General features: G+C 43.3%; 5 protein-coding genes and 2 long non-coding RNA genes across 17 annotated transcripts; 4 read left to right on the forward strand and 3 right to left on the reverse strand.

Annotated features, from left to right (window-relative positions):
• The first annotated feature begins 4,289 nt into the window (after positions 1-4,289).
• Positions 4,290-132,482, forward strand: SCAF8 (SR-related CTD associated factor 8). Of its 8 annotated transcripts, XR_011360268.1 has the most exons (25): positions 4,290-4,792; positions 19,286-19,330; positions 44,125-44,208; positions 45,817-45,861; positions 47,270-47,431; positions 48,475-48,628; positions 49,505-49,594; positions 49,968-50,098; positions 50,965-51,150; positions 53,757-53,830; positions 54,766-54,883; positions 55,779-55,910; positions 57,447-57,556; positions 59,227-59,444; positions 59,545-59,645; positions 60,977-61,090; positions 61,314-61,470; positions 62,515-62,669; positions 62,867-63,011; positions 63,445-63,513; positions 64,818-65,015; positions 67,189-68,803; positions 125,209-125,264; positions 129,683-129,801; positions 132,350-132,482. XR_011360268.1 is itself a non-coding variant. In XM_069954910.1 (23 exons), the coding sequence occupies exons 1-22, from the start codon at positions 4,763-4,765 to the stop codon at positions 68,787-68,789; spliced, it is 4,119 nt and encodes a 1,372-aa protein (XP_069811011.1). In that variant the 5' UTR covers positions 4,290-4,762; the 3' UTR covers positions 68,790-68,803; positions 88,523-88,538. The 8 variants fall into 8 exon arrangements, 6 of the variants coding, with proteins under 6 accessions (XP_069811011.1, XP_069811010.1, XP_069811012.1 ...); XR_011360269.1 differs by lacking the exon at positions 129,683-129,801; XM_069954910.1 differs by lacking the exons at positions 125,209-125,264; positions 129,683-129,801; positions 132,350-132,482 and adding an exon at positions 88,523-88,538.
• A 31,832-nt stretch (positions 132,483-164,314) lies between these two features.
• On the forward strand, positions 164,315-372,497 carry TIAM2 (TIAM Rac1 associated GEF 2). Of its 2 annotated transcripts, none has more exons than XM_069954907.1 (28): positions 164,315-164,475; positions 218,081-218,186; positions 255,699-255,776; positions 259,254-260,442; positions 261,158-261,593; positions 265,882-266,054; positions 268,120-268,344; positions 277,817-278,002; positions 280,935-281,081; positions 281,946-282,026; positions 305,601-305,765; positions 311,911-312,015; positions 315,247-315,325; positions 316,798-316,890; positions 318,552-318,812; positions 331,009-331,115; positions 354,067-354,246; positions 355,593-355,661; positions 356,449-356,574; positions 357,909-358,017; positions 358,147-358,326; positions 361,726-361,844; positions 362,384-362,492; positions 365,805-365,863; positions 368,165-368,270; positions 368,633-368,720; positions 370,011-370,165; positions 371,149-372,497. In XM_069954907.1, the coding sequence occupies exons 3-28, from the start codon at positions 255,769-255,771 to the stop codon at positions 371,808-371,810; spliced, it is 5,217 nt and encodes a 1,738-aa protein (XP_069811008.1). In that variant the 5' UTR covers positions 164,315-164,475; positions 218,081-218,186; positions 255,699-255,768; the 3' UTR covers positions 371,811-372,497. The 2 variants fall into 2 exon arrangements, with proteins under 2 accessions (XP_069811008.1, XP_069811009.1); XM_069954908.1 differs by having other exon boundaries at positions 164,315-164,468.
• LOC138774447 (uncharacterized) lies at positions 243,481-245,568 on the reverse strand. The gene is made up of 3 exons (XR_011360316.1): positions 245,479-245,568; positions 244,354-244,490; positions 243,481-243,922 (listed from the first exon to the last, which is right to left on the reverse strand). It is a non-coding gene; the product is annotated as an uncharacterized lncRNA (long non-coding RNA).
• LOC138774221 (uncharacterized) lies at positions 318,563-331,105 on the reverse strand. 2 transcript variants are annotated; one of them, XR_011360271.1, is made up of 3 exons: positions 331,024-331,105; positions 322,463-322,570; positions 318,563-318,803 (listed from the first exon to the last, which is right to left on the reverse strand). It is a non-coding gene; the product is annotated as an uncharacterized lncRNA (long non-coding RNA). The 2 variants fall into 2 exon arrangements; XR_011360272.1 differs by lacking the exon at positions 331,024-331,105 and adding an exon at positions 325,472-325,510.
• Positions 372,498-373,457: 960 nt separating the features above from the next.
• TFB1M (transcription factor B1, mitochondrial) lies at positions 373,458-424,556 on the reverse strand. Its single transcript, XM_069954574.1, has 8 exons — positions 424,468-424,556; positions 420,838-420,972; positions 415,816-415,967; positions 400,110-400,218; positions 398,735-398,886; positions 397,764-397,883; positions 376,591-376,718; positions 373,458-373,710 (listed from the first exon to the last, which is right to left on the reverse strand). The coding sequence occupies exons 2-8, from the start codon at positions 420,950-420,952 to the stop codon at positions 373,458-373,460; spliced, it is 1,029 nt and encodes a 342-aa protein (XP_069810675.1). The 5' UTR covers positions 420,953-420,972; positions 424,468-424,556.
• On the forward strand, positions 393,051-393,764 carry CLDN20 (claudin 20). Its single transcript, XM_069955449.1, has one exon. The coding sequence runs from the start codon at positions 393,051-393,053 to the stop codon at positions 393,714-393,716; it is 666 nt and encodes a 221-aa protein (XP_069811550.1). The 3' UTR covers positions 393,717-393,764.
• A 21,063-nt stretch (positions 424,557-445,619) lies between the features above and the next one.
• NOX3 (NADPH oxidase 3) lies at positions 445,620-477,726 on the forward strand. 2 transcript variants are annotated; one of them, XM_069954916.1, is made up of 13 exons: positions 445,620-445,698; positions 447,684-447,779; positions 449,563-449,673; positions 452,259-452,343; positions 458,399-458,544; positions 461,769-461,950; positions 465,087-465,216; positions 466,712-466,804; positions 467,104-467,357; positions 470,391-470,553; positions 472,525-472,671; positions 473,882-474,006; positions 477,428-477,726. In XM_069954916.1, exons 1-13 carry the CDS (start codon positions 445,654-445,656, stop codon positions 477,552-477,554), a joined length of 1,704 nt encoding a protein of 567 aa, XP_069811017.1. In that variant the 5' UTR covers positions 445,620-445,653; the 3' UTR covers positions 477,555-477,726. The 2 variants fall into 2 exon arrangements, with proteins under 2 accessions (XP_069811017.1, XP_069811016.1); XM_069954915.1 differs by lacking the exons at positions 445,620-445,698; positions 447,684-447,779; positions 449,563-449,673 and having other exon boundaries at positions 452,268-452,343; positions 470,370-470,553.
• The last annotated feature ends 98,990 nt before the right edge of the window (positions 477,727-576,716 follow it).

Below are 576,716 nucleotides of genomic sequence, written 5' to 3' on the forward strand. Positions count from 1 at the left end.
CTGCACGCTCCATTGTGAGCAGCGGGGAAATCGGAAGCGGGCGCGCATGGGTGCACCCGCATCGGAATTCAGCGGCTGTAAAGCAGATGATCTTCTCTGAGACTGGACATTCCGTGACCCGGCCGGGTCACGGAACAGCCGGTCTAATACAATGTGTGAACATGGCCTTAGACTGGACTATTATGAGGACAAAAAAAAACACATTTTTAATAAAACATAAAAGAATCGATTCATTGATAAAAAAAAACAAAAACAAAAAACAAACAGCCATTTCCCCCATCCTTGGAATCACTGGAGAAGCAAATCGTTGCCTACTACTCTACCACATCACCCTTGCCAGTCCTCCACCCAAAGCAGAAGATCTCATTTTACTGCTGACTATTGAATGGTGAGGTTGCAGCACCAGCTGCATTATTCAGCACAAGGCAGCATGTTGTAATCACACCTCACTCTCCCTTAATGTTCCAATACAGATATACATGTATCTGTGTATATGACAGGGAAATGGTGATGTAGGCTGGAGGGGCAGAGATGGTGACATCACTCATTGGGGCGGGGCTAGAGCTAAGAGACAAGATCCAGCCAAGCTTCCTGGAGGATGATGCTTTGTCTACAGAGAGGGGGAGGAGCCAAGAAGTTGTAGACAATAGATACTTTGAAGTTCTATTTTTTAAAATTTCCCATCAGGAATAAAGCAAGCAGAAAGTTACATGTCTTGGGGTGATAATTTTTTTCTAATACGTTTTCTTAAATCAGATAACCTCTTTTAATGCTGTCGTTAGAAGGTTCTGGCAACAGAGGATGATGGGGATTGTAACACTCACTACTTAAATGCTATGAGGTTCTCATGTCCACCTCGAGGGGGCCCAGTGTGTTTAAAGTGGTTAAAGGTGAACTCTGGATAAGAAAGATTTAACCCTGTGCAATCCCCACCCATAATCTTAGCTTGTGTGTAATAGGTTTCTATTACATGAATTGGACCGTTTGTCTGCAGCACATCCCGACTCACACCCTGGAGCTGCTGAAAATCCTCACTGCCTGCTCCACTCTGTCTCCACTCCTCTGTCCTTCCCCTCCCTTCTGAGACACAGGTCACATGATCTCTGTCTCTTCTGTTGCTAGGCAAGCTGCAACACCGCCCACCACTGACAAAACACAGTGATCACCTGGCCAAGGGCTATGTGGAAGAATCTATGTGGATGAATTGATAGATAGTGTAACAGCTAAAGTATAGTGGATCTGCAGAGCCTGCGCAAGCGATGGAGTAAGGCCCCGTTCCCACAGAGCAAAGGTAGCGGAATTCCGCAACGGAATTGTCCGCCGCGGAATGCCGTTAGCCTCCCGCTCATAATGGGAGTCTATGGGAGGCGCGTGCTCCTGCCCTGTCCGCGCTGAAGAATGAACATGTTCATTCTTCAGCGCGTACAGAACAGCAGCGCGCCCCTCCCATAGACTCCCATTATGAGCGGGAGGCTAACGGCATTCCGTGGCGGACAATTCCGTCGCGAAATTCCGCTAGCTTTGCTCAGTGGGAACGGGGCCTAAGCCACACCAGGGAGCATTTTTTTTTTATGGGATCACTGGGGTTCCAGTACAAGTTACTTGAAGCAAACGGGCTAATGTCCACCAACTTGAGTGATCTAAAAGCCACTCACCTTGCTTCTACACTTTGTCAGAGGTAAGGGCTGAAGCAACTGCAGGGTAGGTAAGGGTTCCAGAGAGGTTCTATAGCCATCACCCAGTACAGGGAAGTCAAGCAGTCTAAGGATCCTTTTACACGACCTGATATTTGGCCGTGCAAGGACGCCAGCCAGTAAGATCAGCACTTGTTGAAGTGCCTTTAGAAGACACGATTAATCACGCGTCCAGGCTGCACAATTACTGTTTACACAGGAAGATGTGCGGACGATAATGATCATTTTTAGAACTGTGCAAAAAGATGCAATCAACCAAAGGTGGGTATTTCCCCCAACAGATGATTGTTGTCACCGTGTGAGACGATTCTTGGTCGACTAATCGTTTCTAGGAATGCTCGTTGCCACTAATCGGCCCATTTAAAAGGGCCTTAAAGGACAAGTGCCATGAAAAACTTTTTCCCAGTAATTGAAGCACATTACAAAGTTATATAACTGTGTAATATGCTTCAATCACTTATCTGCCTCCCTTCCCTGTCTTTTCCCCCCTCCACCCCCCACCAGGAAGTGTCCTAACTCACACAGACCTAATGACTGCCGTCACCGTCACCAGGCAGCTCCTTCTTGTGAGGATGAGTCATCAGCAGGAGGGCTGCTCTAGCTCCTGTTACAGCAGCCCCCCCCTCCCCAGTCCAAGTGATGGCTTGCAGTTGTTCAGCCAATGGGAGCTGAGCAAGCTGAGTCACCTGACAAGGCAGGGGAGGGGGAGACTGCTGTAACAGGAGAAGGAGCTGAGAGAAGAGCTTGGTGACGGTGACGACAGTAATTAGGTCTGTGTGAGTCAGGACACTTCCTGGTGGGGGGTGGAGGGGGGAAAAGACAGGGAAGGGAGGCAGATAGGTGAGTGAAGCATATTACAGAGTTATATAACTTTGTAATGTGCTTCAATTACTGGAAAAAAGTTTTTCATGGCACTTGTCCTTTAAAATGGCATTCTGCCAAAAACTAAGGGCCCTATTCCACCGGACGATTATCAGTTCAGATTATCGTTAAATCGTTCGAATTTAAACAATAATCGTTTGTTTGAATAGCAGTTAACAACTAACGACCGAACGAGAAATCGTTGATCGTTTCATAAGACCTGGACCTATTTTTATCGTTGCTCGTTCGCAAATCGTTCGCATTGAATAAGAAGTCGTTCGGTCGTTCGCAGTAGTGACGAACGCAATGGCGACGACAAGACGACCGCAAGAACGATCATAAGTAACGATTATCTTTCCATGTTAATGGGTGAACGTTTTCAGGTCTTTCGTAATAGCGGTCGTTTGGATCGTTTATCGTTAACGATTATGCGAGCGATAATCGTCCCGTGGAATAGGGCCCTAACTTTTCCCCTATCCAAACGAGATCGTGGGGGGATAGGGGAACCCCCTGGTGATCTCCGTATCGGACAGCCCCCCCCCCCTCCCAGTGACCGCAGCGGATCCCTGCTCATTAAAGTCTATGGGCAGACATACTCGCAGCAGGATGGACATCCCGAAGAGAGTATGTCGGCAGACCGCCCCTTAACCCCCAGCCGGCCGGAGCTCATACATTACCTGCTCCGCGATCCGGTTTGCTTCGGGGGTTCCCAGGTGCATGTCCCGCTCAGTCAGTGTGCTGCATTGGGGCACAGTGGACCCAAATTATTGAGCTGCTTGAAGCCCACACTGGTTTTCCCCTCAGCAACCAATCACAGCTCAGATTTCATTTCACCAGAGCTTATTAAAGCAGAAGTCCAGAGTAAAAAAAAAAAGTTTTCAGCCGGAAGTGATAAGGGGGAACGTAATAAACTTACTACTTACCCCTACCCGTGTCTCCACCTCTCCGGGACCCCTGCCGGGCTCAGGGATCTCCTGCTCAACCAATGTCATGACAGATTTCCCACTCAGCCAATCAGTGACTGGGACGGGACACTGCAGCAGTCACTGATTGGTTGAACGCCCATTCCGGTTCAGTCTGTGACAACATTGGAATCTGGGGAGAATCCTGACACTGGAATCCGGGAGTTCTGGTGCAGATCCCGGAGCTTGTGATGCAGCGCTTTGAGGGCACAGGGAGAGGTAAGTAGCGATTGTTTATGTAGGTAAGTAGCGATTGTTTATGTAGGTAAGTAGCAATTGTTTATACAGGTAAGTAGCGATTGTTTATGTTCCCCCTGCCTGCTTGCAAATTATTATTTTCTCTGAGCTTTTCCTTTAAGATATTAAACTTGATCTGGGAGTGATGCTTGGGTTCAGCACGTATATTTTACTCTAGGAAGGGGTTTTGCTAAATGCATTGCAATGTACACTCTTTATTGCTGGACACATTGCAGACTACTATGTTATTCCATACAGCAAAAAAAATGTTTTTAAAATAAAATGGAATCCTGTAAAACATAAACTCTCTCCCCCTCTATAGATAGATATATATACAGTATACACTTCTCCAGTTAGTGTTGGGCTCCAGCTTTGTATTAGACACTAGGTGGCGCTATCACTGTAAGGCATGGCGGCCGCCTGTGTCGTCCTTTCATTTGTTTTTTGTCTATCTATGGTGAAAGGAAGTCACGTGCTCAGCCTGCTCCTTCCCAATATGGCAGTGGCGCGCTTTCCTCTTCCGCCCTCCAGTAATAATGGCCGGGCACTCTCAATGTTACCACAGCGCCGCCACATAAGCCGCAGTAACATGACACGCGAGCCTGGTGGTCTCAGCACCGGCCCCTCAGACACGTACGGTAGTTCTTCCGTTAATGCCGCCGTTTCTGGGCCTCGGCCGGTGGTGTTACCAGTGCAGGCACCCATACGGTACAATCATGCAGGCGCTTGCGCAGTGTGAGCGCCCCCTGCCGTATACAACAGTAATCGCAGCAGCGCCCCCTCCCGTGTACAGCAGTAATCGCAGCAGCGCCCCCTGCCGTATACAGCAGTAACTGCAGCAGCGTCCCCTCCCGTGTACAGCAGTAATCACAGCAGCGCCCCCTGCCGTGTAGAGCAGTAACTGCAGCGGCGCCTCCTCCCCTTCCCTCCTCCGTCTCCTCCTCCTCGTCGTCTCTCCCCCTCGCCGCCTCCTCCAAACAACACGGCGTTCCTACATCAGCCGACAACATGGAGGCCGTCAAAACCTTTAACAGCGAGGTTTGTAGCCATCGATATATTGCTGTGTGTGTTGTGCTCTCGTCTCCCCTCACACGCAGCCGTGGAGCAGGCCCGCCCCCCCGCAGCTCCCGGTGGTCGGGAGGCCTGGGCGCTCGGTGACCACTTCCCCCTCTGTCTCCGCGCTCAGGGCTCCTCCGCCTCAGTATTGTCTGCTGCTGCTGGCCGCATCATGTGCGGTACCGGTGCGGCTCTGCTGGCCGGGGATCCGTGTGCTCCGGGCTGTGCAGTGTGCAGGCCCCACCATGCAGGGTACAGGAGAGGCCTGCTCACTGTTATAGGGGACTATAGAGGGGGGGGGGGGGGCTGTTATAGTCACCTACTGAGCACATTGTACGGAGCCAGAGCGCCCACATGTACTGTAGCGGTGTACAGAGGATACATAGGAACTAGTCAGAGGAGAGGGCCAGCGGCTTATAGATAGTCTATGAAAGATCTGCTGGAGCCAGTGTCCACTGATCAGTAACATAGTACAGATCAGGGCCCACAGTACAGTAACATAGTACAGATCAGTGCGCACAGTACAGTAACATGGTACAGATCAGGGCCCACAGTACAGTAACATTGTACAGATCAGGGCCCACAGTACAGTAACATTGTACAGACCAGGGCCCACAGTACAGTAACATAGTACAAATCAGGGCCCACAGTACAGTAATATAGTACAGATCAGGGCCCACAGTACAGTAACATAGTACAGATCAGGGCCCACAGTACAGTAACATAGTACAGATCAGGGCACACAGTACAGTAACATAGTACAGATCAGGGCCCACAGTACAGTAACATAGTACAGATCAGGGCACACAGTACAGTAACATAGTACAGATCAGGGCCCACAGTACAGTAATATAGTACAGATCAGGGCACACAGTACAGTAACATTATACAGATCAGGGCATATAGTACGGATCAGGGCCCACAGTACAGTAATATAGTACAGATCAGGGAACACAGTACAGTAATATAGTACAGATCAGGGCACACAGTACAGTAACATAGTACAGATCAGGGCCCACAGTACAGTAACATTGTACAGATCAGGGCACACAGTACAGTAACATTGTACAGATCAGGGCACACAGTACAGTAACATAGTACAGATCAGTGCACACAGTACAGTAACATGGTACAGATCAGGGCCCACAGTACAGTAACATAGTACAGATCAGGGCACACAGTACAATAATATAGTACAGATCAGTGCGCACAGTACAGTAACATGGTACAGATCAGGGCCCACAGTACAGTAACATGGTACAGATCAGGGCACACAGTACAGTAATATAGTACAGATCAGGGCACACAGTACAGTAACATAGTACAGATCAGGGCACACAGTACAGTAATATAGTACAGATCAGGGCACACAGTACAGTAACATAGTACAGATCAGGGCACACAGTACAGTAACATAGTAAAGATCAGGGCACACAGTACAGTAATATAGTACAGATCAGGGCACACAGTACAGTAACATAGTACAGATCAGGGCACACAGTACAGTAATATAGTACAGATCAGGGCACACAGTACAGTAATATAGTACAGATCAGGGCACACAGTACAGTAACATAGTACAGATCAGGGCACACAGTACAGTAACAGTACAGATCAGGGCACACAGTACAGTAATATAGTACAGATCAGGGCACACAGTACAGTAACATAGTACAGATCAGGGCACACAGTACAGTAACAGTACAGATCAGGGCACACAGTACAGTAACATAGTACAGATCAGGGCACACAGTACAGTAATATCGTACAGATCAGGGCACACAGTACAGTAACATAGTACAGATCAGGGCACACAGTACAGTAACATGGTACAGATCAGGGCACACAGTACAGTAATATAGTACAGATCAGGGCACACAGTACAGTAATATGGTACAGATCAGGGCACACAGTACAGTAACATAGTACAAATCAGGGCACATAGTACAGATCAGGGCCCACAGTACAGTAACATAGTACAGATCAGGGCACACAGTACAGTAACATGGTACAGATCAGGGCACACAGTACAGTAACAGTACAGATCAGGGCCCACAGTACAGTAACATAGTACAGATCAGGGCCCACAGTACAGTAATATAGTACAGATCAGGGCCCACAGTACAGTAATATAGTACAGATCAGGGCACACAGTACAGTAATATAGTACAGATCAGGGCACACAGTACAGTAACATGGTACAGATCAGGGCACACAGTACAGTAATATAGTACAGATCAGTGCACACAGTACAGTAACATGGTACAGATCAGTGCACACAGTACAGTAACATGGTACAGATCAGGGTACACAGTACAGTAACATAGTACAGATCAGGGCCCATAGTACAGATCAGGGCCCACAGTACAATAACATAGTACAGATCAGGGCCCACAGTACAGTAATATAGTACAGATCAGGGCACACAGTACAGTAATATAGTACAGATCAGTGCACACAGTACAGTAACATGGTACAGATCAGGGCACACAGTACAGTAACATTGTACAGATCAGGGCCCACAGTACAGTAATATAGTACAGATCAGGACACACAGTACAGTAACAGTACAGGTCAGGGCCCACAGTACAATAATATACTACAGATCAGAGCCCACAGTACAGTAACATAGTACAGATCAGAGCCCACAGTACAGTAACATAGTACAGATCAGGGCCCACAGTACAGTAACATTGTACAGATCAGGGCACACAGTACAGTAACATTGTACAGATCAGGTCGCACAGTACAGTAACATTGTACAGATCAGTGCGCACAGTACAGTAACATAGTACAGATCAGGGCCCACAGTACAGTAACATAGTACAGATCAGGGCACACAGTACAGTAATATAGTACAGATCAGGGCCCACAGTACAGTAACATTGTACAGATCAGGGCACACAGTACAGTAACATAGTACAGATCAGGGCACACAGTACAGTAACATTGTACAGATCAGGGCCCACAGTACAGTAACATAGTACAGATCAGGGCACACAGTACAGTAATATAGTACAGATCAGGGCCCACAGTACAGTAACATTGTACAGATCAGGGCACACAGTACAGTAACATAGTACAGATCAGGGCACACAGTACAGTAACATTGTACAGATCAGGGCCCACAGTACAGTAACATAGTACAGATCAGGGCACACAGTACAGTAATATAGTACAGATCAGGGCCCACAGTACAGTAACATTGTACAGATCAGGGCACACAGTACAGTAATATAGTACAGATCAGGGCCCACAGTACAGTAATATAGTACAGATCAGGGCACACAGTACAGTAATATGGTACAGATCAGGGCACACAGTACAGTAACATGGTACAGATCAGGGCACACAGTACAGTAACATAGTACAGATCAGGGCCCACAGTACAGTAACATGGTACAGATCAGGGCCCACAGTACAGTAACATGGTACAGATCAGGGCCCACAGTACAGTAACATGGTACAGATCAGGGCCCACAGTACAGTAACATAGTACAGATCAGGGCCCACAGTACAGTAATATAGTACAGATCAGGGCACACTCATTGTACTAGGAATCCATGTAAGAATACTCCGCAGGTGCACAGTAGTGCTGCAGGTTGTAAGGGGACGAGTAGAAGTAAGTTTTCTTTCTATGAGCAGTGTACAGATGTGTCCGCTCCTGGTTGTCTCTGATTGGTGGACGTGTCAGATGTGTCGCCTCCACTGATCACATACGGGTGGACTAACCTGAGAATACGACGGCCACCACAAAGTCTTAGAAATCCGTTACATGTGAATCGGTTATATCTGTATCGTATCACATGGAGCTGCTCCATCAGTTACTGATCTATATACCTTTACATAGTTATTGTATCCTGATGTATACACTTTTACATACCAGTAGTTATTGTATCCTGACATATACACTTTTTTACACTTTTAGCTATATAGTCATTGTATACTGATGTATACACTTTTGAAGGGCTCTGGCTAGTTAGACTATTGATTAGACTATTGACTGTGAATCCTTCCAAGTGTCTTGGTTGTCTATAACCTCAGCTTTTAAAGGTGAGTATGTCAGATTTTCTTCACACATACCACGTCATACCATAGTATTACCGCAGTGGATTTTACACCAAAGAAATTTTCAGCAAATTTTGACACCCATTGACCTGAATGGGTTTGAAGCAGTAGTCAGATCCACCACCGTTGCAGATTTTGAGGTTAGAAATCGTTCCGCTCTTGTCCTCAGGTTGTATGTGGTATTGCAGCTTAGTTCCAAATAAATAGGCACTGGAACTACAAACTTTTAGAGAGAAGAATATCAATTCTACACATGCACAAGAAAAAAAAAATCCTTCTAAGAGTCTTTTTGCAGAATCAGTTGTACTTTTAACCCATTCCCACCCAAAGACTTAACTGTATGTCCATTTTGGTGCATTGCCACTCGTGGACATACTGTTATGTCCTTGGACGAAACAGGCGCAGAAACTTCCAAGCGCCCACGCCACCCGTGGCGGGTCTCGGCTGTCAGCCACTGCCAGGACCCGAGTTGAGCGTGGATCGCGGCAGTTAACCCTACATATGCTGCAGTCAGTTTGATCGCAGCATCTAGAGGCTAGAACAGAGGGAGAATTCTCCCTCTGTTCACCATTGGGGCCCCATGGTAGCGAGGAATACTGAAGGCCTCCAGTATTATAGCTAAGGTGGCTGCTCAGACTCGGCGCTATTAGTATCGCTGCTGACATAACGTCGCTGGCAAGAAAATTATCAGATAATAAATCTGCACAGTGACCACAGAAAATTCCAAAATGTAGTCTTTTTTTTTTGCAAAATAAAAATGCTCATATTGTCCTATTCTAACTCTTTTACGGCCTTTTCTTTTTTTTTTCCATCCATGGGAATATTTGAGCGTTCTTTATTTGCGCCATGACCTGTAGATTTAAACGGTATTACTTTGTCGTTGACGGGACTTATTGATAATTTTTTATAATATTTTTTTTCTAATATGTGACAATATTTTTTCCCCCGCTTATGCTATTCATTTTACATGATAAATAACATTACATTTTAAAGGGAACCATTCACCCCGTGGCCCCCGGCAGAAACTGACATACAGTGACATAAAGGTCAATATACTTACCACATCGCTCCCGGTCCCGTCCCGGATCCCGTTGTTGACACGGAGAAATCGCCCATTCTTCTTCTCCCGCCCATTGTGGTAATGAGCTGAGATGAGTCCAACGTCCATAGGAAACGACGGACGAGTCCAACTTATTCATGAGGTCCTCTTCTCGTCGCCGCCCATCCACGCCTCCTGGAACTTGATTGACGTCTTCAGTCTTCAGTCTTCTGCCGAATTCCCGCGCAGGCGCCGCTGCGATGGTCTCGTCACCTCTTCTGCGCCTGCGCGGTAAACAGGATACGTGTTCGAGCCAATCGGCGCACGCGCAGTAAACAGTGAAGCTGCGGAGCGGCTTCAATTGTGAACTGCGCATGCGCCGAAAACGACTGTCACGGCGCCTGCGCGGGATCCGGCGAGAAGAAAGAAGACGAGGAGGAAGAGGACCTGGCGTCAATCAAGTGTCGGAGGCGGGGAGAAGGCTGGATTTCGGACCCGGTGGCGCTCATTACCATAATGGGCGCGAGAAGAAGAATCGTCGATTTCTCCGTGTTAACAACGGGCTTCGGGACGGGACCGGGAGCGATGTGGTAAGTATATTGACCTTTATGTCACTGTATGTCAGTTTCTGCCGGGGGCCACGGGGTGAATGGTTCCCTTTAATAGGTTGAACAATTACGCACAGCGATATCTGATATGATTACTTTTTTTAATATGTAAAATATTATGGTTTTTTTTGTTTTTAATTAAAAAGGGTTCATATACTTTAAAAAAAATTTTTTTACACTGTTTAAATCCCTATATAGGACTATTACATGCAGTTATTACATTGTTTATACTGTTCAGTGCTATAGCATTGACCAGTATTATCGGCACTCTGCATCTCTATGACGAGAGTGGCGATCAGACTGATAGCAGCCGCTCCTCTCTCTCTATGAAGTGAGCTCAGCTCCTGAACCCGCCTTGTAGAGCCCCTGTACATCATATGTCTGTAAGGGGTTATGTGACGTACGTGGGTAGATGGCCTAGCTTCTTATACAGTGACCAGCACCCCAGTCCTGTGCGCCCGCACTTCTCTCTTATGCAGTAACCAGTACCCCAGTCCTGTGCGCCCGCACTTCTCTCTTATACAGTGACCAGCACCCCAGTCCTGTGCGCCCGCACCTGTCTCTTATACAGTGACCAGCACCCCAGTCCTGTGCGCCCGCACCTGTCTCTTATACAGTGACCAGCACCCCAGTCCTGTGCGCCCGCACTTCTCTCTTATACAGTGACCAGCACCCCAGTCCTGTGCGCCCGCACCTGTCTCTTATACAGTGACCAGCACCCCAGTCCTGTGCGCCCGCACCTGTCTCTTATACAGTGACCAGCACCCCAGTCCTGTGCGCCCGCACCTGTCTCTTATACAGTGACCAGCACCCCAGTCCTGTGCGCCCGCACCTGTCTCTTATACAGTGACCAGCACCCCAGTCCTGTGCGCCCGCACTTCTCTCTTATACAGTGACCAGCACCCCAGTCCTGTGCGCCCGCACCTGTCTCTTATACAGTGACCAGCACCCCAGTCCTGTGCGTCCGCACCTGTCTCTTATACAGTGACCAGCACCCCAGTCCTGTGCGCCCGCACTTCTCTCTTATACAGTGACCAGCACCCCAGTCCTGTGCGCCCGCACTTCTCTCTTATACAGTGACCAGCACCCCAGTCCTGTGCGCCCGCACCTGTCTCTTATACATTGACCAGCACCCCAGTCCTGTGCGCCCGCACCTGTCTCTTATACAGTGACCAGCACCCCAGTCCTGTGCGCCCGCACCTGTCTCTTATACATTGACCAGCACCCCAGTCCTGTGCGCCCGCACCTGTCTCTTATACAGTGACCAGCACCCCAGTCCTGTGCGCCCGCACCTCTCTCTTATACAGTGACCAGCACCCCAGTCCTGTGTGCCCGCACCTGTCTCTCATACAGTGACCAGCACCCCAGTCCTGTGCGCCCGCACCTGTCTCTTATACAGTGACCAGCACCCCAGTCCTGTGCGCCCGCACCTGTCTCTTATACAGTGACCAGCACCCCAGTCCTGTGCGCCCGCACCTCTCTCTTATACAGTGACCAGCACCCCAGTCCTGTGTGCCCGCACCTGTCTCTCATACAGTGACCAGCACCCCAGTCCTGTGCGCCCGCACCTGTCTCTTATACAGTGACCAGCACCCCAGTCCTGTGCGCCCGCACCTGTCTCTTATACAGTGACCAGCACCCCAGTCCTGTGCGCCCGCACCTGTCTCTTATACAGTGCCCAGCACCCCAGTCCTGTGCGCCCGCACCTGTCTCTTATACAGTGACCAGCACCCCAGTCCTGTGCGCCCGCACCTGTCTCTTATACAGTGCCCAGCACCCCAGTCCTGTGCGCCCGCACCTCTCTCTTATACAGTGCCCAGCACCCCAGTCCTGTGCGCCCGCACCTGTCTCTTATACAGTGCCCAGCACCCCAGTCCTGTGCGCCCGCACCTCTCTCTTATACAGTGCCCAGCACCCCAGTCCTGTGCGCCCGCACCTGTCTCTTATACAGTGCCCAGCACCCCAGTCCTGTGCGCCCGCACCTGTCTCTTATACAGTGCCCAGCACCCCAGTCCTGTGCGCCCGCACCTCTCTCTTATACAGTGACCAGCACCCCAGTCCTGTGCGCCCGCACTTCTCTCTTATACAGTGACCAGCACCCCAGTCCTGTGCGCCCGCACTTCTCTCTTATACAGTGACCAGCACCCCAGTCCTGTGCGCCCGCACCTGTCTCTTATACAGTGACCGGCATTTATCAAGACTGGGGTATCCATGTGGCGGTTTTAAAGGGGTTGTCCAGTGCTACAAAAACATGGCCACTTTCTTCCAGAGACAGCACCGCTCTTGTCTCCAGGTTAGGTGGGATTTGCAATTAAGCTCCATTCACTTCAATGGAACTGAGTTACAAAACCTGCACCCAAACTGGAGATGGAAGCAGTGCTGTCTCTGGAAGAAAGTGGCCATGTTTTAAAAGTCATATCTGTCATTAGAAAAAAACAAACAAACTTGAGACGTGTCAAAAGTTATGATCGATCGGGTTTTGAGTGTTCACGCTCCAAGGGTTCAGAAGAACGATGTGGGATATGTCCAGACTCAGTGCACTCTCTCTCTCCAGCCTCTGTCACATGACTTGGTCGACCTACATGGTGGCTTTAAATTTATTTAATAGGAAAAAGGGCCAACATTTATTTGTGTAAATACAGTGGATTTACACAGAGAGGGTGCAGATACAGAGCACAGGCCTCGTGTAGGCGGTCTTTTGTCGGCTTCCTTTACAGGGTGCATAGTGGGCCCAATATAGTCTGATCATGTGACTCCCCAGAATAAACCGCTGGTGAAATGTCATGTTCTCCATGTGCTAAAGGTGGAGGACCTTGTTAAAGGTTTTATATTATAGAGCTGTGAGTTAGGAGACAATTATACATATCCTAGGGGTATGCCCAAATGTATTTTGTGGAACATCCCTTTAAAAGTTAAAGGGTAACTCCAGCAAAGATGTTTTTCTTTCAGATCAGCTGGTGTCAGAATGTTCCAGAGAATTCTAATTCACCTCAAATCTTCCAGTACTTCTTAGCTGTTGTATGTCCTACATATCTATGTCTATCTATGACGTACAGCAGCTGATAAGTACTGGAAAACTTGAGATTTTTTTTATAGAAATACATTACAAATTTTTTGGCACTTTCTAACACCAGTTGATTTTGAAAGAAAAGGAGTTCCCCTTTAATTATAACACCTGGTATTATTTTGGTACATGTATCCGGATGCAGATTTCTTTCTTGTGCCGGGAAAAAAAATAGTCTGCATCCTGATGGTAATTGATGTGTAGTTTGAATTGTAAATCCGCAGCTTGTCGGTTTACGTTGCCAATTTACAGCGAGACACTGTGTCCTTCAGACGTTATACCTAAAGCTGCCTGGGTTTACGCTGCATTTCTGCATCCGTTTTAGTACCTTTAATTTCAATGTATAGAAAAAACGTGTTTTTTGTTTTTTTTTATAGTGTAAGTCAATGGAGAACGGATCCTGCAGTATGGCATACAACATGGCATCCAGTAGGCATCCGTTCTTCTCCTTTAAAAGGACAGCATAATTGCAGTGTTAACCTAGCCTTGGGACTCATTCACACGCTCAGTAGTTTTTCATGACTATATTACAGGGATGTCAAACTCAGGCCCTCCAGCTATTGCAAAACTACAATTCCCATCAAGCCTGGACAGCCAAAGCTTTAGCTTTGGCTGTCCAGGCATGATGGGAATTGTAGTTTTGCAACAGCTGGAGGGCCTGAGTTTGACACATCTGGTATATTGTGTCCGCAAAAAATTAATCCACAGTTTATCCATATTCCGTATTTTTGCGGACGTCCTTATGCAAGAATTACGGATAATCCCATAGACTTTTATGGGTGAATCTGTGGCACAATTACGGCCCGTACTAGGACGTGCCCTGTTTATTTATGGCACGGGTTGCGGATCTGTAAAACTAAGGACATTTACAAACTTCTGTTGTTACTTGCTCCCAGGATTGACATGATGGGAGTTGTGATCCCTCTGTTCCTTACACCTGTAGGGAGAATTAAGAAGAAAGTCCTAGCACTCCTGTGGTTAGGTGAATAATGTGAGTAGTGGGAAACTCTTTTTAGGGTGCGTTTACATGTATCACATTGTTAATTCCGCTGCCAGAATGTAGTGACAGTCATGTATAACTGGTAAAAATAATAAACTGCAAATGCTTACCTGCCTGTTATTTCCCAGCATGCTCCTGCTTCAGTCTCCTGGTCCTAGCTGACTGATGACCTGCTGAGCCAATCAGTGCACTGTCCCACCGCAGGAAGTGATTGGCTGAGTGGGTCATCAGTGAGCCAGGAGCTGGGAAATCGCAGCAGGTAAGCATTTGCCATTTATTATTTTTACCAGCCTGACAGCTAATTGGTTAACTATGGCTGTCACTTCATTCTTGTATCAGAATGACAGAGTGCAGGGCGCAGACTGTAATTGTTCCAAGTATCACTGCGAATTTCATTGCAAAACTTGTAAACGCACCCTAAGGGTGCCTTCACACCTACCGGATCCACAGCGGATCTCACTTCTGCGGATTCGAAGCGAGAACCGCTGCGGATCCGGTATCATTCACCCCTATGATAGCACATATTCGCAGCGGGATTGACATCCCGCTGTGAATATGTGCTTTGATTCCCTGGTGCCCGCAGCCCCGCCGTCGCATCCCCCATCCCGGCCACATCCCCCCATCAGCCCATCTCCGGCCCGCCGCCGAGAGCATACAGTACCTGCTCGGCGGCGCGGCTGCAGGGAGCCTCACTGCAGCTGCGCCGCTGGGCAGGTAATGTATGCTCGCGGCGGCGGGCCGGAGATGGGGGGATGTGGCCGGGATGGGGGGGATGTGCCGCCGGGGATGGGGGATGCGACGGCGGGGCTGCGGGCACCAGGGAGTTAAAGCACATATTCACAGCGGGATGTCAATCCCGCTGCGAATATGTGCTATCATAGGGGTGAATGGTACCGGATCCGCAGCGGTTCTCGCTTCGAATCCGCAGACGTGAGATCCGCTGTGGATCCGGTAGGTGTGAAGGCACCCTAAAAGGGGTTTTCCGGGCAAATCGGACTGATTAGTTAGGAAAACTCACCATTCATTGGTCTTCACAGTTGTCTCTGTTAATGGGGCTATCCAGCATTAGGACATTTTTTAAATATATAATGCTGCCCTGCTGGAGAACATGTATACTTACCTCTCTGCGCTCCTCCGCTGTTCCTACTTTCAAGACTAACTTGTTTTGGGAGTGACTGCCCACTGAGCCAGTCTCTGACTGAGATGGGATAGCGCCACTGCCATTGTCATGTTATTGGCTGAGTGAGACAAATCACTCAGGGGGGGGACACCGACAACATTACAACATAACGTCTGGGGAGCGCAGAGAGGTGAGCACAACATCTTTATGTTCTCCACCAGGGCAGCATTATTTTTATATATATATATATATATATATATATATATTAGGGCTGGGCGGTATACCGCGAAAATACCGATACCGTCCCTGGCGTCGGTAAACCGACCTCAACTTTGCCAGGGCGGTATTTGCGGTATTTCTCCTCCGCCCCCTCAGCTCCCCAGTGTCACCGCCCCCAACCTGCCTGGGATTCCATCCAGGACGCATATTTACTATTGGGGCAGTTGACCTCCCATCCCCTGCCCTGCAGCAGTCTAACAGTTGGCAGCAGCCCATCGCCCCCCATCTCCTCTCACCCCGAACAGTGGCTGACCCGCTCCTCATACCAGGCAGACACGCGGCATTCCCGGCCGCCACTCACTCCGGAAGAGCCGACCCGCTCTTCATAACCAGCACTGAGTTCACACGCGGCCCTCCTGGCCGCACGCACCCGCAGGTTCCCGGTCTCTGGAGAAGGAGGTTGCAGGGACCGGGGGATCGTGTGATGGATGGCGTCACTGTGGGTGGTGAAGCTGTATAGCGGGATCGGGGGTCTGCACTGCGCCCCCACATCCCGCTATACAGCCCCAGCGCAGCGACGCCATCCATCACACGATCCCCCGGTCCCTGCAACCTCCTTCTCCAGAGACCGGGAACCTGCGGGTGCGTGCGGCCAGGAGGGCTGCGGGTGAACTCAGTGCTGGTTATGAAGAGCGGGTCGGCGACTGTCAGAAATGCCGCATGTGTGTCGGGTATGAGGAGCAGGTCAGCGACGGGGGGGGGGTGGAGAGGAGGTGGCAGCCGTGAGGGCCAAGTGTGTGCCAGTGCTGTATCTTCTCCCTAGTGACAAGGGAGAATATACAGTTTATATCACCCCCAGCTTCTGCCCCCCCCCCCCCCTTCTGCCTAGATCTCCCCCAGCTTCTGCCCCCCTTCTGCCTAGATCTCCCCCAGCTTCTGCCCCCCCCTTCTGCCTAGATGCCCCCCCTTCTGCCTAGATCTCCCCCAGCTTCTGCCCCCCCTTCTGCCTAGATCACCCCCAGCTTCTGCCCCCCCTTCTGCCTAGATCACCCCCAGCTTCTGCCCCCCCTTCTGCCTAGATCACCCCCAGCTTCTGCCCCCCTTTCTGCCCAGATCACCCCCAGCTTCTGCCCCCCCCCTTTCTGCCCAGATCACCCCCAGCTTCTGCCCCCCCCTTTCTGCCCAGATCACCCCCAGCTTACCCCCAGCTTCTGCCCCCCCTTCTGCCCAGATCACCCCCAGCTTCTGTCCCCCCTTCTGCCCAGATCACCCCCAGCTGCTGCCACTCTGCCCCAGTTCTAATTGCAGTCCCCCTTGCCCCCGCTTCAGCTGCCCCCTCTTCTATTTGATGTGCTGCCAGAGGTTGGGGGGCTCATACAAAATTCATGGGGGCCCATGTATTTTTTTTTTTTTGTTGCTATGGGGTGTCATGAATCCTAGCTATGCCCCTGCTCCACCCCCAGCTGCCTTTTGTGATCCTCTAAGGGTGTATTTACACAGAGATTTATCTGACAGATTTTGGAAGCCAAAGCCAGGAATGGATTTAAAAAGAGGAGAAATCTCAGGCTTTGCTTTATGACCTGATCCTTGTTTATAGTCTGTTCCTGGCTTTGGCTTCAAAGATCTGTCCGTTAAATTTGCCTGTGTAAACGCACCATTAGACACATGAATGCTCAGCTTAGCTGAGTGTGCATGTGTTTTTAATGTAGAACCTGCATAGCTGTATACCTGTGTATACACGTCTTGTATTGTGGACATACATATATAATACTGCCACTACAGGACGTGTATATACGGGTATACAGCTATGTACGCACTGCAGGACATGCATACACAGGTATACAGCTATGTAGTACATAGCGCTATACCTGTATATACACGTCCTGTACTTTGTACATTGCTGTATACCCGTAAATACATGTCCTATTGTAGCTGTATACCTGTATATACATGTCCAGGTTCTCTGAGACCCCCTAATTATAATAACAAATAATGACAATAGACTAAATGGCTCATCCTTGTGTTGCTGCTCAGTGAGTTACTTTTTTTTTACTCTATTAAAACAAAATATCCCCAGGTTGGCACGGTTAAGTGGGTGTGGCTTGCAGAAGGGTGTGGCTTACCTAAGGGGCGTGTCATAATTATCGTTCAGTTATCGTTACCGCGGCTACATGTACGATTAACCGCGATAATGATTTAGGTCAATATCGCCCAGCCCTAATATATATATATATATATATATATATATATATATATTATAATGAAATTCCTGATGCCGGATAAAAAAAAACCCCTAAAGTGATATTGTCACCCCCCTTATTCTATGTGTGGTTTTCTGTACCATCGACAAACTTAGATGCTGCACATTCAATATATTCCTGTATACAACTTGTCTGTGTCTTCTTTCTTCTCCAATATCGCTCAATTTCATTGGTGGACAGTGTCACCTAGGCGGAGCTTCAAAGAGGTTGAGCCCTCTCCCCAACCAGGAGATGGGGCCCAACTGTGAAGCCCCGCCTAGGTGACACTGTGCGATGAAATGAAGCGAGAGTAAAGGCAGTATCACTATCATCTGTTTTGCCCGGATAACCCCTTTAAAGTGAATGTAACATCAGGAACATTCGCTTTAAGTGTGGCATATCAGTAGAATGGCGTACGGTGCTGATCTATTACCAGGCATTGGACCGTGGCAACGGTTTCCCTGTGCCGGTGCTGTTCTACTGATATGCTACACTTAAAGAGAATGTACCTTATGGTACATTCGCTTTAAGCAATAGTATTTCCCCAGAAAATTTTCCGTATCAAAAAGTAGAAGCTATATACTCTAAGGCTACGTTCACTTACTATTTTTGAAAAGAACGGTCGCTGTTTTCCATTAAATCAACGGCCGTTCTTTTCATACTGCAATGATATGCATTGAAGTCAATGGAACAATGGCCACTGTTTTCACACAATGCATTGAGCAACGGTGTTTGGTTTGACACTCAAGACAACGGCTGTTGTTCAATATATTGTGTGAAAACAACGTCCGTTCCATTGACTTCAATGCATATCATTGCAGTATGAAAAGAATGGCCGTTGCTTTAATGGAAAACAGCTACTGTTCTTTTAAAAAGTAGTAGTACGTTGTGTGAACATAGCCATCAGTTTCCTCTCTATAACATACTTCACTCAGACCTATTGTTTTTCTTACGGTATGACAAGCTTCCAGATCACACACCGCAGGGGCCCGGGTATAGGTGGGGTCTGCTGTTCTCGGTCTGGCAGCTGTGCACATAGCCTGTTTGTATTGGTGGAAGGTGAACATGTGACCATTGTCCAAGAGTTCTGTCTAACACAATCTGTCATTTTTTCCAGGGCCGACATCAGGGTATAGAAGTGCCCCTATATCGATCTAGTCAGGTTTGAATATTTTCTGAGAAACCTGTAACTTTAATGAATTCTGCATGTCTTGTATTGTTTAGTACATTGCTACGTGATGTCCAGCGATTCAGCGGTAGTTTGCTCTACAATGTGTGAATGGCGGCATGAAGCAGCTGTCAGGCTCTGGAGGCTTTAGTATGGACAGTTCTTTCTTGGTGGTCGCCATTGGATGGTTTGTAGGTTAAGGTTTGCATCAAGTTAGAATAGTGGCTTTATATGGTTTGTTATCTTTTATTTTACTATTTGGAGACAACTTGAACGGTGAAAACCGGGGTAGACTTATTAATGTGAAATGTGACGAAAGAAGAAGTCTTTTTGTCAGATCTGTTTCATCCGCTTCAGCCACTGTGGCATTTATAACACTTGTAATGACATCTGTAAGTGTCACTGTCATTTAAATTTTTTGTTGTTGCAGAAATCAGTACAGGCGATTTTAGGAAACTTTGTAATTGGGTTTATTAGCCAAAAAAAAAGCATTTTTATCATCGAAAAGCAGTTTAAAGCTCTCCCCCTGTCTTCATGGTTCTCTATGGAGAGGGGAGGGGTGGAGGGAGTTGAGGCACCATAACAGGACAACAAAGAGTTAATTTACAGCTACATCATGGGCTATCTCCTCTGACAGTCAGCACTGACCTCTCTGACCTCTGAATACCACTTTCACACAGGTCCTGCTGTGTAATCCTTTGTTCTCTGCTGGTGACTAAACTCCTTCCTCCCTCCTGCCCCCTCCCCTCTCCATAGAACAGACCGGATCCGACTGATGTAAAAGAGTCGAGATTTCCTGATAATGAGCAGTGAATGAGGGAGGGGGGGACCTGGGGAAAGTCTTTATGAATGCAGATAATGGCAGATTTGCCTAATAAACCCAATTACAAAGTTTCTTAAAATAGCCTGTACTATTGATTTCTGCCAAAAAAAAAAAAAATAAATAAATAAAATAATACGACAGTGACACTTTAAACCCTACCAGAGATATAAACAGTGCTGGGCATTACTACTGCCGGGTAAATTGGAAAAGTCTTTGGCCATGATGTGTATATGTAGACTTAAGAAGCGGTGAAAATTTAGTCTGACAGTCACACGACAAACTTTTATAAAACATGTTTCCCACATTGATGCGTCTGCCCCAGTGCTGCTGTTGTGAAGTCTTTGAGGCGGTAGATGAGCAGTTTCTATGCACACTGTTTTAGGTCCGGCCAGATGTTACTTCTATGTTGTAGACAATGCATCGTCTTTATTTGTACAGTAACTCTGACCTCTGGTTGGTGATGATTGTATTGGAGTCACTGTTAAAGCAATATTCCAGCTTAGTGCCAAAGATGAACTACGTATTCCAGCATGACTTGTCCAAATAGCATCAGCAGGTGTTAAAGGGTTTGTCCTACCATAACAGCTTATCTGTGCGTCAGTCATTCTGTATCTGAGGAGCCAGGGATAGCTATGTAAAGTGCTCGTCTATCTCCAGAAACTTTCAGCAGTCACCCCCCCCACAGTAGTTGTTATGCTGGGACAACCCCTTTAAGGAGCTCCTTTAATTGGATTCTTACAGAAATGTAATGCTACCTGTTTGTTTGATAAGGAGTATGTATGTGTATGGAATCGACATAGTATGAAGGCAAAACCTTAAGGAAGCATTCCGTTTTTTCTCTTAATTTTTCCCATGGCCGTAGGCTGTCAGATATACTTATCAATGATGATCGGTGTCCCGCGGCGCAGCTTAGTTCCCGTCCTATGGTGCCGCTCGGATCTCGCTGGCGGTGCCGTCACTGCTCTTCTGACCCCTCTTCTTTCTACAGGGCTGCTGAAGGCTGGAAGTCAGGGTCTCCAATGCATCTCTATGGGAGCGCTCTCGTAGGGATGCAGTGGATACTCTGACTTCCGGCCCTCTGAGTTGAAAAGCTGAAGGTGAAACGGTCACGTGGGCGCCAGCGGAATCCGAGCGGCGCTGTAGGACCGAAACGAAGCCACACTGTGAGACACTGATCATCATTGGTAAGTATGTGTGCAAGCCTGCAGCTGGGGGAACAAAAAATAAATAAATAAACGGAATGCTTCTTTGAAGTGGTTGTCAGGGTAAAATGAAAAAAAAACTGCAGGAACATAACAAACAAGTTACTCACCCATCCCAGTTCCCCTGCAGCTGCCGCTTCTGGTCCTCTGCTTGTTCCTGTGACATCATGTCCCCACTGCCTGCTCAGCCAATTAGTGACTGAGGCGGAAACCACTGCAGCCACTGATTGGATGAGCAGGCAGTTCCTGTGATGACATGATGTGACAGGAACCAGGGGACCAGCAGAGGATAATGAGAGTGTAACATATTATGTTTGCACCACCTGCTGCTGTCCTGCAGATGTTTTATTTTGCCCTGACAACCCCTTTAATAACAACTGTTTTTGCTGTACATAAAGAGATGAAACTAGTTTTTGCGAGGCCCCAGGTAGCAACCAAATAGTCACAAATACAACCAATGACTTGTGACCTCCATTACACTACCTAATCTGTAGCAGAGACTCGGTCAGGAGCTCGGGTTGCTAATGTAGTAGAAAGTACAATTGCTGGAGCCTTGGCGCCATGCTGTATTAGAGGCAAAGGCTTCATATTTAAAGGGTATAACAGCCCCTCAATGGATAGATACAGACAGACCTGCAGGAAAGAGAGGGGGCTAATGGTGCGTTTACACAGGCAGATTTATCTGACAGATTTTTTAAGCCAAAGCCAGAAACAGACCATAAACAGACAACAGGTCATAAAGATAAGACTGAGATTTCTGCTCATTTCAAATCCATCCCTAACTTTGGCTTCCAAAATCTGTCTGATAAATCTGCCTGTGTAAACGCACCATAAAGGTTGCACATCTAGTGAACAGTGCCAGTATAAAGCAGTAGTCACTGGTGGTGTGGGCCGCCCTGGAGTACGGCTTCCTCCTGTCAGTCTGCGTGTAAATCACAGTACTTTACTGACACTGTACCGACTTTGTTTTGTTTCTTAGTCCTCCATTCTTTGTTTTCTGGGACACATTGAGCTTTCTAATTATTTAAAATTGGAGCAGATTTTTTTTATTTATTTTTTTACAGATTTTTGGCTTTAATATGCGCTTATAGCTCCATAATGCTTTAGGATGGTTCACACGTACCGGATCGCAGCAGATTTTTCTTTCAAATCAGCTGGTACCAGAAGGTGGCAAAGATTTGGAATTCAATTCAAAAATCTTCAGTCTTCCAGTACTTATCAGCTGCTGTATCTCCTGCAGGAGGAGATTTCTATGTGCCTTTGCTACTGCTCTGGACAGTTCCTGACATGGACAGAGGTGGCAGCAGAGAGCACTGTGTTAGACTGGAAAGAATACACCACTTCCCGCAGGACATACAGCAGCTGATAAGTACATTTATTTGAAGTAAATTACAAATCTATATAACTTTCTAACACCAGTTGATTTGAAAGAAACAGTTTTGCCCTCCCATAGCTGTAGATACAACCTCTGTACATTGCGAGGGCAATAAAGGGCCACAGGGTGGAGCGTGCCTAAGGGCCCTATTACACGGAACGATTATTGTTTAAAAATTCGCTAAAACAATCGAAATGAACGATTATCTGTCCGTGTAATAACACCCAACGATGAAACGACGAATGAAAAATCGTTTGTTTTGATCCTTCAACATTCAACAAAAATTATTGTTGGTAGTTCGCAGATCGGTTGCACATTTGTTCGTGTAATAAGCCGTTTGCCGATAAAACATGTTGTGTGGGCTGTCCTGAGAAACGATTAGCGACCGTATTACGACGTAAAAGTGATCATTCATAACAGTAATCAGTGAATGTAATAACCTCAGAATCGTTCGCTAAAAAATCGATAGTTATCGCTAAAGAAAGATCGTTATAGCGAATCTTTGAACAATAATCACTACGTGTAATACAGCCTTAAGGACTACCAGGCAGTGCTTCTGTAAAGAACAGACAGCACACACGTATCGGCCGTTAGAAACCGACCCATTGACTTCTATTGGAGCTTCTGTTCCACAATAACAGCCCATATAGGCGCAGGTGCTACTTTTTTGCGGAATTGATCAGTGGTCAAAATGGACGTGTTTGATGACCACATTGAAATCACCAAGCCCTCTTTCTGTCCACGGATCAGGATTTTGATTTACGGACAGAAAATCAAATGGCCTAAAGCTGCAGTTAAAGGGACATATAATAATTCTGCAGCAAAACTTTACGGGTACAAAACAGAATGACTAAAACAAGACAAATGAGGGTCCTGCTAGCAAAATCTTATGATCTATGGGGAATGGGCTGGAGAGTGAAGACAAAAATCGCTTCACTTGTATAATGGTTGAGCCATTGTATATAAGTGGGGCTGTGCACATAAAGGTGGGTGAACCAGTCCCCAGCCATTCTGTGTGTGCAGATACAGGCTATGTTCACACGTTGTAAGAAGCCGTCTGTTCCGTCAGTCAGTACGGCCGGTGTCAGAAAAGATCACGGCTGTATGATCTTTACCGCCACTGAATTCGAATCCATGTGCGCCAGCATCAGAATTCCCCACTGCACACAATGGAGTGTGTGGCCGGACGCTCCATTGTGTGAGCTGACTTGTCAGTTTCTTGCGGCGCCGCTAGGGATCCCAGCCGGAGTGTATATTATGTGTATACACTCCGCCCGGGATTCCTTAGAAAGTATCTCTACGTAAGTTCCGTAGTAATCACGGCCATTGTTACAATGGCCGTGATTATTACGAAACTTACGGCTTACATTGTGGAAATAAACTGTTAGATTTTATTGGATTTCATGGTTCCCACACCACAGCTCCCAATAAGTTCCTGTTCCTCTGCTTCCAGGAATGGACAAAGGAGGAGGATGATGAATGCCCAACACGGTCAAATCAAAAAATCATTTAAAAAAACCGGCAGGAAGGCAGGGGAATGTGGGGACATAATAAAAAAAATTATATATACAAATCCTTGTGCCCCATAACAGCACTACCTGGTCTCAATAACAGCTGCTGGCCTCCTGCAGCTCCCCCAGCTGCAACGTCACGTTCCCCGATTAGCTGCTCAGCCAATCAGTGACCGAGGTGGGAAACTACTGCAGTCACTGACTGCCTGAGGAGGCAGTCGATCGGTGGGAATCGGGTGCGCAACATATCCAGATGCTTGCCGAAAATTAAAGCTGGCGGTTTTGGCTGTCCAGGCATGATGGGAATTGTTGTTTTTTAACAGCTGGAGAGCCTGAGTTTGACACCTGTGATGTAGATGAATACAGACATGGCCGAGCTTACTGTGTTCTGCTGTTTCTGTAACTCACATAGAAGTGGATAAAAGTTTTATAGAGAGGATGGGAGAGATAACTGTAGATGGCTCAGCTGACAGCGATTGAAGGTGTCATGGTATCTCTGCTAGGCTTAGGGCATGCCGTGACTGCACTGTTCCTATACCAGCAGAGCGCAGTTCTAACAGATCAGTGTATTGCCTATGTATTACATTGATCTGTTATAGGCAATCCAATGACTGCTTACAGTAGGCTCTTAGGGAGACTTAAAAAGGGTAAAATCAGAAGTAATAAAAAAAAAAAAAAGATTCTGCAGAGTCAACAGAGCAGATTTATTAATTTTTGGTCTCATCACATAAAATAATAGATTGAAAAGTCAAATGTGATTTTGTTAAAAACAACAGATGACATTGCAAAAAATGAGCCCTCATACAGTTCTGTAGGTGAAAAAATAAAAAAGTTATTAAAGTGAACCAATTGGGCTGATATGGTTCCCTGCATCACTGTATAAAGCTCCTGTGCAGCCCGCGGCACGTACCGGCCACGGCTGCAGAAGCTTTATACCAGAGAAAATAACGTTTTATTCCCCGGGCGCGCAGAGGCGGGGAGGTAGTCATCTGGGCAGCTCCCCGCTTGTGTGTAGTCATCGCTCTCTGCCTGACAGCGCACTCGCCGGGGATGATTGACAGGCAGAGAGGTAGTAACTTACCTGTCACTCATCCCTTCTAAACGCGCTGACAGGCCTAGAGCGGTGACTACACACAAGCGGGGAGCTGCCCAGATGACTACCTCCCCGCCTCTGCCTGCTGCGCGCCCGGGGAATGCAACTTTATTTTCTCTCGTATAAAGCTTCTGCAGCCGTGGCCGGTATGTGCCGAGGGCTGCACAGGAGCTTCACATCAGCCATATGTCTGTATACATTCTCACTGCCTAGGCCCTGTACAGTATATAAATGTTTTTTGACATGGAAGGATTTTTAATGTGTGATCAGCCCCACACACACATTAGTGTTCCAGGAGCTCTGTAGCAATTGCTTAGTTTAAGGGAGTCAGTGACAGAATAAGTACCTGATCAGTCCTGATTACTTTCCATGATGGCCAGAGAAAAAATACTCCATCCTGTCAGATTGATGATTTTCTCATAGAGTCTGCCTCGGGCAGAGCACCAGTAATACTGACATAGCACATGGCATAGCATTGATTACTAGAAGTAATTTAATGATTGCTTATATAGGTCCTTGAGGGGGACTTAAAGGGAACCTGTCACCCCCCGTGCCGGGGTGACAGGCTCCCGACCCCCCGTTAGAGCCCCATATACTTACCTAATCCCGCCGGGTCCCGCTTCTGGAGGTGGTCGGGTGACGGAGATCTCAGCCGCTGCAGCCCGGCGCGCGCGCTGAGAGATGAGTCCAACACCCATAGAGAATGACAGGAGAGTCCAGCGCTCCATCATTCTCTATGAGCGTTGGACTCATCTCTCAGCGCGCGCGCCGGGCTGCAGCGGCTGAGATCTCCGTCACCGGACCATCTCCAGAAGCGGGACCCGTCGGGATTAGGTAAGTATATGGGGCTCTAACGGGGGGTCGGGAGCCTGTCACCCCGGCACGGGGGGTGACAGGTTCCCTTTAAAAAGTGTAAAAAATAAAATTTTTTAAAATTAGTACAATCACCCTCCAAAAAATAAAAAAATAAATAAATTAAGAACTATGAGCTCCCAACCAGCCCTCTAGGGGGAAAAGTAATAGCGTTATGGCTCTTAGGAGGCGAAGAGGAAACCACTGCTTCATTGTGACCTCGACATTAATAATCTTTGGCTCCTGGGAGGCTCAGCCATTTGGTGTCTGTAGCACCTCTGCTGCTGAATGGCTTTGTGGGTGTGCAACGTCTCAGTACTGAGAAGCAGCCGGACATCGGAGCACTGGAGCAGGGTAGATGTAATGGTTTTCACACACAGCCTCTCCGGGCATTGTCAAAAAGGGGTCCTAGCTGAACCCCTTAAAGGGAACCAGTCAGCCCAATTGGGCTGATCTGGTTCCCAAGAGCGCTGTATAAAGGGATCGGCCGTGCCGGCTAATACCTGCGGTCCCCAGCTACTGATAGCAGCCAGGAGCTGCACGCTGCAGAGAGGGCCCGCTGCATGAGCCCTCTCTGCTTCCTCTTAGCGATAACATGGCGAGTATACTCATCATGCGTCTTTAAGGGTTTAATCACCCCTTTCTTATTTTTATTCTTTTGTTCTTTTATTTATTGTTCATTTATGTCCAACAAATATTTTTTTTCCTCTCACAGCTGTCAGTCGAAAATCTTATGGGTGACTTTTTAACAGAAAAATTGCTAGGACTAGGACATACAGTACACACTATATAGATATATACTACTGTAAACATTTTTGTTGAAATAATTTAGGTTCTTAGCATCCCATCCCTTTGATCAAACCAGCGAGACCAGTTTGCAGTGTATTTACACGGCACAACAAATCGAGGGGCCCGGGCTGCATGAACTGTCCTTGTATTGTTCGTGCAGCCCAGAAAACTGACAGCAGAGATATGTGTATGTGTGCTATCAGTTTCCACATCACGAGTAGTGTACACTCAGGCCCTATTCACACATCCACAATTGTGGACAGAAAATAGGATCAGTGTATTTCAATGGCCCCATTTACACATCCATACTTGTGTATGTGATCCGTGTCAGAAAAGAAAGTGTGGACTAAGATTCCGCCACAGACACACCAATAGAACCCTACAGGAACCATATTTTTGCATAAATGCAGATCTGCAAAGAGTGACTAGATTTTTGTATTTGTGCGGATCAGCAAAAAATATGAATGCAATACAGATGGAAATTTGCAAATTGGAGATTGAAATTTGCTGACTCATATTTGCGGAGTGAAAAATATACTGAGGTGTGAATAAACCCTTAGGCCCTATGCACACATTCAGTAATATTCTGGTCCTGAAACAACCCGCTAAAAATTCCGGATTGGACATCTGTATTGCATCCGTATTTCTGTAAATCAGTTTTTACTACACACTGCTTTTCAAGTTGCACTTTGCAGTTGCAGTTGTATTTCCGTAAAAAAATTGCGGATGCCAAACATGTTACAATCCGTAAACAATTGATTTTAATGAGAGGATCCGTAAAAAAAATCTGGGTCCGTACTAGGACATGTCCTTTTTTTTTTCAGGATTCATTTTCATCCATTTCTGCTGCTCCACACTACGTTTTTGCAATCGTTTTTTTTGCAAAAAAAAAAAAAATGGGTGGAAAAAATGGATGTATGTGTGTGCATCCCTTTTGATCCGTTTTTCTATTGAATTCCGTTATAAAAAAAAAAAACTATCAAAACGTAGTCTACCTCATTTTTGTGTCCGTTAAAAAAAACATCTTTTTTTTTTATAATGGAATTCAATGGAAAAATTGATCAAAACGGATGCACGCACATGCATCCGTTTTTTTATCCATTTTTCGCAAAAAAAAACGGATGAAAAAAACTTAGTGTGCCCTCAGCCTAACCTACTAGAGTTGTATCGCTAGCCTGATACATTGTAACAAATGATCTCCTGCTGACAGTAAGATGTTAAAAATTGTAAAGAATTTAAATAGTATCTTATCAATTTGTACAACTTCTTATATACACAATACTAAGGGGCGTATTGGTGTGTGAATCATGTAACGGACACTCGACTGCAGGATGTTGGTGTGATAATTGATAGCGATAATAGCCCTAGTGAAGATCCCTACTGAATAAGGGTCCTTATAGATGGAGCGATCTTTGTTTGCAGCCACAAATGTATTGGGCCGCTGACCACTGTATCGTTTGTGCCGCCATTCACATACATTGCTATCTGTCCACACATCTGCTGTATACACAGGGAGATAAGCGGCTGATAAACAATGATTTATAAGGCTGCACAAAATATTTGATCAGCCGAAGATCTGGCGTTTTCACACTCCCCGGCTGATCGCTGACACTTTAAATCGTCGTATGGGGCATCATATTTGGTGCCACGATCTCTAGTTTTTACTAGTAACATCTTTTTCTAGATCAGACGTATTGATCGATTTTCATTAATTTTTTTATACATAAAATGAAATTAAAGAAAAGCAATATTGTTTTATTTTAATAGACCAGACGATTACGCACACTTTGGTATATTATATGTTAATTAGCTTTATTATTTTTATGTGTTTTATGTATAAAATGGGAAGGGGGGGTGATTTTCACTTTTATTGAGGGAGGGGCTTTGGGACAGTTTTTAAAACTTTTTTTTTTTTTTTTTTTCTTTTACACTTTTATAGTCCCCTTAGGGGACTATTACATGCATACATTAGATTGTATACACTGATCACTGCAATGCCATAGCTTAGCAGGGATCAGTGATCTGTGATCTCCTGATAGAGCCTGCCTGTGGCAGACTCTACCTGAAGATTGAAGATCAGATCGCATGGAGGTAAGCTGTATACCTCCAGCAGTCGGGCAGTGTGATTGGGACCCCCGTGGTAAGTGACGGGAGATGCTCCGGTCACTTATACTTAAACTCCGCAGTCACGGTGTGATCGCCGCATTTAAGAGGTTAATGGCGCGCAGCTGCGTGATCGCGGCAGCCCGCCGTTGAGAGTGAGGGCCTGGTTGCAGATAGCAGCCGGCCCTCACCCGCTATGGGGTGAGCTCACTCTGTGAGGCCGCTCCATAGCCCGGTACCCCGGCACGGCGTACATTTATGTCCATTTGCGCCAAGGCCAAGGCTGCCCAGGCCCTTTGTCGTTGAGGGGTTAATCCTGCATGGTGAACACTGTACTATTGTGCCAAATAGTGAAACATAAAAAAGAAAAGGAAAAAAATAAAGAATAAAAATATATATTTGCTGCAATTCCCGGTACAGTCAGTTTATATGGGTTTTTCCCCATAACCCATCGCTGCCCAGTGAATACTTTACCCGTCTGCGCACCGACTTGTTTCTGTGGCTCCCGACTCCCTGACGTCTCGCTCAGCCAATCGGTGCGCTGTCCCGTCGCAGCTACTGATTAGCTGAGTGGAGCAGCAGGGAGCCAGAGGAGCAGGCCAGAGCGCGGATGGGTAAAGTATTTACTGGGCCGTGGTGGGTTAATGGGGCTTTAAATACTGGCAGCGGAATGAAAATTCTACTGCGAGTATGTAAACCCATACAAAATAAAGGGCGGGTTCACACTACGGAATTCTCGTGGACAATGTCTGCGGAATTCCGTCAGCTGTCCGGCCGCACATCTGGGCGCCTTTCCGCCGGCCCCATAGACACCATTCTATGGGCCGGCGTATTCCGCTATACGCTGAAAGAAGTGTCATGTCACTTCTTTTAGCGGATCGCGGAATACGCCGGCCCATAGAATGGTGTCTATGGGGCCGGCGGAAAAGCACGTGCCCGTGCGGGCGGACAGCTGACGGAATTCCGCGGACATTGTCCGCGAGAATTCCATAGTGTGAACCCGCCCCTAGGCCTCATGCACACTGAGCAAAAGAGGAGGGATTTCTGCTTGAAATTCCTCTTCTATTCTGCTCCGGCAGAATAGGAGCTGAATTCAAGTGGAATTAAAGCAGAATTCAAGCAGAATTTTAAGCAGAATTCAAGCCCCATTGACTTCTATAGGATTCCTCTAGCAGTTTCTGCCAAAAGAAATGACATGTTACTTCTTTGGGGTATGTGCACACTAGGGATGCATGATGCACCGAAAAATCGATTCTACTGTCGATTTTCGGGGCATATTTTCGGTTCGATACCAGGATTTCCTGGTATTCGATACTTTATGATAAGCCGTGCAGCAGTGCGACCTATCATAGAATATACAGCAGAAGACATGGCAGGCAGTGAGCTGAGTGCCTGCCATGTGCTCTGCGTGGCCCCCCTGGTGTCACCTTCTCTGTCCACCCGCCCTCACTCTCTCTGCTCCCGGCGGCGCTAACTTCCAATAGCCGGCACACAGCGATCGTATGTGCCGGCTATTTAACTGTATAGATGCCGCTGTCACACTGACAGCGGCATTATCCCCCTCTCCTAACCTGCTCCCTATGTAGCAGGGGTCAGCTACTGTGTGTAGCAGACCCCCGCTACTAATGACTGCGGCCGGCAGTCATTTACCCTTTAGTGAAAGGGTCAGAGCAGGGTCGGCGGCTGCAGAGGGTCCGGCGCTTCATGAAGAGAAGGCTGAGGGCGGGGAGGAGATGCGGCCACTACATCACTACACTGTAAGGTGGGGGCCACAGGACTATGAGGGGACGGTAGGCCGGGGCTGGCAAGACACTCCCGTGGCGGACATCAGCTATGTGAGAGAGGTGAAGAGGGGGTCGGCCTGGCTCTCACTGGGATGGGGGGAGGGGGGTCTGCAGCCTGCAGTTTACCTTGCTGCCCAAATCCAGGTCACCCTGCTGGGTCAGTGGTCACCATGCCCTGACAGCAGGAATACAGCTCCAATCATCCCCGATAGCTGGTGTGTGTCTGTGTGTGTGTGTGTGTTACATGACTACAGCTCCCATCATCCCCCCTGATAGCTGGTGTGTGTGTTACATGACTACAGCTCCCATCATCCCCCCTGATAGCTGGTGTGTGTGTTACATGACTACAGCTCCCATCATCCCCCCTGATAGCTGGTGTGTGTGTAACATGACTACAGCTCCCATCATCCCCCTGATAACTGGTGTGTTACATGACTACAGCTCCCATCATCCCCCCTGATAGCTGGTGTGTGTTACATGACTACAGCTCCCATCATCCCCCCTGATAGCTGGAGTGTGTGTGTTACATGACTACAGCTCCCATCATCCCCCTGATAGCTGGTGTGTGTGTGTGTGTTACATGACTACAGGTCCCATCATCCCCCCTGATAGCTGGTGTGTGTGTGTGTGTGTGTGTTACATGACTACAGCTCCCATCATCCCCCCTGATAGCTGTTGTGTGTGTTTTACATGACTACAGCTCCCATCATCCCCCTGATAGCTGGTGTGTGTGTGTGTTACATGGCTACAGCTCCCATTATCCCCCTGATAGCTGGTGTGTGTGTGTGTGTTACATGACTACAGCTCCCATCATCCCCCCTGATAGCTGGTGTGTGTGTTACATGACTACAGCTCCCATCATCCCCCCTGATAGCTGGTGTGGGTGTTACATGACTACAGCTCCCATTATCCCCCTGATAGCTGGTGTGTGTGTGTTACATGACTACAGCTCCCATCATCCCCCTGATAGCTGGTGTGTGTGTGTTACATGACTACAGCTCCCATTATCCCCCTGATAGCTGGTGTGTGTGTGTGTGTGTGTGTGTGTGTTACATGGCTACAGCTCCCATCATCCCCCTGATAACTGGTGTGTTACATGACTACAGCTCCCATCATCCCCCTGATAACTGGTTTGTTACATGACTACAGCTCCCATCATCCCCCTGATAACTGGTGTGTTACATGACTACAGCTCCCATCATCCCCCTGATAACTGGTGTGTTACATGAGTACAGCTCCCATCATCCCCCTGATAACTGGTGTGTTACATGAGTACAGCTCCCATCATCCCCCTGATAACTGGTGTGTTACATGAGTACAGCTCCCATCATCCCCCTGATAGCTGGTATGTGTTACATGACTACAGCTCCCATCATCCCCCTGATAACTGGTGTGTTACATGACTACAGCTCCCATCATCCCCCTGATAACTGGTGTGTTACATGACTACAGCTCCCATCATCACCCTGACAGCTGGTGTGTGTGTTACATGACTACAGCCCCCATCATCTCCCTGTGTTAGGCCTCTTTCACACTATCCGTGCCGCGACCCGGCACTGATTCCCCCCCCTGCCACCCAGCCGCAGAGATGACAGCAGTGCATGATGTGCTCTCTTGTCATCTCATCTACTACTCACCTACTCCCCGCACTGACCGGCTACACGGGCTCCCTGGAAGTGGCCGGGACTACGCTGCCAGGAGAAGGTATCATAGTCCAGGCCACTTCTGGTGAAGATGAAGCTGGTCAGCACAGGGAGTAGGTGAGTAGTAGATGAGATGACAGGAGAGCACATCATGCTCTCCTGTCATCTCTGCGGCTGGGTGGTGGTGGGGGGCATCCGTGCCGCGATCCGCACTACGACATGTCCTATTTTTTCGCGGCGCGGGTCGCGGCACGGATCATCGTGTGAATGGCCACATTCACTTTAATGGGCCGTAAAATTGTCCGTGGTTGCTGAACGGACAATTTTATGGGACGTGTGAAAGAGCCCTTAATGTAATGTCCCTTAATGTAAATAATGTCAACTTTATTTTTAAAGTTAAAAAATTAAAGGAACATAAATTGGTTCCATCGGACCTGACAGTTGGGGTGGGGGGGTGGGAGGCATTTCTAATATTGAGGGGTTTTTTGTGTTTTTTTTTTTTTTAAATATAATTTATTAAGTATCGAATTGGTATCAAGCATTGAAAAAAAAATGTTGGTATTGGTATCGAACTCAAAATTCTGGTATTGTGACATCACTAGTGCACACTGAGGAAAAGGCGAGGAATTAGATGAGGAATTGAAGAGGAATTTCAGCTTGAAATTCCTCCCGTAAAATATGTACGGAGCAAAGTCCCATTGTGTTCAATGGGTTTTCTGCTCTGTTGTTCACACTGCAGAATTTTCGAGCAGAATTTTCTGATGAAGATCTGCTAGAGGAATCCTATGGGGGGCTTAAATTCTGCTTGAATTCTGCCTGAAAACTTTCTGCTTCAATTCCTCTAGAATTGCACAGTGTGCATATACCCTTGGGCATATGCGGCAGAAAATTCTGCAGTGTGAACAGCAGAGCGGAAATCCCATTAAACACATGAGACTTTGCTCTGTTCATTCTTTTACGGGAGGAATTTCAAGCAGAATTTAAGAGCGGATTCCTCTTCAATTCTTCGTCTTTTGCTCAGTGTGCATGAGCCCTTAGTCATGGTTAAAGGGGGTTGTGAAAAATTAACACTTATCCATGCCGCTGGGGTGACAAATCATTAAAGGCAACCTGTCACCCCCCGTGCCGGGGTGACAGGTTCCCGACCCCCCGTTAGAGACCCCTATACTTACCTCATCGCGCCGGGTCCCGCTTCTGAAGATGGTCGGGTCCCGGAGATCTCAGCCGCCGCAGCCGGGCGCGCGCGCTGAGAGATGAGTCCAACACTCATAGAGAATGACGGGAGAGTCCAGCGCTCCGTCATTCTCTATGAGTGTTGGACTCATCTCTCAGCGCGCGCGCCGGGCTGCGGCGGCTGAGATCTCCGGGACCCGACCATCTTCAGAAGCGGGACCCGGCGCGATGAGGTAAGTATAGGGGTCTCTAACGGGGGGTCGGGAACCTGTCACCCCGGCACGGGGGGTGACAGGTTCCCTTTAATGTATACCTTACCTGACATACTTCCACTGTATACACCACAGGTGTCAAACTGCGGCCTCCAGTTTTTGTAAAACTACAGTTCCCATCATGCCTGGACAGCAAAAATTTGGCCTGATGGGAATTGTACTTTTGCAACAGATGGAGGGCCAGAAAATCAGAATGGTGTGAACATAGCTGTAAAGGGAAACTATCAGCTGGTTAGATGTACCATGTTGTGATTCATGAATAGTTTTGATCATGTTTTTTCTTTCTCTGATATAAGCCAGCTTAGCTATTAGGACTCCACCAAATGCAATCATTCTGCACCAGTGATAACAAGTTTTCTTTTGAAAAATGGGAAAGTGGGTTGAAATTTGTATTAGGGGAGGCACTGACTATATTTTCAAACCCTTGGCTTGCGTTCATGGGAGTAACTAGGGTTCATGGGGCCCCATGAATTCTGTAGGCCCCACCTTCCTTCAAGGTTTTCCTCTGGCAGCGTATTGCCCCGCATCGAACACCGGGGCTGGTTCCAGAGAGCATACAGCATTTGTATGCTGGTCTGGGGTGAAGGGAGGGCAGATACAGTCTAGGCTCTTGGCTGTCTGGGGGAAAGGGGGTGGGGGTGCTGGTACCATAGAGTCAGACCACACCTCGCCGGGGGGCAACACTGCCGCACGGGTCCCATAGGAGCTGTGTGATCTGCCTCCATTATAGCTACGCCAGTGCTTGCATTGATTAGCTCAATTGGTACTCTGCTAATACAAGTATGGTAGCAGATCTACTGTGGTGGGCACTGAGGCCAGGGTGACCCATTGACTCCTGCGGTCCTGCTGCAGGAAATAGGGGAGGGGGTAGTTTTTTAGACGTCCAAAGGTTTTTAATGCTGTGATCTCTATTGACCAGGGCTTAAAGCAAATGTACCATCAGGTACATTTGCTTTAGGTGTTGCATATCAGTAGAATGGCGAGGGGAAGCCGGTGCCATGGTCCTTTTTTTGAACTGCAGCCCAGTTCCCGCACATGGCTCTGGACGTTTACCAGGCATCGGCCCGGGCTGAAGCACTGAAGGCGGGCCAGCCAGCCCCCAGTGGGAGGAAACCCCCGCCCCTCCGTGACGTGGCTCCATTGATTCTAATGGAGCCACATCACAGAGGGGAGGGGGTTTCCTCCTACTGGGTGTTGGCTGGCCTGCCTCCAGTGCTTCACCCCTGGCCGGTGCCCAGTAATAGGCCGGCGCCATGCGTGGGAATCGGGCTGCGGTTAAAAAAATGTCCGCCACTGACTTCCCTGCACCGGCACCGTTCTATTGATATGCAACACTTAAAGCAAATGTACCTGATGGTACAGTCGCTTTAAATGAACAACTTAAAGGGAACCTGTCGCCCCCGTGCCGGGGTGAAGGCTGACCAGCCCCCCCCCCCCGCTAGAGCCCAGGATACTTACTCCATCTCACCAAGTCCCACTTCTGGAGCTGGTCCCGGGACGTAGATATCCTTGTCGGAAGCCCGGCGGTTGCGGTGCATAGATGAGTCCGACGCCCATAGAGAATGACTGCTCCATTCATTCTCTATGGGCATCGAACTCATCTCTGCAGAGCGTACGCCGGGCTTCCGACAAGGATATCTCTGCCCCGGGACCGACTCCGGAGTAGGACTTGGTGAGATGGGGTAAGTATCCGGGGCTCTAGTGGGGGGGTCAGGCGGCCTTCACCCCGGCACGTGGGGTGACAGGTTCCCTTTAATTACTGATTGATCACTGATGTTTGTCATCGACAGAATGTTGGCTGCTGATAGAAAATACAGCGGAAAGCCAGTATGACACTATCCTGGTGCTTACGTTAAAAGGAGCCTGCTGGACGCTGCTTAAAGTGGTTGTTAGAAAAAGCCCATCTACTTTTTCTTACAAATCTATGTCAACAATAAGAGGGAAGAGCAGCATATAAGAAGAATTAGACAAGTTTAGTAAATGAATGAGTTTTCAAAAATATTTTACTTAGCGTGTCTTTCAAGTTTAGCAGTTAGTTGGAAGATGGAATACCCCTTTAAATTTTTTTGCAGTAATTTCAGAGCAGGCAAATTTTACACAAACCTTGTCTGGCAGATGCCACTGTATAAGCCATTAACATGTAGCATTCTGCCCCCCTTGTCCTCAGGCTGTGTGTGCTATTACAGCTTGGTTCCATTTGCTTCACTGTAACTAGCTACACAAGTTTAGGACGAGTTGTGCTGTGCCTGGAAGAAAGTGGCCATGTTTTTCTAATCCTGGCATAACAGCATTCTGGGTTGGGTTCCAAAAATGTGTTTTGAGCCTAAAAGTGAGATCAGCATGTAAAAAAAAACCCAGTCTACATGGCCATTAAAGGGGTACTCCGATGATTTGTTTTCTTTCAAATCACCTAGTTTTAGAAAGTTTTATAGCAGGGATGGGGGAACCTTCAGCCCTCCAGCTGCTGCAAAACTACAATTCCCATCATGCCTGGACAGCCAAAGCTAAAGCTTTGGCTGTCCAGGCATGATGGGAATTGTAGTTTTGCAACAGCTGGAGGGCTGAAGGTTCCCCATCCCTGTTCTATAGCTTTGTCTTCTACTTCTATTTACAAATCTCCAGTCTTCCAGTACAGCTGCTGTATGTCCTGCAGGAAGTGATATATTCTTTCCAGTCTGACACAGTGCTCTCTGCTGCCACCTCTGTCCATGTCAGGAACTGTCCAGAGCAGGAGAGGTTTTCTATGGGGATTTGCTGCTGCTCTGGACAGTTCCTGACATGGACAGAGGTGGCAGCAGTGAGCACTGTGTCAGACTGGAAAGAATACACCACTTCCTGCAGGACATACTGCAGATGATAAGTACTGGAAGACTGGAAATTTTTAAATGGAAGTAAATGACAAACCTATATAACTTTGACACCAGTTGATTTGAAAGAAAAAAAACAATTTCAACGAAGTTGAATACATAGATACATGTGAGACCACATAAATACCTTCACATAAAGACCCACTACTTGGCCTCTCTGCCTCTCTATTATCCCCGCACTGTGAACTGACAGGCAGAGAGCTGTGACTAATCACAGGCGGTTCCCTGCCCACATGACTTGTTTGGAGACCCATGCGCTACACTATGATTCTGGGAACCATATCAGCACAATTGTACTGATTGGTTCCCTTTAAGGGTGCGTTCACATGTACAGGATCCGCAGCAGATTTGAAGTTGCAGATTCAAACGAATCAAATCTGCGGATCCCATACGTGTGAACGCACCCTACGAAAAAAAAACTGTATATTTTCATCATAAATTGTAGGCATAAGAAAGTAAAGTACAGAGTTATTGGTTATCTCTACCTTTTCCACATGTAACAGCCATAATAAAGCCCTGTGTAGGAGGCGGCTGTATGTTGGCGCACACAATGTCCCTGATGTTCCATACTATGAAGCTGCAGGGACTCTGTGCGGCAGTACAATGCTATCAGGTGCCCTATTGTTACAGAGAATGCTCCCAAATTTCTCTTACTTTTAAGAGCATTGCGAGATGGTTGGGAGCTATATTCCATGCAAAGAGATCGCAGAAGCCGTATCGACAGTATAAAACAAGAAACATTTCGAAATAACAATACAGTGATATTCTTGAAATTGTCAAACTTAACCCGGCACTGCATTTTTAAAAAAATATGTATTCCTGCTGCTACCATTAAATTGTGTTGGTAGTGTTGACCTCTTAGAGGAATAGTTCACCAAAACACTTTTCTTTCAAATTACCTGGTGCCAAAAAGGGCCAGAGATTTGTCATTTACTTCCATAAAAAAAAACTCTTCTGATACTTATCAGCTGCTGTATGTCCTGCAGGAATTGGTATTATTTCAAGTGTGGAGACAGGAGAGGTTTCCTATGAGGATCTCCTCCTGCTCTGGACAGTTCCTGACATGGACAGAGGTGGCAGCAGAGAGCACTGTGTCAGACTGGAGAGTATACACCACTTCCTGCAGGACATGCAGCAGAAGATAAGTACTAGAAGAGATTTTTTTAATAGAAGTAAAGGACAAATCTCTAGCACCAGTTAATTTGAAAGCATTTCTTTTTTGGGGAACTATCTATTTAAAGGGAAACTTACAATTGCTTCCTTCTCCTGTCAGTGCCATGTGCAGAGGAGATGAGGCGGAGCTATACAACCCTGCCTCTTCTAGGGTGTGAACAATCAAGCGGATAGCAATGTCCCACTCCCCACTCCTGCTTCATCATGGGGGAGTGATGTTTTCTTTTTGTCTGTTTTTTTTGCTACCTGGGCCACTTGAGGCTCCTTTTTTGTGGGTGCAATTGTATTATGTTTTATGGCATCTTACCCTTTACCATAAAATTTAATGTGAAATCAACCCCAAAAAATGATTTGGCTGTGCAGCCGCCGCCGCGTATGGAGCAAGCTCAGAGGCTGAGCCCATTTAATATGCGGCAGGTGATGGCTGAAGTCTGACCCTGACAGTTTAACCCCTTAGGGCCTGTTCAGATTGATTAAATGAGGCGGTCTTTCAAGCGGATACCAGGCTGCGGACGCTGCTTGAAATTCTGCCTGTCCCATTGTTTCACTGGGATTTGTTGTGTGCCTCCTCTCAAAGAATTGACATGTGCGCCTCTTTTGCTCAGTGTGATCGGGTCCTTAAAGTGGTTATCCAGCGCTACAAAAACATGGCCACTTTTCCCCCTACTGTTGTCTCCAGTTCAGGTGTGGTTTGCAATTAAGCTCCATTTACTTCAATGGAACTGAGTTTCAAAACCCCACCCAAACTGGAGACAACAGTAGGGGGAAAGTGGCCATGTTTTTGTAGCGCTGGATAACCCCTTTATTATAGAAACCCTCTTGCCGGATCCGTAGCGAGTCCCCTCGCTGCGTATTTGCAGCGAGTCTCGCTGCGGATCCTGTCCCTATACTTTCAATGGCAGACAAACGCGCAGCAGGGATGTATATCCCTGCTGCAAATTTGTCCGCAGCCCGCCCTGTTAGCCCCCGGACGCCGGAGCTGATACTTTACCTGATCCCGGCTCTGGCTTGCTTCGGCGGTTCCCGGTGTCTTCAGCAAGCCGGAGCTGGGACCAGGTGAAGTATATGCTCCAGCCAGCCGCCCGCCCACAGCCCCGGCTGCCCGATCAACCTCCCTGCCCGCCCCGGCCGCCCGACTCACTGCGGATCTGGCAAGTGGGTTTCTTTCATGGCAAAATCCACGTTCGCGCGGCAGCCCGCCATTAACCCCTTAAATGCGGCAGCGTTTAAAGTGACACTGTCACCTCCTTTTTGTGAGTGGGTGGGGCCTCGCGGCATTAGCGCCACTTAGCCCCACCCACCACACCACCATTGGCTCTGCCCCCTCGCCGGCCATTAGAACAGGCTGGCCTAAAGGTCTAGGCCGCACCCCTCTAGGTCGGCCCACCAATGGTTGTCAAGGGGGCGTGGCCAACGGTGGTGCGGTGGGCGGGGTTAAGTGGCGCTATTGCTGCGAGGCCCCGTCCACTTAACACAGTCTGCAGTTGATAAAAGATGACTTTTTACTTGAGCAAGCACCATGACGTATGATATAAAATAAGGTATGAAAAACGCTAAATTTACCCTTTACACTTGTGTAGAGATGTCAGAATTTAAGTGTAAGTGACAGGAGCATCTCACTCTGCGGGGGTCCCGATCGCATGGCCTGACTCCTGGAGGTTTACTGCTTACCTCCGTGCAGTCAGGTCTTCTGTTAGAGTCTGCCACAGGCCACAGACAGACTCTATCAGAAGATCGCAGATAACACTGATCCCTGCTATGCTATGGCATAGAAGGGATCAGTGCATGACATCTAATGTATGTATGTAAAAGTCCCATAGGGGGGCTAAAATAGTGTGAATTAAAAAATGCCCAAAAGCCCCTCCCCCAATAAAAGTCTAAATCAGGGGTACTCAACAACTTTTAGTGAAGGGCCACTTACTGGGGTCTACTGTCATGTGAAGGTCCGAGCTGAACATCAGTAGGAAACATGTTTTGTTAACTTTTCACAAACATTGTTAAACTATTTACATACACTTGCTTATTAGCGGGAAAATTGGCATTTTTTTCTCCTTCACCAGCCCTTTGAAATTAGGCACAAAGGGGGTGACTGCCCCAGTAGTGTATAGCCCCCCTGTTTGCTCTCCCCCTCTAGTATATAGCCCTTGTGCGCTCTCCCCCTGTAGTATTTAGCCCCCCTGTGCACCCTCCTGTGCTCTCTCCCACAGTAGTATATAGCCCCCCTGTGCGCTGTCCCCCAGTAGTATATAGCCCCCCAGTGTGCTCTCCCCCTGTAGTATATAGCCCCCCAGTGCGCTCTCCCCCTGTAGTATATAACCCCCTCTGCGCTCTCCCCCTGTAGTATATAGCCCCCCTGTGCGCTCTCCCCCTGTAGTATATAGCCCCCCTGTGCGCTCTCCCCCCGTCGTATATAGCCCCCCTGCCCGCTCTCCCCCAGTAGTATATAGCCTCCCTGTGCGCTCTCCCCCAGTAGTATATAGCCCCCCTGTAGTATATAGCCCCAGTGCACTCTCCCCCTGTAGTATATAGCCCCCCCCTGTGCGCTCTCCCCCTGTAGTATATAGCCCCCCTGTGCGCTCACCCCTATAGTATATAGCCCCCCTGTGCGCTCTCCCCCTCCCATATAGCCCCCCTGTGCACTCTCCCCTTCCCATACAGCATGTGACATTAAAAAAAAAAAAAACACTTATACTCACCCTGGTCCGCCGTCTCCTCTTCTCTTGTGGCCGCACTGCAGCGGTCACAAGAGGCCACTCTCCCCTGTCCTGGCGCAGTAACGTCACTCGAGCGCCGACACCAGAAGGGAATTGCGGCCTCTTGTGACCGCTGCGGCCACAAGAGAGACTGACAGGGAGGGAGCCAATGGCTCTCTCACTCTGTCACTGCTGCCGCCGCCGCACCGTAAATATGAGCGCTCGTTACGAGCGCTCATAAATACTGTGCAGAGAGCAGAGCTGCAGCAGGGGTCCGGACGGCTGGCCTCCATGGTCCGGGTTCGGACTGTGGTCTGTCAGTTGAGGACCCCTGGTCTAAATCACCCCCCTTCCCATTTTATAAATAAAACCCATAAAAATAATAAAATAAACATATAATATACCGTAGCGTGCGTAATCGTCCCATCTATTAAAATAAAACAATATTATTCCCACACGGTGAACGGCGTAAACAAAAAGCGGTGAAAAACACCAGGATTGCTGATTTTTTTCATTAAATTTTAAATATTGAAAAATGAATAAACAGTGATCAATACGTCCGATCTACACAAATATGATACTAATAAACACTAGAGATCGTAGCGCAAAAAATGACACCCCATACAACCTTGTAGGTAAAAAAAAAATAGAAGCGCTATTAGTCACAATAGAGCCATTATAAATACACCTATGTGCAAAAAAAAAAAGTTTTACTGCTGATAAAAATAGTAAAACATTAGAAAAGCTATGTAAAATGCATATCGCTGTGTTCAGATCAACCTATACAAGAAATATAGCATGTCGGTTTTACAGTAAAGAACATAACGTTAAGTCAGAACCCCCCCCCCCCCCCCCCCAAACTTTGCGAAATTGCATCTTTTGTCCCAAATTCACCCTATAAATGGTATTTTGGGTGTTGTGACATATATTTTATGGTGGATTGAAAGAAGCCATTACAAAGTACACCTGTTCCTGAGAATCAATACCTCACATGGCCCTGTAGATGAACAAATAAAAGAGGTATGGGTCTTAGAAGGCGAAGAGGAAAAACAAAAACGCAAAACTGAAAATTAAGGGGTTAAAGGGGTTACCCAGCAAAAATCTTTTTCTTTCAAATCAAGTGGTGTCAGAAAGTTATTTAGATCTGTATTTTACTTCTATTTAAAAATCTCAAGTCTTTCAGTACTTATCAGCTGCTGTATGTCCTGCAGGAAGTGGTATTTTCTTTCCAGTTTGACACAGTGCTCTCTGCTGCCACCTCTGTCCATGTCAGAAACTTTCCAGAGCAGCTGCAAATTTGGCTCTAGACAGACACTCAAATTCAGTGGGATTAAAACGGTAGTTGTAGCAAATAATGTGGTCATGTAGTGTTTTATCTGGAGGTATCGATACTATGCCGTAGATGGGAGGTCATACTCTTTAGCTAGGTGGGAAATTGCAGAAAGGGCCAATCATGAGGGTTTACAATGTCTGCAAAACAGAATAATTTATTAGCACGTCAGTTTCTGGTTATACTTCTAGTAAGGCTGTCCAGCATTACAAAGAAGCTACATTGTTGCAGAGACAGCCAGTCAGGGGCTTGTGTACATCAGCCATCTCAGAGGGGAGGGTGGAGGAGGGAGAGACAGAAAGAAAAGCTCACACACAGATTTCTGTGTCTTCAGCAGAAAGCAGCAGCTCAGAACAGGGGGAATAAGACTGAATAGATAAAAACAAGTATGGAAGGAATTGTTAATTGCTAGTCTCACCTTGTGCAGCAACATGTCAAAAGTTATGTTTCAGTGGAATACCCTTTTAATAATTGCGTTATTTTCCCTTATTTTTACATTATGGGAATATAATCTTAAGGCTTCTCTTCCTGTAATCTGCATAGATCACACTCCGTAACATCCTAACCACCTAGTGCAGAGAGGCAATGATGTCAGCAGCCTGGCCACCACTTACAGAGCGGAGCGGTGGTCAGTGAAGGTTCTGCTGCACTTACAATAGCTCCCCGTGTGCCCCATAGCGCTGATATCAGACTCCCCTCCTCCATGCAAAGCCACATTATGGGTGGGATCACATTTCGGCATACAGAGCAGGAGGGGCGTCTGATATCTGTAGGGCACACAGAGCTGCTGTAAGTTATTACTAATAGAATACACTGAAGAGTTTTACTAAAAAGTGTCCAACACCTTTGAAGCCTTAGGCGTTATTCATACGTCCCGCTATGTTGTCTGTGATTGCAGATCCATGGTCACAGATCAAGTTATTGCCCACTGATTTATATTGTGCTATTCACACATTCTGCTTTTTCACTGATCCACAATCCATTCAGTGACAAAATAGGACACGTCCTGGTGCGGATGGTGATTGGCCATTAGAAGGAATCCATGTTTTTCACAGACGTCACGGATATTGTTCACCTTGTCAGGAGGCCTGACCCTTCTTCCTGCCATCCTGTACTGTTGGCTGAGAATGGGATAGCCCCAGTACACATTACGTATCAGATGTCAGAGATATGCAAAAAAAATCTGCGGAGCCTCCATTACGAGTTTCAAAACACAGGACTAGCCAGATACCCCTGCAGGGAAGGGCATAGCAAAGGGGATGGCTCCTGTATGGAGACCACCAAAACCACCATAGTAATGGGTCCCTTCAGTCATTATCCAACTCAGTTACAAGTCTGATGATATGACCAGGGAGATGCCAAAGCCAGGTATCTACCCACAGACAGCTGTTTTGGGGTGTTGCCCCTCATCAGTCTGGAGCAGGATTCTGGCTAGGTGGGAGCAGCGGCTAGTAGACCAATGTTTGCCAGATATTAGAGATGTCAGACAGTTCAGAATTGGACAATAATATTAATATTTATTTAGCGCTATCAGATTCTGCATCGCTTTAGCTTTTTTACATGTATATGAGTAAGGACCCTATTACACAGGAAGATTATTGTTATATCGTTCAAATTTAAACTTTAATCGTTCCTTGGGAATGCAGGCAGCGGTCAAACAGCCAACGAGATATCGTTCATCGTTCTTTTGGTGCTGACTCGTCGTTATTCGCTCGCTGTAATTCCACATTTGTTCACTAATCGTTCGGTGTAATTCCACATCGTTCCTTCATTTGCTGGGATCAGATGGAGTAAACGATCGTTCTGTGTAATATGGTGAATGATTTCAGGTTAACGATAAATGCAAACGATTAAGTGAACATTTATCGTTAATTGTTAAAAATCGCTTCATCCAATAAAACCCTAACTCAGAATCGGCCATACACTTTTACCTTGGTTCAGCCGACAGTCATCTCCCCAAACATAATCACCGACATAATTTATCTGAGGAGAGCATTTATAGGCCGCCATAAACATTGTCAGCTGAGCCATATGTTTAATAGAAGTGAATGATATCTGTTTACAACTTAGTTGTTCTTATAATTGCTTTTTGTTTCTCTTTATAGTTATACTCGCTGAATGACTACAAGCCTCCTATTTCCAAGGCTAAAATGACACAGATCACTAAGGCTGCCATCAAAGCCATAAAGGTGAGGCATTGTATTCCTTCTATTCTGAAGTCTATTCTCAGTGGGTTACTTTATTAATTTCTATAGTGCCGTGGGAATGGTAGTTAAGGAGAAGTTTGGCCAAAAGTATTTTTTAATATGTTATTAGACAAATTCCTAATGTACATTAATTATGGGAAATGCACATATACTACTATTTCCATTAATTTAGTAGATCAGGGAGTCTTCAAATTCTCTCAAAAACCATGATGTCACGAATCAATTGTAATTCCTATGGAGTGTCCAGCAGGGGGCGCAGTATATGTAGAACTCTATGGTACTGTATTGTTTCTATGGATGTCTATGTAAAAAGTAATGTAATGTACAGTATGTTTTATTGATTGAATACATTGAATACAGTGTCCTTGCTCCCCAAAGTATTCCATAGATGTATTCAATCAGTACATTTGGAGGGCATGAAGCAGGGAGAGAGCGAGGTTCCTGTGCATCTAACTACCTCCCCTTCCCTCCCTGCTCGGTGCTATGAGACACATATACACTGTACTACTCCTCCCATCATCTGCTCCCCCTCAGATGATGGGGGAGTAGTACCAGGGCCATCCCCATCACCAATTCAAGGCTAGGTTCCCACACTGTTGAAATTTAGTGGATGGCCGTCATTTAATGGCAAGTATTGGCTGTTGTTTTAAAATAACTATAATTATTTGACATTAAATGACGTCCATCCTCTCAATTTCAATAGTGTGGGAACCTAGCCTTTTGAATCTGTTCCCAGATTATGCAGCAGGGTGTAAGTTGTATGTTACAGCTGACACTGGGAATGTTGTGGTCGTTGTCTGTGAGCCAGCTCCTTCCCTGCACTGTGATAGTGATGCGGTGCGAGAGCTACCCACTCCCTGTGCTGTACTATTACAGTGCTGTGCAGGAAGGGGTTGATACATTTGATGCATTACAAGCTGTATAGCTACTCCATTTTGAGTTCAAGGGCCCTATAACACTTACCCTATTGATTCATCTGATTATCGCTCTGTTTAATAGAGTTAATGATCAGTCGATGAAACGATCATTGTCTGATTGTTGGTTTAGGCTTGGACCTAAAATCATCGGGTGTCGACCGCACATCACTTTGTGTACTGTCAATATGCGGCCGACAATTGCCCAAACACCTGATACCTTACCTCTCAGCGCTCCCAGCCTTCGCTCCTGTGCTATACTGCTTACAGGCGACTGCAGTGTCTAAGCGTCCTATCGGCTGACAGGCCGCTCAGACGCTGTTACCGCCGCGACCGGGTTACTGCGAAGCGCAGGAGAGAAGACCGGGAAGAGGTAAGGGGTCAGGTGTTTGGGCAAGGGCTGCATGGACATTGCTAATGATGTCCAATTGCCCGATTATCAGGCCTTCTAATAGGTCCAGTAAACAAGCGCTAATCTAGCAGATCGGCGCTTGTTTACTAAAATGATCAGACCGCAATCGGCCCCTGTAATAGGACCCTAACTCTTTCATGTATACATCTGAAAGAAAAGCAAATACCTGTTTATCTGCTGATAAATTTGCCCTTTTGTAACACTCATTGTGATTTCTTAGAATAACTGCCTGATTATTTACTTCTATGTTTTTCTTTTTTTCAGTTCTACAAGCATGTTGTTCAGAGTGTTGAGAAATTTATCCAGAAGGTAATTTTTTTTGCTGTTTGCTTTTCCCTGTCTGTGTTTATCTTGTCCCTTGAAATCTTGCAGAGAACACAGGCTTATTTTCTGCCAGAGTTCATTTTATTTGGTAAACCTACCAAATCTTAGGCAGGGTTCACACCACAATTCTTATATCCAAAGATGCAAGGATCACCAACCCATCGACGTGCTGACGTATCTGTGCACAGACCCGTTTACTCCTATGACTCAGACAGTCACCTAGAGACTACATTTGGGTAATTTCCTGCATTTATAGCCGTTTTTACTCCTACTCAAAAAAGCACGGTTTGTTACACTTTTGAGTCCAAGTGACAACTCATATACGTGCAGGGAATGGCCCACACATAGTCATTAGTTGATTACATTTCAGCCATAGGTGTAAATGGGGTCTACGACAGTTTATGCACAGATACATCGACACCTGAGTACTGGCGGATCCCTGCATCAGATGGCAGAATTGTAGTGTGATTGCATCCTTAGGCCAAGGGCTTTGTTAAAGGGGGTGCAGTTTAAAAGGGTTTTATGAGACTTAAAGTGTCACTGTCGTTTACATTTTTTTTGCAGAAATCAATAGTACAGGTGATTTTTAGAAACTTTGAATTTGGGTTTATTAGCTGAAAAAAGCATTTTTATCATGAAAAAGCAGTTTGAAGCTCTCCCCCCTGTCTTCATCATTTTCAATAGAGAGGGGAGGGGTGGAGCGAGATGAGGCACTAAAACAGGACAACAAAGAGTTAATTTACAGTTACATCATCAGGCTATCTCCTCTGAAGTCAGCACTGACCTCTCTGACGTCTGAATACCAGCTTTCACACAGGTCCCACTGTGTAATCCTTTGTTCTCTGCTCTCCCTCCTCCCCCCTCCCCCTCCATAGATTACAAAGGGCAAGAATGATGTAAAAGAGTTGAGATTTCCTGATAATGAGCAGTGGGTGAGAGGAGGGGGGGGGCTGGGGAAAGTCTTTTTGAATGCAGATAATGGCATATTTGCCTAATAAACCCAAATACAAAGTTTCTTAAAATCGCCTGGACTATTTATTTCTGCAAAAAAAAAAAAAAATGTACAGCCTGCTAAGGGTTTCAACTACTTAACTACAGCATGCTCACCTTCTTGAGGCTAGCGCCAGCTCTTTCATCCTGCCCAATACATCTATATACTTTTCCTGGTGATGCACTCTCCCAACTTTAAACGCTCTTTTCTCCCAAGAAAAAAACCTGTATAAAGTAAATGATACATTTACAAAATTATTAATTATTTTATTTTTTTATTTATGAAATTAGAAATAATTTTACTCGGTTACTATTGACCACTGATAAATATATGACCTGTGCCCTGTTTTCCTTCTTTTTTTTCCTTCCCTTTAATGTTTCTCTTTTTTTTCTTTTACTGTAGTGTAAACCTGAATACAAAGTACCCGGTCTCTATGTTATCGATTCCATCGTTCGACAGTCCAGGCATCAGTTTGGTCAAGACAAGGATTTGTTCGCTCCGCGGTTTAGCAATAACATAATTAACACTTTTCAGAATTTGTATCGCTGCCCAGCGGATGACAAGGTATATTAAGTGTTTGATACACTCTTCTGCCTGTGTAACACAAAACCGAAAAAGAATTTATAACGGATGCAAGACCAGTATATATAAATTTACTTTATTGTTTACATATCAGAAAGTGAAATTGTTTAAAAACAGATACATCACAAGGGGGCTAGAGCTAATACAAATCCCCATAAAAACGGTGGATTAACAAGGTTCTTATATATAAAAAATATACCGTCACAGAGCAAAATACAAAATGATGAACCTATACATGTACTGGGCACTGGGCTGGTACTACATACAATAGATAAATATAACTCACAGTGAGTATATAAAGATAAATAAATACCATCTTCCTATAATATAACATTACCCATACGTGTCCTTAGTTCATGTATCCACCTCACCGTACACCCGACGCACGTTTCGCTTGTTGCTTTATCGAGGGTGACTCTTCTGCCTGTGTGTAAAGGTATTAGTCCAAGTCCACACAGCGCAGACATTTTCAGCCACAGATCTACAAAAACAATTTGCATGCTAAGTACCCCTTTACTTATATTGGCCATGTGACGATTCCCTCCACTGTGGCTCCATATTACCAGGGTAGCAATTTTGCGTCCAATCATTTTTGATGACCCAGGATAAGATATGTGACCCACCCGATTAAAACAAAAAAAATAAATAAAAACAACAAAAAAAGCCATGTACTGATTTTGGTAATATTGCCTCTAAAAGGGTCGAATGTACCAATAAAAATAAGACCTTATCCCACAAAAAAGTCCCGTCAGCCAAAAAATAAAAAAAGTTATGGCCTTTAGAATACGATGCAGCAACACACTACTGGAAAAAAAAATATATCATTTTTCATGGCCTGATGCTGAAAAGCTTTGTCAAACAGTTGTTGGGTCCAAATAGTCGCTAAGCCCCTATATGAATCCCGAGGGTTATAGTTTCCAAAATGGGGTCCCTTCTGGGGGGGGGTTATTGTTCAACAGTTATGATAACTTGATGTATTGGTTTCTTTGATATTTAATGTGTTTATGTTTCTTGTCTGCATACAGAGCAAAATTGTAAGAGTGCTAAACCTATGGCAGAAGAATAACGTGTTCAAGAGTGAGATTATCCAGCCGCTTCTTGACATGGCTGCTGGCATCCTGCCCCCTGTTGTCACACCTGTCCTGCCTAGTACTGCAGCAGCTGTCAGCAACACACCAGGTATGGGCTTTATTTAGTAAATTATTGATGGTAGTTTTGTATTCTCTTGTCATCTTAGGCCTTAAAGGCATAGTTCACCCCCCAAAAAAAATTCTTTTAAATCAGCTGGTTCCAAAAATTGGCAGAGATTTGTAATTTACTTCTATAAAAAAAAAAAAAAAATCTCAAGTCTTATCAGTCTTACTTATGAGCTGCTGTATGTCCTGCAGGAAGTTGTGTTTTCTTTCCAGTCTAGAGAGCAGGAGAGGATTTCTGTTTCAATACTAAAGGGGTACTCCAGTGGGGGGGCACTTTTTAGCTGGGACCGGGAGGAGGTGGCCGAGGGAAAAGACGTCCACTCACCTCCCCGGTTCCAGCGCCGGGTCCGGTGCCCGGTTCCCGGCTGCTTCCGGGCGTCCGACGCGGGCCCGAGACGATACGTCTCAGTGACAGAGGCGGGTTCTGAGCGGACTTGAAACGGATCCTGCCTCCTTCACTGAGTGGCTGAACGGACCTAAGACGTCACGTCATGGGACCCGCCGCTGGAACCGGGGAGGTGAGTGGACGTCTTTTCCCTCGGCCACCTCCTCCCCGATCCCAGCAAAAAAGAGCCCTACTGGAGTACCCCTTTAAGGAGAGGATTTCTATAACAATAAAGCACTTTGCCTCTCTACCTTTTTGCTTCAGGCCCCCTCCTAATAGTCTTTAAGCTCATGCATGTGAGCAGGGCCCTTACTCCTCATGTACTGTATGGATAATTATATGTATATCTCTGTAATGTCTGATTTTTTGTCTATGTATGTACCCCCAGAATTGTAAAGTGCTGCGGAATCTGTTGGTGCTATATAAATAAAAATTATTATTATTAATATTATTATTTGCTACTGCTCTGGACAGTTCCTGACATGGACAGAGGTGGCAGCAGAGAGCACTGTGTCAGACTGGAAAGAATACACCACTTCCTGCAAGACGTACAGCAGCTAAAAAGTACGGGAAGACTGTAGATTTTTTTTTTATAGAAGTAAATTACAAATTTCTTGTACTGTCTGGCACCAGTTGATGTGGTGAACAACCCCTTTAAGCAGTTGTTTGTGTTTTCTGATGGTTGTGGTATAGTCATTGGCCAGAAGATGTATGTATTGATCACTAGTCTGGTTGGACATTTTTATTTTTGCATCATTACCCTGTTTTATGGTTATATAGTATTCAGTTATAATGGTTCCTTTGTACTCCATGTTGAATTCACATTGTTGCAATGCAGCATAATATTTTAGTACTGTTAGTAGTTTATAGTATTGCTTGTGTGAAGGCAACTCTGCTGTTGTTTACAATCTGATCTGACATTGCTTTTTGTTACTAGGTACTCCAGCAACCCCTGTTACCCCAGCAAATGTTGTTCAAGGCATACCTGATCCGTGGATTGCACAGATAACCAATACAGATACCCTTGCAGCAGTGGCACAGATTTTACAAAGTCCTCAGGGACAACAGGTATGAGCGTGTTCACTTTCATGCTAAGGATTGTATCAGTGTATTATCCTCATACATGTGTGCGTAGATTAACCTATACGTTACGTTACCTTTTAGGCACATGTCATGTTTTAACTCTTGTTTAGAGGTTTATGCCTGCCCTCTAGTGGTGATTGAGTAGAATTGAATATTATGAATCACACAAGTCACGTTTGTTCACAACTGTGTTGGAGGTTCCATTGAGGGCATCTGTCACAGATTCCGTTTAATTTATAGGTCAAAAACTTTGCAAGCTGTGTTTTTTTTTTCTTTTTCTGTCCAGTAAATGACATGAAGTCCAGTAACATGATGGACACATCAGAGACCTGACAACCTAAGTCGACAGGGTCTATCTTGCACCATTGGTGTCCATTGTGCAGTGGATCAGGCAGATCTGTTCTGTTTTGTTCTCCTGCTCCAATGCAGAAGAAAGAAAAAACACCAGAGCCGACAAAGCAAGTGGGAACTTGGGAACATATTACCTTTTTCCTTATGAAATAGCATAGTGGGCGTGTCCACTTCCAGGGCAATGCTAGAAGTTATTGCTGTACATGACAAATATGAGCCCCCAAAAGTCAATGTCAATGGGGTCCAAAAACAAAGGAGTGCCAATACTTGCTATCACGCGGATAACTTCCAGCGGATTCCGTCGCTCACACACACGCACGCACACACACACACACACACACACGCGCACGCACACACACACACACAGAATCCACTGGAAGTTATCTGTGTGATTTCCGTAGTGTGCATATACCCTCATGCATTGTAACGTAATGGTCTAGTGTTTTTGTTTGTTTTTGTTACTCAGTTTTACATGATTTTTTTTTCCTTAATGTTTTCAGCTTCAGCAGCTGGTTCAGTCTTTGCATGTCCAGCAGCAGAAACCGCAGCCCTCCCTTCTGCAGGCTCTGGACGCCGGCCTAGTGGTGCAGTTACAGGCACTTACAGCCCAACTTACAGCCGCAGCTGCCGCCTCCAACACACTCAATCCGCTGGAGCAAAGTGTATCTCTCAGTAAGGTATGTAAGGTAATGTCAAATCACCTATCTTCTATTGTATTTGTGGGCGTGCCTAGCCTAAATTCATTACGTTCCTTCCTCTTCACCAATATATTTTGGTTGGCCTGTCCAACAATTATATATACAGTTTCCAGTATATCGGAAAGTCCTATATGGACCTGGAACATGTGTTAAAGGGAGTGTTTACATTGTTTTTTATGAAACATATTTTTAAGAATTTTTGTTGATGCTTTTTTTTCCATTTTACTTTCTATATTATAAAGTAATACTAAAATCTTGCAGTTATCACTTGGCCACTAGACTTAAAGTGTCACTGTCGTGAATTTTTTTTTTTTGCAGAAATCAATAGTCCAGGCGATTTTAAGAAACTTTGTAATTGGGTTTATTATCCGGAAAATGCATTTTTATCATGAAAAAGCAGTTTGAAGCTCTCCCCCCTGTCTTCATTGTTCTCCTATGGAGAGAGCTAAAGAAAAGACCAAAACAGGACAACAAAGAGTTAATCTACAAATCCCTCACGGGATATCTCCTGTGACCATCACCAGTGACCTGTCTGAGCTCAGATTACAGCTGTCACCCAGCTCCTGCCTGTAATCCTCTGTTATCTGCTTTCTGCTGCCGGCTAACTCCCTCCTTCCTCCTCCCCCCTCCCCTCTCCCTAGAGCAGACAGGGTACGTCTCCTGCAACAAGTCACAATTTTCAGATTTTTCAGAGTGGATGAAAAAGAGGAAGGAGGGGGGGACCTGGGAAAAGGCTTTTTACATGCAGATAATGGCAGATTTGGCTAATAAACCCAATTACAAAGTTTCTTAAAATCGCCTGGACTATTGATTTCTGCAAAAAAAAAAAAAAAATACGACAGTGACTCTTTAACCCCTAGACGACCCTGGACGTAGGGTTACGTCATGGAAGTCTGTCCCCAGACGACCCATGACGTAACCTTACGTCACGGGTGTTATTCCCGCTATGAAGCGCGTTCCGGAGCGGAGCGCGCTTCATAGGAGGTGGGGGCCGGCTGCAGTGAGCAGCCGGGACCTCACCGGCAATGACACGCTGCAGCGATCGCGCTGCCGCGTGTCATTAACCCCTTAAACGCCGCGATCGCGGCGCGATCGCGGCGCGACCGCGGCGTTTAAGTGTAAGTGACAGGGGGAGTCCCCTGTCACTTACCGATCGGGACCCCCGCAGTGTGACTGCGGGGGTCCCGATCGGTATAACGGACTGCTGGAGGTCTCTTACCTGTCTCCATGCGGTCCGATCGGCGCTCTGCTACTCTAAGCCTGCACAGGCAGGCTCAATGAGCAGAGCGCCGATAACACTGATCAATGCTATGCCTATGGCATAGCATTCATCAGTGTAAAAATCAAACTAATCTATGTACAAGTCCCCCAAAGGGACTTCAAATGTGTAAAAAAAAAAAAGTTAAAAACACTAATACACTACCCCAAAACCCCTCCCCCAATAAAAGTTGAAATCACCCCCCTTTCCCATTATATAAATAAAACATATAAAAATAAATAAATAGATAAACATATAATATACCGTAGCATGCGTAATTGTCCGATCTATTAAAATATAACAAGTGTCATTGTGACCGGTAAACGGCGTACACGAAAAGAGGGGAAAAAGTGCGCAGATTACCGATTTTATGTTACATTATATATATAAAAAAATTAATAAAAAGTGATCAAAACGTCCGATCTTCACAAATATGGTATTAATAAAAACTAGAGATCATGGCGGAAAAAATGACACCCCATACAGCCCCGTAGGTGAAAAAATAAAACCGTTATAAGCGTCACAATAGTCCCATTTTATTTATAATTAATTGCCAAAAAAAAGGATTTCATTTAAAAAAAATATATAACATTAGAGAATCTGTGTAAACCTGCATATGGTTGTGTTCGGGCTGACCTATAGAATAATAGTGTCATGTCGCTGTTACCATATAGTGCATAACGTAGACACAGGAACCCCCCAAACGTTACCATATTGCATTCTTTTTTGCGATTTCATCAATTTATATCTTCATAAATAATATATTTGGGATTCCATCATACATGTTATGGGAAAATGAATGACGCCATTACAAAGTACAACTATTCCTGTAACGAATAAGCCCTTACATGGCCTGTAGATAAAAAACTGAGAGTGCTGGAGCTCTTAGGAGGGGAGGAGGGAAAAACGGAAACACTAAGATCAAAATTTGCGCGGTCCACTGGGTCATTTTGGGCCTGGTCCTCAAAGGGTTAAAACTAAAGATCCTATTACAAGGAGAGATTATCATACAGCCTTGCACTACATAGCTACAATGGGTATACAGTCATGTTGACAGAATGTCAAAACCACATTCTGCCATAGCCAAGCATGAAGAGTCATGTGCCCTAATGATTTCAGTAGTCAGCTAGGGACCTCACTCAGGTTATTTTATGAGCATATATGTGTTTTCTATTGCACCCTGGGTTGCATAATTCATAATGGTAATTATTCAATTAGCCAGTGACTTCTCCAATTCTGGCAGCTCTGTCCATCTGCTGTCCAGTATCACTGCTGTTATCGTTCATAGTTTGCATTCATGTAATTGTGCTTTGCATTACTCTTTTTCTATCCTCAGAAACTCATGGACCGATTTGATTTTAGGGAGGATAATTCACAGAACGAGGACTCAAAAAAGGATGCCCCACAAATGTAAGTACTTTTTTAAGTATATATATATATATATATATATATATATACATTTTTATTGTTATGTAACAATACAGCTGCTCATGTTGTTGGATGGCATACAGGCTGCTGATGCATGTTGACAGTGAAACGTCATGGGTTCTAGAAAGTCAGTATATACCTAGCGGATAACCAACCGCATCATGGAATTCTAAGAAGGACTAAATAGGGGTGACTAGTAGCCATGTAGAGACAGCCACAGTGTTTGGGCAGCTTCTGGGTTATTATAAGTATTCTTCCGTATGATCATGCTTCAAAGAATTTCCTAAAAGGATTCATAAAAAATTCTTCCATATAGGACATCATGACAAAACTAATGTGTAAATAAATAGCAGCCCTAGAAATGAAAGTTGTGTTGTCATGAAAAACTTTTTAGACTTTTTAGCCTCTTTTAGGGGAAGTTCAACAAAAAATTATTTCAAATCAACTGGTGCCAGAGATTTGTAATTTACTTCTATTAAAAAATAAAAATCTCAAGTCTTCCGGTACTTATCAGCTGCTGTATGTCATTTAGGAAGTGGTGTATTCTTTCCAGTCTGACACAGTGCTCTCTGCTGCCACCTCTGTCCATGTCAGGAACTGTCCAGAGCAGGAGAGGTTTTCTATGGGGATTTGCTGCTACTCTGGACAGTTCCTGACATGGACCAAGTATGCTAATGAGGGCCTAGACCGTCACCAATCTGTTCACCTTTTCCATACTTATTTGCTTTGAGAATAGCTTTTCTTATGAGCAGAATAGATTGTGATAAAGGCGGGAACTCTCAGCATCTTCTCTACATCCTGTTAGCACAAGCTACTTTCCATAATGCCTGCTGCGTCATAGGACACTACAAGATCAATGCTATTGCTACAGTTGTCTTCAAGCCTCTGAATCCTAATTTCCCTTATTTTCCCCTCAGTCCTCTTGTATCGGATTCTGTGAACAACTCCCTGTTCCATCAGCTCGCAGAACACTTACAGCAGCAAAATCTGGAACATCTACGTCACCAATTCTTGGAGCAGCAACATACTCCAAAGGTATTTTGTCTGTAAAGTAATAATTCAAGGAAACATGCAAAATGTGGTGTTTTATAGATGTTTACATATTTTTGTGTTCGTTCAACAGAAATGTTAAAGGGGTACTCTGCCAAACGTTTTTTTTCCCTCAAATCAACTGGTATCAAAAAGTATATATAGTTATATTTGTAATTTACTTCTCTTTAATACTCTCCAGTCTTCCCATACTTATTAACTACTGTGTGTCCTGCAGGAAGTGATGTATTTTTTCCAATCTGTAATAGTGCTTTTTGCTGCCACCTCTGTCCATGTCAGGAACTGTCCAGAGCAGTAGCAAATCCCCATAGAAAACCTCTCCTGCTCTTGACAGTTCCTGACATGGACAGAAGTGGCAGCAGAGAGCACTCAGACTGAAAAGAATACACCACTTCCTGCAGAGCGGGCAGCAGCTGATAAGTACTGGAAGTCTAAAGATTTTTAAATAGAAGTAAATTAAAATCTGTATAACTTTCTGGTACCAGTTGATTTGAAAGAGCGGTCAAACCATCATTCAGCTGTCAGTTATTTCTCCTATCCTCCCCATACACATGAATGTTCAGCATAGGGCAAGCCACAGTCAGACAGCTGTGATGCTGGCTTATGATGGACTTCCAAAACTGATATTTCTCTCCACCAACATCATCATCATCATCATCATCATAGCGTTGTAAAGCCGTTATACACCTTATACCATTGGCCATATCTGGATTTAATCTGTGAAATATAAATCTGAGTGATACATTCACTTTCACGTTGGTAGAACAGCTTCAAATGCACTACGACTCCCTACACCAACTGAGCTTAGTCTTTCAAGTGTTACTGTATTCTTCACATTAGTTACATCCGCTTTATAATGAATATCCTCTTGTGACTCTAGATGATCGCTCAGGAAAACCAGGATATGATGTCTGAATCAGAAAATTCTGCCACACCATCACAGGATGACAGCCAGCAAGCCTTTAGGGATAAAGATTCACAGCTTCATACTTCTCTATCACTACAACAAGAGGTAAGGGGCTGGATTCAATCCTACTACTGTGATGTAAGGGGTCGGGGCTATAGTGGCATCAGTGAGAAGGCTTTAGGACCAAAGACCATATTCCATTAGACCGGTTAAAGGTTTTCTAGGCCTGCAGTAGTCTGATGCTGCTGTGGGGTTTATATGAACCAAAGTGCAATCTGATGGGTGTTCTGTATTTGCAAAGTTGTTGCCTAGACTGCAATATCTACTAAGGGTATTAGGGTATTCTATGGGCACAATACTAGTTGCTATTTCCTATACTTACTATTAAGCTTTTATCTTTTTTTCCTAAAAGTAGGAAAGAGGATGTAGTGAGAAATTTAAAAGGTACTCCGGCAATTTTTTTGTTATAGAAAGTTATACAGATTTGTTATTTATTTCTATTTTAAAATCTCATGTCTACTAGTACTTATCAGCTGCTGCATGTTCTGCAGGAAGTGGTATATTCTTTCCTGTCTGACACAGTGCTCTCTGCTGCCACAACTGTCCAGAGCAGTAGCAAATCCCCATAGAAAAACCTCCTGTTCTGGACAGTTCCTGACATTGACAGAGGTGGCAGCAGAGAGCACTGTGTCAGACTGGAAAGAATACACCACTTCCTGCAGGACTGTAGATTTTAAAATGACAAGTCTCTATGACTTTGCCACCAAGTGATTTTAGATTTTAAAAAAATATTGGCGGAGTATCCCTTCAAACTTGAATTAGATGCCTTAAATGCATATTGTATAAAGAATGAAAAATAGGTACACAGCCTTACTGTACACAGATAACATTATCTTTATTACCAGAATAATCACTGCACATATAAAAAATTATTGTAGGACTACAAACGATTCACTGCAAAATGAATGACCTTTAAAACTTAATAACAGACGTAATAAAAATCTACCAATGGAGCAAGAACATTTTTTATTTTTAATTATTATTTTAAGTTAAGTTGTAAAGGTCATTCATTTTGTGGGAAATAATGTTTATTAACTGCTTTACAGTCACATTAAAATTGGGCGGGGAAAACCCTCGAAAAATGTCACTTTTATTATTGTACATTTTAAATATACATTGGTGCATAATTCTGATGCATTATTTTTAATCAGAATTAAATTTAGGGTAAAAAAATAAAATTTTTAACCATAACAACTAATCTGTTATTTTTAATTATTAAAACTAGATCCTGATGTTTATTTTTTTCTAATACTGAGAGGCAATAATAAATACCCAGTATAACAACACATTGTACAATAATAAGTCATAATAAAAGTGTAAAACAATAAAATAAAAAGAAATAAAAACAATTAGGGAACAGAAACTTTAAAATATTTTTTCATTAACAAATTGTTTTACCGTGTAAGAAATGTAAAAACAGAAAACACAACCACATATTTAGCATCACCACAATTATAACATAAGCAATGTAACAAACACATTGCTTACAGTGTGAATGAAAAAAAAAGCTAGAAACTTTGGCAGAAATGCTTATTTTATTACGACGTCAGAGCTTTGAAGAGTTTTCTTTTGTTTTGGAAGGATATGGATATTGATGATATGCAAGATGTAACAGAAGAGCTGTATGAAAAAGAAGAGAAGAAAATGATAAAGGATGAAAAACCAAGGGCCCGTTCCAAGTCACGATCTAGGTAAAATCTAATTTTGTTTCTTGTTGTGTTTTTTGTTGCTTAATGGATTACTCCAGAAACAAACAAAAAAGTCAAATCAACTGGTTCCTTAATAACTATATTATATAGTAAACCTATATTATAAAATATTCCTAAAATCTTGTAATTTTCATTTTGGCCACTAGGCTTAATACTTAAAATTAATTAGAAAGTTATACAGACTTGTAAATTAGTTATAAAATCTACAGTCTTCCAGTACTTATTACATGCTGTATGTCCTACAGGAAGTTGTGTATTTTTTCCAGTCAGACCCAGTGCCCCCTCTGTCCATGTCAGGAACTGTCCAGAGAAAGAGCAAATCCCCATAGAAAACATCTCCTCCTCTGGACAGTTCCTGACATGGACAGAGGTGGCAGCAGAGAGCACTGTGTGATACTGGAGAGAATACACCACTTTCTGCAGGACATACAGCAGCTGATAAGTACTGGAAGGCTGAAGATTTTAAAATAGAAGTAAATTACAAATCTGTATAGCTTTTTGAAACCATCTGATGTGAAGACATTTTTTTCTCCACAATACTCCTTTAACCCTTAGAGGACAGGGCCAAGTTAAATTTTTGCATTTTCGTTTTTTTCTCCTAATGCTTAAAAGGCCATAGCAGTTGCATTTTTTCACCTAGAAACCCACATGAGCCTTATCGGTACCTTGATTGCGCATATGCGACTTTTTGATTGCTTTTTATTACAATTATTACAAAAATGTGCAATTTTGCACTTTGGGATTTTTTGGCGCTTACGCCATTTACCGTGCGAGATCAGGAATGTGATTAATTAATAGTTCCGGCAATTATGCACGCGGCGATAACAAACATGTTTGTGCATTTATTATTATTTATAACATGGAAAAATGGGGGTGATTCTGACTTTTATTAGGGGAAGGGGCTTTTTATTAAAAATATTATTTTTTTTTACTTTTACACTTTTATACTAGAAGCCCCCCTGGGGTTAGGGTTATTCCCCCCTGGGGGACTTCTAGTATAAGCACTCAGATCTCTCATTGAGATCTATCCTGTATACTAATACAGGATAGATGAGATAGGCACTTTGATTGCTTCCGGCTGCTGCAGCCGAAAGCAATCAAGTGCCGAGCCGGGATCAGCGCCATTACGGCGCTGAGCCCGACGGCAGAAGGATGTGTGGGTCTCTCCTCCGGGACATTGTCCACCCCACTAAACACCAGGGATGGCTGCATTCAAGTAATCGGATGTAGCTGTCAAAGCGGACACGGCAATCGGACCATGCCCGCTAATAGCCGCGGTCCCGGGCTACATGCCGCACCCCGCTCTGAACACACGTAGGCGGCTCTGGACGTACAGGTACGTCCAGGGTCGCCTAAGGGTTAAGTTGGTTGTGTAATATTGAAAATGGCATAATGTCATGCATTGTGGCCCCTGACTGATACGCCCATAGCTTCTATAGTTTGCACATGCGAGAACGCACTGTTTACAAGTATCATAAAGATATCTGTTCCCCTTTTAAACTAAAAAAAAAAAAAAAAAAAAAAAAAAAAAAAGGCGCATATATGCTAATTGGCCATGTGTGATGGAGACATTTCCTAGCATTCTTACAGCCCCGGCTCTATTTCTGTAAAATCACAGCAATATCCTATGTATTATTTTAACATTTTTAAAGATCACCCAGAAAAAGACGTTCTAGATCCCGTTCTGGATCCAGGAAGCGCAAGCATAGAAAACGCTCTCGTTCAAGGTCAAGGGAGAGAAAACGTAAGACTTCAAGGTCGTACTCCAGCGAGAGAAGAGCGCGAGAGCGAGAAAAAGAGCGAGAAAAGGAGCGAGAAAAAGAACGACTGAAAAAAGGCCTTCCTCCTATCCGATCCAAGACTCTTAGTGGTATGTCTGACAGGAAGTTCTGTGTTGTATGTAGTATATAGTAACTCATTCGGGACCCTTGGTGGCGTTTACACTGGAAGATTTTCTCTTTCATCCTTAGTGTGCAGCACAACATTATGGGTGGGACAAGTCGACAAAAAGGCCACTCAGCAAGATCTCACCAATGTATTCGAAGAGTTCGGACAGATTGAATCCATCAATGTAAGTCGACAGTTTTTATTTTGAAATTCCGTGGATGGGAATTAATTGATCAGTTTACGACCTATTCAAGGGAAAATTGTGCCAAAGTGCTGGCACCATAAGATTTAGGAATATTTCTGATACTTGTATGCCAGAAAGAATGATCCTGTATGGCTCTATAGGCTATTCAGTGTTGTCTCATCCAATGATAGCTCTATTCTGCATGGAGAAAGTTATAGTGCTGAGAGGTAGCAAGTACAAGTAGTCCAAGCATATAAGAAAATAGATGAGGGCACTCACCATATGCTGTGATCTTCTTTACGTGCATGTTAAAAGGTGGAGGACATCCTGGGCAACATAGTAGACGCCAAGCACTTACGAAGCAGGGTGGTTACATTTGTTTCGTGCACAAGTGCGCTTCTACAGGTCTGTAGAAGCGCGCATGCGAGTGAAACAGCTGTAACCACCATCTATTTTCTTATATGCTTAGACTTTGCACAACACTAGAGTCGTAGTGAGCACCAACCAGTGATCCAAAGTAAAGTATCAGCCCGCACGCATTGGCGATACTTATATGAATAAACCACTAAATAGCAGTGCCGGTGTCTAACAATCTACCTAAACGCAAGTACAGATAAAGGTCCCCATACACCATAGACTTTTATTGGCCGAATCCGCCAGTCGCAACAGATTCGTCCGTCAGTCTAGTGTGTAGGAGGCTGTCGAGAACCATGACAGACAGATGATGTCGGTGGTGATAGGATAGTGATATGAAATTTCCATCACAGCTGACCCCTCTGTTCCTGTTTATGGAAAGGGGCCAGCGGCAGAGATAACTGAAAGTGTGTGGGGACCTTAGCTTTTAAAGGGGTACTGTTTTAGGCTGCGTTCACACTACGTATATTTCAGTCAGTATATGTATATTTCAGCCAGTATATTTCAGTCAGTATTGCAACCAAAACCAGGAGTGGACTAAAAACACAGAAAGGATCTGTCCACACAATGTTGAAATTGAGTGGATGGCCGCCATATAATGGCAAATATTTGCTGTTATTTTAGAACAACGGCTGTTATATTGAAATAATGGCCGTTATTTACTGTTATATGGCGGCCATCCACTCAATTTCAACATTGTGTGAACAGATCCTTTCTGTGTTTTGAATCCACTCCTGGTTTTGGTTGCAATAATGACTGAAATATACTGACTGAAATATATGTAGTGTGAAAGCAGCCTTAAGTTGTAATTTTTTTTTTTAAGTACTAAAAACAAAACAAAAGCTTTGTAAATTCAATACCCCACAAATAAATATGTATATATTTATATACTGTTAACCATTCATTTACCTCAACAGATGATACCTCCCCGTGGTTGTGCCTATGTTTGCATGGTTCACAGGCAAGATGCTTACCGGGCTCTTCAGAAGCTGAGTTCAGGCTCTTGTAAGATTGGGTCTAAAATTATTAAGGTACACTTTACTTTCTGATTATTTCGTTCTTGCCTCATAGCAGATTAGCTTCCATCAGCATAAAACACATTGTTTGGTTACTGTGTATATTCATTGTGACAACACTTGCACCATTACTCTCCATTGGAAATGCATAGAAGTTATAGATGCCATGATGTGTAGAAGCATGTTATCCATTCTCTGTTATGATTGCATGTTTTCTGATATTGTGTTATTATCCTAGATCGCTTGGGCTTTAAACAAGGGAGTGAAAACAGAGTACAAGCAGTTCTGGGACGTTGATCTTGGGGTCACATATATACCATGGGAGAAAGTAAAGTTGGACAATTTAGATGACTTCGCGGAAGGTGGAATGATCGATCAGGAGACTGTTAATAATGGTATAAAAAAATGCATTTAAACTTTTTTTTTACTATAATTATTTCATAGGAAATGAATTCTGACTAAAATCTGAACTTACTATAACTTAATATAAGATTATATTCAGAATGCTACATATTTCCAGTGACAATTACTTATGACCACCCGCTGCTAACACTAAGGCCATATTTGCACATTCCATAAATTTGGCTGTAATTGCAGATTTAGAGTTCATTGATTTCTATTGGATTATTCACACTATCCTTAGTTGTACAGATGCCAAACCTGTTCTGCAAAAAAATAGGAAATGTCCTAATGCGGACTCTAATTACGGAACAATTAGCCAATAGAAGTCTACGGGATTTTTTGCAGACGTTAGGAATGTTATATCCATAATGTATGCAATGTTTTTGCATATTGACAAAAATACGGATTGCAAATGCACTTAAAGGCGTTATCCAGCGCTACACAAAAATGCCCACTTTTTTCCAGAGACAGCCCCTCTCTTGTCTCCAGTTTGGGTGGGGTATTGTAACTCATTTCCATTGAGGTCAATGGAGCATTTTTGCAAACCGCACCTGAACTGGAAACAAGAGTGGTGCTGTCTCTGGAAGAAACTGGCCATGTTTTTGTAGCACTGGATAACCCCTTTAAGGCAATTTTTTTGCGGATTGTGGGTATGATAAACAGTACTGAAAAATTACAGAATGTGTAAAGGAGGTTTTATTGCTAAACCTTATTGTTAACCCTGCCAGCTGCTTGCCCGACTTTATTTTAGTAACTTATCAACTTTAGTAATCATGGCCACATTAGTTCAGTCCTTGCCTAAGCTTTGGCGTCCATCATCTTTCATGCTCTTTTCCTATGGCTGCAGACTCCGTAGTGGCATAATGGCTTGTAGTGGGACCGCAGCTTATACATGTGCCCTTGAGTAACATTTCCCTACCTAGATACAGCTGAAATATTTTAACAAACAGAAAGTTGCAACGGACTCACTATTGTAAGAAGATATTTGTACATAACATATGTGAGATGATTGTTAACATTCCTCTTGTGCATTGTAGAATGGCAAACACAGAGGAACACCGAGCCTGTAGTAGTGAAGGAGCCTGCACCTGCCCCTGTTCCTACTACTACTGTGCAGAGTCCAGTTGTTCCGAAATCCACCATAATAACAACCCAGACAGAGGCATATAACCCACCTGTTGCAATGCTTCAGGTAAGTAAAACTAATGCACACTGCTTACCCATAAGGATGCAAAAGGATTATTTCAGTATTTTTTTTGTAATGGAACCTATGTGCTTGTTGTACAGTATATACTTGTCCCTGTGTTTATTCAGTCTAATCACATGTAATACGTTTCCTGTAGTTTTCTGAAAAGTGTTATTTCTCCTTTTTTAATATATTATAATCAGATTCCTGTGAGCCCAGCTGTCCCAGCAGTAAGCTTGGTGCCACCTGCTTTTCCAGTGTCCATGTCTGTGCCACCACCAGGCTTCACCACTCTTCCACCTCCTCCGTTCATGCGAGCAGGTTTTAACCCTTCTCAGCCACCTCCAGGTAAGCATCATTTTAGAGGGTAAATGTCCTGTCGGCTTTTTAAATCTTGTGTGTGTGGCTTTTAAAGGGGTATCTCCAGTCTTCCAGTACTTATCAGCTGCTGTATGTCCTGCAGGAAGTGGTGTATTCTCTCCAGTCTGACACAGTGCTCTCTGCTGCCACCTCTGTCCATGTCAGGAACTGTCCAGAGCAGTAGCAATTCCCCATAGAAAACCTCTCCTGCTCTGAAAAGTTCCTGACATGGAGAGATGGCAGCCGAGAGCTGGAAAGAATACACCACTTCCTGCAGGACATACAGCAGCTGATAAGCACTGGGAGACTGGATAATTTGAAATAGAAGTAAATTGCAATTCTGTTAAGTAATCGATGTATGGATAGGTGTGGATGTGATTAGAAAAAAATATTTTATTACAATTTCAAATTTTTCTTCCAGGTTTTATACCTCCACATGGTCCACCACCCACTATTCCCCCGCCTTCTATCAGTTCAGCTATTCCTACAGGTGAGCTAGACTGCGGCTTACATATAGATGTGAAAGTGGAAAAACATTCTGCAGAATAAAATCCATAAATAATAGATTTCCAGATTTTATGTCTAGTGATGGGAGAATAATTAGTTTATCCCACCTTTATGCATTCAGGGGTGACACGGGCTTGAGCGGCATGTCTTCTTTTAAGCTAATCAACTTCAAGTTAGCGATTAGTACATTTGGTCCACCTGCAGGCAGATTGTACAGCCATATTCTTTTTTTATTAAAGAAGCAGGCCTTCCGCCTGACAAAGTCACATGCTTATCCACACAGGCTAATGCACTGGTCACTGAAGCATTATTTCCCAGTTCAGGCATAATTTTGGTCCCATTAAATGCCCATGTAATCCCATTATTTGCAATTTATAGCTACTTAACACAAATCCTTTCACCACTTCAGGAGCGGTCCACAAAGTGCCAGGGCCCGTTTTTTTTTTTAAATCTGACCTGTTACCGTTTACGTGGTCATAGCTCTGTGATGCCATAACTTTTCCATGTGATTCTGAGATTAATTTTTTTGTGATATATTGCACTTTAGCTTAGTGGTGCACTTTTTTCCAATATCTGTACAATTTAATGGGGGAAATTTTTTTTTACAAAATTTGCATTTCTTCCTCTGCTCTGCCCAATAGATGCTGTGATCACACTGATCGCAGCATCTATAGGGTATCTGCCTCGATTCAAGCTCTGCTCTGGTCTCGGCAGTTGCAGTGAGCACCTGACTATGACAGCCAGCCAGGACCTTCTGCGGATGGAACAGGCGTAGTTTCGGCAACTATTTCATCCAAGAGCTTAACTTTACATCCAAGAGCAGTAATGGATGTACAGTTACATCCTTGCCCGAGTACAGATACTAGAAAATCCCCCATACTAGGGTCAGTTCACACTGAGGAATCGGCATTGAAATTCCGAGCAGAATCCCCGCTCAGAATTCCGCCTGCCTCAGACCCTCAATGTAAAGCAGGGATGGGGAACCTTCGGCCCTGGCCATCCAGGCATGATGGGAATTGTAGTTTTGCAACAGTTGGAGAGCCAAAGGTTCCCCATCCCTGATGTAAAGTATAGGGCACCTCCACTCTCTGCTCAAAGACTTATCGTGACATTGAGGCACTGAGGCAGGTGGAATTTCTAGTGGAGTCTGCAACTGGGATTCCACACAGAATTTCAGCACCGATTCCTCATTGTGAATTGACCCTAACAGACTGTTTAGGAATAAACAGATGTTTGGCAACCTGATAAATTACACAATTTTATTACCAAACTTTTTTTTTATTATAGGCTTGGTTCCTCGAATACCCATGTCTACAGACAGCATTAAAGAAGTGTCCTATAGCAGTTTGATGCTGCCAATGCCATCAGTTGTAACCACTTCAGTATCCACACCATCTCTCTTTAATCCTTCAAGTGCTCAAGCAGACCAAGAAGAAAAAAGATTAGCTTCTGCAGACAATGTCAATGAAAGGACGGCTGCAAGTTGTAAGTCTGCATACACGTTTTGCTTTTTCTGCTTATGTAGCTTAGTAGCATGTCTTATGTTTGCTTTACAGAATCCCTGTCACTATACATAACTTTTGGCATGTCATTTGGCCGTGTCAAAAGTTATTGATCACAGGAAGTCTCACTAATGAGACCCACTGTGATCAGAAGATATAGCTGGGAAGAGACTGCAGCATCACGATCCACTCCTCTGCCGGACGCACATTTCATAAATATTTTTCAATGTAGGGCTATGAGACGAAATGTGTGGCCGGCTGGGGAGTGGATCGCGCTGCTTCAGTCTCTCCCCGGCTCTATTTACTTATCAGCGCAGGTCTCAGTAGTGAGGCCCGCTATAATCAATAACATTTGACATGGCTGAGGATATATCAAATGTGATTTGTGGTGACAGTGCCCATTTAAAATGAAAATGTTTAGAATTATTATATCCCAAAATCTGGTGCTGATGCATTTTTACATGTACTTTTGTGTAGAGGTCCATGTTCTCTTAAAAAAAAAAAAAAAATGCCCTTAAGGAAACAAAAATTGTGAGCTACTATAGTTAAAAAAGCCATCCTGTTTAACCCCTAGGCGACCCTGGGCCGCCTCCATGCGTTCAGAGCAGGGCCGCACAGCGGCCGCGCTCTGGGCCGCTGCGGTCCTGGGTGCCGCTCGTAACCCAGGACCACGGCTATTAGCGGGCATGGTCCGATCGCTGTGCCTGCTAATACAGTAATCGGATGCAGCTGTCCGATTACTTGATGCAGCCGTTCCCTGGTGTCTAGTGGGGAGGATCGCTCCTACGGGACGTTTTCCCGGAGGAGCGATCCACACATCTTACCCCGTCCGGGGTCAGCGCTGTAATGGCGCTGATCCCGGCTCGGCACTCGATTGCTTCCGGCTGCAGCATAGATCTGTATGAGAGATCAGTGCACTTATACTAGAAGTCCCCCAGGGGGAATAACCCTGACCCCAGGAGGGAATAACCCTGACCCCAGGGGGGAATAACCCTGACCCCAGGGGGGAATAACCCTGACCCCAGGGGGGAATAACCCTAACCCCAGGGGGGAATAACCCTAACCCCAGGGTGGAATAACCCTAACCCCAGGGGGAATAACCCTAACTCCAGGGGGAATAACCCTAACCCCAGGGGGGCTTCTAGTATAAGTGCAAAAGTACAAATAAAAGTGTTATTATTAATAAAAAGCCCCCTCCCCTAATAAAAGTTTGAATCACCCCACTTTTCCCATGTTATAAAATAAAAATAAATAAATAAACATGTTTTCTATCGCCGCGTGCGTAATCGCCCAAACTATTAATAATCACATTCCTTATCTCGCACGGTAAATGGCGTAAGCGCCAAAAAATCACAAAGTGCAAAATTGCGCATTTTTGGTCACTTCAAATCCAGAAAAATTGTAATAAAAAGCAATCAAAAAGTTGCATATGTGCAATCAAGGTACCGATAGAAAGAACACATCATGGCGCAAAAATGACACCTGACACAGCCCCATAGACCAAAGGATAAAAGAGATGTAAGCCTGGGAATGGAGCGATTTTTAGGAACATATATTTGTTAACAATGGTTTGAATTTTTTACAAGCCATCAGATACAATGAAAGTTATACATGTTATATATTATTGTAATCGTAACTACTTGAGGAACATATATAACAAGTCAGTTTTACCCCAGGGCGAACGGCATAAAAATGAAAACCCCCCAAATAAAAGAAATGCGGTGTTTTCTTTTTTCAATTTCACCACACATTGAATTTTTTTCCTGGTTTCGCAGTGTAATGCAGCCTGTCATTGCAAAGTACAATTAGTGGCGCAAAAAATAAGGGCTCATGCGAAAACGCAAAAATTTTAATTGGCCCGGTCCTCTAAGGATTAATTGTTTGCCATATTTTCCTTTTTTTTTTTTTTTTTTACTTTACTTTACTGTGGGTAAACATAAAAGTTGTGAGACATCTCATACAGGTCTTCCAATACATACATCTTATTGCTGAATTCAAGGTATAAGCAATAAGCTCTTCAGCTCCCCCTTGTGGCAGCTTACAGCAGCCTAAAAATAGCTGCTCAGCACAGAATGGTGGAGCTAAAAACTGCACGATGTTAAAAACTGGCCAACTGTTCTTCAATATGCTAAACAATGTTTTCTTTTGTTTTTCAGCAACACAAAGTACGGCGGTTAACAGTACTGGAATCTTAGGAATGCAGCCACAACCTCCTATGACAGCACCTGTTCCAGGTTTAACTATGGGTGGAAGAATAGCAGCTATGCCGTTTTTGGATATTCGTCCTGGGTTACTTCATCAACCAGCGACCGCAAGATTTACTTTGATAACTCCAGCGATGCCCCCTCCACCACCACCAAGGAGCATGCTTCCTCCAGCCCTTATTGATCCGACTGTACATTCTCTTACTTTCCCACAAGGAGAGCTTTTTCCCCGTCCTACTATTCCATCTAGACTAAGTAGTGATAACGCTCTGCTGCACGAAGAAGGTGTCCCACTGCAAAGCAGTAATGTCCAACAGGAAGGAGACCAAGACTATCGCTTCCCTCGCATAGAGAGTCAATCTTCTGGAGGCGAACAGAAAAAGGAGGGCATGCCATTAGTTTCAAGCCAGGACAATGAAGGTGTGAGCTCTGCAGAGGACATTGATGTTAGACATATAGAGGATGACCATGAACCACAGGACATGGCTGTTGTTGATCCATGTGAGGGCCAGGAGAAACTTATTACTGGATCTATTGTAGGACAGTTATCTCCAGAAACTGCACATAAAAGTGAAATGGAAGCTGAAATGCATTCTCTAGAAAATTTGAGAGGTCGTGACATGCATCCTTTTGAAAGCAAACTAAAAGTTCCCGATGCTCATGACCTTCCAACAAGACTACAATTGGATCCTAGACAGCATTTTGGCAGCCCTCCATCAGATTTAGTACTGCCTTTTGGGAGGCATCCTCTTGAGATTAGAGAAAATTTTGGTAGACCGCCACTTGAGGGTAGAGATCATTTTGGGAGACCACCCCCAGAGGGAAGGGATCACCATGGCAGACTCCCTGCGGATGGGAGAGATCACTACGGGCGCCCAATTTTAGAGGGTAGAAACTCTTTTGGACGCTTACCAATGGATAGTAGAGAAGTTTTTGGAAGGCCGCCTTTAGAAATGAGGGAGCATTTTGGAAGAATGCCATCCGATATTGGTAGAAGGGAGCAGTTTCCTCCCGATAAGCCATGGGGCCATAGAGGAGATTTTGATGAAAGACCACATCATTCTTACCCTGGTTTTGGTGGCCCAAAGGGCTTCCCAGATGAAAGACCACGTCATGGAAATTATCGTCATGAGCACAGGAACGCACCCGGTTGGAACAGAGGGTTTGACTCTGAGTCGCACAGGGATTATGACGACCGCCGTCGCTCTTGGGAAAGACATAGGGATAGGGATGATCGGGAGTTTGGTTTCCGCAGAGAAATGAACGGCAACCGATTTGGAAGAGAGAGACAATCGGGCAACTGGATGCCACCTCAGCCTCAAATTTTTGAATATTTTCCAGAGGCTTCTACGACCAAGGAAAAGGCTGAGGAGGCGTCTCAGGTCAATGGGGAAACGCCAGAGACTGGTAGTAAGCAACAAACTGTTAAAAAGGCAAATGATCCCGAACTGTGTGAAAAGGCAAGTGAGAAAAAGAGCGAAGAGAAAGAGGCCAAGGAGCCTGAAGGAAAGAGTCAACCAGTGGTTGAAAGCACAGAAACTGAGGGGACATAATCATCACTCAGTAGGTAAAGATACCTTTTGTAAAGTTGTCATCTCTAAGTGATAGATAAGTGGCTGACTGGACCTTATTAGTTTGCCTATTGTCGGCCTGACTTAAGTTAATCTAATGTAACTGTTCACGTTTCACTTAACTGTACAACTGACTTGTATAGACCGCTCTTAATCTGAACATGATAGGTAGAGATTTTTTTTTTTTTTTTTAATTTTTAAAATTAGGAATCACAAACATTGCCCCACGCGCTTTTATCATCAATTGAAGTATTTGTGAAATGTCCAGCAAAAAAAAAAAAAAAAGACTTCCTATGGAAGAATATCACGTTTTTACAGCTTTTGGTGGGTTGAATGTTGGGACTGGCTGCATTTCAGGCTGCTGCTGCTGATGATGATTTTTAAAGTCTAGATAAAGCTGTGATTCTTTTTTTATTTTCCTGCAAATTGGTTTGAAATTTAGTTTTTGGCAGATTCGCAGTACAAAAAGATGCAAAAGCGAAGAAAGACATGATAAGGTTTGTAAAGTCAACACCGCAATCCATGTAATATCCCAAAGTTACGTGTCTGTGATTTGTTTCTTGTACTGCAGTGAGTAAAAAAAAAAATTTACATAAAAAAAAAACTACTAAACTGAAAAGTATGTTCAATGTTGGGTGCATTTTGTTTTTAGATCCTAATAAAACATTTGTTTGATAACCGCGTTCCAGGTATCGTATTTTTTTAACTTGCTATGTGATAAAGTGGCGACTTGTTTCATTGTTGGCTCAATCGTTCTCGTGTTGCTAACGTGACACGAAAATGGTTTCATTTGCTTTCAATTCCATCAATCTGATGTGTGGGTTATCTGGCTGCTGAAAACTCTGCAGATGGCGCTGGAAATATTTTGGAGCTCTGTTTCTTTTGTGATAAATCTTTTTTTTTTTTTTTTACCTTTTTTTACCTTGACGTTTTATTTTTAGAGCAAAATAATGGACAGCCGATGATACTGCGGGATATAAGGGGGCACTTGACTTTTCTCAAATACCATTCTGGTACCGAGGAATAGGAGACATTAATAATTGCTGGGACTTTTGTTGTGCGGCAGCGATAACAATAGAGGCTCAAAAGATCAGCTTTCATTTCCTAAACTGCTCTGGAAAAGCAAAAGTGATTTGTTGATGTAGGCAAAGGAGATAAATGACGTCTGGATTTTATTTATTTTTTTTTTTACCTGTTACTCAACTACTTAGGGGTAGTAATTGTTTTCAAGGTGTCATACATAATGCAGGCATTGTATTTATTGCTCCAAAGCACCTAAAATAACAGCAAAAATGGTGACGTTTCTGGATTTTTTTTTTTTAATGTTATGAAGAATGATGCCTCTTTGTGGCTGCGGCTTAACCCTCCCCTCTCCATAGAGAACACAGGAATGCTCAGCCATGTGTATGGGGAGGACAAGGGACCGGACGGGAGATATTGTGTATGGCCACAATGAAAATGCTGTGTGAGCTATTGGCAGCTGAAGGAGCTGAGTGGATTGATATATATCTGTATGGGAAAAGATTTAGTAAATTGATTGAAATCTTTGATATTTCCATGCTAATGAGTCCAGTCCACTGAGTGACCCCGCCCACTGGACTCCTTAACACAGATAAGCAGGGATTTTACTAAACATATTACAAGTTAAACTGAATGTTTTCCCACAAAGATATATATCAATCAGCTCAGCTCTTCCTGCTCTATAACATGATGGCGAAAGATTAGATAGCATTGTCTTGGTGACAGGTTCCCTTTTAATTCAGTTTATTTGCTAAATTTTTATATTTCAGCTGTTTGCAAAAAACAGCCAAACAAGAGCAATGTTAACAGCAAACACTTATGTATGTATATAACAAATGGTTTCTCCAAATTCAATATAAAATGCCACATTTATTGACTAGTGCAGTCTACGAATTATTCCCCCCCTTATGACGCGCATCTATGGTACTTCATAGAGCCCCCTCTTGTCTATAAAGGCCTCTCCTGCAAATGTGATGCCTAGCCAGACGCCAAAGACTTTCTATGGGGTTGAAATCTGGCTACTGTGCTGACCACTGCAGAATTTCTCGGGACTACTTATGAAACTAAGGGTCCTATTAAACAAAGAGTTTTCTCCGTTAACAATTGCAAACGAACACTTTGTGAACTACCTGAAATTGTTTATGATAAAACACAGAGCGATAGTCCATAGTTCATATGCTCATAATTAAAATTGAAAAATGTGTGCATTCACCAAAGGATTTGCAAACAATTAGCATTGATTTTATCCTCAGCAATCAACGACACACAAACAAATTTTTGTTAGTGCTTTGATCGTTGCTGAAAGTTTTTTTTTTTGTCTTCCAATAATTTTTATTTAGAAAATATTCACCAATAACAAATAACACGATATATGATACAGTACAAAAGGAAAAGAAAAATGAAAAGCAGTATAGCACAGATTATACACATCACCTAAATATACATTTAAATTATACAATAAAAAATACCCGACATATCCAAGAGCATATCCCCGTTTGAAAAACATGGAAACCACACATAGTACCCTCCCTGCTTAGAAATGAGCTCTTTTTCCGGCAATATATCCTTCCTTGGAAAAAGAAACCCCCCCCGCCCGTGCCATCCTAACCCTCCCTACCCTGGAGCCAGGGGCGTAGCTAATGTCTCCTGGGCCCTGGTGCGAGAGGCCAACTTGGGCCCCCCCCCCCTCCTTTCACGACCAAGTGATGCTATTGTTGTGTGTGTTTGTGTATATATATATATATATATATATATATATATATATATATACACACACACACAGTGGTGCCTTGGATTATGAGCATAATTCGTTCCAGGACCGTGCTTGTAATCCAAATCCACTCTTAAACCAAAGCAAATTTTCCTATAAGAAATCATGTAAATGCAGACAATTGGTTCCGCACCCCAAATATATTTATTATTCTGTACTGTACAGTAATGGAGAGGATGGGAAACACAAGGGCTGACAGAGACTGCAGGGAGCAGGAAGGAATGAGCAGGACAGATGTGGGCACATACATGCATCTCTGTCCGGGGAGAGAGGGGTTACAGCTATGGAGAGATTACCCCCCCCCCCACAGTCCTGTCCCCTGATGTAAGCCCCAGCCTGAAGGGGATCTGCTATGATTTGGAAGGTGTTTAGAGTACAGTGCTGTAGACCCCGCTATGCAGGCCATGCCCCTTCTCCACTCGCGCTCCCACCCGATACAGGAAGTTCTTAAACCAAAGCAATGTTCTTAAACCAAGTCACAATTTTGAAAAACTGTGAGCTCTTAAACCAAAACGCTCTTAAACGAAGTTACTCTTAAACCAAGGTACCACTGTATGTATGTATGTATATATATATATATATATATATATATATATATATATATATATACACACACACACACACCAAGACAGATATTACCTATTACTGCCATACTGTTACCGACCAAATCCTGTATACTGAGACCAATATTACCAGTAATACCAGTATATAGGGAGGAAACATTACCGCCACACCACAACCACTACCATCACCACCATATTGTTACTGACCAAATCCAGTACACTAAATCACCTCATCCAGTCATATAGAGGTGGCCGCAGCTCTACACAGGCTCTATACACCATATACATTACAGTGCAGATATATCAGGTGACTCACAGGAGACGTCTTTTCTGATCGGAGTTCTTTCCTTTTCATCATCTTCTCCATCCGTCCTGGGCCGTTATGAGAACTTCTCCGAGCCACGAATCCACAGAATCTGCCAGACAGACATATTAGGCTCCTCACACTGGCACCATCCTCATCTCTCTACACACTGCACATCTGTACTGTCCCCTTTACACCCTCATTTAGTGGGTAGCCCTGACTCTATGTGACCTCCTAATAATATATGCCCCCCTCTGTGTATTCCCTCTCCCCCTATGTTGCCCCCCTCCCTTATAGATGGCCCCCTCTACCCCCTCCCTTATAGATGGCCCCCTCTACCCCCTCCCTTATAGATGGCCCCCTATACCCCCTCCCTTATAGATGGCCCCCTCTCTCCTCACCCTCCCTTATGGATGGTCCCCTCTCCCCCCACCCTCCCTTATAGATGGCCCCCTCTCCCCCCACCCTCCCTTATAGATGGCCCCCTCTCCCCCCACCCTCCCTTATAGATGGTCCCCTTCCCCCCCCCCTCCCTTATAGATGGTCCCCTTCCCCCCCCCCTCCCTTATAGATGGTCCCCTTCCCCCCCCCCCTCCCTTATAGATGGTCCCCTCCCCCCCCCCTCCCTTATAGATGGTCCCCTTCCCCCCCTCCCTTATAGATGGTCCCCTTCCCCCCCCTCCCTTATAGATGGTCCCCTTCCCCCCCTCCCTTATAGATGGTCCCCTTTCCCCCCCTTTATAGATGGTCCCCTTCCTCCCTCCCTTATAGATGGTCCCCTTCCCCCCCCACCCTCATAGATGCCCCCCTCTTTCCCCCCACCCTCATAGATGGCCCCTCTTTCCCCCCACCCTCATAGATGGCCCCTCTTTCCCCCCACCCTCATAGATGGCCCCTCCTTCCCCCCACCCTCATAGATGCCCCCCTCCTTTCCCCCCACCCTCATAAATGCCCCCTCCTTCCCCCCCACCCTCATAGATGGCCCCCTCCTTTCCCCCCACCCTCATAGATGGCCCCCTCCTTTCCCCCCACCCTCATAGATGGCCCCCTCTTTCCCCCCACCCTCATAAATGCCCCCTCCTTCCCCCCCCACCCTCATAGATGGCCCCCTCCTTTCCCCCCACCCTCATAGATGGCCCCCTCCTTCCCCCCCACCCTCATAGATGGCCCCCTCCTTTCCCCCCACCCTCATAGATGGCCCCCTCCTTCCCCCCACCCTCATAGATGGCCCCCTCCTTCCCCCCACCCTCATAGATGGCCCCCTCCTTCCCCCCACCCTCATAGATGGCCCCCTCCTTCCCCCCACCCTCAAAGATGGCCCCCTCCTTTCCCCCCACCCTCATAGATGGCCCCCTCCTTTCCCCCCACCCTCATAGATGGCCCCCTCCTTTCCCCCCACCCTCATAGATGGCCCCCTCCTTTCCCCCCACCCGTACATGCTGATAAAAAAAACAAAACTTAACTCACCTGACATCGCGCTCCCACGTTGATTCTCACTCCTCCTGGTCTGTCCCCGGCTGCTGCGCGGCTGCCGGGGGTGTCGCGTCTTATCCCCGGCAGCGCGCGCATCCCAGAACTCCCTGCGCGCCGGAACCGGAAGTCAGGGCCCAAGGCGCGCAGGGAGTTCTGGGATGCGCGCGCTGCCGGGGGTAAGACGCGACACCCCCGGCAGCCGCGCAGCAGCCGGGGGAAGACGGAGCCAGTCTCTTGTGACCGCAAGCAAAACAATGCTTGCGGTCACAAGAGTGATTGATCGGGGGGCCCCGCGGGCCCCCCTTGTGGCGGGCCCGGTCGCGGCGGCGACCCCCGCGACCACGGTGGCTACGCCACTGCCTGGAGCCAGGCCATTGCCGCGAGGAGGAGGGGAGAAAAAAAAAAGATTGTTCAGCAATTCTGTAATCCAGGATTCATCATTAATCTCCTTCACTCCATCTTCCCCACATCCTATGATAGTTCTTCTTCCCTTTACTTGTCTGGGAGTAGTAAATCCTCTCAAAAGATTGAATTCTATTAACCATCGATAGCCATTCTTCTATCCTCGGTCTATCCTCAGATATCCAATGTCTCAAAAAGGTTATCACTTATATTCGAACAATATAAAAAAATTTTGCACAATATTCTTTCTAGGCCCTTAGCCTTGGTGGACCCTGTTCTATACGGAGTGGCCATTTCTAGTGAAAAGAGAGAGTGGGTTGCCCAGGAACCAGCAGTGGGGGGAAGATTGTAGGCAGAAAAAGACCACCTGATCCAGCTAGTCTGCCCTTTCAGTATTTCCCTTATTATTATTTTATTATATATTCTATTATATATATTTATCCCAACATATTTAAAGGTTTCCATCATGTCCCCCCTTTCCTTTCTTTCCTCTAGACTATACAGATTTATATCTTTAGAAGTCTTTCCTTATATGTTTTATGCCTCACACCCTCCACCATTTTTGTAGCCGTCTTTGGACCCGTTCTATTTTATCAGTATCTTTCTGTAGGTGCGGTCTCCAGAGCTGGACACAGTATTCCAGATGTGATGTCACTAGAGATATATACAGCGGGGTCACAATCTCCCTCTTCCTACTGGTTATACCTCCAGCTATACAGCCCAGCATACCATTATATATACAGCCCAGCATACCATTATATATATACAGCCTAGCATGCCACTAAATCCTACTCTTCTGAAGTCTTTGCCAACACAGAACTGCCAATATGATGATACATAGAGGATTCCTCCTCCTCCAGTGCTTATCTAGTAAAGCTAAATTATTCTCCAAATTACTGACACCCCCATATATCAATCCTAATGCACATTTTTGTGTCACCAGACAAACCTTAAAGTGTCACTGTCGTTTAAATTTTACAGGTGATTTTAAGAAACTGTAATTGGGTTTATTAGCTGAAAAATGAATTTTTAGCATGAAAAAGCATTTGAAGCTCTCCCCCTGTCTTTATGGTTTTCTATGGAGGGGGGGGGGGGGGAGGGAGATGAGGCACCAAAACAGGACAACAAAGAGTTAATTTACAGCTACATCACTAGGCTATCTCCTCTGAAGTCAGCACTGACCTCTGAATATCGGCTTTCATACAGCTCCCACTGTGTAATCCTTTGTTCTCTGCTGGCGACTTATCTCCCCCCTCCATAGGTTACACAGGGCTCGACTCACGTAAGAGTCGAGACTTCCTGATAATAGACAGTGAATGAGAGAGAGGGGGGGGGGACCTGGGGGAAATTTTTTTTGAATGCAGATAATGGCATATTTGCCTAATAAACCCAATTACAACGTTTCTTTAAATCGCCTGGACTATTGATTTTTGCAAAAAAAAAAAAAGAGACAGTGACACTTTAAATCTGAGCTGTGATTGGTTGCCGTGGGCAATTTTTTTGTCTTGACAGTTTATCGGCTTTGAATTTGAAGAACCCATTTGTTATATTAGAAACGTTGAGCTATTTACATTGTTCTTGTCTGAATTTTTTTTTTTTACTTGTTAGGCAGGAATATTCCGGCCCTATATAAATAAAGACTATAATTATTAGGCCTTGTGCACACAGAGGAAAATGACGTGGACATTTTGTTTAGAAGTCCTTTTTTGGCGCCATACTGAAATGAAGTAGAATTGGCTCCTAATTGGTCTGGAATTTGGCAGGGAATGCAACACATTTGGAGTAGCAAAACAGTCTCATTGACTTCAATGGGATCCTTTTTCACAGATTCTACCTCAGAAATTGTCAATTCTTCCAGCGGAATTCAGATCAGTTTCTGAAATTTACTGAAACAAATCTGTGAACATGGTTGTGAAAGTTCCAGTGAAGTCAATAAGAGTCTTGATACCAGGAAGAATTCTTACTGGATAATGCCTCATTCTGTCAGTAGTTTTTTAGGACCGTTTATTATGTCTTCAAAAATGTCATCCGTAGTGCGCCTGAAATCCAAAATCTTTTTCAAATCTTCACAAATTGTGAAGGTGATAGTTAAATTTAATTGATCCATAATCATTACGGACACTCTAATACACTTCTATGGGTGAATCTGCATCGCAATTACGGCCCATACCAGAGCTTGTCGGTCATTTTTGCGACATGGATTGTGTTACCCGTAAAACAGTGTAAACAGCCAATGTGCCATAACTTTGTCCATCCACAATTATGGACAATCATAGAATGCTGTAATTTAGCCTTATAGGCAGAATACGCATCAAAATTTGGGTGGCTTCTGCCTGAAATTACTCAATGTGAACATGTGCTTATAAGGCATGCACATAGGTTCTTATTTACATGCAGCTGTGAGCTGGAGACGGCTATACCAGTGTAATAGGAGCTGCCATTCCCACAGTTAACCTCTTGTTCTTTGGTTTGTGGATCTGGATTGGCACTCCAGTTGGCCACTTGTGATGCAGATGGTAACCTGGTGTTGCTTTTCCTTCTTTGTTCACGCTTAAAGATCTATGACATTTGTACTTGTCATGGGGCCGTGAAGGGGTTATGGAGAGGTCTCTGGACTTAAGCTCCATATGCAGCGACTCCTGACTGCTTGCAACCCAGTAGCCGCCTCTGATATCCTGCACAGAATGATGGCCGTGCCTGATATTTAAAGGGGTTATCCAGTGCTACAAAAACATGGCTACTTTCTTTCAGAGACAACACGACTCTTGTCTCCAGTTCAGGTGTAGTTTGCAATTAAGCTCCACTCACTTCAATGGAACTGAGCAGCAAAATCCCGCCCAAGCTGGAGGCAAGAGTGGTGCTGTCTCTGGAGGAAAGTGGCCATGTTTTTGTAGCCCTGGATAACCCCTTTAACTATTAAGATTTTGCTGACAGCAGCGTTTAAATGGCCTACCTGGAGGACATTGGTGTTTCATTGGTTCAGATAGCCCAAGGTTTCTGCTAGGCCTCACATGTCTGCCTGACTCAGCAGGGATCAATACAGCCTACAGATACAAAAAACAAACAAATTAAATATAAATAAACTCAACCCATAATAAAAGTTTGTCACCCCCACAAGTGTAAAAAACATAAATATGCAAAAATGTCTGATCTTAAAAAGAAAAGAGGAAAAAAAAGAAAATGCAAAGAAAATGCAAGTCTCAGAAGTAAGTCCTCCGAGGTGTGAGGTGGGTGAAGGCAGCCCGACCCCCGCTAGAGCCCCAGATAATTACCCAATCTCGCCAAGTCCCATTCCTGGAGACAGGGATATCTCCGTCCCGGGACCGGCTCCAGGATTGGGACTTGGCGAGATGGGGTAAGTATCCGGGGCTCTTCATGGACTTCCATGGAGACCATATGGACTCAAACGTGTTCATTTTACTGTTCAACAAAGGGTTTTACCCTTCCAAGGACCTCAACTTCTTCAACCTATCCTTTAAGCAGTGTAGGGAGGGAGGGGATGTATGTTTCCAGTTTCTGGCGATCAGTACCTTAACTGCAATAAGGACCGCTAACAACAGTTTGGCGGACTTCTTTCCCAAACCCTTGGGGGGAAAAATTAAGAAGGAAGACCGCCAGTTCCCTAGATATCTCCTTCTGAAAAATCGCAGAAGATAGATCGCAAACCATTTCTCCAGAACCCTTGTATAAGCAAGCAATCTCCGAAGACATAAGAATACGGTCGATATCAGCCCTTTAGTGGATGTACCCGCTCTAGCCAACTCTTCAAATGCCAAGGGTTTAGAAACCATGATAGAGCCCAGGTGAGACATCAAATGGCGCAGCTTCATGTACGTAAAACGTTCAGATGAGGGGAAGTCAGATCTGTCCATTAGCCTCTCAAAAGTGGCTTATGCGATAATATCTATTACAGTGTTATTAATATCTAGAACTGCTGCGGCCAGTGATTGGCTGAGCCGTCTGTCAGCTAAGACAGGCCGCACCGAAGCTGCTGCTGCGCACAGGAGAAGCCCTGCAACATGCTTAGATAATGTATGGTGCTTGTGAAATCGTCGGTCACCCACTGCGCATTGCTATTCCACGTAGCGATGCGCGGTCGCTGCCCGATGACTGTAGGTTTGAACCTAAATAAACGATCAGCCGATGACACGATCATTGGCTGATCGTTGTCTCTATTCCTCAGAGCGATAATCGTCTGAATTGGCCCGATATGGCCGATTATCTCTCCGTGGGATAGGCCCCATAGATTTTATGGGTCCAAGTAGCAGAAGAGAGAAGACCCTTGGGGGGGGGGGATGCCAGAGGAAGGGAGTTAAGTTAAAAAGGGGCCAGCTAGAACTTCTGTCCACTTCTTATAGGCCATGTAAGAAGACCATGCTAGTACCTGTCTCAGATGAAAAGCCCAGTAGTAAATGATATTTGGGACTGCCAACCCCCCTTGAGATTTGCTGATTTTGGGTATACAATGTCTCTTGGAAGCCCATATAAATTTAAATAGATCCTTTTGAATCAGTCTAAGCTCATGCATGAGGACACAAACCGGCAGTGTCTCAAAGTAATAAAGGAGTTTCAGGAGTCATTTTTACTGAAGCTATATGACTCAGCAGGGAAATGGAGTGAGAGATCCATTTTGTTCACAGGGATTTTATGTCCTTAAACAAGCGAGGGTAATTGGCAGAGTATAGGGAAGGATATGTTGGCGTTGGATTTAGGTGGTCCAGCGGAATTTAAAGGTAGTGTAATCGTAGGACCGGGTAGGTTCAATGGCATAGCCTCTAAATTTAGAAGTGTTTACCTTGTATCCTGATAGTACTCCATACCTATTAAGTAAGGTATGTAGGTTAGGTAGAGTTGTCACAGGCTCGTACAGGGTAAGGAGAACATCATCTGCAAAGAGCATCATTTTAAATTGTTTGCCCCTAGTGGATATTCCCTTTATGGGCAGTTTCAAACAGCAGCCGCCAGGGGTTCTATGCATAAGACAAATAAAAAAGGTGTTAACGGACAACCCTGGCGAGTGCCGTTCGAAAGTGCAAACGAGTCAGACATCATATGGGGGAACTTAAAGGGGTATTCCCCCCCACAAATTTTTGGCATTAATACGTTGTCCACCTGTAGCTTTCCATCTTTCCAATATAAAGTTATTATGGATTCTGCACAGTTTTGCTGTTATCTAGATGCATCCACCCCCACAGATTGCATTGAATCATCACATCTCAGTCCAAACCTACACGCTCCCTGCTCCTCGCCCGCACCCTCCGAGACGGCATCACGTGTCCTCAGTCTCTTCAATGGGCCGGGTTAGCGCTTCTAACCCAGTCCACTGAAGTGAGTGAGGACACTGACAGCTGCTGATCAGTGTCTCCCGACTCCCTCCCCCCAGGTCACCAGTGTCCTCCCACCTCTGAGCTCACCTGTGGCCCCCGCAAGCAGTTCCGGTGATCGGTGCAGATCTGCACCCCCCCCCCAGGACGCAGCGGCGGCGGCGACACCAAACCTCCCTCCCCTAGACTCAGCGGCGGCGGCACCCGCTCACACACCCGAACCCCACCACCCACCACCTTCCAGGACTCAGCAGCAGCCGCGGCGACACCCGCCTCCACCCCCCCGGGACTCAGCGGCACCCACTCGCTACATGATCCCCCCCGGGACTCAGCGGCACCCGCTCGCTACATGATTCCCCCCCGGGACTCAGCTGGAGTGGTGCCGGTGGAGATGCCGGGGCTGTTGATGGGGCGGCGGGCTGGGATGCCGGGGCTGATGGGGGCAGAGATATCTGGGCTGCGGCACTAACACCACCACCGACAAAACAAAGCATTAAGTGTGTGAAACAGAAATAGCCAGCCAATACTATCAAATGCCTTTTCAGCATCCAAACTTAGTATAAGGGTACTGTCTGACTGTTGTTTCACAGCGTTATTAATATCTATTACTCTCCCTATATTATTCCCACCTTGTCGGCCCGGGACAAATCCCACCTGGTCAGCATGGATGAAAGAGGGTAGTCAATAACCCAATTTAAAATGAGAATTCAGTAATTAGATAGGTCTATAGTCTATTGGGTCCTTCCCTGGCTTGGGAATAAAGATGATATGAGAATGGGACATAGAGGGAGAAATAGGGGCTACCTGCATAAAAGGAATTAAATAGAGAGAAAAGTTGTGCAAATAATTCTGAAGGAAAGGTCTTATAATAGAGATATGTAAAGCTATCGGGACCCGGGGCACATCCCATCGGAAGGGATTTAAGAACCTCTGAAAGCTCTGATGATGTAATGGGGCCCTATTACAAGGGATGATTATCGTTTGAAAAATCGTTAGATCGTTTGGATTTGAACGATAATCGTTTCGTGTAATAGCAGGCAACGATTAAACGACCAATGAGAAATCGTTGATCGTTTGATAGAATCTGGACCTATTTTCATCGTGGATCGTTCAAACATCGTTCGGCGTAATAATGCGCCGTCTGGTCGTTCCCTATTCTGACAACCAGGAAAGGATGAGCGCAAAAACGACTGTAAGTAAGATCATCGTCCTGTGTAATAGGGTGAACGATTAAGATCGTTCGTCATAGCAGTTGTTTAAGATCAATTATTGTTAATCGTTGGAAAATCGCTTTGTGTAATAGTAGCCTAACTCCTCCAGAGCGTCACTCGAGAAACAAGGTGAACTGCAGCCCTGTAGAAACTCGTTAATGCGTTGAGAACATATTTCCAGGTCCGAGGGCAATGTAGAAGGTAGCGAGTATAGTTTGGGTGATAGTTAAAGCGTAACTGTCATTTAAATGTCATTTTTCAGAACTGAATAAATATCAATAGTAAAAGTGATTTTAAGCTGTAATAGAAAATCACGGGCGACACTTCTGTTCAGAGCGATAAGTCTCAATAAAAATGCTGTCACTGTGACTTACCCCTCCTCTTAAAAAATACAGGAACACTTGTCCACGCTTAAGGCCCTATTCCATGGGCCGACAGTGAGGAGCAAATAAGCGATATTACACGCGGCGAGCGGGAGGGGCCGGGGGAGCTGCGGATAGGATAGGATATAGCGGTGGTCTCCCACGGAACGGCGGCAGCAGATCGCTGCTATATAAGTCGTTTGTCTTTCAACATGTTGAAAGACTAACAACTTCAACAATCAGCCGACATGATCGATGTCGGCTGATCATTGCCTCCTATTCCATGGGACAATTATCGGCCATATTGGTCAAATACGGCCGATAATCGTTGCGTGGAATAGGGCTTTTAGGGTTCCTTTGTGTGGAGAGGATAGGCGGCGACTGGGAGATATAACTGATAGCCGGACATTTTTATGCTTTAGATCATAGTGGTGATCATATCCTAGAAGTGCATAGGCAGGTAAAATGGGCTTTAGTCACCCATGAAGAGGAGAGTATCCTTCTGGTGTTCATTGGGCTTCTATGTCGTACCTGTGTTTTGTTTTTATTTAACAGTACAGGAAAATCTTAGTAGTTTTATTTATTTTTGTAATGGCATGGTGACGAGCAAAACCCGTGGATATTAGAGTTTGACCTGCTTGTTTGAACTTGATTAAGAAAAAAATAAAAAGAAGACCTAAACCCCATTGAAATCAGCAGGGGGGGGGGGCATACCAAACAATACTTACTCACCCCTCCCCATATCTCTCCAGGGCTGGATCGCCGATTTGGGATGTCCAGCAGAGCCAACATCACAACTTGGCTAATGGACTTACCAGTCAGTGACAGGGACGCAGTCATTAATTGGCTGAGCAGGCTGTCCATCAGCTGGGACGGGCACTTTCCCCAAGACGTGATGTCATCACAACTCGGAGGAAAATGCCTTTCAGCAGTGGTCCCGAAGCCGGTCAGGTGGCGCATTGCCAACACGGGGAGAGGTAAGCAATCCTTGATTGTTATTTTCTCCCCACTGGCTGTCGGACTTCTCCTTAAATATTAAAAATTGAATATGAAGTTTGATGGGACGATGAGCAGCTGCACATTCATATTCGCCTACATTGTTTCTCTGACTTGCTGCCCTAACAACAAACTCTGAAATGTGCATCTCTGCCAAAGTCGGCATGGTTTGACCCTCTTATATATTCTTGGAGGAAGGGAAGAATAAAGCAGACAACCATGTATATCAACAATTTTACCATGATATTCAAACACCGTTATGTGGCATATCATCAGGCAAAAACAATTCATGTCAATCAATGATCAACAATATGAAGCACATTGTGCAGTGTCACTTGCTTAATAATATTTAAAAAAAAACGAGACCAGACAGGACACAAGGGAAAGAAACAAAGGAAAAACCACAGATATTCAAGTTTTTAAATTGTTCCATTTTATGACCAATCATCTAGAATACGGGCAAAGAGATTATCCTGCGTTGGAGGGACCGGTCTCTTCCAATGCTTAGCTATGAGACATCTGGCTGCAATGGGAAGGTAGGCACCTAGGTTCCAATGAGGGGGCATAACCAGTAAATGTGCGGGAGGCATCCCACCGCCCTTTGGCATCTCCAGCAAGTATTCAAGGGTACCAGGTTGATGGCATGTAATACCAGAACAGCATTATTTTATACTGATTTTCTTTATACACAGTACATATTGAAGTCTTTGCTTCTCTGTCCCAAATTACCTGCCAGATAGCCAGGGACAGCCTTCTGCCAAAGAGGTAGGAAACCTCTGCCTCTGGGTCAGGGTGTTTACGGGTCCTATTCCACGGGCCGACCAGGGCCCGATCAACGATGTAGATCGGTGCTCGTTTACTCGGCCTATTCCACGGCCCAAAAATCGTTTAGCGAGGGCTGCAGGGACATTGTTACCGATGTCCTTGCAGCCCTTGTTTCATACTTTACCTCTGAACTGACACACCGCTCAGCCAATCACTGGCTGCGGCAGTCCCGGACAGTGAATCGCTGAGCAATCTGTCAGTTCAGACAGGCCGCTCCGAAGCTGCTGCGTATGATGTTTGTGAAATCGTCGGTCGCCCGCTATTCCACGTAGCGATGCGCGGGTGGTGATGATTTTAGGTTTGAACCTAAATGAATGATCAGCCGATGACACGATCATCGGCTGATCGTTCTCTTTATTCCTCGAAACGATAATCGGCCGAATCGGGCCAATTCAGACGATTATCGCTCCGTGGAATAGGCCTCTAAGTATCCTATAAATATCTGATAGAAGACCCCTAATCGAGACTTTACATAGCCTCTCAAATTCTGTAGGAATTGAGACCATTACTGTGGAAAACAATGTGGTCATATAGTGCTTAATCTGGAGGTATTAATACCGTGCCGTAGATGGAAGGTCATAGTCTTTAGCTAAGGTTGGAAATGGGAGAAAACTTCTGTCAGAGGGGTTAAAAATGTCCACAAAACTGAATATTTTATTAGCGTAACAGAACCTAAGGAAATCTCTTAACACACGTTCTCCACATTTGACTTGTATGGGCTATAAGGCCCAAGGTTGGAACCTGCAAAGGGGTATCAGAGGTAGACCACAGTAAAAAGTTAGGGTGGACCGGAACTACCCAGAATTTTTCAGTCACCATCCACTTCAGGTAGGGCGATTTTAGGAAGAATAGTCATCTTGATTGTGGCTATCCTCCCCAAAAGAGACAGAGGTAGTACGTTCCATTTATCTAATAAAGTCCGTATGTCAGAAAAAAAGTCTAGGAAAGTTGTTTGCTTATAGACAAGAATAAGAATTAGTGATTTGAATCCCCAGATGTTTGAGAAACGTATCCCTCCAGTTATATTTGTAGTTAGATTTCAACACAGTTAACAGTGAGTGCGGTAGATTAATGGCCAGCGCTTCAGTTTTGGACGTTTTGGTTTTGTAGCCCAACAACCAACCGAATTGAGACAGAAGTACGTGCAGATTAGCCAGGGACATATGCGGCTGAGTGAATGTCAGCAAAACACTGTCCGCAAACAGTGATATAATCGCCCGTGGTTCGATACACAACATGAATATGAGAGGGGAGAGCAGGCTTCCTGTTGTGTGCCATTAATGGTCGCTTATGGTGAGACATATAGGCCTTGGAGCGCCGCGAGAAAGGCTCAACAAACAACAAAGGTTTCCAGAACTCGTATAATAAACGTCCATCCCGGGCGATTGAAGGCCTTCTACGCGTCAAGACCCAAGAGTAGTGCCGAGCCCTCCTCCTTGTTGACAGCATCAATGAAATCAATAACTCTTCTGGTGTTATCACCTCATTGGCAGCCGGGGATAAAACCCACTGGATCCTTATCAATTAACAATACAGTATTCTTAAAAGGCCCTGGAATTTGAATGAACACATTTTCAATCCAAAATACGACTTTCTTTGAGAGGGAAAGTGAAAGACCTGGAAGTCGAAGACAATATCCATGCCAAGCATGTAAATTCTAAAGGATTCAAAGTGGCCGAGAGCCTGGTGTGACTCTTGGAATAAAAATTTTAATTTAATTTAAAATGTAATTTTTTTTTTTTTTAAAGTTGTCTGACAAATATTACATTATTTCAATTTCAAGTTAAATTTCTTTAGACGGAGTTCATTTTAACTAAAATTATAGAGCCTACAAAGAAATTGTAAGAGACCAATTTAAAAATAGTTGTTGTCAGGATTAGGCACCTGGCTGCAGGGGCCAGGACCTGGGGAAAAAAAATCCTGTGTCACATACTTTCTTTTTGTAATACACATGACAAAAATAAAAGTGCCCCGCCCCTTTGGCCCAACTGTTTTCCATTAGCCCAGCTGTGTTACTGTCATTCAGCATAGATTTTTATTGGCAGTACAACGCAAAAAACTTTACTTGCTTCCGACATTTCACAATGAGTGCAATTGTGGTTCAGTTTAAAGAAGGACCCTTTGTTTTTGTTTTTTTTAATGCACAGAAGTACACTATAGTACTGGCTTCCGACTTTTTACAATGAGCGTGGACAGTGGACTTAAACAATTTCCTGACCTCTTACTATTAACAATGAGCAAACTTATGGTTCAATTTAAAGTAGAACCTTTTTTTGTGGGCTTTACAGTGGACCAAAATAATTTCCCTGGACTCTCACTAGTAACACTGAGAGCACTTGCGGTTTATTTATTTTTGTAGCCTATACAGTGGACATACTCAATTTCAGGGGCTTCCAACTATTAACAGTGAGCTCAATTTAAAAAAAAACGTACGGATATTTTGCCCTCCTTTTTCTGTCGCAATGAAGTTCTCACAGCCACCAGCTCCTCAGCACAGATGATCCTTTGGTTTAGGACTCTTGTTCAGTCCTTTCCATCCCTGCCTACAATCAGCAACCTTCCCTTAGTGTGAACAGACGTCTGAATCTGTGGTTATCACCCCCTCCTCCTGTCTCAGTGACGTTTTCATGACAACCCTTCTTCCCCAGGACTCTGCAATCTACCACCTGAAGTGAGATACTCCTCTTACCTCATGGCAGATACAGCCCTGCCTCCCACAACGTGTGTAAAAATGACTGTACTGCACCTCATCTGTATCTCTAGGCGCCCAAACAGCATATTATCCCTGTCTGCAAAGCATGTTCCCCAAAACAGCGCCCAAAATTAAATTGAAAGTAGTTAGTATGCCTTGCTCACCGAGTCAGGGATGAGGCGTAGCCTCCCTCCAGCATCTGATTTATCATAATTTAAGCTTACAAGTAGGTGTAAATTATGGCAAAAAAGTACACCTTCTCCAGCCATACTACAGCCTCAGGTCCGCCAGAGAGTAGGGTGCCTCTTAGTAATTCCGACATGGGGCTTCATTTAAGACCGGCATATTTGTAGTCAATCTGTAGTGTGCCCTTACCCATCAGGCCCTGCAAGCTAAGACCCTTAATCCTTCACCCAGAAGCGGCCCACACAGCTGGTCAGCTTACCATCCTCTTCCATGACTCTGCACTATACAGTGAGAGCGGTCGGCAGTAGTTTGGCTCCGTACGCTGTGTAGTGGTGGCCATGTGTAACTGCAGCTCAGCTCCTGTTCACTTGAAGCTGCAGTTACACATGGCCACCACTACACAGTGATGGGAGTTCAATGGCTTTTGTCTCCGTTCATTCTGTAGTGCGGATGTCATAAACAGCTGGTCCGTACTAGTGCTGGCTGTCGACTTCCCAGCAATCAGTAATCAGAAACCAATCGGCTAAACTTCGCAGCGAAAAATCTGCTGCAGATCCGAGACGTGTGAACGTACCCTGACGGAGCTGAGGATTATTCTGTACGTATTCAGAAACCTAGATTCTAATGCAAAAACATTGTCTAAGGCCAAGTCTACACCAGGCTGATGCTGAATATAGAAGGTAAAGGGAATTAAGAACAGTGGAAGGGTTGTGCATATTTTTAGAGGCCGGATACGCTACATAGTAACTGTCAATAAGACAATCAGAACCTACTGAAGTCATTTACATAAATGATGTCAATTTACTGACTGATTCAGTATATTTATTTAAAGCGGTTATCCTCCAGATTGGCCATCAATGTCAGATTGGTGGGGGTTCAACAACCCCACCGATGAGCTGTTGAACCCTTTAGTGGCCACCAATATGCCTTTTTACAGTGGTCATTAATGGGCCTTATTCCAACCAATAAGCCTTTTTACGGCAGGGTAAGAATAAGTTGTTTCTGAGCTCCTGCTGTAACTACCTGGAGGGAAGAATCCTCCACTTTGGATAGTTTAAAGGGAAACATCAGAAGGTTAGACAAATCTAACTTGCTGATGCATCCCTTTGGGCAGGGGGCACCGAAGCTTACCTTCATCCTCGGGCCATTTCCATGTAGTTTGTAGTTATAGCCACATGTTAATACAGCGGATTGAATCCCTAGGGCTGGCAGGAAAACATGAATACAGCCTGTGGCCTATGGCTGTATAAATGATTTCCAGGAATCCCTAGGGTGGCATCTTTTTCTGAGGTTTACTTAAGACTAGTCGGAACCTCCTGAAGAAGCTTATGAATGGGGGGAGGGCTCTGTCTGACCACATGCCACCAAAGTGATATTGATGGCCTATTTGGATGAGATAAGCCCCTTAATAGTTTTGAGGTAATTAAAGATAGGTAAGGCAGTGCTCAGACTGTGTATCTTTAATATGGGTTCTGTTGCAAAATCTCAAATTGCTCAATAACACTAGATCAAAACACTTAAAGGTCCCCTATATACCTTATGCTTTAGTCAGCTGTACCCGCCACTCACGGCAGGTTCGGCCATCCGTATTAGGTGTAGAGGTCTCGGTGGAGATAGGGGTCGGACGTGATGAAAAATCACAGCCTGAGCCCATTGTTCTCGGAGAAATAAATTGCAGCCAATGCTCTCTGACTGTGACTAAACCCTGACCTTAGAGAACACAGGAACACTTAGGGCCCTATTCCACCGGACGATTATCGTTTGCATAATCGTTAACAATTAACGATCTCAAACGACCACTATTGCGAAAGACCTGAAAACGTTCACTCATTTCCATGCAACGATAATCGTTACTTATGATCGTAATTGCGATAGTTTTTACTTCGCTATTTATTCGCTATTGCGTTCGTATCTGTTGCAAACGACCGAACGATGTCTTATTCAATGCGAACGTTTTGCGAACGAGCAACGATAAAAATAGGTCCAGGTCTTCTAAAGCGATCAACGATTTCTCGTTCGGTCGTTAATCGTTAACTGCATTTCAACCGAACGATTATCGTTTAGATTTGAACGATTTAACGATAATCTGAACAATAATCGTCCGGTGGAATAGGGCCCTTAGCCGTGCCCAATGTTCCTATGTATGGAAGACGGGGGCCAGACTGGAGAGATAACTCACATCTGAATGATTGCTCGCCCATAAGTTATTGAAGGGGGTCACTTTACGTTCCGTTCTTCTAGAGTGCTGTACCCGTAAAGAACCGATGACAGTCAAAGCCGTATAGGGACTTCATAATGCCCAGCTTTTTTACTTAAGGGTGCGTATACAGAGAGAGATTTATCTGACAGATATTTGAAGCCAAAGCCAGGAACAGACTATAAACAGAACAGGTCATAAAGGAATGACTGGGATCCATCCTCTTTTCAAATTCATTCCTGGCTTTGGCTTCAAAAATCTGACAGATAAATCTCTGAGTAAACGCACCTTAATAGAAAATGTACATTTTATAGATGTGACACAAAACAATACTTATTTGCTGAACATTCTAACAAATTAAGTGATATTTATTGTGTATTTTCAACCAGATAAAGTGGAGGAAAAAAATAATAAAATTGCTCAACATTGAGGAATAAAAAATGGAGTCACTTGGTAATTTGTATTTCTAAAACATATACCGGTCTGATATACAAATCTGTTAGCAGCTAAAAGGGAAAAGGGAAGCGCTTAAAGACCTTACCAAAGTGTGGGACTTGGCTAACGGAAAGAGCACACGGACCCAACAAGAGAGTTCCCCCTGGATGGAAGGGTTATAAACTCTTTGTAATGCGGTGAATGTGGCGCAGGATGGGTCGTTCTCAGCTAAACTTTATTGCAACTATAAATAAAGTCAGAAGACGTCAAGAAAGAAGTTGAAGCTCTGGGATGGAATACTTAAAGCACATTAGAAAATGAAAAAGAAAAAAAAAACAACACACGAGTCAGTGTTTATACACATAGAAAAGCCAATTTAAAGCAAATGTACCATTAGGTAATTTTTTTTTTTTTTAACTACCCGATCGGTGCTAGCAACGGGGTTCCTGGTGGCACGCATTTTTTCGTGCACCAATCCTGCTCTGTGCACTGGAGGCGGGCCTGTTGCCCCCCTGTATGACAATATCCCCTTCCCTCTGTGTTGCGTCTCTATTGATTCTAATCACAGAGGGCAGAGGTCACATTGGGGGGCACCGAGCCTGACTGTAGTGTATAGAGCCATACTGCTGCGCACAGGAAAAGAACCGGGCAGCCTTTTTAAAAAAGGATCCACACCACTGGGATACCCACACCGATCAGGTAATGTAAAAGAAGAAAAAAACGATGTGCGTGATGGTAAATTCGCTTTAAAACCCATGATTAACACCGAAACATAAGGCAACAGTGAATTAAAGATAAGCGCCTGAAGTATAAAGGATCAGATAAAAGTGATATTTCGTGATAAACCACCAAGATACTTTGGCCAAAGTATGATGCTTGACCCTTGAAAGTGTTTGGGTTCGGCAACTTCTCGGAAGACCAACGTATGAGATTTGTGGGCGGGGCAGTGCTCCTAATGGTGCTCCGGACCGAGGATTACACTACTAACAGCACAGGAACGGCACCTAGGAGGAAGATAAGAGACATACCCTCCTCCTTGTCGCCCTTTGTGCAATAGGAGGCTATCAGAGGGTTAGATTTGTCTAACCTGCTGATAGTTCCCCTTGAAGAAACTTGGAAGAAGCGCCCATGGCTAGATAGGCCTTCTTGTCAGGATTCTATGCATATCTTTTTATCTCCATATCTCAGCTATTAAAATAAATATTTTTTTGTGTCATATCGATTTGAGTGTTTGCTATCACCATCCTCTAATTGTCGTAAAATCCACAATACTGGTAATACTGGTAAAATCCACAATACAATATAGGCTGTAACCCAGTATTGGTGCAACATATGTAATGTAATGTACTAAGGTTAGGAACCCTCATGAAAGAGAATAGATATATAGAACAAGAATAAAGGCAGATTTGTTCAAGTTTGGTAACAAGCCAGGGAGATTATTGGCACGGTTGTCCAAGGGCCTTCTTCAGACGACCAGTATAAACGCCTTAATAGGAGTATTAACCTCGTAAAACACATAAAGAGTACAAAGGCTTTGAATGCAGAGATGAGTGGATGGCCGCTCAGGAGAGTTGTATATGGCAATTCAGGAACAAGTTTCTTCATCCATGACTCAACTCTATAATGTGGCGCTATGTGCAGGATCCCTCCCAGAGGAGGCCAATGTGGAAGATATAAAAGTTCTGCAAAAAGTAAAATATTTCCTCCTGGGGGCCCATTTCTCATAAATTCTGGTATTAGATAATATTGGAGCAACTTTATTTATGCCCCAATTGATGGGGTCCCTATCTAAGGAAGATTTCCTGTAGCCTGTGGTAAGGTGGCCTAACACCTTCAATAACTGGCTGGTCCCTCCCATTCACAGGAATATTCAGCACAGCCGAGCACTCCTGTGTTGTCTATGAGGAAGGGTGAGCCGCAGAGAGTTCATCTCTTTCTTTTCGCTGTAGATCTGGCCCGCAATCTAGAGCGTATGGGGCCGTCCTGAACCACCACCGACCGATGACGTCAGTGGTGATAGGGGTCGGCCGGGATGGAGAATAGTCTAAAATGTATATGAGACTTTAGGAAGGCCTTGAGAGCTTTGGACATAGACTAGAATCATCCTCAGCTGAGAGAGAGTCCTATTTTATGAGCCTTGTATGCCAAAAGGGCATTTTGGATGATGGATGATGTCATTAGAACACAGGGCCACATAGAAATTCTGATCTCAGCTGTGTTAATGGGCACAGAGTTCCATGGAGTCAATAGATGGAAGGACTGTACCCCTACTCTAGGAACTGAACAATTACTCCAGTCTGTCTAGGTTATCCTAGATGCCTGTCTGATGTAGAAGATTTTTTTTACCTAATGTGAATCTGCGACCTTTTCTAAATATGCACATGAGGTCACTGGCCCAGCCCCCCCAGAGCACTGACATCCCCTCCCCTGGGGCACAAGCTGAGGCAAAACCAGGTAGGGGCCGGACTTTATTCATACGGCCCACATCACCCAAAGAAGGGGGTATCGGTACACTTAGGGTGCTGGGTCCACCTCCAGTGCACTGAGTGACCTAATTTATGTATTTAGGTCCAGTTCACACTGAGCAAAAACGGCAGGAAAAAAGCAGAATCCCATCATGCTCAGTGCCTCCGCTGCCGCCACTCTCTGCTCAAATAATTTACGTGTCAATTCTTTGAGCGAAGAGTGGAGGAAGCGGAGGCGCTCGAGTCCTCCCATAGAGACACTGCAGGACACTGAGCGTGGCGGAGAGGTCCGACGCTGATTTCCGCTGTTTTTGCTCAGTGTGAACTGGGCCTTAGTAAATGGCGCAGGTTGCAGGAACCCAACGGCAGATTAAAAATAGAACCATACCAGCGGAATCATCATGGTGGTGCCTATAAAGGCGTATGAAAAGCTTAATATGTGGGTTGAACTTGTATATTTGCTTTAAGGATTTCCTCTGGGCAGATGTGATTGAGGTTCTACCTGACGTACTGGGTACACTGGTATCTTTTATCCTTGCAATGTGCTTACTGGGTCTCTTTGGATGAAGAGATGTAGCCACAATACAATTGTATCTTACAAAGCAGGACTCATCATTGTAAGATAAGCACGCTACATCAATAAAGCAGCAAAAGAAGGGTTGGCAAGACAAGAGACCTGCTATGCTGTGGCACTTAAGCAGCATGACACCTCCTCCTGGACACTTGGGCCAGATAAAAAATTTGGAAATTACGAGGACTCAACACCCACGAGAGACACAGATATGTTTAGGCACTCTATAAGCTATTTAAGGGTGTCTGCAGCTCCTATCATAAAAGGAGCTGACATATTCCCCTTCAAGAACTAAGGGCCCTATTCATCTGATTATCATCCTGTGTAGTGAAGACAACAATTAGGCAAAGAAGCAATCATCGGCTGACCGTTGTCTTTTAACGTGGTTAAAAATCATCAGCCACCTCCTGCCTATCGCTCTGTGTAATAGTGATACGCATACGATGGCTTATGCTAGGGTAAAGAAAAATAAAAATTATACTTACCTGACCAGGTTTCCCCAGTGTTCCTGTGTTCATCACTCACCGCAGCCACCTCAGGCACTTTCGAACTCGTCTCTGAAATGACAGGTCACTAGGACAATCACTGACAGAGGCGCTTTCCTGTCTCGGTCAGTGATCGGCTTGTCACTTCAGAGACTGCCTCAGAGGTTCCTCAGGGGGATATCAGGAACAAGGCTGGTGGACACCAGGGGAGCCTGGACAGGTAAGTACATAGTACAACTTTTTTTTTTTTTTTTTTTTACACCAAAGTGAGGGCTGAACAGACATCACTAACAATATATACTGTGTGTATGTGTGTGTATATATATATATATATATATATATATATATATATATATATATATATATACAGCCCTTGCTGCTCGATAATCAAGCAGTGTATAGACTTGGTAAGCGGCTGCTTACAGTTTACTGTCAGGATGTGTAATACAGCCCTAAATCTGTATAGTCCGAACAAAAGAAGGGAAAGCGGGACATGATTAAAATCTTTAAATACATTACATGGGTTCAGGAGGGAAGTGTTTTAATGAAGTCTCTGTTGGACAGAGTATGTGCACTAGGACCCATTATAAGTCATACTGTTCTTGTATCATATTTTAGAATAAATTAGAATTATTGTTCGCTTTTAAGCAATTCTTTTGAATTCACTTTTGCCACCTGGGGTATAGGTGACCTACTTAAAGACTCTACTCTACTGTACGGAGATTTGAATCCAGGTTTAGTCCCCAGTGAGCTTTCCAGAAAAAAATAATTGGAGTTTTTAATACAAGTTAAACACAAGAATAAGGGGGAACAAAGGTTAGGGGGGGGGGGGGGATTAGAAGCAGGGTGAGAAAATATGACTTGGAACAGACTTACATGGTTTTTAAAAGGGAGATCCTAAAATCGGCAGTTCTGGAGATGTGACCTCCATTTCAGTACAACAAACTACATTACCCATAAACCCTTACAGCTCCTGTGTGGCAATTTTGCACTTCATTTAGACCAGTTACAACTGGAAGCTATCTCTAACATGGGGTTCTCAAGTATATTGGCTGCCGATTTTGCACGTTTTCCCACCTACAAAAAATTGAGAGGTGTGTAATTCTTATGGTAGGTACAGTTCACCTGCTCTGGGGACTGGCTAGGTCACTCCAGGACCTTAACATGCTCTTACCGAGCGAAGGAGGTTGTTGGCCAAAATCTTGCTATAAATAGCCCCATCCATCCTGATTTAATGCTTCACAGTTGTGAATGTGTTCTTGGGGTTGTACTCATCCATCTTCTTCCTCCAAACATGGCGAGTGGAGTTGATACCAAAAATCTCTAATTTGGTCCCATCTGACCACGTGACCTTTCCCCATGCCTCCTCTGGATCACCCAGATGGTCATTGGTGAACCTGAAATGGCCTGGACATGTGCTGGTGTTAGCATGAGGACCTTGCCTGCCCGGCAGGATTTTGATCCTTTATGGCATAGTGTGTTACTCAGTTCATTGGCCAGGTCCTCCCGTTTAGTACTGGGCTAATTCGTGACCATTTTCAGAATAATCCTTACCCCATGAGGCAAGATCTTCCATGGAACCCCAGACTGAGGAAGATTGAGAGTTATCGTGTCCCTTCCATTTTCTAATAATTGCGCCACCAGTTTTTGCCTTCTCAGCAAACTGCTTACCTATAGTCCTATAGGTCATCCCAGCCTTGTGCAGGTTTACAATTTTGTCCCTCATGTCCTCAGACAGCTTTTGGGCCTTGGCCATGGTAGAGAGGTTGGAGTATGATTGATTAAGTGTGGGGGCAGGTGTTTTTTTTATACAGGTAATGAGTTTAAACAGGTGCAGTTATTACAGGTAATGGGCAGAGTAGGCGGAGCTTCTTGGAGAAAAACTAACGAATCTGTGAGAGGCAAAATTGGTTGGTGATGAAATAATTATTTCATGTAATAAAATGCAAGAACATTTTTTTTTGGTGTACCGACGATAAATATTATACACCTCTCCATTCTTTATAGGTTGGAAAATGTGCAAAATCGGCAGTGCATCAGATACTTGAACCTTTAATTGTTGGGCACCGACCGCGCATCGCTACATGTAATAGAGGTGCGCGGCTGACGATATACATTACCTATCCCGGCTGCAGAGCGCCTCTTGCGGTCTTCTCCCAGCTTCAGAGCGGCCTGTCTGAGCTGACAGGCTGATCAGCCAATCACAGGCCGGGACCGCCACGGCCAGTGATTGGCTGAGCGGCCTGTCAGCTGAGACAGGGCGCTCTGAAGCTGGAGCGTATGGACCCTGGGAGAAGCACAGAGGAAGAGGAACCCTGCAGCCTGGACAGGTAATGTATAAAGTAAGCAAGGGCTGCGAGGACATTGGTAACGATGTCCCTGCAGCCCTTGTTAAACGATAATCGTGCCGTGTAATAAGAACCGGAAAACGAGCGCCGATGTAGCAGATCGGCGCTCGCTTACAGTTATTATCGGGGCCCCATCGGCCCGTGTAATAACACCCTTAGTCTCTCTTTTAGGATCCTATTACATGAGACGATCGGCTGTACTTGGCCGATATCTGGCCGTTTCAGCCCACAATCGTTTTGTGTAATAGCTCATGTTCAAAGGCAACAATCAGCGGACATGCACAATGTCGTCCGATTGTTGTCTTTCAGCACGTTCTAAAATTATGATGACCATAATGAAGGGGCTGTTGCTCTCCTCTATGGGCCACTTGGATCGTCCGGGCAGCCCCTCCTGCAGCTGCCTGTGCCCCCTCCCCCACGCTCCTCCCCACTTGATGTTTGTGTATGTAATAGCACAGACAGCAAGTGGAAAACGAGGAGGAAGCGAGCGCTGACCTGACAGGTTGGCACTTGCTTTCTTCTGTACATTGGGTCGTGTAATACAGCCCTTACTATAAAGAGTTTAGGCATCTTTTGCATTACATGTGAGGTGAAAAGATTTTCTTTTCCACTGGAGGCAAATAAATTGTAAGAGATGAATGTTTTTTCCCTATTTATGACCAGCTGGGGCTTTGTGCAGAAATGTGTGGACTGGAGGTGGAATGGTAGACCCTAATGGGCATAGTATATTAAACCCAACAACTATCCACCTATGTAACTGTGTATAATAACCGTTATTTGCTTCTATCCTTTTACCAGAATCTTCGATAACATTCCATGGGTGTTATTACGTTAGCCACATAATTGTAGCCAGCGTGAGCGCCGGAAAATAAGGGGAATGTTTGAGTGTTTTTGTCATTTTAAACATTTAGAAAATACAGAAATAAGAGTGTTATGTAGTTATATAAAACTTCAAGTCAAATAATGGGGGGACTGTATCAAACTCTTTATGCCATTATTGTGGCCCTAAAAAGTCGCAGAATGGGGTTCACGCCATATCTGTGCTGTATTATGTAACTTTACTCCTCGTGTAAATAAAAAATATATTGCTCAGAGCGAGTTGGGTGGTGTTCAGAGCGAAGAGCCAGCGCAGGTAGCCCAAAAACTGTAATTTTTTTTTGAATGTGCATTTCAGCTTAAGACTGGCATATGAAACGCCAACCTTAAAGGAGAAGTCCACACGATAAAAAACCCACGATGAGCAGCGGGATCGGCTTTAGGACCCCTGCCAGAAGGCATTTTCCCCTGTGTAGTGATGATGTCACGACTTTGGGGGAAATGCCTGCCCCGGTTGATGGACAGCCCGCTCAGCCAATCAGTGGCTGGAGCGGTGCCTCGCCCCAGTCTCTGACTGGCTGAGCAGCCAGTCCATCAGCCAGGTTGTGACATGTGCAGTGCCAGAAATCCTGGAGTCCAGTAGGGGTGCCAGAGTGGCGATCCCGGGCTGAAGAGGCACAGGGAGAGGAGAGTTTACACTCTTTATTACTTTCCCCCTGTCTTAAAAAACAAACAAAAAACTTCTCTTTAAAGGAAAACTTGCACGCACCTTCGGATAGTTCTCGGTAGCCGCTTACCTCCTCTTCTGATTCTTGTAAGTCTTGCCGTTTTCAAGAAATCCAATCTTATAGAACAATGTGAATTAGCCCATAAAAGTAGAAGGAAATCACAGCTCCAAAAAAACGTGAAGGAGTTAAAATGTCCAAAAATCTTTATTCCAAAGCATATTAAAAAGCAACAACCATGTTAAAAACAGCACGTCTGCGCATTTCGGGGACAAGCCCCATAATCATGACAGTACAACAACATAATAGGCAAACTTATATATGGTTTGGGTAATGGCGTCTGAAAACCCAAGTTCCACCCCTCTGCATCACTGGAATAGGAGAAGGGAGGGGGAGGGGGGAATGAAGCAAAACTCAGGTGAAGCAGGTCACAGTGGAGTTAACCATGTATGTTCTGTGAAACCACCTGATTAAAGCATAGTGTGTATTGTGCAAACCAAAAACAAGCAATACTGAATAACATGCTATATTATACACTGATATCAGGGCTCTAGATGCATAGCAAAAAATAAATAAATAATGATTGCAATTGCTATATGTACAAACAGAAAAACAGAATGAGCAGTAAGCAATATAAACAAAAATGTGATTATGTGAAAAAAATCACATATATCAGTATATATAGAAAAGATCACTTTTGTAATTCAGCCCCTCAGGAACGCGAGTGCCGAGGCATAGAATCCAAAATGCCTTGCGCTTCCTGAGGAGATGTACCCAGTCACCACCGCGACGGGGTTTACAGACCTTCTCTATTGCATAGAAGGAGAAACCAGATGGATCCCCACCATGTGCATCTCTAAAATGCTTGGCCAGCCCTGATCTGCATCTATTGAGAGCTGAAGTATTTTTCATATCGGCTATATGCTCCATGATACGGATTTTTAGTTTTCTCTTTGTAGAACCAACATATTGTGAATTACAAATGTTGCAATGAGCAACATAAACAACGTATGTAGAATTGCAATTAACAAAAGACTTGATTACATACGAAGTCCCTGTGCACACTGACAAAAAAGCCCTGCGTTTTTCAGTAAATGTGCATACAGAGCATCTGCTCTCCGCACACTTAAAGAAACCTTGGAGATGCAACCAGTTATTGTGTTTAGTACGGTTATGTATATCGCTGGGTGAGAGAAGGTTGCCAAGGGTAAGTCCTCTACGGGCAACACATCTCACACCCGGGGATAAAATTTCTTCGCATGTTTTATCCTGAAAAAGAATTGGTAAGTATCTGCGTATAATAGTTTGTATCTCTCCAAATTGGGGACTAAAAGGAGTTGAAAAAACTAGACGCTGTTGTTCCTGTTTGGAGTCACTTTGGGGCAGATCACATTTTCTATCCCTCAAGTGATATGTTCTATCGCGGCTTTCCGCTATCCTCTCAGCCCTATCCACTACATGCCTCGAGTAGCCTCTCTGAAACAATCTATGTCTGAGATCAAGAATCGCAGCTGCATAAGCCGCATCGTCTGAACAATTACGGCGAGTGCGTATAAATTCACTGATGGGAAGATTGCGCAATACATGTTTTGGGTGGCTACTGGAGGCATGGAGAAGCCCATTACCTGAACTCGGCTTTCTATATAGGGACGTGTGAATACGGCCGTTGTTCAGTGTAAGGGACAAATCCAAAAAAGAAATGGTTTTTAACTCAAATTGGTATGTGAAATGTAGGTTGAGATCGTTACAGTTGATGAACTCAACAAATTTTTTGGCTTGTTTCTCAGACCCTGTCCAGATTAGGAGGAGGTCGTCAATTTTCTGGTACGGCCGTTATATTGACGACCTCCTCCTAATCTGGACAGGGTCTGAGAAACAAGCCAAAAAATTTGTTGAGTTCATCAACTGTATCTCAACCTACATTTCACATACCAATTTGAGTTAAAAACCATTTCTTTTTTGGATTTGTCCCTTACACTGAACAACGGCCGTATTCACACGTCCCTATATAGAAAGCCGAGTTCAGGTAATGGGCTTCTCCATGCCTCCAGTAGCCACCCAAAACATGTATTGCGCAATCTTCCCATCAGTGAATTTATACGCACTCGCCGTAATTGTTCAGACGATGCGGCTTATGCAGCTGCGATTCTTGATCTCAGACATAGATTGTTTCAGAGAGGCTACTCGAGGCATGTAGTGGATAGGGCTGAGAGGATAGCGGAAAGCCGCGATAGAACATATCACTTGAGGGATAGAAAATGTGATCTGCCCCAAAGTGACTCCAAACAGGAACAACAGCGTCTAGTTTTTTCAACTCCTTTTAGTCCCCAATTTGGAGAGATACAAACTATTATACGCAGATACTTCCCAATTCTTTTTCAGGATAAAACATGCGAAGATGTGAGATGTGTTGCCCGTAGAGGACAAAGCCTTGGCAACCTTCTCTCACCCAGCGATATACATAACCATACTAAACACAATAACTGGTTGCATCTCCAAGGTTTCTTTAAGTGTGCGGAGAGCAGATGCTCTGTATGCAGATTTACTGAAAAACGCAGGGCTTTTTTGTCAGTGTGCACAGGGACTTCGTATGTAATCAAGTCTTTTGTTAATTGCAATTCTACATACGTCGTTTATGTTGCTCATTGCAACATTTGTAATTCACAATATGTTGGTTCTACAAAAAGAAAACTAAAAATCCGTATCTTGGAGCATATAGCCGATATGAAAAATACTTCAGCTCTCAATAGATGCAGATCAGGGCTGGCCAAGCATTTTAGAGATGCACATGGTGGGGATCCATCTGGTTTCTCCTTCTATGCAATAGAGAAGGTCTGTAAACCCCGTTTTGGATTTGGATTCTATGCCTCGGCACTCGCGTTCCTGAGGGGCTGAATTACAAAAGTGATCTTTTCTATATATACTGATTTTTTTTCCACATAATCACATTTTTGTTTATATTGCTTACTGCTCATTCTGTTTTTCTGTTTGTACATATAGCCATTGCAATCATTATTTATTTATTTAATTTTTTTTTTTTTTGCTATGCATCTAGAGCCCTGATATCAGTGTATAATATATCATGTTATTCAGTATTGCTTGTTTTTGGTTTGCACAATACACACTATGCTTTAATCAGGTGGTTTCACAGAACATACATGGTTAACTCCACTGTGACCTGCTTCACCTGAGTTTTGCTTCATTCCCCTCCCCCTCCCTTCTCCTATTCCAGTGATGCAGAGGGGTGGAACTTGGGTTTTCAGATGCCATTACCCAAACCATATATAAGTTTGCCTATTATGTTGTTGTACTGTCATGATTATGGGGCTTGTCCCCGAAACGCGTAGACGTGCTGTTTTTAACATGGTTGTTGCTTTTTAATATGCTTTGGAATAAAGATTTTTGGACATTTTAACTCCTTCACGTTTTTTTGGAGCTGTGATTTCCTTCTACTTTTATGGACTGCATACCTGGGTGAACGGCCCATTTCTTATCACCTGCTCCTTACCAAGAGGGTTGCCGTCAATTTTGGGACATATTCACACGGTGAGCTGACCTTGTTCTATATTTTTTTCGCATTTAATGTGAATTAGCGCCTTTGGAGCATAGGGCATGTTCCTCGCCCCCCCCCCCCCCCCCCTCCCCAGTGCACCATTTGACCCACCTGCCGCCCTTGATGCTCAAGCCTACTGATGTGTATTCAAGAATGCATGAGCAGGCAGGCTGGAATACACATCAGCCATGAGCAAGATGTCATTTCAAAGTAAGAAAGCATGCAAAAGAAGAATAAAAAAAGAAAGAAATACATTTAACGGGCTGAAAAAGACATGTGTAGCCACCTGGCCAACATCTTAAGCACCTCCATACTGGATCAGGAGCAGGTGGTCATCTAGCATATAAAAGAAGATATAATCACAATATCTCTTGTGGTTCAAAATTATCAAGACATGTAGTTGTAACTAGAAGATTTCCCTGTGATGCACAGCTATATGACATGTTCAATGTGTTGTCCATGGTGCTGAACACAAAGCACAGTTGATAACTAGAGATGAGCGAACCTGGAGCATGCTCGAGTCCATCCGAACCTGAACTTTCAGCATTTGATTAGCGGTGGCTGCTGAAGTTGGATAAAGCCCTAAGGCTATGTGGAAATCATGGATATAGTCATTGGCTGTATCCATGTTTTCCAGACAACCTTAGAGCTTTATACAAGTTCAGGATCCTCAGCTAATCAAATACTGATCGTTTGGGTTCGGATGGACTTTAACCCGGTTCGCTCATCTTTATTGATAACCATTGAACCACAAGAGATAAGCTACATGACCACCTACATTTTTTTGCAAATATATTAATAGGAAGAACAAAAATGTTGCCCGGACATAAGTATTCAGACTGCTATGACACTTGATAGCTCTGCGGTCTCCTATTTCTATTTCTCTTGCCCGGCCACATGACTGATTGGTCCTTGTAAAGGCTGACTCATCAGCGCCCGCTATTTCCGCTGTGTCGGACCGTGTTAAATGACTGGTAAGGCCTTGTTACACAGGCCAGTTATCGCTTATGTCTGTCCTTAGGAAAGCTTATTCAGCCGATAATATAAAGGGGCCGGAGATCACTTCATGAGCAAGCAAACGGCCACTTGTCGGCTGATCTGATCTTTTGTGGGGCCGTATAAATCATTGTTATTGGCCGCACATCCCGCTGTGTAAAAAGGAGATGTGGTCTCAATAACAGTGCATGTCAATGGCCGCACGAACAATACAGCAGTTGTTTGTGTGACCCGGCCATGCACTTAATTCCTTGTAATGGCACTTCAAGCAAGCACCAATCTTGCTGATCGGCACTCATTTGCGGCCATATTGCAGCATGTAAAAGGACCCTAAGTGAAATATCCCAATATGTTCGGTGATTTCCGGTATTTTCATCTCCCCCTGGTGGGTGGAGCCTAATGTCTATGGTGTCTGCACACACAGAGGAGGAGATCCTGCACTTTCTGGTCTTTATGCACAGCCTAAAATGCAGCAGCAGCATGGAAGCCATAAATCTGTAATGAGCAGTCTAAACTGTGTGAGGTCTCTTACAGACCTGTCTCTCCGCAGTGGGGGGGGGTATTGCTTTATACCAGGAGAAAGAAGCATTTTTGTCTGATTAGACATCACATGTTTTCTTATTTGCTTTTAATAGTGATCCCAAAGTTTGATGTAATGAAAGTGCCTATGTAAGGCTGGGTTCACACTGCACTTTGCAGTCCATTTAATTTATATTTAATTTGCGGATGCAAAAACAGATGCAAATGTGTGCAATCCGTTTGTATCTGTTTTTCAATTGACTGCATTATATAAGAAAAGTAAAGTTTTTTTGTTTTGTTTTAGCGTACGCACAAATGTGGTTGACCTAGTACTTATCAGCTGCTGTATGTCCTGCAGGAAGTGGTGTATTCAGGACATACAGCAGCTGATAAGTATGGGAAGACTTAAGATTTTTAAATAGAAGTAAATTACAAATCTATATAACTTTATGATCCCAGTTAATAGAAAACATTTTTTAATGGAGTAACTCTGGAAAATCTCCGGTGATCCTGCAGCACGCCGTCATGACAGGCACACTTTAAGCTTTGCCCTTAATAAATATTTTTTTAAAGTGTCACTGTCGTTATAACGTTCAAAATCTATTTCAACGGTAGATGTGATATAAAGCAAGTTTGCCATATATATTCATTATTTTTGTTGTTATTATACTGTAAAACAAAGGTCCAGTCTCCTGAAGGCAGCTGTATAACAGCTATACTTACTGCATCGAGGTCCAGTCTCCTGAAGGCAACTATATAACAGCTATACTTACTGCATCCAGGTCCAGTCTCCTGAAGGCTGCTGTATAACAGCTATACTTACCAGAAATCCAGGTACAGTCTCCTGAAGGCAGCTATATAACAGCTATACTTACCAGAAATCCAGGTCCAGTCTCCTGAAGGCAGCTATTTAACAGCTATACTTACTGTATCCGGGTCCAGTCTCCTGAAGGCAGCTATATAACAGCTATACTTACTGCATCCAGGTCCAGTCTCCTGAAGGCAGCTATATAACAGTTATACTTACCAGAAATCCAGGTCCAGTCTCCTGAAGGCAGCTATATAACAGCTATACTTACTGTATCCGGGTCCAGTCTCCTGAATGCAGCTATATAACAGCTATACTTACTGTATCCAGATCCAGTCTCCTGAAGACAGCTATATAACAGCGATACTTACTGTATCCAGGTCCAGTCTCCTGAAGGCAGCTATATAACAGCTATACTTACTTTATCCAGGTCCAGTCTCCTGAAGGCAGATTTTCTGACTTGTGCTGGTTGAAAAAAGCAGACTAAACATAGGAATTCCAGCCAGTACAGAGTCACGGCTCAATGTGTCTGTCAATCACATGACTGCCTTCTCTTTGTCACCGCTGAGATGGCCTGGGATACACAGGACTTCCTGTTTTCTGACTGTTTCCTGTTTTTTGAGAAAAAAAAAACTGTCAGAAAACAGGAAGTGCCGTGTTCTCCATGATAAGTAAAAAGTAAATAATGAATGTAAATTGCAAACTTGCTTTATATCACATCTAATGTTGATTTAGATTTTGAAAGTTATAACGACAGTGACACTTTATGGCCGCTCTCTCTTAAAGTAGTACACAAATTGACAAATTGGATGAAACTTTCTGATGTAATGATGGTATATATAAGTGATTACAATATTAGAGCAAAAGGAGACTTTTTGGGGGGTAAACCTATACAATTAAATTGAGACTAGTACCCTATGGGGCCACTTCTAGCCTGGATACAAGCTGAGATACGGTTGGGTATGGAGGCATACCGGTTACATACGGCATCCGGTAGCACATTTGCCCACAGTTGTTGTAACTGGGCGGTTAGATCCAGCGCACACATAGGTTGTCAAAGCAGACGTAGCAGTGCTTGATTGGTAGTAATAATCTGTTATCGTGTGAGTATTATCCTGCTGAAAAGGCCAGTGGGAACCCTCCCGCCATTAGAGACAACATGTGTATGGATCTCCCATACACACTGAGCTGTTACTGTCCCTCAAATCACTACTGTTGTACGCAATGGCTCCCCACATCATCACACCAGCAGGGGGCAGTGTGTCACTCCAAGGGCAGGATTAAAATGTCACCACGAGGCCTCAAAGACAATACAGCTCCAGTCTGTAGCCGTCCAGGTTTCTCATTTACGACACCAATGCAAATAAGCAGCAGACACGGAATAAGTGCTGTGACACCAAATTGTCTTCTGCTAAACATCTAGAAATGGTACGGGCAGATGTAATGAAGGGGCCACCCGAGTCTGAATGGTGGATAAGGAAACAGTCGGGGTCCCTCGTGCTTGTCTGTGAATCAAAGGTTCCTCTCTACTAGTTTTCTGTTTGGATTGTCCGAAAGCCTGCTCTCCGTGTGTGCTCTCGTCTAACCACTGTTCCCAGTACCTTGGTCTGAATGAAGTCAATTAAATTCATCAAAATGACCATCTGCGGAATCTATTGTCGCTATACAAATAAAATTATTATTATTATTATTACCATCTTGTTTATTCCAGTGATCCGCGCCCTCTTAGGGTTTGTTCACACTACGGAATACACAAGGAAATTTCATGCGGAGGCCACGCGGTGGACTCCGCTTAAAGTTCGGCCTATCCCATTGACTCCCATTGACTATCCCAATTTCTCAAACTCAATCTGCCATTCGCACAAAGGATTGATGTGTCAATTCTTTAGCTTGAGAAATTAATTGAGTCAGTAGGACAGGCCCAAGCACAGTCCGCCGCGTGGCCTCCATTTGAAATTTCCTTGCGTATTCTGTAGCGTGAAGTCCAAGTTCATAAAAGCATGTGTAGCAGAAGATTATGTCTCACCAAGAGGTACACTTCCCAAAGCCTTTTTATAGGCAAGACCAGACATACCTGTAATCATTTCCGTATCTGCCTGGGACATAGCTCCATGACGTGTTTTGTAGCAATCGGACATTTCTATGTGGGTACTTTATTCAACTTGATTTATTTTGCCAATGAGAGAGTTACCTATTGAAAGAGAAATCTACTTTGATCGGTTATTATGCCCCTTGACAGACCTGGTAAATTGTGTAAAAGGGAAGAATCATCCTGCAGGGTAAAGTGTGTGAAATCTGTGCTCATTTCTTTACTGTCAGTAGAGAATAGCGAATTTACAGTAATAACAAGTGAAGCGCTCCAGTAGCTCGGCAGTCAGCTTATCTGCCTGCTGGCTTTGAAATCTGTGCCGCTCCACTTTGGGTGCCTAAAAAGCTGGATCCAGTCCTGGGAAACTTCCCCCAGTTTCCCAGGACTGGATCTAACTTTTCCAGTCACCCAGTACGGAGTTCAGATAAGCCGACTGCCGAGCTACTGAAGCGCCTCAGTTCATTATTACCTTAAATTCGCTCGTCACTAACCGTAAGGAACGAGCGAACCTCAAAATGCAAAGAAAATGTTTGTTTAGCAAATTTGTTTTCCAAAAATTCTCCTTGCCATTGAACTTATGAACGTTTTCTGTAAGATTGTCAATGTGACCTGTAACCGGAGTTGCTTTTTTAACCTTTCAGTGTTTGTACATAATCTTTGTAATGCATTTTCTGTGTATGTACATAACTGAATAAACAGCCTGGTTATATCTTTGTGATCTCATTACTGCTGATGTCCATTTGGAGAGTCCCTCCGGTTGGTATGACTCTTGCACAGTACGGTTACACTATGAATATCCTCTTAACATACTTCACTATGAGTAACATATCCATAAAAAAAAAAATTTGCAGACTAGCAAGCATTGAATGACACAGTCACTAACTGTTAGCGCTACCTGCCCCCCAACCCTCCACTGAATTCTGCAGAGATGCAGCTCCATAAAGTCTTGTTACCAGGGCAGCCACAGCCACAGCTCTGTTGGGGGCATTCGCACGTCTGCAAAATATTCTCCATGTAAGTACAGTATTTTGCAGACCGGACCTCGGAGATCCCGGCATCATGATTCATTATCATGCTGGGAGCTCCGAAACTGTTAAAATGTTCGAGCTACTGTACAGATACAATAGCGCGGCTGTGTCAGTACAGTAGAATGAATTTTTAAACTGTTTCGGAACTCCCAGCATCATGATTCATCATGATGCTGGGAGATCTGAGGTCCGGTCTGCAGAATACTGTACATACACGGACAGTATTTTGTGGATGTGTCAATGACCGTTAATATTGACTTTGGATGTTGTATGGGTGCTTCAGCGAATGGACAGATGATAGTCTGAAGCTATATTCACTCTCATATTTCCTCCCTTTTTCTTCAAGCTTTTCAAGCTTATCCTTTTTATTACTCATTTTTCTATGTCTCCTTACTACTCACCATTTATACTAATTTATTCTAAATTCTTAAAGTGTCACTGTCGTTTAAAAATTTTGTTTGCAGAAATCAATAGTACAGGCGATTTTAAGAAACTTTGTAATTGGGTTTATAAGCCGAAAAATGCATTTTTATCATGAAAAAGCAGTTTGAAGCTCTCCCCCCTGTCTTCATGGTTCTCTTATGGAGAGGGGAGGGGTGGAGGGAGATGAGGCACCAAAACTGGACAACAAAGAGTTAATTTACAGCTACATCACCAGGCTAGTCAGCACTGACCTCTCTGACCTCTGAATACCGGCTTTCACACAGGTCCCGCTGTGTAATCCTTTGTTCTCTGCTCTCTGCTGGCGACTAATCTCCCCCCTCCCCTCTCCATAGATTGGACAGGGGACTGATGTAAAAGAGTCGAGATTTCCTGATAATGAGCAGTGAATGAGAGAGAGGAGGGAGGGGGGGACCTGGGGAAAGGCTTTTTGAATGCACATAATGGCATATTTGCCTAATAAACCCAATTACAACGTTTCTTAAAATCGCCTGTACTATTGATTTCTGAAAAAATATGACAGTGACACCTTAAAGCTGTATTACACAGCCCAATCACCAATGTAAACGAGCACCGATCTTCTAGCCTATTACACAGCTTGACTATCGTGGAGCATTGTTAGCGATGTCCATGCAACCTTTGCCTTTAGTGTAAAGCAATAAAGTTTGTACTACGTGTCCATGGTTCTGCCCGCTCCCTGGTGTCTTCCTGGCTTCTGCCGCTGCCCCCAGCCACTGTGAGAACTGCAGAGCCGATCTCTGAGTGACAGGCCGCTGAGCCAATCACTGGCCATGGCTCTGTCACGTCTTGGCTAGTAATTGGCTGAGCGGCCTGTCACTTCAGAGACCGGCTATGAAGGTACAGAGGTGGCTGCTGATAGAAGCCAGGTAAATACCAGAAAGCGCGCAGAAGCACCGGGGAGCATGGACAAATATGTATAAACTTTATTATTTTCTTTACACATTTCTTAGCCGTCAATCATGCATCGCTATTACATGTAGTGATGCGCAGTCGGTGGCCGATGACTTTTAGGCAGGACCAAAATACATGATCAGCCGACCATCGTTGTCTGTATTACTCAGAGCTTTAAGCTGCTGAAATGGCCTGATCGGGCAGATTATCGCTCTATATAATAGGGCCCTTAGACAGTGTAAACCTGGGGCTTTATTGCAGGGGCATTTGTCGGCCGCTACTACCCTTGTAATAGAGCCAACGGTTAGCTGACGAATGAGCAAACACGTGTTCGTCTGCTGATCGTTTTTTTTTTGTTTTTTTTTTGACCCATCACAATATCATCCTATTACATGGGAAAACATACAGCTAATGGCTGACTCCAGTATGGGGCCACATGAAAAATCCAGCAATTATTTGTACAAGACCTCCCTACCGAACACTCGAGGCACATAAAGACTTTGCAAACAACCTAGGAGATCGGCGCTTACTTAGTGTGCTTTTTCTGGCCATGTAATAGGCCTCTTAGACTAGAGACAGTGGCGTAGCTACCATAGGGGCAGGGTAGGCAGTTGCTATGGGGCCTGTGCAGAAGGGGGGCCCGGGGAGAGAAGGTGACAGCATGTGTCCTTCTGTTAAACCCCTTATGTACTGCAGTGTGTAAGTGACCCAATGTTTAGTTACATGCTGCAACACAAAAAAGGGTTAACAAGCAGAAAACAGAGATCACTGATTCACCGCACTGATAACCCCTGACCTCTGTTCTCCCTGCCTGCTGCAATGAAGTAGGAAAATGTGCAGAGGTCAGGGGTTATCAGTGCCCCAGCAGTAAAGCAGATGTCTTCTGAACTTTGGGTCACTTACACACTACAGTACATAAGGGCTTAAGCAAAAGGTAGTCTGCTCCTGCACCTATGCATTTAACCACAAGGGTTCCTAATGGGCCCTTATAGGTAAAACAGTGGACTGACAGAGCAAGCAGCCATTAGCTCTCTGCTTTGCCAGTCACTCTTGTGGCTGCAGCCAGGATTCTGCCTCTGGCCACAAGAGATTAAATTTTTTTGGCCACACCACAGAGTGTATACTGTGTGTGTATATATATATATATATATATATATATATATATATATATATATATATATATAATATGCGCGCAATTGCTTTGTGTTGTGTGTAGGGGGGCCCCTTAAATTTTTCTTGCTATGGGGCCCCGTAAATCCGAGCTACTCCCCTTACTAGACAGATAAGAACATGCCAGAAAATCCCTCTGTTTTTAATCCCTATGCATATATGTCGTTTTGGTGCACTGGGAGCACTGGTGCACTGGGAGCACTGGTGCACTGGGAGCGGGGCTACTGCCACCATTGCACCAAAACAACATATTTGCATAAGGATTAAACTCCCAATACTGCAGAAATGGCGCAAAGGATGAAGGTAAGAAACTTACATTCAACCTCAGTGCCTCATGTGCTATAGGGAGAATTTAACAGGTTAGGAACAGGAATTATAAAGGAAGGACTTATACTTCTCCTTTCTACTGGTTCCATTTCTGGCTTTTGCTCAAAAAAATTTCAAAGAAATCTGTGTGTGGAATCTCACTAAGTGTGACAACATGGCTGAATGTAGAGCCTACAGTTCGCCTGACTCCCCTAAAACATTGGACGTTCGTTGTATTCTATCGCTGCTAGACACCTACTAAGCCACCTTCAGGAGAACAAAGTATCATGGCTAAGGACTTAAAGGGGTATTCCAGGAAAAAAAAATGTTTCCCTTATCCACAGGATAGGTGAAAACTAGGAGATCCCGGAGGGTCCAACCCCTGAACCCCCAGGCGATCTCCCTATCAGACCCCACCAGCTCTGTTATGAATAGAGCCCCGGGTCGGCATGCAACCCTCGGCTCTATTTATTCATATTGAGAGTCATAAAGACTAGAGTACAGCGCTCTTCCGGCCTACTTGGCTCTTTCCGACACTCCATAGGAATGAATGGAGCTGGGGGTCGCGTGCCGACCCGGGGCTCTATTAACAGAGCTGGTGGGGTCTGATACGGAGATCGCTGGGGGGTTCCCCCCGTGGCCTCCTTTTCCTCTATCCTGTGGATAAGGGAAGAATTATTTTCACCCAGAATACCCATTTAAAGGGAACCAATCAGCATGGTTGTGCTAATATGGTTCCCCCCAGCACTGTTTAGAGCTACTGTGCATTAGTAGCTTTAGTAAGGAGAAAAAGAGACACGAGACACAGAGAGGGGCAGCAACTAGTCATCTGGGCGGGGAGATGCCCCTGAACTCTCGGCAATGATTCCCGCTGTCTTCCACCTCCGTGGAGAGGGTGGATACAGCCTGAGGACAGCCTGGAAAACTGGGATACAGCCATAGCCATAGGCTGTATCCCAGTTTTCCAGGCGATCCTCCAGCTGTATCCACCCTCTCCACGGAGCAGCCAGACAGCGGGAATCATTGCCGAGAGTTCAGGTTCGTACAAACCCGAACCTCGGCAGGTGTTGAGGATGAAGGGAAGTTTCCTTGATTAGATTCTTCAAACCTGCTGATACTTTCCCTTTAACCCCTTAATGACCACAGGCGTACATTTCCGCCCCCACTGCCTGTGCCTTAATGCAGGAGGATGTAAATGTACGCCCTGCCGGGGTCCGGGGCTATGGAGCGGGCTCACGAGCTAAGCTCGCCCCATAGTGGGTGAGGACCGGCTGCTATCTGCAGCCAGGCCTTCACCCCTTAAACGTTTCGTTTAAGTATAAGTGACCGGAGCATCTCCGGTCACCTGCACATGTCTGAGGGGGTCCTGATCGCATGGCCTGACTGCCGGAGGTCTCTTACCTATCTCCGTGCAGTCAGGTCTTCACTCTTCTGATAGAGCCTGCCTGTGGCCTGTGGCAGACTGTATCGGAACATCGCCGATAACACTGATCCCTGCAATGCTATGGCATAGCAGTGTTCAGTGTTACTGATCAAATGTATGTAAGTGATATAAAAGTGTAAATAAATAAATGTTTTTCAAAATGCCCCAAAGCCCCTCCCCCAATAAAAGTGTAAATCACCCCCCCTTACCATTTTATACATAAAACACATATAAATAATAAAGTTAATACACCATATTATATACCGTAGCGTGCGTAATCTTCCAATCTATTACAATAAAACAATACTATTCCCACACGGTGAACGGCGTGAACAAAAAGCGGTAAAAAACTCAGAGATTGCTTTTTTTAAATGACATTTTATGTATAAAAAAATTAATAAAAAGTGATCAATACATTTAATCTAGAAAAAATTGTTACTAATAAAATCTAGAGATCATGACGCCAAAAATGACACCCCATACGACCCCGTAGGTGAAAAAATAAAAGTCACAATAGGGGGCATTTTAAATATACCTATTTGCAAAAAAAAAGTTTTACTGGTAATAAAAATTGTAAAACATTAGAAAACCCAGTAAACCTGCATATCGCTGTGTTCTGACTGACCTATAGAAAAAAGGAAAAATGCCAGTTTAACCGTAAAGTGTATTATGTAGACATGGAACCCCTCCCCAAAATTTGCATAATTGCATTTTTTGAATCAAGTTCACCCCATAAATGATATTTCGGGGGTTCCGTCATTCATTTTATGGCAGATTGAAAGACGTTGTTACAAAGTACAGCTGCTCCTGAAAAAAACAAACCCTCTCCTGGCCCTGTAGGTGGAAAAAAGAAAGTGTTATGGGTCTTAGAAGGTGAGGAGGAAAAAAATTAAAGGGGAAATCTTGCGCTACGAAAACATGGCCACATGTGAACATTTACCTCCGGCACCGCTCTGCACCAGGGAGACGGCAGGGCAATGTTAATTTGATAAATCTCTTAGCACATATACCCTATTATAAGTCATGTACCTCTGTATGACCGTACAGTGGGATAAATCACAGTCTCCCATTGGAGATGTACATGGGGAGCTTTTCTCAGCATATTCACCTAATGGAGTCCATAGCCAATAAAAAATGACTATGATTAACAAAAATGCCTAAACTACTAAATTTATCCCTCACAGAAAATGCTAAAAAAATAAATAAAGAGAAATACCCATTGGCAGAACTTCTGAATTTGATCTCTCCTCCTAAAAAATACAAATCCAGAAGTTTTAGGTACTCCATAATAGGGAATATCTCTGCCCAAACGTAGTAATCACTATTAGGGAGCTCCGTTGTGCATGGATCCTATATGCTGGTGCAGGATTTTTTAGACTGGTCTTGATAAATCCCACCCCCATAGCTTATGTGCTACTGGATTTTTCATGTAACAGAACTATATAAATTTGTTATTCCTGAAAACAAAAACCAATCTTTTCTTCTGCTGATTCAGCTTCTGCATATAAACACTTTTACATGTAACATCTCCTAAGTACATATCTACAAAGCTATACTATAGGAACTTAGGCCTCAGGGCCAGGTCACATGGAGTAAGACTGGAGGAATTCCGCGGCGGAACTCTCTGCGCGGAATCCCGCCAGCCTTCATGTCATACAGGCAGTCTATGAGAGGGCTCGCCCGCCTCCTCTCCCGTACCTCTCCGCTCGGAAGAATTCATGTCAATTCTTCCGAGCAGAGAGGCGTGGAGAGAAGAGGCACACGAGCCCTCTCATAGACTGCCTGTATGACATGAAGGCTGGCAGGATTCCGCGCAGAGAGTTCCGCCGCGGAATTCTGCCAAGTTTACTCCGTGTGAACTGGCCCTAACTCTGCAAGTAAAGCCCCTATTCTACAGGGCGACTATGAGGAGCAAACAAGCGCTATCAGCTCGTTTCCCACTCGCTGCCGCCGTTATTACACGCGGCAGCAGAGAGCGGGTGAGTCTGGGGAGAGGCCCGGGAAGATGGGGGGGGGGGGGAGCGCGGGGAGGTGGGGGCGGGCAACCCATAGCATACAGCAGCGGTCTACTGCCGCTGCTCCTATTCCACGGAGCGACGTCAGCAGATCGTTTCTGTATAAGTTGTTTGTTTTTCAACATGTTGAAAAACAAACGACTGCAACGATCAGCCGACATGAACGATGTCGGCTGATCGTTGCCTTCTATTCCACGGGACGATTATCGCCCGAATACGGCGGATAATCTTTCCGTGGAATTGGGCCTTTACCTAATGTTCCGGACCCAAACATTCAGCATTTGAATACCGGTGGTTGGAGAAGTTGGATGCAGCCCTGGAGGTCAGATGCCGAGCATTTGACAAGTTACTTATTACTATTAGATAGAAAGAGAAAATGTAATTGAGTTCTTAAAATCAGTCCTTGAAGCACAATGCTCCTTCCACCATACCTAAAAGCTGAAGTTTTCGTATTGTTGCGCTGTGTTACTTTTCTTACATCTGTCCATAGAGTTTCCTAGAAGTATTGCGGAATATACAGGTGGTCTCAGTTTTGTGTTTTTGTGATTATGGAGATCACAGGATCGATAGACATGTAAATATTAGAGCAAATAAAAAATTGGAAAATATCTAAAACAACTTAATTTAAACATTATCAGGGATGAGCGCCACATGCAGAAATACATGAACGTACAAGTATTAGCTTACTATTAGATTATTAATAGTCTGAGGACTGTTCTGGACTCAATACACTTGGAGACCCAAATCATGATTACTTTGCAGTTCTCGAACAATGACGTCCCAGTTATGCTTGATGGTAGACAATTCCGGAGATGCTGCAGACCATGGTGGCATGTTTAGGCCTTGCATGCCGCTTACAGTGGCATAAGCAACATAGGGCCTGGCAGGCCACATCAATTTAATGGTAAGCTGATAGTGTACCTAAAATTAAGACTGGAGGGATCCAGCTACTGTAGCTTACCCCAAACACTAATACCAGCAGTGTGACATTCCCTTCTGAAGGCCTCTTCGTGGCATTGCCCATGTCTTCTACTGACCCATGCCCAGCTATTGTGTCCAAGATAAAAGTTCTCCAGACCCATGCCCAGCTATCATTGTGTCTGAGATAAAAGTTCTACAAACCCATGCCCAGCTATTGTGTCCAAGATAAAAGTTCTCCAGACCCATGCCCAGCTATCGAGTCCAAGATAAAAGTTCTCCAGACCCATGCCCAGCTATCATTGTGTCCAAGATAAAAGTTCTACAAACCCATGCCCAGCTATCGAGTCCAATATAAAAGTTCTCCAGACCCATGCCCAGCTATCATTGTGTCCAAAATAAAAGTTCTACAAACCCATGCCCAGCTATCGAGTCCAATATAAAAGTTCTCCAGACCCATGCCCAGCTATCATTGTGTCCAAAATAAAAGTTCTACAAACCCATGCCCAGCTATCGAGTCCAATATAAAAGTTCTCCAGACCCATGCCCAGCTATCATTGTGTCCAAAATAAAAGTTCTACAAACCCATGCCCAGCTATCGAGTCCAAGATAAAAGTTCTCCAGACCCATGCTCAGCTATCGTGTCCAAGATAAAAGTTCTCCAGACCCATGCTCAGCTATCGTGTCCAAGATAAAAGTTCTCCAGACCCATGCTCAGCTATCGTGTCCAAGATAAAAGTTCTACAAACCCATGCCCAGCTATCGTGTCCAAGATAAAAGTTCTCCAGACCCATGCTCAGCTATCGTGTCCAAGATAAAAGTTCTCCAGACCCATGCTCAGCTATCGTGTCCAAGATAAAAGTTCTCCAGACCCATGCTCAGCTATCGTGTCCAAGATAAAAGTTCTACAAACCCATGCCCAACTATCGAGTCCAAGATAAAAGTTCTCCAGACCCATGCTCAGCTATCGTGTCCAAGATAAAAGTTCTCCAGACCCATGCCCAACTATCAAGTCCAAGATAAAAGTTCTCCAGATCCATGCTCAGCTATCATTGTGTCCAAGACAAAAGCAGGACCCTTTGCTGAAGAGAATAGACCTCTAGTCCAGTCTCCATCGTCTGCATCATGGTAACCTTTGATAGCAGAGATGTGAGGTCCATGAAGGACCTGTAGCTTGACCTCTGGCCCATTGGCCAATTTCAGGCAAATGCCTTCTGATGGTTTGTGTAGACACTTTTCGATGCCCGGGGTCCGATGTTAAATTTTACTTGCAGTACAGAATAGATGACTACATTCTTCTACTGAAGATCTATGCGTGCAGAAGTTTGCCTCTGTGCACCTCTAGTTGTCATTCCAGTTCATCATTGGCTTCCCAACCACTGGGGTGTGCAACTATGGCCTATGCACAAAGCAATCTGCCAGAATGCAAAACCAAGATCTCTCAGTAAAAGGATTCTTTCCCTTTCTGGTTACGACAAGTGACGATAACAGGAACATGGACAAACATAACGTGAACATTACAGAGGCAGCATGGCTCATGGTGCTAGGCTCTTTATGCACCTCCCATTAAGGGGGCATTAAAGGGGAACTATCAGCAGGTTAGACAAATGTTGGCACATAGGGAGCCAAGGAGGACAGTATGCTTCCTACCTTCCCATGCTGTAATCCTCGGTCCGGAGCACCGTTAGGAGCACTATCCCGCCCCCATTGTGTGTCCTGCCCACTTGATTATCATTAGGAGCGGACGTCCTTGCACAATGTGGATGGGGCAGTGCTCCAGACCAAGGATTACACTGCTAACAGCACAAGAACGGCACCGCAGAGGAAGGCAAGAGACATAACTTCCTCCTTGGCGCTCCAAGCGCAATAGGCAGCTATCAGCTGGTTAGATTCTTCTAACCTGTTGATAGTTCCCCTTTAACAGACCATAATTATATGGATGATGTGCTACGGAACAGAGTTTGGAGTTCCCAGCATCATCATTGTTTATGTTGCCAGGAGCTCTGAAACTGTTTAAATCTTTGCGCTACTGTACTGAAACAGCACGTAAGTACAAGAGCACTAAGATTTAAACAATTTCGGAGCTACCGGCATCATCATTCATAATGATGCCGGGAGCTCCGAAACTGTTTAGATTAAACTTCCAAATTCTAGTCCATAGCACTTCATCCGAGCATGGACCATAATTATGGAACATTTTAAATGCCCCCTAACGTCTATGGGAGACGCCTAAATTACATGAACAAGACTGTTCTGCTGTTTTTGCCATCCTGACCACCACTAACCACTGCTAGCAGACTGAATTGAGGCTAGGGGGCCCCCGCTCTCCCAGATTTATCGAGCTGCCTGAAACCCACATTGTCTGTTTTTTCCCCATATTAACCAATCACAGCTCAAATTTTATATTAGCAGAGCTTGTTAAAGGTGTATACTGCCTTAAACGAGGGCAACATAAACTAAAGACAGCTATTCTCCTAATGTGCGGGAGAATGAGATTCATTCCTCACTTCTCACTCCACTCACCAGCTGCTGATTGACAATCAGCAGCCGGTGGGCAGAGGGAGCTGGTGCTCATGAATATCGAGGACTACCGAGCACATGCACATAATGGAGAGGATTAGTGGGTGTGGTTGAAAATGTAAGTGACAAATTATTCTGTTCAGCTTCCCTGTCACTAGTTTATGCTACACTTATGTAAGGCAGCATAAAGCTACTGACAGTCTCTTTACAATATAAAACCTGAGCTGTGGTTGTTGCTGTAGGGAAAAAAGACAGCGTGGGTTTCAGGCAGTTTGATAAATTTAGCTTACATCTGGGCACTGGGGCTCGCCTGAATAGGCGGTTGGTACTTTGCTGATCAGCTATCGATTAGTTTTACCTAGAAAACCCTGTTAAAGGGGTAATCCAACTATAGGAAATTTGGTATATAACACTGTCCTGCTGGAGAACATAATAAATCTGTTATGTGTACCCATCTACATTCTCCGCTTTCTATTGCGGCTTTTCTGATGTCCCCCGCTGACTGCAGCCACCACCACTTCTAAGACTAACTAGTGATTGGCTGAGCAGGTTGTTACTCCCAACACAAGTTCTTCAGTCGGACAGAATTATACAAAAAATTTACTAACGCTGCATAACTCCTTGAAAGTGTCACTGTCGTTTAAAACTTTTTTTGCAGAAATCAATAGGACAGTCGATTTTAAGAAACTTTGTAATTGAGTTTATTAGCCGAAAAATGCATTTTTATAATGAAAAAGCAGTTTGAAACTCTCCCCCCTGTCTTCATGATCCTCTACGGAGAGGGGAGGGGTGGAGGGAGATGAGGCACCAAAACAGGACAACAAAGAGTTAATTTACAGCTACATTACCGGGCTATCTCCTCTGATGTCAGCACTGACCGCTCTGACCTCTGAATACCGGCTTTCACACAGCTCCCACTGTGTAACCCTTTGTTCTCTGCTCTCTGCTGCCGACTAATCTCCCCCCTCCCCTCTCCATAGATTAGACAGGGGACTGATGTAAAAGAGTTGATATTTCCTGATAATGAGCAGTGAATAAGCGAGAGGAGGGGGGGGGGGGGCCTGGTGAAAGTCTTTTTGAATGCAGATAATGACATATTTGCCTAATAAACCCAATTACAACGTTTCTTAAAATCGCCTGGACTATTAATTTCTGCAAAAAACAATAAAAAAATGAAATGACAGTGACACTTCAAGACAACATAGGAGTAAATTTATCGTTGAGTTTAATAGCTGTGATTTCTCTAACCAGTTTTAGCCATTTGTATTTCTCCTTGTGCTTGAGGAATTTTTTAAATATTGCGTACAGCTTGATATGCTTGTGATCTGGAAACTGACAACACGGATATATATATATATATATATATATATATATATATATATATATTACAGAGCCCAACATATACATATCCGTGCTCTCAGTTTCCCTTTATTGTTATTGCCCATCCCATGTAGATGTGGGGCCGATAACGATACATTTTGCTGCTTGTGATCTGGAAACTGACAGCACGGATATATGCTTATCTGTACTGTCAGTTTCCGGGGCTGCATGAATGATATAAGGATTGTTCATGCAGCCCGACCTCTCAAATTGTTGCTGATTGTTTGCACCACCCCCTCCCCCACGACCAGAAACAGCGCTTCTCTTGTCCTCAGTTTGGGTCTGGGTTTTGATGTGAATAGAGCTGTGTTTTTTCCTAATCCCTGACAAACCTTTAACACCAAGAGCCTGAAAATTTTCTTCACAAAAATGATTCTAGAAAGCGCAATGTAAACTTATTAGGAGGAACGGGCGAGGAGGAATGGCTCTCATTTATTAGATTACATTGCAGTTATATTCTATGTCATTATTCTCTATCATCAGCTGGAGAGACAGCCGTTCCCTCTCCCATCTGTAAGTGACAATTAATATTAGATATTAGACATAGGCATCATCCATGCAGCGGCAGCACACAGGAGGATTCTGACACGCTGTAACATTGTCTTCATCTTGTCACATGTCATCCATCCAGAGGACTAAGAATAGGGCGATGTGCATTGTGTAACATAGAGGTAATGTATAAATGTAGAGCGAAAGGAAGCCACTAACTCTTACATAATCCAGTCCTACAAGGAAAGCGGATTATAAGCAAATAAATAGGCTCTGTTCACACACAGTATATGGGGCCATTTTAAACCATATAATGGCTGGTGTATGGGACAAAACCAGAGGGAAAAAGTGAGCAGAAGCAAAAAAAAAATTTGATAAAAATTACTTTTGTTCAATTTTTGGGGTTTTCAACTTGTACCAATATCATTGTCTTACTAAATGCATAGATAGATAGATAGATAGATAGATAGATAGATAGATAGATAGATAGGAGATAGATAGATAGATAGATAGATAGATAGATAGATAGATATATAGATAGGAGATAGATAGATAGATAGATAGATAGATAGATAGATAGATAGGAGATAGATAGGAGATAGATGATAGATAGATAGATAGATAGATAGATAGATAGATAGATAGATAGATAGGAGATAGATAGATAGATAGATAGATAGATAGATAGATAGATAGATAGATAGGAGATAGATAGATAGATAGATAGATAGATAGGAGATAGATAGATAGATAGATAGATAGATAGATAGGAGATAGATGATAGATAGATAGATAGATAGATAGATAGATAGATAGATAGATAGATAGATAGATAGATAGATAGGAGATAGATGATAGATAGATAGTAGATAGATAGATAGATAGATAGATAGATAGGAGATAGATGATAGATAGATAGATAGATAGATAGGAGATAGATAGATAGATAGATAGATAGATAGATAGATAGGAGATAGATGATAGATAGATAGATAGATAGATAGATAGATAGATAGATAGGAGATAGATGATAGATAGATAGATAGATAGATAGATAGATAGATAGATAGATAGATAGATAGGAGATAGATAGATAGATAGATAGGAGATAGATAGATAGATAGATAGATAGATAGATAGATAGGAGATAGATAGATAGATAGATAGATAGATAGATAGATAGATAGGAGATAGATAGATAATAGATAGGAGATAGATGATAGATAGATAGATAGATAGATAGATAGGAGATAGATAGATAGATAGATAGATAGATAGATAGATAGATAGGAGATAGATAGATAGATAGATAGATAGATAGATAGATAGATAGGAGATAGATAGATAGATAGATAGAAGATAGATAGATAGATAGATAGATAGATAGATAGATAGATAGATAGGAGATAGATAGATAGATAGATAGGAGATAGATAGATAGATAGATAGATAGATAGATAGATAGGAGATAGATAGATAGATAGATAGATAGATAGATAGATAGATAGATAGATAGGAGATAGATAGATAATAGATAGGAGATAGATGATAGATAGATAGATAGATAGATAGATAGATAGATAGATAGATAGATAGGAGATAGATAGATAGATAGATAGATAGGAGATAGATAGATAGATAGATAGATAGATAGATAGGAGATAGATAGATAGAAGATAGATAGATAGATAGATAGATAGATAGATAGATAGATAGGAGATAGATAGATAGATAGATAGGAGATAGATAGATAGATAGATAGATAGATAGATAGATAGGAGATAGATAGATAGATAGATAGATAGGAGATAGATAGATAATAGATAGGAGATAGATGATAGATAGATAGATAGATAGATAGATAGATAGATAGATAGGAGATAGATAGATAGATAGATAGATAGATATGAGATAGATAGTTAGGAGATAGATAGATAGATAGATAGATAGATAGATAGATAGACAGGAGATATATAGATAGATAGATAGGAGATAGATAGATAGATAGATAGAAGATAGATAGATAGATAGATAGATAGATAGATAATAGATAGATAGATAGATAGATAGATAGATAGGAGATAGATAGATAGATAGATAGATAGATAGATAGATAGATAGGAGATAGATATTTAGGAGATAGATAGATAGATAGATAGATAGATAGATAGATAGAAGATAGATAGATAGATAGATAGATAGATAATAGATAGATAGATAGATAGATAGATAGATAGATAGATAGGAGATAGATAGATAGATAGATAGATAGATAGGAGATAGATAGATAGATAGATAGATAGATAGATAGATAGATAGATAGATTATATAGCCTCTACATCTTTGGAGCTCAGCCAGAGTGCCCATTGGGTTCCTGTCTCCTCTCTTACCAAGCTCCTTTTCCCTGATTACTTAGATTATTGGGCGACCAGCTCAGCTAATTTTACTACAGGTGACTCCAATCCAGGTGTAGACACATTGGGCAGCCTCCAAATATAAATTTCAAGTAACCCCCTCTCACTTATAGTGTGTTTTGCATAAAGTTATTACATTGTCCTTTTTACATTTTTGTTTATTTCACTTTAACATCCTTTGAAGGAACAAATTATACAAAAATTAGGGGAAAAATTTAGATAGTTTGTCCTGAGTTAAAATCCCCTATGTTGACCAAAACTTTCTGCTCTCAATTAGTGGGCACCTGGTCTCAGACATGTCAGGAGCTGCCCAGAGCAGGAGAGTTTTTCTATGGGGATTTGCCGCTGCTCTGGACAGTTCCTGACATGGACAGAGGTGGCAGCAGAGAGCACTGTGTCAGACTGGAAAGAATACACCACTTCCTGCAGGACATATAGTAGCTGATAAGTACTGGAAGACTGGAGATTTTTAAATAGAAGAAAATGACAAATCTAATACTAGTTGATTTGAAAGTTTTTTTTTTTTTTTTTTTTTACAGAAGTTCCCCTTTAAATAGAAATACTACAAAAGTCGCAGATAGGTGTCACCGTAGCTATACAAATCACACTACGAATGTTCAGTATTCCCCTCATTCTCACAGTAAGGGACATTTATGAAGCATCCGCCCGAGGCGTACTCCAGGGAGAAGGTGCAGATTCACCCCATCTCCCTGGCGTACCCCTCCCGTACGCCCCGCTCGCCCTATGGGCGGGCTGGGGAGCTTGTGGGGGGGGGGGCCGTGACGAGGCGGGGAGGAGACTTGGCCTCCTCCTGCACCTCATTTATCATGATTTACACCTGCTGGAAGCAGGTGTAGATTTAGTACGCCGAGGGCAGGTTCGGGCGTCCGATTGGATTCACTAAGAGGTGTGCGCCTCTTAATGAATCCTGTCGGGGAAAAGTGGGCGGAGTCTTATATAAGATTCCTCTATCTCTAATGGCTACAACATGCTGACAAGTGCTGCCTATCAGATCTGACACTGATGAAGGTCTGGTATGGAAGACCTGGTCCTTCAGGAAACCCCAGAATTATAAGTCACAGGTGGTGAGATCAGGCGAGTCAAGAAGTCACACTGTTGGGAAATCGCAGCTGATCATCCATGCATCAATGTATGCAAGTGCAGTGCTGCTAATGCTAGAGCACCACCTAGTGGTGACTTTTTGTACTTAATTTTTTAATAAATAAATAGCATTTACTTTCCAATCCTTGTCTCATTTGGTGCAGCAGAATGCCCTTTCAGAGCCCTCCTGGTTGGGGGATATATATATATATATATATATATATATATATATATATATATATATATTACAAATAGTCTTGACCTAAGCCTATCATTGCCTGGAATCAAGGTTCCAGGGCGATAGGGGAACACTAATACCGAAAATGCATGTATTATGTTTGCAAGCTTAAAGCTGAACCCTGGCTCTTTCCATCCTCTAATTTCTATTTCTTATTCCCGGTGTATCTCTCGAAGCTTTCCGTCTCCCACACATACACAATTGGAGCCTTTTCTCCATACTGTTATCCCTTTTCTCTACACAGCGCTGCATCCTACATATCCTTCCTCCCACATACACGTCAGCTTGTGCCATACTACCCTCCATTTGCTGGGAACATATTATGTTATGCAGACTATTATCACATTGTGTCCAATAGCTCCTTTTTTTCTATCTCCATTTGTTCGGGTTTTTTTAATTTATTTTTTTCCCTGTGACTCATTCTGGTACATATGGACGTTCTTACACGCTGAATGAATAAGCATAGATACAAGGTTTCTAAGAAGACTGCGTATACTGAACCGAAGAGCTCATTGTACTACTGTGCTTCTCCAAAAAGAAGACCTGGCTTCATTTTGCAGGCAGTTTGGAGTAAGGGACTGTTCACACTGAGCAAAACAGTTGGAATCCTGCCTGCCTCATAGAGACACTCCGCTGCAGAATTCTGACAGTTTTGCCCAGTGTGAACATACCCAAAGTGTGAAATAGAAGCCCTACCCCAATAGTAAGCCCTAGTTATGGTCAGCTGACCTGATCTCTGACACTGGGTGGTGAGCATCAGCCAATCAGGGCCAGACTTGTTATGCTCCGCCCCCTCTTGCTCAACACAGGCTGCAGGGGAGGCAGGAGGGGTAAGAAGATGCACATTAGGGGACACTAAAAGAAGGGAGGGAGCATGTATACAGAATGGGGGAACAACTACAGAGGAGGAGGGAGGTATACAGTATGGGGACTACCTGCACGGGGGGAGTGTATACAGTATGGGGGAACAACTACAGGGGGGATATACAGGATATACAGGGGGGAGGGAGGTATACAGTATAAGGGCTACCTGCAGAGGGGGGAGAGAGGTATACAGTATGGGGGCTACCTGCAGAGGGGGGAGGGAGGTATACAGTATGGGGGCTACCTGCAGAGGGGGGAGGGAGGGAGGTATACAGTATGGGGGCTACCTGCAGAGGGGGGAGGGAGGTATACAGTATGGGGGCTACCTGCAGAGGGGGGAGGGAGGTATACAGTATGAGGGCTACCTGCAGAGGGGGGAGGGAGGTATACAGTATGGGGGCTACCTGCAGAGGGGGGAGGGAGGTATACAGTATGGCTTGGGAGCTACTGCAGAGGAGGGATGTATACAGTATGGGGGCTACCTACAGAGCAGAGGAGGGAGGTATAGAGTATGGGGGAACAACTACAGAGGGGAGGGAGGTATACAGTATGGGGTCTACCTGCAGAGGGGGGAGTTATACAGTATAGGGAAACAGCTACAGAGCGGGGAGGGAGGTATACAGTATGGCTGGGGAGCTACTGCAGAGCAGAGGAGGGAGGTATACAGTATGGGGGGAACAACTACAGAGGGGGGGAGGTATACAGTATGGGGGAGCTACTGCAGAGGAGGGAGGTATACAATATGGGGGAACAACTACAGACGGGGAGGGAGGTATACAGTATGGGGGAACAACTACAGAGGGGGGGGAGGTATACAGTATGGGGGGAGAACTAGCTGTCTAGTTCTTACCACTCCGTCTTAGCTGCCAATCACATGTCTTTCCTCCTTATATCAGCTCTCTACTGTTCTCTCCAACTACAGCACAGCCCTTCATTCAGCATGAGTCCCTGTCCAGACCCACACTCATGCCATCTTTTATCTCCTTCTGTATCTTTTCTAATGCTGGCCGTCCTCCATCTATAGCTCCCCGCCTTTGTGTAATGGCACCTTTAAAGCATACCTGTTATTTCTAGAATGCTTTCAGGATAAGCTACCATGTGTACATGAAGAGGAGCACTATTTCTGGCCATTATATGACTTCTACTAGGCACTTGTACTTGTACATGGCATTTTTCACCAGTTCTCTTCTCAGCAGTTGTTCTTGAGCTACTGGGTAGAGAGTAAACTCTATGATGGCTCCTATCCACTACACATACACATAAGAGAACCCACAGGTGCCTCCCACAGCGCCCTCTCACTCTCCACCATCCTATGTCTTATGGCCAGTTCCCCTCCTATGGTCGCTGTGCTGTTGCCCCAGGTACTTTTGGGTCTTCCCCCGGGGACGAGCATGGCCTCTTCTATTTAATGAGCCAAAGTATGCATCTGTGGTGGAACGTGTGGATGCTGCCCTGCCGGTGAGCAGTGACAGACAGCCGGTCACAAGTTAGGTGGAATAACGTGACTCCACTGATGTGGTGGTTGGCCGAGGTATAGCTCTGCCCGTTGGTGTTTTGTTGTGATGCTAGTGCCAGTTGGGCACACAGGTATGCCGGCACACCTGCTTTTATTTTGAGTGGGCTGGCTATACCTTTTTCCCCTGTGGACAGTGACCTGCCGGGCTGTCCCTTGGGCAATCACTGTGGTCTGGAGTGGAGTAGTGACCCACCCAGACTATTGGCACTGCCACCTACAGAAAAAGGAGATAACCCAAGGAAGTGTAATTACTGTGTCGGTGCTTGGTGAAGAACCACAGAGTCCTGTTAAAATAAATATACTCTTGTTTACTTTAAAGATACTTGATACAGGAAAATACAGTATACTTTCGTCTTGATAAGTTACTTTATACTTTAGAAACCAGATCTGTACTGAAAGTTGAAGGAGTGACACAGCCGTGCTGGCTGGGTTATGTGCTTAGAGGTAGAAAAGGATCAGAAGAGTAGAGAGGAGGATGTCGAGAGAGTCCCAACCCAATGTAGTACTGTGCTCTGCCAGAACTTTAGAGGTAGAATAATTAGAGTACTTGAAAATAGAGAGAATACTTGTGCCTGTGTTTTGACTCCTTGGTCTTTGCACCACCTATTGCCCACCAGTGTCAAGTGACCCGTCCTAGAGGGTGACACAAGCTCCAGACCTTGTTACCTGGGATGAGCAGAGTTGTCAGGGTTCTCTGATTACACCCGTGCTGCGAGATAGAGGCTTCTAGCAACTTTGCTCTATCAGTTCCTTTACTTCTTGTGGATACTGTCCTGCACTGTGTTCCTCTTGTCCACAGCGTGGGTTGAGATGATCCCTGACTTGTCCTCTCTAGTGGTGACTTAACTTTGCATAGTGTGTAATAAGGTTGCTTGAGGGAAAACTGTGTCTAGGTCTCGCGTATACATGTGCTCTGCTCAACTTCTAGACCACAACACTTGGACTGGAGACCTGGCAGGAGCCAGGGCCAAACTTGACTGCTGTAGGGAGCGTCCTAACTTGCGTCCTTCCTCTACAGAATCTAAAGCAAGAAGACCTCACACTTTCTCTACCCATGTAACTTCCTTCCTACAGCATGTGTAAACTGTGCTGTGAGTGGATGAGGAGTACGTGTGTAAGAGAAAAGGAGAAAGGTGATGGCCCAAAGCCAGATTCAGTAGCACAGCGAGTCCACACCCACGCCTCAATCTTATTACATTGGCAGCTAACATATGTTAGTTCTTGAAATGAATGTGTTTGAAGCAGGACAAATGGGCAAGTGTTAGGATCTGATTGACTTTAACTAGGTCCAAATTGTTATGGCAAGAAAACTGGGTGAGAACCTCTCTAAAATGGCTTGTATGGTGTTCTCAGTAGGCAGTGGTTAGTACCTACCAAAATTGTGGCAGATCGGCCTCTCCCAATGCACTAGTGAGAAGCCCACCTGTTCTTCTTACCGGGCCAGGCCTCATTGATGTAATGGGGATGGTCCCGAATCGGCAATCAATTACTAGGGGCTTCAGCAGCCCTTAGTAATCGAGCACTGAACACAGGAATCAATGCAGTACTGCATTGATCTCTATGAAAAATCAGTGCATCGCTCATAGGAGTCCCCTGTGGGGAGGATAAGCTGCTGTAAAAATAAAAATTAATAATACAAAATCCCATCTTATAATAAAAGTTTTCCCATTTTATAAATATAAATAAATAAACATATTTGCTATTACCGCGTCATTATGAAGGCGAGGGTCTCAGTACTGTTTGGCACCAGTGTTTACTCTATACTTTTTACACCGACTACATAAATACCGTCATGTAGTGCATAACAGGAAACCTTTGTTTATTTTATTTTTTTATTTAATTTTTATTTCTTTCTTTTAACCTGTCAGATAACCTAAGAATCACTTCCATGTTTCTGAATGGGGTTGTTTCTGCAGCATGTGCATGGATCTCTGTAAGCCCCATTCATATGAGTGAATAACTATGACAAATCTGCTATAAATGTGGCAATGTCGGTGCATTGTTCTTTGTCATCTATTGGTGATATATGACTATGATATTTTATCACTTTATTATTTGAGATGAGTCCGATTATTCGGCATTTGATTACCGGCGGCTGAAGAAGTTGGATGCAGAACTAGGGGGTCTGGGAAACCATGGATGCAGCCATAGGCCTTGGGAAAGGAACCTTGGCTCTCCAGCTGTTGCAAAACTACCACTCCCATCATGCCTGGACAGCCAAAGCGTTAGCTTTGGCTGTCCAGGCATGATGGGAGTGGTAGTTTTGCAACAGCTGGAGAGCCAAGGTCCCCTACCCCATTGGCTGTATCCACCAGGACTCCCTAGGGCTGCATCCAACTTCTTCTGCCACCGGTAATCAAATGCTGAATGATTGGAGTGTTTGGTTACAGGTTATTCCAATGTTATTTGTTGGGAAGTTTTTTTTCTGTGAAGCAATAACAAGATACTGATGCCAGATACCAGTAAATCTGTGTTCTTTCATCTTACAGGACACCTTGTTCAAATTATGTGTATGTTTTCTCCATTCTAGGTGGAAGACGGATGACAACCAGTATGGCGGAGTTCTGATGTGGTCACATGGAGGAGGTAAGTCTTGGTTTTTCTTGATGTCATAGTTTATAACAATGATTTGCATTATGTACTGAAGTAACAGGATTGCCCGGGGTCCAGAGGAAACTAGTGTGCAATTATGTATTTCTCTCAAGTGTGTTGGGTGTAAATTAAGCTGGCATCTGTGCGTAAACTGGAGCAGCACAGAGTATTTCAGACAACTGCTATGCTGATAAGGGATGGTCAAATGATGTTTGAGCTCTTAAAATCTTATTTCAGATCAACTGGTGTCAGAAAGTTATACAGATTTGTAATTTACGTCTATTTAAAAATCTCCACTCTTTAAGTACTTATCAGCTGCTGTATGTCCTGCAGGAAGTGGTGTATTTTTTCCAGTCAGATAGCTGCCTCTGTCTATGTCAGGAACTGTCCAAAGCAGGAGAGGTTTTCTATGGGGATTGGCTACTGCTCTGGACAGTTCCTGACATGGACAGAGGTGGCACTGTGTCAGACTGGAAAGACTTCCTGCAGGACATACAGCAGCTGATAAGTGCTTGAATAAATAAACGTAACTTACAAATCTTTGTAACCAGTTGATTTGAAAACTTTTTTCCCCTCTGGAGTACCCCTTTAACCCTTAGACAACCAATGACGTACTTGTACGCCCTGGAAGTCTGTGCCCAGATGACCCTGGGCGTACCGATACGTCCTGAGCTATGAAGCGCGCTCCGGAGCAGAGCGCTCTTCATAGGAGGTGGGGGCAGGCTGCAGTGAGCAGCCAGCGCCTCACCGTTAATGACAGTCTGCAGCGATCGCGCTGCAGCGTGTCATTAACTCCTTAAACGGCTGCGGCGTTTGAGTGTAAGTTAAAGGGGGAATCCCCTGTCACTTACCGATCGGGACCCCCGCAGTGGTCCTGATCATTCTAACGGACCGCTGGAGGTCTCTCACCTGCCTCCGTGCGGTCCGATCGGCGATCTGCTCACTGAGCCTGCACAGGCAGGCTCAATCAGCAGAGCGCCGATAACACTGATCAATGCTATGCCTATGGCATAGCAGTGATCAGTGTGAATAATCACACAAGTGTCTGTAAAAGTCCCCCAAAGGGACTTCAAATGTGTAAAAAAAAAAGTAAAAAACATTATTACACTACCCCAAAGCCCCTCCCCCAATAAAAGTTCAATCACCCCCCTTTCTCATTATAAAAATAAAACATATAAAAATAAATAAACATATAATATACCGTAGCGTGCGTAATTGTCCGATCTATTAAAATATAACAAGCGCCATTGTAAACAGCGAACGGCGTACACGAAAAGAGGGAAAAAAGTGCGCGGATTACCGATTTTATGTTACATTATATATTTTAAAAAATTAATAAAAAGTGAACAAAACGTCCGATCTTCACAAATATGGTATTAATAAAAACTAGAGATCATGGCGGAAAAAAATGACACCCCATACAGCCCCATAGGTGAAAAAATAAAAGCGCTATAAGCGTCACAACAGGCCCATTTTATTAATAATTAATTGCCAAAAAAAAGGATTTCATTAAAAAATATATATATATAACTTTAGAGAATCTGTGTAACCTGCATATGGTTGTGTTCGGGCTGACCTATAGAGTAATAGTATCATGTCGCTGTTACCATATAGTGCATTACGTAGACACAGGAACCCCCCAAACGTTACCATATTGCATTCTTTTTTACGTTTTCACCGACTTATATCTTCATAAATAATATATTTGGGATTCCGTCATACATGTTATGGTAAAATGAAAGACGCCATTACACAGTACAACTATTCCTGTAACAAACAAGCACTTACATGGCTTGTAGATAGAAAACTGAAAGTGCTGGAGCTCTTAGAAGGGGAGGAGGGAAAACGAAATCGCAAAGATCAAAATTTGCGCGGTCCATTGGGTCATTTTGGGCCTGGTCCTCAAAGGGTTAAGTAAGGGGCTTTCTGACTCTTTAGTTATCCTCATCCTGTCGTGTGACTTTAAAACCTTAATACACGATTCACACATCCATAGTGCATAGTGCTATAGACAGGACTATGGATGAGCATTGATAACCGCTGCCATTTGTGCAGACTTAGGGCCCTATTCCACCGGACGATTATCGTTAGCATAATCGTTAACGATTAACGATCTCAAACGACCGCTATTGCGAAAGACCTGAAAACGTTCACTCATTTCCATGGAACGATAATCGTTACTTATGATCGTAATTGCGATCGTTTCGTCTTCCGTATTTCTTCGCTATTGCGTTCTTATCTATTGCGAACGACCGAACGATGTCTTATTCAATGCGAACGATTTGCGAACGTTTTGCGAAAGAGCAACGATAAAAATAGGTCCAGGTCTTATAAAGGAATCAACGATTTCTCGTTCGGTCGTTAATCGTTACTGCATTTCAACCGAACGATTATCGTTTAGATTCGAACGATTTAACGATAATCTGAACGATAATCGTCCGGTGGAATAGGGCCCTTATTCTTACTTTTCTGTAAGACCCATGGATGTGTGTGTATGGGGCCATAGAAAACAATGGGTCTTTATTCTGTCCACATTTTCGGCCCTGAAAATGCGAACAGAATAAACGGATGTGCAGAAGGGGCAAAAAAGAAAAAAAAGAGACTAAAGAATGCAAAAATGAAAATTGGCTGCAATGTTCATCGGGTCCAGCATGTCACACTGCTAATTGTGTTTCTCTTGTCTAGTATTGAAAATACCAAAGAAACCTACAATGCAGGAACAGAACGGCCGCAGTACTAGCTTTTGGCCTTTAGATGTCACTGTTTCTATTGTTGTATAGGGAAAGCATGGAGGATCGCGCTCTCCACTCCATACACGTGTTTTTCACCCAAATATAGAACTCTGCAAAAGTACAAAAAAAAAAAAAATCCGCAGAGCGCAGATGCCTTTACAAATGCCCAGATTGACACTTTCTAATTAGTAAAAAAAAAAATACTATAAGGATGGATTCACACAGCTTTTTTGTGGCAGTTTTTCATTCAGTGTATAAAATATATAGGAAGGGGAAGGATAAAGGAAGGACCTATACTTCCTAGTGCTGGATCCAGAAATGAAGAACACCTAAACTATTCCTAGTAGTGTTCCCTCTCCATGTCAGAGATGCTGTGCTACACATAGTACATCTATTTTTTAATATAAAAGGGCACCAGTCACGTTAAAAGTGCAGTTGTATCTGCAGACAGCATGGTATAGAGCTGGAGGAGCTGAGAAGATTGATATATAGTTTGTGGGAAAAGTTAAATTATTATTCATATAACCCTCTGTTCCTTCTGGGCTGAGGAGTCATGTGGGCGGTCCTACTCTGTGATTGACAGTTGTGTGTGTATACGTGTGCATATAAAGAGAACTGTCAGTCACTGACCGCCCACTTAGCCCAGAATGAGCAGAGATTTATGTGAATAAATGATGTCATCTGAAACTTTTGCCTCAAAACCATAAGTCAATCCGCTCTGCCCCTCCTGCTCTATAACTCGCTGCTGGCAGATCGGACTGCATTCTCATAGTGACAGGTTCCCTTTCAAAATTAAAGGGGAACATTTTTTTTTTGTTTCAAATCAATTAGTGTCAGTAGGTTATATACTGTAGATTCTAGATTTACTTCTATTAAAAAATCTCCAGTCTTCCAGTACTTATCAGCTGCTGTATGTCCTACAGGAAGGGGTGTATTCTTTCAAGTCTGCCACAGTGCTCTCTGCTGCCACCTCTGTCCATGTCAGGAACTGTCCAGAGCAGGAGAGGTTTTCTATGTGGATTTGCTGCTGCTCTGGACAGTTCCTGACATGGACAGAGGTGGCAGCAGAGAGCACTGTGTCAGACTGGAGAGAATACCCCACTTCCTGCAGCTGATAAGTACCGGAAGACTGGAGATTTTTTTTTTTTAGAAGTAAATAACAAATCTCTGGCTTTTTCTGGCACCAGTTGATTTGAAATCTTTTTTTTTATGAACAACCCCTTTAATGTCGGGGGGGGGGGGGGGGGGGGGCAACACAAAAAAACAAAGTCTGATTGATTACCAATATCAAGCGTTATTGTGTCATTGATTGGGAATTGCAGATATAACATGGATGCTTACTATTCCATGGATTTATTCTAAAGCAATGCACATAGGGGGAGATTTATAAGACATGGCGGAAAGTGAGACTGGCTCAGTTGCCCCTAGCAACCAATCAGATTCCACCTTTCATCCCTCACAGACTCTTTGGAAAATGAAAGGTGGAATCTGATTGGTTGCTAGGGGCAACTGAGCCAGTTTCACTTTACACCATGTCTGATAAATCTCCCCCATAGCTTGTTACCCCTGAACCTGTTAATTATGGTAAATAATGAACCAGAGAGGAAGGTGATGAAATTCTGGTAGATTTCCAATAGGGATTAGGACTATTGATCGGTACCTGCTTTGGTATTTCCGCAGCTCTTACAGAGCACAAACATCCCCTTTAGAGACGCAGCAGGAGCATCCTCTGAGAATAGCTGCCGGGGAAGGGTCGGACGGCCGCAGCCACTCAGCAGAGGAGTTGCAGCTTATGGGAGGTGAGATTGAATAGAATAATTTGCTTCTCCTGGCACATGCGTGGGCAGCGCACTCCACACTGGCTTCTGACTCATGTGCGACGCAATCTCCATTTTCTTTCTCTGACACTTCACTGTATAATCATTTACTTGTAAATCACTGGCTTGAAAATATCCTGAATCCTAATATGGCCGCGTGACGGATGAGATTTGTATCTCCGGCTGTTATTTATAGGTTATTCTGTACTTTTCTGATATATAGAGTGAGCGTCTCTCAGCTGTTGCAGTCCTACTGCATGGTTGGGAAATATAGCTGTAATCTAAATGACTTAAAGGGGAAGTCCCATGTAATAAAAAAAAAAGGAAGGAAGGCAGGAGTGATAGGGTTAACTTGGATGATTCTAATTTCTTGGATATTTCTTCATCCTTAAAAACATGGACACAACAAGAAGTGTTTCCTTTATGAACTGTTTCTCACAGTTGAGGGCCCTTTCTCAATTCAAACTGACTGTCTGGTACACAGGGTTCTGGGAAAGGAGGAAGAGTATGTTATGTGAACTTACATCGCAGCCACAATACAGACGCTGTTATATAAACAATTTATGGTAAACAACACATTGTACCAGCCTGACTGCGCAGGACAGGAAACTGCTGACCATCTATGGACTGACCTATCAGAGTGTGATATGTATGTGTCTTGTGACTTGAAACCCCGCCTGTATTGAAAGTTTATATATTTCATGTGAATACACTGCGCATGAGTAGCACCGCCCTATATTCTGTCTATAAAAGTTAACACAAATCAATAAAAGGGGCGCTTCACAAACTTATGTTACTGATACGTACATCAGCTGTCTGTGTCTGTGATTTTAAGTTGTAATTAGAACTGCAGCTGCTAACTCTAATTTGGAAGCATCCTATCCTGGGGAGTGTCTGGTTTCATAAACTTACGGGTCCTTCTGGCAGCCGCCGGATGTAATTTTCGGGCTGGTTTCTGGGTACTCAGCTCTTCCAGCTGCAAAATCACAGCCTGGCTAAGCAATTGCCCGCTCAGCCAATCAGTGACTGAGGCGGTTCCTGCCCCAGTCACTGATTGGCTGAGCGGGCAATTGCTCAGCCGTATACGTGATGTTACAGCTGGAAGAGCTGCTGATGGCTGGTGGCTATCAACGGGATCCCGGAGCGGCGCTACGGGGCAAGACGTATGACGTATCCGCTGCGGATCCCTTCACTGTAACTTTCAGTGAGCTTACATACTCGCAGCAGAATTGTCATCCCGCTGCCAGTATGTAAAAGGAAGCCACCTTAACCCCCTGTGGCCCAGTACATACATTACCGGGTCTGCGCTCCAGCTTGCTTTGGGGGTTCCTGGCATCTAGACAATCAGTGGGGGGCAGCGGTACACCCAGACACCTGTTGCCCCCGAAGCAAACCAGAGCGCGGACCCCGTGACGTATGTACCAGGCTGCAGGGTGTTAAGGGGGCTGACTTTTACATACTCACAGTGGGATGACAATTCCGCTGCAAGTATGAAATCATATTGAAAGTGACAGTGAAGGGATCCACAGCGAATACGTAATGTGTGAACCCACCCTAACTGTCCCCTTGCCCCGTAGCGCTGCTCCCGGATCTCGTATGAAATCATATTGAAAGTGACAGTGAAGGGATCCACAGAGGATTTCGCTGCAAATTCACAGCATGAAATCCGCAGCGGATCCATTATGTGTGAATCCACCCTTAAGAATACTTTGTTTATTATTTTTCTGCACCCCCTGCCTTCTAGGGGCTGAAATCAGCCTTAAAAAAAACTTCCTCACCCCTAAATTAGACGACATGTATACATGAGGTAGCAACCAATTGCTGGATTCTGTGGTCACATGCTATACATGCAGAAAGAGAACGCTGAAGCAGAGGCATAGCTACTGCCATAACAGCCATAGTGCCGGCTAGGGGGCCCAGTGCATCAGGTAGCCGGCATCACTGGCAGTGGCCAAGTGGGCCTCACAGGTGCTGCAAATGTCCCTTTAGCTGCAGGCGCTACCGATAAGCAGTTAAATGCGGTGCTCCCCACCTCGCCAATCCCTCTTGTGGCCGCTGGCAGCATTCTGCCTCTCTCCCTCAGTGCTTCAGCACATTGAGGGAGCAACTCTGGAAAGCGGGGAGAGAATACTGCAGAGCACAGTTGGGATGCCTACAAGTAGGGGTGTGGGGATAGGGTGGGAATTACTACCAGGGGAGATGCCTACCATGGAGGATGCTATTTATAAGGGGGACGGTACTAGTGGAGATGCCTATCATGGGGACATCTACTGGGGAGGAGATACTAGATGAGATGCCTACCATAGGGGATTCTACCGATTGGGGGGGGGGGGGGGGGATACTAGCAGTAGTTAACTATGGGGCCCAGCCATTTCTACTTACGTCCCGGCACTGTAGGCAGTAGTCAGCCTATTCCAATTGGTCTATATAGACATCAGTGATTACAATTACAGACGGGGGTGTTTGGGAATAGAAGAACTTATGAAAAAAACATTAAAATATTCTTCTTTTGCATTGTGTTCTTGTCCAGCAGGTATCCATGACATGTAGGTGGGTTTGCGTAAGAAATACTGGAAGTGATACAGTATTAGGTCACTGTAATTCAACGTTTGGTACAAGTCTAATGACTAAGGGCGATGTAGATGTAGATGTGGTGTACTATCAGTGACACAGAGCATACGGCAAAAAGAATATGGCAAAAAGAATGTGGAGACGAGACCATCACACTGATACAAGCTTGTGTCATACCAAGATGGCTGAAATACAAAGGTAAGGTAAGCACACCTTTATATCCAAATGTAAGGAGATATATATATATATATATATATATATATATATATATATATATAATTTCCTTGTAGCCTCCCAATTCTTAAGAAATAGGTGATTGACTATTCCTCTATTTTGTTATTTTATTCTGTTTCCATCTATATGATTAGACAATATAGATCTTTATATGGAACTTTATTTATTGTGAATGCTAAACCCAGGGGGTGTGGTTATTGTATCCATATTCAAATGCCCCTTAAAACCATCCATGCCCCCTCAGCCTCATGATCACCCCCCCCCCCCAAGCCTTATAGCCACACTCCTTGAGCCTACAATTCCATACTAACATTCATATTTAACTAAAGTTCCTGCCCTTCTGACTATCCAATGCAATGTACAGATAATAACATCACTAAAGCTCATAAATGAGGGAGAAGATGCAACAAGAAAGTAAAATCACCAATGGAATCAGAGCACCTAAGATTATATTAAAAAAAAAAGTCAAAAGGGGGTAATCTGGTGATTTTTTTTTATTTCAGATCAACTGGTGTCAGAAAGTTATACAGATTTGTAATTTACTTCTATTTAAAAAAATCTCCAGTCTTCCAGTACTTATCAGCTGATGTATGTCCTGCAGGAATTGGTATATTCTTTCCAGTCTGACACAGTGCTCTCTGCTGCCACCTCTGTCCATGTCAGGGACTGTCCAAAGCTGTAGCAAATCTCCATAGAAAACCTCTCCTGCTCTGGACAGTTCCTGACATGGACAGAGGTGGCAGCATAGAGCACTGTGTCAGACTGGAGAGAATACATCACTTCCTGCAGGGCATACAGCAGCTGATAAGTACTGGAATACTGGAGATTGTTTAAATAGATTGTTTAAATAGAAGTAAATGACAAATTTATATAACTTTCTGGCACCATTTGTTTTGATAGAAGAAAAAAACAACTTTTTCTTGTTTCCCATTGACTTAAATGAAGAAAAACTGCAGGTTAATGGTAATTTTTCTGTTCTTTCCTGGATTCCAAAAAATTTTGTGCTGATCTATACTATGGTATCCCATGCTTTTATGTGGGAGGCATACCGTTGCATACTGGGCAGATGGTAGCCAAAAGGACTCACTTTTGACTATTTAAAAGGGTATTCTACTCAAACATAACTTTTGATATGTTTCTGCCCATGGTGAGACTAACAATTCCTTTCATACTTGTTATTATCTATTCAGTCTCCTTCACCCCAGTTCTCAGCTGCTGCTTTCTGCTGAAGACACAAAAATCTGTGTGTGAGCTGTTCTCTCTATCTCCCCCTCCACCCCCTCCCTTCTGAGACAGCTGATGTAAACAAGTCGCTTACTGGCTTTACCTGCAACATGGCAGCTTCTTTGTAATGCTGGGAGGATTTATCACAGAGTTCATCAGCAACTTGGCCTCAGATTAACCTTCCAGCATTACAAAGAAGCTACAATGTTGCAGATAAAGCCAGTCAGGGAATTGCTTACATTAGCCGTCTCAAAGGTGAGGGGGGAGGAGGGGGAGACAGAGAGAGAAAAGCTCACACACAGATTTTTGTGTCTTTAGCAGAAAGCAGCAGCTCAGAACAGGGGAAGGAGACTTAATAGATATAAGTATGGAAGGAATTGTTAGTCTCACCATGGGCAGCAACATATCAAAAGTTATGTTTGAGTGGAATACCCCTTTAACACTGAGGACACATTTAGCATGTATGCAGGGAGCTTTTCCTGATGTATAAACTTAAGGTATATTGCCCCTAGGTATCACCTTGGACACATGTAGCTTGTTTTTTTTAAAAACTATATTTTAAGCTGCTAAGAAAAAAATGTTTAACCCCGATGTCCTGATAAGTAAAAAAGAAAATTTCTCCCTAAACATAGCCTTGCTGATAGGAGAGTGTGATACACGTTCTATGCTTCGGAGCTCAGGCTGCAGCTCCCCTGGGTGATATTTAGTGTGGATTGTGCGTCTGGAAAGTGCTCGCTATTTATACAATGTAATAAAACTAAGCAATGTAACATTGTAATCAGATGAGCCCCATCACTCCCAGACACCAACCATACAAAGACTCCAAATAATGTATTCATGTATTCTGTGTAATGTTCTTGTATTCTATGCACTTCAATCTTATTATTCTGTTTTGCTAATAAAGTGCTGAAGAAAGTCATATTGCTTTGTTTTTTATTGTTTTTTTTTTTTTTTAATCAAGTTAAAAAAGTACTGAGACTACCTAGAAGGCAGTGCACATCAGGGGTCTCACCAGCTCTGGGCATCAGGGGCGCAAGCTGGTGCTCTGGACTTTCCATTGCATTTGTGTCCTTCAGATGTGAAATGACAGAGCGGGCAGCTGTCAGCTCCCTACACTGCCACTCACTCACACAGGCTTTAGGTCTGCAGTCCAAGAGCTGACTGGATGCGATCTCGGTATGAGCTGTGCCTGCCCAGTGATCCTTTACAATTGCTCACACACTGCATGCCTGAAGTTTGGTGTTTTTTTTTTTGTTTGTTTTTTGAGGGGGGGGGCTTTATGAGGGCACAGGGGGCATTGTTTTGTATGGGGGCACAAGGGGCACCACATCTATATGGGGGCACATGAGACACTCTTTCCCCATAGAGGCACATGAGGCATTCTTTCTCTAAGGGGCACAGGGGGTGTTATTGTTTTACTGGGCAAAGTGGGCACTATTACTGAATGGGAAACAGAGGCATTATTACATGGAAGTACAAAAAACATTATTTAATGGGGTAACAGGAGTCATTATTACTACATGGGGCATTATTAAGAAGAGACACAGTGGTGGCATTACATCGAGGCACTAGGGGCGTCCTCAGGCTGTCTGTGGTAGTGCAGCTTAGTTCCAATTAAGTGAATGGAGCTGAGTTGTAATAACATACACAACATAAGGTCAGTGGTGGTGCTGTTTATAGAAGAAAGCAGCTATGTTTTTTTAATCACTTTAAGGACATTACCCCTCATATAAAAACATTAACATACTAAGAAAGACAGGCAATGCCTGAACACAGCAGAAAAATATAAAGGGAGGGCATGTAATTGCTAAAACACAACCACTAGGGGAAGGTTGGGCACCGCCTAAGACGGGATATAGCCAATCGCAACAGGAGGGGGCATTGTAAGGGGTGCAGCAGCATTGTGGATGTCACGTCAGTGTCAGGGGGTAAGTGTGAGCCCTGTTCTTGCCCACAATCTCTGTCCCTGCCTGCCTGCTAATCTTACACTAGACAACTGGGCAACGGTCCCTATGCTGCTACGTGCGGAGGCCATCAGGAATTGAGAAAGGTCAAGCAGTCCAGAAACAAATGGATACATATATGCCACAAATCAGAAGCCAGAGCCAAAGTCAGATAACAAGCCAGGGGTCAAAACTGAGAGAGACAACGCAGAACAAAATCAGAACCAAAAGGGAATGCCAGTATACAAGCCAAGGTCTAACACTGTCCGTAGCAGGGTACAAAATCAGAAGACAAAGATGAGGTCAGGGAAAAACAAGGAGAGGTCAGTAATCACAAGTATGGCAAGCCAAGAACTATCACAGTCACAGCTAGCAGATCCAAGGAGATTTGAAGGGAGTGCCTGGACACCGCCCCCACAGCTGATCGGTGCAGCCTCCTGGCCCTGCTATGGGTCTATGCAGGGCCAGCGTCAGCACAGGGTTTACCTGGTCAAGTGCCAGGGCCCACAGCTCCTCTAGGGACTGTTTTCAGTCCGCTCACTGTAGTGCAGGTTAAGGGTCTGAACATCAGGAGACAGACCAGGACTTGCACAGAGATAGAAATGAGTGAAGGACCTGATCACATGACCCACAGGTCCTCAACCTTACAGTGTGGAGAGCAGCCTGACAGAGAGGAAGAGGGAGAAGACTGAGCTGTAAGTGCTGCGCATCAGTGTCTGAGTATGTCAGTGTCTGTGTCAGTCAGTATCAGTGCCATTCAGTCAGTGTCTGTGTCAATAATGTGTATTTGTGTATGTTAGTGGCGTCTCAAGTGATTGTGCATAGTGTGTGGATGGTGGGTGCATAGTGGATGGATGAGGGGCCCGCTGAGCCTCTGTCGCCCAAGGGCCCGCAGAAACCTGGAGCCGGCCCTGGGTCTGTGTGACACACCGCCTGCCCACAGTGGCTGTACGCCTGTCACTCCAGAAACCTCTAGCAGAGCGTCTTCCTGGGTGTGGTCACAAGCCTGGAGAATTCACAACTGCAGAGCATTGCTCGGGTGGGCACCATCAGTGTCACAGCCACACCTCTATGACTGGGCAGAAATAACTCAATGGACAGTCTTAACTAAGGTAAGATGCTAAAGTGTGTACAGCGACCTATGTGAACCTGCCTGTGCTTTTGTATGTGCATCACAAGTGTCTATTTCCCTATAATCGCTAGACAACTGCATTTTCTAAAGAGTTCTCCGGCTTCAGTAAATAAGATATTAGGTCGGCCTCGCTGCTACATGTAACTGTCTTGTCAGTTGTTCATCATTGTCAGTGAATGTTCTGGAATGAGGACTATTTGGCCTTTGCCATCCAGTAATTACAACCATGGGTGTTCACGTCAGAAACTCTTATGTGTTAGCTTTCACTATTGTGACCAAGCAATACAATAGGTAAGTATAGGTTGGGGTACACTGCAAAACAAGAAAGTCATACCTCTTTCAATTAACCTAAAGCAATCTTCATGATCTTGAGCAAATACCTATATATATATATATATATATATATATATATATACACGCTGAGGTCCACCTGACCTACAGGTATTTGCAGACCGGCTCCTCTTTGCTCATATGTGAGAGCTTCTACTACATTCAGGGAACCCTCGAGGTGTAAGACTCCAATAGTGTGAAACTGATTTGGTATACTTACTGGGCCGGGCCTTAGTGATGTTCTGATGCTGGTCCCGGCCCTCAGCAGCCCCTAGTAATCGACCACAGATAGAATAGATCAATATAGTACATACTGTATGTACTGGATTGATCCCTATGAGCCATCTGTGTGTTGCCCATAGGAGTCCCCTAGGGGAGCTACAAAATACTGTAAGAAAAAACAAAAACGGTTTTTATTAATAAAAAATCCAATCCCATAATAAAAGTTTAAATCAGCCCCCTTTTCCTATTTTATAAATAAAAAATAAATAATTGGCATATGTATTATTGCCGTGTGCAGAATCACATTTATGATCTCGCTTGGTAAACTGTATAAGTGCAAAAAAACCCAGTCAAATTACAAAATTGCTGATTTTTGGCCATATCATTTCCATAAAAATTTTAATAAAAAGTGATCAAAAAGTCGCATATACGCTAGTAAAGTATCGATATAAAGTACAGATCATGGCACAAAAAAATCTGTGTTATAAGGATCATAATGGAGCAATTTTAATTACATTTATTTATTTTTTAAAGTTACCTTTTTTTTTAAAGCATTCAATTAACATAAAAGCTATATAAGTTGCCTATCTTTGTAATCATACTGACATAAGGAACATATATAACATGCCAGTTTTACAGTGGGGTGTAAAGAAGATTCCCCACCAATGGAAAAAAAAGGTTTGTTTTTTTTGTTTCATAACCTAAATTTTTTTTTTTCCGTTTTCCAGCATAGTTTATGAAAAAATTGAGTGTGTCATTGCAAAGTACAATTGGTGTCGCAAAATATAAGACCTTATACAGGTCTTTAGATGAAAAAATGCAAGTGCTGTGGCCTTTTAAACACGTGGTGGAAAAAACAGAAGTGAAAAAACTAAAATTATTATTATTATTATTATTATTATTATTATTATTATTATTCCTTTATTTACCTATCAGCCATGTATACGATCAGGCTGGATAGGAATGTATTCAGAGGATACATACAATGTTGTAATCGGCCTCTATCAGAAATTCCTGCCTTCTTCCAAGTTTAAAGGGCTTTTTTGGACTTTTTGGACTATACGCTGGAATGAGTATTCTATTGCACTATTATTCCAGTTTCACTGTAACATGTAATTTAAAATGAGGAAAAACACAATTTTTTTTTCATGAAAAAAATTGCATTTTTCTCAAAAGTTTTTTTTTTACATATGGGCCAAAATTTAGCACTAACCTAAAATACAATATGTCACAAAAAAACAAACCCAGAATCAGAAAGAAAAGGTATAGCATCACGTAGCTACAACCACATAAAGTGAGACAGGTTGGATTTAAAAAATGGCCTCTGGTCCTGAAAGCCAAAATCTGTCTGGTCCTGAAGGGGTTAAAATTGATTATTATCAGCCACACATCTCCCTGTGTAAACAAGAGATGTGCGGATGATAGCAAAGGGAAACTGACAGCACAGATATGCACATGTCCAAGCTGTCAGTTTCCAGATCACACAAGCAGTGCATACTCACCTTCTGTGCTGCTGTGTGATCCAGCATGCCCCTCTCCCGCCCAGCTCCAGTGTAAAGCCATTACAAACGAGCACCAATCTCGCTGAGAAATTATTCAATATAAAAGGACCAAAAAAAACCATCAAACCAAGTTCAGTGGAGGTGTAAAGCCACTCTAGTTACCAGATTATAATTTTAAGTTTCTGAAGTGTCTTCCACTTAGCTTCCCAGCCAGCCACCTTTCTTTCAGGATCTAAAGTTAAGTATGTGGAACTGGCAAGACATTTCTTATCAAACAGCTTTTTGTCAAGGTCAGAAGTAATGGTGGTATTGCGGTTGCTATGACAACATCTGGAATAGCAGTAACACTACCAAGTGCTGGAAGAACTGCGCCTTCCACTTTTTAAAAATTCTTTTATTTCTTTCTAAATATCCAGTAAAAAAATATTTACATCCATTGTAATAAATAACATTACAAACATGTTCTGACCATTACATATTGGTCATTACAACATAATCCTCAAAAAATCATTAAATAATCATTTTAATGTGGATAATACAGCTATACTGTCACTAAATAAAATCCACTACAGAAAGTAGACCAATATTCTTCCTAAGTGGTGACTATATAGGTAGATAGGTAGATCCCAGATGTACACAGGTTCTGCAGACCATACAAGTGATTATAGTGCAGTTACATCCAGTGACTCAGAGGAGGCATCTTCTCTACATGAATTTCAAGTGACGTTATTGGTAATCAAAGTTGTTTACTTTTCTTTTTTCTTTCCATTTGGCTCAGTCCATCATGAAGAATTCTCCGCCAATGACGTATGTCCGCCGGCTCTGCCAGACAAACTTTTTAAGCTCCTCTCTCCATCATCCTCATCTCTATACAAACTACCAATGTGTATTACTTTTTAAAGTAACAGTGCTCCCTCTGTACCCCCATGTAAGAAGTGAGGCCCAGTTTGTGTCTCCAAATAGTAATCAGGCGGCTCTGTAATGGGTCCCCTCTTTTAGGGCTGTATTAACAGCTGCCCTAGGCACTAAACCTAAAGACGCCCCATCTTGGGGAGCATGGGGGAGAGTGGTTTCGGCCCCATGCATTTCCTTTCATGTAAAAACATTGTCTGAATCGCATGGGTTTTTAACTGCTTAAAACATAAACAAATTTCCACATTAACTCAATGATTAAAGCTGTCTGCATACTGTCTGAGGGAATCCTCACCACAGGATTGGTAGATTGGTAGGTAATAGCTCTAGGCCTCACATATAACACCGGACACCACACACCGCCATACTGTGACTGGATAACACCGCCATACTGTGACTGGATAACACCACCATACTGTGACTGGATAACACCGCCACACCAGACCTGACCAATACCACCATACTGTGACTGGATAACACCACCATATCAGACCTAAACAATACCACCATACTGTAACTGGATAACACAGCCGACCTGAACAATACCACCATACTGTGACTGGATAATACCACCATACCAGACCTGACCAATACCACCATACTGTGACTGGATAACACCACCACAACAGACCTGACCAATACCACCATACTGTGACAGGATAACACCGACACAAGACCTGACCAATACCACCATACTGTGACTGGATAATACCACCATACCAGACCTGACCAGTACCACCATACTGTGACTGGATAACACTGACACAAGACCTGACCAATACCACCATACTGTGACTGGATAACACCGCCATTCCAGACCTGAACAATTACACCTAAACCTAACCCCCACCAGATTTACTGGCTCCCTGGTGTGGCCCCCCTGCAAGGTGCTGCCCTAGGCACCAGCCTAGTGGTAAATACGGCCCTGCCTTCTAAACCCCCATGAAGGTTGGCGTTCAACTTATTCTCTTGAAAAATCTAGATGCATAAAGACTGTGTAATGGAATAAGGATGTTTGGAGTTTTTATTCCACAAATTCCACCGGGGCTCTGCATGTTTCTTGAATGGACTGTTGTCTGTTGCCTGCTCCAGAGTTGGATCAGGTAAAAATCTTTCCCTATGCATCTAGCAACAAAACTGGCAATGTTTATCAACAGTCCTTGTCATTAAGACTTACAACTCTATCTCAGACCAGTTGGACTGTATGGTATGTAGGTAAATACATAGGGGGACATGTATCATCCGGTGTACGGATGATTTTCGGCGGAAAGTGCCAATTTGCGCATTATTTTATTCGCAAATGGCCGATTTGCAAATAAAATATTTGCAAATCGACACTTTCCGCCGAGTACGCCGGGGGGGCGGGGAGGGGGTGTGAAGGGGCGGAACGGAGGGCGCGGACTCAGAGTCCACATGATTCACCATCCGTTCGGCCAAAAGATACGCCGAAAACCTACTCCAGCATTCCGCCTCTACATAAATCCCCGTAGCGCCGGAGATGCGGGGAAATTTTTAAGTCCGGCGTAAATAGCAAATTAATAATAAATTAATAAATCTTAATAAGTCCCCCATAGTGTCTATAAACATTCCTGGTCATGCTGCTGTCTGCCATTAACCACTTAAACGCCTCCATCTATAGCAATCGCAGTGTTTAAGGGTATTAGTGACAGAAGTGGTACCTGTCACTGACCGATCAGAACCTGCAGTGTTTCTGATCACTTTCCCTGACAGCCGGAGTTTACTTACCAAGCTCCTTCCTGTCGGATTGATGATCTGCATCTATAGTCTGCCTCAGGCAGATTCTACACGCAGAGGGCCAATCACACTGATTGATGTTCTGTAATAGCATAGCATTGACCAGTATACGGGTGTAAAAAAAAAAAAAACGTTTAAAAAGTGTTTAAAAATTTTACAAAGCCCATCCCCTAATAAAAGTTGAAATCACACACCCCCTTCCTATTTTACAAATAAAAATATGAAATATGTAAAATGAAATAAACATATTCGGTATATTGTGGCGTGCAGAATTGTCTGATCTATGAAAATATAAGAATATTGTTCCCGCACCGTGAACAGCGTAGATTAAAAGACGAGGAAAAAATATCAAGATTAGAGATGAGCGAACCGGGTTTGGGTTCGAGTCGATCCGAACCCGAGCGTTCGGCATTTGATTAGTGGCGGCTGCTGAACTTGGATAAAGCTCTAAGGTTGTCTGGAAAACATGGATACAGCCAATGACTATATCCATTTTTTCCACATAGCCTTTATCCAAGTTCAGCAGCCACCGCTAATCAAATGCCGAACGTTCGGGTTCGGATCGACTCGAGCATGCTCCAGGTTCGCTCATCTCTAATCAAGATGTTTTATTATTATTATTATTATTATCATCTATCTGAAAAAAAAATTAATAAAAAGCAATCTACTCCAATATGGCACCATTTAAATCTTGGGATCATGGCACAAAAAATGAGCTCCCCAAACAGCCCTGTAGGTAAAACAATAAAAGCGTTATGGTTCTTAGAATGAGAGGAGGAGAGCACTGATTTAGTATGACCTGGACATCCGTGTATCAATGACCTTTGGTCATGAAGGGGTATGTAAATATTGGAGTATATAGGTCTACTAGTAATTTCCTATTAAAGGTGTTATCCGGGATTAGAAAAACATGATTCAGCCGATTATCGTTCCGTGAAATAAATACAACGATCAGCCGATGACAACGATCATCGGCTGATCGTTAATATAGGTTTGAACCTATAATTGTCAGGCGCCGACCGCGCATCGCTACATGTAATACCTATCCAGGCTGCAGGGCTCCTCTTGCAGTCTTCTCCCCGAATCCCGCGCGCTCCAGCTTCAGAGCGTCCGTGGAACAGGCCCAGTAAACGAGCGCCAATATAGCAGATCGGCGCTCATTTACAGTTATTATCAGGCCCCCATTGGCCCATGGAGTAACACCCTTAAACTGGTGACAAGAGCGGTGCTGTCTCTGGAAGAAAGTGGCCATGTTTTTCTAAGCCTGGATAAGCCCTTTAAACAAAAAATAAGGGCATGCATTGGAACAATCTAAACGATCTAAAACACAAAAAAAGCCAAATACTTCATGTAAATAGATATATCAGCCATACTGGATACTTTTTCTGGTTTAAAGGGAAACTATGAGCAGGTTAAAAGCATCTAACCTGCTGATATGTTCCTCAAGCGCATGGGGCACTGAGGATGAAGGGAAGTTTCTAACCTTGATCGTCGGTGCCGTTTTTGTTCAATTGATATGGTGCACTGGGGGTAGCAATCTGCCCTGGTTGGCCCGCCCCTCCTAATGAATATTCATCTGGCACCAGAGTTACATCACAGCCATTGCCACCCGAATATTTGTGAGAAGGGGCCAACCAGTGCGGATCAGTGCTCTGAGGGCGGGAATCCCTCCCCAGTGCACCAAATCGACAAATTAACATATCGATATAGGAACATATCAGCAGGTTAGATGCTTCTATATTTGGCTCTAGCGCTAAAAACCCCAAGCCAAGATGACTCACAAATGACAAACAAAAGATCTATGTGTAAAAGCTAAACCACAAAACGTAAGGAAACACATTGAGGACCATATGCATTACTTACCACACCTTCTAAAAAAAGGGGAAAACAACAGCATTTTGATTCTACACATTTCCATGCGATATAGATTATATTAGCTTTTTCCCTAAATAGCGCATAGAAAGCGAATGAATAACACATACGCTTTGTTGTCACAGATGGTTTTAAGCCTCTATTGTTACTTTATTTTTTTAAGTGCAGGTGCCTTTTACAGACGGTGTAACAGTTTGTAAGGTAGGATGCGAACACTCGATCTTAAAAATAAATATTCACTTCACCTTTAAGTCAATCTGCATCATCCAAATTCTAACTTCTAGAAAAGTAAATAAATCAAAATCTGTACCTTTGGGAGTCAATGTTATGAACTACAGTTGCACTATAGGGGTTGTCCAGTTCAGATTTAAAGAGATTGTCTGGCCAGGACCCCTTTTTGCGCTACGGCAGGGAAGAGGATGAGTAAAAAGAATAGCATACACCTCCCTGGCTCCTGTCCCTACTCAGACAATCCAGTTGTAGCAGGCCCACTCAGCCATTTAGCGGTTCCCAACAGTGAATGGTGCCCCCTATGTGCCTCTATACGGTATTGTTCCCTCTCTATTCCCCCATATAGTTGTTGTCTTTTGTGTCTCTAAATATAAGGTAGACCCCTTTATTTGATAGGTATAGTATATAGTAGGTAGACCCCCTTATTTATTAGGTAGATGTCCTATATAGTAGGTAGGTAGACTCCCTTTTGGTAAATATCTATGTTCCCACATTTAATAGGTAGAGAGGTCCCCAAAATATAGGTGGGTATACAAGTAAGTAAAGCCACCTTTAGATAGATAGCCCACAATTTTAGGTAGGTTACCTTTCCAATATTAGCTAAGTAGGTAGCCCCTCTATAGTAGGTATGTTGGCCCCCAATATTTTCTAGGTAGGTAGCCCCAACATATTAGCTAAGTAGGTAGATGGCGCCTATAATGGGTAGTAGGTACCCCCTATTAGCTACATAGGTAGTAGGCAGCTCCCTCCCCATAACAGCTAGCTAGATAGTAGGTGGCTCCCCCATATTATCTAGCTGTAATAAAGATCCTATTCTTACCTCACCACGCTTCCCTGGAGTCCTCCTGTGGCATCTTCAATAGAGATGATCGAACAGCGGAAAATCTTAGGTTCTATAGAACTCGAACCTTGCCGAACCTTCTGCATTTGATTCCCGATGCCTTCCTGGTCCGTGGGGAAGGAGGAGACAGCCCGGGTACTGCCTAGAATTCCAGGATACAGCCTATTCCGCTGTTTGATCATCTCTAATCTTGCTGAATGCTCCTGCCGCCACTTCTGAGACAGACTCCTCTGAACAGTGACAGCCCACTTGGCCAATCACTGACGGAGATGGGAAAATGTTATGAAACTGAAAAATTAAAGTTGGAGCCTGCAGAGCATAAATCTGGTGATGACTTATAGGGGTTGTCCGGCGATAAAAAATTATTCACAGAATAACACACATTACAAAGTTATACAACTTTGTAATGTATGTTATGTCTGTGAATGGCCCCCTTCCCCGTGTTTCCCCCCACCCACGCTAGACCCGGAAGTGTGGTGCATTATACTCACCGCATGTCGTGTCGTCCACGGTCTCCGATCGTCAGCAGTGACGTCTTCTTCGTGAGTCCGGCGGATCTTCCCGAGTGCCGGCCGCCCTCTGCAGCGTCATCCGAAGCTCAGCCGCGATTGGCTGAGCATAACTGTGCTCAGCCAATCGCGGCTGAGCGGCTGATGACGCGGCCACGTCATCAGCTGCTCAGCCGCGATTGGCTGAGCACAGTTATGCTCAGCCAATCGCGGCTGAGCTTCGGATGACGCTGCAGAGGGCGGCCGGCACTCGGGAAGATCCGCCGGCCTCCCGAAGAAGACGTCACTGCTGACGATCGGAGACCGTGGTCGGCACGTGACAGGTAATGTATAGCGCACCACACTTCCGGGTACACGGGTGGGGGTGGTGGGACACGGGGAAGGGGGCCATTCACAGACATAACATACATTACAAAGTTGTATAACTTTGTAATGTGTGTTATTCTGTGAATAATTTTTTATCGCCGGACAACCCCTTTAATATACAAGCTACATAATAAAGCTATAACAGGTCAGAAATAGCGCTGCTCCTCATGTACACACATTGCTGCTTATGCTGAAAAATTACCTGTAACAAGTACGTATGGAAAAAGAAGTGTTGTCCGTGAGGTTCTCAGTGTCTGCTGGACTTTCTGGGAAACTTGTCAAGTATGATTTATTTTCAGTTTTATGCACCAGTACAAGGAAACATAAGTTTCACAGAAATACGCCTACACTATAACTTTCATCTATTTATGTTTTTACGACACAGCATTCATACATATACAGTATATATGTATATATACTGTGAAGTAATATCAGTGTATATATGTGTATATATATATATATACATATCTATATACATATATATATATTCACTGATATTACTATACAGTTGCAGACTATATATAATTTATAAAATCACTGATAACTCAAATAGTCCATATTTTATATTTTTAAATAAATCACCAAACAAATTACATCGCAGCCATCACCTTTGCACAAAATTAAGGATGGTCTGAACCTGCCAAGGTTCGGGTTCATATGAACCCGAACGCTCGGCATCAGATTCCCGCTGTCTGGCTGCTCCGTGCAGCGGGTGGATACAGCGGGAGGATCGCCTGGAAAACTGGGATACAACCTATGGCTATGGCTGTATCCCAGTTTTCCAGGCGGTTCTCCCGCTGTATCCACCCTCTCCACGGAGGAGGAAGACAGCGGGAATCATTGCCGAGATTTCGGGTTCGTACGAACCTGAACCTCGGCAGGTTCAGACCATCCCTACACAAAATATATGCCACCAGTACACGTGTGTTAGATGAAAAAAAAGTCCTTTGGATATTATTAAGACTCCATTGCGTTTTTTTCCCCGTTAATGCGTTTTTCATACCACTTCTTTCTTCTATTGCACATTAATAAACTTTCAACACTCTAAGTTGTCTGTATCATTCATTACGCTGTATTCCCATATTGCACTTTACGTCTTATGTCTTTTCAGGTCACAGTCTCTTACTATTGCACTTAATGTGATACAGCAACAATGTATTCAATTGATTTAGTCCCGATTTACCAGTATACAAAAATACAAAAATGTAAAAAGTCCATAAAAATTACTGAAGGTATATCCTCCTTCGGCCCAACGTGTTTCCGCAGCTACTCATCAGGGGCCTTGCTGCTTTTTTATTCCAAGGTATGGGACGTTACTCATGCTGGTGCTCAGCTCTGATGATGGCTCATAAGGGAAGGAGCTCCATTTGGCTTTTTTAGTGCAGATTTTCCTGGAATAGTTTTGGGGTGCAATGTCGCTTTTAGAGCTGATTTTCCAACAATGGTAAAATGTTTTTTGGGCACCATGAATTTTTTGCAGAACCCCAAAATATACCAGTGGGATCACAGTAACACGGCAGACGTTTTGATCACTGGGGTCTTGGTGCTGAGAACTTAGTCAATCACTAAAATGAAATGGGCAGACAATTTCACCCGATCACTTGTCCATTGATTTCTCGGCAGCACCTGGCTCTACTTAGCAGTGTGAGTGATGTACGGATTTATATATAGTCCATGACGCATCCATACACCACCTGTGCCACTCTCAGAGAAAAGCTACCAGTACCAAATGTAAATGAACGGGCACAGCGGAGCTTCTAATCTAATCGCTAAAGACCCCACTGATCTTCCCACATATGAGTGTGACAGGTCAGAAGTGACAGCTTTAATGAAGAAAAAAAACGCTTGTGACCATATTTCACCGACCATAACCATAACCTTTTTATTTTATTATTAATTGAGCTATCTGAGAGCTTAATAAGACGAGTCAATGTTTTTATCACTTTTTATTTTATTTTTTGGGTGTGGTATAGTTAAAAAACATCAATTCTGACAGTTTTTTATGGCATTTTTCATGCAGTGTAAAGAAAATAATAATTTTAGCCAACATTTCTACTGCTACAGCCCGTGGTGTAGCCATATTTGCCAAGTTGTGAATTTCACAATGGACATGGAAGCCCGTTATATCATTCTTTCATTATCTATCAGTGGCCATTTCTTTCCCATTATCCACCCATATGCTCCCAACCTAGATCAGGTCTTCTTCCTCACTAACCTCATTGCCTTCTCCTTCCCCTTGATCCTGAGCACTGTGGGCTATTCAGTGATTTTAACCTCACTTTGGACCCTTCTCTTGACAACTCCTTTGGCAATTCTGGTATCTCCTACACAGCCATCAAAAAGATTAAAGGAGAAGACCTCTTTTTTCACAAGTGCCAGAGAGGATAAAAGAAAAAACATGCTCTCACCTCCCGGGCTCCAGTGCTGGTGGCCGCATACTGCCGATCCTGTCGCTGGCTGCTTCCTGGTCTAAGTTGGGACCCGGGTTGTGACGTGTCAGGTCCGCTTAGCCAGTCAGCATCCATTCAGCCGTTGACTGGCTGAGCAGACCTGACACATCAGGTCCCCAATCAGACCGGGAAGCGGCTGGGGACGGGATTGGTGGTATGTGACCAGTAGCACTGGAGCTGGACACTGCCAGGCTTTGAATAAGTGTGCTTAGCTTCCTCCTGCACCCCACACGTCATCTCTATCATATAGTAAATGCTCCTTTTTCTCAGATCCCAACTATTGCCTCCTTTTTGATCGGCATGAGAGGCAGAGCTGGAAAAAGAGTTTACACCACTGGAAAGGTCAAAAACTTTATTCCTCTCCCATAAAGCAGCGGTAGCCTGCAAAGTGCAGGAAACAAGTTATAAATTTATATCTAGATGGTACCGAGTCCCTGCAGCCCTGCATAAATAGTACCCTACGGTCCCGGATGAGTTCTGGTATTGCGGGGGATCAGAAGGAGCTATGACACATATCTGATGGGAATGCCCTCTTCTTCAAAACTTCTGGAAGACAGTTCTCCATCTTATATATGGGATACTATGGGAATCTCCATCCCAGAAGCGTTAATTCTTTTCATGTTCCCCATGTCCCAATCCCAGTTGAAAAAAACCCTTAACACGTCATCTACAAGCAGCTAAAACGGTTATACCCCGGTGGTGGAAATCTTCTAAACCTCCAACTGTGGATGAGTGGTGTGCAGAAGTCACCCACATTTACAGTATGGAGAAACATCTAACAATCATCCGGTTGACTGATCCTCTTGGCTCCGGGTGTGTTCCCCCTCATGTCCCTTGCCATCAATGTAGACCCTGCCCTTCTTTGTACTTTAGGTCCACTGGCACTTATTTTCCTTGGTCAATTTTTAGTCCTAGTCTTTCATCCTGCCTTTTTATTATATTCATTTTACATGTTCTCTCTTGGTACGGAAATCCACAGTGTATTTCCATAACCAGTTAATGTACCAGTTGTAATGGAGAACCATTTTTAGTTTTCATAGTTCATAGGAGTTCCTTCACTTGTGATCATCCCTAGGTTGTTTATACAGTGGAAGTTGGTCTACAGTTTTGCTGCCCATATGGGCTTTGCCAAGGGTGACCTGTTTATGTTCTCATTTATAGATACATATTCTAGCTTTTCTGGCCAGTCAGGGTGTTATTTTATATGTGGGATGTCATGTTGTTATATTTGTACGACACACAGTTTCATCTTCTTGTTCTGTTTGCTTTTGTTAAATTGCAAAAACGTAATAAAAATTTTCATTTCAAAATAAAATGATCATTTATTCTGCAGGTCAGTATGATTTGGGCGGTACCCAATTTATGTCCTTTTTTAAAATAATATAGTTAGGAATCAGGGACAGGATGACACAAGGTCAGGTGAGCCCTGAAGCTGGCACCCGCTCCGCTGTCCCTGTCGACTTGCCTCAGAAGCCCTAAATGGCAACGGACAACTGGACGGCAAACCCTGTTCTCAACTAGGTGCAACACAAAACAAAATAAGACAAACACACACAATAAGGCAAGGTCAGAGGTCCGGGTCAATAACACACGGGCAACGCAGTACAATACGGAATCTAAGAGGGTAGTCAAGAGCCAGAAGTCAGATATGGTTACACTAGTAAACTAGACACTATGGCAGGCAAGGAAACAACCCCAGGTGTGATTGGGGCTGAGGCTCCAGGTCCTGCAACACTCCGACAGCTGACTGGTGGTGTCAGCTGTCAGTAAAAATCACTATAATGTCCAACACCTAATGCAGATCAGCTGGGGTTGGTGAAGCCCTGGCCGCGGCAACATAAATCATCAGCCGGTTGCCAGGGACATCGTCGGCACTGTCATAGAGCTGGTCGCGCGCTCCGGCAGTCCTGACAGGTTTCCTGTTTAACACTGCCCTATTTAGATTTTTTTTTAAACCGGCAGAGCTAAGAGGTAGGAGGCATTGCAGCCAGAAGGGGGGGTTGGGGTGTTGACATGTTTTTTTTGACTCTTCACAACGGGCATTGAAGCCATCTTTTTATCTCTTGAAGTCACAAAGGAGCCATATGCAGATACCACTAGTCTCTTTGTAATGATGGCCATACAATTGCGTCAGCAGCTTCATACAGATTTTCTAGGTGACAGATTCCCTTTACAAACCTCGTCGAAAAGTGCACCAAAAATTGCATGTGTGATTCCATCCTCACAGTTATACTTCTGTCTTTTGGTTCAGTCTATGATCCTCCCACACAAGCTCTTTCACTGTATGTATTGTACTCATTCTTGACTTCTGCTCAATATACTCACTGTTCTCCATCTGTCATCCCTGCATTCATGCTGTAGCACATCATCTGGATAATGCACTGGTACTGAGATTTCATAAAGCATCATTGTGATCGTCACCTTAGATCGGGACAGGAAATATCAGGACATCTGCTGTGCTGAAGAAAAATTGCTGTTTCCAATGGTGCGGCAGATCAACATATTGGGGGAGATTTATCAAACATGGTGTAAAGTGAAACTGGCTCAGTTGCCCCTAGCGACCAATCAGATTCCACCTTTCATTTTCCAAAGAGTCTGTGAGGAATGAAAGGTGGAATCTGATTGGTTGCTAGGGGCAACTGGGCCAGTTTCACTTTACACCATGTTTGATAAATCTCCCCCATTGACTATTGAGTAATTTGGTATTAACACTCTTGTACTGTCTGTGCACTGGCTTCTATCTGTCTAGCTTCAGGCTGTCTAAGTTTAAGTGTGAATTTACTATTCTGGCAAAATAAAAAAATAAAAAAATAAAAAAAATAAAAAAATAAAAAAACGATAATTTTGAGTGAAAATAAATATGTGTGAACGGGTGAAAATAAACCCAAAAACAGATAGTAAATAATGAGCATAATTATTATTTGGACAGTTAGGCTATGTTCACACACCGTCTTTTCTTGGCCATTTTGCTGCCTTTCGTTCCGGCCGTCATTCTGGTGCTTTGGCACCAAATTGACGGGCGTCCAGAAAATGGCTGTTAAATGGCAAAAAATAAAATAAAAACATGCCACAATAGCCTCGTAATCAATAACGGATGTTATTCTATACAGTATGTGCACTGCCGGCCAACTTCCCAGTGATTTCGATGTATTCGAATGTATTATTATATTGAAAATATGGACGTATTTTAACTTCAAAATTACAGACGTATTTTTCTTTTATTTTACGTTTTGTGAACATAGCCTTATCGTTCCACTTTGCCATCATTCAGCAGATACACTTTTCTTTTCAAACTAAAAACCCAGGTTCTAAGCAACATTCAGGCTATTTTCACACACACACGGCTGTTTTTACTGGACGCTCATCAATGAGCGGCAAATGACGGCCATTATTTTAAAACAATAGTTATAATTCGTATAATAATGGCCCTTGTTTTAACCCCTAGACGACCTAGGGCAGACCTGTACGCCCAGGGTGTCTAATGCCACCACTGCAGTGTTTAGGTGTAAGTGACTGGAGCAACTCCTGTCACTTACCAATTGGGATCCCCGCAGTGTGTCCCGATCACTTTCACCGTCAGAGGTCTCTTACCTTCCTCTGTGAGGTCCGATTGGCGCTTTGCTCATTGAGTCTGCCACAGGCAGACTCTATATGCAGAGCACCGATAACACTGATCAATGCTATGCTATGGCATAGCATTAAACAGTGTATAGAATCTATTGATTGCATGTAAAAGTCCCCCAGGGGAACTTAAAAAGTGTTAAAAAAAAGTAAAAATGTTTTAAAAAAATACCCCAAAGCCCCTCCTACAACAAAAATTGAAATTACCCCCTATCCCATTATACAAATAAAACATATCAAAATAAATAAACATATTATATACTGTAGCGTCCGTAATTGTCCGATCCATTAAAATATAACAACAGTGATATTGCACTATGTATGCAGTAATATCAAATTTGTGCCCTTAATATAGGGGTTTAACATGTAAAAATATTCTTTATAAGGTATGTTCACACATTTTCTTTTTAGCAGTATTATTTAACTCAAAAAAGGCCCATAAGTTATATATATATGGTTGTCTTTTCAGCTGTCTGTATTTTATTAAAAAAAAATATATATATTTTTATTATTTTTTTTTTTTTTATAGTTTGTCACTTTCAGCCAATGATTAAACCTTCTAGGAGAGGATGTTGATTATTTTAATTAATATGGTAGTAATACGGATATTTTTTAGCATTTTTCTGCCATGACCAGGCGTCCTTTTTTGGCCGTTTTTTGGGGGTTTTTTTTGGACAGACATCATATCGCACCAAAATTATTTCGAAACAATGGTGTTATTTTGGCACAAATGATGACTGTCCAAAAAACATCCCTCAACTGGGCAGAAGAAAAAGTTGTGTGGTTGTGTGACCTACATGTGCAAAAAAAAAGTGTGAACAAGTGAAAAAAAAATAATAATTAAAAAAACAAAACTTTTTTTTTTTTTTTTTTAAACAACTGGGGGAGGTTTATGAAAGGGTGTAAATATACACCTGGTGTACATTGCCCACAGCAACCAATCACAGCTCCTGTTATATTCTACCAAAGCTGAAAGCTCACCTGTGATTGGTTCCTGTGGGTAGTTTACACCAAGTGTATATTTACACCCTTTTATAAATCTCCCGCCTGGTGTCAGAAAATTATACAGATGTGTAATTTACTTTTATTTAAAAATCTCCAGTATTCCAGTACTTATCAGCTGCTGTAAGTCCTGCAGGAAGTGGTGTATTATTTCCAGTCTGACACAGTGCTCTCTGCTGCCACCTCTGTCCATGTCAGGAACTGTCCAGAGCAGTAGCAAATCCCCATAGAAAACCTCTCCTGCTCTGGACAGTTACTGACACAGATAGAGGTGGCAGCCATTCACTGTATTGTACAGGTTGGTGTTATTAATATACAACATGTTATGTGTTCCTAAAGAGATTTCTGAGCTGCATTTTGCTCCAGATTTCACAGCTAGCACAGCTGTAGCAATGTAAGACAAGGAAGGGAGAAGACATAAGCTAGAGCATTGAGAGAAGGGTGTGAGGAAACACGGAGCACCAATGGAGCTCTGAACATGCAGCTATACAAACGGGCACGTGAAAAAATGTCACAGGTACGTAGGGACTGAATATTACATCTTGATGTAACGTATATAAAAGTGATAAGAAAGCATAGGACTAGAAATTAATCTGAAATTATTTCTAACATTTAGGTCGACTAGATACTGTCTTCTTTACCCACTTATAGGGAGAACACTCAACCTCATAACATAGGGGAAAAAAATTTATATGTCCCCTATAAATAAACCTGCACAGTTAAAGCGAATGTACCATCATAAGTTTTTTACATGGATAGTGTAATACCTTATTCATACTTGTGTTGTTTGGGGGCAGCCTTCCTCGCCGGTGGTGTTGGCCAGGTTCTGGTGGGGCATTTTGGGTTTGATCCTGTGACATTGGGGTTGCAGGACCATTCCATGGCCTCCCTTCCCTGCATGTGCACGCTTTGCAAGGTTGGCGGACACTGTGCAGTTAGCGTAGGGTTCGTGTGAACCAGGGGACCTGCACGTGGTACACGGGGCTATTATGGTTTGATCAAATTATATACAGACATCCTGGTGTTGAATTTTAAAGTAGGCCTAGCGGCATTAGTATCAGCCATAGATGGGATGTGCAGCCATTCCTTTCTCTCCATGTCGTGTTTTACATGGATAGACCAGGGATGCCGGTGCCTTGGCCCCTTTTTTGACAGGACACTCAGAAATCCTCTCCAGCAGCCACAGCCCGCACAGCTATGGGAGTTGGGTCGTGACATCACCATGTGTTCCAGGAAGTGACATCACCATGTTATTCCAGGAAGTGACATCGCCATGTTATCCAGGAAGTGACATCACCATGTTATCCAGGAAGTGACATCACCATGTTATCCAAGAAGTGACATCACCATGTTATCCAGGAAGTGAAGCCTTGATGCAGCAGTAAGTGCAGGGAAAAAAGCACTTTCCCATAATAAGTGTATATTGGTGATTTGTATAACTTTGGGGGGGCAATACCATACTTTAATAAAAATTTTCGCTGGACTTCTCCTTTAAAGGGGTTATCCAGCGCTACAAAAATATGGCCACTTTCCCCCTACTGTTGTCTCCAGTTTGGGTGGGGTTTTGAAACTCAGTTCCATTGAAGTAAATGGAGCTTAATTGCAAACTGCACCAGAACTAGAGACAACAGTAGGGGGAAAAGTGGCCATGTTTTTGTAGCGCTGGATAACCCCTTTAACTGTCATTCTGAATAGGATTACATACTCATACTTCATCCCACTGCGAGTATGTAAACGCTGCTCATTACACATTTTCAGAAACAAGATAGGATGGTCCCCACTGATTGTGCCATCATGTTCAATGGAAAGATGAGACAGAAGAACTAAACATTATGGGGATGATTTACTAATGAATTTGGTTAAAAAACAAAAAACAAATACAACCAACAGCATAATGGCTTAAAATTGTTGCATTGTTAGTAGGGATGAGCAAACTTTTGTAAAGTTTGGTTTGGTTTGATCCGACGAACTTTCGTGAAGTTCGGATTCGTACGAACCGAACCTAAAACGAACCTTGCTATAACAGCTGAATAATTGCAGCTACAATAGTGGGAGTCTGATAGGGTATAGTTTAGTTTAGTTGTAGTTGCTATTACAATGAAAAAAGTGGAAAAAAATCAAAGTGCAAAAATTGTGAAAAACAGACAATTGACGGAGGAGGCAGTAGCACTTGATTTCACCCATCCCAGTATGGTTGAAAAGAGACTATTGGAGGAGGCGGCACCACTTGATTGCACCCAGCCCAGTATGATTGAGAACAGACTATTTGAGAAGGAGGAGGAGGAGGCAGTACCTGAATGCACCCAGGCCAGTATGGTTGAGAATAGACAATTCACAGAGGAGGAGGAGGAAGATGTTCAGCCTTGGAGTGGTGGCCTGGGAATTCTCCCTAATTATGTTGTTCACCGCACTTTCAAGAACACGGACAAGTGGGATGATGTCGTTGATCCCATAGTCATGCCTGTTCACAAACAGAGTCGCATTTTCAAAAGGGATCAACAATTGGCAGGACATGTTCGAAGAAACCTGTGCACTATGAGGTTAATCACATGTGCCATACAAGATGTATGACTCCCTGCTGCACTGCAGAGACAATGTTCCACTCTTTGTGGGGTACAACACTTCCCACTGTTAGTTGACCTGGGGTCAGCCATTCATATATCTCCTTCTCCTCCCTGATGGTCCGAAGGAGCTCCTGCCCACTGTGGCTCCATTCACCCAGGCTCACAAAATGGAGGACAGCCTGAGAGCGCCGGGCCTGACATCGTTGGTAGGACACCGGGGCAGGTTGGACTGCAGTCAAAGCGGTGGATGGTTGCAAGCTGGTGAAGGCAGAACTTGTGCAGAACTGGCCCCCTAAAGCACCGGGGAGGTGACAGTGGCAAGAATGGACTAACTTTCTGGTGGTCTTCTGGGGGAATGTTGACCCAATGGGAGTAACAGACATGTACTGCCCTTGCCCATAATAAAAGGACCTGACATCAGCCATGGGGTGCACGGTCTTGGACACCAAGAATCCCAATGAGTCGCCAACATTTTTCTTCAAAACTGTGCAGTGATGGGAGAGCTGATGCGACTTTTTTTCTGGGACAGTGATGGGACTTTTTTTGGACTGTTTTGTTTTTTTTTTAAACTTTTTTTGTTAGGCTAAACGGGGTTCTCCTATTTTATGAACCTTTATTGTAAAGATATGAACTGAGATTTTCCCTTAATAAATTCGATAAGCTTGAACACTGAAGTTGTTTTCATGTGTCTTGGTTGATACTCACAGACAGCCGTCACATTACATTTTTGGATTAGGCACCACCCAGGTATATCTGAGGAGACTAATGGTACTTTTACACGGAGCGATAATTTGCCTGTTCGCACGATTAACGATTTTGAATGAACAATGTTTTTTTATAACGATCAGCGTTTAGACGGAACGATACATCGTACGGAAAATTCGCTATACGATCGTTTAAGCCTATCTCACACATAGGTGAAATAGTTGAAAGACTGTTTACACTGAACGATCTGCAAATTTTTTGCGAACGATCAATGATGATTTGTGAACATGTTGAAAGATCAAAATGAACAATTTATCACTTGTCGTTTGATCGTTCGCTGCGTTTACACGTGCGATTATCGTTCGAATTCGATCGTTATCGTGCAAATTCGAACGATAAATCGTTCCGTGTAAAAGGACCATAACTTAAGGTCTCACCCTAACAAGGGTGATGGCACACATCTTGATATTCACAGAAAACCAGGATACAAGGCATTATAGGAGTAATAATCCCTTGTATCCTGGTCTATTCTGTGAAAAAAGTACAATTCTGTGTCGCCGTTGTTATTTTTACCAGATTCGTAACAAACTTTCTCAAAGTTCTGTTCGGTGCCAAACCGAACTTTTTGCAAAGTTCAAAACGAATCTGGTTCGTAACGGTTCGGTTCATTCATCGCTAATTGTTAGTAAATGAGGCCCTATATGTCCTATTTGTAGAACAGAGGAAACATTACATTCACAGTTAATCATGGTGGTGGTGCTTTATTTCTTCAAGACCAGGACAACTTGGCAATTGGGAAGAAACTAGGAATTCTGCAATGTACCACAAAATTCAAGGCATAGATCCAAAGTACAAATGCACATCTACATCTGAACGGTAGAGGAGAAACAATATTATATTTCATACTGATTGAGTCAAAGTCTTCATTTCAACCCAATAAGAACATATCCACATGCTGCAGAACTGGATTGGGTAGAATGCAGAAATCCATATTCAGGCTATGTTCCCACACACAGTATTTTTGCTCAGAATTTTTCAACCAAAACCAGTAGTGGATTGAAAACACAGAAAGGCTATGTTCACTAACTGCTGAAATTTAGTGGATGGCTGTCATTTAATGGCAAATAATGGCCGTTATTTCAAAACAATGGCCGTTATTTGCCATTCAATGGCGGGTATCCACTAAATTTCACCAGTGTGTGAAATTTCTGCAATAAATGTGAAATTTTTGCAATAAATGTGCTTTGTAATATAACTTAAAGGGGTACTCCAGCTATTTTTTTTCTTTCAAATTTCTTTCAATAATTAATGTTAAAGGGGTACTCCGGAGATAAAATAAAATGTTTTCAAATCAACAGGTGACAGAAATGTACAGTGGTATCTTGGTTTAAGAGTAACTTGGTTTAGGAGCGTTTTGGTTTAAGAGCTCACAGTTTTTCAAAATTGTGACTTGGTTTAAGAGCATTGCTTTGGTTTAAGAGCTCCCTGTACTGGGTGGGAGGGGAGTGGGGGAGGGACATTGTCTGCATAGCGGGGTCCACAGCACTGTACTCTGACCCAGGAAGTCTCCCCCACCTTCCAAATCATAGCAGATCCACTTCAGGCTGGGGCCTACATTAGGGGACAGGACTGTGGGAGTAATCTCTCCATAGATGTAACCCCTCTCTCCCCGGACAGAGAGCGTTGCATGTATGTGCCCACATCTGTCCTGCTCATTCCTTCATGCTCCCTGCAGTCTCTGTCCGCCCTTGTGTTTCCCATACTCTCCATTACTGTACAGTAACTTATAATATCACATATTCTGCTGTTTCTGAATGTTTCATCTGTTTTACATGTTATTCAGAATAATAAATCATTATTTTTGGGGTGTGGAACCAATTGTCTGCATTTCTATGATTTCTTATGGGAAAATTTGCTTTAGTTTAAGACTGGATTTGGATTACAAGCGCCGTCCCGGAACGAATTATGCTCCTAACCCAAGGCACCACTGTACTTTTATTTGTAAATCTGAAGTATTCCAGTATTTATCAGGTGCTGTATGCCCTGCAGGAAGTGATATATTCTTTCCAGTCTGACACAGTGCTCTCTAGTGCCACTTCTGTCCATGTCCAGGAACTGTCCAGTTTCTATAGGGATATGCTACTGCTCTGGACAGTTCCTGACATGGACAGAGGTGGCAGCAGAGAGCACCATATGCTGGGTTTACACGTAGTGATAATTCCCCCGATCGTACGATTAACGATTTCGAAGTAACAATTTATTTTTTTTTTTTATAACGATCAGCGTTTAGATGGAACAATATATCGTACGGAAAAATCGTTTTGCGATCGCTTTGCGATCACTTAAGCCTATCTCGCACATAGGTTAAATCGGCAAACAACTGTTTACACGGAACGATCTGCGAATTGTTTTGCGAACGACCAACGACGATTTGAGAACATGTTCAAAGATCAAAATGAACGATTTCTCGCTCGTCGCTTGATTGTTCGCTGCGTTTACACGTACGATTATTGTTCGAATTCGATCGTTATCGTGCAAATTCGCACGATAATTGTTCCGTGTAAACAATAGTTTGCAGCAATAGTCTTGCCCCTTATGTTCCCCCCCTGACGCTGACACAGTGATCTCTGCTACCACCTCTGTCCATGTCAGGAACTGTCCGGAGCAGTAGCAAATCCTAAAAGAAAACCAATGGGAATTGTACGTTTGTAACAGCTGGAGGGCCTGAGTTTGACACCCATGATTTTCTAGTGAAATTGTTATTAGTCCCCATTTCACTGATCAGCACAGATGGAAAGTAATGGCAGACAGCTGAGACAGTGCTGATTACACGCACAAGATTAGCTTAGAAGCTCCCACCCTGATGGTCTACAGCCCCAGTTTCCAAATACTCTCAAAGAGCACCATACCAGGGCTGCTCTTGTCAATTAGATCTGAAGGGTAAGGCCTTATTCATACTATTTTTTGTCCGCAGTTACAGACAAATTACAGTCCCATAGGTTTCTATGACCCTATTCACATGTCCGTAATTACACGGATATGTGATTTGGTCGTGATCCATGCCACAAAAAATGCCCTAGTGTGGACCATAACTGCATGGATACACCAACAGCAGTCTATTGAATTGTATTTAAAAAAATAAGGATGCGTGATCGTAGCCAGTGTCATCATTTTGACTGTTATTATGTACTTTCTATTTTTATGGATCCGCAAAAAATACGGACTAATTCGGATGCATTATGAAAGCATCTTTGCAAATCGTGGACTAAAATTGGCAAACATAGGGGGGCATTTACACGTCTGCAAACTAATGTCCATGCACGGACAGTGTTTTGCAGATGGGACCTCGGAGCACCCGGCATCATGATTCAGTATCATGCCAAGAGCTCCGAAACTGTTTAAAAGCTTGCGCTACTGTACGGACACAGTTGCATGGCAGTACAGTAGGGTAAACTAAAACTTTTAAAAAGTTTCGGAGCTTCAAGCAGAAGTAATGTTTGCGATGGCAACAGGATTAAAATATTAAAGGGGCTTACAGAATGGTCGGGATGTGCTTGAAGAACCAAAGATGTCATTGGAACAAAGGCAAGTTGTATCTGGAAGACAATGTCATGGCAGTCCTGTTCAACGAAGAAGATTCAGGAAAGTGTATAAGGAACCATCTCTGAGACCCTTGATCGGTAGTATAATGTATTTATTGTTAGGGTAGCTTCACACGTACCGAATCCGCAGCGGATTTCACGCTGCGAACTTGCAGCGAAATCCGCTACGGATCCAGTGCCATTCATCCCTATGAGAGCGAATACTCGCAGAGAGTATGAGAGCCTCACATGCAGCTGCGGCGCTGAGCAGGTAATGTATGCTCTCAGCTGCAGGCTGCGGGGGGTTGTCAATCCCGCTGCGAGTATGTGCTCTCATAGGGATGAATGGCACTGGATCCGCAGCAGATTTCCACTGCGGATCCAGTACGTGTGAAGGTACCCTTAGGGTAGCTTCACACGTACTGGATCCGCAGAGGATTTCATGCTGCGAGATTGCAGCGAAATCCGCTGCAGATCCTGTAGTGTGAAGGTGAATGGGTCCTATACATGCAGCGGATCCGCTGCCTGTATGGGACCCGGCCCCTTTACCCCCCGCCGCTGGCCGCTCGCCCGCAGCCACGGCCCAGAGCATACATTACCTGCTCAGCGCTGTGGCTGTGTGAGGCTCCTAGCTCCCCTCATTCCCCATCAGCCAATCAGTGCTGCATGAAATCCACTGTGGATCTGGTACCTGTGAAGCTACCCTAAGGGTACAAACATACTTGCTGGATCCGCAGCGAGTCCCCTCGCTGCGTATTTGCAGCGAGACTCGCTGCGGATCCCGGCCCTGTACATCCCTGCTGCGAGTTTGTCCGCAGCCTGCCCCAATAACTCCCCGCCGGCTGGACACTATACATTACCAGGTCCCCGCTCCTGCTTGCTTCGTGGCTCCCGGTGTCTGCACGTCCCGCTCGGCCAATCAGTGCGCTAATTGGCCGGGCGGGGCGTGCCGGGAACCGCCGAACCTCGCTGCGGATCCGGCAAGTGTGTTTGTACCCTTAGGGTACGAACACACATAGCAGATACGCAGCAGATTTGATGCTGTGTTCAGTTATTTAGATCTAATCTGCTGCGTATCTGCTGCGTATCGCAGCAGTAAATATGCAGCGTATAAGCCGTGTGTGTTTGTACCCTTAGGGTGCCTTCACACCTACCGTATCGCAGCAGAAAATCCGCAGCGGATTTTACAGTGCGGATTTAATGCTGTGTTCATTCATTTAGTCAAATCTGCTGCGGATCTGCTGCGGATCCGCAGCAGATTTTCTGCTGCGATACGGTAGGTGTGAAGGCACCCTTAGGGTACAAACCCACACACCGTATACGCAGCGTATTTACTGCTGCGATACGCAGCAAATACGCAACAAAAACGCAACAAATATGCAGCAGATTAGATCTAAATAACTGAATACAGCATCAAATCTGCACCATCAAATACGCTGCAGATCTGCTGCGTATTTGCTGCGTATACGGTGTGTGTGTTTGTACCCTTAGGGTACAAACACACACACCGTATACACAGCGTATTTACTGCTGCGCAGCAGATACGCAGCAGATTAGATCTAAATAACTGAACACAGCATCAAGTCTTCACCATCAAATCTTCTGCAGATCTGCTGCGTATCTGCTGCATATATGGTGTATGTGTTTGTACCCTTAGGGTACAAACCCACACACCGTATACACAGCAGATACGCAACAAATACGCAGCAAATACGCAGCAGATTTGTTGGTACGGATTTGATGCTGTGTTCAGTTATTTAGATATAATCTGCTGCGTTTTTGCTGCGTGTTTGCTGCGTATTTGCTGCGTATCGCAGCAGTAAATACGCTGCTTATACGGCGTGTGGGTTTATACCCTTAGGGTGCGTTCACATGTACAGGATCTGCAGCAGATTTGATGGCGCAGATTTGAATCTGCAGCAGATCTTCAGCAGATCCGCAGCAGATTTCATGGTCCAGATTAGATTTGCCTTGAATCTGCAACTTCAAATCTGTGCCATCAAATCTGCTGCAGATCCTGTACGTGTGAACAAACCCAAAGAGACTTTTACATCTTGCAATATTAATCACGAGGGGTCTCACTGCTGGGGTCTCTGCGATCTCAAGAACAGAGACCCAGTTCCCTTTTGAGAATGGAAAAATGAGAACACCATACTTGTTTCCATGGCTCTTAAGGCCCTACTCCACCAACAGATCTGACGACAGATTATCTGCCAAAGATTTAACCCCTAGACGACCCAGGGCGTATAGTTACGCCATGGAAGTCTGTCCCCAGACGACCTAGGGCGTAACTGTACGCCCTGGGTGTTTCTCCCGTTATGAAGCGTGCTCCGGAGCGGAGCGCGCTTCACAGCAGGTGGGGGCCGGCTGCAGTGAGCAGCCGGGACCTCACCGGTAATGACACGCTGCAGCGATCGCGCTGCCGCGTGTCATTAACCCCTTGAAAGCCACGATCGCGGCGCGACCGCGGCGTTTAAGTGTAAGTGACAGGGGGAGTCCCCTGTCACTTACCGATCGGGACCCCCGCAGTGTGACTGCGGGGGTCCCGATAGGTAAAACGGACTGCAGGAGGTCTCTCACCTGCCTCCATGCGGTCCGATCGGCGATCTGCTACTCTAAGCCTGCACAGGCAGGCTCAATGAGCAGATCGCCGATAACACTGATCAATGCTATGCCTATGGCATAGCATTCATCAGTGTAGAAATCAGACTAATCTATGTACAAGTCCCCCAAAGGGACTTCAAATGTGTAAAAAAAAAAAGTTAAAAACACTAACACACAACCCCAAAACCCCTCCCCCAATAAAAGTTGAAATCACCCCCCTTTCCCATTATATAAATAAAACATATAAAAATAAATAAATAGATAAACATATAATATACCGTAGCGTGCGTAATTGTCCGATCTATTAAAATATAACAAGCGTCATTGCGAATGGTAAACGGCGTACACGAAAAGAGGGAAAAAAGTGCGCGGATTACCGATTTTATGTTACATTATATATATAAAAAAATTTATAAAAAGTGATCAAAACGTCCGATCTTCACAAATATGGTATTAATAAAAACAAGAGATCATGGCGGGAAAAATGACACCCCATACAGCCCCTTAGGTGAAAAAATAAAAACGTTATAAGCGTCACAATAGTCCCATTTTATTTATAATTAATTGCCAAAAAAAAGGATTTCATTTAAAAAAAATATATAACATTAGAGAATCTGTGTAACCTGCATATGGTTGTGTTCAGACTGACCTATAGAATAATTGTATCATGTCGCTGTTACCATATAGTGCATTACGTAGACACAGGAACCCCCCAAACGTTACCATATTGCATTCTTTTTTGCGATTTCACCAATTTATATCTTCATAAATAATATATTTGGAATTCCATCATACATGTTATGGTAAAATGAATGACGCCATTACAAAGTACAACTATTCCTGTAACAAATAAGCCCTTACATGGCCTGTAGATAGAAAACTGAGAGTGCTGGAGCTCTTAGAAGGGGAGGAGGGAAAAACGGAAACACTAAGATCAAAATTTGCGCGGTCCACTGGGTCATTTTGGGCCTGGTCCTCAAAGGGTTAAAGCCAAACCCAGGAACAGACTATAAACAGAGAACAGGTCATAAAGGAAAGACTGTTTTCAAATCCACTCCTGGGTTTGGCTTCAAATCTTTGGCAGATAATCTGTCGTCAGATCTGTTGGTGGAATAGAAAATGTATACACCACCGTCTCATTCCTATAACTCTATAAGACATGTAAAATAAAATAAAATAAAATAAACTGCAGTGTAAAAACTCACACAGATGATTGGGATGAAAGGGTCGAGGTGGATCTGGCTCCCACTCATCTACATCTGAAGCTTCTCCTTCCTCTTTGGTGTGAATGACAGCTTTGCCTGAATTTACGCAAAACTATTATCGTTGAAATTCAAACGAGGTAATGATAATTTGCACGATAATCGTCCTTGTAATATGACCCTAAGACAGGTCAGATATGAAGAATGGGGATGCATCTCAAGGGTTAAAGTGTGAGGGGCGAGAAGACAATATGTTGTGTGCAGAAGTTGGAGAGGACTATCATGGTTGAAGTGGCCTGTACCAGTAAACCGGCTGCACGCACTATGAGGAGAGGGGCTTGTACCGGTACACGGGCTGTACACACTATGAGGAGAGGACTGTACCAGTACACTGGCTGCGCACACTATGAGGAGAGGGGACTGTAGCAGTACACGGGCTTTATACACTGTGAGAAGAGGGGACTGTAGCAGTACACGGGCTTTATACACTGAGGAGAGGGGACTGTAGCAGTACAGGGGCTGCACACATTGTGAGGAGAGGGGACTGTAGCAGTACAGGGGCTGCACACTGTGAGGAGAGGACTGTAGCAGTACACACTCTGTGAGGAGAGGACTGTAGCAGTACACACTCTGTGAGGAGAGGACTGTAGCAGTACAGGCTGCACACTCTGTGAGGAGAGGACTGTAGCAGTACACACTCTGTGAGGAGAGGACTGTAGCAGTACACACTGTGAGGAGAGGACTGTAGCAGTACAGGCTGCACACTCTGTGAGGAGAGGACTGTTGCTGTACATGCTGCACATACTGTGAGGAGAGGGCTGTAGCAGTACACACTCTGTGAGGAGAGGACTGTAGCAGTACACACTCTGTGAGGAGAGGACTGTAGCAGTACACACTCTGTGAGGAGAGGGCTGTAGCAGTACTTGCTGCACACTCTGTGAGGCGCTCCCTATGTAAAACCTATAGCCGCCTATATGACTGCCCCCACATCCCAGCTGCGTCTCCTCACTGTATGCAAAAAAAAAAATCACACTGTGCCGCGGCTGCCGATTGGCTGACGGTTCTAGAGGGGGCGTGGCCATGCTCGAGGCGTACAGTGTCTCGTAGACATTGCCCAGACACAGAGCGGAGAGGAGACAGGACACAGTCTCTTACAATGATATCATAGAAACCGCTACATCTGCACAAGCACAAGCTGCGGTACCGCACACAACGGCTCGGGAAACTTTCTGCGGTACTGCAGGCAGCTGCCCACATCTGAGGGAAACTGTATAAGGTGAGAGGTAAGTGCAGAATACAAAGCTCCCACCTTATATCGCCCTGTGTATGCAGCCCATTGTTATATCACTATGCTTTGTTTTACAAAAAGTTATTATTATGCACAAAGTACACCTTCAGCTCTGCTACATCTGTGTGCTGCTTACTGCTGTGCCTTGCAGGGTGACAGTGTTGTGGTGTACATGATGGGAGTGATTGTCTGCGCTGCATTTTACAGGGGTCTCTCCGGCTGTTGAAAAACTACAACTCCCATCATGCCTGGACAGCCTTCGGCTGTCCAGGCATGATGGGAGTTGTAGTTTTGCAACAGCCGGAGAGCCAAGGTTCCCTATCCCTGCATAACGTAGCAGAGAGAATCACTCCCATCATGATGGGAGTTGTAGTTTTGCCACAATTAGAGAGCCAGGGTTCCCTACCCCTGTGCTAGAAGCTGGGTTCCTAGCTTGGCTCTATATTTAGGATGCAGCGGGGCGGCGGAGAGAGGAGCCATTTATTTGCGCTGGTGCCTGGAGTCTGCTCATTCTTTGGCTTCTCAATAAATTACAGCTGTTGCAGATTTGAGCTATTTACTGTGATTTTGGGGGGAATAGATCTTTACGGCAAAAACTACAACTCCCAGAGTGAGCTGACGGCGAAGAGGCATGCTGAGAGTTGTAGTTTTGCAACAGGTTGAGGAATTCTCTTGTACAGTGTATTAGATATTTATGTCTCTTGGTAATCTAGTAGTACTGGTGTATATACATATATAGTGAAGTATATAATCCAGGGGTAGGGAACCTCAGCTCTCCAGTTGTTGCAAAACTACAACTCCCATCATGCCTAGACAGCCAAAGCTGCGCTTTGGCTGTCCAGGCATGATGGGAGTTGTAGTTTTGCAACAGCTGGAGAGCCAACGTTCCCTACCCCTGATATAATCTCTAGTATATAGTATTGGTATATCACTTCTTGGCCTTTTGGCTAAGATCTAGTAGTACTAGTGTATATATCCTCCTATAATCTAGTAGTATTGGCGTATATACATATATAGTGTAGTATATAATCAGGATGGGAGTTGTAGTTTTGCAACAACTAGAGAGCCAAGGATCCTTACCCCTGATATAATCTCTAGTATATAGTATTGGTATATGGCTTCTCAGTCTTTTCCACTGGATGATTAATGATCTCAAACGACCGCCATTGCGAAAGACCTGAAAACGTTCACTCATTTCCATGGAACGATAATCGATACTTATGATCGTATTTGCGATCGTTTTTTCTTCGCTATTGCGTTCGTATCTACTGCGAACGACCGTACGACGTCTTATTCAATGCGAACGTTTTGCGAACCAGCAATGATAAAAATAGGTCCCGGTCTTATAAAACGATCAACGATTTCTCGTTCGGTCGTTAATCGTTAACTGCATTTCAACTGAACGATTATCGTTTAGATTCGAATAATTTAACGATAATCTGAACGATAATCGTCCGGTGGAATAGGGCCCTAAGATCTGGTAGTACTAGTGTATGTAGTCTATATATAGTCTATAATCTAGTAGTACTGGTGTATATACATATATAGTGTAGTATATAATCAGGATGGGAGTTGCAGTTTTGCAACAGCTAGAGAGCCAAGGTTCCCCATCCCTAATATAATCTCTAGTATATAGTATTGGTATATCGCTTCTCGGCCTTTTGGCTAAGATCTAGTAGTACTAGTGTATATAGTCTATAATCTAATAGTACTGGTGTATATATATATATATAGTGTAGTATATGATCAGGATGGGAGTTGTAGTTTTGCAACAGCTGGAGAGCCAAGGTTCCTTACCCCTGATATAATCTCCAGTATATGGTACTGGTATATCGCTTCTCAGCCTTTTGGTGTAGTATATATGCATAGTAAGGTATCAGAGGCAGTTTTTATGCATTCATAGGTTTTTTGTTCTATGGTCGGGTACAGATGTTCTATCCGCACCATCAGCGCTTCCATTCAGCGCCCAATAACACGAGCGATGACAAGAGGCTCTGTTGTCTTGTGTCATTGCCGCCAGGTGCTGAGCCTTTCGTTCCGTGCCCTGTGTGCCGCCTCCGAATCATAACAGCAACAGACACCGCTGCATTCTATCTGCTTTGACGTACAGCAACCTAAATACCGTAATGCCAATTGCCTCTGTAATACAAGAATAATAATAATAGTGACAATCATTCGGTATCGGCAGTGCAATGACTTATCCGCTATGCAACATTTACAATAATAATAATTTAACCCATGATAACAACCTAAATATTTATTATTATTATTGTTATTTAATACGACTGGTATCATTTGGAATTTAAAGGGGAATTCTCGTCTTAGATGTTGATGGAATATCCACAGGAATTGCCATGACATATGGACCTGCTCCTACCTGTAGAACGGGCCCCATCCTGACCCGGTCTGGCCTGGCAGCCAAGGATTGCAAAAACAGACAACTGGGCTGTCTTATGCTGTTGCTATGGCTACTATGAATATGGTCTGCGTATATCAGATTTATGGTATTTATGGTCCTGTGGGGGGCACCCCTTTAATTTGTTGCAAACTTGACTATGAGGTATATTCAGGTGTTGTTTCTTACTGTTGTGTAGGTATATTCACTTGTAATGGTTATGCTGCACTGCTACCAGAAAGTTATGCAGATTTTTTGATTACTTCTGTTTAAAAATCTCCAGTCTTCCAGTACTTATCAGCTGCTGTATGTCCTGCAGGAAGTGGTGTATTTTTTCCAGTCTTACACAGTGCTTTCTGCTGCCACCTCTGTCCATATCAGGAACTGTCCAGTGCAGGAGAGGTTTTCTATGGGGATTTGCTACTGCTCTGGACAGTTCCTGACATGGACAGAGGTGGCAGCAGAGAGCACTGTGTCAGACTGGAGAGAATACACCACTTCCTGCAGGACATACGGCAGCTGATAAGTAATGGAAGACTGGAGATTTTTATTTAGAAGTAAATTCCAAATCTGTGTAACTTTCTGTCACACGTTGACTTAAATTAAAAAAAAAATTGTGCTGATGTACCCCTTTAGGAATCTCTTCTTCATCAGGATAATGTGTTATTTGCTGAGAACCACAATAAATAAATAAATTGCAGTTGAATTGCCAAGGATTTGTGGCAACTACAAGTGAACCACATAAAAAACAAAAGCAACAGTATCTAAGGGCTGTCACTCAGAACCTCAGGGAGGATTGTAATAATAATAATGGAGGATTGTGGTAATTCTGTTTCTTTGTTTAAATCAACTTTATACATATGGCCACTAGGTGTTTCCTTTCACTGTGAAGGTGTACAGCTGTTGTGCGTCCACATTCAGTAGCAGAGAATAATGGGGTACTCGCATTGTATGGTCAGCTCTCCTGTCACACGGCACCAAAACCTCTGTAACCACACTGTGACATTATACATAACATATACAACATATACGTATACAACCTGCATGATGGACAGGTTTCTTTCCTTGTGTGATCGCACAAAGGAGGTTTTGCGGACCAGAAAAGTCACTAAACGTGTGAATGAGGCCTTTGGCTGAATTTTACACGTTCAGTATTTTTTCTGGTCCGTGAATGTAATCCGCTAGCTACCTCCCTGATCAGTTTCGCTTTTATTTTGCAGCCGTGTCCGTGTTTTTTCACAAATCTGTTTAAAGCATTTCAAATAACGTTGATTACATCAAATTTTTTTTTTCACGGATGAACACGGATGTCACATCGGTGTACAAAGACCTGAAAACATTCATTTCCATGGAACGATAATTGTTACTTATGATCGTATTTGCGATAGTTTTTTCTTCGCTATTGCGTTCGTACCTACTGCGAACGACCGAACGACGTCTTATTCAATGCGAACGATTTGCGAATGTTTTGCAAACGAGCAACAATAAAAATAGGTCCAGGTCTTATAATGCGATCAACGATTTCTCGTTCGGTCGTTAATCGTTAACTGCATTTCAACCGAACGATTATGGTTTAGATTCAAACGATTTAACGATAATCTGAACGATAATCGTCCAGTGGAATAGGGCCCTAAGGCTATGGTCACACGTAGTATGACCGGGTCCTGGTACTGCACAGCATCAGTGCGCGCCTGCAACAGAACTCCCCACAGCACACAATGGAGCGTGCGGCCGGAGCCGCTTGCTCCATTGTGTGAACTGACGGTTTTCTGCGGCCGCTATACACTGAATAGCGGCTGCAGAAAACTGACATGTCAGTTTTCTACGGCGCCGCTAGGAGCGTAAACTATGGGGGAGATTTATCAAACATCAAAGTGAATCTGGCTCAGTTGCCCCTAGCAACCAATCAGATTCCTCCTTTCATTCCTCACAGATTCTTTGGAAAATGAAAGGTGGAATCTGATTGGTTGCTAGGGGCAACTGAGCCAGTCTCACTTTACACCATGTTTGATAAATCTCCCCCTATGTGTATACACTCCGGCCAGGATTCCCTCAGCCTACAGCACTACGTAAGTACCGGCCATGATTTCTGCGGAACTTACGTAGTGTGACCATAGCCTAAGACAAATTTCATCCTTTTTTTTTCTTATAATTTTCTTTCTCATGTGAAGCCTGAAACCTCAACATGTTTTGTTTTTTTTTTTTTTTAAAGAAGAATGCGAGCAATAACAATTCTAACCTCAAAATTGTAAGTCTGAGCTGAGCTGGGAAGGCACTAGCTGTGTGTCAGCGCAGCGACTATACAAAAGAATCGCTCCACTCGGATAGAGGAAACACGTCAGCATAGGCAGCAGGCTCCTCGGATGATTGCGGGAATGGGAAATAAGACGGCATTCTTTAGAGTCAGCAGTAACAACTCGGGCCGTGCTTAGCGTCTGCCCAAAGGAAATTCCATCTTCACATGGAGCAGGTAACAGAGGAGCAGAGCAGTTCTGCCTCATTAGCCGACTAGATGGGCCCATCAGCACCTCGAGGTGAGGGAGCTGGCCGCAGATTCCGAGCAATGCTTTCTCCTCCTGCATCACTTAAGCTACGGGGTTCCAGCTAAATGCCTTAATAAGTATGTGGCACCAGTCCCACCATCTTGCTTGGCAGTACAAAGTGCAACCTAGATTAATACATTTACTTTAGGACAATTATAATAGCAGTAGTAAGGCTAGGCTCACACTGCGTTTTTGCTGTATGTTTAAAGAGACTCTGTCGGTAGGTTTATGGTGTCCTATCTCAGGGCGGCATAAACTAGTGACAGAGAAGCTGAACAGAATGATGGATCACTTACATTGTTCTGTGCAGCTGATCCAGAGATATCCTCCTGAATAACATGGAAAATAAGAAGTCCTCTCCATTATGTGCGTATGCTTAGTAGTCCTGGATATTCATGAGAAGCAGAAAACTCCGCCTATCAGCTGCTGATTGGCAGTTATCTATCCATGCTGTGTATAGGCAGTAACTGTCAATCAGCAGCTGGAGGGCGGGGGGATGGGTGTGGCATGAATCCTATTCTCCTGCATATTAGGAGAACGGCTGAACAGAATGATAAAAGTAATACACTGATCTGTTCAGCATTTCTGTCACTAGTGTACGCTGCTCTCATTTAAGGCGGCATAAACCCAGTGACCATTTAACAAATCCATTTTATGGAAATGAAAACGGATGCAAACATGGAAGCAGTTGTATGCCACCTGTATGCTGTCGAATCAGATTTGTTCCAGATGACCACAATTTTCTGTATGTTAAAGAGGTTGTCTAGGCAAAATTAACTTGTCTCCATCCAAGGACCTTTGTCCTTTGTACCCCCTGCCAATCTCCATATCGGGGCTCTGGCTTCTTTGTTATGAATACAGCTGAGTAAGCACTTTCTTGCTTACTCTTCTCTTTCCGGCAGCTCCATAGGAATGAATAGAGCCGTGGGTCTATGCTGTCATGGAGGTACAGAGGTTGGGCCCCCGCAATCTTTTACTCGTCCTCTATGAACAGAAAGTGCAATTCCATTTTTTTTTTTTAATCAATGATGATGGATTTAAACAGAGTTATTAGTCTTCAACAGTTTTCTTCACTGAGCATGTGCAGAAGAAGTGAGAAACCAGGAAGGAATATAAACGGACGCCAACTGGAGAAAACAGATGGACAAAAGTCAGTTTTTGAAGCCAAAATGTAAATGGACCTTTAAAAAAATGGGATTATTTTGCAATCATTTTGCCCATCAGTTTGTGCTTATCCCTTCATTTATTATGGATGGATGGATCGTGAATGAGACAAACGCTGGAGTGATCCTAGATTTTTGAAAAAAAAAGTGCACAGAACTAGAAACAAAACATCCATCAGTATAAAAAATACCCATCCAGTTTTATCGTATACCTCTCACTGTAAGGTCAGACAGTAACTTCTCATTCACACTTCTTGGTGTTGTTGCATTATTGTTTTGCTGCAGTTTCCACTGCAAAATAACACATTGCTTATTTCAGTAAAAGTGACAAAACTGACGTGTGAATGAGGCCTAAACCCTCCAGTTATTTCACTAGCCGTCATACGACTATAACACTTAGTCTATTTCCATCTATAGTGTTAAAGAATTTAGTCTTTTGCATATTAATGTTTCCCAGGGGGCAATGCACCTAGGACTTCACTGCATTGAGCGCTTTCACTAGCAGCTGGCAGTGTTATCGTTTGGCTGGTCTCCCTGATATCAGTGATCTGTTTCTCTTATGGCTCTACTAGGCATTGCTCCCACCTAGCCAGAATCCTGCTCCATACTGATGAGGGGCAACACCCCGAAACAGCTGTCTGTGGATGGATACCTGGCCTTGGTTTTCCCTTGTCACTACTTAGACTTATAGGGCCACTTAATATGGTGGTTTTGATGGTTTCCTTACAGGAGCTGCCCCTTGGCTGGGTCCTTCCCGGAGGGATATCTGGCTAGTGCTGTGTTTCAAGACTCTTCAATGAGGCTCCATGGGCTCTTCTTTTGCATATTTATGTTTCCCAGGGAGCAATGCATCTAGGACTTCACTGCATTGAGCGCTTACACTAGCAGCCGGTAATAGCCTAAACAACACCGACAGCCCCCCCCCTTCAGAAAATAAAAAAACTGGAAAAATGTCACCCTGAAATAAAGTGTAAATAATGTAAGAATAAGCACAAAACTAATACTGCTCTATTGACAGGGAGCCGTGTTCTCTGGATCCCCACTCATTATACAGTTACCACTTGTCCTGTGTACCAGTATTTATTTAGCGATTCTGCTTTACCGTATTTCTCGGTCCCTGCACTGTACTTATAATGTGGCGTCCGCTGCTGTCTGTTCTGTCTCATCAACGTTCACATTGTTTAGAGTGATTGGCTACTGGTGAACGAGGAGCATTGCGTCGATTGCGCCGATAAACTTGAAGCTGCTGTTAATCATTGAATCACAGTCAATAGGCAGGAAGGGGCACAATGCAGTGGCTGGAGAGCAGGACGGGCACCAGTACCTGTGGCCTGTGGACAGAGAGAGCTGGTGCTCATAAATATCGAGGACTACTGAGCACACGCACGTAATGAAGCTGTCATTGTTACTGAAGGTTTTGTGTCTGTCACTGTTTTTGGCGTCCTGTGGTAGCATATTCTAAAGCACTAGGATACTACTGATTTACTTGTAGTCCAATAGCTGCGGGTGAACATAACCTGGGCTGTTTATGCAGTTCCTTGTACATGAGGATGATGCAGCAATAACTTCTTACAAGAGAATAGGAATTTTGATTGATAGGAGTCAAAGCTTTAAAGGGATTCTCTGACGGGAAAAAAAATGTTTTCAGATTAACTTGCGTCAGAAAGTTCAATAGATTTGTAATTTACTTCTATTAAAAAATCTCCAGTCTTCCAGTACTTATCAGCTGCTGTATGTCCTGCAGGAAGTGGTATATTATTTCCACTCTTACACAGTGCTCTCTGCTGCCACCTCTGGAGAAGGAGAGGTTTTCTATGTGGATTTGCTACTGCTCTGGACAGTTCCTGACCTGGACAGAGGTGGCAGCAGAGAGCTACTGTGTCAGACTGGAAAGAATACATCACTTCCTGCAGGACATACAGCAGCTAATAAGTACTGGAAGACTAGTGATTTTGAAATAGAAGTAAATTACAAATCTGTATAACTTTCTGATACCAGTTGATTTGAATTCCATGGAGTTCCCCTTTAACATCAGCATAAAAATGTTTACGACATTTTGATATTGTATCATGATCTATTATTTTGTCTGCTTGTTTTCAGCTTCATGTAGCAGCAGATCTCCATTGTGGATACAGTAGTTTTGTTTCTTGTTCTTTGTCACGTGTTTTTATTTTATTACATTGTTCTCTCTTGACTGTTTGTTCCACATTTACAAGACTGGAAAAGCAGGATGATCGATGGATGGGCTGTCACCGGCAGTTTCATCCCATGATACATTTGCACTTAAGAAAATAAATCCCATCGTATCACCGAGTAAACTCTTCATAGATCATGGAAGTTGTATGGATGACTCTCTATATTTAGCATCATTACACTACCAGATATGCGGCGGATCTCAGTGTAGGAGGTGCCGAAAGTATTTCCCATTTACAAATCTTATCTTATGCTGAAGGTTTAGAAAATATATATTTGTACTAAAGATATATACACATATGTAAATTACTTCTATTTAAAAATCTCCAGTCTTCCAGTACTAATCAGCTGCTGTATGTCCTGCAGGAAGCGGTATAGTGGAAGTGGACTGCAACACAAAAAAAATATTAACCCCTAGACGACCGAGGACGTACCAGTGCGCCATGGGTCACTGTGCCAGACGACTCAGGGCGTACTGGTATTTTCTGGGCTATGAAGCGTGCTCCGGAGCGGAGCGTGCTTCATAGGAGTTGGAGGCCGGCTGCAATGAGCAGCCCGGCCCTCGCCATTAATGACAGGCTGCAGCGATCGCGCTGCAGCGTGTCATTAACTCCTTAAACCACTTACCGATCGGGACCCCCTGCAGTCACACTGAAGTGAATGGAGCTTAATTACAAACTACACCTGACCTGGAGAGTCGTGCTGTCTCTGGAAGAAAGTGGCCATGTTTTGTAGCGCTGGATAATCCCTTTAAAGGGGTTATCCAGCAAAAATCTTTTTCTAAAACCAGTTGATTTGAAAGAAAGTTATATAGATTTGTAATTTACTTGTATTTAAAAATCTCAAGTCTTCTAGTACTTATAAGCCGCTGTATGTCCTGCAGGAAGTGGTGTATTCTTTCCAGTCTGACACAGTGCTGTCTGCTGCCACCTCTGTCCATATCAGGAACTTTTCAAATCCCCATAGAAAAACTCTCCTGCCCCGGACAGAGCCACCCCTAGGCTGGGTCCTTCCTGGAGCGATATCTGGCTAGTCCTGTGTTTCGAGACTCTTCAGTGAGGCTCCACTGGCTCTTCTTTTGCATATTCATGTTTCCCAGGGGGCAATGCACCTAGGATTTCACTACATTGAGCGCTTTTACTAGCAGCCAGCAGTGTTACCGTTTGGCTGGTCTCCCTGAGTGATCTGTTTCCCATGTGGCTTTACTAGGCTTTGCTCCCACCCATCCAGAATCCTGCTCCACACTGATGAGGGGCAACTTCCTGAAACAGCTGTATGTGGATGGATACCTGGCCTTGGTTTTTCCCTTGTCATTACATTGACTTATAGGGCCACTTATTATGGTGGTTTTGGTGGTTTCCTTACATGAGCCACCCCTTGGCTTGGTCCTTCCCGGAGGGATATCTGGCTAGTCCTGTGTTTTGAGACTCTTCAATGAGGCTCCACGGGATCTTCTTTTGCCTATTCTGGACAGTTCCTGACATGGACAGTGGTGGCAGCAGAGAGCACTGTGTCAGGCTGGAAAGAATACACCACTTCCTGCAGGACATACAGCAGCTGATAAGTACTTGAAGACTTGCAATTTTTCAATAAAAGCCTGTATAAAATTTATTCCAAATGGGTAAGCCTCTGTTTATCTTGGGTAAGGTAATATGTATATATGGGAGTAATAAGGACATGTTGTCAGCCAGATGTATGAGATGTTTGTCAGACTAAGAAGCCTGGAGTACCTAGTACTTATTGGAGGATATTTCTCTTACAGGACAGCCTGCTCGTAGCCAGTGTTTGTTCAGCTATATGTCAAACAAGGGGATCCCACTTGTTTAAATGATTTATTTTTAGTGTGCCATGCACAACTGAGCCTCCCATAATATACAAGAGATATAAATATTAGTTCAGATGTAGGCGTGCAGGTCTCCTGCTTCGAAAAAAGGAACATGTTGGTCTACTACATGTAAGGCTATGTTCACACAACCTTTTTTTCAGCTCCGTTTAAAATGACGTCCGTAATTTTGAGTCTAAAATAACGGACGTTATTTAGCTGTCTGGCCTCCCCTGGTGTTTGTACATTATTCTAGTTTGGTAACTAATTGCCCTTTGGATGCGACTTAATTGAAAAATTCCATTGAATTTAATAGTAAAAACTGAGACAGAACAGTGACAAAAGAAAAACTGTGTGTGAACAAATAATAAAAACGTCCGCTGTTTGCAAAAGACGTCCGAAAAAAAATTATCATGTTCATTATTTTGACGTCTGCGGTAAAAACATCCGTTATTCAATTCATTGTGCACATTGGACGTCTGTCTTTCCATTGACTTCAATGCATTGCCATTGCAGTAAGTTAAATGGTGGCAAAAATATCAAAATCGGCCACCTTTTCTCCATTTTTGACGTTTTGTGAACATGGTCTATAACGGACAAGGTAAGAAAAAAAATTAAAGGGGGAACCCCGACAATTTCTTTTCTTTCTAATTAGGGGTCAGAAAGTTATACAGATTTGTAATTTACTTCTATTTAAAAATCTCAAGTCTTCCAGTACTTATCATCTGCTGTATGTCCTGCAGGAAGGGGTGTATTCTCTCTAGTCTGACACAGTGATCTCTGCTGCCACCTCTGTCCATGTCAGGAACTGTCCAGAAAATCCTCATTGAAAACCTCTTCTGCTCTGGACAGTTCCTGACATGGACAGAGGTGGCAGCAGAGAGCACGGTGTCAGACTGGAAAGAATACACCACTTCCTGCAGGACATACAGCAGCTCATAAGTACTGAAAGACTTGAGACTTTTAAATACAAGTAAATTACAAAACTTTCTTTCAAATCAACTGGTTTTATGGTGCGTTTACACGAAACGATAATTGGCCCGATCGTACGAGTAACGAATTTTTTTTCATAACGATCAGCGTTTATACGGTACGATATATCGTACGGAAAATTCGTTTTGCGATCGTTTTGCGATCCTTAAGCCTATCTCACACATTGGTTAAATCGGCGAACGACTGTTCACACGGAACGATCTGCGAATTTTTTACGAACGATGATTTAATAACACGTTGAAAGATCAAAATGAACGATTTCTCGTTTGTCGTTTGATCGTTTACTGTGTTTACACGTACGAATAACGTTCGAATTCGATTGTTATCGCGCAAATTCGCACGATAATCGTTACGTGTAAACGCACCATTGTAAAAGATTTTGGCTGGATAATTTTCCCTTTAAAGGGGTTATCCAGTGCTACAAAACACGGCCACTTTCTTCCCGAGACAGCACCGCTCTTGTCTCCAGGTTAGTTGTAGTTTGTAATTAAGCTCCATTCACTTCAATGGAATAAGTTGCAAAACCTGCACCCAAACTGGAAACAAGAGCGGTGCTGTTTCTGGAAGAAAGTGGCCGTGTTTTTGTAGCGCTGGATAACCCCCTTTAACACAGGACTTGTAACCATTTTTTCCAAGCTTTTTGACGCTTCTCTCTGCTTTTCTGCATCAGTCTCGGTTGCCATAACACAAAGTATCAGACTGAAAACTAACCTAGCCTAACCGCACCGGGTAACATCACTACCGGGCATGTAAAATAACTCTGGAAAAGTGTGCCTGTTATTAAAATTCCATAACATCTATCGGCCAAAACATCAACCCAGAAAGCGATCCCGGAGCTGAACATATGTATATTATTAAGCTGTGAGTCACGTGTTCCGGCCGGCTCTTACTCGGTTACTTACTGTAACATTCTAGGATTTATCAAGAATGTTTTTTCAAGGCAAAATATGTTGGCGGGCCCGAAATCCCGACTCGCTATTCAAAGCCCTGCAGAGTTTACGATCTCTGACAGCGTTTAAATCAGAATCACATGGTGCGCGCCCATGGTGTGTCTGGACAATGCAGTAGCTAAATGAAAGCATTCATCACATTTAGTGTAAAGGCCGAACAGGTTTTAATTAAGAATCTGAGATAGTCTTACAATCCAATCCACTTGCCGCAGTGTCGCATGGCAACTATTATAGGGTAAAGTGTCAGAATAATCCTAAATAGTCGCTAAAATAGCAAGGAGCAGAGCAACATGGCTTACTCTAATGAGAATGGGCAAAGGAGACTGGAATAATAAAAACGGATCTTTTCAGGACGGCACAAAATTTCTCAGGTTTCTACACTGAAAAGAAGGAAATTGGATACCACTTTCATATAAATGCATCGAATGTGAAAGCAAGCACTGTGTAGTCTTAGGCGTGGCTATTTTAAAGGGAATCTGTCAGCACCCGGGCCCTACCTGAGGTGCTGACAATGTGCTGTAGCTGGCAGTCCCATAGCGAGCATGGTACCTTTTGCTAATTCGTCCATGCAGTGGTTTATGCACAATCCTACGGTAATGAAGAGTCAAAGAGGAGTTGTGGCCCAGTGTTTGTGCCGCACTCCGGACGCCCCCCACTCCTTCCTCCTCCCTCTTCTTCATAAATAATCAATGCTGCCCGGCCTCCTGCTCGCTCAGCTGTCAGCCAGTGTCTCTGATTGCAGATCAGTCCTCTGTCTGAAAGAAATACTCAGATATATTTGAATTTCTGAACCAAAATGTGTTGGAGCTGTGGTCTAGGGGTAATTTACCTGTCTATAGACCTGCCAGCAATTCATTCTTTCGTTCAGCGGCAGAGCAGCGGCAGCGGAGGAGCGCGCGCCCTCTCATTCACACACATCTGGACACTGAGCAGGGCGTATTTGCTCAGTGTGAACATACCCCAAGAGGAAAAGTGCTCTGGGGTGGACCGTTGCTCCAGAATAGACTGGCACCGTGCGTAGGAACCAGGCGGTGATTCAAAAAAAGGACCGCGCCACCGGCATCCCCAAGCCGCTCCGTTAATGTAAAAAAAACAAAGCCGTGTTCCTGGTGCTCCATGTGCTTTAAACAATTGTTTTAACAACTATTTTTAACACAACAATTTGTATATCTTATTATCAATAACACTGGACAACAAATATTTTGCTTCTTGAAAACCTTTGTGTGTGTCTTATGTCATTTAAGCTGCTGATGATTTCTACATACCATTTTTCAGAAATCTTCTGTTTTAGGCTACGTTCACATCAGCGTTTTTCTTTTTTTCTAACGGATCCAGCCATATTAATTAAACGGATGAGCATAAACTGATGAACAGACTGATGCAAACTGATTGCAAAATGTTAATTTTTTTTATTGGTCTGTTTGTATTTTGGCTTAAAAAAACTGACTTTTGTACATCACTTTGCATCCGTTTGCATCAGTCAGCATCCTTCTTTCTATCAGTTTACTTTTCTTCTTTGGTTTCTTGCTGCTTCTGCGCATGCTCAGTGCAAAAACGGATGAAAACAAACGGATGTGAACGGAAATACCTTCCGTTTTAGATCCGTCCTCATTGACTACAATGTAAAAAAAAACGGAAGTGCACTTTCCGTTCGTGATCCGTTTTTTGAAACGGAAAGAAAAATACTGCAAACACTATTTTTTCCTCCGTTCAAAAAAAACGGATTGCATGAAAACGGAGCACAATTAGGGCAAACGGAGCAAACTAATATATCATGGGAGTCTATGGGGATTTTAACGGATCCGACAGTTTCCGTTTTGCTTACTCCAAAACGGAAAAGGTAGACGGAATGGTGCCGGATGGTCAAACGCTAATGTGAACGAACCCTTAGTGTGTGTATATATATATATATATATATATATATATATATATATATATATATATTCAGGCTGTCTATGTATTGTCCACAATGTATGTGCTGTTATGTAATTTATATATAACAGGCAAGCAAAGGCATGAGTTCCTTGCATTTCATTAAAGTTGCACAATTTTTGTGGAATTGGTGCAGACTAGGCACACCTAGACATGTCTGGACATTCGGCAAGTTATTTAAAATCTAAGCAGTTATAAGCTACTACACTATGATCTGGAATAGCTAAAATGTGTCGGCAATGTGAGAACAGTCATAATAATTCTGGGCTCCTCACATCTGTTGTGCAAGATGTACTTTAATCTTCGAGTTTGGCTGAAAGGTTTCCTTAAGTCAATGTCGTTTGCTGTCCCAGTGATATGGCAGGAACAGAAGGATCACAGGACTGACTGTTACTTCTGTCTAACCAGTGTCTCTGGTTTCTCTACTAAGAGTAAGAAATCCATTGTCTATCCAAATCTGCCTTCAGCTATGAGACCAGTGCCACATAATGACGCCTTCCAGTACCAAAACCACCAGAGACATGGAGCCCTGATGAGGCAGTCGATGAAGATGTCGCACTCCATGTGTCAGAGATGGTGAACAACGTTGATTCACACTTTGAGCCATGTATGTCTGGATAGCCTCATCTGATATAATGCCACATGTAGGCTATGTTCACACTATGTATCAGACTGGCCGTTCCGTGACCCTGGCTGGGTCACGGAACGGCCGGTCTGTGCCCGGATCATCGCGGCCGGTACTTAAGTACCAGCCGGATGATCCGTCCGGCCGCAGAGCTCTGATGCGGGCGCATCAGCGCACGCCCGCATCAGAGCTTCCCATAGCGCACAGTGAAGCAAGCGGCCGGAGTTCACTGAAATGACAGGTCTTTCTGCGGCCGGAATTCACCGAATTCCGGCCGCAGAATCTGACATGTCAGTTATTTGTGGCCCTGTATGGGATCCCGGCCGGAGCCTATACGATGTGTGTACGCTCCGGCCGGGATCCCATAAAGAAACAGGCAATGTTCCACAGGCATTGTTCACTATTCCACCGCGCCACTACGTACTTTTACGTAGTGTGAACATAGCCGTAGCTGGTAATAATGCCCCATAGCAAGGAATGTACCCACTTTGTAGCCAGTAGTGATGCCCCCTGTAGTTGGGTACCCCATGTAGCCAGTAAAGCCCCTGTAGTTAGATACAGTGACCCCTATAGCTAGATGTAATGCCCTTTGTAGCCAGATATATGCCGTTAGCCATATATTCCGCTATATAACCAGGTATACCCTGTGTATACCTGGTTACCTGTATACCCCCTGTAGCCAGCTATGCCCCCTATAATCAGGCACACCTTCTGCAGCCAGGTGTGCCCCCTATAGCCAGCTATGCCCCCTATAATCAGGCAAACCCTCTGCAACCAGCTGTGCCCCCTGTAGCCAGCTATGCCCCCTATAATCAGACACACCCTCTGCAACCAGGTGTGCCCCCTGTAGCCAGCTATGCCCCCTATAATCAGGCACACCCTCTGCAGCCAGGTGTGCCCCCTGTAGCCAGCTATGCCCCCTATAATTGGGCACACCTTCTGCAACCAGCTGTGTCCCCTGTAGCCAGCTATGCCCCCTATAATCAGAAACACCCTCTGCAGCCAGGTGTGCCCCCTGTAGCCAGCTATGCCCCCTATAATGAGGCACGCCCTCTGTAGACAGACATGCCCCTTTGTGGATACGTGGACACACTACGGAATGGCGATGGAAAACCCGTTGCTGATTCCGTAGCTTGCACCCGCTCTCGGACATTTCTGCTCGTGCCATAGTCTCCATTCTATGCAGGGGCGAATTCCGTTTTCCGCCGAAAGAACTGACGTGTCAAATCTTTCAGCGGACACTACACTACAGAATGGCGACGGAAAACCCGTGCACGTACCCTATGTCAGTGATAGGAAATAAAATCTGCTTTATACCTTGAACCTGATCTGTATCGGTTAAATGTATGAATTCTAGACCTCCATCTCCTTGGCTACGTGGGATTATGTTCCGACTCCCACATACTTGTACATTATTAGTTATTTCTATTAATCCTTTGCAGCCTGGCTGGTGATGCAATAACCCGAGATTTATACAAAGCTCTGAACTCTGACGCGTCATTTGGTTTCAAGCATTCAGAGACATCTTGGTGAAAGGCTGTTTCTCAGGTTGTTGAATTTAAAGGAGATTGTTCACTACAGTAAAGATATGCCACAAAGCATTTGATTGGAGGAATTGCTCATTGGCATGCGCATTAGATGACAGGCAGGAGAACCGGCCGACTCCAGCTTAATGGATGTCTTCTAACCTACAAACAACAGGTGTCAGGTATAAGAAGGATCAGGTGTGTTAGATCTTTTATCCTCATGTTAGATAAGCCAATGCCAGAGGTGCTCTGCAGTGGTCTGACACAGTGCTCTCTGCTGCCACCTCTGTCCATGTCAGGAACTGTCCAAAGTAGGAGAGGTTTTCTATGGGGATTTGCTACTGGTCTGCACAGTTCCTGACATGGACAGAGGTGGCAGCAGAGAGCACTGTGTCAGACTGGAAAGAATACACCACTTCCTGCAGGACATACAGCAGCTGATAAGTACTGGGAGAATTGAGAATCTTAAATAGAAGTTATTTACAGATCTGTACAACTTTCTGGCACCAGTTGATGCCTGCAGGACAGAGTCAGTTTGCCTCTTCCAGTTCGGTGCACTAGGGGTGGGTCCAGCACCCAGATATCCCCTCCCCTGGGTGATGCGCTGAGGCAGAGCCAGGCCAGACTAGATTCAGAAGGCGCACAACACCCAGGGGAGGGGATATTGGTGCACTTGGGCCCACCTCCAGTGCACTTAGCAACCTCACTTGCATATTTAGAAATTGGTACAGATCTCAGGATCCAGGCAGCAGATTGAAAAAATGATCACAACAGCAGAATGAGCGGATTGGCACGTATAAGGTCTTCTGAAAAGCTTAATATTTGGATTGAACTGGTACATTCACTTTAACCCCTTAACGACAAAGGGTGTATATTTACGCCCTGTTGTCGGTAAGGGCGTTCAGAACGGGGCCACGCGGCGACCCCGCTCTGAACCGCCGCGATCCCGGGTGCCGCATGTAGCGGCTATTAGCGGGCACGATGCGAAGTTGACAGCTGCATCAGATTACCGAATGCAGCCGTTCCCTGGTGTCTAGTGGCGGAGATCGCCCCCCCGGGACGTTGTCCCGGAGGAGCGATCTCCGTGTCTGGTGCGATCTCCACCAAAATGCAAACGAGTGCCGATCTCATTGATCTATGCTGCATATCTATACAGCATAGATCTCAATGAGAGATCAGTGCACTTATACTAGAAGTCCCCCAGGGGGAATAACCCTAACCCCAGGGGGAATAACCCTAACCCCAGGGGGGAATAACCCTAACCCCAGGGGGGAATAACCCTAACCCCAGGGGGAATAACCCTAACCCCAGGGGGAATAACCCTAACCCCAGGGAGAATAACCCTAACCCCAGGGGGAATAACCCTAACCCCAGGGGGGAATAACCCTAACCCCAGGGGGGGAATAACCCTAATCCCAGGGGGAATAACCCTAACCCCAGGGGGAATAACCCTAACCCCAGGGAGAATAACCCTAACCCCAGGGGGAGTAACCCTAACCCCAGGGGGGAATAACCCTAACCCCAGGGGGGATAACCCTAACCCCAGGGGGAATAACCCTAACCCCAGGGAGAATAACCCTAACCCCAGGGGGAATAACCCTAACCCCAGGGGGAATAACCCTAACCCCAGGGGGAATAACGCTAACCCCAGAGGGGCTTCTATTATAAGTGTAAAAGTAAAAAAAAAAGTGATGTTTTCAATCAAAAGCCCCCTCCCCTAATAAAAGTCTGAATCACCCCCCTTTTCCAATGTAATAAATAAACGTAAACGAATAAGTAAATAAACATGTTTGCTATCGCCGCATGCGTAATCGCCCGAACTATTAATTAATCACATTCCTGTTGTCACACGGTAAACGGCGTAAGCGCAAAAAAATTCCAAAGTGCAAAATTGCGCATTTTTGGTTGCATCAAATCCAGAAAAATTGTAATAAAAAGCGATCAAAAAGTCGCATATGCGCAATCAAGGTACCGATAGAAAGTGCACATCATGGTGCAAAAAAATGACACCTCACACAGCCCCATAGACCAAAGGATAAAAGCGTTATTAGCCTGGGAATGGAGCGAATTTTTGAATTTTTTACAGGCCATCAGATAATATAAAAGTTATACATGTTACATATCGTTTTAATCGTAACGACTTGAGGAACATATGCAACATGTCAGTTTTACCCCAGGGCAAATGGCGTAAAAACAAATACCCCCCAAATAAACAAAATGCGTTTTTTTCAATTTCACCATACGTTTATTTTTTTTCTGGTTTTCCAGTGTACTTTATGAAAAAATTCATCCTGCCATTGTGAAGTACAATTAGTGGCGCAAAAAATAAGGGCTCATGTGGGTTTCTAGGTGGAAAAATGCAAGTGCTATGGCCTTTTAAGCACAAGGAGGAAAAAACGAAACCGCAAAAATCGAAATTGGCTCCGTCCTTAAGGGGTTAAATAATCAGCTTGAGATCCACATCAAAAACAGTATGAAAGACTGCTTTGCGAGCTCAGCTTTGAGCACAGGTTTGGGCCGTGTGAACTTATAGTGTCACTGTCGTTTACATTTTTTTTTGTTGCAGAAATTAATAGTACAGGCGATTTTAAGAAACTTTGTATTTGGGTTAATTAGCAGAAAAATTGATTTTTATCATGAAAAAGCAGTTTGAAGCTCTCCCCCCCCCTCTCTTATGGAGAGGGGAGGGGTGGAGGGAGATGAGGCATTAAAACTGGACAACAAAGAGTTGATTAACAGCTACATCACCGGACTATCTCCTCTGAAGTCAGCACTGACCTCTCTGACCTCTGAATACCAGCTTTCACACAGCTCCCATCGGGTAATTCTTTGTTCTCTGCTCTCTGCTGGCGACTAATCTACCTTCTCCCTCCTCCCCTCTCCATAGGGCCCGACTGATGTAAAAGAGTCGAGATTTCCTGCTAATGAGCAGTGAATGAGAGAGAGGAGGGAGGGGGACCTGATTGTAGATAATGGCATATTTGCCTAATAAACCCAATTACAAAGTTTGTTAAAATCGCCTGTAGTATTGATTTCTGCAAAAAAAAACACAGTGACACTTTAACCTAAAGAGTAACTTCCTCTAGGTCCAGTAATCTGTTTTTGTTTTTCTTCTTCATCCTGTTTTATGCAAAAAACTGAAGCATTTGTGTGTATTTGTTTTAATCTGTTTTTCCTTTGACTTACATTATAGAAAAAAAGGATCAAAACACATCCGTTTTTTTAAGCGTACACAAAAAAGGTGGCCGACCTCACATTGTGATCCGTTTTTTTTTTTTTATACTTTTTTGATAATACAAGTCAATGGAAATATGGATCAAAATAGATGCACACAAATGCACCCGTTTTTTCAACTGTTTTTCATCCGTTTTTGGCATGAAATGGATTGCAAAAACACAGTGTGAACCCAGCCTAGTATAAAATATGTCAGCATGCGTTCATATCCATCAGGCAGATAGTTTCATCAATCGAGCTTGCCATAGGAAAATACGAAATGCATCACTTAATAGTGGGGGAGATTTATCAAACATGGTGTAAAGTGAGACTGGCTCAGTTGCCCCTAGCAACCAATCAGATTCCACCTTTCATTTTCCAAAGAGTCTGTGAGGAATGAAAGGTGGAATCTGATTGGTTGCTAGGGGCAACTGAGCCAGTTTCACTTTACACCATGTTTGATAAATCTCCCCCAGTGTCTTTTTTAGAGGCTTTGAAGAAATCTAGAAAAACTGTATTGAAAACTAAATTGAAAACTAACACCTAATAAAATTTCTGGGAAGGAATAAGTCCATAGGGGAAAAAATGATATATACCAACAAGTGATTGTGACATGACCGGGCTGTATGATTATTACCCTACCTGCCTAGAGCGAGGCCGGGATTTCTCTCATATTTCTTTTACTATGTGATGAATTGACTTAATTTACTCTGTCAGTGGTTCTATTCAAAAACAGTGGGGCATCCAAATGTAGTGTGAATATAAGCTGACATAAGACCGGGAACACCCAGAGAATCATGTACAGGCAAATTAAGGTTATGTCTGTGTTACTCCACCTGACAGGATACTCAACTAGTTTGGGCCAAAGATTCCCTTAGTTATATATACCGTATTTTCTGGCGTATGAGGCGACTTTTTAACCCCGAAAAATCTTCTCAGAAGTCGGGGGTCATCTTATACGCTGAGTATGGTCGACGCGTGGGGAGCCCCAAAAATGGCCGCATCCCCACCGTATGCGCCGACCCCTGTAAAAAACAACAACAAAAAAAAACCTGTTAACTTACATGTCACCGGTTTCCTGCAGCCGTGCGTCTCCCGACCTGTTCCCAGCACAGGCAGTGTGACGCGCACTGTCTGCGCCGAAAATCCCTGAAGCTCTCCCGGGCAGCAAAGCGTCTCATCGGAGAAGTTCGGAGACGCAACGCATGGTTTGCATGGCTGAGCAGCTGCATGCAAGCCTTACATAAAGGGTAGCTTCACACACACCTTATCGCAGCGGATTTTAAGCTGCGGATCCGCAGCAGATTTGATCTAAGTAAGTGAACACAGCATCAAATCTGCTGCGGATCTGCTGTGGACCTTGTACGTGTGAATAAACCCTAAAGCAAAATATCAAGTGATTGATGGAATGGTGTAAAGCACACCTCTACTGGACTCTTGAGCAGTGCACATGTGGTCTGCCCTCTTGATGCCTTGCCTGCACATTTACAAAATGAACAAAATATCAGAGTTGGTGGCAGGTGCCGGTCTTCATGTCTTGCATGCAGCTGCACTTCAATGGACGGTGAATGTTGGGGACAACGGTGGCGGGCTAAAAAGAATGACAGCTACATGTCCTGGTGCTCTGTTTGGCGGTCATGCTTCCAAACAAAAACTTTGCTAGGTCTTACCTTCGGGGGAGGCCTTATATTTAATCAATCAGCAAAACTTCCGCTAGTTCTTATTTTTAGGGGAAACGGGGTATGCCATACTCACCTTCCCCGATCTCCCACTGCTGCCCAGTATAGATGTTTAGATCAGACAGGAAATACCCGCTCAGTAATTCGGTTCTTCCAATGTTGACCTGTGCACTGCAGAGTGGCATTTTCTTCCATCAGAAGAAGCAAAGAGAATTGTGGGCCTAAAAAGATATTGTAATTTATTCATATTCCAGCATTCATGGTTTTTTTTTCTTCATACAAGATGGAGTCATATGTAATAAGTTTGGCATTTGTTCCTTTGTGAAATTATATTTACAGTAATAACACTGATGTGGATTTGTGTCTAGAATATTTTTTTTTTTTCCCCAGAATCTAATGACATACATCTTGATTATAAATGCTGAACTATAGAAGACTAATAATCTGTATTTCATATGTAAATTTCTCGGCACTCACTCCCATCAGTCTTTTTGGCTAATTGCCTTCTCTCATTATCCTTTCACGTTGAGTATACGAGTATTCCCTTTGATTTCACTAAAGCCACTTTGTTTTACTTATAAATACATTTGATTTCCTCTCTATTTTTATTGTCTGTTCACTGAAAAGGAAATATCTCCCTCTTAGGAGGTAATTGTATCGAAATAAATTAACAAATGTCCCTTTTTTTTTTTTTTTTTTTAGCTGGAAGTTCTTTTTTTCTCCCTAAATAGTTTGAGATTATAACTTGATAAATTTGGGCTAAAAAAAAAAAAACTAAACATTTTCTGTGTATTTACAATGGAAGCTATTAGAAATGACTGGACAAACACAACGGGGGGGATTGCAAATACTGGTGTGGATTTGCGTCATGATTTGCGCCTGCGAGCAGGTGTAAATCATGATAAATGAGGCGCGGGAGGAAGCCACACCTCCTCCCCGCCTTGTCACACACCCCCATGCTCAGCCAGCCCGTCCATCGGGAGGCGTACGCCAGGGAGAAGGGGCGAATCTGCACCTTCTCCCTGGCGTACCCTTTGTAAATCCCCCCCAACGTGTCTATGAGCGGGTGCAAGCGGCGGATTCCGCGTCGCATTTCCGTAGCGAGTAAGAGCCGTGTTAGATGGCCCGACAGTCACTACAAGAGAGCACTGGATTGCTAGATCGGTGCTCGCTTACCGAGCCTACTCGATGGCTCTATAATTGTGCTGTTAGGGCTGTATATCTATATTTCATTAGCAATGCGGTGCAGCCCTTGCTCTAAAAGAAAACTCCGACATCTGCGCTCGTTTAGGCTGGGTTTACATATATCAGTTGGCATCAGTTGCGTTTTTTGCCTAAAAACTGACCACAACTGATGTCACAACTGATGCCAAAAATGCATCAGTTGTCATCAGTTTTTCTATCCGTCTTTTCATTAAAAACCATCAGTTGCCATCAGTTTCCATCAGTTGTCATCAGTTGTCACAAGTTGCGCTCATCAGTTGACATTTTTTTCCCCAGTATGTTTTCCTGTCATTTTCAATGGGATTTGCGGGGGAGCGCACAGGGGCTATATACTAATTGGGGGAGCTCACAGGGGGGCTATATACTACAAGGGGAGAGCACACAGGGGGGCTATATGGGAGGGGGAGAGCGCACAGGGGGGCTATATGGGAGGGGGAGAGCGCACATGGGGGGCTATATACTATTGGGGGAGAGCGCACAGCAATGCTGTATACTAATTGGGGGAGAGCACACAGGGAAGCTAAATATTACTGGGGGGGCAACAGGGGGGCTATATACTACTGGAGGAGAAACAGGGGGGGGGTGATATACTACTGGGGGACCAAGGGGGGACTATAAGGGAGGGGGAGAGCACACAGGGGGAGATATATGTTTATTTTGTGTACTATTTGACTGAACGCCGGATGCCAGAGCCGAACGGCATGCGTCCTGCCCGGCGAGGCATCCGGCGCTCTATTCGATTGTATTGGTGCGGCGCCGCATCACCGGAGCGGCGGTCCGCCAGGACGCTGCAAGATGCGTCCTAACGCACCGACGGTCCGGCGATGCGGCGGCCACTAGTTCACGCCGCACATTTTGAACGATCCCATTGAAAACAATGGGATCAGTTCAAAGATGCGTTTCCCTCCGGCGCTTTTCTCCTGCGCCGGATGGAAACGCTGCCGCACCGCCGGACATATGTAAACCCGGCCTTAGAGGTATTATCGGGTCCCCATCGGCCCGTGTAATACCACCCTTAGACTGCTTAATACTGGTCTGGAAACTTCTGAAGGTTTGCTATAATAAGGCAGGATTGTAGGATCCCCTTTTTTAAGTAAGTGGTATAGAGTAAGGGGGAGATTTATCAAACATGGTGTAAAGTGAAACTGGCTCAGTTGCTCCTAGCAACCAATTAGATTCCACCTTTCATTTTCCAAAGAGTCTGTGAGGAATGAGAGGTGGAATCTGATTGGTTGCTAGCGGCAACTGAGCCAGTTTCACTTTACACCATGTTGGATAAATCTCCCCCTTAGTGTATACGGCAGGAAGATTGCTAAATATATATGGCATACAGCTGCATACACTTGTCTACACATTAGGGAGTTCAATTACAATCAGTCCAGAAGAATGTAATGGCCTAAAGGGCTACTATTTATATGAGCCTGTACCTTGGCTATTATATTACACATTCATTCAGCATTGTTCTGTTTGAATCAGTAAACTAAACCATATACCTTAGGCCCCATTCACATCACATTTCCGGCTACATGTTCGCTATACCTTGGTAATCTGTCAAAAAGGAATGCTGACATATAGTCCTAGGTGTTGCTGGTGGGCCTATTGACTTTAATGGGCTGAATATAGTATGATAGCGAGTATGTTTAATTTACTTTATCTGTGTGGGTCTTAAAGGGGTACTCTAGCAAAAATCTTTTTTATTTAAAATCAGCTGGTTTTAGAAAGTTATATAGATTTGTAATTTACTTCTATTTAAAAATCTCCAGTCTTCCAGTACTTATCAGCTTCTGTATGTCCTGCAGGAAGTGGTGTATTCTTTCCATTCTGACACAGGGCTCTCTGCTGCCACCTCTGTCCAGAGCAGGAGGGGTTTTCTATGGGGATTTGCTGCTGCTCTGGACAGTCCCTGACATGGACAGAGGTGGCAGCAGAGAGCACTGTGTCAGACTGGAAAGAATACACCACTTCCTGCAGGACATACAGCAGCTGATAAGTCCTGGAAAACTTCAGATTTTTAAATAGAAGTAATTTACAAATCTATATAACTTTCTGACACCACTTGATTAAAAATAAATAAATAAATAATCGCCAGAGTACCCCTTTAAGACAAGCTGCAGATGTATTAAGTTATTGCACATTTGCTGCCACAGACTGACTAACTTTTTTAGGAATTTACCAAAAGCTGTATTTAGTTGTATCCCCCCCCCCCCTTGCCTTCTGAAAAAGCCAGACAGGCACCTAAAACGGTCTGACAAGCTCCTAAATTCTATATAATTTTGTTCCTGCTGCCAGACGGAGTGTGATTAACATGTTAAACTATCTGAATCTTGGCAGCGAACGGAAATTTAAATGAGTTGTTCAATAAATATTTTAGATGGAAATCATGAACACAACAAATTCACAGATGGATTTACTAAATTGCTTTGAAGCAAAAAATGATACAAAGGCAAAGACAAGTCTCATTTAAACCAAATAAAAAAACATTTTTGCTTTGATTTCTTATATAAAACACAAGAGACGCGGATTCTCCTCTGCTTTGGATTGTTTTATTCTCAGCATTTTAAACTTTTGGCTTTTTTAGGTTATGTTTGTATCACATTTGAGCTCCATGGTTTTAAATCGGTAATTTTTCTATGAATCTCTATTGGCAAAATACATAACAAAAATATTTGCAATATGGACGTACATTTTTTTTTCTTTTAAATCAACAATGTCAGATAGTTGTATAGATTTGTAATTTACTTCTATTTAAAAATCTCCTCTGTTTAAGTACTTATCAGCTGCTGTATGTCCTGCAGGAAGTGGTGTATTCTTTCCAGTCTGACACAGTGCTCTCTGCTGCCACCTCTGTCCATGTCAGGAACTGTCCAGAGCACCAGCAAATTCCCATAGAAAACCTCTACTGCTCTGGACAGTTCCTAGGTAATACGCGTTGTATACTCTACCACCTTTTATTATATAAAGAATAATTGCTGGGAAGGGAATACGCCACTAATTATATCTGATATTATAGAGTAATCATTGAGTTCCCAGGTAATAGCATTAATAGATTATAATAAGTCATTTGGCAGTAAGAAGGTTTCCCAGCAGCAGGTGACGGGCTGTCCTCTGTTGGATTGATAGATAATAGATAGATAGATAGGAGATAGATAGATAGATAGGAGATAGATAGGAGATAGATAGGAGATAGATAGGAGATAGATAGATAGATAGATAGATAGATAGATAGATAGATAGATAGGAGATAGATAGATAGAAGATAGATAGGAGATAGATAGATAGGAGATAGATAGATAGATAGATAGATAGATAGATAGATAGGAGATAGATAGATAGATAGATAGATAGATAGAAGATAGATAGGAGATAGATAGATAGATAGGAGATAGATAGATAGATAGATAGATAGATTGATTGATTGATTGATTGATAGATAGATAGAAGATAGATAGAAGATAGATAGGAGATAGATAGATAGAAGATAGATAGATAGGAGATAGATAGATAGATAGGAGATAGATAGATAGAAGATAGATAGGAGATAGATAGATAGATAGATAGATAGATAGATAGGAGATAGATAGATAGGAGATAGATAGATAGAAGATAGATAGATAGATAGATTGATTGATAGATAGATAGAAGATAGATAGGAGATAGATAGATAGAAGATAGATAGATAGATAGGAGATAGATAGATAGATAGGAGATAGATAGATAGAAGATAGATAGGAGATAGATAGATAGATAGATAGATAGATAGGAGATAAATAGATAGGAGATAGATAGATAGAAGATAGATAGACAGATAGATAGATAGATAGAAGATAGATAGGAGATAGATAGATAGATAGATAGATAGATAGGAGATAGATAGATAGGAGATAGATAGATAGAAGATAGATAGACAGATAGATAGATAGATAGATAGATAGGAGATAGATAGATAGATAGATAGATAGGAGATAGATTGATAGATAGATAGATAATACATAGATAGGAGATAGATAGATAATAGATGGGAGATAGGAGATCCAGCAGGTTGCAGTAGCACCAGGTTGAGTGCTGCATATGTAGTGGTCGGAGTAACTCCTTAGCTCTAGTTGTAGCTTCAACAACAATGTGCATACTGGGGAACAGACGAGACGTAACTCACTGGGGGGGGGGGGGGGGGGGGGGTGATGGATAAATATAGCCATTATACAGGGAGATATACACATTTAATTCTTTGCATATGTGTTTGTATACATTGGGGAGATGTATAAATATACGGCCGCTCTCGTTGCTCTTTTAGTCTGTTCTCTTTTTATAAGAGTGATGTCAGTGAGAATAAATCCAGCTCCGAAATCCATATGCATTGAAGAGGTAAGGAGGGCAGAGATACCAGTTAGGGCCCTATTACCTCAACAGATTATCTGACAGATTTTTTTAAGACAAAGTCAGGAATGGACTATAAACAGAGACCAGGTAACAAAGAAAAGACTGAGAAATCTTCTCTTTCAAATCCATTCCTGGTTTTGGCTCAAAAAAATCTGTCAGATAATCTGTTGGTGTAATAGGGCCCTTACTCAGAGGTAAGGGGGGCAGAGATACCAGTCACACAGAGGTAAGGGGGGCAGAGATACCAGTCACACAGAGGTAAGGGGGGCAGAGATACCAGTCACACAGAGGTAAGGGGGGGCAAAGATACCAGTCACACAGAGGTAAGGGGGGCAAAGATACCAGTCACACAGAGGTAAGGGGGGCAGAGATACCAGTCACACAGAGGTAAGGGGGGGCAGAGATACCAGTCACACAGAGGTAAGGGGGGCAGAGATACCAGTCACACAGAGGTAAGGGGGGGCAGAGATACCAGTCACACAGAGGTAAGGGGGGGTAGAGGTACCAGTCACACAGAGGTAAGGGGGGGTAGAGGTACCAGTCACACAGAGGTAAGGGGGGGCAAAGATACCAGTCACACAGAGGTAGGGGGGGGGGGGGCAGAGATACCAGTCACACAGAGGTAAAGGGGGCAAAGATACCAGTCACACAGAGGTAAGGGGGGCAGAGATACCAGTCACACAGAGGTAAGGGGGGTAGAGATACCAGTCACACAGAGGTAAGGGGGGCAAAGATACCAGTCACACAGAGGTAAGGGGGGCAAAGATACCAGTCACACAGAGGTAAGGGGGGCAAAGATACCAGTCACACAGAGGTAAGGGGGGCAGAGATACCAGTCACACAGAGGTAAGGGGGGCAGAGATACCAGTCAAAACAGAGGTAAGGGGGGCAGAGATACCAGTCACACAGAGGTAAGGGGGGCAGAGATACCAGTCACACAGAGGTAAGGGGGGCAAAGATACCAGTCACACAGAGGTAAGGGGGGCAGAGATACCAGTCACACAGAGGTAAGGGGGGCAGAGATACCAGTCACACAGAGGTAAGGGGGGCAAAGATACCAGTCACACAGAGGTAGGGGGGGCAGAGATACCAGTCACACAGAGGTAAGGGGGGCAGAGATACCAGTCACACAGAGGTAAGGGGGGGCAGAGATACCAGTCACACAGAGGTAAGGGGGGGTAGAGGTACCAGTCACACAGAGGTAAGGAGGGGGGGAAGAGGTACCACTCACACAGAGGTAAGGGGGGCAGAGATACCACTCACACAGAGGTAAGGGGGGACAGAGATACCAGTCACAGAGGTAAGGGGGGGGGGGGCAGAGATACCAGTCACACAGAGGTAAGGAGGGAGGGCAGAGGCACCAGTCACACAGAGGTAATGGGGGCAGAGGTACCAGTCACACAGAGGTAATGGGGGCAGAGGTACCAGTCACACAGAGGTGGGGGGCAGAGGTACCAGTCACACAGAGGTAATGGGGGCAGAGGTACCAGTCACACAGAGGTAAGGGGGGCAAAGATACCAGTCACACAGAGGTAAGGGGGGCAAAGATACCATGCACACAGAGGTAAGGGGGGCAAAGATACCAGCCACACAGAGGTAGGGGGGGCAAAGATACCAGTCACACAGAGGTAAGGGGGGCAGAGATACCAGTTACAAAGAGGTAAGGGGGGCAATGTTACCAGTCACACCTAGGCGCTAATGATTCAGGTTTCTTACGATCCTTTACAGCATAATACTCATCAGCGCCAGGGACCCTGTGGAACTGCGGAGATCCTCCTGTGGAGGCGAGCAGCCCGGCCTTATCTTCTCTGGCTGCTACCGGAGGACTGAGTGTGAGTGAGGCTGCATCGTCCTCTTACTCCGCTGTTCAGGCAGCCTAGATCCTGCGTGCACATTCGTAACCCAATCAGTGCCAGACATCACCCACCGCTGCCACACACATGTTGCCGCCATCTTGCCTACACAAAGCCCGGGATGGTGTATGATCGCTGCTTCCCTGTGATCCCTGAATTAACCCCTTCCCCGATAGCTGTTCCAGGTATCCCGCACTAGTACGAGCAGGTTTGCAGCCTTCTGGCGAGTTGTGTGTGAAGGGAGAGTTAACTGTTTAACCCTTTCTTTGCTGATACAGTGTTCTTTATTGATACATAACTCCTTACCTGCCTTATTTTTGGGTTGTGGAACAAATCCTCTGCATTCCAATTATTTCTTATGGGAAAATTTGCTTTGTTATACGATAAGAGAAACAGATCACTGATCTCAGGGAGACCAGCCAAATAACACTGCCGGCTGCTGGTTAAAGCGCTCAATGCAGTGCAATCCTAGGTGCATTGCTCCCTGGGAAACGTGTATGCCTATAGTACCTGCGTTCCTCTCATCTCAGCATTATCACCATACAATGTATGTAGGAAATGTAGAACCCAAACACTCTTTTAGGTGCGTCTCACCCTAAATATTTGTTATAGTAGATTTTAGTCCTTTACTGTTAATCGGAGACTAAGATACAATAATATTTCTTAGGCCGTATTTCACGTTCTTCACCTTATATGGAAGGTTGCCTGTAACGTATCAAGCAGAAGTAGTATTTGCTGTTACTGTCACATTCCTTGAAGCTGGAAGTACTCAAATAGCTATGATCTCATGCTAAACATGGAGGAATTCCAGGATTTCTTCTCAGTACAGAACTATCCATCTCAATAGGATTGAAAACCATCAGGGTTGTCTTATCACATGACTTTACACATTGTTTCACACTATAATTAGACGGATTATACTAATACCTAGATTTTTGGATGACTATGGAGAAGTGTGAGTAGCCTGCCGGGTTGCCATGGAAGCTTTGTTCAGATGGTGTGGATGCCTGCGGAAGAGTCTGTTTTTAATGTTTGGGCTATGTTCACACAACTTACATTTTATGAAAATAATGGCCGTTCTTTTCATAGTAAAATGTGTTGCATTGAAGTCAATGCAAACAATGGCCGTTCACACAATGCATTAAACAATGACCGTTGTTCCTTACTGCATCAAGGCTTCACTTCCTGGATAACATGGTGATGTCACTTCCTGGATAACATGGTGATGTCACTTTCTGGATAACATGGTGGTGTCACTTCCTGGATAACATGGTGATGTCACTTCCTGGATAACATGGTGATGTCACTTTCTGGATAACATGGTGATGTCACTTCCAGGATAACATGGTGATGTCACTTCCTGGATAACATGGTGATGTCACTTCCAGGATAACATGGTGATGTCACTTCCAGGATAACATGGTGATGTCACTTCTAGGATAACATGGTGATGTCACTTTCTGGATAACATGGTGATGTCACTTTCTGGATAACATGGTGATGTCACTTTCAGGATAACATGGTGATGTCACTTCCAGGATAACATGGTGATGTCACTTTCTGGATAACATGGTGATGTCACTTTCTGGATAACATGGTGATGTCACTTCCTGGATAACATGGTGACGTCAAGACCCGACTCCCAGAGCTGTGCGGGCTGTAGCTGCTGGAGAGGATAATGGCAGGGGGATGCTCAGTGTCCCTCCAGTGCCCTGTGTCCCTCAGTGTCCCCCTGCTATCATCCTCTCCAGCAGCCACAGCCGCACAGCTCAGGGAGTAGGGTCGTGACATCACCATGTTATCCAGGAAATGACATCACCATGTTATCCAGGAAGTGACATATCCATGTTATCCAGGAAGTGACATCACCATGTTATCCAGGAATTGACATCATCATGTTATCCAGGAAGTGAAGCCTTGATGCAGTAGTAAGTGCAGGGAAAAAGCACTTTATAAGCATTTCCCGTAATAAGTGTATATTGGTGATTTGTATAACATTTGCTGGGCTACAATACTTTAATAAAGATTTTTTGCTGGACTTCTCCTTTAAGTACAGACAAAAAAACAGAAAGTGCAACAGCAACCCACAGGTGCAATTGCCTACTGTACATACTCCCCCCCGATGTACATACGATAAACACCTGCTCTGTAGATATTAAAAAGTGAGGATCTGACATCATACATGTCGGCTGATCATTGTCTTTCAGTATGAGCTATTACACTAACGATTATCAGCTGGTAATGGCCAAGTACTACAGATAATCCGTGTAATAGGGCCCTAAAAATCATCATTTGTTGGCTGCAGCTCTTTGTATAAACCTGGGATGGGCGGCCAACAATGTAAGGGAAGTTCCCCACTAATGATCTAGCAGTCACTCATGCAGCCCGTCATGGACAATACTTGGGCCGTTCTATAAGGTCCCTTTAACAAACACTGATTTATTATATATACGCTAGTATCGTCCGCAGTCTACAAAGAACTGTAAGGATGAATTCGCTTTCAGTCAATTTCGACTTCGGATATTCTGATAATCTCCACTCTTTAGGCTGAGAAATGGTAGTCAGAAAAAAAGCCGCACTCCCAGCCATATGCGAAAGTGAAATGTTATCCTTCTATCATACGGTCACGGTGGGAGTTCTCTGCAGAACCAGCAGGAACCGTTTTAAAGCCCAGACAGTAAATGAAGCAGCTCTGTCTACCTCTAACCCAGCAGGAAGTCACAGCGTGATCAGAAGTGACGATCAGCAGCTAATCAGCCCTTGTCTCTATATGTGCCTGACTCTACATAGAGAGCTTTGCAGTTATTATCCTATTCCGCAGCACACAAACCTTTGCAGATGACAGACATGTCTGCGATCGGTAATGGTTTGACTTCACTGCATTGCATCAAATAAAGTTTTGCAATGGATGAGAAGGAATACTTTAAAGATGTTATCCAACTGGTTTCAGAAAGTTATATAGATTTGTAATTTACTTCTATTTAAAAATCTCAAGTCTTCCCATGCTTATCAGCTGCTGTATGTCCTGCAGGAAGTGGTGTATTCTTTCCAGTCTGACACAGTGCTCTCTGCTGCCACCTCTGTCCATGTCAGGAACTGTCCAGAGCAGAAGCAAATCCCTCATAGAAAACCTCTCCTGCTCTGGCCAGTTCCTGACACGGACAGAGGTGGCAGCAGAGAGCACTGTGTCAGACTGGAAAGAATACACCACTTCCTGCAGGACATAGAGCAGCTGATAAGTACCGGAAGACTGGAGATTTTTATATAGAAGTAAATTACAAATCTATATAACTTTGTGAAACCAGTTGATTTTAAAGAAAAAGATTTTCGCTGGATAACCCCTTTAACATTTGCTAACAACCAATTGGATTATTTTCCTTCTGCATGTATGTTCTGCATGGGAATATGACCCTGATACAAAAAAAAAAAATGATATGACACAGTGAGTAAAGGGAGATTGTATTATCAAATATGACAGTACTAGAGGAGAGTTGAATTTAAGCATGCTTGGGGTCTGTCTAAACCTGAGAGTGTGCCTATTATATTAGGGGTGGCTGCTGAAGGTGGATCCAGCCCTAGGGAGTCCTAAAGAGAATCTGTCACTAGGTTTATGCTGCTTTAAATGAGGGCAGCATAAACTAGTGACAGAAATGCTGAACAGATTGGTGTATTACTTACATCATTCTGCTTAGTTGTTCTCCTAATATGCAGGAGAATAGGATTCTTTTTTTTTTTTTTTTTTTTTTTTTTTTTTAAATTCTAAATTTTATTCATTTTCAAAATTTTTACAAAAAGAAACATGTAGGCCATTAGTTGTACAAAGTCAAGGGAGAACAAAGCACCTTTGGGTGCATCAACTACAAATATAACATGGACAAAGAGCCAACAAGGCCCACCATTACCAACTGAGGATTTAGCAAATATCTCCCACAACGGGGAGGCCATCCGTGCAAATGAAGGGCGTCACATCCTGTTGAAAAGAAAAAGAGCTGACGCTCAGAAGTAGAGAGGGATGAGAAACAGTAACAACTGGAGAGAGGGGGAGGGGTATGGGCAAAGGAGGGGAGCTACAACACCGAGGGGCACACGAAGGGAGGGGGGGGTGACAACCCGCATACACACCAACAGAAGAAGCAACCAGGCAGGGGAGGTAGGGGGGGAGGTGAAGCACCTCACTGAGAGATGAGGGTCTTATATTCGTCAGAGTCCGTGAACTGTTCCCAGTAGTACCAGGTCTGAAAGAACCGCAAGTTCCGCTCATGCATTTGGGCAGTGAGGTCCTCCATATATTTTAAGTCTTCCACCCTCTGTAGCCACATAGCGATAGTGGGTGGAGCTTGTTGCCTCCAAGAGGCCGGGATACAAGCCCTGGCAGCATTGACCAAATGACGGACAAGGGAGCGGCGGTAGCCTCTCAACGGGATGTCCGATAAGTGCAGGAGAAACAATGACGGGGAGAAAGGCAAGGGAGAGTCCGTGAAGGTCGATGTAATTCGCCAAACTTCTCTCCAAAAGGGGACCAATTTGGGACAGCTCCAAAACGTATGAAGGAGGGTCCCCTCCTCGCCACAATTTCTCCAGCACAGGGGGGACACTTCGGGAAAGATTCTGTGAAGTCGGACCGGAACCCGGTACCATCTAGACAGGATCTTATAACCCGCCTCCTGTACCCGGGAGGATATGGAGGAGGTATGAGTACAAGTATAAATTCGGTCCAATTGTGGGCCCGCAAATGTAACGTTCAGATCCTGCTCCCAAGCAGAGAGGAATGGAGGAGGCGGCTGATCCGGGGGGAGCCCAACACGGCGTATAAAAGAGAGAGAGAGTGTCTGAGTGGGCCCGTGCCAAGGCATAGCGTCTCTAGCTGGGTAAGCGTGCGAGAAAAAGAGGATGGAGCAGGTAGAGAAAGAAGGAAATGGTGCAACTGAAGGGCCCTCCAAAACCCTAAAGGAGAAGGGTCGGAGAGGTCGCGGAGCTCAGAGAGAGACACCCAATTGGGACCCCGCAGAAAGCTGCGTGCGCGGAAAGAGCCAGCTTGGAACCATTCCCGAAAAACCGGGTCAGAGGTTCCTGCCGGAAATGAGGGAGAGCCTATGACCGGGAACAAAGGGGATGGGTGAGGGGCCAAAGAGGCCGAGGAGAAGTATTTCTGGCAAAGTTTGAGAGTTGGGGCGACCGTTGGGTGGGACCTGACCAATCTACTGGAGTTAGGAAGCCAGGGGGCCGCCAACAGGGAGAGGGGGACGAGCGACATCTCAAGGCCAACCCACTGTTTGGAAGAACAGTGTCGGTGCCAATCTATCACCCTAACCAGGTGACTGGCTACATAGTAAAGAAGGACATTGGGAAGGCCCAACCCGCCACGCGTCTTCGGCCGGTATAGGACCGACTTCGCTACCCTAGGTTGTTTATGGGCCCAGATGAACTTGGTCAGTAATGAAGAAAGGTGTCTGAAGAAGCTCAGGGGCACCGTCACTGGCAGGGCTTGAAAAAGATACAAAAGTCTTGGAAGAATGTTCATCTTGAAGATGGAACAACGGCCAAACCATGTGAAGGTGCCCCGGTGCCACCCAGACAGGTCCGCTTCAATCTTTTTCAGCATAGGGGGGAAGTTAACCCTGAACAGGTCAGAAACAGAGGGGGTAAGCTGGACCCCTAAATAGGATAGAGAGGAACTCGACCAGCGAAAAGGAAAGGAGTCTGCAAGAGAGGAGGCCAACGAGGGTGAAAGAGAGAGGTTCATTGCCTCGGATTTCTGAAGATTAATTTTATAATTGGATAGGGTTTGGAATCTGGTAAGCTCAGAGAGAAGATTGGGAAGAGAAACCGTAGGGCGGGTGAGAAAAAAGAGCAGATCATCCGCGTAGGCCGCCACCTTATGGGTGACCGACCCCACGCGAACTCCCGAGATATTTACGTTCTGTCTGACATGGCGTAGGAAGGGCTCAAGGGTCAATATGAAAATTAGGGGGGAGAGTGGGCACCCCTGACGGGTACCGTTGTGTATCGGGAAGGAAGCCGAGAGAAGGCCGTTGACAGAGACCTGGGCCGAGGGACATGAGTAGAGAGACCCAATCCAGGCCAGCATGTGGGGACCTAGCCCCAGATGCTGGAGGGTGGCGGTCAGAAAAGGCCAGCCGACCCTGTCAAAGGCCTTCTCTGCGTCGGTGGAGAGGAGCATTGTAGGTGAAGGATCAGAGTGAGCATAGTGTATGATATTGATGGCCCTAGTGGTATTATCCCTGGCCTCCCGAGTGGGCATAAAGCCCGCTTGGTCTAGGTGAATGATGGGTTGTAGGAGTGGAGTGAGACGGGCGGCAAGGATCTTGGAGAAGAGTTTTAGGTCAAGGTTCAAGAGGGAAATAGGGCGATAATTTTGACAAAGGGAGGAATCTTTCCCCTCCTTAGGGATAACTGTAATGTGGGCGCGCAGGGAGTCGGGGGGGAGATGAGAGTCGGCAGTAAGGGAGTTGTAGGCCGCTAGAAAGTGATCGCGGAGCAGTGGAGCAAAGGTTTTATAATACGGCAGCGTAAGCCCATCAGGGCCGGGGGCCTTCCCCGATGGGGAAGATTTGATAGCCCAATTCCACTCCGTAGGTGTGATGGGAGCCTCCAATAGGGAAACGCTTTCCTCCGGAAGGGAAGGGAGACCCGAGCTAGAAAGATACTCGGAGGTCGCCAAGCGTAGGGCATCCGACGAGGACATTGAGGGTGAAAGATTATACAATTCGCTATAGTATGACCGGAAAGCGTCTGCTATGTGTGAGGTTAAAGAAAGTTTAGAGCCCGCCGGAGAGGATATAAAGGGTATAAAGGAGCGAGACCTTTGGACTCGGAGTGCTCGAGCCAGAGTCTTGCCCGGCTTATTGCCGAATTCAAAATAGTGTCGACGGCAACGGGCCAACGAGGCCCTGGCGCGGGAGAAGGTAAGCTCCCGGAGTTTGCTGCGGAGAGCGGCCAGCTCCGCGGCGACAGTCGGGGCCAGAGACCGCTTATGACTATTATCCAGAACAGCGATCCGGGAAACCAGCGATTTAATTTTTGCCGAGCGTTCCTTCTTAAGCCGGGAAGCAAGCTTAATAAAGGTGCCCCTGATGTAACATTTGTGAGCTTCCCAGGTCACTGTTGGGGACGTGTCGGAAGTGACGTTGGTAGCGAAGTAAGTAGTTAATTCAGATCGTACTTCGGCGAGAACCCCCGGGTCCCTCAGTAAAGTCTCATTAAGGCGCCAGCGCCACGATCTAGGTTGCGGTAAGGGAAAGGAGAGGGAGAGAGTGATGAGAGCGTGATCCGAAAAAGAGATCGGGTCTATAGAGGCAGCGACCACCCGGTCCAGATGAGAATGTGAAACAAAGAGATAATCGATACGAGAGTAGGCATTATGAGGGTGAGAAAAGAAAGTGAAATCTTTATCTTGAGGATGCAGGATACGCCAGGCATCCATTAACTGGAAGGAGTAAAGAGACTGCTTGGCACGGCGAAGAGAAGAAAAGGGGAGAGAGGAGCGTCCAGATGAAGAATCCAGAGCAGGGTCCAACGCCATATTGAGGTCCCCCCCAAAGACCACCAGGCCCTCCAGAAAGTCCTCCACCTCCAGAAGGCATTTGTCCAGAAAGGTTGACTGGCCACTATTCGGGAGGTACACTGTACCGAAGGTACACAACGTACCCGCCATTGTGCCCTTCACGAAGAGGTAGCGCCCCTCCTTGTCCGCCCTGTGGTCCATATACTCCCACGAGGTTGACCGGGATATCAAGATGGCAACACCTTTGGTTTTGGAGTCGGGAGAACAACTGTAGTATGCATCAGGGAAGTTACGATCTGAGAGTTTTTGCGGACCGTCGGCCCGAAAGTGAGTCTCCTGCAGGAAGGCCACAGCAACACGCTTGGCCCACAAGAGCCGCAACAAGGAGGAACGCTTCTCAGGAACGTTCAGCCCCTGTGCATTGAGGGACACACAGAGGGCGGACGACATCTCTCAGGGAGGGGGACAGACACACACGCACACACACCACACACACACCAGGGGAGGGACCAAGACACCGACACTAGGGGACAGGCAGAGGGAGGAGGGGGGAGTCGGGTAACAAAGACCCAGACACTAGGATAGGCAGAGACCACTAATGCAGCCTGCCTAGAGCCTGTGAGGGGTAGGCCACACGGGGGAGTGTGGAATAGCAGACCAAGGATCTTGACTTGAACACACAGGGACCAGTAAACTCAGCTATCCGGGCACATTATGCACGGAGAAACAGGGGACAGGACCTACAAGGTCATATTCCCTCAGGTAGTAAACCAAGGAACGATGGATAGGGCGTGGGGCACTAGGGGGGGAGGGGGAAGGGGAACTCCTAAAGAAAGGAAGGGTAGATAACAGGAGGGAGGGAGGGAGAAGAAATGGCAGCGGGGGACAACATAAGCCAACCCTAGTTAAGTGGGAAGAACCACAAAGAAAACCCAGTTTAAACATTACCATACAATGGCGTACATAGATACAGGTTACAATAGAACATGAGAAAACAAACAAACCCAAACAAACATAGGCTAGATTTCAGGAATACCAACACAGTTGCATGGAGCAGGATGTTAGAGCCACTATGCGTACTGGAATATGGCATGAAAGTGACGCCGACAGCCCGTCCGGGGTTTTGCCTAGCATCTGCACAGGTGTGTGAATGGACGGGAAATGAGGGGGGTATAGGAGAAGGGAGGGGGGGAAGGGGGGGAAGGGGGGGGAGGGGGGGGGAGGGGGGGGAGGGGAAGGGAGGGGAAAAGGGGGAGGGTGGAGGGAGGGGAGGGGAAGGGGGGGGGGTAGGGGGGGAAGGAGGGGGGGAGGGGGAAAGGAGCGGGGTGGGGGGGGAAGGAGGGGGGGAGGGGGAAAGGAGCGGGGTAGGGGGGGGGAAGAGGGTGGGAAGGGGGAAAGGGAGAAGGGGGGAGGGGAAAAAAGAAAGAGAGGAGGGAGGGGGGGGGGGAGGGAGGGCGGGTAGGGAAGGAGGGGACAAAAATGCAGAGCACCTGTAAGCAAAAAGAGAACCTCTAGAGTCAAAAGGGTAGCTGCCCCCAGGGGCGTATCAGTAATTCAAGTTGCGGCGAGCGCTAAGGAGCACTAGCAGAAACCTGAAGAGTCACTCACATGCATAGAAGACATAATGAAGGACCCCTAATGCAGCCGCAGGTACAGTGTGGTCGCATCACCTGGTAGGGGTGTCAGAGTGTTGCCTAGAACCTGCGTATCACCACGTAGGGGGGGGGGGCCTTGAGGGAAAGGGAAGGGGTGACGTCTTGCTGCTGAGAGAGGGGGGGATGGGGTAGGAAAGCGAAGGAGGGGGGGGGGGGGGGAGGCGAGACCTTCCATAGTGAGGGGAAATAGGGGGGAGGAATGGGGGGAGGAGGTGTGGGAAGGCAAGGAAAGGCCATGGAGGGGAGGCCAGGGAGGGAGGGAAGGCCAGGGAGGGAGGGGGGGGAAGTAGGGTAGGAGAGCCAGAATGGGGGACCAACATGGGAGGAGGTGAGCCAATAGGCGAGGTGAGGAGGCATTCATATCTCACGGGGCAACAGTCCCTATGGCAGTCCCGTAGGAAAGTTACCCAGACATAACCATACAATAAACACTACGCGATCCAATCTGGCCCCCCCAGGAGGTGGCTCACATGTCCCGGAGTCCCGATGAGAGGGAAGCCACGGACCTCCCGCTGACGAGTCTGCTGTGCTGAGTATGCAGGGACCGGACTCTCAGCGGCGCCCTGCACAGTCCTCCGACGGTCTTCCCCTAACCATCTGCAGGCGTTGTGGAAGAGGTGACGGGCGTGGGTCCTCACGGCGAGGGGAGCGGGATCGCCGATGTTCGGTAGAGGGCGACCGGCGGTCGGGTGTCGATCTGTCCGTAGGCATGGGGAGGATGGGAGCAGTCCAGTCCGGTATCGGCATGGCAGGGATGTCCAGGAGCTTGAATACTTCTGGTAGGTCTCCCGGGATGCGAACAATGCAAGAGGCGCCTCCACGTCGCACGATAAGGTGGAAGGGGTATCCCCAACGGTACGAGGCCCCCTCCTCTCGAATCATTTCCAAGAGAGGGCGCAGGAGGCGCCTCATTGCCAGGGTACGGCGGGATAGGTCCGGCAGCAGAGTGACTTCAGCGCCGTGATAGTCCAGGGGGCCCAGCTCCCATGCCCGCTGCAACAGTGCCTCCTTTTGCCGAAAGTAATGAACCCGGCACAGGACGTCCCGGGGACGGTTGCGGTCTTGAGCACGGGGTCCGGCCACCCGGTGCGTTCTGTCCATTTCCACGTGGGTGTCTTCTGGGTCCCCCAAGTATTGATTAAAGATACAGCGTACAGTATCCACCAATCGGTCTGGCCCTATGTCCTCCGGAATGCCGCGGATCTTGACATTGTTACGGCGGCCCCGGTTTTCCAAGTCATCCACGTGTGTAATAAGGTCACGTAGGACCGCCTCATGGGCATCCACCCGGGGGGCCACAGCATTTACCGCTCTGTCCAGTTCGGATTGCCGGGACTCCAGGGAGGAGATAGAGGTAGTGATGGCGGCAACCGCGGACTTCAGCTCCGCCATGTCTTTTCCATGGCGCTCCTCCATGTGGGAGAGCTGCCCCGTCAGTTCTGTGCGTGTGGGGAGGGCCTGTAGCAGGGCCTTTACCTCTGAGAGCAGAGACTCCGGGGCCGCGGCCGTAAGCGTGTCCCCCACCGGGGTATTGGAATCTGTCCGGGAGGGTGAGCCGGAGGTCCCGCCGTCCCTCAGGATCGGTGGATGGGACTGACTGAGCTCCGGGAAGGGCGAATTCGGCCTCTGAGTCGCTTTCTTGGTGGAAGCTGCGGCGGCCATTTTGGAGCTGCTCGCGCCTGTCGGGGAAGAAGGAGACAGCGCGTGGACAAAACGGGCTATAGACGCCCGGTGGGTCGCCAGCGGAGTAGCGGGAGTCCTCTTGGTTCTAACGGGCATTCCTGTGCCAAGCTGCGCGTGGTCAGTGTCCCGGTAATGGTGAGTAGCGCCCGGAGCTGAGAGGAAGCACGTCTTTACTCGGCCATGCTGAAACCACGCCCCGAGAATAGGATTCTTGCCACACCCCTCCCCCTGCCCTGATTAACAGTTGACTACCTATACACAGCAACTGCCAATAACTGCCAATTAGCAGCTGGTGGGTGGAGTTTCCTGGTGCTCATGAATATCCAGGACTACTGAGCACATGCGCATAAATAAAGGAATATTTATTGTAATGTAAGTGATACATCATCCTGTTCAGCTTCTCTGTCACTAGTTTATGCTTCCCTTAGGACAGCAGAAACCTACTGACAGCGTCTTTTGAAAAACATAGATACTGTATAGCCTATGACCTATGGCTTTATCCATGTTTTCCAGGACTCTGTAGGGCTGCATTGAAGTTCCCTCAACTCTAGACAGTAGCACTCAGTAAATATAATGTTACCACCAGTAATAGCAACACCTCCAGAATCATAAATAGTAGCCAGAATAATGATGCCGTTGAGTTTTGGCACCAAGTAAAAAAAAAAAAAAATCACTTGAATTAGTGGAGTGTACAGCTCAAGAGCTTAGGGTGACTGGAGGAAAATCCTGTTCTTCCATAGCTTTTATCTGTATGAATGTTCCAGGCATGTCTCCACCCATTGGCTCCGACTCTTACTGTAAACTGTTATTTTGGTGGACTAAGAACTATCTATGGAAACCAAAACAGAATCACTCTGTGCTGAATATAGACTCTCTCTTGTTATAAAGAGAATATGACTTAAGAGGGACGGATGACGCGTGCCGTGTGTTTATTTGTCCCGCCGGGAGGATCAGGAATGCACATGGAGGACCAAACTGTCCAGTATTTGCTGGAGAATTCTAAAGTGTAAAAAAAAAAAAAAAAAAAAGATGATATTTGTGGAGTTGTAGTAATGATAGGATATGGTAGCAATAACCAGGACTTCAGGTGCTGGATTGTCCACAGCAAAGTTTCATATATTGAAAATACGTATTTTATTATTTAATATTTTGTAGTTAAACTAAAAATGTATTTAAGGGTAGCTTCGCATGTACCGGATCCACAGCGGATTTCACATTGCGAGTCTGCTGCGAATCCTGGCGCAGTGAAGTTGAATGGGTCACATACCCGCAGCGGAATTTTCATTCCGCTGCCAGTATGTGACCCGGCCCCTTTAACCCCCCGCCGCCCCCGGCCCGAAGCATACATCACCTACTTGGCGGCACGGCTGTGTGTGAGGCTCCCGGTTCCCCTGGCTTCCCGTCAGCCAATCAGTGCACAGCAGCACTTATTCGCTGATACGGTGCGAGGCGGGGGGTTAAAAGGGCCGGCTTACATATCTGCAGTGGAATGAAAATTCCGCTGCGGATATGTAACCCCATAGACCTTCTTACTATCAGGATCCGAACCTGATTTTGGCGATTACTCTTTTTTGCAGCACAAGTTTTGTACCAACGCAAAACTAGCATCTTGTCATGCCTGACTGATCATGTGAAACAGAGCCGGGAGAAGACCGCACTTAGCGCAGTCTTCTCCTGGCTCTATCTCCCAATCGGTACTGGTGTGAACACTCAAACCCAAACCGATCAAAACTTTTGGCATGTCTCTACGACAGTGACACTTTAATGGCAGGGTAGTGTGCAACTGGATTGACCATTAAAATCATGACTAATACATATATCTCCTGGCTGCAAGTGTTATACTCAGCCAGGTCATATAGCTACAGATTGGCAGGGGAAGGGGTTTATGTTGTATTCCCATCAGTTAGATTTGCCATGATATTAGGTTGAGTCAAGGTCTAAACTTTCTGTCCTGTCCAAGAGCAAAAGCTCTTTAGGCTTATTCCCTGCACAGCAGCACATTGACTGGGAGTATTATTGTACATGGTAAAATGTCAAAGAAGCCTTGATACTAAACTAAATATGGCTATATAATTTACTGTCCAGAGCAGTAGCAAATGCCCATAGAAAACCTCCCCTGCTCTGGACAGTTCCTGACATGGACAGAGGTGGCAGCAGAGAGCACTGTGTCAGACTGGAAAGAATACATCACTTCCTGCAGGACATACAGCAGCTGATAAGTACTGGAACACTTGAGATTTTTAAATAGAAGTAAATTACAAATTTCTATGACTTTCTGACACCTGCTGATTTAAAATATTTTTTTTCCCCTGGAGTACACCTTTAATAGTTGTGATGGGTAATAATGGGGTAGTCTCATCATACTGTGATAGCATTATGATAATCGAGCCATAATAAATGCACATTGGAAAATTAGACAAGAACGTATCGGCGTTTCCAGGCCTATCATTGACTATAGCAGTATCTTTACAGACCAGTCACCATCATTCATTTAGTAATTGACAAGGAAATTAAGAAGAAGAAGAAGAAGGGGTGGACGCTTACGGGCGTTCAGTGCTGCGGTGCTTAACACATTTGTAAAAATGTCATCCTTAATGTACAGTCGATTATTGTTTTTGAAAACTCACACGAGACCGATGCGTCCGGCTCTCCCTTTGTTCCTTATGTCAAGCTGTCCCTGCTTCGCAGCGTACATGTTTACCAATGAATGAAAGCCAGCTTACCCAGCGTAGTGTTTATGGCATAGCAAGATGGAAAATTGCTTTGTTTTTTTTCGGTGAAAAGAGAAGAGGCCGAGCATATAGAATCCATTTGAAGTTTCACAGCTGCTGCTCAGAACAAGTACAGTACCTTCCCTGAACTGTTACTCATTTCTCCTCTTTTATGTCTGAGAGCACATTAGTGATTCTAGCCGCTCCTGTTATTACTGCAGTGTCTGAGGTGGCTTTGGATAAAAGCAATGATTAACCTTCCTCCTCCATATTAGATGCCTGCTGAGATGAAAATGCAGAATAAATGGAGGGATCAGAATACGTACCGCACAAAGTTGACCCCAAGTTCCTGCACATCCACTTTTCAGAAATTCAAAAACTAAATCTAAGTCTAGGTTCACACCGGCGTCCAACCCTCCGTCACAATTCAGTTCCTCTTTTCCTAGCGGCTCCGTCGTCCACTATTTTCATTGGGTTTTTATTGTGCTCCATTTTTATCAAAGCCGTCAGTGTTCAATTTTTCGAAGATTTATTTATTTATTTTTTTCTACTTTATAGTCAATGATAATGGATGTAAACGGAAGTTATTTCAGTTGACATCCTATTACTCGGGACGATTATCGTGCAAAAAATCGTTTTATCATTCAAATTTAAACGATATCCGTTCTGTGTAATTGCAGGCAAAGATCGAAAAATCGTTTGTATGTCGTTGATCGTTGATTTAGATCTGAACCTAAAATTATCGGTATTCGTTCGCTGTAATTCCACATTGGTTCACCCAAGTTCCGCATTTGTTCACTAATCGCTCAGTGTAATTGCGCATTGTTCATTGTTTTGCTGGGATCAGAAGGAGTTTAGGGTTCATTTACACAGAAAGATTATCTGCCAAAGATTTGAAGCCAAAACCAGAAACAGACTATAAACAGAGATCAGGTCATAAAGATTTTTCCCCTTTTCAAATCCATTCCTGGCTTTGGCTTCAAATCTTTGGTAGATAATCTTTCTGTGTAAATGGACCCTAAATGATCATAGTAACAATCGCAGTAATGATTGTAACTAATGGTGCGTTTACACAGACAGATTTATCTGACAGATCTTTGAAGCCAAAACCAGGAACAGACTATAAACAGGGAGCAGGTCATAAAGGAAAGACTGGGATCTATCCTCTTTTCAAATCCATTCCTGGCTTTGGCTTCCAAAATCTGTCAGATAAATCTTTCTGTGTAAACGCATCCTAATGACCATCGTTCTGTGTAATCGGTGAACGATTTCAGGTTCAGTGTCCATTTACACAGAAAGATTATCTGACAGATTATCTGCCAAAGATTTGAAGCCAAAGCCAGGAATGGATTTGAAAAGAAGACAAATCTCAGGCTTTCCTATATAACCTGATCTCTGTTTATAGTCTGTTTCTGGTTTTGGCTTCAAATCTTTGGCAGATAATCTTTTTGTGTAAATGGACCCTAACGATAAACAATCATTAATCGTTTATCATTATGCTGCGTTTACACGCCCAATATAATTCGCCCAATCGACCGTTTAACGATTTTGAAGAGACAATTTGGTTTTTATAACGTTCAGAGTTTTAGACGAATAAATCGTTAGAAAAATCGTTATTGCGATTGTTTTTAAGATCGCTTAAGCCCATCTTTCATATAGGGTGAATCTTTGAAAGACTGTTTACACGAAGCGATCTGCGAATTTTTAACGAACGACGATTTGAGAACATGTTGAAAGATCAAATGATTGTTATTGCGCAAATTTGAATGATAATCGTTCAGTGTAAACGCAGCATTAGTCGTTAAAAATCGCTCCGTATAATAGGACCCTTAGTTAAGGGCCACGCTGCGTTTTTGCAGTTCGTTTAACGTATCCGTTTAATGGAAAAAACTGATGCGCTGCCTTTTTATTACCCAGGGTTCTTTTAGACAGACAGATGAAACACAATTTGATCGGTGCTCGTACAAGGACCTTTTAGATTGCCCAATAGTCAGGTGAGAGCAGCTACACAAATGATTGTTCGCAGCACATCACCTATTTACAGGGGGCTGTTTCATAAAAGATGCGACCAGCCATCAAACATCTGCTCATTCGTCAGCAGCTCTTTAGTTTTTTTAGTTTTTTTTTATACAGCGCTGTTTGCCTGATAACTGCTCCTTGTCGGATCCTATGATAGGCTACATTATCGGCATCCCTAAAATCTAGCATGTGCTTACTATGCTTACAGTATGCAAGAAACCTGCCCAGACCTGCTTTTGTTATAGGGTGCGTTCACACCTAACGGATCCGTTTGTCACCCTTATGGGCAGACAAACTCGCAGCAGGATGCACATCCCCCTGTATGTCCGCAGCCCGCCCTGTTAACCCCCCGTCCGCCGGAGCCTATACTTCACCTGCTCCCTGCTCCGGCTTGCTTTGGGGCTCCCTGTGTCTTCACGTGCTGCTCAGCCAGTCAGTACACTGCGGCGGGGAAGTGCACTGATTGGCCGAGCAGGATGTGCCGGGAACCCCAGAAGCAAGCCAGAGCGGGGACCAGGCAATGTATACGCTTCGGTGGTGGGGGGTTAACAGGGCGGACTGCGGACATACTCACAGCGGGATGTATATCCCGCTGCGAGTTTGTCTGCCTGAAGGGTGTACAGGGCAGGAATCCGCAGCGGATCTCGCTGCGAATTCGCAGCGTGAAATCCGTTGCGGATCCGTTACATGTTAACGCACTTTTTGGGGAATATTATTATGTTATTATTGGGCTTGACTGCATTAAAGGGGTACTCGAGCGGGGGGCACTTTTTTGCGGGGAGGAGGTGGCCGAGGAAAAAGACGTCCACTCACCTCCCCGGATCCAGCGGCGGCCCCGCATCGCGGCGCTCCGGTGCCCGGTTCCCGGCCGCTTCCGGGTGTTTGACGCGGGCCTGAGACGATACGTCTTAGGTCCTCTCAGCCACTCAGTGACAGAGGCGGGATCTGAGCGGACTTGAAACGGATCCCGCCTCCTTCATTGAGTGGCTGGAGTACCCCTTTAATAACACCCCTGGACATGCTTATGGCAATGCATTTATAGAGACATGTCAAAAGTTTTAATCGGTAGGGGTGTTCAGACCCGTACCGATCGGGAGAACAAGCCGGGAGAGGACCGCAGCTGCAGCGCATCCTCTCCTTGCTCTGTGTAAGAATCACAAGGGTCCATAGACTGATATTATGTGCCCAACTCTTTTTTCTATCACAGAGCGGGGAGCGGACATACTGCAGCGTGTCTCCTCCCGACTCGTTCTCACGATTGGTTCAGGTGCGAACACTCAGACCCGGACCGATCAAAACTTTTGACATGTCTCTATGACATACCTAAACAAAAAGAGAGTCCAACAGCACCTTCTGGAGATACTCCGAATATTGCCGCTAATATGGATGCAGGTAGACCCACAATCCTTGGTATGGGCACTGTAGACTTGTGAAGAAAAGGTTTCCCACATCATCCACAGGTAGTAGCAAGTGTGTTTATTCACACATCAGGGTACAAGACAAAGTTGCGACGTTTCGGCCTGCTCTGATAAAGACCAGTGGGTCGAAATGTCGCAGCTTTGTCTTGTACCCTGATTTGTGAATAAACACACTTGCTACTACCTGTGGATGCTATGGGAATCCTTTTATTCACATATCTCTGTGACATGTCAAAAGTTATCCCAAGTGACAGTGACCCGTTAAAAAAAAAAATCCTCTGCAGGCAGAGGGTGGGGGAAATATAATAAAGAAAGTATACTTACCTGTCTCATGCCCCCGCAGCGACGTATCACCGGCTTTTTGACAGCCACTGAAACTTTCCCGTGCTTCCTGGTATGTCACGACCCATGTGAAAGTTCCCTCCCCAGTCACTGATTGGCTGAGCAGGAAATCCATCAGCCAGGTCATGGCATTGCAGCATCAGGAACTGCAGAACGTCGGCAGGGGTCCAGGAACAGTGATGCAGCGCTGCGGGGGCACAGGGATGGGTAAGTATACTTTCTTTATTATGTTCCCCACACCCCCTGCTTGCACAAGATTTTTGATTTTCGCCACACTTCTCCTTTAATTTGTCTAAGAACTGTTGCTCCTCTAGTACATGGTTGATATATTAATTTACATTATAATATATCACAGTTGTCATATTCAGTATGCTGCGGATACTTTGTACTGAAGTATTAATAAAATAACACAAGTACATTAGGAAGATCTACTTGTCCTTGGACATTGTCATGGCAACCAGAATGAAATGGATCATTGTTTAATTTGCCCAGAGAACCAGTTTGTGATGCACAATGGAAGCACTTAAAGGGATTTATCATGCTCTGCGTCAGGCACAGATGGCAAAAAGTCAATTTTGCACAAATATTCTGTGAGTTTTTGTTGCCTGCACCTCTCAGATCAAGTTGGTGGTTTTCAAAGTGAGGGTGGAGTTTGAGGCTATGTTCACACTACGTAAAAGTACGGCTGTTGTTGCTATCGGCAACAACGGCCGTACTTTATGCGAAGTGGAACAATGCCTTATTTTCAATGGGATCCCAGCCGGAGCGTATACACATCATACACGCTCCCGCCGGTATCCCATGAGGGGCTACAAATAACTGACATGTCAGTTTTCTGTGGCCGCAATTCAATGAATTGCGGCCATAGGAAACCCTGTCAGTTCACACAGTGAAGCGAGCGGCTTCGGCCGCTTGCTTTATTGTGTCCTATGGGAAGTTCTGATGCGGGCGCCCGCTGATTCGCTCTGCGGCCGAAAAAATCGTTTGGCCGGGGTCACAGAACGGCCGGTCTCATACCGTGTGTGAACATAGCCTTAAGATGGAAAACCCCCTTTAGGCCATGTTCACACAACGTATGTTTAGCAAATTGCAACAACGCCCGTGATTTATGCTTAACATACGTTGTATTTGAATGAATGGAATCCTGGCCAGAGCGTATACACACATTGTGTGCAGCGGTGATTGGGATGCGGGCACACGTGGGTGCGCCCTCATCCCAATTCATCAGAAATGAAGATCATCTGACCGGTACTGCAGTACCAGCCGGGATGATCTTCAGCAACACCAGCCGTTTTGTGACTTGGCCGGGTCACAGAATGGCTGGTGTTATACCATGTGTGATCATGGCCTTAAAGTGGACCTGTGAGTAAGAAAAAAGGGGTGTGAAAAGCACATAGCTAGACAAGGCTAGCCAATATGTTTCCAGGCATAAATTTTTCATCCCCATAGTTCACTTCATGATTGATATATTAGTGTTTTTTTGTAAATTAGGCTAAAAAAAACCAAGGGACTTTCCCCAGCATAGCAAATGCCCAGGTAAGTCCAGTCTCTGGACTTTTGAGCCTCATTCACATATTGAGGCTATGTTCACACTGCGTATGATTCCGGCCGCATTTCGTACGCCGCCGTACATGTGCAGCTGAAACTACGGGCGTGGGAAAAATAGACATGCGGCCGGAAGCGTACGAACCGCGAACATACGCCCGCAGTACAGTTATGCTTCCCTAGCTTTTTTCAAAGCGATCTGAGGCAGGTCATTTACTAGGAAATCTTTGCCCAATAAAACTCACAGAACATTTTGGATCGAAAAATCAAGTTCAATTTGGCTGATATAAGTACTCCGTACGGGAGCGCATGGAAATCCACGGCCGTGAGTTGGAACATTTCCGTCCTCAAACAATGGTCTTGTTCATTTTTCACGGCGCCGTATACGATCCGGCCATAAGCTCATACGTAGTGTGCATTGTGCGGGCGTATATCGTATACTTTCAAGCGAACGCATCAACCTCAAAAGTATGTGCGTATATTCGCGGTTCGCACTAAGGCCGGAATCATACGCAGTGTGAACATAGCCTATAGGAGTACTCTAGCAAAAAAAAAAAATCTTTCAAATCAACTGTTGTAGATAGTTATATAGATTAGTAAATTAGTAGTCTTCCAGTACTTATCAGCTGCTATATGTCCTGCAGGAAGTGGTGTATTCTTTCCAGTCTCACCCAGTGCTCTCTGCTGACACCTCTGTCCATGTCAGAAACTGTCCAGATCAGTAGCAAATCCACATAGAAAACCTCTCCTGCTCTACACAGTTGCTGACATGGACAGAGGTGGCAGCAGAGAATACACCACTTTCTGCACAACATACAGCAGCTGATAAGGACTGAAAAACTGAAATAGAAGTCAATTACAAATCTATATAGCTTTCTGAAACCAGTTGATTTGGAAGAAAAAAGTCCCCCTTTAAAGCTTGGCTAAAAACACTTTTACCCTAGACTTCTATCAAAGAATTGTGTTATATAGATACAGCGCTCTCTGCTGCCACCTCTGTCCATGTCAGGAACTGTCCAAAGCAGGAGAGGATTTCTATGGGGATTTGCTACTGACTCGACAGTTCCTGACATGGACAGAGGTGACAGCAGAGAGCACTGTGTCAGACTGGAAAGAATACACCACTTACTGCAGGACATACAGCAACTGATAAGTACTGGAAGACTGTAGATTTTTTTTTTAAAGTACTTTACAAATTTGTATAACTTTCTGACACCAATTTATTTAAAAAAAAGAAAAATATATATATATTAGGGATGGTCCGAACCCGCCGAGGTTCGGGTTCGGCTGAACCTGAACGCTCGGCATCGGATTACCGCTGTCTGCCTGCTCCGTGCAGCGGGCGAATACAGCGTGAGGACCGCCTAGAAAACTGGGATACAACCTATGGCTATTTTTTTTTTTTTACCAGAGTAAGGATGCCACCTTTTAGCTTCCTGGCCATATTTCCAACAAAACCTAATGAAGAGAGAGAACCTTCTGTCTGAACAAGTTAGTCCATATAATAGTAACCCCTCCTTAATATTCCTTCAGTGTCATCTGTTTCATCCCAGCTCAGATGCATCCATACATACCATTACTGCAGCTGGGTCATGTGATCACCTCTCAGACCTTGGGAAAATTACATGCACTTATGTGTAAAAGGAAGCTGTTTGTCCTGGACCTAAACTACTATCAGTTGATGTCACCTGCCTCCTGGCAGCTCTTAGTCCATTACGACTCTTCCCAGCTCCCTCAGCGCCATGTATTTCTTGACATTTATAGAATGGTGCTGCTATCTCCATGAGACCAGGAGAGCAGTGGTAGTACATACTTTAACAATAGAGGGGTGCGATTGGGGTCTGTTGAAGCGCAATCGCGCAAAACAAGCTTGTAACCTGCATCTACCTGGCATCCACCCAGTGTATTTCCATACGTTATTAATAAAAAGTAATCTGCACCAGTAGTACATACACTGTTACACCCCTCATCACAATCCTTGTCCCAGTCCTGTAGTGTTTTTTTTAGGTGATCTATCATGTAGAAAGTAATCCAGCACATCCATCTTACAGATAGAACATATGGATATTGCTGTAAATGTTAGAAACATGTTAACATATGGGCTTCAGAAATTTTACATCCCTCCATCAGCTCACGCACCTTCTGCCGCCATAGAGGATCAGAACTTGGATACAACATATTATATCATACTGCAGTCACAGGGAACCAATCAGCTCAAAAACACTATGAAACATTGCAAATACATGAAAATCCACACTGCCCAAACACACATATATATACATATATATATATATTTATATTTTTATCTTCCCTCTGTCCATTCCGGCTATGGCCAGCAAACATACTTTTATAACTTTCCTCGTTGTATATAAATCCGTCTGAATTAGGGATCAGGCGGTCCCTGCCAAACTAGTCACAGTCCTAGGGCTGGACAGCACTGTTTAGGATATACTTGTATTCTCCAATATTAAAGGGGTACTCTGGCAAAAATGTTGTTCTTTAAATGAAGAAATAGTGTCAGAAAGTTATACAGATTTGTAATTTACTGCTATTTAAAAATCTCTAGTCTTCCAGTACTTATCAGCTGCTGGATGTTCTGCAGGAAGTGGTTTATTCTTTCCTGTCTTTCCTGTATATTGCTCTCTGCTGCCACCTCTGTCCATTTCAGGAACTGTCCAGAGCAGTAGCAAATCCCCATAAAAAAAACCTCTCCTGCACTGTGTCAGACTGGAAAGAATACACTGCTTTCTGCAGGACATACAGCAGCTGCATATGGAAACAGCAAATGGGGGACATAAACTCCTCCTTTGGGACTGTCTGGGGTCCTGTGGTATAGAGTAGAGTAGTACTGTAGAAACTGCACTGTACAAAACATAAGCGGCATCCAGGAACCACAGCCTGGATGCCGCTCCTGGTTGCTATTTGCTCACCATTGTCCTATATGCTGATTTCTAGTGAAATGTGAGATCAGAATCCCATAAATTCCACTTTTCACAGGTTTTCCATTAAAGGCCATGCTTTTTTTTTATTATTGCCTCTATTTAAAAATCAAAAACAACTTTTTTTTTTTTTTTTAGTACAAATCCTTCGAGCATGTTGTTAAAATTCTCTATTCTATTGTCCTCAAAACAGATGCTAGACTCACATAAAAATATCCAGACAAAGGGAGGAAAATCCAGAACTTAGATGCTTGTCAGTTCTCCAGCCATTAGTGTGGGCTACAATAAACTAGATGTCACACTGCAAGCACTTAACGGGATTCGGTGAGCGATGAAGTAAGAGGATTGTTCAAGAAGAAGAAGAGTCTGTATTCCAGGCGTGCTGTGTAAGACGTACAGGACAGAAAACACTTGCATAAGTTCCCATATAGTTCAAGCATGCATTAGGTTGTGTTCACACATGCGGTAACGCAATATAAATGCAATGTGATTGCATTTAAAGGGGTTTCTTTCAAATCATCTGGTTTAAGAAAGGTATACAGATTTGTAATTTACTTCTATTTAAAAATCTCAAGTCTTCCTATACTTATCAGCTGCTGTATGTCCTACAGGAAGTGTTTTTTTTTTTTTCTCTCTGCTGCCACCTCTGTCCATGTCAGGAACTGTCCAGAGCAGGAGAGGTTTTCTATGGGGATTTGCTGCTGCTCTGGACAGTTCCTGACATGGACAGAGGTGGCAGCAGAGAGCACTGTGTCAGACTGGAAAGAAAACAACAATTTGTGCAGGACATACAGCAGCTGATAAGTACTGGAAGGCTGGGAATTTTTTTAATAGAAGTAAATTACAAATCTATATAAATTTCTGAAACCAGTTGATTTCAAAGAATTTTTTCCCGCCTTAATTGCAGAAATGGGTAATTTCATTGCAGTAATTAATCATTTCATTGCTGTTCAGCCTTTCATCAGTGTGATAATGCGAGGAAACTCCATTGTGTGTGACCATACCCTTAGAGGGGAAGTCCGTTGAATATATATTTCTCTCAAATCAACTGATTTCAGAAGGTTCTATAGATTTGTAATTTACTTCCATATAAAAAAAGCTCTAGTCTTCCAGTACTTATCAGCTGCTGTATGTCCTGCATGAAGTGGTTTTATTATTTCCAGTTTGACACAGTGCTCCCTGCTGCCACCTCTGTCCATGTCAGGAACTGTCCAGAGCAGCAGCAAATCCCCATAGACAACCTCTCCTGCTTTGGACAGTTCCTGACATGGACAGAGGTGGCAGCAGAGAGAAAAAAAAACACAATTTCCTGCAGGACATAAAGCAGCTGGTAAGTACTGGAAAGCTGGATTTTTTTTAAATAGAAGCAAATTACAAATCTATATAACTTTCTGAAACCAGTTGATCTGAAAGAGAAAGATTTTCGCCGCTGTACCCCTTTAATAATGGCAACCATTTGTTCTTTTAAGTAGCGGTCATCACTGGCCATCTGGATAGCTTTGCTTTGTTTCTCCGCTGCTACACACGGCAGGATTGTTTTCTTCTTTCATCAGTGAATAGAGGAGAATTGTCACTTGCCTTGGAATGTGGAGGGTCGGGGCAGATGTACAGCCGCCACACTTCACTGCAGAGAGGAAAGGGCACCTCATGAAGAGTTTTTATTCCCGAGTAGAGAAGGCTTCTATTCAATGCAACTTCTCTTAGTCTAAGTCTCTGTCCATGTCAGGAACTGTCCAGAGCAGGAGGGGTTTTCTATGTGGATTTCCAAATACTTTATCCTTGTTGCACATTTACCAAAGTGACTAGCTCTGTGCTGGTGATGTCCAGCGCCTTCTGTCTGTTACCATCTCCCGGGGTCACTGTGTCTGTGCTGCTTCCAGGAGTTTCAAACTCTAAATCGTAATTAGTTGCACAGAAATCCAGACTGGGAGACAGGGAATCTGCAAGACATTAGTTAATAATAGCTCCATATACCGGACAACCTTCTAACCCGGGGAAAGCTGCCAATGTTTTCAAATGAACCAAATGTAAGGGCTGAAAGTTCAGTGTAATCTCTTGTGTCTAAAATATGTAACTATTACACTGGTCTGTTACCGAGCAAGAATAAGCATAGATGACTATGCTATCTATCTATCTATCTATCTATCTATCTATCTATCTATCTATCTATTATCTATCTATCTATCTATCTATCTATCTCCTATCTATCTATCTATCTCCTATCTATCTATCTATCTATCTATCTCCTATCTATCTATCTATCTATCTATCTATCTCCTATCTATCTCCTATCTATCTATCTATCTATCTATCTATCTATCTATCTATCTCCTATCTATCTATCTATCTATCATCTATCTATCTATCTATCTATCTATCTCCTAATCTATCTATCTATCTATCTATCTATCTATCTATCTATCTATCTCCTATCTATCTATCTATCTATCTATCTATCTATCTATCTATCTATCATCTATCTATCTATTTATCTATCATCTATCTATCTATCTATCTATCTATCTATCTATTATCTATCTATTTATCTATCTATCTATCTATCTATCTATCTATCTATCTATCTTCTATCTATCTATCTATCTATCTATCTATCTGTCTGTCTATGTAAAGGAAAATCCACAACACTCTCGGATTTGTGAAAAGAATTTCTAACCGGTATTTATTTCATACATATTTCATCAGATACAGCAATCGTGAGACGTTTCGGCGTCCGTCTGCCACCATTTTCAAGCGTCTACCTTCTTTATCTATCTCTCTAATGTGTAACGTCTTAGACTGAAATGTTAGACTCCTATAGTCTAAAGAACAACAAATCTCAGCAGCACAAGAAAAAATAAATAGGTGAGCGCTAGTCTCACCGAACCAGACCCGGGCACGCCTTTGAATCCAAAAAAAACCAATATGGAAGCAGCATGTCCAAAAAACTTCGCTTTAATTCACACCTGAGTAACGTTTCGGCTCATGGTGTAGCCTTTCTCAAGCGGCTACACTATGAGCTGAAACGTTGCACTGGTGTGAGTTGAAGCTAATTTTTTGGGACGTGCTGCTTCCATATTGCTTTTTTAGACTCCTATAGTCTGATGTTATATTGTTAGGGTTACACTAAAGGGTTAAACATTGTTTTTTTTTTCGGCTCCACCAAATTCTGTGGTCCTTAAATTTGCCAATTGAAGCTTGAAAACCCCAGAGACCCTTAGTGACCTCCTTTGAATTCCCACTTCTGCATCTGACGTGCCTCATTCTCTTTCTCTTAGGGCAGGCGGCATCTCCTCGTGATTCAGACCTAGATGGGAAGAGTTTCCAGAGACTTCATGGTTCAGTGCAATATGCCTTACCCTTCAGAAGTGGAGGCCTCAGCCTGTGAGTATATATGATATCACTCTTATTCTGCATTTGTTGTGTGTTTTATATTCCGCTTAAAAACTGTGATTTTACGAGACTGCGGTCCACCGAGAAGAATTCTTTTAAGAACGACTATAAGCCAGACAGCAGCTATGTGATCCATGTTTCAGGTGAAATGATTCAAACCACATGTGGTAAGGGCCAGATGTACATTTATATGTGAGACATTGCCAGGGGTGTAACCTTTAGGTTGTTATTGTCTATTTTCTATATCTATTTTCTATATAGTCTCAACTAAGTGGACAGAAAGAGAAATTATTCTTCACATTAGAAAGTCAGGCAGGTTGTGCATGTACCTGGTCTGCTGGTTACCTGTGCATGGAATAGGAGTGTATCAGGGATGGGACCCAACAGATCTGCCTGTTATTCACTATTGCGTCCACATTGCACAGTTATGTGTAACAAGAAAAAAATATAATATTTTGCATATAAATGAAGGATACGTTTTCTTATTGAAAATTAGTAAATAATAAGAAAACAATGTATAAAGTAAAGTGTTTGAGGAGATCGGCAAGAGCCATTCCCCTTACTGTGTACCTATCATTTTGACTGTTGACCTCTAGGCTATATTCACACAACGTACGGACATTCTTTGGCATTTAAAAACAATGGCCATTGTATTGAGTGTCAAACAATGGCCGTTGTTGCATTGAAAATTGCATTAAAATCAATGCACAACGGCCAGAAATAATAGACATGTCAATTATTTCGACGGCTGTAGTTCAATACGTTGTGGGATAAACGGCCCTTGTTTCCATTGACTTTAATGTGTCACATTCCACGATTAAAAGGCCGTTCTTTTGATTGAAAACAGAGGCCGTTCTTGTCATAAAATATACGTTGTGTGAGCATAGCTTTATAGTGTAACTTCCACTGTAAGTAAATGGCTGAAGAAGCCACGGCATATTGAGCCTCAGTAGCAGTTACCTAGTTCAGTATTCAGCTTTCCTGGTATACAGATTTACAGCCTATGTATGACCTTCCCTTTGCCTGACAATTTGGACCTGACATTGACCTCCTGGTATTGACCTAGCCTGCCTGACCTATTATTATTTTTCCGTTTTTGACCCTTTGGCGAGTTTATCTGTTTTCTATCTCCTGTTATTTGATGTTGCGTTTCTGTTACGTTTCTGTTTGGTGTTGATCCGGACTGTGTCACCTCTCTCCCCCTCTTGTGCACTGACGTCAGTGTGAGGACTGTTGCCCAGTTGTTAGCCGCCATTTAGGGCACATCATCCATGTACAGCACTGATCCCCAGCTTGGGTGACACATGCAGCAGCCAATGGCCACATGGTTTGTGTTAATGTGACAACCGCAATATTAGAACATTCCCGAGCAGCCAGATTGGTTGTTGTGATACATTTTGATGTGCTTTAAGGGGTATTTCCATCTGATAAAGATGGTTTAACAGGTTCCTTCAGCCTCCGGTTTGTGGGGGTCAAGAAGCAGAAATGTGCGTAACTCCCATTGACTGTAATTGGAGCTTTGCAAACAACATAGCCCCATGTTTATGTAGCCTCGGGAATTACCTCTGGCAGCCGATTATCGTTCAGATTATCGTTAAATCGTTTGAATCTAAATGATAATCATTCGGTTGAATAGCAGTTAACGTCTAATGACCGAACGAGAAATCGTTGATCATTTAATAAGACCTGGACCTATTTTTATCGTTGGTCGTTCGCAAATCGTTTGCATTGAATAAGAAGTAGTTTGGTCGTTCGCAGTATTGACGAACGCAATAGCGACAACAAGACGACTGCAAGAACGATTCTAAGTAACGATTATCTTTCCATGTAAATGGGTGAACGATTTCAGGTCTTTCGTAATAGCGGTCGTTTGGATCGTTTATCGTTAACGATTATGCAAAGGATAATCGTCCCGTGGAATAGGGCCCTATGAGAAGAAAGAAGCATTTTTCTCTGATAAGATATATTGCAAAGTTCTGTTTATGCAAAGTACAGATGTATTAGCTGTCTGTAGATAGTTTCACCTGTCTTTAACTCCTTTAATAAGCAGGGATGTCACGCTAGGGGTCCAGAGGCTGCCACTAAAGCATAGCATTTCATTTAGTTACATTTTTACCTAATATCCTATCTTTAAACATAGTTTTCAAGAAAATGAAGCTTAGATAATAAATGCATCCATCACTTCCCCGGGATGTTTATCCCATGTGTTTCCGTCATGAGCTGCGAGACGCTCCGAGCTGTTAACAATATTTCCAGCAGTCGCTGATAGAACGGGATTGTAGCATTGATAATTCTGTCAGATATCCATAGACAAATGCAGGCAATGCTGTAGTGTGCAATGAGAGAGTGGAGACCAGGGCATGAGAAGCCCTGCAGTTCCTGACACAGACATTGGTGGCAGCAGAGAGCTTGTACCGACTCTTATTGCTGCAACACAACATGTCAGAGCGTTTTATGCGTAAACTGTAATAAAGTGATATCACAAACATTCAACCAATGTAGTCAAAGTATTTAGTGTCTCTGTAATACCACTGTAAACCATTTGGTACCTGTTCTGCGGGTTTAGCGATTTGGGCATGTTGTATATATTGAAGTCGTCGGACGCTATATGCAAGTTTATTTGTAAATAAATGATAGGAATCAGGTCTATGGTATATACTTGTGGTTCCCTAGCAGATTGGTGCTCACTTAGAGAGACTATTACATGGCTCGACTATCTTGCGGCAAGGGCTGCATATATATCGTAGTGTAGCTGTCATTTAAAGGTGTTTTTTTTTTGTTTTTTTTTTGCAGAAATCAAGTACAAGTGATTTTAAGAAACTCTGTAATAGATTTTATTAGGGAAAAAAGCCTCTTTCTGTACTTAAAAAGCTGTTTTCCAGCCTCCCCCCTCCCTTCACTTCTTATCTGTGCATTATCAGGCAAAGACGTCATCATTACAGAGGAGCAAAATGAAGACGATTTTGTCCATTATAACCTATATATAATGGACAATAGTCCATTATAACCTATGGAGGGGGAGGGGCTGATGGGGATGAGTGAGCAGGGAGAGCAGAGAAGCAGCTTTGTAGTTTGCAGACTGTCTGGGAAGATAAAACGCTGGATTCAGAGGTCAGAAAGGTCAGTGCTTATCTGGGAGCTTGGTGAGAGAAGATTGCAGAATGATGTTATTTCTTTTCTCCTTTCCGGGCTCACTCAGCCCCTCAACCTACATAGACCATAATGGACACAGAAATCCTGCTTCTTCTGAAGTGAGGGGGGAGGTAGGAAAACAGCTTTTTGAGGACAGAAGGAAACTCTTTTGCTTAATAAAACCTATTACAGAGTTTGTTAAAATCACTTGCACTATTCATACTTAAATGGACATTTAAATGACAGTTATGCTTTAACAATGTCCGTGCAGCCCTTGCTGTATATTGAACATAATATACATATTAACCTGTCCACGCTCCCCGATGTCCTCTTGCCAGCTGAAGCTTTCACATCCGCCTCTGAAGTGACAGACGGCTCAGCCAATCGCAGTCAGTGCTGTGACCAGTGATTGGCTGAGCGGCCTGTCACTTCAGAGACCCGCTTAAAAGTTCTTGCAGAGCGAGGAGAAGAAGACCGGGGAGCATGGACAGGTATGTATAAAGTTTATAATTTTACTACACAGTGATCAGCCGTCATTGAAAGACAACAATCAGCCGATCGTCGTTTCTTCGGCTGAAAATTGTTAATTAATTGTTATTAATTGTTATTAATTAATTGTTATTAATCTTACGAATCGGCCTGGCTGGGCAGATTATTGCTCAGAGTAATAGAATCCTTTGCTGGGTTTACACGTAGCGATAATTCGCCCGATCGTACAATGAACGATTTCGTAGTAACAATTTTTTTTATAACGATCAGCGTTTAGACGGAACGATATATTGTACGGAAAAATCGTTTTGCAATCGCTTAAGCCTATCTCGCACATAGGTTAAACTGGTTAACGACTGTTTACACGGAACGATCTGCGAATTTTTTACGAACGACAATTTAAGAACATGTTGTAAGTTCAAAATGAACGATTCCTCGCTCGTCGTTTGATCGTTCACTGCGTTTACACGTACGATTATCGTTCGAGTTCGATCGTTATCGTGCAAATTCGCACAATAATCGTGCTGTGTAAACGCAGCACTAGTGTAGCTGATTTGTGCCCAGATTGCACCAATTATGTTGTATAAACAAAGCCGGCAATGTGAGACCACCGCAGGTTCCGGCCATGTCAGACAATGAGGGGCAATAAAGCAGAAAGCTGGACACAAGCGGTGGTCCTGGGATTCTTCCCCTCGTAGTCATGCTGACGCTTTATTGGGGGGCCGGGCTCCTGTTGTTTCAATAGTAAAATGGTTTTTAATTCTTCCGGAAAATCTTCTCGCTTGTAGGAGGAAAAATGGTTAAACGGTTATTATCTTCTCATTCAGCTCTTCTTCCCCATCCCATCTGTAGTCGTACAGGTTACACATATTTCTGTCCACCTTGATTATTCTTCCTCACCTGCATAGGAATAGATACAGTACTCCTACATGGAACTAAAGCAGCACAGATACATTGGATTACAGATGGAATAATGACACATGTGACACATAGCTGGGCTGAATCCTCTATATAGCCACCTGTAGCAACGTGTAGCTGCTTCAGGATGGGTTTTCATGAGATAACGGTATTCCAATCACCTATAGGCTGAGTATGGAAGGAGAGGTGGCCATGTCTATGTCTCTGTTCATTCCTATTGGAGTTACAGAAGCAGCCAAGCAGTACCCATACCTCCATAGGAAAAGAACAGTACTTCCATACCTCCATAGGAAAAGAGCAGTACCTCCATACCTCCTTAGGAATATAGCAGTGCTCCCATACCTCCATAGGAATATAGCAGTGCTCCCATACCTCCATAGGAAAAGAGCAGTACCTCCATACCTCCATAGGAATATAGCAGTGCTCCCATACCTGTATAGGAATAGATCAGTGCTCCCATACAGTATAGGAATAGATCAGTGCTCCCATACAGTATAGGAATAGAGCAGCGCTCCCATACAGTATAGGAATAGAGCAGTGCTCCCATACAGTATAGGAATAGAGCAGCGCTCCCATACAGTATAGGAATAGAGCAGTGCTCCCATACAGTATAGGAATAGAGCAGCGCTCCCATACAGTATAGGAATAGAGCAGTGCTCCCATACAGTATAGGAATAGAGCAGCGCTCCCATACAGTATAGGAATAGAGCAGTGCTCCCATACAGTATAGGAATAGAGCAGTGCTCCCATACAGTATAGGAATAGAGCAGTGCTCCCATACAGTATAGGAATAGAGCAGCGCTCCCATACAGTATAGGAATAGAGCAGCGCTCCCATACAGTATAGGAATAGAGCAGTGCTCCCATACAGTATAGGAACAGAGCAGTGCTCCCATACAGTATAGGAATAGAACAGTGCTCCCATACAGTATAGGAATAGAACAGTGCTCCCATACAGTATAGGAATAGATCAGTGATCCCATACCAGTATAGGAATAGATCAGTGCTCCCATACCAGTATAGGATTACATTGATCCTTACAAATTCCCAATACATCTCCTACTATGTAAGTTCACATGTATTTCCTTTATAGAGACCCTTCAAGATCTGCAGAACATTGACAGATGTCGTCCTTTCCAATCGCTTTCTAGTTGCATTTGCATTGTTGCATAAAGCTGATTGAGCGCCACGTCCCGTCTCTTCCCTGTCAGATTTACATAGTGAATTTGCTGGAGCAGCTGGGTTCCGGGGTTCTCTTTAACCCTTATGAATTTCTAATTGACTCATTAAGCAATTATGACACAAATGCTGGAGCAGATGGAAATGGAGTGAGCACCTTCCCTCTCACATCATGTGTTATGGATGTCACATATTATTGTTTAAGACCTTCCTAATGTATTTGCCATTTGAACCTCCATGGATGAAGAAGAGCTGGATTTGCTAGCTTTTTCAATAAGCCACCTGATTGCCAGAAAGGAAATGATCTGATCTTCAATTTGGGGTGACAGCATCTGATCCTGACAGCCGAGCACATTTTCAAGTAAAAGTAAGGCTGGGTTCACACTATGCTTTTTCAATGAGTTTTTTGCAAAAACAGATGCATTTGTGTGCATCCGTTTTTCCATTGACTTCCATTATAATAAAAAAACAGATCAAAACACATCCATTTTTTTAACATACACAAAAATGTAGCTGACCTTATTTTTATATATGTAAAAAAAAAACGGATGTGTTTTGATCTGTTTTATTAATAGAAAAACGGTTGAAATGGATGAAAAAAATGGGTTGCAATAGGCTGGGTTCACACTGCGTTTTTGCCATCTGTTTAGTGCAAAAGATGGATGAAAAACGGAAGCATTTGTGTGCATACGTTTTTGATCAATTTTTCCATTGGCTTCGATTAGGCCATGTTCCCACAGCGTGAGAGACCGTCCGTTCCGTGACCCGGAGAGACCAGCTGCACGCTCAATAGTGTGCAGTGGGGGTTCTAATCCGTGCGCGCCCGCATCAGAACTCCCCACTGCACACTATTGAGCGTGCGGCCGCAACTGCTCGCTCAATAGTGTGCACTACATGGTTTTCTGCGGCCACTATTCACTGAATAGCGGCCACAGAAAACTGACATGTCAGTTGTTTGCGGCGCCGCTAGGGATCCCGGCCGGAGCGTATACTATGTGTATACCATAGAAGATAAGGCAGCGTATCTTTTTGTACAAAGTACAGACGTTGTTGCCAATTGCAACAACGGCCGTACATTTACGAAAAGATACACTGTGGGAACATAGCCTAAGAACACAGATCAAAATACATCTTTTTTATCAGTTTTTTCTATAATTAAAGTCAATGGAAAAAGGTTCAAAACGGATGCACACAAATGCATCCCTTTTTGCGCATTTTGTTTTTTGCATTGGATGCGTTTTGATCTTTTTTTTTCTGTTATTATGGAAGTCAATGGAAAAACGGATGCAAACAAATGCATCCGTTTTTCATCCACTTTTTGCAAAAAATGAATAAAAAAACGGACTGAAAAACCGCAGTCATCTATCTGGTGATTCCTGCGGTTTGTACTCCTGGCCGGATCTCTCAGGTCACATGGTGCATGCTTTTAGACTAGGATTTATAGTGTTACGCGGTGCAGAGAGGAGGTAATTGTGCAAAGCTGCCAGCGCTGTACTTTATTCCACTATCCTTGACAAGTGAGATTCTCTTTGGCAGAGTTGTGCGGTGACAGCGATTGTGCCATTCAGCGTGTTGCTAGGCATCCTGTTTAGTCTTTGAACATTGTGGGTTCATTACACCTCATTTAGCGACAAAGCTGCATCACAAAGTGGGACATTTGTTCCACAAAGAGAATGTGGCGTCCTGACTCACTGGGAAAATGAGTCACTTTCAACTGTTTTTTACATTTCTATATTTGTATTGGACCAATATAGGAAAAAGGACATAATCCCAGCGTGTGGTCTCTCTCTGTGGTCTCTCTCTGTTTTCAGCTCAGAGATCTGTCTCTCTAACAGTGTCGTTTATCTTGGACGGCAATGGGTTAAAATACTGGAGGTAGGTTGTTACACCATTATACGTCCACACATAGTAGACAGGAAAGCTGCAGCCAATAATGCATGTGATACATAGGTATGAGATGAAGATGGATAGATGGATGGATGGATGAAGATAAATGAATGCTGGGTGTCTGCTGTCCCACCTTGATCCACAGGTCTCTATCCAAACAAATAGAAAAGATGGCTGCAGCTCTCCAGACTTGGTGAGAAAACGTATAGTGATGGTTTATTTCATAGAAAACGCATGGAAAATAAGCAGCGACGTTTCAGTGCTTCTGTTCGGACCTTTTTCAAGACAGTGGCTTACGATATGATTCTACAGAACAGACGTCTTATTTTATACCTGCTTCTATGTATTTATATGAGAAAACTATATCATGACTGGATAATCACATAAAAGCTTTATGTGTGTGTGTATATATATATATATATATATATATATATATATATTTTTTTTTTTACCAGAAACTATTGGAGATAATTTAGCGCACTTCGTGACCTTACAAGTACTATCACATGCTGCCGCTATTCCCATTGACCTTAAGATCAGAAGGCTGCTGCAGCTTTGTAGTGTGCTGTAGTGAGGTGAAAGATTATTGATTATGTCGGGTGCAGCTACTATGGAGAAGGTGTCAGCCCTTTGCCCCTGACTATCCGTCTTACTCCTGTGTGATTCTCGCATTGCCACCTGTTGGATGCATGCATATCTGATACTTTAGTGCTATACCCATTACTTTTTTATTATGTTATTAATTCTGACACATTTTAAATTGATCGAAACAAAGATCCACGAGGATCATACAAAGTGCAGGACAATCATAGAAAATTATAATTCAATTCTTTATTCAAATGATTACATTTAAAATACACAACAATAGATAATAAATGAGAAAAAATAAAAAACAGGGAAAATGAAACTAAACCAAATACATAGATAAGTGAGGGGACATAAAAGTATATTTTATGGAATCATATATTGCACTTGCCTAACAATTGATGAAAATTATAATGACCGTGACAATGCAGGCAACCTCCACTGAGAAATAAATATTGTACATATGGAAAAATAGCAACAAAAAATGGGTTTGTAAACAGACAAAGTCCTATTTAGAACTACAGTTGCTCAATAAAGAAAATACACTGGTGAAATCACCAACAAATAAAGTAGTGTAAAATCTAGGAGGAAACATGCATTGCAACAGGTCCCACTCACCCACTCACCCTACGCACGTTTCGCGTGGCTCGCTTTGTCAAGGGGTATATTTATATTCTTTTGTGCGTTCTGGACTATATTATTTGGGCATCTATGTTTAGGTATTACATTTTAAATTGAACAAATATTAGTGTTTAATGTTTATTATAAACGAGGCTACGGTTATGGTCAGGTCAAGTTAAAAGCACAACTCAAGTTCTTTTAGTTCATCATGAATGTTTAGGGTAGACGTTCCCTGCTAGGAGGTGTAAAGGTGCCCCTACACTTTAGTGAAATGTCAACTGTACCCCAACTTGGCCCTGGCTTAAAGGGGTACTCTGGCAAAAAAAAAAATATATATATATTTTTCCAATCAATGGTTTTACAAAATATGTAGATTTGTAATTTACTTCAATTTAAAAAGTTCCAGTCTTCCAGTACTTATCAGCTGTTGTATGTCCGGAAGGAAGTGGTGTATTCTTTTCAGTCCATGTATCCATGTTTTCAAGGAGTCCCTAGGGCTGCATCAAACTTCTTCAGTCACCAATAATCAAATGCCGAACGATCGGATTCGAGCATGCTTCAGTTGCGCTAATCTCTATCGTTCAGTAAAATCCCGACCCAGTAAACCATTAGCACCGCACTTTAGATGTCACTGACAGCGCGCCTACCTTGCCTTCATCTTGATTGTACGTTACTGCAACCACCTGAAAATAAAGTTTCAATCCTTCTTGAGCCACATGCAAATTATTTCTATATAGACATCAGGGCGGAGAGCGGAGCAAAATTGTCATGGCGCTAAACCTGTAATCACGCTCAGCAGGTATGAGTGACAGGCAAAGAGGCTCCTATGCACCAGCAGCTAGTGACGCAGAAGCCTCTGTGCCTGTCAATCAAACGTGCTGAGCCTGTTTACGGATTGAGAGCTGGGACTTGTTGCACTTTTTAAGCCGACTGATCATTGATGTGAACTTTGAGTAGACAGTCTAAGGGCTCTATTGTACGGAACGATTATCGTGTGAAAAATCGTTATATCATTCGAATTTCTACAATAATCGTCGTGTGTAATTGCAGGCAATGTTCGAAAAATCGTTCGGGTTAACGATAAACAATCTCGTTTGCAATCGTTTATCGTTAGTCGTTATTCGTTAAAAATCGCTCAGTGTATTAGGACCCTAAAAATACTACAGATTTCTCAGGTGGCCTCATACACCTTGATTGGTTTGCTGTACTGTAACACCGCTGCAATCTCTTACTTGCCCTTGCAGATGCCGTCTGGGTCCTGCTGCCACCCACTCCTCTGCTCAGCACAGTGCTGATCCTGGGCCTGCCTCCTCTCCTGTCTTTCAGCATTTCCTTCCTCCTTTTGGTGCAATGACACCTCTGGCCAATAGGATGTGCATGTGACCAACCAGAAACTGTTGGTCGTTTGATAGAATTCAGACTATTTTTTATCGTTGATCGTTTGCAAATAGTTTGTATGGAATAAGACGTTGTTCTGTCGTTCACAGTAGCAATGAATACAGTAGCGATGACAAGACGACCGCAAGAACGATTGCAAGTAACGACCATTGTTCTGTGAAATTGGGTGAATTTCAGGTCGTTCGCCATAGCGGTCATTTGAGATTGTTTATTGTTAAACGTTAAAACTAAGGATGGTCCGAACCTGCTTCGGTTCGGGTTCGTACGAACCCGAACTCTCGGAAATGATTCCCGCTGTCTGCCCGTTCCGTGGAAAGGGTGGATACAGCGCAAGGACCGCCTGGAAAACTGGGATACAGCCATAGCCATAGGCTGTATCCCAGTTTTCCAGGTGGTCCTCCCGCTGTATCCACCCTCTGCACGGAGCGGGCAAACAGCGGGAATCTGATGCCGAGCGTTCGGGTTCATACGAACCGGAACCTCGGCAGGTTCGGACCATCCCTAGTTAAAACCCATGGTATATGGATATGACATGGCAGTCAGTCCCTGCAACATAAGGACATGTGCAAGTGCGGCACCAAACTTCCCAAAGTCGCCTTCCTCCCCATCAGACACATCTCTTCCTTTTGTAGTGTACTTTCTGACTGATGAGGCTTTGATGGTAATTCGAGTAACTTAATAGACTACGAAAGACCTTTCAAAGATGAGACAGCTCAGGGCAAGGAGATTTTACCGCATAGCCCTTTCTTGTTACATCAAAGGCAACTAAATGTTTGCAAATCTGAACCATTCGCTTGTCAAATCGATACTATCGGATAACGTATTTGTAAACCAAAAACATCCTTTTCTAGTTAGACTAACTTTTTTTTGCCAGTAGAGAATGTAAAACACACCCTATACGTTCCTTGTGAAGAGCAGGTCAAGATGACTTGTGAAGACGGGGTCACCTTAGTTGTTAGAGTAGCCAGGGGGCTTGGGGTGGGTATGGTCCTGGGATGCTAAACGCTGGGAAGCCATCTACCTAGTCTGGGCTGTTTAGACCCACAGCTTGGCAGTTCACTGAATTCTAAATACAGTGGTACCTCTGTTCTCCAACTTAAAGAGGTTGTCCACCCAAATTTAACTTGTCCCCTATGCACCGGGTAGGGGAGAAGTAAGAGATGGCGCATGGTCCGACCACCATATCTCCATATCGGGCCCCCAACTTTTTTGTTATGAATACAGGTTCGGCACGTGACCAGCAGTTCTGTTTATTTCTATGGAGCCGTCTGAAAGAGCTGAGCTCTCTGCTTTTTCCGGTGGCTCCATTGAAATGAATAGAGCCACAGGTCACGCGGCTATGCACAGGATAGGGGACAAGTTAGAGAACACAGGGTCCGACTTTCATATCTCCGTAACGGGCCCCCAACTTTTTTGTTATGAATACAGGTTCGGCACGTGACCAGCGGTTCTGTTTATTTCTATGGAGCCGCCTGAAAGAGCTGAGTGCTTTTTCCGACGGCTCCATTGAAATGAATAGAGTCACAGGTCACTTGCCAAACCTGTATTCATAACAAAGAAGCCGGGGACCTGATATGGAGACCAGTGGTGGGGGAAGGGGGTACAAGGGTCGGACCCTGCACCATTTCTTACTTGTCCCCTATCCTGTGCATAAGGGACAAGTTAATTTTGGATGAACAGCCTCTAATTGATTCTGGAAAGCAGCTTGAGAACCGAGCTGTGTTTTCCGATAGGAAATTATATGAATGTGTTTAATTAGTTATGGCACCTACCAATAATTAGCAATAATTAAAGGGGTACTCCAGAGACTGAGGACTGACTTCCTTATAGTGGCATCAGTAAGGGGCGACATGGCCCCTCTGCTGCCATTAATATTTGTGGCAGGAACTGCAGGGCTAGAAGTCCTCCAGGGTTCCGAACCCCTGCTCTGTCCTCCCGCTGATGAACAGCACTACTGCTATACAGAGCAGGGGGTTTGTTTCTCTGTGTACTGTTTATTCTTATATTCAGTGCATGGGGGAGGGGGAGAGAGGCTGCCTAAGGGCCCTATTACACGGGAAGATTATTGTGCGAATAATTGTTAAATAGTTCGAATTTAAACGATAATCGTTCTGTGTAATTGCAGGCAACGATCGAAAAATCGTTCGTATGTCATTGATAGTTGATTTAAATCTGAACCTAAAATTATCGTTAATCGCTCGCTGTAACTCCACATTCGTTCTCGCAAGTTCCGCATTTGCTGGGATCAGAAGGGTCCAATTACACAGGAAGATTATCTGACAGATTATCTGCCAAAGATTTGAAGCCAAAGCCGGAAATGGATTTGAAAAGAGGAGACATCTCAGGCTTTCCTTTATGACCTGATCTCTGTTTATAGTCTGTTCCTGGCTTTGGCTTGAAATCTGTCAGATAATCTTTCTGTGTAAATGGATCAGTAACGATCACAATAATGATCATAGTAACAATCGTGACTAACGACCATTGTTCTGTGTAATATGGTGAACGATTTCAGGTTAACCATAAACAATCTAGTTTGCGATCGTTTATCGTTAGTTGTTAATTGTTAAAAATCGCTCCGTGCCATAGGACCCTAACACAATCCCTGTGTCCAGCAGCCTCCGCTTTTAGCAAGGTGCTGGAGCTGCCGGCACCACAATCATGTTGGGCAGCCTCTTTCTCCCCTCCCCCATGGACTGGATAGTAGAATAAACAGTGTACAGAGGAACAAACCCCTCTGTATAGCAATACCGCTGTTCAGCAACGCAAGAACAGAGCAGGGGATTGGAGATGTTTGAGTTCAGCAACGTTCGGCAAGTTCATGAGACACCAGCACCTGCCGGCGTTCGAGTTTCAAATGAAACTTCTGGGTAAAGTCAAAGTCGTAATTGTTCGGAAACCGAGGTACCACTATATATCAATTATTAGTAAAAGATTCTAATAAATATAAAGGCGTTTTGTAGCCGTTCTATGTGGAATATACAGTATACTTCATCGCTCAGTAAAGGAAACAGCAATGTTCTGTATGGAACGAAAATACAGATCCAGGGAGGAGGCCAAGGAAACTGACTAATGGGTGTAGGCAGTAAGTAGTGGAAAAAAAAATGTATAGAGCGAACAAGCTTCACCTTCCACAATTCTTCGCTTCTATCGATTGTTGAGCCAAGTAATCCAGACTCCCACACCCATCGCAGGAGAGCAGTAAGAGCTGTGTGCACATAGGCAATGGCTTCCTTTACACCGGGGCTCCTTTCACTCTGCGTTTCCTTCTTCTGCCTGCCCGTGCCGGAGTAACGTTCCACAAGCACAAACATTCAGAGACGTTTTTTATTGAAAATGCCATCCGATTCCGGCACGTGTTAAATGTAAGTAAGTGGATCCGGATTGAAAAAACAAGGGTAAAATCTCTTTACAGCTGTCTAGTGAAGGCTCGTGTTTTTCATTATTTTATGTGGTTAGTGCATAGCTTGATCATTGCTCATATCATTACTTTTTTTTTTTTAAGATTTGGTGTTGTGTTTTTTTAGCGCATAAATCGTTAAAATAGTGGTAGGGGGTAAAACAAGGTTTCAGTGTATTATTGCCACATGGGAGCAGTCATGAGTCTTTATACAAGACAGTACAGTCATGGCCAAAAGTTTTGAGAATGATACAAATATTAATTTTTACAAAGTCTACTGCTTCAGTTTTTAAAATGGCAATTTGCATATACTCCAGAATGTTATAAAGAGTGATCAGCTTAACAGCATTTACTTGCAAAGTCAATGTTTGCCTAGAAAATGAACTTTATCCCTCAAAACATATTTCAACATCATTGCAGCCCAGCCTTACCAGGAGCGGCTAACATTGTTTCAGTGATTGCTCCATTAACACAGGTGTAGGTGTTGGTGAGGACAGGGCTGGAGATCAATCTGTCATGATTAAGTAAGAATGACACCACTGGACACTTTAAAAGGAGGCTGGTGCTTGGCATCATTGTTTCTCTTCTGTTAACCATGGTTATCTCTAAAGAAACACGTGCAGTCATCATTGCACTGCACAAAAATGGCCTAACAGGGAAAAGTATCGCAGCTAAAAAGATTGCACCTCAGTCAACAATCTATCACATCATCAAGAACTTCAAGGAGAGAGGTTCCATTGTTGCCAAAAAGGCTCCAGGGCGCCCAAGAAAGACCAACAAGCGCCAGGACCGTCTCTTAAAAGTGTTTCAGCTGTGGGATGGGGCTACCAGCAGTGCAGAGCTTGTTCAGGAATGGCAGCAGGCAGGTGTGAGGGCATCTGCACTGTGAGGCGGGGATTCTTGGAGCAAGGACTGGTCTCAAGGAGGGAAGCAAAGAAGCCACTTCTCTCCAGAAAAAACATCAGGGACAGACTGATATTCTGCAAAAGGTACAGGGAGTGGACGGCTGAGGACTGGGAGAAAGTCATTTTCTCTGATGAATCCCCTTTCCAATTGTTTGGGACATCTGGAAAACAGCTTATTCGGAGAAGACGAGGTGAGCGCTACCACCAGTCTTGTCTCATGCCAACTGTAAAGCATCCTGAAACCATTCATGTGTGGGGTTGCTTCTCAGCCAAGGCAATCGGCTCTCTCACAGTCTTGCCTAAAAACACAGCCGTGAATAAAGAATGGTACCAGAATGTCCTCCAAGAGCAACTTCTCCCAACCGTCCAAGAGCAGTTTGGCCCTCAACAATGCCTTTTCCAGCAGGATGGAGCACCTTGCCATAAAGCAAAGGTGATAACTAAATGGCTCAGGGAACAAAACATAGAGATTTTGGGTCCATGGCCTGGAAACTCCCCAGATCTTAATCCCATTGAGAACTTGCGGTCAATCATCAAGAGACGGGTGGACAAACAAAAACCAACAAATTCTGACAAAAGGCAAGCATTGATTGTGCAAGAATAGACAGCTATCAGAAGTTGATTGAGAGCAGCCGGGGAGAATTGCAGAGGTCCTGAAGAAGAAGGGTCAACACTGCAAATATTAGCTTGCTGCATTAACTCATTCTAACTGTCAGTATAAGCTTTTGTTACTCATAATATGATTGCAATTATATTTCTGTATGTGATAAAAACATCTGACAAACACACATAAAAACCAGAGGGCAGCAGATCATGTGAAAATATAAAATTTGTGTCATTCTCAAAAATTTTGGCCATGACTGTATATATGATCATTGAGGGTAGTAGTAGTCAAACATACAGTGGTGGTTTCTTTTGCACTTGTATTCAATGTTGTTATTTTTTGCTTGTGGTTTTGCTTTTACTCAGTGACTGCATCCTAAAGGGGTTGTTCAGAAAAAAAAATCTTTTAAATCAACTGGTGTCAGAAAGTGACAGAAATTTGTAATTTACTTCCATTAAAAAAAATCTCATGTCTTCCAGCACTTATCAGTTGCTGTATGTCCTGCAGTAAGTGGTGTATTCTTTCCAGTCTGCCACAGTGCTCTCTGCTGCCACCTCTGTCCATGTCAGGAATTGTCCAAAGCAGAAGAGGTTTTCTATGGGGATTTGCTGCTGCTCTGGACAGTTCCTGACATGGACAGAGGTGGCAGCAGAGAGCACTGTGTCAGACACCACTTCCTGCAGTACATACAGCAGCTGATAAGTATGGGAAGACTTGAGATTTTTTTTAATAAACGTAAATAACAAATCTATATAACTTTCTGATATCAGTTAATTTGAAAAATAAAAATGTTTTGGTGAACAATCCCATTTAACAGCCCATTGTTATTACAGCATAGCACAGTCTAAGGACTGCGTGCACAATAGTCCATGTGCAATTTTTTTTTTCTGTTTTTGTTTTAAAGGGAACCTGTCACCCCTGTCCCGAGGTAAAGGCTGCCCAACCCCCCGCTAGAGCCCCGGATACTTACCCCATCTCGCCAAGTCCCGTTCCTGGAGTCGGTCCCGGGACTGAGATATCCCCGTCTGAAGCCCGGCGCGCACGCTGCTGATATGGGTCCGACACCCATAGAGAATGAATGGAGCCGTCATTCTCTATGGGTGTCGGACTCATCTCAGCAGCGCGCCGGGCTTCCAACAAGGATATCTCCATCCCAGGACCGGCTCCAGGAACTGGACTTGGCAAGATAGGGTAAGTATCCGGGACTCTAGCGGGGTCGGGCGGCCTTCACCCCGGCACAGGGGGTGACAGGTTCCCTTTAATGGAAAACGACAGACATTCTTTTAAAAAATAGTACGTTGTGTGAACATAGCCTAAAAATGTTGCTCAGCCTGTGACTCTTCAGCTATTGCTCGTATATTACCCTGATGAGAGTCGCAGGGAGCCACAGGTTGGGAAACATTGTTCTACTCCCAAAAAAATAATAATACAAGTCTATGGTCTCCTAGTAGAGCTGTAATTGAATAGAGGACGTGTGAGCTGTGCGTCTGGTTACTTAGAAGCATTGCTCGGTGAGCGTACGCTGTTCACATTGTTCCTAATGAGTGGAAAACCTCCCTGCAGAATTGATGCATAATTCAACCCATTGGAGACCTGACAGCTTAAACAATGGGGCATCAATTCAGAGACTGCTGCGTCGGGGCACAGAGAAGACCTGGCAGATGTTAGCATCTCCCTTCATTCTGCTGCAGGCGAATCACCTTTTTAGCAGCCTCAGTCCCTCGAAGAAGCTAAACAAAGAGGCGGCTGATAGCCGCCAAACCAGTTTGAGGAGCGGCCTATCACATATCACACAAACACTTGTTACGTATCCTGCTGGATCACATGTATGGGAACAAGGCTTTGATGCACCTCTCAGGTAATATACACAATGGGGGGGCGAGCGTTTCCTACTCCTTCTATGAAAACTATTGTTCGTGTCGTGCCCATGACCGTGCGTGATTTTCAGAGGTGGAGGCCAAACATGGTGTAAAGTGAGACTGGATCAGTTGCCCCTAGCAACCAATCAGATTCCACCTTTAATTTTCCAAAGAGTCTGTGAGGAATGAAAGGAGGAATCTGATTGGTTGCTAGGGGCAACTGGGCCAGTTTCAATTTACACTATGTTCAATAAATCTCCCCATGTATAGTTTCGATGAGCTATGTACAGTACAACTAACTACCACCATGTATATCAGGGATAAGGTACCTTTGGCCCTCCAGCTGTTGCAAAACTACAATTCCCATCATGCCGGACAGCCGAAGGCTGTCCAGGCATGATGGGAATTGTAGTTTTGCAACAGCTGGACTGCTGAAGGTTCTCCATCGATGATGTAAATGTATGGGCTCACTCACACGCAGTCACACGTCCCGACAAATTGTCTGTGGTCGTGGATCCGCGACCACAGACAATTTTAGGGACCATTGAAGTGATTCATGCAGCCATTCACATGATTCGTGCCGTGACCTGCACCGCAAAAAAATAGATCATGTCCTAATGCGGATCGCGGCATGGATCACCCCCCAGCCGCCTGGTGCATGATGTGCGCTCCTTTCATCGCATCTACTACTCCCCCAGGCCGACCGGCGTACATGTTCACCAGAAGTGGTCGGGCTCCCTTCTTCTCCCAGCAGCGTAGTCCAGGCCACTGCCAGTGAGTGCTTGTAGCCGGTCTGCACGGGGGGATAGGTGAGTAGTAGATGCACATCATGGTCTCCTGTCATCTCTGTCGGGCAGCGGAGGGGGGCTCCGGCTAGGGGATCCGTGCTGCGATTCTCCCCTGGATGGCGACACAGATCGTGCGAATAAGCCCTTACAGCTTATGAATCCTTTTCTTTTAGAATGTTGAAAAAATAATGTTGCTATACATGTCATTTGTTTTATTATTTATTTATACACCTTGCATTTTCTTAAATATACACCATGTTCTATGTACTATTTTAGCCTATAGAAGAATTTAAAAGGAATCTGTCAGCAAGAGAATGCTGTCTAATCCATCACCATCATGTTATAGAGCAGGAAGAACTGAGCAGATTGATATATAACTTTGTAGGAAAAGATTTAGTAAAACTTTTAAAATCCCTGCTCTTTCTGTTATGAGGAGTCCAGTGGGCGGTGTTACTCAGTGGGCTGGACTCTTTAGCATGGAAACATCAGAGATTTCAATGAATAAATTTCAAGTTATACTGAATCTTTTCCTATAAAGATATATATCAATCCGCTCAGCTCCTTCTGCTCTGTAACATGATACAGAGAGCTTAGGTGGCACTTTCATGGTGACAGGTTCCCTTTAAGGCTATGTTCACACATAGTATTTCTGTCAATCTTTTTTTCATCCAGGAGTGGATTGAAATTACAGAAGCTGTGAAAATCTTTCAATTATAATTTTGGCCTGTCAGTACCACTTCTGTTTTTGGTTGAAAAAAAAACTGACAGAAATACTATGTGTGAACATAGCCTAAAAAGGCATCTTCCATGTTGGTGTGTATTAGTTCTCTTTAATAATACCATCTGTATTTCTGCAGGATTACAGAGCAGCTTAAAATAGCTAATCCTTTCACCCAAGAAATAAGCAGGTGATCTAAAAAAAAATCCATAAAATGCATTAATTTTTTATTTCTCTTTGTGTATCGGTAACATGCCCGAGTCGAGTTTTAGTTGAGCTCTTTAGATGTGCTACTGCTTTGTGCAGTCCTCTGGTTGTCAGTGGGTGCAGGGCATTGAGAGCCGAACAATTGGTTAATGAGCACTTCCGTTCGTGCTGCAATAGGAATTCGATGGCTTCTACTGGCGACATGAATATTTCCCCTTTAAAAAAATAAGTTTATTCAAATGTGGGTGGTTATTTGGGCTGTAGATGTTTAGGAATAGAATGTTTTTTGACTATAGCAGGGGTAAGGAACCTTGGCTCTCCAGCTGTTACAAAACTACAACTCCCATCATGCCGGGACAGCCAAAGATCATTCATTTACTTTGTACGACTATTTTGGAAAGTCACACACTGACACACCGGGTTTCTGTGCACATGCTCATCTAACACCCACCCATTTTAGTGTGTAACAATGCATTGTGCATGTGTAAGCAGTGTGGTGCCCAGCAACAAGTTAACTATGTGTGTACCCTTACACCACAGCAACCTTTATTCTATCAGGAGGAATTCGTTTTTGACATGTCATACAGGCCTGTATAAGTGTAGTCTGTGAGCTGAGACTCCAAACATTACCCCAAATAGAGGTGGTTTCTAAAGGGGTACTACGGCAATTTTTCTTTTCTTTCAAATCAGTTGCTGTCATAATGTTATATAGATTTGTGAATTACTTCTATTTAAAAATCTTCAGTCTTCCAGTATTTCTCAGCTGCTGTATGTTCTGCAGGAAGTGTTGTAAGCGCTCTGCTGCCACCTCTGTCCATGCCAGGAACTGCCCAGAGCAGTAACAAATCCCTATAGAGAACCTCTCCTGCTCTAAACAGTTCCTGACATGGACAGAGGTGGCAGCAGAGAGCACTGTGTCAGACTGGAAAGAATGCAACACTTCCTGCAGGACATACAGCACCTGATAAGTACTGGAAGTCTGGAGATTTTTAAATGGTACTAAATTACAAATCTATATAACTTTCTATTAACCTCATGCAATAATGTAGCCCCCCCCCCTTTTCTTGTCCATGATGTTTTTATTTATTGCAACAAGCCTAGTACTTATCAGATGCAGCATGCCCTGCAAGAAGTGGTATATTCCTTCCAGTTTGCCACAGTGCTCTCTGCTGCCACCTCTGTCCATGTCAGGAACTGTCCAGAGCAGGAGAGGTTTTCTATGGGAATTTGCTGCTGCTCTGGATAGTTCCTGACATGGACAGAGGTAGCAGCAGAGAGCGCTGTGTCAGACTGGAAAGAATACACCACTTCCTGTAGGACATACAGCAGCTGATAAGTACTAGGCTTGTTGCAATTAAAGAAAATATCATGGACAAGAAAATAAAGTTGTATCTGCCAACAAGGAGGGGGGGGGGGTTCCCCATTTTTTTAATCTGCTATTAGAGGTGTGAGAACTTTAGATAACTCTCAGATGTGCCACCTATGCTGATCAATATTTCATGGGGATCCTATAAATTCTTTATCAGTACAGTTGTTTGAATTGTGCAGTCACATGGATATTCCTCTAAGGGTCCTTTTTTGATTTGTAAATTCTTAATTGTTAACATTCCAACTATTTACGGTAACATGGACTATTTTGTGTATTCCTGATGGAGGCAACAATGATACATGTCAGTAAGGCGGTCAGTCCCTCTTTGATAATATAGACTTAGGGCCCTATTACACCGAGCGAGCACATTTCAGAAGACCTGGAGCGGGGAGAGGTAAGGTATCAGGTTTTTGGGCAAGGGCTGCATGGACATCGCTAACGATGTCCATGCAGCCCTTACTGCCCAATAATCGGGCCGTCTAATAGGTCCAGTAAACGAGCACCAATCTGGCAGATTGGTGCACGTTTACTAAAATGATCAGGCTGTAGTCTGCACATGTAATAGGACCCTAAGGGCCCTATTCCACCGGACGATTATCGTTCGCATAATCGTTAACGATTAACGATCTCAAACGACCGCTATTGTTAAAGACCTGAAAACGTTCACTCATTTCCATGGGGCGATAATCGTTACTTATGTTCGTATTTGCGATCATTTTTTCTTCGCTATTGCTTTTGTATCTACTGCGAACGACCGAACGACGTCTTATTCAATGCGAACGATTTGCGAATGAGCAACGATAACAATAGGTCCAGGTCTTATAAAGCGATCAATGATTTCTCGTTCGGTCGTTAATCGTTAACTGCATTTCAACCAAACTATTATCGTTTAGATTCGAACGATTTAATGATAATCTTCCGGTGGAATAGGGCCCTATGATTTCTGTATGCACATATGAATATAGGGATTTAAAGGGATTTTCCTGTTTCATGCAAATCAATGACAATGGTTGAATAACGAAAAGTTATAACTTATTCCGCTTAACCGCAAGTTTAGTTTTTGCATTTAAAGGTTAAACCTTGATCTTGGCATGGGTTTGAGGGGGCTGACGGGAGACATTTTGTGTCACTGCCGGAGGTTTTCTTTAATTCTACTTATTTAGCCAGCACTTTCACAGCTCATGGTGATAGCTGAAATGTCTATGTACAGGTAAAGTTCTTGTTCTTGGTACCATGGCAACAGTTGTTCCAATGTCCCCGTGATATTCGCTTGAAGGTCCTCGCTCCATTACATTATACCATATATAATAATACATTTAAAGGGACTTACATCCTAAAGAATTCCCTGTAACCTGACATTGCTATGTTATGATTTCATTGCTGTAAAATGATATCATGTCCGATTATTTCCCACATTCTAGAACAAACAATGGAGAACTTTCTGTTTTGCCGACGAGACTAATTCACATGATTCTGATCGTATAGCATCTGAGTTATAATAAGCTGAAATCCTAGACAAATGAGACCCATGTGACACTGACATCACCCGCCGCACACTTCCTGCAGGGATTCAGCCATGTGTTCTTTGCTAAGGTCGCTGTTCTTCACCATTGCAGTTTTTCTCCCCCACAGAGGGAATAATTGATTATATATGCGACTGCATGGGATTTTGTAGTCCGGACATAATGTAATTTCACATGCATTAGAAGGCACCTGCAGTTTTTGGGCAGAACATGACCGTCGAGCAGGGGCCTCAGAGTATTGTAAGTGACACGTAATATTTCTGGGTTAAGATTTTATTATTGGGGCTTTAAAAGTTTGCAATTTACTTCTATTAAAAAATCCCAAGTTTTCCAGTACTTATGAGCTGCTGTATGTCCTGCAGGAAGTGGTATATTCTTTCCTGTCTGACACAGTGCTCTCTGCTGCCACAACTGTCCAGAGCAGTAGCAAATCCCCATAGAAAACCTCTCCTGCTCTGGACAGTTCCTGACATGGACAGAGGTGGCAGCAGAGAGCACTGTGTCAGACTGGAAAGAATACCGCTTCCTGCAGGACATACAGCAGCTGATAAGTACTGGAAGACTTGAGAGTTTTTTCTAATAGAAGTAATTGACAAATTTTTTACTTCTTGATTTGAAAGAAAAAAATTAAGATGAAAAACCCCTCTTATGCATCTGAATTTGAGTGATTGTTCTATCAGTGCAGCTCTGTAACTGTCATTGTTTTTAATGCTGTCTGCACCACAAATCATCATGGTGGTCCTCAGCTTCTTCTTCTCATCAGCCATGATTATAGGGAAGGATCTATCAATCAAGACTGACAGGACAGGCAGAAGCCACCAGGGACCATCCCAGTGGCTTCAGACAGCATGAAGGTGGTGACAGGTTACCTTTCATCTACTTACAACATACACATGATTAAGTTAGAAATGCGGAAATTCTATATGAGTTTAATTGTTTTTAATCACATTTTTTTTAAATCAACTGTTGTCAGAAAATTATACAGATTTGTAAATTAAAAAAATCTTCTAGTACTTTTCAGCTGCTGTATGTCCTGCAGGAAGTGGTGTATTCTCCCCATTCGGACACAGAGCTCTCTGTTGCCACCTCTGTTCATGTCAGGAACTGTCCAGAACAGCAGCAAATTCTCATAGAAAACCTCTCCTGCTCTGGACAGTTCCTGACATGGACAGAAGGGGCAGCATAGAGCACTGTGTCAGACGGGGAAGAATACACCACTACCTGCAGCACATACAGCAGCTGATAAGTGATAGAAGACTGGAATTTTTTAAATAGAAGTACACATATGTATGTATGTTCTGACACCAGTTGGTTTGAAACAAAACAATTTTTTTTCTCTCCAGAGTGCCCCTTTAACAGAAATATGTATCTAAGTGACCATGTTTCCTGCCCCATGAGAGGTGCACACCTTGCTAGTTGCTTTATTCATAGGAGTATGTTGCTGTTCAGTCAGAGCAGGGGTAGGGAACCTTGGCTCTCCAGCTATTGCAAAACTACAACTGGCTCTCCAGGCATGATGGGAGTTATAGTTTTGCAACTGGTGAAGAGCCAGGGTTCCCTACCCCCGAGTTAGACGGTTAATAGGGCCATGGGGGGGGGGGGGAGATTTATCAAACATGGTGTAAAGTGAAACTGGCCCAGTTGCCCCTAGCAACCAATCAGATTCCATCTTTCATTTTCCAAAGAGTCTGTGAGGAATGAAAGGTGGAATCTGATTGGTTGCTAGGGGCAACTGAGCCAGTTTCACTTTACACCATGTTTGATAAATCTCCCCCATAGTTTGAGGCCTTAAAGGGGTTATCCAGCGCTACAAAAACATGGCCACTTTCCCCCCTACTCTCGTCTCCAGTTCAGGTGCGGTTTGCAATTAAGCTCCATTTACTTCAATGGAACTGAGTTTTAAACCCCACCCAATCTGGAGACAAGAGAGGGGGGAAAAGTGGCCATGTTTTTTTAGCGCTGGATAACCCCTTTAATCTGTATGACTGACAGTCCCCCATTACCTTACAAAACTCCCTACAGCCCATTCATATTCAGGTCCTAGAATAATTTATTAGAGCTCCAGCCTTTCGTATTAGTAATTCACCACTGCCGGGGAGACGCAATTATGTCACCGTGGGAGAGCGCCATGCTGAGGCTTTTATGTCTGTCTCATCGGTAATCGCTTAATATCAGCCACTTAGACCTCTTAAGGCTTCACGCCGCTGCTCACATGGGAAGTCAACCATTTGCCACTTTCACCTATCTAACAGGGATATTATGTACGGCAGTATAGAACAGGTCCTTATAATAGCTTCATATTTTTATCCAGAACTCTATATCTGTCTTTATTGGTTAGTTGGGCCCTCTTACCTTTCAGAGTTCCTGGGGGAGGTGTCTTAAAGGGGTACTCTAGCAAAAATCTTTTTTTTTCCAGATCAACTGATTTCAAAAAGCTATATAGATTTGTAATTTACTTCTATTTAAAAATCTCAAGTCTTCACATACTTATTAGCTGCTGTATGCCCTGCAGGAAGTGATGTATTATTTTCCGTCTGACAAAGTGCTCTCTGCTGCCACCTCTGTCCATATCAGGAACTGTCCAGAGCAGGAGAGGTTTTCTGTTTCAATATATTTTATTAGGTTTAACAAAATTATTTCATGTACAATAGAGGACAGTATATTGTACAGACTGTAATAGGCAAAGAGGAACTAGCAATAATGTAAACATTACATCAAACCTCCATGGAAAACAAAGGAAGGTTTTTCTATGAGGATTTGCTGCTGTTCTGGACAGTTCCTGACATGGACAGAGGTGGCAGCAGAGAGCACTTTGTCAGACTGGAAAGAAAAATACTATTTCCTGCAGGACATACAGCAGCTGATAGGTACCGGAAGATTTGAAATTTTTTTAAATTACAAATCTATATAACTTTCTGAAACCAGTTGATTTAAAACCAGTTGATTTTTTTTTTCTTTGCTGGATAACCCCTTTAAAGACGGCCCTGTTCTTAGGCCAGCAACAGAATAAAGGTCTTGTTGCCGAAGGTCCTGTGGATTGATACCAGGACACAGTACTTGTGTTATTACGTCTTAAATAGATCTGGAAGCAAGCGACCGTTCATTCAGAGGATTGAGTACAGTAGTCGCTTTCCTCCAGCAGCCTCATGGTAATTTTGGAATGCAGGGTCAAACAACAAGCTCAGTCATTGGAGTATTCCCTGGTGACTCCCAGATTGTGTGCCAGGCCATCCAGGCTAATCACTTCAAGTGCTTTGTGGAAAAACTGCTTCTGCTTAGGTCTGCATGATACTGTGTTCCACCAGTGGAAAAAACATGAGCACGATGAGGGGTGTAGTTAGCAGACAGGAATATCTCCTCCGCAGACCAGCATCTCTTTTCAGCTTTCCACACTTGAATGTGTGAGTAGCATGTACTTTGCTGGAAAGCGACGTGAGCGTAAACTCTTAGGAGACCTGACTCCAGCTGAAGACCCTGGATCCTGGCCGTCCCTTACTCTGTATCCCGGCTGTCCCTGACTCTGTATCCTCCCTGTCCCTGACTCTATATCCCGGCTGTCCCTGACTCTGTATCCTGGCTGTCCCTGACTCTGTATCCCAGCTGTCCCTGACTCTGTATCCTCCCTGTCCCTGACTCTATATCCCGGCTGTCCCTTACTCTGTATCCCAGCTGTCCCTGACTCTGTATCCTCCCTGTCCCTGACTCTATATCCCGGCTGTCCCTGACTCTGTATCCTGGCTGTCCCTGACTCTGTATCCTGGCTGTCCCTGACTCTGTATCCTGGCTGTCCCTGACTCTGTATCCTGGCTGTCCCTGACTCTGTATCCTGGCTGTCCCTGACTCTGTATCCTGGCCATCCCTGACTGTATCCTGGCTGTCCCTGACTCTTCGGTGTAATCGGTAAGTTCAGCAGACACTTTTTTTTCTGGTTACAGATGCTTTTAGAATAGTTTGTATTACAGATTATACAGATGTTTAACCCTTTGTTTAATCGTGTAGAATGGAGCCAGGCTTTGTTATTCTGCTGAGCTGTAGGTTTACGGAGGGGGGGGGGGGGGGTATGGTGTACACATACAGATGTGCCAAATTTTCATCTCCTTGGGTGTAAAATAGCTATTCCCTTCCCCCTTTTGTCTTTTGTGGCTGCACCTGCCAGAAGATAAAACACATAGTATTAGCATATTCACTAATGGTAATAATAATGGAGACGTGTACTAATACTGTAATTTGAGGGATCCAGACCTATTAGTCCCCCCCCCAAATCTCTCTGTTAGTGTGTGAATGTTATTCATATTCGACCTTAAATACATAATGTTATCCTTAGTTTGTGTTACTATACACAGTTAAAAAAAAAAAAAAAAAAAAAAAAAAAATATATATATATATATATATATATATGTATATATATATATGTAATTAAATACTGTACATAATAATAAAAAAAGAGGGTAACGGTATTTATTTTGAACGAAAAGGCTGGTCAGTAATATTTATTTAAAATATATATATATTTATTTATAAATATATAAATCAATTTTTATGTTTACAAATAATAATAATAAAAAATTTAATGCATTTACTTCTATAGAGCAGTTTACATTTCTCGATCTTGCTGGTAAATTGTCGGCTTTTAGTTTCTTGGCTGTAAAAGTCGTTGTTATATTTTCGGTGGCTGCATGGTGATGTGCTATAACACTGAGTCAGATGAATGCTGTTGCTAGGAAAGACCGAAAAGAGACCGGTTACTAATGTTCTCCGCTCTGACTGGCCACCACATGTGCAAATATCCGGAAGTGGAGCTGATGTTTTTCTTTAGATGTTGGAAATTTGCTTCTGGTCAGAATGTATCACAGTGTCAGAGCACGTCCGCCTCCCATTGATTCATCCAGCTATTTACACGCATGTGGCAAAGACGTTTTATTAGTAATAGTGAAAAAAAAATTAGGAAAAAAGTTAGTCATCCCCCCCCAATCTCATTTAGTCCTTAGTTACTAGCTACAGTGCAGGATGTTAAGTTTTTTTGGCCATTTTTATTTTCAGTTTTCTTATATTTCTTAATTGTCTTGTGTATTTTCATTGAAAACTGATACACCATTTAATGTGATCAATGAGAAAAGCATACATTTAAAGGGGAACGCCAGCTATATATATTTTTTTTTTTGCTTTCAAATCAACTGGTGTCAGAAAGTTATATAGATGTGTAATTTACTTTTATTTAAAAATCGCCAGTCTTCCACTACTTATCAGTTGCTGTATGTCCTGCAGGAAGTGGTGTACTCTTTCCAGTCTGACATGTCAGGAACTGAGTAGTAGCAAATCCCCATAGAAAACCTTTCCTGCTCTGGACAGTTCCTGACATGGACAGAAGTGGCAGCAGAGAGCACTGTGTCAGACTGAAAAGAATACACCACTCCCTGCAGGACATACAGCAGCTGATAAGTACTGGAAGACTGGAGATTTTTAAATAGAAGTAAATTACAAATCTGTATAACTGGACGGGAAATTATTATTGTTTGTTGTAACGTATGTGACAGACTGGTTGCTACTAGGGATAATACTTATCGACAGTCATTATTATTTAGTCTGGATTAGCAGCAGTCGCCAAAGATTTCAGATCACCAAAAACAGAGTCCCTGTGTCCGTCACCACCCCCCAGGCCCTACAAAGCTCCTTTGCATGAGAGGCTTGTGGCGTTGTATGGTTACCTAGGTGACCAGACCGTCTGCTCTCCGGGCCTATGGCTTGCTGTCAGTATTAGGCTTCTGGTGGAGGACACAGCATCATTCATTATATATATATATATATATATATATATATATATATATATATATTATGAAGATTTATCAAACATGGTGTAAAGTGAAACTGGCTCAGTTACCCCTAGCAACCAATCAGATTCCACCTTTCATTTTCCAAAGAGTCTGTGAGGAATGAAAGGTGGAATCTGATTGGTTGCTAGGGGCGACTGAGCCAGTCTCACTTTACACCATGTTTGATAAATCTCCCCCTATCTATATAGTGTATATTTTCTAGCAAAGCCTAAAGAATAAATCCTCAGTCCAGTCCCAGTGTCGGCTTTCTGTTTCTGACGTCCTTTGTCCGTGTATTGTGTCTTGGTGACCTTGACAAGATGGATTTCTTAGGGCCGGGGGTCTTACAAAAGCCTTACAATAGGCCGGGCCTTTTATTTGTATGGGGCTTCACATTAGGACAGCTGGCGTGCCTCACTTCTTTATATACATGTCCAGCCTATTCTGGATATGGGGAAAGTGGGAATAAAATAAGCAAAGTGCAAAGGGTTATATCCTTAAGACATTAAAAAAGGGGGGAAGACTGGACAGGCTAAGCAGACATTTCTCCTTTTGCTAGACTGCTCTGGTTGTTTTCAATGGGTGTCAGAGTGTTACAATGTATTTAAAGGGGTTATCCAGCGATAAAAAGACGGAAATACTATGTGTGAACATAGCCTTAAAGGGGCACTCCAGTGAAAATGTTTATTTTAGTATTTATTTATAAAGCACCCCTAATTTTAAAGTTATAATGATTTGTATTTAACTTCTGTTTAAAAATTTTAAGTCTTCCAGTACTTATCAGCTGCTGTGTGTCCTGCAGGAAGTGGTATATTCTCTCCAGTTTGACACAGCGCTCTCTGCTGCCACCTTTGTCCATGTCAGGGACTGTCCAGAGCAGGAGAGGTTTTCTATGGGGATTTGCTCCTGCTCTAGACAGTTCCTGACATGGACAGAGGTGGCACTGTGTCAGACTGGAAAGAATACACCACTTCCTGCAGGACATACAGCAGCTTATAAGTACTGGAAGACTTGGATTTTTAAATAGAAGTAAATTACAAATATAAAACTATATAACTTTCTGAAACCAGTTGATTTGAAAGAAAAATATTTTATCTGGATATTCTATTAGTTGTTTGGCTTTCCATAAAGAATAGTCCTGATAAGTGCGAGTGCAGGCGATTTGAATGATTTCCATATCATTAGCACATTGATGGTACATATACAATGCTCTAATCTTGATGTGTGAAATACTGCACCAGAGAATACACCGGGTCTAAATAAAAAGGTGTTAGGAACATGAGAGATGGTGAGTATACACTGTCATCTGTACTTTAAGAATTTACATTGGTACCCTTACCCTGCAAGACCTTCCAAAAAAAAGAAAAAGAAAAAAAAGAATGTGGATTAGAGTGGAACTCAAATCAACTGATGTCAGAGAGTTATATAGAGTTGTAATTTACTGCTATTAAAAAATCTCAATTTTTCCAGCACTTATCAGCTGCTGTATGCCCTGCAGAAAGTGGTATATTCTCTCCAGTCTGACACAGTGCTCTCTGCTGCCACCTCTGTCCATGTCAGGAACTGTCCAGAGCAGCAGAAAATCCCCATAGAAAACCTCTCCTGCTCTGGACAGTTCCTGACATGGACAGAGGTGGCAGCAGGGAGCACTGTGTCAGACTGAAAAGAGTACACCACTTCCTGTGGGACATACAGCAGCTGATAAGTACTGGAAGACTGGGGAATTTTAAACAGAAGGCTGTATCTGTATATCTTTCTGACACTAGTTAATAGGAAAGAAAAAAATAATTTGTTGGAATACCCCTTTAAAGGAGCATGCCCTTCTTAACTAATATTGTTAAATTTGTAGAACTAGTCTAGTTCAAAATTCTTGCAAATACAATCATTTAGTAAACTCCCCTCCTTCTCCTCATTTGCTGCTTTTTTCCTCCCATTGTTGACAGCATGTTGTCTAGGATACCGACCACCACTCTGCTCTAAAAGCAGTGGTCTGACTGTTGTATATATAGCTGTAATGTAAACGTATAGAGCTCTAATTATTATACTGTATAAGATATAGATAGATAGATAGATAGGAGATAGATAGATAGATAGATAGGAGATAGATAGATAGATAGATAGATAGATAGATAGAAAACGAAAAGTCCAAGCACTCCAGCATAAGTGAAAAAAAGTAGTGGTTTATTGCAAAAAATACAAGGATGCAACGTTTCAGTTGCCTCTCGCAACCGTTCTCAAGCAATGCTTGAGAACGGTTGCGAGAGGCAACTGAAACGTTGCATACTTGTATTTTTTGCAATAAACCACTACTTTTTTTCACTTATGCTGGAGTGCTTGGACTTTTCGTTTTGTATCTGGGGATCCCTCCTGCCAAGGGACTTACATTCTGCAGCACCCGCTACAGTTATTAAGAAGTGCGACTCCTTCTTTTCCTTTAGATAGATAGATAGATAGATAGGAGATACATAGATAGATAGATAGGTAGATAGATAGATAGATAGATAGATAGATAGATAGATAGATAGATAGATAGGAGATAGATATATAGATAGATAGATAGGAGATAGATATATAGATAGATAGATAGGAGATACATAGATAGATAGATAGGTAGATAGATAGATAGATAGATTGGAGATAGATAGATAGATAGATAGATAGATAGGAGATAGATAGATAGATAGATAGATAGATAGGAGATAAATAGACAGGAGATAGATAGATAGATAGATAGATAGATAGATAGATAGATAGATAGATAGATTGGAGATAGATAGATAGATAGATAGATAGATAGATAGATAGGAGATAGATAGATATCAGGTGAAGTAGACAGGTCTATAATATGAATGTATTTGCATAAATGTATAACATATAAGATTGATTATATTAGTTGAGATGGGATTACCCCTTTAAGCCTTTGTATAACTATGTGCCCCATCACGTATGGTATCCGATCCAAAGCTTCTTCGAGGTGGCAGATGTCAGGCACAGTGTAACCTCATAGCGTAAGAAGATTTAGGAGTTTCCTGTTTTATGGTGAAACTTTTGTGAAAGTTCCTTGGCTCTCCAGCTGTTGCAAAACTACAACTCCCATCATGCCTGGACAGCCAAAGCTAAAGCTTTGGCTGTCCAGGCATGGTGGGAATTGTAGTTTTGCAACAGCTGGAGAGCCAAGGTTCCCTATCCTTGGTTTAGCTTCTTGACACTTTCTCTGGCACTTTAAAAGGGTTATCCAGCAAAAATCCTTTCTTTCAAGGAAGTTATATAGATTTGTAATTTACTTTTATTTAAAAATTCTTAAGTCTTCCAGTACTTATCAGCTGCTGGATGTCCTGCAGGAAGTGGTGTATTCTTTCCAGTCTGACACAGTGCTCTCTGCTGCCACCTCTGTCCATGTCAGGAACTGCCCAGAGCAGGTGAGGTTTTCTATAGGGATTTGCTGCTGCTCTGGTCAGTTCCTGACATGGACAGAGGTGGCAGCAGAGAGCACTGTGACAAACTGGAAAGAATACACCAGGACATACAGCAGCTGTTAAGTTTGGGAAGACTTGAGATTTTTAAATAGATGTAAATTACAAATCTGTATAACCTTGTGAAATCAGTTGATTTAAAAGAAAAATATTTTTTTTTGGATCACCCCTTTAAGGCTATGTTCACGCATAGTATTTCCATCAGTCTTTTTTTTTTTTAACCCAAACCAGAAGTGGGTTAAAAACACAGAAATTAGGCGAAGCTTTCCATTATCATTTTCCACTCCTGATTTTGGTTGAAAAAAGACTGACACAAATACTATGTGTGAACATAGCCTAAAACTCTGTTCCCATATCGTCTTTTTTTGGGCTTTTGAGGCAGAATAATGTCCGTTATTTCATAAGTGTCACAGATTATGTACAATAACGGCCTTTATTTGACCCTTAATTGGCTAAAAATAAGGGAACATGACCTAAGGGAACATAGCCTAAGGGTCCTATTGCACGGGCCGAGCAGGGCCTGATCAACTATGTAAACGAGTGCCGATCTGCCAGATTGGTGCTCGATTAATGGGCCTATTCCACGGCCCCGATGATCGTTAAGTGAGGGCTGCAGGGACATTGTTACCGATGTCCTTGCAGCCCTTGTTTCATACATTACCTGTCCGGGCTGCAGGTCTTCTTCTCCCAGTCCCGTGCCGCAGCAGCTTCGGAGCGGCCTGCCTGAACTGACAGACTGCTCAGCCAATCACTGGCCACGGTGGTTCCGGCCAGTGATTGGCTAAACGGTCTGTCAGTTCAGACAGCCCCGCTCCGAAGCTGCTGCGGCGCGGGACTGGGAGTAGAAGGAGAAGACCTGCAGTCCGGACAGGTAATGTATGATGCCGCTGAAATCGTCGGTCGCCGCCCCGCACCGCTATTCCACCGTAGCGATGCGCTGGTCGCGAACAATGATTTTAGGTCTGAACCTAAATAAACGATCAGCCGATGACACGATCATCGGCTGATCGTTCTCTCTATTCCACTCTCCGATTCGGCCGATTATCGCTCCGTGGAATAGGCCCCTAAAGCTATTCATATTTGTCTCTGGGTGGAGATCCATCAGCAGCCAGAGCAGAGATCCACTACATAGAGAAGTGCTTGTTCAGGGGGCTCAGCCCTACCAGATAGTCAGGGGCCGAACTAGAGGGGATGCAAAGGTAGCAGCCACAGGTCCTGATGCCTGAGGGGGCCCAAAGGCCTTTCTGCCACATAGGAGGACCCCAGTATTGCATGTGGCCAGTGCTTGTGGGTCCCAAATGACAGATTTTTTATTAGGGCCCAGTACCCTAATGTTTAACCTTTGCAGCAACTACCACTCTGGTTGTGGTCATTGCAGACATAGATTTCATTCTCTGACTTTTAGGCTGTGTTCACACGTAACGGATCCGCAGCGGGTTTCTTTCTGCGAATTCACAGCGAGACCTGCTGTGGATCCCTGCCCTACACCCTATGGGCAGACAAACTTGCAGCGGCGCGCTTTGCTCTGGCTTGCTTCGGGAGTTCCCGGCACGCCCCGCTCGGCCAATCAGTGCGCTGACCCGCCGCAGCGCACTGATTGGCTGAGCGGGACGTGAAGACACCGGGAGCCCCGAAGCAAGCCGGAGCGGGGACCAGGTGAAGTATACGTTCCGGCGGTCAGGGGGTTAACGGGCAGGCTGCAGACATACTCGCATCGGGATGTCCATCCCGCTGCTAATTCGCAGAGAGAATCCCGCTTCGGATCCGCTACTTGTGAATGCAGCCTTAGGCTATGTTCACACTACGTAAGAGACCGGCCGTTCCATGACCCGGCCGGGTCACAGAACGGCCAGTCTCTGCAAAGATCATCCCGGCCAGTACTGCAGTACCGGCTGGATGATCTTTCCGGCCGCAGTGTTCTGATGCAGGCGCATCTCATAGCACACAATGAAGCAAGCAGCCGGAGCCGCTCGCTTCATTGTGTGAACTGACAGGGCTTTCTACGACATGTCAGTTCTTTGCGGCTCCGCATGGGATCCCGGCTGGAGGCGTACTTTTACATTGTCTGAACATAGCCTTATACAGCATTATTTCAAGGGCTGCACTACTAAATACATGTGCACATGTATATAATAACTAGCCCCCTTACATGCCACAATATACCAGGACATACGGTATACACCATCTAAATCCATTCATTGCACACTTAAAAATTCAGCGTTGATAGGTATCACCTTCTCCCGCTCGCTATTTTCGTCTTAGCCTTAGGTGAGAACGCGGAGCTCGACAGAGGTTGTTATCACTACAGTAATTCACTCTTCTTAAAACGTATGCAAAATTAGAATATACCGTCTGGATATATACATTGTCTATTTTAATCAGAAAGCCTGACAGTATTTAGTAACATGCTAAGAAATACGGATAATTATTCCAGCCGAAAATGAACACAAGGCAGGTAATGGGAAGTCCCCGATATAGCGGGAAGAAATCTTCCTCCACTTCACAGTATAATAGGAGCAGAAATGTGCTGTTCCATCCCAGAGGTTGTTTACCGGCAGGGAAGTTCTGTTTGTACCTATTTTGGGAAAATGTATACAGCTGGATGTTCCATACACAAAGTGGATTAAAGGGGCCCTGTGTAAAAAAAACAAACAAACAGGGGTTGTGATCACAAGTAGTTTTGCAATATACTCACTTTAAGTTTTCTATGTTTAAATTAATCTTATACTAGTCTCCCTCACTGTACATATATACAGCTGCTATGTGTCCGCATTCAGTTGCAGAGGATCCTGCATTGTATGGTCAGCTCTCCTGTCACACAGCACCAAGACTTCTGTACATGATACATAACTAGAGCATTGTCTCCTGGGAAACTGCAGAGCTGATAATTAATAAGTCTAATGCTGCGTTTACACAGACAGATTTATCTGACAGATTTTGGAAGCCAAAGCCAGGAATGGATTTGAAAAGAGGATAGATCCCAGTCTTTCCTTTATGACCTGTTCCCTGTTTATAGTCTGTTCCTGGTTTGGGCTACAAAGATCTGTCAGATAAATCTGTCTGTGTAAACGCACCATTAGTTTGGCCCTCAGCTGATATACAACCTGCATGATGGACAAGTGTCTTTCCCTGTGTGAGAGCATAAAAGACTTGGATGGGTTTTAGTACACGGGCCGTAGTATCATTCTAGTAAACGATCTATTAGATCAGAGCTTGTTTACTGGACCTATTACACGTCCCGATAATCGGACACTAAGGGCTGCATGGACATTGTTAGCGATGTCCATGCAGCCCTTGCCTAAACACCTGATACCTTACCTCTCCCTTCTCCTGGTCTCCTCTCCTGTGCTCCACAGCGTCCCGGTCCTGGTAGCTGCAGCAACTAAAAGGCTTGTTAGCTGACAGGCTGCTCAGCCAATCACAGACCGGGACCGCCGCAGCCTTGGATTGGCTGAGCGGCCTGTCAGCTGCGGAGCACAAGAGAGAAGACCGGGAGCGGGGAGAGGTAAGGTAACAGGTGTTTGGGCAATCGTCAGCCGTCGGCCGTGCATCGCTATTATACGTAGTGATGCATGGTCGGTGCCTGGCGATTTTAGCTCCAAACCTAAACCAGCGATCAGTCGATGTTTGTTGCCATCAGCTTATCGTTGTCTCTATTACCTAGAGCAATAATCAGCCAAATATTGCTCCGTGGGCCCTTACTTTGTTTGGTCTAATTTTTGAACAGAGAAAAGACCAAAAAGTGTCACTGTCGTTTAAAGTTGTACAATAGTACAGGCGATTTTAAGCAACTTTGTAATAGCGTTTATTAGCCGAAAAATGCACTTTTATCATTAGAAAGCAGTTTGAAGCTCTCCCCCTGTGTTTATAGTTCTCTTATGGAGAGGGGGGGGGTGGAGGGAGATGAGGCACCAAAGCAGGACAACAAAGAGTTAATTTACAGCTACAACATCGGGCTATCTCCTCTGAAGTCAGCACTGACCTCTCTGACCTCTGAATACCGGCTTTCACACAGCTCCCACTGTATAATCCTTTGTTCTCAGCTCTCTGCTGCCGACTAATCTTTTTCTTATAAACATCTACGGGAAGACTCCATAGATTGACACAAACAATGGTAATTCTTCAAACAACAACAGTTAATATATGTGAGGTATATGCTTAGAAAACCCCTTTAAGCTTCTGCGACAGCCTGGTGACAGCATTATAGTGTCTTCCATTAGGCGTCATCACACTTCATCATTTCTCTACATACCGTATGTTGAAGACCGGCATTCTACCTCGTCGATCGTCTTTGTTAGGGATTCCTCATTCATCGACTTAAAAGCGACAATGAAAGACACAAGCCTTGTTCACACTTACGTGAATATCCGCCCACAATATGGTGTGCTATACAAAACCATATTGTGTACCATATTGGCGTGAGTACTTTTCTATAGGGTGGCTCAAAGCATACTATATTCCATCATAACCATCAGAGATTCTATATTTTACAGGATTGAGTACAATATGTTGTTTATTTAAAAAAATAAATAAATAAATCACTGCCTGCAACGTACATGTAGTATATAAGAAAACCAACACACATGAATCGGATTGAGATTTTAAAGGGACACACTGGTGTGTTTTTTTTCTTACAAACAAAATGGCATCTGAAATTTATATAGATTTGTAAATTACTTCTATTTAAAGCAGTACTTATCAGCTGCTGCATGTCCTGCAAGAAGTGGTGTATTCTTTTCAGTCTGAAACAGTGCTCTCTGTTGCCACCTCTGTCCATGTTGGGAGGTGTTCTGTTGCTGCTCCGGACAGTTCCTGACATGGACAGAGGTGGCAGCAGAGAGCACTGTGTCAGATTGGAAAGAATACACCACTTCCTGCAGGATATACAGCAGCTGATAAGTACTGGAAGACTTAAGATTTTTAAGTAGAAGTCATTTACAAATCTGTATAACTTTCTGTCACAAGTTGATTTAAAAACATGTTTTTTTTTCTCCAGAGTACCCCTTTAATATTTATATATTAAAATGTCAGAGGTCTCCCTATATAACATATCTACCTGGGTTATGTAGGGAATTCACAGCAAGGTGTAAGTGTATTTCTGTGTCTGCTATCTTATAAGGCTGTATAGTAGTTTGTTCATTGAAGCGCAGAATATTGTGGGATCCGTATTACCGCCGACTTCCTTGCTTTCTTATAAACAGGATATGTGTTTCCTTTATGACCCGGGGAGAACTGAAAGTTTCTAGATTAAATGAAATGTCCTTCCTATAATTCTTGGTGCTAGAAGTCAAGATAAGAAGTGAATGGAGTCGGCTGTACGGATAGAAGATGGATTAGTGCAAATGTCGTCTTGACATTTATCAGCCATGAATTGAAAACACGCAGTGACGTTATTTCCCAGATTCTGGTTGTATGGACACTTATTAGGTGCACAGCACGGACACAAAGCACTGCTTATTTTCAGCACTAAGAGCTCTGTAATTGTCATAGGCCTTGTCATACTTTGTGTACGGCTATGTGCACCTGCACAAACATTGTTTTGTACTTTAAAGCGACTCTGTACCCACAGTCTGCGCCCCCAAACCAATTGTACCTTCATATAGCTGCTTTTAATCCAAGATCTGTCCTGGGGTCTGTTCGGCAGGGGATGCAGTTATTGTCCTAAAAAACTACTTTTAAACTTGCAGCCCTGTGTCAAATTGGCATGGTCTAGTTTGTCTGTGCCCTAATCCTGCACCGCCCCTCCACCCCTCCTCATCATTAGGAATGCCCCAAGGCAGTATTTCTCCAAATCATCACTTGTCTGAACACTGCACAGGTGCCTTAGGGATCCAGTCCATGTGCAGTGTTCAGATAAGTGATTAATAGGAGAAAACCTGCTCGGGGGCATTCCTAATGATGAAGAGGGCAGGGAGGAGGGATGGAGAGGCGGTGCAGGCCTAGGGCACAGGCAGTCTAGGCCACATTAATTTGACACAAGGCTGCAAGTTTAATATTGTTGTTTGGAGGGAGCTGAAAGTCAATGTTGCCCTGTGACAGCCCCGAAACATGAAAGATGCAGAGAAGATGTACTGCTGCAGTGTCGTCAAACCAGGTCAAGTAAACAGGAAACGTCTGACCTCTGTAACTGCAAACAAAGCTTTCTGGGCCAAATATTAACTTCAGTTTTTCTATTGTGTCAAATCCTTATTTCATATAATAAAATGCTAAATTACTTTTTATAAATCCTGTTATAAATGTGATTATTGGAAGAAAATTTCCTCTGCTTGAGTTGGCGCAGAATTTGTGCGGAACATTCCGTGCGTAAATTCCGCCGTGTGAACAGAGCAGAAATCCTATTGAACACAATGGGACATTGTACATATTTTACAGGTGGAATTTCAAGCGGAATACGTATAACATTAAGTGCAGATATAGCTAGAAAATCCTCTCCTATTCCTCAGTGTGAACATACCCTAACTAAGCAGTGTCATATTCAGCGCTGTTGTGTTCTGAGGTAGCTATTCCTTTCATCTACCTCCTGGCCTGTTCTATCTATCAAAGTTCTATATAAAGTGAGAGAGTTGGATTTTGTACTTTGCACTGACAAAAATACAAGAAATTCTGATCATTTGTAAAACTTTCTTTTTTTTTTATTATTAGGATATTTTCAGTAACAGAAGTCATGATGGGACCCTTTTCAGCTGTGAATCGTACTTCAATATAGGTTCCGATGAAACGGTACGTAATGTCCTTTGTTGTCAGAAATCACCATTGCTATAGACTCTTCTCATACACAAATGTTAGTTGCAGTAACGAAAGAGTCCAAACAGACCATGTTTTCATAATATGTGGGACCACCTAATATTACGAACATTGTATACCTCAGAGGGTTAAGCCTCCCAAACTACAAGATGGCAAATCTGGCTAGGCCTTCATATACGCCTATATACTGGAAAGCTTTATATCAGTTCATCACAGAGCAATTGAAATTTGATGGAAAGAAGCCCCCCCCCCATCTACTCCACTAGTGATGAATTGGTTCCAATAATAATGATTATGTCCCTTTAGCCCAGGGGGCTTCAGGGATGAAGGGAAGTTTCTTACTTTCTTCCTCAGTGCTGTTTTTGTTAACTTTGTAGTTGAATCCATATGCTAATGAAGTGGTTTGGTGCACTGGGGGCGGGACTACTGCCCTGAGTGCACCAATCCACCACAGACAACTCATTAGAAGAAGCAGGCTGGCCGGGGCAGAGGTAATCCCGTCCCCAGTGCCCAATGTTTCATTAACATATGGATTCAGCTACAAAGTACATGAAAACGGCTCCCAGTATGAATGTAAGAAACTTCCCTTCATCCTCAGCACCTGTGTACTATAGGGACATAACAGTGGGTTAGATACTAGGTTTGTAAAGATTTGTCAATTACTTCTAATTAAAAATCTCCAGTCTTCCAGTACTTATCAGCTGCTGTATGTCCTACAGGAAGTGGTGTATTCTTTCCAGTCTGACACAGTGCTCTCAGCTGCCGAAACTGTCCAGAGCAGGAGAGGTTTTTTTATGGGGATTTACTGCTGCTCTGGACAGTTCCTGACATGGACAGAGGTGGCAGCAGAGAGCACTGTGTCACACTGGAAAGAATACACCACTTTCTGCAGGACATGCAGCAGCTGATAAGTACTTGAATACTTCATAACTTTAAATAGATGTAAATTACAAATCCATATAACTTTTGATTTATTTTTATTTCCCTCTAGAATACCCAATTAAGTAAACGCTGTTCATGAAAGTTATATTAGAGTGGACTCCCAGAGGTCAGCCTAGTTGTTAGCTTAACATTGAGTTTGAGTCTTCTAAAGGGAATGTAAATGACAAGCTTGACCTTATGGACGAAGATATTTTCTTTTGTTTTAATGAGATGTTACTATTGACTATGATTGTTCCCTGCCTGTACTGATTTCTCCAGTGCTGTATAGAGCAGGAAGATGTGGTCACAGTCCCCTCCGTGTCATTGTGGTGGCTTCTCAGGCCTTTCAGCAGTACAGGATTAAGTCGGTTTTGCTGAATGTGTGTAAGGATAGAGAGACAGCTAATTTGTCTAAGAGGTTTGCGCAATTAAAAACATCTGCTGACAACCATTGTAAGCAGCAGCCGAGTAATCCTTCCCATAGTATTACTGCTGTGGTGGGATATATAACCTGAGACTATGTGACGGCTTCGAGCTGAAACATTCACCAATAAAAAATGGAAAGTGTTCTTAATATGGAAGTACAATCATCCTAAAATTAGGGTATTAAAGAGGTAGTTCACAAATAACAATTCTTTCAAATCAACTGGTCTCAGAAAGTGCCAAAGATTTGTAATTTACTTCTATTGAAAAATTTCAAGTCTTCCAGTACTTATCAGCTGCTGTATGCCCTGCAGGAAGTGGTGTATTCTCTCCAGTGTTACACAGTGCTCTCGGCTGCCACCTCTGTCCATGTCAGCAACTGTCCAGAGCAGTAGCAAATCCCCGTAGAAAACCTCTTCTGCTCTCCAGACTGGAAATAATACCACTTCCTGCACGACATACAGCAGCTGATAAGTTCTGTAGATTTTAGAGATGTGAGATACAAATCCCTGACACTTTCTGGCACCAGTTAATTTAAAAGGAAAAAAATGGTGAACAACAATCCTCCATTGGACAGACAAATCAGAAGAAAACCCCTTAAACATTTAACCCCTTAAAGCTATGTCCCTGCATGGGTAATGAATTTTTTCTTATATGACTTGGTCGGCGTTTGTGTGTAGATCCCAGTTCACGATTTTCAATCAGGTGTGCTTGGTGCACTGAAGGCGCAGCTCCCCCCGTGTACTGATATCCCCTCCCGTCAGTTATGCTGCCAGTATTGATTCTGAAGGAGGCGCATCGCTGAGGGGAAGGGATATCGGTGAATTGGGGGCGCCGAGCCCGCCTCCAGTGAGCCAAGCAGCCCTTATTGAAGATCGAGAAACCAGCACAGATGGCAGGAACTGGGAATGGTTTAAAATATGGACAGCACCATCAGGATCTACACTCCCACGTGAGCAGGTAGGTTAAAAAGATTTCATTAGGCATAGAGGTACATTCGTTTTTAGGACAGAGCAAATTTTTGTTTTTGAACTTTAGTTTTATCCTCCTCGTGCCATAGCGCTTCAATTTTTTTTTACCTACAGACCCATACGAAATCTTTTTTGCAATAAAAGTATACTTTGTGATAACACTAATTTTTAACATAAAATATGCAAGGAAACTGAAAAAAAAATGATTTGCATGGTGGTGATTTTTTGCGCCATGATCTGTAGTTTTTATCTGTAGCTCACTTGTGTATATGCAACTTATGTCCACTTTTTATTCTTTTTTTTTGTGGATGTGACCAAAAATCAGCAATTTAGTTCTTTGGCGGTTTTAGCACTTACGCCTTTCAGCGTGCGAGATCAGAAATGTGATCATTTAATAAATCGGGCAATTCCACACAGGACGATGGCAAATATGTTTTATTTTTTATTAAAAAATGGGAAAAGGGGGCTGATATGGTGTATATATATATATATATATATATATATATATATATATATATATATAATTTGTTTTTACACTTATTTTTAGTCCCCCCAGGGGATTTCCATGCGCAATACATTAATTGCTCATAGAGATCAGTACAGTACATAAGTACTGCATTGATTGATCTTATCCTCACCCAAGCAGCCTGTAGCAATCCCAGAACCATGGCAGCCCAGGCGTCCTAGCAGAGACCTAAGGGTGTCTGTGGGATGGATCACAGTGGCTCTTGTATATATGGCTATGAGTCTAGCGTCTTAGTGAAAGTAACATTTGCACAAAATAAAACAGAAACAAAAGCTGCCATTTGTAGTCCGGGCCTTCCAGGCTCGATACCATCTGAAGGGGACCGATTTTGCTCATACGTGTTTTCATTTGGTTTTTGCACATCTGTGCACACATTTGTATACAAAGTAGCCTTTGACCCTGTGGTTTGATTCTTATGCTATAGGGTGGGATTAGCTGGGTATTTTCATGTGTAATGTTGTTTTAGCTGTAATACCAGTCATCGTCCACCTGTAGAAAAACTGATATAGACATCGAAAAATTTCATGTGGCCAAAATATATAAAACCCACAGGTTAACCTTAAAATGAACAGCTGTTTCCTATTTCATCATGCAGCCTCTTTTATTTTACAGAGAAATGGGCAACTCAGAAAGTCAGTACAGTCTTCAGGGGACACGGAGTCCGGGAGGAAGTCCGCTGTCGGATGGCAAACAGAAAAGCTGCTCTCTGAAAATTCATAGCATTCATGCAGATGAAGAGAAGGACTGGCCGTCTCCTGGATGGGGGAGGACCGGCAGCAGTACTGGCTACAAATCCCGCTCCCTAGCCAGAACCTGCCTCTCCCAGTGTAAGGGTAATCTACCGTATTCATCCAGACATGGTGATGTTGTGCTGAAAGGCTCCAAAGGTTGCACCCATTACAAGCAAAGAGCCAATCTGGCCGGTGAATGTTGCCAGGCAAATAACAACACGTACTTACCAGACAATGGCTATCATTATGTTGGCGTTGACCCTTCAGTTGACCACAGGGGATGCAACGGCCATATTTTAAGCTGCTACGACATTCACGATAGCATGTCTGCCGCACTGCAAGCCGAAGAAAGGAAAAGCCCAAAGGTCTTGATAAAAACTCTCGGAAAATTGGACGGTTGCCTCAGAGTCGAATTCCACAACAGCGGGAACGGCGTACCATCCGAAGAATCTGACGGACCGGTTCAGCTACTCAGGTACTCACCTGCAATGGAAATGAAGGATTTGACCCACCATGACCCTCGGAGAAATTCTGGCATGGAATATTCTGCAAGCCAAGGCTTATCGGCAAGTGACTCTGGACTAAGATCGAGCAAAGGAAGTTCACTAAGTTCTGACTCTTCTTGGTATGATTGCCCCTGGGGAAACAATAGGGACATGAATGACTTGGATGGGTCATATCTGACTAGGAGTTCCCTAGACACCAGTGTTCATGGTGGGCTTACCCCGAATGAGAGTGGCATACTTTACAACCAGAGATCCTCTCTTTCTTCTTTGCGTGAACTGTATAACGCTGATTTGCAAAGCGGATTAACCCCAGGTCGGCTGTCGGATGAATACATAGGTGGTCATCATACTTTGAGTAACAGGGTTTCGTTTGCTTCAGATATTGATGTTACATCAAGAGTAGAACACAGAGGATCTACTGCACATTATTCTTCTTACACCCTACCCTGCAGAAAAGCCAAGCCCTTAACGGAGGACGCATCGAAAAAAGACACGCTGAAAAGTCGAATGAGGCGCATCAGTGACTGGACAGGTAGCCTTTCAAGGAAGAAGAGAAAGCTGCAGGTAATATATTTGTTGTGAAATGACTGTAGTAAGAATAATTGCTCAGATGTCTAAGGGCCTTATGGCTCCATGTAATTAAGACAACAATTAGTCGAGGAGCCGATCATCGGCTGATCGATATCTGTCAACATGTTTAAAAATCATCAACCGCAAATCGTGCCTTGCTATGTGTAATAGTAGGTGCGCGATCAGCGGCACGATCCATACTTACCTCTCCAGGCTTCTCAGTGTCCTCCTGCCTGTTCCCCGCTCACTGCAGCTGCTCCTTAAGTTTCTCTGTGCAGTGACAGGCCGCTCAGCCAATCACTGGCTGCAGTGTTGTCCTGCCTTGGTCAATCATTGGCTGAGCGGTCTGTCACTGCACAGACGGCTTCAGAAGCCTCAGCGGTGGAGCGAGGAACAGGCAGAAGGACATCAGGGAGCCTGGAGAGGTAAGTAACAACTATTTTTTCTATATATGCAGCAAGGGCTCCATGGACATTGCTAATTATATATATATATATATATATATATATTATAATCAGGCTGTGTAATAGGCTCAGTAGGGGAGCGTTGATCTAGTAGATGTTGAGCCGTGTAATACGTCCCTAAGGCTGTGCTTAATTAAAAAAATATACATATTATTTAGTGTTCGTCTATAAATGGCCTAATGGTCCATTGACTGATTTGTATTGTTCTTGTTACCATTTTACATACTTATCAATTTTCCCACCAGGAACCAAAATGTAAGGACGCCAGTGAATGTTTTGATAGCGGAATCGATGGCTTTACCGCAGAAACAAGCTCCCCTCCACATCTGTCTAGCATTTTGTGGTCTGGGGGATCAGGACCTCTTGCGCAGCCTAGAAATGAACACACTAGCGTTACTGGCAGTGATGCCTTAAGGCAGAACATCTATGAAAACTTTATGAGGGAGCTGGAATTAGAGAAAACCAACGTGGAGGAAACGGCTACATCGACAGGAACGGAAGACTCGAGTAATGACTCTCTCAGTTCACTGGAACAACTTGACCTGCTGTTTGAGAAAGAACAAGGAGTAGTCCGCAAGGCCGGGTGGCTGTTCTTCAAACCCCTTATTACCCTTCAAAAGGAGAAGAAACTGGAGCTTGTGAACCGCCGAAAATGGAAGCAATATTGGGTGACACTTAAAGGTAAGCTACATGGAAATATCGAGAATCATCTGCTCCTGGCTTTATCATGACTGCAGAGAACTACGATAACAATGTTTGTGATGATACAGCATAGTTACTCTGTATATCACACCTTTTATTACTCTCATATTTATAGATTTTAAAGAGGCCCTGTTGTGTTTTTTAAAGAAATCAACATGGATTGTGATCGCAAGCAGTTTTGCAATAATTTTTTAAAAAAATTTTTAGAATTTTTTTGAAAAAGAAATCAACAGGGGTTGTGAACGCAAGCAATTTTGCAATATATTCTCTTTTTAAAAATGTTTTCTATGTTTAAATCAACATTATACATACGGACACTAGGTGTCTCCCTTCACTGTGCATGCATACAGCTGCTGCGCGTCCACATTCAGTAGCAGAGAATCCTAGGAATGCTCGCATTGTATGGTCAGCTCTCCTGTCACACAGCACCAAAACCTCTGTAACCACACTGTGACATTATACATAACATATACAACATATACGTATACAACCTGCATGATAGACAGGTGTCTTACCTTGTGTGAGCGCATAAAGGACGGGGACTTTATGTGTTTGGTCTCTTTTTGTGAACAGAGAAAAGACCAAACATCAGCACAGAGGGAGCGTAGAGCACAGTTTGGCTGTATGTATAACGTTGATTTGAATTTAGAAAATTTAAAATAATAAAGCAAATACATTGCAAAACTGCTGATTTCTTAAAAAAAATTATATATATATATATATATATATATATATATTTATTTATTTATTTATTTATTTATTTAGTGACAGGTACGCTTCAACCTTCATCTTGATGTTACATGGTATGGCACATACAAAAATTTAAAATCTTTCCATAGAAAGCAGCAGTCCTAACATTACGGGACAGGGTATGATTCCCAGTTAATATAGAATGTGTCACATATGTTAGCGACAAATAATGAGATCCAGTAGCTGTCCTTAAAGGAGAAGTCCGGCGAAAATTTTTATTAAAGTATTGTATTGCCCCCCAAAAGTTATACAAATCACCAATATACACTTATTACGGGAAATGCTTATAAAGTGCTTTTTTTTCCCTGCACTTACTACTGCATCAAGGCTTCACTTCCTGGATAACATGGTGATGTCACTTCCTGGATAACATGGTGATGTCACTTCCTGGATAACATGGTGATGTCACTTCCTGGATAACATGGTGATGTCACTTCCTGGATAACATGGTGATGTCACTTCCCGGATAGCATGGTGATGTCACTTCCCCCAGAGCTGTGCGGGCTGTGCCTGCTGGAGAGAATGATGGCAGGGGGACACTGAGAGACACAGGGCACTGGAGGGACACTGAGCATCCCCCTGCCATCATCCTCTCCAGCAGCCACAGCCTGCACAGCTCTGGGAGTCGGGTCATGACATCACCATGTTATCCAGGAAGTGACATCACCATGTTATCCAGGAAGTGACATCACCATGTTATCCAGGAAGTGACATCACCATGTTATCCAGGAAGTGACATCACCATGTTATCCAGGAAGTGAAGCCTTCAAGCAGTAGTCAGTGCAGGGAAAAAATAACTTTATAAGCATTTCCCGTAATAAGTGTATAGTGGTGATTTGTATAATTTTATGGGGGGCAATACAATACTTTAATAAAAATTTTCGCTGGACTTCTCCTTTAATGGAAGCCAACAGCTCAGGATAGAGATTTCCTTAGGAAGACAAAGACAGTAACAAAATGATTTCCAGTTAACTCATGCACTGTGGTCCATTCCAACGACAATACCATTATATGAGAAGAAAGACAAGAGTTTCCACAATAAATAATAAAGTCTAAGTGGGTAAATCATTTCACCCACTTAGAGAAGTGCTAGTTTAAAGAGACACATAATTTTTTTTAAGAAATCAGCAGGGGTTGTGATTGCAAACATTTTGCAATATATTCTATTTTTTTTTAATGTTTTCTATGTTTAAATCAATGTTATACATATGGTTACTAGGTGTCTCCCTTCATTGCGCATGTGTGCAGCTGCTGCATGTCTAACGTCCTGGAGTGCTTGCATTGTATGGTCAGCTCTCCTTTCACATAGCACCAAAAACTCTGTAACCACACAGTGACATTATACATAACAAAAAGAATTGTCTCCTGGTAAGCTGCAGAGCTGATAATAGAATTAGTAAAAGTTAATAATATACTTAGTCTAAGGTAATTGCCCTCAGGTGATATACAGCCTGCGTGATGGACAGGGTTTTTCCTGGACAGGGACTTCCTGTGTTTGGTCTCTTTTTCTGAATAGAGAAAAGACCAAATATTGGCATGGAGGGAGCATGGAGCACAGCTTGGCCGCATGTATAATGTTGATTTAGGGTGGGTTCATACTTACTGGATCCGTAGCCGGTTTGACCTTGTACGTCTGAACACACCCTTAAAGGGAATTTGTCATCAGCCGCTTACAGATCAAACGCTATATTATATAATAATCCTGATATTTAGCAGTTTTCATTCTTATCTCTAGGGGGTAAAACTGAGCTGAGACTTCATGTTGGGTCTGTGATGATAAGAGGAGGCTGCTGTAAAGTGATCTGTACAGCATTGCAGCAACATGGTGCACCAGTAGATAGCTGCTCCCTGTGGAACGACCTCTTCCCAGGTCACAGATTGCGCTTAGTTGTGTTTTACATTCATCTCAATGGGACATACTCTGCCTCTTGTCGCCTATATGAAAAAAAGGGGACAGCGCTCCATAGTGAGGATCAATATGTGATGGGTGGGAGAACTATAACAGGTAACTCTCACCTGTAAAATATATAAGCCTCTCCCGATATCCTTCGGGGATGATATACTAAGAAAACAACATTTTCCCACCTTGAACGGGTATAGCTGGAGCAGGTTCAATGAGCGGCGGGATGCACCACAATTGTCTTAAAATTTTTTATACGTGTTTATTTTTGTATTTTTTATGCATTTTTTATGTCTGTATGTTTAAACATGCTGCTATATATTTCTCTGCATTAGTGGTTATATTCATTATCTACTGATGACATTCTGACATCGTATGTGTTTGTGTTTTATGTGGAGTGGTTGTCTGTCTAGTGATAGATGACTCTTGAAAAAGAAACCAGAATGGTTTGAAAAGGTGCTCAATAAATTATCAGACTACGCTCTGCATCCCACCGCTCATTGCGCCAGCTATACCCGCCACGAGGTGGAAGGTGTCGTTTTCTTAGTATATTGTCACTATGTCCATAAGCCTGGCTGTAAAGCATGTCTCTAAATGCTGTTAAGAACAGCCCAGGCAATATTGCAGCCCCCAATGTAGAAAAAGTTAAATAAAAAAATGACAGTGAGAAAATAAAAAAAGATTAGAATAAAAGAAAAAAATTCCAATATCCGATTCTTAAAAGTAAAAGTAAATCTAGGTGACACATTCCCTTTAAAAATAGGGAAAAAAAAGTATAGAGTACAGAGTATATTGCAAAACTTCTTATGATCACACCCCTGTTGATTTATTTAAAAAAAACAAAACAAAAAACAAATAAAAACATTTTAGGATAAATGAATTCCGGAGTGGAAAACCAAGATGTAATGAATTCTACGCTCGTAAAGTGTCACTGTCATATTTCTTTCTTTCTTTTTTTTTTTTTGCAGAAATCAATAGTCCAGGCGATTTTAAGAAACTTTGTGGTTGGGTTTATTAGGCAAATATGCCATTATCTGCATTCAAAAAGACTACCCCCCCCCCCCCCCCCCCTCATTCACTGCTCATTATCAGGAAATCTCGACTCTTTTATATCAGTAAAGCCCTGTCTGTTCTATGGAGATGGGAGGGGGGAGATTAGTCACCAGCAGAGAACAAAGGATTACACAGTGGGAGCTGTGTGAAAGCCGGTAATCAGAGGTCAGAGAGGTCAGTGCTGACTTCAGAGGAGATAGCCGGGGATGTAGCTGTAAATTTACTCTTAGTTGTCCTGTTTTGGTGCCTCATCTCCCTCCACCCCTCCCCTCTCCATAGAAAATCATGAAGACAGGGGGGAGAGCTTCAAACTGCTTTCTCATGAAAGAAATGCATTTTTCAGCTAATAAACCCAATTACAAAGTTTCTTAAAATCGCTTGTACTATTGATTTCTGCAAAAAAAAATATTAAATGACAGTGACACTTTAAAGCTTTTGAAGCTTTGTCATTGCTGAGTGTCCATGGAGCAAGGCGTTTATAGTGTCATATGATATGTCAATGAATAATAATATCCATGATGCCTAATACCAATATGTCATCCTCATCTCTCTGATCGATCGAAGGTTGCACCCTGATGTTTTATGAGACCTACGAGGGAAACTCCACAGAGCAGAGTACGGCACCACGATACGCTCTGTTTGCAGAGGACAGCATTGTGCAGTCAGTTCCTGAGCACCCAAAGAAGGAGAATGTCTTCTGTCTCAGCAATTCCTTTGGAGATGTTTACCTATTTCAGGTATCCTTTAGCTTGGGAATTTCTTTTTCTGTTTCTGTTTAAATGGGCACAAATCTAACCTGCTGATATGTCCCTATTGCACAGGAGGCGCCAAGGAGGAAGGTATGTGTCTTACCTTACTCCTCGGCGCAGTTCATCTTTTGCTCCACGGTCCGGTGAGACTGTTAGGAGCAATAAGGAGCACTGCCCCCCTTCATAGTGCTGATTCACCCCCAGCCATCCCACCCCTCTCTAAGTATAATAAATGGAGAGCGCAGGCCCGATCGTTGCTATGGGGGTGGGCAGTGCTCCTAACAGTCTTACCGGACCGTAGAGCAAACTACTAACTGCAGTGGAACAGTGCCGAGGATGAGGGTAAGAGACATACCTTCCTCCTCAGCGTCTCCTGTGCAATAGGGACATATCAGCAGCTTAGATTCGTCTAATCTGCTGATAGTTCCCCTTTAAGCACCGTTCCTGCATCATAAAGGTTTATATAGAAGTGATTCTTTGAAAAAAAAAGTATTACAACTTGTAGGGGATTTCCAAATTTTGGATTTTTTAACGTGTAGTTCAGACGGGCCAGACGGTTACATTCGTTGGAGTCCAAGACTTGTGACTCACAGGATTCCACGCGGCCAGGCATGTGCAAGTTAATAGATAACTACTGAACAATTTCGGCTCGGTTCACACAGCGTTTGGCAGGACCGTTTGAAACTTTTTGCCAAATGTGTACTTCAGATGTATTGAACTGTATTGCCTGCCAAATGTTTGCCAAAAACATTCTCTTTTTGGGCCTGTACCATCTGTTATATTCTATATACATCAACATGTATGTTAGGAAATTTTTCCTGGCCTATGTACTAGATGTATGCCACAGACCTGGTGTAAAGCTGCCAGAGAGGTAAGAGGGGGACTTTGCTCCCTATTTTATTTCTGCTGGCCAAACTGATTACATTATCCAGTCCACAGTAAAAAGTAGTACACTGATACCTCTGTTCTTGAAGGCAGTTCCAGAACTGAACAGAGATTTCCCCTAGGGAATAATGTAAATCTGTTTAATTATTATTATTTTTTTTACACTCCATGGGTTAGATGCAGAGCACCTGGTTCACAGGTTGTAAAGAGTTAAGTAGTGATGCAATAGCATCACCACTTACCTCTTCTGAACATACAGTAAGTAGCAGTGCATTGCACACTGCTCCTTATTACAGGAATGGGGAAGCCCTTCATAATGAATTTACAGCTCTTAACAGGGTTTGCCGCTCAAGAGCAGAAAGCTTCTGTTCCAGAGGGGGTCCTGTCATTACTTCTGCTTAGCCAGCTCAGTCTGCCAGCCAGGCAGGGGTTAAGTGGTGATGCTGTGCGCAGCATCACCACTTAATTTCTTAGGAGGAGCAGAACACCAAAATGGATGCATGTTCTGCTCCTCCTTAGGGATGTCACTTACCACTCCTGGCTGTGTATTCATCTGCACTGCAGTCACTAGTGATAATCATGTGACTGTCACTAGAGGCTGCAATAAATAAATAAATACATAGCCAGGAGCCAGGAGTGGTAAGTGACGTTCCCAAGGAGGAGCAGAACATCCATCATTTTGGTGCTCTGCTCATCCTAGGTGGTTAAATGGTGATGCAGTGCACAGCATAACCACTTAACCCCTGCCTGGTTGGTACACTGAGCCGGAAGCATGCTTACAGGGTATGCATCCCGATCAGCAGCAGTACAGACAGGGCCCACTCAGGAGAAGACGTTTTCTGCTCTTGAGTTGGAAACCCTGTTTGGAGCAGGGATTCCCTTTATTATGAAGGGATTTCCTGCTCCTTTAAAGAGTGGTGCCCGAAAACCTTCGATACCTGTCAGCTGAACAATAGTTCGGCCGACAGTTATCTCCTCCAGGTTTGTTCTTATTCCTTTCAAATTTTGAGTACTGAACATAAATTTTTGGTACGAATACCGCATTGTTTGAAGACAGAGATGTTTGAGATCCAAGGTACCTCTTGTATAATGAAATTCTCAATGCCGTAGTATCTATGTTTTTCTGATTACGCACCATCCATTTGTTTCTTTTCATTCATCCCAATAGGCCACCAGTCAGACAGATCTAGAAAACTGGGTTACAGCAATTCACTCTGCCTGTGCCTCACTTTTTGCCAAAAAACACGGGAAGGAAGACACTATCAGATTGCTGAAAAGTCAGACCAGAAGTCTGATGCAAAAGGTTGACATGGACAGCAAGATGAAGAAGATGGCAGAGCTGCAACTGTCTATTGTCAGTGACCCAAAGAATAGAAAAGCCATAGAGAACCAGGTACGTTCACTACTTATGTTATTTATTACATGGGTTACGGATTATGGCCTCTTTTATTATTATTATTATTATTATTATTATTATTATTATTATTCACTGATCTCAAGGCTGCATTGGGGAGTATATACCGTATATACCATACACATGGATACAATCTTCTTTCTGTTTATACATGTGGATACAATCTACGCTAAGAGCATAAAATGGGTTGAATAAAGGAAGAGATTATTTCATTACAATGGTTGGAGTGCTGAGAGTTTGATTTTTTTTTTAGACCTGTGAAGTGCTGCTCTCCTCCACAGATATGCCCATTGCCATCTCTGGACATACTCTTAAAGGGGTACTTCAGATTTAAAAAAATATATATATATGTATATTTTTTAATCAGCAGGTATCACAAAGTTATATAGACTTTTATTTAAAAATCTCCATTCTCCCAGTACTTATCAGCTGCTGTATGCCCTGTCAGAAGTGACGTATTCTTTCCAATTTGTCACACTGCTTTCTGCTGTCACCTGCTCTGAACAGTTCCTGACATGGACAGAGGTGGCAGCAGAGAGCACTGTGTCAGACTGGAAAGAATACACCACTTCATGCAGAGCATACAGCAGCTGATAAGTACTTGAGATTTTTAAATAGAAGTAATTTACAAATCTGTATAACTTTCTGAAAACAATTTAAAAAACACTTTTTTCTTTCGGAGTACCCCTTTAAGTAATGTAAATGTTTATTTCTCAGCATTGCAGTGCGTTTCCTTTATTTCTGGGCATATAACATCATGAATGTTATTTATAAAGGTGTTATACACTAACCTGCACACTTCCCAGCTGCCTGGGAGTCAGTGTGGAAGCCTGCTGGGATAACAAGCTTCAGAAATACTTGTAATTCTCTTCCTTTCTAGCTGTGGCTCCATTGTTTTTTTCTATGCTCTCTTTTATGTAAAGCAGTCATGTTCCATGCTAAAGGGCAGCCGACGCAAACTAGAAAATGATGTGCCATGGTTTCTGAAACCTGTGGAGGTGGAAAGACTATTGTTACTGATATCAAAAAGTTTTTGCATTAAATATGACTCACCGCAGCCCCTCCGGCCCCTTAAAGTGGCCCTACAGCTAAGTGAAATCACTCTCCAGCTTGTGGAATGGAGATTTGCTGATTGCTAGGTAAGTCTCCTAATTCCATAGAGGGAGGAATTCACAGTACATGTGTGTGACTATCCAGCGGCACTCACGGCAGGGTTACGTCATGTGTGTGAATACCCAGCGGCACTCGCGGCAGGGTTACGTCATGTGTGTGAATACTCAGCGGCACTCGCGGCAGGGTTATGTCATGTGTGTGAATATTTAGCGGCACTCACAGTAGGATTTACAGATTTGTAATTTAAAAATAAGTATTGGTCTTCCAGTACTTATCAGTGGCTGTATGTCCTGCAGGAAGTGTTGTATTCTTTCCAGTCTGACACAGTGCTCTCTGCTGCCACCTCTGTCCATGTCAGGAACTGTCAACCAACAAAACACAGTAATCACTGAACTCAAGGAGAACAGCGAAAAAAATTCCAATGAAGTACTCAATCAAGAGTCTCCACTGATGCCCCCCAAAATTTAAATATGCAAAACAAGAGTCCGTGGAGCCTCAGTTACGAGTCTCAAAACACGGGATAGCCAGATATCTCTAGCCTGTTGCCAACGGGGTGCCTCCATGATGGGGAGAGCACCACACCACCCTGATAAATAACCCCTTAAGTCCCACTCGGTTGCGAGTATTGGAACATAGACAGGGAAACAACAGGGTGGCCCCATGTCAGGAACTGTCCAGAGCAGCAGCAAATCCCCATAGAAAACCTCTTCTGCTCTGAACAGTTCCTGACATTGATATGGTGCGCCCTGAACGGCCAGAGATGAGTTCATAGTATGTATTAGGGGCTACTTCACCCCTTTCCCCAGGTGATCATTGGTAGACGTCTTCCTATTTATTCCTGTTAATTATCAGCAAGGGAAGCTGTATTTTTGTCTAACCCCTAGCAGTGTATTCTTTAGATGCAAGCATATTATATAGGCCCATATGAATGAGTATATAGAAAGAGCACTGTCACAAATCAACAGGGATTGTGCTCACAAACAGTTATGCAATATATTTTTTAAACATTTTTTTTTACGTTTTTCATGTTTAAATTAACATTATACATATGGCCACTAGATGTCTCCCTTCCTGTCAAACTGTGCTCCATGCTCCTTCGATGCGATATTTGGTCTTTGCTATGTTAGAAAAAAGGGGGTGCTCGCATTGTATGGTCAGCTCTCCTATCAGCACCAGAGCAGTCTATCTCTGTTTTATGCTGCCCATGGTCCATGGTTAATGACAGATTCCTATTTATGAAGACTATTTTTGGCCGTGTAATACGTCATCGTGCACTAGTGTTTATCCATGGACGTTCTTGACACGTAGTGAAACAATTATCATAGTAATAATAATGGACGTTTTTCCCAGGAGTACTAGAAAAGAACTAGAAGCATTTCTTTCCCCAGCACACCCTCCACAATAGATAGTGTTGGCTCATTCTTCTATAGTCTATTACTTTTGAAGTCAAACACTAACCATGTTCTCAGCCGCTATTTATCCTGGATAATCTGCTGCCCGAGGATTTTCTGTGCTCGGTCATAAGACTAAGGCGTCATATTTTGATCATCTCAAGTAACTTTGGCTCGGTGTACAGTCACTGTATTATTAACCTCTCATGCTTTCCTTACCTCTTTGATCTTTAGATAGATTTTCATCTGTTACTTAAAGGGGTTATCCAGCGCTACAAAAACATGGCCACTTTTCCCCCTACTGTTGTCTCCAGTTCAGGTGCGGTTTGCAATTAAGCTCCATTTACTTCAATGGAACTGACTTTCAGAACTCCACCCAAACTGGAGACAAGAGAGGGGAAAAAAGTGGCCATGTTTTTGTAGCACTGGATAACCCCTTTAAGAGTGACTTAAAGGAAAAAGTAATGTTACTTTAAATAATGGTTTGCTTGTTAAGAGCACATACAGTATATTTACAGTTGATTAAAGGGTAGAGATGAGTGAACTTGTAGAGAGTTTGGGTTCATACAAACCTGAAAGATCAGCATTTGTATCCTGCTGCCTGGAGAAGGTGGATGCAGCCCGAGGACTATCTATGGCTGTATCCAGGTTTCCCAGGCAGCAGGATACAAATGCTGATCGTTCTGGTTTGTTGCATACGCGGACTCTCAGCAACTTGACTCATCTATTTTAAAGGGATTATTCACAGGAAGGGGTTATTAAAGGGGTTATTCACAGGAACAACACTCTTGTCCTCTATTTAGGTGTGATGTTGCTGCTCAGTTCCATTGAAGTGAATAGAGCCAAGTTGTAATACAACAAAATATCTGAGAGCAGGGGTGGCACTGTTTTGAAGAAAGCACCTATGATTTTTTATTCCTCGATAACCCCTATACGTTTGTAATATTGTAAGGTAAAGGGGGTATTCTGATCATTGTATGTTATCATCTAGATATCGGATAGGAACCAACTGCTGGATTGATGGAGTCTGTTGTGATCCCCACTGACAGCGAGAACCGGGGTACTGTATCCACTGGGTGAATGGAGTGGTGGTTGTGCATGCATGCTGCCACACCATTCAAACTCTATGGAACTACTAGAGAAAGTCTAGCACTATACTTGACCATTGGAGGATGCGCGTTCGCTGCTCCACTCATACGGGACACGGGAGCCGGCTTCTCGTGAACAGTCCCAGTCCCAGCAGTTAAATGTATGCTATTCTTCCAGTTATCACCCATAGGTTATTTCCACTACGTACCAATTTTAGAGCCAAATGACAGACGTCTATCGGTAATGGCAGATGCAAATAATGTTCATGAACATTTGGTGCTAAAATGACGGCCATCTGGAATGTAGTGGGAACACAGCCATACAGTGGATAGGTGAAAACTAGTGTTGAGCGGACTTGCCTAACTGTCCATGTTTGGCAACATTCTCCGAACTTTGAGGCCTCATTCACACAATCCCTGCCAAGACCCCTCAGCAATCCGTGCCACGAAAAAATAGGTCATGTCCAGAGGAGGATCGCGGTACGAATCTCCCCAATAGAAGTGCAGCCCCCCCCCCCAACCCCCGCCGCCTGGCAGCATTGATGCCAGGAGTGCATAATCTGACAACTACCGGCCTACTCCCCCCGTACTGTCCGGCTTACACATGTTCACCGGAAGTTGTGTGGACTACGCTGTCTTGTGCTGGCGCCAGGAGAAGAAGGCAACAAGGGACCATGGCACTTCTGGTGAACATGTGTAAGCCAGCTGGCACGGTGGGAGTAGGCGAGTAGTTGTCAGATTATGCGTTCCTGTCAGTGGAGGGTGGCGGTGGGGGGGGGGACACGGGACTTCTATTAGGGGATCTGTGCCACGATCCTCCTCCGCACTAGGACATGTCCTATTGTCCTATTTTTTTGCGGCGTCGTTGCTAGAGGTGAGATTCGAATGCTTTCTAAAATTTTCCGTGGTCAATTTCACAGGACATGTGAATACAGCCTAAAGCTCGCCATTTGACTCGTGGAGGCTAAAGGAGTTGGTTGCCGCCCTAGGGCTGTCTGTGGCTGTGTCCGTATTTTTTTGAGCACTTCTTATGGGCCTATTACCCGGCCCGATAATCGTTTAACAAGGGCTGCATCGTTACCAATGTCCTTGCAGCCCTTGTTTAAACTGTATACATTACCTTTCCAGGCTGCAGGGCTCCTCTTGTGGTCCGCTTCTCCCCGGGTCACGCACGCTCCAGCTTCAGAGCGGCCTGTCTCAGGTCCCGGCCAGTGATTGGCTGAGCGGTCTGTCAGCTAAGACAGGCCACTCTCAAGCTGGAGCGTGCGGGACCTGGGGAGAAGCAGAGTGCAAGAGATGCCCTGCAGCATGTATAGGTAATGTATTCTTCTTTGCAAATCGTCAGCCGCTGGCCGCGCACTGGTATTACGCGTAGCGGTGCACTGTCGAGGACCCGTACATTTCTATTACCTGCTATACATAGTGATTTTTTTAACCCTCTACTTAAAATACTGACATATGGAGATGAAATATTTGACTTAGAGGCCACAAGGTATTTAGCTACTTATCCCGGTATCTGTCTGATAGCATTAGGCTGAATTTATGTCACTTTGTGTCTGGACGCCGGATCTAAGGTTATCTGAGGCTCGTTCCCTGTCTGTTTGGGGTAGTGGATGATAACTTGTATAGGGTCTCCATATGGCTTTATACATTGTGTAATGACCCCCCCAGTGCCATTACCAGTGATTATACACAAAGGCTGGAATTACGGGGACGGCTTCATTAGCTGTAAAGTTAAAATAAGGTAAAACACATGCTACAATTTATTATAGATTAAAGGATCCCGGGTCTGATCAGGAAACTCTTGAAAAGAACATCTGGCTTAGATTGAGATGTATTGATTGGTTCCAGACGGCTCCTTTGTGATACCCTGTGGCAGCGAGCACATGGCGCCCTCCATGCAGCCCGCTCTTTGTGTGTCTCAGCTCAGAGAGCTCAGTTTGTTACTTGGAATTAGAAGGTTTTCATTTCCGTTCATGTTTCGTTTCATGAAAACTTTGATCGGACAGACATGTTGCCTTTTATGTAACTTATTTTACAAGAGACATCTGACACGGTTACATGTCTGTTATATACGGCCGTTACCATTATATAGTACTTATTATGGAACATGCTTCCATCCTTATCATGTATCAATGAATAGAACATGTAAGCACGTTTATGAAGCAAAGTCACCAGATCTATATACTTTAGGTAATGCTTAAAGGGATATTCCCATCTCAACTTATATAGTTAAAAGGGTTATCCAGTGAAAAACTTTTTCTTTCAAATCAAACTTTGTCAGAAAGTTATATAGTTTTGTAATTTACTTCTATTTAAAAATCTTTAGACTTCTCATACTTATCAGCTGCTGTATGTCCTGAAGGAAGTGGTGTATTCTTTCCAGTCTGACACAGTGCTCTCTGCTGCCACCCCTGTCCATGTTAGGAACTGTCCAGAGCAGGAGAGGGTTTTCGATGGGGATTTGCTACTGCTCTGGGCAGTTCCTGACATGGACAGAGGTGGCAGCAGAGAGCACTGTGTCAGACTGGAAAGAATTCACCACTTCCTGCAGGACATACAGCAGCTGATAAGTGCTGGAAGACTGGAGATTTTTAAATAGAAGTAAATTACAAATCTATATAACTTTATGAAACCAGATGATTTGAAAGAAAACAATTTTTGCTTGAGTACCTCTTTAAACTTGTAGGACTCATCAACTTAATGCAAATACATTAAAATAAATTATGTTCTTACAACGTACTCATTTTGAAAAAACAAAACAAAAAACAAAAAACAACGGCCATTGTCTTCATTAAAGCAACGGCTGTTCTTTTTATACTGCAATGAAATACATTAAAGTCAATGCAGCAACATGAAAACAACAGCCATTGTTACATTAACTTCAATACATTTCATTGCAGTATGAAAAGAACGGCCGTTGTTTTAATCAAACAATGGCTGTTTTTTTTTTCAGAAACAGTACATTGTGCGAACATAGCCTAATACTGACATACATATATATATATATATATATATATATATATATATATATATATATATATACTGTATAATATATTACACACATGTGCATTTTTAAAAAGTAGTCCCTGTAGAGTATATAGGTCATACCGATTAAGTCTGTGTTCACACTTGGCAGATTTGCTGCAGACCCTTGTTTGCTAATGATCTTATTAGTATATATGTTATTGTCATTATTTAGAGAGGGCTGTATGGCCGCTATTCTGTACACAGTTGGTTTTTATTCTGTTTAGTCTGTAATTAATGGCTTAAAGGAGTTAAGAATCTAAGCCGCAGAGCTTAAAGGTGAGGATCAACACATTATCTACTGTCCGAGCGCCTATAACAAGCATATAAAGTAGTAGTTCCCTTCTATTAGACTGTTGTGCATTACAAGTGAGAATACCACCAACCTGCGTGACTGCTGAGAATTCCGTATATTCTGTAAAGGAGTCCCCCATGTATATAGGTAATCTCTGACCGAACCCCCACAGTGAGCTTAGCTGCTCGCCATCTGATCATTTTCCCTTCAGTAACACGACACCATGAGCATTTCTCCAGAGCGAGAGCTTCTCGCCATTGCAGCTCTTCATTTTGGCTAATAGTGAAAAGTTTGGATTGGTTGACTCCTTTCTATTGGTAGCACATGACTTTATAGATGGTGGAGACTAGATAGTTGCTTGTAAATCTAGTGCTGTCTATGGTCACTATAAGCCTCTACTGAGGACTATACATACCATATAAGAGGTCATAAAGAGTTTTGGAGAAGTTAGTGATAAAAGGTTGGTTATCTATATGATGCAGCATTTAAAGTGATACTGTATCCACCAACCCACCTCTGCAAACCTCTGGTACTGTCCATTTATGAGAGTATGTCCTTCCCAGTCCTGTCTTTTAAAGGAGAAGTCGAGTGAAAATTTTTATGAAAGTATTTTATTGTCCCCCAAAAGTTATACAAATCACCAATATGCACTTATTATGGGAAATGCTTATTAAGTGCTTTTTTCCCCCTGCACTTACTGCTGCATCAAGGCTTCACTTCCTGGATAACATGGTGATGTCACTTCCTGGATAACATGGTGATGTCACTTCCTGGATAACATGGTGATGTCACTTCCTGGATAACATAGTGATGTCACTTCCTGGATAACATGGTGATGTCATTTCCTGGATAACATGGTGATGTCACGACCCGACTCCCAGAGCTGTGCGGGCTGTGGCTGCTGGAGAGGATGATGGCAGAGGAATGATCAGTGTCCCTCACCATGTTATCCAGGAAGTGACATCACCATGTTATCCAGGAAGTGACATCACCATTTTATCCAGGAAGTGACATCACCATGTTATCCAGGAAGTGACATCACCATTTTATTCAGGAAGTGGCATCACCATATTATCCAGGAAGTGACATCACCATGTTATCCAGGAAGTTACATTACCATGTTATCCAGGAAGTGACATCACCATGTTATCCAGGAAGTGACATCACCATGTTATCCAGGAAGTGACATCACCATTTTATCCAGGAAGTGACATCACCATGTTATCCAGGAAGTGACATCACCATTTTATCCAGGAAGTGGCCTCACCATATTATCCAGGAAGTGACATCACCATGTTATCCAGGAAGTTACATTACCATGTTATCCAGGAAGTGACATCACCATGTTATCCAGGAAGTGACATCACCATGTTATCCAGGAAGTGGCATCACCATGTTATCCAGGAAGTGAAGCCATGATGCAATAGTAAGTGCAGGGAAAAAAGCTCTTTATGTGCATTTCTCGTAATAAATGTATATTGGGGATTTGTATAACTTTAGGGGGGCAATACAATAAATATTTTTGCTGGACTTCTTTAAAACGTGCCCGGTGCCTTGGTTAGGGTCAAAAATTATCTTTTAATCTGCAGCAGCCAAGTCAATAAAGTGTGGCCTTGAGTGTCTGTGCCCTAGGCCTGTGATGCCTCTCCTTACTTCCTTCCTACCCTCCTCATCATTAGAAACACCCCTGGGCAGGATTTCTCCTATTCATCACTTGTCTAAACAGTGCATATGCCACGCATCATTGACTCAGCTGCTGCAGATTAAAAGATAATTTTTTACCCAAGACACAACCAAGAAGGACTTACTCTCATCAAAACAGACAAAACCAGCGGTTTGGGGGTGGATACAGGATCGCTTTAATAGATTTATGCTATATATATATATATATATATATATATACATATATATATATATATATATATATATATATATATATATATATATAAAGATACTATATATATCTATATATATAATTACAGATGCTGTGTAGAGATGAACAAACTAAACTTCCTGAACTGAGATTCATTTTAAATTTCGAAAGTTTGGTTCAGTACCGAATCGAACTTCTTGCAAAGTTTGGATCAGGTTTGGGAAGATGGTTGCCGCACATCTAACAAAACACATACTTGTCCTCTTCCGGGTCTCCGTTGTCTCCAGTTACCTCCAGCACTTTTAGCCTATCCATGACAGTGATTGGCTGAACAAGATTTTGGCGGCTGCGGGGGACACTGGAAAAGGACGACAGTGGGGGAGTGTGCACAGGTAAGTATAGATGAGCAACAGGTAAGTATAGATGAGTAAATTTTTTGAACCTGCAATCCTTTAGCTGTTTTAGTGCGGTTCGTTTACGGTTAGGTTTGGACCTTTAGAAAAGTTTGCTCATCTCTAATGCCGTGCATGCACGCTGGAGTACCGTGTGACCGGATCCCCATTGGACCATACATTTCTTCAGAGAAACATCTTGTGGTTTAATGCTGATTTTTAGAAATATGTGAGAACCTGATTCTGATGACTAAGCTAAATCCTTGTTACAGATTCAACAGTGGGAACAGAACTTGGAAAAGTTTAATATGGATCTTTTCCGTATGCGCTGCTATTTATCCAGCCTGCAAGGAGGAGAGCTGCCAAACCCCAAAAGTTTACTAGCAGCCGCTGGAAGACCATCAAAACTGGCACTGGGAAGGCTCGGTATATTTTCTGTCTCCTCTTTCCATGCCTTGGTAAGTCGATATGCGTCCACTGATAGATAACGTATTGCTTATAGCTGGTCTGTAGAATGTATGGAATGTATGAATAGAGTGTCCCATTATATGAATGTGAACAGTCCTAGGAGGTTCACTCATAGCCTGGTGATACCGATGCCGATTTGGCATTGCCAAAATGTGCAGATGTACAGATGTGCCAGGCTCTGAAATGGAAGATCTAAACCAGATGTGACTGAGACAAATGAGAATGAACAACGGTGTTAATAGAATCTGTTCCAGTGTTTCAGAATACAGGCTAAACTACTGTGTTTTTCCGAAAATAATACCTACTTTGAAAATACTTCCTAGCTTCATTTTGCAGGCTTTGTGGAGTAGGCTTGAAATACAAGCCCTAGTCCAATTGTAAGCCCTAGTTATAGTCAGCTGACCGATTCCTGAGACTGGTTGCTGAGCATCAGCCAATCAGGGCCAGACTTGTTATGCTCCGCCCCCACCTGCTCAACATGGGCTGCAGGGGAGGCAGGAGGGGTAAGAAGATGCACAGTAGGGGACACTGAAAATGAGGGGATGGAGGGTACGTGGGCCAAATACAGAGGGGAAGGGAGGAATACAGTATGGGGCCTACCTGCAGAGGGGGAGGTATACAGTATGGGGCCTACCTGCAGAGGGGGAGGTATACAGTATGGGGCCTACCTGCAGAGGGGGAGGTATACAGTATAGGGCCTACCTGCAGAGGGGGAGGTATACAGTATGGGGCCTACCTGCAGAGGGGGAGGTATACAGTATGGGGCCTACCTGCAGAGGGGGAGGTATACAGTATGGGGCCTACCTGCAGAGGGGGAGGTATACAGTATAGGGCCTACCTGCAGAGGGGGTATACAGTATGGGGCCTACCTGCAGAGGGGGGACTGCTGCTGCACTAGGTATTGTTACATACAATATAATAACTACTGCTCTGGTGCAGGGGGGAGAACCAGACCATAGGGCCAAGCAGGTTGAAGATGTTGCTGATAGAGATGAGCGCAACTCGAGTCTGAATATTTGGCCTTAGAATATCGGTGGCTGAAGAAGTTGGATGCAGCTAGTGTGGCTGTATCCAGCAGGGCTCCCTAAGGCTGCATCCACCTTCTTCAGCCACCGGGAATCCAATGCCGGACGATCGGACTCCAGCATGCTCCAGTTGCGCTCATCTCTAGATGCTGACTGTGTGTAAACCACCCCCTCCTAGCCAGTTTAACCCCTTAGTGACTGCTCATATTTGTTTTCAGGGAGGTCACTATGGGCTTTGGGTTAGGCTGCTGCTTTCTTACAGCAACAGTCTAGCTGCCCAGCATGGGTCTCCCATGCCAGAATCGCTGGAGCCCAGTTGTCGCTATGACGGCGGGCTCCATACAAACCTAGGTGGGGCTTTGCGGAAGTTGGGCCCTCCAGTCAGAAGATGTGGCCCAACTGCTGTGGTCAACCACGTTTTTGTGTACGTTAAAAAAATGGATCCGTTTTGTAATTTTTTTTTTAATTTTTATAATGAAAATCAATGGAAAAATGGATCCAAATGGATGCATCTGTTTTTCCATACGTTTTTTTGTAAAAAGGATGAAAAAAAAAACATAGTGTGAACCCAGCTTTATGTTTTCTTCCTTCTCAGACATAACATGTGTTGTTACTATTCTGGCAGTATAAGGGCACCTTCACACAGAGAGATATATCTGACAGATTTTTGAAGCCAAAGCCAGGAACAGACTATAAACAGAGAACAGGTCGAAAAGGAAAGACTGAGATTTCTCCTCTTTTCAAACCTATTCTGGGCTTTGGCTTCAATAATCTGTCAGACAAATCTCTCTGTGTAAAGGCCCCCTAAGGGGTTATTTTTTTTGTGGGACTTTTTACTGGCACCATTTATTTCATATAATATATTATGAAGCTAGAAAAAAAAAAAACTATTTATATGGGGAGAAAAAAGTAATTACACAGTTTTCGGTAAAACTGACATGCTACATTTATTCTGAATGTCAGTATGAATCCAACAATCCCAAACTTGTCAGGTTCCCACTGAGCACCAAAGCGTTTGGATCCTGTAATCGCTATTTATTGATCTCTGATGTCGGTAATTACCGACAGGTGTTTTCTACGAATAGCAGCCAGCGCATGCGTGGTATACCCCAGACCCTACAACAGAGTCTGCATCATACTCCCTGGTCAGACCCATGCTGTAACTGTGCGTCATGGGTCGGGAAGGGGTTATTCCCCCCAAAAATGGAAAACAATCACTCTTATGGCTATGTGGATGAAATATTAAAAAAAGTTCTCTTAAAGGGGTAGTTCACCCCCAAAAAATTCTTTCAGATCAGCTGGTGCCAAAAAGTGCCAGAGATTTGTAATTTACTTCTATTTAAAAAAATCTCCAGTCTTCCAGTACTTATCAGCTGCTGTATGCCCTGCAGGAAGTGATTTATTCTCTCCAGTCTGACACAGTGCTCTCTGCTGCCACCTCTGTCCATGTCAGGAACTGTCCAGAGCAGCAGCAAATCCACATAGAAGACCTGTCCTGCTCTCTAGACCGGAAGGAATACACTACTCCCTGCAGGACATAAAGCAGCTGATAAGTACTGGAAGACTTAATATTTTGTGATAGAAGTAAATAACAAATCTCTGGCACTTTCTGTCACCAGTTGATTTGAAAGAAAAAAAAAAGTTTTGGTGAACAACCCCTTTTATGTGACAATATAAAAAAAATGAAGAAAACTGGGGTTAAAGGGGTTAAATAAAACATAGTGGTTTTCTTCCAGAAACAGTGCCGCACCTGTCACCTGGTTGCATGTGGCTCCACTTTAATGGAACACACAAACTGAGGCAGCACTGTTTCTGGCAGAAAGCAGCATTATTTTGTAATCCAGTAATTTGTTTTCAGTGTAAAAATTGAATTTTTGACAATTTTTTTTTTCTCCAGATTTGCTCTCGGGATGAATCTGCTTTACGGAAACGGACATTTTCGCTGTCACATAAAGTGCAGATCAAGAAGAGTTTATTTTCTTCCCTTAAAGGGCTGGATACCCTGGCAAGGAGGGGGAAAGACAAACGTCCTTCAATAACTCAGGTAACATAATCAGACGGCAAGGTTACAAAGAACGTCCCAGATAATTGAATCTGTATTTCTAATGCAGAGAAAGGCCATGTTCACACACTGTATAAACAACGGTCATTCGGTGTGAACGGCCGTTGTTTACTGCTACCTATGGGCGGAATTTATGATCGTGTTCATTAATTCCGGCCGTAGGCAGCTTTAAACAATGGCCGTTCATGACAAATTACCATAGTTTATACAGCGTGTGAACATAGCCTAACGCAGGGGGGTCAGATTAACGTCTCGCCAATTAAAATTCCCATCAGGCCTGGGCAGCTAAAACCAAAGCTTATGCTGTCCAGGCGGGATGGGAATTGTAGTTTTGAAACTTTTTTGAAAATTAGAAACTTTTTTGAAAATTTTACTTTTCCCCTATCCACAAAATAGGGGACAAGTAAGAGATCACGGGGTGTCCGACCCCTGTTTCCCCTGCCGATCTCCGTATCAACCCTCTGCCTCTGGGTCATTAGTAGAACCTCGGGTACGGCACAGGACCCACGGCTTTATTTATTTACTATGGAGCCGCTGGAGAGAGCCAAGTAAGTGGAAGAGTGCTGTACTCTGTTCTCTCTCCAGCGGCTCCATAGGAATCAATAGAGCTGTGGGTCCCGTGGGTTGATACAGAGATCTGTGGGCGGTACAGAGGTCTGACCTCCCCGTGATCTCTTATTTGACTCCTATCCTATGGATAGGGGATTAATTATGGATAATTATGGATAGGTTAATTTTTCTTGGAATACTCCTTAAATGTAATGAGCGCTAGAATACATGATGCAGACACACGCTTATGTTTTAGATTTTGAATTATTCTTATGTATATTCTATCCTTTTGCCTAGATTTTTGATAGTAATGGGAGCCAGTCCAGCCAGTCAGGCCCTGGGACACAGATCCCACCTAATGTGAGTGACTCCAATGAGGTAAGCCTACTTTTTGGTTATTCTTGAAAAAACTTAAAGCGACTCTGTACCCACAATCTGAACCCCCCCCCCCCCCCCCAAACCGCTTGTACCTTCGGATAGCTGCTTTTAATCCAAGATCTGTCCTGGGGTCCGTTTGGCAGGTGATGCAGTTATTGCCCTAAAAGACACAACTTTTAAACTTGTAGCCCTGTGCCAACCGGGAGTATCTGTGCCCTAACAGTGCACTCTCCGTCCCTCCTTCCCACCCTCCTCATCATTAGGAATGCTCCAGGCAGATTGTCTCCTATTCCTCACCTGTGTCAGCCCAGCACATGGGCTGGATCGTTAAGGACCTGTGCAATGTTCAGCATGGAGAAAATGTTCCAGTGGCATTCCTAATGATGAAGAGGGTGGGGAGGAGGGACGGAGGGGTGGTGCAAAGTTAGGGCACAGATACTCCCGTTGGCCACAGGGCTACAAGTTTAAAAGTTGTTTTTTAGGACAATAACTGCATCACCTGCTGAACGGACCCCAGGACAGATCTTGGATTAAAAGCAGCTATCCGAAGGTACAAGTGGTTTGGGGGGGGGGGTTCAGATTGTGGGTACAGAGTCACTTTAATATATGGGCCTAAATGTGAATCCCGGAACATTAGTGCAATAAACAAATATTACAGGTTATAGTCACTAGATTGTTGATCGAGGCATTTATCCCATTTATACTCCCTAAAATGAGAAGAAAAACCCGTCCCATCTCATTACTATCAGGTTGAGCCATTGGTCAGTACTACAATTCCTAGAATGCATTGCAAAAGCTCTTACATCATTTAGGGGGGCAGAGTCAGGGTTCAAAGACCAGATCCAGCCAATCCTCCTGAGACAATGGAAGATGATGTGTTATCTCAGGGGGGAGGAGCCAGAGACAACACCATAGTAAATAATTCTTTCATTTTCTATGTGTGCATAGAGAAGTCTTGAGTTCAATGTTGAGAGTTTTAGCTATAACAAACTGGTAAAAAAAAAATAATTATAATAATTGTTGGGCAAATTATTTTTTTTTTTATTTTACACAAACACACGTATATATTTATATAATTTATTTTGTTATTAAATGCAACAGCTCACCGCAATGGCAAGATACAGACCCACTACAGACATGTTAAAAGCAGCCCCCCCCAACTGCCCCAAAAAAAACTTTCACAAAAATAATGAGGCTCTTGGTTACCACTTAAAAATGGTGTAAACTGCCCCACCACGTTACGGTGGCCTCATACATGGGGCAGTCCTACACTGTACTATGGCCTCTCCATGGCATGAAATACGCCTATGCTCTGGGCATGCAAGATCTGTCTTATACCGGCACAAGTAATTACACCACCTGGGTGGGATAGCTGGAGTGCACGACCAAGTAGAGGCAGCCGCCCCCCCCCCCCCCCATCTGGAACACAGAAAAAAAAGGACAAATTTGGTCAGCTCTCCTAGAACACCATTCACACTAGGCAGGAGCACGTTGCTATGGCTGAAGTTGCAAACATACAAAAACACAAAAAAAATGCAAAAGCCATAGCATCCTGAATGGTGTTCTAGGAGAGCTGACCAAATTTGTCTTTTTAATTTATTTTGATTAATTGATTTATCTATTACTTGAGCTCAATGTTTTATCTGCAACAAATTGGTCATAAAAAAAGAATATCTGTCATTGTTGGCCGAATTAGAAGATAAATATTATATATATATATATATATATATATATATATATATATATATATATACACAGTGGTACCTTGGTTTTGGTTTTGAGCGTTTTGGTTTAAGAGCTCACAGTTTTTCAAAATTGTGACTTGGTTTAAGAGCATTGCTTTGGTTTAAGAGCTCCCTGTACTGGGTGGGCGCATGAGTAGGGGAGGGGCATGGTCTGCATCGCGGGGTCTACAGCACTGTACTGTCTGAGCCAGGAAGTCTCCATCACCTTCCAAATCATAGCAGATCCACCTCAGGCTGGGGCTTGCATCAGAGGACAGGACTGTGGAGGTAATCTTTCCATAGCTGTAACCCCTCTCTCCCCGGACAGAGAGTGCTGCATGTATGTGCCCACATCTGCACTGCTCTTTCCTTCATGCTCCCTGCAGTCTCTGTCCGCCCTTGTGTTTCCCATCCTCTCTATTACTGTACAATAATTTATATATATATATATTTTTTTTTTATTTTTTTTATTTGATAAACTAGCACTCTGCTCAATGATGTTCTGTGAACGTAGACTTTCTTTCAATCTAGGACCCTGTTCACATCTGCGTTTTAAAGTTTACCTGTGGTTATAAAAACATTTTGACATGTCATATAGACGTATGAAACGTTTTGATCAGTCCGGGTCAAAGTGTTTACACCCGCACCAATCGGGAGATAGAACAGGGAGAAGACCGCTGCTGCAGCACGTGCCGCCGTGCAGCTGTAAATGGAGCCTCTGATTCTTTTTCCCACACTATGCCCTGATGGGAAAACATTAAATTCCAAATTATTATTTGTAATCCTAGAAATATCAGTAATCTCGATTTCTTATCTAATTACACAAGTGATTCTGTCACTGATGGAAAATTTCCCGAATACCATTGTTCTCAACTCTTCTTGAATAACCTACACCCATCGGACAGACTCCCCGAGATTTCTTTGTTGCTGATTTCTCAACCCTATTGTCTCAGCTTAAATAAATAATAATAATACATAAATAAGGATGATGATAAATAAATAATAATAATAAATAAGGATAACAATAAATAAATATACAGTATAAACTATTAATAATAATGAAGTAAATTATAATAATTAAAATTAATAAATAATAATATTACATGCATAAGGATAATAATAAATAAATAATAATAATGATGATAGTCGTGTATATTATTGTGATCACAAAACTAATGGAAAAGGCGAATACAGCTCATAGAAAAATGCATAAATTTGATCCTTGGGCAAAGATGTCTGAAATACATGAAATACAGTGTTATCATATTGAGATCTGTGAGTAATGTTCTTCCAGGAAATCTGTTGAGTAAAATATTCCGATGGAATTAATTGTATTGTACGCCGTGTTCAGAACAACAGTTGGGCAGATTTTGAGCAGCTGACACGATGTGGAATAGAAGAAAAAAAAACGGAGGTTGACGTCTATTGTGCGCAGATTCAGATCTCTATAATTTGCACTGTTTATCAGTTGTAATGATTGACATATGTCAATGATATTTTCTAATTTGACTGATCCCCTCTAATATACCGTAGTCTTTTAAATTTACAATATTCATTTTTGGAATGACCACTGTAACTGGACACCATAACATTATGGGAAACTTGTAATTAAAAGCCCCCAGTGGTCAAATTGTATTAAGAGAACATTATGGATTAAAGGGTATGTATACCCTGAATATGAGGCACTAATGCAGGAGGGGAAGGTGGTGGGGAAGCCGTACTTACCTTCCTCGCTTCTTCACTGCACTTTTATAATGGAACTCCGCTGCTCACTGCTCCGCTGTCTATATGTGCACTGCACTAAAGGGCGTTTTACACGGTGCAATTATTGTGGAAAGACATTGGTGAATTGTTTGAATTTGAAGGGTTACTCCAGCAAGAAAAAACAAAAACTTTCAGATCAACTGGTGACAGAACATTATACACACAGCGGTCGGGGAAGATGGCCTGCTATAATGTATAGCAGGCCATCTCTGCTCGTCGGCACGGGGGGGGGGGGGTGATTAACCCCTCCCGTGCCGACGATCGCTGCTATATGCTGATCAATACAGATCAGCATATAGCAGCTGAAAACAGCTTTCCGGGTCATCGGTGACCCGAAAAGCAATGGCGATTGGTGCTGTCCGAGATAGCACCAATCGCCATTAGTGTACTGTGTAAAGATGGCGCCGATGCCACCCCCACGATCGCCGTGATAGGCCGGCCAATACCGGCCGGCCCATCATGGCGATCAAACTGTAAAAGAAGTTTTGTCGGGTTCTGCACCCCTCAGCTAGGTAGCTGAGGGGTGCAGAACAGGTGTGTGTGTGGTGCAGGTGTACCATACTCACCTGATCTGCGCGTCCCGAGCGAAGATCTGCGGTCCGCGCCGTCCTCGCGTCTTCTTCGGGTCACTTCCGGGTTTGGTCGTCCAGCGTCGGAAATCTTCGTAATCGCTCGGGTCCTCGGGTTCGGCAAGCCTCGGCAATCTCCGGCAGCGTCGCTCTACTGCCCCCTAGCGGCTGTTCAGTGAATATCATTCACTGATCAGTTGCTTTGGGTTAAAAAGATTTTTTTTTTTTTTTTTCTCCAATTTTTTTCTTCTTCTTTTTTTGCGCCCTAACGCCGCTGAGTGCTGATCAGCATCGCATATAAGTGCGCCGCTGATCAGCAACTCCTCCATTTTGGCGTAGGGGTGTTTTTTCCCCCCTATATCCTACCGCCACTGTCTGCTGATAAGTGCCGCACATAAATGCGGCATTTAGCAGCAGCTCCTTTCTTGGCGTAGGGATATTTTTTCTTACTGTCAAAAAAACACGTAAAAAACACTACACTACACCACACTACATGGAATAAAGTTTTACACTACACCACTACACATTTACATACCCCATATACCAATCCCGGTATAAAGATGGCCCCCAGGGTGTTTTCGGTATCGGACGCATACGCTATTATTGCCTCTGACACCGAAACAGCCAGTGAGGATGAATGGGGGGATCCTTCTTTCCTCCATTCATCCTCATCGTCCTCATCATCCAGTGACGTATCTGGGGGTAGCGTAGTGTACGCTGCCCCCCAGACACGTCTTTTCCGCCAGTACCGTCCCAATAAGAGATGACGGTATGCCGTGAAATTCTCCAAACTCTGTGAGAGTACCTCAGGGTACACCTACAGATTTAGGGTACGTGCATACTGCGGAATGGCGAAGGATAACCCTTTGTGCATTCCGCAGCTGGCACCTGCTGGCGGACTGATGTGGGCGCATGTCTCCACCTGTGTCATAGACTCCATTCTATGCATGGGCGGATTCCGTTGTCTGTCCAAAGAATGAACACGTTCATTCTTTGGACAGAGGGCAGAATCCGCCCGTGCATAGAATGGAGTCTATGACACGGACGGAGACGTGCGCCCACATCAGTCCGCCAGCAGGTGCCAGCTGCGGAATGCACAAAGGGTTATCCTTCGCCATTCCGCAGTGTGCACGTACCCTTAGAGTGTATGTAGGAAGGGACTACCAAATCCACCCCCAGATTAACCCCCCCCCCATCCTCGAAGTTAGTGGGGATATCATTCAGGAACTGATCTTCCCACTGCTGGATAGAGGTTACCACCTGTACGGGGATAACTTTTATACCAGCACCCCCTCTTCCGGTCCCTCGCTGCCTGAGCTACTGTAGCTTGCGGCACGATCCGAACATATCAGAAGCAGTAATAGCGCCCTAATATTTAGCAGCCATGGAGCGGACCCAGCGCTTCTGGATATGAGGGACCCCGGTTCCCACCAGGACAACATTTTCCAGGTGACGTCCCCCACACTGGAACACAGGAGACCCCAGAAGAAGTGCAGAATGTGGCGTAACAGGGGGATCAGGAAGGACACCATTTTCCAGTGTGACGCCTGTCCTGATCACCCCGGCCTCTGCATACTGGATCGCTCCAAGGCGCACCACACGTCATTGGAGTTCTACATTATCTAAATTCTGTCCCTTATTCCTATTTCAGGGGTCACGTTGATCCAGGGATTATTCTGATCGCCATTATGGAGTCGGGAAGGAATTTTTCCCCTGTGATGAGGCTACTGTCGTCTGCCTCACGAGGGTTTTTTTGCCTTCCTCTGGATCAACACAGGTTGAATTTTATGGACACCTGTCATTTTCAACCTTATAAACTAATAATTGGCCTAATACCCCCAAATAAATTAGAATTGTCCCTTTTCCCCAGCTAAATAGATATGGCCGCCATTCCCATTAGAGGATACCATGATGCAATTACAAAGCCTCTGTGCTGCCAGGGCAGTAGAAACCCCCCACAAGTGACCCAATTCTGGAAACAACACCCCATAAGGAATCTAACGAGGGGAGCAGTGGGGATATGGCCCCCTGGTGACGGCCACATTTGGGCTGTGAAAATGAAAATATTGTATTTTTATTTTCACGGCACATGTTCCACATTTGTGCCCGTCACCAGTGGGGTCCATATGCTCACTGCACCCCTTGTTGGATTCCTTATGCGGTGTAGTTTCCAGAATGGGGTCACTTGTGGGGGGTTTCTACTGTCCTGGCAGCACAGGAGCTTTTTAATTGCGACATGGTCTCCATCCTCCATTCCAGCCTCTAAATGGCGCTCTGTCCCTTTGGTGACTTGCCCTGTGCCCATATGGCACATTATGCCCACATGTGGGGTATTTTCGTACTCAGGGGAAATTACCCTACACGTTTTGTGTTCACTTTCTTGTTTAACCCCTTGGGGAAATGGAAAAAATCAAGGCTAGACCAACATTTAGTGTAAAAAATGTTTAATTTTTACACTAAATCATTGATCTTGTCTTGATTTTTTCATTTTCACAAGGGGTTAAAAGAAACAAAAAACACTAAGGGGGGCATTTATTAAGTCCGGCGTTTTTTACGCCGGACTTAAAAATGCCCCCGCAGCTCCGGCGCTACGGAGATTTATGTAGAGGCGGACTGCCTCTACATAAATCCCGTGCGCGCTGGTGCGGACCGCCGAAAACCTACGCCAGCTGAGGACTGGAGTAGGTTTTCGGCGTATATTTGGGCGGAACGGATGGTAAATCGCGCGGACTCTGAATCCGCGCCCAACGTTCCGCCCACTACACGCCCCATTTCCGCCCCCCTGGCGTACTCGGCGGAAAGTGCCGATTTGCGAATATATTATTCGCAAATCGGCCATTTGCGTATAAAATAATACGCAAATCGGCACTTTCCGCCGAAAATCATCCGTTCGCAGGATGATACATGTGGCCCTAAATGTGTAGAGCAATTTCCCCTGAGTATGGAAATACCCCACATGTGGACATAAAGCGCCATGCGGATGCAGGGTAAGCCTCCAAAGGGAAGGAGCGCCATTTGGTTTTGGAGGCTGGATTTGGCTGGAATGGATTTCGAGGGGCCATGTTGCATTTAAAAGGCCCCTGTGTTGCCAAGACAGTTGAACCCCCCCACAAGTGACCCCATTATGGAAACTACACCCCTCAGGGAATATAACAAGGGGTGTAGTGAGCATATGGACCCCACTGGTGACCCCTTGAGGGGTCTAGTTTTCTAAATGGTGTCCCTTTAGGGGTGTTTTTTAGGTTTTGGCACCCCAGAGCCTCTGCCAACCTGAAGTGGTACAGTCAGAAATGACCAAATATAACGGAGCCATTGAAATGCACTAGGCGCTCCTTTGTATCTGAGGCTTGTGGTTCCGTCAAACAATGCATTAGGGCCACATATGGGGTATTTCTATAAACTGCAGAATTGGGGCAATCAATATTGGGGTGAATTTCTCTAGTAATAAGTTTATAAATATGAAAAATATTGGATTACAATAAAATCTGCACAGAAAATTAAAATTTTCAAATTTCTTACACACTTAGCTTTTATTTCTATGACTCCCCTAAAGGGTTAAAACACTTTCTGGATGTGCTTTTGCAGAGTTTGGGGGGTGCAGTTTCTGAAATGGGGTGCTTTGTGGAGCTTTCTAACATACAGGCCCCTTAGACCTGAACAGGTCCCTAAAAATATCTGATTTTGAAATTTTACTGAAAATTTGGAAATTTGCTGCTTATGTTTTAAGCTTTCTATTGTCTAAAAAAATGAAAGATCGTTTAGTAAAGTAGACATGTTGCTAATGCTATTTAATATATAATTTATGTGGTATAACCACTTTCTGTATAATCAAAAAAGTTTCAAAGTTGGAAAAATGCATTTTTTCAAAATTTTTCACATTATTTGTTTTTTTTTTTCATAAATATTCGTTATAAATATCGACTCCAATTTACCAGAAATGTAAAGTACAATATGTCACGAGAAAACATTCTCAGAATCAGCCGGATAGGTAAAAGCATGCCGAAGTTATTAATGACTAAAGTGACCCAGGTCATATTCTTAAAATTTGTCTCTGTCATTAAGGCCATTTCAGGCTCTGTCCTTAAGGGGTTAAATTTGAACAATATTACGATTTTTTGCACGATAATCTTTCCAAGTAATAGGGCCCCCCTACACTGCAGCCGCTGAGGTGACTGCTCTACCTTGCACCGACCACTAATAAAGAAGTGCAGTACGACACTGGGCAGAGGGGCTCCATTATAGATGCATTTACTGGACAGCAGGTTGGAGAATACCTATTTACTGGAAAATTAATAAAAGCTCGGGTACTTTTCTGTTCCAGTAGGGGGCATATTTGTGCGTTAAGGGGGAAGAAGAAGCGTCAGCGTTATGTCAGGAATGTCCATTACATCATGTAGCTGAAAGGACCATGTGTTCCGGGTTACAGCCAAGAGCCTTTTATAGGATGTCTGAGAAATAAACCTTGTCTGAAAACAGACGATATTGCCAGTCACGTTCCTCGGTTTATCATTTCTGAGTTAATTTTCTTTTCGGGCAATGATGTAAAACTTTTCAAGCTTGTTGACTGCTTGAAAACAGAGAACAGTTCTTGCCTGCTGGAATGTAACAGTGTTCATGAACATCTGCTAAGAGAAGAATCATCTAGCCCTTTCGAAAGACTGAGATGGAGTAAACTTGTTGGTAGCATGGACAGGTTAAAGGGGAACAAACAAACAAAAAAACAAAAAAAACGTTCTTTAAAGTGTCACTGTCGTTAAAAAGAACTTTTGAAATGTCATAGAGACGTCATAGAGACATGTCAGAAGTTTTGATACCTGTACCGATCAGGAGAACGAGCCAGGAGAAGACTGTGCTGCAACACGTCCTTTCCCCGCTGTGAGTTAGAAAGAGTCGGGCTCCATAGAGCTCCATTATAAGTCAGACGCTTTTTTGTGTGTTAATCTGCTGTCTGGAGCCGTTCCGCCTGAATTTGCGGAAACGTTCGGCATTTGACTCCCGGCAGCTGGAGAAGTTTGATGTCGCTCTGGGTAGGATGTCGCCATAGGTCTGTGGCTGTAGCCATGTTTTCCTGGTATCCAACTTCTTCAACCACTGTGAGTCAAATGCCGAACATTTCCGCAAATTCAGGCGGAACGGCTCCAGACAGCAGATAAACACACATTACAAAGTTATAGAACTTTGTAATGTGTTTGTGGGGGTGGGAACACCGGAGTTGTCTTTTAAACATTGGTACCCCTTATTCTCTGTATTTATATCTACAACATAATCAACTACCTGCCAAGGATTATCTTTCCGTGTGATAAAGGCAACAATCAGCCAAAGAAACAATCATCGGCTGATAGTTGTCTTTTATACATGTTTAAAACTCAATGTCCGCTAACTGCACATCTCTAATAGGGATCTAATAGTGATCTGACAGCTGATGCTTGGGTAAAAAAAAAAAAATTATATACTTACCTGTCCAGGCTCCTCCCCGGTGTCCCCCTGTCTTTTTTGTATGTTCTCAGCTCTTTGCAGCCACCGTTGGGACTAGATTGGCGCTCGTTTACTGGGCCTATTTAACAAGGGCTGCATGGACATTGTTACCAATTTCCTTGCAGCCCTTGCTTAAACTGGCATACATTACCTATCCATGGTCCAGGGCTCCTCTTGCGGTCTGCTTCTCCCCGGTTCCCATGCGCTGCAGCTTCAGAGCGACCTGTCTTAGCTGACAGGCTGCTCAGCCAATCACTGGCCGCAGAGGTCCTGGCCAGTAATTGGCTGAGTGTAACGCCTGGAGTAGTGGATCCACTGGACCGTCACCAGCGATGGCACTAACCAGCGGAGTCTAAGGGGCCGCTGGTATTCACCAGAGCCCGCCGCAAGGCGGGATGGACTTGCTGCGGCAGGCGACCCCCAGGTCGCTACCCCTGGCTTGGTTGCTAGTGACGGCAGGCGAGGCGTGGCAGGAGCAGTAGGCAGGAGATTTATAGGGAGCATGCTGGGATTTATAGGGAGTGATAGGTGCAATTAACCAATTAAGGGCGGACTGGCCCTTTAAATCTGAGACAGCCGGTGCGCGCGCGCCCTAGGATGCGGGGACGCGCGCGCCGGCCGGCACAGACGGAGACAGGAGCGGAGGAGAGGTGAGGCACCCCCAGGGGACGAACTAGCAGCAGCGCCGGGTCCCAGCACAAGGACCCCGGCGGCTGCATGGGGCAGGAGGAGGTCGCAGCGGTGGCCCGGAACACGGGACGCCGCCGCGGCCGTAACACTGGGTGGCCTGTCAGCTAAGACAGGTCGTTCTGAAGCTGCAGCACACGGGAACCGGGGAGAAGCACAGAGCAGGAGGAGCCCTGGACCATGGATAGGTAATGTATGCACTTTGCAAACCGTCAGCCAACGGCCGTGTACCACTGTTACACGTAGCGATGCGCAGTTGGTGCCCGACAATTATGGGTTCAAACCTATATCAACTTCGTTGTCATCGGCTGATCGTTGTGTTTATTACACGGAATGATAACCGGCTGGATAGACCTGATTTGGTCGATTATCATTCCTTGTAATAGTACCCTTAGGGTCGCCCGTGTAATATTCCACCTCTGAAGTCCCTTCAATGGATGAGTGACCACTGAAGGCAATGAAATTAGGAGCGGCAGCCAGGCTGATAGTGGTTATTAGCCTGTGAAGCTAATACTATTATAAAGGGTTTTTCCTTTCCAAAATTCCTTGGAAGCAAGCTGTTAGACCAGGCCAACATTTCTCAGCAGACTGGGTTTGGCTTTACAATGTGAGTTAAAGTAAGCCACCCTGATTACCACGAGTAGACAGCGAGATCCCCCTAGACTAAAAGGGTGGCTTTGTACTTAGAGCTGCCAGGAATAACCAGCATACCACATTTGTTCTGGATTGCTAGTCTGCAATAGAGAACTATTTACTGTGCAAGCTTGTGTCTGCGAGGGGGGGCGGGGGAGGGATTAGTACTAAAGCAGCTGTCATAACGCACCCGAGCTTGTTGACAGAGCCTTGTAATAGACTTGTAATCTACGCCTGCTGCAGCTCTGGGTTTGTTTCATTGCCATGTGCTCTGTTATTATAGATATTGTGTTTTGTTTTTTGGTTTTTTTTTTTGTTTTTTTTTAACATTTGTACCTTGTTAAATAAATATATATTTATAACATAACATTAAAAGGGGGTATTCCAGCCTTAGCAAAAAAATCTAAGGACTCAGATGTGACTCAGATTTGGTATTAACCCCTTAACGACATCGGGCGTAAATTTACGCCCTCGCAGCCTAGTACTTAACGCACCAGGGCGTAAATTTACGCCCGATGTTCCCCCGCTCGCTGTGTGTTCACACACAGCGATCGGGGAAGATGGCCTGCTATAATGTATAGCAGGCCATCTCTGCTCGTCAGCACGGGGGGTGATTAAGCCCCCCCCATCCCCCCCCCCCCACCCCGGGCCGACGATCGCTGCTATCGGCTGATCAATACAGATCAGCCGATAGCAGCTGAATACAGCTTTCCGGGTCATCGGTGACCCGGAAAGCAATTGCGATTGGTGCTGTCCGGGACAGCATCAATCACCATTAGTGTGCTACAGAAAGATGGCGCCAGTGCCACCCCCACGATCGCCGTGATAGGCCGGCCAGTACCGGCCGGCCCATCACGGCGATCTAAGAGTTAAAAAGTGTCCGGCCAGGTTCTGCACCCCTCAGCTAGGTAGCTAAGGGGTGCAGAACAGGTGTGTGTGGTGCAGGTGTACCATACTCACCTGATCCTGGCCTCCGGAACGAAGATTCACGGTCCCGCGCGTCCTCTTCTCCTCGTCGCCGCCGCTTCCGGGTTCGTTCGGTCTTCATTCGGTCTTCGTCGGGAATCTTCGGCTCTTCGGCCTTTTCCGTCGCCCCCATCTTCGGCCATCTCCACCAGCTCCACACTGATCATTTGATTTGGGGTAAAAAGTTTTTTGTTTTTTTTTTCCAAATTTTTTTTTTCTTTTTATTCGCCCTAACGCCGCTGAGTGCTGATCATCATCGCACGTAAGTGCGCCGCTGATCAGCAACTCCTCCTTTTTGGCGTAGGCGCGTTTTTTTCCCCCTATATCCTACCCCCACTGTCTGCTGATAAGTGCCGCACATAAGTGCGGCATTTATCAGCAGCTTCTTTTTTGACGTAGGTATATTTTTTCTTACTGTCAAAAACAATGTAAAAAAACACTACACTACACCACACTACACGAAATAAAGTTTTACACTACACCAGAACACATTTACATACCCCATATACTAGTCCCGGTATAAAGATGGCCCCCAGGGTGTTTTCGGCGTCGGACGCATAGGTTATTGTTGCCTCCGACACTGAAACGGCCAGTGAGGATGAATGGGGGGGGATCCTTCTTTCCTCCATTCATCCTCCTCATCATCCAGTGACGTGTCTGAGGGTAACGTAGCGTACGCTTCCCCCCAGACACGTCTTTTCCGTCAGTACCGTCCCAATAAGAGATGACGGTATGGTGTGAAATTCTACAAACTCTGTGAGAGTACCTTAGGGTACACTTACAGATTTAGGGTAGGTGCACACTGCGGAATGGTGCAGGATAACCCTTTGTGCATTCCGCAGCTGGCACCTGCCGGCCGACTGATGTGGGCGCGCATCTCCACCCGTGTCATAGACTCCATTCTATGCATGGGCGGATTCCATCGTCCATCCAAAGAATGAACACATTGGTCGGAGAGCGGAATCCGCCCGTGCATAGAATGGAGTCTATGACACGGGTGGAGACACGCGCCCGCATCAGTCTGCCGGTGGGTGCCAGCTGCGGAATGCGTGAAGGGTTATCTGTCGCGATTCCGCAGTGTGCACGTACCCTTAGAGTGTATGAAGGAAGGGACACCTAAATCCTGCATACCCCCCCCCCCTCCCATCCTCGGAGTTAGTGGGAAGATCGTACGGGAACTGATCTTCCCACTTCTGGATAAAGGTTACCACCTGTACGTGGATAACTTTTTATACCAGCACCCCCTCTTCCAGTCCCTCGCTGCCCGAGCTACTGTAGCTTGCGGCACGATCCAAAAATATCAGAAGCCGTAATAAAGCCCTGGATAAAGCTTCTGGATATGAGGGACCCCGTATCGCACCAGGACAACATTTTCCAGGTGACGTCCCCCACACTGGAGAACAGGAGACCCCAGAAGAAGTGCAGAGTGTGGCGTAACAGGGGGATCAGGAAGGACACCATTTTCCAGTGTGACACCTGTCCTGATCCCCCCGGCCTCTGCATACTGGATCGCTCCAAGGCGCACCACACGTCATTGGAGTTCTACATTATCTAAATTCTGTCCCTTATTCCTATTTCAGGGGTCACGTTGATCCAGGGATTATTCTGATCGCCATTATGGAGTCGGGAAGGAATTTTTCTCCTGTGATGAGGCCACTATCGTCTGCCTTACGAGGGTTTTTTCCTTCCTCTGGATCAACACAGGTTGAATTTGATGGACACCTGTCATTTCCAACCTTATAAACTAAAAATTGGCCTAATACCCCCAAATAAATTAATAATTGTCCCTTTTCCCCAGCTAAATAGGTATGGCCGCCATTCCCATTAGAGGATACCATGATGCAATTACAAAGCCTCTGTGCGGCCAGGGCAGTAGAAACCCCCCACAAGTGACCCCATTCTGGAAACTACACCCCATAAGTAATCTATCAAGGGGGGCAGTGGGGATATGGCCCCCTGGTGACGGCCACATTTGGGATGTGAAAATGAAAAAAAAGGTATTTTTTATTTTCACACCACATGTTCCACATTTGTGCCCATCACCAGTGGGATCCATATCCTCACTGCACCCCTTTTTAGATTCCTTATGGGGTCTAGTTTCCATAATGGGGTCACTTGTGGGGGGTTTCTACTGTCCTGGCAGCACAGCAGCTTTGTAATTGCGACATGGCCTCCATCCTCCATTCCAGCCTCTAAATGGCGCTCTGTCCCTTTGGTGGCTTGCCCTGTGCCCATATGGCACATTATGCCCACATGTGGGGTATTTTCGTACTCAGGGGAAATTACCCTACACGCTTTGCATTCATATTCTTTTTTAACCCCTTGTGGAAATGGAAAAATAAAAGCCTAGACCAACATTTAGTGTAATTTTTTTTAAATTTTTTACTCTAAATCATTGATCTTGTCTTGATTTTTTCATTTTCACAAGGGGCTAAAAGATAAAAAAAAAAACACAAAATGTGTAGCGCAATTTCCCCTGAGTACGGAAATACCCCACATGTGGACATAAAGCGCCATGCGGGTGCAGGGTAAGCCTCCGAAGGGAAGGAGCGCCATTTGGCAGGGTGATCCCTGCTCGGCAGAGCGGAGGGTTCCTGATTAACCCATTTCCCTTTTTCTTTTTATATGTATATTTCGTCCCTTGAAGAGATGTTATACGGTGTTAGAAAGTTATATAGATTTGTAATTTAGTTCTATTAAAAAAATCTCCAATCTTCCAGTACTTATCAGCTGCTGTATGTCCTGCAGGAAGTGGTGTATTCTTTCCAGTCTGACACAGTGCTCTCTGCTGCCACCTCTGTCCATATCAGGAACTGTCCAGAGCAGCAGCAAATCTCCATACAAAACCTCTCCAGCCCTGGACAGTTCCTGACATGGACAGAGGTGGCAGCAGAGATCACTGTGTCAGACTGGAAAGAATACACCACTTCCTGCAGTACATACAGCAGCTGATAAGTATGGGAAGACTGGAGATTTTTAAATAGAAGTAAATTACAAAACTATATGATTTTCTGACACCAGTTGATTTAAAAGAAAAATATTGTTGCTGGATAACCCCTTTAAGTGAAGTATACAAAAATTGGAAAGAAAAAATGCAACACATTAGAACTCCGGTGGTATGCCGGCAACTTATGTGTAAAAATGTGTCATTTTCAGAGTGATTTTTTTTTTTTTTTTTTTTAAATTGAACCATGAAAGCAGCCACAATGCAGTAAAACATGAAAAATACAGTAACAACGTGTGAATAAGAGAAAGCATTAAAACTGTATATACTGTGAACTGACAGCAACCTGCCTAGGAGTCTAATCTGTTCACCCGGATGCAGTCCAGCTCAGTGATGAGACCCCACCCCCTCTATCCACAAAGCCAGAGGATTCATGGGATTACTACTATACGTTTTTGTTGGTGCCTGGCACTGGTCTCCTGTGCAAAATATCACGGGAACTTCTTTCATGATAGGGGGGCCCTGCTCTTAATATCAGGAGCAGTGAAACCTGTGATCCTTGTAATTTAACCCCTTAGATGCTGTAGTCAAATTGTGATTGTGGCATCTAAGTGGTTTCTGGACTTTTGTCACTCCATCAGCAATGGAGTGATACAGTTGCATTACCCCCAGTGTTTTTTTAAATAAAAAATAAAAACAGACACATATTTATCATCACCATATCCATAACAACCCCAATAATCTTACTATTTTTCCCACATGGTGAATGCTATAAAAAAAAAAATAAAATAAAATAAAAAAAACTACACCAGACTTTCAACGAAAAGGGGAGGGAAAAAAAGGTCATATGTACCTAAAAATGTCATCAATAGAAAGTACAACTTGTCTCACAATAAACAAGCCTTCATGTAGGTATGTTGATTAAAAATAAAAAGGTTATGGCAATTGCCAGGCGGCAAAGGTAAAACTAACAAAATTGCTTGGTAATTAAAGGGGTACTCCGGCGAAAATCTTTTTCTTTCGAATCAACTGGTTTCAGAATGTTTTATAGATTTGTAACTTACTTCTATTTAAAAAATTTTAAGGCTTCCCATACTCATCAGCTGCTGTATGTCCTGCAAGAAGTGGTGTATTCATTCCAGTCTGACACAGTGCCCTCTGCTGCCACCTCTGTCCATGTCAGGAAGTGTCCAGAACTGGAGAAGTTATCTATGGGGATTTGCTGCTGCTCTGGACAGTTCTGGAAGAACTGGAAAGAATACACTAGACTGGAAAGAATACACCACTTCCCGCAGGACATACAGCTGCAGATAAGTACCGGAAGTAAACAGAAGTAAATTACAAATCTATATGACTTTGTGAAACCAGTTGATTTGAAAGAAAAAGGAGTAGCCCTTTAAGGTGTTAAGAAATCATTTCTATGGGGAAAGACTAGCCAGCATGGCTGAAATACAAAGCCTGCCACATCAGCTAAGCACAAGGCCTACACATTATTCTCTAATAATAGCTTATACTGCAAAATCTGGGCTACTTCTTTAACATTACCCTTTACTGGAAAGAGTGGGTTTAGCCCAAACCCTATAAAATCTATATTACAGTCGCTATTACTCATTACTATAGGAATCCTTTCCAGACTCATGTCAGATCCCCATTTCCCTCTCAGACTGACCGATAACACAAGCAATGGGGCATGACCCTTGGTGGCCTCTGTGGAGTAATGGCGGCTGAGATGACACTGCAGAGCGTTGCCTCTAGGCTGGGTGGTAGAGGCTTGTGATATTAGTCATAGTGGGCTCGCTATAAATACTTCACCTCATGTGGTTTCTGCAGAAGAGAAGATTGCATAAAATCATGGACTCTAACCACAGGTTTAAAATAATGTCAGAAACAGTATAATAATAGGTTTCCTGTGCAATTGTAGGAATAAAAGTGCTTACTGTTAGCTAGTAGGATTGATATCAGGGGCAGATTGTAAGGAATCCCATATATTCCCATATATTCCGGAGTATTTTATTTAGTTCGTCAGGGATGTGTAAACAACAGTTCAGATTAATAAATCCTAATAATTGTGATTTAAAGGGGAGCTCCAGTGTTTTTTTTTGTCTTTCATATCAAAGGTATAGATTTGTAATTTACTTCTATTTAATAATCTCCAGTCTTCCAGTACTTATCAGCTGCTGTATGTCCTGCAGGGAGTGGTGTATTCTTTCCAGTCTGACACAGTGCTCTCTGCTGCCACCTCTGTCCATGTCAGGAACTGTCCAGAGCAGGAGAGGTTTTGTATGGGGATTTGCTGCTGCTCTGGACAGTTCCTGACATGGACAGAGGTGGCAGCAGAGAGCACGGTGTCAGACGGGAGAGAACACACTACTTCCTGCAGGACATACAGCGGCTCCTGCCTTTGGCTAATAGAGGGAGGTCTTGGGAAAGTAATGCATAAAGAAAGAGGTTGTCCTGAGTGGACCATGTTTTTAAAGTGGCTGTAGTAATAAGATAATAATTAATCAAAAGAAGAGAGGAAAAGCACCAAGACAGTGTGGATTGGGAAAATAAAGTGGAGCTGGACGGAAATCTGAAGGTTGCTCTGTATTGAGGGCGGGCCCAATTTTGAAGAAGGCGGGGCTAGCTAAGTTAGGTGGGGTTAGCGGCAGCCACTTTGGTGTAAGGTATAATTGTGAAGTAGCGTAGTGGAGACTATCAGTATATTACAAGAGTATAATCCAGAGTGAAATCAACTCCCTTTAAAGGGGTTATCGAGCACTACAAAAACATGGCCACTTTCCCCCTACTGTTGTCTCCAGATTGGGTGGGGTTTTTAAACTCAGTTCCATTGAAGTAAATGGAGCTTAATTGCAAACTGCACCTGAACTGGAGACAACAGTAGGGGGAAAAGCGGCCATGTTTTTATAGCACTGGATAACCCCTTTAAAGGAGAAGTCCGGTAAAAATTTTTATTAATGTATTGTATTGCCCCCCAAAAGTTATACAAATCACCAATATACACTTATTACAGGAAATGCTTATAAAGTGCTTTTTTCCCTGCACTTACTACTGCATCAAGGCTTCACTTCCTGGATAACATGGTGATGTCACTTCCTAGATAACATGGTGGTGTCACTTCCTGGATAACATGGTGATGTCACTTCCTGGATAACATGGTGATGTCACTTCCTGGATAAAATGGTGATGTCACTTCCTAGATAACATGGTGATGTCACTTCCTGGATAACATGTTGATGTCACTTCCTGGATAACATGGTGATGTCACTTCCTGGATAACATGGTGATGTCACAACCAGACTCCCAGAGCTGTGTGGGCTGTGGCTGCTGGAGAGGATGATGGCAGGGGGATGCTCAGTGTCCCTCCAGTGCCCTGTGTCCCTCAGTAGGCTAGAGAAAAAGAGAACAAAGACAGCGCTCCATGTGCAGGACCAGTTGCAATGGGATGGACAGAATTCCAGTACCAGAGTAAAACTGGGTCCCCTCTCACCTGGCTAAGTTCTGCAAGATCGAGGCACAACTCTCCATGCGTATGCTCAGTGTCCATGCGTGTCCCTCAGTGTCTCTCTGCCATCATCCTCTCCAGCAGCCACAGCCCACACAGCTCTGGGAGTCGGGTCGTGACATCATCATGTTATCCAGGAAGTGACATCACCATGTTATCCAGGAAGTGACATCAACATGTTATCCAGGAAGTGACATCAACATGTTATCCAGGAAGTGACATCACCATGTTATCCAGGAAGTGACATCACCATGTTATCCAGGAAGTGACATCAACATGTTATCCAGGAAGTGACATCACCATGTTATCCAGGAAGTGACATCATCATGTTATCCAGGAAGTGACATCACCATTTTATTCAGGAAGTGAAGCCTTGATGTAGTAGTAAGTGCAGGGAAAAAAGCACTTTATAAGCATTTCCCCTAATAAGTGTATATTGGGGATTTGTATAACTTTTGGGGGGCAATACAATACTTTAATAAAAATTTTCGCCGGACTTCTCCTTTAATTTACACTGACATCGTTTTGGTACAACACCTTTCTCAAACAAATTGTTGTGCCCAAACATTGCAGGTGGGAATTAAAGGGAGTTTTTTCCACTGTGGATGTGCTGCCTTGGACTCTTGTGCTAGGTTGGAGGACCTTTGATCTGATCTTGGAAGGCACACACTCTTAGTTATTCTATGCTGTTCTCCTTTCTAATATTATGTGTTTGTATAATACAGACCCCAATATCAGACCCCAGTATAATACAGCCCCCAATATCAGACCCAGTATAATACAGATCCCCAGTGTAACCAGACCCCTAGTATAACACAAACCCCAGTATCCGACCTCCAGTATAATACAGACCTCAGTATCAGACCTCCAGTATAATACAGACCCCAGTATCAGACCTCCAGTATAATACAGACCCCAGTATCAGACCTCCAGTATAATACAGACCCCAGTATCAGACCTCCAGTATAATACAGACCCCAGTATCAGACCTCCAGTATAATACAGACCCCAGTATCAGACCTCCAGTTTACAGACCCCAATATCAGACCTCCAGTATAATACAGACCCCAGTATCAGACCTCCAGTATAATTCAGACCCCAGTATCAGACCTCCAGTATAATTCAGACCCCGGTATCAGACCTCTAGTATAATACAGACCCCAGTATCAGACCCCCATTATTATACAGACCCCAGTATCAGACCTCCAGTATAATTCAGACCCCAGTATCAGACCTCCAGTATAATACAGACCCCAGTATCAGACCTCCAGTATAATACAGACCCCAGTATCAGACCTCCAGTATAATTCAGACCCCAGTATCAGACCCCCACTATTATACAGACCCCAGTATCAGACCCCCACTATTATACAGACCCCAGTATCAGACCTCCAGTATAATACAGACCCCAGTATCAGACCTCCAGTATAATACAGACCCCAGTATCACACCTCCAGTATAATTCAGACCCCAGTATCAGACCTCCAGTATAATACAGACCCCAGTATCACACCTCCAGTATAATTCAGACCCCAGAAACAGACCTCCAGTATAATTCAGACCCCAGTATCAGACCTCCAGTATAATACAGACCCCAGTATCAGACCTCCAGTATACAGACCCCAGTATCAGACCTCCAGTATAATACAGACCCCAGTATCAGACCTCCAGTATAATACAGACCCCAGTATCAGACCTCCAGTTTACAGACCCCAATATCAGACCTCCAGTATAATACAGACCCCAGTATCAGACCCCCACTATTATACTGACCCCAGTATCAGACCTCCAGTATAATACAGACCCCAGTATCAGACCTCCAGTACAATTCAGACCCCAGTATCAGACCTCCAGTATAATACAGACCCCAGTATCAGACCTCCAGTATAATAAAGACCCCAGTATCAGACCTCCAGTATAATTCAGACCCCAGTATCAGACCTCCAGTATAATACAGACCCCAGTATCAGACCTCCAGTATAATACAGACCGCAGTATCAGACCTCCAGTATAATACAGACCCCAGTATCAGACCTCCAGTATAATACAGACCCCAGTATCAGACCCCAGTATAATACAGACCCCAATATCAGACCTCCAGTATAATACAGACCCCTGTATCAGACCTCCAGTATAATACAGACCCCAGTATCAGACCTCCAGTATAATACAGACCCCAGTATCAGACCTCCAGTTTACAGACCCCAATATCAGACCTCCAGTATAATACAGACCCCAGTATCAGACCTCCAGTATAATACAGACCCCAGTATCAGACCTCCAGTATAATACAGACCCCAGTATCAGACCCCCACTATTATACTGACCCCAGTATCAGACCTCCAGTATAATACAGACCCCAGTATCAGACCTCCAGTACAATTCAGACCCCAGTATCAGACCTCCAGTATAATATATACCCCAGTATCAGACCTCCAGTATAATACAGACCCCAGTATCAGACCTCCAGTATAATACAGACCCCAGTATCAGACCTCCAGTATAATAAAGACCCCAGTATCAGACCTCCAGTATAATTCAGACCCCAGTATCAGACCTCCAGTATAATACAGACCCCAGTATCAGACCTCCAGTATAATAAAGACCCCAGTATCAGACCTCCAGTATAATTCAAACCCCAGTATCAGACCTCCAGTATAATACAGACCCCAGTATCAGACCCCCACTATTATACAGACCCCAGTATCAGACCTCCAGTATAATACAGACCTCAGTATCAGACCTCCAGTATAATACAGACCCCAGTATCAGACCCCCACTATTATACAGACCCCAGTATCAGACCTCCAGTATAATACAGACCCCAGTATCAGACCTCCAGTATAATACAGACCCCAGTATCAGACCTCCAGTATAACACAGACCCCAGTATCAGACCCCAGTATCAGACCTCCAGTATAATTCAGACCCCAGTATCAGACCTCCAGTATAATACAGACCCCAGTATCAGACCTCCAGTATAATACAGACCCCAGTATCAGACCTCCAGTATAATACAGACCCCAGTATCAGACCTCCAGTATAATACAGACCCCAGTATCAGACCTCCAGTATAATACAGACCCCAGTATCAGACCTCCAGTATAATACAGACCCCAGTATCAGACCTCCAGTATAATACAGACCCCAGTATCAGACCTCCAGTATAATACAGACCCCAGTATCAGACCTCCAGTATAATACAGACCCCCACTTTTATACAGACCCAGAGGCATAACTAGAAAGGGTTGGGCCCCATGGCAAACTTTTGATTGGGCCCCCTCCTCCCCACCTTTCCCACTGTAGGTAATCCCCCTGTTTGTTAACCCTCTGCCCAGTAGATAGCATATGTTAGTCATCTCCCCCTAGTGCCCCCATGATAGACATCTTTCCTAGTGTCCCACCATAGATAGTGTCTCCCAAAATAGACATCTCCCCTAGTATCCTATCCCCCAGTACTTAGTGTCCCCCATAGTAGGCATCTCTCTTTGTAGTATCTACCACTATGGCTGCTATAGTGGTAGTTACACCCCTGTACAGACCATCACACACTCTTCTTGCTTCTGTCCCTCTTCTCCCATGGATCAGTAGGATGCGTCCAGGAAAGAGAGAGATTGGGGTCTGTGCTCAGAAGCAGCTGTAAGGGAAGACTTCAGGCAGGTTTCATCATAAATAATGCCTATGGGCTGCTGTGGGGCGCCATCAGACATCCGCAGTCAGATACATATGTTTTTTTATTGGGACACTTAGGGACAGTGAGATGTGTTACAGCCTGCTGCCTTGTGATGAATGATGCTACAGAAAGAGCAGACAGGAAATGAATGCAGCAGGTGCTGCAACCTCACTGTCAGCAGTGAAAGTTAGATGTTCTGCAACAGCTTTTGGCAGGAGCGCTGTGGGAGGGTTGTGATGAAGAGCTGAGGGAAAGCAATGCATTCTGGGAATTGTAGTACTGAGCAACTGCTTAACCAAGAAGTACAGGACTAAGATTCCCAAATCAAATGGATTTTTGGTAGTTTCAGAACTGGGGAAGACAAGTAAGCAATGATTTATGCTTCTGCAGTAAATATATATATATATTATTATTTTATGTTGGAGTACCCCTTTAAATTGAATCAGAACACCAGAGTTGTCTTGTGTTACCATTACATTCTAAAACCAGGATGGTTTTTGCACACAGTATGTTTACAAATACATTGGAGGAAACGATAGCTAAATCAATCTTTGTGCAGCGCTGTGGACTATGTGAGCACTATGGAAGGGATAAATATAACCATTATAATGCTACCATCTTTGCAATTGACAGATGATCTGGCCTCGGTACATTCTCTTGCCTTCATCATTGGCAGTCGGTGCTGTTGACTTCCTCTTGTTTTTCCGCCTCCAGATGAGCAGTGCTATGAAATGATTCTGGTGTGTGGGTCGTTCTGATACAAACAGCTCAGTTCTTCTTGGAAAAAGAAAAAGAGAAGCGGCTTCCAATGGGCTCACAGTGTTCTGAATGGCTGCGGAGAAGCCGGGCAGCTTTGGAGGACAATGCCTGCCTGGCACATTGTATGGGGCCACATTGTCCGTCCAGATCTCATTGTTGGATTGATGTGACGTGAAACAAATTCTGATTCCTTTTAGTTTGACAGAAACATCAGTATTCAGTAATTATTATTAAATTCCCATACATTTTTATAGTGCTAACATAGTATGCAGTGCTGTACAGACAATGAACTATTTCACCCTATGATCAGATGGATGTCATTTTGCAGGATTTGGATGATTACGCTGTAATATAAAGGAGTTTTGCATATGATTATCACTCCGACAGCCTCAGACCTTGGATTGCTACATCATTGCAGCACAGTGGGGGACACGTCAATACTGGTGCTTTTGGGGTTAGGAAACTAGGCTCCTGAGGTGGCAATACACTGAAAGCTTTTCGGGTGCATTGTGTTCCAAATCCTTCAAAACAGCATCTCAATCTTATTTTCTTTTTTGCATAAAAATGAATATTTTTTTTTTTTTTGTGTGTTATGTAAAACTCCATTCATCTTTTAATCCACAGTGACATCTAGTGGCCAAAAACTGTCGGTGCGGCTTTAGACTATTCCTATAGTTCCAAATACATTTAATGAAATCAGAGAATAATCGTCACCTTATTGTTGCCTTATTACAAAATATTTCAGATATTTAGTAGATCGAATAGTAACATATACATTATGGGATCGTTGACTGTTCCTTCTTCCATAGAATTTTCTGATAAGACAGTTGCGAAAATTGTACATTCAATGAGATGAATTATCTTGTTCCTTACAGAATGTTGAAGACTTGGTAAATATCTATAGTTCAGTTCCAGAAGTTGCCCCCAAAGAAAATTCTTGGGAAATACCAATATTTGTCCACTTCTACGATGGTCATGGTGTTACAGTGAACCTCAGACCCAAGCACAGAGTGGAGGACATCTTGAACTTAGCATGTAAAGTAAGTTGTCTTTTAGGTTCAATAATAGGGTTTTGTATATATGTTTTAGGAATAATTTGACTACTTTCTGGCCATATATGTTTGTAAGGGAAATTGGACAATTCCAATTTAAAGGGAATCTGTCACTTTATATGATGCTTAGAGCTCAATTGTGTCAAAGAGGCTGTGCTAAGCCACAGGATGCAGCCTTCTCCCTCCCCCACCTTTCCCTGCCTTGATTAATAAACATTCACAGAGCTTGTATTTCAGCACATAAGTCATGCACATAAATTGGGCAAGGCAGGGAGGGTTGGGGGATGTACAGTGCACATTTAGTGAGTTGTCTGCGTAATACAAGACATCCCAACCAAAAGTTACTCTGTCTAATAACATGACATGAAGATGGGAAATCCGTAAAATCACCAACAGTAGAATGTGGAAGAGGACAGCCTAAGGCTATGTTCACACTCAGTGGCCGTTCTGGCTGTCGGTGGCTTTCAGTTGCCGTTTATGACGGAACATAGTTTGTACAGTTCTGATGTCTGCTAACTGGGGAAACAAGGATGTCTAGTCTTTATTCCCCAGGGAGATAAGCTGCTGCCAGAGATGTCAGTCTGCTGCTTATAACACTAACCCTATCCCCAGCTGTGTTTCAAGGCTTTAAGGCAGGGGTAGGAAACCTTGGCTCTCCAGCTGTGCCAAAACTACAACCTCCATCATGCCTGGACAGCCAAAGCTAAAGCGTTGGCTGTCCAGGTATGATGGGAGTTGTAGTTGTGCCACAGCTGGAGAGCCAAGGTTCCATACCCCTGCTCTATGGGTTAAATATACCCTTTTCCCACTTGATGTGTATGTATGATGTTATACAGACATGTGTGATTTAGCAAAAAAAAAAAAAGCTAGTTGGGATACAGTGGACTGGGCTGTGTAGCTACTGACTTCAAGTCCTGTAAGTCTGTGTTCACATATGCAGTAACACAATGACAATGCAATGTGAATGCATCATTTCATTGCAGAAATTGATTTAATTGCAGTTCTTCATTGTGTTAACAAGAGAAAACTCTTTAGTGTGTGAATGTATCCTTAGTTTTCTACACTGATACAACTAAATGTACTAAATTTATAAGATAGAAGAAACCCAAGTATAAAACATCCACTCCTGTCCATTGTGTTGGTTCTTCCAATAACTTTATTTTAAATGCGCACAGTTATAAATAGCATCTTCTTAAGGAGCAAGCCCAGTTTATTTTCACACATAGTGCTCAAAGGGGTATTCCACTCAAGCATAACTTTTGATATGTTGCTGCCCGTGATGAGACTAACAAATGTGTTTAAATGTGATATGTAAACGTGATTGATAATAAAAGAACCAGTCTTCCTGCCTCTGTGAAGGAGGACCATCGCCTGCAGCATCTCCAAGCATGCCCACAAGATGGCAGACAGCATTCAGTTTGCTTCTTCCTCCCTGGGTCATCTATGACTTGAACAGCAATTACACATTAATTAATAAGATCATTGCCTGAGCCGACGAGAACTTTGTAATTATAGCTTTAAATTCATGCGTGCAAAGGTGAAATGAGAACCTAAATGTCTTGAACATGACCGAACTGCTGATGAAGTATTACCCGCAGTAGAAGAGACCCCACCGGAGGGCACCAGTACAGGAGCTGATATACAATCATATACAAAGCCTTCACCCTCCCTAATAAAACCAGAAAAATGGCCATATGCACAAAATTATAGGGTATTATTAGCAAAGTTTCTTTAAAAAAAAAAAAATTCTAAGTACATTGCACTAAAACCCCTTTAAGAACTAGACTTGAATTGGAATTAATGCTGAGGCCCCCATGATCCCTTTTACAAATGTGTAAAAAAAGGATATGCAAATAGCTCTCACACCACTTAGGCAAAGTGGTGTCCCTTCAGTGTCTCAATCTATCTAGGAGTCTTGGAATATTAACTGGGAATTTTATGCCAAGCCAAACAGTCTCTTCAAAAGAAAGACTGCCCATCTGCAGACAGCTGTTTTGGGTTGTTGCCCCTCTTCAGTGCAGAGCAGGGTGCTGGCTGGCTAGTGAGAAATTTATCGACGTGGGTCAAAGGGATACTACTTCTCCATAAGGAGAGTCCATCATAAAGATGTGTGGAGACTGAAAGGCCATTGCTGCTCCACTGGTAATTCTGGGAAGAAAGGATATGCAAATAGCTCTCACACCACTTAGGCAAAGTGATGTCCCTTCAAGTCAGAGTTTAGCTCTATCCAGAAGTCTTAGAACATTGACTGGAGATTTAAGTCTCCACAAGTCTTTATGGTGGACTCTCCTTATGGAGAACTAGTATCCCTTTGACCCACGTCGATAAACTTCTCACTAGCAAGCCAACACCCTGCTCTGCACTGAAGAGGAGCAAGAACCCTGAAACAGCTGTCTGCAGATGGGAAGTCTTTCCTTTTGGAGACTTAATGTTCTAAGACTCCTAGATGGAGTTAACCACTGACTTCACTTAAAGGGGCACCTAAGTGGTGTGAGAGCTATTTGGCTATTTGGAATTTCTTCCCAGAATTCCCAGTAGAGCAGGTTTGGCCTTTAAGTCTCCACACGTCTTCATGAGCGATTCTCTTTATGGAGAATGAGTATCCCTATTAACTATGAGACGGCAGGGAGAGAAGCCGCTGCACTGAATCAGCTGACTGTCCTTTTTTGAGTCAGTTGTCTCGTTCTCATTATTTTTGTCAGAATTCCAATGTGCAAGTCAGGTCCATAGTGCGCAGGAGGTAAGCCCGGGAACATCAGTTCAAAGATATCTCCCCCCAATATGACGCGGGTGCCTCCTCTGCTCGCTTGCCTTCCTACCTGATTTGCACTCGGAATACTAGTGAAAATGACGAGAACGGGACGACTGATTCAAAAAAGGACCGCATCAGCTGATTCAGCGCAGCAGCAGGGGTCTGGTGGTATGTAACACCTAATATAGGCAGTAAAATGGTACATTTGGATTTTCCTGTTATTGTACGGATTTATCAGCTGCTGAAGTGAGTAAGGCCTCATTCACACGTTCAGTGATTTTTCTGGGCCGCAAAACCTCCCACTATTTTTTCTCTATGATCCGTGGAAAATCATCCGTATCTGCATCAGTAATTGCATCAGTTTCCGTATCCGTAAAATAGGAACAGTACTAGTTTGCATACATTTGATTCGTTTTTTTGTGACATCCGTGACGTCTGTAAAAAAAAAAATAAAAAAAATGTCATAGACTGGGTTCACACGTTTTTGCAATCCGTTTTTCCAAAAACGATGGATAGTATGCATCCATTTTTATCCCTTTTTCTATTGACTTTCATTATTAAAAAAAATAAATCAAAGCACATCTTTTTTTTTTAACGTACACAAAAACGCAACTGACCTTATTTTTATAATGGATGTCAATGGAAAAATGGACACACACAAATGCACAAATCGTTTTTTTTTTTTGTTTTTTTTTAAATGGATTGCAAAACGTAGTGTGAACCCAGTCTTACGGATCCAAATTAACACGGATTGTGTGAATATAAATCATTGTGCACTAAGCTGTTACGGAACATGTGAATAAGGCCTTATACTGTTACGTGATGTTATTACACTCTCCAGGTTCTTAATGGACTCTATGGGATGAGGATATTTCTATAGCTGTTTGTCATTTATTGCATCATCTTGTTTAGCAGGTGTGTGCGGTGACTTATTGTGTCTGCTATCTATGTCTATTGAGGCTCCTCTCAGCTTACTGCCAATCAGAAGAAAGCCACCGTGTAGCCAATGAGGTGTTAGTGTTACCAGCCAGCGACTGTCTCTGTCTTACATCTGTGCGCCAATGTAGCAGTAACTGTTTGATTTAAACATTTTTCTTTTTTTTTTTTTCTGTCTCTTGTTTCTGTGCTTGAAAGTTTTTCATAGCCGTGTGTAGTGCTGACTCCTTTCTTCTACATCTTTCCTGGTTCTTTTTCCTCCTTACACTTTCTTACTGCTCTGGTGAGTGCCAGGAATCTTAATTCGTTTTGCACACTGTACAGTAGTTCTTTACAAGTTTAAACCAACTTTTTCGAGCTTTTATGCGGGACACTTTATTCTCCTGTCTCTATCAATTGATGCATGAAGCCAAGACGTGTTGATACCAGACATGTCTAGATGGTAACACACCACATCACACACCATACTTGTATCCCCCGATAAGCAGGTGTCTAGCCCCAGCCGTTCATACGTGATGCACACAACACTCCAGGTTACGGTCAGTCTTTACTAGGCATTTTAACTCTTAGGCCATGTTCCCACAACGTATGTTTTGCATAAATCACGGCCATTGTTGCAATTTGCAACAACAGCTGTGATTTGTGCAAAACCTACGTTGTATTTGAATGAATGGAATCCTGGCCGAAGTGTATACACATAGTGTTCGCTCCGGCCGGCCGCATGAAAACTGACATGTTTTGTGTGGCCGCTATTCATTGAATAGTGGCCGCAGAGAACCTGTCAGTTCACACAATGGAGAGTGCGGATCCGGCCGCACTCTCCATTGTGCGCAATGTGAATTAGGATGTGTGCGCCCACATCCAAATTCAACAGAAATTAACATCATCTGGCAGTACTGGCCGGGATGATCTTCAGGATGTTATATGCTGTGTTAACCCAGCCTTAAAGGGGAACTATCATCAGGTTAGAAAAATCTAACCTGCTGATAGCCCCCTATTGTGCGCAACATGCTGGGTTGGAAGATATGTCCCTTACCTTCCTCCTCGGAACCGTTCCCATGCTGTTAGCAGTGTAATCCTTGGCCTGGAGCACCGTTGGGAGCACTGTGCCGCCCCCATCATGTAAGCTGGCCTGCTCCTTCTAATGATAATCAATAGAGCAGACGGGCTGGCTCGTGCAATGGACCTCACACGTCACAGCCCGAGTCCCACTGAGACCAAGAAGCGGCCGGGGACCGTAGCGGTGGTATGTGGCCACCAGCACTGGAGCGGGGGAGGTTAGCGCATGTTATTTCCTTTATCCTCCCTACCACTTGTTAAAAAATAGCTTTGCCTGGACTACTCCTTTACCCCCCCCCAAAAAAAAATTAAAATAAAATAATAATATTAATATAGAATTGCATTCTTCCCTCCTCTGATACAACTACACCTTATTAAGAGTGAATATTTATTTTACACACCATTAATACTAAATTATCGCTTATAAGAATGATACCTTAGAGCTACTTACATATATTGGCACATATGTTAACACAAAAACTGTTACTTTCACTTATTTTTTCACTGTGTGAACTTAGCCACACATATTTCCCTACTTGAAGAATAGTTTGTTGCACCTCACAATAAAATGGTATTTTAGTATTAGAGCGGATGTACCACCAGGTACGTTAACGGACCAACGTTGGTGCGGGGATGCCTGTGCTGCAGTCCTTTTTTTGAACCGCCATCTGGTTCCCCGCATGATGCTGTTCTATTCCTGAGCACCATCTGGGGGTAAAGCGCAGGAGGCTGTCCTGCCGACCCCAGTGACATGAACCCCCAACCCCCTTCCCCCCGTGACCCGGCTTTATTAGAATCAATGGAGCCGTGTCACAGAGGGGGGGCAGATCATCACACTGGGGGCCGGCGGGCCTACCCCTAGTGCTTCATGCTGGGTCAGTGTTCGGGAATAGACCGTTGCCATAAGCAAGAATGGGGCAGCGGTAAAAAAACAAACAAAAAAACAGTGCCACCGGCATCCCCGAGCTGGTGCTGGTCTAGTAATGGAAAAGTCCTATGGCGATGGTGTACCTTGTGGTACATTGACTTTAAAATACACAGTCTACAGGTATATACATTTGCATGTGGTATTTGCCGGTGTGATATTTAAAAAAAATGAGGCAAATGGACTCTAATTCCAATTGTTACCTATATGTTTGCTTTGTATTGCTAGCGTGTTTGTGTTTCTGCTGGGTACAGTGTTGTCACGCTTTCTGTGTGTATTATTATTATTGTGCTTTTTTGCAACACCCGCTTGCACATTTGATTGTGATTAACCTGAATTAAAAAAAAAAAAAAAAAAGGGGGGGGGTAGATTTCTCTGTTAATCTACTAAGTAAAGTAGATTCCACTGTGATCCATGATGGCGGCCATGACATCTTTTAGTGACTGATGTGTTTCTCTTAGGTTCGCCAGTTGGACCCTGGCTTTTTCGGACTGCATATAAGAAGAAATGTGGGTGAAAACGTAGAGTATTATGTCCCGTCACCAATGGACTACATGCAAGAGCAGGTACTTTATTTTTTATTTTTTTATTTTTACTTCATAAATTTTATTAGTTTTCAAAGTCAAAACATCCCAATAAAAACACTGGCAGACATATTCTGATTTTCCCCCCTCAGCCGCCTCCCCCACTTACAAAAACTATGCACAAAAAGAGAAAATAGATAAGTAAGTAAGGACACACTGCAAAATCAGATTTTTCCCATGGAATCAACCTCGCAGGGCTCCTTCCTCCAAGCCTTAAACTTGGGGCAACTCACCTTATTCTCCCTTCCACTTCCCATCACCTTATACAATAGCTACATCACTCTAGCCACCCCGCATGTCCAACGAGCAGCCGCCCTGGTCACAACCGCGCCCCAGGCAGGGCCAACCAGAGCCACAGTCCTGGACAAAAAAAAAAAACACGTAGACAATAAATAATTAACAACCTTGACCTACATATATTCACTTCAACTCCCCTCATGGGACCAAGCCATGGCATCCCCACTTACCCAGCAAGCTACCTTTCACATTTTCACACCGCCCCCCCATACCAGCCGCCTGGCACCTGGAGCAGCGCAAACACACAAACACCTTCCGTGCTGCCTCCTCCACAATGTACACTGCAGAGATTCAGCACAACTACCGAACGACCCAACCAACCATATATCATGATCGGCTATGATCATCCAGGACTATGGACTTACCATTCACCCCCCCCAAACTAACCAGTACAGCATTGTAGAGGTCCTCACGTTGCAGTCGGCCTTTCTCCCGGTGCCGATATTTTGATGAAAAACTACTTTTATTGCAGCAACACGGTCAATCTGGCGTGGCCAAGAGCACCCGTGCCCTAGGCCTGCGACGCCTCTCTCCCTTCACTTTCAGCACTCCCCTGGGCTGGATGGAGGCTGGGAGAGAGGCGCCACAGGCCTAGAGCACTGACGATTTAGGCCATGCCAGATTGACTCCCCATCCTGCCACACCGCAGCAATAAAAGTAGTTTTTCTGTAAAATCCTGGCAGCGGGGGGAAGGCAGAACCCCGAACCAGACACGGCTTGAGGACCTCTGCAATGAAGTACAGGTGGTTTGGGGGTGGCTACATGCCAGTACAGATTCACTTTGAGAGGTTAACGGCAGGCAGCTGAGTGATTGCGGCTGCCTGTGATTATCCCCGGCTCCAGGGACACTAATGGGTTGTTCACACTGAAGCAGCCCCGCACTTATTAAAATCCCTTCACAGAAGTAAATTACAAATCTCTGGCACTTTCTCGCACCAGTTGATTTAAAAGAAAAATTTTTGGGGGGGTGAACTTTCCCTTTAACCCTGAAATATTGTAAGTGCAAAGTGTTGCCTTAATCTAGGATGATATCTACCCTCTTACCCAACTTACTGTTGTTACCAATACAGTAAATCCAAACCATCACATCAAAGTCAATTATCAGAGTTCTCTTAAGTACATATATCTGTCCCAGGGAAGAGGGGAGGGAGTAAGGTGAGAAGGATAAGGGTATGTGCACACTACGGAATGACAGAAAAAGAACTGACAGAAAAGCCGTTGTGGATTCCGCAGCTCGCACCCAATCGCGGACGTGCTTATTTCCACCCGTGCCATAGACTCCATTCTATGGGCGGATTCTACCTTCTGTCCAAAGAATGAATCTGTTGAGGAAGTGCCCCGAACCACAGCAGCGAAGATCGCATCCCCCACGCACAAAGCACCCTGGACCTCAGTGGTGATGATCGCTCAACTTCCTCCACCTCTAGAGCTGTAATCCTTCCTCCGTCTCCAGAGCCGTAATCCTCCCTACACCTCCAGAGCCTTAATCCTTCCTCCACCTCCACCTCCACCTCACAAAGCACCCTGGACCTCAGTGGTGATGATTGCTCAACTTCCTCCACCTCCAGAGTCGTAATTCTTTCTCCACCTCCAGAGCTGTAATCATTCCTACACCGCTAGAGCCGTAATCCTTCTTCCACCTCCAGAGCTCTAATCCTTCCTACACCGCCAGAGCCGTAATACTTCTTCCACCTCCAGAGCCGTAATACTTCTTCCACCTCCAGAGCCGTAATCCTTCCTACACCACTTGAGCCGTAATCCTACTTTCACCTCCAGAGCCGTAATCATTCCTAAACCGCTAGAGCCGTAATCCTTCTTCCACCTCTAGAGCTGTAATCCTTCCTACACCGCCAGAGCCGTAATACTTCTTCCACCTCCAGAGCCGTAATCCTTCCTACACCGCCAGAGCCGTAATACTTCTTCCACCTCCAGAGCCGTAATCCTTCCTACACCGCCAGAGCCGTAATACTTCTTCCACCTCCAGAGCCGTAATCCTTCCTACACTGCTAGAGCCGTAATCCTTCTTCCACCCCCAGAGTCGTAATCCTTCTTCCACCTCCAGAGCCGTAATCCTTCTTCCACCTCCAGAGCCATAATCCTTCTTCCACCTCCAGAGCCGTAATCCTCCCTACACCTCCAGAGCCGTAATCCTCACTACACCTCCAGAGCCGTAATCCTCACTACACCTCCAGAGCTGTAATCATTCCTCCACCTCCAGAGCCGTAATCCTTCCTCCACCTCCAGAGCCGTAATCCTTCCTCCACCTCCAGAGCCGTAATCCTTCCTCCACCTCCAGAGCCGTAATCCTTCCTCCACCTCCAGAGCCGTAATCCTTCCTCCACCTCCAGAGCCGTAATCATTCCTCCACCTCCAGAGCTGTAATCCTTCCTCCACCTCCAGGGCCGTATTCCTTCCTCCACCTCCAGAGCCGCAATCCTTCCTCCACCTCCAGGGCCGTATTCCTTCCTCCACCTCCAGAGCCGTAATCCTTCCTCCACCTCCAGAGCCGTAATCCTCCCTACACCTCCAGAGCCGTAATCCTCCCTACACCTCCAGAGCCGTAATCCTTCCTCCACCTCCAGAGCCGTAATCCTTCCTCCACCTCCAGAGCCGTAATCCTTCCTCCACCTCCAGAGCCCTAATCCTTCTTCAACCTCCAGAGCTGTAATACTTTGTCCACCTCCAGAGCTGTAATCCTTCCTATACATGTATATATTACATGTTTAATTCCCACATACTACAATGTATTATTTATTTAAATGTGTAAAATATGTAGCATACATTGCCAATTTTCAGTATTTTAGGGTATAATTTAATATTTTGAGCAGAATAAGTATTGAAGGTTTCAGTCATTTTCATTACTATTGAAGGAACATGAAAGAAAACAATAAAGCAGGTAATCTCCTTGTTTTTCAGATGTTTGATGACCTAGAAATATTCCCTTTGGGTATTTACAATGTGCACCTTGTCAAGTCTGGAGGAGAGACTGATTTTGGTAAGTTACACAGAGGAAATATATTATTATATAAAGTAAGAAAATGTCATTTCCATAATCTGAAAAAAAAACACAAAGATTTCGGGGCACGCGCATCATTGAGTTTACCTTACTGTTTTGGCTAATTTTTATTTTTTTTTACACTTGGAGGGGGTGTGGTTTCATGTTACCTACTTTATTAGTCAGATTTATCATTGTGACAGTACGCCACTCCTACCCTAGCGTAGTCTTTTAGCCTAGGTGTTTTACTTGTGCCCCTAAATGTTTATTGGGCCCTATCAAGAAAAAACATGATCCCCTAGCACCTGACTAAAAACACTGGCCCAGATTGATAGCAACCAATCACAGTCCATTCTGAGGAATGAAAGCTGAGCTGTGATTGGGTATTTGGTCAAACAGCCAAAAAAAGACGAACCTAGCTATACTGGGTGGGAGGGGGATCGCACCCAGATCTGTTAGACATGTACTACATATCCCGTCACATGTTTTTGTGTATGTTTTTTTTTTTAGCCAAAACTTTGCTCACAAATGCTGCATTGAAGTTAATAATAAAATATAAAACAAAGGGGTATTTTTTGCCATTTTATGATTTTTTTTTTTAAAATCTGCATTGGTTATGGTGTTTTTCCTTATGTTTTAATTTTTTAAGTCCCACAGAAACCTATAGGAAAAATATCAAACATCAGGAAAACTATATTTACAATATTTATATTAAATGGGTGAAAATATTATTATTATTATTATTATTATTATTATTATTATTATTAATTTCTAATCAATGCATGTCTATTAGTACTTATCAGCTGCTGTATGTCCTGCATTGCTCTCTGCTGCCACCTCTGTCCATGTCAGCAACTGTCCAGAGCAGGAGAGGTTTTCTATGGGGATTTGCTGCTGCTCTGGACAGTTCTTGACATGGACAGAGGTGGCAGCAGAGAGCACTGTGTAAGACTAGAAAGAATACACCACTTCCTGTAGGACATACAGCAGCTGAAAAGTACTGGAAGGCTGGAGATTTTAAAATAGTAAATTACAAATATATATAATTTTCTGACACCAGTTGATTTTTTGCCAGTGCACATAGTACAGTGAGTATGGGCAGACTCAAAACTGCGATGGTGGGAATACTGGGCAGCCAATCACCCCTGATTTAACATATCCTGAAGGAAAGGCCTTTCATTTAGTACAGGCCATAAACCCTTTTATATAGTAATAGATCCTGGTTAGAGAAAAGCGTGACTGGAGCATGCTGGAGTCTAAACGTTCGCCATTTTATTACTGGTGGTGAAGAAGTTGGATGCACCCTAGCGAGTCCTGGTGAATACAGCCATAGGCCTATGTTTCCTAGGGCTGCATACAGAAAAATTATCATAAAATGATATATATATTTGTAATTTAAAAATGCTCTAGTCTTTTCCTCTTTAATCCTGGTGTATTGCTGCTAATATACAACACTTATGTCTCATTTCTAGGGTTTGCAGTTGCTGCTCAGGTTGATGATCACAATAGTATTACTCACATCTATGTAAGCTACGTTCATCCGGATGGCCTGGCCTACAGAGAAGGTAAGAGCCAAGTTTTTGTTCTGAATAAGGCCATGTTCACATAGCGTAAGAGACCGGCTGGGTCACGGAGTGGCCGGTCTCTGAAAAGATCATCCCGGCTGATACAGCAGTACTGGTCGGATGATCTTTCCTGCCGGCCGGAGCTGCTCGCTTCATAGTGTGCACTGACAGGGTTTCCTACGGCCGCTATTAACTGAATAGTGGCCGCAGAAAACTGACATGTCAGTTCTTTGCGGCGCCGCGAGGGATCCCGACCCCGCTGCGGTCCTGGCCAGTGATTGGCTAAGCAGTCTATCAGCACCGAAGCTTCTGCTGTGTGCGGGACCGGGAGGAAGAAGGAGCGCAGGAGAAGACCTGCTACATGTGTAGATAATGTATGCTGCTTGTGAGATCGTCGGTCGCACACCACGTATCGCTATTCCATGCAGCGATGCGCAGTGGGTGCCTCATGATTTTAGGTTTTAACCTAAATAAACGATCAGCCGATGACACGATCATTGGCTGATCGTTGTCTCTATTCCACGGAATGATCATCGGCCGAATCGGCCCAATTTGGCCGATTATCGCTTTGTGGAATAGGCCCCTAAGACTGCATTATGGATTTGCATTACAAGGGTGTATGTCTAACATTGCTAGATGTTTAGCCTAGAATGTACAGTATTAACATTGCTGTATCGTATAGATCCTCTGTAATAAAGGTATTATGGTGTCAGTAAGTAAAGCTTAGTAAGTAATGTGCACTAAGGTTTGTAACCACTGCCACCTCTGTCCATGGCAGGAACTGTCCAGAGCGGAGAGGTTTTCTATGGGGATTTGCTGCTGCTCTGGACAGTTCCTGACATGGACAGAGGTGGCAGCAGAGAGCACTGTGTCAGACTGGAAAGAATACACCACTTCCTGCAGGGTATACAGCAGCTGATAAGTATTGAGAGATTGGAAATTTTTTAAATAGAAGTAGTTTACAAAGCCTGACACCAGTTGATTTGAAAACAACTATTTTTTTTTCAGTAGATTATTTTTCTGCAGATTTTCAGTACTTTATCAGAAAACCAGAACTCTGACCACTATGAAGACATTATGGGAAATGAATATGCTTTGAATTTCTAAGAGCTGGTGTAGCTGTTGAGAGTTTTTTTTTTTTGTTGTTGTTGGGGGGGGGGGGGGGGGGGGGGTAGGGGGTAGAAAAGTCATCACTAATAAGTGAGTGTCATTGTGTTTAAAGGGGTAGTTCACCAAAAAGGTTTTTCTTTCAGATGAACTGGTCCCAGCAAGTTCCAGAGTGGAATTTACTTCTAATTAAAAAATCTCCAGTACTTATCAGCTGCTGTATGTCCTGCAGGAAGTGGTGTATTCTTTCCAGTCTGACACAGTGCTCTCTGCTGCCACCTCTGTCCATGTCAGGAACTGCCCAGAGCAGCAGCAAATCTCCATCGAAAACCTCTCCTGCTCTCCAGACAGGAAATAATATGACTTCCTGCAGGACATGCAGCAGCTTATAATTACCAGAAGACTTGAGATTTTTTAATAGAAGTAAATTACAAATCTCTGCCACTTTCTGGCACCAGTTGAATTAAAATTGAATTTTTTTTGTAACTTCTCCTTTATTACAATGTGCATACGGCATATGGAGCCCTAACAGGTCATCCACTTTTTTTTATTAGGTCTTCGCACAAAAAATGAAATCCTCTTTATTAATGGAGAATCAGTTGCAGACCTTGACCTAAGGAAAATGGAGTTCTTATTCTCGGAGAGGAGTGTCTTGTTGTCATTGAGGTCTTGTCACGCTGATGTCAAACCATCAGTAACCTCACCATGGCCAGAAAATTACATCTTCAAAGATCAGATGAGGCCGTTACCTCCAGTGAACCAGTCCCAGCTCCTGGAGGAATTCCTCAATACCTTCCGCAGGAATTCTATGAAAGGTAAGAAAATAAAACAACAACGTTATTATACCTGGATTATTGTACATTCCAATTTTGTATTTTCAATCTTATAATTTTAATCATTTGTTCCCTTTTACATGTCTTTCTATTAGGCTGGGTTCACACTCTGTTTTTGCAATCCGTTTTCTTTTCTTTGCTTTTTGCAAAAAAAAACAAACAAAAAAAAACCGGATGGAAAGATGGACGCATTTGTGTGCATCAGTTTTGATCCGTTTTTCCACTGACTTCCATTATATTACAAAAAAAAAACGTAACGTACACATAAATGTAGCTGGCTTTATTTTTGTATGTTGAAAAAAACAGATGCGTTTCGATCCGTTTTTTTTTAAATGAATGAAAGTCAATGGAAAAAAACGGATCAAAACGGATGCAGACAAACGCGGTCGTTTTTCCATTCGTTTTTTGTTGAAAATAGATTAAATAAAAAATTCAGCTTTTATTGTTGGCTAAAATTGGACCTAAAATTGGACCTAAAATTGCCAGGCACCGTCCACACATGGCTTCGATAAGCAGCCGACGATTGCCCAAGCATCTGACACCTTACTCTGCTCATGGTTTGCTCTCCGGTGCTCCACAACTTCCCTGCGGTTCCGGCCTGTGATTGGCTCAGCAGCCTATCAGCTGACAGGCCGCCCAGACGCTGCTGCTGCTGTCGGGACTGGGAAACTGCAGAGCACAGGAGAGAAGACCGGGAGCGGAGAGAAGTCAGGTGTCAGATGTTTGGGCCAGGTCTGCATGGACATTGTTAACAATGCCCATGCAGCCCTTACTGCCCGATTATCAGGCTGTGTAGTAGGTGCAGCAAATGAGCGCCAATCTAGCAGATCAGCGCTCGTTTGCTAAAATAATCGAGCCGTAGTCGGCCTGTGTAGTAGGACCCTTAAAGTGGTTATCCAGTGCTACAAAAACATGGCCACTTTCCCCCCTCTCTTGTCTCCAGTTCAGGTGCGGTTTGCCATTAAGCTCCATTTACCTCAATGAAACTGAGTTTGAAACCCCACCCAATCTGGAGACAAGAAAGGGGGAAAAGTGGCCATGTTTTTGTAGCGCAGGATAACCCCTTTAAGCCATGGCCAATAATTGCTTGGTGCAAATAGGTCATGTTACAAGGCAACGTCTTTCAACATGTTCTATCACAACGTCGCCCCATGCAATAGGGGTGGTAGCAGCAGACCACTGCTCTCTTCAATGAGCCGCCCGGACGATCTAAGGATTGTCCGGGCAGCCCCTTCCCGCTCCTCCTGCTTGATGTCTGTGTGTGTAATAGTACAGGCAGTGAGCGGGGAACAAGGAGGAAGCGTGCGCTGATCTGAGGTCAGCACTTGCTTCCTCCTCTAGATGGCTACACGAGTCATGTGTGGCACTCACCCCCAGGCGCCCATATATACCCACACTTCAGCCTGTCTATTATACGGCCCTTAGACAGGGAGTCATCTGTGTCACTCACCCCCAAGGGCCATATACATCCACACTTCAGCCTGTCTATTATACGGCCCTTAGACAGGCAGTCATCTGTGGCACTCACCCCCAGGGGCCCATATACACCCACTCTTTATCCTGTCTATTATACGTCCCTCAGAAAGGGAGTCATCTGTGGTACTCACCCCCAGGGGCCTATTTACACCCACACTTCAGCCTGTCTATTATACGGCCCTTAGACAGGGAGTCATCTGTGTCACTCACCCCCAGGGGCCCATATACACCCACACTTCAGTCTGTCTATTATACGGCCCTTAGACAGGGAGTCATCTGTGTCACTCACCCCCAGGGGCCATATGCATCCACACTTCAGCCTGTCTATTATACGGCCCTTAGACAGGCAGTCATCTGTGGCATCTGTGGCCGTCTTAACAGCATTATGGGCCCCTGGGTAGAGGTGCGAATTGGGCCCCCCCCCCAACCCCCGCCATCAAATCCCCCACATCTTTGCATATAGTGCCCCCCCATAGTAGTCAATTCCCCCATATAGTGCCCCCCATAGTAGCCAGCGCCCCCCATAGTAGCCAGTACCCCCATAGTAGCCAGTACCCCCCATAGTAGCCAGTGCCCCCCATAGTAGCCAGTACCCCCATAGTAGCCAGTACCCCCCATAGTAGCCAGTGCCCCCCATAGTAGCCAGTACCCCCCATAGTAGCCAGTGCACCCCCATAGTAGCCAGTACCCCTATAGTACCCAGTGCCCCCCATAGTAGCCAGTGCCCCCCATAGTAGCCAGTGACCCCCATAGTAGCCAGTACCCCTATAGTAGCCAGTGCCCTTCATAGTAGCCAGTACCCCTATAGTAGCCAGTGCCCCCCATAGTAGCCAGTGTCCCCATAGTAGCCAGTGCCCCCCATAGTAGCCAGTACCCCTATAGTAGCCATTGCCCCCCATAGTAGCCAGTGCCCCCATAGTAGCCAGTACCCCTATAGTAGCCAGTGCCCCCCATAGTAGCCAGTGCCCCCATAGTAGCCAGTGCCCCCATAGTAGCCAGTGCCCCCATAGTAGCCAGTACCCCTATAGTAGCCAGTGCCCCCATAGTAGCCAGTGCCCCCCATAGTAGCCAGTGCCCCCACAGTAGCCAGTGCTCCCCATAGTAGCCAGTACCCCTATAGTAGCCAGTGCCCCCCATAGTAGCCAGTGCTCCCCATAGTAGCCAGTGCCCCCCATAGTAGCCAGTGCCCCCCATAGTAGCCAGTGCCCCCATAGTAGCCAGTGCCCCCCATAGTAGCCAGTGCTCCCATAGTAGCCAGTGCCCCCATAGTAGCCAGTGCCCCCCAAAACAACAAACCAGTTACTCACCCGTCCGCCAGCCCCAGCAGCTCCTCTCCCGGCAGCGCGCACTCCCAACATCCTCCGGGCACAGGCAGCGGGGTACAGAGAGACAGCCTGTGCCGAAAGTGTCCGGCTGCACGACACATCCAGGACACAGGCAGCTTTTCTGTACCCCGCTGCCTGTGCCGGAGGATGTCGGGAGTGCGCGCTGCCGGGAGAGGAGCTGCTGGGGCCGCCGGACGGGTGAGTAACTGGACTGCCCGCCCCTTCTATCGCCGCTTGGCTGAGCCTATCAGAAGCCCAGGAAAGTGCTGCTCATTGCACTTTCCTGGGCTTCTGATCGGCTGTCAGCTGAGAAGCGATAGAAGGGGCGGGCGGAGGGGGTCGCTCAGGGCCGCTCACTATGCATATGCATAGTGAGCGGCAATAGAGGGGGCGGGCAGGACGGCTTCCTTGCGGTGCTCAGCACTGCTTGGAAGCCGTCTTTGCTTTATAGGACGCACTTAGTTTTATAAGTCCGTCTTATAAAGCAAAAAAATACAGGTGTGTCCCAGAGGGCAGGGGGCCCCCTAGGACGCAAGGGCCCCCGGGCAGCCGCCTACCCTGCCCAATGGGTAAGACGGCCCTGCCCCCAGGGGCCCATATATACCCACTCTTCAGCCTGTCTATTATACGGCCCTTTGGGTTCTTATTAGATGAGCTCAGAGACTGTAATACTTCACTATTGTAAACCTGCTACGAACTTAAGTAGTTTCCAATGATTCTGTCATAGAAGCCCTAAAGAAAATGCAGCTTCTCCCTTCCCCTGCAGCAGCTTCGCCCGCTCCTTGTAAACAACTAAATCTCGGGTGCAGATGAGTCATTGCCGCTAATTACCTCCTCGCTGCATCTTCTTATGAGGAATATTAAATAGCGGCCATTAATCTGTAGTATCAGCAGACTGCGTAGTGTGTTCAAATGCCCAAACATGGACAACTGTTATTCCTGATAAAAAATTACATTTACAGATCACGCGTCACTCAGGTAGAAATTATTAGACTTTTTATGAAGAAGTTTTAAGCTGTATCTGAAAATGATACTCCAGCAAAAAATATGTTCCTAAGTTATACAGATTTTTAATTTACTTCTATTTAAAAATCTCAAGTCTTCCAGTACTTATCAGCTGCTGTATGTCCTGCAGGAAGTGGTGTATTCTTTCCAGTCCCACACAGTGCTCTCTGCTGCCACCTCTGTCCAGAGCAGTAGGAAATCCCCATAGAAAACTTTTCCTGCTCTCGACAGTTCCTGACATGGACAGAGGTGGCAGCATAGAGCACTGTGTCAGACTGGAAAGAGCCTTTTCATGCAGGACATACAGCAGCTGATAAGTACTGGATGATATTTAAGGCTGCTTTTTCTAGCCATGTGGGTAAAACCACTCCCCATTTCCTAAGAGCTGACAATTGGTGACCGCATCATGGTTTCGGTGGTATGCGGTGACCACAGAACGTGGTCATACTGTGCAGTTTTGTTGCAGTTTTTGCTAGATCATCACAGCAACAGTGTAACATATTTTTAGATTAAAAAACTGCTGTTTTTATATTATTAATGGCCGTTATTATAATAAAAAAAAAACAGCTGTTTTCTCACTTAAAAAAAGATGTTGTGGGAACATAACCTTAGGCTGTGTTTCCACATTGCAAACATGGTCACTAAACCACTGCCACATTTCTTAAAGGGGTTGTCCAGGCTGAGAAAAACATGAACACTTTCTTCCAGGAACGGCCCCACTCTTGTCCTCAGGTTGTTTGCGGTATTGCAGTTGATTTCCATTGAAGTGAATGGAGCTCAGTTGTAATACCACACACAACCTGGGGACAGGGGTGGCGCTGTTTTTGCAAGAACATAGCTGTGTTTTTAGTAAGTCAGGATAAACCCTTTAACCACCAGCCACACGGCTAATGGGGAGGAAACGGGGGCCATGTTTTGACTGCATTTGAAATACATGCCAAAATAAGATAATCGGACAGTAACATATACAAAAGTACACACACTTTTTCATACATTTTTCTATAGAAGTTAATGAGTGCCTTATTATATGTTTATTGATGAGGAGAAAATGTGTGTGTTATACATAGCAGGACCCAGCATAAGAGCAGCCGATGGCTATGTTCACACATGGTCACAGTGATGGCCGTTCTTATTGGACGGTCTTCATTCCTATCGGATGAGTTTTTGTCCTTTTACATTGTACCATGTAATATATAAGAGGATATCTGGAAGGTGTTGCTGTTGCATCATTAGGTGGTGGGTGGTGTGGGATGAATGATGTCAGAAAGAACAAAACAAGCTCTGCCGTCTTAGCAAAACATTTGTTTTTACAAAGCCTTTAATTAATAATATGTCTGTTCTTGCTCAGAGAAGAAGCATTCCAAGTGTAGTCCTTAAAGGGGTACTCCGGCAAAAATATTTTCCATTTGAATCAACTGGAATCAGAAAGTTAAATGAGATTTGTAAATGACTTCTATTTAAAAATCTCAAGTTTTTCCATACTTATCAACTGCTGTATGTCCTGCAGGAAGTGGTGTATTCCTTCCAGTCTGACACAGGGCTCTCTGCTGCCACCTCTGTCCATGTCAGGAACTGTCCAGAGCAGTTCCAGAAAGCGACAGAGATTTGTAATTTACTTCTATTAAAAAAAATCTCAAGTCTTCCAGTACTTATCAGCTGCTGTATGCTGAATGTCCTGCAGGAAGTGGTGTATTCTTACCAGTCTTGAGAGCAGGAAAGGTTTTCTATGGGAATTTGCTGCTGCTCTGGACAGTTCCTGACATGGACAGAGGTGGCAGCAGAGAGCACTGTGTCAGACTGGAAAGAATACACCACTTCCTGCAAGACTGCTGATAAGTAGTAGAAGACTGGAGATTTTTTTTAAAACAAGTAAATCTCTGTCACTTTCTGGCACCAGTTTTTTTGAAAGAAAAAAATAAATTGGTGAACCTTTATCCCCTTAACGACACAGGGCGTATATTTACGCCCTGCGGCCGCCTCGGGGAGTTCAGAGGGGAGCCGCGTGGCAACCCCACTCTGAACCGCCGCGGTCCCGGGTGCCGCATGTAGCCCGGGACTGCGGCTATTAGCATGCACGGTCCGAAGTTGACAGCTGCATCTGATTACTTATGTAGCCCGATCCGTGGTGGTCTAGTGGCGGAGATCACCCCCCCGGGAAGTTGTCCCGGTGGAGTGATCTCCGTGCCTGCTGCTGGCGGGGGTCTGCGATGTAATGGCACTGATCCCGGCTCGGCACTAGGTTGCTTCCGGTTATATATCGTTCTAATCGTAACGGCGTGAGAAACATGCATAATAAGTTAGTTTTACCCCAGGGTAAACGGCATAAAAACACATACCCCCCAAATAAACAAAATGCGTGTTTTTTTTTGTTTTTTTTTTCAATTTCACTACACATTGAATTTTTTCCTGGTTTCGCAGTGTACTTTATGAAAACATTCAGCCTGTCATTGCAAAGTACAATTAGTGGCGCAAAAAAAAAAGGCCTCATGTGGGTCTCTAGGTGAAAAAATGCAACTGCTATGGCCTTTTAAGCACAAGGAGGAAAAAACGGAAGTGCAAAAATGCAAGTTGGCTCCGTCCTTAAGGGGTTAAGGCCCAAATTTGCCCCATCCTGAAGGGGTTAAGGTATAAGGCGGGTGTTATCAGATTGGTATGGGTGTGGCTGGGCAGAAGCTCAGGTGAAGTTTTGCTGAGTAGAACTTAGTAAGTTATATGTGTAGTGGGAAGGAACAAGGCTGGGTGCAGATACCTGTTATATAACTACATTTACTCATCAGGTAAGTTATAGGGGTGAGGCAGAAAGAAAGTACACGTTTCTATGCTATAATATTTTACCATCTTTTCAGTAAGATTTGTTTTCAATGGGGGAGATTTATCAAACATGGTGTAAAGTGAGACTGGCTCAGTTGCCCCTAGCAACCAATCAGATTCCACCTTTCATTCCTCACAGACTCTTTGGAAAATGAAAGGTGGAATCTGATTGGTTGCTAGGGGCAACTGAGCCAGTTTCACTTTACACCATGTTTGATAAATCTCCCCCACAGTGTGCAGTGTGAATTATGAATTAATAGCAATAAAAATGTGTAGACATTTCCCAGTGTCCATAAAGCCACCTAATGTGTAAATCAAGTTTGTATGTAAAAAATGTTCCCACACAGTATTTTGGTCAGTATTTTGGCAACCAAAACAAGGAGTGGATTGAAAACACAGGCTATGGTCACACACTGTTGAAATTAAGTGGATGGCTGTCCATCCACTTAAAGGGGTTGTCCAGTGGAAAAAAAATTCTTTCAAATCAACTGGTGTCTGAAAGTTATATAGATTTGTAATTTTACTTCTATTTAAAAATCTCAAGTCTTCCCATACTTATAAGCTTCTGTATGTCCTGCAGGAAGTGTTGCGGATTATAATGTGGGCGGTTTGGGCGGCCGCTTGGGGCCCGAGGCTCCGGGGGGGGGGGGGGGCATGAGGGCATGTTGCCGCCCACATTATTAGTATGCAGCACGTCACTTTCGGGGCCCAGCGGGCCCCTGAGTGATGTGCAGCGCCTGCTGTGGTGTGCGCTGTCCCTGGGAGGGGGGAGGGGCCCAGGGTACATTTAATCCGCCACTGTCAGCCAGAGATGCCTTTAATTTCAACAATGTTTGAACATAGCCTTTTTTGGGTTTTCAATACACTCCTGGTTTTGTTTGGAAAGAATACTGTGTGTGAACATAGCCTGACACTGTATGCACTCCTGACTAGGGACAGTTAAAGGGCTGGTGGCAGCTGCTAATGTCCTGGCACTAGCCCGGGCTGTTTTGCAATGCTATGTGCATCTGGAACAGTCCAGATATCTGGGTGCCATATGCCATATCAGGTAAAAATCCTGAAGGCTATCCAAAAATTTACCAGGATTTCTTCAGGAAAATAGGGTGTTAATAAGCACGGATACCCTTCAGGACTCTCTTATCCTTTCACCACCTCACACAGTAGTGATATGTAAGTTACACCCATACCCATTACTATACAGGTTTCTTTTAGGGATGCCACTTATTATCGGGCCCCCATCATGCCATGTGATACTACCCTAAGGAGCTCTATTCCAGATGGAAACCTGCTCTAAAGTGCCACCTACTGGAAGTGGCACTTTAGAGCAGGTTTTCATCTGGAATAGAGCTCCTTAGGGTAGTATGGGGGCCCGATAATAAATGTAAACGAGCGACAATCTGCTAGATCGGCGCTCGTTTACTGGGCCCGATAATTGTTCAACAAGGGCTGTATGGACATAGTTACTGATGTCCTTGCAGCCATTGTTAAACTGGTATACATTACCTATCCATGGTCCAGGGCTCCTCTTGCGGTCCATTTCTCCCAGGGTCTGTGCGCTGCAGCTCCAGAGCGGCCTGTCCCAGCCAGTGATTGACTGAGCGGCCTGTCAGCTTAGACAGGCCACTCTGGAGCTGCAGCGCGCAGACCCTGGGAGAAGCAGAGCGCAGGAGGAGCCCTGAACCATGCATAGGTAATGGATGCACTTTGCATATCGTCAGTCGTGCACCGCTATTACACGTAGCGATGCACAGTCAGTGCCTGACAATTATAGGTCCAAACCCATATCAACGATCAGCCGATGATCGGCTGATTGTTGTGTTTATTACACGGAACGATAATCGGCCGGATAGGGGCGATTATCGTTCCATGTATTAGTACCCTTACTTTGGATGCTCTTATTCCATGGAGTGTTGCACAGCTTGTTGGAGACACGCTGCCCCGTATTCTGCATACAGCATATCAAGAGGGTTTAATTTACAATGTGACATAGGAAACAATGTGCTAGCTGACTGCATAGTAAGGGGTATCAGGCAATGTTTCAAGCCCCCCAGTGATCTAGCTGTTCCCCTCTATTCTTGTACAGCAGAATATTTAGGTCTGGTCGAGAGAACAATCAATAGACGTTCTCTTGCTAATCCACCTGTCATTGTTCTGGATATTCTGAATCGGAGCGAGCAGAGCCGGCTGTACGGCAATTATAGGTTTGGAACGTGTTAAATGACCGAACAATTCCGGAGGTTTTAGCATTTTCCTGCTCTTGTGGATGAATGCCTCGCCTGGTGGGTGATACTGACACATTCCTACTCGCTCTGCTTTCTGCCGCCTCTTATGACTCAGTCTCTGTATTGTATTGAATGATCAGAACACACAGGATACTTTATAGAATGATTGGAACATCGGGGGAGCAGGGATTGTGTATGTGCACGGGCTACCGGCCAACTGATGGGGCTACGGACTTCAATGGGCACAACACAGTGGAAAGTGTGCAGATAATAACGGCCGTCCTATGGCGCTCACTTCATCCCTGTAGTCACCGAGAGCAATGTCAGCACCAATCAGTGTGTGTGTGTATATATATATATACTCAGTACTGCTTTCAAAAATAGAAGTGTTTATAGTTCACCAATATGTTCTATAAATACCCCCTCTCTGCAATGTGAGTGTGGTCTAATAAAAGTACAATACCACATTTATCCGAAAATAAGACCTAGCTTCATTTTGTAGGCTTTGTGTAATATGCTTTAAATAGAAGCTCCAATAATAAACCCTAGTTACAGTCAGCTGACCAGATCCCTAACACTGGGTGCTGAGAATCAGCCAATCAGGGCCAGACTTGTTATGCTCCGCCCCCACCTGTTCAACACAGGCTGCGGGGGAGGCAGGAGGGGTAAGAAGATGCACAGTAGGGGACACTGAATATAGGGGGGGGGGGGTATAGGATACAATGACTAACTACAGAGAAGGGAAGAAGGCATACAGTATGGAAAAACAACTACAGGGGGGGTGTATCATATGGGGGAACAACTAAGGGGAGGAGTGGATGTATACATTATGGGGAAACAACTAAGGAGAGGTGGTGCTTACTGCAGAGGAGAGATGTGTACAGTATGGGGACTACCTGCAGAGATGTATACAGTATGGGGGAACAACTACAGAAGAGGAGGTATACAGTATTGGGACTACCTGCAGAGGGGGATGTATATAGTATGGGGGAACAACTACAGGGGAGGGAGCTATACAGTATGAGGGGGAGAGGGAGGTATACAGTATGAGGGCTACCTGCAGAGAAAATGTATACAGTATGGGACAACAAATACAGAAAGGGAGGGTATACAGTATGAAGGCTACCTGCAGAGATAATGTATACAGTATGGGGGAACAAATACAGAAAGGGGAGGTATACAGTATGGGGACCTAACTAAAGGGAAACTTACAGTATAGGACCCTAACAATATGTGGGACCTTCAGTATGGCAGCTAAATACCGTATAGAGTGGAGTGGAGCTACAGTTTAGGGGCATACCATGTTTCAACTAAAATAAGACCTACCTGAAAAAAGCCATCCTTTTTGGAATTTTTCTTTTTTATAGGACCATGTCTTATTTTCAGAAAAACACATTATATAAGACGATAGCAATTCATGAGTCATTCGTATAAAGAAGCGATCCCATGAACACTCTCCTGCCCCCTAGTGGCTTGTAAAATTTAAGTGTACCTGTCGTTTAAACTTTCAAAATCTAAATCAGTTGTAGATGTAAAATAAAGCAAGTTTGCAATTTACATGAATTTTTTTTATCATGCTGTAAAACAAAGCTGAACTTACCAGAAATCCAGGTCCAGTCTCCTGAAAGCTGCTATATAACAGCTATACTTACTTTATCCAGGTCCAGTCTCCTGAAGGCCGCTATATAACAGCTATACTTACTGTATCCAGGTCCAGTCTCCTGAAAGGGGTAGTGCGGCGGTAAACAATTATTCACAGAATAACACACATTACAAAGTTATACAACTATGTAATGTATGTTATGTCTGTGAATGGCCCCGTTCCCCGTGTCCCCCCCCCCCACCCGTGTACCCGGAAGTGTGGTGCGCTATACATTACCTGTCACGTGCCGACTCGTCTCAGATCTTCAGTCAGCGATGTCGTCTTCGGACGGCCGGGCTGAATCCCTCCGACCGTCCTGAGTGCCGGCGGCCCTCTGCCGCGTCATCGGCTGCTCAGCCGCGATTGGCTAAGCATAACTGTGCTCAGCCAATCGCGGCTGAGCATCTGATGACACTGAAGAGGGTGGCCGGCACTCAGGACAGTCGGAGGGATTCGGCCCGGCCATCCGAAGACGACATCGCTGACTGAAGATCGGAGACAAGTCGGCACGTGACAGGTATGTATAGCGCACCACACTTCCGGGTACACGGGTGGGGGTGGGGGGTGGAACACGGGGAAGGGGGCCATTCACAGACATAACATACATTACAAAGTTGTATAACTTTGTAATGTGTGTTATTCTGTGAATAAATGTTTACCGCCGCACTACCCCTTGAAGGCTGCTATATAACAGCTATACTTACTGTATCCAGGTCCAGTCTCCTGAAGGCTGCTATATAACAGCTATAATTACTGTATCCAGGTCCAGTCTCCTGAAGGCAGCTATATACCAGCTATACTTACTGTATCCAGGTCCAGTCTCCTGAAGGCAGCTATATAACAGCTATACTTACTTGTATCCAGGACCAGTCTCCTGAAGGCTGCTATATAACAGCTATACTTACTGTATCTAGGGCCAGTCTCCTGAAGGCTGCTATATAACAGCTATACTTACTGTATCTAGGACCAGTCTCCTGAAGGCAGCTATATAACAGCTATACTTACTGTATCCAGGTCCAGTCTTCTGATGACTGCTACATAACAGCTATACTTACTGTATCCAGGTCCAGTCTCCTGAAGGCTCCTATATAACAGCTATACTTACTGTATCCAGGTCCAGTCTCCTGGAGGCAGCTATATAACAGCTATACTTACTTGTATCCAGGACCAGTCTCCTGAAGGCTGCTATATAACAGCTATACTTACTGTATCCAGGTGGTCCAGTCTCCTGAAGGCTGCTATATAACAGCTATACTTACTGTATCCAGGTCCAGTCTCCTGAAGGCAGCTATATAACAGCTATACTTACTGTGAGCGCTCAGATGGCCTGGGATACACAGGACTTCCTGTTTTCTAACTCTTTGAGAGATAAAAACATCAGAAAACAGGAAGTGCCGTGTTCTCTATGATAACTAAAAAAAATGATAATGAATGTATATTACAAACTTGTTTTGTATCACATTTACTTTTGGTTTAGATTTTAAAAGATATAACGACAGGGACACTTTAAACATTTGTGAAATCTGTAGTAACTTAAATGCATGCATGATCTTAGGCGGGGATTATTTTATCAGAATGAGGATGTTCATTTAAAATTCTAAATACAAATATTTAAAATTTTAGGATATCCTTCTATATGCCAATGGGATATTACATAATTTCACATGGTTAATAATAATCTCTTTGATCTATTTCAGACTTGAGCAACGTACCAGATGTCACCATTGGGACCTTGAAGAGAAGCAGCACAGATGACGCTTTGGATCAGGTCCAGTGCAGGCCAAGAATCGATCAGACCTATAAGGTAAGGAGTCTCAGTTATTGGGAAAAAAACAGTAAACCTAGGCCTTATTGTCTCTTCTTGTTCCTAATTCCTCCATATAACTATATGTTGACGCCGTTCATTGAATGTAGCCTTTGTGTATGTTCCAGAACATGTTGGCATTGAAGTGGCATACGTAATTTGCCATATGGCTGAAAATCCGAGGAATGAGCGAGATGGTTAACGCTTTGGTACTGTCTGGCAGATACAGTAGTTGGTTGTGTTAAATTCACCCAGCTTGATATTTAGTCTGTGTATTGTGAATATAAGCAGAACGTTTATTCAAGGGCTAATTTTTCTTTCTCTCAATTAATTGGTTTAAAAAAATTCTACAGATTTGTAATTTACTTCTATTTAAAAATCCCCAGTCTTCCAGTACTTATCAGCTGCTGTATGCCCTGCAGGACGTGGTGTGTTCTTTCTAGTCTGACACAGTGCTCTCTGCTGCCAGTAGCAAATCCCCATAGAAAACCTCTCCTGCTCTGGACAGTCCCTGACATGGACAGAGGTGGCAGCAGAGAGCACTGTGTCAGACTGGAAAGAATACACCACTTCTTGCAGGACATACAGCAGCTGATAAGTACTGGAAGAATGGAGATTTTTATATAGAAGTACCGTAATTTACAAATCTGTATAATTTTCTGATACCAGTTGATTTAAAAAAACCTCTTTTTTTTTTTTCCTCCGGAAATACCTTTGTTAAAGCGACAGCTGTACCTTTCACCTCCCTTTCCCTTTACAATACCAGTCTGTTCTAGTTGAAGGGCTTATCCAGTATTAGAAAAACATAGCTTTCTTCCATAAAGGGCGCCGCACCTGGTTTGATACACTCAGCACCACTCACTTCAAGAGAACTGAGCTGCAGTAACACCAACAGACTGAGGACAAGAGTGGCGCTGTTTGTGGAGAAACAGCAGCTATGTCTTTTACTGCTTTGTCTGAGCACGACCATGGCAAATGTAAAATAGCCACCTAGCTATGTCTCATTAGTCGCTATAGATATTTCTGACTGCTTTGTGTTTTAGTACTGTTATTTGCACCCTGGACAAATTGGCGACTGAAAAGCACCATCAGTATAGATGAGCGAACCTCAAGCACGCTGCAGTCCAACCGAGCTCCAGCGTGCGGCATTCAGTCACCAGTGGCTGAAGAAGTTGGATGCAGCCCTAAGGTTGCCTGGAAAACATGGATACTGACTATGGCCTATTGCTGTGTCCATGTTTTCCAAGCAACCTTAGGGCTGCATCCAACTTCTCCAGCCACTGCTAATCAGAAGCTCAGGTTCAGATGCCGCTCATCTCTTAACTTTTGTTTTATACATGATCAGAGTTTAGACCTAGGTCCCACTCAGTGGAGGAGATTTATCAAACATGGTGTAAAGTGAAACTGGCTCAGTTGCCCCTAGCAACCAATCAGATTCCACCTTTCATTTTCCAAAGAGTCTGTGAGGAATGAAAGGTGGAATCTGATTGGTTGCTAGGGGCAACTGGGACAGTCTCACTTTACACCTTGTTTAATAAATCTCCCCCACTGAGTGTGTTCTTGTAGCCGGCAGGAGCTGGGGAGGACCACGACTATCGATCTAGTAGTAACAGTTATGTTCTTATAGCTGAAGTATCATAAGAATGACGGGTTTTATAGAAGTTTTATTGTCCTACGTCAAAAATTCTAGCTTTTTTTTTTATTTAAAGGGGTACTCCAGTGAATTTTTTTTTTTCAAATCAACTGAAGTCAGAAAGTTATATAAATTTATCATTTACTTATATTTAAAAAAAAAAATCTCCAGTCTTCCAGTACTTATCAGCTGCTGTATGTCCTGCAGGAATTGGTGTATTCATTCCAGTTAGACACAGTGCTCTCTGCTGCCACCTCTGTCCATGTCAGGAACTGTCCAGTGCAGGAGAGGTTTTCTATGGGGATTTGCTGCTGCTCTGGACAGTTCCTGACATGGACAGAGGTGGCAGCAGAGAGCACTGTGTCAGACTGGAAAGAATACATCACTTCCTGCAGAACATACAGCAGCTGATAAGTACTAGAAGACTGGAGATTTTTTTTTTAAATAGAAGTAGATAACAAATCTCTATAACTTTCTGACATGAGTTGATTTGAAATAAAAAATTTGCCGACGTACCCCTTTGAAATCAGCTATTCTTTGCCATAGACAGCTCTGCAATTTGAGAAACGGTAAATAATAGGCAGCTTTCGGCAGGAGGTGTTACTGACAGCGTTCTCTTTCCAGAGAATTTATTTATTTTAACTAAACACGTCGGTAGGAGGGGGGGGGGGGGGGGAGTAAAATCCAAGGTCGAAACCCTTTAGCACCAGCGACGTTGCTGCATGTGTGAGCGCCATTCGGCTTGTTAATTCTCCTCTCCTAATGAACACTATTGCTCTCACTCCTCTGCAAGAAGAAAAAAATAGGAACATTTTGTTTCACGCTGTTCCGAAGCTGCACATGTTACCGTTAATCAGAAGCTTTCAATGTTACGTTACATTGGATTATGCTTGGCAATTCTGCCATGTACTTTTTCCTGCAGTAAGTATGAGCAGGCTGCCAGCCATCGGACCGTACGTATTATACCACTACAGGCAAGGCTACGATGAGAGAGGATGGGGGGGGGGTGGCTGAGGATCCCGAGTCTCTGTCAGGAGCTCTTTCATCAACGAGAGGTTGGTGGCGCTAGGCGAAGCAGCCAGTTGGGATGATTTCCGAGCTCTGCGAGAGCATTGCTCATTTCCCCACAGGCAACAGCTGTATACCTGCTCACTTGTTCTGCCTCCATGGATTCCGATCTGGTTTGCCTCCTATACCAAGTAAGTGAGAATCGTCGGAAGGTTCCTGTTATACGATCATCTGTTAGATGTGCGACTTGTGGTGGTCATATATGAATTGGCTTTTACTGTTTTTATGCCTTGTTAATTTGGGAGAATCTTTCAGTGATTTCATCCTCTTCTTCTTTTTCCTCTTCTTCTTCTTCTTCTTCTTCTTCTTCTTTTTCCTCTTCTTCTTTTTCCTCTTCTTTGCACTTTTTACATTGAATAGAATCTCGATTTTCTCAACTGTTTTTCAGTTTTTTTGGTTTTGAAGATTTATTTTGTTTGAAGCTGTAACCCTCTGCAGTGTAGGGTGATGTGTACATTGTGATTGTAGGGTGATGTGTAGGCTGGGTGCATTCTTTTAATATTGGTCGTATGTCGAGGGCTCATACGGTGATTTGAGACTTGAGCAGCAAGGAAGGAGTTAACCCTCAAGTTGCTAGGGGCGACGATCGCTTTCAGATTAGTAAAGATAAAAGAGAAGCAGGAGGTCAGTACTTCACATCTAAATTGCGCAGGTTTTACATAGCTATAATGGAACGTAAAGGTCAAGTACGCCACTTATTTTACCAGTGTGCGTGTGTATTTTTTTTATATATATATATATATATATATATATATATATATATATATATTATAATAATATTCTAGTGTGTGTGGTCACAATCTGTTCCTGAAACGACTGGAAATAGGAGTGCAAAATACTTGATGGTTTTTTTTCCAATTGCAAGTTCTATGCACATACTACAAGCTGGTTGGTATTGCAAAAGCTTATTATTGAAGATGTCATTAGGAAAAAGGTGGCAACCATAATTATTTGTCACCATAAACAGTTACTTTATGGACACACTTTTGCAAACTAAAGCTAATTCTAAAGAAGGGTTTTAAGCTTAAGTGTAGGGGGGAAAAATAAATATTAATAATATAATATATAATATTATTGTTATTTGATAATTATAATGTCAATTTCAATTTTTATTTCATAATTTTTTATTTAATATTTCTTTTATATATATAAATTTTTTACTATTTTTTTCGTTTGTATGTATGTGTATATATATGTGTATGTATATGTGTGTATATATATATATATATATATATATATATTATATATATATATATATATATATATATATATATATAATGTGTGTATGTATGTGTGTGTGTGTGTGTGTGTATATATATATATATATATATATATATATATATATATATATATATATATATATATATATATATATATATTATATATATATTATATATATATATATAATTTGACCTTTGCGCCATCCAGTTGGGGGGGCTAACCAGTATTGTGGCTTTTTTAGTGACTTGGAGACTTGCCTGCTGTAGTGAGTCATTCCCCCGTGCCGGCTGCTGACAGTTGACTCTAATTGGCTGCTTCTCACGCTGTCTACTGGGCTACGCTTCTGCTTCCGCAACTTGACAGCTTTGACTCTGAACAACTGGTTCTTGGCATGTGCGACAAGTTTGTAGAGCCGTACTAAAAAATGACGGTAAAGACGGATCCGTCCCCAATTGTCACAATTCTTTTTTTTTTTTTTTTTTAGCGGGGTGGAAAGTCCTCCGGATGAAAGTTCCGGCAAAGTTTAATGAGTTGAACATGGCATAATTCTTACATAATTTATATCCCAGCCCCATGGCTCTTTAGTGTGATGGAATATAGCTATAACCGGGCCTGCGGATACTTCTAGTCTTCTGCTATTCATAGGACGTATCTGCTCATTATGACTGAGGAGCTGCCAAATGCCATTTATAATGAATCTGAAGATCACAATGACTTTGTGCTCTCTACATATAACCAACCAGATGCCGGCTTCTCCATCACCAGATATTCCACTCTCTTCCTAATTCTTCTAGGCATAATGTATTAGGAATGAATTATATTGTATGGCTTTGACCTCTATATTGGAGAATTTTAAATGTGACGCCTGACCGCACAATGCAGATAAAGATGTTAGAAGAATAAAATAGAAGTCCACTTAATCCTAGACTGGGCCGGCTCCATTGTGCTGCATGGCAAGCTCTATTGATCCCAAAGGCAAAAGTTGTACGGTATTAACATAAAAGTATATAAAAGCTTATTCTATACACTAAAGAGATCACACACTTTTTTTCTGTTCTCCATGTTGAAGGGGTACTTCGGCGAAAATGTTTTTTCTCCCAAATCACCAGGTTTTAGAAAGTTAGAGATTTGTAATTTACTTCTATTTAAAAATCTCCAGTCTTCCAGTACTTATCAGCTGCTGTATGTCCTGCAGAAAATGGTGTATCATTTGCGGTTTGACATGGTGCTCTCTGCTTAAACCTCTGTCCATGTCAGGTACTGTCCAGAGCAGGAGAGGGTTTGCTATCGGGATTTGCTACTGCTCTGGATAGTTCCTGACATGGACAGAGGTGGCAGCCGAGAGCACTGTGTCAGACTGGAGAGAATACACCACTTTCGGCAGCTGATAAGTACTGGAAGACTGGAAATTTTTAAATAGAAGTAAATTACAAATCTGTATAATTTTTTGAAATCAGTTGATTTGAGAGAAAAGAAAAATTAGCAGGAGTACCCCTTAAAGTCCGAACAGACAACTCTAGATCTCCAAGGTGCTGGTCAAGATATTGAAATATGAGGTCTAGCTCTGTAATAAGTAGAACCGGCTTATGAGCTGGTAATAGACAATAGGAACTATCAGCAAGTTAGAAGAATCTATAGCGCCGGGGACACTGAGGAGGAAGATATGTGTGTTACCTTCCTCCTCCGTGCCGGTTCTGCACTGTTGGTCGGCGATAAGTTTCATCTAACCTGCTGATAGTTCCCCTTTAAGAAATTCCTAAGGTAGCCCTTTTATTGCGTAGCTTTATATAGACCTATACTATAATACTACATACTCTCTGACTTTATGAAATTAAACATCGGCATGCCCATATATGCTATTGTACACCACCCCCACATACGCATACATGCCGCAATGCACTGACAAAGTTCTGTGCATTTGTCCTGGGGGGGGGGGGAGTTAATTTTTAGGTCATGACAAAAGGCTATTTCTAATTCTATCTCATTCAGCCTTCAGTTTCATTGGGGAGATTAAGAAGGTGAATGCTCAGTACAGACTTTCATCATGTGCTTTGTCCATGATGAGTAGCACAATTTCTGGCCTTTATCATTTCAAACCGCGCCGACCCTCACTACCATCACCCCATCCCCCTTCTTTTTTTATCACTGCAACACTGGACTGCCAGTAGGTTGGGAGAAACAGATTGCTGATCTCGGGATACCAGCCAAACGATAACACTGCCGGCTGCTAGTGAAAGAGCTCAATGTAGTGAAATCCTAGGTGCATTGCCCCTTGGGAAACATGAATATGCAAAAGAAGAACCCGTGGAGTCTCAAAACACAGGACTAGCCCAGGGGGCAATGCACCTAGGATTTCACTGCATTGAGTGCTTTCACTAGCAGCCGGCAGTGTTATCTTTGGCTGGTCTCCCACCTAGCCAGAATCCTGCTCCACACTGATGAGGGGCAACACCCCAAAACAGCTGTATGTGGATGGATACCTGGCCTTGGTTTTTCTCTTGTCATTACATTGACTTATAGGGCCACTCAATATGGTGGCTTCCTTACAGGGGCAAACCCTTGGCTGGGTCCTTCCCAGAGGGATATCTGGCTAGTCCTGTGTTTCGAGACTCTTCGATGAGGCTCCACGGCCTCTTTTGCAGTAGGTTGGGAGGACACACTCTCCTGACCTTAGACTCCCGGCAGACACGTACCGCATATGAATCAAATTGTTGAGCGGACCTGTCCAACTGTTCGACAACATTCTCCGAACCTGAACACTCAACGTGTTTCCTTGATTCCCGGCAACTGCACAAGTTGGATGCTGCCCTCTGAAGTGCTGAAAGACATAGATGCAGCCATAGGGCTATGGCTGTATCCATGTTTTCCTGGAAGCTGTAGGGCAGCATCCAACTTCTCCATTCGTCAGGAATCCGATGTCCAGTGTCCAGGTTCAGAGAACCTTGCTAAACAGATGGACAGGTCCGCTTACCACTCCTCATAGGTATAGTTCGAGTGTTTAATACTACAGATCATTTTCTTTTATGAAGGGTCCCAAAACAATTCACTGTAACCAGTCATGTGGGCATGTGTGAGACAGTCATGGGGAAGTCCTGGGTGTGGGGGGGGGGGGGGGGGGGGGGGGGGGGGGGGGGAGCATATCTACGTCCCACCAGCCTTGATAGGTAGATTTCTCTGTTTGGATATACAGAGAGCTCTGTTTATCATGGGGCAGGCAGACATCATCAGGCATCTCCCCAATGATTCGTGGTTTAGGCAGCATGAAAGAGTTGGCTGGTTCCCTTTAAATCGGTTATCCAGAATTAGAAAATAAAAACAGCTTTTTTTCTTGCAAAAATGGCGCCACCCCTGTCCACAGGTTGGGTGTGGTTTCTGAAGGAAAGCGGCCATGTTTTTTTACGCCTGGATAGACCTTATAAGAACCTAAATTTGTAGTATTTAGACAATTTATAAAATAGGAAAAAGTCATTGGGAGACATATTGTGACATCGATACAGAGTGACATCACATGACAGGCTCACATTTGGAGACACCTCCTTGATTGTAATTGTGTCATCGGAGATCTTGGTGTACCCCCAGACCAATTTGTCTTTATCATCTCGATTGACGCCAAAACTTCTGGTTCCATGGCAGACTATTTTTTATTTTTGGGACAGCCGTCATAGAACGGCATATAACAGCTGTTAAATGAAGGCTATCCCATAGAAAACGGACACCTTTGTCGACCTTGTGTGAACGTAGCCTAAAACATCCCATAGTCTCCCAGTGGTTACCACTAGGGATGGTCCGAACCTGGTTCGGACGGGGTTCGTAAGAACCCGAACCCTGCGCAATGATTACTGCTTTCTGCCCGCTCCGTGCAACGGGCGGATCCAGTGGGAGGAACGCCTGGAAAACTGGGATACAGCCATAGCCATAGGCTGTATCCCAGTTTTCCAGGCGGTCCTCCCGCTGTATCCGCCCGCTGCACGGAGCGGGCAAACAGCGGGAATCCGATGCCGAGCGTTCGGGTTCAGCCGAACCCTAACCTCGTCGGGTTCGGACCATCCCTAGTTACCACTGCACCATAGCTGAAAGATATTTATCTATATATATATAATATATATATATATATATATATATATATATATATATATATATATATATATATATATATTATATTTGTTTCCAGCTTTTAGGTAAAATGGCAATTATTCCAGCTAATTGACCATTTTTATATAAATCCGGATGAGATTGGTTCCCGTTTCGTTAGATCCGACACTTCACGTTTCATCGGTTGTCTACCATTTGTTGTTCTAATTTGAGCTTGTGAGATGGATGATGCCATCTTCCCGGATACTAATAATGCTGTGTGACTGGCAGAACTAACTTCCATCATTCTGAATACTATAAAGCAGGAAACATGTTACGCTTTGTCTGAAGCGATTGATTGTGGTGCAGAAATTACCGGTGCCTTCCTCCTCTCTCCGCTCGTCGTTTTAGCGGTTTTACCATTTACAGCTTTTTATGCAGTTTTGGGCTGACGTGACCCAAATATGACTCCCTTGCTTATTGCTCACATGTTAGTATGGTTTTCATTCTCATATTAATGGCTTTCACCTTCATTCATGTGTAATAATCCATATTGGTACAATGGTTAGAGTATGTTCACACTATGTACAAACAACTGCCATCGTTGCACTGAAAATTACATTGATTTCAATGCAAATTGTCCGGAAACAATCGATATGTCAATTATTTACATGGCCGTAGCAAACAATGGATGTCATCCAATACGTTGTGTGATCAATGGTCACTGTTTGCATCGACTTCAATGCAACACATTTTTCTAGGACAAGAACGGCTGTTGTTTTAATTGCAAACAACGGCTGTTGTCTTAAAAAATATATTATGAGAACATAGCCCGAGACTAAAGAATTCTACAGAGAAAAAACTGAGAGAAAATATAAAAATGAACATCCCCCACGTGTATCTCAGTGTAATTACAGCTTCCTCAGGGGTGTTTTGTAGACTGAAGAACTTGCGACCATCTACATCCAGGTTTCTACCACACATATTTTTTTAGTAATGTTCTTGGGTTTCTAATTATAACAAAAACAAACCAGAACTTTGCTATATTTATTGGTTCATGTATAACTTACAGGGAAGAATCTGATCTGTTGATATGTCCCTACTGTGCACGGGCCATTGAGGAAGAAGGTAATTTTCTTACCATAAAAGAGGAAGTCCCATGAAAATTTTTTATTAAAGTATTATATTGCCCCCTGAAAGTTATAGAAATCACCAATAGACACTTATTACGGAAATGCTTATAAAGTGTTTTTTTCCCTGCACTTACTACTGCATCAAGGCTTCACTTCCTGCACAAAATGGTGATGTCACGACCCGACTCCCAGAGCTTTGCGGGCTGTGGCTGCTGGAGAGGATGATGGCAGAGGGATGCTCAGTGTCCCTTCAGTGCCCTGTGTCCCTCAGTGTCCCCCTGCCATCATTTTCTCCAGCAGCCACAGCTCGCACAGCTCTGGGAGTCGGGTCGTGACATCACCATGCTATCCAGGAAGTGACACCACCATGCTATCCAGGAAGTGACATCACCATGCTATCCAGGAAGTGACATCACCATGCTATCCAGGAAGTGACATCACCATGCTATCCAGGAAGTGACATCACCATGCTATCCAGGAAGTGACATCACCATGCTATCCAGGAAGTGACATCACCATGTTATCTAGGAAGTGAAGTCTTGATGCAGTAGTAAGTGCAGGGAAAAAAGCACTTTATAAGCATTTCCCGTAATAAGTGTATATTGGTGATTTGTATAACTTTTGCAGGGCAATACAATGCTTTAACAAAAAATTTTACCGAACTTCTCCTTTAATCCATTTCCGTGCTATTAGCAGTTTAACCACTTTACTAATCGGGTGTTTTGGTGCACTGGGGGTTGTAGCCCCGCCCCCAAGGCACTGAAACACCTAATTAGCATTATTAGCACGAAAACTGTGCAAAGGATTAAGGTAAGAAAATAAACCTCCTCCTTAGCGCCCCGTGCACAGTAGGGACATATCAGCTGGTTACATTCTTTTCTAAAAGTTTTTTTTGTTTTGATGGTCAGAACATAGATGGTTAGAAATGATGAGAAACAGGATGTCCACAAACAACCCTAATTGACATATGGTCAACGTCACGTAATCCCAAATAATCCTGGTTTAGTTAGTACTCGCAACATGACGATTGTGCAGGGCCACTTCCTTACATGCTCTGTTCTAGACTAATCTGGATTAGCTCAGCTGTAGAGTAAATAACATATCTGCTATCTATGTGAGGAGGCATCAAACGCATAGCCTGACTATATTGTAGCCTGACTATAGTTTCCGGACAAGATGGAGGAAAAAATCCTTCCTCTACAATTGGCTATTTTAGCCGTGAAGTTTGCGTTGAAGACCACTCTGAAAGATCTCAGCTTGTGCCTCAGCTGTGCAGAGGATTCCGACTGTTTTCCGGTACGGTAGGAGATCTGGACTCTAGTTTCCATAGTGTTATATTGTCATTGGAGATTTGATATAAAACCATGTGTGAACAGATGGGGAAAAACTCATTTGAGAACATGGAATTCTTGTCTATGTGATCGTTACTAATATATTGTTTTTTTTTTTTTTGTGCATGCAATATATGAATATATTTTTCATATTGGCCAACATTGTATCGGATATGGAGGGTACTTTCATCTGTACTATTTTTGATACGGTTGATATGATATGTATGGTGCAGCAGTTTTTATAGGGCATTTCTAGGGGCATGTGCTAGAACTGGTTTGTTAAGAAAAAAAAACACCGCATTTAAGGCCTCGGATGCATTAAGGCACCCATACAAATTTTTGGACCATACGTTACCTCTTTATGCCTCTGATCTCATTTAGATCTCACAGGTTCACCATGGTGGCATCATTCTACACCTACCGTAGTAAAGTCATATACTCTAATTGTAGGAAAGAAGGAATTGCTGTGTATAAGTATGATCCAGTGACCCATGGACTGGCTTGGGCTTTGCTGTGTGCCTTGCCATGGTTTGAGCTGTGTTTTTATGTGTATATGGTAGTGTTATGCACTCTACGCTCATTGCTTTTTCATGTAATTTGTTGTTAGCCAGAAATGAGAAGAAGTATAAGTAAAAAAGACTATACTTATACATAGCCACTTTTCCTCCTCTCTGGTCTCCAGTTCAGGTGTGGTTTGCAATTACTTTAATGGAACAGAGTTTAAAACCCCAACCCATATTTTTGTAGTACTGGATAACCCCTTTAAACTTTTTATTTTGGGGGGGGGGGGGGTCATTCTTAGTCAATCACATACCAATTGCATCTGGAAAAAAGTTTCAAAAATGTCTGAGAAAACAATATATTTTTTTCCCCATAATTGTTCATAAAAAAAAAAAAAAAAATCCCTCCCCCTCTGTAGTTGTTCCCCCATACTGTATACCTCCCCTTCCTACAGGTAGTCCCCATACTGTATACCTCCCTCCCCCTCTATAGTTGTTCCCCTATACTGTATACCTCCCCTTCCTACAGGTAGTCCCCATACTGTATACCTCCTCTTCCTACAGGTAGTCCCCATACTGTATACCTCCTCCCCTCTATAGTTGTCACCCCCATACTGTATACCTCCCTCCCCCTCTATAGTTGTTCCCCTATACTGTATACCTCCCCTTCCTACAGGTAGTCCCCATACTGTATACCTTCCTCCCCCTCTGTAGTTGTTCCCCCATATTGTATACCTCCTCCCCCTCTGTAGTTAATACCCATACTGTATACACCCCCTCTCTGCAGTAGGGCCCCCAATGCTGTAAATATCCCTTCCCATCTCTATATACATCCCCCCTCTCCCCTCTGCAGGTAGTCCCCATACTTTATATCTCCCCATCTGTAGTTGGCCCACCTACCCTCCATCTCTCTATATTCAGTGCCCCCTACTATGCATCTGGGGTGGGGTGGAGCATAACAAGTCTGGCAATGATTGGCTGATGCTTAGTGCCCAGTGCCTGGGGTGGTGAAAAAAAAATAGGCTAGGTCTTAATTTTGGGCAGGTCTTATTTTCAGAAAAAGACGGTAGTAAAACTGCATTTTGTTTCAACTGCCGTTAGGGTCAGTTTTAAATTCGAATGTATTTTTTGCATTTGTCACTGGCAGCTCATTTATGGCCGTTTGTCATCATTTCAGGCCCAAATAATGTCCGTGTTTTTAAAACAGCCATTATTTATTTGACCCTGAAATAATAGCCATCCACCCCCCCCCCCCCCCCCCCCCCCAAAAAAGAAACAGCTGTCCAACAGCCAAAACGTCACGTCTCTGGCACCAGGACACCAGGAAGCGGCTGGGCACAGGAGGGCTGCAATGCGGGACCCGCCCCCGGAACCGGGGTGGTGAGTGGACGTCTTTTCCCTCAGTCATCCCCTCCCCCCCCCCCTCGCCGCCCCCCCGCTGGAGTACCCCTTTTAAGGACATATTTTTCACTCTTATATAAACTTCACTTATAATAGGTTTTGGTAATACATTATTTTTAAGATGTGTAGGCTTTTACCGAACCCGTGTACACCCCTGGGTATAGAATGGCAATAGCTAATACTAGAGTGTTATAGAGGGCTTGTATATTAATACTGATCAACTTCAGGCGTATTTAAGTGGATAATCACTCTATTGTTTAGTCTGACTTATCTCTCTTATTACACAACACAGTTGTATTAAAGTATTTTACTTTTAAAGGGATTTTAAGGGATTTACAGCCCCATTACACGACTCTAAGCTCAATGGAGTCATTAGACTTTTTGGCCAACTAGTTCTTCTTACGGCTTTTTCTGTGATAAATATTAGAACTACACGAAAAAGAGCGACATGCGTGTGTATAAAATCAGCCTATTAATAAAATCTGTTTAGACAGTGATGAATATTTTTGGCCATATGAATAAGATCAATGTGACTAGGGATGGGTTCACACTGCGTTTTTTTGCAGTCTTTCTTTTTTTTTCATTTTTTTTTTTTTTTTTTTTTTTTAAAGCAGGAGAAAAAATGGCTGAAAAATTGATGTATTTGTGCACCTTTTTTGATTCGTTTTTCCATTGACATACAATATTAAAAAATTGATCAAAATGCATCTTTTTTTTTAGTGTACAGAAAAATGTGGTCTACCACGTTTTTGTGTATGTTAACCCCCTAAGGACAGAGCCAATTTCTATTTTCGCGCTTTAATTTTTTCATTTTTCATTTCAAGGCCATAGCGCTTGCATTTTTTCACCTACAGACCCACATGAGCCCTTATTTTTTGCGCCACTAATTGTACTTTGCAATAGAAGGCTTAATTTTTGCATAAAGTACACAGTGAAACCAGACAAAAAATTATGTATGGTGAAATTGAAAATAAAGCACAGTTTTTTTTAAAATGGGGGGGTGTTGTTTACGCAGTTCGCCCTAGGGTAAAACTGGCTTATTGTACATGTACCTGTGTGAGGTGTCGTCCTTTTGGTGCTATGACCTGTACTTTCTATTGGTGACTTTTTGATTACTTTTTACAATTTTTTTTACCTTTGATGTGACCAAAAATGTGCAATTTTGCATTGTAGAATTTTTTTCCCCGCTTACTGTGCGGGATCGGTAATGCGATAATTTATTAGTTTGGGCGATTACGCTACCAAATACATTTTTTTTTTTTATATTGATTTAAACATTTTTTTTCCTTTTTCTTTACACACTAACTAGAAGTCCCTCTGGGGGACTTCTTGTATAGCCACATTTATCTCTCATTGAGATCTATGCAGTATAGATTAACTGCATAGATCCATGAGATCGGTGTTCTATTGCTCTCGGCTGCTGGTAAATAACAGTGAATGTTTTAAAATAACGGCCATTATTTGCCATTTAAATGGCGGCCATCCACTAAATTTCAGCAGTCTGTGACCATAGCCTTACTGTGTTTTCAATCCACTCCTGGTTTTGGTTAAAAATTTGTTGAAAATTACAGTTGAGCAAATCTCAAGCACTCCCGGTTTGTTCTGTCTTTGATTACCGGTGGCTGAAGATGTTGGATGTAACCCTAGGGAGTCCTGGTAAACATGGATACAGCCTATAGCCAATGCCTGTATCCAGGTTTTCTAGGCAGCTTTTCTGGTCTGTATCCATTTTCTTTAGCCACCAGTAATCAAGTTCAGAGCATTAGAACTCTGATGAACCCAAGAGCGCTCAAGGTTCACTCATCTCTATTGATGATATTTCATTTTTATTGGTGTCTGACAAGATGGGTGGCAACAATATGGCTACCGTTACACATCCCACTAAGATTATAGCCCTAAAGTTGTAAATGTTAACCCCAACCCTTGTGACACTGAGAATAGGTTGATCCACAATTATGCAGACTCTGGAGCCTAGACTACCGGGTGACAACCATTTTCTTATTGAGTTACATTGGGTCTACATATCCATCTTTTAACCTCACTCTGACTGACCTGACAGCAAATTATTACCAGGATCTTATCACTTTTCTGATAAAGGGCTATCTCTAGCAGTTAAGAGATCACAGGAAGTGGGGAGGGGCTTAGCTAGAGCTTTGCCAGGGAAAGAGCCTACGCTGTGTACAGGTGAAAAGAGGAGGGGCTTGGGGGGCGTGGTCTGATGGCTGCCTGAGGCAGACGCTTCTCCTGAGAGCTCCTGCATTCCCTGGCCTATTCTCCTGAATATCTCCTGTACGGGCTCCCCCCTCGGCCCCAGCTTGCCCCCCTGAGGTACCCGGTGACCCCTACACTTCTACCGGCAACCCTGAAGACTAGTGGTGCCCGGCAAGAGACCCTCTTCATCTGCGGCCTGGTGAGACGGTCGGGGCGGCGCGCGCGCAGTGTGGGACACTTACCGCGGGAAGCAGCGTTACCGGCACAGTCCCCCGATCCTTCCTTGCGGTCTCCTGGGAGCAGCGTGTCCTCCGGCGGACCCCTCCGGACTGCGGTGGCGTGTCAGGTGGTGAGTGCGCCCGGCCCTGGCCTCACTTCCGGCGGCCGCCATTACGCTCCGGCGCTTCCTCTCCTCTCCTCTCTCTGGTCTGAGGTCTGCTGGCGGTGGTTGTCTGCGCCCGCCCTCCGGTCTCCCTCGGGCAAACGGCTGGATACGGCCCTGGGTAGACACCGGGGCTGCCTAGGTGACGGGCCCGTCGCTGCCTCTTCCCGCCGGTTCCACCCGCCGGCGGCCGCCATCTTAGCTGGAGACGGCCCTCCCTCCATTACTCTGCAGGCGCAGACTGGGCGTGGAGGACGGCCCGGGTCCCCGCTCATAAACACAGGCAGCACATACAGCCCCTTGGACCTGCAGTGGGGGGCAAAGAGGAGGCCTTCATCCAACTACTGAGGTGGGGGTCATAGACGGCTGTACCCCTTACAGTGCACCCTCTGTTACAGGCCTGCCAGGGCCCCTGCTGCTGCTCCCTGCTACCAGCTATAAGCCTGCCTGCCTTGCCTCCTGGAGACTGTGTCCTTTTGTCCCCTTACCGGCGGCTGTGTTGCCTGTGCTGTCCGTCCTCCCCCAGGTGTTATGGGAGGATCCAAAGGAGGACACAACCCTACTAAGACTAAGAGGAACAAGGGGATCCCGGCGGCTCCCTCCCGTCCCCCATCAGACATAGACTCTGGGCCTGAAGGTGTTGAGGGGACCTCTGCAGAACGCAACCATCTCCAAGCGAAAGTGCAGGCTCAAGCGGCTAAACAACTAGAACGCTTCTCCAGATCCATGGCACGCCGCAGGGACGCCTCTAGAGACAGTCACGCATCCTGCTTTGAGGGCTCCCCTAGCCCGCCCAGACTGCATTCTCCTGAACGGTCCCAATATTCAGCCTCTGCTATTGATGGGAAATTCTCAGAAATCCTAGCTGCCATAAACACCTGTCAATCAATGCTTGTTACTAAGGTGGACGAACTCCGTCAGGACTTTGTCATTCTGGGTCATGAAACCCAAAAAATCCGGGAGCGCACCACTGAGGTGGAGAGGAGGGTTTCGGAGATGGAGGATACTGTTCATCCTATTCCTGCTCAGATTGTGGATTTGCAGAGGCAGGTGAAGGCAGTTGTGGCCCGTGCGGATGATTTTGAAAATAGACTGAGACGGAACAACGTCCGCATTGTGGGGCTGCCGGAGAAAACGGAGGGCGACGATCCAGTAGGATTTACCGAACGCTGGCTACGCCAAATTCTGCCAGCCGAGACCTTTTCTGCTTACTTCTCCATTGAGCGAGCCCATCGTGTTCCTGCTAAACCCCCGCCACCGGGGGCCCCCCCCAGACCTTTCCTGTTTCGGTTACTGCATTTCCGTGATCGAGATGCCATCCTGAGAGCGGTCCGGGTCAAGGGAGAAGTCATGATTGACAACAACAGAGTGTCCTTTTACCCTGACTTTTCCGTGGAAATACGAAAGCAGCGCACGCAATTTACGGAGGTCCGCAACAAACTACGTGCCAAAGGATACCAATATTCCATGCTGTACCCTGCTCGCCTACGAGTGGTAGTCGGGAATACCACGAAATTCTTCACGTCCCCCTCAGCTGCCCTGGAGTGGGTGGAGATGGCACCGCGTGTTCCGCCGGATGATTGAAGATGACACTTGAAGGTGCTCCCACTCTTGGTGTTCCAGCCGCTATACAACATGGGACTATTTGTCTACAATGGACACTCAAGTCTTTAGCCGGGGGTCCAAGATCCTGAACTCACCTGGTTGATTTTTGGGGGGGGGGGGGGGAGGAGGGTGTTTCCTTTTTGAGGGGGGGGGGGTCTATACTTCATTGCTCAGGGGGGGCGGGGGTGAGTTGGAGACTATTTAGTTTAAGCATAGAGTAATTGCCTCGGCAGTGACTAGCTCTGTCGATTAGTGTTCAGTTAGGGTCTAAGGTCTGCACTCGTAGGTTGGTAGTGTTAGACAGGGAGTTGGGTACCTAGTCCAGTTGACTAGGATGTTCATGTTCTTGCCTTTTGTTCATTATATGTGTGTCTTTTGTTCCTTGTCTGTCCTGTACGTTGTGTGGTATGTTTGGTGGTGTGTGTGGCCGCGCTTTTCCCCCCCTTGGCTGCTGGTCCTGATAGGTCGACTTTTATTTTCTGGTCGACATGATGGCATCCCTTAAAGTTATTAGTTGGAATGTGAGGGGCCTTAACTCCAAATTCAAGAGGTCCCTGGTGTTAGACTTTGTGAAACGCCACTCTCCACACATTATATGTTTGCAGGAGACTCATGTGATCGGACAGAAAACCCTGGCTCTGAAGAGGGCCTGGATAGCTAAGGGTTACCATGCTACCTATTCTACATCCTCTAGAGGTGTCTCGGTTCTCATCTCTAAAGCTCTGCCGGTAGTGGTCTCCCAGGTGGTGTGCGACCAATTTGGTCGATTTGTGATCTTGCACTGTGCATGTCAGTCATTGTCATTTACCCTGGTCTCCCTCTATGTCCCCCCCCCCTTCTCTGAGTCTCTCCTGGACGTAATCTCTGTGCACTTATCCTCTTTCCCTGTAGACCCCGTCTTGGTGGTTGGTGACTTCAATGTGGTTCCTGACCCCTCTCTGGACCGGACGAGTGGAGTGGACCCGGCCTCCGCCCGGTTCAACGCCTGGTGTGCTGCTCTGCATTTGCAAGATGTTTGGCGCTGGAGGTTCCCACAAACGGTGAAGTACTCATACTTCTCGCAGGTACATGGTACCTTCTCTAGGATAGACCTAGCCCTTGCCTCTTCTGACTTACTGCCCCGTATTGGGGAGATATCCTACACCAGTAGAGGGATCTCAGACCATTCTGCCCTACTAGTCTCCCTCACAATATCTGGCCCTTCTTCATTTCAGTTGTGGCGTATGCAACCCGGATGGTTGACCTCAGAGGTGGTGCAGGAGGCTTTGTCAACTGCTCACGCCTCCTATTGGGAGCACAACTCCGATTTCCCGGATCCGCTGATTAAGTGGGATGCGTATAAGGCAACCATCAGGGGGGCATATGTCACAGGAGTTACCACCCAAAAAAATATGCATAGACGACAGGAGGCTTCTTTAATGGCCCTGATTGATTCTCTGGAGGTAGAGGTGGCGCGCACTGGGGAGGAAGACAAAAGGAAACAATGGTCTAGGGCCCAGAGGGACTTGCTAATCTTGCAAAAGGAGCGCACAAGGAAAAAACTCTTTGCCACTGAGGCGGCTCTCTTTGAGTTTGGGGATAAAAATGGCAAGCTGCTAGCTTATCTAGCGAGGGCAGAGCGCCCCACGGTTTCCATCCCCGGGGTTGTTGATGACCGAGGGAGTCTGGTGACTGAAGCTGCCCAAATTAACTCAATCTTTCGGGCCTTCTACCAAGATCTCTACTCCCCCCACTGCTCTCCTGATCCCTTAGCATATGCGACCTTCTTGGACCAGATCCCCTTACAGTCCCTGTCCCCCTCACAATCCGAAGCCCTTGACTCCCCTCTAACGGTGGAGGAGATAGTGGAGGCTATTAAATCCATGCCTCTAGGGAAGACGCCGGGTTTGGACGGGTTAGTTATTGACTGGTACAAACATAACGCCGAGGCTATAGCCCCCCGCCTCCTTACTATGTACGGGGAATCCTTAGAAGTGGGCCGCCTCCCGCAATCACTTCGTGAGGCCCTGATCGTGCTGCTCCTGAAGCCGGGCAAGGACCCACTATCCCCCTCCTCTTATAGGCCTATCTCTCTCCTTACCATTGATGTGAAAATCTTGGCTAAGATACTTGCGACACGGCTTAATGGGGTAATACACTCGGTGATACACCCTGACCAGACCGGGTTCATGCCGGGTAGAGCCACAGATATCAACATCTCGCGCTTATTTATGAATATCTCTGCTAGCGAGTCGGACGCTGTTTCAGGGTACGTACTCAGTCTTGACATCCATAAGGCCTTTGACTCTGTAGAATGGCCGTATCTGTGGTCTCTGCTCGGCAGGCAGCGGTTTGGCCCACGGTTCCGAGCCTGGGTTCGGTTGTTATATGCGGAGCCCACTGCCAGAATACGTACCAACCTTGATATCTCCCCCTCCTTCTCTCTCGGGCGAGGGACGAGGCAGGGCTGCCCTTTGTCGCCTCTACTTTTTGCCATTGCCATTGAGCCGTTGGCGGCAGCGGTCCGGGCCTCGCCCTCGGTCGGGGGCCTCCGGAGGGGGTCCATTGTTGAGAAAGTGTCGCTGTATGCGGACGATACCCTAGTTTATTTGGCTGACGTGGGCCCCTCCCTGGTGGCCCTAATGTCGCTTATCCACGACTTTGGTGCCATTTCCGGGCTGGTGGTGAATTGGCCTAAGTCGGTCCTAATGCCCCTGTCACCTTCTCTTCCCCTGCCTACTACCCTGCCGGATAGACTGTTGGCGACTCGTCAATTCCGTTACTTGGGCGTAGAGATCACGGCCTCCATAAGCAGCTATATGTCCCTGAACTTAGTCCCTCTCCTGTCAACTACCAACCTCCGTTTGCAGAAGTGGGGGCCTCTTCCGCTTTCCCTGCTAGGTAGGATTAACATCTTTAAAATGATCTTTCTTCCTAAATTCCTCTATCTGTTTCACGCTTCCCCAATCTTTCCTCCTAAACAGTTCTTCACAGACTTGGTCAGGATTCTGAGATCCTTCTACTGGCAAGGCGGGTCACCTAGGATTAGCTACTCCCACCTCCTTGCGCCCAAACATCAGGGGGGCCTCGCAGCTCCTGATATGTATCACTATTTTCTAGCCTCACAATTGGTATATGCTAACTGGTGGTTAGACCTGGACCTTAGCAATGCAGCGGTGGCGTTGGCTGGGGCGCTGGTGGGCTCCTATGAGGGCTTGACGAATACCCTTTATAGATACACCCCTTCCTCTTCTTGGGCCCCTCCTCTGGCTACGGTGCAGAAGGTGTGGAGAGTTGTACATAAGCAGTTGTCCGCGACCCCCTTCTCCCCCCGTACTCCTCTGTGGCTCAATCCTCATCTCCCAGAACTCCTGGGCCTGCAGGGTGCCTCTCTTTGGGGTAAACATGGAGTCCGTTACCTATCACATCTATTTGCATCCGATAAAGTATTTCACTCCTTCTCGGCCATGCGTGAACTCCATGGGATACCTCGCACAGCGTTTTTTCATTACCTGCAGCTGCGTCACGCTGTCCACTCTCAGTTTGGCAGCCTTACAGTTCCCCTGGAGTTCACGCCGGCCGAAAAGCTCTTAGGCTCCCCTGACCTCGATAAACCCCTAACGCATAGCTATTTACTATTGAGCCCAGATGACTCATCCCCTTTCCAAAAGGCATATGAGAGATGGGTGGTTGATATCCCCTCTCTGGGGGAACAGCAGTGGAAGGAGGTGGTGCACACATATTATCCTACAGTGGTAAGCGCTAGAGACCGTCTGATTCAGTTTCGCTTTCTGATGCGAACATATTATACCCCGGAGAGACTTAGGAAGATGGGGGTATCCCCATCGGATACTTGTTTTAAATGTATGTCGGATGTTGGCACTTTCATGCACGCTGTATGGTCATGCCCTAAAATACAGATCTTCTGGCGTTCAGTCTTACAATTTCTGTCTGATCACTTCGACTTCCCCTTTGTTTGTACCCCCTCTGTCTGTCTCCTAGGACTGATCAACGGAATCACACGCAATAAATACTATAGGGTATTCATCAGATTTCTTCTATTTTGTGCCAAAAAACTTATAGCCATGGAATGGAAATGTATGGATACCCCTGCTCTGGCTCACTGGAAGCAGATAGTCAATAAATACGTCCCACTATATGAAGCCCTATATGAACATCGCAAATGCCCCCAAAAATTTAAGAAAATATGGATCCACTGGCTCATGCTGGATGAGTCGGCTGACGTTTGATCGTTTCTATTGGTTCTCTGGCCGGGGGGAGGGGGAATGCGGCGCTGTCCAGGTATGTGTGTGCTTGCGTGTATGTGGAGTCTTTTTTGTTCCGTCCTGTCCTAATTGATCAGGGTTAATGTCGCCTGATAGCTTCAGTGTGGTGATACACCCTGGTTGATACCCTTGCTTACTGTACTGCTGTTGCTGTGGCCTGCAGCCTTCGGCTGAGCTCCCTACTGATGAGTCTGTATATGTTATGTAACGGGCGGATTGTGCCCGGTTTTGTTTTTTTTTTTTTTCTATGTATGTCTTTCCTTTCCGGAACCAAACAAAAGAGTGAAAATGTTTAAATAAAGTTTTTAAAAAAAAAAGAAAAGAGGAGGGGCTTAGCTAGAGCTTTACCAGGGAAAGGGCCTATGCTGTGTACAGCAAAATGGGGAGGGGCTTAGCTAGAGCTTTACCAGGGAAAGGGCCTATACTGTGTACAGCAAAATGGGGAGGGGCTTAGCTAGAGCTTTGCCAGGGAAAGGCCTAAGCTGTGTACAGGGAAATGGGGAGGGGCTTAGCTAGAGCTTTGCCAGGGAAAGGGCCTACACTGTGTACAGTGAAATGGGGAGGGGCTTAGCTAGAGCTTTGCCAGGGAAAGTGCCTACACTTTGTACAGGAAAGTGGGGAGGGGCTTAGCTAGATCTTTGTCAGGGAAAGGGCCTACACTGTGTACAGGTAGATGCTTGTCATCTTCACCATTATCATAATCAGCAGTTTATTTCGTACTATAAAAAAACCATAGCTGCTTTCTTTCATAAATCATCTCACAGTTTGTGTGTTATTGAAATTCCATTACATTCAAGTAAATGGAGCTATGTTTTTCTGATCTGGATAATCCCTTCAGCTTTTAGAAAATGTGCACATTACATACATGACTCTATATTATTCTATATTGTATGCTCATCTTCTGTTGTGTATATGAAAGCTATATAGTGTGATGTGTCAGTTTTAGGGTTCATTCAGAGATTCCGGTATTAAAGGGCCCATGTATGACCTTTACATGTGGACCCAAAAACTACCTAAATGACGGCCGGATAATTTTGTGACAACACTTTTGCTTCTAATAAAAACTCTTTCTTGGCTCAGACCAGGAATATGTTACATAAGGTGTAGACCTAAGCAGATTACTAGTCCAGGAGACATCTTAACCTGCCATTAAACAGGTCATGGTTGCCATTGATGTGTACTACAATGAAGAAAACAATTCATACATGCTTTTTCCCAAGCCCTTTTTAGCTTTCAGTGCTTTAGTTTTCTAATTTATTTATTGTTCACCCCGTGCTATATTGGACATCTCTATGGAAATATATCATTTAGTTACTGCAACCAACAGCTAAAATTCAATCATCAGTATATTTAAAGGGGAACTTTAATCAGCTGGTTTCAGAAAGTTATATAGATTTGTAATTTACTTAATTTGTAATTACTAAATTTTCTAATATTACAGTACTTATCAGCTGCTCTATGTCCTGCAGGAAGTGGTGTATTCTTTCCAGTCTGACACAGTGCTCTCTGCTGCCACCTCTGTCCATGTCAGGAACTGTCCAGAGCAGCCGCAAATCCCCATAGAAAACCTCTCCTGCTCTGGACAGTTCCTGACATGGACAGAGATGGCAGCAGAGAGCACTATGTCAGACTGGAAAGAATACACCACTTCCTGCAGGACATAAAGCAGCTTATAAGTACTGGAAGACTGGAGATTTTTGTAAAACAGAAGTAAATTACAAATCTGTATAAGTTTCTCACACCTGTTAATTTAAAAGAAAATGGCTCCAGAGTATCCCTTTAACTGGTTACCTTGCTTACTCCTATACACATCGTGGTTCTTTGTAAGGTCTGTTCTTTGCACTATTGAGGTTGTGTTTTTTTTTTTTGTTTTTTTTTTACTATACTATCTGCTATAACTGTGTTTTTAAAGCCAGCCTTGCATACAGTATATGACAGTAATCTGTAGATATATGTGATATAAACATTTATTGCATAATGCCATAATACACTCTAATGCACTCTAATTCTGCACTCCTGATAAGAATAGTGGGCATGCTTTATTACATATCTTAGCGGGCATGCTTTATTACAGATCCTGAAACTAATTGTTTACTATTCGGTTTCTTTTTTTTTTTTTTTTTCCACTAGAGCGCTGATCAGATCTCAGCATTGTGTCGAAGTATGCAGGAAGTCAACCAGGACATGATGGATCGACAAAATGACAGCCCAGACCCTCCGCGAAGACCATTAGCACGGCATTTATCAGATGCAGATAGACTTCGCAAGGTTATACAAGAACTAGTCGATACAGAAAAATCCTATGTTAAGGTAGGAGTGTGATCACTATGTTTGCAGTGACACGTCTGTCTAGATCACGTCTGTCTATAGGTTCAGAATTATTAAAATGCATAGTAAAAAAAAAGAAAAATGACTAAAAAATATTTGGTTGTGGCCCTAATGTAAAACTCACTAAGTGAAATTTTAAATGGGCGGAGAACTCCTCTCCCCTCCCCTCCACTCTTTGCACCTTCTTTGTCAGTGATGAGCATGCTTACTCAAGTGTAGTGCTCAATCTAGTATGGTGGTGCTCTATGCTCGTCCAAGCACCTTGTGGCACTCTGGTAAAGATGGCCTTATACCTTCAATAACTAACAAAAATTAGAACTAAAAAGGTTACTGTGGCGGGCAGGATGGCCGATCGTTCCTCCGAGAGTTAAATCTCCTGCCTGCCAAAGTAACCTTTTTGCTTTTTTTTTAATTTTTTTAATACAAAATTTTGTATATTTCATCCCTTGAAGGGATACTTTAAATGAAATATACAAAAATTAAAATGAAAAAAAAAAAAAAAAGTTAAAAATAAAAATGCAATAGGTTTCTACAAGACACAGTAGAACTCCAGCAGTATGCCAGCAATTGGCAAGTTTTAATGTGTCATGCAGAAACCTATAAAATTTTTTGTTCTAATTCTTTATATATTTTCTTTAAATATCCCTTTGAGGAAATATACAAAAATAAAATAAAAAAATGCAGTAGGTTAACCAGACTCTCTTTGCAGAAGAGCAGGGGCAATCTGGTTAAAGGCTTGAGTCTCCCATTGGGGTAAATGCGATTCTTTACTCGAGCGATGGAAAATACTGGACTCGAGTAATGGGCCCCTAAGCATTGTACTGCTTGGCGGACACGCATCGGGGACCTATATAAATAGGGCTGGCTGGTTGGCTTGACAAAGTCCGGCCCTTTTCTGACACAGCTGATCCAAGACAGGGGAAGGGGACTGGCTTAAACAAAGGATAGGCCAGCTCCCTTTTAACACAGATCTGTCAGTTTTTATAATATACACATGAAATAGCTTTTCATGTTCCTGGATAACCCTGGAGGAATTACTAGGTAGGATCTGTGTGATCTCACATGAACGTGTATAATTTGTGACCATTATTTGCTTTGTTTCCGATTCCCATCGGCAGAGCACAAGCCAGAAATGTCAGATGCGGCTCCTGCAGAAAATGAGACCTTATGCAGCGTTCAGTTACTAAATCGATCATTAAAATCCGCGGCACACATGAATAATTTCCATGTATTTGCTGTAATGACGGGTTGTGGATTCCTGGCAATTACCCATGCTCCCAGGCTCTACTTCTCTTCCTTATAATCTTTTTTTCTTTCCCCGTTTATAGGATTTAAGTTGCCTTTTTGAACTGTACTTGGAACCCTTGCAGAATGAAACCTTCCTCACCCAAGACGAGGTAATTGCCTAATCCCCATCCTCTATTGTTAGTATGATGGAATACCTTATGCTGTGTACACTCTCCTGCCATACAGAGTTATAACCAGCGCAATACCATCTAGCTAATAACTGCAGTGATATTAATTGTGTTGGTACCTAATAAAAATACCACATCTGGAGATTATTAGAATCTATCCAAACACAGATTCATAAGGAACGTATGTCAGGCCTTGTGAATATAAGATTGTGTGTGTGTGTGTATATTATAATATAATTCTTTCATTCTTTTAAATCAGCTGGTGTTAAAAAGCTACACAGATTTGTAAATTACTTCTATTTTAAAATCTTCTGTCTCTCAGTACTTATCAGCCGCTGTATGTCCTGCAGGAAGTGGTGTATTCTTTCCAGTCTGACACAGTGCTCTCTGCTGCCACCCATGTCCATGTCAAGAACTGTCCAGAGCAGCAGCAAATCCCCATAGAAAACATCTCCTGCTCTGGACAGTTCCTGACATGGACAGAGGTGGCAGCAGAGAGCACTGTGTCAGACTGGGAAGAATACACCACTTCCTGCAGGACATACAGCAGCTGATAAGTACTGAAAGGCCGGAGATTTTTAAATAGAAGTAAATTACAAGTCTATATAACTTTCTGACACCAGTTGATTTAAAAGAAAAATAAATGCTGGAGTACCCCTCACTGTCATGTTGCATCTCTGATACTCAGTAAAAATGATGGATCTTGTCATTTATAATATTTAATAAATGTTCATTTCTTATTGGTAAAACATTATTTTGTACCGTGTAGATGGATTCTCTGTTCGGCAGTCTGCCTGAAATGCTCGATTTCCAGAAGATCTTCCTCCAGACCTTAGAAGATGGCATTTCGAGTTCTACTGACTTCAACATACTGGAGACTCCATCGCAGTTTAGAGTAAGTCACTAACAGGTTCTCGTGTGTGTCATACAGTCAGGGACCTGCTCCCATTTACTGTAGGCTGGATCACTCCCAGCTGGTACTGCAAGGCATAGGGTTGGAGTGATGTAGGTTGCAGGGTGAAGGTGGCAGTCGGTGCTCTGTGGAGGAGGAGGCAGCAGCAGCAGCAGCGTTCCTGTCCTGCTGTGTGCCATTATGACTGTGACTCTGTGAGCAAATTGTGAGTGAGGGGACACACAGAAAATCATGGCCACAGCAGAGCCCAGCCCTTTTCATCATTTACCCTTAAAGCGATTGTACCATCAGTGCGCAGGGATGTCGGTGGGCGGTCCCACGCTCAGCACTGGTCTTTTTCCGACCAATTGATGCGATATGCGAGCAAGTGGTTACATATGTGGCTGCATTGATTCTAATGGAGTTTTGTCACAGAGGGGAGGGGGTTTCATCACACTGTGGGGGGGGGGAAGGATGGAGGGGGCGTCGAGCTGGTGTTTTTGCGCACAAAAAATGCATCTTTTCGGCAAATTATAAATTTGAAGGGCAGAAAACTTTGAACAATGTTGAAACCTAATTTTTCTTTTGTGCTTTGTAGAAGTGAAAAATACTGCACATTTGTGAGCAAAACAAACAGTTATCCACATAATTGTCCCCAATTTTTACACAACTAAGGGTCCATTTACACAGAAAGATTATCTGACAGATTATCTGCCAAAGATTTGAAGCCAAAGCCAGAAACAGACTATATACAGAAACAGACTATAAACAGAGATCAGGTCCTAAAGGAAAGCCTGAGATTTCGCTTTTTTTCAAATCCATTCCTGGCTTTGGCTTCAAATCTTTGACAGTTAATCTGTCAGATAATCTTTCTGTGTAAATGGATCCTAAGGGTCCTATTAAACGATTTTTAACAATTAGCAATAAACAATCGCAGACAAGATTGTTTCTCGGTAACCTGAAATCATTCACCATATTAGGGTCCATTTACACAGACAGATTATGTGCCAAAGATTTGAAGCCAAAGCCAGGGATGGATTTGAAAAAAAGAGGAGAAATCTCAGGCTTTCCTTTATGACCTGTTCTCTGTTTATAGTCTGGCTTTGGCTTCAAATCTTTGGCAGATAATCTTTCTGTGTAAATGGACCCTTTGACAGAATGATAGTCGTTGCATTAACACAAAACCACTATTGTTTCAATTTGAACAATATAATGATGATTTGCACACTGATCGTCCTGTGTAATAGAGCCCTTAGGGTGCAGAACAATGCCAGATCCCCCGATATCTCCATGTGCAGCAGTATAGACTATAACTCAGTGTGTTCTTTTTCTTCCAGAAATTGCTGTTTTCTCTGGGAGGATCTTTTCTCTATTACGCAGATCACTTTAAACTGTACAGCGGATTCTGTGCAAACCATATCAAAGTGCAAAAAGTTCTGGAAAGAGGTAAATCCGCTTTTAACTTTGCATGAATTCCTGACGCCTTTACTTACCTTGCTGTAGTATAAATCCAGTTAGTGCTTGTGTATATAGGGGTGGACATACTGTAATCCCTTCCATCTCTTCTCTCTGCAGCTAGAACAGACCCAGCTTTCAAGGACTTTTTGGATGCCAGGAATCCCACAAAGCAGCATTCGTCTACCTTGGAGTCTTATCTGATAAAACCAGTGCAGAGGGTACTGAAATACCCGCTATTGCTGAAAGAGCTGGTGTCCTTGACAGACAATGAAAGCGAAGAGCACTATCACCTAACAGGTACCTATACTTATACAGTGATGTAATGTGTAACCAATGGAATAATATTATATATGTGGACATGGCATATATACACTAGGAACTGACTCTTTTAGTGCACAACTATGTCCTGGGACTGAAAATATGTTGCGTTGTGGTTAAATGTTATATAATTAAAGGTATACCAAATGAGAGTGCAGTTTTTACTAGGGAGCCCTTCAGATGAGAGCTTCTCAAGGTTTTTGTTCTTGGATTTTACCAGGCGATCCATGTTGATGGCCACACACTGCACAAATAAATCTCTCCAACTGTATAACCCAACATCATGCTGCACCAATACATACTGCTCCACCTGTATAACACAACACCATACTGCATAAATACATACTGCTCCACCTGTATAATCCAACACTAAACTGCACTATTATATACTGCTCCACCTGTATAACACCACACTGCATAAATACATACTGCTCCACCTGTATAACACAACACTGCATAAATACATACTGCTCCATCTGTATAACACAACACCACACTGCATAAATACATACTGCTCCATCTGTATAATCCAACACTAAACTGCACTATTACATACTGCTCCACCTGTATAACCCAGCACTTCAATGCAGTTTAATTGCAATGTCATTTTGCTTTCATCCTAGCATGGTATAAATTTGTTAGGCCGACTTCACATGTAGTTTTTTTTGCTGTCTGTTTTTAGGCTAAACCAGAAGCAGGCCCAATCACAGAAAAAGGTGCAAATCTTTCCATTGTAGTTCTTCTCTGTGTTGGTTCCACTCTTTGTTTTTGGCCAGAAATGCTGACCAAAAAATACTCTGTGGACCCGGAGAGGAGAGGATGCTGATGGAGACTGTGGCTGCACACCATTACTGAAATCCAGAATAAATGGCCCCACCCCCCGGACACTGCCAGTAGACTTCAGATACAATATTAGATATATCTATGATGTATCAGGGGGATCATTACCAAATATATCTAATGGAGTAAATCCATTGGCTTGGCCCTGCGTCCTGTCTAGAAGTATTTGAGGATAACCTCTAGTTCCCTCCTTGGTCTTTTCTATAGCAGCTCACTATATAGAAGGGCCCACCTTCTCATACATCTCAGTACAGAATTGAGTTTATCTGGTTAATGTTTAATCCACTGAATTAAAATGTGGCTCCGATTACAGTTATAGAAGAAAGTCTTGGTCCATCTGTTCATGCCGAGCATTTATAGCTAGCAGCATTGCATGTTCCTATGGTGTTAAACTTGTACAGTTCTAATAAAATACTGGCATTTAGACTTTTTATAGATGTGGAAATGAGCAATGAATCTGTGCAGGTTTTGCTGCCTCACTCTTTGATCAACCTCCTATGGTATAAAGTATTACCATAAAATCAAACACAAATCTACTTGTAATATGAGAACATTTGACTCGTTTCACCGTCTCTTATTTATGTAAGTGTTTGGGCTCCAGGGATTTTCTGTCCTTTTATTATTTTTTGATTTGGTTTCTATTTTTCTCTTTTGATGAGTGAATTTACATATTATCAGATTACAGACAAGGCTCCTGGCAGGGGCTAGGCCCCATAGCAAACTTTAGATTGGGCCCTCTTTTTCCTCCTATCCCACTGTAGGTAATCCCCCTGTTTGTTAGTCCTCTGCCCAGTAGATAGCATCTCCCCTGGTAACCCCCACATAGTGTCCCCCAAAATGGGCATCTCTCCTAGTGTCCTACCCCCCCCAGTACTTGGTGTCTCCCATGGTAGGCATCTCCCTGGGTAGTATGGTGCCAGCTCAGGAGGCTCAGTGTATTGCAGGGATGGGCCTATAGTGGTAGTTCTCCTCCTGGACTGCAATGCAAAACCTGTAACATGGCTTCCCATGTGGCGGAGCAGCTATTGTGCCCCCTCCGATACCAGAGCCGGAGTCCCAGCGCCCCCTATAAATACACGCCTACAATAAGCACTGTAGATACTGTATGTCTAAGAAAGTCAAATCACAGCTACAGTCTTTGTGCCGATGCTTAATATAATTGGACTCATGGGATCTGATCATCATTTCACTTACATAAAAATATTTCTAATCTACTTTGTTATTGCTATGATTATAATGGAAAACTTTTCTCATTTCACCGCAGCAAGACCTATGTTAATGGCCGGCTTAAAACAGAAGGTCATTAAAAGTTGAAAGGTGTATTCCTGTTAAGTAAAATACATGTTGAATTATCCTCACGGTTTGTTCCATACCTTTCAGTCGTCTTCCCCGAGTTCTGAGTCTACTGCTTTCTGTTGATGACACAGAAAACTGTTTGTGAGCTATTCTTACTGTCTACTCCTCCTCCTCTCTCTTCCCAGATGGCTCATGTAAGCAGTGTCCCTGGCCGGCTGCCTCTGCACTCTGTAGTGGCCGGAGGGGTAATCTGAGGTCATGTTGCTGGTGACCTCACTGTGAATAACCAGCCCAGCATCACAGATGGCAAAAACAGCTGGCCAGGGATGCTCTTTACATGCGCCGTCTCGGAAGGGAAGGGGAGAAGGAAAACACAAGATCACACACAGTCTTGTGGCTCTTCAGAAGAAAGCAGCAGTCTCAAAACTGGGGGAATGAGACTAAAAAGATAATATTGAATTGTTAGTCTCCAGGAGGGGGATGATTCCTACCTTTGGTTATCTTTACCCTATTAGCTGTGTCTTCCTGCTAGGTACTCTAAGCTGTCTGCCATGTTTACAGCTGTTGTCTAGGTTCCCGACCACTTCTCTGTGTTATGAGTGTTGGTCAGGCTATGTGCCACCACCTTATATTCAGTAATCCATCTTCACACTGAGAGATCCCATCCCCCTGGTGTTTCCAGGATGGGACTTGGCATAGCAGAGCTGAACACAGAATAGCAGAGTGCAGAGCAGAGGAGCACAGTGCTGCTGGCCATAACAGCCAATGACTGTGGAGGTGCCTGCCCTCCACCCGAAGCAGGAAGTAAGGGCAGGCCAGGAGCATGTAGAGTGGTCATTTTGGCAGCTGAGAATACTTCTTTAAGGTCTGATTTTGGCCCTGGGAAGTAAGGAACCCAATAAATGACAGGCTGATTTGTCACTTTAACTAATACAAACATACTATGTATTGGTTATTCCCCATTACTGTAGCTGTACTGTAGCATATAGTCCCCATTAGTGCCCATGGTGATTGATGAATATTGTGGTTTCCGAAATTGCCAGTAGTTTCATACAACTGGTGTAAATGCTTTGATAAATAAGCCCCATTGATGTTCGTTGGTCCTCAGCAAGAAATACGAAAAATTATTATCCTGCCGACAACCACATAGATTATAGGGCCCAGGCACAACGTTATATGTAATTGCAACTACAAAAGATGGTAGATGGTGATATAAATGGCTTTGTGCTTCTCCCTTTCCAGAAGCTCTAAAGGCCATGGAGAAGGTGGCCAGTCATATCAATGAAATGCAGAAAATCTATGAAGACTATGGAACAGTGTTTGACCAGCTGGTAGCAGAGCAGAGCGGGACAGAGAAGGAGGTAACACAGAAGTCTGTACCTCCCCGCTGTCTATAGTCTCCACCTCTCCGCTCTCTATAGTCTCCACCTCTCCGCTCTCTATAGTCTCCACCTCTCCGCTCTCTATAGTCTCCACCTCTCCGCTCTCTATAGTCTCCACCTCTCCGCTCTCTATAGTCTCCACCTCTCCGCTCTCTATAGTCTCCACCTCTCCGCTCTCTATAGTCTCCACCTCTCCGCTCTCTATAGTCTCCACCTCTCCGCTCTCTATAGTCTCCACCTCTCCGCTCTCTATAGTCTCCACCTCTCCGCTCTCTATAGTCTCCACCTCTCCGCTCTCTATAGTCTCCACCTCTCCGCTCTCTATAGTCTCCACCTCTCCGCTCTCTATAGTCTCCACCTCTCCGCTCTCTATAGTCTCCACCTCTCCGCTCTCTATAGTCTCCACCTCTCCGCTCTCTATAGTCTCCACCTCTCCGCTCTCTATAGTCTCCACCTCTCTATAGTCTGTCTACAATAGTTAGCTAAAGCACCTTACAAGTAGAGTTTTATACTCACAGGTTACTGAGCTGTCTATGGGGGAACTGTTGGTGTATTCTACCGTCACCTGGCTTAATATCTTCCCGTCTCTTGGCAAAACAAGAAAAGACCTTGAGCTGACGGTGTTTGGTAAGTGTTTTATTACAGGAAGTTGTGTATCACATGTATAATATGCCATACATATGTATGTATACATATGCACTTATTCCATTAAAAAAATTAGTCCAATGTTTGAATATGTAGGAAAGATCTTGTACCTTAAAGTAAATTTCTGATAGGTCGGCACCACCTTCCAAAACGTAAGGCAACCAAGATATAATAAGAGATATAATAAGAGAAAACATGCCACTGTCTTTGTTGGGGTATACAGAGTTAAAACAGCTTATCCGGGAGCGGGATCCTGAGTGCTTGTTACGAGTGGAGTGGTGAGTCGCACAAGTGCGTCAGTGCTTCATTCATTGTCTATGAAGCTGAGCTCTGAGCACACGTGTGAGTTTCTGCTCCGTTCATAACTATGAGTTCCAGAGTAGTGATAAATGAACAGTTTGGAAGTTGGGGTTCAGCCACATTTTCCAAACCCAAGTGCTTGGCATTTTACTACCAACATCTGAAAAAGCTGGCTGACAAGGTTGGCAGTTTTCCTGGCAGCCCTAAGGCGGCTACTAACTTCCCTTGATGTCGCTAGTCAAATGCTGAGTGCTTGGGTTTGGAAATATGGGGCTGAAGTTCTGAAGTGTTTGCTCATCACTATTCTAGAGATCACAGGGGATCCCAGCGGTCCGGCCCCCCTGTGATCTAACATTTATCCCCTAACTTGGAATACCTCTTTAAAGGGATTATCCAGTGCTACAAAAACATGGCCACTTTCTCCCAGAGACAGCACCACTCTTGTCTCCAGCTTGGGTTCAAGTTTTGTAACTCCCATTCAAGTGAATAGAGCTTAATTGTAAACCACACCAAACCAGTGGTGCTGTCTCTGGAAGAAAGAGGCCATGTTTTTGTAGCGTTGGATGACCCCCCCGAAGAAGAAGACGTTTAACTTTTAATGACAATTTTTAATTTTTAAAATTTACTTTTTTTTTTTAATTGAAGCTCCATTTATCATAATTGATCACCAATTTTGTTCCAGTAAAGCTTCCCCAGGTGGATGTAGTCAGTCTAGATCTAATGTTTTCCCAGTTCAGGTTCGTACGAACTCAAATCATCGGTATTTGACTCCTGCAGTCTGCCCGTTCCGTGGGGAAGATGGAGACAGCCCAAGTCCCGCCTGGAAAACAGGAATACAGCCTGGGCCATAGATTGTATTCCTGTTTTCCAGGCAGAACAGGAACACTGCGGGAGTCAAATACCGATGATTTGAGTTCGTATGAACCTGAACATTAGCGCTGTTCGATCATCCCTAGTGTGCACCACATGTATTAGCTCCTCCTTCCCTTTTAAGCTTGCACCTCGCTGTGCCGTCTGATATCTATTGCAGTTCGGTGCGTATTTACAGCTTCAGCTCCATATGTAGGACAGAGGCCAAGATGATTATTTGCACATAGATTGTGCTCAATTACTGGAATAATTATACTCTTTAAGATTTCCAGCCCACAGAACTAGACTGGAATCCTAGTTTTCTGCTTTAATTAATATTATCTCACTTAGTCGAAAGTAAAAACTTTGCAAGGCGCCACAGATCCACACTAAACCCGAAGCCTAATAATGATAACCTTCTAAAAATGCATCAAATATACCCACCCTATACTGCTGGATTATGTGTGACTAGTGCAGGATGTCTGATTGCAGCCATAAAGTGCCTGACTAATCCCAGCAATCATCGTAGTCGCATTGCAATGCAAAGTATATACATCAATGCGTCAGTGCAGTTACTGTACATAGATGGGGTATTTTTAGAGAGGTTGATGACACTTGGTGAATATACTCCTCACATCTACAAAAGGTGAATATAGTATAAAAAAACAACACCTTTTTGGATTAAAAAAAACAACATACAAATAGGGCTGAAGTCACACATTCCATATTTTGGGGAAAATTTTTGAATTTTTTTTTCTTCTTTAACTCCAACACATTCTTCATGCAGGTATCGTGCGGAAACTTGGGAGTAACAGGAACCTCTAGGCTGTTAAATCTCTGCCAAAAAGCAGCGTCTATAGGGAACTTTAGACAACCTAATATTTTGTGCATACTAAGTACTGCCTTACTACATATGGGTTGTTGCTTGGCAACAAGGACGGCAGCGAGTGGGTGACACTCCATGGTTTTGTAGAGATTTGGCTTTCTGCATGCTTCATTAGATGAGATGGTCCTTACAGGAATCTTTCTTCTCTCAGAAGCAGCACTTCAATGCTTCTAGGCAGGAGATTGGTGCTATTTATGGGAAAATACAATGGACAGCAATAGGGATTCATATTGTTCATTGTGAAACAGTCTAATGCACGTGTCTAAGGACCATATTATACAGCTTAACGTGTGTGTGTGTGTGTGTGTATATATAATATATATATATATATATATATAATATAATCAAGAAGTCGCAGCACATCCAAATCATGCAAAATTCAGTGTATTTATTTCATGATAAAAAATTAGCCAGTGCAACGTTTGTGTCATCTCGAGACCTTTTTTCAAGCTTGAGAAAGGTCTCGAGATGAGACTGAAACGTTGCACTGGCTAATTTTTTATCATGAAATCAATACACTGAATTTTGCATGATTTGGATGTGCTGCGACTTCTTGATTATATAGAAGAGGAGACATTTATCGACTCTCCGTTGCTGGCACTCCTGCACCAGGTCTTAGAGTGCACTCAAGACTGAAGTATGTGTGTGTGTGTGTGTATATATATATATATATTATTATTAACAATGTCCATGCAGCCCTTGCTTTAAATGTGTAAAATAATAAAAATGTATACTTACCTGCCCATGCTCCCCGGTGTCCTCCAGCCTTGTATGTGGGATTTCTGACAGCTGCAACCCACACTTCTGATCCCGTGTGGCCAGTTATTTGGCTGTGCGACCTGTTACTTCAGAGGTAGGTTTGGAATTGCCATAGGCTGTGGTGGGCGGGGAATCACAGAAACAAGGCAGGACGACACCAGAGGAACGTAGACAGGTAAGTATCCTTTTTTTTTTTTTTTTTTTAACATGGTCATGAGCCGTCAGCCGTACATCACTATTACACTGAGCCATGTACGGCCATCAGCCTGATTCAACAGATAATTGCTCTGTGTAATGGGGCAGCACTCTATGGTCTGTGCGGAGCGGGCACTGGTCTGTGTGGTGTGGGCCTACTTGGCCTAGTCTGTATGGTGTACCGCAACGCTGCTAGAAGTGATAATCGGTGAGACACTTACATGAAACCAGAACAACTCTGAATGTCATCTGTGTACCTGTTGTCCTAAATATCCATGTCACACTCCTGTTTATGGTTCTTGCAGTGTTTAGAAGGGCGATCATTCTTGTGCACAAAGAAAACTTCAAGCTGAAGAAGAAAACGGTAAGTGTTCCACCAGACCTGACCGCGCGCGGTCTATATCCCCTGTACTTGTAGCTTTTGCTTTCTCTTCGTAATCCCTTATTGTGCAGGTCATTCCTTCATAAAACCAGCGCCTCGGGCAGTATAGGTGGACAGTTTCTTGCCAAAAATAAGATTAAAATACAAATCTAGAAAGGGAAACGTTTTGGCAGCAGAAAATTGTTTCCCCTACATTTTACTGAATAGTTCATGACGATAAACCTTTTGGGGGGAAAAAAGCCACAATTGTCCTTTTCAATGTAGTGGATTAGTGTGCAAACTCCAAAGAGTGTAAAACCTCAGCCTGGAAGGTGAAAGGGATGCCGGGGGGAGGGGGAGGCGCAGAATCCTCTTATAAGGGTAAATCATGGGAAGAAAATCAAAACACGCAGTACTGTGTGTAGGCGGCGTGAACAAATGTACCATTTGTAATTAGGCCCTGTAGGAAAATAGACTGCAGATTAGGATGGTGACAGCGCTTTACCGACACAATTATTTAATGTTCAGTCAATTTCTTTGTTAATAAATGCAAAGTTCTTAAAAGTAAAGTTCTAGAATGTCACATCAAAGCATTGACACTGATAACATGTTAGTTGTAGTCCTTTAACCCCTCACCCCTGCTGCCTATTTGGGCTTTAAGGACCAGGCCAAGTTTTTGGGGTTCTGTTTTCTCCTCTTTGCTTCTAAGAGTCCTAGCGCTTTTATTTTTCCACATACAGGACTGTCTGGGGCTTCATTTTTGTGCCACAATCTCTAGTTACCATATATTCTGTATATTTTTTACGTCCGAAAAATCTGCTCAGAAGTCGAGGGTCGTCTTATACACCGGGTATGGTCACCGCATATGGTGGGGGAGCTCAAAAACAACCGCACCGTATGTGGCAACTGCTATTAATAAAACAAATAATTCAACTCGCCTCTCATACGTTACCGGCAGTCGCGCGTCTCCCATCATGTTCCTGGTGCAGGCAGCGTGATGCAGAGACACTGCCTGCGACGGAAGTCCCCGAAGCTCTCCCGGCAGCCGAGCGTCTCGGAGCTTCTCTGATGAGACTCTCAGCTGCCGTAGAAATCTGGCGGTGGGGGGGGGGGTCTGCCTCCTGCTTCAGTTAACTCCTGCCTGACCGCAGCGGGGCTGCAACTGGTAAGCCCTGCTGCGGGCAGGCAGGGGTTAACATTTTACGCCATATAATACGAACCCCTGAAAATCTCCTTTAAAAGTCAGGGGTCGTCTTATATGCCGAAAAATACGATATTAGTATCATATTTAATGCTTTATTAACGTTTCTTTTTATTTTTTTATGTGACTAAAAATCTGCAATCCACAAGTTTTTTCCCTTTTTTTTTATCATAATAGATTGGACAATTGCACATGCCAAGATATGTTTTTTTTTTTTTAATATTTACATTAGTATTTTGGAAAATTATATGTAAATGTGTAAATTGGAAAAAATGGTGATTTTTTTTTTTAATACACTTTTTATGTCCACGCAGGGGACTATTACATGTAATCATTTGATTGCATACACTGGTCAATGCTACCCCATTGCATAGCATTGATCGTTGTTATCTGCAATCGTCTCATAGTCTGCCTGAGGCACTGGGCAGAAGATAACCTCATCTCTGGGATGTCTCTGCTAAAGTTTTGCTTTTTTGTTGTCGTGTGGAACATAACATTTAACCTGTGGGCAGCATGTTGGGGATCATGGAAGGCTGAGCAGATTGATATGTAGTTTTGTAGGAAAATTAATCTAATTTGTCACTCATATATTAGATCCTCTCTGATTCTATTAGGAGTCCAGTGGGTGGTCCTACTTAGTGACTGAGAATCTATTTGACTTTGCATAGAAATAGCTGTCAAGCATCAGTAAGACTGCCTACTGGACTCCATTCTATGCTTAGGAGTCCAGTGGGGTGTCTTATTGAGACATAAAGGATTTCGGGACTCTTTATCTGCCCAACATTGAAGTATTTTGGATTGGTGGTCAAGTATTTTTTTGTTTTCTCAAAACATTCGTATTAGACTTAGTCATGACACGTTATGCTATATTTCACATTTTAAAATAATCAAAAATCAAAGAAAAGCATAAACTGCAAGTTAAAATGCTCTATAAGTCGGAAGGTGCTTTACTTTTTGGCAATATGTATAATATTGGACAATCTATGGGCAATATTTCTATGCTCCTTTTTATTGTATGTATAAGAAGCATTCATGCTTTTCTATTATGGTAAAATTATTAATATTTTTTTTTTTCTTAAATTTTTTTTTTTTTTCTTGTACAGAGTCAGACTACCCGAACCTCTCAAACCTATGGTGATATTGATCAGTTTAAATTCCGCTGGCTGATTCCTTTGTCTGCTGTTCAGGTCCGGATGGGAAATGCTGCAGGTAACTAACAATCTCTGGATAGGAAATTGTTGGTTGTTCTCTAAAGCACAAGAAGCACGAACAAGAGCGATGCCTGGCCGTGCACAATGCTGAGCAACAAGGCTGCCTTTATTAGAATGGATTGGTTTGCTGCAATTGGCAGCAATGTATATAGTAGTTGCTGACACTATATACACTCAGGGTCTGAATATTATATTTGGTATATGTATTGTCATGGGATGCCAAGTAAATGTCTACATTGTGGGTTGAAGCAGGTTTCCTTCATCTCAGGGGACATACATAACTCTGTCTTGTGTTTGAAGAAGGATCCTTATAGCTAAACAATGGAAAATGATCTGAAATTCCATTTTTATTTTGCACAGGAACAGAAAATAACTGCTTGTGGGAACTTATCCATACAAAATCCGAACTCCAAGGGAGACCAGAGACTATTTTTCAGCTCTGTAGTAGGTAAGTGCAATTGGTTGTATCATAAACAGGTTTTTTTTTTATTTCTCTTGTTACATATTAAATTATCCAGAATATACATGAGAACGACCTGGAACACTCTACTGAATATTTACACCTATAGGGCTCATGCACATAGTTATATTAGGTATGTTATGTATTGAGCCCTGATAGGGCACCCACAGTGTACGAGGCCTTCAGCTTCTTGTAGAGCTTTTTCCTGTTGGATACCATACAAATTGTGAAGGGTTAATCACATGCTGTATGTAAAGAGGTGTTCTGACCCAGAAGCATTGTGACACTCAACATAGCCAGGGAGCCAGCAAAAAAAAAAAAAATATTAGAGGCTACCCAGAATTACAGAATTGATGGCCTAGGGGGCACTCACACAAGCGCCATGGGCTCTTTAAACAGCTGATTGATGGGGGTGACAAGAATTAAACCCCAGTGAATTTAAATGGGTACTCTGGCATATAGCACTCCTTACATGTCTGCCCCAGTTCTGAAACCACCAATGATCCATTGTTTTGGGGGTCTTAGTTGTGTATTTTATGGTTGAGCAGTACTAGAAGTTCCAGAAAGCATTGCTTTACCTCAGCTTTCCATAACAGCCCTCCCACCCTGCCCACTCTCCTCCCCAAGCACTCCTGCCCGTTCCCCTCACAAAGTTATTGCACAATCAGTGATGTAGGCTGGAGGGGCTGGTCAGAGATAGTGAATCAGTTGGGGGGTGGGGCTAGAGCTCAGAGACAAGATCCAGACAAGCCTCCTGTGATGTCAGAGGGTGATGCCTTGTCACAGGAGAGAGGGAGGAGCTGGGGTCAATACAAATTTGAGTCCTTCTATTTTTCCATTTCCTATGAGTGGTTAAACATGAGAAAGCTGAAGTACCCCTATCATACTGTTGGCCTATTCTTGGTAGGTCATCAGTTTTATAGGGCTTGATAACCTCTTTATGGCTATGTTTCCCCTTCGGGGAAAGGTGGCCGTCTCATTACAAAGACTGCCGCAAATAATATACATGATCATTATTTACGGCCGTGATTATAACTAGATGGACGGCTTTCCCCGCTACGTTCCAGAAGGGAGAACATAGTATAAGAAGTGACTTTTCCTTTTTTTTTTTTTTTTTTGTATCCTACTAACTTTGAATGAAAAACTTGCTGCATTAAAATCTGTATTGAAACTTTATGTATACATAGCATACTTACGGAACCATCCTAAGTAAGGTGCAAAGGTCAAACAATTTGTATAAAAGTAATATTTGTAACCTGTGAATTTTAATCCATGTAGTGACTGTGAAAGTAAGACCAGCACAATTAAAGTGATACGTTCAATTCTGAGAGAAAACCTAAGACGAAACATTAAGTGTGACCTTCCCCTGGAAAAGACTAATAAAGATCGACTGGGTCCATTAAGAAACAGAGTTCCAATGTCGGCAAAACTAGGTATGTAACAAGCAGACGTACAGTTTTTGAGATCTTTAGGAAAAATTTGGTTGGGATCAGGATAATTCTATACTATCAAGAAGCACAGTATTCAACTTCCAGCATCTGGAGGAATTGCATGCTGCCCTAGGGACACCGGGATACAACCTATGGCCTGTGGCTGTAGCCATGTTTTCCAGGACTCTCTAGGGCGGCACCCAATGTGGCTGAATCAGGATACACTTTTCTGAAGTTCACTCATTACTACTGATAAATTCTCCCCGTAGACTGACATGAATTATCTTAGCATAGGTTGGAGGAAGGAAGGCCAGTGATTTCCTTGTGTTGAGGTTGGGATCAAGCGTTTTAAGATCAGCGTGGACCCTAAGCACTAAGGGATTAGCAGTGGTGCCTATATAATTTTTTTTTTTTTTTTTTTACCCAGTCTGCCCATTTTTTGTTTAAATGTTATTCCTGCTTGTCAAAGGGGTGCTCAGATGTAATTTTGTGTCTTTCCGATGAACTACCATTAGTAAGTTATATAGATTTGTATTTACTTCCTTTTAAAAATCTCAATTCAATCTTTAAGTACTTATCAGCTGCTGTATGTCCTGCAGGAAGAGGTGTATTCTTTCCGGTCTAACATAGTGCTCTCTGCTGCCACCTCTGTCCATGCCAGGAACTGTCCAGAGCAGGAGAAGTTTTCTATGGGGATTTGCTACTCTTCTGGACAGTTCCTGACATGGACAGAGGTGGCAGGAGAGAACACTGTCGGACTGAAGAGAATACAGGTCATACAGCAGCTGGTAAGTAATGGCAAACTGGATTATTTTTTTTTTTGGACGTAAATTAGAACTCAATATAACTAAAAAAAAAAAAAATTACTGGAGTAGCCCTTTTAACCAATTTAGTACTTTTTTTATTTTTACCAGTGACCTAATTTAAATCTGTTCTACACTTTAAACAATTTCTAACTCAAACTATAAAATATTACCTTTTAACAGCATCAACCAGGTCCTTAAAAGTGCTAAAGCACAGCTCTAGTACGGATTGGGGCAACAATGCAAGAGACAAGGGAAATGGACTAGATTCAGATGATGGCAGTCTGAGCAGCGGTACACAAAGTAGTGGTTGTCCAACCATAGAAAGTTTACAGGAGTCCAAAAAACTCTCTCCAGTCAAGCACCTAAAAAAGAATGTCGTGGCCCTGCCGTACACATCTGTGAAGGAATCGGATATTCTTAGCGATGATGATGAAGATTACAGGTTGTCCAACGTGACAACCAGCTCGGCAAGTATGAGGAACAGCCCAAATCAAGGAATTGAAGTACACTTCCAGAACCTAAATATTTCGGAACATTCCAAAACTGAGCCAAAATACGCGGAGCCCAAAATGATTGATGCAGAGGGTAACTTCCAACACGAGGACCACCCTAAACTGGTACGGGGTCATTTCTGTCCGATTAAACGAAAGGTTACCACAAAACGGGAAAAGGGGATGATACATGCAATGAAGGAACACCAACAATCTCTCGACAGCCATTCCGATTCTGCAAATATCGACCTGAACGCCATTCTGGAGAGAGAATTCAGTCTTCAGAGCTTAACATCTGTAGTCAATGAAGAGTGCTTTTATGAAACTATCGGGAGCTGTGGTAAGTCGTAGCTCTGCTAGTCAGGGAGGAAACCCCAGCTTGTATAAAGTGTATGTAATATAGCAATGACATGGACATGGGTCTCAAAGCAACAGAAGCATCAAGCTGGCTGATATCTGGGATTTCCTTGTAAGAAACAAGTGGACTAGAAATTGAGGAAAAACTACTTACTGTATCTGTTTAATTTTTTTTTTCTTTTTGTGCACTACATTGTTGCCACATATGGTTTAAGTTATTTTTTATTTATTGTGAATTGGAAAAAAAAAAAATAAAGTTGACCAAATTCAAAACTTTTTTGAAAGGTGATCAAAATGTTGTCCTTATTCTATAATGTATAAAATACAGTATCGCAGTATGCATGCCGTCAATGAGATGGTAGTTTATATTTTTGGATAAAGCAGTTGAGGGCACAAACGAAAAATCCTCGAAAGATCTGATACGTGACATTACATATTATACGGAGGATGAATTACGGCTCCGAGGGGTCGGCGGTGACCGAAGGCTTAGGGCATTTCTTTAAGTTATTTTTGTGTTTGGTGCACCAGTGTGCAGGCATTTCATTTTGTACGCCACAATATGGTTTATAAAAAAAAACAAACAAAACTTTATAAATATACATGTATAAAAAGAAAATCTTGTACTGTAATATTTTTGTTGGCTGTATTTTATTTTCTTTATCTTGTACAGTAAATGAGTTGTTGCCCTAAATCATTGTGGAATCTTTTTTTATTGGTGTGATATCATTTACTATATTGTATATCCTAGTTAAATGTATGTTTACGGGTGGGATCATACGTATCTAATCCGCAGTTGGCCTACAGGGACCGAGAGCCTCAGATGCAGCCGGAGCGTAAAACAGGTACAGTATGCTCCGGGCGGCGGTGGGTTAAGGGGGCTGGTGCTTACATACACTCAGAATGACAATCCCGCTGCGAGTATGTAATCTCATTGAAAATGACAGTTTGGGATCCGCAGCGGATTTCGCTGTGAACTTTGTGTGAAACCGGCTGCAGATCTGGTATGTGTGATCACACCCTTAGGTTGCATTCACACGTACAGAATCTGCAGCAGATTTAAAGTTGCAGATTTTATTTGAATCTAATGTGGGCAATGAAATCTGTTGCAGATCCTATACGTGTGAACGCACCCTTTGGTTGCGTTCACACGTACAGGATCTGCAGCAGATTTGATGGTGCAGATTTACTTTGAATCTGCAACTTCAAATCTGCTGCAGATCCTGTACGTGTGAACGCAACCTTAATAGATAAAAGGTTTTAAAGTACCAGAGTACCCCAAGCCAATCAGCCTTACTTACACCTATAAAGGGGTGGAGTTTGCAAGTGTGTGTTTATTTATTTTTTTTCTTTTAGTCATAAATTATATAGAAAAACCAAGAATTGTTTAATATATAGATAATATATAAAAACAATTGTGCATTGCACAAATATATGGATGTAGGTTGAACTGTAAAAGTCACAAATCAAAAATCCTGCACTCCTGGAAGTAACGTTCCTTACCTCAAGTTTCCTTATTTTCAGTAAATTGGCTACGACTTCTTACAGTAAATTGTTTTGCGCCACAACTACCTGGCACTAGTGGTAGAACGTTATCTTTTTGTGTTTTATGAATGGTATTACGTTATTATTTACCTACTACAATCAAAGTCTTTCACTTTCTTCACTGGTCGGGGTATCCGGGGTATCCTGACATTTTTTTCTTTTCTGACGAAGTTCTTCTCTGAAGTTATAGGAGAATAACGTTGGATCTTGATCGCAGAGTTCTCTATAGGCATTACATAAACCTTGGAAATGCTTCATTGACAGTTCAGAGGGTCGCAGGGTGGGTTCTACATCGGCTAAAGTCAGGATTTTCTCAGTAAACTTTGTTCGCTGTTCTTCTGGGAACAACAATCTACATAGAAGAGAGAACTATATATCAGATATATCATATAATCCGCACTTACCGAACCTTCTGTGTTCAGCTGTTTACTACACGGGGGATTTTCTGTAGCGCTGTAGCCAAACAATATTTTAAAAGAAAGAAGCCTTTTAAGTCATTAGAGATGAGCGAACTTGCTGAAAGTTTGGGTTTACATGAACCTGAATGATCGGCATCTGAATCCTGCTGCCTGGAAAGCATGGATACAGATCATTTAGGTTTATGCGAGTTTGCTCATCTCTATTAGTCGTCCGCAACGGTTCACAATTCATTTTCTAATGTTGAAAATTAGGAGATTAGCTAAAACTGACTATGCCCAAAATATGGCTCCGCTGACTTGCACCACATTTTTTATGTGTTTTAGACAATGGCGCATAGCTGGGAAGTGTATGACCTAAATACGCCAAATTTAGCTGGAACCATTTTGTGTAAAAGTAGGCCAACTAACAGAAGTGTAAACTTGGACTAGACAGTGCACCTGATTTTCAAACAACATGTGCCATTCTTAGAATTCTCTATTGTGTCAATAGGAACCCACTTCTCTTGTCACAGAGTGTGGAGTGGAATAAAACATATTTCACCCCTGCCCCTTTAAAGGGAACCATTCAGCCCATTTGTGCCGATTGGGCTCCCAGAAATGCTGCACACACCTGGTAGCCAGCTTTATGGTGAGGTCGTAAAATTCGGGCCCGCTATTGGGCAAGGACCCACCCACCCTGCAGAGCACACTAACAAGACAGACAGCCATGACTAGTTCACGGCTCTCCCCCTGCCTGGCGCTGGATTGAAAATGTATTTTACCGCAGATCCCCTGACACCACCAGAGAGCTGTCTGTGAGGCGCTTGAAGCCATTTTGAGAGCCCAATCAGCGCAAATGGGCTGATTGGTTTTCACCACTTTTAAAGGGAACCACAGTAATTTTTGGGAAAGATCTCCTACAGAATGGGGGAAATTTATGAACCTTATGGCCAGAGAAGAGGCACAGATCGCTACTTCTCCCTGTTGTATGCCTGCCGTATCCCCACAGGAAGGCAGGGAGGAGGTATGGCCTCCTACCAGCACCTCATTTAGGGGAAAAGGAGGCCAGGTCTAATTTAAAACCAATATATGAGCGTGCTGGTCCTAATAAATACGGGGAGTATGTGGGATTGGGTTTGAGTCATTCTAGTTTAACCCTCTCCCAACATTTCTTGTACTATTACATCCTGATTAGAAATGAGCAAATTTACAGAATAAACCAAACGAATCGTTTCATTAGCAGTTGGCTGTTTTCCAGGACTGGATCCAGCTTTTCCAGGCACCCGGGAAAGAATGGCATGGAGCAGCCGGCTTATAAGCAGACTTTACATAGGGTAGCATAATATGTAACTAAAGGCCAAAATATATATATATATATATATATATTATGCTCATCGTGTGCCATTGTGTAATAGACACAACAGCAAATAAGGTGGAGAACAGAGATGAGTGAATTTACAGTATTCAGAAATTTTCTAGGACTAGATCCATCTTTTCACAGCACCCTGGTAGGAGTGGCACAGAGCGGACATTAAAGCCCCCAGCCTGATGAGCAGAATGCAGATAGAAACAAAGAAATTCGCTTCTGTTCCTACTGTAAATTTGCTCCTCTCCAGTGGAGACCATAGAAGCTGCCACATTGGTGCGTCCCTGTGTGGCAGGATCAGGCGCTACAGCTCCAAGTGATGTCATCTTAGGTCATAATAGTAAAGTGCTTTATTATAAGACTGATAAAATATAATGCATGTGTGCATATATTACACATTTCCAAACCTTATGATATTAAACAACTAGAATATTACATTATATATCCTGCATACTGGACACCATATAAAAAAAATACCCAATGCCAGAACTGTTGTTTTGGGGCATCTTGCTCCCTTTAAACATAATGAAAAGAGACAATAACTTCTACACTCTCTCCTCCCCCCCAGAAAAAAAAATCCCCTAAAGTTACATTTTGCAATGCATTCAGTGGTGTATTAAAAATACAAACTGTCCCATCAATAAGAAGCCATCCTATGGCTCTGTCAACAGATGACCGTTCATCATTGGTTCAGCAGAAGATAGTTCAAAATTTACAAACCAATATGGATGCACTTATTGTACTGAAGTGTGCAACAGGTGAAACACAAGTATCTCAAAAATTTGCCTACACATCTAGCTTATGCACGCTTATAACTTTTAGGTAGGACTCTTTGTAGGCAAATATCTGTCATGGATACAATGCTGTCAAAATCAAAAGTCCAGTGGTCCCTAAAGCTACAATATTAATTGGTTCGAGGACGACCATTGTATATTCAAAATGGAGAAGTGCGCGGCAACATGGTCCTCTCCCCGCTCATTCTATTGATTGGTCGGGGTCGGAAAATACAGACCTTGAGTGATAAAAACTCTCTGACATGGCCACAAAAAGTCAAACAAGCACCAAGAACAAACTATTTCACAGACTGTCCCAAGTAGCACGCCAGGAGGCCCACAAACCAAAATGTGAGAAGATGACCTGAAAGCCGGAAGGTCCATGAGCATCTGATGCCAATCAAGTCCAACTCTTTATTACATAATCTTGTACAAAAATGCCTTTTGGGGCTATGTTCCCACTAACTAACAGTGGGAACATAGCCTTGTACTGGATTACGTAATAAAGAACTGGACTTGATTCACTACAGATGCTGTTCCTATTTTCACGTCTCTCCGACATGTCAAAAGTTTTTTCTTTTTGGTGACAGGTAAACTTTAAAATGGTAATCATGGTTTATAAAGCTTATTATAAAATACTGGCCTGGTTTAACATCCATTTTATATTGCAGTTACAAAGATAATATTTCACTTACGAGATTCCTCTGTAGCAGTATTTCCTTCTGAGCTGGAAGACACTTTGCACTACTTTTTCTACGAGTTTAAAAGGCTGATCTATTTTTGGTTGTATTAACGGTGTAAAATGCACCACACCAACATCTACCTGCAAAATAAAGAAAACACAAAGATACAGTAAAGCAGAACTGACTTAGCAGCGGAAGAAATACTGTATGGAATGACAAGGTGGTTATAGTCACAGGACACCTCTGGGAAGTTAAAGGAGAAGTCTGGCGAAAAGTATTGTATTGCCCCCCAAAAGTTATACGAATCCCCAATATACACTTATTACGGGAAATGCTTATAAAGTGTTTTTTTCCCTGCACTTACTACTGCATCAAGGCTTCACTTCCTGGATAACATGGTGATGTCACTTCCTGGATAACATAGTGATGTCACTTCCTGGATAACATAGTGATGTCACGACCCGACTCCCAGAGCTGTGCGGGCTGGGGCTGCTGGAGAGGATGATGGCAGAGGGATGCTCAGTGTCCCTCCAGTGCCCTGTGTCCAGGAAGTGACATCACCATGTTATCCGGGAAGTGAAGCCTTGATGCAGTAGTAAGTGCAGGGAAAAAAGCACTTTAGAAGCATTTCCCGTAATAAGTGTATATTGGGGATTTGTATAACTTTTAGTGGGCAATACAATACTTTAATTATTTTTTTTTTTACTGAACTTCTCCTTTAAATTACAAATGGATGCAAAATAAGTAAAGATACTAATGTAATTTGGGGTGCCATATAGAATCTGTGAAGGAGGCCCTGAACCTAGAAAGCAGAAGTGAATCCTGCCTAAGAAACCTTCCCAGAAAGCAGGTTATGGACGGACAGAATTCTATAAGAAATATAAGAATTATTTACTTTCTAATGGGGAATTTACATGTTCTGTAATGACGTTCCGTGCAAGGACAATGTGCTGTGGACTGGAATTCGGAACTCCTGGTATCATCATTCATCATGATGCTGAGAGCTCTGAAACGGTTCAAATATTCACCCGGCTGTGTCAGTACAGTAACACGAAGATTTAAACAGTTTCGGAGCTCCTGGCATCATAATGAATTATGATACCGGGAGCTCTGTATTCCATTCCGTGGCACATCCTCCATATTTACGGATCGTGCGCGTAATGTGTGATTGCCCCCTAAGTAGGAGCATACAAACAACAAAATGGGCAACAAGCAACACAGAATCTTGTAAAATTCTAGCAAGATATTTGCTGCTTAAGATATTTTTACAACCAATCTTTGATGTTTAAGAGACCTTCGAGCTTTATATGAAAATGAAGAATCACCACTGACAAGTGGATACTGCACCGCCTTCTGGCAAGAATCGAACCTTTTAGGGTATATTCTCAATTTGTTTCAGTTTTATCTTCTTATGTGTATTTTACAGACATATACAATTGTAACTAAGACTTATTTTGTGAATATTTTATATGACTTTTTCACACTTTCGACAGGCGAAAATAAAACTAAAACTACAGAATAAAAGAATCGCACTAACCCCCATACCAATAGAATACACATAAAAGGGCACCAGTCCCGCCCACTTTATGTTCTGAACATAGACTTAAAGAGTCACTGTCTTTTTCTTTTATTTTGGCAGAAATCAATAGTACAGGCCATTTTAAGAAACTTTGTAATTGGGTTTATTAGGCAAATCTACCATTATCTGCATTCAGAAAGACTTTCCCCAGGTCCCCCCCTCCTCTCATTCACTGCTCATTATCAGGAAATCACGTCTTGTTTACATCAGACGTGCCCTGTGTAACCTATGGAGAGGGGAGGGGGGAGATTAGTCACCAGCAGAGAACAAAGGATTACATGGTGGGAGCTGTGTGAAAGCCGGTATTCCAAGGTCAGAGAGGTCAGTGCTGACTTTAGAGGAGCCTGGTGATGTAGCTGTAAATTAACTCTTTATTGTCCTGTTTTGGTGCCTCATTGCCCTCCCCTCTCCATAGACAATCATGAAGACAGGGGGGAGAGCTTTAAACTGCTTTTTCATGATAAAAATGCATTTTTAGGCTAATAAACCCAATTACAAAGTTTCTTAAAATCGCCTGTACTATTGATTTCTGCAAAAAATTTGAACAACAGTGACACTTTAAAGATAGGCCCCAACACCCATTACTTGCTGGGGTATTCAGATATGTCATTTTGAAATAAAAGGGTGTCCTGGTTCATAGATATCATTCAGACCTATGTCCACATGAAGATATCTTCATACAATGACCCCCTGACAGCCCTGTAAGTGGAAAAATAAAAGCGTTATGGCTCTTAGAAGGCGAAGAGGAAAACACGTGGGCATCCGTGCATCAGTGACCTTTGTTCATGAAGGGGTTAAGCACACTGGTTTCACACAACATAAGATTAGTGTTGAGAGAATCTGTCAAAATGTTCGGGGTTCTGCAATGTTCCCCGCAGCTGCAGAATTTGGGGACTGCCCTAAGGCTACCAGGAAGACATAGATACACAGCTATAGGCCATAGGCTGCATCCATTTCAACAGATACTACAAGATAAGGTAGATACTTGGCAGATGCCTTTGAGGCGCAATGCATGCTGGGAAATGTAGTTTCCTGGCCAGTGCCATCTTAGATATAGACTGGCTTTTAGAGAAACTTGTAACTCAGGAACGGCGGCAGCTAGAAAGACGAGACATGGGGGACATGGGGAGTAAGGCCAACTAGGTATAAAAACATTTAAATTTTTTTAGCTCTGGAGTAGAATACCCCTTTAAGGCCAGTGGCCAAAGAGAAAACATCAAGATTACAGGATGACTTTAGAATAATCAAAAAATGGAAAATTTAGAAAAATTAACAATAACAAACAACTGAAAAATACACTGTATATTTAACCTAAAAACTTGATTTAAACAATAGGTAATTTTCTAATGACACATTCAAGTTCCATCACTTCCTCCTACCAAATTCATTATATTCATAAATGATTGGGGAAAAAAAAAAAAAGAAAGAAAAAAAAAAAACTTGCATAAATGAATTCTGCTGGAATAAATGTATCTGCACATCCTAGAAACAAAGCAAATAAAGAGGGTTGATGGACGGTACAAGACGAACCCTCCCCAAATCAATTATCACTATAAATGTATGCAGATAATGTTATTTCCAACAAAAAAAATTCTCTATGAGCAAAGTGAGACGGCACTTGAAGCCATCATGTACCCGACGTAGCTATGGCAACTAATAGAAGAGCCAGCTATTTTATCTGTGGAAGGACACTCCAGTCAGATGATTGATTTGTGACTATTTATTTTGCACACACACTGATTAAACGAACAAGACGGCATCGATTTCATAACGTTTAATAAAAGCCACAAAGCGAGGTGGTAATCGGTGCGGCTCAGGGCTGCAGTAACACAAAGGACGTTGCATTCAGTTGTTTATATAAGCACATCAAATCCATATAGTATATAAGGAACAATCAGTGGTTTAGGTGTAGCTAGTACACATGAATTCAAGTCTTAGAGCGACTCTGTACCCACAATCTGAGCCCCCCCCCCCCCAAACCACTTGTACCATCGGATAGCTGCTTTTAATCCAAAATCTGTCCTGGGGTGCGTTCCGCAGGTGATACAGTTATTGTCCTAAAAAACAACTTTTAAACTTGCAGCCCCGTGGCAAACGGCCGTGGCTTAGAGTATCTGTGCCCTAACTTTGCACCACCTCTCCGTCCCTCCTCCCCGCCCTCTTCATCATTAGGAATGCCACAGGAACATTTTCTCCTGTCTGAACATTGCACAGGTGCCTTAAAGATCCAGCCCATGTTCAGTATTCACACAGCTGATGAATAGGAGGCAATCTTCCTGGAGCATTCCTAATGATGAAGGGGGTGGGGAGGAGGGACGGAGGGGTGGTGCATTGACACGGGGCTGCAAGTTGAAAAGTTGTTTTTTAGGACAATAACTGCATCCCCTGCCGAACTGACCCCAGGACAGATCTTGGATTAAAAACAGCTATCCGAAGGTACAAGTGGTTTGGGAGGGGTCAGATTGTGGGCACAGATTGGCTTTAAGATGGCCATAGCCATTAAGGTAACTAATAGACCTCTTCAGCATCCTCATGCAGGGCAGCACTTTACTGTACTGATCCTGTGTCACTGCCTGTGATGAAAACTGTTTGCATCTTCATGATACAGTGTTTCTCTAAAAATTAAGCCTGAGCTTCATTTTGCAGTTGTTTTGGAGTAAGGGTATATGCACACTATGGAAATCACACAGAGAACTTCCAGCGGATTCCATCGCTTGTCCCCCCTGCATTCCCGCCCGTCCCATAAAACTCCATTCTATGCTTAAGCGGATTCCGCCATCCGGCCAACATGGACGGACGGCGGAATCTGCCTGAGCATAGAATGGAGCCTATGGATGGAACAAACAGACCCTCAAGCAGGAGGAGTGCGGGGGTCCAAGCAACAGTATCCGCCGGAAGTTATCCAGGTAAGAAGATGCACAGTAGGAGACACTAAATATGGAGCAACTACAACTACAAAGAGGGGGGGGTATACAGTATGGGGCCAGCTGCAAACAAGGGGATGTATACAGTATGGAGGAACAACAGGAGAGGAGGGAGGAGGTGTACAGTATGGGCACTATCTGCAGAGGGGGTGTATACAGTATGGGGGGAACTACAGGGGGTATACAGTGTGGGGGGGGGAACAACTACAGGGGGAGGTATATAGTATGGGGGGAACAACTACGGGGGAGGTATATAGTATGGGGGAACAACTACGGGGGAGGTAAATAGTATGGGGGGGAACAACTACGGGGGAGGTATACAGTATAGGGGAAACAACTACGGGGGGGGGAGGTATACAGTAAGGGGGAACAACTACAGAGGGGGAAGTATACAATATGGGGGGGAACAACTACGGGGGAGGTATATAGTATGGGGGGAACAACTACGGGGGAGGTATATAGTATGGGGGGGGAACAACTACGGGGGAGGTATACAGTATAGGGGGAACAACTACGGGGGTATATACAGTATGGGGGGCCTGCTGCAGAGGGAATGTATACAGTAAGGAGGAACAACTAAAATATAACATTTATTGTAAAACTGGATGGTGAATGTAAAAGCTCAGTGCACTGTGCTACTGATACTAGTTACCTGTGCTGTCTGGAACTCTTTCTGGATTATAGCTGTTAGTGCTGGTGAGACCTGAAGCATTGCACTAGCAGATTCACAGTAAACTTATGGATTAAAAATTAGTGGAGACCCTTCAATTTTAAGCAGCAAACCCCAATTTATCCCACCGTAACCCCCTGATATACGTGAACATCGTCAGTTAATTATTTTGGTCACATTTGTTTAAAAAACAAACAAAATCTCACGTTACTAGTATAGTTAGTGCTGCATTGTTGGTTTTGCCCTTTAGTAAATTGTGAGGGTGGAACTAGCAGAGGAGGAAAGGAATGCCGATAAGGAGGAAGAATAGAAAAATGTTTGGGGATTATTTGTAATGTTGATTCTCAGAGTCCTAGCTACTTAATTCGTTAACTTCTTGTTAAGACGTCTAATAATCTAATTTACCTAAGCAGAACAGAGACAAGTCACCAAACCAATTGTAAATTTAGGTTAATTTTAGTTATAAAAGCTGATACCCTATTTCTAAGCTTAGTCTGCTGCTTTAAAGAAGTACTCCGGTGGGGGAAAAAAAAAAGTTTTTAAATCAACTGGTGTCAGAAAGTTATATAGATTTGTAAATTACTTCTATTAAAAAATCTCCAGTCTTCCAGTACTTATCAGCTGCTGAATATCCTGCAGGAAGTGGTACATTCTCTACAGTCTGACACAGTGTTCTCTGCTGCCACCTCTGTCCATGTCTATACTATAAATAACATGCTTAAAATTGCTGTTTTGACCTCCATAACTTTTTTTTTTATTTATGTACTGTATGTATATATTAGGGTTTATTTTTCCACCATGATCCATAATTTTTACCAGCACTATTTTGGTTTAGATGGGACTTTTTGATTTCCCGATTTTCAATGAGAGCAAAAATTAGCAGTTCTTGCATCTTTTTCCTTTACCATGCAACAGATTGGAAATATCCACATAGGTCCATACTAGTGATGAGCTAATACTGTTTGATCGAATAGATATTCGATCGAATAGTAAGGTATTTGATCTATCGAATATTATGGAATAGTTTGCCGAATATTCGAAAAATATTCGATAAGCGTTCAAATCCCCCAGCTTCCGGTTTTTACCTCCAAGTGGTCGAGTAGATGTTTTTCAATAATCAAATACTTGTTCCCATAGACTTTAATAGAATCGAATATTCGATCGAATATTTGGGAGATATTCTTACGAATATCGAATATTCGAATATTTCACTATTCGCTCATCACTAGTCCATACCAAATATATTTTCTCATTTGAAAAATGGGAAGTAACAAAATAATAAGGATAAAAAGAAATATTAGGTAGCGTGAATCCAGCGCTGCTGCCATGAGTATTCCACATTGGTTTTTGGCAGCAGCGCTGGATTCACGCTACCTAATATTTCTTTTTATCCTTATTTTGTTGCATCTATATACAGGCCCCTTTTGGGAGTATCCTGTCTGCTGGTACATCTAGCTCACCAGCTGCCGTGACCCTAACCTCCAACTTCAGTTGGACATCCAGTACCCCTTTTGGGGTGATATGCATCAAGCCCAAGTGGCTACAAGGTGAGCGCAATATCTCCCTTCCTATTTTCTACAGCACCCTCTGGTATCACACGAGGCGCCGGTGCCTTGTTTTTTAACTCTCTCCCTTTTAGTTTCAAAAATGGGAAGGGAGATTTTAACTTTCATTAGAAGACTCTAGCCGGCTGTTATGTTTCCTTAGGGAGCATGCCCTTTGTTCCATGCATGGTCCTTATATACGGGCAATGTGCTGCGGAATGGAATGCTGAGTTCACGGCATCATGAGTCATTGTTGAATCAGTTCAAATTAACTTTGCGCTTCTGTACTGACACACCCATGTGGCTGTATAATCACTCAAGTACAAACTGAGAAGTAGCAGCCTGGTGTTATCTGGGTGGCATTGCCCCAACTAGCCAGAATCCTACTCCACACTGACGAGGGGCAAATACCCCGAAACAGCTGTCTGTGGATGGAAGCCTGCCTTGGCAAGCCCTTGTCATGATCGCAATACTTGCACCTTGAGTAAGACATTGACAAAAAAAGGGGCCACCCTGGTATTTCCCTATTTATGTTCCAATACTTGCAACAGAGTGGGACTTAAGGGGTTATTTATCAGGGTGGTGTGGTGCTCTCCCCATCATGGAGGCACCCCGTGGCAACAGGCTAGAGATATCTGGCTATCCCGTATTTTGAGACTCGTAACCGAAGCTCCACAGACTATTGTTTTGCACACTGGTTGGCAAGAGGAATTTTATTTTTGTCTGCTGTCATTTTTGACGGCCCAAGTCTGCCGCTACCTCGATCTTCCCAGTACCTCTGGGGTAGGGTGTACTGAGGAAATAAGTGCTTTTCAATTACAGGTGGCTCAGTGGTTAGCACTGTAGCCTTGCAGCACTGGAGTCCTGGGTTCAAATCCCACCAAGGGCAACATCTGCAAAGAGTGTGTATGTTCTCTCCATGTTTGCGTGGGTTTCCTCCGGGTACTCTGGTTTCCCCCCACACCCAAAAACATGCAAAGGGGTGAAGCGCTGCGGAATCTGTGTGCGCTATACAAATAAAATAGTACGTGCAAGAGAAGTATAGGCTAGGCACTGCCTCTCCGTATATCCAGCGGGTACTGGGTGAATGCGGTGCAGCCCGGATAATCTAGGATGTGTTGCTCGCAATGAAGCACTAAGGTGGAGCTCTGCCCAAATACAGTTCAATAAGAGCAGCAGAATAACAAGAAGGCGATCACTCACCATACAAGTGCTGGATTTATTGTTTCATCACCATAATAAGTTACAGGCAGTCATGCTTTGTGCGTCCCACTAAGGCTACGATCGTTTCGCGTTTGCACACTTCCACTGGCCTCATAGTACGTAATGACGTAGGCACGTCTGGGTTATATGCCCTGCGTGCCTCACAGGTATGAACATGGCAACATATTTAAAGTGACAGTAACAAATAAAGTACACACACATGAAAAACCTAATCACCAAAATTATATAAACATGCTCAGATCATTACGATTGTTCAATCCAAGGCGCCAGTCTTTGATATCCACATCGCTTCCCGTTGCAACAATATTTTTTGACGGTCACCGCCTCTCTTCGGGGTGTGGACAATCTCTAGACCTGCAAACCGTAATACACTGGGATCACTATTGTGTTTCTGGATGACATGCTCTATTAGTTTTGGTGAACCTACACCTGTTCCCACAGATTTGTAGTGTTCTCTGAATGACATGCCATAGATAAGGCATCTATATGTGAGGTTCAGAGAACACTACAAGTCTGTGGGAACAGGTGTAGGTTCACCAAAACTAATAGAGCATGTCATCCAGAAACACAATAGTGATCCCAGTGTATTACGGTTTGCAGGTCTAGAGATTGTCCACACCCCGAAGAGAGGCGGTGACCGTCAAAAAATATTGTTGCAACGGGAAGCGATGTGGATATCAAAGACTGGTACCTCGGACCCCCTTGGATTGAACAATCGTAATGATCTGAGCGTGTTTATATAATTTTGGTGATTAGGTTTTTTATGTGTGTGTACATTATTTGTTACTGTCACTTTAAATATGTCGCCATGTTCATACCTGTGAGGCACGCAAGGCATATAACCCAGACGTGCCTACGTCATGACGTACTACGAGGCCAGTGGAAGCGTGCAAACGCGAAACGATCGTAGCCTTAGTGGGACGCACAAAGCATGACTGCCTGTAACTTATTATGGTGATGAAACAATAAATCCAGCACTTGTATGGTGAGTGATCGCCTTCTTGTTATTCTGCTGCTCTTTCAAATAAAATAAGTAAATAAAAATTACAGGTGAAAACTGTCCAACTATGCAAGGCCGTGCAGTTCCAGTGCTGCCGCACCCACATCGCTACTGACACAGAGTAAGGCATGGCCCACACCTCATGACCAATGGCTGCACAATGTCAGCAACGTGGCAGAGATATCTCACAGCAGCTTTAAGACATCGTGTCCGTGTGTGGATTTGTCTGCACGCAATGAACAGGACTGACACCAACCCCTTTCGTGTCAGAAGGAATGCTTCAAAGATGTAAGAAGAGTGGAAGGGCCCTATCACACAAAGCGATTATTGGCTGTACTTGGCCGACTACCAACTGTTCCGGCCGATAATCTTTTCATTTAATAGGTCATGTTTTAAATCAATGATCAGCCAACGTGCACAATGTCGGCTGATTGTTGATTTAAAGCAGGCATGGGGAACCTTCAGCCCTCCACCTGTTGCAAAACTACAATTCCCATTGTGCACGATGGGAATTGTAGTTTTGCAACAGCTGGAAGGCCGAAGGTTCCCCATACCTAATTTAAAGCATGACCTAAAATCCCGATAGCGATGGTCAGCTGGCCGTGTCTAAAAGGAGCAGTAGTAGACCACCGCTCTTGCCTATGGGCCACCCAGACGATCTAAAGATTGTCCGGGCAGCTCCTCTCGTAACTCCCCACCCCCGCTGTTGGTGCGTGAAATAGCACAGACAGCAAGCGGGGAACGTGAAGCAAGTGAGCGCTGAGCTGACAGGTTGCCCATTGGTCTGAAATATTGGGCCATTTACAACAAAGGTAGAAGAAGGCATGAGCCTTTTTCTGGTGGTCTTGGTGCCACATTTTAGAATATACCTTTAGAGGTCTTGTGGGCTCCATATGTCATTGGTTCTCAGTTGTTTCGGTGTCATGAGTGGGGCATAGACAATATTAGGCAGGTAGTTTTACGGTAAGGGTATGTTCACACTGAGCAAATACGGTGGAATTCTGCCGTTCTCAGTGTCCTGTAGTGTGTGAAAGAGAGGGCGTGCGCTCCTCCGCTGCTGCCGCTCTCCGCTCAGAGAGGTGACATGTCACTTGAGCGGAGAGCCGCAGCAGCGGAGGAGCATGCGCTCTCCCATAGACGAGCAATGACACACTGAACACGGCGGGACTTTCCGCCAGATTTGCTTAGTGTGAACATACGCTTATGGATGATTGGTATATTACTAAAGAGAAGATGCAGACACAGCATCTTTAAGTAGAAGACAGACATAATAAAGCAATAAACAAGATACAGTAGCGGCAATGTCTTGCTTGTCACTGTGAAGCCCATTTCATCTATGCGTCTTGCATCTTAATACACACAGCTGAATTACGCTTTGAAAAGTTTAGCCGTGTTCTGAGACACAACACAAAAAGTCACTTGTTTGCTCACTTAAAGGTTGGTATTGTCTCGGCATCCGCAGCGCAACAATTTCCCTTCCTATTCGTGTTTTTCTAAGTTTTTGCTGGCTCACGCACTATTCCTCCAGTAAAACTCCCAAGATGAACTAAGTGTTTCTTCACACGGGGCACCGACGGCGGCACACAAACAATATCACCACCGATAGGCTTTTATATTAATTAAAAATAAGCATTAAAAAGGAAAAGCTACCTGCCGCTGACTACCCGGCTTCGCTTTTATTTCTCATCTTTTGGCGCATAGAAGAAATATGATTTTCTCTTCCAGAACGTATTTCCCTCTAGCAGCAAGGAAGACATAGAGCACCACCACTTATTTACCAGTAAGTGCTTTTCAATTACAGGTAAAAGCTGAAATATTCTTCCTCTGCGGAGGGTGCAATGCTCTGCGGCTCGGCATGACTTAAACCTAGGCATTGATGAGTCATTAATACAATTGTTCCAGAACGCCCGCTCATTACTAAAATGCATTATTACTGTACTATTTTTAAAGCTAAGGCTTCAAACTATTATGCTGCTATTGGCAAGACAAAGCCTTCTTCTTCTGCTGCAGTAATAATAACATTAACCTTTAACAATATGCAAAGACAAAAGGCGATGCAGTCCTTTGTCAGGGTGTCTGTCTTGAGAGATTGGATGAGCTCTAATCAGGGGCGCCGCAATGATGAGGCGACCTGAGTCGTCTGCCTCAGGCGGCGCCACCAGCTATCTTCATGGGGGCGGCATTCGGGGCCGCTTTAACCAGAGGGCACATGGTGCACGTGCACCGGGCCCACTGGTTAAAGGGGCCCCCCCCCGAGCAGGCCGGCCGTTGCTATGTGCGACCAATGCGGTCGCACAGGGCTCCGGCCACCAGCCTGTCAGGGGGGAGCGCCATGGAGATGGGTAATCTACTTACCCCTCCATGGCGCCCCCTGCAGGGCCCCCCCGTCCGCCGCTGCCCCCGTCCGCTGCTGCTGCGGCGCTTCAGCGCTGCAGCAGCAGCGACACTGACAGAGAGAGAGCCATTGGCTCCCTCCCTGTCAGTCACTCTTGTGGCCGCACTTCCTGCGGTCACAAGAGGCCGCGCTCTCCCTCTAGCGCCCGACGTCACTGGAGCGTCGGCGCGAGGGTGAGGGGAGTGCAGCCTCTTGTGACCGCAGGAAGTGCGGCCACAGGAGGGAAGAGAAGAGGAACGCGTGGACCTAGGTGAGTAACAGTGTTTGTTTTTTTCAATGTTATATGGGAGGGGGAGCTATATACTACGGGGGGGGGGGGGGGGGGGGGGGGTTTGGGGGGGGCACAGGGGGCTATATACTATGGGGGGGCACAGGGGGCTATATACTATGGGGGAGGACAGGGGGCTATATACTATGGGGGAGCACAGGGGGCTATATACTACTGGGGAGCACAGGGGAGCTATATACTACGGGGGAGCACAGGGGGGCTATATACTATGGGGGAGCACAGGGGGCTATATACTATGGGGGAGCACAGGAGGCTATATACTATGGGGGAGCACAGGGGAGCTATATACTATGGGGAGCACAGGGAAGCTATATACTATGGGGGAGCACAAGGGGCTATATACTACTGGGGAGCACAGGGGTCTATATACTATGGGGGAGCACAGGGGGGCTATATACTACTGGGGAGCACAGGGGAATATATACTATGGGGGAGCACAGGGGAGCTATATACTACTGGGGAGCACAGGGGAGCTATATACTACTGGGGAGCACAGGGGAGCTATATACTACTGGGGAGCACAGGGGGCTATATACTACTGGGGAGCACAGGGGGCTATTTACTATGGGGGAGCACAGGGGGCTATATACTATGGGGGAGCACAGGGGAGCTATATACTGTGGGGGAGCACAGGGAGCTATATACTACTGGGGAGCACAGGGGGCTATATACTACTGGGGAGCACAGGGAGCTTTATACAATGGGGGAGCTTAGGGGGCTATATACTATGGGGGAGCACAGGGGAGCTATATACTATGGGGGAGCACAGGGGGCTATATACTATGGGGGAGCACAGGGGAGCTATATACTATGGGGGAGCACAGGGGACCTATATACTATGGGAGAGCACAGGGGACTATATACTACTGGGGAGCACAGGGGTCTATATACTATGGGGAGCACAGGGAATCTATATACTATGGGGGAGCACAGGGGGCTATATACTATGGGGGAGCACAGGGGGGCTATATACTATGGGGGAGCACAGGGGGCTATATACTATGGGGGAGCACAGGGGAGCTATATACTATGGGGGAGCACAGGGGAGCTATATACTACTGGGGAGCACAGGGGAGCTATATACTACTGGGGAGCACAGGGGAGCTATATACTACTGGGGAGCACAGGGGGCTATATACTACTGGGGAGCACAGGGGGCTATATACTACTGGGGAGCACAGAGGGGCTATATACTATGGGGGAGCACAGGGGAATATATACTATGGGGGAGCACTGGGGAGCTATATACTATTGGGGAGCACAGGGGACTATATACTATTGGGGAGCACAGGGGAGGTATATACTATTGGTGAGCACAGGGAGCTATATCATATTGAGGAGCACAGGGGTCTATATACTATGGGGGAGAGCACAGGGGGGCTATATATTATGGAGAGCACAGGGGGGCTATATACTATTGGGGAGAGCACAGGGGGCTATATACTATTGGGGGGAGCACAGGGGGGCTATATACTATTGGGGGAGAGCACAGGGGGGCTATATACTATTGTGGGAGAGCATAGGGGTCTATATACTATTGGAGAGCACAGGGGGACTATATACTATTGGGGGAGAGCACAGGGGGGCTATATACTATTGTGGGAGAGCACAGGGGGGCTATATACTATTGTGGGAGAGCACAGGGGGGCTATATACTACTGGGGAGAGTGCACAGGGGGGCTATATACTAATGGGGGAGCGCACAGGAGGGCTGTATATAACTGGAGGAGCACATGAGGGTCTATATACTACAGGGACACCTTAAAACTATGGAGGCACAGAGGGGTGTAACTACTGTATAGGGGTACAAGGGACCTAACTACTGTATGTGTTGGAGCCTAAAATATTTGTCTGGCAGATTCTGGAGAGAAGATTCACAGCCAGGAGAAGACTTCAAGGTGGCCCAGGCTGGATGGAGAGAAAAAGAAAAGGTGACAGACTCTGATTGGAGAAAACGCCACTGGATGTAACTGCACTCTGTTATAGGATTGTAGTGTTAGGGGTCATGATGTGGCGGTATTATGTAATGGTATCATTGGTAATATCTTTCTGTTTTGTTTAGTGCAGTTTTTATGTAATATGTAATCACTGTATAGTGGAAATAGTGTTATAAGGTAACTACTGTATGTATTGGGGCTCTTGATACAGTGTGGGGGCAAATTCAGTACATTATACAATGTGCAGAAAGGTAAGGGGGGGGCCACTCTTGAGGGCTGTGCACTGGGCCCACCAATGTATTAAAACGGCTCTGGCGGCATTCAGTGGCAGATTATAATATGGGCGGTTCGGGCGGCCGCCCACATTATAATCCGCCACTGATTGTACCATGTACTGGAGTCCCCCCGCGCCCGGGCAGTATCTGTAATGAGATGCTGTGAGCGGGGGAGACTGTATTCATAAGCGCCCCGCTGTACTAAATCAGCCGCGCCGTGCTGATACTACAGCGCGGCGCTTATGAATACAGTCCCCCCCGCTCACAGCATCTCATTACAGATACTGCCCGGGCGCGGGGGGGGCTCCAGTACATGCAGACGGATCACGGAACGTGGGAATGCAGCCTTAGTCCCCCGGGTGATGTGCGGCTGCCGGAGGTGTCCCGTCCTGTCCCCGGCAGCGCACGCATCAGAGAGCTCCCTGTGCGCCGGAAGTCACAGGCGCACGGGGAGCTCTGTGATGCGCGCGCTGCCGGGGACAGGACGGGACACCCCGGGCAGCCGCACATCAGCCGGGACCAGACCAGAGAGGCTCGACGGGGGAACGGAGGGTAGGTGAGTTGTGTGCTGTTTTTTGTTTTTGTTTTATCTGCTGTGCAGGGGGGGGGGGGAGAGGGGGACCATCTATAAGGTAGGGTGGAAAGAGGGGGACGATCTATAAGGGAGGGGGGAAAGAGGGGGACGATCTATAAGGGGGGACCATCTATAAGGGGGGGGACCATCTATAAGGGAGGGGGAGAGGGAAGAGGGGGACTATCTATAGGGGGGGGAAGGGGACCATCTATAAGGGAGGGGGGAAAGAGGGGGACCATCTATAAGGTAGGGGGGGAAGGGGACCATCTATAAGGGAGGGGGGAAAGAGGGGGACCATCTATAAGGTAGGGGGGGAAGGGGACCATCTATAAGGGAGGGGGGAAAGAGGGGGACCATCTATAAGGGAGGGGGGAAAGAGGGGGACCATCTATAAGGGAGGGGGGAAAGAGGGGACGATCTATAAGGGAGGGGGGAAAGAGGGGGACGATCTATAAGGGGGGGGGCCATCTATAAGGGAGGAAGAGAGGGAAGAGGGGGACCATCTATAGGGGGGGAAGGGGACCATCTATAAGGGAGGGGGGAAAGAGGGGGACCATCTATAAGGGGGGGAGAGGGAAGAGGGGGACCATCTATAAGGGGGGGGGGAGAGGGGGAGCATTCTATAAGGGGGGGGGAGAGGGGGACCATCTATAAGGGGGGGGAGAGAGGGAAGAGGGGGACCAACTATAAGGGAGGGGGGAGAGGGGGACCATCTATAAGGGAGGGGGGAGAGGGGGACCATCTATAAGGGAGGGGGGGAGAGGGGGACCATCTATAAGGGGGGGAGAGGGGGACCATCTATAAGGGAGAGGGGACCATCTATAAGGGGGGGAAGAGGGGGACCATCTATAAGGGGGGAAGAGGGGGACCATCTCCTAAAAGATCAGCACCCTCCTCTCCTGACATCCTCTGTGCTGCTGGGACTTCTCCTATAGGATTAGCACCCTCCTCTCCTGACATCCTCTGTGCTGCTGGGACCTCTCCTATAGGATTAGCACCCTCATCTCCTGACATCCTCTGTGCTGCTGGGACCTCTCCTATAGGATTAGCCCCCTCCTCTCCTGACATCCTCTGTGCTGCTGGGACCTCTCCTATAAAGTCAGCCCCCTCCTCTCCTGACATCCTCTGTGCAGCAAGGGACCAAACATTATGTTTATTGGGGACAGCAGTGGGGGGGGGGGGGGGGGGGCAGGGGTGGATTATAATGTGGGCGGATTGACCGGGGGGGGGGGGGGGGGGGGGGGGCGTCATTCTATAGTTCGCCTCGGGCAGCAGAGAGGCTAGAATCACCCCTGGCTCTAATGAGTGACCTAATACAACAGGTTAATTGATAAAGTTTTTAAAAGTTTAAAACAGGGGTAGGGAACCTTGGCTCTCCAGCAGTACTACAACTCCCATCATGCCTGGACAGCCAAAGCTTTAGCTTTACCCGGAGGAAACCCACGCAAACACGGAGAGAACATACACACTCTTTGCAGATGTTGCCCTTGGTGGGACTATACTATTTTCCACCAACACTTTCTTCGGTTCTACCCCCATTTCTAATGATTTACCAAACAAAGCCTTTATTTGTAAAGGAAAAGGGAGGCAAAAAAAGTGCAAGCAGTTTGCCGTGTAAATGGAAGGCTGCAAATAGAACTCTTGTCTGCTCTGAAGTTATCTGAATACAAGATATTCTTCTATTGTTAACACTAAATAGTCGTTTTCGGAGATGAGATGTGGTGTTACGTAGATGTCATCTGTGGATGCATTTATAAGAGTGGATAGGGTTCAGCAGCTGGCTTTAAAAAAAAAAAATCTATATTTTCCCAAGTAAAGAATGCAAGCCATGTGTCTTTGTCAGCTTAGGCTTTTACTCTCCTGAAGAGCTCCTACTGCAAATTGAAAGAGCTCTGCATTGAAGCACTGAGGGAATAGTACTTGTTTCATTGCCTGCTCATCCATGTTCCTCATCTTCCTCCATTGCACAACCATGTCCTTCTTATATTTCTATAGAACCTTCACCGGCAGACAGAAGAGGCCAGACGCTCATAAAGGAAAAGGTGAATCGGATGACAGACCATGGCGTCGGCGGGGATACAAATCACTGCGTTTATTATAGCGCTGATGGCGTTGTGTGCGGCCATTGTAGCGACTTTACTACCCAACTGGAAAGTCAACGCAGACGCTGGGACGAACATTGTTACCTCTGTCGTTCAAATGCAAGGACTGTGGATGGACTGCACGTGGTACAGTACCGGTATGTTTAGTTGCACTGTGAAGTATTCCATTCTTTCGCTCCCTTTGTATACTCAGACAGCCCGAACCACTATGGTGCTGTCCTGTATATTGTCCTGTTTGGGGATATTTGTGTCCGTGGCAGGGATGAAATGTACAAAGATAGGAGGCGATCTGCATACTAAAAGCAACATTGCTTTCGCGGGAGGAACGTGCTTTTTAATAGCTGGTATTCTTGCCATGATTTCAGTGAGCTGGTACATGAAAGAGATTATTTCCAGTTTCTTGGATCCCTTCATCCCAGAGAGTAGTAAGCATGAGCCCGGAGGGGCGGTGTATGTTGGCTTCATCTCTGCCGGGATGCATTTCTTAGCAGGTGCCGTCTTCTGTGCATCCTGTACTGAGAAGCAGCAGGAAGATCGGGACTCTCCTGTAACAAAAACACCGGAGACGGCGGCCCAGCAACCAGAGAGCAGCAACGCCGGCTATAACCTCCAAGACTATGTGTAAATGGAAATGCATTGGGGTTTACTATTTTATCTTGGTATTAGAATAGTGGCAATAATATATTTTACCGAATCGTGCTTTCCTAAAAAGAATGAATAAAAATGGATACAAATGCACTAATATTTTATAGACAAAAAAAAATAAAATGTTGAAGATGAATTGCAATTTTTGTTTGGTATTCGTGGTTATGGTTTCCAGAGAAACTACAGTACACCTCTCACAAAAAGTTACTTTACACAACTGAATGTATGGTTGACTAAATAGCTGCGGGTCACTCACTTAAGGGGGAGCATGGGGTGACTCGCAGCCCTGGGGTCCCAGCTTTGTTTCTGACCAAGGGTGACGTGCATCATTTGTATGTTCTCTTGCAATTGCAGGGCTTTCTTGTAGATCCTCTGGCGCTCTCAATAAACACACAAACACAATGGAATTTAGATTGTGAGCCCCATTGTAGACAGGGACCAATGTGAGTAATGATAATCCCTGTTCTGTAGAATATGTTTATATATATATATATATATATATATATATATATATATATATATATATATATATATACAGGGCTCCAGACTAAAAAATTTACCTAGGAGCCATTGGCTCCTAACCTGAAAAATTTAGGCGCCAAATAGAATATTTGGTCGCCAACATTTTAAACCATGTAAAATTAATGTTATGTTACATGGGACTTACTGTGTGCAGAGGCCACGGCAGCATCCTCCTCCTTTAGATCCTTTCTTTTCTTAGTTTGTATATGGTTGTCAAGTTGCAAGTTTCCATGTTGAACGTTTTCAGTCTGACTCAGTACTGCAGCTTCACTTGGCTAGCCTTCTAATGAGGCTTACTCTTCTGAACTTGAACTTAAAGGGAACCTGTCGACCCCCGTGCCGGGGTGACAGGCTCCCAACCCCCCGTTAGAACCCCCTATACTCACCTCATCGCGCCGGATCCCGCTTCTGAAGATGGTCGGGGTCACGGAGATCTCAGCCGCTGCAGCCCGGCGTGCGCTGAGAGATGAGTCCAACGCTCAGAGAATGACGGGAGAGTCCAGCGCTCCGTCATTCTCTATGAGTGTTGGACTCATCTCTCAGTGTGCGCGCCGGGCTGCAGCGGCTGAGATCTCCGTGACCCGACCATCTTCAGAATCGGGACCCGGCGCGATGAGGTGAGTATAGGGGGCTCTAACGGGGGGTTGGGAGCCTGTCACCCCGTCACCGGGGGTGACAGGTTCCCTTTAAAAGCTTGCAACAGTCTATACATACTGAGCTAGACTTCTGACTGCAGCCATAGTGACCCCCCACAAGATGTGTATATAGATAGATATATCTCTCACCTAGTGACTAATGCAAGTGACCCCCTACAATACAGACACCTGAGGGGCCCTGATAATAATAATTGTGCATATATCTATCTCCCAGTGTCTGCAGCCAGTTTGCCCTACACTTATAGATGGCCCCCTCCCCTTATAGATGCCCCCTCCTCCCCCCATTATAGATGGCCCCCTCCCCTTATAGATGCCCCCTCTCTACCCCCATTATAGATGCCCCCTCTCCTCCCCCCTTATAGATAACCCCTCCCCTTATAGATGCCCCCTCTCCCCCCCCATTATAGATGCCCCCTCTTCTCCCCCCCTTATAGATGACCCCCCCCCCTTATAGATGACCCCCTCCCCTTATAGATGGCCCCCTCTCCCCCCCCCATTATAGATGCCCCCTCTTCTCCCCCCCTTATAGATGACCCCCTCCCCTTATAGATGGCCCCCTCTCCCCCCCCCATTATAGATGCCCCCTCTTCTCCCCCCCTTATAGATGACCCCCTCCCCTTATAGATGGCCCCCTCTCCCCCCCCATTATAGATGCCCCCTCTTCTCCCCCCTTATAGATACCCCCCTCCCCTTATAGATGCCCCCTCTCCCCCCCCATTATAGATGCCCCCTCTTCTCCCCCCCCCTTATAGATACCCCCTCCCCTTATAGATGGCCCCCTCTCCCCCCCTTGAAGATGGCCCCTCTTCTCCCCCCATTATAGATGCCCCCCTTCTCTTCCCCCCATTATAAAGCCCCCCCCCCCTTTCCTCTATGCTAAGCAATATTTAAAAAAAACAAACACACAAACTCACCTGACAACCCGCTCCCCCGGCGATCCTCTTCTTCTTTAGGTGCTGTCCCCGGCTGATGCGCGGCTGCCGGGGGTGTCCCGTCCTATCCCCGGCAGCGCGGCGCGTCAGTGTACGCCGGGGCTGTGACTTCTGACACAGGAAGCGTCTCTGACGCGCGCTTCCTGTGCCGGAAGTCAGGGCCCCCGGCAGCTCACTGATGCGCCGCGCTGCCGGGGATAGGACGGGACACCCCCGGCAGCCGCGCATCAGCCGCGCATCTTAAAGAGACAGCGCGCCGCCGCCGGGGCCAGTCGCAAATGGCGCCCAGATTAATAAATCTGGGCGCCATTTGCAAAATGTCAGTCGCATTGGCGACCAATTTTGTCGCCATCTGGAGCCCTGATATATATATATATATATATATAAAATTTATTATATCCCATTGTTTTTACATGTGCCACTGAGCCCCATGGGAATAGTGAAGCCTTCTTTTTTAAATTAAGCATACTCACCTGCCTACGTTCCTGCACTGCCTTAGAGGAGCGGTTGTTCAGGCCTCTACTAGCCAGGCCTGATTCCTGGTGATGGACGCAGGCAGCATGATACTGAACATACAGGAAGTTGAGTTACTCCTTGCACAAGTAGCTGGGCTTTATGCTTTTGTAAGAGGTGCAGTAGGAGGGGGATACCACATGCAGCACATGCTGTCAGGCAGCTCTGTAGAAATACCTCTACCAGTTTAAAAGATCTGGAGCAAACAGCATTTGATCCATTGCACAGCCCCAAATTTTAATGCCTAGCAATGCCCCTGGCAGGACCCTAACATGTTGTCACTTCAATGCTTGTAAAATACATGGCAGTGCCAATGGGCTATTATCCTATTACATGTGAGTACTAAGATGGCAGACCTGGGAGCCTTCACTAGGACAGAGGACGCTGCCCGTGAGGGCTTACAATCTACTTTAATGCCTGTAGTTTTGCACTAATAAACAATCTATGAAGTAGACACTCAAAGCTGGCCTGTGGGCTTCAGTTCCTTGGTTGCCAAGATATCCCATATGTTATCTGCAATCTAGTTACAGGGTATCCTTGCCTCTATCAGCTTCTTTGAACCCATATTACACGGGGCGACATAGAGGAGCAAATAAGTACTGTCAGCGCCCGTTTGCTCCTCGTTCCTTACTGGCTGCCGCCGCTATTACACATGGCAGCAGCGAGTGGGTAAGTGCAGGAGAGGCCACAAAGGGGCTGCCGGATGATCGCTAGATCGTCCGGGCAGCGCATAGAGGAGCAATAGCACCATATGGCTGCTATCACAGTCGTATAACACGTTGAAAGACAAACGACAGCAACGATCAGCTGACATCGTTCATGTCGGCTGATCGTTGCCTTCTATTACACGGGACGATTATCGGCCAATAATGATTCCGTGTAATAGGGCCTTTAGAGTGGATGAATGGCTGGGATCTCTAGTTATGACAGGTGTGGCATAAACATGACTCTACATACCAGCTTTGCACCAGCCCCAATCTCATGAAACACTTGGGGTTACCTATGAGATCCCAATGACAGACATATCGAGCACCCGCCAGCAATAAATAAATCCCTCAGATTTCAGGGTGTCATTCAGTAATGTTGGATGAACCTATGTCTAAAGTGCCTGGCCTGGGGGCAAGTATGCTTAACCCTCCTCACTCCTGACATGTGTTGTTGGAGTGAAGGGTTTGGCATACTTGCATTTACCATGCCTACAAATACACCACCGCTGAGTTGTCCAACAGCAGCTTTCTCTTCTCTCCACATTCAGAGCACATGCACAGTTGACTGAACAGAACATGCAGCTGATGGCCGAAACATATGGGCAGCTTTAGTTTCAGAACAGCATCGGCATACCATGTAAAGCACACAACAGTACTTGATCTGTTTATGAAGCTTTGAGAACATAGAGCACCTTACCTCCGGTTTTGGGACAAAGGCACGACCAGGAATAGTAAAACAATGTTTGACTTGGCAAAGATACTGAGTCATGATGGACAGCCTACTCCTCTGTTTATTGCAAGTGGGCGCCGTCATCCTCTGCAAATAATTGAAGACCCAATAAGCCACTGTGTATATTGTTTTCCGGTGAAGCAAACCTATATACCTTTTACAATGCATGAGATAAAATGTGAGCATGAAGAATAAGTTCTGAACCCTGCATAACCATGCAGTAGGTTGGAGCAGCCATGGTCCCCGGCTGCTGAAGCCCATAGCAATTAAGTCCCAAGCCAGGATCAGCGTCATTGCATAAGCAGTGATCAACCCTCCACAATCACATTGGAGGGAGGCAATCCCGCTACTAGACACCAGGGATGGGGAAAGATCCATTTAAATGCGGCTGTCAGTTTTGATAGCTGCATTTAAATGGCTAAGTAGGCGGGCACAGTGATCGATCCATGTTTGCTTATAGCCATGGTCCCCGGCTGCTATCATCCTGCAAGACCCCCTCTCTAATTCCCCCTACCTGCCACAGGACGCATGGGTACGTCCTGGGTCGTCAATTAATATATATACATAAAATAGACACAAAAGCCAAAAAGGTCTCTGCTGTCACAACTGGCTCCATAAGGGTGCCCTACAGTTTGACAAGCACTTGATGTAGAGCATAGATTCTTAAGGGGTACTCCTATCACATAGGGTGATAAAGAGGGGAATTAAAAGGGTACTACAGAAAATACAGAAACTAAATCAGATTTATAAATGACTTATATCTATAAAAAAAAATGAGATATTGTATTTCTGCTCTTGAAATCATGATTCTCTATTGATGGGAAAACTGAAAAAAACCCTTTATAGATTGTGTGAACCTTTTCCAGAAAAAAAGACTCCCTGGAGCCCAGGAAAAGCAAAAATGGTGTGCCCGACAGCAAAGATTGGTCATACCGTACCTCAGCTACTTCGTGCTGAAAAGTCAGAGTCATCTGAGTCCTGCCATATCTGAATGGACCGGTTCTGTTGGCCATCTCCTCCAGCCACTTGATGATAAGAGGTGTAGAGACACTAAAAGGCAGATTCCCAATAATATGCACATTTGGTGGATCTGAAGAATGAATAATTGGAATGAACATTTTCTTATTCTCATCTTCTGGTGTTTAATCTTACAACATGCAAAATATCTGAGGACTGAGCTGTAAAGAGGGGAGGGAGGGCATCAGCTGGGCCGAAGACAAGCGATTGTGGGCAAAAAATACAACCATATTGGATTACAGCTTCCATTTCTTCTAGAACTAGTTTAGAAATTAAGGGAAATTACTCGATCAGATATATATATTTTTTTTAACCTGCTCCCCCGTACAAAATATTAGGGGATTTAAATCCTACATAGTTCACTTTTTTTTTTTTTTACTTTAAAAAAGTAAAATTTAAAGGGGTATTCCAGGAAAAATAATTTTTCCCCTATCAACAGGATAGGGGAAAAGTAGGAGATTGCGGGGGTTCTGATCTCTGTACGCCCCAGTGATCTCCGTATCGGGCCTCGGCTTCTGTATTATGAATAGAGCCGTGGGTACAGCACATAACTCGCGGCTCTATTCAGAGATTTGTAGTTTACTTCTATTTAAAATCTCCAGTGTTCCAGTGCTTATCAGCTGCTGTATGTCTTGCAGAAAGTGGCATATTCTTTTCAATCTGGAGACCAGGAGAGTTTTTCTGTGGGGATTTGCTGCTGCTCAGGACAGTTCATGACATGAACAGAGGTGGCAGCAGGGAGCACTGTGTCATACTGGAAAGAATACATCACTTCCTTCAGGACATACAGCAGCTGATAAGTACTAGAAGATTGGAGATTTTTTTTTAATAGAAGTAAATTACAAATCTCTGGCACTTTCTCACATCAGTTGATTTTTTTTTCACTGCAGTACCCCTTTAACTGACAAAAGCCAAAAGAGTGTTGTTTTGGCCTCAGTTTGGGGGATTAACTGGATCAGCTGGATAGAAAAGCGCAGATTCCTATGCTATCCAGGATCCAGTACAACAAAATTGAGTTTTATTTTAACATGAGATCCTGTGAATGCCAGATGCCAGATCCAGATCCTGTTAGCGCTATACCATTATTATTATACTAGTAACTAGTAAGGTTGGGTTCACACAGTGTTTTTGCAATCTGTTTAACATAAATGTTTTATTTAAAAAAAAAAAAAAAAAAAAAAGAACGGATGCAATTGTGCGCAATCCGTTTGCAGCCTAACCACTCATTCCACTATAACTGTAAAAAAATTCTAAAAAAAATATATAAAAATAAATAAATTAATTAAATTGGCTCACCATCTTCCCATGCTTTATGCATATGTTTAGAAAATGCCCTGTCCATCCTGTATGTCAGAATATCACCATGCACAATGCGCACTTTTCCCATGGACGCTTCATTTAACATCTGCAAAATAAGCAATTTAAGTAAATTAGACCTCATTGCTATCTAATACTATTGCTGTTTAAAGTGTCACTGTCGTGAAATTCGTTTTTGCATAAATCAATAGTACAGGCGATTTTAAGAAACTTTGTCATTGGGTTTTTTAGCCGAAAAATGCATTTTGAAAAAGCAGTTTGAAGCTCTCTCCCCGTCTTCACTGTTCTCCTATGGAGAGAGCTAAATAAAAGACCAAAACAGGACAACAAAGAGTTAATCTACAAATCCCTCACCCTTTATCTCCTCTGACAGTCAGCACTGACCTCTCTGAGCTCTGATTACAGCTGTCACCCAGCTCCCTGCCTGTAATCCTCTGTTATCTGCTTTCGGCTAACTCCCTCCTCCCCTCTCTATAGACCAGACTGGGTACGTCTGATGCAACAAGTCACAATTTTCAGATTTTTTGCAGTGGATGGAAAAGAGGAGCGAGGGGGGGACCTGGGAAAAGGCTTTTTAAATGTAGATAATGGCATATTTGGCTAATAAACCCAATTACAAAGTTTCTTAAAATCGCCTGGACTATTGAATTCTACAAAAAAAAAAAATATATATATATATAAATGACAGTGACTCTTTAACCCTTTCGCTCCAGTGGCCACAAGAATTCTCACACTTCTAACATGTACAAATAAGGCGGAAATAACCACATCACACAGTTCTACTACTAGCCTCCCACTACGAAGTATAAAAATTTATATTTGAGGCCAAAAGTGTGACCAGTTCCTATGTATCATTTAGACCTACAGTAGGGAAAATAAGTATCTGATACATGGCTGATGTTTTCCAGCCTACAAAAAATGGAGAGGTGTGCAATATTTATTGTAGGTACACTTCACCGGTGAGAAACAGAATCTATAAAACATTCCTGAAAATCACATTGTATGATTTATATATAATTAATTTATAATAGGGATTTGATCACCGACCAACCAGCAAGAATTCTCTCACAGACCTGGAAGTTTTCTTTTAAGAAGCTCCTGTTACTCTGCACCCAGATGTAATAATTTCACCTGTTTGATCTCCTTACATGTATGTGTATATATATATATATATATATATATATATATATATATATATATATATATATACACACACACACACATATACATATATATACATACACACACATATAGGGGTTCGTAGGAACCCAAACTCTCGGCAATGATTCCTGCTGTCTGCCCGCTCCGTGGAGAGCCATAGGCTGTATCCCAGTTTTCCAGGCAGTCCTCCCACTGTATCCACCCGCTGCACGGAGCGGGCAGACAGCGGGAATCTGATGCCGAGAGTTCAGGTTCATACGAACCTGAACCTCGGCAGGTTCGGGCTATCCCTAATATATATATATATATATATACACACACACACACACACAACAGCTGTCCACACTCCATCAATCACACTCCAACCTCTTCACCAGGGCCAAGACCAAATAACTGTCTAAGGACACCGGGGACAAAAAATTGTAGACCTGCACAAGGCTGGGATGGGCTATAGGACAATATGCAAGCAGCTAGGTGAGAAGGCAAAAATTGTTGGCACAATTATAAGAAAACAGAGGAAACACAAGATAACTGTCAATCTTCTTCAGTCTGGGTCTTCATGCAAAATCTCGCCTCATTGGGTAAGGAGGATTTTGGAAAAGGTCGGGAATTGGCCCAGAAATACACAGGAGGACCTGGCCAGTAACATGATGAGAGCTGGGACCAAAGTCTCAAAGATTACTGTGATGGTGGATTCACACTCGTTTTTTTGTGGTGTTTTTCTGGCCTCCAAAAAGGGCAGGGGAGCCTGTACACACACTGGTGCGCCTCTGGCCAGGGAGTAAGTCATCAGCCCAACCACTACAGATAACAGAGGTGGTGGTCAGAAACCTAGACAACAGCTATAAACACATGACACATGAGAGGGGGCCTAGCAGGAACCCAGAGCTAAAAAGGTATTAACCCCTTAAGGACCGGGCCTGAAATGGCCTTAAGGACCGGAGCAAATTTTATGAATTTGACCAGTGTCACTTTATTCATTAATAACTTCGGGATGCTTTTACCTATCCGGCTGATTCTGAGATTGTTTTCTCGTGACATATTGTACTTCACATTTCTTGTAAATTGGAGTCGATACTTATAACGAATCTTTATGAAAAAACCCAAAATAGCGTGAAAAATTGTGAAAAAATGCATTTTTCCAACTTTAAAACTTTTCTGCTTATACAGAAAATGGTTATACCACATAAATTATATATTAAATAGCATTAGCAACATGTCTACTTTATGTTGGCGGCATTTATTAAACTATATTTCATTATTTTTAGACAATAGGAAGCTTAAAACATTAGCAGCAAATTTCCAAATTTTCAGTAAAATTTCAAAATCAGATATTTTTAGGGAACTGTTCAGGTTTAAAGTGTATTTGAGGGGACTGTGTGTTAGAAAGCCTCACGAAGCACCCCATTTCAGAAACTGCACCCCCTAAACTCTGCAAAAGCACATCCAGAAAGTTTTTTAACCCTTTAGGGGAGTCACAGAAATAAAAGCTAAGTGTGTAAGAAATTTGAAAATTTTAATTTTCTGTGCAGAGATTTTATTGTAATCCAATATTTTTCATAATTATAAACCTATTACCAGAAAAATGCACCCCAATATTGATTGCCCCGTTTCTGCAGTTTATAGAAATACCTCATATGTGGCCCTATTGCGCTATTTGACGCAACCACAAGCCTCAGATATAAGGGAGCGCCTAGTGAATTTCAATGGCTCCGTTATTTTTGGTCATTTTTGACTGTACCACTTCAGGTTGGCAGAGGCTCTGGGGTGCCAAAACCTAAAAAACACCCCTAAAGGGACACCATTTAGAAAACTACACCCCTCAAGGAATGTAACAAGGGGTGTGGTGACCATCTGGACCCCACAGGTGCTTCACAGATTTTCCAAACAATATGGCTTGAAAAAAGACTAAAGTATTTTTTACACTAAAATGTTGTTCTAGCCTTCAATTTTTCATTTTCACAAAGGGATAAAAGGAAAAAAAAAAACACAAAACATGTAGCGCAGTTTCTCCCGAGTACGGAAATACCCCACATGTGGACATAAAGTGCCAAGCGGGCGCAGGACGAGCCTCCAAAGGGAAGGAGCGCCAATTGGCTTTTGGAAGCTGGATTTCACTGGAATGGATTTCAAGGGCCATGTCGCATTTACAGAGCCCTCGTGCTGCCAAGACACTGGAAACCCCCCACAAGTGACCCCATTCTGGAAACTACACCCCTCAAGAAATCTAACAAGGGGTGCAGTGAGCATATGGACCCCACTGGTGACGGGCACAAATGTGGAAAAATGTGACGTGAAAGTGAAAATTTTCATTTTTTCACTTTCATGGCACAAATGTGCCCGTCATCCAGGGGTCCATATCCTCACTGCACCCCTTGTTAGATTCCTTGAGGGGTGTAGTTTCCAGAATGGGGTCACTTGTGGGGGGTTTACAGTGTTTTGGCAGCACAAGGGCTCTGTAAATGCGACATGGCGTTCATCATCCATTCTAGCCAAATCCAACCTCTAAAATCCAAATGGCGCTCCTTCCCTTCGGAGGCTTGCCCTGCACCCACATGGCGCTTTATGTCCAGATGTGGGGTATTTACGGACTCGGGGGAAATTGCTCTACACATTTTGTGTTTTTTTTTCTCTTTTAACCCCTTGTGAAAATGATAAATTCAAGGCTAGACCAACATTATAGTGTAAAAAATTTAATATTTCATTTTCACGCCACATTGTTCCACATTTGTGCCCGTCACCAGTGGGGTCCATATGCTACACCCCTTGTTACATTCCTTGAGGGGTGTAGATTCCATAATAGGGTCACTTGTGGGGGGTTTAACTGTCTTGGCAACACAGGGGCCTTTTGAATGCAACATGGCCCCTCGAAATCCATTCCATCCAAATCCAGCCTTCAAAAACCAAATGGCGCACCTTCCCTTTGGAGGCTTACCCTGCACCCGCATGGCGCTTTATGTCCACATGTGGGGTATTTCCGTACTCAGGGGAAATTGCTCTACACATTGTGTTTTTTTTTATCTTTTAACCCCTTGTGAAAATGAAAAAATCAAGACAAGATCAATGATTTAGAGTAAAAATTAAAAAAAAATTACACTAAATGTTGGTCTAGCCTTGATTTTTTTCCATTTCCACAAGGGGTTAAAAAAGAAAATGAACACAAAACGTGTAGGGTAGTTTCCCCTGAGTACGAAAATACCCCACATGTGGACATAATGTGCCATATGGGCACAGGGCAAGTCACCAAAAGGACAGAGCGCCATTTAGAGGCTGGAATGGGGGATGGAGGCCATGTCGCAATTACAAAGCTCCTGTGCTGCCAGAACAGTAGAAACCCCCGACAAGTGACCCAATTCTGGAAACTACACCCCATAAGGAATCTAACAAGGGGTGCAGTGAGCATATGGACCCCACTAGTGATGGGCACATGTGTAGAACATGTGCCGTGAAAATAAAAAATACCATTTTTTTTCATTTTCACGTCCCAAATGTGGCCGTCACCAGGGGGCCATATACCCGCTGCCCCCCTTGTTAGATTCCTTATGGGGTGTAGTTTCCAGAATGGGGTCACTTGTGGGGGGTTTCTACTGTCCTGGCCGCACAGAGGCTTTGTAATTGCATCATGGCATCCTCTAATGGGAATGGCGGCCATACCTATTTAGCTGGGGAAAAGGGACAATTCTAATTTATTTGGGGGTATTAGGCCAATTATTAGTTTATAAGGTTGGAAATGACAGGTGTCCATCAAATTCAACCTGTGTTGATCCAGAGGAAGGCAAAAACCCCTCGTGAGGCAGACGACAGTAGCCTCATCACAGGGGAAAAATTCCTTCCCGACTCCATAATGGTGATCAGAATAATCCCTGGATCAACGTGACCCCTGAAATAGGAATAAGGGACAGAATTTAGATAATGTAGAACTCCAATGACGTGTAGTACGCCTTGGAGCGATCCAGTATACAGAGGCCGGGGTGATCAGGACAGGTGGCACACTGGTAAATGGCGTCCTTCCTGATCCCCCTGTTACACCACATTCTGCACTTCTTCTGGGGTCTCCCTTTCTCCAGTGTGGGGGACGTCACCTGGAAAATGTTGTCCTGGTGCGATAGGGGGTCCTTCATATCCAGAAGCGCTGGGTCCGCTCCATGGCTGCTAAATATTAGGGCTTTATTACTACTTCTGATATTTTCGGATCGTGCCGCAAGCTACAGTAGCTCGGGCAGCGAGGGAGCGGAAGAGGGGGTGCTGGTATAAAAGTTATCCCCGTACAGGTGGTGACCTTTATCCAGCAGTGGGAAGATCAGTTCCCGGACGATGTCCCCACTAACTCCGAGGATGGGGGGGGGGAGTGGGCATCTGGGGGCTGGATTCGAGTGTCCCTTCCTTCATACACTCTAAGGGTACGTGCACACTGCGGAATCGCGAAGGATAACCCTTTGTGCATTCCGCAGTTGGCACCCGCCTGCGGACTGATGCAGGCGCACGTCTCCGTCCGTGTCGTAGACTCCATTCTATGCACGGGCGGATTCCGCTCTGCGTCCAACGTGTTGAAGGAATGACGGATGATGGAATCCGCCCGTGCATAGGATAGAGTCTATGACACGGGCGGAGACGCGCCCCTGCATCAGTCCGCCGGCGGGTGCCAGCTGCGGAATGCACGAAGGGTTATCCTTCGCCATTCCGCAGTATGCACGTACCCTAAATCTGTAAGTGTACCCTGAGGTACTCTCACAGAGTTTGTAGAATTTCACGCCATACCGTCATCTCTTATTGGGACGGTACTGGCGGAAAAGACGTGTCTGGGGGGCAGCGTACGCTACGCTACTCCCAGACACGTCACTGGATGATGAGGAGGATGAGGATGAATGGAGGAACGAAGGACCCCCCATTCATCCTCACTGGCTGTTTCGGTGTCGGAGGCAATAATAATGTATGCGTCCGATACCGAAAACACCCTGGGGGCCATCTTTATATGGGGATTGGTATATGGGGTATGTAGTGGTGTAGTGTAAAACTTTATTCAATGTAGTGTGGTGTAATGTAGTGGTTTTTTACGTGTTTTTTACAGTAAGTATACAAAAAAAACCTACGCCAAAAATGGTGTTGCTGATGAATGCCGCACTTATGTTCGGCACTTATCAGCAGACCGTGGCAGTAGGATATGAAAAAAAAACCACCCTACGCCAAAAAGGAGGAGTTGCTGATTAGCAGCGCACTTTCGTGCGATGCTGATCAACACTCAGCGGCGATAGGGTGCGGAAAATAGGAAAAAAAAAAATTGGGAAAAAAAAATTTTTTTTTACTACATTCTGAACATCCCTGTAGTGGCTGATACGTGTATTACACTTATCAGCCGCTAGGGGGCAGCAGAGCGCAAGATCCGAAAATAGACGACGCTGGAGCCGGAAAAATACGAAAAAAGACGACGCTGGAGCCGGAAACAGACGATCGGGACTCACGGAAGAAGCCGAAGTCCCGACAAGATGAAGAGGACGCCGGGAACCCGGAAGACGCCGATCAGGACCCCGGGACAGGTGAGTAATGTACAAATACCTGCTCCGGACCCCTCAGCTACCTAGCTGAGGGGTCCGGAGCAGGTATTTATTACTTGTGGGGACTTTGATCGCCGTGAACGGGCGGCCGGTTGGCCGGCCGTTCACGGCGATCGGGACGGTGGTACCGTGACCACCATTACTTTTTACAGTAATGGCGGTCGGTGCCGTCCTCGGACAGAACCGACCGCCATTTTTTTCCGGGTCATCGGGCCACCGATGGCCCGGAAAGGTTCCGATCGCCGCTATGGGCTTATCAGCCAATAGCGGCGATCGTCGGCATGGGGGGGGGGGGTTAACAACCCCCCATGCCGACAGGGAGAGATGGCCTGCTATGTATTATAGCAGGCTATCTCCCCCGATCGGGACCCGGCCGGCCGCGGCGCCCGTTTAAAGGGCGTCATGGGTCCTTAAGTGACAGTGATCCATGACGTGCCGGTACGTCATGGGTCCTTAAGAGGTTAAGAACCAATTGCAAAAAGTTTCTTAACTTTTAGGGTAGCTTCAGACGTACCGGATTTGCAGTGGATTTCACGCTGCGAGTTTGCAGCGAAATCCCCTGTGAATCCTGAAAAAGTGAACTTCAATAGGGTTACATAGCTGCAGCGGAATTTTCATGAGTATGTAACCCGGCCCCTTCAATACCCCCCGCAGCATACATTACCTGCTTGGCGCTGCGGCTGCATGTGAGGCTCCCGACTCCTGTCTGTTCCACTTAGCCAATCAGTGCATGGCCCCGCTGCAGTCACTGATTGGCTGAGCGGGACCAACGGGAGTCGCGGCACAGAGAGAGACACAGAGAGACAGAGAGAGAGAGAGAGAGAGAGAGAGAGAGAGAGAGAGAGAGGGAGAAATATCCCTTTAAGATGTACTATAGTATCGGCTGATTTCTGCATCACTTCTTTTATACCCTAGACTTGCGTTTCCTAACATCTCCTGCATATAAACCACTGAGAGATATAAGTAAAAGTATCTGCATGTCCACCCTGGTATTTACCATATTAATACGGCCATGTTTTTAGTCAGCTAGAAGAGTGTAATAGCTGAAACATAAACTACCAGCATAAAAAGCTGCCTCACTGTGCAAAGGAAATGATTCTAATTTAGCATAAAACTCGGATAATTGTAACGTATCTCCCATTGTAATTTAGTTTTCCATTGCACATTGCTTTTCTATTCCTAGTCTTGTCGTGCTGCGTGAGCTGTGCATTATACACTTAGAACCGGCAAGTATTTTGCTTGCAAAGGGTGAATCATTCGCCTGATTGTTTCTCCTTCATAACATTTCTTTTCTCTCAGAACATGTACATCAGAAAGGCAGCAATTCAAATATAATTCACATATTTAAACATTCTTGGCAAAACCCCCAGGTTTAACCGTGTTCTTGCTGGTGCATTAATCTGATAGAGAGCTCGGTAACTATGCAATGTTGTTGGGCAATTGAAATCTCAGTCATAAAGCTGTCGTCTTCGCCTCCTACGCTGCCAACTTTAAGAGATTATCGCGTCTTAAGCAGAGCCGGTTTCTTTATCTGGAAGCGTTAGACTGGATAATGTTACCCTTAACAGGTTAAAAGTACCCAACCTTTACTAATTTGGTGGCCAAAACAAAAATGCAGTTACTGGTCATACTGGGAAGATTTTACAACATGTGGTGGAAAGGCTGACTTGAAGTCACATATAAATCCTTACTGGTTTAAAGGGCTGATGGCGGCCTGATCAATAATGTAAAGGAGCGCTGATCTGCAAGAGCCTATTACATGGCTCGATGATCGTTTAGCAAGGACTGAATGGACATGGTTAGCGATGTCCGTGCAGCCCTTGCCCTAAACTGTTATACATTACCTCTCCACGCTCCCGGTCTTCTCCTGCCCTCTGCTTCTGTGCGCTCTTTCTGAGCAGGAGCCGCGGCGCCGGGAGCAAATGCAGAGAACGAGAGAAGACAGGGAGCATGGAGAGGTAATGTTTAAAGTGTCACTGTCGTTTGTTTTGGCAGAAACCAATAGTCCGGGCGATTTTAAGAAACTTTGTAATTGGGTTTACTAGTCAAATATGCCATTATCTGCATTCAAAAAGACTTTCCCCAGGTCCTCCCCCCCCCTCCTCTCTCTCATTTACTGCTCATTATCAGGAAATCACGTCTTGTTTACATCAGTCGGGCCATGTCTAATCTATGGAGGGGAGGGAGAGGACAGAGGAGGGAGATTAGTTGCCAACAGAAAGCATAGAACAAAGGATTACACAGTGGGACCTGTGTGAAAGCCGGTATTCAGAGGTCAGTGCTGACTTCAGAGGAGATAGCCCGGTGATGTAGCTGTAAATTAACTCTTTGTTGTCCTGTTTTGGTGCCTTATCTCCCTCTACCCTTTCCCTCTCTATGGAGAACAATAAAGACAGGGGGGAGAGCTTCAAACTGCTTTTTCATAATAAAAATGCATTTTAATGCTAATAAACACAATTACAAGGTTTTTTGAAATCGCCTGTACTATTGATTTCTGCAAAAAAAAAAAAAAATGTAATTGCTATTACACTTTAGCGATGCGCAGTTGGCAACCAGTGGTTTTAGGTCTGGACCTAAAGACATGATCAGCTGATGATAGTTGTCATCGACTGATCGTTGTCTCTATTGCACCAAGCGATGATTGGCCGAATCGGTCTGATTTGGCCTATTATCACTCCATGAAGTAGGACCCATATTCTAGTAATCTATATTAGTTACTGTAGAGAACGTGCACATATCTACACACCTGCCTCCCTAAAAGCATTTCAGGAACCTAGCTAAGGCGACGTTCACACCAGTGATTTACCCTCAGCCACAATTCTGTTTCTCTTTTCCATTTTGATAACAGAGAAACAGAACCTGGCTATCCATCATACTCCCCACTAATTTCAATGGGGTTTTGTTTGTGCTCCATTTTCATCAAACACACCAGTGTTCTGTCCTTTAGGACGGACACAAAATTTGTTCACGCACAAATTCTTTGTCCATCTAAAAAAATGGAACACCAATGGATACTGCATTTTCTTTTTTAACATCATAGTCAATGATGATGGATCTAAAGGGAAGGTGTTTCTGTTCACGTCCATCATAATCAGTTTATTTTACTGAGCATGTGCAGAAGAAGTAAGAAACCAGGATGGAATATAAACGGATAAGCACACGGATGCCGAATGAAGTAAGCGGATGCACAAAAGCCATCGTTATATTTTAGAAAAACGTTCAAAAGTGATAAAAAATTCTCATCTAAACCAATATGGTACCAGTAAAAATAATAGATCATGGCGCAAAAAAATGATCCTCCAAACGGCCCTGTAGGTGAAAAAATTATAGTGTTATGGCTCATAACCCCTTCAGCACCATGTTATACAGCATTGTGGTGCTGGTAAGGGGGGTCACAGTGTGACCCCTCTCTATACCGGGAAGCCCCCAGCTGCTATCAGTAGCTGGGAGCCACCGCTAGTAGCAGACAAGGAGCAATCCTTGCTGGTGTCAAAACTGACAGAGGCGTTTAAATGGCCTGGATTACCTTTCCTTGGTGGTCCGGTGGCCGGATCGGCTCCCTACAGAGAGATGATCTATTCTACAGGCAGCCTGGGTCCTCTGCTACGCCTCCTGGGCCGTATGTATTCAGCGATTGTTAGAAGCTGCCTTCACCAGCCCCTAACAATCGAGTGCAGATTCTATGGACCCTTTGGCCAGGGTGTTTAACCCTTAGACGACCCAGGGTGTATAGTTACGCCATGGAAGTCTGTCCCCAGACGACCTAGGGCGTAACTATACGCCCTGGGTGTTTCTCCCGCTATGAAGCGTGCTCCGGAGCAGAGCGCGCTTCATAGCAGGTTGAGGCCGGCTGCAATCAGCAACTGGGACCTCACCGGTAATGACACGCTGCAGCGATCGTGCTGCCGCATGTCATTAGCTCCTTAAACGCCGCAACCGTTTAAGTGTAAGTGACAGGGGGAGTCCCCTGTCACTTACCGATCGGGACCCCCGCAGTGTGACTGCAGGGGGTCCCGATCGTTAAAACGGACCGCCGGAGGTCTCTCACCTTCCTCCGTGCGGTCTGATCGGCGATCTGTTCTCTGAGCCTGCACAGGCAGGCTCAATGAGCAGAGCGCCGATAACACTAATCAATGCTATGCCTATGGCATAGCAATTATCAGTGTAAAAATCAAAGTAATGTATGTACAAGTCCCCCAAAGGGACTTCAAATGTGTAAAAAAAAAAAGTTAAAAACACTAATACACTACCCCAAAGCCCCTCCCCCAATAAAAGTTTAAATCACCCCCCTTTCCCATTATATAAATAAAACATATAAAAATAAATAAACAAATAAACATATAATATACTGTAGTGTGTAAATGTCCGATCTATTAAAATATAACAAGCGTCATTGCGAACGGTGAACTGCATAGACGAAAAGAGGGAAAAAAGTGCGCAGATTACCGATTTAATGTTGCATTATATATTAAAAATTTTTATAAAAAGTGATCAAAACGTCCGATCTTCACAAATATGGTATTAATAAAAACTAGAGATCATGGCGGAAAAAATGACACCCCATACAGCCCCGTAGGTGAAAAAATAAAACCGTTATAAGTGTCACAATAGGCCCAATTTATTAATAATTAATTGCCAAAAAAAAAGGATTTCATTAAAAAAAAAATATATAACATTAGAGAATCTGTGTAACCTGCATATGGTTGTGATCGGACTGACCTATAGAGTAATGGTATAATGTCGCTTTTACCATATAGTGTATTACGTAGACACAGGAACCCCCTAAACGTTACCATATTGCATTCTTTTTTACAATTTCACCTATTTATATCTTCATAAATAATATATTTGGAATTCCATCATACATGTTATGGTAAAATGAAAGACGCCATTACAAAGTACAACTATTCCTGTAACAAACAAGCACTTACATGGCCTTGTAGATAGAAAACTGAGAGTGCTAGAGCTCTTAGAAGGGGAGGAGGGAAAACGAAAAACACTAAGATCAAAATTTGCGCGGTTCACTGGGTCATTTTGGGCCTGGTCCTCAAAGGGTTAATAAATAAATATATAAAATAAAATATATAAAGAAAAAATAAACAAACAAACATATTTGCTGTTCAGGGAAGAAACAGAGTGCTGCACCTCACACCTATGGCTGATACTAGTGCCGCTAGACTAAATAAAAAACACATCAGAATTTTGTGTATGAATTGATCAAGCCATACTGCCCCATGTACCTCGTGCCGGTATCTGATACACATGGGTCCCTACACTAAGTCCACACCGTGCCAGTCCACACCTGAGTGCACATGGTTTTAATCCCTCCTGTTTTTTCCCATTCTGTTTGCTGCAGCTATGGTGAGTGTAATTCCTTATCCAGACTTGTGCTGCTTGGGGGCGACCTTCTCCGCCGGCGGTGCTGGCCGGGTTCTGGTGCGGTGTTTTTGGGTCTGGTCCTGTGGCATGGGGGTCGCAGGGCCGTCCCATGGCCCCCGTTCCCTGACTGTGCACGCCTGCGGGGTTGGTGGCCACTGACTGGCACGGTGTGGACTTAGTGTAGGGACCCATGTGTATCAGATACCGGCACGAGGTACATGGGGCAGTATGGCTTGATCAATTCATACACAAAATTCTGATGTGTTTTTTATTTAGCCTAGCGGCACTAGTATCAGCCATAGGTGTGAGGTGCAGCACTCTGTTTCTTCCCTGAACCAAACATATTTGCTATTGCTGCCTGCAGAATCACCCTCCTGTGTAGGCACAAAATTGCTGATTTTTTTTGTTCACATCACATCCCAGGCCAAAAAAGGTATATAAGTTGCCTATTATCGTAATTGTACTGACATGAGGAACATAGATAATATGTCGGTGAACGTCATAAACAAGAAACCTACCTGAAATTTTAAAAATAGCTTAAAATTTTATTTCCTAAATCATTTATTTTGGGGTTTTACAGCATATTTTACCATAACATGAAGCATGTCATTACAAAGTAAAATTGGTGTTGCAGGAAATAAGACCCCCATGTGGGTCTGTGGGTGATAAAATTGAAAAGCTCTGGGGTTTTTAAACACAAGGAAAAAACTAAAAGTGCAAAAATGAAAATTGGCTGTGACATGAAGAGGTAAAAAGGAACCAATCAGAACAATTATGGTTCCCAGCAGCAGAGTACAGATCAACTGAGCAGCTTCCCGGGCTACCAGCCGCGGCTGCAGCAGTAGCTGTACATCGGGGAAAAAGATGTTTTATTCTGGCGGAGAGGGACAGCAACTAGTCATCTGGTGGTGAGTGGCCTCTTTACCTGTCAATCATTCCTGCACTGCGCACTCCCCGCTCAGATGACTAGTTGCCACCCCTCTCCCGACACAATCATGCTGATCAATTCCCTTTAAGGCAAGAAGGGATAAATGTAGAGCACTGCGTCAGTGTGACCTGGACATACGTACATCACAGACCTTTCTCATGAAGGGGTTATAGGAGACCTTTCACCCCGGCACCCGGGGCAGAGCCCGCCTGACCCCTCCCGATAGAGCCCCTCCTGCAAGTCCCGCTCCAGAAGCCGGTCTCGCCATGTAGAAATCGCCAGCCGACGGACTGCGCATGCTATATGTAAATGACCAGAGATGAGTCCAGCGTCCATAGGAAATCACTGGAGCAGCTCTGGTCAGCTCTGCCCCGGGTGCTGGGGTGAAAGGTCTCCTTTAACCCCTTAAGGTCAAAGCCTATTTTCGTTTTTGTGCTTTTGCTTATTCCATTTTAAGTTTAAAAGTCCATAGCGCTTGCATTTTTTCACCTAGAGACGTATATGAGCGCTTATTTTTTGCGAAACAAATTGTACTTTGCAATGACAGGCATTATTTTTCCATAACATATGCAGCGAAACCGGAAAAAAATAATTTGCGCTGTCAAATTGAAAAAAAAACTAATTTGTTTTGATTTCGGGGAGTTTTGCATTTACGCCGTCCGTCCTATGGTAAAACTGACTTGTTATGCATGTTCCTCAACTCGTTACGATTACTATGATATATAACATGTATAACTTATATTGTATCTGATGGCCTGTAAAAAATTCAAGCCATTGTTAACAAATATACGTTCCTTAAAATCGCTCCATTCCCAGGCTTATAGCGCTTTTATCCTTTGGTCTATGGGTCTGTGTGAGGTGTCAGTTTTTGCGCCATGATGTGTTCTTTCTATCGGTACCTTGATTGCGCACATACGACTTTTTGATAGTTTTTTATTACATTTTTTCTGGATTTGATGCGACCAAAAATGCGCAATTTTGCACTTTGGAATTTTTTTTGCGCTGACGCCGTTTACCGTGCGAGATCAGGAATATGATTAATTAATAGTTCGGGCGATTACGCGCGCGGCGATACTAAATATGTTTATTTATTTATTTATTAATTTATATTTATAAAATAGGAAAAGGGGGGTGATTTGGACTTTTATTAGGGGAGGGGATTTTTTATTAATAAAAACACTTTTTTTCTTTTTTTTTTACTGTAACTAGAAGCCCCCCTGGGGGACTTGTATATAGACAGCACTGATCTCTCATAGAGATCAATGCTGTGTATATACACAGCAAAGATCGATTAGATCGGTCATAGATTACTATGGCCTGCTGCAGGCCATAGCAATCTATTGCCGAGCCGGGATCAGCGGGGGGGAGATCCGTCCCACTAGACACCAGGGACGTGCGGCGCAGTGCCTCTAAATGCAGCTGTCAGGTTTGACAGCTGCACTTAGAGGCTTAATTAGCCGGTGCGGCAACGGGACCCGCGCCGGCTAATAGAGGCATTGCAGATTGCAGCCGGGATTGGTGCCGTTCAGAGCGGGGTCCCGGCGAGACCTCGCTCTAAACACCCCCCGCGGCACCATGACGTACCAGGTACGTCATGGGTCGCTAAGGGGTTAAGGAAAGAACAGTGGAGGTGGCAGGAGGTGGTGCGAGTCTGGACGTGTGATTTGAAGGACACAATGTAATTGTTTTTTTATCAGACATATCTTTGATTGGCCAGTGTGTTTAATACAGAGGGTTGTGAGCAGGGAACTCCTTCCTTCTATCTAGTACATCATTTTGTGCTAATGTCCAAAGCATTTAAACAATATGGTATGTAACACACAAGCTTAGCAATAGAATACAGTGGTACCTTCGTTTAAGAGTAACTTGGATTAAGAGCGCTTTGCAAGAAGAGCTCAGTTTTTCAAAATTGTAACTTGGTGTAAGAGCATTGCTTTGGTGTAAGAGCTCCCTGTACTGGGTGGGGGGCATGGTCTGCATAGCGGGGTTTACAGCTCTGTACTCTGACCAAGGAAGTCTCCCTCACCTTCCAAATCATAGCAGATCCACTGCTGGGGCTTATATCAGGGGACAGGACTGTGGAGGTAATCTCTTCATACTTGTAATTTCTCTCTCCCCAGACAGAGAGTGCAGCTATACTGTGCTCACATCTGCCCTGCTCATTCCTTCATGCTCCCTGCAGTCTCTGTCAGTCCTGATTGGTCCATACTGAACACACCCCCTTCCCCATTGCTGTCATGTGACCACACAGACCTCTGACAGCAGCCCTGCTTCTCTATTCTAGCCTGTTGTACTACACTACTACCTTATGGGGATCTGCAGCTCCATCCTGTATCTACAAACTGCTGCTGTGTTATCAGGGTTATGCACTTACTACACATTATACACCACATGCTGATTGCTATACTGTACAGTAACTTATAATATCACATATTCAGCTGTTTCTAAATCTTTGTTTCATCTGTTTTACATGGTATTCAGAAAATAAAATCATTATTTTTGGGGTGTGGAACCAAATGTCTGCATTTCAGTGATTTCTTATGGGAACATTTGCTTTGGTTTGAGAGTGGATTTGGATTACAAGCACTGTCCCAGAATGAATTACGCTCGTAATCCAAGGCACCACTGTATATCAAATAGATACCTTAATAGAATAGATATATACCTTAAGTCCAGGAATAAATCTAGTGTCCTTTTCAACCACCAGGAGTTCCTCCACACCAGAGTTTAGTATAGCTCTTGTAAGTCCTCCAGGCCCAGGACCAACCTCACACACATAGGCATCCTTTAAGTTCCCGGCTTTCCGCACAATTTTATCTGAAAAACAAGAATTTTCATCAACTAACTGTAACTTTCACACGGGCAGAAAATTCTGAAAAACAAATTGAATCATGCCATCTGGCTGTGGGAAGAACGAAAACATCCGTCACTCTGGGAATAGCAAACTCTGTTTATTCCATTAGAGGAAAAGAAGCAAGACGGTAGGAGCTGCTAGATACACATTGCTATATAGTCATTTCTTTTACATTAATCTTAGGAATAATGCAGCTCAACTATTAAAAGAAGATTTTATGGGGCTGAAGGAGAACTTAGTTTCATCATAAAATGAGTTTAGTATAGATACTGGGACTCTGTGGCATCTCTGGTCCCTCTGGCATGATGTTATGCACTAGTGTACACACACAGTAGTGCACAAAAAATGCACTAAACATAGCCTAAGGGCCCTATGACACGGAGCGATAGGTCCAGGAGTGGGACGCGGCTCTGCACAGGTGCCGGGAGAGGGAACTATAACTTTTTTATTTCCCCCCACCCCCTGTCCGTAATGAATGAGTCCACACCGATCGCCCCACTCATCCAGCACCCGCAGGCGCCAACTTCAAACAGCCGCCGCACCTGCCAATCAGCAGCTGGTGCTGGGGTAAATCAGAAGGCCAGGAGAAGAGCCCCACGGTCCCGGGCAGGCTGGCAGTGGTGTCCCCCGCCAGGGAGCTCCAGTTTTTTACATTTATTTTGGCCATATCACCCAGCCCTATCACAGAGAGGTACATGCAGTCGCAGTCTATTATTAGGAGAAACATCCCAGCTTTTAGCAATTAATGAAGAAAAAAATTACTGAAACAAAAATTCAGCAGTTTGTCACGCTCAATAAGTGTGGCTTCCAAAAGGGAAGTGGTGTATAAAAGGGGCGAGGTATATTAATCATAATCAAGGTTACACGTTCAATTTAGGGTCCATTTACACAGAAAGATTATCTGACAGATAATCTGACAAAGATTTGAAGCCAAAGCCAGAAACAGACTATAAACAGAGATCAGGTCATAAAGGAAAGCCTGAGATTTCTCCTCTTTTCAAATCCATTCCTGGCTTTGGCTTCAAATCTTTGGCAGATAATTTGTCAGATAATCCTTCTGTGTAAATGGACCCTGATCATGCTGTTTATTTAAGCCATAATCGCACAGGCCTAGCTTAAAGGGGTTATCCACCCAAGAGCTAAAAACCTTAATGCTAGCCTGTCTTACTCACCAAGTCCCCCTGAGTATTTTGAGCCATCTCCTGTCAATGTAGCTGCCGCCATTCCTGAGTTACAAGTTTTTCTAATAGCTGATCTATACCCAAGATGGCGCCGGCCAGGAAACTACATTTCCCATCATGCATCTTCCTGATTGGTCCATTTGTGTACTCGCCCCCTTAGCTTTCTTCCCTGCCCACCGCTGTCATTACTATTGCACAATAAACACAGTACTGTTTTATATACTTAATTTACATCACATCATCCCAATATGTATTCCATACCAACAGATGATGTAGCAGAGATGACATGCGCATGGTGTAGCAGAACTGGCGCACGCATGGTGTAGCTATGTGCTGCATAACAGACATCGGTTTACTGGGGGTGGGGGGTGTAGTGTAGGTTTAGATCTCTGCTTCCTGAGTGTGAATGAAAACATTCTAGTTCCATCCAGACTCTAAGAACATCTATAACACTTACAATATACAGAGCTGTGACACAAAGACAGGTAACTATGCCTGCCTGCATTCATTGACAGCAAGGGAGCAGGGAGACAGAACTTTACATATCACAGAGACACATGTAACTCTATGGAAGCAGCACAGGTGCATGGAGATGATGCAGATTATGTCTCCTGGGGGTCGGGTTACCATGTCAATAGACAGCTAACCCGGCCCCCAGAGAGCAGATCACATGTCCTGTGTCTACAGGGGGGGGGGGGGGGGCGCGAAGAGGGAACAGTGCGTTGTCAGCGTGGACATAAAGAAGATGAGCTTAGACATCCTGTGGATAGATAATAAAGGGTTTGTCGCAAGATGACAAATTAAAGGGGTACTCTGGCAAATTTTTCTCTCTTTAAATCAGCTGCTGTATGTCTTGCAGGAAGTGATGTATTCTTTCCAGTCTGACACGGTGCTCTCTGCTGCCACCTCTGTCCATGTCAGGAACTGTCCAGAGCAGTAGTAAATCCCCCCAAAAAACCTCTCCTGCTCTGGACAGTTCCTGATATGGACAGAGGTGACAGCAGAGAGCACTGTGTCAGACTGGGAAGAAAACAACAAATTGATTTGAAAGAAAAAATTGATTTGAAAGAAAAAGTACCCCTTTAACCCCTTGGTGACCGCCGATACGGCTTTTTACGCCGTTCACTAAAGGGCCTTATTCTGCTGTCATCAGCTTTTTACGGCAGAGAATAATTCAGCGGCACCGTCCCCACAGCTACCGGAGGTAGCTGAGGGGTTGGGGCAGTGTGTGGGATCCGTCCTGGCTGCCCCCCGTACCGGCGATCGCCGTTATTAACGTTATAACGGTGGCCGCCGGTACCGGGCATTGCCGGCGCTGCTGCATGCTTTCATCTCCCCTCACCATGAATCCACAGCGAGGGGAGATAAAAAAAAAAGTGTGTCCCCCACCCCCTAGATCTACCCCCTAGTAGGGAATCACTAACCCTCCCCTCCCCTACTATGTCTGTTCACAGTGATGGAAATGAAATAAATAATCAAAGCCCCATGCTCTCCGCCACCGGAGAGCATGGGGCAGTGATCGGGGACCACCCTGTGTGGTCTCGGTACAAGCGATAGGCTGTATATACTTTATACCGACGATCGCTTGTACCCAGTGCAGGGAAGCACTTTTTATCCCCTGTCACCATAAATCATTGACCCAGGGAGCTCCTTCCTCCTCGGCGTCCAGACTGCTGCTGAAGTGCGCATGCGTTTCAGAAGTGGTCAACTCTGAAAATTTTAAGTGACAGGGACCAATTTGGTCTCTCTCACTAAACTATGATCACTGTGATAGAAATATCACAGTGATCATAGTAATATAGTGAAAATAAATGTGTTAAACTACAAAAAGTGAAAAACATACAAAAAAAAATAAAACACACTTTTTATTATAGTAATAATTGCGGTTTACTCCCAGATTACCCGTAACCACCGCAGGTTGTCCGTAATCACGCCAGATTACACGTAACCCCTGCAAATTGCCCATAACCACCCTAAATTGCCAGAGACCTCCTCCAGATTGTCCGTAATCACCCCAGATTACATGTACAGATCCAGATTACCTATAAGCACTTCAGTTTATCCGTAACCACCACAGGTTGCCCGTAATCACGCCAGATTACACGTAACCCCCCCAGATTGCACGTAACGCCCCCCAGATTGCGAGTAACCACCGCACGTAACCTCTAATCCCCCCAAATTGCCAGTGACCCTCTCCAGATTGCCGTAACCACCCCAAATTAAATGTACCCATCCCAGATTAACTATAAGCACTTCAGTTTATCCGTAACAATCCCAGATTTTCTGCAACCACCCCACGTTACCCGTGACCACCCCAGATTGTCTGTAATCTCTTTTTTTTTTATTTTAGTAACTGCGCTATTCTAATAACTATTACTAGCTGCAGTTTTGCTTCAGCAAATTGGCGCTCCCTTCCTTCTGAGCCCGGCTGTGTGCCCATACAGTGGTTTAGGCCCACATATGGGGTACAGTTGTACTCAGGAGAACCTGCGTTACAGATTTTGGGGTGCGTTTTTTTCTCCTGTTCCTTGTGAAATTGAGAAATTTTAAACTAAACGAACATATTATTGGAAAAATTTGAGTTTTTCATTTTTACTGGCCAATTTTGAATACTTTCCTCTAATACCTGTGGCGTCAAAATGCTCACCACACCCCAAGACGTATTTTTTGAAGGGTGCACTTTCTAAAATATAAATTTATAATCTATAAATTTCTAAGCCCCGTAACACCCTAAAAAAGTAAAATATGTTTACCAAATTATGCCAGAATATAGAGGACATATTGGTAACGTGATTTAGTAACTAATTTATGTGCTACGACTTACTTTTTTTTTAAAGCAGAGAACTTCAAAGTTCATAAAATGGAAATTTTAAAAATGTTTCATGATGTTTTTTACAAAAAAAACACACAAAGTAGGGACCAAATTTTGCTACTAACATAAAGTACCATATGTTACGAAGAAACAATCTCAGAATCGCTAGCATACGTTAAAGCATCACTGAGCTATAAGCGCATAAAGTGAGACAGGTCAGATTTCGAAAAAATGAGCCTGTCATTAAGGCCCAAATAGGCTTGGTCCCTAAGGGGTTAAAGGGGTAGTGCGGCGCTAAAAAATTATTCACAGAATAACACACATTACAAAGTTATACAACTTTGTAATGTATGTTATGTCTGTGAATCGCCCCCTTCCCGTGTCCCACCACCCCCGCCCGTGTACCCGGAAGTGTGTGGTGCATTATACATTACCTGATCTGTGTCGAGGGCCGTCCGCCATTTTGTGCCGCGTCATCAGCCGCAATTGGCTGAGCATAACTGTGCTCAGCCAATCGCGGCTGAGCACAGTTGCGACGCGGCGGAGGGGGGGCGGCAGCAAGGATTCGGCCGTCTGTCCGAAGATGAAGTTTGGCACAAAATGGCGGACAGCCCTTGACACAGATCAGGTAATGTATAATGCACCACACACTTCCGGGTACACGGGCGGGGGTGGTGGGACACGGGAAGGGGGCGATTCACAGACATAACATACATTACAGAGTTGTATAACTTTGTAATATGTGTTATTCTGTGAATAATTTTTTAGCGCCGCACTACCCCTTTAAGTAAGATACCGCACAGGATTGCCGGAATATGAAATGTCTGAATATAACCTTACCTGTGAGTTTCAGATCCAGCAGGAAGTTCTGTGACAGCTGTTTTTCTGCTCTTAGATTGTAGAGCTTTATAATTTCCCTTATGGTCGGCAGCGGTGGTAACCGGTAGAGCGTCATCCTCCATTAAACATTCACAACTGAAATGAAAAATAATAGTCGCTATTTCATTATATTTAATATGACACAAAGAGAGAATATTGATATGTAAAACCAACATCTGCATGTAGACATTTATAGGGGTACTCTGGCTGGAAGGAGAGGCCGGACGTCTGGGGCTTCTGTTATACTCAGCCAATGGCGGCTGAGCAGCTGAGGACGTGCTGGAGGGGAGCCGACAAGAGGGAGGGCTGGAGCAGTCAGACTGGCCCCCTGAAGATGACGTGTTCGTCCCAAGGTGGCGGCCGGGACTGAAGGGGTCGTGGTGTGTGGAAACATGGGGAGGGGGTTCATTCACATAAATAACACACATTACAATGTTGTATAACTTTGGTGAAATTACTTTGGTAATTTGGTGAAAAAAGGTTTTATACCGCACTACCCCTTTAAGGGCCTATACACATGTAGTGATGCACGATGCACCGAAAACTCGATACTACTATTGATATTTCACACAGAAAAACGGTTCAGTACCAGGATTTCCAGGTACCGATGTTAAGCTGCGTAATAGAGCAGCTTAACATAAAGCATAGTGCAGAGAACACGCCCGGCGGCTAGCTGAGTGCCAGCCATCTTCTCTGTGTGCCACCCCCTGCCCCCTAGTGCCACCTCCTCTGCCTGCGCACTGTCCGCTCCCAGCGGCACCAAATTTTACTAGCCGGCACATAGCGATCGCTTGTGTTGGCTATTTTACAGTGTAGATGTATTTAACCCCTCCAGAGCCGATCCATATACAGCAGGAGTCTGCAGCATATGGACTGGCCCCTACTGCGAATGACTGCCACTTCCCCCGATGCTGCGGCAGCAGTCCTTCGCATCGGCCAGTTTCCCCCCCTCCGGGACCCGCTGTTGCGGCAGGGTCCCCTACACCCTCCACTTCTCCCACCACCACCAGACGCTGCCGGTGCAGTGGGGCCCCTCGCACCTGGCAGTGTCCACAATCGTGTCGTCGCCCCTCCCCCCTTCCCGTGGGGCCCCGCCGGTACAGTGGCACAACAACTCCCAGCATACCTTTTTGTGGGGAGTTGTTGTGCACAAGGAGGCATGCTGGGAGTTATTGTTGTGTCAGGAATCTGCTAATGCACAACTGCAACTTCCAGCATACCTCCTTGTGCACTACAACTCCCAGCAGCATACCTCCTTGTGCACTACAAATCCCAGCCCTCCTCCTTGTGCACTACAACTCCCAGCATACCTCCTTGTGCACTACAACTCCCATCATACCTCCTTGTGCACTACAAATCCCAGCCCTCCTCCTTGTGCACTACCACTCCAAGCATACCTCCTTGTGCACTACAACTCCCAGCATACCTCCTTGTGCACTACAACTCCCAGCATACCTCCTTGTGGGGAGTTGCAAAGCACAAGGAGGTATGCTGGGAGTTGTAGCGCACAAAGAGGTATGCTTGAAGTTGTAGTGCACAAGGAGGTCTGCTGGGAGTTGCAGTTGTGCAGCAGCAGCCACCCAACACAACATCCCAGCATACCTCCTTGTGCACCACAACTCCCAGCATACCTCCTTGTGCACTACAACTCCCAGCATAGCTCCTTGTGCACTACAAATCCCAGCCCTCCTCCTTGTGCACTACAACTCCCATCATTCCTCCTTGTGCACTACAACTCCCCACAAGAAGGTATTCTGGGAGTTGTTGTGCACAGGGAGCTATGCTGCAAGGTAGAGGGGAATTAAAAAATGTAAAACAAAAAAGCGTTTTTAAATTTAAAAAAAATATATATCATAATAAAGGTTCTAATAATCCTCCCCCCCCCCTTTTCCCGTTTTTCAAAAAAGTAAAAAAAAAGCTACATACATGTACAGTACTTAGTGCATCCATTGCATGTGTAATTGTCTTAACTATAAAATGCAACAAAGTGATCAAAAAGTCCCATAAATAGAAGTGTTGTACATGGGGGAATCACATCCGCAGTCTGGGCGGGGGGAAATTATATTTGTATTTTTACGTGTGTTTTTTTAAAAACTTTATTTAGTATCGAATTGGTATCGGTATTAAACTCAAAATTCTGGTATCGTGACATCCCTGGAGCAAAAGTGGCAGAATTCCACAGCAGAACTCTCTGCCTGCTTCAGTGTGACACTGTTCCTCTATGGGAGAGCTTGCGCGCCTTCATCTCCGTCGCTCTCTGCTCAAAGAATTGAAGAGAGTTCTGGTTTAGCTCTGTGTGAACTGGCCTATTAGGATGTTGGGAGCCCCTAAACAGTTTAAAAATTCATGCTAGTGTACTGACACAGCCACTAGTGTACTGATACAGCTGCGACTTTTAACTGACAACACAATTAATCATGATACCGGGAGCTCCCAGGTCCATATGGAATTCTACAGACGTGGGAGTGACCCCCCCTTAGGCTGCATTCACACGTTCCGGGAAGTTGTCCGTGCGCACGGACAATTTTACAGCCCATTGCTTTCTATTGGGCTATTCAGATGTTCCGTGATTTCACGGATCCGTGATCCGTTCCGTTAAAAAATAGGACATGTCATTACTTGGAACGGATGCACGGAAAGGATTCCCCATAGAAATCAATGAGATCCGTGTTTTTCACGGATGTGACATCGGATGTGATGTAATCAATGTAATTTAAAATGCTTTAACACAGATCCGTGAAAAAAACGGACACGGATGCAAAACGGACTGTTTTGCACGTATCATGGAGGTAGCTGCCGGACCACAATCACGGACCGGGAAAAACACTGAACGTGTGAATGCAGCCTTAGAGCTAGAAGAACCTCACTAAGTGCTTCACTTCCCAATGGAGACTTGTCCAAGACAAAATGGAGGAGATTTATCAACCATGGTGTAAAGTGAGACTGGCTCAGTTGCCCCTAGCAACCAATCAGATTCCACCTTTCATTCCTCACAGGAAAATGAAAGGTGGAATCTGATTGGTTGCCGGGGGCGACTGAGCCAGTCTCACTTTACACCAGTCCAAACCCAACATATCAAAACAAGATTCTAGGACATAGAAATGCGCTCTATAGCCGGGAAGTCACAACACACAGATACAGCGGCCATGACACCAGGGACCGCGCTGTGACTCTCTTACGTATGAGTATTTTATTTAATTTTTAAGAATATTAGAGATTATTAGAATCTCTATGTAAATCTTAGCACATCCCCTTTAAGGACTGGCCTGGTAGTATAATATACTGTTGTGGCGTTTCTGCTCAGTGTGCACACTGCCTGATAAAGCCGCACTGGGCTCCCTATATGTAATGTAGTAGTGAGGACAGGGAGAGCAGCACAGCCTGGCAGCAGTCACCTCAGCACTGACCCGACACCGCGCTCCTGCCGGCCAGTCACGTGTGCACGAGCCGCTAATCCTCCGCACATGGACGTGTCACCCGAAGGTCACAGGAGGATACAGCCGCCCGGACAACCCCGCCTAAACGAGCCGATACTTCAACATACAACAAACTTTATTTTCAGTAATAAAATGAACATATACAAACACTCACGCTGTACGGAATGAACGGTGCTAAGCAGGAGGTGAAGGACCTTTACGGTGTCGCGACCATGTGACCAGTCACGTGTAGCAGCTCCAACCTGTGACGCCACCAGCATCTGCCGCCCCACGTGACTGATCACATGCTTATGACCTCAGATAAAGGTCCTTTAGCCGACGAAGATGTATCTTTTTTTTTTTTTTTTTTTAATTCATTTTCATCTACTGTTAGTCCTTAGTGGAGAAGAGGGACTTTTCTCACATCTGCCTTCCAGCATATGGTGTATATGGTGTCAGAAAATAGACTTTGAGAAAGAACCCTGATACATCCTAATAATTTAAAGGGGTATTTTTTAAAATTATTATTTTATTTTATTTTTTTATACTTTTCTGTAATTGTTTTTTTTTTTTTTTTCCCTTTACACAAAATGCCACTTTTAAGGGTGCTGTTACAGGTGGTGGTATCAGCTGTTCCTTAAAGGGGTACTCCGGGCTGGGGTTATTTTTAGTGGATGACCAGGGAGGGGATGGATATAGAGGCCGGAGGTCACTTACCTCTCCGGTTCCACCGCCGGGTCCCAGATCGTGTCGCCCCGTGGCCTCTATTTCCCCCCCTTCCCTGGCCATACAATAAAAATAACCCCAGCCCGGAGTACCTCTTTAATTGTATGTGACACCTGGACTTTAAGGGGGCACTCATACATTCTGTGATTACAGTCATGCTTGGCATCTTGATTCATTATAATGGAGTTTAACTCTTTGCACTACAATTCAGTACAATGCTGTGTGTCAGTACAGTAACGTGAAGATTTAAAGCGACTCTGTACCCACAATCTGACACCCACCACCACCACCACTTGTGCTTGTCTGCTTTTAAAGGGGTACTCACTCCAGGGGGGGGGGGTACTTTTTCGCTGGGACCGGGAACGAGGTGGCTGAAGGAAAAGACGTCCACTTACCTCCCCGGTTCCAGCGGCGGGTCCCACATCGCGCCGCTCAGGTGCCCGGTTCCCCGCCGCTTCCTGGTGTCTGACGCGGGCCCGAGACGTGACGTCTCAGGTCCGCTCAGCCAGTCAGTGAAGGAGGCGGGATCCGTTTCAAGTCCGCTCAGATCCCGCCTCCTTCACTGACTGGCTGAGTGGACCTGAGACATCACGTCTCGGGCCCGCGTCAGACACCCGGAAGCGGCCGGGAACCGGAGCGCCGCGATGCGGGACCCGCCGCTGGAACCAGGGAGGTGAGTGGACATCTTCTCCCTCAGCCACCTCGTCCCCAGTCCCAGCGAAAAGTGCCCCCCCGCTGGAGTACCCCTTTAATCCAAGATCTGTCCTGGGGTCCATTCGGCTGGTGATGCAGTTATTGTGCTAAAAAAACTACTTTTAAACTTACAACCCCGTGCCCTACAGGAGTATCTGTGCCCTAACTTTGCACCATCCCTCCTCCCCACCCTCTTCATCATTAGGAATGCCACTGGAACATTTTCTACATGCTGAACATTGCGCAGGTGCCTTAACGATCCAGCCCATGTGCCGGGCTCACATAGCTGACGAATAGGAGGCAATCTGCCTGGAGCATTCCTATAGATGAAGAGGGTGGGGAGGAGGGACAGAGGGGTTGTGCAAAGTTAGGGAACAGATACTCCCGTTTGGCACGGGGCTTCAAGTTTAAAAGTTGTTTTTTGGACAATAACTGCATCACCTGCCAGGACAGATCTTGGATTAAAAGGAGCTATCCGAAGATACAAGTGGTTTGGGGGGTCAGATTGTGGGTACAGAGTCGCTTTAAACTGCTGCATAGTCAGACACCATATTCTGACAGGGTTAGGGTGCGTCCTCACTGAGTAAAACAGGCGGAATCCCGCGGCAGAGCCCCCGCTGCGGAGTCCCACCTGCCTCAGTTAGTCAATGGGATGCCTGGCGCGCCACCGCTCTCCGCTCAGAGAATTGATATTCCGCCTGTTTTGCTCAATGTGAACATACCCTTCCAGAGAAATCTTAGCCTATTCCTCATGGCAATGGCCACGTACATTCTTGGGTATTCTTAGCTGCAACCACCTTCCTAAAATCTCACTAAAGAATTTCTTTTGGGTTTAGGTCCGTTGACATTGACCAAGCCTTGGTGGACTTGTTTGGCATATATAGTGATACACAGTGTACTCTATTTCCATGAAAGTGAATGTTTCATCAGGCACATCGCTTTAAGATTTGTACCGCGGCCCGATTCCTACGCACGGCTCCGGTTTATTCCAGGGCACTGGCCTGGCCTGAAGCACTGGAGGCGAGCTCGTCCATCGCCTCGGTGACAAAACCCTCTGTGACGCGGCTCCATTTATTCTAATACTACTCGGGAAGCTGTTGTTTTCCTGCCCTCGGTCAGGTGATCACTGTGTGTTGTCTGTGGTGGGCAGGGTTACAGACACATCTGGCCTGGCAACAGAAAAGATAGAGATCATGTGACCTCTGTCTCAGAAGGGAGGGGGAGGACAGAGGAGTGGAGACAGAGTGGAGAAGGCAGTGAGGGTCTTCAGCAGCTTCAGGGTGTGAGGCAGTCAGACAAACAGACCAATTCATGTAATAGAAGCTTATTACACAAGCTTAGATAATGGGTGGGGTTTGCACAGGGTTAAGTCTTTCTTATATAGAGTAATCCAAAGTTTATCTTGGTCTCATTAGACTACAGGCTTCCTTCTGAGACGACAGCCATGCAGACCAAGCTGATGTGTGTGGTGTATGGTCTGAGCAATGACATGCTGACACCCCCACCGCCATCACTTTAAAGGGGTATTCCACTCAAACATAACTTTTCATTCTATACTTGTTATTATGTATTCAGTCTCCTTCTCCCAGTTCTGAGCTGCTGCTTTCTGCTGTAAGCTTTTCTCTCTGTCTCTCCCTCCTCCCTTCTGAGACAGCTGATGTAAACAAGTCCCTGGCAGGCTTTATCTGCAACTTTTTGTATCTTCTTTGTAATGCTGGCATAACAAAGTTGCACATTGCAGACATCAGCCGTCTCAGGAGGGGGAGACACGGAATTGGTAAATACTTCCAAAAATTCTAAAAACTAATGTGTTTCATAAATCATTGAAAATAATACCCTTTTCATAATGCAAGTGTCCTTTTTAATCAAATTTTTATGTTATGGTAATTTCAATAAGGCCTGTCAGCTGTAACTAACGTGCCAAACTGTCAGGGCTCAGCATTTAAATGACTGTCAGCCAGGCAGGGGTAGAGATAGGGAGTTTGTTCCACTTTGTTCTGCCATATAGTAGTAGGGTCCACTATGTGCTTGCATAAAGTAGTAAGGTCTCACACTGTGCCCCCATATAGTAGTTAGATCCCACACTGTATCCCCATATAGTAGTTAGATCCCACACTGTGCCCCCATATAGTAGTTAGGTCCCACACTGTGCCCCCATATAGTAGTTAGGTCCCACACTGTGCCCCCATATAGTAGTTAGGTCCCACACTGGGCCCCCATATAGTAGTTAGGTCCCACACTGGGCCCCCATATAGTAGTTAGATCCCACACTGTGCCCCCATATAGTAGTTAGATCCCACACTTTGCCCCCATATAGTAGTTAGGTCCCACACTGTGCCTCCATATAGTAGTTAGATCCCACACTTTGCCCCATATAATAGTTAGGTCCCACACTGGGCCCCCATATAGTAGTTTGATCTCCTCTGTTCCCCCATACAGAAGTTAGTTCACTTTTGTGCCCCATAGAGTAGTTATAACCGTTGAGCATAGAAAGACTAGATGGAGGAGGTGGAGTAAACAGTCTGGCAGTCCCCTGCAGTGCTGTGTACACAGGAATGGATAGGACAACGGATCTGCAGGGTAGGTGACGAACTAGGGCGCCAACTTGCAATCAAAAGGAGAGGGCTGCATTTTATTGGACAATAGTTTTGCATTGCAATAAACTAAGGGTCCTTTTAGATGGACCCATATGGGGCCCATGTACGGAAGCAAATGAGCGCCAATTAGCTAGATGGGGACTTGTTTGCCGTACCTTTACGTGGCACAACTAATCAACATTTAAAGGGGTACTCTAGAGATAATGTTTTCCTTTTAAATCGGGTGTCAGAAAGTTATATAGATTTGTAATTCTAATTAAAAATGTCATGCCTTCCAATGCTTATCAGCTGCTGTATGTCCTGCAGGAAGTGGTGTATTCTTTTCAGTCTGAGAAAGTGCTCTCTGCTGCCACCTCGGTCCTTGTCAGGACAGGTTCTCTGCGAGATTTGCTGCTGCTCTGGATAGTTCCTGACATGGACAGAGGTGGCAGCAGAGAGTACTGTGTCAGATTAAAAAGAAGACACCACTTCCTGCAGAACGTACAGCAGTGCTCATTGCTGATAGATAATAAAGGATTACTTGGCTCTACCAATTGGAGACCATATTTACTGATGTTTTATTTTTAATGTGTTATTTTATCTACTTTTATGGTAAGATTTTTACTGTATTCTATAATTATCCTAAAGCCAAATAGAGAAGAACAAGAATACTATTATTGAGGGTAGAATCGCACTAAATGGCATTCAGTATGACCCGGGAGTTTTCAGTGTGGTTAATGTAAGTGCGATTACAGAATGTATCCACTAGATGGAGCTCTTGCTTCACGCTACATTTTCCGCATGCTTTGATTCATTATTATCAGGAAGACTAATGTTCGTACTATTTTTTATAGAGATTTTTGGCAGCTGCAGTAATTATGGTTAATAATTGTATCAAAACACTATATTTCTATTTGCCAGAGTTCGTTTTTGGGCTTATAAACCAACAATCTGCTCTCTGTGATATGAAAAAAACAACAACAATTTATAGGCTACGATGTTGACCAGGTAAAAAGAGCTGAATATTTCCCTCTATTTTATAGAACTATATTTTCAAAATAAAAACATATTTATGTATTTAACAAAAATAACTATTTACAAATATTCTAGACTTGGCTGTAATTTTTTGGCGTAAATAAAACTGGAGAGTTTGTTGCAAAATCACATCTGTTGTACATAGAAGATTGTCGGCAGAAAAAGCCCCCCCTGCTTATAGTATTTCCCTTCTTATTACCTTAGGATATATATATGTATATACCAGGCAGGTTACATTCAGTTATTGAAGATTTAACAACCACATCTGCTGGAAGTTTGTTCCAAGCATCTACTACTCTTTCAGTAAAGTAATATTTTCTCATGTTGCTTCTGATCTTTCCCTCAATATAGCACATATATATGTATATATAGCCCAGCATACCATTTTATATATATATATATATATATACACACACACACAACCCAGCATACCATTATATATATATACAGCCCAGCATACCTATAAATATATATATATATATATATATATATACACATCCCAGCATACCATTATATATATACAGCCCAGCATACCATTATATATATATATATATATATATATATATGTGTATGTATATATAGAGCCCAGCATACCATTATATATATACAGCCCAGCATACCATTATATATATATATATATATATATAGAGCCCAGCATACCATTGTATATATACAGCCCAGCATACCATTTTATTTATAAATATATATATGCATATATATATATATATATATATATATATATATATATACAGCCCAGCATACCATTATATATATACAGCCCAGCATACCATTATATATATATATATATATATATACACACACATATTCATCCCATCATACCATTATATATACACCCCAGCATACCATTATATATATATATATATATATATATATATATACAGCCCAGCATACCATTATATATATACAGCCCAGCATACCATTATATACAGTATATACAGGCCAGCATACCAATTATATATATATACAGCCCAGCATACCTATAAATATATATATATATATATATATATATATATATATACATCCCAGCATATCATTATATATATACAGCCCAGCATACCATTATATATATATATATATATATATATATATATATATAGCCCAGCATACCATTGTATATATACAGCCCAGCATACCATTATATATATACACTCACCGGCCACTTTATTAGGTACACCATGCTAGTAACGGGTTGGACCCCCTTTTGCCTTCAGAACTGCCTCAATTCTGGGTGGCATAGATACAACAAGGTGCTGGAAGCTTCCTGAGAGATTTTGGTCCATATGGACATGATGGCATCACACAGTTGCCGCAGATTTGTCGGCTGCACATCCATGATGCGAATCTCCCGTTCCACCACATCCCAAAGATGCTCTATTGGATTGAGATCTGGTGACTGTGGAGGCCATTGGAGTACAGTGACCTCATTGTCATGTTCAAGAAACCAGTCTGAGATGATTCTATCTTTATGACATGGCGCATTATCCTGCTGAAAGTAGCCATCAGATGTTGGGTCCATTGTGGTCATAAAGGGATGGACATGGTCAGCAACAATACTCAGGTAGGCTGTGGCGTTGCAACAATGCTCAATTGGTACCAAGGGGCCCAAAGAGTGCCAAGAAAATAGTCCCCACACCATGACACCACCACCACCAGCCTGAACCGTTGATACAAGGCAGGATGGATCCATGCTTTCATGTTGTTGACGCCAAATTCTGACCCTACCATCCGAATGTCGCAGCAGAAATCGAGACTCATCAGACCAGGCAACGTTCTTCCAATCTTCTACTGTCCAATTTCGATGAGCTTGTGCAAATTGTAGCCTCAGTTTCCTGTTCTTAGCTGAAAGGAGTGGCACCCGGTGTGGTCTTCTGCTGCTGTAGCCCATCTGCCTCAAAGTTGGACGTACTGTGCGTTCAGACAGGGCCGTTCCCAGGCTTTCTGCCGCCTGAGGCAAACCCGGGCTGCCGCCGCCCCCAGCCCACCGTGCGTTGATTGCAAACAACCCCAGCCCCCCCCCCGCGCGGCACTACACAACACTACACCCCCCACACACACACACACGGCGCTCCACACCACAGCACTCCACACACACACACACCCCTCACGCCGCTACACACTGCACCACTGCGCACCCGCTCCCCGGAACTTACCGGAGCACAGGGCAACACTGCTGGTACCTGGTGACCGCGGATGCGTAGCGCCGCAGCGGACGGCTGCGGCACACGCACGCGACCAATGAGGGAGAAGGCTGCTGGGCAACGTAGGACGGAGAACCCGGCAGTACGTGGGGATGCCGGGGAACGTAGGCGTCAGGATGTGCGGTGAGGCTGTGACTGCTGCTGTCATTTTAGCTAAGTTAAACTTAACTAAAATGACAGCGGTGAGGATCTTGCCGCCCCCTGCAGGGACGCAGAATCTGCCGCCTGAGGCGGAATACTCATTCCGCCTCATGGCAGAAGCGGGCCTGCGTTCAGAGATGCTCTTTTGCCTACCTTGGTTGTAACCGTTGGCTATTTGAGTCACTGTTGCCTTTCTATCAGCTCCAACCAGTCTGCCCATTCTCCTCTGACCTCTGGCATCAACAAGGCATTTCCGCCCACAGAACTGCCGCTCACTGGATGTTTTTTCTTTTTCGGACCATTCTCTGTAAACCCTAGAGATGGTTGTGCGTGAAAATCCCAGTAGATCAGCAGTTTCTGAAATACTCAGACCAGCCCTTCTGGCACCAACAACCATGCCACTCAAATCACCTTTCTTCCCCATACTGATGCTCGGATTGAACTGCAGGAGATTGTCTTAACCATGTCTACATGCCTAAATGCACTGAGTTGCCGCCATGTGATTGGCTGATTAGAAATTAAGTGGTAACGTGCAGTTGGACAGGTGTACCTAATAAAGTGGCCAATGAGTGTATATATATATATACTGCCCAGCATACCATTATATATATACAGCCCAGCATACCATTTTATATATATATATATTGTAGGGATCTTCCCGGGGGATGGTGTGTTTGGACACAGCAGAATTGGCTTTGTAAAATAACAGCTTGGCGTTTATTTGCAGCATAAACAGTCCAGAAAACATAAATACAGCAATGCCGTGCTTTAAAAACAAACAAAAAGGTCTTGCCCGTCTGGGCACTTACTAACCAACAGGTCACCTATCTGACACTTCGATCAGCGGTATCGCACGGTATGAATAAGCCCCAGCAGCGGCAGTATTCTTTGCTCCCAGCAAACACTGGATCCTCTGCAGGGCTTTTACCTTGTCAGGCTGATTAGGGTCAGAGACACTTGACCCCAAAACCTGACCTGGATCGGGGGGGAGGGAATGGCAAGTCCCACTACCAAAACCTACCTGCCATTCCATGTAAGTCCAGGCCCGGCAATAAATAATAGCTCAGCAGCATAACACTGCTGAGCACAGATCCCTCCTGGACTCACCATCTCACACTATGCAGTAACCTAGGTGAGATGTTCATCCCCTCGAACACTTCTCCCGTGACATGTCCACAATATATATATATATATATATATATATATATATACAGCCCAGCATACCATTATATATATATACAGCCCAGCATACCATTATATATACAGAACAGCATACCATATATTATATATATATATATATATATATATATACACATATTCATCCCATCATACCATTATATATACACCCCAGCATACCATTATATATATATATATATATACAGCCCAGCATACCATTAAATATATATTGTCAGAAACCGGACGGCAGGGACAAGACAAGACAGTGAGCCCTGATGCTAAACCCACCAACTGTCCCTACCTACTTGCCTCAAACAGCCCTAGGCAGCCGCGTACAACCACAAAGGCGTTCCCTATCCTAGTATAGGTGCACACAGAACAGGACAGACAAACAAACACAATAAAGAATAGTAAACAGTCCGGGTCACAACAATCGGGCAGCAAAAGTACAAAATTAGAATCCAAAAGGCGTAGTCAAAGTACAGGCAATATGGTTAGGGGCAGGCGGCAAGCAATGGAGGTCAAAGATACAAAGCAAAGATCAGGGGAAGCAAAGAACAGAAGACACAAGCAGGCAGAGACAAAGCCAATAACCAGCAATGAGTGCACAGACTGGGGTTAGTTATATAGGAGGTCAGGGTTCTGATCCAGAACGTAATTGGACCATCCCCCTGATCTCCAAGCACAGACAGCTGAGAACAAAACAATTCCACTGGCAGGATGACCTGCCAGTCACAGCAAGAACCAAAACACAGATTAACTATAACATGGCCAGACAGAACTATGCAGGTGAAGTTGGGTGTGCCCATTAACCCCTTAAGGACGGGGCCAATTTTCGTTTTTGCGTTTTCGTTTTTTCCTCCTTGTGTTTAAAAGGCCATAGCACTTGCATTTTTCCACCTAGAAACCCACATGAGCCCTTATTTTTTGCGTCACTAATTGTACTTTGCAATGACAGGCTGAATTTTTGCATAAAGTACATTGCGAAACCAGGAAAAAATTCAATGTGTGGTGAAATTGAAAAAAAACCCCGCTTTTTGTTTATTGGGGGGGTATTTGTTTTTACGCCATTCGCCCTGGGGTAAAACTGACTTGTTATATATGTTTCTCAAGTCGTTACGATTACAACGATATATAACATGTATAACTTTTCTTTTATCTGATGGCCTGTAAAAAATTCAAACCATTGTTAACAAATATATGTTCCTTAAAATCGCTCCATTCCCAGGCTTATAGCGCTTTTATCCTTTGGTCTATAGGGCTGTGTCAGGTGTCATTTTTTGCGCCATGATGTGATCTTTCTATTGGTACCTTGATTGCGCATATGCAACTTTTTGATCGCTTTTTATTACAATTTTTCTGGATTTGATGCAACCAAAAATGCGCAATTTTTTTTGCGCTTACGCCATTTTCTGTGCGAGAACAGGAATGTGATAAAATAGTTTGGGCGATTACGCACGCGGCGATAGCAAACATGTTTATTTATTTATTTAGTTGTTTACGTTTATTTATTACATGGGAAAAGGGGGGTGATTCAGACTTTTATTAGGGGAGGGGGCTTTTGATTGAAAACATCACTTTTTTTAACTTTTACACTTATACTAAAAGCCCCCCTGGGGTTAGGGTTATTCCCCCTGTGGTTAGGGTTGTTCCCCCTGGGGTTAGGGTTATTCCCCCTGGGGGACTTCTAATATAAGTGCACTGATCTCATTGAGATCTATGCTGCATAGATATGCAGCATAGATCAATGAGATCAGCACTCGTTTGCTTTCGGCTGCTGCAGCCGAAAACAAAGGACTGCCGAGCCGGGATCAGCGCCATTTTGGCGGAGACCCCGGCCGGCATCAATCACGGAGATCGCTCCTCCGGGACAATGTCCCGGGGGGGGGGGCGATCTCCACCACTAGACACCAGGGAAGGACTGCATGCGGTAATCGGATGCAGCTGTCAACTTTGACAGCTGCATCCAATTACCTTATTAGCGGGCACGGCGATCAGACCTTGCCCGCTAATAGCCGCGGTCCCGGGCTACACACGGCACCCGGGATTGCGGCGGTTCAGAGCCCAGCACACCATTATATATATATATATTTACACACAAGGTTTGAGATAAGGGGAACGGGATTTTGGGAGAGGGGGGTTTTCCAGTGTGGGGGCGCCAAGGCTGCACCCCATGTGCAGTGTTGGCTGCGGTATATTGATGATGTTCTGTTTGTTTGGCAGGGGTCGGAGTCCCAATTGAAGGACTTCATGGAGGAATTGAATCTAAATGATGTCAATATTAGACTAACCTATAAAAGTGATCCGAAAAAGATAGAGTTTCTTGACATCCAAATCGAGTGTGGCAACGATGGATTGTTGCAGACAGACGTATTCCGGAAAGCAACAGCAACTAATTCTCTGCTGCACGCCACCTCTGCACATACACCGGCCACCATCAGAGCTGTACCTACAGGTCAGTTCCTTCGTATGAGGCGAATATGCTCCTCTGAGACCAGATTTATGGCCCAAGCGGAGGACCTAAAAGGTCGCTTCAGAGATAGGGGCTATAGTAATAGGGTAATAGAGAGGGGCTTTAGAAGGGCGAAAAAAACTAAAAAAGAAGATATCTTACAGACGGGTGACAACATGAGGGGAAAGAAAAATGACAATACTGTGAGATTTGTCTCGACATATAACTGTAAGTGGGAGACAATGAGGAGTATCCTCCAGAAGCACTGGTCGGTCTTACAAACAGACCCAGTGCTAGCAACAAAACTACCTAAAACTCCATCCATGAAAGCCAGAAGAGGTAAAAATCTCAAGGATCTTCTGGTTAAGAGCCACTATGTGGCAAAACCAGAGAATCCGTTTGGGGTAACTCATGTGAGGACAGGATGTTACCCATGTGGCAACTGTGTTGCCTGCCCCAATGTGTTGAGAACTGACTCTTTCTCCTCAGTATATGGGGAGAGAGACTATAAAATACGTGATTATATATCTTGCAGTAGCACACATGTGGTATATTATGCCACGTGTGGCTGTGGTAAGATATATGTGGGGCTGACCGCACGGGAGCTAAAAGTTAGAGTGCGGGAACACGTAAGGGGGATCCTGGCAGCTAAAAACATTGATGAGATTGATACTCTTAAAACAATACCTAAACATTTTAAACTCTTTCATGGCAGTGACCCCAAAAGTTTTATGGTGAGAGACATTGAGAAAGTTAAGGTTGGAATCAGAGGGGGCAATGTTCGGAAGATTTTAGCACAAAAGGAGTGTCGGTGGATCACCATTTTAGGTACCTTGGCCCCAAGTGGCCTAAATGAGAACTGTAGCTTTGTTCCTTTTCTTTGAACCCATATTTATACTGTTTTTCTTGTTCTTTCTGTCTTTTTTCTTTTCTTTACTCTTCTCTATCTGCATAAGGCAGGCATGTCCAAACTTTTTTCGAAGAGTGCCAAATTTGATGAAGTGAACATGTGCGAGGGCCGACCATTTTACATGCTACATGCTATATGCTTTATAACACAGGCAGATAATAGCAAGCTGGATACCTGGGGGGCCGTAAAAGTTCGGAACGCGGGCCGCAAATGGCCCTCCGGACGGACTTTGGACATGCCTGGCATAAGGGTATAAACCCACACACCGTATAAGCAGCAGATATGCAACAAATACGCAGCAGATTTGTTGGTACAGATTTGATGCTGTGTTCAGTTATTTAGATCTAATCTGCTGCGAGTTTGCTGCGTATCGCAGCAGTAAATACGCTGCATATACGGTGTGTGGGTTTATACCCTTAATATATTTTTTTCAGGTTTCTTGACTATTTTAGGATCTTTCTTTGATCAAGTTAGGGTGAACCTTTTTCCTTGCAAGATGTTTTTTGAAGTACACCGTGGAAGTGGGGAAGATGGCAGTGCTGAAATATGGGGAAGCCGGCGGGACTATAGTGACATCAATATAGGCTATAGTAATTAGTGATATATGCTGTGTCGTTTGACCCACAATATGGGGTTCGTTTGAGCCCCCTATATATTTTTGGCACAGGATGTTTGCACAGCTTTATTTATGAATATATTGTATTCTTTTGCACTAGCACTTTATGATGATTGATAAAATTATTATATTTATATTATTATTTTCACGCTTTATATGGATTTGATTTATATTGTAGTATTAATTTATGTATACTTTGTATAATTAACATTTTTGCACATTGGCACTTTATATGTGATCACGTATTGATATATCACTCTTTTCTCTTTATAATTATGTATATAAATATATATTCTTTGAAACAATAGGTAGATTTATATTGCATTCACATAATGGGACTTACAGGCAGATAGCAACATCCCCGCTACATTAAGATCATTCAGCACTGGTCAGCTTATTTGGATAGGGTGGTTTATAGGTACACATCTGCAATGGCATAGATAGAGCATACTTTCATTGGACGATTTAGACACGTGACCCTGCAGCTCTGGGCGTGCGCGCTGAGACGGTTGCTGACGCCGGCGTCGTATCCGGGGGGCCTCAATGTCCGATATGCGCATGTCCGTGACGTAATGTTGCGGTCATGCGCACTAAGAGTGAGCTGCCTGCCCGGATGTGACGTGGCCTCCGCTTCCGTCTCGGCGCGCCGCAATCCCGGAAATGCGGGCAAACTAATTGGGATCCAGACACATATAAGGGGGTAAGGAATAGATAGGGGCAGTTCCCTGAGGAAGATAACGAAACGTATGTAGGGACGGCTCTTTCTGGTGTTTTGGCAGCATGGGTGAGTGCAATAGAATTAGAAGATGATAATTGTTGATTGTATACCTCTTGCAAATTGTATGTAAGCATATGGGAGACTAGGAGATCTTTTAGTCCCTAGATACATATATACCCCTGTGTGACATATTGAGGCAGAGGACTAGAATTAAAAGAGATTATCATAGCTGCACCTTCCATGATGATGTATATCTGCTGACACCAGTTTTTTTATGGTATTATACTTTTTATTGTGGTCATTTTTAAACTTTTTCTAATGAGAAATATTCTGTATTTGGTACCAATGTATACATAATAAAAATCATATATATTTTTTTAATAACTAAAACCCAGTGTTTGTCTGTATAAATATATATATATATATATATATATATATATATATATATATATATATATATATATACAGCCCAGCATATCATTATATATATATACAGCCTAGCATACCATTATATATATACAGCCCAGCATATCATTATATATATATATATATATATATATATATAAAGCCCAGTATACCATTATATATATATACAACCCAGCATACCATTATATATATATATATACAGCCCAGCATACCATTATATATATACAGCCCAGCACACCATTATATGTATACAACCCAGCACACCATTATATATATATATATATATATATATATATATATACAGCCCAGCATACCATTATATATACAGCCCAGCATATCATTATATATATACAGCCCAGCATACCTTTATATATAAGCAGGCCAGCATACCATTATATATATATATATATATATATATATATATACACACAGCCCAGCATACCATTATATATAAAGCCCAGCATACCATTATATGTATACAGACCAGCATACCATTATATATACAGACCAGCATACCATTGTATATACAGGCCAGCATACCATTATATATATACAGCCCAGCACACTTATTTTAAGACTCATTTTAAGGCAGTAACCACTACCCCTGAATCCATCACTTCTGAAGCCTCTTCTGAAGGATGCCGGTGCCGCAACCTTTTTTGAGCTGCGGGCCAGTTCGGGCATACAGCGCCGGTCTATTCCCGAACACCGGCCGGGGGGTGAAGCACTGGAGGCAGGCCCCTCTGGTCCCCAGTGTGACGATCGCCCCTCCCTCTCTGGCTCCATTGATTCTAATGGAGCTGTATCACAGAGGGGAGGGGGTTCCTCCAGTTCTTCACCCCCCGCCCGTGCTCGGTAGTAGATTGGTGCCGTACGCGGTTCAAAAAAAGGACCTCAGGACTGGCATCCCCGCAACGGTGCCAGTATATCCATGTAAAAATCACAAACTGGTGGTACATTCACTTTAAGTGCACAGCAACAATGCAAAGCTCATAATGTGATATCTGCAACGGTTTGGTCCTTTTCCCAGTTCCCATTGATGCACAGAATTGAAGAAGTGACCCAGATGCACCGGTGTCAAAAGATGCAAGACGAGGGTAATACTTCTCCATGTTTCTTCTAGATTAGATAATTTGACACATTGTTAAACGGAATCATACGCTAATAGAGACTGACCACTGCTAACCTCTCCTCCAACCTTTTGCAGTCAGATAGCAGGTAGAAGCCCACTTTAATTAATAGTTTCCATGGTCACTTCACATCGGCCATGAAATGTTAATACAGAAAGAATTGAGAGCTCGGGAAAGCAGCAGGCCCATACTGTTTTCAATTTGTGTGATGAGCTGCTTGTAATAAAATCATTTCTGCTGCTCCTCTCTTCAGATAATCAAGTACATTCCACCATTTAATGGGGATTTAAACACCTTTCAGATTCCAGAACACCCACTTTATGTGCTGATTAGCCCGCAGTGATTTAATCAGGTCACAATGAGTGTTTTTCTCAATCTCGGCTCATGCCTTATTTTTAAGCAGTGACATTAATGCAATATGGATTACACTTTGATTTTTTTTTTTGTCTCCTACAGATTAGAGTACAGTGTTTTCATAAGTTACTAATATGCGGCTGATTTAAAAAAAAAAAAAATGGCAAACTATATTTATAATCTTTTCTTTTATTTATTTCTTACATTTAGTAAGACCGAAGTGCAGTTTGTGTTATGCGTCGTCTTTTAAAGAAACATGGGAAATAGGCGATGAGATACAGCATTAGACAACCTCAATTGGCATAAGTTGATTGAAAACAGGGATACCAGAAAATGTAGCATTAAGGGCCCTATTACACTGGACGATTATCGTGCGAAAAATCGTTAAATCGTTCAAATTTAAATGATAATCGTTCTGTGTAATTGCAGGCAACGGTCTAAAAATCGTTTGTGTGTCGTTGATCGTTGATTTAGATCTGATCCTAAAATTATCGGTTAATCGTTCACTAATCGTTTGCTGTAATTCCACATTTGTTCGCTCAAGTTCGCTCAATCGTTGAGTGTAATTGCACATTGTTCATTGTTTTGCTGGGATCAGAAGGAATAAACGACCATAGTAACGATAGCAATAACGATCATAGTAACAATCGTATCTAACGACCATCGTTCTGTGTAATATGGTGAACGATTTCAGGTTAACGATAAACAATCTAGATTGCGAATGTTTATCGTTAGTCGTTAAAAAACGCTCCGTGTAATAGGACCCTTAGTGTGTCCAATAGAGACTGAACTTGGCTCTGTTATTTGTAACCTGTGATTGGACTGCTAAGAAATAGGGTCCTATTACACTGGCCAATGGCGGCCAGATCAATAATGTAATCTGCTAGATCGGCGCTTGTTTACTAAGCCTATTACCCTTTAGCAAGGGCTGCATGGACATCATTCCATGAGAGCATCCCTTGCTCTAATCTGTTTATACATTACCTCTCCACGCTCCCTGTCTCCTCCTGCCCTCTGCCTGTTTCCCAGCACTGCACGTTACAGCTACTCTGAGCTGACAGGCCACGGAGGTCCTGGCCAGTGATTGGCTGAGCAGCCTGTCAGCTCAGAAAAAGCTGCAGAGCATAGTGTCAGGTAGTGAGCAGAGGGCAGAAGGAGATCGGGAGCGTGGAGAGGTAATGTATTAAAGGGGTACTCCGGGGGAGGGTTATCTTTAGGGTATGGCCGGGAAAGGGGTGCCCCGGTTCCAGCATTCTCCCGTCCGGCTCAGCTCAGCTATTCAGTGGCCGAGGCGGGACTCCGCTCCGACCGCTGAATGGCTGAGCTGCCTTGAGACGTCACATCTCAAACTGCAGCTCAGACCAGGAAGCAGCGGCTGGACGGGAGAATGGCACGGCGCGATCTGGGAGGTAAGTGACTGGCGTCCTCTATTTCCATCCCTTCCCCGGCCATACCCTAAAAATAACCCCCGGCCGGAGTACCCCTTTAACAGTGTATACTATCGCTAGCTCTGGCTGCACATTATTTGTGGACAAGGACTAGAAACTGCATTTCTCTTTTTTTTTTTTCTCTGTAAGCCATTGGGTGACAGCAATTATATGGTGCAGGATGTGCAAGGGTTAATGTGTTACTCAGAATTTTCTGTCTGCCACCAGTCTTGTCCAATCCTGTGTAGAACTAACTCTTCTCCACCAATAAGAAGCCGCTCATAAGTCTATACCTTAGGGTGGAGGGAGCCAGGTACTCAGGTGCAGCTTGAGTTTTAGTCTAGTCTTTGTTCCCAGCTTACTCATAGGGCCAGAGAGTGTGTTCCACAGGGCCTGGCCATGTGGCCAGTGCCCGATGCTGCGACCCTGTAGTGTATTCTGAGTATCCCATGTTCCTGTCTACTAGCCATGGCTGGCTAAACCACAGAGGGTGCTGCTGCCACTGATGGGGGACTAAGGCATGTTGACACTGAGGGGGTTATTCAAGCCATCTTTAAAGTTTGCAGCAGTTGGAGAAGTGCTTCTCGCCTGCGTGCCCTGCTGCAGTTTCCTCAACCTTCTTGGCATAAGTTGAGGGGTTAGGGCCCTATTCCACTGGACGATTATCGTTTGCATATCATTAACGATTAACGATCGCAAACGACCACTATTGCGAAAGACCTGAAAACGTTCACTCATTTCCATTGAACGATAATCGTTACTTATGATCGTAATTGCGATCGTTTTTTCTTCGCTATTTATTCGCTATTGCATTCGTATCTATTGCGAACGACCGAACGATGTCTTATTCAACGCGAACGATTTGCGAACGAGCAACGATAAAAATAGGTCCAGGTCTTATAAAGCGATCAACGATTTCTCGTTCGGTCGTTAATCGTTAACTGCATTTCAACCGAACGATTATCGTTTAGATTCGAACGATTTAACGATAATCTGAACGATAATCGTCCAGTGGAATAGGGCCCTTAGATCTACCCAGTTGTTCAACCATGGGGCTTGGAACGTGCCCCTCCACGTTTTTTTTCCTATACTGTAAGTACAGGTGTTTCCTCACTATGACATTATTGCGACATGAGCCAAGGTTGCTAGATCTCCCTACAGCAGAGTACCTCTAAGTAGTCCATCTGTCATCAAGTCAGTCTATCAAGTCTATCTAAAGTACCCTCTAAGAGACTTCCTAAAACCTTTAAGTATTGCCCAACTCAAGTCTACCTGCTAAAGCAAAGATTTCAAGCATCTTGAAAGGGAAAGGATTCTCAAGTGACAAAAAATGCACCATGTGAACAAGGGACTTGTATTTCGTGTACTGTGCCTTGAAGAAACCTATTCAGTAAAGTTGCCTGTTCTGCAACTATCCCCGACTCTTTGCGTTTAAAGTGGAAAATCTTTTTCTTTCAAATCAACTAGTTTCAGAAAGTTATATAGATTTGTAATTGATTTCTATTTAAAAATCTTAAGTCTTCCCATACTTTTCAGCTGCTGCAGGAAATGTTTTCTTTTTAGACACAGTGCTCTCTGCTAACATCTTTGGCCAAGACAAGAACTGTCCAGAGCAGGAGAGGCTTTATATGGGGATTTGCTGCAGCTCTGGACAGTTCCTGACATGGACAGGGGTGGCAGCAGAGAGCACTGTGTCAGACTGGAAAGAAAACATTTCCTGCAGGACACACAGCAGCTGATAAGTACTGGAAGACTGTAAATTTTGCATGCGTGGGTAGAGTGCTTTTCTATGCCCTCTAAAAGAAGAAAAAACATATTTTATTTTAACTCAACACTATTTAATACACAAATCCCTAAGTTATGTATTCTCTTTAAATAGTCTTTCTTCTAAGCGCCACTATTTGACGCTCTTCCTTCTCATTTGTAATCTATAGAGTGTTTTTTTTTAATTGACATTATTGATATAGTCTTAATTTCAGGCAGGCGGTCACATCCCCTCCAGCCATGATAAAAGAGTGCACTGTAATCATCTTACTGTAGCCTGAGAGACAGGATGTTTGGTTTGAACCGCTCTATATCACAATGACTGGAAAAGTCATTAATTCACTTTGGAAGGCAGAGACGGAGAACTACCATATATTCACATCAGTTGGGCCCTGGCCCAGCGTTATAGTTGGATCTCTTAATGCCTAATGATAAATCCTTTCCCAAGAAGACAAACTCCACCTTAAAGTGACTCTGTATCCACAATCTGCCCCCTCCCCCCAACCAGTGAATAGCTGCTTTTAATCCAAGATCTGTCCTGGGGTTCACCTGATGCTTCTATAAAAACCGATGATTAAAATGTGTGAAAGAACATTGTTATTAGTACTGTGTTTCCATAATTATACATACAGTGGTACCTTGGTTTAAGAGTAACTTGGACTAAGAACGTTTTACAAGAAGAGCTCACAGTTTTTCAAAATTGTAACTTGGTGTAAGAGCATTGCTTTGGTGTAAGAGCTCCCTGTACTGGGTGGGAGGGGCATGGTCTGCATAGCGGGGTCTGCAGCACTGTACTCTGACCCAGGAAGTCTCCCTCACCTTCCAAATCATAGCAGATCTGTGAGCCTTTGTGTTTCCAATCCTCACTATTCCTGCTATAATGTGCCCCCACTTACACTCAGCGATACACACTGCTGCTATAATGTGCCTGCACTTACACTCAGCTATACACACTGCTGCTATAATGTGCCTGCACTTACACTCAGCTATACACACTGCTGCTATAATGTGCCTGCACTTACACTCAGCCATTCACTCTGCTGTATAGAGAAGTCTCTGTCCCTGTTCTCCTGCACAGCTCTGTGATTCACACTTCCTGATTGGTCCATGCTGAACACACACCCCTTCCCCATTGCTGTAATGTGACCACACAGACTTATGACAGCAGCCCTGCTTCTCTATTCTAGCCTGTTGTACTACGCTACTGTATTATGGCTATCTGCAGCCCCAACCTGTATCTACAAACTGCTGCTGTGTTATCAGGTTTATGCAGTTACTATACATTATACTCCACATGCTGATTACTATACTGTACAGTAACTTATAATATCACATATTCTGCTGTTTCTGAATGTTTGTTTCATCTGTTTTACTAAAAAAAATCATTATTTTTGGGGTGTGAAACCAATTGTCTGCATATCAGTGATTTCTTATGGGAAAATTTGCTTTGGTTTAAGAGTACATTTGGATTATAAGCGCGAATTATGCTCGTAAGCCAAGGCACCACTGTATATATATTACAATACACACACACACATATATATAGAATTTCTAATGGTGAGTCGTGAGCTTGTTCATTGAATCCTGAATACATTAGTATTTAAATAAAAATAATATATTAAAAAAATTAGGAATTTCAGAGCTTTCAAACTAACAAAATAGAAAGCTTCATCTATCTCTACACAGAAAAGGCTTTACTCTGGGTTTACATGTAGCAGCAGTGTCTTGTGCTGACGATTACCACACCATGTGCCAAACCATAAGTCCTTCTCCTGCTGGCAGTGCATAACGGAATGACGCATCACCACTCACTTTTTTATTTTTCACACCCCTAACAATTTTACACTTAGGGCATCCAACCCCCTAGCCTCCCCAAAGTAACGTCACTGTCACTGTCATTGTTAGGCTGGGTTCACACTGTCTTTTTGCAATTAGTTTTTTTCATCCGTTTTTTTTTTTTTTTTTAATGTTTTGATGTTTTTTCATTGACTTGTATTATTATTAAAAAAAAAACAAAAAACGGATCAAAATGGATCCCTTTTTTTAACGGACACAAAAATTAGGTCAACTATGTTTTTTTGTATGTAAAAAAAAAAGTGAAAAAGTGAAAGTGTCCTGTTGCTGGGAGGGGGGGTGGTTGGTGGGTGGGTGTATACTTTTCAGTCTGGAGAGCAGGGTAGGGGGGGTTTCCAAGGGGATTTGCTGCTGCTCTGGACAGTTCCTGACATGGACAGAGGTGGCAGCAGAGAGCACTGTGTCAGACTGGAAAGAATACACCACTTCCTGCAGAACATTGCTGAGAGCAATAGAATGCCAAGACGGGATCAGCGCCATTGCGGTGCAGACCCCGGCCCAGAACAGATGCGGGGATCGCTCCTCCGCGATCACATCGCGCGGGGGGGGTGGCGATCCCCACACTAGACCACCGGGGACCGGGAGAAAAAGATTTTTAAATGCAGCTGTCAACTTTGACAGCTGCATTTAAAAAGTTAATTGGCGGGCGCACGATTGGACTGTGGCCACTAATTGCCATGGTCCCGGGCTGCAGATAGCACCCGGGATCCCGCAGTTCAGAGCAGGGTCGCCGCGCGGCGTACAGGTTAACTTTTAACTTCTTTGGGGAATAATTCAGTTATTTTAGGCATGTTATTGTATTTTGCATCCTATATCCTGTATTACATTATCAGCGTATAATAGAAAGTATTCAAAATGTTGCGTTTAAACCTAAGTACGGTATATCCTAAGTATATTGTGATCCTCCGGCAATGAATGAACCGCACGCTTTATTTACTCAAAGGAATGACGCTGCAGACAGACCACCAGTCCCGGGATCATGACAGGTCGCTGATGGCCTTTTGGCAGATACATTTTAATTAGAAAATTCCAAGAAACAAAAGATTTGACTTCAAAGCAGAAAGTCCGAGTCGGGGCAGAGATTAGGTGCTAAAGGTCTTTCACCTTTTCTATCGCTGCTTCAGTTCCACATTTACATCTTGAGATGGGTTACTGGATCCTAAACGAAACGACCACTTTCTTGATTTTGGTAAGTAAAAGAACAAACATTTTTATATATATATATATTTTTTTTTTCCTTGTAGTTTTTATTACTTATATTTTATAGATTATTAGTTCTTTTCGCTAAAGCAGATTTGCATTAAACATCTACATAACTCCGATATTTACGACGCTTAACTGGCCGTTCTTTATAGAAAAAATCGGTATTGTTTATAGTGACGAGAATTCTAAATAACTGCTTTGGGAAATTTATTAAGCTCATTTTTTATTTTTTATTTTTTTACCCTGGGAAAGTGCTGTCAAATTCATTGGCTTCTGCAAGCGACAAATCATCTCGGCGTTAAGTGGCCGCTACTTCATTATGACGCCCGAGCAAACTTCTAATATTTCATACCGGAGATAAAAAAAAAAAAAAAAAAATTGGAAAAAAAAAATGCGGCGGTCTAACTCTTCCCTGTGTGTGTGTGAGAGTTTATGTCTTGTTACATGAAAACCAGCAGATCATAGATTGTAAAGTTGGTCTTTTCTAGAGATTGGAGTGCCTAGTCATGGTGGCGGAGATGATTGAGTGCTCTGTCAGAGCTCATTAGAGTCCTTCCCTTTCTTCCCCCTCTCTCTGATACTGCTGAGGCTGTTATTCATGGAACTCCACGCAGCACTGATCTACTTACTCCACTTCTGCATAATAAGCATAAATCTTTATTTAATAATGATATAAAAAAAAAAAACTTAAAGAAAAAAAAAAAACGTACCGGTTCTTTAGAACTTGTATATTCATTAACTGGCTCGGTTCTCATTAGGTGGCTATGCTATAGAAAAATACTACAGGATTCTTTTTTTCAGTTGAAATGGGTAATGGGAGAGGCTGTTTATTATTCATTTTTATGTTATAGAGAGACTTGAAGGATACTAAGGACTGGCGAAAGGGATTGATGTGTGTGGGACAAGGTCAAGGTATTAAGTATTGTACTTGGATTTAAAGGGGAACTCCAGGGAAAAAGATCAAATCAGCTCATATTAGAAAGTTATATAGATTTGTAAATTACTTTTACTTGGCATATCAGCTGCCGTATGTCCTGCAGGAAGTGGTGTATTCTCTCCAGTCTGACACAGTGCTCTCTGCTGCCACCTCTGTCCATGTCAGGAACTGACCAGAGCAGTAGCAAATCCCCATAGAAAACCTTTCGTGCTCTGGACAGTTCCTGACATGGACAGAGGTGGCAGCAGAGAGCACTGTGTCAGACTGGAAACAATACACCCCTTCCTGCAGGATATACAGCAGCTGATAAGTACTGGAAGACTGGAGATTTTTTAATAGAAGTAAATGACAAATCTGTATAAGTTTTTTTTAAACCAGGTGATTTGAAAGTTTTTTTTTTTCGGAGTTCCCCTTTAAATGAGTTGTTGTGAATTAGGAAAAGAAATCTTATATTTTTACCCAAAATTGTATCATACCCATCTATAGGCTGTATCTGGTATACATCACATAACCATATACTATATAAGGCTATGTTCACACAACGTATGAGACCGGCCATTCCGTGACCCGGCCATGTCACAGAACGGCCGGTCTCTGAAAAGATCATCCTGCAGTACCAGCTGGATTATCTTTAGCGCTGCAGAGTTCTGATGCGAGCGCATCCGCGTGCGCCCGCATCAGAACTCCCCACTGAACACTATGGCGCGTGCGGCCGCAGCTGCTAGCTCCATTGTGTGCACTGACAGTGTTTTGGCACCGCTAGAGATCCCAGTTGTTTGTGGCACCGCTAGAGATCCCAGCTGGGGCGTATACTATATGTATACGTTCTGTCCGGGATCCCATAGACGGCAAGGTAACGTATATTTTCGTAATAATCACAGCCGTGGCTTTACAAAAATACACATTGTGTGAACATAGTCTAATACTGCATATTAAATTAAATTAAATTATATTAAAGAAAGTAACAATGATGGTGGTAATAATAATAATAATAATAATAATAATAATAATAATAATATAATATTCTGTTGCAGGTCACATGGCTGGGATTAAATGCATATTTATTCATTGATACCTTTATTTGGTATGAGAACGCTGATTTATACTACTATACCCGGGTGATACTAGGGGTAAGTATTCGACTATTTTGCGTAGTGTTTGAAGAAGTTTATTTTACTTTGATGGCTTTTTGGTTATATGGACTTGGACTAGTGATGTGGTCCAAGCCCGAGAATGTAAGAGCAGCCTGTATTATATGGATGATCTTTCACCATCCACCATCTCACCTCATTGGAGTCCTGTGTTGTCACCCAATGTGCCCATAGCTAGTGAGGCACAACATCCCAGAACCACATAGTATGTACAATGGTGATAATGAGTACATCAACATTCTATAGTCCATACATTTGTACTAGCCTAAGAACTTTTATCCATGGTGAAGATATAGCACATAGTCATCACTTACAGTGTCAGTCTGTGTAGTCAGCATTGGGGTTGGCCAGAAAGAATCATAGACGAATTAAATGGTTTCAACAAAGTTTACAAAAATTAGTGCAAGTGGGTATAAGGAACTTTTATAAGGATTTTTTTCCTTTTATTAGGCTACTTTCCTTAAAAACTCATCATTTAGAATGAAAAATAGCTTGTCTATCTTGAGAGCGCTTGATGTGTGCCTTTTTAGTACTGTCCTATAATGTCCTCCATGCTGCTGCTGCTTTTTAGGGTGTATAAAAAAAGACACTTCTGTTTATGTATGTGTGCAATGTATGGGAGCCATAAGGCAAACTAAGCTCTTTCCACTAGCTCAGAGCATCAGCAGTTTCTTTGCAGAGAACCTGCTGATATGCCGCAGTAGCAGAGGACTGTAGTAATACATAGCCATTAGTTTAACCCATCTCCTCCCCTGCATTGTTTGTAAAATCGCTAAATGCTCTTATGCAAATTACTTGCGTAAGAGCATTTAGGGCGTTGCTTAGGGTCGGAGAGCATCGCCGCACCCCCGCCCAGCCCGCCCCCTCCCGTCCCGCCCACTATGCATATACAAAACTATATGTTTATATATGGCGGCTGCGCAGGGAAGCAGTCCCGTCGGAGACTGGCTGCTTCCCGCACATGCATGAACCCCCGGGCCGCCGCCGATCCTCCCAGAGGTCCCTCATAAGTATAAAGTTTATCTTATACTTTTGTCCTGAGGGACCCCCGGGAGGATCGGCGGTGGCCTGGGGGGTGCTGGGGGGAACCTGCTGATAGTGCCACTTTAAAGGCAAACATATTTTGAGGGTATTATTTATTATTGTAATGACAGATTGTGGAGACATCTTGATGTATAAATTAAAGAAGTACTCCGGCCAAAACAAAACAAAAAAGATCAAATGAACAGGTGTCAGAAAGTTATATAGATTTTTAAATACTTTTATTTCCAGCACTTATCAGCTGCTGTATGTCCTGCAAGAAGTAAGGTATTATTTCCAGCCTAACACAGTGCTCTCTGCTGCCACCTCTGTCCATGTCAGGAACTGTCCAGAGCACGAAAGGTTTTCTATGGGGATTTGCTGCTGCTCTGGACAGTTCCTGATATGGACAGAGGTGGCAGCAGAGAGCAGTGTGTCAGACTGGAAAGAATACACCACTTCCTGCAGGACATACAGCAGCTGATAAGTACTGTAAGATTGGAGATTTTTAAATATAAGTAAATTACAAATCTGTATAACTTTCTGACACCAGTTGATCTGAAAATATTTTTTACTGGAGTATCCCTCTAATTTCCATAGAGACAGCTGTATTCTAAGTTGTATAAAATGGCCTGCCAGGTAACTATTTCTTCTTATTAATGGCCTTTCACACTGAACATTTATTTTACTTTTTTTTATTTTATTTTTTTTATACATATTTTTCTTAAAACTTTTTTTGCAGTCTACTTTAGCCTGGGCAAGAGCTTCTGCGATGTGTCTGAACTTCAACTGCATGCTGATACTACTGCCAGTCTGTCGTAACTGTGTGTCTGTGCTCAGAGGAACCACTGTGGTAAGTAGGAAAAATACATACTGTACAGGTAGGGCTGCATCTCCAGCTCACCAGGGCAGTAAGACTATGGCTGGGTTCACACTATGTTTTTGCAAGCCGTTTTTTCATCCGTTTTTTTTGCGGAAAAAAAACGGACTCAATCGTGTGCATTGATTTCGATCCGTTTTCCATTTACTTCCATTATAAAAAGAAAAAAACGGATCAAAACAGAACAGTTTTTTAACGTACACCTCATGTCGACCTCATTTTTGTGTCCGTTAAAAAAACCCGGATCTGTTTTGAGCTGTTTTTTTAAATAATGGAAGTCAATGGAAAAACTGATCAAAACCGATGCACACTATTGCAACCATTTTTTTCATCAGTTTTTCATCCGTTTTTTTGGAAAAAAAATGGATGAAAAAAACGGATTGCAAAAACGTAGTGTGAACCCAGCCTAAACACGGTAAAATACAGCATGAAAAATAAATATCACTAATTTTATCTAACAATGGATCCTTTATTGAAAGACTAAACCTGCCTATTAAAGCCCTTTTACATTGGCAGATTGTTGCTATGATTTGCTCATATCTTTATTGACGTACTATACTGTACCATCTGTACCAACAGACTGATACCACTGTCCAAACAGCACAACAATACAGTAACTGAATTATTCTACAAAACCATGGCTGAACAACCCCCATAGCCTAATTGTACCCCCACTCTCCTCATCCATATAGGTCATTACAGTGCAGTTTTACCCAGTTACTGATAGGGAGGTGAGAGAATCACAAGTAACACTTTTTCTAAACAATCATTCACTTTTATTTTTCTTCTCCATCCAACCTCTTTGCTCTCATATCGTAGTTAAATCCCATCTGTGCCCCCAAATAGTATACAGACCCCCCATAGAGTAGTTAGGCTTATCTGTGCCCTGATATATTCCCCTACAACATCTGAATAATACCACCATACCATGACTAAATATCACCACAATTATGTAATGGAATAAAACCACAATACTGTTAGGATAGGGACAGGGAAACACAAGGACAGGTGAGCCCTGAAGCTGGCACCCGCCCCACTGCCCCTACCTGCTTGCCTCAGAAGCTCTAACAGCAACGGACAACTGGACGGCAGTCCCTGATCTAACTGAGTGGAACACAGAACAAAACAAGACAATACACAACACAATAAAGAGAAAGTCAGAGTCCAAGTCAAAACCAACCGAGCAGCAAAGTACAAAATCGTGTCCAGTGGGGTAGTCAAAGGGTTAATAGCCAAAGTCAGGTAACCAGATAATAAATGCAGGAAAGCGCTAGGTCAAGTAAACTAGGAGCTAGATACTATCACAGGCAGGAACATGATACAAATGCTGGTACTTGTGCAACCTGTAGTCCCAGCCTCAGGCTTGATTGGGGCTGAGGCTCCAGGTCCTGCACAGATACTGACAGCTTACTGGTAAATCAGCTGTCAGTCAACAATCAGTGAGCACACACACAACACCTAAGTTGATCAGCCAGGGGAGTGAAACCCTGGCCTCTGCTACAACATGGAACAGCAGAGCAGAGTAGGTGAAAAACAAGAGAAGCAGTCCGGCTGCTATGGACGCCGTCGTCGCGCCCACAGCAACCGGCCTGAGCGGTTGTTATGAATGCTTTGGCCGCACATATCTGCGATGCCAGGAGCTGAATGCACGGCTCGAGTCCTAACAAATACCTTGAGTAATGGTGACATACATTCGGTGGTAGACACAGACTGCAGAGGGACCTTGTGCCTTGAGCATTATTGTACCCTCACCCTTCTCACCCCTATAGATAATAACAATGCAGTTTTACTCAGTGACTGACAGGGAGGTTAGAGAATCACAAGTAACACTTTTTTTTAAACAGTCATTCACTTTTCTTTTTCTTCTCTGTCCAGCCTGATCCCCCTGTGCCCCCATATAGTAGTTAGCCCCCTCTTTGCTCTCATATCGTAGTTAAATCCCATCTGTGCCCCCAAATAGTATACAGACCCCCATAGAGTAGTTAGGCTTATCTGTGCCCTGATATTTTCCCCAATTCTCCCCATTTTATATTCTGCTTTACTATTCTCATCCTGTTACTAGCCCAAACATTGTTCTTGTTGCCAGAACTGATATTAATTACAGTTACATGCCTACTATGTTGCTTAGTGTCCCAAACCCTGTACGCAGTATTGGCGTGCTGCTGACTTTTGCTTCTAAACCTAATGCAGGGCCTACCCATTGTACATTGCCTGCAGTGCCGCCCAGTGCCAGCTAAGGCCGGGTTGACACTACGTAACACACCGGCCATTCTGTGACCCGCCTGGGCGGTGTCAGTTAAGTACTGCAGTGCTAACCGGGATGAACTTCAATTCTATTGACTTGGGATGCAGGCGCATCCATGTGCGCCTGCATCCCAATTCACCATCGAACACAATGGAGAGTGAGGCTGGAGCCTGCCCAGGAAAATCACTTGTCAGCTGGCCCCCTAGGCTCGGGACTCTCAACGCCTTGTGGCAAATATAGCCCTGAGCTTAGCGACATCACTTTATAGAACAAATACTGTATGACGCTCAAACGATTCCTTGTTTTTGTCTAGTGTTGCAGGGGAGATCTGAGAAGGCTGCTCGACAAAAACATCACGTTTCATCGGCTGGTCGGCTATATGATCACCCTTCATACAGGTAATTATTTTTTATATTAAACAAGAAAAAAAAAGCTCAATTACAATCAATGCATTTTCCTGACAAAATAATTTTTGAATTAAAATTAAATTTAATTAAAATTAAATTTTAAATTTAAATGTTTTTAAATTGTCTCTGCAATTCAGTTGCTCTAAATACGAAGAAAATTGAGTTTTACATAATATTTTGCTACAAGTGCTTCACATACATAAAGTCAAAGTTCTGTTAAAGGGGTACTCTCTTTAAAAGAAACTGGTGATAAAGTTATATACATTTGTAATTTACTTCTGTTTAAAAATCTCAAGCCTTCTTATATTTATCAGCTGCTGTATGTCCTGCAGGAAGTGGTGTATTCTTTCCAGTCTGACACAGTGCTCTCTGCTGCCACCTCTGTCCATGTCAGGATCTGTCCAGAGCAGTAGAAAATCCCCATAGAAAACCTCTCCTGCTCTGGACAGTTCCTGACATGGCCAAAGGTGGCAGCAGAGAGCACTGTGTCAGACTCCAAAGAATACACCACTTCCCGCAGGATATACAGCAGCTGATAAGTACTGAAAGACTTCAGATTTTTAAATAGAAGTGAATTACAAATAACTTTCTGACACCAGTCCCTTTGAAAAAAAAAAAAAAAGATTTTCGCGTGAGTTCCCCTTTAAGGGTAAATTCACACGGGCGGATCCGCCGGGAGTCTCAAGCACGAAATCCGCAGCTAATCCGCAATACAAGCATTAATAATATTAAGAATAATACGTGTATTGCGGATTAGCTGCGGATTTTGTGCTTGAGACTCCCGGCGGATCCGCCCGTGTGAGTTTACCCTTAGTGTATTAAAATTCTTCACCCATTCCTCAGTGTGAACATCTCCTTACTGCTGAGGTTTCTGCACCATGGAGCTCTGTCTTTTCTTATTTTTCTAAATATTTTCCATTAACTTTGCATTAGTCCTGCAGATCAGCTTGGAGTTTTTTGTTTTGTTTTTTTTTAGCTTATTTCTCTGTGGATGCTGATAAGGTAACCGCTCCCCACCCCTTTTTATTTGCCAGCATAGTAATGTGATAAGACAATGCACAATTGGGACACTTTGGGGGAGATTTATCAAAAAAAGTGTAAAGTGAAACAGGCCCAGTTGCCCCTAGCAACCAATCAGATTCCACCTTTCATTCCTCACAGACTCTTTGGAAAATGAAAGGTGGAATCTGATTGGTTGCTAGGGGCAACTGGGCCTGTTTCACTTTACACCATGTTTGATAAATCTCCCCAATTTTGTCTTGGACAGTTTGTCAGCCATTGCTTGTGCCCCTCTGTCATCCCCATCACCTGCACCAAGCACATGGCTGCCAGTACTTAGCAGGGCAGGCAGGGTCACGCTTCCTCCCCCGGTACTATGGCTGCTCCCTGTTCTCTAGCTGCATAGATACTGTACAGGCTGGCAGCTCTAGCTGCTCAGCACAGATAGCGCGCCTGATCATCCTCTGCTCTCAATGTCTTTAGTGATCTCAGCAGCCAGGGGTGAATTCAGGATAGCGTGCCCCCGGGATGTGCTGCCTTGCTCCCATCAATGCCATGCCTGGCACTGTGCACTCTCCATAGCTCCTGTGTGTTACTCACTGGAAGAGGAGGCAGAGTCTGAGACTGTACAGCCGGGCATGACACCTGTGAGTGCAGCCATCACCTCAAGTGCTTATTATTAACCGTTTACAGAAACGAAGATGCATGGTAGTTAAAGGGGTAGTTCACAAAAAAAAATAAAAAAAACTATTCAAATCAACTGGTCCAAGCAAGTGCCAGAGATTTGTAATCAACTTCTATTAAAAAATCTTGCATCTTCCAGTACTTATCTGCTGCTGTATGTCCTGCAGGAAGTTTTCTTTCCAGTCTGACACAGTGCTTTCTGCTGCCACCTCTGTCCATGTCAGGAACTGTCCAGAGCAGCAGCCAATACCCATAGAAAACCTCTCCTGCTTTGGACAGTTACTGAAATGGACATAGGTGGTAGCAGAGAGCACTGTGTCAGACTGGAAAGAAAACTTCCTGCAGGACATACAGCAGCAGGTAAGTACTGGAAGATTCAAGATTTTTTAATAGAAGTTGATTACAAATCTCTGGCACTTGCTGGGACCAGTTAATATTAGAGAATTATTTTTGTGTACAATCTCTTTAAGGGCCACACAGGCCAATTACCGAGGAAGAGTGTTGCTCCTTTGGTCAATAATTGGCCTGTGTAGAAGTGGCAGCAATCAGCTAAGGAGATCCTCAGCATCGTTTGCACTGGTATGGTATAAAATTTATCGTGTAAACAGGAGATGTGCGGCCGATAGTGAAGGGAAACTGACAGCACAGATTTATATATATTGGGTTCTGGGATATGTATTCACCTGTGTTGTCATTTTCCAGATCACACAAGAAAAGCATACTTACCATCAGTGCTGCTGTGTGATCTGGCACTGTCAGTTTCAGTACTGCTCTGTGTACGCCGCCGTGTCTTTAGGCTGCTGGCCCACCTCATCCGGCTGTCAATCATTCTGCAGGAGGCAGTGTGGCGGCCTGCAGTTATAGCAGCAGCAGGACGGAAGCTGACAGTGCCGGATCACACAGCAGTTTGGCTGGTAAGTATGCTCTGCTTGATATATATGTTGCAGTGAAATGATAGAATCCAGGGATTTGACCAAATCCCCGGAAATGATGAAATGAACACGCCTTTCCATGGAAATGATGGAATGAACGATTGAGGTATCCCCTGGCTCTATCCTTGGCGGTGGAAGTGGATGGGGGAGCAGAGTGGCACACCTCCCCGGTAGGCATATGGCAGCGGGGCAGACAGAATTCTCGGTAGGCATGGCGGCGGAGGCGGACAGGGGAGCAGAGAGGCACACCTACCCGGCAGGCATATGACGGCGGGGCGGGTAGTAGAGCGGCACACCTCCCGGACAGGCAGGGGGGAGCTGACAGTCCGGGGGAGCAGGAGGGATGTTGCAGGGCGGGGCGGGCGGGACCGGAGACGGACGGGGAGCAGAGCGGCACACCTTTAAGCAGGCATATGGTAATGGGGCGGATGGGGAGCAGAGAGGCACACCTCCCGGGAGGCATACGGTGTTGGGGCGGACGGAGAGCAGAGCGGACAGGTCGGGGGAGCAGGAGGCATGTCGCAGGGTGGGGAGGACAGGACCGGAGGCGGACGGGGAGCAGAGCGGCACACCTCCCGGCAGGCATATGGCGACAGTGAACAGAGTGGACAGGCTGGGGGAGCAGGAGGCATGTAGCAGGGAAATGAGCGGAACGGGGAGCAGAGAGGCGCCGGAGCGGACAGACTGGGGGAGCGGAGCGGACAGGCTGGGGGAGCAGAGCGGACAGGCTGAGGGAGCAGAGAGGCAATACGGTAAGTAAATTCTATGTCTGTGATTGAGTTCATTCCATCATTTCCCTAAGAGGGGTCAGTGATTTGATCAAATCCCTAAGGAAATGATGGAACGACGCTGTCATTTCATCATTTCCTGGGATTTGATCAAATCCCTGATTCTATCATTTCACTGCAACATATACATATCCCAGAACCCAATATATACATATCTGTCTTGTCAAGTTTCCATGGCTGCACGAACGATACAAGGATCATTAGTGTGGCTCTGCAGCTCGATTAACTGTGCCATATAAAGCCTCTTCAAACGAGCGCCGATCTTGCTGATCGATACGCCTTTGTGTCCTTACACTGGCCCATGTCAGACCCTATAAGAGGACCCTTATATTACTTCTCTTTCCACGTTCCACTGAGCAGAGGTCTTATTAACAGGGTAGTCATAGATGACGGCTATCACCAAAATATCTAATATCTGTGACCAGTTTCATTGCCATATTCCTTATATAACAAATACCCATGATGTCTCAGTCTGAGTTTCATCTTATCCCATACTGCAGCTTATCTCTTAACGCTGAACCATAAATCCACATAAAAAAATTATCAATCCCAAAAATACATCTCGCAATAATAAGCTCAAAAAGAGTCCTTATTATTTATTTTTTTCCACCGTTAAAGGTAACCACCGCCGCCGCTGCTTCTCAAGCATTGTTTCCTATAATCGGCTTCTTCTGGGCTTAAAATATACAAAGCCTACTTTATTAGCATCAGCCATTATCTTGCTGCGTCAATAACAGGTTCTTCTAATAGAGGTGAGCAACCTTGAAAGAAGTGCATTTAGATCTATGTTTACATGCCAACCTTTAATTTCTCCTCGGTTCTCACACTACTTCAAATGCAAAGCTTTAATTGCTAGAATTGGAAAGGATGTAATTAGAGCCTGTTGGAGCCGGAGCATGTTCAAAGCGTAATACACAACAATGTTATCTGTAATCAAGAGCACAATTGAAAATGCACTCAAGGGATGTGAGCTTCTGCTGGCTTCTCGTCTTCACACATGCCTGTGTATAATGAATACGGCTCTGCTGTCAGGATCCGATTATTAAAGCGTCCTCGCAGACGTACATCAACATTTTTTCATTTTCACACTTGCCTGGGTTAATTAATATAAGTTCCCTTCAGATACATCTTTCATGCAACGTGATGTTTGGGGGGGGGGGGGGGGGTCCTAAATCTTGTCTATGTGTGAAAGTCATTAAGACAGAAGGTTCTGTCAGTCGGTCGACGTATGACCGTTCTTAGGTACGATGCACGTAATTAAAGAAGGACTCATTTTAATTGCAAATTGTTAAATATATAATATATGTTATGTATATGTCATTGAAACAACTTGATTCTACTGGGGAATTTCATGATCATGTCGTGTTTTTTTTTTTTTTTTTTTTTTACAGAAAGGGATGTAAACATCGCCAAAATCATACGAGTAGCAACCATATTTGTATGCATATTAAAGAGAGAAAAAGCAAAAAAAAAAATAATTTTTTTAATAGAATTCATCAGGGTTTGTGATCAGTTTTGTAATAGACTCTTTATTTTTGAAAGTTTAAAGGGAACCAATCAGCCAAATCGGGCTGATATGGTTTCCAGGAGCGCTGTATAAAGCTCCTGCAGCAGCCGCGGCATGTACCGGCCGCGGCTGCAGCAGGAGCTTTATACCGGAGAAAAAAGAGTTTTATTCTCCGGGCATGTGACAGACACGGGCGGGGAAGTAATCATCTGGGCGGCTTCTCACCCATATCTAGTCACCACGCTCTGCCTCTCAGCGCCCTGGCTGATTGGTTCCCTTTAAATCAATGTTATACATATAGCCAGTAGGTGTCTCCTTTCACTGCACATGTGTATAGCTGCTATAAGTCCACATTCAGTAGCAGAGAATCGTGGGGGTGCTTGCATTGTATGGTCAGCTCTCCTGTCACACAGCACCAATACCTATTTACATTATACATAACAAAGAGAATTGTCTCCTGGTAAGCTGCACAGCTGATAATATAATTAGTAAAAGTTAATAATATAATTAGCCTCAGTTATTGCCCTCAGGTGACAACCTGCATGATGACAATGATGACAAGGTGACTGGGACTTCGTGTGTTTGGTCTCTTTTTGAGGAGAGAAAAAAACAAATGTCAGCATGGAGGGAGCATAGAGCACAGTTTGGCAGTATGTATAACATTGATTTAAAGGGGAACTATCTGCAGATTAGATTAAAGAGGATGTACCATCAGGTACATAATCTTTAATGTGACCCACGGATCGAACGGTGCCGTCACGGGGAAGCCAGTGCCGCGGTCCATTTTTGGAACCGTGGCCCAGTTCCCGTGTATGGCGCCGTTCCATCCACGGGTATCGGGCTGGTGCTGAAGCACAGGAGGTGGGCCGGCCCGCCCCCAGTGGGAGGGAATTCCCTCCCCTCAATGACGCGGCTCTATAGAAGGCCCCCTCTTCCCATCCATCGGATGAGCAGGGGATACAGCAGGTGTACACCAGGGACAAGGGGGGAATCTGAGCCTTCTCCCTGGCGTACACCAATGGCGCATCCTTCATAAATGTTCCCCTTTGTGTTAATTTTATACCAATTTTGGCAGTTTCTTTTTTGACATTTTGTCCAGAAACTGTTTATCACTCTCTTTTTTTTTAATGTTACAGCCATCCACATTATTGCACACTGTATCAATATAGAACGCTACCGAGTGAGTCAGTCAGTAGAGGCCGGGGAACTAGGTAACATACTCGCAAACATCGGCAACCAGTCAAGTGAAAACTACTTGAATCCAATTAGGGGCTATAATAAGGTAAGTTCCTTTGTCTAACATACTCCTAGCAGTGTAAACAGTCGCTTGATATCAGATCTGCGCATATTAACGTGACTGCTATAATACACAGCATAAACAGAATGAAAGTCAAACAGCACAGATAATACTGGAAAATCGTGTGTTGCCGTGTGCATGACCAGGGGGCAGGATGCATGACAAAGGGATGGAAGGAACACTAAAGAGAATCCCTGTGCCATGTTCTGTCCCCTCAGGCCCTGCATTAGGAATAACCCAGGGTATTAGTTTTGCCTGGAGTGTTCCTTTTAAGCAGAGTTAAAGTATAACATTTTGGGATGCGATGTCGGATGTAGTTGCTCTTGTGTAGGGAACGTCAGTATGAATCTCTGCTGCTGGCAGAAAAAAAAAAAAAATTGTTCCTGTATGCCTTTATTTTTTAATACATAGCAATGGCACAGAATACTATCAATACATGGGTATACGTTCTTAGAGGGATTATCCAGGCTTAGGCCGTCTAGTAAATTTATCCTAATTTCTTATCAGAAAACCTGGATAAATTTTGTGTCCCATGTTCTTGTGTTGGACACGGACACCCTTCAGTATTTATCCTGAAGGGTGTCCATTCTGGAAAATAGGTCAGGAAATGATAGAACCTGTCCTATTTCCGTCCAAATTTCTGGCACGGATGCTCTCATAGAAGCATCTGGAATTCCGGACAACTCCAGAAATCCAGCTCCAGAATTCCATATGCGATGCTAGGCACCCCAGGCCGGCTTCAAAACCTGGACAAATACAGCTGGGTGCTGCACTTGCCCTTTAACTGCATGCACTCCTACTGTATGAAATGTGTGCTGTGATTGACAGGGCCAGTAGCCATTGGTTTCCCGCTCTGTCAATCACTCTTGTGGCCGGAGTCACAAGAGACTACTCTCTCCCCCTCTTCTCTCTTTTTTTAAATTTTTACTGTCAGGAAATAGTGATGGTTTCCTGGAGCCTCCAGAATTCCTGATCAGTATTTCATGACAGTAAAAACTGACACTGACATGTGCATAAGGCCTTTAAAAAATATGGCTACGGTTTTTACAGCTCCGTTCCATTAAAATGGTTTACACAATTTTTTATAAATTTTTTATAGCCCAATATAGACTAAACTCAATAGGCCGAACAATGGCCAATGTGGTAAATCCAGTAATTAGAAGCATAAAGTAAAAGATTAAAAAAGATATATCTTTTTATCATGAACAGACAAGCCACTCTACAATAATAATAATAATCCACGCACTACATCCCTCATTGAAAACATAGACTAGACAACCTGAGCCATTGAAATAAATCTGGTCCATTTCAAGTCTGTCCAAGTTTTGCACTAAAAGTTTTCAGTACATTCCCCATATGTTTTGAGTGTGATTTTACAGCTCAAAAGTCTTTTTTTTAAGCAGAAAAAGACATAATTTCAGATTTTTTTTTGTTTTTGGCACATTTTATGACCCTTTTATTGACACTTTTTTCTGCCAATTTTTGTAGCCACTTTTTCGGCTGGGTTCACACTATGTATATTTGAGGCTGTATTTGTGAGGCTGTATAGCAACCAAAACCAGGAGTGGATTGAAAACACAGAAAGGCTATGTTCACATAATGTTGTAATTGAGTGGATGGCCGTCATTTAATGGCAAATTTTTGCTGTTATTTTAAAACAACGGCTGTTATATTGAAATGATGGCCGTTATTTACCGTTATATGACGGCCATCCACTCAATTTCAACATTGTGTGAACAGAGCCTTTCTGTGTTTTCAATCCACTCCTGGTTTTGGTTGCTATGAGGACCTGACAAGAGGACCAAATACAGCCTCAAATATACATAGTGTGAACCCAGCCTTAAGCTGTAAAGACGAGGCTGTTTTCCAATGGCGGTGGTCTTTTTGGTTATTTGGGCCCACATTATGTGCCAAAAAGTCCAAAAAAGGCACTTTTTAAAAAATTTTTTAAATTATTAGGTGTGTGCCCTAGTGACTGTATTTCCTATGAGAGTTTTACTCTTTTTGTGTGTTTGTTTTATGGACCAAAAAACTCAAAAAGACATATAGGCACCTTGATCAAAGTTGGGCCCCTTGTGTACAGCACAACACAGATTCTTAGCTTTTCTGCACAGTATGCCAGCTGTAACCCCACATGCACCTCTTAGTAAATCCGGCTGGGTGGGGCTTTATTTAAAGCGGTATTCTTCTGAAACATAACTTTTAATATACAACGGAAGAAGGACATAGATTGGGCACTCACCGTTCAGAAGCCAGGTTTCTTCACCAGTATGTTAAAAGTTACATTTGAGCGGACTACCCCTTAAAGGAGACGTTTGGCCAAAAGTATTTTTAATATGTTATTACTTATGAAAAGTTAAACAAATTCCTTATGTACAATAATTATGGCAAATGCACCTATACTGCTACTTCCCTTAATTTTGTAGATCTTGGAATCTTCAAATTCTCTCAAAAACCGTGACGTCACGAACCAGTTGTAATTCCTATGGAGTGTCCTCGGCAGCTCGGGTGACATCAGGGAATGAGTCGGCAGGAGGCTGGGGTGGCCGTGAGCTCTGCAGTCAGTCCCCGACAGGGCATCAATGGCGGCAATGTCAGCGGTGGCATCAGCAGGGATGTGCATGTGATGGGGATAGCCCAGGTACTACTCCCCAATAATCTGCTCATACTGAGCAGATGATGGGAGTAGTAGTATAGTGTTTATGTGTGCATACATAGATGTGTTACATAGACATCCATGGAATCCATTGAGTGTCCAGCAGGGGGTGCACTATAAATAGAAGTCAATGGTACTCTATTCTATATATAGTGCGCCCCCTGCTGGACACTCTATAGGAATTACAAATGATTTGTGACGTCACGGTTTTTGAGAGAATATGAAGATTCCATGATCTACTAAATTAAGGGAAATAGCAGTAAATGTGCATTTCCCATAATTATTGTACATTAGGAATTTGTCTAACTATAACATATTAAAAAATATGTTTTGGCCAGAGTTGTCCTTTAAAGATTGGTGTACGAAATCTCCACAGTAGCTTACACATACCTCTAGGGTTCTTGTCTTTCATCAGTACAGAGAAAATGTAGAGGTATTACATATTTCGTATAATTGTTCGGTGTGTGGCGTAACATAATAGAATTTATGGGCGATGGGATGAATGTATATTTTGGTATAACGCATGGTATTTCCTATTATATGTTTTTCCTAGAATATCATTAAGGAAGTGTTTGTCTCTGTGGCTGGCATCACTGGTTTTGTCATCACATTGGCCCTAGTGCTGATCATAACATCATCTACAGAGCTCATAAGGAGGTCATTTTATGAAGTCTTCTGGTATACCCATAACCTATTTATTATTTTCTTCATTGGACTTGTTATACATGGTGCAGGGTAAGCCAAAAACTGTTATACTGCTATGTATGTATTTATTTTGGTGTGCACTTGAGGAAATGTCACTTTTACAAGCTAGTTAGTTATTTAACTCTGTTCACACACAGTAAATTAAAAGCCAAATACAACTGTAAGGGTCCTATTACACGGAGCAATTTTTAACGTTTAACGACTAACGATAAACGATCGCAAACGAGATTGTTTATCGTTAACCTGAAATCGTTCACCATATTACACAGAACGATGGTCGTTAGTTAGGATCGTTACTATGATCGTTTACTCCATCTGACCTCAGCAGAACAATGGACAATGTGCAATTACACTGAGCGATTAGTGAACAAATGCGGAACTTGAGCGAACGAATGTGGAATGATGCTGCGTTTACACGTAACGATTATTGGCCCGATCGTACGATTAGCGATATCGGATTTACGATTTTTTTTTTATAACCATCAGCGTTTAGACGGTACGATATATCGTACGAAAATTCGCACTGCGATCGTTTTGCGGTCGTTTAAGCCTATCTCACACATTGGTTAAATCGGCGAACGACTGTTCACACGGAACGATTTGCGAATTTTTTGCGTACGATGAACAACGATTTGCTGACCTGATGAAAGATCACGATGTAAGATTTATCGTGCGTCGTTCGATCGTTCGCTGCGTTTACACGTACGATTATCGTTCCAATTCGACCGTTATCGCGCAAATTCGCACGATAATCGTTACGTGTAAACGCAGCATTACAGCGAACAATTAGCGAACGATTAGCAATAATTTTAAGTTCAGATCTAAATCAACGATCAACGACGTACAACGATTTTTCGATCGTTGCCGGCAATTACACAGAATGATTATCATTTAAAAATTCAGACGATATAACGATTTTTTGCACGATAATCGTCCCGTGTAATAGGGCCTTAAGGCTACATTAACATTACTAGAAAGTACTCGATACTGGAGTGAGTACTGCGTGCTTGATAACAAAAAGCTTGTATAAAGGCTACTGACATAATGTATTTCCACTGCCTTAGGTTATGTACCCACAAAGTCTTTTTCTGGCTATTTTGCATTTTTTTTTTTTTGTGCCAAAATGCAGCTGTTTATGTAAATCACGGCTGTAATTTGAATAAACGTTCATGTTTTGGTGCCAAAATTATGGCAGTGCAAAAAACGGACGCAAAACAGCCAGAAAAAGACGTCGTAGGAACATAGACTTAAAGTGTACCTGTGACGATCGTCCTTTCTGGATCAGCAGCAAGAGAATACTGTATATTATAAAAAAATATAAATTTCTACAGTTCAGAATTCCAATATCAGTCCCAATACAGTGGGGATATACTAAGTATATAAACACATAAAAGAGCTGTAAGAAAATAGTCTACACAACATAATAGATATAAAACCAATTACTTTATTATAGACATGTTGTCCAACATAAAAACATTAAAATGCATAAAAAGTGTAAGAGAAGGTCACATAGAAACATAACCAAATAAACAAAGGAATAATGTGCAATAATACAAAAAGGTACAAATGTAAACTGTAATAATTGGCCAGGTATGTGCTAGAACATGTTCACACACAGTATTTTGGTTAGTAGTTTGGTTGCTCTTTGTAGCCAAAATCTGTAGTGGAATCAATAGAGAAAAACTATAATTTAACCCCTTCAAGACAAAGCCCTTTGATGCACAAAAGTCCGGGTCACATTAATGCAATGTTTCTACCCGCCTTCTAAGAGCCATAGCGCTTTTATTTTTCCACTTACTTGGCTGGTTGGGGTGTAATTTTTTTTACCATCATCTCTAGTTTTTATTAGTATCATATTGGTGTAACAGAAAATTTTGATCGCTTTTTATTTTTTTTCTGATTATATCATATATTAAAATCAGCAATCCTGGTGTGGTTTTTTTTCCACTTACGCCGTTCACCGTGCGGGAACAATAATGTTATATTTTAATAGATCAGACAATTCTGCAGGCTACGATATGTAATATGTTTATTTATTTTTTAATATCTTTATTTTTATAATGGGCAAGGGGGTATTTTAAACTTTTATTGGGAGGGGGTTTATAAGGGGTTTTTAATACTTTTAAAAACTTTTTTTTTATTACACTTTTTTTTTTTTACACTTTTTATCACTGTAAAACATGCATCAGATTGCATATACTGATCTATGCTATGCCATAGCATAGCATAGATCAGTGTTATCGGCGATCTATGTATAGAGCCTGCCTGAGAGCAGACTGTTTACATGAATCGCCGATCCGCATGGCTGCAGGGGTCGCGATCATTCAATGACAGATGCTTGTTCTGTCACTGAGTACCTTAAACGCTGCGATTGTTATAGATTGTGGCGCTTAAGAGGTTAATGAGATGCAGCTGTGGGATCGCAGCTGCCTCTCATTACCTCCGGCCTCGGACACACTGATGTGTCCGGGGCTGCTCTCACTGCAGCTGTCTCGCACACATCAGAAGCCCCTCAGTCAGGGCATCAGCGCGCGCCCGCATAAGAACTCAATGAATAGCGGCCGCAAAAAACTGACATGTCAGTTGTTTGCGGCGCCGCTAGGCGTCCCGGACGGAACGTATACTATGTGAATACGCTCCGACCGGGACCCCAGAGACAGCAAGCCAACGTACTTTTTCGTATTAACTACGGCTATTGTTGCAATCGGCAACATCGGCTGTAGAAATACGAAAAAATATGTTGTGTGAACATAGCCTAAAGGAGTATTCTGCTCAGGTAGAATACATGTGGAATCCTCCCCCTTCCTGGAGACTAACAATTTATTCTATACTTGTAATTATCTATTTAGTCTCCTTCCCCCAGCTTTAAGCTGCTGCTTTCTGCTGAAGACAGAAATCTGTGTGTGAGCTTCTCCCTCTGTCTCCTTTCCCCTCCCTTCTGAGACATTTCATGTAAACACATGCAATTATTGTCCCTGGCCAGCTGTTTCTGCACTCTGTAATGCCTGGAGGGATAATAACAGTGAGATCATCAGCAACTTGACCTCAGATTAAAAATAAATCACAACATCCAGTCATAGGGAATATTTCTTTCTGTAACAAGATCTGGTATCATAAACTTTTTACAATGACTGACAAAATCTTACCATTTGTGTGAACTTCCCAGACAGGTAGTCCGGGGACAGACACCACAAAGTATGGTATTACATAATCTTTCATATTGTAAAGACCATTATTACGAGTGGGGTGAAACTGCACAATGTCCCGTACCACAATTTTCTGGAAACAAACCAGCGGTAAGATAACACTGCTACTACTGTTACTAACCTGCTGTAAAATAGAATTTTTTTTTAAATATAAGCCTTTATACGCTAAATGGCCAGTAACACACACACAGCCATGTAGTAGCACATTGGACTTTATTTGGCCATGAAAACTGCAGCAATTCATTGTGTATAGATATGTTTTAACAAGCCTGTTCTTTCTGGTCCCAAAGAGGCTTTATACTATTAACATCTGGGGACTGTGAAGGACGGGGAAACAAGTAACACTCACTATCATGTTCCTGGAGCCCATCCATACTGTGTCCATTCCCCCTTTGTAGTTGTTCCATCCTATACTGTATAAGTCCCTCCCCCCTCTGCAGTAAGCCCCTCCCCCCATACTGTATACACCCTCCTCTGCAGGTAGCCCCCATACTGTATACACCCTCCTCTGCAGGTAGCCCCCATACTGTATACACCCTCCTCTGCAGGTACTCCTCATACCATTTACCTCCCTCCTCCTCTGCAGGTAGCCTCCATAATATATACCTTCCTTCCCCCCACTGTAGTTTTTCCCCCATACTGTATACATCCCTCCCCCTCTGTAGTTGTCCCCCCATACTGTATACCTGCCTCCACCTTTACAGGTAGTCCTCAAACTGTATACCTCCATCCCCCTCTGTAGTTGTTCCCCCATAATGTATACCTCCCTCCCCCTCTGCAGAAAAGCCCCCATACTGTATATATCCCCCCTCTGCAGGTAGTTTCCATACTGTATACCTCCCTCCCCCTCTGTAGGTGTTCCCCCATACTGTATACCACCCCCTATGTAGTTGTTCCCCATACTGTATACCTCCCTCCCCCCTCTGCAGGTAGTCCCCATACTGCATACCTCCCTCCCCCTCTGTAGTTCTCCCCCATACTGTATACCTCCCTCCCCCTCTGTAGTTCTCCCCCCATACTGTATACCTCCCTTCCCCTCTGTAGTTGTTCCCCCATACTGTATACCTCCCTCCCCGTCTGTAGTTGTTCCCCCATATTGTATACCTCCCTCCTCTGTAGTTGCTCCCCCATACTGTATACCTCCCTCCCCCTCTGTAGTTGTTCCCCCATACTGTATACCTCCCTCCCCCTCTGTAGTTGTTCCCCCATACTGTATACCTCCCTCCTCTGCAGTAAGGCCTCTCCATACTATATACCTCCCTTCCCCTCTGTAGTTTACCCATATACCCTCCGTCTCCCTATATTCAGCATCCCCTACTGTGCATCTTCTTACCCCTCCTGCCTCCCCTGCAGCCTGTGTTGAGCAGGTGGGGGCGGAGCATAATACGTCTTGCCCTGATTGGCTGATGCTCAGCACCCAGTGTCAGGGATCTGGTCAGCTGACTATAACTAGGGCTTATTATTGGATTAGGGCTTATATTTCACACTTACTCCAAAAAGCCTGCAAATGAAGCTCGGTCTTATTTTCGGAGGAACATGATACTTTCTTGATACTCATCTTTCTAACAATGCTTTTTCCTCTTAGACGTGGAAGTGGGTGTTTTTTCCTTTGGTATTATATACATGTGAAAGCATAGTTCGATTTTGGAGATCAAAGCAAGAAGTTGTCATCACAAAGGTAAGTGTCTGCTAGGTTGAATACTATATTACAGTAGTACTCGGTCCTTTCTTTTTTCTTAATCTGTCACCAACCTATGCTCTCCGGTGCATATTATTCTTTAACCCGGTTACTTAAAGGTGAAGTCCAGCATCCAACATTTTTTCAGAGGTGGCTAAATCTACCTACATGTACTTATCTTCCCGGCTCAAGCACTGGGGAGGTAAGTGCATGTAGTTAGGTTCAGCCACCTCCTCCCCAGACTTCCCCTTTAAATGATTTTACTCCTATTAAATATTATTCCTGTTGTTCTTATTTAGGTCATTACTCACTCATCTAATGTCCTGGAAATTCAGATGAAGAAAAGTGGTTTTTCTATGGAACCAGGACAGTATATTTTCCTCCAGTGTCCGGCTGTTTCGCGGCTGGAGTGGCATCCTTTTACACTAACTTCAGCCCCAGAAGAACCGTTTTTTAGCGTGCACGTGAGGGCCGTTGGTGACTGGACACAAGGACTCCTTGCAGAGTGTGGAGCAAACAGGACCCAGTCCTTAGAGCCATGGCAGCTGCCAAGGTATGGCAAGTTTCATACTGAATACATATTCCTTTATTAGCATTAGTATATTGTGTTTTACTAATTTGTAATATTAGTTGTTAACCCCTTCAAGACCGAGGTCATTTGTGCCCGGATGTAAGGGCCAAATTATCGCAATGTTCCTCCCCGCCTTCTAAGAGCCATAGCGCTTTTATTTTTCCTCCAGGGCTGGTCGGGGTGTCATTTTTTGCGCCATGATCTCTAGTTTTTATTATTATCATATTGGTGTAACTAAAACATTTTGATTGCTTTTTATAAAAAAAAATTCTGATATATAATTTAAAAAAATCAGCAATCATGTTTGTTTGTTTGTTTTTTTTTTTCTTCATTTATGCCGTTCACCGTGCGGAAACAATTATGTTATATTTTAATAGATCGCAAAATTCTGCACGCTACAATCTATAATATATTTATTTATTTTTTTTAAATATTTTTAGTTTTATAATGGGCAAGGGAGTATTTTAAACTTTTATTGGGAGGGGGGGTTATAAGGGTTTTTTAAATACTTTTAAAAACTTTATTTTTTTTAATACACTTTTTTAACACTATTTTTTCACTCTAAAACATGCAATCATTACATTGTATATACTGATCTATGCTATGCGATAACATAGCATAAATCAGTGTTATCGGCGACCTGTGCATAGAGAGTATATAGGTAAAGATGAGTGAACTTTTCAAAAGTTCGGTTTGGCAGGTTCAGCTAACTTTAATGTAAAATTTGGGTTAGTTCATACTTCCCCTGTGTCCAACTTCTTCGGTACCATCCCATCTTCTCCAGTTACAGCCCGCTCAGCCAATCACAGGCTGACTGGGACTGGACATTACATTGGCCTCTGATTGGCTGAGCAGGCATTCACTCTATAGGCGGCTGAAAACACCCAAGACCCACAAGAGGACACCATGGGAACACAGACAGGAGAGAATATATATATATATATATAATTTGTTTTTAAGATATGCACCACCATCTTCCTGAACTTTTTCTGAATTTTGCAAAACATTTGGTTTCGAACCAAACTTTTTGCAAAGTGCAGAACAAATCTTGGTTTGTAAGGCTCGGCTCGCTCATCTCTAATATCATATTATAGAACTTTTGTAGAACTTTTGTATTATAGAACTTTTCAGAAGGTTTTTCTTTTACATTTAGACCCATAAATTTATACTTCTGGGGTTACCTTGGACTCCTCCTCAGAGGCCACCACAGAAGATATAGAGGAGTGCATGCTCTAAAGGAGACCTGCCTGTCCATGTAGTGAGAGGGGGATGGTCTAATGACACATGGGGGTGGGAGGGGGCATTGTGGGCATTAGCAGTATCACACACGCCTCTGTAACATTATCAAGAAATAAAGAAAAGCATTTTTTGCTAAATTGGCAAAATGGACAAAAAAAAGGCAAATCCTTAAAAGGGGTCTTCCAGACAAGGGGTGTGTTACCTCCCGGGCTCCAGCGACACAGCCTCAGTCCTGCCATACCATCCCCTGTTGGACTGCTTCATGTCATTGCAGACCTGCCCAGCCAATCAGCAACTGCAGCGGAGTACCGCCTTAGTCGCTGATTGGCTGGGCACCTGGAAGCAGCCCAACAGGGGATTGCTGCAGCAGCACTGGAGCCCAGGAGGTAAGTTTACTTTATTATGTTAAAGCAGCCGATGGCCGGCCGTATAGTAAAAAAACACCCTTTGCCCGTAATGCCTCTTTAATGCATGTTTTTTTTACACTATAGATAACTGGTGGTGGTTTTAGCAGCAATTCCCTACTGTAAATCTACAAAACCACACAGTTCGGCCGTAGTATTAAGGGGAAGAAATAAAGGGGGTTACAAGAAAGAAACAATTTTCCTAAAACCTGCTTATTTGCATCAGTGAACCTTAAACCCCTCCATCCATACTTCATCTTATCCCCGGGTCTATGGACGTTGTCTGCTGCCAGGAGAATTTATTACAATCTCTTAAAAGCCTCCTCTGTTCCACTGAACATAAATTAATTTGCCCAGAGGAGATATAGGCTGAAGATAAATGACTTCTGAATTCTGGGGGTTTCCTCCAGTGAAGACCACAACAAGGTACTGTAACTAACAAGCCTGCCGGCCCTAGGGGATTGGGATCTCGCTGGAGGCAGAGTGTATTTTTATTATATTATATTATATTGGGCTTGTCCAGGCATTAAAATGCTCTCAAAACTAAGTTTTGTTAACATGATATTGCATTTTTGCTGCAATTTTAAAAATTTGGCGGAATTTTATTTTTTTTTGCATTATTTTACAGTAATTATAGTTAAAACAATGCATGTTTACCATGATTTGCATAATCCTTTATAGCAGGCATCAAACCCCCATGGCAGCTCAGAAAAATCTTCAGCTATAATTTAAAGGATGCTATAAATAATTATGTTCATATGTAGCACCAATCATATATAGTATTCCCTTATTACTTTCTTACTTTGTTTATGCCATCACATCATCCACCTTATTATAGCATCTGCTTCAACTATTAATAAAAACAACTATTCCCTATAGCAGAAGTAACGCTTGTTTTCATTGTAGGCAATATATTCAGATTTATACAAAATGTAATACTGAGAAGTCTTACTGTACTGAAGAATAAAGTTAACACCCCGGAAAAAAAGTTTTCTTTCGAATCAACTGGTTTCAGAAAGTTAGATAGATTTGCAAATTACTTCTATTTAAAGTCTTCCAGTACTTATCAGCTGCTGTATGTCTTGCAAGAAGTGGTGTATTCTTTCCAGTATGACACTGTGCTCTCTACTGCCACCTCTGTCCATGTCAGGAACTGTCCAGAGCAGCAGAGGTTTTCTATGGGTATTTGCTACTCCTCCAGACAGTTCCTGACATGAACAGAGGTGGCAGCAGAGAGCACGGTGTCAGAAAAAAGAAAAAGAGTACAACACAGAGCTGTACAAAAAGACTATCCAGAATTGGTTTACATTATATATACAAGTATTTTGTCTGTTTTTTTGTGTTCTCATAGAGGATTATATCCTTATTCTAGATTAGCTGTTGATGGACCTTATGGATCAGCTGCAACTAATGTATTCCACTACGATGTCAGTGTCTGCATTGCAGCGGGGATTGGAGTGACACCATTTGCATCTGTACTAAAATCTATATGGTATAAATACTGCTCTGCAAGGAATGCTATGGGACTAAAGAAGGTAACACTCGCTGCTTTTGTTTTTACTTAAAGTGTCACTGTCGTTATACCTTTTAAAATCTAAATCAACAGTAGATGTGAAATGAAGAAATTTTGCAATTTACGTTCATTATTTTTTTGTTATCATGCTTTAAAACAAAGCTGAACTTACCATAAATCCAGGTCCAGTCTCTTGAAGGCAGTTATGTAACAGCTATACTTACTGTATCCAGGTCCAGTCTCCTGATGGCAGCTATACAACAACTATACTTACCAGAAATCCAGGTCCAGTCTCCAAAAGGCTACTATATAACAACTATACTTATTGTATCCAGATCCAGTCTCCTGAAGGCAGCTATATAACAGCTATACTTACTGTATTCAGGTCAAGTCTTCTGAAGGCAGATATATAACAGCTATACTTACTGTATCCAGGTCCAGTCTCCTGAAGGCAGCTATATAACAGCTATACTTACTGTGTCCAGGTCCAGTCTCCTGAAGGCTGCTATATAACAGCTATACTTACTGTATCCAGGTCCAGTCTCCTGAAGGCAGCTATATAACAGCTATACTTACTGTGTCCAGGTCCAGTCTCCTGAAGGCTGCTATATAACAGCTATACTTACTGTATCCAGGTCCAGTCTCCTGAAGGCTGATATATAACAACTGTCAGCTATACTTACTGTATCCAGGTCCAGTGTCCTGAAGGCAGCTATATAACAGCTATACTTACTGTATCCAGGTCCAGTCTCCTGAAGGCTGCTATATAACAGCTATACTTACTGTATCCAGGTCCAGTCTCCTGAAGGCTGCTATATAACAGCTATACTTACTGTCTCTAGGTCCAGTCTCCTGAAGGCAGCTATATAACAGCTATACTTACTGTATCCAGGTCCAGTCTCCTGAAGGCTGCTATATAAAAGCTATACTTACTGTATCCAGGTCTAGTCTCCTGAAGGCAGCTATATAACACCTATACTTGCTGTATCCAGGTCCAGTCTCCTGAAGGCTGCTATATAAAAGCTATACTTACTGTATCCAGGTCTAGTCTCCTGAAGGCAGCTATATAACACCTATACTTGCTGTATCCAGGTCCAGTCTCCTGAAGGCAGATTTTCTGACTTGTGCTGATTGAAAAAAACAGACTAAACACAGGAATTCCGGCCCATACACAGAGTCGCGGCTCAATGTGTCCCTCAATCAAATGACTGCTTTTTCTCTGTGAGAACTCAGATGACCTGGGATACACAGGACTTCCTGTTTTCTGACTGTTTCCTGTTTTTTGAGAAAAAAAAAGTCAGAAAACAGTGCTGTGCTGTGTTTTCCCTGATAACTAAAAAATACATAATGACTGTATATTGCAAACTTGCATTATATCACATCTACTGTTGATTTACATTTTGAAAGTTTTAACGACAACAACACTTTAATTTCTTTTTTTTTTTTGTGTCCAACTGAACCAAACTTTTTGCAAAGTTTCTACAAACCCAGTGAAAGGTGGCAGCAGCACCTAAAAAACCCAATAGTCCCACAATTGTAGCTGCAATCATTTAGCTGTTTTTTTTTTGCGGTTTGTTTAGGGTTCGGTTCGATCAAAACCCAAACTTTTCGGCAAAGTTTGACAAAACCTGCCGTACCAAATTTTCAAAAGATCAATAGAGATGAGCGAACCTGGAGCATGCTCGAGTCCATCCGAACCCGAACTTTCGGCATTTGATTAGCGGTGGCTGCTGAACTTGGATAAAGCCCTAAGGCTATGAGGAAAAATGGATATAGTCATTGGCTGTATCCATGTTTTCCAGACAACCTTAGAGCTTTATCCAAGTTCAGAAGCCCCAGCTAATCAAATGCTGATCGTTTGGGTTCGGATCGACTCAAACCCGAACCCGGTTCGCTCATCTCTAAAGATCAATGGTCTGTAGTTATAACTTACTGTGGAGGATAAAGCACTATAGATAATAGGTAAAAATCTATGCTGGATTTTATGTTTTAGGTATATTTCTATTGGCTTTGTCGGGACACTCATTCATTTGAATGGTTCGCTGATCTTCTCATCTCCTTAGAAGAACAAATGTCTGAACAAGGCAAAACAGACTTTCTGAGTTATCATCTTTTTCTCACTGGCTGGGATGAAAACCAGGTAAATACCATGCAAAGAAAAGAAGAAAGTATATGGCTCACCTAGTTTGATCACCCCGGGTGCATGAACAAGGGGCAGGGAATCTGCAGCATCCAATGTAGGGTTAAAATAAAATGTAAAATGAAGAGTTAGAAAATACTTACCAAAAGTTCTTTAAAAAAAAAAAAAAAAAATTATAGACCGTATTTTCTGCTGTATAAGACAACCCCCAACTTTTTGAAGTATGCTTGCCGTATAAGAAAACCCCTCTTCCAACGCACACCAAATTAAAATCAGACAGCAGCAAGATCTGACAGGCAGAGAAGGAGGTACAGTAATATCGGTAGGATACAAGGATGGTCAGACGGCTGACAGAGGTGTGTTTTTCTGGGCACAGCGCCACTCTACCGCATCTCTTTTTTTCATACCCCAGACACCAGCAGCTTGCTCTGCCCTTCATACGGTCACCACATATGGTGGGGATTTGGCCATTTTTTGAGCCTCCCCCACTGTATGTAAGTTTTTTAGCACCTGGCGTATAAGGCGACACCTGACTTTTGAGAAGATTTTCCTGGGTTAAAAAGTTGTCTTATAGGCAGAAAAATACGTGTGTGTATATATATACAGTACAGACCAAAGGTCTCTGTGGTCCAGTTCACCCCAAACCATCTTGATTGGGTTCAAGTCTGGTGACTGTGGAGGCCAGGTCATCTGGCGTAGCACCTCATCACTCTCCTTCTTGGTCTTATGGGCTATAAGACACAGCCTGGAGGTGTGTTTGGGGTCATTGACCTGTTGAAAAATAAATTATGGTCCAAATAAACGCAAACTGGATGGAATAGCATGCCGCTACAATTTACAATTTTCTACTCCTAATCAAATCCCCTCCTGCTGGCTGTCATATTTTAAAAATGTCCGGACTTCTCCTTTAAACTTGATTTACATAATAGGTTAATTTCTGATGCAGCATTCACCTTAGGATAACTCTTTGGGGGAGATTTGTTAATGATGCTGCAGTCACTGAGCTCCCCCCCCCATCCAGGTTGTGACAACACCGGTCAGTGAGATTGGGATGTGGTGCTGTGGGGGAAACGGGGACAGGTAAGTATAGATTCTTTATTATGTTCCCTCATCACCCCAGCGTAGACTGGATTTTTGGTTTTGCCTGGACTTCTACTTAAATGTTAACTTATTTATATTTTATTAACAAATCATGTCTGTGTTGTTTTAGGCTGCCCACATAGCTTTCCATTGTGATAATGACCTGGATGTTATTACCGGACTTAGACATAAAACTAATTTTGGAAGACCCAACTGGAATAAAGAATTCAGATTTATAGCAGAAAGACATTCGGGGTAAAACACATACAAGTGACTCCTTATTTGTGAGCTTCTTAGCATTTAGTTTAAAATGAATATAAAAACTGAATTTGAAAAGTTAGTATTTTGTACGGAGGAATTATTAGGCTATGTTCACATTACGTGAACGTCCGACCGTTCCGTGACCCCGGCCGGGTCACGGAACGGCCGGTCTCTGCCCAGATCATCCCGGTCGGTACTTAAGTACATCAGCGCGCCCCCATCAGAACTTCCCATAGCGCAAAATGAAGCAATCGGCCGGAGCCGCTTGCTTCATTGTGTGAATCGACAAGGTTTCCTACGGCCGCAATTCATTGAATTGCGGCCGCAGAAAACTGACATGTCAATTATTTGCGGCGCCGCACGGGATCCCAGACGATGTGTATACGCTCCGGCCAGGATCCCATAGATCAATAGGCAGTGTTCACAGGCGTACAAACTACTTATATGTAGTCTGAACATAGCCTTAAAACGTAGGGCCTATGGATGTCAGAGGACTCCTCACTAATAGCCGAAGTGGAAAACTGCAATAAACAGCACCTCTTCCTTTGCTTGAACGGCTGCCATGTATAACCCCAATTCCAAAAAAGTTGGGACACTATGTAAAATGTAAATAAAACAAATACCAGATTTGAACATGAGACATTTTACTGTGCCATGAAAACAATGTACTGGATGGTGGCTTATCAAAAAAGTTGGGACAGGTCCATGTCTATTGTTGTATAGCATAGTGGAGAGAAAAGGACGACACTCCAGCAGGCGGTGGTGATTGTGGTGGGATGAACCAGTAGTATGTAGAAAGGAGCCCGGCACTCACCAAATCCTTTTTTTTCATTTATTGTAGAGCAAAATGCATCAGTATTACATCATACGCATTTAGCTAAAGCTGATGAAGGTCATGCTGGGCCGAAACGCGTGCTGATGTATTACTGATTCGTTTTGCACTACAATAAATAAAGAAAAGGATTTGTTGAGTACCGGGCTCTTTTTTTTTTTTTTACATATTGTTGTATAGCATTCCCTCTTCTTTTAATAACACTCTATAAACAGTGCCAATTCTAGCTTCTCTGCTGCCTGCGGTGAGAACTGAAATAGCGCAACCCCCTCCTTCCGCCTCCGAAAATTTAAAGTAAGGAAGTTTTATCTGCAGAAAAATCACCATACATATTATCATCATACTGTTCCTGAACAAAGACACTGTACTGAGATTAACATCATATAAACATTAAATAATACCGCCACACAATGACCACATATCACCACCCCATAGTGACTAAATATTATCATCAATATTACCACTACACAAAGGGAAAATAATACCGCCACATCTTGAACATGCTATGACTGCTTAATGAATGAACAATACCATAAGTATTGCTCCTGAGTCCCCCTGTAGTCATAATCCCCCTCCTGTCTCCTCATGTAGTGATAACCCCCCTCCTGTCTCCTCATGTAGTTATAACCCCCCTCCCCCTCCTGTCTCCTCATGTAGTTATAACCCCCCTCCTGTCTCCTCATGTAGTTATAACCCCCTCCTGTCTCCTCATGTAGTCATAATTCCTCCCTCCTGTCCCCATGTAATCATAATCCCCCTACTGTCCCCATGAAGTTATAATCCCCCTCCTGTCCCCATGTAGTAATAATCCCCCTCCTGTCCCAATGTAGTTATAATCCCCCTCCTGTCCCCATGTAGTAATAATCCCCCTCCTGTCCCCATGTAGTAATAATCCCCCTCCTGTCCCCCCATATCCTGGATACATTTCTTCAGCAAAGTAAAAAAAACAAACACACTACTCACCTCACTAGTGGCTCCCATGCTGCTGTGCCCAGCCGGATGCTTCCTGGTTCAGGCTGATTTCTGATCTGATGGAATAGCCTGTGCCAGAAAAAAATTATTGGCTGCTTCAGACCACTTCTAGATGGTAGGCCTAACACAGCCTGCGATCTAGAAATTAGAGGCAGAGAGCACAGAGCTGATCGCTCCCTGAGCCTCCTATCAGCTGTGACGGCATGCTTACAGGACACAGACACAAACATTGCATTACACTGGGTCCCATGCTTCTGTACGGATATTGCTTTGGGTGGTACGCTATTAGCCATAGAATATGCATACAGGAGAGGCATCAGTCTATTGCTGATCTCTCTGCTCCTGTAGTGAGTGAGCGGTCATACACCCAGCAACTGACTATAGACAGAGAACAGGTCATATAGGAAAGACTGAGATTTCTCCTCTTTTTAAATCCATTCCTGGCTTTGTACGTGTGAACACACCATCAGTTCCAGATTGCTCCTCCGGATATTTTTATTAGTACCACTTATGCTGCGTTTACACGGAATGATTATCGTTCGAATTTTCACAATAACAATCGCATTTGAGCGATAATCGTTCCGTGTAAACACAGCAACCGATCAAGCGACGAGCGAGAAATCGTTCATTTTGATCTTTCAACATGTTCTCAAATTGTCGTTCCTTAAAAATTCGCAGATCGCTTCGTGTAAACAGTCTTTCAAAGATTCATGTGAAAGATGGGCTTAGGCGATCTTAAAAACGATCGCAATAACGATTTTTCTTACGAATTTTCTAACGATTTATTCGCTTAAACGCCGATCGTTATAAAAACCAAATCGTTGCTTCAAAATCATTAAATGATCGTTTGAGCGAATTATCGCTTTGTGTAAACGCAGCATTAGGGTCCTATTGCACGAAGCGATTTTTAACGACTAACGATAAACGATCGCAAATTAGATGATTAGAATGATTAACGAACGAATAACGAAAATTTTTGGTTCAGAACGAAATCAACGATCAACGACATGCGAGCGATTTTTCGATCAGTGCCTGCAATTATGCTGCGTTTACACGAAACGATAATACGATCGTACAATTAACGATGTCGGAGTAACAATTTTTATTCATAACAATCAGCGTTTGGACGGTGCAATATATCGTACGGAAAATTCGTTTTGCGATCGCTTAAGCCTATCTCACACATTGCTTAAATCGGCGAACGACTGTTCACACGGAACGATCTGCAAATTTTTTACGAACGACGATTTGAGAACACGTTTACATGTACGATTATCGTTCGAATTCGATCGTTATCGCGCAGATTCGCACAATAATCGTTACGTGTAAACGCAGCATCACACAGAATGATTATCGTTTAAATTCAAACGATATAACGATTTTTTCGCTCGATAATCGTCCCGTGTAATAGGGCCCTTTACTTTTTTGGAATTGGGTTTGTAATACTAAATTTTCCCTGACCTCAGAGCTGGCGATTATACATGTGGTAGTCATGATCAGTCAATCCCTTTTATAAGTGGCTGGATAGTCTTATAGTAGCTTTAATAGGATACGGAAACTTCAAAAATAATTTTACTGAATGATTTTTTATTTTTTTTTGCCTTTACACAGAACAAGTATTGGAGTATTCTTCTGTGGACCGAAATCTCTTTCTAAAATACTTAACAGTATGTGCCGTTTGCATTCATCATCGGACCCGAGAGGAGTACATTTCCATTATAACAAGGAGAGTTTTTAACTGCGTCACTGTAGAGTTTCTGTTCTATTTGTACTAAAAATATTTTTGAGGAATGATTCCATAAATTGTTTTTTCTGGAACTGAAATTAGTAATTATTATTAAAATAATATATACGCCATTCATCTGCTTAAAGTGGAACGCCAGCAAATTTTTTGCCAGATCAACTGGTGTCAGTATATATAGAAAGTCTCCAGTCTTCCAGTACTTATCAGCTGCTGTATGTCCTGCAGGAAATGGTGGATGTTCTCCAGTCTGACACAGTGCTCTCTGCTGCCACCTCTGTCCATATCAGGAACTGTCCAGAGTAGAAAAGGTATTGTATGGGGATTTGCTGCTGCTCCGGACAGTTCCTGACATGGACAGAGGTGTCAGCAGAGAGCACTGTGTCAGACTGGAAAGACTACACCACTTCCTGCAGGACATACAGCAGCTGATAAGTAATAAGTACTGAGATTTTTAAATAGAAGTAAATTAATAGAAGTAAAGTAATGCAGAAGTTTATTCAAAGGATTTTTTTGGTTACTGTAGTTCTTCTTTAATAGCAGCTTATGGATATAGTATGCTTGGACGTAAATTATTATTGCATTTACATGTTAGATAGAGGAGAAAATCATGGTGAGATCAGAGACTTATTTGGTCTGAATATTTGAAAACAATGTATGAATAAAATGCACAATAAATGGTTCAGTTCAGGAGGCTTTTTGTATTTGTTTTATTCTTTGATCTTAGGGAACTGGTTATATTGTAATCCTTAATAAAGCTGCAAATCAATCCATCCTATACTCTCTATTATACGTGATATGTGTCCTATACTCTCTATTATACATGATATGTGTCCTATACTCTCTACCATACGTGATATGTGTCCTATACTCTGTATTATACATGATATGTATCCTATCTTCTCCATAATACGTGATATGCATCCTATACTCTCTATCATACGTGATATGTGTCCTATACTCTCTATCATACGTGATATGTGTCCTATACTCTCTATCATACGTGATATGTATCCTATCTTCTCCATAATACGTGATATGCATCCTATACTCTCTATCATACGTGATATGTGTCCTATACTCTCTATCATACGTGATATGTGTCCTATACTATCATACGTGATATGTGTCCTATACTCTCTATCATACGTGATATGTGTCCTATACTCTCTATTATACATGATATGTGTCCTATACTCTCTATTATACATGATATGTGTCCTATACTCTCTACCATACGTGATATGTGTCCTATACTCTGTATTATACATGATATGTATCCTATACTCCTATACTCTCCGTCATACATGATATGTGTCTCCGTCATACGTGATATGTGTCCTATACTCTCTATCATACGTGATATGTATCCTATCTTCTCCATAATACGTGATATGTATCCTATCTTCTCCATAATACGTGATATGTGTCCTATACTCTCTATCATACGTGATATGTGTCCTATACTCTCTATCATACGTGATATGTATCCTATCTTCTCCATAATACGTGATATGCATCCTATACTCTCTATCATACGTGATATGTGTCCTATACTATTATACGTGATATGTGTCCTATACATGGAGACAAGAGCGGTGCTGTCTCTGGGAGAAAGTGGCCATGTTTTTGTATCACTGGATAACCTCTTTAATTGTGGCTGTCGGACCCTGTTTGAAGATAATAAATAGGGATGAGCAAATATACAAGCCTGACAAGCTGCCGGCTGATCCTAATAGAGCGCTTAGATGCAGTTATAGCAAGTTATTACATCTCTCTATGCTGTCAATACCCACCATCACATTAGATGATCCTTCTGTTTTTAGAAGACCCTAGTAGAAGGGGAATCCTGACTTGAGTATTTTGGGGAGCGGGTGGAAGATGATGGTGGTAGAGTGTTAGAGTAGTAGTAGTGGTAGGTAGAAGTGGTAAAGTGTTAACAAATTCTGTATCAGTATGCAGTCTGATAGCATGTTAGCCGACAGGCCATCTGAACTAAAGAAAGTGTCTAAACACTGATCAAAACTTTTATGTCTCTATGACATAATATCTCTCTATGACACGTCAAAAGTTATTTTTTAAATGACAGTGACACTTTAAATGATTTGTAATATGTAAAAATGTTTTTTTACATGTAATATCCACATTGGTCCACCAGGTGGCAGATGGACCTTTATTATGGGACTGTAGTAGTCACTTCAGGGGGTCACAATGTATGCTACGGTAACTACTATACAGATGTAGGGGTCTGGTGGAGATAAAGGAGTTTAGAGGGGACAGAGGGGCTTGGAAGGATCCCACTGCACCAGTTTAATACATTTACAACAGGTTCTCCCAAGGGCAGTGATACCGCATAGTGCAATAATTAAGACTGCTGTCCATAGGGGTGTGTTAGCTAGCTGATAACTGCCAATCAGCAGCTGGTGGGTGGAGTTTTCTGTCTCTCATGAATATCCAGGACTACTGAGCTCGTGCACATAATGGAGAGGACTACTTATTGTCCATGTTATTCAGGAGGATATCACTGGATCAGCTGCACAGAACAACATAAGTGATACATCATTCTGTTCAGCTTCTCTGTCACTAGTTTATGCCGCCCTGAGATAGGACACCATAAACCTGCTGACAGAGTCTCTTTAAGTTCATACATTTTCTTCTAGTTTACTGCCTACTGGCCAAATCAGTTGCAGTTATTGGGGTTTGCCCTATTATTTTTACTTGCTCCCTATCCACAGGATGAGAATTCAGGGGGTCTGACCTCTGGGACTCAGAAAAAAAGAAAAAATTGGTCAGTTCTCCTAGAACACTGTTCACACTAGGCAGGAGCACGTTGCCATGGCTGAAATTGCAAACACACAAAAACACAGAAAAATATACAGACCGACTACAGACACGAAAATAGTTAAAAGCAGCCCCCCCAACTGCCCAAAAAAATTCCCACAAAAATAATGAGTCTCTTGGTTACTATTTGCAAACAGCGTAAACTGCCTCACCACGATAAGGTGGACTCATATCGAGGCAGACCCTACACTGTAATGGCCTCTCCATGGCGTGTAATACGCCTATGCTCTGGGCATGCAAGATCCGTCTAATACCTGCAAAAATAATTACACCACCTGGGTGAGACAGGTGGAGTGCACGACAAAGTAGAGGCAGCCGCTCCCCCAACTGGAACACAGAAAAAAGAAAAATTGGTCCATACGTTTAATGGAAAAAACGGATGCAATTTTGTGTCATCCGTTTGGATCAGTTTTCCATTGACTTCCATAAAAAAAGGATGCTTTTTTTTTTTTTAACGTACAGAAAAGTGCGCCTTATATTAGTCCCCGCCCCCTTTTTTCCCAGCAGGATTCACTAAGACACGCACGCCTCCTGCGAGCAGGCGTAAATCATGATAAATGAGGCGCGGGAGGAGGCCACACCTCCTCCCCACCTTGTCACGCCCCCTCAAGCTCTCCTTGCCCGCCCATCTGGTGAGTGAGGCATATGGCAGGCGTACGCCAGAGAGAAGGGGGCGACGTTTTATAAAAGTCCTCCTACGTGCTTTCTTCTAAAAAAAAAAAAATGTAAATCCTATCCAGATGAATAGAACTGATTTTCAATTGCAGAAACAATATGCAAAATAGAAACAAAAAAAGTTAGCAGTCATCTCGCCTCCATGGTGGTATGGTCACAGGTTGCACAGATTCGGCAGTGACCAACCACAAATCCAATGGAGGGTAGAGATAGGGATGCTTCCAGCACTCCAAAATAATCATCCTTTCCAATATGCAAAATAGCTCTTACACCACTTAGGCAAAGTGGTGTCCCTACAAGTCAGTGTAGAACATTGACTGGGGATAAATGCCAAGCCAAAAATCTCTCCAAAAAGAAGACTTCCCATCTGCATCCTTTCGGAGAGCATTTTGGTTTGGCATAGATCCCCAGTCAATGTTCTAGATGGAGTGAAACACTTACTTAAGGGGACACCACTTTGCCTAAGTGGTGTAAGAGCTATTTGGCATATCCTTTCTTTCCAAAATGTGTCTGATGCCCTTCTATACAGTAATAGCAAAGACTCATTTCATTAAAATAGGATTTATATATATAGTAGTTAATCCTGACGACAATAGTTCTGAGCTCCGGCCAAGTTCTACCGTCTTTACTTTAAACCAGCCGAGTCTTGCAAACCGCAGTCATTCCTGATGAAATATAGAAAATACATTGTGTATGAAATTAGCAATCAATAAATTCTAAACACAGCTGAGCACATACTATATTTTAATTAGCGGCTAATTGGAGCCAATGTGATTGCTAAGTAGAATGAAATGACTTATCTATCACTCCCTTTACATAAACTACACGAGCTGAACCATTTCATTAGAGGAAGATAATATAATTAGTTATCATTTTAGAGAAAAATCCGGAAGGTTTGATTTGGGAAAGGTCACTTTGATCTTTTGCCATTTAGTAAAATCTCTCTGAAACCTGAAGATTAAATTAGGCGTCTCGTACTGATGCCTTTTGTTTCCACATCATCTTGTAATGTAGGATAGAAGGAAACAGTATAAGGCCATGTTCACACAGTGGGGCAGATTTACTAATAAGTGTGCTGTAAATATAGAATAGACAGTCTAAAATATGTACGTGACAATCTGATAAATCTAACACAGTTTTCTTTCTGGTCTAAGTTTAGACGGACTATTAGATTATCTAGTTTAAATTTAAAGTGTCCCTGTCGTTTCATTTTTTTTTTTTTTTTGCAGAAATCAATAGTCCAGGCGATTTTAAGAAACTTTGTAATTGGGTTTATTAGGCAAATATGCCATTATCTGCATTCAAAAAGACTTTCCCCATGTGCCCCCCCCCCTCTCTCCTCTCATTCACTGCTCATTATCAGGAAATCTCGACTATTTTACATTAGCTGAGTCCTGTGTAACCTATAGAGGGGGGAGGGGGGAGATTGGTCGCCAACAGAGAGCAAAGAACAAAGGATTACACAGTGGGAGCTGTGTGAAAGCTGGTATTCAGAGGTCACAGAGGTCAGTGCTGACTGTCAGAGGAGATAGCCCGGTGACGTAGCTGTAAATTAACTCTTTGTTGTCCTGTTTTGGTGCCTCATCTCCCTCCACCCCTCCCCTCTCCATAGAGAACTACGAAGACAGGGGGAGAGCTTCAAACTGCTTTTTCATGATAAAAATGCATTTTCAGCTAATAAACCCAATTACAAAGTCTCCCGGTGTGAGCTGGTGTGTGTGTGTGGGGGGCTTGCTGCTGCAAGTGGCAGTCCAATGGGGGGGGTGGGGTGGATCTGCTGACAAATTTTAACAAAATTCCTTTGAGTTCAATTTCACTATGAAAAGAATGGCCATAGTTTTAATTGAAAACAACGGCCGATCTTGTCATAAAATGTACAGTGTGTGAACATAGCCTTAATATGGAAGTGCTGCTTTTTACTTTTAAAACCTCTTTTTTTAAATTTTATTACACTTTTTAGGTCCCCCCCAATGTGCATTCATTAGACTGCATATGCTTCTGCATTGCATTGATCAGTTATATTGGCAGAGAGACTGAGGCTGCCACAGAAGGTAAGTATAACCCTCCGTCAGCCACAGAAACCGATTAGCATCTGTTCTTTGCTGTGGGAGTGGGAGCCCTAAGGTCCAGCACCTGTCAAGTTACAATGTGCATTCTGTGATCAATATTGATTGCGGCATGCACAGGGTTAAATTCCTGGGATTGGATAGAGGTCTGCACTCAGTAATTGCAGACAAGTGTATGCAACAACCGCTGGCCCGCTGTAAAGAAGTCCTTAAAGGGGAACTATCGGCAGGTTAGACAAATCTAACCTGCTGATCTGTCCCTATTGCACAGGAGACACCAAGGAGGAAGGTATCTGTCTTACCTTCATCCTCGGTGCCATCCTGGTTTGTTTAGTAGTTTGCTCCACAGTCTGGTGAGATTGTTAGGATCACTGGGGCACCTTTAGGAGCACTGCCCACTCCCCATAGCACTGACCTGCCCCCAGACAGCTCACTCCTAATTATAATCAATGGAGCGGATGGACCGGATCGGTGCTATGGGGGTGGGCAGTGCTCCTAATAGTCTCACCAGACTATAGAGCGGCCTACTAACTTCACTGATACTGTGCCAAGGAGGAAGGTAAGAGACATACCTTCCTCTTAGGGGGTCTCCTGTGCAATAGCCTAACCTGTTGATAATTCCCCTTTAAGAAGGTAAGTATTTTTAGAATTTTTTTTATTTATATATCATATTTTGCAAAAATTTCTTTTACTATAATTATAGGGACACCTACTACTACTAATACTTAAAGAATCATTGTCATATTTTTATTTTATTTATTTATTTTTTGCAGAAATCAATAGTACAGGCGATATTAATAATCTTTGTAGTTGGGTTTATTAGGCAAATATGCCATTATCTGCATTCAAAAAGACTTTCCCCAGGTTCCCTCCCCCCTCCTCTCTCTGTCACTGCTCATTATCAGGAAATCTCGACTCTTTTACATCAGTCGTGCCCTGTGTAACCTATGGAGAGGGGAGGGGAGAGATTAGTCGCCAGCAGAGAGCAGAGAACAAAGGATTACACAGCGAGACCTGTGTGACAGCCGGTATTCAGAGGTCAGAGAGGTCAGTGCTGTCTTCAGAGGAGATAGCTCAGTGATGTAGCTGTAAATTAACTCTTTGTTGTCCTGTTTTGGTGCCTCATCTCCCTCCACCCCTCCCCTCTCCGTAGAGAACAATAAAGACAGGCGGGAGAGCTTCAAACTGCTTTTTCATGATAAAAATGCATTTTTCGGCTAATAAACCTAATTACAAAGTTTCCTAAAATCACCTGTACTGTTGATTTCTGAAAAATAAAATAAAAAATTTAAACGACAGTGACACTTTAAAGACATCAAAACATTAAAACTCTAGAAATGCCCAGTCAGTTACAGCGACCCGTTTTAACTCTTCTTTCTTGTATGGAACGGCCACAATAGAGTTAACAGTAAGGGAATGGGTTGTCCTGTGTGTCAGGCTACGGCTTGCAGAACAATTCCCAGTGTTTCTTTGACACAGTAAATGTTATTTCCTTTGGAGTAATCTAAATGATATAGCTGACACCACTTATTTCTGTGTGTCATATACAAAACAAAGGCCTTAGTTAGAACAATTTCTAAGGTTCATTGAACCATTCCTCTCATATTTGATGACTCTGTTGATCTAAAAAGACTCTTTGATCTTCGAGGAATTAATAAGAAGGGAGTGAACATCTGCTTCAAAACTGTCCGGCTGGCAAAGAATGTTTCATCCACTTCATACGGCTCAAAAGAAAATGTTATTATCTCGCATTTATGAGCACAAATGAGCACGGAATACTTTAACACTTTTCTTCGTATTCCACATTCTATTGCGTCTCCGGGAGCCCTTTATTTTCCTGATGTAGGATTAAAGGGAAAAAATTCTCTTTTATTTAAAGGGGGTTGTATGAGTATGTATGAAAAAATGGTTAGCTTCTAAAGGGATCACTGACCCCTTACCAGGGGTGGAGCATTTTATTTTCTATTAATGCCATGTTTATTACTATTGCACCTTTGACTGGGCTATGGATAGGAAGAACCTGAGAGATTTTGAGTATGGCCTGTAAAAATCCAGGACAGGCAAGGGGAAGGGGGTAGAGACAGAATAAAGAAGTGATACTTACCTGTCCTGATGTCCCCCAGCTGCATCACCTGCTCACCTTGAGCCTCTGGTCTCCTGTTCTCCAACAGTTCCTGTGTTGTCACGTCCTGGCAGGATCTACCTGCTGAGTGGGCATTTTTTGGGCCGGGTGATGTTACAGGACTAAAGGCCCTATTCCACGGGTCGTTTAAAGGAGCAATATCGTTCGTATTCGGCCGATATCGGCCGCTACGAACGATGTTCGTCCCGTGGAATAGAGTGCAACGATCAGCCGACATTGTTCATGTCGGCTGATCGTTGCAGTCGCTTGTTTTTCAACATGTTGAAAAACAAGCGACTGATATAGCAGCGATCTGCTGCCGTCGCTCCGTTGAATAGGAGCATCGGCAGCAGGCGCTGCTATATCCTATGGGCTGCCCGGACGATCAGCGATCCCCGGGGCAGCCCCCCCAGCAGCTCCCCGCCGCCCCTCCCGCACTCACCCGCTCGCTACTCAACGCGGCGGCAGCGAGCGGGGAACGAGGAGCAAACGAGCTAATTGCTCCACCAAACGACTCGTGGAATAGGGGCATTAGGGCCCTATTCCACTGGACGATTATCGTTCAGATTATCGTTAAATCGTTCGAATCTAAACAATAATCGTTCGGTTGAAATGCAGTTAACGATTAACGACCGAATGAGAAATCGTTGATCGCTTTATAAGACCTGTACCTATTTTTATCGTTGCTCGTTCGCAAATCGTTCGCATTGAATAAGACATAGTTCGGTCGTTCGCAATAGATACGAACGCAATAGCGAATAAATAGCAAAGAAGAAACGATCGCAATTACGATCATAAGTAACAATTATCGTTCCATGGAAATGAGTGAACGTTTTCAGGTCTTTCGCAATAGTGGTCGTTTGAGATCGTTAATCGTTAACGATTATACAAACGATAATCGTCCGGTGGAATAGGGCCCTTAGAGCTACTGGAGACTGGCGAATGACCCTGAGCGATGGCGCTGTACTGTGGGTAGGTAAAGGGGTAGGAAAGGTAAAGGTAGGTAAGTATAGTTTCTTTATTTTGTTCCCACCATCCACCAGTCTCCTGATTTTTTTTTTCCCAGATTTTTCCGGAGTTCTCATTCAACATTAACATTATAGGGTATGCTGCCCCTTTCTCTATCCATTGTTGTTACAACTCTGTGAGAACATAACCGATCTGGCCAGATTGGGGTGTGTTCAGATGGTCAGCAAGATGGTCTACTCATCCTTCCCCTTCACCTCACTCACCCATATCCCAAATACAGACCCTAGACCAGAAAACGGCGCCTTAAAGGGGGGTATCTGGCGCTGCAAAAACATGGCTACTTTCTTCCAAAGACAGCACCACTCTTGTCTCCAGGTCAGGGGTGGTTCGCCGTTAAGCTCCATTCAGTTTGAAGGAACTGAGCTGCAAAACCTGCAACAAAACTGGAGACAAGAAATCCTAGGTGCATTGCTCCCTGGGAAACATGAATATGCAAAAAAAGAGCCCATGAAGCCTCATTTAAGAGTCTCGAAACACAGCCAGATGTCCCTCCGGGAGAGACCCAGCCAAGGGGCGGCTCCTGTAGGAAAACTACTGAAACAACCATATTAAGTGGCCCTATAAGTCAATGTAATGACAAGGGAAATACCAAGGCCATGTGTCCATCCTGGGTCCTTCCCGGAGGAATATATAAAAAACCTTTCCCATAATAAGGCTATGTTCACACTACATAAGTTACGTAATAAATACGTCCGTTGTTGCCAATTTGCAACAACGCCCGTGATTACTACGTAGCTGACGTAGTCCTGCCTCCTATGGAATCCCGGCCGGAGTGTATACACATAGTATACACTCCGGCCGAGATCCCCAGCACTGCCGCAAAGAACTGACATTCAACGAATAAGAGAACCTGTCAGTGCACACAATGGAGCGTGCGGCTCCAGCTGAACGCTCCATTGTAAGCAGCGGGAAATGCGCCCGCATCCGAATTCAGCGGCAGTGAAGATCATCTGGCCGTTTCATTACACCGGCCGTTCCATGACATCGGCCGTTTCATGACACCAGCTGTTCCGTGACCCCGGCCACATGGCCTTAAAGTGTAAATCACCCTCCCTTTTCCCATTTTAAAAGTAAAAATTAGTAAATTGCTGTGTGCGGAATCATCCGAAGTAATAAATTATCACATTCCTGATTTCACACTGTAAATGACGAAAGCGCAAAAAGCCAAAGTGGAAACCCTCGCCTATCTAAAGAAGGACCGCGGCACCGGCTTTTCTGCGTTTGCGCCTGATGGTACATTCACTTTAAACATATTTAATTTACAAAATAAAATCAAATAGCAATAAAGTTATATAACTTACATATCGTTGTAATCGTACTGATTTTAGGAACATAGATAACATGTCAGTTTTACCATAGGGCAAACAGCGTAAACACAAAACCTCCCAAAATAAAATAAAAAATGATGTTTTTTTTCAACTTCACCACACAAATAATTTGTTTCACAGCATATTTTATGGACAAATTAAATATGTAATTCCAAAGAACAATTGGCGTCTCAAAAAATAAGAGCTGGTATGGATCTGTTAGAGAAAAAATGCAAGCGCTGTGGCTTTTTAAAAAAGGAGCAAAAAACAAAAGTGCAAAAATTAAATTATTACATTAAGGCCACGTTCACACAACGGGAGGCACCGGCCTTTCCTTGACCCGGCCGTTTTACAGGACGTCTGGTGTCAGTGAAGTTTATCCTGTTCAGTACTGCAGTTGCGTCTGGGATAAACTTCATTTCTATTGAATTGGGAGGCGGATCTCAATTTACCATTGCATTTCAATGGAGAGTGCGGTCGGAGCCACATGCTCCATTGTGTGCACTGTCAGGGTTGTGTGGCCGCTATTCAATGAATAGCGGCTGCACAAAACTGACATGTCAGTTTTTGTTGCAGTGCTAGGGATCCCGGCAGGAGAACATACTAGGTGTATACACTCCGGCCGGGATACCATTGACCGTCGTTGTTGCAAATCGGCAACAACGGCCATGATTAATATAAAATTTACGTTGTGTGAACGTGGCCTAAAGGGTTATTCCTATCTCCAAAGTAATCCTCTATTCCCCCAAAGCGCTGCACGCCAACACTCCATTCTCAGCTTTTTTTCAACAATACAATAGTATTGTATCGTCCAGAGCAGGAGAGGTTTTCTATGGGGATTCATAGAAAACCAAGACAGAGTTCCTGTCTCGGCCAGAGATGTCAGCAGAGAGCACTGTGTTAGACTGAAAATAAAACATTTCCTGCATGACATATAGTAGCTGATAAGAACTGGAAGACTTGAGGTTTTTTAATAGAAGTAAATTACAAATCTATAACTTTATTGACACCAGTTGATATGAAAAAAAAAAAAGATTTTCCCTGGACGACTCTTTTAGAGTACATAAAGGAATAAAAAAAGATACGGTATATAACAGTATTATCTTGGCATCATATAGCAATATGGCAGTATTATGCCGTGGGTGGGCAATAGACCCATGTTCTATACACTGACCCTGCTTTGTTTATACATATAAACATATATGCTTTATTATTTATTATTTTATAATACAATAAGCATGACATTATACATAACATGCAAAAAACGGATGAAAAACTGATTAATTTGCAATTGTGTGCATCCGTTCTACCATTGACTTCCATTATTAAAAAAAGACGGATCAAAACGGATCCCTTTTTTTTTTTTAACGGACACATAACTGAGGTCGACCGTGTTTTTGTGTACGCTAAAAAAAACCCTGATCCGTTTTGATCAGTTTTTTTTTTAATTTATTTTTTTATATTGGAAGTCAATTGAAAAACGGATGAAAACAGATGCACACAGTTGCAAAAACGTAGTGTGAACCCAGCCTTTGTTATCCTGTTGGTTTGTTGATTCTATACTAATTGTTTAGCATACTATACTAACTGTTTCATTAATCAAGACGAACACTAGATGGCAGTATAACATAGGAAAAAACACATGAGAATTTATTCTAAGCTATGATATAGGAAACCAATATTAGACCCCTTTAGCCATACAAGAACTTGGATACAAGAGCTGTGGAATCTTTTCTGCTAATTTCATACAACATGTCATTTCTGTTCAGCCATTTATAAGAATTACTGACATCAGGTTATTGTTGGCTCTCACTTCTTTTTTTATTTGAAAACATTTCATATTCTACTGACATATTCTACACTGATCCCGTAGCTCCCGCAGCAAGTCAGTTAAGGCTGAATTGTTATAAGGTGGATCACACATTTTGCTCCATAAAGGATATTTGAACTCTCAGGCTACGACCCTCATTATGGCGGAATTTAAACTATACATAATAAAGAAAAGACCTACAAGATGTTATGTAACAAAATGTGTAAGATATGTCATATTTCCAATGTGCCCATAACTGAAGCAGACACTGTTACTTAGTTACTAAATATAGTATAACAGCACAGGCAAAAGTAGAAAAAATGGATTAGTGCACGCCTCACCAGACTGGGCTCAATGTCCGGGATTATCCAATATATTAGAAGGAGACAGCACTTAGTAGAGTGAAAAAAACAGTGACTTTTATTCACACCTCAATGTTGCGACGTTTCGGCTATACACAGTAGCCTTCCTCAAGCATAAAACCAAGTGCCAATACACACACTTATATATGTGAACACTACAATCAATTTCAAAGCATCAGCTGTGAATCATATAAACAGTGATAAAACAATTCCAAAGTAATCAGAGAATATAAATGTTTAGTGAAGTATATACAAAAAACATATATAGGTCATCATGTGTCTGTGTTCATTAATATTCATAAATATGTGTCATAGGGAGCGATCCTCACACCGATCACTCTATAATCCCAATATTCAATATATAAACAAAAACAACAAGTGACAATCATGTGTATACTATAAACTATAATGAAAACGAGGGAGGGATGTTATTACCTAACACACAAGGATGAATGGCGTCCCATGACTCCAGGTATACCAAGGCGCAGAAACAATGACTACACTGATGCCGCGTCACTATCCGGCTGCCGCGCATGCGCACAGCAGTCGGCTGTTCCGCGGCGGCCATCTTAAAAAAGGGCTGAGATGCCAGGAGTTCGGTAATAGTGAATATCATGTTAAGGCAATAAATTAATGATGCGAATCTATAAAGATGGATTATAAAAGGAAGACATAAATAATAGCAAAGCATATGTGTCGGTTGGTAGAAATATAAACTCACTCACAACCATAGTGAATCGTATTATGGACTTATATATATTAATATATGAGACGTCACCTTCCCGGGTGGACTGCGCCACCTTCTATGACTCTATGTCGAAACTCCAACCTCATGTTCATATATGGCAATCTACACATAGTGCTAACTACCACATAATCAACACAGCAGACCACCAATGAACCTCCGGTAAACCAAGAGACTATCATTGGGGCTGACGTGGAGTTCAACTCAAGTCAATTATTGAGGCAAGGGACAAGTTGCACTGTATAGTGCTTACAAAAACAAACAGTTCGTGCTTACACGAACAGATTACTCTCTGTAGTATTTATAGGGACATATTGCACCATATAGTGCTAACAAGAACACATTGCACTGTGTAGTGCTTACAGGGACACATAAGGGCAAATAGATTCGCATCATCAACCCACACTAATCCACACTGATTCCACCACTACCTTGACTTTACAGAAAAATTAAACAAAGTATAAAGTGTAAAAAGAATAATCAGCCTTTTAATAAACATAACTCCATGTGCATGAAAAGATGACATAAAATTCTGACATAAAATTCTGATGTAAAGATATTTAAATATAGAGTAAAGGGAGCCAAATAAAGTTTCCAAGCTTGTGGTTGGTAGTTTTCATCCAATCCCATAGATGAATTATCTAGAAGAAAAGAAATAAGAAGGTTACTGATCAAGGTAAATCAATATAAATAAATACAACTCTGTGTAATAGTGGCACTAGGTAACCTCCCACTACAGAGATGTGAAAGGACAGGATCACAGGGACATACCGCGTTACAGTCGTATCCCAGATGGTACATTCAATGGTATACTATCAGATGTTGAATTCCAAATTCAAACCATGTGGAGCAAGGCTATTTAGTTTATGTATCCACATAAGCTCTCTCTTTTTTAGTTCTGCCACCCTATCCCCTCCTCTGCGTTTTCTTGGGATTCTATCAATGATGGCAAATCTCAGGTCCTCTACTCTGTGAGACATTTCCACAAAATGGTTGGAAACAGGCAGATCCACTCTCTTGGTTCTAATTGTGGACCTATGTTTATTGATCCTTGATCTACAATTCACAGTTGTTTCCCCTACATATACCATTTTGCAGGGGCAGGTAAGTACATATATCACGAAGTCAGTACGGCATGTCAGATAACTACGGATCTTATAGACCTGTCCTGTCAGAGGATGTTGGAAAGTAGGGCCTTTTAACATTAGGGGGCAATTACTACACCCCAGACAAGGGAAACAGCCATTTTTAGAGGGCCTAAGGTATCCCTGAGTAGTGGTGGCTGTGGGACCCAAATCTGCCCTAACTAGGGTATCCTTAAGATTTTTGGGCCTCCTATATGCCATCCTGGGGGCTGTATTAAACTCCTCTATCTGTGGGAATGCCCTACCAAGTACACCCCATTCTTTCTGTAGTATACGTGAGACATGTCTGCTGGCATGGGAATATGTAGTCACAACTGTCATCCGTGGATTAGTCCTTGTCTCCTGTGGATTCGTGGTTGGTCTGGGGGATAGGGCCTTCTCTCTCTGTTGAGCAATTAACATCGAGGGATATTTCCTTGCCCTAAATTTCTCACACATGGTATCCAGTCTTTTTGGGAGTCTCGTCTGGTCTTGTACAATCCTGGTCACTCTCAGCAATTGGCTGTATGGTAGAGAGCGGACCATCGGTCGTGGGTGGAAGCTGTCAAATTGGAGTAAATTATTCCTATCGGTCGGCTTTACATAGAGGTCCGTCAGCAATCTGTCACCTTCTCTGTAGACCCAGGTATCCAGAAACTGTATCCCTTCTTCTGAGGCTACATATGTAAATTTGACCGTCTCATCTATAGTGTTAAGATAGCGGTAAAAGGACATTAGTTCTTCATCTGTGCCCTTCCAGATGACAAAGAACTAAAAAAGAGAGAGCTTATGTGGATACATAAACTAAATAGCCTTGCTCCACATGGTTTGAATTTGCAATTCAACATCTGATAGTATACCATTGAATGTACCATCTGGGATACGACTGTAACGCGGTATGTCCCTGTGATCCTGTCCTTTCACATCTCTGTAGTGGGAGGTTACCTAGTGCCACTATTACACAGAGTTGTATTTATTTATATTGATTTACCTTGATCAGTAACCTTCTTATTTCTTTTCTTCTAGATAATTCATCTATGGGATTGGATGAAAACTACCAACCACAAGCTTGGAAACTTTATTTGGCTCCCTTTACTCTATATTTAAATATCTTTACATCAGAATTTTATGTCAGAATTTTATGTCATCTTTTCATGCACATGGAGTTATGTTTATTAAAAGGCTGATTATTCTTTTTACACTTTATACTTTGTTTAATTTTTCTGTAAAGTCAAGGTAGTGGTGGAATCAGTGTGGATTAGTGTGGGTTGATGATGCGAATCTATTTGCCCTTATGTGTCCCTGTAAGCACTACACAGTGCAATGTGTTCTTGTTAGCACTATATGGTGCAATATGTCCCTATAAATACTACAGAGAGTAATCTGTTCGTGTAAGCACGAACTGTTTGTTTTTGTAAGCACTATACAGTGCAACTTGTCCCTTGCCTCAATAATTGACTTGAGTTGAACTCCACGTCAGCCCCAATGATAGTCTCTTGGTTTACCGGAGGTTCATTGGTGGTCTGCTGTGTTGATTATGTGGTAGTTAGCACTATGTGTAGATTGCCATATATGAACATGAGGTTGGAGTTTCGACATAGAGTCATAGAAGGTGGCGCAGTCCACCCGGGAAGGTGACGTCTCATATATTAATATATATAAGTCCATAATACGATTCACTATGGTTGTGAGTGAGTTTATATTTCTACCAACCGACACATATGCTTTGCTATTATTTATGTCTTCCTTTTATAATCCATCTTTATAGATTCGCATCATTAATTTATTGCCTTAACATGATATTCACTATTACCGAACTCCTGGCATCTCAGCCCTTTTTTAAGATGGCCGCCGCGGAACAGCCGACTGCTGTGCGCATGCGCGGCAGCCGGATAGTGACGCGGCATCAGTGTAGTCATTGTTTCTGCGCCTTGGTATACCTGGAGTCATGGGACGCCATTCATCCTTGTGTGTTAGGTAATAACATCCCTCCCTCGTTTTCATTATAGTTTATAGTATACACATGATTGTCACTTGTTGTTTTTGTTTATATATTGAATATTGGGATTATAGAGTGATCGGTGTGAGGATCGCTCCCTATGACACATATTTATGAATATTAATGAACACAGACACATGATGACCTATATATGTTTTTTGTATATACTTCACTAAACATTTATATTCTCTGATTACTTTGGAATTGTTTTATCACTGTTTATATGATTCACAGCTGATGCTTTGAAATTGATTGTAGTGTTCACATATATAAGTGTGTGTATTGGCACTTGGTTTTATGCTTGAGGAAGGCTACTGTGTATAGCCGAAACGTCGCAACATTGAGGTGTGAATAAAAGTCACTGTTTTTTTCACTCTACTAAGTGCTGTCTCCTTCTAATATACTGTTACTTAGTTGTCAGCTAATTGGATACATTTCTGACTGAGTTGTCAATTTATTAAACTGAGTTTCCGAATGAATCCGCCTGATTAGTTGGGCCGCGTTCACATATGAATTTTCATTGCTGCATCATGTAATTGCAGTAATCATTTAACTGCGTCCAACCGTCCTTCATTGCGTTACTGCAGCGATGCTCTGTGTGTGAACATACCTTCAGTGATAACTCCAATTAAAGGAGAAGTTCAGCAAAAGTATTGTATTCCCCCCCAAAAGTTATACAAATCCCCAATATACACTTATTACGGGAAATGCTTATAAAGTGCTTTATTCCCTGCACTTACTACTGCATCAAGGCTTCACTTCCTGGATAACATGGTGATGTCACTTCCTGGATAACATGGTGATGTCACTTCCTGGATAACATGGTGATGTCACTTCCTGGATAACATGGTATTGTCACTTCCTGGATAACATGGTGATGTCACTTCCTGGATAACATGGTATTGTCACTTCCTGGATAACATGGTGATGTCACTTCCTGGATAACATGGTGATATCACTTCCTGGATAATATGGTGATGTCACGACCCGACTCCCAGAGCTGTGCGGGCTGTGGCTGCTGGAGAGGATGATGGCAGGGGGACACTGAGGGACACAGGGCACTGGAGGGACAATGAGCATCCCTCTGCCATCATCCTCTCCAGCAGCCACAGACCGCACAGCTCTGGGAGTCGGGTCGTGACATCACCATGTTATCCAGGAAGTGACATCACCATGTTATCCAGTAAGTGACATCACCATGTTATCCAGGAAGTGACATCACCATGTTATCCAGGAAGTGACATCACCATGTTTATCCAGGAAGTGACATCACCATGTTATCCAGGAAGTGAAGCCTTGATGCAGTAGTAAGTGCAGGCAAAAAAGCACTTTATGTGCATTTCCCGAAATACGTGTATATTGGGGATTTGTATAACTTTTGGGGGTAATACAATACTTTAATAAAAATTTTCACTGGACTTCTCCTTTAAGTTTTTTTTTTTTAATTACTAGCCTGCAGGTACATGCATATTAACTAGAGATGAGCAACATTTTTAAAAGTTTGTTTCTACAAAGTTTTGGTTAGGTTTGGACAAACCTGGCCTTTTCTTAATCCCCTAAAATAATCTGAGAGATGATTTACAGTACATTACTATAGATCTCATATTGAAAAGGGGCTGGGAAGGGGGGGTGGGGGAGTTATTGATGCACAAGGTGCAGAAAGGAAAACAGGAACAATACCACAGCGGGACAGGGGTTGCATGACAAAAGCATCATTGGTCTAAGCAGTGGATTTCTGCTGATGATGATCATAAGCTGAAGGGGTGGGGGGGGTTATTGATGCACTGGTTTGTCAAGGTGAAATGCGAGCAGAAAGGAAAAGAGCAACAACGTCGCAGCAGGGCAGGTGTTGCATCATAAATACATAATTGGTCCAAGCAGTGGTTTGTGTCAGGAGCTGGCCCCGGCCATCACTCCTTACTTCGGCCATTGCTTGGGTCCTTACTCTAGTGCCAGCAGAGCGCGCAGCCGGCCTAAGGGAAGCGCCGTCAGTGTCCCTGGTAACCAGCCCGATTCCTAGGGGTGTGACGGCGACATCCATAGATGCTGGTTACAGTGGCTTCTCCAGCTCCAGACCGGACAGCACAGCCAGTTAGCTCTATAGTGTGCTGGGGGCTGAGTCTACTACTTCCTCCATCTTCCTTGCCTGCAATAGAGCCTCTTTAGAGTGTGATTGAGCTAGCATTATTTTCGAAAATGCTATTCCCTGGTTTTCCCGATTTTTGGCTTGACTTTCAAATATTCTCCTGGCTACTGATTTTGTACCACCCTTACGAATTGTTATCGACCTGGCTTGTTTACTTAGAGACTATTGTGTTTGTTTGTCTTGTATGCGTTTCTTTGTTACACCAAGTCAGGTCAGGGACTGTCGGACAGTTGCCCGCTGCTGCCTAGGGCAGATTACGGTAAGCAGGCCGGGACAGCGGGGCGGATGCCAGTGCAGGGCCTCACCTGTCCATTGTCTCTGAGTCCCGTCCTGTCAGATTGCTGCTGCTCCTGCTGATCATAAGCTGAAGGGGTGGGGAGGTTATTGATGCACTGGTTTTTCAAGGTTAAATGTGAGCAGAGAGTAAGAAAGCAACAACGCTGCAGCAAAACAGTGATTACAATACAAAAGCAGCATTGGTCTAAGCAATGGAGACAGACAGGCTTAGCTTGCATTTGCACAGTCTCAGCGCTCTCCTACACACATTAAGCACCACCCCAGATCCCTGTGCTCTGTCTTGAAATCTCTGCTGCTAGAGATGACAACAGGCAGGGGACAGCAGTTTGCAGAGAATTGAGACACCTGGCTGGGTAAATTTTGCTACATAAAGCAATTTCCACGTGTGTTAAAAATCACATAGATGATGAAATGGAGGAAAGGTGTTTGAAACAAGTGTTTTGGTAAAAAGAAGAGGACGCATTAGGGAAATAGCAATCCAGTGCCTATCTCATTGATCTATGCTATATACCTATACAGCATAGATCTCAATGAGAGATTAGAGTGCATATACTAGAAGTCCCCCAGGGGGAATAACCCTAACCCCAGGGGGAGTAACCCTAACCCCAGGGGGGAATAAACTTAACCCCAGGGGGGAATATGGTCCTTAAGGACCATATTTACGTTAACAATGGTTTGAATTTTTTACAAGCCATCAGATACAAGAAAAGTTATACATGTGTATATATATCGTTGTAATTGTTACGACTTGAGGAACATATATAACAGGTCAGTTTTACCCCAGGACGAACAGCATAAAACCAAAACCCCCCAAATAAACAGAATGCGTTTTTTTTTTTTTCAATTTCACCACACATTTTTTTTCTGGTTTTGCAGTGTACTTTATGAAAAAATTCAGCCTGTCATTGGAAAGTACTATTAGTGGCGCAAAAATAAGGCCTCATGTGGGTTTCTAGGTGGAAAAATGCAACTGCTATGGCCTTTTAAGCACAAGGAAGAAAAAAATGGAAGTGCAGAAATCGAAATTGGCTCCGTCTTTAAAGAGTTAATGTTTTTAAAAATATAACAAAGCCCCTCCTCCAATAAAGGCTACCGTTCAAAAGTTTGGGGTCACATTGAAATGTCCTTATTTTTGAAGGAAAAGCACTGTACTTTTTTAATGAAGATAACTTTAAACTAGTCCTAACTTTAAACAAATCCACTCTATACATTGCTAATGTGGTAAATGACTATTCTAGCTGCAAATGTCTGGTTTTTGGTGCAATATCTACATAGGTGTATAGAGGCCCATTTCCAGCAACTATCACTCCAGTGTTCTAATGGTACAATGTGTTTGTTCATTGGCTCAGAAGGCTAATTAATGATTAGAAAATCCTTGTGCAATCATTGTCACACATCTGAAAACAGTCTAGCTCGTTACAGAAGCTACAAAACTGACTTTCCTTTGAGCAGATTGTGTTTCTGGAGCTCAAAGGAAAACTCAACATGAAATTCGACAGTCTATTCTTGTTCTTAGAAATGAAGGCTATCCCATGCGAGAAATTGCTAAGAAAGATTTCCTACAACGGTGTGTACTACTCCCTTCAGAGTACAGCACAAACAGGCTCTAACCAGAGTAGAAAAAGAAGTGGGAGGCCACGTTGCACAACTAAGTAAGAAGATAAGCACATTAGAGTCTCTAGTTTGAGAAACAGACGCCTCACAGGTCCCCACCTGGCATCTTCATTAAATAGTACCCGCAAAACACCAGTGTCACCATCTACAGTGAAGAGGAGGCTGCCGGATTTTGGCCTTTAGGGCAGAGTGGCAAAGAAAAAGCCATATCTGAGACTGGCCAATAAAAGAAAAAGATTAAGATGGGCAAAAGAACACAGACGTTGGACAGAGGAAGACTGGAAAAAAGTGTTGTGGACGGATGAATCCAAGTTTGAGGTGTTTGGATCATAAAGAAGAACGTTTGTGAGACGCAGAACAAATAAAAAGATGCTGGAAGAATGCCTGACGCCATCTGTTAAGCATGGTGGAGGTAATGTGATGGTCTGGGGTTGGTGCTGGTAATGTGGGAGATTTGTACAGGGTAAAAGGGATTGTGAATAAGGAAGGCTATCACTCTGCACCGCCATGCCATACCCAGTGGACAGCGCTTGATTGGAGCCAATTTCATCCTACAACAGGACAATGACCCTAAACACACCTCCAAATTGTGCAAGAACTATTTACAGCAGAAGCAGCAGCTGGTATTCTATCATAGGTAATGGAGGGGCCAGCGCAGTCACCAGATCACCACCCCATTGAGCTGTTGTAGGAGCAGCTGGACCGTATGGTACGCCAGAAGTGCCCATCCAACCAATCCAACTTGTGGGAGCTGCTTCTAGAAGCGTGGGGGGCAATTTCTCCAGCTTACCCCAACAGATTAACAGCTAGAATGCCAAAGGTGTGCAATGCTGGAATGGCTGCAAAAGGAGGATTCTGGGACGAAAGCAAAGTGTGATGTAAGAACAATGTTATTTCACATACAAATCCTTATTTCTAACCTTGTCAATGTCTTGTCTCTATTTTCTATTCATTTCACAACGTATGGTGGTGAAGAAGTGTGACTTTTCATGGAAAACACAAAATTGTTTGGGTGACCCTAAACTTTTGAACGGTAGTGTAAGAAGAACATAAGAGAAATTGCTGCAAAGGGCAACTGGATGGGTGAACTGAAAAAAACAAGACAGATTATCAAGCTTAAAGGGGTACTCTGGTGAAAAAAAATTGTCTTTGAATTAACTGGTGTCAAGTTATACAGAATTGTAAATTCTGTAATTGTAGTAAATTACAAATCTATATAACTTTTTGAGTTCCCCTTTAAGTGAGAGTATGCACAGACAGATCACCAGTAGAGGGGATCATTTTATCCACCCACAACTCCCACAATTCACTCCCATGTCCACTATACAGAAACAGGTGTATCAATTTATAGGGAATGGTTTGCCTAGATTTTGTTTTACTGATAAGAGTTAAATACTAAAACTTCTTTTTCCCCAATTTGTTTATATTTTGTGATTTTAACTTTTTTATTTCACTTTTTGTATGTTATGGGGATAGCCATCTTGCCTGAGCTGTTTTTAGCAGCATTTAGTGACATGCTTTACGGCAAGCCTCATGGTCATAGACGAAAATAGACTCCTTGAGATGAATGTGAAACATTACTGAGCACGCTCTGTTACCTGTCAAGAGGTCATTCCACAGGGAGCTGCTAATGTCTCCTCTATCTACTGGTAACATGTCGCAGCAATGCTGTACAGATCACTTTACAGCAGCCTCCTCTTATCGCCACAGACACAACAGGAAGTCTCAGCTTAGTCTTAGCCCCAGTGGTGAGAATGAAAATTGAAAGATATCAGGATTACTTTTAAAATATAGATAGAAAAATGGAAAATGAGAAAAACATCACTGAAAGTTCTTGAAAAATATGTTTAACATAAAATTTTGCTTTAGTCCAGGTCTGGGAGGAGATCCCTCAGAAGACCATTTGCAACCTCATCAGGAGCATGCCCAGGCATTGTAGGGAAGTCATACAGGCACATGGAGGCAGCAATGAAAAGATATTTTTTTAAATAACAGATATACAATGTTATATGTTTCCAAATGTACATTGAATTATTTACACCTTCAAGGCAGTCGATTGAACGGCAGCATTAGTCAATTAGTAGATCAAAAATTCGTATGATTCCAATTTAGCAGAGAGCTCTGCATTTGCTCTACTTTTTTTTTTTTTTTTTTCTTTTTAGATTTTCACCCTGACAGTGACAAATTACTCGACTGCTGGCTGAGATTGGAAATTAAAAGCATTTAGAATTTCTCATGCATTTATGCTAATGAGAACCTCTGATATGATTTGCATGCAAAAGAGGGCAATCTGAAAGCTCATCAGTTTCTTTTTGCTGTTGTTTTCATGTGCTGGGATTTTTCTTAATAAAAGTGATGTTGTTTTTAATAGAGTGAAAGTGTTTTTTTTTTTTTTTTCCCCTGCAGAAGTCCTTTGGCAAATCATGCTTTTGCAGTTTTAGATGTATTTAATTGGTGCGTTCAGCTTTTAAAAACCTGTAATCAGTCATATCCGAGCAGTTTAGGAGATACGATGCTGCCTTGTACTTAGGAAGGAAGGTATACTTTCATAAAGAAATGCCGACAATTTAAAGGGACAGTTATCAATTTATATTTATATAAATTTTATATATATTTATATATATTTATATATAATTTTATATAAAATTGCAACATAATCACAATCTTTAATTGCATTTGTATATATGAGATTTAGTATATATTGTAGCTATACAATTAGTAACATTACATCATTGTGACATATCTTATGCTTAAAAAATATTTGTTACAAATACACAACCTATACTGCCACCTCATAATAGACCAGAGTGAGGCAACATGCATTGGTAGGCCATGTTCCCACTGTGTAAGTTTCGTAATAATCACGGCCATTAACAAATTAACAAAGTAACACATTTACGTAGTGGTACCTTCTAAGGAATCCCACAGGAAGCCCTTTCAGTTTACACAATGGAGGGCGCGGCTCCAGCCGAACGCTCCATTGTGTGCAGCAGGGAATTTAGATGCAGACACGCGCGGATGTGCCCGCATCCGAATTCTGCAGCAGTTCATGGCCGGTGTCTTGCCATGTGTGAACATAGCCGTACTCTGTATGGTGCTTTCTTAAAGGAGTAGTTCACAAAAAAGAAAAAAAAATTCAAATCAACTGGTGCCAGAGATTTGTAATTTGCTTCTATTAAAAAAATCTCCAGTCTTCCAGTAGTTATCAGCTGTTGTATGTCCTGCAGGAAGTGGTGTATTCTCTCTAGTCTGACACAGTGCTCTCTGCTGCCACCTCTGTCCATGTCAGGAACTGTCCAGAGCAGCAGCAAATCTCCATAGAAATCCTCTCCTCCTCTCCAGACTGGAAAGAGTACACCACTTCCTGCAGGACATACAGCAGCTAATAAGTACTGAAAGACTTGAGATTTTTAATAGAAGTAAATGACAGATATCTGGTTCTTTTTGGCACCAGTTGATTTGAATTTTTTTTTGTTGAACTATTTTATATATATATATATATATATATATATATATATATATATATATAATCATAAAAATCAAAGTCTGTCTGTCTGTCCTTCTGTCTGTCTGTCCTCTATAGACTTCCAAACGCCTGAACCGTTTGACCCCAAATTTGGCACACAGATACATTGGGTGCCCGGGAAGGTTATTGCGAAGCTCCTGTCCCCGCCAGATGTACAGGAGGGGAGGGGGAGGGGAAAGAGAGGCGCCCCATAGAGATGAATGGGAAAATCTCCTCACTGCAAACACAGGTGATATAATTAGCTGCAGCAGACACGGCAGTTGGAGCCTTAGCAACCAATAGGATTACTGCTTTCATTTTCACAGGGAGCAATGGTTGCTAGGGAAGCTGCCTCACAACATCCACAGTAATAACTGGTAGACCCCCTACTCCATCTATACAGTACAGGTATACAGGGCCCCCTACTCCAACTATACAGTACATGTATATACAGGACCCCCTACTCCATCTATACAGTACATGTATATACAGGGCCCCCTACTCCAACTATACAGTACATGTATATACAGGACCCCCTACTCCATCTATACAGTACATGTATATACAGGACCCCCTACTCCATCTATACATTACATGTATATACAGGGCCCCCTACTCCATCCATACAGTACATGTATATACAGGGCACAACAGGTATAACATACTGTGACTGGATAACACCTCCACACCAGACCTGACCAATACTGCCATACTGTGACTGGATAACACTGTCATACCAGACCTGACCAATACCGCCATACTGTGACTGGATAACACTGTCATATAAGACCTGACCAATACCGCCATACTGTGACTGGATAACACTGTCATATCAGACCTGACCATTACCGCCATACTGTGAATGGATAACACCGCCACACCAGACCTAACCAATACTGCTATACTGTGCTGGATAACACTGTCATACCAGATCTGACCAATATCGCCATACTGTGACTGGATAACACTGCCATACCAGACCTGACCAATACCGGCAAACTGTAACTGGGTGACACCGCCACACCAGACCTGACCAATACCGCCATACTGTGACTGGATAACACCATCATATCAGACCTGACCAATACTGCCATACTGTGACTGGATAACACCGCTATACCAGACCTGACCAATACCACCATACCATGACTGGATAACACCGCCACACCAGACCTGACCAATACCGCCATACTGTGACTGGATAACACCGCCATACCAGACATGACCAATACCGACACACTGTGACTGAATAACACTGCCATACGGGTAAATAAAACCCTGCAGGTATACAGGACACTACAGGTATTCAGGACCCCAAAAACTATACACTACAGGTGCACGGGACCTCCACAAAACTATATACTACAGGTATATAGGACCCCAAACTTTACACTACAGGTATAAAGGACCCCAAAATTATACACTACAGGTATACAGGACCTCCACCAACTATATACTTCAGGTATACAGGACCTCCACTAACTATATACTACAGGTATACAGGACCCCAAACTATACACTACAGGTATACAGGAACTCTACCAACTATATACTACAGGTATATAGGACCTAAAACTATACACTACAGGTATACAGGACCTCAAAACTATACACTACAGGTATACAGGACCTACACCAACTCTATAATACAGGTATACAGCACCTTCACCAACTCTATACTACAAGTATACAGGACCCCAAATATACTACAGGTATACAGGAACTCCACCAGCTATATGCTACAGGTATATAGGACTATACAAACTATACACTACAGGTATACAGGTATACAGGACCTCCACCAACTCTATACTATAGTTATACAGGACCCTCAAACTATTCACTACAGGTATACAGGACCCCCAAACTATATACTACAGGTATACAAGACCTCCACCAATTATACACTACAGGTATCCAGGACCCTCAAACTATAAACTACAGGTATACAAGACCTCCACCAACTATACATTACAGGTATACAGCACCAACTATATACTACAGGTATATAGGACCCAACTATACAGCACCAACTATACTACAGGTATATAGGACCCCAAACTATACATTACAGGTATACAGGACCTCAAAACTATACACTACAAGTATACAGGACCTACACCAACTCTATAATACAGGTATACAGCACCTTCACCAACTCTATTCTACAAGTATACAGGACCCCAAATATACTACAGGTATACAGGAACTCCACCAGCTATATGCTACAGGTATATAGGACTATACAAACTATACACTACAGGTATACAGGTATACAGGACCTCCACCAACTCTATACTATAGTTATACAGGACCCTGAAACTATTCACTACAGGTATACAGGACCCCCGAACTAAATACTACAAGTATACAAGACCTCCACCAATTATACACTACAGGTATCCAGGACCCTCAAACTATAAACTACACGTATAGAAGACATCCAACAACTATACATTACAGGTATACAGCACCAACTATATACTACAGGTATACAGGACCCCCGAACTATACAGTACAGGTATACAGGACCTCCACCAACTGTACACTGCAGGTATACAGGACCTCCCTCAACTATACACTACAGGTATACAGCCCCCCCAACTACACACTACAGGTATACAGGAACCCCCCCCAAATATACACTATAGGTATACAGCCCCCCAACTATGCACTACAGATATGCGAGACTCCTAAAAACTATACATTGTGGGTATACAGAACCCCTGCAACTATGAACTACAGGTATTCACTAATTCCACTGATTAACTCAGATGAAACAATACCTTTAGCTTGGCCTCCTGGGCACCTTAGAACAAATCTAATTAACACACTGACACTTTATACCCGGGCAGCGCCGGGTACATTTTCTAGTATATATATATATATATATATATATATATATATATACATATATATACAATATATTGTCAGTCTGCTGGATCTATGTCACAGAAGGAACCCTTCACCTCTTATAGGATTCCCTGCATCCTACTTCATTATGAAGCAGTAAGCTCCGAAACAGCTAAAGCACTCCGCTACTGAACTGGCACGGCTGTCACCACAAGGTACTACAAGTACCACCATCTCCAGTGTAATCCCTTGTGTTTTTGTGCCGGCCTACAGAGAGTGCAGAGTCCCTGTGGAAGACCTTGTGACCACTGAGATCCAAAGTAGGACTGGTGTAAAGACTACAAGCCTCAGCCATTCCAAAGGTCCATTGTGCATTCTATCTGTGCCTTCCTGGGCTGCTACATATCTACTGCTATATACTGTATAGGCTGGAGATCCACTATATGGGCGACAGTAGTGGGCTCCACCTCCTAATTACTGAATTTGGGTGTTTATTTCAGCCACGGGCGTATAAAATCAAGCATCAACCAATGCAGTCCATCTTTTCTAATCATTGTTAACCCTAAGGGTCCATTTTAACAGAAAGATTATCTGCCAAAGATTTAAAGCCAAAGCCAGAAATGCATTTGAAAAGAGGAGAAATCTCAGGCTTTCCTTTATGACCTGATCTCTGTTTACAGTCTGTTCCTGGCTTTGGCTTCAAATCTTTGGCAGATAATCTGTCAGATAATCTTTCTGTGTAAATGCACCCTGACTCAAGGTGTGTTTACACAGACAGATTTATCTGACAGATCTTAGAAGCCAAAACCAGGAACAGACTATAAACAGGGATCAGGTCATAAAGGGAAGACTGGGATCTATGCTCTTTTTAAATCCTTTCCTGGCTTTGGCTTCCAAAATCTGCCAGATAAATCTTTCTGTGTAAACGCACCATTAGGGTGCATTTACACAGAAAGATTATCTGACAGATTATCTGCCAAAGATTTGAAGCCAAAGCCAGGAACAGACTGTAAACAGAAATCAGGTCATAAAGAAAATCCTCAGATTTCTCCTCTTTTCAAATCCATTCCTGGCTTTGGCTTCAAATCCGCAGCGGAATTCCGAAGTTCTTGCTCAGTGTGAACGGGGCCTTAGGGGCACAGCGATTTTTTTATTTTAATTTTTTTGCTGCTCACATTATTTTTTGCAAAACTAAATTTACTTTGAAATGCCACCTTTTATTTTACCATAAAATGCATGGCGAAACAGGAAAAAACAAATTGAAAAAATATGGATTTCCGGTGATTTTGAGGCTTTCATTTTTACGCAATGCAATTTATGATTAAGCTGACACATTATTCTTCATTCTCTGGGTTGTTACAATTTCAGCCATATCCAGTTTATATAGATTTATTTTATTTTCCAACCTAAAATTTTTTTACTATATTTTTTAAATATAAATAGGCCTAAAAATGCCCTTTTCACACCCTTCTAATGCTTTTATTTTTTTCACCTATGGAGCTATGTGAAAGCTTATTTTTTGTGCCTTGGTTTGTACTTTAAATCTGTACCACTTTGGTCTGGATTATATTTTTTGATTGCTTTTTAATAATTTTTTTTATTCAATATGTATATTTTTTTTTTTCGCAAAAATTTTCAATTTTGGCAATTTTTTTTTTTGCCGCTCACCATATGTGATCATTAAAGTTATATCTTAATTCTGCAATTACACACACAGAGATAAAACTTATGTTTATTTAATTATTTGTTTGCACTTTTTAATTGGGAAATGGGGAAAGGTGGGTGATTTGAACCTTTATTAAGGGAGGGTAAGGCTATGTTCACACAATGTCTTTTCAGCTCCGTTTAAAATTACTTCCGTTATTTTGAGTCTAAAATAACGGACGTCATTTAGCTGTCTGGCCTCCCCTTAGAGCAATGACGCCCGTTTGTACATTAATCTAGATTGGGGTAACTAATTGGCCTTTGGAAGTGGCTTTAATTGAAAAATCCATTGAATTTCATAGTAAAAACGGAGAAAAAAACGGTGACAAGAGAGAAACTGTGCGTGAACAACTAATAAAAAAAATCCGGGACGTCCGAAAATAATGAAAATGAAAATTTTTTTTGACGTCTGCGGCAATAACGTCCGTTATTCAATACATTGGACGTCCGTCTTTCCATTGACTTCAATGCATTGCCATTGAAGTCAGTTAAATCGCGGCAAAAACAGACGTTATTTTAAATTGCTAAATTGGCCGCCTTTTCTCTATTTTTGACATTGTGTGAAAATAGCCTAATTCTGTATTCAACAAAACTTTTAGTCCCCATAGGATATAAGAAATCTTTTGATTCCTTATACTGATCATTATTATAAGAAAGCACACCAAAAACTAAAAAATCAGCTTCATATTAAAGTGGTTGTCTGGACATAGTTCTTTTTTTTTCTTTTTAAATAGTGCCTATAGAAGCAGGAAGTAAAAAAAAAAAAAAAGCAAAAACACACACACAGACTTACCTCCCTCGCTCCCCCACCAGCACCAGGTTTACCCAGACTTCTGGGTTCGGGCTGTGACATCACAAACCCACTCAATTACTTGCTGAGGTGGGACACCATTGTGGCCACTGATTGGCTGAGCGGGCCTGTGATGTCGCACCATCGAACCTGGAAGCCTGCTGCAACAGAGACTGGTTCTGCCAGGTGTGCATGTTTTTTTTACTTCTCACCTTCATGGGCACTATATATAAAAAAAATACCTTTGTCCAGACAACCCCTTTAATATCTATAGATTTAGAATAGTAAATCATTAAAGAGGAAGTCCCACGAACTGTTAAAAATGGCAGACAGGGTCCTGAGAGTGGCGGTACAGAGGCACGGGGGATGGGTGAGTTCATTTGTTTGATATTTTCTCACCTACCCCCACCTACCTGCCGTTTTCACAGTCTGTGATACTTCACCTTTAAAGCTTCTGTTAGGCTGTGTTCACACTACATTTTTGCAATCTGTTTTAAAGAAAAAAAAAACGGATGGAAAAAATGGATGCATGTGTGTGCATCCGTTTTGATCGTTTTTTCCATTGACTTCTATTGTAAAAAAAGGATCTTTTTTTTTTGACAGACACAAAAATGAGGTCGACTACATTTTGTGTCCGTAAAAAAAAAAACCCATCCGATTTAAACTGTTTTTTTTCTTTTATATAGTGAAAGTCAATGGAAAAATGGATCAAAACGGATGCACACAGTTGCATCCGTTTTTTCATCCGTTTTTTTTTGCAAAAAACGGATTGCAAAAACGTAGTGTGAACCCAGCCTTATTGTGGGTGACCCCACTACTTTTGACCATGTAGTATATAGTACCGTAATATACATTTTATCTAAACACTTCAGTTCTATTTCTAATATCTTTTTTCATATAGTTTGTAATATAATTTTATTGAACTGTTGCTGTTATTAAAAGTTTTTTACAGGTACATTCTACAATTTATACGAGTTTCTTGTACCTTTTGCCTTTGACTAATCTCTTCTTTCTCACCATACGCTTTCACTTGCCGTAATAGAAAACGGGTAATTTATCTGTGGACTGTAAATTTTGGAAAATAATAAGACTTAAGCCCAGTGGATCTGTCATACCTTCCAAATTCACTATCCCATAAGTCTTCCGCACTTTAAAGGCATTGTGAATATTTCCAGGTATAGATCACCAATTATTGCATTATATGTTGTAAATTCTGCCCAAGCTATTCTAATTTCCTTCATATTTGACAAGTGGAAATAGTATTGAGTATTAATATAATATTAAGTATATTCCCGGCAAAAATAATAGAATCACATGGGATGTTTCCTGAGCCCATTTTGGCTTTGGAACACCTCAAACAAAATGAGGCACTATGTAAGTTTTATAATAAGTTTTGTAACAATGGCCGTGATTACTACGGAACTTACACAGTGCTGCCTTCTAAGGAATCCCGGCAAGAGTGTATACACATAGTATATACTCCGGCCAGGATCCCTTGTGGCGCCGCAAGAAATTGACATGTCAAACCTGTCAATGCACACAATGGAGTGTGCGGCTCCGGCCGTACGCTCCATTATGTACAGCAGGGAATTCAGATGCGGATTGCAGTACCAGGTGGGATGATCTTCTGACACCGGCCGTTCCGTGACCGGTGTCTCACGTTGTGTGAACATGGCCTAAAGATGCACTGCTACAAAACACAGAGACATGTCAAAAGTTTTGGATTGGTCCGTGTGTGAGTGTTCACACCTAGACTAATTGTGAGAACAAGCCAGGAGAAGTCCGCCCTCAGTGCATTCCTATCCTGTCTCTGTGTGACATGAGAATGGCATACTGGGATGGCATTAGAGATGAGCGAATATCAAGCATGCTCGAGTTCGTCGGAACCCGGACGTTCGGCATTTGATTAGCTGGGACTGCTGAACTTGTATAAAGCCCTAAGGTTGTCTGGAAAACATGGATACAGCCAATGACTATATCCATGATTTCCACATAGCCTTAGGGCTTTATCCAACTTCAGCAGCCACCGCTAATCAAATGCAGAACTATCCGGTTCGGACGAACTCGAGCATGCTTGATATTCGCTCATCTCTAGATGGCATGTTTTATTCCGGAAAATATAGCAGAAAGTTCTTTTAGAATAACTCAATACAGAGATTAAAACATTGGATAACATAAATAATTTTGTTTTTCTTATTTATTTATTTTTTAAATATCCAATTTATTGTTCTCTTCCTCTGGTTTTTATGATGGCTTGAATTATTTAAGATGTGGTCTTTACTACTAATAAACAATATTTTACATCAAGTTGGGCTGGGTTCATACGTCCTTCATAATTCGTTTTTTTCATGTTTTATGCAAAAATCGAACGAAAAAAACGGGGGCTTATGGGGTTTTATCTGATATGAATTTAAAATTAATACAAGAACCTTATGCTCGAATTGAAGCCTTAGGCAATGTTCACACAGCGTAAGTTCCATAGTAATCAGTAATTAGTACAGAACTTACATTGTGCTGAAGGCTGAGGGAATCCCGGCCGGAGTGTATACACATGGGGGGGATTTATGAAGACCGATGTACAAGTACGTCGGTCTTATATTAAACTCTGCCCCCTTTTTCGCGGCAGGATTCACTAAGAGGCGTACACCTCTTAGTGAATGTGCCCGGCGTACCAAATCTACACCTGCTTCCAGCAGGTGTAGATTTGCGACATGATTTGCGCCTGCGAGCAGACGTAAATCATGATAAATGAGGCGCGGGAGGAGGCCACGCCTCCTCGCCGCCTCATCACGCCCCCGCAAGCTCCGCCAGCCTGCCCACGGGACGCACGGGAGGCGTACACCAGGGAGAAGGGGGGAATCTGCACCTTCTCCATGGCGTACACCTCTGGCTTACTGTTCGAGAATCCCTCCCATAGTATACACTCTGGCTGGGATCCCTGGGAGCGCCGTAGAAAACTGACATGTGGAGAATTCTGATGCGGGCGCGCACAGATGCGCCCTCATCAGAATTCAGCTACACTAAAGATTATCTGGCCGATACTGCAGTACCGGCAGGGATGATCTTATCTGACACCTTCCCTTCCGTGATCTGGCTGGTGTCATACAGGGTCTGAACATAGCCTTAGACTGTTTCCAAACTACATTAAATTTTGGGAAAAATGCCAATACCCCCCTCCCCCCCCCCCATGGCCTTTTTCTTTTTAAGGCCAGTGGCCAGATATTAGCTATGAATCAATTTAACTTTTATGAAATGCCATACCTACTTGGCATCCTAGCTTTTTTTTTTTTTTTTTGCTGCACTGGTGCAGTTTTTCAAAAAATTCAATGGAATTTCTTTAGTTTGCCTCAAAAAAGCCAAAGATAGAAAATAAAAGGCAATCACACCTAAAGTCAAAAACACCAAGGGCAAAGAAGAAATGCTAATCACAGCTAAGGTCAAAAACAGCAGAAAAAAATGGCAAGAAAATCTTTGGCAGCTTTTCTAGCATTTCTAGCATTTATTCCGACGCTCGCACCCCTCCCCCTTGCTCCCATTTAAAGTTCCGCCCGTCACATACAATCCATCCTATGCTCGGGCGGATTCTATCATCCGCCCCAAAAATTTCTATGTCTATGGGATGGGCGGAGAGCCAGGCGGAATTCCGCCAGATTTACTCTGTGTGCATATACCTAAAGGGTGGTGTTACACGGAACGATTATCGTTTGTTCGGAATTGAACGATATTCGTTTAGTGTAATAGCAGACTAGAAATCGCTGGTCGTTTAGTAGAATTTTGACCTATTTTTATCGTTGATCGCTTACAAACCGTTTGCATGTAATAAGACATCGTTCGCAGTAGCGGCGAACGCAGTGGTGTCGACAGGACGAACACAATAACGATCATAAGTAACGATCATTGTTCCATGTCATTGGGTGGACGATTTCAGGTCGTTCGAGTTTGTTTATGGTTAAGTGTTGATCATTGAAAAATTACTTTGTGTCATAGTACCCGTAGTCTGTAAAACAGTTAAACCAAAAATGGTCAGCACATCCAATACCACTATTCACACTACGTAGAACAACAGCAACCTGCGAATGCTGAGACACATAGTTAAAGAGGTAATCCGGACGGGGGTTATTTTTAGTGTACGGCCGGGGAGGGGGTGGATATAGCCGCCGCCAGTCATTTACCTCCCCGGTTCCAGCGCCGGGTCCCGGATCGCGCCGCCCCGTTTCTCCTGTCCGGCTTCCTGGTCTGAGCTGCGGCTTGAGATGTGACGTCTCAAGGTGGCTCAGCCATTTAGCGACCGAGGCGGGACCCCACTACAACCGCTAAATGGCTGGGCTGCAGCTTGAGACGTCACGTCAGAGATAGTTAGATCTTGCATGCCCAGTTGTAGGATTAATATTGGCTCTAGAGGCCAGTGTATAGTGTACAGTATAGGGTCCGTCCCTCTGAGGTCACCTGAACATATTAGGAAAGATAAAAAATTGCCAAACTCCTTGAAAAAAACAGCGCTGTCTTCACAAAGTCATGGGACCAAAAGTTTAGGTGAAAGAAGTAAAAAGCGTTTATTCTCTATAGCACAAATATAACGCGTTTCGAGAGACTAAGCTCTCTTCATCAGATACAGTGCATAGGATACAGTGACAAACAGAAGGTTTAAAAAGGCGCCAATCCCGCCCACTCATGCAAATTAGTAAACAGATGTACATGTAAATACATATGTACGGAGCAATGCTTGTGGTGGTCTATATTATAGTACTGTATTAGGGAATGCAGAGAGCAACAATCAACTCTTATTATTTTGTAGGCAAACAAATACAATGTTAGCAGCATCGAATCCCCTTAAGACTGCGGCGGGGTACAAAGCCCTCGTAGTAGATGTTAGTTATCTGTCAAAGACCGCTGCTGAGAGCGGAGTTCAGGTCACGTGACCGGCCTAAGGGCCCTATTCCACCGGACGATTATCGTTTGCATAATCGTTAACGATTAACGATCTCAAACGACCGCTATTGCGAAAGACCTGAAAACGTTCACTCATTTCCATGGAACGATAATCGTTACTTATGATCGTAATTGCGATCGTAATTGCAATCGTTTGTCTACGCTATTTATTCGCTATTGCGTTCGTATCTATTGCAAACTACCGAACGATGTCTTATTCAATGCGAACGATTTGCGAACGTTTTGCGAACGAGCAACGATAAAAATAGGTCCAGGTCTTATAAAGCGATCAACGATTTCTCGTTCGGTCGTTAATCGTTAACTACATTTCAACCGAATGATTATCGTTTAGATTCGAACGATTTAACGATAATCTGAATGATAATCGTCCAGTGGAATAGGGCCCTTATAAAGCAATCAACGATTTCTCGTTCGGTCGTTAATCGTTAACTGCATTTCAACCGAACGATTATCGTTTAGATTCGAACGATTTAACGATAATCTGAACGATAATCGTCCGGTGGAATAGGGCCCTAAGCCAATGGGAGGAGGGAGAGTGTCCGGCCCCCCCGGCCCCGAACGATGGTGTAGTACTGTTAGGCGCTACATGGCGTACCCCAGTGGTGTACAAAGCAAAGGTAATTAAAAATGTGGTTAGAAATCTATGGCCTCCGCAAGGTATCTGCTTAATGGGGGTGATACGAAAGGGGCTGAAACTGGACCTGGTACAACCAATGGTATGCTGTGATATGCTATGCAGAAGGAATCCTTTTTCCACATTAGCCCTATGTTGGTTAATCCTGCTGCGGAGGTTCTGGGTGGTGCGACCAATGGACTGTATTCCATATTGGCACTCCAGTAGGTAGATGATGTAGGATGATCCGCAGTTCATGAAGGATCTGATGGGAAATGATTCACCAGTGGTATAAGATGTAAAAGTGGTGGCTCTCTGAGTGATATTACGGCCTCACTTTTTTCTATATTTTCTATAGGAGTTTTGCAATTCTAAATATCCATTTTAGCCAGGTCCATGTTATTTTAACAATGACTAGATTTACTCTAGTCTATTTGATCTGTTTAAGTCTGTTGAACCAGCACAAGACAAATCTTCTGGTTTGGTTTGGTACTGTACGTGAGCCCCATTCTGATCCAATAGGGCTTATGCATGAAACTGAACCAGTGTGCTCTTATTCATGGATATTTTAACTCTAAAGTGCACTTTAAGAGTAGTGTTGAGTGAACTATTGCAGCTTCGGGAATCAAACTTTAAATGTTTGTGCTTGGATAATATTGCCGAACCTGAACATTTTTGACATGTTCACTCAACACTATTTTAAGGGAAACTTTCAGCACCCAGCCCAACCCAAGGTGCTGACAGTGTACTGGAGAAGGCAGTCTACTTGTAAGTATAAGAGAAACAGATTGCTGAACTCAGGGAGACCAGCCAAACAACAACAGTGCCGGCTGCTAGTGAAAGTGCTCAATGTAGTGAAGTCCTAGGTGCATTGCCCCCTGGGAAACATGAGTATGCAAAAGAGGAGTCCATGGAGCCTCATTGAAGAGTCTCAAAACACAGGACTAGCCAGATATCCCTCCGGGAAGGGCCCAGCCAAGTGGCAGCTCCTGTTTGGAAACCACCAAATCCACCATATTAAGTGGCCCTATAAGTCAGTGTAATGACAAGGGATAAACCAAGACTTGGCTGGGCCCTACCCGGAGGGATATCTGGCTAGTCCTGTGTTTTGAGACTCTTTAATGAGGCTCCACGGACTCCTCTTTTGCATACTCATGTTTCCCAGGGGGCAATGCACCTAGGACTTCACTGCATTGAGCGCTTTCACTAGCAGCCGGCAGTGTTGTCGTTTGGCTGTTCTCCCTGAGTTCAGCAATCTGTTTCTCTTATGGCTCTACTAGGCATTGCTCCCACCTAGCCAGAATCCTGCTCCACACTGATGAGGGGCAACACCCTGAAACAGCTGTATGTGGATGGTTACCTAGCCTTGGTTTATCCCTTGTCATTACCCTGACTTATAGGGCCACTTAATATGGTGGATTTGGTGGTTTCCAAACAGGAGCTGCCACTTGGCTGGGCCCTTCCCGGAGGGATATCTGGCTAGTCCTGTGTTTTGAGACTCTTCAATGAGTATGTCACCGTTTTGTTAATGTGTCCGAGGAATAAATTCTGTGCAATGTCTTGTACTGTAATGAAGTGTCAAAGAGGAGTAGTGGCTTGGTGTTTGTGCCGTGCTTTGGAGCACCTAACCACTACTTCCTTCTCTCTTTTCTCCATATTTTCTGCTGGCCGGCCTCTTGCTCTCATGTTTTGCTGCTGGCAAAAATTTGTGCATGTGCTGCTCCTCCAGTCTATTGTGTCTGCATGAATGGCAATGACGAGAAGTGCATGGCCTTGGAGATCAGTGGACCATAAAGAAGAGGGAGGGGGAAGTAGTGGTGAGGCGTGCCAAAACGCGACGCAAACGCCAAAACACTAATTCTTTTTGACAGTTCATTACAGTACAAGACCCAAACTTGCACAGAATCTAGACCTTGGACGCATTAAAAAAAGGTACCATGCCCACAAGTTCCCTGACACCTACAGTACACTGTCAGCACTTCGGTTTGGGTCTGGGTGCTGACAGATTCCCTTTAAGAATCTAGCTACCTATACATGCAGGTGGATGTATTTTCTGATTGGGGCCTTAATTTTGCAGACCCCTTGCTTACCCTTTATTTGCTTTCATAGTGCTATCATCCTCCATGATTATCATCGCTCTTAGTCTTGGTCCCCAATGGGCTGGATAACAGTGTTCAATAAAGCCGCATCACTATAATTTTTAACCTTTACCAACATTTATAAATTATTTTAGTGCAAAAAATTATTATAGAAGTATATTAAACAAGATGGGGGCCGGCTGCCGGCCCTGCGCCTGGTGCAGGCATTGTACAAAAATCTATACCTGCTCTGCAGGTGGTTTAGATTTTTGTCGGCGTAAACCTTAAGAAATCAGGCTTGGGAGGAACCTTAAAGGGAACCTGTCACCCCCCGTGCCGGGGTGACAGGTTCCCGACCCCCCGTTAGAGACCCCTATACTTACCTCATCGCGCCGGGTCCCGCTTCTGAAGATGGTCGGGTCCTGGAGATCTCAGCCGCCGCAGCCCGGCGCGCGCGCTGAGAGATGAGTCCAACGGTCATAGAGAATGACGGAGCGCTGGACTCTCCTGTCATTCTCTATGGGTGTTGGACTCATCTCTCAGCGCGCGCACCGGGCTGCGGCGGCTGAGATCTCCGGGACCCGACCATCTTCAGAAGCGGGACCCGGCGCGATGAGGTAAGTATAGGGGTCTCTAACGGGGGGTCGGGAGCCTGTCACCCCGGCACGGGGGGTGACAGGTTCCCTTTAAGAAATTAGGGAGCCTCCTCCCTGCCTTGCCGCGCCCCCTGCCCTCCCATAGGGTGAGCAGAGGATACAGCTGGCACACAAGAATCTGTGACTTCCTCCAGGCATGCGCCGGGGCACAACCTTAATAAATCCCCGCCCTGATACTTATGAATGAACACAACTACATTTAGCTTTTATATGAATTGTTTTGCTTAAAGGAATGAAAACTACAAAGAATATACAATTCTGTTATTAAAATTTTAATTGGATTTACTCTTTAGTCTAACAACAAAACAGTATGTTTAGTCTTTTATATAAACATAATTTTCATTTTGGACATTTAAAGTGAATCTGTCACCTCCTGACCGCCTACTAAGCTGATGGCAGCGCTGGACAGATATCAATGAAAGCAACCAGAACATACTGTACCTTTGTTACCTGTGTCTGTGTTCTTATTTTCATAAATAAACACCTTTATTTGGGCCGTGACTGGTGTCAAAGAGGCAAAGTCTATTATTCCCAGAGCCTTCAAACTGCTACACCTCACTGTACTGTATGCAGAGCGCACATGGCTGATTATGCAAGTGGCAGGCATACAACACCATGAGGCGTGGCGGCGCTAGGACCCAGAGGATGATAGACTCTTCCTCTTTGACACCATTCACAGTTTATGGCTGTGTTCACACTGCGTATATGTCCGGCCGCATATTTTCGGCTACGTAGGGACCACGAACTTACGCCCGAAGTCTACTTACACTTTCCGAGCGCCCTACGTAGCCCTACTTGGAAATCTTCGCCTAGCCCCGGACACCCCACAGAACCTTTTGGATCGGCACAAAAAGCTGCAAAAATGAAGAAATCACCACTACGTACGGGACCGCATGTAACGCTACGGGCGTAAGTTACGGCATTTTCGTCCGCAAACAATGGTCTGGTTCATTTTTTACGCCGCTGCGTGCGATCCGGGCGTAAGTTTGTACGTAGTGGGAACTGTGCAGCCGTACATCATATACTTTCCATTATACGCAAACTACGTAAGTCTCCGGCCGCTTATTCACGGAACGCGCTACGTCCGGAGACTTACGTAGTGTGAACATAGCCTAAATATAGGTGTTTATTTTTAATGAAAATAAGAATGCAGAAAGAGGCAACATAGGTATTTTTTGGAATTATTTGGCAATTTAAGTTTATAAATTAAACATATTTTTTCAAGAATATTAATAATATTTATTTGTATAGCGCCAACAGATTCCGCAGCACTCCCCCCCCCAATTTTCATTATTACTATCTTTATGTAATATAACCCTAAACTTATGCAGTTTGTAGTCCTAATAATAAGCTAAAACTTCCTGTTCTGCGCAGAGCAATTTAGTGTAGACACGGCCATAAACCAGACACATTAAGCTTGTGTTGTTTTTATTACTCTAACTACGATATATTAGGTAACTAACTTGGGGCCAAAGTATATTTATTTTATGTATTTTTATTAAATTTATACAGTGTAATTCCTTGTATTTATATAAGGTCACTTTACCAGATTCCATGCACATTTGCTTTTCCACTCCCAACCTATTGTGTATTTCCCACTTTTTTTCTTAAATGGTTTTTGACAGTAAAAGTATAACTTTCCATTTTGATGAATTCAGCTGCTAATTTAAGCTTCAGGTTTCTATAGTCAAATTGCAATCCAGCTATTCAATTCGGTATTTTAACATGGGGCAGAAAAATTAATATACGCAACCGTTTACAGAGCTCAAATAAGATATCATTAAATTTCTTCTGACATTTCATTTTGCTACATTGTCAGTTCGTAGAGCGGCGCACGCTGATACAAAACTAGGTGCTGTTTAGCTGTTACTTTTAGCTAATTGGTTCAGATATCATTAAAAAATGCAAAACTCTTCCGTGAACGTCTTAGAAAAGATCCGGGAGAAGACGTTAAGTTACTATAAAATGACAGCATGGTAAGTAAAGATGCTGCCATTAGTGGGAGCCTGTGGCTTCTTCGTGTTTGGTAGGTGGTACACCCATAATGCGAAATCCAATAATTAAATCAAACAATATAATTTTATTATACAAAGTTTAGTTTAATTAAATGCTGTTTAATAGTTACTGGTTCACAGTTTTCTTTTTAAACATTTTATAGTAAATTCTCAAAATTATTTAAAGTGAATGTACCGTCAGATTTTTACATCAATAGACTCGCGTTGGCAAGGGGATGCTGGTGCCGGCGGCTCGGTTCCCATGCACGACGCCAGCCCAGCCTGAAGCACTGGAGGCGGACGGGCTGGCCCCCAGTGTGCTGTTCTACCCACAGAGCGGAGGAGGTCTCATCACACTGGGGGCTGGCAGGCCCAACTCCAGTGCTTCATATCAGGCTGATGCCCAGGAATAGACCGGCGCTGTGCACGGGAACCACATCCCTGCACCGACGCCAGTCTACTATCTTAAAGTGATGTACTCGATGCCACTGTTCCTCTAATGTACTGTACCACTGTCCTCTCTAATATACCAAATCACTGTCCCCTCTACTGTATTGCCCCACTGTCCCCTACAATGTACTGTGCCACTGTCCCCTCTAGTGTACTATACCACTATCCCCTCTAATATACCGAATCACTGTCCCCTCTACTGTATTGCCCCACTGTCCCCTACAATGTACTGTGCCACTGTCCCCTCTAGTGTACTGTACCACTGTCCCATTTAGTTTACTGTGCCACTGTTCCCTCTTTTGTACTGTGCCACTGTCCTACTAGTGTACTTTGTCACTGCCCCCTCTAACGCTCTGTGCAACTTTCCTCTAATGTACTGTGCCACCATCTTCTCTAATGTAGTGCACCACTGTCCCCTCTAGAGTGCTATGCCACTGTCCCTTAATGTACTGTGCCACTGTCCCCTCTACTATACATTGCCACTTCCCCTTTAATGTATTGTGCCACTGTCCTCTAATGTACTGTGCCACTGTCTCCTCTAGTAGAGTGTGCCACTGTCTGCTCTAGTGTACTGCGCCACTGTCCCCTCTAACATTGCGCCCCCTATTGCCATGTCACTGTGCTTAAAGCGACTCCGTACCCACAATCTGACCCCCCCCCCAAACCACTTGTACCTTCAGATAGCTGCTTTTAATTCAAGATCTTTCCTGGGGTCTGTTCGCTGGTGATGCAGTTATAGTGATAAAAACAACTTTTAATCCTACAGCGCTGTGTCTAACTGCCGGGGTTTACATTTGTAAATGCATTAGGCTGGCACAACCTCTCTGTTCTTCCTCCCCACCCTCCTCATCATTAGGAATGATCCAGGCAGATTGCTTCCTATTCCCCCACCTGTGGCAGCTCGGCACATGGGCTGGATTGTTAATACACCTGTGCAAAGCTCAAACAGCAGTAAATGTTCCTGGATCATTCCTAATAATGAGGAGCGTGGGGAGGAAGGACGGAGAGGTGGTGCCAGCCTAATGTATATACAAATGTAAGCCCCGGCCGTTAGACACAGCACTGCAGGATTAAAAGCTGTTTTTTTATGACAATAACCATCACCTGCCGAACTGACCCCAGGACAGATCTTGGATTAAAACAACTGATGGTACAAGTGGTTTGGGGGGGATCAGATTGTGGGTACAGAGTCACTTTAATAAAAAAGCTTTAGTTACCAAAAGAATCGATTGTCTCTCTTCTCCTTATTTTTAAGTAAGTCTGCTCTATTAACTTATTAACTCTATTAACTTCTTGAGAGTTGATAGTAGGACGGAGAATGGGGTAATAACAGTTTTATGAGAAGACAATAAGAATGGTATGAGCAATGATCAGTAGATACAGTATGCTTCATTACTATCTCCACCCTCAGCTGACCTGCCAATGTGAAATATAGCCTATACCCAACCCACTTCCGTAGAGTAGGGGCTTTGGTTATTAAATGGGTTAAAAAAGCACAGCTACTTTCTTGCAAAATCAGCACCACACTTGTTCCCAGTGTGAGTTTGGTATAGCAGTTCAGCTCCATTTACTTCAATGGAAGTGAGAAGCAAAACCACATCCAAACTGAGGATAGAAAAGGAGCTGTTTTTGGATAACCCCTTTAAGTAAATGAGAAACTGTGGACTAAAATGGTGTGAGACCGAAGCTATTTGATAAAGCTAGGAATAAATCCACCTTTATTGTACTTACTTCATATGAAGGATCTTCCCAAAAAAATTTCCAGTCTTCTCCAAGGGCAAGCTGTGCCAAAGAATAGAGAAAGCAAAGAGAGATGGATAATTTAAACCACAACAGTTTATTCTGTAGACGGTAGACGTAATAGAGATGAGTCAACCTTTCAAAAGTTTCACCGAACTTTACTGTAAACCGAATCTTAACGAACAGCATTAAAACAGCTGAACACCTGCAGGGTTTTAGCTGTTTTAATGCGTTTTTTTGGGATGCTTCTTCTCTGGTCCTGTCCCATCATCTTCTACGGTGAAGGCCGTCACTCTTGTATTGTCTCTAGCCAATCACAGGACATAGTGCTGTTCTGTCCAAATCAGCCTTTCATTGTTTAGAGACCAGAGTGACAGCCCGCTCAGCCAATCACAGGCGGCGCTGCTGCCCCATCCTAGTCAGCTGGTGGCTGAGCGGGCCTTCACCACAGAAGACGTTGGGACGGGATTAGAGAGCTACCAGAAGACCCCTGGGGACCATGGACAGGTGAGAATATGTTTGTTTTTTATTTTTTTTTGCTACATGAGCAGTGGCAGATTTCTGTACCGCACTAAACTTTGAAGAAATTTTGGTTCAGTAGCGAATCAAACTTTTTGTAAAGTAAGAAAAGAATCTGGGTTTGGGTGGCTCGGTTTGCTCATCTCTCGTAATAATATATAACACTCTATGGATATATTGCCGGTCATGCATTACACCAAACTTCCTACAAGTTTTACCATCCGGTTGCTTCTCAAACACAGTTCTATACCGTCACGTTTTTTAGATCTGGTCCTAGTTACACAAGCTGCTTACGTAAAAAGTAATTGCGCCTTGATTTACAAGCCTAAAGCATGGGATCTTGAGTTCAAGATTACAAGAAACGGCTGGAATTACTTGTATGTTTTTGACTCTCGGCTTTGTGTAGATTTCTGATGGAGGTCATGACATTTACAAGTCTTCTATTTTTAATCAACGTAATAATATAAAAGAAGGTAAAAAAAATAGCGTAAAGTCGTTTTCTTTTAACCCAATAAGATATTATCTACTGTCAAATGTGAATAATTACTGATGTCACTGTGTTTTAACTAATGTTATTTATGTTTCTGTTTTGTAGACTGGCGGAGCCTATGCAGTAGTGCACGCCGAGGTTACACTGTACTCATTATCGGCTGATTAGCGACACATAACCAGCATCATGATTTAATTTTTGCACATTTAAAACAAGTAGGATAATTGGGTCAATTAAAAATGAATGAGGAATGAGACTGCTAACAGTTTTCTATAAATACCTCTTATATAGGTTACAGAACTCTATTATAGCTCGGAGATTTGATAAGCTTCCTTACAAGAATATCATTAGGAAAATCATAAAAGTCAAAGAATAGCATATACAGGTCAATAGAAATTATTGCTATAGTGACTAGTAATGAGTAGCTATGGTTATAATAAACTATTATTTATCATGTTATGAGTTAATATGGCTAGACAGGCAAAGGCAGAAAGGAATCTGTGTGCACGGACGTGGAACTGACTTTTTCATAGTGGCGTTGGGTATTGAAAATATTAATAACATAAACAAATACCATATTTTCCGGTGTATAAGACGACCCCCAACTTTTTTTTGTTAAAATATAGAGTTTGGGATATACTCTCCGTATAAGACTACCCCTCTTTCAACACACACCAAATAAAAATTAATAAAAAACATCAGACAGCAGTGAGATCTTAGAGGCAGAGAAGGAGGTGCAGTAATACCGGTAGGATACAAGGGCGGACCAGACAGGTGACAGAGGTGTGTTTTTCTGGGTACATCGCCACTTTTTTCCATACCCTGGACGCCTGCAGCTTGCTCTACCCTTCATATGGCCTTCGCATACAGCGGGGAAGTGGCTTTCTTTGAGCTCTTCCCACTGTATGCAGCGACGGCAAAATCTCCAGTCCGGTTCCGAAGTTATTTAGCACCCGCCCTATAAAACGAAACCTGGCATATAAGACGACCCCTGACTTTTGAGAAGATTTTTCTGGGTTAAAAACTCGTCTTATACCCTTCTAAATTATGCTGATTTGGATCATCTTGATAACTAAACAGTACATATATGTATATATGTATGTATGTATGTATGTATGTATGTATGCGGTCATACACTGTGGGTACCAAATCAGAATCGCTGACCCGTGATGAATCCAATTATATTTTAACAAATGACACGACCAGAAAATTCTAGTCACTTTCAATATTAGGCTATGTTCACACTACGTAAATCTACGCCCGTAGTTCTCGCCGCAGAACTACAGCCGTAGATTTGCGGGGTGGAACATAGCATTGTTTGCTATGGGATCCCGGCCGGAGCGTACACACATCGTATACGCTCCAGCCGGTTCCCATGCGGCGCCGCAAACAACTGACAGGTCCATTATTTGCGGACGGAATTCAATGAATTCCGTCCGCAGAGGGACCTGGCAGTTCACACAGTGAAGCGAGCGGCTCCGGGCGCTTGCTTCACAGTGGGCTATGGGAAGCTCTGATGCGGGCGCGTGCTGATGCGCCCGCATCAGAGCTCCATGGAGGAAAGATCATCCAGCCGGTACTTAAGTACCGGCCGTGATGATCCGGGCTGACCGGCCGGAGTCACGGAACGGCCGAACTCATCCGTAGTGTGAACATAGCCTTATATTGTGCTTGCAGTGAAATAACAACTTTTGTTTCAAGAAGATTCAAATCTTTACATCGGCTTATAACGCCCATGAGTGCTGATTCATTAAACAGGCGCTGTCTTCACATCCCCCAGGGATGGTGAAAAAAACGTATTACTTTAATGCAAAACACATACAAATGAATGCGGAGAATGCCGGCAATTGCAAGCGTTTCCTGTCCCATTAGTAATGAGTTTTGCAAAAAGTTATGAAATTTTTTGCTCTAATTTTTGTGTATTTCTTATAAACATCCCTTAAGGGAGAAAAAATATACAAAAATGAGAACAAAAAACTATAACTGGCTGTCATTTATTCGATCAGCATCCGAGCCTGCTTGCACAACACTTCTGACATCTTTTCCAATCCTTCCTGGCTGGTCTTCTGTCTTTAGAATGGCAGAAATGGCGGCATCTTGGGAAAATGGGATGCCAATGTATCCGTGCAGAGATGAGAACAGCCCCCCAGCTTGATTGTGATCAGCTAGTGACTATGTCCTGCTCATTTCCCAAACATATTAGGAGTTTTGTGCAGACCCAGACCCAAAAGTGTGCTTTAAGGTTTGAGTTTAAACCCGAATAGGTACAGAAAAGAACTTGAACATGGTCACAAGTTGATTGAAATACATTAGATACTTTTTTTGCTATGAGTGTTTTTATTATGAAGCTTTGAACAAATAAGGAGTATTGGACCATTCCCTGGATTGCTGGCTCACTTCTGCTTTCGTATCTGGATTTGGATGAACAGTACAATGCTGTACCCCAGGTGCGGTGAATATCTGTGCTGATTCGGTCAGCGGAAGTTTTCTGTATGTATTTCTTGCAAGCATCTACTATTTTTTTTAGACTTTCAGTAAAGTAATATTTTCTCTTTTTTTTCTGATCTTTACCCCAATAACCTCTCAATGTGTCCTCCTGTTCTTGTGCTCAGTTTTTTTCTTTAAGTAAAAACTCCTGAACCTTATTTAGTCCTGTAACATATATAAAGGTTTCCATCATGTCCCCCCTTTTCTCTTCTTTCTTCCAGACTATACACAATCACATCCTTAAGTATTTCATGATGTTTTATGCCTCACACCCTCCACCATTTTTGTAGTCTCTGTTTCTGTAGGTGAGGTCTCCAGAACTGGACACAGTATTCCAGATGTGATGTCGCTAGAGCTCTGTACAGCGGCATCACAATCTCCCTCTTCCTACTGGTTACACCTTTAGCTATACACCCCAGCATACCATAATATATATATACACAGCCCAGCATACCATTATATATACAGCCCAGCCTACCATTATATATTTACAGCCCAGCATACCATTATATATTTACAGCCCAGCATACCATTATATATACAGCCCAGCATACCATTATATATATATATATATACAGCCCAGCATACCATTATATATGCATACAGCCCCGCATACCATTATATATATACAGCACAGCATACCATTACATATATACAGCCCAGCATACCATTATATATACAGCACAGCATACCATTATATATACAGCCCAGCATACCATTATATATACGGCCCAGCATACCATTATATATACAGCCCAGCATACCATTATATATATATATATATATATATATATATATATATATATATATATACAGTCCAGCATACAATTATATATACAGACCAGCATACCATTATATATATACAGCCCAGCATACCATTATATATATACAGCCCGGCATACCAATATATATATATATACAGCCCAGCATACCATTATATATATATATATATATATATATATATATATACTGCCCAGCATACCATTATATATACAGCCCGGCATACCAATATATACACTATCGTTCAAAAGTTTGGGGTCACCCAAACAATTTTGTGTTTTCCATGAAAAGTCACACTTATTCACCACCATACGTTGTGAAATAAATAGAAAATAGAGACAAGACATTGACAAGGTTAGAAATAATGATTTGTATGTGAAATAACATTGTTCTTACATCACACTTTACTTTCGTCAAAGAATCCTCCTTTTGCAGCAATTCCAGCATTGCACACCTTTGGCATTCTAGCTATTAATCTGTTGAGGTAAGCTGGAGAAATTGCCCCCCCACGCTTCTAGAAGCAGCTCCCACAAGTTGGATTGGTTGGATGGGCACTTCTGGGGTACCATACGGTCCAGCTGCTCCCACAACAGCTCAATGGGGTGGTGATCTGGTGACTGCGCTGGCCACTCCATTACCTATGATAGAATACCAGCTGCTGCTTCTGCTGTAAATAGTTCTTGCACAATTTGGAGGTGTGTTTAGGGTCATTGTCCTGTTTGAGGCTATGTTCACATGTTTTTCACGGCGGCGTATACGATCCGGTCGTAAGTTCATACGTAGTGTGAACTGTGCGGCCGTATATCGTATACTTTCAAGCGAACTCATCAACCTCAGAACTACGTGTGTATTTTTCGCGGTTTGCACTACGCGCGGAAATATACGTAGTGTGAACATAGCCTTAGGATGAAATTGGCTCCAATCAAGCGCTGTCCACTGGGTATGGCATTGCAAAATTGAGTGATAGCCTTCCTTATTCATAATCTCTTTTACCCTGTACAAATCTCCCACCTTACCAGCACCAAAGCAACCCCAGACCATCACATGACCTCCACCATGCTTAACAGATGGCGTCAGGCATTCTTCCAGCATCTTTTCATTTGTTCTGCGTCTCACAAACGTTCTTCTTTGTGATCCAAACACCTCAAACTTGGATTCATCCGTCCACAACACTTTTTTCCAGTCTTCCTCTGTCTAATGTCTGTGTTCTTTTGCCCATCTTAATCTTCTTCTTTTATTGGCCAGTCTCAGATATGGCTTTTTCTTTGCCATTCTGCCCTGAAGCCCAAAATCCCGCAGCCGCCTCTTCACTGTAGATGGTGACACTGGTGTTTTGCAGGTACTATTTAATGGAGATGCCAGTTGGGGACCTGTGAGGAGTCTGTTTCTCAAACTAGAGACTCTAATGTGCTAATCTTCTTGCTTAGTTGTGCAACGCGGCCTCCCATTTCTTTTTCTACTCTGGTTAGAGCCTGTTTGTGCTGTCCTCTGAAGGGAGTAGTACACACCGTTGTAGGAAATCTTCAATTTCTTAGCAATTTCTCGCATGGAATAGCCTTCATTTCTAAGAACAAGAATAGACTGTCGAGTTTCAGATAAAAGTTCTCTTTTTCTGGCCATTTTGAGCGTTTAATTGACCCCACAAATGTGATGCTCCAGAAACACAATCTGCTCAAAGGAAGGTCAGTTTTGTAGCTTCTGTAACAAGCTAGACTGTTTTCAGATGTGTGAACATGATTGCACAAGGGTTTTCTAATCATCAATTAGCCTTCTGAGCCAATGAGCAAACACATTGTACCATTAGAACACTGGAGTGATAGTTGCTGGAAATGGGCCTCTATACACCTATGTAGATATTGCTCCAAAAACCAGACATTTGCAGCTAGAATAGTCATTTACCGCATTAGCAATGTATAGAGTGTATTTGTTTAAAGTTAGGACTAGTTTAAAGTTATCTTTATTGAAAAGTACAGTGCTTTTCCTTAAAAAATAAGGACATTTCAAACTTTTGAACGGTAGTGTATATACAGCCCAGAATACCATTATATATACAGCCCAGCATACCATTATATATACAGCACAGCATACCATTATATATACAGCACAGCATACCATTATATATACAGCCCAGCATACCATTATATACAGTATATACAGCCCAGCATACCATTATATATACAGCCCAGCATACCATTATATATATACAGCCCAGCATACCATTATATATACAGCCCAGGATACCATTATATATACAGCCCAGAATACCATTAGCTTTCCCTACCACCTGGCTGTACTGGTGACTCATTTTAAGGATATCACTTCCCCTAAATTCTTTTCTTCTGAAGTCTTTGCCAACACAGAACTGCTGATATGATACTCAGCTAGAGGAATCCTTCTCATAATGTGCATTATTTCACATTTGGAAACAGTGTTTTACATTTGGATCATGGCAGTGGTTACCAATTGCTGAAGCTATTATAGGATAAAAGGACATAAGGATAGAATATAGCCCTGGCACCATATTGTATCTAAAGTTTACTCTATTTTATACCAAACACTTCAAGGGAATATTAACACAAGGCAGATTCATTAAAGACATTTCTGCAGTTTACCACTTAAACAACCTCATTGAACTGGTCAGAAAAATTTCCACCACAAAGCTGTCACAAAGATGAAGCAATGTATACAGATGTGTTTTGAAGTCTTTCTTTTGTTCAGTTTTTTTTTTACATTAAATGGGTAGTTCACAAAAAAAATCTTTCAAATCAACTGGTGCCAGAAAGTTATATATATTTGTATTTCTATTTAAAAAATCTCCAGTCATCCAGTATTTATCAGCTGCTGTATGTCCTGCAGGAAGTGGTGTATTCTTTTTAGTCTGACACAGTGCTCTCTGCTGCCACCTCTATCCATGTCAGGAACTGTCCAGATTAGTAGCAAATCGCCATAGAAAACCTCTCTTGCTCTCCACACTGTAAAGTAAACTACTTCCTGAAGGACATATAGCAGCTGATAAGTACTGGAAGACTTTTTAGCAGAAACAAATCTCTGGCACTTTCTGGCACCAGTTGATTTGATTTGAACGATTTTTTTTTGTAAACTACCCCTTTAAGGCAAAGGGCTGAGAACATTGTGATTTGATCAACATTGATTAACTAATGGAGCACGCATGTGTACGGCATAATATAGATGTTTCATGAGTATAAAAGAAGAAGGGGGAGATTTATACAAGGGTGTAAACTGCTCACAGCAACCAATAACAGCTCCTCTTATATTTTACCAGAGCCAAAAGCTGAGCTGTGATTGGTTGCTGTGGGCAGTTTACACCAGGTGTATATTTACACCCTTTCATAAATCCCCCCCGAAATGTCTGTGTTCTATAACAAATGTCATCATCATTCCTAATATTAGGCAACAGTATTATATGATTCTTAATTTAGTTCTCATTACATAACTTAGGTCTATATTTTCAACTTCATTTCCCTTTGTATCCCCTCCCTCTTTATAACTGCTAAATTAGATATTTCTCTGCATAAAACTTTTACAATCCGAAAATATTTAAACATTTCAAATTTTTTAATTTTAACATTTAAAATGTAAATACTTTACAGGTTTAACTTAAAGATGTGCAGAATTATATATTACAAATTCTTGTCTCTAATTTCTTAAACAAAATTTGACTTACCTTTAAGTTTGCCGACACCGGCACATCACTTGTCAGCCCAAGGTCTCTTGCTCTTAAAATGAATGTAGTAGCGCCAATGGGTTCATCATCATTATCATTATGTAGCAGTAGAACATTTGCAATTTCTTTCAACCCTGAAAGACGCATAATATGGCGAATGATGGATGTTCGAACAGCTACAATAATCTACTGAAAGCGGCATCTGATATTTCTAGGTGTCACGGAGACCTGTGTTGATGGAGTGCTCGGTTATTACAGCCACAGTCTCTAGTCATTCTCTCAATAACTGAGAATTATTAAAAATTTCACTTTCACTCATTGAACCATAATTTATTGGACTGTCTTTTACACGGTGTTTAATCCATTCTAGCACTAATAATGCCGTTCTTCCCGGTTGTCTTTATGCGGAGGGTCTATGAGAGATCAAAATGTAGGGTTGAAAGGGAGGGATTTATTTTAACTGATATGGAAAATATATTTTACAATGTTTAGTGATGAATATTTTTTTTTTTTAAATATAGATTGCCCTTTTTTTACCAATTTCACTTTTTGGTAGAATTGAATCATAGTGCGGCTTTGTGTAATTGTAAAGTGCTGTCACGGGTTGCAGGACATTTTAATGTAGGTACTGTAGTATGTAACTGGCCATAAAGAGGGAAATAGTAGGTCATGTCAAGTGTCTGTTCAGCCCTGTTCCCTGCTTGAATGGATCAGTGGTCAAGATTGTGCACTTGTTGAACTGGTGGACCCCATTTATATAGCCATTGCTGTCATCATTGTATGCCGTTATTTTTCAGGAACAAGTAAATTTGGACCATTATCCTCATCGCATTCTTAGGCCACGTTCACACTTTGTAAGACAGTGGTCATTCTGTGAACTGGCCGTGTTATAGAACACCCACAGTCAGTGTAGTTCAGCCTGGATGGTACTGCAGTACCGTCCTGTTGAACATCACTTCTTTGGAATTGGAGTGGAATTGTCTGCAATGGCTAACTGGAACGCGGGCACACCCCAATGTGCCCACGTTCCAGTTAGCCATTGCAGACTGTTGGGGGTGAATGATGTATAAGTTTGTCTGTTTGTGTCTGTCTCTTACTTTCTTTCTCTGCTGGCCAGCAAAACCTCTTTCTATCCACTATTGTTTCTGCAGACAGACAAGTGCAGCATTTCCCACCACCACACACATCCACCAGTATACAAACAGCACCACAGCTTACCAGGAGGAACCAGAGGGGAGGGGGTGCTGGGTTTATATGGAGCACTGACCTGATTACTGCCAGGTGAGGCTGAGCTGGAGCTATGCAGCTATACTGGGTTTTGTATTCCTGGTTATTTTTTTGTATTTCTATGTTATTTATTTTCACAATATGTATTATAATTTTATGCTGTGTAAGAAAGGACAAGTTTGTAGCACTTTTATGTTTGAATCTAGACTGATGTGTATATTTCTTTAAGAGTGTTGCATTTTGGGTAAATTGGGTATAAAGACACCTGGAATCCCTAGGTTTGGAGAGAGTCTGGCTCAGAGTATGTGAGCTGGGAAAGCAGGGTGCTGCATGATACCAAGGCAGCTGCAACGAACCCTGATTTGCTGTATATTATTTGTATTGTTATTTTGCGTAAAATAAAGAAGAAGAATTTTTTTTTTGCTATGATTTGAGTGACATTGCTTCTTTTTGTGACCTCAACAAATCCCACACCTCAACACAGACAATGTGAAGTCCATCCGGAGCTGCACTTTACATTGTCTGCACAATTTTGTGCGGCCACTATTCAATGAATAGCGGCTGCACAAAATTGACATATCAGTGTTTTGTGTGGCCACATGGAATCCCGGCCAGAGTGTATACAGTGTATATATATATATATATATATATATATATATATATATATATATATATATATATATAATATATATATATATATATATATATACTCTGTCCAGGATTCCATAGTAATTAAAGTAATTGGTTGCTGTCACTAAATAACAGCCATTATTGCAAACCTGCAACAAGGGCCGTTGTATATTGAAAATATACATTGTGTGAACATGGCCTAAAAGTTATTACTTTTTCATTTTTTGTTTCTTGCAGTACAAGATGTACTTTTTATTGGCACCACTTTGGGGTTCATTGATTAACTTTAATTATTGGGGGGTAATGAAAAGAATGTGACTTTGTCTTTATTTATTTATTTATTTAGTTTGGGGGTGGGGTTCAGCCCATTAAGCATATCGCTCTCCTATGCCGGACAAGGGACTAGTGGGCCTTTACGCTGAGCAGAAACAATGGCAGCCAATGATGTTGGAGACATCAAGGAGAGCGCTATGCATCAGCCACTGTAGACCTTCTGGTGATGGTGTTACTGTGTATGGGGCAGGGCTGTCTAGTAAATACAGAACTGCCCTACACTTTGTGAATGGTACAGTGACAAGCCCATACTAATCCTGTCATTGTGCCTCTCAATGAACAGCACAGTCCTAACGTCATCTTCATGGATGACAAAGCTCATCAAGGTTGTATCATTAGGGAACGGCTACTGGAGACTGGGGGACCTGAGTGCACTTCAGATCTGAATCCCATAGAAAACCTATGGGATAAGTGGCTTCACTATATAGAGGCTCATAACTCTGTACCCCAGAACCTCAACGACCTTAGGGCCACCCTTAATGAAGAGTGGGATAGCATGCCTCAGCAGACATTAAGGAGGCTTGTGCGACTCAGGCGAGTCAGTTTTGACAGCGGCATTTAAAGGGTTAATTTCGCGATATGTACACTTTAATCGAATCATTAAAATTAAGTTCATGCCCATCTATATCTCTCTGTATCCCCTCAGGGACGCCATGAACTAAGGGTACATCATGAATCCTTAAAGGGGTACTCCAGTGATTTTTTTTTCTTTCCAAATCTTCTGGTTCCAGAATGTTATATTGATTTGTGATTTACTTCTATTTAAAAATCTCCAGTCTTCCAGCACTTGGACATTTCCTGACATGGACAGAGGAGGCAGCAGAGAGCACTGTGTCAGACTGGAAATACACCATTTCCTGCAGGACAAACAGCAGCTGATAAGTCCTGGAAGACTGGAGATTTTTAAATAGAAGAAAATTACAAATCTGTCTAACTTTATGAAACCAGTTGATCTGAAAGAAAGCAGTTAAGGAAGTACAGTAAAGAAGTACAGTAGGTTTATTAAAACACGAACATGGAGAGAAAGGAGCTGCTGCACATCACACCTATGGCTGATACTAATGCCTCTCGGCTACATTTAAAAACCAACGCCAGGATGTTGGTATATAATTAGATCAAACCATATTGCCTCATGTACCACATGCAGGTCCTCTGGCCCACATGAGTCCCTACACTAAATCAACACTGTGTCGGTCAGCGACCGCCAACCCTGCAAAGCGAGCGCAAGCAGGGAAGGGAGGCCATAGAATGGCCCTGCAACATCACTGTCACTGGACCAAACCCCACGCCCCCCCCCCCCCCAAACCAAGGCAATATGATTTGATTAAATTATATACCAACATCCTGGCGTTGGTTTTTAAATGTAGCCGAGAGGCATTAGTATCCGCCATAGGTGTGAGGTGCAACAGCTCCTTTCTCTCCATGTCTGTATTTTACTTTTCTCCCTTTTCTGAGTGCTAATGTGACCCCAATTAGCAGTAAGCACCTGTACACATGGTAAATACCGCCTCTTTCTCCCATTCTACCTCCGGTGCAGTGGTGAGTAGTAAGACCTTGTTCACACTTGTGTTGCTTGGTGGCTGCTTTTTCTGCCGGCGGCGCCTGCTGGGTTTGGGTGGGCCCTTGGGGTTTGGTCCTGTGACAGTGAGGTTGCAGGGCCATTCCATAGCCACCCTTCCCTGCTTGCGCTCACTCTGTGGGGTTGGCGGTCACTGACCGACACAGTGTTGATTTAGTGTAGGGACTCATGTGGGCCAGGGGACCTGCACGTGGTACATGGGGCAATATGGTTAGATCAAATTATCAATGTAGCGGAGAGGCATTGGTGTCAACCATAGGTGTGAGGTGCAGCAGCTCCTCTCTCTCCATGACCGTAGGTTTATTAAAACGCCTTTGCTTTTCTATGTCTCTAGTTTACTTGCCAAGTGCCAGTTCATTAACCTTCAGCTATCTAAAATTTCATTTTGAGAATATGCAGAGTTCCTTCATAAATCATTGAGAAATACATATGCATTAGAGTCTGTATTGAGAATTATTCTGAAATGTGCCGTGGAACTTATTAACTTAACTAGCTATTTGTAAGAAATCTATTGTGCCAAATTAAAATTTACCTTGCTGCATATTACAGAGGATATGAGTTTGTGGCAAATAAAAAAAATGCTTCGTTATTTTAAACTTTTTTAAATTCTAGTATTACATAGAAGATATGTTGTCGATTTTTCATCCAGATATTATCATAGCGGAAAGGTGGATGCACAAAAATTGGTGAGAAAATTTATCTGAGATGCAGATTTTTAATCCACACCATGTCACACCACACCATGACTTATTTCTGTGGCTTTTCATGGTGCCATGTTTTCTATGGATTCATGCCATATGGAGAAGATATTTCATAGATCTGCATAAGAGAAACCTACTTAAAGCAAATGTACCACTGGAACATGGTTTTTCTGATTTTTACATGGATAGGGCGGTGGCGGCGTGGGGGTGCCGTGGTCCTTTTTTCCCCCGCATACATCAATGTTCTATTCCCAGGCACCGGCCGGGGGGCGTTTTTAAGAAGCTCTATGATAGGTTTTATTAAGCAAAAGAGTTTCCTTCTGTACACAAGAAGCTGATTTCCTACCTCCCCCTCACTTCTAAAGAAGCAGAAATTCTGTGTCCATTATGCTCTATGGAGAGGGGAGGGGTCAAGGGGGATGAGTGAACAAGGAGAGGAGAAAAGCAGGTATGTACAAAATAACATCCTGTAATCTTCTCTCACCAAGCTCCCGGACCATCACTGACCTTTCTGACCTATAAATCCAGCGTTTTATCTGCCCAGTCTGCAAACTGTACAGCTGCTTGTCTCCTCTTCCTCCCCACTCATGCCCCTCGACCCCTCCCCCCTCCATAGGTTATAATGCACTCAAAAAACCTGTCTTCACTTTGCTCCTCTGTAATGAAGACGACTTTGCCTGATAATGAACAGATAAGAAATGTGTGTGTGTGTGTGTGTGTGTGGTGTTAGGATGAGCTTTTTCTTTTAATAAAACCTATTACAGAGTTTTTTTAAATCACTCGTACTATTGATTTCTGCAAATAGAAATTTTAAATGATACTACATTACATTAGGAAGCAAATATGTCATAAGGTATATGTCAGGACAGGGGAGGTAGGGGTAAGATACGACAGTGAGCCCTAAGGCTGAGCCCACCCACTGTCCCTACCTACTTGCCTCAAATGGCCCTAGGCAGCCGTGGACAACCAGGAAGGCTGTCCCTGCTCTGGTATAGGTGTAACACAGAACAAGACAGACGAACAAACACAAAGGGAGAGCAAAACATGCCAAAGTCCAAACCAAACAACAAAATCAGTAAATAGTTGCATAGTTAGTGGTCAAGTGGAAGGTCAGGTAACAGGTCGAGCCAGCAGAGGAATTAGGAACGGGGATCACAGGAATAGACAGGGGGAGCTGGGATCAGGGTATGAACCTTAATAGCCAGCGCTGAGAGACTGGCTCAGCTTTCTTTTACAAGGATCAAGAACCTCAAAATCCTGATTGGACCGGCACTTTGATCCTCAAGGTCCCAGATAGGCAGAGGAAAACGTCAATCAAAAAGACTTGCTCAGCTGCAGCAATCAAGTCTAGCAGAGCTCAGTGTAACTCCTGCATTGCCGGAAGCTGAGAAGCAATCGGGTGTGTCACACCAAAGCAAAAACCAGGCCCGGTTCACACCAGGCTACTGCACACTCCTGACAGTATATCAGGATAACATGAGTACGTAATGATCTTTCTATAGAAACAATAAAAGAAGCTGTGTAGTCTTCTATTAGCTAGGCAATGGCATGCCTACAACATTAATAAGGCTTAGAGGGAGTTTAAGTATCTTTTTATATTGAAGATAAAAAAAATGTATTTCAAATGAAAGATTAGACTTCTTAAATTGATCTCTTTGCAAATGTACAGTTCTATGGAGTTCCTTCAACGCCAAATATGTACTGAAAAAAAATGGGAAAATGGCCCTCTCTGAAATAATACGAAAGGAATTAGCGCTCTATTTAAACAGCTTGAGATTCCATTATATAAAATCTGTTTCCAGAGATGCACCTCTGTTGAGTGGGTGTCCCAATTAAGAAAATCTTGATGAAAAGGAACACAGTGTATTAAGGAATAGGCTGCCTTGGTTAATAAACTTCCATTCTTAATAACACGATTCTGGAGAACAGCATGAACTAAGTGCTGTCTTGCTGAGGAAAGTATAACTAATTCTCATTGAACTGCATCCAGGAGAATCGTTAAGTCCCAGATCCTTGCATAGCGTCACAGATGGCTATACCATACAGAAAGTAGAGTTGAATTAGGGCTCTATTAACATGTATTATTTATAACAATGAATGCTAATTTCTGGGTAGATTTGTTCTAAACAAGTGGTATTTAATACTATTATAAATTGTATTCATATACACCCTTCAGCCAGAGCATTAAAACCACTGAATAACAATGGGTCCTTGATGACTCCCGCAGGCAAAGGCGGTGGGTATAGTAGGCAGTAAGTGAACAGTAAGTTCCTAAAGTGGATATGTTGGAAAAAGAAGAATTGTGGGGGTTTCCCAGTATAAAGTGGTTACTATGCTAGAGATGAGCTAACAAAGCTATATAACAGCTATACTTACTTGTATCCTGGTCCAGTCTCCTGAAGGCAGCTATATAACAGCTATACTTACTTGTATCCTGGTCCAGTCTCCTGAAGGCTGCTATATAACAGCTATACTTACTAGTATCCAGGTCCAGTCTCCTGAAGGCAGCTATATAACAACTATACTTACTGTATCCGGGTCCAATCTCCTTAAGGCAGCTATATAACAGCTATACTTACTGTATCCAGTCTCCTGAAGGCAGCTATATAACAGCTTGTATACTGTATACTTGTATACTGGTCCAGTCTCCTGAAGGCTGCTATATTACAGCTATACTTACTTGTATCCAGGTCCAGTCTCCTGAAGGCAGCTTTATAACAACTATACTTACTGTGGTCTTTACGGTGGTTTCACACACAAAGGTTTGTTGTAATTTTGTGAAAGTTTTTTTTAGCCCAAGCGAGAAGTGGATTCAGCAGAACAGAAAAGTATAAGATCTTATTTAATTTTTATCTTTGGCTAAAAACAAACAAACAAAAAAAGAATGGAGAAGTGCAACAAAAACTGCCACATAATGTTGTTATATTGTTTTACGTGTGAGCTAAACCTCTAGGTTTTAAAAATTGACATCGTTTTCTGACTTCCTTTTTCATCTTTAAGAGAATTTCTTTTGATCGTGATATAGTTTGCTTTTTGACATTGCTGGAAGGGTTCTATAAAGTGAGTTTTAAATTCAACAAGACTGACAGTAATTATGGGCGGAAGTGTCTGGTTTAAATGAATCCAATTTTTAATTAAATGTAGTTAATTGGTTGACCAGATAACTTACGGCACAATTCGTTTTTCAAACAGTTTCTGAGTAAGTTTCCTTCAATAAATGAAATGATTGTTTAAAAACTTTTTAAATAAAATTTTTAGGTTTTATTTGGAATGTCACTTTAGTATGGAGTTATGGATATCCAGAAAGATTAGCAACTTAGTCTAGAAAAAAGAAAACTCCATGATCTATTTATAAACAGGATTTTATATATAATAAAGGGGACACCGTCTATATCTAGCGGAAAGATGGTTTCTACACAGAAGTAGTTTATGGAAGGAGGAGATTATGGAACTCTCTGCTAGGGCAGCTGGTAATGGAAAACTCACTAAAAGATTTAAAAAAGGGCCTGGGTGTATTTCTGGAGGTCAAAAGGGAAAATTTCCCCTAGAGAAGGGCAACTGGCATCTGCCTCGTAAGTGTTTTTTTTGCCTTTTTCTGGATCAACACAAGAGGGTTGTAAGATCTAGAGATGATTGAAAATCTGAAAAAGCTAGGTTCGATTGAACTCGAACCTAGCCAGATCTTCCGTATTTGATTGCTGATGTCTTCACGGTCTGTGCCGAAGGAGGAGACATCCTGGGGACCGCCTGAAATTCTGGGATCCTAGTTAATAGGTTGTATGTCGTAATTCCAGGCGGTCCCTGGGCACTCTCCTCCTTCTGCACGGACTGTGAAGGCAACAGTAATCAAATACGGAAGGTCCGGCTAGGTTCAAACCTAGCTTTTTCAGATGTGCGATTATCTTTAGTAAGATCTCATTGCCTTTTCTTTAGGGCCAGTTCACATGGAGCAAAAGCGACAGAATTCCACGAACTCTCCGCGTCAAAATCTAGCCTGTCTCAGTGAAATCTAGCCTGCCTCAGTCTATGTAGGGGCTTGCGTGCCTCCAGTCGCCACGTCTCTCCGTTCAAAGAATTCACATGTCAATTCTTTGAGCGGCAAGCGACCGAAATCGGGAAGACGGGAATTCTGCCACTTTTGCTCCGAGTGAACTGACCCTTACAGTTACAATTACATTATATAACTATATGTAAGATTTGGGGTCAGAAAAAAGATTCCTTTTGTAAGGCAGCTTGATAAATCTCTAAGTATCTTTATTTTAATTATTAAAAAGAATATATAAAATAGGTGATACAGTCCCTTTAAGGCTATGTTCACACAATTCCTTTTCTGCCATTTTTTTGGACAGCCACAAAAATGTGTCCATTATATGCAAATTACAGCTGTGTTTGCCTAAAACAATCGCATTTTGGTGCCAAAGTAAACGTGCTAAATGTCTTAAAATAATATTACATGAAAAGCCTAATATATGTTTATTTATCCTGATACAGCGGTTATCCGGGGAGCATCTATAGTTTATGTTTAATCTCACGCAGGAGGAAAATAAAATCCCTATTTGATAAATCTTCTTAGAATATCCAGCTGTAAATGATGACAGATGAAAAATGTTCTTATTCATTTCCTTGACTATTAATATAATTTATTAGCATAATACACCAATAATTCTTTAATTTATTTATTTTTAACCATAAAACAGAATTCTCCAAATTTCAGTAAGAAAATGAGTATACCTATACAGCTTATGTCCTAATCTCTGCCTGGATTCTACAAGATTGTTTTTTTTCTTCTCCGGACTATACAGCTTTAGATCATTCTTTAAATGATTTGTACTTTAGACCCTCCACCATTTTTGTAGCCTGTTTTTAGACCCATTCTAATTTATCGATATCTTTTTGTAGGTGTGGTCTCCAGTATTTCAGATGTGTTCTCACCAGAATGTTATGCAGGGGAGTTACAGTATATTTTTTATCCTTTTTGCAGAAATATTTTACGCAATTAGTGCTGGTAAAAACTATAAAATCAAAATAAACAGACTGTAAAATAGGTTAAAAAAATGTTGAACAATGTGTTCTGTTAAAGCCTATGAAAAAGCATCTGTCAATTCACACATTGTAAAAAAATATATATGTGAATCCAAGGTATAATACAATGTGTGCACTGTGCAAAGTGTGAGGGCGGCTTTTCTTATACTACATTTTAAAATATCAACTTTTTATTTTCATTGAATAGGCTATTGTTTTTATTTTCAATGTATAGGCTATGTTTTTATTTTCATTGTATTTTATTCATTGTTTTTATTTTCATTGCATAGGCTATGTTTCTCTTTTCATTGTTTGCACAACATTTTTTCTTATCCGTTTATAATTTTTTAAAATTATATTCGTTGAGTGCAGTGCCGGCTGTTGGTACATTATTCTAGTTCACGTGAACTGATTGCCCTTTGTGTGTCTTTAGTTGAAAAGTCTGTTGAATTATATAGTAAAAACAGTGAAAGGACGAGGAAAAAAATGTGTAACCAACTAAAAAAATAACATCCATTGTTTGCAAAATACGCTGAGAAATAATTGTTATGATCATTATTTTGATGTCTGCGCAGACAATGTCCATCATTTAATACACTGTGTGCAATGGATGTTGTCACTCTATTGACTTTGAGTTTATTGAATTGAACACTGTCCACAATACACAGTACAATATACTAGGCTGCTGCTGTGTTTTTTTTTTTTTCTAACCTGGCTGGTTATGGAAATAGAGGGGACCCTATGCCTTTTTTTCCCAATAAAAACAAATGCATTTCCATAACCAGCCAGGTTAACAAGCAAACAGCAGCAGCCTAGTAGTACCAGGGTGGGAAGGGAAGAAAATAACACCCCTACACCCCTTGTTGACCTTTTTATTTTAAAAAATAATACAACACCGGTCATCAACATAGTCCAACAATACCGATATCAAATAGTCTTGATACCGATATCTTAAAAACAAAAGGGAAAAAAGCCAGGAGATCAACACCCATCATTTTGACAGGTGTTCTACACCTTGCAGTATGCAGCACCTTCTGGCAAGATGCTGCTTACCTTCTGGCAAACAAGGGGTTAAGTGGAGATGCATGGCATCCACACTTAACTCTTAGGGTCCCAGAGTGAACAATGTGGCCCTAAGGGGGTTAAGTGAGGATGTATGGCATCCACACTTAACCCCATGGAGGCCAAATTGATCTCACACTGTACCCATCACAGAAAGAAAGGAAGTTAAGTGCCCCCTTCCTTGGTGGGATGGGTGCAGTTTTGGGGGAAGTAGGGGAGGGACTTTTTATACTCAGATGTCTTCAGTCTTCACCAGAGCCTGGTACACTACAAGTGTGCCGGGCTCCGGCTCTTAAAAAGTCAAATGCAGCTGGAACATCACTGCAGCTGCTGATTGGTATAGGTGCTAAGAAAATAAAAGACAGTTAAAGGGGTTATCCAGCGCTACAAAAACATGGCCACATTCTTCCAGAGACAGCACCAGTCTTGTCTTCAGTTCAGGTGTGGTTTGCTATTAAGCTCCATTCACTTGAATAAAACTGAGTTACAAAACCTGCACCCAAACTAGAGACAAGAGCGATGCTGTCTCTGGAAGAAAGTGGCCATTTTTTTCTAAGCCTGGAGAACCCCTTTAAAGTCCTTACCCTTACTATGCTCTATGTGCATAACTTCCATTCATCAGGTTTTTCTGATTTGCCATTATAATTTACTCTCTATTTGGCGTTTTAGAAAAGACTAGTCACATCCCTATATCGCACCGCGGTCTATTACAATTTCTAATCATTTTTTAAAAGTTTCGGAGGATTTAAAATTGTAAAATAGCTAGCATCTTTTGATTTTCATTCCTTTAATTTATTTTCCAATTTGATAAATTCCATGTTTTTATTTTTATTTGATCACATGAACACAATAACAATTTAATATAACTCTCCTGCAGTGCAAATAATTGAGCGCATTTTAGTTGCTGTGATAAAACTCTATTGAATGTCACAGTTCAGAAATGAAGGTTCTGCTTCAGAAAAAGAAATATATTTTAATTATCAAGAGATTTAAGTCAGCAGTTTTTTTTTGTTTGCCTTTTTTTTAATCTGAACTAAAGCGTCTTCAAGTTCAAGTAGCAATTGTTTTCCATTTATTTTGTTGCCATCTTTCAATACCAATTTGGAAATCTTGAATATGGCATTTGAGAGCAGTTCTTTGTGTCTGTTTAAAGGGGCACTTTAATTTTTATTCAAAACCAGCTGCTGTAATAATGTTATATAGATTTTTATTTACTTCTATTTAAAAAAAAATCTCAAGTCTTCCAGTACTTATCACTTGCTGTATGTAATGTATTCTTTCCAGTCTGACACAGTGCTCTCTGCTGCCACCTCTGTCCATGTCAGGAACTGTCCAGAGCAGGAGGAGTTTTCTATGGGGATCTTCTACTGATTTGGACAGTTCCTGACATGGACAGAGGTGGCAGCAGAGAGAACTGTGTCAGACTGGAAAGAATACACCACTTCCTGCAGGACATACAGCAGCTGATAAGTACTGGAAGACCTAAGAATTTTGAATGTAAGTTTATTACAAATCTATATAACTTTTTGGTACCAGATGATTTAAAGGAAAAAAATGGTGGAGTTCCCCTTAAACCTAGACAAATATAGTACCCCCTAAATTACTTACAGAGGCCTAAAGGAGAGGTTATTCATTGCATTTCAACAGGTTGCCATGTACAAAGAGATTAGCATCCTAACAAACTCTAGGTACTCTAGGTTCCAGTACTTATCAGCAGCTGTATGTCCTGCAGGAATTGGCGTATTCTCTCCAGTCTGACACAGTGCTCTCTACTGCCACCTCTTTCACAACCGTCCAGAGTAGTAGCAAATCCCCATAGAAAACCTCTCCTGCTTTGGACAGTTCCTGACATGGACAGAGGTGGCAGAGAGCACTGTGTCAGACTGGAAATAAAACAACACTTCCTGCATTACATACAGCAGCTGATTAGTACTGGAAGACTTGAGATTTTTAAATAGAAGTAAGTTACAAATCTATATAACTTTCTGAAAGTAGTTGATTTAAAAGAAAAAGATTTTTGCTGGAGTACCCCTTTAAATAGTGAATGTTGTAAACTACCTTATTAGGCTGGGTTCACACTATGTATATTTCAGGCTGTATTTGGTCCTCATGTCAGGTCCTCATAGCAACCAAAACCAGGAGTGGATTGAAAACACAGAAAGGATCTGTTCACACAATGTTGAAATTGAGTGGATGGCCGCCATATAACAGTAAATAACGGCCATTATTTCAATACCACAGCCGTTGTTTTAAAATAACAGCAAATATTTGCCATTAAATGATGGCCATCCACTCAATTACAACATTGTGTGAACAGAGCCTTTCTGTGTTTTCAATCCACTCCTGGTTTTGGTTGCTATACAGCCTCACAAATACAGCCTCAAATATACATAGTGTGAACCCAGCCTTAAGGTTTTGCTGTTTGCAACCACCATAATAGCTTTTTGGTTTTTATATTATAATTTATTATATTTCTTTATTATTGTTGTGGAACTGTTACTGTCAACTCATTTGGTCTTGGAAACCACCAGTGCAGAACAAGGGATAAAGAGAAAGCTGGTTGTCTTCTCCTGGGAAAGCTGAGTGCTTGGGTTGCTACTGGGCCTGCTCAACAGTAATTAGCTAGGTGGAATAAATTAACCTGATAAAGTACTTTAAAACAGCTTCAAATGTGTTATTATGTCTTATGTCGTAATAATAAAAAAGGTGTAGACATTTAATCTTATGGTCCATAAATTTGTTTATTGGCCTAGAAAAAGTTACCAAAAATCACAAGTGACCAATGGTCCAACATCTATTGTTCTTGAATCTGTGAGACCTATAAAACATACATAGTTATTCTTGATATTTATAAATTATATAAAGGTACAAACTTTCCTAAAATTCATATTTATTACAAAAAATATAAATGAATAAAAAATAATATATATATATATATATATATATATATATATATATATATATATATATGCTCTTTGCCCCTTTTCTGCTCCATGAAAAAGTTATATGTTGAGTTTTTTAGTGTCATTGATTATCATGATATCTCATTGATCTATGCAGTATATCTATCCTGCATAGATCTCCATAAGATAGTCCCCCAGGGGGGAATAACCCTAAGCCCAGGGGGAATAACCCTAAGCCCAGGGGGAATAACCCTAAGCCCAGGGGGAATAACCCTAACCCCGGGGGAAATAACCCTAACCCCAGGGGGAATAACCCTAACCCCAGGGGGAATAACCCTAACCCCAGGGGGAATAACCATCACCCCAGGGGGACTTCTAGTATGTGTGTAAAAAAAAATGTTTATTTTTTATTACTAAAAAATCCCCTCCCCTTTCCCCATTTAAAAAAAATAAAAATAAACATATTTGGTATCGCCGCATGCATAATCGGCCAAAATATTAATTTATTTAGTTTCTGATCTCGCACGGTAAACGGCGTAAGCGCTCACAAAGTCGCATATGCGCAATCAAGGTAACGATAGAAAGTACAGATGATGGGGCAAAACATGACACCTCACCCAGCCCCATAGACCAAAGGATAAAAGCGTTATAAGCATGGTAATAGAGCGATTTTAAGGAACATATATTTTTAAAAAAGGTTTTAATTTTTTAAAAGCCATCAAATAAAATAAAAGTTACATATCGTTGTAATCATAACAACTTGCGGAAGATCAGTTTTACCCAAGGGCAAACAGCGTAAACCTGCCCAAATAAAAAAAAAAAAAATTTTTTTTCAATTTCACCACACTTTTAATTTTTTTCTGGTTTTGCAGTGTACTTTATGCAAAAATTCAGCCTGTCATTGCAAAGTACAATTAGTGGCGCAAAAAATAAGGGCTCATGTGGGTCTCTAGGTGAAAAAATGCAAGTGCTTTGGCCTTTTAAGCACAAGGAGGAAAAAACTAAAGGGCAAAAATGGAAATTGGCCTAGTCCTTAAGGGGTTAAAGAGAAATTTAGGGCCCATTGATTTCAATTGGACCGTTCACACTGTCCGTAGTTTTATGGATCTACAAAAATAGCTGGCGCAAAATTTACTGACAAGCTCTATTATAGAAAGTAACTGCAGCACAGATTGTCCCAAAGAAGTCTATGGGAGCATCTGTAATTTTTGAGGATGCGTAATTTTTTTTTTTGCGATAAAACGTCTATAAATCTTTAAAAAATATGGATTTAAAACCATTTAAAACCATTCCGACTTATTTAACTATCATCTTCCCCTTCTTTGCTGATCCACAAAAAGTATGGATTACAAATACATTACGGACTAATTTTTTCTTTTTGCACATTGTGGACAAAGATTGTGGGCGATTGCAGACATCCTACATAGAACTGAAAAACTACGAAACGTGTGAATGTGGCTTTAAACTAAGCACTTGTGCACGTTTAGGCCCCGTTCCCACTGAGCAAAGGTAGCGGAATTCCGCGATGGAATTGTCCGCTGCGGAATGCCGTTAGCCTCCCGCTCATAATAGGAGTCTATGGGAGGAGCGCGCTCCTGGTCTGTACGCGCTGAAGAATGAACATGTTCATTCTTCAGCGCGTACAGAGCAGGAGCGCGCGCCTCCCATAGACTCCCATTATGAGCGGGAGGCTAACGGCATTCCGCGGCGGACAATTCCATCACGGAATTCCGCTACCTTTGCTCAGTGGGAACGGGGCCTTAGTTTTATATAGTTTTCTTAAGCCAAAATTAGAAGTGGATCTACAGTAGGAGGAAGGAGCGCAGTATAAGTACTTTCTTTATATTCCCCACTCCTTAGAACTCCACTACTGTCTATACAAGGTTATAGTTTATAGACTATTTTATCCAGTTGTTACAGCTTATGTTTCTTTTAAATTGGGACATGAAAAAGCAATACAACTGATGTTTTATAAATAAAATATATCTTCTGTACTAAAAGAGTAATGTTGATTCCAAGGCTTGTCTTGTTTAACAGTTTTTACTTGTCTGCAAAAAAAAAAATAAAATAAAATAAAAAATAAAATCTCTATCTTATATACATTTTGTTATGTTGTATCATAAATCATCCAAAGGCATCAGCTGATAAGATGTATAAAAAGCCTCTAACTCTTACTTACTGCACAGAGGTAGTAGCAATGATCACAGCCCCTATGCACCTATGATGGATTGGATTCTGTATATCCCGCCCTCGGTTAGATATTATTGATGCACCTCACCTGTCTATAATAATCAAATCAAATCAAGTACACAAAAATAATACCAGTTATAGGGTCTGGATTTTACTTTCTTGACTATGCAATGAGTTGCAAAATGCTGGATGTTGCTTAAGGCTATGTTTACACAGTGTTTATTTTTATTTTTTACAACAATGGCCGTTCTTGTAAAAAAATAATTCACTGTGTGGAATTCTATAAGGGACAACAGCGGCCACAATTCACACAATGTACTGCATGGCGGTTCTTCCCCTTCAACCAGGGAAAATTTTGACTTATCAATTATTTCTGGCTGGCAGACTGTGAACAACGGCCACAGTCTGTTCTCACAATTGTATTGACGTCAATGTTTAATTGGATTGCAGGCACGCCAAAATGTTCTTTAATGGTGCCCAAAACTGTATACTGTAATACCTGTGCAGTCTAAGTGGTAGAACTGTGTACTTAGCATGGAGCTATGCACTTTTTAATGCACCTTTTTGCTTATAGGATCGGGACAAGAGACAAGCGAGCATCAAAATACTCCAATGCTCATTTGTCAAGTTGAGTATTTTTTAATACTTGAGTGCTCAATGGAGTAACAAGCCCCATGGAAAACAATGGGAGATTTGGGTATTTAACCGGATGACCCATCTTTCAGTAGAGTGGAGGGTACCTGGTTAATCAGAAAGTGACAGTTTGGCCCCTAGAGGTAAGTATACTTTCTTTGCTCCTCCCCCCACTTTGTGGTTTAAAGTGTACCTGTACCTTGCGGATCAGTGACAAGATCCTCTGCTAATCCGAAAGATTGAGTCTCCATGGATATAGCGACACAGTGAGACAATAAGCAAAGGACCTTGCCACTGATCCGGAAGGGCCAATCTTGACAGGTACACTTCAAGGCTATGTTCACACGCCGTTGTACAGCCGTTGTGTCAAACAACGGCCATTGTGCATTGAAATCAATGCAATTTTTACGGCAATAAAATGTCCGGAAATAATTGACATGTCAATTATTTCCACGGCCTTAGTGAGCAACGTCCATTGTTCAATACATTGTGTGAACAACGGTCGCTGTTTGCATTGACTTCAATGCAACACTTTATTTTTTTATGTCATAAAAAGTGCATTGTGTGAACATAGCCTGAGGCTGTGGAAATGCATTATGCTCAACAGACTCATCAAGCTTTTTGTTATCAAGCACTGTACTCTATCCAGTACTTTTGAGTAGCTCCATACTCGAGCGAATACTATACTCAATAAAGCATGTTCAATCATCTCTAACCAGGACTAGAGAGGGGATCTGGCGCAAACTCCAACAGTTGCATGAAATCATGCCCATTATGTTTTATATGCTACTAGTTTGAGCTTTATTTTATGCTAACATTTTAGCTTTTGCCACCATCATTGTTTTGGCTAAACAGTAACGTACAGCAATTAAGCCGAGTCTAATTTACACGTTCAGTATGTCTATAAAACTACAAGAAAAGAAGAAGACCAGCGGAGTAAATGACGTTCATGTATTCACACAGAATACGCAGTTTCTGATTAAGTTGCATTTTATTTTCTGAGATTTCTACACTTTGTTTTAAATTCTGCATATTGTAGCTACACTAAATATTCCCTCAGACAAGTACACAAAGCTGCTGAATCAGACAGAACCTTGGAAAACTGTGAAGCTTTTTCATAAGTCTAACATGCATAATTTATATCTGCATACCATTAGCCTGTTTACATTCTTACATTTACTGTTGCCTTTTATGTGAAATATTCCACAAAATGCTTGGTAATAGATTCAACATAGCCCTTGCAAGATACCATTGCAACACGGAGAGTTTATAAAGCCCAACATCTAATAAATACTTTATATAAATGCAAAAATGTTTGAAAGTTTAATCAGCCATAAAAAAGAAATTGCTTTTATCAGAATTCTTTGTAGCATAAACTATTTTTAACTGTAATAAACTTGAGAAGAACAGAGAGAATTGCTGAACGTAAAGGCAGGAAAAAAACACATTGGGGCTATGTTCCCACTATAGGAACGTACCATCATTTAGCGGGTAAAGGCGGACATCTATTCTTAATGATGGCTGCAAATAATGGTATACTACTCAAAAGTAGTAGTATACTAAGACCAACCTTCCCAATAATCCTATTATACAGGAAGATACAATATTCCATACTGTTACTGAACCAAACCCCCTAAACTCAGACCAATATTACCCCCATACAGGGACCATATAGCGGTAGATACAATGGCTCTGCAATTTGCAGTTACATCCAGTTACTCACAGGGGGCCTTTTCCCTGACTGCAGATGTTCTTTTTTCTTTTTCTTCTTCATCTGTCATTCTGTTGGACAAACATCTTAGGTTCTGTACTTTTTCCAACATTATCTTCACCTTTTCCCTATTCAAAGTAACTTAAATAGTAACAATCCCTTTCTTGGTAGGCAGGTGCCCCTTCTACGTATATCCCCTACCAATAGGTAGCCAAGGCCCCTCCAGTATGTACCTGGCCCCAATTGGTAGATAATTGCCTCCCCCAGTAGGTAGTTGCCTTCCTGTAGGTAGATAGATGTCTCCCTTAGCAGGTAGTTCACCCCGTGTATGTAGCCAGGTGCCACCACCATCCTGTAGGTATATATGGCTTCAGTAGGTAGTTGTTCCCCGGTAGGTAAACAGGTGCCTCCATATAGAGATGAGCGAACCGGTTCGGCCGGTATGGGATCCGGTTCGGATTTTTGGAAATCCGCTTTAATTTTTTTTTTCTTGCTTTCTAAAATGGCAGCCGCCATTTTAGAAAGCAGCAAGTGTCTGGGTGGGAAAAGTGCTTTCGCATGATGCCCGGAACACATCCAATCAGCAGGGATGTTGCACTAGCCCACCCCCTGTGTGACGTCAGTATTGCTTTAAGAGGAGCGGGCACATGACCGCACGACGCAGTCTGCACAGAGAGAGGAAGGAGACTGTTAGCAGTGCACAGAGCTCGTCAGTGACAAAACGCTGATATTGTACAAAAGCAAAGACAAAAAGATTATTAGGAAAGCGGAGAGGAGAAACATATAGTGATTGAGAGAGAAAATAGAGAGGGAGAAAGATAGATAGGTAGATAGATTAGGCATAGGAGAGCAAAGGGTGCACAGAACAAAAACATGCTATACAGATATACAAGTACTATAGTTGGACCCTTGGAAGAGTGTATATGACATAGGTGTTTTCCTGAGGCACAAATATATACCTTGTGCATGTGTGTAGAATAAAACTCTAAAAAAAAAAGTGCTATACAGATACACAAGTACTATAGTTGGACCCTTGTTAGAATGTAGAGGAGAGACTGCTCCTTCACTGCATTTGTGACCTTTTTCCTGCATAAACCCTGTAATGGTGAATTTCCTGCATAGACCCTGTAATGGTGAATATTGAAGTCTAAAAAAAAATTGACTTTGAGATATTGAAAAGATAATGATGTTACTGACATGTAGAGCCCTAAATGCAACCGAATACACTACCCCCGTATCATATAGATGCTTTAAACTATGAAATCCGAAGAAATCCGAAATTCTGTCGAACCAAACTTTTCAAAAGAATCCGGAAGTCCGGTCGGAACGAACTTTTGAATAGTTCGCTCATCTCTACCTCCATAGTAGGTAGTTGTCCCCTGGAGGTAGCCAAGTTCCTACCCCTATAGATATATAGGTGCCCAGGTGCCCCCAGCAGGTAGCTAAAGCTCCTAGTAGGTATTTGCCCCTCTCTAGGTATATTGAATGTTTCCCTGTAGGTAATAAGGTACCCCCATAGGTAGACAGGTTCCCCTTTTGAGATAGCTGGTGTACCAGGTACAGTCATGGCCAAAAGTTTTGAGAATGACACAAATATTATATTTTTACATGATCTGCTGCCCTCTGCTTTTTATGTGTGTTTGTCAGACTTTTTTTCACATACAGAAATATAATTGCAATCATATTATGAGTAACAAAAGCTTATATTGACAGTTAGAATGAGTTAATGCAGCAAGCTAATATTTGCAGTGTTGACCCTTCTTCTTCAGGACCTCTGCAATTCTCCCTGGCTGCTCTCAATCAACTTCTGGACCAAATCCTGGCTGATAGCCGTCCATTCTTGCACAATCAATGCTTGCATTTTGTCAGAATTTGTTGGTTTTTGTTTGTCCACCTGTCTCTTGATGATTGACCACAAGTTCTTAATGGGATTAAGATCTGGGAAGTTTCTAGGCCACGGACCCAAAATCTCTATGTTTTGTTCCCTGAGCCATTTAGTTATCACCTTTGCTTTATGGCAAGGTGCTCCATCATGCTGGAAAAGGCATTGTTGATTGCCAAACTGCTCTTGGACGGTTGGGAGAAGTTGCTCTTGGAGGACATTCTGGTACCATTCTTTATTCATGGCTGTGTTTTTAGGCAAGACTGTGGGAGGCAACCCCACACATGAATGGTTTCAGGATGCTTTACAGTTGGCATGAGACAAGACTGGTGGTAGCGCTCACCTCGTCTTCTACGAATAAGCTATTTTCCAGATGTCCCAAACAATCGGAAAGGGGATTCATCAGAGAAAATGACTTTCCTCCAGTCCTCAGCAGTCCACTCCCTGTAGCTTTTGCAGAATATCAGTCTGTCCCTGATGTTTTTTCTGGAGAGAAGTGGCTTCTTTGCTGCGCTTCTTGAGACCAGGCCTTGCTCCAAGAGTCTCCACCTCACAGTGCATGCAGATGCACTCACACCTGCCTGCTGCCATTCCTGAGCAAGCTCTGCACTGCTGGTAGCCCCATCCCGCAGCTGAAACACTTTTAAGAGATGGTCCTGGCGCTTGCTGGTCTTTCTTGGGCACCCTGAAGCCTTTTTGGCAACAATGGAACCTCTCTCCTTGAAGTTCTTGATGATGCGATAGATTGTTGACTGAGGTGCAATCTTTCTAGCTGCGATACTCTTCCCTGTTAGGCCATTATTGTGCAGTGCAATGATGACTGCACGTGATTCTTTAGAGATAACCATGGTTAACAGAAGAGAAACAATGATGCCAAGCACCAGCCTCCTTTTAAAGTGTCCAGTGGTGTCATTCCTACTTAATCATGACAGATTGATCTCCAGCCCTGTCCTCATCAACACCCACACCTGTGTTAATGGAGAAATCACTGAAACGATGTTAGCTGGTCCTTTTAAGGCAGGGCTGCAATGATGTTGAAATGTGTTTTGAGGGATAAAGTTCATTTTCTAGGCAAATATTGACTTTGGAAGTAATTGCTGTTAAGCTGATCACTCTTTATAACATGCTGGAGTATATGCAAATTGCCATTTTAAAAACTGAAGCAGTAGACTTTGTAAAAATTTATATTTGTATCATTCTCAAAACTTTTGGCCATGACTGTAGATATAGGCCGTTGGTGTTGCATCATATAGGTGTTGCAACGGCCGTGATTAGTGCGGAACTTACGTTGTGTGAACATAGCCTCAATTTATCAGCATGTTCAGTTACAAAATATAAACACCAATATGAACGCAGCACTTGTCACATTTGCAAAAGAAAAAAAATGCACAAATGATTAGAAAATTGCTAATATCTAGGAAAAACAACCCTAAACATCATACTCTGGTTCTAACTTCTGTTTTATTAACAGTCATGTTTCATGTTTTGGGTGGAAATCTGTAAAGAAAGATGAAAACGAAACTACAAATGTTGTCTTGTCGGCAATGTTTGGAAGTTTGCAGAGCATCTATCATAAAGAACAACACTCAAAGATTGTTTATGTCCAATATGACATACAGTAAAAGAAGTCATGAATCTTTGTTGAAATGATAAATCAGCTGTCAGACTTTCCCTAACACTGGATGAGAAAAATCTATATAATTTAGATGTTGGACTTAAAGGCTATGTTCACACAACGTCAAAAATAGAGAAAAGGCGGCCGATATTGATATTTTAAAAAAACGTCCGTTTTTGCCACAATTTAACTGACTGCAATGGCGATGCATTGAAGTCAATGGGAAGATGGACGTCCAATTTAATAATGGACATTTTTACCGTGGACATCAAAATAATGAACATGATCATTATTTTCGGACGTCTTTGGCAAACAGCGGATGTTTTTTATTAGTAATTCACATGCAGTTTTTCTTTTTCCCCCGTTCTTACTATTAAATTCAATGGACTTTTCAGTTAAGCCGCATCCAAAGGACAATTAGTAACCAAACTAGAATAATGTACAAACACCCGTCATTGCACTAAGGGGAGGCCAGAAAGCTAAATAACATTGATTATTTTAGACTGAAAATGACGGACATCATTTTAAACGGAGCTGAAAAAAACGCTGTGTGAACATAGCCAAAGGGTTTGTCCAGGATTAGAAAAAACACAGCTACTTCCTTGCAAAAACATCACCACCCCTGTCTTCAGGTTTTGTGTGTTATTACTACTCTGCTCCATTCACTTTAATGGAACTAAGCTGCAAAAACCCATATCCAAATTGAGCACAGAAGAGGTGCTGTTTCTGGAAGAAATCGGCCTTGTTTTTCCTGAGCCTGGACAAACCCTTGAAAAGAAGGTATTACTGTTTATTTATGATTATTTGACTAAGTAATTGTTAAATATAACCTTCTATGCACAATGAATATAAACAATGCCCAATTTATATATTATTAGGCTATGTTCACACTACGTAAAACTACGGCCGTAGCTCTCGCCGCAGAACTACGGCCGTAGTTATGCGGGGTGGGACATAGCTTCATTTTTAATGGGATCCCGGCCGGAGCGTACACACATCGTATACGCTCCGGCCGATAAATATAAAGATATTCAGTGCAACTCTCACGCATTTCAAGGTTGCTTTCCCTTAAAGTCAATGGGGCTGATGTACCAATGTGTTCCCGGCAACACATTGTTGGGTTTTTGTCCATTTTCTCTGTTGATTTGGTGTTCAGACATATTTACTAACGCTATGTTTACACTATGTAAAAAACACGGCCGTATGTCATAACAACGGCCGTATTTGCGCAAACAACGGCCTTTATTTTGGAAAAATTTTGGAAATACGGCCGTGTTTTTTACGTAGTGTGAACCCAGCCTTAAGGTGTGAGGCCAAGTTTTTTCAAAACCTGACAAACCCATCAAACCCACTTTGTTCCCCCCCCGCCCCCATTTCATGTGGGTGTCACAGGTATGTCCTTTAAAACCCACCAAAACTGGCAGATTTATTACGCAAACGTCTTTTTATTTATTTATTTTTTAAAGATTTTCTAGATTTTTCTATAGAATAGCCACAGGTTTTAGTTTTGTCCTGTGAAAAACTTTCCAGATTTAAATAGCGTGTTCGCCACATTAATGAATTTGACGCCAAAACACAGAAATAAATTACAGTATAGCGGCTTATAATTAAAGCATTGTTAGTAAATGAGGCCCAATATCTCACTCCAACTGGCAGATGGTATTCTATCCATCTAAAGAAATATCTGGCTTTTCATACATATCTACATATCTCAGTCATGTTTTAACCTAGTTGGAGTGAGACACTGGCATTAAGGGTAAGCTACACTGCCAGGCAGCACCCAACGGCATCCCGTTATTCCTGTTCATGTGGTCATGCTCACCACTGCCACCCAGTCTGTTCTGGCGCTGCTCCCTACACTGGTCCTGCCTTCGTCCTCCAACATCAGCACACCTCCTTATGCCTGCTTCCTTCGTAGGGTTGCATGTGCCTGCTTGCTCTAGATTTGAAGGGCCTGCCTTCTACCAATCAAATTCCACCTGCACCCATTTAAAGCCTGTTCACCAGCTCCTCCTTGCCTGAGCGTTGTTGAATTCTTGTATTCCAAGCGTAGGTGTATTTCTGCAAATTCTGCTGATATCCCACGTATACTCACCCATGCCTCTTCTTTAGTCTATACTTCCTGCTTGTCCCGTGTGTACAACTTGCCTCTCTTGTTGCCAACTCAGAGTTCCTAACCTGCCTCTGAAGCCACATGTCCTGACCCTTTGCCTGTCTGACTACAATTGATGTCTTATCCCTGGTATTTTTCTAACTCTCTAGCTTAAAACCTGGCTTACCAGCTACCTTTACTCTGTCCGCGGTGCCTCACACTGACTCTGTCAGTTCCTTAGGGACCAGCTTCTGCTTGTACCAGGATTATACTTCTGGAACGACCTGTGTCCACATTCAGGATCCTGGAGCGGGATAAAGGGCGAAGACCTAGAGGGCACAAAGATTCTGCTCCCTAGTGTGGTCCAATGTCAAAACAGTTGAGTAGCACAGTGGGTCCATACTCGCTTCTGTTATAACTACCTTGAAAAGGTGGTGTGAGACATCCTTTGCATATCCTTACGTTTAGAGTAGGGTGGGGATCAGTAAAATGGACAATGCTCTGTGGACAATGGGAGGAAAAGAGCAGCATATCAGGTGAAGTTTGCTAAATAAATGTATTTGCAGTAGTATTAATCTTGATGAACCCTACAAGTATTACTATATTAGTTAAGATGGGAATACCCCTTTAAGGAGTCATTACCAAAATTATAGAGAACTAGCAAATATTATATTTATTTTGTGCCTCTATTTCCTTTACTGAGCAAATTATTAATTTTAGTTATTGTAAGTGTTAATTTACTGACTTATAAGTCAATACAAGCGTTCAGTCAGTGCTGACCTTGTCAAACTATACAAGGTCACATCCTATTGACAAAAGAAAATTGTAATGATCAGGTGTCAATTTATTCCTGCATTTCAAAGAAGAGTAACATAAACTTCCAAGAGGAATAACGGAGTTCTAAGGAAAGAGAACAATAAGAATCATTTAACTAAAACAAGTATCCTTTTTGGTACTTTGAAATTAATTTAAAAAAGATGTAGTACATGAAATAAGAAGCCAAAAAATGTCTCTAATTTTTAAATTTTGTTGAAAGAGATTACGTTCTGAACCTGCAATCCCAGTGGGACTAACCCATTCACAGTCTGGTGCTGTTTATATCTAAAGTTAAGGGCGTTCATGATGTTGTTTCCTGCGAAAGGAAACTTATTTTACCCTTTTTTGCTGTTGAAAAAGCCTATTCTTAAAGCCCTATTACGCAAAGCGATTATCGGTCGTACTTTGTCGATTACTGGCCTTTGATAATCATTTAGTGTAATAGGACATGTTAAAAGACCATAATCAGCTAAATGCACATTGTCGGCTGATCGTGGTCTTTCAACATGTTGAAACTCAACGATCATGTCAGTGACGGTCACAAAGGCCCTTTATTAATTTAGAAAACATTTGCAGAAACATGACATTATAATATCAGAAGGTGCATTTAACAGCATGCCCAAAACTAGGAAAATGTCTCTCTACTAAACATAGTATTTTGGAGAGAGTTTTGCTAGCAGGTTGCAATATTGTATTAGTTTTTAAAAAGTTGAAGAGCTTTCCAAAAGTTTGGTTCAGCAAAAGTAAGTTCTTTGAAGAAGTTCGGGTTCGTCCAAACTGGAACCTTAAAAAAATAACTGAACTAAAACAGCTAGACAATTGCCGGCATTTAGCCGTCTTACTGCGGTTAGCAAGTTCGCTCATCAAACTTACCTGTCTGTGTTCCTGTCCCCCTTCCCCCGCAGCCTTTTCAGCCTGCTCAGCCAATTGCTGACTGAGACAGAGCCGTAGCCAGTGATTGATTGAGCAGGCTTTCATTCTCGTCTCAGGAGTGGCAGCCAATCACTGGCCGCAGCACTGTCCCGTTAGTCAGTCAAACCGGAGACCCATAGGAGGATATCGGGGGAGCATGAACAGGTGAGCATACCCTTTTTTGTTTTTTGTGTATATTTAATTGTGTAGTCGCTATCTTTACGAACTTCTTACAAACTTTGCAATTTTGGTTCGTAAGATTTGGTTCACTCATCTTTAATTGTATTGAATGTCACTCATGAGAAAATCTGATTCCTTAATTAAATTCAAGGAAAGGTACAGTAAGGGTTCAGCACAAAGGTAATATAAACCCTACTGACTTTTATGTCTATAATGTCCACAGAGCTCCCATTTGGTTGCAAGTCTGGACTACTCCCTGGTTGCTTTCTTTGTGGGATGCATTTTTGTGAAATTGAATTCTCTGATTTCTTCATAATGAATGAAATAAAAAAAAGTCTCATTAAAAAAACAAGATAAATTTTTTAAAAATATTTCCATTTTCCAATTTTATATATTCCAATATTTAATATATTCCAAAGACCAACAAAAAAAATCCTGATTATCATTGAGCGCTATGTCCTGTATATATGGCCAAAAGGCGCAGCATTTGTTTGAAAGAATCTTGTGTGCACTAATTGAAACAAACCCAGACTATAAAAATAATCCGCTGCAACATGGCTAAACATACCTCGTTGTTCAGAAGATTAAAGGATTTATAGTGGTGCTTTATTATTTGAAAAGGGAAAAAATACTAAAAAATAGGATGTAATAAAACTTCCCTGCAGGTATGCCTTATTGATTTTTATAAATGTTCTTCAAAATACACTTTATAGATTTTTGTTCACAGGACAAGCTGAAAAATGCTGACTGTGCAATTAATGTGAACAGCTTGCTGATAGACTAAAATAAAACCCAATAAGATCCAATAAAGCCCAAACATATATAATTTTTGTTTGTAAAGTGCTGAGCCAGAGTATTAGGTGTAGATGGAAAATTTTATGTTTGTCTTATATCACTCATGGGAGCATAACATAAATGTCCACCAAGCCTATGGTACTAATATTTTTTCAACCCCAGAATTTTATGTAGAATAGTGTTCTTCAACCTGTGGTTCTCCAACTGTTGCAAAACTATGATCCCCAGCATATCTGGACAGTTAAAGGGGAACTCCAAAAAGCATAAAAAGCTAATAGGTGCACTCACTGATCCCCTACTTATTGTTTGACACCAATCCCACCTGTCTACACTAATTCTGGCCCCATATTCAAACTTTGCCCCCTTCCCCTGTCTTGTAGTATCCGCCCACCATCTGCTTCTACTTTGCACAGTGAACAAAGTATCTATCTATCTATCTATCTATCTATCTATCTATCTATCTATTTATCTATCATCTATCTATCTATCTATCTATCTATCTATCTATCTATCATTTATTCATCTACAGATAGATTAGAAGGCGAGGAAACAACAGGGTCTCCTTTCCCCTATACTACTCAGGAGAGGCTGTTGTATCCCTGCCCTTGGCCAGGTAATCACTGTGTGATGTCAGTGGTGGGCGGGTGTGAGTCAGCATCTGCTGCAGATAAACGGACCAATTCATGGAATTGAAAACTATAACACAAAGGCTTAGATTATGAGTGGCGATTGAACCGGGCTAAATCTTTCTAAAATGTAATTCCCCTTTAAAGGCTATCTAGGGATGTTGAGGGTTGTAAATTTGCAACATTATAAAAGCCTATGCACGCAGCTCCAACAGCCATTTTAGGAAAAGCAGGTGCTAGGAGAAGATCTCTGTAAGGGGCAGAGCTCACCATTGATAGGAATAGGAACACTTCACTACTGTTTTGACAGTAATCTACTGTTTTGACTAAGTAGTGTACACAATAACTGTAGTTGAAGCAGCATGCAGAACATTCATCAGAACTGTCATTAAAAATATTTTTTATTTTACGTGAACCAGTCTTTATTTGTGATAAACTAATTGTTGTGAAAAAGCAGTGCATATAGAAGAACTTGTGTCACTTTTTTGTGCAGTCTTTTAACCCTTTGAGGACCAGGCCCAAAATGACCCAGTGGACCACACAAATTTTGATCATTGCGCTTTCGTTTTTTCCTCCTCCCCTTCTAAGAGCTCTAGCACTTTCAGTTTTGTATCTACAGACCATGTAATGGCTTGTTTTTTTACAGGAATAGTTGTACTTTGTAATGCCGTCTTTCATTTTACCATAACATGTATGACGGAATCCCAAATATATTATTTATGAAGAAATAAATAATGAAATTGTGAAAAAGAATGCAATATGGTAACGTTTGGGGGGTTCCTGTGTCTACGTAATGCACTATATGGTAAAAGCGACATGATACCATTATTCTATAGGTCAGCCCGAACACAACCATATGCAGGTTACACAGATTCTCTAATGTTATATATATATTTTTTTTTAATGAAATCCTTTTTTTTTGGCAATTAGTTAATAATATAATGGCCCTATTGTGACGCTTATAACGGTTTTATTTTTTCACCTATGAGGCTGTATGGGGTGTCATTTTTTCCGCCATGATCTCTAGTTTTTATTAATACCATATTTGTGAAGATCGGACGTTTTGATCACTTTTTATGAATTTTTTAATATATATAATGTAACATAAAATGGGTAATCCGCGCATTCTTTCCCTCTTTTCGTGTACGCCGTTCACCGTTCTCAATTACACTTGTTATACTTTAATAGATCGGAAAATTACGCACGCTACGGTATATTATATGTTTATTTATTTATATAATGGGGGGGATAAAGGGGGGGGATTTCAACTTTTATTGGGGGAGGGGCTTTGGGGTAGTGTATTGGTGTTTTTAACTTTTTTTTTTACACATTTGAAGTCCCTTTGGGGGACTTTTACATTCACTAGTTTGATTTCTACACTGATGAATGCCATGCCATAGGCATAGCATTGATCAGTGTTATCGGCGATCTGCTCATTGAGCCTGATTGTACAGGCTTAGTGCAGCAGATTGCCGATCGGACCACACGGAGGAAGGTGAGAGACCTCCGGCGGTCCGTTTTAACGATCGGGACCCCCGCAGTCACACTGCGGGGGTGCCGATCGGTAAGTCACAGGGGACTCCCTCTGTCACTTACACTTAAACGCCGCGGCCGCTCCTCAATCGCGGCATTTAAGGGGTTAATGACATGCGGCAGCGCGATCGCTGCAGCGTGTCATTACCGGTGAGGTCCCGGCTGCTGATTGCAGCCGGCCCCCACCTGCTGTGAAGCGTGCTCCGCTCCAGAGCGCGCTTCATAGCTGGAGAAACACCCAGGACGTAGAGTTACGTCCAGGGTCGTCTGGTGACAGACTTCCATGACGTAACTCTACGTCCTGGGTCGTCTAAGGGTTAAATCACATATTCAAGGGACCATGTTTTGTGGTACTCTTACAGGAGCTAAAAACAGTTGTAATACAGGTTATTTGGAACACATATAAAAAAAATTACATTTAAAACAAACAAAAAAATTAAACCATTTGAATGCATTGTCATTTTTCAATAAGCTAGTGTGAAACTAAGAGCAAACTTCGTAGCGCTTTAAGAGCAAATTAAGTAATGACCCTTTTCACAGTGAATGCAGTACCAGCCTTTTAGGTACCTTTAGGAACAAGTGTGGTACTGGCCCTTGGAAACGGAATTTGGTACCGGCCATTTAAGAGCGACTTTGATACTGGCCCTTTAACAGTGAGATCCAGACTTTATAATAGTAAAGAAAATTGCTCAGTTATCATGACAATCTTGTAGAAATCTGTATTTTTCTCAGTGAGGTAAAATCGTAAGGACCTGCCATCTTTTATTGTCCAATAGGAAACATGTGACTGTGTGGATGTTGTCAGGCATTTAGTAAAGGACCTGTGAGTTTCTATTGGCTTCTACATTTCTGCTATTTGCCTATGTGCTGTGATTGGCTGATTAGTGCTGTGTGACAATAGAATTTCTTAACATTCCACCATTTATTTCTATGGGGAATTTCTGGTCCGTAAATTTCTTAAAAAAGACAAATCCAATTGAATCTAAAAATATTTAGCACACCTGCTACCATTGCGGGGTTCGAAGCGCAATTTAAATGGAGTCTGTGCACAAAGTAGTTTGAGCTGTATTAATTGCAGAAATAAAGGGAAGAAGAAAAGGGAAGAAGAAAAAGGGAAGAAGAAGAAAGGAAGAGAAGAAGAAGAAGAAGAAGAAGAAGAAGAAGGAAGAAAAAAAGAAGGAAAAAAGAAGAAGAAGAAGAAGAAGAAGAAGAAGAAGAAGAAGGAGAAGGAGGACAGTATTACAGTATTGTAAAACTAAATTTAGGTGAAAAACTAAGACCAGACGATATGATTATCAATATTTATTTTTAAATACAATTACATTCATAGAAACATTTATACAGAAAGAGAGAAAGAGAAAGTAATCAGATTTGATTGCAGAAAAATCTAAATTCAAGAGGGCAAAAACTTCCAACAAACACTAACGTGTTAACATGTTCTTGTTTACACACAGCATGCAACATTTATCTATTTTTACTTGTTCTTCTTGATAAAATAAGTCCACAGAATAGAACAAACCATCGTGCATTGCTTATTCAGATTTTATGTTATCAAGAAAGATAAGAACACTTCAATTAGTTCCATAATATGTTAATGAAGATGCATGGGATTAGGGAAGTAGAATGACCTTGTGATACTAAATTCAGATTTCTGTTTACTGTATTATCTTGGTATTTAGGCTGAAATGCATTTCACATCTCTACTGCAACCACTAATCATACTTAATCAAATCCAACTATCTGGATAAAGTTTTAATTATTAAATAGCTGTTTTATAGGGAAATTAATTAAAAGTTTTCTGTTTATTATATTTTTATTTTGCTTTTGTAAAACGTTTTTGGAAATACAAAAGTATGGGGTGGTAAACCTCTGTTAAGTCAAGGAAGTAAAGCAGCTAACCTACAAGAAAAAATGGTGCAGCATAGGGGGGATTTATGCATGGTTTGGGGTAGGTTTTGGTGTAAAATTGTCATACCTTTTTGAGTAATCGCTTATTTGTTAAAATTCCTGTGTTTTGTACAAAAAATTTAGAGCATTTTGCAATAATTAAAAGTGTAGCATAAGAATTTGCGACTTTATTTATACCATGTTTCTAGTAAAAGCATTGGTATATGCCCCCATAGTCTATTTATACAAATTCAAGATGGCTTTAATTCTCAGAGGCAACCAAGTGGACAGTTTTAAAAAACTAAACAGCACAATATCTAAGTGGTTGTTATGTAGAAGCATAGTTGTCGGTTACTACAGTCAAATAGGCTGATGGTTGTAGTACAGTACACATTAAGACCTGTTTTACCCAAGTGAACTACTGAAGCACTAAATCCCCAAAGCCCCGGGCAGCACAGTGGTTCAGTGGTTAGCACTGTAGCACTAGTTCAAATCCGATTTGTAAAGTGAGCCCCGGGAGTGAGACTGCAAGGGTAACGGGAGGGGCCATGACTAGGGGAGGGGTAGGAGTAGGGGCAGACCTGGAAAGTAAGGGAAGTTATAAAAGGGGGAGGGACACGAGGCAGCAGTCTGCTGAGAGAGCTGGTCAGGAGAAGTTGCCCGCCCTAGAATTTTGCTTTGGATTTCCTTCATTGTCACAGCAGGGGGGAAAAGGGGAGGGAGAGGAGGGCTCCTTGAAGGCAACAACTTAAAATATAAAAATTGAAGCTGGGGATGATTCCCCTTGATCTGTGAGGTGGAATTTTAGAAATGAGAATGGGGAGCGGTTCCCCATGTCAATGGTTTATTCCTGTGGGCAGGGTCCCCAGGACGGGAATAGGTCTGGAAGATGGGTGTCCTCGGGTCACCGTGCACACGGCTGTGGACAATGTCCAGACCAGGAGGGAATAAGGATTGTGGTTTTGGTGGATGATGGGCCTTCAGGGACTCCCCTCTCTTTCTCTGTGGATTATAGCTCAGGGATAGTTTGAGAAAGTTATTGCACTTTAGTAAGGCACTTACAGGTGTTATTTGTTATACGGTTAATACTTGAATATTTTTTCTATATATTCTGACTGGAATACTGTTTTATTTAAAATATATTTATGTTAATAAAAGCCATGGCCTTTCACTTCCACTTAAATTTGTGTTCGGAGTGTTGTTGGGTTAGGGGAGGTTAAGAGGGCCATCCCATCCCATCTCCTTCAGTCATGAGCCCTAATGGACCAAAATTGTCAAACTGTGTAAAGTGCTGCGGAATCAGTTGGCACTATATAAATAAAAGCATTATTATTATTATTACTTTCAAGGTAGACCTACACCAACTCTGGAAAAATGCTATGTATATCCGGCTTTTTACAAGTGCTTTTTGTGGTGATTTTTATAGTATTTTTATAGTTATTCTGGTCCAGAGAAACAGAGAAAGTTAGAAAAAAAACCAAAACACCATATCCAGTGCATGGTGCATTTAAAACAAAAAATACAACACTAGAGATGAGTGAACCCAACATCCCAAGCTCAGATTAGTTATGAACTTTGCAAAAAATTTGGTTTGTTTGCTTAACCAAATTTATTGCAAAGTTCGTAATCAGTTAGTAAAGATGGCTGCTGCAGAATTTAATGCACATAAAAAGCAAAACAAAACAAAACAAAACCCTATACTTACCTGTCCAAACTCCCCTGGTGTCCACCCATGGGTTTCCGGTTTCTCCCGCCAAGCTTGTTTGTGTAGGTTTTGGTATCACAGCATGTTTTCGTTCTAATATTGCTGTTGGAAACGAAAACAGTGACACTGGAACAAAAAGATGCTGTCTTAAGTAAATATACAAAAAACAAGCTGATGGGATAGAAAGCAGCTGGCATACACTGGGACTGCATCTATTACTTTCTACCCCACCAGCTTGTTTTGTGTATATTTATTTATCACAGCATGATTTCATTTAAGTGTTGGAAAATAGCAACATTAGAATTAAAACATGCTGTGATAAGTAAATATACACAAAACAAGCTGGCTGAAGAAATAAAACTTTTACATCAGCAAAAAAAATAAAAAATACACAAAACAAGCTGGCGTAGCAGAAAGCAATCAGCATACTAACTATACTATCAGCATAAATATATAGCAGCATATCAGCACTAAAAGCAGCTGCTTTATCTCCTAAAATAATATAAGTTACATTATTTTAGGGGATCAAGAAAAGTTCAAGGGGTTGTCCAGCGAAAATATTTTTCTTTCAAATCAACTAATGTCAGAAAGTTATACAGATTTGTTATTTACTTTATTAAAAAAATCTCAAGTCTTCTCATACTTATTAGCTGCTTTATGTGCTGCAGGAAATTTTGTTTTATTTTCAGTCTGACACATTGCTCTCTGCTGCCATCTCTGGCCAAGACAGGAACTGTCCAGAGCAGGAGATGTTTTCTATGGGGATTCATAGAAAACCGAGACAGAGTGCCTTTCTCGACCAGAGATAGCAGCAAAGAGCACTGTGTCAGACTGAAAATGAAACATCACTTCCTGCAGGACATATAGTAGCTAATAAGTATGGGAAGACTTGAGATTTTAATAGAAGTAAATTAGAAATTCATATAATGTTCTGACACCAGCAGTTGATTTGAAAAAAAAAAAAAGATTTTCGCTAGACAACCCTTTCAAGTTTGTCCGAACCAAACCCGATGTTTGATTAAAAGTTTGGCAAAGCGGCCAAACCTAACTTTTGCTCCTCTTTACAAAAATTGCACAAAAAGCACCAAAACACTTTGGTATCAAAAAGTATTAATAACAATAATAATAATAATAATAATAATAATAATAATAATAATAAAAAGTTGAATTTCTATAGGTAAAATAACATTTGGCTTGGGAAAAAAAGTCAAAATGCCAAAGAAAATACTGCAAAACTGTGAAATTTCATATTGGTTAATGGAAGTGCACTTCTCTCAAATCGTCACCACTCTTCATTTACTGTCAACACATGATCTATTCATTTATCAGGATGCCAGTAAAAGTCTTGGCTGAAGGAGAAGCAGCAAATTAAAATGGATCTTGCTCTGTAATATTGTACGCCGGACAAGCTTCTTTGCACATGAGTGTTTGTCATGTTGGACATTTTGAGCTGTAGCCTATCAAAGAATATAGCTGTTTTTTTTTTACATCCATTGTATAGTCTTAGACATCATTGACACAATTGATGACCTAATGGCAAGTCAAAGGCTAAAAGACTTTAACTTACAGTATCTGGCAGAAACATGAAAAAGATTTCCCGGTAAGAAATGAAATAACTTTAAAGAGAAGACAGGAGCTCCGACAGCTCGATGACTCATGCCTTTCCTGAATACAACACTGTCACTGCCAGTACTATAGATTTGCAATTTTGATGTGTTATCTGAGAAGTGAATATGACAAAAAGTTGACAGAGCTGATCTGACAATAGATGCTGCGAGTATTACAGCCGCCCAGGAAGGTTCTGCCGCTTAATGGAACAGCATGTTGATCAGGATCCACCTTAATTATGCAACTTTTACAATTTACTTCTTGCTTTTTTTACTATGCAGATGGGTAAACTAATATCAAAGGCGTATTCTATTCAGTCAATTTGTGGATTCCGGATATTGTGCTGACACGTTATATATATAGTATGTTACAGATACAAAGGGGAAAAAAGTCTATATTATGATTATCTATCTTATTATGAAGACGACCAAAATTATGTTGCAAATTAGAAAGGAAAATATAGTATTCTAAGAAAGAAATATAAATGTAAAAATGAGGATTCTTTCATTCTTTTGGTGGATTGAGCCGTAAACATATAATTACCTGTGCCAAAGCCGAATTAGTGATTTTTTATACAGGATATGGAATATAAGGAATTCCAATGGGTAACACCAGTTAAAAAATTATATTTTTTAAATCAACTAGTGTCAGAAAGTTATAGAGATTTGTAATTTACTTCTATGTAAAAATCCCCAGTCTTCCAGTACTTATCAGCTGATGTATGTCCTGCAGGAAGTGGTGTATTCTTATCAGTCTGACACAGTGCTCTCTGTTGCCACCTCTGTCCATGTCAGGAACTGTCCAGAGCAGTAGAAAATCCCCATAGAAAACCTTTCCTGCACTGGACAGTGCCTGACATGGACAGATAATTTACAAATCTATATAACTTTCTGGTACCAGTTGATTTGAAAATAAAAATTGAGTTCCCCTTTAAGATTAAACCCCTTATAAGGGTTTGGAATCTTTTCCCCGGGACAATACCTGCAAAATAGATTCTAATCTAGGAGTAATAGAAGTGGATTAAACCACAGGTGCATGCAAACCACCTTCCCTGATTTATTGTCCGAGGTGCCACTTTAAAAATATCTACCATACCATTTGGATACAACCTTCAGGCTTAGAAAAAAATGACCTCTTTTTTCTTCCCCAGAAATGGCGCCACTCCTGTTCCCAGTTTGGGTGTGGGTTTTGCAGCTTAGTTCCATTGAAGCAAATGGAGCTGAATTGTAATACTGCACACAATATGAGGACATGGGTGGTGCTTTTTGTTTTCAACAAAGTAGCTGTTTTTTTTCTAATCCTGGATATCCCCTTTAAATACTACATTATTCAAGTAAATAAAATAGCTTAAATTGTCTCTGTCGTTTAAATTTTTTATTTTTTTTTGCAGAAATCAGTAGTACAGGCGATTTTAAAAAAATTTGTAATTGGGTTTATAAGCCGAAAAATGCATTTTTATAATGAAAAGCAGTATGAAGTTCTCCCCCCTGTCTTCATGGTTCTCTTATGGAGAGGGGAGGGGTGGAGGGAGATGAGGCACCAAAACAAGAAAACAAAGAGTTAATTTACAGCTATATCCTCTGAAGTCAGCACTGACCTCTCTGACCTCTGAATACTGGCTTTCACATAGCTATATAAAGCAGGCACATAGTGAGGGTATTACAAAGGGAACACAATGACTTACAGTGCAAAAAATACCCATCTAAATTCATAAGGACATAGGTATTTATTTGCTATAGTGCCTGTTCTGTCCTTCAAGGGGTACTGCAGCAGCATGACCAAACTGCAAAACCTTCCTTCATAGATGACCAATGATTGCCCCTTTCTTGCGGCCAACAATGCTTCACTTGGTCAAGAATTTGGGATGTGTGGGAAAGTATTTTTCAGGCACTGTTTGACTTTAATCCCTCTGTAAAATGGTGTTAAAAATGGTGTACGTATCAGGTATGTGAGGAGGATGACACCGGAAGCAGCACCAGCTGTCACATATTGCCAGGCTCCCACTGCAACTGACAGGAGAGGAGTTCTATTCCTTTTAGCTAACTGCAGTGTCTATCAGGGTGACAGAGGAAGGAATCATTTAAATAATAATAATAATAATAATAATAATAAAATATGTTATACTGTATATATATATATATATATATATATATATATATATATATATATATCCTGGTTAAGAAAACATCTAAGTATTTAACCTTTATGGTGAAGCCTTTAAAAAAAAAATATAAAAACAAATTTGCCAAAATTACTACTTTTTGTTTATCTCCCCTCCGTAAAAAGGAAATAAAAAGTGATCAAAATATCACACGTGCCAAAATAGTACCACCATAAACATCAAATCATCCTGCAAGAAAACAAGCTCTTGCACATCCGTCAATGAAAGAATACAAAAATCATATTGTCAGGACCAGTCGCACCAAACACACATAGACAGTGAGCCCTAAGCTCAGCCCCGCCTACTGTCCCTGCCTACTTGCTGCTATCTGCCCTAAAATGGCAACGGGCAACTGGGCGGTGTTCCCTGGCCTGGATACGTAAAACAAAACACAAGACAAACAAACACAATCGGAATGGTCAGCAATCCAGGTCACAATGGTCGGGCAGCAAAAGTATAAAATCAGGATCCAATGGCGTAGTCAGGAAACAGGCAATATGGTAAGGGGCAGGCGGCAAGCAAGGGAAGTCAAAGATACAAAGAAGAAGTCAGGAGAAACAAAGAAACAGAATCCACAAGCAGGCAAAGACACTCAATAACCGGAGAGGAACAGGCAGAAACAGAAATCTTAAACAGGAGACCAGGAACCCAGTCCAGAAGGTGATTGGAGGAAGCAGCTGTCAATCACAGAGGCAAAACCAGGTTAACCGTTACCTGACCAGAGGAAACTAGCAGAACAGACACGGGTCTGGCAGGGAAAACAATTAGCAGAACAAAAAGCATAAGACAGAGTTCAGACTAGGCACAAACAAAGGCAAACAAAACACAGAATAAGTGGAAGGTTATGGCGATAAGCGCAGTCTTGGTCGTACCTCACACACCGAGGACAGCGCCAAAGTAGCATTCATGACACATATCATTTAGAAAGTTGCCATATATGGCATAAATGTACTAAACCATATAAAAAGTGTATACCAAATTAGGTTTTGCTGTATTTGCACTGACCTGCAAAATAAAAGTAACATGTCATTTATACTGTGCAGAGGACAGAAAAAAAATACTTTTTGTTCCATACAAATCAAATTAAAAGCAATTAAAATGTCTCATGTACCTAGAAATAGGACTGCTAAAAATGTCAGCTTGTCCAGCTCATTCAGCTCTCTTGGTTAAAAAAAAATATTGTTATTACTTCTGTTATGACTTTCAGAATATAGTAACGCAATCAATTTTGTAATAATTTTTTTTTGTAACAAAGTCATAGAAAAGGTATAATTTAGATATCACACATGAGAAACAGTTAAACAATAAATTCTTCCACTCTTGAAAACTAAAATGAGTAAGGTAGAAAATTTAAAAAATCATGGGAATAAACATTGAGTTGCATTTCTCCGTTAACATAGAAAAAAAAATGTTACAGAAAAAGAACATAAAAATTGAAATTAAGGGAACAAAAATATCAAACTTTTAAATTCTGCCTTAATTTTGCTTTAGTTTCTACTAAACAACTGAAGGCTTATTCAATGTCTGTAATGTAATTTGTCATTTGACTACTTTGAGGAGTGCATATTTTTAATAGAGTAATTTATGGGTGTTACATATAGACTCCTCAAATGCACTTCAGAGCTGAACTGATCTCTAAAAACTAGATTTTGAACTTTTCTTGAAAATGTGGAAAATTGCTGCTTGCAAGCTCTGTAACATTCTAAAAAAATAAAAGAATATATACAAAATTATGTCAACATAAGGTAGATATTTTGTAAATAATAATATAATATAAAATAAAATTAATGTGGTGTGACTGTCTTTTGTACAATCAGAGAATTTAAAATTTCGAAAAATAGAAAAGATTCCAATTAGGTGGTGTCCAAGTGGTGGGTCCTGTTTTTTTTTTTTTTTTTTAATAAATATGTTTGTAAGTGACATAGGAAAAGGTTCGGTAGGAAAGCGTATAGACATATTAGAAAGATTAGTAGGTAAGGTTAGTGACATAGGAGAAGGTTTGATAGGTAAGGACAGTGACATAGGAGAAGGTTTGGTAGGTAAGGATAGTGACATAGGAGAAGGTTTATTAGGTAAGGATAGTGACAGGACAAGGTTTGGTAGGTAAGGATAGTGATATAGGAGAAGTTTTGGTAGGTAAGGATAGTGACATAGGAGAAGGGTTGGTAGGTAAGGATAGTGACATAGGAGAAGGTTTGGTAGGTAAGGATAGTGATATAGGATATGGTTTGGTAGGTAAGGACAGTGACATAGGAGAAGGGTTGGTAGGTAAGGATAGTGACATAGGAGAAGGTTTGGTAGGTAAGGATAGTGACAGGACAAGGTTTGGTAGGTAAGGACAGTGACAGGAAAAGGATTGGTAGGTAGGGTTAGTGACATATTAGAAAGATTGGTAGTTAAGGATAGTGACATAGGAGAAGGTTTGGTAGGTAAGTATAGTGACATAGGAGAAGGTTTGGTAGGTAAGGATAGTGACAGAGGAGAAGGGTTGGTAGGTAGGGATAGTGACATAGGAGAAGGTTTGGTAGGTAAGGACAGTGACATAGGAGGTTTGGTAGGTAAGGATAGTGACACAGGAGAAGGTTTAGTAGGTAAGTTTAGTGACATGGAGAAGGTTTGGTAGGTAGGGATAGTGACATAGGGGAAGGTTTGGTAGGTAAGGATAGTGACATAGGAGAAGGTTTGGTAGGTAAGGATAGTGACATAGGAGAAGGTTTGGTAGGTAAGGATAGTGACATAGGAGATGGTTTGGTAGGTAAGGACAGTGACATAAGAGATGGTTTGGTAGGTAAGGACAGTGACATAGGAGGTTTGGTAGGTAAGGATAGTGACACAGGAGAAGGTTTAGTAGGTAAGTTTAGTGACATGGAGAAGGTTTGGTAGGTAAGGATAGTGACATGGGAGAAGGTTTGGTAGGTAAGGATAGTGACATAGGAGAAGGTTTGGTAGGTAAGGATAGTGACATAGGAGAAGGTTTGGTAGGTAAGGATAGTGAAATTGGAGAAGGGTTGGTAGGTAAAGATAGTGACATATGAGAAGGTTTGGTAGGTAAGGATAGTGACATAGGAGAAGGTTTGGTAGGTAAGGATAGTGACATAGGAGAAGTTTTGGTAGGTAATGTTAGTGACATAGGAGAAGGTTTGGTAGGTAAGGATAGTGACAAAAGAGAAGGTTTGGTAGGTAAGGTTAGTGACATAGGAGAAGGTTTGGTAGGTAAGGATAGTGACACAGGAGAAGGTTTGGTAGGTAAGTATAGTGACATAGGAGAAGGTTTGGTAGGTAAGGATAGTGACATAGGAGAAGGGTTGGTAGGTAGGGATAGTGACATAGGAGAAGGTTTGGTGGGTAAGGATAGTGACATAGGAGAAGGTTTGGTAGGTAAGGACAGTGACATAGGAGGTTTGGTAGGTAAGGATAGTAATATAGGAGAAGGGTTGGTAGGTAAGGATAGTGACACAGGAGAACTTTTAGTAGGTAAGTATAGTGACATAGGAGAAGGTTTGGTAGGTAAGGTTAGTGACATAGGAGAAGGTTTGGTAGGTAAGGTTAGTGACATAGGAGAAGGGTTGCTAGGTAAGGATAGTGACATAGGAGAAGGTTTGGTAGGTAAGGTTAGTGACATAGGAGAAGGTTTGGTAGGTAAAGATAGTGACAAAAGAGAAGGTTTGATAGGTAAGGTTAGTGACATGGAGAAGGTTTGGTAGGGAAGTTTTGTCTGTTTGCTGATGACAATAGGCAGTAGGGTTGATATTCCTGGAGGTGTCAGTAATATAGAAATTGATTTAGTTTATTAGATATGTGGCCAAAACAATGGAAACTGCAGTGCAATGTTTCCAAATGTAAACAATGCACTTGGAAAGGAGGAAACCTTAATCTAAGTATCATATCAGCAGGTCTGTGTTAGAAAAATATTCAGAAGAGAAGCATTTAGGGGCAGTGATTTCTGTCACTATATGTGTGCTTTTTCTGTGGTTGCATGGGATCTTTATCAGGGCAAGGAAACATCTTTATATTATCCGTAAATCAATATACATAAGTAAGCAGTGCAGATGAGGACAGCTGATGGATGGACCTAAATTCGTAACCAGTTTGCAAAGATGGCGGCCACACAAAAAAAACAAAAAGAGGCTTACCTATCTGCGCTCTCTTGTTGGCCTCCTAAGGGTTTCAAGCTTGCCAGGTTGTTTTGTATATTTTTACTTATCACAGCAGGTTTTCATTCAGTGTTGCTGTTTGAAATTAAAATGAAATGCAATGAAAACATGCTGTGATAAGTAAACATACAGAAAATAAGCTGGCAGGGTAGAAAGCAATACACAGCAATCACATCTATTGCTTTCTATCTCTCCATCTTGTTTTGTGTATATTTACTTATGACAGCATGCTTCCATTCCAGTGTTGCTGTTGGAAATGAAAAATAGCAACACTGGAACGAAAACATGCTGTGATAAGTAAATATACACAAAACAAGCTGGCGGGGTAGAAAGCAATCAGCATACACAGAAAACATGTTTATGTAAAGCTAGCATACAGAAAACTAACTGTATACCACTGCTCAATCCCTTAAAATAATATAAATTATAGTATTTTAGGGGACTAAGAATAGTTTTGTTTCATCCAAACAGAACCCAAATTTTGCTTTAAAAATTGGCGAACCTCACAAACGGAACTTTTAAAAAGTTCACTCATCTCTATTTGGAATCTCTATACCTTCTGCTGTAGAAGATCAGGCAAGGAGGTTGCCACTACAATCAACAAATTAAATAAAATAAATTATTTAATTAGAAAAATAATAAAGTGCCAGTATGAATTTTAATTTGCCAAAAATATTACAACATATTCTCTTTAGGCCTATACTGTAGTGGTAAGTGCTTGTTTATAAGTTCAAAGATAGTACTTAACAATTTTAATATGATATAATCTTTTATGCTGGTGAAATTATATTTAAGATCAACAAGAAAATAGTTAAGGATACTTTTTTAAAGCTACTTTTCTTCTACTGCTGACTTCCCTTCATGCTCAATTGATTCTTTAGTAGGATATAAGTGTTGTGAAATAAAGTAAAAATTAATTAGGTGTCTTATTTAATGAGCATTCTACTACATCAAATTCACCAAGTTTGAACACAAAGAAGGAAGAATTGGCTAAATTTTGACTACCTGCAAGGTTGATGAAAAAAAAATAATCTGCAGTTTTCTTAATTTCTTTAAAAAGTGACCTTCAAAGTGGAGAACTATGTTTAGATTTCTTTTGAGCGCTAATTATCTATGAACCGAAACATTCACCTAAATTGTTTTGAATACAGTCAACTATCAAGTATAATCTATCTATTTTAGTTTTTCAGGTTTTCGTTGAGTGATATAAAATCTTTTTATTTTATCATCTCTATATTAACATTTTAACCCCCCCTTCCCCTTTACTCTATATGGCTATGTTCACACAACGTTTTTCAGCTCTGGTTAAAATGATGTATGCTATTTTGAGTGTAAAATAACTGACGTCATTTAGCAGCCTGGCCTCCCCTTAGTGCAAAGACTGGTGTTTGCACATTATTTTAGTTTGGGATTACTAATTGGACTTTGGGTGCGGCCTAATTGAAAAGTCCTTTGAGTTTAAAGAGAACCTATCATCTAAATTTCACTGTCCCTAATATTAAAGTATATCTTTCCCTAAGTCTATCTATGAAGATACAGACTGCCTTTGCAGTCTGTATCTTATGCCTTACCTACTCTTTCGTATCTGTGTAAGCAAGGCCGGGCGCCGCCATCTTGATGACGTCATTTGCGTTCCACCGTTGGAACGCAAGTTGCGTCATCAAGATGGCGGCGCCTGGCCTTGCTTGCACAGAAACAGAGGATTAGGTAAAGTAGAAGATACAGACTGTAAAGGCAGTCTGTATCTTCATGAAGTCTATTTATGAAGATACAGACTGCCTTTGCAGTCTGTATCTTATGCCTTACCTACTACTTCGTGCCGGTGCAGCAGGGCCGGCGCCGCCATCTTGATTACGTCTTTGCGTTCCTCCGCTGGAACGCAAGTTACGTCATCAAGATGGCGACTGCCGGCCTTGCTGCACAGAACAGAGTAAGTAAAGTAGAAGATACAGACTGTAAAGGCAGTCTGTATCTTCATGAAGTCTATTTATGAAGATACAGACTGTCTTTACAGTCTGTATCTTCTACTTTACCTAATTCTCTGTTCTGTGCAGCAAGGCCGGCGCCGCCATCTTGATGACGTAACTTGCGTTCCAGCGGAGGAACGCAAAGACGTAATCAAGATGGCGGCGCCGGCCCTGCTGCACCGGCCCTGCTGCAAAGGCAGTCTGTATCTTCATAAATAGACTTCATGAAGATACAGACTGCCTTTACAGTCTTATACTTTACCTAATCCGCTTGTTTGGTGTAGCTAGGCCGGGGGGGGGGGCGCCATCTTGAAGACGTGACTTGCGTTCCAGCGGTGGAGAGCAAGTGACGTCATCAAGATGGCGGGCCCACCGGCCTTGCTGCCGCTCTGCATGACGGGAGTTTCTGTCTCGCGCCGGCTCTTTTGAAAAGGAGGCAGGAAAGTAAAACAGACATATTTAAAAAACGCAGCTTTAAAATCAATTAATTATATTTACAAATATTGTTAAAATTAGGATTTACATCTAATTAGGGAATAAAAAAAATTCATTTTCGCCCGTGATTGGTTCTCTTTAATAGTAAAAAAGGAGAAAGAATGGTGGAAAAAGAAAAACTGTGTGTGAATTACTAACAAATAAAAAAAATTCATGAACGCATCCCAAAAGGTGACCATGTGCTAAAACACCCTAATATCAGAGAGTCAGTACTGAAGAAAAATATTATTGCATCACATATCACCCAGGGCTCTGGAATGGGGCTTTGCAGACCCTACGCGTATCGTCACATCACGTGACTTCGTCAGGGGTCCCCCCTTTATGGGGATACCATGTGTATGACCCATACAAATAGGTATGCCCTTTGTATCCAAATATGCCCCCTGCAGCTAGGTATGTCTATTACTGCTCAATTTTCCTCTTGTATCAGGCTGTGTATCAGGCTATGGGTATGACCCAGAGAACCAGGTGCACCCCTGCAGCCAGATATGCCCCTCGTGGTCAGGTATGCCCCTTGTAACTAGAGATACCCCTTGTAGCCAGGTGTGATCCATACAATCCCTGCAGCCAGATATGCCTCCTCAGGTATTCCCCCTGTATGGTATTCCCCCTCAGGTATTCAGCTGCTGTATGTCCTGCAGGAAATGTTGTTTTCTCTTCAGTCTGACACAGTGCTCTCTGCTGACATCTCTGGCCGAGACAGGAACTCTGTCTCAGTTTTCTATGAAACCCCATAGACAACCTCTCCTGCTCTGGACAGTTCCTGTCTCGGCCAGAGGTGGCAGCAGAGAGTACTGAAAAGAAAGTGTCAGACAAAAAAGAAAACAACATTTCCTACATTCAAAAATTTCCTACAGCAGCTGATAAGTATGGGAAGACTTGAGATTTTTTAATAGAAGTAAATTTAAAATCTATATAACTTTCTGATATCAGTTTATTTGAAAGAAAACAATTTTTGCTGGACAACCCCTTTAAGTGTTAATCATTAAAATCGCTTTGTCTAATAAGACCCTAAATTGTTCTCCAGCACAGTGCCAGCTTGTTCCCCCCAGAGCTTCACTTCCTCCAGCACTATGTCATGGCACAGCAGAGAAGAGCTGGTGCTGTCCTATGGTTGCCCAGAGAAGTAGAGGAGTGAGTCTGGCAAACAGCCAAACATCTCTGGTCCTGGCCCTAAATGTTCTCCGTGAATGGGACTCTCAGTAGCCCAGTGACAGCAGTGACAGCTCCAAACTCACATTCTCACCACTCTGAAGGTTTAAAAGGGATCTATCAGCAGGTTAGAGATGACCCCTTATTGTGCATGGGTCACCGGGGAGGAAGGTATGTTTCTTACCTTCCTCCTCGGGGCCGTTCCCGTACTGTTAGCAGTGTAAGGGGCAGTTCACATGGAGTTAAATCGGTGGAATCGCCAGAGAGTTCCTCAGTGTGACACTATTTCTCTATGGGAATGCTTGTCCACCTTCGCTTCTCTATGGAAAGACAAGATTTTTAAATAGAAGTAAATTACAAATCTTTATAACTTTCTGAAACCCGTTTATTTGAAAGAAAACTATTTTCGCTGGATAACCCCTTTAAAAATCTCCAGTCTTCCCGTACTTAGCAGCTGCTGGGTATCCTACAGGAAGTGGTGTATTCTCTCCAGTCTGACACAGCGCTCTCTGCTGAAACCTCTGTCCATGTCAGGGACTGTCCAGAGCAGGAGAGGATTCTATGGGGATTTGCTGCTGCTCTAGACAGTTCCTGACATGGACAGAGGTGGCAGCAGAGAGCACGGTGTCAGACTGGAAAGAATACACCACTTCCTGCAGGATATGCAGCATCTGATAAGTTCTGGATTTTCAAATAGAAATTATTTACAAACCTGTATACCAGGAATGGAGAACCTTCGGCCCTCCAACTGTTGCAAGACATGATGGGAATGGTAGTTTTGCAACAGCTGGAGGGCCGAAGGTTCCCCATGCCTTCTGTATACCTTTCTGACACCATTTTTTTCTCTGGAGTACCCCTTTAATACTGCACCCTTGCTTTTGGATATTTGTCAGTAGAGACATTGTTGGTAAAACTGGTTGCAAAGAACATGGACTCAAGATAGAAAAATGCCTCCATGTTTCCTTTATCCATCCATCACACATGAATACAAGTTTAACCTTCACATGTGCTGCTGGACATCTTACCCAATAGCTATTACTATACAGCCGATCCCGTTTGCTGCTGCTCTCTTCTATGACAGATTTCCTAAAGGGGTTATCCAGTGCTACAAAAACATGGCCACTTTCCCCCTACTGTTGTCTCCAGTTCAGGTGTGATTTGCAATTAAGCTCCATTTACTTCAATGGAACTATATTTCAAACCCCCACCCAAACTGGAGACAACAGTAGGGGGAAAGTGGCCATGTTTTTGTAGCACTGGATAACCCCTTTAGGATTCTGTAACCTCGCTGAGCAGCTGATGCTGAATAACCATATGAGAAGAGACCATGGTGCCCAACCTGAAAGAAAAAAAGCAGAAGAACAATTATTTTCAATTCTGGCAAATCAAAGTGGATATCCTTGGCCAGGCCTCAATATAGTTACCAAATGTCTTAAAGGGGACCTGTAGCCAACCCCCCAAAAAGTGAGATTAACCCCTCAACAACCACGGGTGTACATTTATGCCCCCGCAGCCTGGACCTTGGCACAAACTGTACACCCCACTGGGGTACCAGGCTATGCAGTGAGCTCATGAGTTGAGGACTGCACAATAGGACAATTCTATGCAGAGCAGGGTCCATTCCTGACAGGTTTTTGTGTCTTCAGCAGAAATCAGCAGCTCAGAACTAGGGGAAGGAGACTGAATAGATAATAACAAGTATGGAAGGAATTGTTAGGGTGGTATTCCAAGGGGCGACCAGGGCCCGATCAACGATGTAAACGAGTGCCGATCTGCTTGATCGGAGCTCGTTTACTGGGCCTATTCCACGGCCCGACAATCGTTTAGTGAGGGCTGCAGGGACATAGTTACCGATGTCCTTGCAGCCCTTGTTTCATACTTTACCTCACCAGACTGCAGGTCTTCTCTTCTCCCAGTCCTGCGCTGCAGCAGCTTCGGAGCGGCCTGTCTGAATTGACAGACCGCTCAGCCAATCACTGGCCGCGGCGGTCCCGGACAGTGATTGGCTGAGCGCTCTGTTTTCTCATTACACTATTGTATTTCTCTGCAGCTGATGATTTGTAGATCTATGAGAATGTGCTGATGTGTGTGAACATGGAGTCCTCCTTCCTGTCGGCTGAGACCATATAAGTTATTAGTCAGAAGTTCCTTATTGCTTCCAGAGAACGGCCAATAAAATGATCTGTGTGAACACTTGGAATTATCACCATCCTATAATTTCCATAAAAACCTTCAGGTCACAGAGGGGGAACCTAATGCCCTCCAGCTGTTACCCATAATTCCCATCATGCCTGGACAGCCAAAGCTTTAGCCTCTCTGCTGCCACCTCTGTCCATGTCAGGAACTGTCCAGAGCAGGAGAGGTTTTCCATGGGAATCTGCTGCTGCTCTGGGCAGTTCCTGACACGGACAGAGGTGGCAGCAGAGAGCTCTGTGTCTGAACCACTTCCTGCAGGACATACAGCAGCTCATAAGTACTGTTAAACATGAGGTTTTTTTTTAAAGGTAGAAGTAATTTACAAATCTATATAACTTTCTGACACCAGTTGATTTAATAAATATTTTTTCTCCAGAGCACCCCTGACCCTGCAGCACATAATCATCAATGTGATTGCTGTGGCCTGTGGTGCTGATGACGTTATGCAGCAGGTGGGACACTTGTCCAGGAGTTGTCTTACCACACAGCCACATGGGCACGTGAAAAGGCAGCACAAGAGAATAAAATATACCTTCTATTTAGTATGTTATTAACCCCTTCATGACCGAGGTCATTGATGCCTGGATTCCAGCTCAAATATGGATTGCAGCCAGAGGGCTTTTATTTTTCCACCTACAGGGCTAGTCTTTTATTGTGCCACGAGCTCTGGTTTTTATTGGTATCATATTGGTGTAGGAGAAAAGTTTTTTAGCATTTTTTCTAATATACCATTTAAAAAAATCAGCAATCCTATAGTATATGTAACTATATACTATATGTAATATTAATTTTTTTTTTGTTTGTATTTGTATAGGAAAGGGGGTAATATAAATGTTTATTGGGGCATGTTTAATAGAGTTTTTTTTTAACTATTTTAAAACTTTTTTTTATTTTCTACACATTTTATATTGTATATATAAGTCTCTGAGAGCAGGCTCTGCACAGAGCGACGACCTGACAGGACGGAGGTAAGTAGTTTACTCCCTGCAGTCGGTACTAGTGATTGTTGCGGGGGTCCCGATCAGTCAGTGACAGGTGCTTGTCCTGTCACTGGCTACCTTAAATACCGCAATCGCTATGCATTGCAGGGTTTAAGGGGGTTAATGACAGGCAGACGATCACATTAAAACAGCCCTGCACACATTAGAACCCACACACAGTCAGGAACGTTTATTTACGTTCCTTCTGCACAGGGCATCTGCAGCAGGAACGTATATAGCCATATGGCTGACGTGAAGGGGTTAAAAAAGTTTATAACTACAACAAAAAGAACGAAGAACAAAAGCCCGAAAAATAATATATCATTAAACAATACTAGGAGTCTAAAAGATATGAAAAAACTCTCCGCCCTCATCTAGCAGCATGACGGGGAGATGTCCTGCAACGTGTGTGCGGTTGATCCGTCATCTTCATCCCAGGTGATCTTTTGCAGGGAAATGGTTCCACTTGATCCAACATGGGGCCCTGCAGAATGTGATCAGGTACCTGCTCAGGTAAGGCATTATAGCTGTGCAAATGGGGCAGCCGATCCTTGATGCTACCCAGATACTCCAATAATGTCACTGTCCCTCCAGACACAACCTCCCCCCCCACACACACGCACACACCCTCAGGGATCGGCTGCCCCAATTGCAAAACTATAATCCTTTACCAGTGCAGGGTTAGCTGGTATATAGATTTTTTTGCGCACATATTATACACACATCTATAGAACTACCACAAAAAAAGACGCACACACAAAGGCTTATACACCAACAGATACACAAATATTCACAAACACATTACAGAGACATGCAGATTACATACAGTGTATACATCTATAGCACTAACACTCACACAGACACATGACAGGGGTGCACAAACACACACAGGCACAATACACATATACACACTCACACACTTTTATGCAGGACAGGAAGCTCCAGGGGTATCCACATGTGATGTCTCCTCTTCTTCTGCTCCAGCCTGGATGGTACAGCCTCCAGCCCCTCCTGCACCCACTGCAGAGCCGTACAGGTCTATACACAGCTAAGGGAGGGGGGGGGGAGGGGGACCACACTACAGGGGGGTCAGGAGAGAGGAGAGGACCCAGCTGCTTCTCTCTGCATCTTCCTGCCCAACCTGGGAGCTGCTGACCTGAGGCCAGTCCATGGAGAGTGCAGGAGGAGGGACAGGCCCATGATTTTAGTTCACTAAAAGAACGGGGTCTCCTGCAAGACAGCAGGGATGGTTTTTTTTACTAAATTACAATCCTGGGCCCCTTAATCCCCCCCCCCCCTTCGTGGACCGGCCTCACTCTGCAGCACAGGCACACACTATGGACAGGTCTTCTTACCAACACAAGTGCAATGTCAGAGGCATCACCGGGCCCCATTATAGACCGGACCCCTGACGGCAGTACTGCCAATACTGCCCACATGGCAGCCCTGATCGCATAGGTCAGATGCAGAGTGCCCGGCCCACAGAGTGTAAAGACTATCAGTAAGGGGTGAGGCATATTGCACCACTACTTGCTGTAAAGGAGCAGGGATTCCCTTCATAGTTAGGGGAATCCCCAATCTAAATGGGTGTTACCCGCAGCAGAGACAGAGATGCAGGAGCGGGAAGGGAACCCCCATGGGGAATAGCTCCTCCAGCCTGCCCTGGCTCCCTGGACCCCTCTCCGGGCTGCCAGCTCCCATGCTTCAGCATTGGTGGCCTGGAGATGGGTGGCAGCAGCTGGGCAGGCTGGAGGGGCTTTTCTGTCCAACGCGGAGAAGCTATGGCAGCGCGGCAAGTTCAAACAGCCACCCCCTCCTGCCTCTCTCTCTGCTGCAGGGAACACCCATTTCTTCTCTCTTCCTCAGGTTCTCGTGTTAATGACAGAGATCGCTATGTTTTCTTTGACAGTAAGGGCCTGTTCACACTGTCACAGTCTCTATGTATCTCTACTGCAGTCACCAGGACACCATGTGTCAGCCTGTAGGGGGCGCTGCACCCATCACAGCAACAGTTACTTCCTTCAATCTCCACAATTATTCCTATTTCTAACCATGAAAAGATTGGGGAGATTTATCCTGCTGTCCTATAGGAAGATGCTTCTTACTGCCCCTAGCAACCAGAGCTCCCATAGCAACCAATCACAGCTCAGCTTTCATTTTACCAGAACAATGTGAGAAATGAAAGCTGAGCTGTGATTGGCTGCTGGGGGCAACAAGGAGAATCTTACTGTAAGATAGAGCCATAAATCTCCAGCAAGGTACCTGCTGTGTGTTTCTGGTGCTGCCCCCTGCTGGTCTCCCTATGTTACTGCTGTGTGTTTCTGGTGCTTCCCCCTGCTGGGCTCCCTGTGGCTCTGCTGTGCTGCAAGTTGTCTGTTATATATATACAGGGGCGGTCTTGGCATTTCTGGGGCCCCAAGCGAAGTTATGTCTGGGGCCCCCCCCTAGACACGCATTCCAAAACAATAGACCGATGTGTGTTGCCCCCAGTAGTATATACCCCTTGTGCGCTACCGCCAGTAATATATACTCCTTGTGTGCTGCCCCCAATAGTATATATCCCTTGAGTCCTGACCCCAGTAGTATATACCCCTTTTTGCTTCCCCCAGTAGTATATAGACCCCTGTGTGTTCCACCAGTTATATATAGCCCCCCGTGTGCTCCCCCAGAAGTATATAGACCTCCTGTGTGCTGCCCCAGTTGTATATAGACCCCCTGTGTGCTGCCCCCAGTTGTATATACCCCCTGTGTGCTCCCACACTAGTATATAGGCCCCCTGTGTGCTCCCTCAGGGGTATTTAGCCCCCTGTGTGCTCCCCCACTATGATAAAGACCTCCTGTGTGCTCCCCCACTTGGATATAGAGCCCTGTGTGCTCCTCCAGTAGTATATAAACCCCCTGTATGGTTCCCCCAGGAGTATATAGACCCCCTGTGTGCCCCACCAGTATTATATAGACCCCTTGTGTGCTGCTCCAGTAGT

This window comes from Dendropsophus ebraccatus, chromosome 15 (genome assembly GCF_027789765.1).
Source record: "Dendropsophus ebraccatus isolate aDenEbr1 chromosome 15, aDenEbr1.pat, whole genome shotgun sequence".
Taxonomy (NCBI): domain Eukaryota; kingdom Metazoa; phylum Chordata; class Amphibia; order Anura; family Hylidae; genus Dendropsophus; species Dendropsophus ebraccatus.

Coding starts and splice junctions, on each gene's coding strand:
- TIAM2 (XM_069954907.1), top strand. Junction 260,443..261,157: donor GGAAGAAGAGAAAGCTGCAG/GTAATATATTTG, acceptor TTTTCCCACCAG/GAACCAAAATGTAAGGACGC. Junction 278,003..280,934: donor TCTCCTCTTTCCATGCCTTG/GTAAGTCGATAT, acceptor TTTTTTCTCCAG/ATTTGCTCTCGGGATGAATC.
- SCAF8 (XM_069954910.1), top strand. CDS start 4,763: ATGGAGGCCGTCAAAACCTTTAACAGCGAG. Junction 49,595..49,967: donor AGACGTACAGCAGCTAAAAA/GTACGGGAAGAC, acceptor TTTTGTTACTAG/GTACTCCAGCAACCCCTGTT. Junction 50,099..50,964: donor AAAGTCCTCAGGGACAACAG/GTATGAGCGTGT, acceptor TAATGTTTTCAG/CTTCAGCAGCTGGTTCAGTC.
- CLDN20 (XM_069955449.1), top strand. CDS start 393,051: ATGGCGTCGGCGGGGATACAAATCACTGCGTTTATTATAGCGCTGATG.
- NOX3 (XM_069954916.1), top strand. CDS start 445,654: ATGGGTTACTGGATCCTAAACGAAACGACCACTTTCTTGATTTTG. Junction 461,951..465,086: donor CTTGTTATACATGGTGCAGG/GTAAGCCAAAAA, acceptor TGAACTTCCCAG/ACAGGTAGTCCGGGGACAGA. Junction 466,805..467,103: donor AAGAAGTTGTCATCACAAAG/GTAAGTGTCTGC, acceptor GTTCTTATTTAG/GTCATTACTCACTCATCTAA.
- TFB1M (XM_069954574.1), bottom strand. CDS start 420,952: ATGACGCTCTACCGGTTACCACCGCTGCCGACCATAAGGGAAATTATA. Junction 400,219..415,815: donor GATTTATTCCTGGACTTAAG/GTATATATCTAT, acceptor CTTATTTTGCAG/ATGTTAAATGAAGCGTCCAT. Junction 376,719..397,763: donor CCTTTGTCCCAAAACCGGAG/GTAAGGTGCTCT, acceptor TTTATTTTGCAG/GTAGATGTTGGTGTGGTGCA.